The 576716-nt window shown below is 42.2% G+C and overlaps 1 protein-coding gene and 1 pseudogene across 3 annotated transcripts; one reads left to right on the top strand and one right to left on the bottom strand.

Moving 5' to 3' along the window:
* Window positions 1–159391: 159391 nt before the first annotated feature.
* LOC308492523 (glyceraldehyde-3-phosphate dehydrogenase-like) lies at window positions 159392–160384 on the bottom strand (annotated as a pseudogene). Its single transcript has one exon. The product of its transcript is annotated as a glyceraldehyde-3-phosphate dehydrogenase-like (transcript).
* Window positions 160385–198210: 37826 nt separating this feature from the next.
* MED13L (mediator complex subunit 13L) lies at window positions 198211–472903 on the top strand. 2 transcript variants are annotated; one of them, XM_081037745.1, is made up of 31 exons: window positions 198211–198404; window positions 230839–231076; window positions 334202–334286; window positions 346961–347044; window positions 414111–414256; window positions 416704–416895; window positions 417275–417463; window positions 421241–421406; window positions 423538–423642; window positions 427110–427841; window positions 428615–428840; window positions 429832–429937; window positions 430243–430367; window positions 432969–433068; window positions 438248–438465; window positions 438758–438963; window positions 442503–443440; window positions 447077–447256; window positions 447861–448084; window positions 449987–450179; window positions 450865–451291; window positions 451827–452046; window positions 453283–453471; window positions 457432–457655; window positions 457841–457983; window positions 460905–461063; window positions 462395–462571; window positions 463791–463945; window positions 466653–466814; window positions 468878–468990; window positions 470059–472903. In XM_081037745.1, exons 1-31 carry the CDS (start codon window positions 198333–198335, stop codon window positions 470189–470191), a joined length of 6627 nt encoding a protein of 2208 aa, XP_080893871.1. In that variant the 5' UTR covers window positions 198211–198332; the 3' UTR covers window positions 470192–472903. The 2 variants fall into 2 exon arrangements, with proteins under 2 accessions (XP_080893871.1, XP_080893870.1); XM_081037744.1 differs by having other exon boundaries at window positions 438245–438465.
* The last annotated feature ends 103813 nt before the right edge of the window (window positions 472904–576716 follow it).

Raw genomic sequence — 576716 nt, 5'->3', positions numbered from 1 at the left:
AGTAAGAGTAATTATTCTCCTCAGCATCTCTATATATTTTATAGCAGGATGGTTTTCAGGTCACCTCCCCATTGTACAGATGAGGAAACTGAGGCCCAGAGAGGTTAAATACCTCACCCCAGGCCACACAGCTAGTGAGTGGCGTGGCAGAGCCAGTATGCAAACCCAGAGCCTATTGTCTAATGTACCATGCTCAGCTACCTCAGTAAATGGTGGCTGGCTAATGAGGTCACACACCTGGTCTGTGGCAGAGTCTCATCTAGACCCAGCTCCTCGCTAGTCCCTAGAGTCCTCATGGTATCCCCCTCCTGCTTCCTGATAATTAGGAAGCTCAGAGAAAAGGGAACCCCCATGTCCATGTAAGACAACTTACAACCAAGATGCCATGAAAATGTCCAGCCTGGTCAAGGAGACAGAGATGGCTGGGGAGAGAGGCCTGCACATGGAAGCCATGGGTGGGTGGCTCTTTCAGTTTCCTGTGACTGCCATGACAACTCCGTGGTGTTCCTTGGCTTGTAACTGTGTAACTCTAACCTCTGCCTCGGTCATCACCTGGCCTTCCCATCTGTGTGTGTCTGTGTGTTCTTTTCTGTGTGTCTGATCTCGTGCCTCGCTCTTGTAAGGACGCTTGTCATTGGCTTTCGGACCTGCCCAGGTAATACAGGACGATCTCATTTTGAGATCCTTAGATTAAATACAATCGCAAAGACCGTTTTTTCCCAATAAAGTCACTTTTACAGGTTCCAGGGTTTAGGACATGGTCATATCTCTTTTGGGGGTGGGGTTGGGGGCAAAGGGGTTATTATTCAGCCCACTCCAGTGGCAAAACAGCCCTACGTGCTCCATCTCCAAGCCGTGGGCGATGAGGAGCGAGCCATGGGCTTGGATAAGTGAACAAGCTGCAGGGGGTTTTTGACAGTGCCTCTTTGTTTTGTATTTCTCTCTTTTGTTTTGAGGTTTTCTGCCCTCTTTTCTGGAAGGTGCACGATGCTTGGTTCTGTGGTTATTTTCGCCTAACAGCTGTGTTTCCGGTGAGCAGCTGGGGGATACTTCTGACTCAGCAGAACTGCAGCAGTAACCGTCAAGAAGCCGTTCAAGCGAGGCCAGAAATAAAGAAGCAGTTTCTTCCTTGGACCCCTCCTCCTTTCACTTCCCCACCCATGGGTACCTTTTGAAAGTCTCACAAAGCACTTCTAAAAAACCGCTTTCACCAGTATGCTCCAGGCTTGGCCGAAGGTGGCCCTCAGCTAGCCTTTCCGAAAACAGACGGATTCTGGAAAGCACTCGGCCAACCTAGCCTGACTTGGAGGCCCCTCCCGAGATGCCCCCACCCTCCCCCACACACAGTTTCCCACAGGTCTGAGCAGTGAAAGCAGAGGCGGTCGGGACTTCTGTGGTTTTCCAGGGTGTGGCCACAAGTTGCCTTCACCAGGCCGGGGTAGTTATGTTCTGCAGCTTGTCTGTTTTTAAAAGGTGATGATTTCACCCTGGGTCTGGGAGGCAGCTCCAAATTTCTACCCACTGGCACAGGATTCTAGCCCTAAACTACAGAGAAGCACTTGAAGGCCTGCCCGGAGCAAGAAGGGAACAAACCGGAAAGGAATCCACGTCCGGGAGAGCCAACCTGTGTGCATGCTGCTGCCTGCAAAAGGCTCACGGGAGAGTGAGACAGCTGTGTTCCGAGCCTCATTGCTGCTGTTCCGAGAAAGAAAAGGAACAAATAAATTTAGTTCCATCCTACGCATCCTTCACAGCTGCGTATTGACCAAACAGAAAGTGGCCTCTATTTCAACCCTGGCTCTCAGCTTCTTGCCTGATGAGGTCTGCCACCACCCTTTGCGAGGGACTTTTTTAGGAAATAACTGGCCTCAGTCGCCTTTACCTCTCAATCAGACGTTGCACAAGGGGCTCCAGCTCAAGGTGTGTGGTGCTTTTGGCCATCCTGAAGCAAAATGGCGGCCAGTAAACATTTCCACATGGGCCTCGGCTTCTAGAATTTTAATGTCTTTCTTTGGAAGCCAGAACATGGGGAAGACTTGAGAGGTGTGACTGCTCCAAGGCCAATCTGTAGTTCCCAGAGCCTTGAGTTTAATAGCCCCGTTTGTGGAAATAAAGAACTCGCTGACTGGATTTGCAAGTTAAGAGACTAGAACGTAGCACTGCGGAGGATTTCTGCAGCTCACCAGTGTGGACGGGTTCCTGTGGGACAGTGGGGGCCCCTGTGGGCTCCAAGTCACACTGTCCTAGGGTGTGACTAGGGGCCGGGTGCCTCTGGGCGGGGAGAGCTGTTTCTTCACACCTGGGGGGGATATGCTGGCCATGGCGCTGAGCCTCTCTCAGCCTCGGTTCCTTACCAATGAAACAGCAATAATGATAGGAGGGTGTCATGAGGATGAAAAGACAAGATAGACAGAACACAGCTCTGCGAGTTCTTGGTGTGCCACCATGGCATATCGTGACTGTTCCCACCGGCGCAGGCCCGTTCCCTGGCCTGCTGAACACAGCAGCCTCTTTTCTCCTACTCTTCTCTGTAAGATTTGGGGATCACCTTATTCTCTTAACCCTGCAGGTGAGCAGGTAGCCCAGGCCTGTCCGTGGAGAGCCCCACATACCCCTGGCCGTAGCCAACAGTTCCCAGATGTGCATGGAACCCAATATGGGACCATCAGAGCCAACTTCAAGAACATTGATAAAACTATTGAGATGGTGAATTTCTTTATGCTGAGTTTCTACATGGTCAATTTTTACATGTGATTGCTGCTGGTGGCTCTCTTTCTATAAAGGAGAGAGGAATCTGTCTGAGAATGAAGCCAACACAGGAAAACAAACATGGTGTGGCTGTGTCCTGACCATTTGGGTTAAGTTCGTGTGAGTTATGTGTCTGTCTCTTGCAATCAGAAGAGCCCTAAATAACACACAGCTCCATAAATATCTTTTTGAATCTGAATTCACCTGTGGCCTCATCCAGAACCAAGAAGCAGGCAGATGAATGCCCAGTGAGTGCTACCTCCTGTAGGGAGAGTCTGTGAAGAGTCTGGCACGCTGATTTCCTTTAGGCGCGCCGTGCAGATAGGAAAGCAAAATAGTGAGGGGTGGGGAAAAGGAAGCGGTTTTAGAGTAAAACAGATTGGGCTCAGATCTCTTTTTTGTCACTTACTAGTGCTGAGACCTTGGGCAAATAACTTACAACCTGTGATCCTTTGTCTTCTCACCTGTGGAATGGGATAATACCTGTATAGGCATTTTAAAGTGAGCAACTCAGTGGCGTTTAGTACATACACGATCTTGTGCAACTACCTTCTCTATCTAGTTCCAAAACATTCTCATCACCCCACAAGGAAGCCCCCTACTCTTATTCACTCGTCCCCATTCCATTCTCCATCACTTCCCCGGCCTCTGACAACCGCTGATCTGCTTTCTATCACTATGGATTTGCCTACTGTGGACATGCCATATGAATGGAATCCTGCAATATGTGACCTTGTGTGTCTGGCTTTTTTCTCTTAGCATCATGTTTTTGAGGTTCATGCATGCTGTGTGTGTGTCCGAATGTCATTCCTGTTTATGGCTGAAAGATACTCCATTGTGTGCATAGACCACATTTCGTTTATCCATTTAGCTTGGTGTGTTTCCCCCTTTTGGCTCTTTGTGGATAATGCTGTTTTGAACGTGCATGCGGATATTCTTGTTTGAGCACCTGCGCTTACCGAGGAGTGGAGTGGCTGGGTCATGTGGTAATTCTGTGTTAACTTTTCAAGGAACCATCAAACTTTCCCAAAGCCGCTGAGCCATTTTACATTCCCACCAGCCATGTGCCAGGGTTCCAATTTCTCCACTTCCTCCCCGACACTTGTTACTTTCTGTTTTACTTATTTTATCATAGCCGTCCTAGTGGGTGTAAAGCGGTATCTCATTATGGTTCAAACAGGTAAAATGAAAAGATTTCCCATAAAAATTCAGGTTAAGAGCCTTCTGGTGAAAAAGGAAAGGACTGTCAACACTGGGACCGCAGTAGGGAGGAGGCAGGCATTGTCTGAAGCTAAGTGGCAGCTGCCCCCCTTCAGCTGGGCTGCCCTCTCCCTGTCCTCCCCAGGCCCACCCCTCCCTATTGTTTCCCCAGCTCTGAGTCAGCTGCCACTTCTCATCACACTCCAGGGCTCTTTTTCCTAAAGAACAAACCAGTGCCTATGTCTCCATCTAAAGTGAGGAAAAGGGACTTGGGAAGTCCTGTGTTTTAAAAATATAGGAAGAGCCGTAATTCTCTGTGAAAGTTTCACACACGCCTGGGTCATTTACTCGTTTCTGTCACCTGGTCCCTTTGGCGTCTGAGTGAGTTACACACCGATGGCCAACTCTGTCCTCTCTTTTTCCTTTGGGGTGATGGGGAGGGCAGAGAGATGGCCCGAGGACTATGTCCTTCTTCCAGGCTGATACACCTGAGTCGGTCTAGGCTTTCCTCGGGCTCGTATACACGCGGTCCTTCTGCCTGGAACCTTCTGTCCTGCCCTTCCCAGCACAACTCCAGTGCTTCTCCAGGACTTAGCGGAAGCACAGTCTTCCCTGAAGCTCCAGGGCAGGGCAGGTCTCCCTCTGTGCATGCTTGTGGGATGTCACTCCTGAATCCCTTACGTGATTTCTTCCCTCTTTGTCAACTTTGGACCCCGGATGCCAACATTCGTAGAATCACACTTCTCAGTTTCTGCCACACATTCAGCATTTGTCTGTTCAAAGGCCCTCTTGCGCCTTCTCATCTTGTTTTTTGCCTTTATCCACTGTTACCACTTCTCACTGCTTCCCACAGGCAGCAGCTCCAGTGTATTCAAAATCAGTCCTTTCAACCCACTTTCTAAGGCTTAAGAAATGTATATAATGTTGTTCTCGGGGCGTATATTTTAGATTTCTGTCAATGATACTGCGTCCTAAATCTCACTCTAATTCCCACTTTTTTCATTTCACTCTATACTTTTAAGATCGATTCATGATGATATATGCAAATCCAGGGTATTATTTCTGCCTGCTGGCTATTTTTCCATCATCTGCATGTGTCACCTTTAGCTTGTCCATTTCGTCCAGCATGGGCAGCTAGGCCCTCTCTGGCTCCGTGCCGGGACAAACCTGGCCACCATCAGTGTCCTCACACTTATCTCTTGCTCATCCTATACAGGAGTGTTTCTAGGATACACACATGAGAGAGCTGTTGCTGGTTCACGGATTATTGTTTGGGTGGAGTCCAATATGGGTTGAATGGAGTCTCCCCAAGAAATAGGTTGAATTCCTAACCCCCAGGACCTCCGAATGTGACCTTGTTTGGAAACAAGGTTGTCGTAGGTGTACTTAGTTAAGATGAGGTCCTGTTGGAGTCGAGTGGCCCCTCGATCCACTGTGACTGGTGTTCTTGTAAGAAGTGGAAAAACACTGTGACGACAGAGATACATAGGGAGCATGCCGGGTGACGGGGCAGGCGAGGATTGGTGTGACTTGGTGTGATGCCATTGCACGCCAAGGAACACCAAGGCTCGGCAGCCACCATCAGAAGCCAGGAAGAGGCAAAGAACAGTTTTACCCGGAGTCTCAGGGAGAGTCTGGTTCTGCTGACACATACCCTACGTGTATACTCATGAGCTTCTCTGCACATTTGGGACTTAGAGCTTTCTTAGAACTTTCTCTCTATGGTGAATACCGGTAATTTGGATCATTCTCATATATACAGAGGGTGCCCCAAAAATGTATACACAGGTTAAGATAACATCTCTCAAAATGTGTATACATGTTTTTGGCACCCCTGGTGTACGTACTCCATCCATCCTTCCATCCATCCTTCCATTATCTATCCATCCATCCATCTATCTAGCCTTCATCCATCCATCCATCCACTCATTCTTCAGTTTTTTGGGGTGCCTGTTTAGTGCTGGGGTCACAGTAATAAACAAGACAAATGGATCTTTGCCCTCGTGGAACTCAAAATTAGTGGGGAAGACAGATAATCAACTACCAGTATTTAGGTGCAAACATGAAAAGCTCTGTGAAGGAAAAACGCAGTGCCTGTGAGAACATAGAATGGGAGGACTTCATAAAGCCTGGAGGTCATGGAAGACTTCCCTGCAAAGGTGACATTGAAGCTGAGGCCTGAGGGATGAGTAGGGATTGGCCGGAGGAAACGTGCAGGAAGGGCCTCCTACATGGAGAACAGGTGTGCGTAGTTTGAGGTTGGAAAACAGTTGGTGCTTATACAAAAGTAAAAGGCAGCCGGCATAGCTGGAGTGCACGGACGGCGGGAGAACAGCTAGGATGTGGCTTCATAATTGTTTTGGAGCCAGTACCTGAGTGTGCCTGAGGGATCTGTGCACTGGCTGTGAAGCACCACACTGGATGAGGAGTAGGAATTCGTTCCAGCCCATCTGTGTGTCTCGCTTTGGGGCCGGCTTCCCTCAGTTTGCTGAGTAAGAAATGGGCACAATGGTATTCACTCCATAAAAGAGATGAGCCATAGTACAATACCCCTGAGATGCCTTAAAGTCCTAGGGAAGAAAAAGAATTGTATAAATCCATCCATTCTGGCCATTCTTCAAAAGTCCTGCAGGTTAGTAACACATGAAACAAAAAACAAACGAAACGGCTATCCTTTGCATTTACCTGGTTCCAGTCTTGCTGGGGGAGTAAAAGATGTAGAGCCTCGTCTCATTTATCCCAGAGCATGACTAAGAAATGATAAAAGGTGGATCATTACAGATGAGGCAGCCAAGTAGCTGAGAGGTTAAGCCACCTCCCAAGGTCACGCTTCGAGCCGGTGAGAGGCTGGGGCAGAAGACAGTCTTCCTGCCTCTTGGTCCACTGCCAGAAACATTAAAGCCAGACCAGGGAGGAATCGCTCTTCTCCATAATTGGGAATACCACCGAGAGCTAATTTCTCCCCACCAGGTCCACAGAGTGGAGTAGAGCACTTGACCTAGCCTTGTAGGAGGTGTGTGTGTGAGGGGAGGGTTGGTCATGCAGATCGTGAAAACAAGCAGCTAGCCGTCCTGTTTCCATTGCTCCGGGATGCCCCTGTCCACCACCAGACAGAGAAAGAGCTCCAATCAAGGCTGGAAGAACTGGCCTGCAACACATCCACTCAGGGCTGTCAGTAATTGGGTTTTACAGACGCCCAGATTCCGAGGCGATAGCTTAGTGCCTCTCCATCGATTTAACTATCATTTCAGGTTCATAGCTCGCAGCTCGAAACCGGCCTACCTAAAACCCCACATTATGATGCTTCCCTTCTTTAGGACACTGCATTCCATTAGGGAAACCAAAATACTTAGAGCAGGGCTTGATGGATGAGCCTGACATTATTATCTCAGTGAACAGTTACAGGGCCATCCTATTAGAGGGGACACCCCAGTACACGTGTAGGATTTTGTAGACAAGATTTGCGGAATGTGGGGAAGGTCTGGGAAGATAGAGGGTAGGCCAGCAAGCCCAGGCATCCAACCCTTTATGGCGCGTCCACGTTTACCCTCAGAAGCCCTGAGGGAATTGTGCTTCAGAGAGAGACCTTTTTCTGACCTAATTTCAGAGTCCAAAAAATTAAAATGAATTACTGACCAAGAATGTATTAAGTGACTATCTAGATCCTAGATTGGACAATGGAGTGGATACATGATAGATAGATAGATAGATAGATAGATAGATAGATAGATAGATAGATAGATAATCAATAGTCATGGCAGCCTGTGCTCATTTCCAACTAAATGATACCACGAGTAAGTGTGTAGGGCAGATTTGTCAAATTGGTGGCTCTTTCCCTTCCCTCACCCATGAAGAATATCTCCAATTACTCATGGTATCTTTTAGGATACCATACCGAAAAGGTATGCTGAAGTCCTAACCTCTGGTACCTGTGAATGTGCTCTTCACAGATGTAATCAAGTTAAGATGCAGGCATTCGGGTGGGTTCTCATCTGATGACTGGTGTTCTTAGAAAGAGAGGGAGGTTTGGATACAGACACACACAGAGAGGGCAGTGCCATGTGAAAATACAGACACGGGGGGAGACACCCAAGTGAGGACGGAGGCAGAGATTAAGGTAATGCAGCCACGAGCCGAGGGACACTGGGGCCCCCAGAAGTGGAAGAGGCAGGAAGGACCCTTTTCTAGAGGTTTCAGAAGGAGCATGGACCTGTAGTCCTGCCCACACCTTAATTCTGGACTCGTGGCCTCCAGAACTGTGAGAGAATAAATCTCTGCTGTCTCAAGCAACATAGATTGTGGTGCTTTGTTCAGGCTCCCTAGGAAACGAGCACGGCATTGTTCACAGCCCAGGTCAGCTCTCAGCATCGTCCTCGAGGTGGTGCTCCCGGTGAGCCCTGCCGCCTTGATCCACATTGGTGCTGGAGGTGAAATCTATTTCCTATCCCTGGTCCAGGAGTTCACAGGGTGGTCAAACGAGGCACCGTGATAGGGTGGGATGAGCATGGCTTCCAACGATGGGAAAACTAGATGGAGGAGTTGGGGTGTGTGGTAAGGTGGTATTTTGAGACAGCCCGATTTTCATCCACTTCCATCTTCTGTCCATGGACATCTTATTTGATCCTGGACATTGATAAGGTCACCTGAGGGCAGCTTTGTAGACATCTGCTTTGCAGACACCCAGTGGAGCGCGCGTGCACACACACACGCACACACACACACACACACACAGTATATCTATTCTAGGCATGCTCATTAGCAGCTAACTTTAATCATCCTTAACACTTGCATCTCAAATACCAAATACTTTGGTGTGCGCTGTCTATGAACACACACCCAAAATAGTTCTGGGTAGATAAACACAGAGCCAAGAGGCTGGCTGATTGCAATGTGAGTCGAGTGAAGTCACTGCCTCCACAATCCCTTCAGTGTAGCGAGGCAGGAATCGTAACACAGGAGATCAATAAATAACTGCCCTGAACCACCCCGAGCCAGCGGTGCAGGCAGCTGACCACTGTCAGCGGGAAAGCGGACATGCTCCCAGGATGTGTCTGCTGAGGGTCTGAGCTGTGGCTGAAACCCGCTGCTGTTTATACCCCACCCGACCCCCAGGATGCCGTAGCTCTTGCAGTTAGGTATTCTGTGGCTGCAAACTTGCATCATGTAAAGAGTTGATGAACATCAGTGAAAAGGGGACGTTGACAGTGTCTTTCCACCATCTGCCTCTCTTACTCCTGAGTTCCCAAGTATATGATGATGCTGGCTGTTGACTCAATTCATTCATCATGACAAAGATAAAAGAAAACAAAAAAGAATTATAGGAGTGTGCCGCCCTCTCTCCACCCACCACTCACCATAGAAAGGGCCCAGTATCATTTTGTAGTGGGTTGGATGGTGCCCCCCCCACCGCACCCCAAAAAAGGTATGTTCATAATCTGAACCCTGGAGCCTGTGATTGGGACCTCATTTAGAAAAAGGGTCTTTGTAGATGTAATTAAGTTAAATATCTTGAAATGGGACCAGCCTGGATTATGTGGGTGGGTCTTAAATCCAATGACAAAAGTTTTTATGAGACACATGGGAGAGACCATGTGAAGATGGAGGCCAGGGTTGGAGTTGTGCAGCCACAAGCTTAGGAATGCTAACAGCCACCAGGAGTGGAAGAGGCAACGAAAAGGAGCCCCCTGGAGACTCGGGGGGGACCATGGCCCTGCCGACACCTTAATTGTGGACTTCTGGCCTCCAGAACTGAGAGAGTACATTCCTGTTGTTTCAAGCCACCAAATTTGTGGCAATTTGTTTTGGCAGCCCTGGGAAAGTAATATACATTTTTTTATTGCATTAATGGAAAAGTGGGCCATGTAAGAAGAAAAACATTGGAGTCGCCAGTGGATTTACATAACAACAAGTCTCATTTATTGAGCACTTACCATGTGCCAGGTACAGAGTCGAGTTAGAGTGACAGGAGTAAACTTGAACCCACCAGGTATGACCTTGGTTGTGCTGCCCACCAGCTACCCTGTACGTGTAGGAAAGAGTAGAAGCTGTATTTGGAAAGGGATATCGGAGGGGAATGAGAAAAGTTAGATCTGAAGGAGAGTTCGGGGGAGTTTGAGAGATTCGGGGGCTAGCTGTCACGGAGGTGAGATATCCAAGTTCCAAAGATTTGCATTCCATTATAAGTGGGACTTTTTTTCCCTCTTTCTATTCCTTGAGAAATTTGGCAGATTTAAATTGCTCTCCAGTTAAATTTTGTTTTTTTGTTTTTATGACATGACACTGTGCTAACACTTGCACATGTGGTACCTGTGTTTTATCCGGGTTACTTTCCCCCTCAGTTGACAGCCATTCGTTGAGCTCCAGCTTATCTGCGCTCAGTGCCGGGCCCACTTGCAGATGAATGAGAAGCAGGCACTGCCTTGGGAGGGCTCAGCTCCTGAGGTGGGCTGGTCCAGCAGACAGAAGTCCTGGAGTTTGGATGTCATTCTGTGGGCAGTGGGAGTTTTTATGCCGGAGGGTGAAGTTGAGAGAAAGTGAGAATGGGCGCTGTATCCTCCACACTGCCGAACCTCTGAACCTCCCCCCGCTCTGACCTGCAGCGGCCATTAGCTAAAATAAACTGATCCTGACTAAACTTCTGAGAATCAAAGTTACCATTAAGGTAACGCAGTCCAATTTTAAAATGTTTTCTCTAGGCTTTTTTGGGGGGGAGAGAGGGAGGAACAGAGTGGGAAATGGGGTGTGGAGTGATGTTAGCTGGCTTTCTCCAAATCTTATCACCTCGATGGTCTCTGCTGAGTCCGGCTGTCAGGTCAGCCCTGGCTGTCAGGTCAGCCCTGGCTCTCAGAAAACATTTGACAATATGGACAAAACGAGGTCCTATTCCACTTTGACTCAGTGGCATCACGTCTGATGTGGCTTTGCAGCTGTATGGTGAGGATTCCTGAGGAGGACACGGGCCTTGGTCAGGAATCATTAATATCTCTGAAAACCCTTGGGAAGATTACCTAGGAGGCTGTCGTGCTTTCTCCCGGTCAGTTGGGCACAGCCAGGTTTTCTGTAGGGTCGGAGAAGGTTGTCCATTGTCCAGCTGAGCGCCAGATGAAGAAGTGGGCCATCCTGTAGAGGCCATATTATATGAAAACAACAGATATCTAAGCACTGGACTCATGCTTGGGTCTGAGACTGCAGGATGGGCCCAGATTCGTACCGGGAGAACGGCAGATGAAGCCTTGCCAGGCACTTATTCTCTTTTCTATTTATTACTGTTATTATTATTATTATTATTATTATTATTACTTCTACTACTACTACTTCTACTATTACTATTCTGCTGAGTCCCTCTGGTTGAATTTACATGACATAATTGTGTCCATTATTGGACTACACTATAGTGTAAATTTTCCTTGAAAGTGTTCACCTTTCAATATGAGAGTCACAGCCTTCTGGCTGCTGAAACAAGGAAGGCTTAGGGAAATCAGAGCAGTTTTCGTCTCTGATCCTCTCTCAGAATAAAATTTGGCCAGCTTAATGGTCCATGTGGCTCTGCCGAGGGATTGCAATCTCCCAGCCAAGTTGGGTCTTGTCCACAGTGATCTGGAAGCCAATTTTCGGAATAAATCACAAAATTATTCCAGAGTTGGTGTATTTACTCAGAATCTCATCTCCTAGTGAATGCATACACAATAGTCGTGGACATACTTGATATTTTGCAGTATTTCAGATAGTGTGGCATTTCCCAAAGTGTGCTCTGGGGAACACCACGGTGGTGGGGGGTTCTGTGGGAAAATAGTTTCCTGGGCTGAATAAGCCTGGCCCCACCTGCTCTTGGCCGTACCTCCGCACATCAGCGGAGTCTAAAGTAAACGCATCTGGGTAACCGGGTGTCATGCAGCGTTGGCCGGATTTGGTTGCCTGTGCAGTCATCCTATTTGCTGCACTTTGGGGACCAGAAGCAGACAGGAGAAGTGAGACAAGAGGCAGCCAGCCCCACACCAGGTTTCCTGGGGAAGGTGGAAGGGAACAAGGTGGATGTTTTGGTGACCTGACCTGGATGGGACTTGTTACTGTTTCACCTGCACAGCGCACAAAATCCCCCTGCGTCCTGTCAGGTGCAGTAGTAAAAAACCTGGCAGCGGAGGTGGTTGGCCTGGAGTTTGAATCCTGGCTTGGCCACCTACATATTACCCTGTGGATGAAGCTTAAGTGCAGGGAGCCACACACAAAAGGCCACATATTGTATGATTCCATTTATATGAAATATCTAGGCTAGGCCAATCCGTAGAGACAGAAAGCAGATTGGTGGTTGTGAGGGGTGAAGAGGTGGTGGGAAGAGGGGGAGACACTTCTTCATGGATATGGGGTTTTGTATTGGACTGACGGAAACGTTTTGGAACTAGGCAGTGGTGTGATCACACGACACTATAAATGTACTAACTGCCACTGAATTATCCGCTTTACAATGGTTGATTTTATCTTACATGAGTTTCACCTCAAAAATAAAAAATTATCGTACATTGGAAGAAGGAAATGAATGTACTTCAACTACAATTAATTTTTTTTTTAATTAATTTTATTGGGGTGACAATTGTTAGTAAATTTACATAGATTTCAGGTGTACAATTCTGTATTACATCGTCTATAAATCCCATTGCGTGTTCACCACCCAGAGTCAGTTCTCCTTCCATCACCATATATTTGATCCCCTTTACCCTCATCACCCACCCCCCACCCCCTTACCCTCTGGTAACCACTAAATTATTGTCTGTGTCTATGAGTTTTTCAACTACAATTAATTTAAGGACAAATATGCAGTCAGTCCTAGCACAGAAGGAGCACGAACAGGGGGAGCATGGACACGGGAAAGCTGAAGCTTGTACCTAGGAAATGCGGCACTGTGTTATTCTTTAAGAGTCGAGGCATGTCCTTAACGGCCGAGTCCGGCAGAGTCTGCGTCTTGCCCTCCTTTGTTTTTCTCCCCCTGCAGCCAGCTCAGTGCTTAAGAAATACTTGTTGAGTTCAGCTCAGCCCGGCTCAGCCTGGCTCAATTAATTGAGTTAAGGCGAGCTGAGTCGTACTGAATGCTCCAGCTGGCTGGCCTGGAGGAGATCCAACTTGAAGATGTTAAAAATCACACTAATTCAGTAAGCTCCTGCAAGGTAACCTAAGCCATGAGACCGTGTGCCGTTCTTTACCTGACTTACCCGCGTTCCGCTGGCACCTTATGAGCCGTGCCCACTGCGTCATACAATAGTTCTCTCCCTGGAATCCCCTGTGTGTGTGTTTGCTGAAGACACCAGGCAAGAAAGTGTAGGAGAGAAGTAAAAAGGAAAACACAACGATCCCCAGGCTCCCCTGGAAGCCCCTGGGGGTGGAAGGAAGGGCCTGAAGAAAGCAGAGAACTTTCTGGGGGTCTGTGTACAGGTGCTGCGACAACCTACACCTGCTTTGTACAAAGCACGCATCGTGCATCTGGTGTAATGATGGAACTCAGAGCTCATTCTCTAGACGCCTCTAGACGCCGATTGCCTGAGCTTGAAACTGGCTGAGGAACTGGGAGAAATTGGCTCATCTCTCTTGCATCTTCGTTTCCTCACCTGTGAAATGGGGATAATAATAATACCTACTATATGGGGTTATTGGGAGGGTTCAGTGAAACAGGATCTATCAAGCGCTTAGCACGCAGTTCGGGGAACAATGTAAGCATTCAGAAAAGGTTAGCTATGATGATTGGCAGGGACTGGTGCTGCACAAAGGTGTGTATGAAGAGCTGGTAGGGCTGGTGCAGCTTTGCCGATACGGGAGGACAGAGCCGAACAGTTGTTTGTAAACATCCTGAGTGGGGAGCACGTGGCTGAGTCATCGAAGTTCCCCTGGAATGGTGATGTCAGCGCCTAATACGAAGAGGGATTTGCAGGAAGCTGGCTGTTTTTCTCCATTTTGGCAGGATCCTGCCTACTGAGTCCCCAGCAGCTGCCTGCCCGGGTGCAAGGAACCCTAAGAGTTGAAAAAAGCTGCATGAATGTTTCCTCTTTCTGCTCTGGGAAGCTTAAGGTCTGCATGCTTGGCTAATACGTCAGGGATGAAAGGCAGGGTCTGTGCCCGCAGATGTCTAACCTACCTGCAAGGCCGCAGTGGGAAGGGCAGGACACCAGCATCCAGAGGCGTGATTTTCAGACTCGCTGTGCACTGCGTACGTGGCCTTGGTCAAGTTCCTATGTCTTTCTGAGCTATTGTTCCTCATTTGTGAATGGGGTGAGAGGGCAAGGGTTGCAAATTTTTAAGTTTTAAAAATATGAGGAGCTGTTTGTTTTAAATAAAAGTATAAAAGGGAAGTGAATATACAAACAGACACAAGAATTGCTGTATGGTTGAAATGGGGGGGGGGGGTCCTATAGCCACAGCCACTGAGCTTCTGTCACCTGCCCTTCTTGCTTCTCAGCACTGTCTTCCTCCCCCAGCAGCTCCCAAGATGCATGTTTTGAAAACTTCCAACTAGAATAAATTCATGGGGCAAAGATGGGTCTAGAGTCCCAGGATGAGATGGAGCATGAGCGGGTCCCTGAGGTGGTCTCCAGCAGCATGGAGAAGTAGAGGGCAGACCTGAGTGCAGACCTGTCTGCCCCTTACTGGCAGTGTGACATGGGAGTATAGGACATCAGGTCTTTCTGCCCGCCCAGCATCCATTCCTCCTCCTTCTGCAAAGAGCACCCCAATATTATTTGGGGAACTTCTTACTCTCACTCGGTGCATGTGATTTGGGTAGGCTTCGGCAGTGAGCATGTGATTGGGCAATAAGACCATTCCACTCCCCTCACTAGTCATTGGTTTAGCAATGGGCAGCTGAACCTATCAGAGCCCATCACACCTACCCCTGGGATTTTACTGAGGCAACCAGGAGAGATTTGACTCTAGGAAGATGTGGAAACATCTGGAAAACAGGTGGAGAGAGCCCATTTAAAAATGAAACCAGTGCAGAGAAAGCAGAGCCAGAAAGATGGAGAGAGGCAGATTCCTGAAAAGTTAACTGAGGGCCTGGATCCCGCCATGCCTGAAGCGGACAAACCCTTGCTTTTCAGTCAAATACTCCAGTCCATTTTTGGTCTGGCTCCAGTCCACGTAAGTGAGAAGGTTGTCACTTTGCAACTGAAACCTCATGACTAATACACAAGGGCAAGTTATTTAACCCCTTTAAGTTTCGGTTTTCTCATCTGCTAAGTGTCTCAAAAAATCTATAAACCTTACCTTTAAGTGGATCTATAAACACATATATTCTATCACAGCGGCAGCAGCAAGGCATTAGCAAGAGTGGTATTTTGAATATTTATTAGTTCTATGGAAAGCAAAACAAGGGTTGGTTAATACAGTCCACTTTATTCTCCAAATGAGGGTGGGGGGAGCAATAGACAAATACATAAATGTTCATTACAAATGGGAGTGGAGAAAGCAAGAGGCCACAGTGTTAACGGGAAAATGCCATGGGGACTGCAGTGAGATCTTGATTTCGGATTTTTCAATGAAATGGGAGAGAATCTCTGTAGGGGGCTAAGGTCCCTACAATTCTACAGATGATGCTGAGTCCCAGGAAGACCCCTTCAGTCATTTAAGCCCCCAGGCTCTTGAGACCAGGGAAAATCTAGGGGAATAGTTGAGAGGGATTTATCTTACAGCAGAAGATTCGCAGGCCCCAGCTCTACAACTGTAGGTGAGTTCCCGACAAGCCATAGCACTTCCACTTCGTGTGCATGGCCACGTCCTCCCTGGACAGACAGACTGGCCTTTTGTGGCCCCAAGGAAGGGTTCCTGGGGACTGCCATCTTAGAACACTATTGTGGTCTGCTCAGAAATCCTTGAAATTGAAAGCCCCCAGCTCCCTTTGTCACAGCCATCGCACATAAATATCACCAGGGGGGATTTCCCACGGAATTTTTTGCAACCACTCAAATGTTTCATTTCCCATTGTTTGCCAGCCCCTCTCGGAGCCTCAACTGTCAAAGCAGCAGCAAACACAGGCTGCTTTCCCCCCCAGGATCCCACAGCACTCGCTCTCACTTCCCCTCCATGTTGGGAAGCTGGAGTTGGCAGGATATGATCCGCTCGGCCAGGGAATAAGGTCTGTTAGTCAACTAGTGAAGCAAGTCAGCAGAGGGAATACCCACTCCACCCAGCCCACTCTGCTGGGGAGGCACGGCTGCGTGCCATCCCCCTGGTTATTATAATCATAATCATAGCAACTAATAATTATATTTATAGAAAGAAATCCCTTCCACAAATCCAAGGCACTTGACCGAAATATACGACACAGCTGTTAATTTTTTTTGCTTTTTAAAATATGAGCTCGAATCATTTTTTTTTCCTGACCCAGCATGTTTTAGTGGAGTTCTAAGTTGTATCCCATACATATGTGTTTAGAAAAGATCACCTTTATTGATCGATTGAAAACTTCCGTTTTAGGCAAGTACTGCACTGGGCTTTTTGAAGACCCAAATACGAATAAAGTGTAGCTGCTTGTCCACAAGGAACCCGTGGTTTAGGGAGGTGTAGAGCTTTTAAGGTAACATGGGATACAAGAGTAACTGGGAATTTATTTGGGGGAATGTAGGTTTGAGGGGTCAGTAGAAACAGCTAGCAGACACATCTGTGATCTGTTATCAGCTGGCACTGAGTGTGGGTAGTACACATAACCCAGGTACCCACACAAGGCTGGGCCCGTGTGAAACAGCTTGATTCTGTGAAGCTAAGGAAAAGTGAAGATATCCGTAAACATCCTTTCACTAGGGCCTACTGTCTGCATGACAGAGATCGCCCTAGTAATGCCTTCCTTCATATAGCCAATCATTCATTCATCCATTAAAGCCACAAATATTTACTGATTTCGTTAGGATGTGCCAAGTAGAGGCTATAGGCTGAGGATACGGAGATGACCAAAGTCAGTCTGGTACCTTTCCTCCTAGAGTTTCCATCCCAGCGGGGCAGACAACCTTTAAACAAATGCCTACATCAAATAATAAATATGTGAAATGATAAAGAACTATCAAATGTACCTATGAGAATCTGTCTGCCCCTCATTTACTGGCCTCCCACTTTATGCCAAGCGCTGTGAGGCTACAAATTTGGGTCACCGCCTTGTGCAGCAAAACCCTGAGAACCTACCGGAACTCCTGACAGAAAGAGATCGGACAGCGGTGACAACTGTACTTTTGTGGCACTTTTTACACCCATGGGCACTCTGGATCCCGCCAGCAGAGCTGGGGCAGGCAGTTTAGGAGTTATTCTCTTCACTTCTCCTGGGAGGGACCCAAGGCTTGGAGAGGGGAAGGGACTCGGCTGTCTGAGATCACATAGCTAGAAAGGCGAGGATGGCTATGCCGGTTATTACAAGGACAGAAAAGGAAGCAGAGCGACGTAAGCCATTTTATTTTCCCATAGTCACACTATGTGTCTGTATAAAGGGGGAAAAAATGCAAAACTCCACCCAGAAGAGAAACAAGATCTTGAGGCAGACAACTCTCAGTAGAGGTTGGGGAGATTTTACCACGGCATGAATCCCAATTCACATCTTTTCCCACAGAGCCTTTCTTCTCTGCCTCTGAATGAGTGGGTCTTAGTCTGGCCAGAGCGAGATCTGAAGTCACCAGAACTATCATTTGTCAACACTGATAACCCAGACATCACAATATCCCTGTAAGGGGCCTAGTAAAACTCCCATTTTCCAGATGAGGAGGTTGACTCTGGCCACACACAAGTAGAGGGTAGCAGAACTAGAATTCTAACTCCGTCCATCTGATTCCGGGACCTGTGGAGCTTCTGATACTCAGAGCTGCCTCCCGGGGAGGGGTGGGGGTGGTGGCGGCGGTGGCGCTAGGCGTGCAGGCCGCTGGGAGAGGTGACCTGGGGAGACCGCCCAGGGGCTGCGGCTGTCGCGCTGCCCGCGAAGCAGACCCAGCCCGCCCAGTTTTTAATAAGGTGGCATCCCTGACAGACACTCTTGTCCTTTTCCTGTGCTGGCCATCGTAACACAATAAATAAAGTCTTAGAGTAACGTGACCTGAGCCAGGCAGTAAATGATGGCACTGTCAGTTGTACACGACTGTTGAAACAAACACAGACTGTAATCATCGTGCTGTACGGGGAGAAAGACATTTGGCAAATGAGATTCCATTTTCACATTGGTTTGTGCTGAGCATATAAATTTCCTGCGGGCCGGCCAGCGTTGGGGATGTGTAATTGATTGCCTGCATTATAATAAACAAGCCGTGACAGGTGATCATTCATCATATTCCGCTGAACGTTCCAGCACACCAGAAAACGGAGGAAGAGAGGGACCGCGGCCGCGCGGGGCGAGGAGAGGCGTCGCCGGGGGGAGGGGCGGGGTTCGGAGAGCCCGAGTGTTCCCGACGGACCGGAGGCCGGGGAAGGGGCGGGGGGGGGGGGGGGGGGGGGGAGCCGCGGAGCGGGCTCGGGAAAGTGAAAGCAATTACTGTAATTCTTTTGATTATCTAATTTGTTCTCTCTGGTCTCGGTTAGAGGACCCTCCCCCCCACCCCACTCCCACATAGGAGGTCCCCCTCGGGGACTTGGGAAGGCACAGAGAATGCTCCTCCCAAGACCGTGGGGCGGAAGGGGGAAAGGCTGGGTGGGGGAGGGGATGCGTCTCGTTGTAACCCGAGTAGCTCCATTCGGGAAAACCTCGGGAGAAGGGGGTGTGTGTGTGTGTGTGTGTGTGTGTGTGTGTGTGTGTGTAGGACTCAGCTTCTCTTTTGCACTGATACCTCTAATCAGATGCACAGAAACCAGTCCCTTTAAATAAAAAAATATTTAAAGGGCGTTTTAAAAAAAAATCAAGTGAAAAGTTCCTTTTATTGGCGAAAAGGACGGAATCCAAGTTGGCATAGGACCTGGTTCCAGAAGCCTGTCAGACACTGCTCTCATTCCTCCCGCGTGTCCCCGCCCAGCCTCTTTCTGCCCTTGGCCCGGGGCTGGGGGTCGAACGGGAGCTGTTTGGGAAGCACCCTCCTCTCCAGGCGCTTCCACCTAGACTGACACGGGGCGGAAGCACATTGGCATATGAAGGGCAGAAAGACAAATGAAGAGCTCTTCAGCCAGCACGCGCATTAAATAAGTACTTACATTATGCAAAAGTCAAGGCCCTCAACAAGGGGGTGGGTGAAGAGCAGGAACAGGGAGGGATTCGACTCAGACTAGTCTCCCCAGTTTTCACCCTGCCCGTCCCCAGCCCTCCCATCCCCTGCGGGGTACCAAATGCTTGGCGCTAATGGGAGCCTCGGACTCGGGGAGCTGGGCGTTGAGGGCGTGGCCCGCGCTAACATCGGGGGCAGGGCCTGGGTGGGGCTTATCCGGGGGCGGGGCCCGCGCTGAAGGGGGCGGGGCAAGTACCAAAGAAAGACGGTAACGTGAAGGGTGACTTTGCTTCTCATCTCACACGGCTTCCTAGAGTCCTCCGCCTTTTTATCATCGCCTTAACAACTGTAATGTATTACCTTCTAGAGTACGGTAAAGTCACCGCGTTTCGAGACTCTGTTCAAAAGGCCCTTCTAAAATATGTGACCTCGGGCCCAGCGGCATGGGCTGCTTCCTTGGGTGATCTGTGCTGTCTCTGAAAGATTAACAAGTCATCTGAGTCAATCCCAGGAGACAGCTAGGACAGGTGTTGTCCTCATACGCTTATTTCTTCCCATCTCCACACAACAACATATGAAAGTAGGTCTAAGGGTTCCCATTTTACAGGGGGAGAAAGTGAGGCAAAAAAAATGAAGCTACTTGCTCAAGGTCTGGCAGGGAAAAGAATTTAAAAATACTGAACCCAAGACTCTTCTTCCAGTATGCTTTCCAGCATCCTTATGAGGGCACACACTTTCTGCCTCCAAGACCCGTAAATGACAAGTACACAAAGGTAGGACGTGTGATCAAAAAATATGGTGGACGTTTAAATTTAAAAAAAATTATTATAGTGAAAGACACGTTGCCCTTCATCCTCCTCAGAATACTCCGCGTCACATCGTTCTCGCCACTTCCATCGGAAGCAGTTCCGGAAGTCCTCTTTCGTGAGTGTCCTTTACTTCATCCTCCATCATGACAATGCTCCCTGTCACATATCACTTCTGGTATGTGGCAATTTCTGTCAAATAAAAACATTATGATCCTCATCCACCTTGTTCACCGGATCTGGCACCATGTGACCTCTGGCTCTTCCCCAAAGTCAAAAGGACCATGAAAGGAGAACATTTGGAATCTATTCAGGGCATTGAGGCAGCCACGATAGCACAACTAACAACACTCACGAAAGAGGACTTTCAGAACTGCTTCAGAAAGTGGCAAGAACTTTGGGATAAGTGTGTTCCAAGCAAGAGAGATTATTATTATTTTTTTAGATTTTTTTTATTGGGGAAGGGGAACAGGACTTTATTGGGAAACAGTGTGTACTTCCAGGCCTTTTTTCCAAGTCAAGTTGTTGTCCTTTCAGTCTTAGTTGTGGAGGGTGCCGTTCAGCTTCATGTTGTTGTCCTTTCAGTCTTAGTTGTGGAGGGCGCAGCTCAGCTCCAGGTCCAGTTGCTGTTCCAATTTTTCCACATCCATACCAACATTTGTTATTTTCTATTTCTTTATGGCCATCCCAGCGGGTGTGCCTAGCTCCATCTTTTAGTTCTCTCCTCCTCGCTCTTAATCATGTGCCCTTTCACATCCTCAAATATACCACTTTCTCTTAAAAGGGTCCTTTCAAGATAGAGTGACTTCTGCCTTCCGTCATCTCCACACTAGGTCAGGTCCCCCATGTCAACGCAGCTCAGTCCCACAGCCTTCCTTTCATAGCTCCCAACTCAGTTGTAAATTTATATTTCCTTGTGTGATTACTGATTAATGTCCAGCTTCTTGAACAGACAACGACCTCCCCCAGAAAAGGGGCGATTCTGCTTTTGTCGTCGACTGTATCCTGCACACTTAGCACAGTCCCAGATAAAGTCTAGGTGCTCAATGCATATTTGGTGAAGGATGATGACCAGTGAACAAGATCCGAGTTTGGGTCCTACCTCCTTATGAATTTCCCTTTTCCTTTGTCCACTGCTCAACGAAGTTAGGAGGCCTCAGTAAAGTAGGAAATGGAAAACCCGCTCTGTCCGTAAGGAATCTGGAGGCTGACGGCGTTCTGGCTGCAGATTAAGACTCACTAACGTCTCTCTTTGGAGCCATGGTGATTCTGGCACGGGATTCTGAGCCTTGTGTGGGGATTGTCAATTCTGCCCTGCAGTGCTGCTGAAGGTTTAGGGACCTGAAACATGTTGGCTGGGTGTAAGTGTGACCCCAGCATGACAGCGTGATGATCCCTGTGTTTGCTGAGCCATCACGTTTTATGTAATAACAGTGACCACAACAACTGCACTGCTCCCCATTCCGAGTCGTTCTTAAGGTCAGATCTGTGGGATGGTGTGAGACAAAAAGACCTTATAAACTAGAAAGTAGTGGTGTATTCTCTGTGTTTATAGCTCCGCTCCTGCATGCGGGAGCTGAAAATAGAGGATTAAAAATTCATGCAGCTACTTTCCTCCAAGGAACTCCAAATGCTTCCAACAGTCTTTATCCTTGTGAAGTCATTAGCAGTTGGATATCACCATGCCCATCTCGAAGACAGGGAAACAGAGGCCCAGAGACAGGAGGCAGCTTGTCCAGGGCCCCCCACCCCCCAAATGGGGGAGCAGCAGGCTCAGGCAAAGAGCCCCCTCCCACCTATCTGTCTAGCCCATGCCCTCTCCATTAGCTTGATTAGAACAATTGATTTATTCATTCTTAGTGGTTGAGAGGGGGGAAGAAACCAACATGCCATTTGTGTGATATAAATATCTCTGGAAAAAGCTGAAAAACATTGTGTCATACATATTTTCTTAATACCACAGTTAATCACACATGTCCAAGTACACAGTTCCATCAGCCGAGGGTGGGGAGTGGGGGGAAATGGGGCAGAGTCGGGGGAGGGGGACTCAGGAGAGATTTAGTTCCAGAATCCTCAGTCCCAGCGAAAGACACACCAGTGGGTTTTTTTGTTGGTTGGTTGGTTGGTTGGTTGGTTGGTTGGTTGGTTGGTTGGTTGAGCAAATTGCCTTTAGAGAACCCCCTGGAGGCCTCACAGGCTTGGTGTTGGGCTGGAACATCAGTAGGGAGGGAAGCAAAAGTGCCCGGGTGCCTTTTGAACTGGTCGATTCCCAAAGAAAAAGATGGGCATTGTCATTTTTGCACTCAACACGTTCCCTGGATTCACAGAACGATTTGGATCTCAACGTGGTGTCTCCCGCCTTCCGCCCGCCCCCCATCATCAAAAAGCCTCTAATCCCAATGATTCTATGGTTAGGAATTTAGCCCAAGGAAATAATTGAAGATGTGTAAAGAGGTTTAGTGACAGGGTATTCCTCACAACATATAAACTATGGTGAAAAAGGAGAAACAACCATCCAGAGACAATTGATGAGTAAATGATGTAGTTCATCCCCTAAAACCCTGCTCAGATTTTAAAAGAAAAAAGACTGGAAGGATATAAACCCAGACGGTCCCTGAGTTTGTCTTTGGGTGTGGAGATACGGGTAATTTTTTTCTTTCCTGTAGTAAGTTCTTGTTTGGGAGTGATCTTTTTAAAACCAACTTACGTTTGCTGGACTCGAACAGACATGTAGTGAAATCCCTAAGATTTAGAAGTCAGTAATGGAATAGGAAGGTCACGTAGGTCAGGGCCTGGAGGTGAGTCAGGGTCTGGGGGGAAAGCAGCCTGAATGGACTGGGAGGTTCCAGATGCCGAGTGCTGAGAAATGTGGTGGATGTGTGGCTTGTGGACGCACTGTGTATCGTTCGAAAGCCAAGGGGAGGAAAGTAGCTTGGATGTGCCAGGCAATTGGGAGCCACGGGAGATTCTTGAGAAAGAAAAGACACAGGCAGTTTCCAGTCTGACCAAGAAGAGGTAGTCCGAGAAGGGAATGAGCTGGGAGTGAATCTGATGGTGTCATAATACTTCTATGGAAGGATCCCATTTCACTGGCTCTGTGGGCGAAGGATTTTAGAGAATCATAGAACTCTAAAGAAGTCTTGCGATTGCTTTCATTTACTAGATAAGACAACTGCAGCTTAAAGAGCTAAACACATTGTTCCTAGACACACAGCAAGATGGTGGCCAAGTTGGGACTGACAACTAAGGGTCCTTATTCCTAGCTGTAGCCCCAGCCCACCTCTTTGCTGCTTGATCCCAGTTCTGAAATGCTAACCACATGTACAACTTCTGAGAAGAACTGAGACCCTGGTGTACTTCCTGGAGTTCTGCCTCAAACCCCATCTTTCCATCTATCCATCCATCCATCCATCCATCCATCCATCCATCCATCCATCCATCCATCTATCTGACACTTACTAAGCACCTATTAGGAGACAGACATAGTAAGTGTTAGAGTAGGGGTGGAGTGGAGATGACAACGGCACATAGTAGGTGCTCAATAAATATTTGTGGAAGTGAAGGAGGGAGGGAGAGAAGGAGGGAAGAATAACGCTTTCCCTCAAATTGCTCGAGATCTAATTTGGGACAGATACAACCTTATATGGGGGATGAGAGCCATGCTTTTGTAGAGCTGTTAACTCCTGTTCTGCAGGCCCAGGCAAGACGCATAACAGAACCAAACCAAAAAAAGTCGACTTCCAACTTCTTTTCTAAAAAGTACTTAATTCAACTAACATTTAGAGAACCCCTACAGTGGACCAGGTCGGGGGATTAAAATTTCTACAATTTCCCTACGATTCACATATGAAACCCAAAATGGACAGGAGGGGGGAATCTGTGGAAGAAGAAAACACGAGGAGTCATCACGCACCCAGAAAGGACCGATGTTGTTAGTTTCTTTGAGCAACTTTGACTTTTTAGCAAACTACAGCCCCTTCCATTGATTTTCCTTTGGCACACAGGTTGTGGGGTCCATGGCCCTGGCCCCTTGGGTTGGGGCAGGAATTGAGCATAAGCCACAGTCAGCCCCGCCCTCTCCATTTCCCTTTTCCAGTTATTCAGGCTTCTTGGGCCACTTCAACCTCATGTTGCCAAGTGCACATAAAGCCAGAGGCCACAGCTCCGGGCTCTTTGAGAAACACCTAGAGATTTTGCAGAGCCTTACCACGGGGTGCGTGGAGAAGGAAAGGGAAAGAAGCATAAGGAGAAAGTTCCATGTGGTTCCTTTAATCACTGAGTGTAAGGAGAGAGGAGAAAGTTCAAACAGAGCCCCGCCAGCCAGGCCGGAGAAGCCAACTCTGAGCTCCACTGTTTAAGCAACTGCTGTTGGCATCACCAGGGTTTGTCTTGGCCCAAACCTGTCCTGGGAAACAAGAGAAGCTCACGCTCTTGGAATTCGCTCCCTTAACGATTCACTCAGCAACTTGGCTTCAATGGACAATTTGAAAAAAAGAAAGAAGGAAGAAAAGGAAAGAGAAGGCAAAGGGAAAGGAGAGGAGAGGAGGGGAGGAGGGAAGAGGAAAGCCATCTAGCCTTTGGCTAAGAGCACATTCCCCAAACTCATCAGCTTGGGCTGGCCCAGGTGGTAGGGAGGAAGAGCTTTCTGAGACTCCCCTGGGGGAGATGCTCTGTCACAGTCACTTCCTAGAGTGGGATTCTCCATGCGAAGGAGAAGCAGCGATCTGGAAAGTTCTGATTGGAATGCTACGTGCTGTGTCCCGCAGGCTTTGGAGTGAGGCACTAGAGAGCAATTAAAGTGCAAGGTGGCACTCAAACAGTAGTCTTTTACTGAGTGCTTTCCACGCGCTCGTATCGTACCACTGGGTCCTCAGGGATGTGCCAGGGAGGCCTCTTCAGCCTCTCTGTACAGGTGAGAGGGTTAAGTCCTCACCTGTTACTGACCCACCCACAGATACACAGCTAATGAGTGAGGGGCATCTGAATGTGAATCTGATTTCCTGTGACCCCGTCCTCGCCAGGGCCAGGCTGCTGGCCGCCCAACCCTCCTGTTCTTGTTTATTGCCTGATTTCCACGTGTCATGACTGTACCCTCCCTGATACCATTGAAGGACTGAACATTCACTCAGTGACAGAGCAAGAGAGGACAGTGACCTGGGGGGGCGTCCTTCCCACTGGGTTACTGAGGCCGTCAGCAGCCCTGGGTGCTTGTGGACACACCGTGGGAAATGCCCCTTGGTTAATGGGGGTCCTCGGCCTGGCGTCCTCAGACCCCTTGCCGGCGCATAGGTAGAATTCATGGGGTCTGTGAGTTTAGCTGGGGGAACAAAATCTTTGCTTTCACTAACCTCTACTAGAAAGGCAATATTTTCTTCTGTTAAAAGTGCAAGTGACAAACCACTGTAGCGTCAGCAGTTCCTGTGACTTTAGCACTCGCGCAAATCACAGAGACTTTTGTGTCACTCACAGTTGTTGAAGGTACACCAAAATATTATTCGTGCTCCTCAAATCTTGGAAATTACAATAGCAAATAGACCAGTGTCTAGAACTTGTTACTTAAGTCATAATCGAGAAGCTCGTGTGTCACTAGGAGTATTTTGCAAACTTGGTTTTCCATGTTTTGTTATCCGTATTGCAGTACAATCAGTTCCTTTGCAATTCTGTGCACTTTATTTTATGCATTGAAAAGCAGTGCATGGTTCTGAAAAGGAGTCCGGAGGCTTCACCAGACGGCCCGAGGGGTCCCGTCTCCGGAAGCTGAGGTGAGGCCTCTGCTCTTAAAATTTGCAGCCTAATAGGGAATGGGACACACACACTCATGAATATGTAAGGTGCAACCTCAAATGTGAAAGAGTGAGTAAACCTTTGAGGGCAAGGATTGCATTTCATTATTTTCTTCTTATATCCATAGCAGCCCATAGAGTGCCTGATAAGCAATAGTGATAGGTCATCAACAAATAGGGCCAAATGCTTGAGCTCAACCTTCTCAGTTTAAACCTCTAGCCACTTACAAGCTGAGTGATCTTGGGCCGGTGACGATGACCATTCTGTGCCCCGATTTCCTTCCAGAGATGCGCTTCACAAAACATCTTTCTCAATCCTGTCGACACAGTCCAGTGAGATGAAATGTGTGCCTACACCCCTAGGCTAGTTCAGGGCTTATCATAAGGCGTGGCAGAGGTCAGTTCTATCTGACAGCAGCCTCTGTGGCCCCCAAACTTCTCTTCTCTGGGAGATCAACTTTGAGAAACCGGCTCGGCGCGCTCCACCCTGGGGTGGAGGTGAGTCACCTGGGAGGGTCTGAGTGGGAGCTCACAGCCAAGAAATCAGTTAATGTGGGTCTGCCTGCCCTTGGTGTCCCTCTGGTAGCCCCGATGCCCCACACCACCTGCAGGGAGAAAGCGCTGTCTTGTCTCCATTGTCCCTCGGGGAGGCAGAGCCACCGGGCTGGGGAAGGACTGGACACTCGGGCCCCTCGGCCCCCTGCCCACCGCAGCACAGGTCGTGCGGTCCGTGAGTGGAGCGTGCCTGCCTTGTCTTGCCAGGGATTGCTTCACTGTCCCCATCCCGCTCACACATTAGCTTGGAAGATGCCTGTATCTGCGAGGGCTGGTGGGGACCTGGAACAGCCTTTGAAGGTATCCCGCCAACTGAATTTAATTAAACTGCAGTTGCAGAAGCCAGCAGCATTTTCCTAAGAAAGCAATACAACTTCTAAAAGTCCCCTGGCACTCCCGTGCAGTCCGTTTCCTGTGCTTCAGACTGTGTCGTAAAACTGTCCATCGGGTGGTTTCCTTTCATGATGGATCCGGTTGGCAAGACATGTTTTTCTTTAAAGCCAGCATCACTGTCTCATCTTTCTTGGGCCGGCAGCATCGTGACCCCACCCCCTTTACACTGCGTTTGTGTTTGCTTCCCAAAGCTGGACCTGTTCAACCTGGTTTCTTGGATGGCCCCGGAGGCTGCCATCTTGGAGAGTCATGTTCCCAGCAGCTCAGAATTAGGACAGTGTCACACTCTGGAGCCAAGTGTTGATTGTATTACTGCACTAAGTAGGGTAAAGCAGTGGCTGAGGAACGCTCCTGCTTCCAAACATACTTTTCAGCCATTCATTCTTCCACTGTTGAGCCCCTATTATATAGTAGGGGCTCCCGGTGAACAAGGCAGCGCAGCCCCACCTTTGTGGAGCTTTCTATGGTCAAGGGAGAGATAGATAATAAATGCATAAGCAAATAAAGATAAAACAGTTACAGATTGTTGTAAGTGCTAAGAAAAAAGACAGATGGCTGGAGAATTGTGGAGGGATATTCTTAGATAAAGTTGAAGAAAATCTCTCTTGAGAAAGTGACATTCAAGCTGAGACCTACAGGATGAGACTGATCCAGGGCAAGGATATTCCAAGGCAGCGGGAGCATCAAGTGCAAAGGCCCTGGGGTGGGACAAGCTTGGCAAAAGCTAGGAACTGACAGAAGGTGGGGGTTGCTGGAGTGTAGTGAATAAGGAAGAAAGTGGCAAGAGACCAGGAGGGAGAAAGGCAAGGCCCCAGCCCGGCTGAGGCACAGAGACCGTTTTAAAGAGTTTGGATTTTACTCAGTGGGGTGGGGGTAGGGGTTGGGGTCTGAAATGTACATGGGAGGTGTCCCGCATGTGAGTTTGTTGGATGAATGGGTGACTTAGAAATATTCTTCCCTTTGGAAGCTTAGGCATCAGGTCTTTGGCAATTACATCCCTATGTGAATTCCCCCAGGACTCATTAGCTCTATCACTCAGTAGGCCCTTTTGCATAGACGCCTGTAAATGAGTTCTGAAGAAACGGGTATCAGAAGACGCAGGCATGGGTCTGCCAGGGCCTGCACCGCCTAACGCCAAGGGAGTCCCATTGTCGTGTTCTCCGCGAATGGAATTGGATGAGATGGGGAGCCCAGAGTTGTGCAGCAGGGGTCCTGGTCCCAGCCGGGACACTCACCAGCTGCATGACCTGAGACGAGTTGCGTGCTCCCTCTGGGTCTCCGTTGCAGGGTGTGAGGAAGAAGGCGATGCCACACCTTTCTCCCAGGGTTGTTGGACGTGAAAGCACAGTATTTGAACTTGGTAAAGAAGGGCCCCTAACTGGGGTCCTAGGATGGGCTTCAGGGATCAGTGGACCCCCCCCCCCAAAATTGTATGCAGTGTGTGTTGTGTGTGTGCCTGCATACGCCAGTAAGTGATCCAAAAGGCTCTCCTCGGTTTCTCAGAGAGCCGTGATCCACCAAAGGTTAAAAGCTGTCATACGCCTGGAAGTGGGAAGTCCTGTTGGCCCTTGATGTTGCTCTCTTGCTCTGAGATCTAATTCAACACTTGCGTGTTGGTGCCTCGTGTCTTCCTCTGAGTGTGTAAGCCTATTGGTGGCAGGAGGCTGTCTGCATGGACCCTTCCCTCCCGCCTTCCGCTCGTTGAGCCCTGCCTTCCCAGGGACCGGGGCTGCCCAGCAGCCATCCATCAGCTCAGGGCCACGTCCTCCCCACTGTGTGCACAGGAGCCCCCCCAGGTCCTTGCTTGCACCAGTGGCTAAGGGTGGGAGAAATGAGCTAAATCAATGTGTGCTGTTCGTGAGCCAGCAATTGCCTACTCCTCCCAGGTAATAAGATGCCTTAACCCAGATACACAGCTTCTGCAGGCCGCCCCCAAGGAGCGATAGCTAATGGGGGTAGAGGGGGTTTCTGGCACCATGTTAGGCCCATGAGGGAATGTTCTCGTTTGCGGGAAGAGCAGATGCGAGAGCTTTTAACGTCCACCCACCCACAAGAGGTTGGCCCTGCATGGTTTATATATACGTCTGCGTTCCACACACATCCAGCATAGCACCCAGCACATTACAGGCACTTAACAAAAGCAATAAATAAATAATGGTCATTTCCAGCCCATCCACCCACCACGCCCTCCGGGGACCTTAATGCAGTACACTCATTCCTAACTGGTTCCCCCACCTCTTCCTGACAAGTAATAAAGTTAATGATACCTTGTGTTGATGTCGCGTCTTTCTTCTCAAGGGCTCCGAACACTTGGCTGTAATTATCTCTTCATCCTCATTTCTGAGTTAGATTAAAAAGGCGCGGTGGGATGTTCTACACTGCCCCCCTCCCTCCCACCAAATCCATGTTATTTCAAGGAAACTGAGGCCTAGGACAGGTGGGATTGGAACTGGGACTTGCCCTCCAGGCCTCTATTCTTGAATTTGATCTGTCCTAAGACTCTGGAAATCTTTTTTGCCTGGAGGCAAAGCAGATCTTTCAATTCTGTTACTTTATAATATCCCTGATAGCCCCTCAGTTCCCGAGGTTGGAGAAAATCCCCTTGCGTAGGAAGCTACCACAGGGAGGGTCTCCAACAGTGTGCATGTAGCTAGATACTGGGAACATGCTGCCCCCTGGGCCACCACGAATTCAGATGCAGGCCCTCCATCACCATACCTACAAACAGGTGTGCGTCAGGGATTCTGGGTGGACGTGGATCTGCATGCCAGGCTTTGACTGGTCCACCTCTCTTGGCTTTCAGAACAAAGCCCACAGTGGTGAGAAGCTATACAATGGGAAGAAGTGTGGCCCAGGGAAACCAGAGACCTGCCCCTGGCTCTCGTTAGCTGAATAACCCAAGGAGACAGTGAGTTGGGAGTTTTCAGGGGCCCCGGCTGCTTCATCAATTAAATGGTTTTAATGTTAGCCACACTGCATCCCTCATTAGGAGGTCGGCAGCACAAAGCGAAATAACAGATGTGAAAGTGCTTTGAAAAAATTAGAAGCTCAGTTGAGACGCTGCTGCTGCTGCTGTGAAGTTGGCGATTTGGGCTGGATGTGCCTGCTCTCTGCGGATCGCCGGCAGACTTTCAGAGCCGGAGGGGAACTCAGGCTCATCGGCCTGTCATGTTCCAGAAGAGACCAGAGGAAGGGAAGTGAGTGTGGCAGGCTGAAAAATGCCCCCCAAAGACAGCTGCCTCACATCCCCGGAACCTGGAAATGGGATCTCACTTGGGAAAAGGGTCTTGACTGATGTGAAGTTAAGGATCTTGAGATGAGGGGAGCACCCTGAGTAACAACCCAGGGAGGTCCTATATGTGATCTTTGTAAATTAGACACAGACAGCAGACGCACCCAAGAGGAGAAGGCACGTGACCCCAGAGGCAGGGACTGGAGGAATGCAGCCACAAGCCAAGGGACTCCTGGAGCCACCGGAAGCTGAAAGAGGCAGGAAGGATCCTGTCCTAGAGCCTTTGGTGGGAGCATGCCCCTGCAGATGCCTTACCGTTGGATTTCTGGCCTCCCGAACTGAGAGAGAATCAATTTCTGTTGTTTTAAGCCACCCAAGTGTATGGGAACTTGTTACAACATCTCTAGGACACTAATGTATGAGGAGTGCAAACTCCCATCCTGTATGGATGGTGGAGCCGGGACGCCTGGCTCTGCGTGCAGCGTGTGTCATGTCACATCCACCTGGCCTCTGCGAGAGGCGAGGTATCAGAAGCACATGCTACCCAGAGAGCCATCTCCGAAGCTCAGGGACAAGAGAAAACCGCAGCAGCCACCGAAACCAGCTCCTTTTGGTCACAAGGAAGAGGGGTCATTGCACGTGCAGAAAATGCATCTCATGAACCGGCTGAGGCTGGAACTCACCAAATATCCCGCAGACCAAACCGGCCGACTGACTAGCACTGTCCCTGCCCAAAGAGGACTAGATCTTAGCCACAAGCTGGATGCTTGTAGATGCGGCTCTGCTTCCTCCTACCACGAGCTGCTTCCCGCGCTGGCTCGGGTCTCCAGCAGCAGGGAGCTCCACTGCGCAGGCCGCTCCGACACAGTTGTGGAGGGTGGCTCCTTGGAGATGATCTTCGGGTCACAGGGACAGTGGTTTGCATTCAGCTCCTGCCCGCAGCCGGCAAGGAAGACCCTGATTCTCTTCCAAAGGGCCCAGGAGACTAGTCGCCATGTTCCGGGAACTCCGAAGATTGATTTCTGACCCAGAGCAGACTTTCCCCGAGCCATCAGAAACGAGGCCTTCTAACTTCTAGTTCCCCAGTTAGCCAGTCGCCGATGAGGGAAATTCCTGCTGAAGTTCTGGCATCTTCTGGTTCCAGTTCCAGGGTTTCAGTGAGGAGTGGTGTGGGGTGGGGAGTGGGGGACAGCTACGTTGAGACACCGTGGGACCAGGGAGCACAGCAGGCTTTGGGGGCAGTCACTCTCCTTCTAGGAGTCTTCGCGAGTGCTGACACCTCACCTTGTTGGGCCCACCCTAGGGGTTTCCTTCTGCTGACGGAACACCCGTCAGTCCTGGGCTCTGCAAGGTGTGTCCGCTGTGTGCCATCCTGGGTACACACGGAAGCATGAGACATCCGTCTACCCCCTGGGTTCTCAACCTAGGCGCGACTGACCTCTGGGGCCGATAATTCTTTGTTGTGGAGGTCTGTCCTGTGCATTCTAGGGTGTTCAACAGCATCTTTGGCCAATAGCACCCTCCACCCTGTTGTGAAAACCAAAAATGACTCCAGATATTTCCTGCATGTCTCCGGAAAGGCAGAGTCGCCCCCAGTTGGGACCCACGGGTCTACACACACCTGGTTTCCCTTTCGCCAGGTGATAGAAGCTTTCTCTGAGCACAGTCATCCCATGATACCTCAGAGTTCTCTGACCTGTGACGTCATTACTGTTTCCCCTCTCTCGGATGGGAAGTAAAATTCATCGTAATGGCGACAATTTGTTACGTACTTATTTTAAAACAGTCACCTCATTTAAATCCTTGATAGCAACTCTGTACAATTATTCCATTATAATGTGTTATGAGTAATCAGGAGTGGTGTGTTACAAGATGAGGAGGTGGAAGTAGAGAAAGTCAGGTCAAGGTCACAGAGCTTTCAAGGAATGGAGTCACGATTCAAACTCAGGCAGCCTAACGCTTAAGCCCCATTCTACGCTACAACTTCAGTAATATGTAATCTTTGGGATATGCTTTAAAATTTTTTTTAAATTAAAATTTTTATTGACACCACTGATCCTGCGGTGGTAGGTAATATTATATTAATAATATGATATTTTTAATTAAAAAGTTATTTTTTATTTTCCAGTGACAGTTGACATTCAATATTATATTAGTTTCAGGTGTACAGTATAGTGGTTAGACATTTGTATAACTTAATGTGATATTATCATCCCCATTTTGCAGATGAGGAAACTGAGGCTTGCCACACGGCTACATGGCTCCTAAAAGACATTGCTAGAACTTGAATTCTGGCCTCCTGCCATAGAAGTCTAAGTTTTCCTACTATGTTAGGCTGCATCTCAGCCTTGAGAGGGAGGGGCTGAGGATGCCAATGTCCTTTCAGGGATTGTCACTGTCACGGTCAGGCCAGGGAATTTAAAACAAGAGGCTCTGCTTTTTCACAGCAGTCCTCCTGGAGCCAGAAATGAATACCCCGTGTGTGTTGCTGGGTACCTGTGTGCGTTCTGCGTGTTCAGTATGGAGTGCAGTGGATAAACTTGTCTTGTGCCACCCAGACCTGTCTGCTCCTTCCGAGGGCTGCTGGGAGGTGACAGTGGCCATCGCTGGTCAAGTGCAGTAGCTTCCTGGACAGAAAGGGCAGCACTGTTGGTATCAGTCGCTCCCACACGCCACTGCGCACCGTATCTAACACCTCACTGTAGCGGCTGTGGCAGTGCCGTGTCGTTGCACTGGAGTGGCAGGCCTGTGAAACGAGTCATTATCATCACTCATGTGTTGCCCTGAGAAGACGGAGGCTTGGAGAGTGGCAGCGACTCAATCAAGAGCACGTACCCAGGACGCGGTAGGACCGAGGCTAGCTAGCGTGTGGGTCCTGTGGCCCAGCTTTGGCACGCTGCCTCGTCTAGTGCCCAGTCCTTCCGTCTCACTGGGCTCTGAACACAGCGTGCTAGCGTGGAAACGTGGAGTGCCCGGGTCCAGACCTGGATCCTGACGATGACCCGTCTCCTTGCTATGGGAATCTTGTCTAGATTCATCATTCAGTCAGCGCATATTCATTGAGTGCCTGCTATGGGCCTGGCACCGTGCTAGGGTGGGGGGATAGAGGTGAATAAGGAAACGAGGTCCTTGTGCGGTGGGTGGAATGGTGACCCAAACCCCCAGAAGCTGTGTCCACATCCAAATCCCCAGAACCTGTGAGTGTGACCTTTTTAAGAAATAAGGTATTTGAAGATGGAATGAAGGCTCTCGAGATCACCCCATATCCTTAAATCCAATGACACGTGTCCTTGTAAGAGAAAGGCAGAGAGACATTCGAGACCTCCATGTGAGGACGGAGGCAGAGATTGGAGTGGTGCAACCACAAGCCAAGGAACACGTGGCCCTGCCGAAGCCGGAAGAGGCAGGAGGGATTCTCCCTGGGGAGAGCGCAGCCCTGCGACACCTTGATGTCGTTGGACTTCTGTCCTCCAGAACTGTGAGAGAATCCATTTCTGTTGTTTGAAGCCGTCAGGTTTGCAGTGAGTTGTCACAGCAGCCCCAGGAAACTAATACATCCTGTAGATGGGTCATTATGAGAATGGAGAAGTGTTGGTTGCGAGATGACCCAGGCAGCACGTATGAAAATTCATCGGAGCAGACCCTCTCGTGCCCTCTCAGAATGACGCAAGTTCTTCGTGGGAGGTGCTGAAATGAAAGCATCTTCGTGGAAGGTGCTGAAATGCAAACCGTGGAACCCTCCAACCCCAAACTCCCAGCTGTTACAAAAAGGCAGCGGACAAGTCCGCAGGGTAATTAGACAGAGACAGGCAGTCCGGTTGTTCCTGGCACTTTCGCGGGAAGAGTGTCGTCAGCTGCAGGCGGAGTTATTCCCGTACAGGAACTCCTGGATCTTCCCTCCTCCACAGACGTGGACCGCTCACATGCTCCGAGGGAGGCCTTGTGCTGGGCTCCGAAGGGGGCAAGGACAGTCCCCGTAGGGAGCACCAGGTGCTTGGAGGGAGGGCTGACATTCACTGGAGGTAGTGCTACAGGGACACTTCTGTCTGCAGCATTTGGTAACTAGCTGCTGACCTGAGCCCCAGAGTGTCACCAGCCACTTGGCTATGCCAGCCCCTCCCTGGACCCCATGGACCTGTGCTCGCTCTAGTAGCTAAAGGGATAATGGTTCCCTGGTACAGCGGAGGGGGCCTCCCGGATCCTGCTTCTGTGCTACAGCCAGGATCTGGTCCCACCGGCGACACCCCTGCCATCCTGAGTTGTCACAGATTTGGAGTATCACTGCTGATTGGAACTCGGGGCCAAGAGAGAGAGGCTGGCTTTGAACCCAGGCATCTCGCTATTTAATCCAGCTAGTCATCTTGAAGATGACTAAGGGTGGGCTGGTTCTGCCCAGGTCACTCCTCCGTGCCTTGAAAGTAGCCTCAAAGATATCACCAATTCCTGCAGGGGCCTGAGAAGGATCTAGAGAGAGCTCTGGAACCCAAACCAGCAAACAGAATGGTCAGGGCCACCCCTGCAGGTTGCCAATTCCCAGGAAAGCTGAAGCGAAGATGAGACTGTGAGCCCCACTGTATGTGCACCCTGCTGAAAATCAAGGGTCTGGAGATGGCAGGCTAGAAGGCAGGGCCAGACCCAGAAGTCCAGGTAAGGCAGGTTCCAAACGGACCAGAGGTGGCCAGCTCAAATGCCCACAGAAGCTCGGCAGCTAAATCAATTAACGAAACAGCCGCCCCGAGCCTAATACTGGGACAGCCTCAGCACACTTCCCAAAGCCGCTTCTATAATTCTTGCAGCACAAAGCATTTTCCTATGGGAGGTCTTCTGGCCCACGGATATGTCAGGAAACTGGCTGTAGGTACGATAGAAGGAGTAGGTTTCTGTCTTCCTCCTTTCGCTTTCTCTCGAGGCCAAAGGGCCAAACGTGAGAGCTTCTGGAGCCATTCTATGTGTTTTTTGAGAATTGAAGCTGGACAAACACCTTCCAGAGGGGTTAAGCAGGAGGCCACACCTGGTCATCAGCATTGTTGCTATTACATAGGTGAGGACGTTTGAGTCCACGGAAGGACAGTGTTTTTCGGAAACCAAAGATGGAATGGACTGTCCGGCATCACTTAACCATCGATTCATTCATTGAATATTTTTGCAGACCCACTATGGGCAGCCTTTAGGGGCTGTGGTGGAGAACAAATTAGAAGTAGTCTCTGCCCTTCCGGCAGTTTCAGTTCACTGAGCACTATGTGCCAGGCCCCTTCCAAAAATGATGTCAAATAAGAAACCTTGGTTGAGTTTGAGAGGTTTTATATTGTGACTGCTGCTGGGGGCCGGGACGAGTGGCTGCAAAAGTTGCAAAAGGCCCCAAAACTCACTGATCAAGATGAATAGTAGTATTTAATGCAGTATTTTTTTAACTCAAAATTAATACCCCAAAGTCCACAAGGAATGAAACATCAAAATTTGAAAGGCAGGATTCCACCTGGTGGTGCCGAGACCTCCCCCGCTGCACCAGCCTCCCAGACCTTGTTTAAATGTTTCATAGTTTGTTCATCAGTGAATTGTTTTGGCATTACTTTTCAGTTCCTAGAAACATTATAGTAAAATATTATTTATCGTGATTACTGAGATTTGGGGCTTGACCCTCCTACGGTGGCAAGTGCCACACTGGCCTCACCCTCCACGGGGCTCGGCGACTCTTCACAGCTGGCGTTCCCGGAGCGCTCCCTCTGCCAGGCCTCTTCTCCTGCCTTTCCCTTCATGGTCCCAGCAGCCCTGGGAGGCAGGCCGGCCATCAGAGAGGTCAAGGGCTTTGTTTAACATCACACAGCAGAGGGGCAGGGACTGGAACCCAGCTATGCTTCTTCATAGGAGGGAGTGAGCTCCCGGTGCCGGGAACAGCCCGGGCACAGGCGAGGGACTGAGGGTCGCGCGTCTTCCCGGGTGTTCCTGCGTGGCGTGGGCGGCGGGACTTGACCTCCGAGTCCCCGGCTACGCCGGCTTCCAGCTTTCTTTCTGCGGTCCCGTTGTTTCCTAGGACACAGCCCCGGGAGCCGGCGGGGAGGCTGAGCCTGGGCCGGGCCTGGACCTGGGCGGGGGCGGGGCCGCAGGGACAGGCGAGCCGAGGACCGTCCCCGTGGGCCCGGCGCGGGGACCCCGCTCTTGACGGCGCCGGCGCGGCCCCGGGAGGGAGAGGCCTCGTGTGCAGAGAACGCCGGAGCTAATAAGCAGAATTGGGTTTTAATGGGGTTCGCACACGTAGAACAGAAATCACATTAGGGCCTAATCGGCTTGCACGAGGCAGCGAGAGCGGCGCGCCGGGGCCGAAAGCTGCGCCGCGTCGCCGGGATGTCGCCGGGATGTCGCGTCCGGCCTGCGGGCACCCGGCGCGGGGACCCTCCTCGCCCGCGACGCCTCGCCTCCCGCCCTCGCGTCCCGGGCTCCAGCCCCGCCCCGGAGAGCCCAGGCCTGGCCTGGGGCCGCGCATCTCACAGCTCCCCGAGGGGGGGTCGGGGCGGGGGGTGGGGCGGGGGGGGTGGGACGGGGGGGGGGGTCCCGCGCAGGGGAAGCCGCTCGGCACCAGCGGCCGGCGCTGACCCCCCCCCTGAAAATTCTTGAGCAGCGTGAATGGCTCTTTTGTGTTCTGTACTGACAGAAAAGACAAAAGGGGAGGTGACCAGGGTAAAGAGTCAGCAGCAAAAAGAAGCGAGAAGGCAGTGCGTACTAATTCATAGCAGTCACAGTAATCGTAAGATTGAGCCCTGACCCTGAGCCAGGTCTTCTGCCGGCAAGTTGCACAGATTTGCATCACGATGCCTATGAGGCTCGCTGCTCCTCTTTCTCTCCATTTTACACGCGAGGAAACGGAAGCACAGAGAGGTTGAGTTGCTTGCCCAGAGTCGCTCAGCCAGGACACCATGGAGCTGTCACTCAACCCAGGACTGGGTGACTCCTGAGGTTATTATTATGCTTGTATCTGTTTCTGCCACAAACAGGGCAAGTACTTAAAATTTTTTCCTTGTTTATTTTTATAAGCACAAAATTCTCCTCAGAGACTGGTGATATGTTGGTTTTAGTGTAACAATGTGAAGTTATAAGATGATATTTCTTTCCAAAGTTTTCCAATTTGGATTTTCACGATATCCAACAAATCTTGCATCTGCCATGTTTCCCGGTGGTGTCCTTGAAAGTCTTCTCACTCTGCAGGCCACATACATCCTGTGCCAAAGAGCACTCCTAGTTGTTGGCTGGAGAGAAACTGAGAGAAGCAAATAGAGGTCCTGGCAGTTCCACAGATGAGCAGAGCAGTGGTAACTTTGAGGGCATACCAACTCTCCCTTCTCAAGCATCCCCTGGGTAGTATGTCTGCTTCTCACAATTCTTCAAAAGAGACATTCTGAGCCCCATTTGTAAATATGGAAACAGGTTCAGAGAGGCACAGTGACTTACCCAACGCCACACAGCAAGTCCGGGGTAGAACTGGTATTCAAACCCAGGTCTGCCTGATCCCATATTTCACGATCTTTTCATGGAGCTCTGCACACAGTGCTAAATAGTGATCACATCATCTGTTTCAGAAAGCACCAAGAATTAGCCCAGTGTGCCCTCTTAGCAGTTGGGAGGTAGGATGGCTTGCTTCCGTCCATGCTACAAAGCCTTTGCCATCTTTGGAGTATGACCAGATTGCAGGAAACTTGGAGCACCCAGTACTATTTCAAGCTTGGGGTGGTGCCCTAAGCTGCCCCCAAGTGGAATCAGACATTTCTTCGTGGCAGTGGATTGAGAACATTCTCGGGCAGCATTTTCCAAAGTGTATCACATGAAACACAACGAGAATTGTACATGAAATGACAGGCTCCATGATCAAATGATTTGGGGAAATTGGGGGTTGAACAAACCTGCTTCTTCACTGCGGGACTTTTCAGAGCCTTTCATGTGCGGAGATACGTGTGCACCTCCAAGAGGGTCGGTAGTCAGAAGCACTTTCCAAATCACAGGACTCTGTTTTTCACAGAGCATTGTGCAGGAACCCTGCTAGGAAACATGACCTTGTGTGTTCGGAAGCTCACGCCTTTAGAATTCTGGCCTGGCTTGGGGGTAGAGCTTATCCTCTACCTTGCTACCTACTGTCTCCTTTTGTTAGCAGAGACATTTAAAAGTCCCGCTCACATAGAAAAGTATTCACAGTTGAACCTGGGAGCTATTTCCCCAAAGCATTGTCAATCACACTCTTCAATCAAAAATATTTATTGAGCCCTGATGCCTGCCCAGACCGTTAGGGGGGATTTGAAGACTTACTGGTAAATGAAATTAATTAGACGATGTTTGTAGCACAGTTAGCATTCAGCAAACGGTGGAATTAGTGTTGGCATTTCTGGTACCAGCACTATACTTAGACCCAGTCCCTGACCTCTTGGAGCTCACAGTCTGGTTGAAGAAATAAAATACACTCGCCTGCATGATCACTAATAGCTTTGTGCATCTGTGACAAAGGCCAACTGCAAATATTTTGGAAGCGTGGCAATTCTATCCCCTAAGTACATTTTAAAATCTTTATTAGATTTTTAATGATAAAATTAATACAATGCCCATTAGAAAAAAATAAACACTTTAGAAGGTAGAAGATAAAAAGCAAAAAGTTCCTGTTCATACTCTCTACCCCCAGGACCCCCGACTTGCTAGAAATAATCACTGTTAATGCACTATATACACCCTTCCAGCCTTTTCTATGCATAAACAAACATGTAAATATGGAATTTTCTTCTTACAAAAAATTGGGTCACAAGGCACACTGCTTGTAACCTACTTTTATTCACTTCACTATTCACTATAGACCTCTTCTTTCTAATACACAAAGATCAAATTCCCTCCACTCCCAGCTGCCCCCACAGACCCACCCCTCGGGCTCACGTTAACTGTCTCACTTTGTGAACTCCTGAGGAGGGAAAAGCAGTAAGAGCGGGCTCATCGGTTGGACAGCTACAATATCCCAAACACAGGTGTGCTGCAGGATTGGAAAAGATGGAAAAGCACTTAGATGCAGGGAACAGCATCTACAAAGGTGTGCAGGTGAGGAAGTCAGGGGAGCAGTGCCAGGTATGGACACTCCCTTTTCAATGTCCACAGGCCATCCCATTTTACACATGTGCCCAGTCCTGTTGGTTTTGAGAGGCTTTTTGTGTAAGAGACTGACACGTTGCTGGTCTGGTGTGGCCGGACAATGAGCACCTAGAGGGTCGGATCTCTACAGGGTTTTATCCAGCATGCTCTCCCCGTGTACGCCATGACTGTTATTAAATCTATTAACCAATTTCGTGATTGTGTCCAAAGGCATGCTGAATCACCTGGTGTGAAATTCTTTTACTTAGAAGCACACAAATTGTAAACTCGACGACACACACGAGTGACTTCAGCATGTCACCAGCCACTTGTATTCATTCACACACTCAAGGGGTCAGTTGTAGCTGCAGTTAGCTGGTTAACTTGCATTTGTCGTGCTCTCAGGAGTTGCTAAAATATAGCAATGGTAGCAGTCGGAGGGGTTCCAATGGCAAGGGCAAACAGCTGGGGCTGGGGAAGGGGAGGTCCCTGTAAGAGTTTCCCGGGGAGGCAGTGAGGAATCAGAAAGCAATCATAATTAGTCTTCAGCATGAAACGCGAGTGTCAGACGCTTATCCTGTCTCGATGCCACAGACCCCACCAGACAGCTCCTCCTTGCGTTCCTTACTCCGGTCCCTGCAAGGAGGCCCCGAGACTCTATTAAAAAGCCCCAGTAGCTGAGATTCTCCAGGATCAGCAAATCCACACAGAAGACCTTAAATCAGCAGAATCTGCAGGCTTTCGGCTTCAGTGGCTGGTGTGCAGCGCTTTTCAATTGTCTTCATTCAGTTCCTCAAGTGGATCTCAGAGGCTGAATGAGATCTTTATCATTTGTCACAGGGGTGCTGCACGCTGGGCCTGCCACATAAAGACATCAGTCGCTGGACAGGGCCTGGCCCCTGCCCTGTGGCCACAGATGGCACGCCAGACACCCCTGGCCTCACTTACCCACCCCAGAATGGCGCCATCGCTCTTCCCATAGCCCTCCCAGGGCCAAAGTCCAGACCTTAGAGAGGCAATTTGAGTGGCTTGTTAGATGGGGTCATCGTACCCCAGCAGGCACTGAAGATAGGTAGTGGGGAGGCACCCGGACCCGCTGTCCCAGCTGTCCCCTTGGGAGCATCATTAGAACACTCGGAGCCTCTAGTATGAACGGCATGACAAACCCCCCAGCATTTTTGAGACGGTGAAATGACTTACGTAAAGTGGAGACTTTGACTGAACCATGACTGGTTCAGAATAGCATGTCCTGTCTCTTGGAAAATTCACACCATTCAGGCTTCCAACATAATAACAACAGTAGTAATAAAAACACGCATTGACACCATAACGTGACTGTACTTCATTGCACCTACCTGTACACTTATAAGTGGTTAAAAGGATCCGTTTTGTGTTCTGTATATTATGCCACAATTGAAAGCACTTCCTGAGCAACTGCTCTGTGCCGTTTTACCTGCCCTTCATCCACACAACTCCAGCAGGTGTCCCCATTTTAATGATGAGGAAATGGTCCCCGGGCCACCACCCAGCTAGCAAGTAGCGGAGTCCAGATTCAGACTAAGTCCATCTAAGTCCAAAGCCTGTTCTCTTAACTTGGACGTTTTGGTGTCTTGTTTGGCAAAGGGTCGTCCTGTCAGATGCCTATTCAGTATATCACAGTGGATCGCAGCTCCTACATTCAATCCCCGGACTTGGGTGAGTACCCTATGGGTGCCAGGGATCATGTTAAATGCCAGGGAGACAAAGATGAATGAGGCCCGTGGGCACTCCCATTACAGGCCAAGGCAGGAACCAGGCAGGGGAATGAACAAAATAAGGAGCCTTTTAGGAGCGGAGAGAGTTGTAGACATAGGACCACGATGCGGGGGAATCTTCACCAAGGAAGTAACCTCTGAGCTGAATTTTGCAGAGTGTGATGCCTTTTTCCAGAAAGTGGAAGAGGGGATGGTGTTGGCCAAGGCGTTGTGGCTGAAGGTGCATGACTAGTATGTGGAACAGACTGCAGAAGGGCTCAGAGGACAGAGTAAGAACATGCTAGGGGCTGACGATGTACGCAAAGCAGGCGGGGCGGTATCTGTAAGCTTGGGGAGGCCTCCAGGATTTTGGAGCAGGGAAAATGACAAGATCCTGTAGAGCAACAGGGAGAAGGTCCCACTTCACCATTGGGTGAGGGTGGGGTCGTGGTAAAACTATGACGGAAACAACCCAAATGTCTCCCAACGGATGAATAAACAAAATGTGGTCTATCCACATCGGAGACTCCATAATGGAATATTATTCAGCCATAAAAAGGCATGAAGGACTGACACCTGCTACAACGTGCGTGGACAAACCTTGAAAACGATACGCTGAGTGAAAGAAGACAGACACAAAAGACCACATATTATATCATTTCATTGATAAGAAATGCCCAGCGTAGGCAAATCCATAGAGACAGAAAACAGATTAGTGGTCGCCTGGCGCTGGGTAGAGGGAGGAAATGGGACTGACCGCTAATGGATATAGGGTCCCTTTTTGGGATGACAGAAAAGCTCTGGAATTAGATCTATGTCAACTCTGAGAATATACTAAAAGCTACCGCTTTAAAAATGGTGAACTTTATAGTGTAGGAATTGTATCTTAATAAAGTTGTTATTTAAAACCAATGTAACAATGCCACTACATAAAAATTGAAAAAACAGAAATCACCTATAGTTTCACACCCGCAACACATCGCTATTTTTCACTTGTGCATGTCCTTCTTTGTTCCTGCTCTTACATATTTTTTATGTACCACACCAGAGAGTATCATTTTCTGTTCCCTTTTTAACGTAGCATCTCATCACAAACATTTGTCCACATTCCTAGGAAGTCACCCGAATTGTTTTTTCAGATCTGAGTTTTAGGAAGATGAATGAATTCATTCAGCAAATATTTTTTGAACACCTATCATGTGCCAGGAGCCGCTCTAGGCCTAGGATAAGGTCCCTGTTCTCCTGGAGCTTATTTCCTGGTTGGAGAGACAACAAATAAAACAGTAAATGAGCAAGATAGTTTCTGAGAGTGAGGCATTTGTTGTGAGCAGAAATCCAATAATGAAATGAGGCAGACAGTCACTCTAAAGAGATGGGGTGTGGAGCTGGCCTTAGAAAGGTTGGTCAGGGACGAGGTGACCTTTGAGCTGAGTGAGGCCTAAATGAGGGAAGACACCCTCATGTAAATATCTGAAAGGAGGTGTTCTAGGAAGAGGCTATAGCGAGTGCAAAGGCCCTGAGGCAGCAATGTGCGTGGCATGTTTTAGGAACAGTAAGAATTTGGGTGACACAACAAAGGACAGATTTGGGGAAGGAAAGATATGGCAAGGGTGCCAGGTAGGTAGCAATGGAATTTGAATCATGTGAAGCTAACAGGAACAACACATTGGCCAGAATCAGGGAACAACGAGTCCAAGTTCCAGTCCAATCCCAGTGTAGTTGTCAAAGTTACCTTCCGGCCTATGCTTGGGAAGGAGCTCACGGTAGGGCCTGGGCCAGAACCGGAGCCAGCCCCCCTCCTCAGTGCTCTGGCTTCCTGGGGAGCACAGGTACTTTCCAGCACAGCCACGTGAAGCCACACCCAGAGAGCCCTGCAGGCCTCGGGGGCCTGGCTAGTGTTTGGGCAGAACCAGCAAGTGCCAACCTGACAGCTGATGGCAGCCCCGCCCCTCCCTGCCGCCTTACCACCTGCACATCAAAGTGGCAATGCTCCTGGTACATCCGCTTCCTCTGGCCCCAAACCCAGGGAGCTGGCACTGTGCCGCCCGGCACAGAGACTCTCTCCTCCCCCTCCCACTTGCTGCTCCCAGCAGCGGCTCCTTCCCTCTCAAATCACAGGCTTGCTTTGGAGACAGACCCATCTGGGTCAGGTCCCCTGTGAAACTTGCACAGCTCCCTGATTCTTCCTTTGTAATACTCATTATTCTTTGGATTAATTACTTAATATCTTCTTTCCCTTTTGACTATACGCTCCAGGAAGGTAAGAACTATGAATCCATAGTGTGGAGTAAATCATACAGTGCTGTCGATAGAAATATAACGTGAACATGTATGTAATTGAAACTTTCCTAACAGCCACATTCCAAAAGTAAAAAGAAACGGATAAAATGAATTTTAGTAATATATTTTGTTTAACCCAGTGTATCCAAAATATTATCATTCCAACGTGTGATCAATACCAAAAAAATGTTAATAGGCTATTTTACATTCTTTTTTCTCATACTAAGTCTTCAAAATCCAGTCTGCATTTTATATTACAGCTTATCTCAATTAGGATGCTAGATTTTCATCAGAAACACTTGATCTTATTTATATTTCATAAAATTTACAGGGAGAGTAAATTCATTTACCCAAGTTGTTCCAAACATAGTTTTCCAATAGTGGAATGAGTAGTTTTTAACTTTAAATGAAATGAAATGAAAAATACAGTCTTCAGGCACACGAGCCATATTTCAATAGCTTATACGGCTAATGGCTACCATATTGGAAAGCAAAGATGTAAAGGGGCCGTGTTTGCAGAGAATGGATTGACAAATTGCGCTTCCACCATTTACCAATAATATGATGTGCGCCTTGGGTGGTTTTTAAATACCCACAATTTCTTTGATACTCCTCCCTTCAGAAGGTGGAGCCTGACTTTTCTCCCCTTGAGTGTGGATCAGGCTTCATGACTCACTTCTAAGGCATGGAATGTGTCTCAGTGACAGTGTATGACTTGCAAGAGGAGGTCATACCGTGCCTTGTGGGTCTGTCCGCCTCTGCCCAGGTGCCCACCTGTTCTCTGTCTTGACGTGTGCAGTGGAAGGCGTCTCCTTTGGGCAGCCGTCTACACAAGATCGCCTCTGAATCTTGGTCTTTAGGTCAAGCCCATGCCTGGTCTAGTGTGCTGTGGTCAGGGTGGCAAGGTCATGAGGTCACAAGGTCAACTTTCCTTAGAAGACGGTGGAAGCACTGCGGACATAATTGTCTTGTCTCAGTAATGACCCTGGGTGAGTCCTCTAACAAACGTGCGCCTGTTTCCTTGTCTGTCAAATGATAATGTACTTGGACCACCCTTTGACATATCTTCCAGGATCCAACGAAGTGGCTCATAGAAAAGCCCTTTTCCAGCTGAAATGCCTCATTTAAATTTACTGCTACGACAAGGGCAACTTCCTGTCGAAAATGTAGTCATCATACTCTTAATCAGTGCCGTCCTCCTCTAAGAAGTCACAAAGACTTAGGACAGTGGACACATTTTAAACACCAGTGAGATGAAGGAGATGAAGTTGAGTTTAAAAAAAAAATAAAAAGCAGCTGTTTCTTGCCTGTGGCGTTTTTAGCTTGTGCATATCGTCCCTGTAATATTTCTTCTTCCTTTTTTGTTAATGGCTTGGGGGTTTGAGCACTGTTTTGTTCAGCCACACGGGGAAATGTTTAATGAATCCTTGTGAATATTCATTAAATGATGTTAATATTTTCGGGAGGGGAGGCCCCGCTGCCCATCCGGTGGGTCTCGGAACAGTGAGGGGAGGTGGGGGGAAGCAACCCGCTCCTTGATTTGTGCTATTTGTTTTCCATTTCGATTGCCCTATTTTCTGAGACCTTGAGTGGTTTGCAGGGGCCAAGGATGGAGGCAGAGCTGGCTTCCTTGCCTCCTCTCCCCAGACTCACAAAGGCATGTAAGACAGTGGTGATGTTGAAAAGGCGTGTACCCTACACTCTAGCAACCACAGCCCTTGGTATGTACCTCCAAGAAACCCTCACATGTACACAAAGAAATCTGCAAGGAATGCTCATGGCAGCACTGCTTGTAATAGCGATAAAGTGAGGAACCATACCAGTGTCAGTTAGCAAGAGAACAGAGAAATGTAGAATATTTATACGAACCGATTACTATACAGTAGTGAAAATGAATGACTGAGCCAAAGTACTAACATGGGTGAATCTTCTTGTTTATTAAGATAGAATTCACACATCATAAAATTCATTCTTTAAAGTGTACAGTGCAATGGGTTTCAGTATATTCACCACATTGTGCAACCATCACCGATGTCTAATTCCAGAATATTTTCATCACCCCTGAAAAGAAACCCCATACCCATTAGCAGTCACCCCCCATTCCTTCTCAGCTCCAGCCCCTTCTGTCTGTAAGGATTTGCCTCTTCTGGACATTTCCGATAAGTGGGATCATACAGTATGTAGCCTTTTGTGTCTGTCATCTTTCACTTAGCATCATGCTTTCCAGGTTCATCCGCATTGCAGCATGTGTCAGCACTTCATTCCTTTTGGTGGCTGAATAATATTCCATTGGATGGAAAGACCCCATTTTGTTTTTCCCTTCCTTGAGATGGATATTTGGGTGTTTCCATGTTTTGACTATTATGAGTAAAGCTGTTATGAACATTCACGTACAGGTTTCTACGTGAACATATATTTCAATAATCTTGAATATATACCTAGGAATGGAACTACTGGGTCATATGGCAATTCTACGTTTGACTTTTTCAGAAGCTGCCAGACTGTTTTCCAAAGTGGCTGTACCATTTTACATTCCTAGCAATACTTGAAGGTTTCAATTTCTTCACATCCTTACAAGGTTGACTCTTACAGGCATAATGTAGAGAAAAAAAGCAAGTTGCAGAAGAATCTATTCAATATGACCTCATTTCTACCAAATGTAGTAACATGCAAAACAATACCATATATTATGTAGGTCTACACTGTGTGCAGTTCAAGTATAAAGAAAGTGGTGGGAATGAAAAACACTGAAATATGGATATTGGTTCCCACTGGGGCTGGGGGAGAAGGGTGTTCTCAGGGGGATATATGGGGCCTCCATTACACAGGTGTTATTTATTTCTTCAGCCAGGTGGTGGTTCATGGAAGTTGTTGAATTATTCCTTCATTGTATATTTTTAATATTTCCTAGTAAATTATTATATTTAAATTTATTTTTAGATATAAAAGTTTTATTTTGTATCTCTACAGGTATACCTATATATTAGATATATACAGGTATGCCTATCTCTCAGCAGGCCTACTCTGAGAAATCTTACAGAACTGGAGAGTTTCAAAGTTGGAAAGTCTTCCGAGGGTTTGGGGTCAGCTTTCCCTCCCCAGTGCACAATTTCCCCTGCCCAGGCTGGCAGTGTTGTGTGGTGTCAAGAATACCGGCTTTGGGATCTTTAAAGAGGACCCAACTAAAAGTAGCTGAAATGGCTTTAAACCCCCAAATTCTGTGGTATTCCTTCCTTTAAGAGGTGGAGCCTTATTTCTCTCTCCGTGAGTGTGGGCTGGCCTACGTGGCGTGCCGCAAGTGGAGAGAATAAGGGAGAAGAGACAGCGCGTGATTTTAGAGACTAGGTTGTGGAAAGCATTGTAGCTTTTTCCTTTCCCTCGTGGCTCACTCATCCTGGGGAAAGCCAGCCACCCATGTTGTAAGGACACTCAAGCTGTCCTACAGAGAGGCCCACGTGGTAGGGAACTGAGGCCTCCTGCCAACAGCCGTGAGTGAACCATCTTGGGAAAGACTCCTTCGGCCCCAGCCAGACCTTCAGCCGACCACAGCCCTGGTCAGCGTCTTGACTCGAACGCCGTGAAAGACCCTGAACTAGAACCTCCGAACTTCCTCCTAGCTTCCTGACTCTCCAAACGGTGAGATAACACATGTTTGTTGTTTTGAGTTGCTACCTGTTAGGGTAATTAGGTACATAGCAACAGATCACTTAACTGATAAGGGATTTATTATCTCACACAACAAGTTTGAGGGAGACTCTTCCAGGGTCGTTGATTCAGTGACTCATTCATGTCACCCAGGAGCCACGTTCTTCTCATCTCCTTCCTCGGCCTTCTTGAGTGCATTGGCTTTTGTCTTCATGTTTGTCTTTTGGTGATCTCGAGGTGGCTGCCAGCGCTCCAGACGCCACATCCCTAATCAGCTGCACTGAGTGGAAGAGGAACAGACACCTTCCCCGCAAATGCCCCAGTGGACTTGCCCACACGTCTCATTGGTCCAGGCACAACCCATGCTCCTGCCCACTGCCCAGGGGAGTGGAATCACTTTGAGTGGCCTGTGGGGGCTGTGGAGGTGTGCCCGTCAGGTCGCCTTCCAGAGAACTTGCAGCAGTGAGGGTAGTTCTCTGACAGCTTCCCGGTGCTCCCCTTTCACACCCACTGCCATGTTCATGCTGAGATGCCCTGCTTCGCCCGCTGCTCTCAGACATGGTGGGGTCCTAGAGCCGGGCAATTTCTGTCCATTGTGGGATTCTAACTCCACGTCAGCCTGGCTGAGACTCTGTCAGAGCTTCACTGCCATCAGAGGCTCCTCCTACCCAATCCTCCTTCCTTCCCTCTCTCCTTTCCCAGGTGTCAGGCTAGCATTGCCACCTGAAGGCTCTCCTGGTCCCCTCCTGCTCCCCATCTTCTATCCTTCACTGGCGTCTCCCTAATAAACCTCTTACACGTCTAATGTTGTCTTGGCATCTACTTCCCAGATTGCCACATAACCCTGTGGGTCTAGGAATAGGCCCCATTCCCTATGACGGAATGGTGTACACCCAAATAAAATCAGGAGAGGGGGATACGCAGGAACGGCCATTGGGTAGGTAACCTGCAGGCTGTGTGCAGTGTCCTAGGGGCCTGAGTGCCAACCGCAGCTCCACCTGGACTGCTCGTGGGACCTGGACCATTATTAACCTCTCTGGTGTCAGCCTCCTCCATAAAAACATGTTCTAGGGTCACGGACCCCTTGAAATAGGATGTGTAAAGCTCCTAGCCTGTAATAACAATAGCTGCCGTTTGAGTGATTCCTAATTTAAAGGCACTTTACCTTACGTAGCTCTTTTTTTTCTCTTCTGAGACCTCTAATAAAACCATTAAGTAGCTTATTGAATCCTCACAATTACCCTTTCGCGTGGGTGCTATCTGTGACTCTTTTTTTTTAACTGAAACTGAAGATCAGAGAGTTTCCGTAGGAGCAATTTGCAGACCCACATGAGTACGTGGCAGGACAGCTGTGCGGCACTGACAAGCTGATTCTAATGCCTGTGTGTGATCTTAGGGTGGTGTCCGGCTACGCCGTCCATTGTAGGTGCTTGACCAATGACGTTGTCGGTATTGATAGTTCCATTTTAGGGGCAGTGCAGCGTGATGAGCGCGGACACTTATTGAGCGCTAGCTGTGTGCTTTCAATAAACTGTCTCATTGGAACGTCTCCACAGTCTGTTAAGGGAGGGTTTTTGCAGCCCCTTTTACAGCCCAGGGGATAGCTGCACAGTGAGGAAGGGATGAAGCTGGGATTTCAACCAGGCCGTCTGACCTTAGTCGACAAGCAACCACTGCCCGGTGTCCTGTGAAGAGCCAGGTCTTCCAACAATAACAGGGTGGGCTTGCTTGGAATCCCAGCTCTAGCTCTGAGCTCTGTCACACTGGGCAAGTGATTTAGCATCCTGAGCCTCAGTTTCCCCAGCTCTAAAACTGGAGGTAAATCCCACCTGACTCCAGTTGAGTTTGTGTGTGTGAGAGAGATTTAAATAAGAACACATGTTTAAAGGTAGGACAATGCCCATTACACTAGAAGACACTCGGTTAATCATCACAGAATCCCAGGCATTGTTGACATTTATCTCTGATTTTGGTCTTTACAGAAATCATCAATCTGGTTCTGATTATCACCTCACGCACAGATTCTTCCCAGGGAGTCATAATCTTATTCTTTTATCTAGTCTCTAAAATATGATCCAATTTACAAAACTTTGACTTACAACTGCCTTAGAAGCCCAGCTGGGGTGTAAAATGAGGCTTTCTACAGCCCGGGCACCACCAAGCACAGGCCTCCAAGGACCGGCAAGAACGGGATCTTCAGTTCTTTTGTCCAATAAAGGATTCTTTCATAAACGAGTAACACCAGATCCTGTCTCTGTGGGGACAGTCCAGATTTTCCTGTTTAGAGTAGAGCCTCCTGCCTCTAATTCCCACAGGGGAAGCCAGCAGAATCAAAGACCAGGGGCCACACCTCCAGCTATCTTCCAGAAATGCTCAAAGGCACCGGCTCAGTTTCCTCATCTGTAAAATGGGAATGAATATTGCTTTCTGTTGAATCCTGCGTCTTGCAGGGCAAACGGACTCAAGCATGTGAAAGTACTTGCAGTGGTCACAATTTGTAAAATCTGAATTGATTCAATCATTCATATCACTCAGCAAGAGCTCACTGAGCAATTCCGTGCAGACAAAAGAAATCCGAGACGTGATCACTGCCCTCCCAGAGGGTTACTGTCCAGTCAGGAAGATGCTTTATTACATAGAGCAGTATTTCTTCAGGTTTGGTTAAACCCATTCCTTCTCTACATACACTCAACTATTTCACGTTCCAATGTTATTTGAAATTTCAAAATAAATGAAACATGGCTCAAAAACTAAGAGGAAAAAAAAGAAAGCAATTAAAACAGTGAATTCTTCAAGAGAAATAAGTATATATGTCCACGTAAAATTTTTTTATCCAAATGTTCGTAGCTGCATTATTCATCATAGCCAAAAGGTGGAAACAGCCCAAGTGTCCGTCAGTGGACGAACAGATAAACAAAACATGATCGATTCAAACAATGGAATATTATTCGGCCATAAAAACGAATGACGGAATGATTCATGCTACCACACGGATGAACCTCGAAAACATGATACAAAGTGAAATAAGCCAGTCCCCAAAATTCATGGGCCTTGTGATTCCATTCACACAAAACTCGAATAGGCAAATCTACAGAGACAGAAAGTACATTAGTGAGTGCTTAGGGATGGGGGTGGGAGTGAGTTGGAAATTGGAGAATTTAAAAAAATAATTTAGAAAACCATTGACTATGCATTTCCATGACCCTTCATTCATCGACTGAGACACTTGTGCCCAGGGACAAGCAGTGAGTAGAAAGGCATGTCCCCAAAACTTGTACAAGTTGTCATCAGAGTCACGTGGGCTAATAGTACTGAGGACGCCCTAGAGGGGAGGTGAGAACCATAGATAAAGGATATTCACCCGAGAGGGAGAGGGCAGGAGATGGAGCCTGGGGAGGAGTGCAGGAACCTTACCTCAGGAAAGACGGGGGTCGAGAATTAACAGGACAGCTTTGGGGATGAAGAGACTGGTTTGGCTGGAGCAGCGGGTTCATTTTAGGAGGCAACGAACAGATGAGGTCAGAGTGCTGGATGGAGTGGGGTCATGGGCGTCTGCCGGTGCCACACGAAATGGCATCTTGTAGTTCAGGGGACTTGGGGGGACTTTTGAGCAGGGGCTGGCAGATTTCATGATTTAAGATGCAGTGAGGCTGGCCTTATGCCAGGAAGGCTACACACACACACACACACACACACACACACACACACACACACACACACCAGCAGCACAGTCCCTGGGCTCAAATACTCAAGCCTTTTTGAAGGAAGCAACCAGTGGCCTCACCCAGGATGAGTCCTGGGGGATCCATTGCCAGGACCTGCTGTCTTCAGAATTAGCAAAAAGATGACACTGAACCCAGACCACTCCATCTGGACCCCTTGCACAAATACATTCCACCCCCTTCCCCAGACGTTGGCCCCCAAGAGAGCCGGTGGTGCGGAATGGGGAAGTGGACGAAAGGCCCCCCCCAGCCCTCCTCCTTCACCCCTCCTCTCTCACCCCTCCCCCAGCCCACCTCCCTCACCCCCCCACCCCCCACCCCCTCACCCCCTCCACCCCCCCCACCCCCGTGCAGGGGTGCAGGGGTGAGGGACCAGACCGCCAATCCTCATGCAGAGGAGCCCTGAGTCTGCACACTTCCCCCAGCTGGGGCCTCACCCCGCAGGAGCAGATTAGCCAAGTGGGGTAAAAGGAGGATGAGTGACTGGGGCCCGTGGGGGTGAGGGGAGCGCGCGGCACCCACGGCCAGGTGTGAGCGCTGGGCTGAGCGTCCTCCCGTTCTGCGCAGCCCAGGCTGCTTGAATAACCGTGTTAATCTGTGCACATCCCGAGGGGAAGCCCCTAAACTCAATCTCTAATCAGGTCGCTACTCTCATTTAGAGGGTTTAATGTACCATCCTTCAGACTGGGCCGCACGACACCAACCCATCAGCTGCTCAGAGGAGCTGCTTTCCCTCTCTCTTCCTTCTGCCTCTGCCCACAATCTCACCTAGCCCTGAACCTGGCCTCAGCCGTCTCCTCTGAGATGTCCTCCCCCGCGGTGCTGCAGTGATTGTTCCAAGACACAAATCTGCCCCCACTCCAAACCCTGCCTGTCTCCAGAATCCAAGCCAAGGCCCACACTGACCTTGCCCGGCCCGCCCCTGGGGCTCCATCTCCCCGAGTCGTCTTCCCCAGCTGTAGCCTAGGTGCCCAGCACAGAGCAAACAGCCTGCCTGGACTTTCTCAGCACTGGCACTGCTGACACTTGGGTCTGGAGAATGCTTTGTGGTGGGGGCCGTCTGTGCCTTGTGCGGTGTCTGTGAGCACCCCTGGTCTCTATCTACTAGGTGCCAATAGCACCCTTCACCCTTAGCTGTGACAACCAAAGATGTCTCCAGATATGGCCAAATGTCCCCTGGGAGCCAAACCACTCCTCACTGAGAACCCCTGCTCTGTGAGTGTGGACAGAAGGGTCAGGACCACCTGCTCTCAAGCCCGACAGGCATGGCTCCCTTCCTTTGTCCTCCAAGCTGCACAGCACTGGGCACGTCACTTTAAATGAAGATAAAATGGTGCCTGTCTTATAGAATTGGGTGATTGTCAAATGAGGTGATCCATGAAAAACAGCTACATGGCCAGCACATAATAAACGCTGCCTGGTGTTATTATGCCCTCTTTTGTTCCACATTCTTGGCATTACCTTTCTTCCTCTTCTCTTGGCTAGCAAACTTCTGTTTGTTCTTCAAGATTCAGCTGGCACATTGGTTCCTGCAAGAAGCGTCTCTCAGCCTCCCCCAAATCCTGGCCGTTTCTCCTCTGCCACAGAGCTCCCATGTTGTACCGGAGTGGTGTGCTTAAGAGCGTGTCTCTCGTACTTATCTGTGAGCCCTGAGGGGCAGAGGTCTTTAACCTGAGTACCTGAATTCATGCTTAGCTTCTGTTTGGGAAGGAAAAACATGTGCCAGTGTGGACACACTCTGATCTGCTCTGCTCTGCAGAGACTGGAAGCCTGTGTGTCTGGCCCCGGGTTAGGTACAGAGAGCTGTGGTTACCACATAAAGGGCCGGGAGCTCATTATCTTGGAGAACGTCACTCAAATGCAGATAAGGTGACCTGTCCCCAGGCCTCAAATGTGGTATCTGCAGCTGACAGAGTCAGTTGACTGAGAGGCTCAGTTTTCCCATCCGTGTAATGGGGATGATCAGAGCTACCTCCTGGGGTTCCTTTGAGGATGGAGGTGATGCGATGAGAGCAGTTTGTCCATGAGAAACCCATCAGACAGCAGGCATGCAGACCCAGCAGAGGGAAAGGGTGCATGTGGAGAGCCCATTGCTTTGTTAACTGTCGAAGACCAGCCAGTGGTGTCAGTAGTGGATGGTTTGTGTTTTCACATCAGGGAGAGTTTCCTCTCCTTTGTCTGTGGTCTTAATCTAGGAGATGGATGGGATGCGCAGCTTATTTTTCCTGTTCAGATGTACAGAAAGTCTCCGTGTCCATGAAGGATACAAGTAAAAGAAAGCCACTTAAGTCACAGTAGCCGATATCTAGCTTGGAATCCAGGAAGAATTAATTGATAACAAGGGTCATTAATCCCCAGAGCAGGGTGCTACCAGCACAGATAATAGAATTTCAATTACTGGAGGGTTTCTTGTCTATTAAAGCCCTCCTGTTTCTACAAGGCAGTGTTTAACTACCGCAGCCCCCAGGACACCTTCCCACTACCTCACTGCGTACAGTTCTCATCGTCTTTTGACCTCTAGAAACACTTACTGCCTGTGCCCTGTCTTGTCATGGGGGGGGGGAGAGAGAGAGACAGACACAGAGAGAGAGACAGAGACCCAACTAGATCGCAGAATCCTGGAAGTTAGGAAGCTGTGTCCGATACTTTGTTGTAGCTTTCTCTATTAAAATGCCTTTGTAAAGTACTCCATCAATATCATCCCTCTCTGAATAAAAAGTTTGAAATTGCACAGGCAACACATGTTCATTGTAGAAAAATCCTGACAAGCTGCAAGAAACGAAAACAATCACCCATAACCCCTCTCCCCAGAAAGACCCCGTGTTCACATCTGTCCATGCTTCTTCTCTGTTTATTTTTTAAATCCAGCCAAGAATTACACGAATGCACACAAACTATTCAGAAAGAGGTGGAATATAAAAGAGAAAGTGCTCTTTTCCCTTCTCCCCCAACCCCTCTCCACAGAGGTAACTGCTGTCAACTGTTCGACGTGACCCTGTCCAGCACCTGTCCATGCCTTTGTAGACACACATGTATAGAGAGTTACAGATGTCATATTTAAAAAAAAACAACAGAGACAGGATCATGCAATGCATATGTTTCTTTGATTTGCTTTTTTTTCCAACCTAACAATATGTCTTGGAGTGCTTTCTGTCCCAGCCCATTGAGATCTTCCTTATTCTCTGACAACTGGGTAACATTCCATTACCTCAACAAACTGCAATTTATAGGCCCACTCCCCCACTAATGGACATTTAGGTTGTTTCCAATTTATCACTAATGCAGAATGTACATCTCTGTCCACATGTGCAAGGATTTTTGTGGGAACGAGTCATAGAAATGAAATTGTCGAGTCCCATGATTTAAAGCGTGACCGACATTGTCCGATTCCTCTCCCAAAAGGCTGTACTGAATTCTACTTCTCTCTACAGTACATGAGAAAATCTGATCCCCCCTATCCTTGCCCACACTGGAAATGATCAATCTTAAAGATTTGGGGGCGGTCAACTTCATGGGTAAACATGGTATGTTATCTTCATCTGCACTTTCCTGATGATTAAAGCTAGGTATCTTTTTATATGTCTATTGGCCATCAGCCTTCTTTCTGTACATGTGCAGACATACACATTTTAAAATGTATTACACTGCTTTGGAATCTGCCTTTTTTCTCCACAGGACATCGAGAACATCTTTCTATGTCAGCACACACACTTCTGCATTCTTCTAAATGGCTGTATCGTGTGTCAGTACCACCCTTCTCAATCAGTCCCTTATTGTTGGGTTTTCACGTTGGTCCCTATCTTTTGCTGTTTTTGCCGAAACTGTGATGAATATCATTACAGCTAAGTGACACATCGGCTACTTTCTTATTAGATTGGTGCGAAAGTAATTGCGGTTTGAAAGATTAAAAATAATTGGCAAAAACGGCAATTATTTTTGCAACCAACCTAATATCTCCTTGTGATGAATTCCTAGGAGTGGAATGACTGGACCACAGACACTTCTATTTTAAGGCCATTGCTACGTTTGCCAGAGTGCTCTCCAGAACAGCTGGCTGGCAGGTTTACATTCCCGCCCGCTGTTCGTGAGAGTGTAACCAGACATTGCCAAATGTCCCCTGGGAGGACGAAATCACCCCCAATTGAGATGCTCTTCTTTAGAGGCGGAATGGTTTGAATGCCCAGGCAGCTGTAGGTAAACATGCCTTTTATTCCCTCCTATGGTCTGACTCAGTGGTTCTCAAACCTGAGTGGTCCATGCACAATACCATATATACTCTACTTTGTGGGCAGGAATTTTCAAGGGTAGTTTGACTCCGTCCATTTTGGCCTTACATGCTGACATGAGAACTTAACCCCTCTTAAATTTAACTCCACAGGCCTCCTGAAGAGCCCCGCTGTGGTCACAGAGGTCTTTTCAGCACAGAGTCTCTCTCTGCCCCGGACTTCTTCTGTGAGGCCATTGGTGATAGCCACCATTTTTGGATGCTTCCCATGGTGTCGAGCAATCTCACTGCATCCTGAGGTCAACACTGTGAGGTAAGTACTATTACTTCCCAGTTTCACAGAGGAGACAGTGAGGCTCACACACGTTAGATAACTTGCCCCGCATTACACATCTAGTAAATGGCGGGCCCCATTTGATGACAAGTTGTAGTTCTCAATAGAAAGTGTGCACCAGCGGTTCGAGAAAATGTCTGTAATCAGCTCGTGTATTGACTGACATTTCCGCCTTCCTGATTGCAAATCAAGTAGGTGCAAAGGAAAAAGTGCAGCTCCGTGGCTCCTTGCTCAGTGTGTCTGTGAGGGGGCAGAGGTCGGCAGATCATGAGCTGTAGGCAGTGTGAAGCCATCCGTCTTTGCCGGCGTGGAAGCAGCCATGCCTGGAGGCAGGGCACTGAGCTGATGACCTCTTCAAGTGCCATCCAGACCCAAGATTCTGTGTATTATTGGTGTCATTGCCACTGTCGGATTATGTTAACTGTTTATACCAGTAGGGTTGCCAGTTAGTGTCTGGGAATGATGCTCCTGTTGTAACTTGAAAGAAAGAATTGTTTTTTGCTGTTGGGGAGACCACCTCTTGTCCTCTTCCCTCACCTCCAGAAAGACTCTTAACCATAATAAGGGTGAAGCCTTTTGAACTGCTTGCAGGAAGGTGTGCCTACGAAGCCAAGGGTGTCATTAGATTAGCCAGGCCCTTCCTGTTCCAACCAAAGGAACCAATTAGATGATCTAATGAGAACCTTTTTTGTCATCCAGAAATTATATGATGCTGTGAAGCTGCCCATTATTATATCCCTTGATGATAATAATTAATGTCTCCTCCCAAGGTCACGTAACAAAGTATAATAAATTCCCTTGACAGCCTAGGCGTTAATGGCCCTGCACCCATTTTGCTGCTGGGCAGAGTGAGGCAAAGAAAGACCAGGGGCCTGGTTCCTCTTCCCTCAGCAGGGAGGCTTGTCCAATGGGCCCACTGAAAGCAGGAATCTTGTTTCCTGTGCTGTCAATCTGAAATTCCAGCTAGACCAGAATTTCCCCGAAGTGTGTTTTGTGGAACACTAGTCTCACAAGTAACTCTGTGGTAAATTTGGAAAATGCTTCATTTGCAGCTTTCCATTGAATTCTTTTGAAATACATCAGCATATCGAAGGCTCTGAGAAGTCCTGAAGTAAAGGCATCTTTTTAATGGTGATTAATCAGATATTTCCAAAACTTAATTGATCACAGAATCCTGCGTTCATATAATAGCCCTAAACATCCCCTGGAGGCCCTTCTGGAAATTCTATTATTGAGATATTTCACTGACCTCTGCTGTTTCAAAAACTTCACAGAGAGGCCCATTCATCAGGTTTAAGGAAGCAGAGGCCATCACAGAATGGGCTTGGTGATCAGGGTTACAAGACAGCTTCTGGGGACTCTTTTCCCCCTAGAACAAAGGTCCTATGTCTCTGAACCTAAAGATCTCCCAAACCTTCAGGATGCCCTCGCCCACGTCAGTTCAGATACAGTCGCATATGTCATATTTTCAAACCATTTTCCAACGGGGGCAGAATTGTTGCCTGGTACTGAAGATGATGGGCCTGTGGACCTGGGGACAGTGTTGGGTTGAACTGAGGAGGGTCCTAAGGAGGGAAAGAAGAGGAAGCCGGGAAGGCGAGGAGTGATGTTGCCCCCGGGGCCGCAAGTAGAACAGGACTCAGATTGTGAGGAGCTCCTTGAGATCACACCAGACTAGCGTTGCTGGTGTGAAAGGAGCCGAATGTCACCTACTTTGAGACGATGTGGCCGCATGGGTGTCTACGTGTCCGTGTGTCCACATGCCTCCGTCCACAGTCATCTAAGGTGGCTCACTGGGCTCTGAAAAATATAGCCAAGTGGAAGGAAGTGAACGGGCGAAGGTGGGACAAAAAGAGAGAGAGAGACAGAAAATGGAGACCGGGATGAGGCTAGCACAATGAGGGCGACCACAGTGTCCTTGGCATTATTTGCCGACTCGGAGCCAGCTGCCTGTTGGCTACCACACATTAGGTGTTTGCCTGGTAGGCTGTGATTTATTGAGCACCTACTACATGTTGGTTCCTGTGCTAAACACATTTTATAATTTTTCTAACGAGGAGGCTAAGCACATTTTATGTCTTCTCCTATGAGGAAGGCTTTTCATTGCCAGTATAGAGTTGGAGAAACCAAGAGACCCGAAGGCTAAGCAATTGGTCCAAGCAGGTACAGCTCGTGGGGACAGAGCTTGGGTTTGAACTGGGGACTTTGTCATGCCAGCGGCCTGTGCTGTTCTGCCTGAGATATGTGCACAAACGGATGTTTCCTCCCCTCCCTCTGCAGTCTTTTACTGAGAGAGATGACCTAAATATAGAAAAGGGCATGAAACATACATATCAGTATAAAAATAATTATAAATTGAACACTCATGTATCACCTAGACAAAGAAATAGAACATAGCCAGCACTCAGGGGTGTGTCTCTCCCAGAGGGACCCACCATCCTGACTCTTTAGATATTTATTTTTAATTGTTTTGCCACATGTATTTATATCCCTAAACTATTTCATTTAGTTTTGCCTGACTTAGGATTTTGTGTAAATGGACTCGTGCTCATACATTCTTTCCCCCCTTGCTCCTTTGTGCTCAACAAAGTGTTTGGGAGATTCAGACATACTCTTGTCTGTAGCTGTGGTTCCTTTGCTTTCATTGCTGTATTGTATTCCGTTGTATGTACATGCAGCACCCCACGCTTTGTACTGCTGATGGATAGTTGGGTCATTTCCCGACTTTGGCTGTCATGACAGTGATGCATTGATACATGCCTGTGAGTGCACGTGGGTAAGAGTTTCTCTAGGATATAAACTCGGAGTGGAATTGCTGGATCAGAGACTGTGTGTATCTTCAACTTTACTAGATAAGTGGGGGTACCAGAGCTCCTGTTTCTCCACGTCCTCACCAGAATAGTTTGCTATCCCCTATCATTTATTCACCACGATCATCTGCCATTTCCATCCTTCACCAGTCTGTTCATAAGTTTGCAAAGGCAAGTGAAAAACCTCAGCATGTACAGTGGCTGTACATACAGTAGAACCCCAGTTTACTGAATCAGAATCACCAGGGAGCAGACCCAGAATCTGTTTTTCACAACCTCCCCTAGTGGTGCAGATAATCAACCCTATCTGAGGACCACTGATCAAGAGTCTGACACATTTTTTTTAAGTCCTGGGGTCTTTCTTTCAAAATAAATCTTATGCAACAAGCAATATGTAAAACAGATAAAATTGGAGCCACTGTGCTTGGAGCAGGAAGGGGGAATGGAGGGTATCATGAAACAGACTCATTCTTCCTCCTGTAGCAGAGCTAGACTTCATTTCCCAGCCTCCTTTACAAGGAGGTGAGCCATGTGACTGAGCTCTACCCAATGAATATGGGTGGAACTGATGGGGTGCATTTCCAGGCCTGGCCCATAAAACCCTGCCCCATCTGTAGGCTAAATGGACAGGAAGCTGAGGCCGAGAGGTGAACCGAGCCAAAAGCTGGAAGGAACTGGAAAGGCCTTCCAAATGATTGTGTGGAAGGCTGCCTGCCAATGAGCAACACCCATTTGGGATCTCACATAGTGAGAAATAAATGTCTGTTGTGTTAAGTCATAGATATTTGGGGGTCAGTTTGTTACAGCAGCTGGCATTGCCTTAGCCCATCCCTGCTGATTGCCCCCAGGGTGCCTCTGTGGAATCTTGGCCCTCTGGGAAGCCCACGTGGAAGACCACAGGTGCAGATGAAAAGAAACGCCACATGCAGTCACAAGACCTGGGCTTTGAATCTCCATTCCCTCATAAGAGGACGGAGAGAGGACCCTACCTTCCTCAGCTTTTGTGTGGATTTAATGAGATAATATATTTGGAAAGCGCTCCGGGTGCAGTGAAAGGCATTTCAGATGTGAGTTATATTTAGTTATTGATACTGCGTTTCTGCATGTGTTCCTTTCACTACATCTGCAGCCAAGCCTCTCTCCAGTGGCTACTCCACAGAAACTGGAGAAGCATTAATGCAGTAAATCTCAAAACTCAGCCCCACGCTCGCTTCTCCAGGCAAGGCTGGGCGGCCGTCCCCAGAGCAGCTGACCCTGAGCATAATGCAAATACTGTGTTCCAGCAGGCTATTTTAAGACAGGCAAGGGCTAGGACTCCCACTCTCCCCATAAGAAATGTACATCATTCCCTGTTCTTTAATTTCCTTTTGATTAAAAAAAAATCAGCCTATCTGAAAAATACTGGCTATCTCTCCTCTATGCTGAGAGAGATGAGAATTTTAAAAAAAAAAGAAGACAAATATGCTTTCTGGCCCTTCAGAGTCTTAGGGACCATTTAGGACTTTTTGCTGTGAGAGTTGTGTGGATTTTTTTGGTGAGTGATGGGGGGTACGAGAGTCCGATTTTAATAGAGTGGCACTAAGAATTATCTTGGTTCTCCCGGCTGGAGAAAGAGGCAGGTTTAAGTTTTTCTGAAATGTGCTGGAGGTTGTAACCTCCAGTCTCTGTCTGATGGCTGAAGGAGAGAGAAGAGAAGGCAGTCTCTGTTTTTTCCTAACCCCCAAATCTTGACCCAGACCTGTTTACCCTCTCTCACTTCCCTCCTTTCACTCAGTCTATCTCCAAAGTATTCACATGCCCATTCATAGATCAGCACCTAGTAGGGCGGACAGTTCCCATCTTTGCAGGCATACCCAAAGTCCCTACTGTGTGCTGGGCCCTGTCACAGCACTGAGCACACAGCCCTATTTTCAGCTCATAGCTACAGCAGGCTTTCTCGCTGCGATCCTGTTCATGTTCCCTATTTCACTCTCTCAGACCGACACAGACAAAGACTGGGCCCTAGAGTCAGAATCCCAGCTCTGCCACTTCTCTCGTCCAATATCTGTATAACTTTCCTAGGGACAATATAACAAATTTCTACAAATTACGTGGCTTAAAACAACAGAAATGCATTCTCTCATAGTTCTAAAGGCCAACAATCTGAAATGAAGGTATCAGTAGCTGGCTCTGAGGGAGAATCTGTTCCATGCCCCTCTCCTCGCTTCAGGGGGGTTCCCGGCATTGTTTGGCTTATAATCACATCACTTCGATCTCTGCCTGCGTAGTCACGTCTCCTCCCTCTCTTTTTGTCTCTCTGTCTGCTCCTCTTCTCATCAGAACACCAGTCACTGGATGTAGGGTCCATTCAAAACCCAGGATGATTTCATTGTGAGATCCTTAACTAATTGCACCCGCAAAGACCCTATTTCCAAATAAAGTCGTATTCTGAGGTTCCATGTGGTCATGAATTTAGGGGAGATACTATTACACCCACCACAGTCTACTCCATGGCTCCCCATCATTTACCTCCATCCCGCACACAAAATGCATTCATCGTCTCCCAACATCTGGGAATGGAGGGATGGACAGTGGAAAATGGGGGTGATTATAAAACCTCCCACAAAATGTCATTTGGACAATAAAATAAGGCGTCAACAGGCTTAGCACAGTGCCGGGCAGATAAAGAAAGAAATGCACGAACGAAGGGCAGTAGTAGAAGTATTTGTAATTATGATGATGTACAACTGGATGGGTTTTCCCAAGGCATCGCTTATCTTATCACTTTCTTCCTTTAAAAACAACAAGGTTTCCCACTGCCTTCAGGACAAAGCCTGAGCTTCTTCTGTTACTTAGTAAGTCCTTTGCCATCAGTCCTTTGCAATATATTTTTCTTTATTTTTCTTGTCTACTCGCTCCAACCAACATCTTCCTGTGTCTGCCTAGGGGTGGCTCCTGGAAGCCTTCCCCACAGTGAAGCCTGCCTCCAGTGGACTCGCACGGCCCACACGCATGTTCATTTGGAGCCACTGACTCCGACTCGTGCTTCCCATTTCTCGTGTGTTCATTTATCTACTCTACCATAGACCGTAGCTTCTGTGGACTTTATGCCAACAGTGGAAAGTCTGTGGGTTCTGGTCTCACAGACCTGCCCTTTCAGGAAGCACGTAACATCTCTACACCTCAATTTCTGAGTCTATAAAATAAGGGTGACTCTGTCTCCCTATTAGGATTCTTGGGGCTTAAGCAAAGCAGCACAGATAAAGTACCTGGGGCCAGGTAAGCAGGCAGCATGTTTTCTTTCACAGCTGGGTGTTTCCCACTGCATCTGGTCCATAATGGGTGTGGAGGGGCTTTGGTAATGTTTGAGAATGGGGAAGGGACACATTTTGACATAAATTATTAGCCTAAATAATAACAACAATGAGTTACTATGTATCAGGCATGGTGCTAACGCTTTCCATGCATTATTATTTAATCCTCCCGTCTTACCAGGGAACATATGTCACACGCCACACCCCGTGGAGATCCCACCAGTGTCATGGTGGTCTGTTGAGGCAGCCCTGGGAAACATTGTTAGCGGAAAGGGAAGTGCAGGAAGAGCCTCTAGAGCAGGGGTGTCCAAACTGCAGCCCGCGGGCCAACTGCGCCCCGCAATCCATTGTTAATTGGCCCAGCAGCAAATTCCAAAAATATATTTAGTTCACTTAAATAAACCAGGTGAGGCAATACGTACTTCACCTCGAGTGAGTGGCCTGCCTGTTTGTGTACTTTACCACATATGACCCTTGGTGAAAAACGTTGAAAAAAGTTTGGACACCCCTGCTCTAGAGAAATGGACAGGCTCTGTTCTCCCCATGAATGTTTATGAAGCAGACGCTATGTGTAAGAACTTCCCCGTCTAGGGCGGGGGGGAGGGGGGGCAGGGGAGTTGAGACCCGTGATCAGGGAATGCAGCACCAACAGGCATCAATGGAGTTACAATTCCTGCATTCCTCTGGGGCTCTCTCATGGCACAAGTGCTTTCCGCTGGAGGGCAAGGGAACCGCTCTGGCCGAACGTGGAGCTTGCCAGCCTCTGGGTTCTGAATTTGGAAGGTGGGCGGGACTGCTTTTTCCAACAATCCCAGCTGCCCACCAGGTCTCCAGGTCAGTGCCAGCGTCCTTCCTGGGAAACATGCATTTTCACATCACCCTGCAGCAGACAGCCACACGCTGTCTGTGAGCCCATTTGGTCAAATATGGGAAGCTGGGGCCACGGCCAGCCCGCGGGAGGGATGGCTGAGGGGAAGGCCTGCCTTTTTCATCCTTCAGACGCATTGTTGAGATGGCCACCTGTGAGTCAGCCTGAGCCCAGACCTGCCGATAACGGGCCGGCTACGATTCTCAACATTAATATTTACGGCTGGCAGTGTTTGCATACCTTGCACAAAATGCCCCGACAGCGGACCTTTTCCTGTGCATGCAAAGGGAAATTATCACCTTCGATTTGAATAGCTCCCCTTCCTGGGCGGTTCCAAGGATCTGATTTAGTAAATGTTTCAACCCACTGTTTCAAGGACTTAGGAAATGCCCAAGGTTGCTCGCTTATTGCAGAATAATCCAGTTAGTGAGAGGGTTGTGGTGAAGCATTCGGTTACTGGAGAAACATATATCTGAGTTTGAATCGCCTTTCTGCTCCCAGCTGCCGCTAGCCCATACATGTCACTGTGGGAAACGGGGAAAGGCTGCCCATCTTCTGGAAGGATCCCACTGAATTCAGCCCCCGCTTGCCCCCTATTTGACCTTGACCAAGTCATTTATCCTCTCCGAGCCCCAGTCTCTTCATCTGTGAAATGGGGATAATAACAGAATCTACCCTACTGTCTGGCTGTGATAACTAAAATGACCTAATATATGCCAAGCACACAGTGGGCACTTAATAAATGCTGATAACAGTTGTGTTATTATAATCGTATCCTGCCTGCCTGGAGAGAGACCGAGCATCCTAGGTTGCTCAAGACTCGGGAGTTTTCTGGAACTCAGGACGTTCAGTGCTAACACTGGGAAAGACCCAGGCCCATGGGATTGCTGACACTGTGCACGAGGAGAGTCACAGAGGCCAGCCTGGCTCAGGGCACACCCTGAGGTCTTGTGTGCTGGCGTCCAAGGGCTCAGATGTTGGGTGAGGGCCCCACTTCCTGCATTTGATTCTTGGCCCCAGAGGTGGGTGGCTGAGCCAAGCTGCACAGGAGGGGTTTGCTCCTCCTTAGCAACCTGGGGTGGGGGGTGGGGGGCTCCCCAACAGCGGGGACTAGGTCTGTTTTGCTTGGCACATAGTAGGTGCTCCATGAAGAGCTGCTGAACTGAGTTGAAGACTGTAGGTCTTGCAAACACAAGTCTATCCTCACTGTCCCTGAGCTTGTGTGCATTCACTTAACACTCCCTGTGTGACCTTGGGCACACTCCTTAACCTCTCTGAACCCCAGTTTCCTCACTTGTGAAAGATAAGATCTGGCTGGTTGCACGGTTTGAGATTTAACAACTGCCAAGTGCTGCACTAGCTCCTATGGAGCCCCCTAAGTGATAATCCCTGTGTGCTGAATGAGGCCACCTTGCTCCAGGCCGCTGGTCTCTGCTCTCTGAATGCGCTCAGTGCTCACAACAGCCTTGGCCCGGGAGCAGCATTATTCATGGTAGTTCATAGATGGGGAGGGGAGGAGAGGAACTGCTCCATTTGAGAAACTCGTAAGAAATCCAGGGGAAGCATCTCTCTCAATACTGCAGCTCCTCAGACTGGATTTACCCGTATTTCTCTGTGAACATGGTTCCATCAGAGAGAGAGACTGCGACCACACCATCTTTTTTTGAAGTCCGATGATGCAACCAGTGGCCAGGCGTAAACTCTGGCGTAGCCAGTTAGGAGTCACCTTTACTCACTAGGGTCATCAAGTGAATCAAGCAGTTTTTGTATGTGGATATGTTCCAAAGGCACATTCTGTCCCAGAGTTGTCCTGCTGTGGATGGAAAAGGCTCAGCCAGTTCGTGTCCTTAGCTGGGTCCCCACCCCTGGATGCAGCATCACTAGCCTGACCAGACCTCATGCCTTGAGCCTTCACTTGAAATCCTCACTTTAATCCCTACAACAACCCTGTGACTCTGTTACTCTCATCCCCTTTAGACATATGAGGAAACTAAGGCTCAGAGAGGTGAAGTCAGTTGCCCAAGGTCACACAGCAGAGTGGCAGAGCTGGAACTGGAACCTCCAGAGCCCATGATTGTGACTACTGTCCTGCCTTTATCTATGCCACGAAGGCCTTGGACTAGACCGGGGACGGCTTCATTTCTAATGGCCTTCGTGTTTTAGAACAGTTTTAGATTCACAGAAAAACTGTGAAGCTACAGAGAGTTCCCATATGCCCCCCACCCAGTTTCTCCTATAATTAACATCTTACTTTACTCTGGTACATTTGTCACAGTGAGTGACTCAATATTGATACATTGTTATGAACCAAAACCCATACTTTATTATTCAAATTTCCTTCGTTTTTCCCGAGTGTCCTTTTTCTGTCCCAGGATACCACATTGCCTTTAGTCGTCATGTTTCCTTAGCCTGATTTGTGTCAGTTTCTCAGAGTGTCCTTGTGTTTGATGGCTTTGATCGTTTTTGCAAAGTCGTGTTCACCTATTTGGTAGGATGTCCCCCTATTGGAGTTTGTCTGATATCTTTCTTATGATTAGACTGGGGCCATGGGTTTTGGGGAGGAAGACCATAGAGGTAAAGTGCATTCCTACCGCGTCACATCAAGGGTACATACCTTGTTTCCCCGAAAATAAGACCTAGCTGGACAATCAGCTCTAACGCGTCTTTTGGAGCAAAAATTAACATAACACCTGGTCTTATTTTACTGTAAGATCGGGTCTTATATAATATAATCTAAGACCGGATCTTGTATTACTTTTTGCTCCAAAAGACGCATTAGAGCTGATGGTCCGGCGAGGTCTTATTTTTGGGGAAACACGGTATCAACTTGAGTTACACTGTTGATATTGACCTTGATTACCTGCCTGAGGTAGCATTTGTCAGGTTTCTTCACTGTAAAGTTACGTTTTCTTTTTTCCTGAGGGTCATCTTCTTATGTCATTTACGATTGACATTCTTTTTAGTTAGGGAATCTTTCTTTGTCTCCACTCGAGGAGGTCTTACACAAAATCACAGCTGACAAGACCCACAGCCGGGGCTGGCTGCAGGGGCGGGTGACAGGTGCAGTTACACAAGGGCCTGCACTCGGGGATGAATGCTCTGCTGTCACTGTCTTGAAATTCTTCATAATTTCCCTTTTGAATTTGTTTTGTAAGGGAAAGTGGATGGGAAAATGCAACATGCACGGGGGCTAGGAGCCTTGACCGTGGGGTCTTGCTCCTGTGGCCTCCCTATCTCCCCAGGACGGATTCTCTCTGCCTGTTTCTTAGTCCCGCCCAGTGAGCGCTGCCAGCCTCTGTCCCTGGCAGGGGCTTGCAGGAGGTGCAGAGAGTTGGGGTTTGCATGCATGTCCTGCAGCATTTCAGGGCAGGGTGGCGGCCACCCACACCCCAGACTGGCAACGCCATGGTGCATTCAGTGGGCAACTCAGCATGCAAGCCTCGTGCCCACTCCCGATCCAGGTACCAACACAAATGTTGCAATACCCTTGGGAGTCACCTGTTCACCGTGGGGAAGAGTGGCAGGGCGGTGGAAAGGGGAGACGTCTGGCTCCATTTCCTCACCAGAGCACGTCACGTTAGTCTAGTGGCTGGCAGGAGGGGGACCCAGCAGCCAGTGAGCAGCATGTACGTACCAAGTCCTGGGCAGGACTCTGGGAACCTGTGAGGGTCTGCAGTTGCCCCCCAAGTAGTCCCATGCCTGAGAGAACATGACATTAAATAGCAAATAAAAACGCTATGACAGGTTTTGAGAGGGAGAGAGACTACAAAAGAAAGGAAAATGTTTTTTTTGTAATTTAGTACTTTTAACAGCACTCTTCCTCTCTTTCGAACGAGGACCCCACATTTTTATTTTGCTCTGAGCACCACAACTTAGATTGCCAGACCTACCCTCACTGCTCCTAGCATCCACACCCCACACTGCACCTTGAGCCTCTCTGAGGAACCCCACATCTCTGTGGGATGAAGGGTGAAAACCCTGGGTGGGGTGCTGATACAGGTCCAGCTGGCTCTGACCTGAAGCCAGTCACGGACCTGGATGGCGCAGCTCTTCTGGGTCAAGTAGTGGAAACCTGGAGAAACTGAGGCATGGTGAGGAAGAATGACTTAACTCACTCCACACATAGCGTGAAAGCCAGGGTAGGACTATGGGTTTCTCTCGGCTCCACCCAAAGTGAGCTGACAACTATGGAGTGGTCGAGACAACCCTGAGATGGAGGAGAGAATGTTGTGCCAGGAATGTCAGAGAGCTTGGGTCAAGGCTCACCTGGTAGGGGGCCAAACGCATGTCTGTGGAAGGCCCTCTGGACCCTGGGTCGAGTAGACCTCAGCTTAAGAGAACATTGAATGGGAGGGAGGCGGAGTTGTTCCTGCCTCACCTGGAGCAAGCTCCTCAGTTTCAACTCCATAAACTGTGAAGGCGACAAAGCCCTTTCTGTATTTTGTGAGAGATACAGTTTGCAAATGATCTCATTACCCCTGCAGCCATGAGCAGAGTTAGGTCGGGCCTTCCTAACAAGTGGCAGTAAAATATTTTATGGGCCCCTCTGCCCCCCGCCTCCCCCCACTGTGTAATTTGCTCTGTTTGGGGTTGGACTCCGTGTTTCCCTCTTTCCCTTCACTTTCTCCTTGCACTTTCTCTCATGTTAATTATATTAGTTGCCATGGAAACAGTGATGTCATTGGCACGGGAACGCACAGTTTATAGCATGGCTTGAAATGTAGTCCATGGCTTGAAGCCTTGAGGGGGGTTATATGGCGATTATATCGCGGGCACCATCTGGGCATGAGGGTAGGAAGCGGTAGGAAAGCAGCTGAGTTGTGGGGTGCTTCCCCGAACCCCAGGTACTGGGGGCCTGTTCCCTTTGGACACCGTGGCAGACACCTTGGGTACCGAGAGGAACCGTCTCTTGGCTTTTAACCACACTCACCGCCGGACAGTACCGAGTCCCATGTTTGTCCCCAATTTAGGAATCCTGCGTGGAGTGGTGCTTAAGAGTGCTTAACACAAGGAGTGTGTGTGTGTGTGTGTGTGTGTCTGCGCGCGCGTGTGTGCCTCCGCGCCCAAACCATGCGGTTGGTATGAAAATGCGATTCTGCAGCAAACACATCACACTCTTACTTGCCCATCTGGACTTCATTCTAGAAGGTGCAGTTGCGCCCACACTGGTGATTTTCGTGCCATGCCCCTCATTCTCCACACTCACTCTTTCGTTAGTGAGTTGTCTGTGACCGAGCTCCGGGGGCGAGGTGGGGGGCAGGGCTGCAGACAGACAGTGGGGTTGTAGTGGAGTCAGCGCGCCTGTGCACCTCTGCGCCCCGGGGGACGTGCAGGTGTGGGCACCCTGAGCCCAGGCCCCGCACGGGCCTTCCGTTGTTCTGTGGGAGGCCTTACGTGTCGTGATCTGACACAGAGCAGACAGACCCCGAGGTGAGAGCCAGTCAGCAGGCCCCTTTGCCTCCCTGGGGACTTGTGCATGAGTTTTCAGTTCCTTCACTAACTCACCCGAAGTTTGCTGAAGGGGTACAGCAAATAGCATGCAGAATAAGGGGACCCCCCCAGGTGTCCTCATCAATTCTGGAGCTCTTGTGTCTGAGGTCAGAAGGACGAAGCGCTCTCTAGCAGGGCTGACTTGCTAGAGCACAGGAAGCACTGCGGGGGAGAGGGCACTGGTTTAGGAGTTGGGAGGTGGGACGTAACTGGACAGAAAGCTCACTCCTAACAGCTTCAGTGAAATAGGCAAATTTTTGGCCCCAGACGTGGCGAGTTCAAAGGGGAAATTTCTGGCAGTGCCTGCCCTAGGTCCTCAGATGGTGACATCTGTTCTCTAGCTCCATCTCTCTGTCTGTCCTCCACCGTTTCTGATTCCCCTCCTGGTGCCAACAAGGCTGCTAGGAACCTTGGATTTACCTTTAACTTCGCTTTGTTCCAAAGAACGTCATTGGACCAGGCAGAGTCAGGTGCCCACCCATGAGCCAGTTATTATGGTGAGGGGCATGGCTTCCTGTAATTGGCTGGTCCTGGGTCATAGGACCACCCCAAGCCTGTAAGACGGGTGACTGGACCACTGGACCAAGATGGGGTGAGGGGAATTGGAGCTGGGCAGGCAAACCCAGAACTGTCCAGGGCTGGCCCCTCCGCTTCTTTCTGCTCCCATCGTAAGTTTCCCACCAAGGTACTTGCCCTCCTCTCTCTTAACCTTCTGCAGTCACCCAGCCCCAACCGCATCAGTCGCCAGGACACAGAGATGAGTCAGCCACCCGCCCTGAGCAGCCCAGGGGTCACCGCTGAGAACTGCTGACAGAGAGCTAAGAGCCTCCAGTGGAGGAGCCCGAGGGCACGCCAGACCCTGGGAAAAGTCTTCAGAAAAGCGATCAGATCAGAACCAGATCTTGGGAGATGAGGATGAGGGTATCAAGTGGAGAAAGGGGGCAAGGTGGGTGCAACCAGGGGGAAGGGCAGGCACAAAAACACAGAAGCATGAAACAGTAACAACGGACTTAATAGCAATTCGGCTAAGTGGGACGTCAGTTTATCACGATGAACCTCTGACAGCCCTATGAGGCAGGTGCTAAGAAATTAATTAGTCCATACGTATACAAAGCACTTAGCCCAGTCCCTGGCACATAGAAAGTCCCATATAGATGTTTGCTATGATATAAATGTTAATCGTAATAGCCATCATAATAATTGGGAGCCATGGATGATTTTAACGAGGGAGAAAACGAGAGTGAGGAATTTGGGTAGAGGGAAAAGGAGCAGAGATGGTTAGAACGGCGGTTCTCAACCAGAGGTGATGTCCCCCCCTTGCCGGGGGACAGTTGGCCATGTCTGGAGACATTTGGGGGAAGGGGTGCTACTGGCATCTAGTGGGTAGAGGCCTAGGGTGCTGTCCTACATGCACAGGACGGCCCCCACCACAGAGTTCTCCAGCCCAAATGTCCGTAGGTCCAAGATGGAAAACCTGGCTTTAGGTTAGATACTAGCAGGCCTGATGCAGGCAGAATACAATATGGGTTGTCAGAAGGAGGCACTGGGCAGGGCAAGGGCCTCCCACCTCCCTTCCACTCCTGCCAAGTGAGCACCCAACCCCCTCGGATCTGCAGCATGGTAGGGGGCCATGGCACAGAAGGGGCTGGCTGGGACAGATGTATGTCGCTGAGAGGTCTGTGGGTCCTGGCAGATGGTGGGCCGCAGCGACCCTCTCTCCAGCTGTGTGTATAGCTCCCGAATCACAACCCCAACATGTTCCTTGAGTGGGTGCAGATGTCCTACATCAGGGCGCCACTTGGAACCCCCAGCCTGGAAACATGGGCCCCTTGCCACTCAGCTTGTGTCTCACAGAGCCTCTGGCCAGCAGGCTTGCCCTTCAGTTCTCCAAGTCAGAAATGTTGGTTTTGTTCAGTAACATGAGCACAGGGGAAAGAAGAGAAAAAAGGAGAGGAGAGAGAGAGAGAGAGAGAGAGAGAGAGAGAGAGAGAGAGAGACTCAAAAATAGTGAAGCTGACCCAGACAGAGACTGAGAGAAACAGACTCGGCAGGAGAAAGAACCAAGGGGGAAAAAAAAGCGAGACAGATTCAGAAAGAGAGATTGAGGCCGAGATGGAAGGAAACAGATTGAGGGTAGTGAAGACACAGAAAGAGAGACCCAGACTGAGAGCCAGACAGACTGAGATGAATGCAGAGGAAAACAGATCAGGAAAGTGCAGAAAGAAGGATTTGAGGACAAGGGAAGACGGAGAGCACGAGCAAGAGAAATAGTTCCTTGCAAATCCCACAGTCCAGGCCCAGTAACTCTCCAAGGCTTTGCCGTATTTTAGTCACAAAACGGGGGAAACGGGAACATTTTCTCCTTGCGGGTCCGGGACGAGCAAGCATTGTTCCCATTATTGCTGGCATTCCCTGTTAACTGGACATTAGCCAACAGGAAATTCCTGGGACAAATCTTTCCACTCAGAGTCTTTTCAAACTTTTATTTATTTATTTTAATTTTCCTTGTTTTCAGGGATTGGACAGTAAAAGAAGAAAAAAATACAGTGGGAGGGAAAAAGGAAAAAAGAGGGGAAAGATCAAGAAATGAAGCACCAGGTAGGAGACAAACACATGTAGCAACAGCCCCAGCCAGGCCAGGGGAGACTCAGAATCCATCGTGTCCCCATTCTTCCTCTGAAGGATTTATGACCTCACACTCCCATGACATCACAATATGTTGCCATGGCCCCTGCTTTATTATCATAAACAAAGGGCTGCTCCTTGGGACACTGGCTGTCTGAGCAGGAGAGGGGAAAGGGCTCTGTGTCATGTGTTTTCTTGGGAAGGCAGCTTGTTCAGAAGTCTGAAAAGCTGTGCAAATAGTTGTACACACAGTTCCCTCCAAGGAGCCCTGTAGCCCCTGGACAAGGACGGGGACAGATAGAAGAGGGATGAAGTCAGCTCCCTGCAGGAGTGCCCTCTGGCTCAGCGTGTTCTCACTGCCACAGAGCAGCTACCCCAGGCTGCCGTCCCTCAGCCAAACAAGGTTTGCATTCATTCACCAAAAATGCATTGAGCGCTTAGTATGTCCCAGACACTGAAGGAGCCAGGCGACAGATGGATGGGAAACACAGATGCAGGCCTTGCCCCCCTCAGAACCTGCTGTACTCAGCAAGTACTCGCATAAATCCGCAGGAATGTGTAAAATTATAATTTGGGTTAAGTGTGCTCCAGGAAGCAAACAGGAAATGAAGATAAGAATAGGGGGCAGATGAGCAATCTGGGGGGGACTGTCTGAGGAGGTGGCATTGTAGACTAGACCTGAAGGAAGAGAAGGAGTCAGCTGTGAAGATGTGAGCAGGGGGCAGGAACTGATCAGGGAGAGCCGCGCCAGATAGAGTGACCATCAAGACGGAAGTTCCCGTCAGGGCGTCTCTTCCACCATATTTTGCAGTATTCCTGTATAGCTGACTTAAATGAGAGGGCTTGTAAAGAGGAGTGGTTGCCATGAGTCTGAGTTGCGTGAAGCTTCTAGACCCTGCGCAGCAATGCCAGCAAACCCTCCTATGCGACTCCGGGAGCCCAGTAGAAAGCACTGCGGACCTGCACTGCGTGACCACAGGTTAGCCAGGGGCACCAACACCTGGCCACCCTGAGCTCGCTGTCCGTGTGAGTCAGTGGAGCAGGAAGCAAGAGATGCTCTTAAGCCGAAGGAAGGAGGGAGAGGTGGGGGGGGCAGCCTGCGGGACACTTGTGGGTGCTGCCAGCCCGTCCGGAAGCCAGGCAGGGGACAGGTGGATAGTCCATCCCTGCCCCTTCTAGGAGATGACCCCCAAGGGAAGACGGACCCTGGGCGTAGCACAGGACGAGACCTTCCAGATCATCAGCCCCATGATGGGGACACGGAGGCCCAAAGAGGGCAAAGGCCTGGCCTGAGGTGGCACAGGAAGTTGAGTGCAGAGCTCTGTCCGTCATTTGCTGTGTGACTTTGGGGAGTTTATTTCATGTCTCTGAACTCCCATTCCCATTGTAAAAGGGGGAGAATGCACAGCTGCAACACAGAAGGTCGCTCTTTTCTGCTCCGGCTTTTCCAAGAACACATTGATGAAACCCTGCCAAGCACAGTGCTTCAGACTCCTCCTACCTTTAGCTCATTTAATACTCAGGGAAGCCCTAAGAGGCTGTCCCCATGTTGCAGATAAGGAAACGGAGGCCAAGAGAGGTTGAGTAACGTGCCTAGGGTCCTGGGGCCAGACCCTGACCCTGACCCGCCTGACCTCACATGGAGCTCATGTTCTTGACCCCTGAAACTTGGCCAGTTCTGTGGCACGTGGCTGCGTGGTGGGGGACGCAGCAACAGGGACAGGGGAGGGCTGACCCCCTGGCACAGAGCTAGGATGGAGTGAACAAGCAGTGGTGTCCGAGAGACCTGCAGGACAGCAGAGAGGAGAGGGCATGGGAGAGGAGAGGACTCCACTCTTCTTCGTGCTGAGTGATATTTCCAGATGTGCAAACCTAATTTTTATGTACAATGCATGTCTTAGGCTTCTCTGGATCAGGTAACAAAGGTCAGTTTACACACTAGTAACTCAGCTGGGGCAGCTGCCTGATAAAGTATCTGAATGGGAAGTTAGGGAGTGGCTGGGCCATTGGACTAGGCATCAGCCTTCTTAGATGCTAAGGAAGTGTCACATTTAATGCATATCTGCCACTGGGGCTAAGTAAGCACTTTGCTGACCTTGCTCTATTCAATTCTCACATCTTACGATATTGTGTCCCATTTTACAGATGTAGGAACTGAGGTCAGGGAAGATTCCAGTCCCAGCTGAGTGCCCCTAGGTGGAGATATAATGTCTCTGGGCCTTAGTTTCCTCTTATAAGAAATGAGAGTGTTGGTTTTCATCAGGGATTGGAAACTTTTCTGTAAAGTGTGGCAGTAAATATTTTAGGCTTTGCAGGTCATATATCATCTTTGTCGTGACTGCTCAGCTCTTCCATTGTAGCATGAAAACAGCCATAGACAACATGTAAATGACAAGTGAGCATTTCCATAAGTGTTCCAATAAAACTTTATTTACAAAAACAGGTGGTGGCACTTCACATCCACTAGGATAGCTATAACTGAAAAGTCAGATAATAACGAGGATGTGCAGAAATAGGAATCCATTGCACATTGCTAATGCGAACATCAGTGACCTCATGCTTTGGAAAACAGTCCAGTAGTTAGATCCTTACGGGTCGAACATAGAGTTACCACCTGACTCAGCCATTCCACTCCTAGGTATCAAGAGAACTGAATACATACGTCCACAGAAAACGTGTACATGTGTTCATAGCAGCGTTATTCATAACAGGCAAAAGTGGAGGCAACCCAGTGTCCAGCTGACAAAGGGATCCACAAAATGTGGTCTGTCCATACAGTGGAAAATATTGTTTGACTATAAAAAAGAATGACGTACTGAAACACACTGCAATACGGATGAACCTTGAAATAATACTGAGTGAAAGAAGCCGGACACAAAAGATGATATATTGTGCGATTCCCTTCATTTGAAGTGTCCAGAATAGGCAAATCCATAGAGACAGAACATAGACTGGTGGTTCTTTAGGGCTGGGAGGCGGGGAGAATCAAGGGATAGTTGGTGGGGTGATGGCTAAAGGATACTGCGTTTCTTTTTTGATATAAACTATTTTAAATTGACTGGTGATGGTTACACGTATCTGTGACTATACTAAAGAGTATTGAATAGCCCTTTAGGTGAGTGAATGTATTGGTTTGTGAATCATATCTCAATAAACCTGTTATTAACAAGTTACTTACTGATAAAGCAAAAAAAAAGGGGGACATGAGAGAAATTTGGGGGGTGGATAGAAGTGTTCCAAAAACTGATTTTGGTGCTGGTTGCATGACTGTATGTGTTTACAAAAATCTTTCAAGTTATAGCCTTCAGATGAGTGAATTAATGGACGTAAATTATCTCACTAAAGTGCTTTAAGAAGTGGGGGGAAATAGGCAGTGGATTGGATCTGGCCCACAGGCCATGTTTCGCCGACCCCTAGTATATCAGGACTCGTTAGATTCTAAGGAGATAATAACGCAACTCAAGTTGGTTTAGGCAAAATGAGGAGTTTGTGGCCACCTGCAACAGAAAAGTCTAGAGGACAGCTGGGCTTCAGGTACTATGGAGTATAGGGAGGCAGGTATCACCAGAACCCATATTGTTTCCGTTTTCAATCTCCACAAAATGACTTCCAGCAGCTTCTGTCACGTTTTCCCAGGTCCAAGTCCAGCAGAAAAGAGAGCAGCCTTTTCCAAAGGCTGAGGCAAAAACTCATTGGGTCCCTTTGGTTCTGACTGGACTGCGTGCCACGCCGCTGATCCGATCCTCGTGGCCCGGAGAATGCAGTGTTCTGATTGGCCACTCCAGAGTCACATGGCACCTGCAGCTGAAGGGTGCATTCAGTGTTACCTAAAGCTCAAGGACTGTGCGTAGGCATGATAGGGGAGAGGTGGCTCCTTAGGGGAATATTGGGGTGCTAGACCAAGGGGACCCAACAACAGAATTCAGGAAGCATTTCCTATGCCAGTATTTTTGCTTAAGCAGGTCCAAACACCAGAGGAGTTAAATAAACATTGTTAGTCATGTTCTGTCAATGACAAATTGAAGCCCCCAAGAGTGAAGACAGCCTGCATGCAGGTCACTGGCAAAGCAAACCCTATCCCCCCCCAGCCCTGACTGTTTCACCTCTGCTCTCAGCATGAGGTTTAACTACCTGCAAGTCAAGACAGAAGGGGTCATTTATTCAACAGACGGTTATTACAGCCAGCCATGCACACATGTCTGTAAAATTCTCTTAGATCAGGAAATTGAAAGGCCTGGAAATTAAGGGGCAGACATCAAGACTGGAGCAGAGCACAGGCTGGCCCTTGAGCTCTGGGGGCAGTGCCCCACTGCCGAGGTGAGCCAAGCCGTTTGGGGGGCAGCAGCAGAGCCTTGAAAAGTCTCTTGTGACGCCTGCAGAGTGGCTGTCTTCACCTCCCCAGAAGGGGAAGTAGGGTCAGATCAAGAGGAAATCAGAAAGTCGGGGTCCTGGATCCTAACCTCAGCTTTGATGCCAGCGCTCTGTCACCACGGGCAGCTTGCTTCTCTGGGCCTGTGTCAGATGAGAATGGGACCATTTTCACAAACCTTTCACCTCTGCCAGGTTTGCTCCGACACTGGCCCATTTCTCTACCTGCGTCACCTCTCACCTCCCTCAACCTGCCACCCCATCCTACCTGGCTTTTCCGCTCCTTGCTGATAAGCTGCTTGTTCCTCCCTCTGAGTACTTTATATGCGTTCCCTCTGCCTGGAACGCTCCTTGCTCCTCGTCTCCTCACATCTACCCAAGACTAGCACTTCTGGGTCACTGGGGGTCAGCTCAGGGAGGCCTTCCCTGACGACCCATGTCCCCCCCATCCCCCAGGGGAGACCCTCAGGTTTCTCTCCCTCACGATAATCCAGTTTTGCTTTCTCAGCAAAGGGCCCAGCTCCAAGATGCTCAAATAAGTATTTATTCATCAGATGGAAACAAATGTAGGACGAGTAGAGCCAGTGTGCGTCTTTCACCCAAACACCAAGGGAGACTCAGTGCCACCTATAGTATAGTCTCAAAAGCTGGGGTCCGAGCTTAGGATGGTGTCCAGTCTGTCCAGTGACAGCACGGCCTGACTTTTCTTACTCCTCGTTGCTCCCAGCGGTTGGTCCGTCCTAAAGCTGAGCATGTGTCTCCTCCCTCCTTCCAACCTTCTTGCATCACTCTATCCCCGCAGGCCTTTCGTCCTGACCCCTGACCACTAGCCAGGACAGCTGCCCTGCCCCCAGCCGGGGTGGGAACGGAGTCTAAAACCTCCCTTCAGTCAAGACCCCACTATTCCTTTCACAAGTCCCGCCAGCTTCTCCCTCTGTGCCTTTGCAAATCAGACTCCCTCCGTCTCTCCCTCCCTCCCTGCCCTTTTCTTGCCCATCCTCATCTGAGCCATCCCTCTGCCTCAGGCACTGGGCCTGTGCTTCTCCACGCCAAAGCGCCATACCTATTTTTCCTCTGGGCACCTGCCTCCCTCCCTGTGTTCAGGCTGACCCTTTCGTCTTCACACCCTTCCCCGTCTCTGACTGACTCCTGACAGCTCTCCTTTCAGAGTCAGCTCTGCACCATCTCTTTCCAGAAGATTCCCTCCCTCCCACCCCCAGGGCGCATTGGGAGGCTTTTCTCTGTCTCTCCCTGAGGCCTCTCACCTACCAGATGCGGCAGTAACCCTTCCTACATCACGGGAGTTGCCGACCACCCTGCCTCTTCCCCCACGGAGTGGGAGCATCTTGAGGGCAGAAACGATGTCATTTGTTTTTGCACCCACTGTACCTAAGAGTACCTGGCACACAGTAGGTGCTCAATAGATGCTTTCTCGAATGAGTGGTTGAATGCATGTGGATATACAGGGGCAGGGGCTGTGTTCAGTGTCACCAGTGCCCAAAAGAGTCTGGCTTATGGTGAGCTGTCAGTAAATGTTTAGGGGATGGATGGATGGCTACATAAATGCTTCCTCCACATAGGGTGACCAGCTGTCCCAGGCTGCCCAGGACGCGGGACTTCCGTGCTTAACCTGGGCAAGCCCGGGATGTGTTGCTCAGTATAGTCACGATGCCCTGTAAGACCTGATCCTGTCTGTCAGGCCGCACTGCTCCTGGTCACTTGCCATTATCATGTACTTTATGGCTTCCTAATAATCGCACACATTTGTGTCCAGTCTTCTGATGTTACTCAAAGGTAAAGACCGTCTTCCCTTATGGCCGACAGTCAGCATTCAGGGCTGGCTTGGGAAGGTCTTCATCTTCATTGTTTATTGAGGCCTAAGCTTTTTTTATTTTTATTATTAACCTGTGGGGTTTATTCTAAGAATAGCTTCAGTGCTTTGTGAAATGTTGACTGGAGCACCTCATTGTTAATTGGAACTTCTTTGGTTGGAAACTACTGGGTTAAGTTTTATGAAGTTCTCCCTCTCTTTTTTTCCCTTTTAGGCCTTAAAAGTTGACACAAAAGCATTTAATGACTATCTATTTGCTTAATATATATTAACTATAGCAATCAAAGTCCTAGCAGAAAATATTACTCTGATTGATCTGGTAAAGAAATCTTTTTCTTTCTTTTTTTTTCCTTTTTGTGTGTTATCATTTTAATAAAGTATGTGCTCACTGTCAGTAATATATTTTTTAATTTATTGGGGTGACAATTGTTAGTGAAATTACATAGATTTCAGGTGTACAATTCTGTATGACATCATCTATAAAGCCCATTGTGTGTTCACCACCCAGAGTCAGTTCTCCTTCCATCACCAGCTAAGCTCTTCATGTACAGTTTCTTCTTTCCTTCTCCCATGATGGCACAAACTAGGTATTTGCCTTCTCATTTTACAGATGAGGCTGTCAAAGCCCAGAGTTAAAGCTTGCACACCTAGGAAGTTGCAGGATTTGAACCCAGGACTTAAGGGGCACCTAAAGGTAGCCCCTCTCCAGCACCTGGGCTCAGGTCCTATGGGACCTGGCGTTTCCTGATGCCCACACTTTAGCCCCTGAATGCAGGGCTCATTGAAAGTCAGCCTCCATCCTCCAGCTGCTGGTCCCGGCACCTGAGTTCTGGAGAGAAGAGACTAAACATGACTTTCAACTGAGGAGAAAACAAGCCACTCTGCGGCCCTAGAGATTTGACAGAACCAGGCCTGAGGGCCGGGACCCCTCCCTTAGTTCTGACAGTCCTGCCATCATCCCGTCAGACTAAGAGCAGACAACATGGGTCCCCAAGGCCAGGAGGCTGTACTACTGTCCTGGGGCTGCCGTAACGAACTACCACAAACCGGGTGGTTTAAAACAGCTGAAATTATTCTCTCGGCGTCCAGAAGTCCAAATTCAAGGCGTCCACAGGGTTGGATCTGTCTGGAGGCTTCAGGAGAGGGTCCGTTTGATGCCTGTCTCCTGGCTTCCAGTGGCTCCAGGCCGGCCATGGCATTCCTGGCTTGTGGCTGCGTTGCTCCGATCTCTGCCTCAGTAGTTATATGGGCTTCCTCACTTTTCATCTCTGCATCTTCTCTTCTCATAAGACACCAGTCATTGGATTTCGGGTCCACCCTGAATCCAGGATGATCTCATCTCGAGATCCCTAACTAATGACATCTGCAAAGACCCTATTTCCAGATAAGGCCACGCAAGCTCTTAGGTTGCAGATGGGCGTGAATTTGGAAGGACCCTATTCAACCCACTGCAGAGGCTCTTTGCTTCGGGTCTTCCCTGCCTGCTGCAAACCTCCCCTGCTTTCCTGTGCCCTCCGTCCGTCCGCAGGACACTCCTGCAGCAGCTGCTGTCAGGGAGCCAGCCCCGTGGGCCGTCCTGATATGCCCACCTGCCCTCCCCGGCTCCCTAGAAGTCTGATGGCTCCGTGAGAAGTCCGTGTGCTTGTGGGAGACATGTGGGGAAAAGCACGGGTACAGAATCCCAGCATGAGAAGGAGAAGGAAAGTGCTGACTTAGAAACTGAAACCCTGACAGATGTAGCACTTTTCAACTCTGCAATGGGCCTGTTGGCACTTGTCAGATCCCAGCATGTTTGCTAATGTGCGTTTTCATCAAAGGGATGAGCCTGCTTGAGCGTCCATCGCTTGCCTAACCCTTTCGCTTCTGCTTCCTTTGCTTGGTTGGTCCTGCCTGTTCTCTCCCGCAACCTCCATGCCTTTTGGCCCCTCCCTTTTTATATAGTTCAGGCTTCCCTCCCCGTCCCTCCCCTGCCCTTCCCTCTACGTTTTCTCTCTCTCTGTATCTCCTCTCGTCATCCTGGTCTCTCTCCCCCAGTGCCTCCCACCCCTGCCTCTCTTCCTTCTGTCTGCTTTCCTCTCCGACTGTGTCTCCTTCTCTCCTCCTCTTTTAGTTCAGCAAGATAAACGCTTGTGGATAAACTCTGCCCAAGTGGAGCCAATACACTATACAAGGGACTGTGCTAATGACCAGATACGAGGACAAACGACATGGAGTTAGACTCACCCCTTCCTGCCCCACCACTGTGCTCTGTATCTCTTTCATCTTCCTTCCCCTCCTCCCTTCATCTTTCTCCTCCCTCTTGGTATCTTCTCTCTCCCCATTTTTTGGGCCAGTTCACCCAACTCGTCCCAACTTTGCACCAGGCGCTTTATTAGGTGCTGGGACGCAGACAGGACGACCAGCTAGGTCCCTTTGCTGTGTCAGTCTCCTTGGGCTCTCTGTCCCTCTGTTCTTTGCTTCTTCTTCAGTCACCCCCCTTCTCACTCCTCCAAAACCCTCATCACCACTGTCCATTTCCCTCGCCCCTGCCCAGGCTCACGCTTCAGCCTCCTGAACAGGAAGGGTAGGGTGCGAATTGCCCAGCCCCCGCTGGTGTTCTCGGCTGATGGGGCCACACTGGAGCCGGGAACAGCTGATGCATGTGGGCAGCCGCAAGATCCGAAAGGCCCTTTCCCTGCCGCCCCCAGCCCCGAACTGCTGATCAGCCTTTCTGTCTGACCAAACAGGAGCAGTTCCGAGAGGCCTCGGCCCAGCGGGCAGCCGGGAAAGGCTGATTGCGGTGGACACATGAGGAGGAGCAGAAAGAGACGCTCTCTGGCTTGGCTCTGAGCAGGGCTGGCTGATTGGAATGGACGTGCGGGGTCACTGGCGAGCTGGACACCAGGGGTGCTGAGGGCACATCGAAGGCAGGTGGTGCCCAGGTACTGGAAGCCACAGTTAATCAGGAAGCCAGGAGTGGGGGCTAGAGGTTTACAGGACGACCCTCGCCCGAGCTACTTTCCTGACTTTTGGGAGTTCAAGGCGATGGTTCCAACCCAGGCTGTTCATTGTGGTTGACCCTACCCCTCCCATGTCCCCAGTGTCTGTTCTGCCCAAGTGATGACGCCAGGCAGGGGACCCCCATGCCCCTTGCCCGTGAGTGGGTCTCTCGTGGCCCTGTGATCCAGTAACAGCCAAGGAAACTCTTGGGAAAGTCTGCTGGGGCTTCTGGGAAAGCTCCTCCTTGCTCCTACGGAGATGCTGGACGGTCATCGCTCTGTCTCAGTGTGATCCTGGGAATCCTGCAGCCCAAGACAAAGTCAACCCCAAGGGGGTCAGGTCCGCAATGGGAAGCTCTCGTGATGGTGAGGCTCACATGCAGCTCTTCCTCGGATGTCTTCCTGTGTGACATAGTGACTTTTCTTAGTGTTTAAGGCCATTGTAGCCCGTCTAAGTAGTATTGTCCGGAACTTGCAGCCAAAGCATCGTAAATAACAGACGAGCATAGAATTTAACCTCTCTGAGCGTCATTGTTGATCATAAAACCCAAGGCCCAGGAGGCGCATGGGAATTTGTGAAACGATGCGGTTAGCCCACTGCCTGGCACATAGGAAGCACTCGGGAAACCTCACTGCAGTTATTTTTTACACGCCGTGTTTCCCCGAAAATAAGACCTCGCCAGACCATCAGCTCTAATGTGTCTTTGGAGCAAAAATTAATATAAAACTCGGTCTTATATTATGTTAGCTAAGACCCGGTCTTATTTTACTATAATTTTTGTTCCAAAAGATGCATTAGAGCTGATGGTCCGGCGAGGCCTTATTTTTGGGAAAACATCATAGTCGATACACTGTTTACAGTCAGTTATGTGTCGTAGTCATTAGCACTGTTTGCCAAACATTTCTGGTTCTCTCTCCTCCAAGCATAACGCCATTGTACTTCCTGGTCCCTTTGTGGATGGGAGAAGCCATGTGACTCTTCACACAGGTTGCCCTTGCTCCTCCCACCATCACCCAGTACCTGAGTGTGTACACACTCCTTCTGTCAGTGTCGCCCTCTGCCAGCTCGCCCAGGCCATCTGTGCTCTGGCAGAGTAGGTAAAGCACTGCCGCCGTCCGTGACACTCAGGCAGAGGTGTCCATGGCAAAGCTGCCTGGGGTCTCAAGGACCAGGCTCTCTCTCTGTCTCTCACAACTCACACACAGCCATTCACCGCAGGGCACCCCCCCACGTCCACCCCGGGGCAGTTTCCGATGCCAAATTCATCACCAAGCCCTTGAGGACTGGGGCAGCTTGGAGCTGCTCTTTCTGTACGCTTCTTCTGATGTGAGGAACTCCTTCTGGGTGATTCCACATTGCTCCTCCTGCCGTCTGGCTCTTACAGGCCTTCCTGTCAATCTGGAAGACATGGCTCTGTGTTTGAGCCCCAATGGCTGGTTGGGCTTACTTGGTCCCCAGGAAAAATTGATGATTATTAAAAAGAAAGAAATAAAGAAAGGAAAGAAGGAAGGAGGGAGGGAGGAAGGGAGGGAGAGAGGGAAGTAAGAAGGAAGAAAGAAAAGAAGGAAGGAAGGGAGGAAGGAAGGAAGGAAGGAAGGAAGGAAGGAAGGAAGGAAGGAAGGAAAGAGGGAGGGAGGGAGGAAGGGAGAAAGGGAAGGAGGAAGGAAGAAAAGAAGGAAGGGGGGTATGGAGGAATCCAGCCCTTGTGCATTGCTGGTGGGTATGTAAAATGGTACAGCTACTGTAGAAAACAGAAAAAACCCAATGTACAATTGCCATATGAGCCAGCAATGCCACTCCTACGTATATAAGCAAGACAGTTGAAAACACATGTCCACACGAAAGCTTGTACACAAATGTTCATAGCTGCATTATTCGTAAAAGCCAAAAAGTGGACACAATCCAGTGTCTTAATCGATGAAGGAACACAAAAACAAAATAGGGAAAATCCAGACAATGGAATATTATTTGGCGATAAAAAACAATGAGGTATTGATACATGTGACCTTGTGAATGAGCCTCAGAAAACATGATGTTAAGTGAAAGAAGCCGGCTCAAAAGGTCACATATGATGTGATTGCCTGTATAGGAAACGTGCAGAATAGGTAAATTCATAGAGACAGGAAGTAGATGAGTGGGTGCTGGGCCCGGTGGTACATAAGCAGCAGGTACAGGGTGTCCTCTTGGGGTGATAAAAATGTTTTGGAACTTGATATAGGTGATGGTTGCACAAGACTGTGAATATACTAAATGCCACTGAATTGTTCACGTTAACACACCTAGTTTTACGTTATGCGACTTTCACCTCAATTTTTAAAATATCGGTATTTAGAAATGTGTGTGGAAGAGGAGAGGAGGGGAAGGCAGGCAGGCAGGGGAGAGGAATGACATCCAACCCCAGTCCCTGGAAATGCCCACCCCCTGCCTTGCCCCAAACCCCCTTTTTCATCCTATCAATCCAGCACAGACTCTGACACTTAGTAGGTGCTGAACAGATGTTTGTTCCGCCCCTCCCCCACACATTACCGGCTCCCTATATATAAAGGGGGGGAAATTCCTTTGACCATTAGAAGTTCTGCACTTGAACCTTTGGACTGAACCCCGTCTGCCCTTAGGAAGGGCCGTGTTTACCTTTGTGCCCTGACCACAGTCTGCACTTTGGAATCTGCATTACCTCCAGCGTCGCAGGCTAGAGAAAACCCTGCCCAGCTCCAGCTCCAACCAGTGTAATTACATGTTACGCTGCCACTATTTCCAGAGCCAGCCTCCTAATTACCTGTTTATTAGGGTCTTTTCAGGCCTGGCTGGGATCCCCCCGTTGCAGAAGCCGCAGTGTCTCCTGATGACACCTCTCTCCCTGCCATTCTGGAAAGACCTGGTTTTGATGGCCGCTGGCCAGAGTCCCTGCACACTTCAGGAGAGAGTCCTTCTCCACAGTTCCTGAGGCTCCCTGGGCTGGAAGCCATTCTTAGGGTATGAGGAGAAGTGGGGGGAGGGCAGGGCAATAGCTCTGACTCTGGCCACCTCTGTCCCTCCCGGCTAGAGTGTGAACGCCTGTTACCTGCTGGCCATGCACTGGGGTGGATACAGATAAGGTAGCTGTATCCTAGATCCCAGAGAACTCACTGGCTAGGGAGGGAGGAGTAGAAAGTGAAAGAGAAGGAGACGGTCGCTCCCTGTAAGATTCTGAGCAAGACCAGCCGCGTCATTTTCGGGCCCAGTGCAAAATGAACATGTGGGGCTCCTTGTTAAAATTAAGAATTTCAAGACAGGGACATGAGAGCACTGACAAGCATTACCCTTGCAAGCGCCAGGTTTGCAGGACTGCACAGGTCGCACACCCATGAAGCTGGCCCTGGCTGCAAGCATCAGTAACAGCAAACGTGGATGGAGCGCTGTATACTCATGGCACAGAGCAGAGGGGATAGGAGCACTGACTCCTGGGTCAAATTCAAGCTCCACCCCTTACTCGCTCTGTGATCTTATGCAAATTGTGCAGTCTGTGCCTCAGCTTTCTCATCTGTGAAATGGGGGTAATACGAGTAAAGAGTGTTGACCTGTGTCTGGCATGCAGTTACTGCTATGTAAGCACTGACTGTTAGTATTTCATTTGCATGGATGGGTTCAGCTGATCTCCACAGCAGTCCAAGAGGTGGACGCTATCACTGTTCCCATTTCCAGGTGGGGAAACTGAGGCACACATATGTTAGGTAACTTAATCTGTCACTCGGAGGTGGTAAGGCCCATATTTGAACCCAGAAGCTCCAGCAGCTGAGCTTGGGTCATAATGTTGTCACATGAGAAGGAGAAGAACAGAGTAAAGCGACACGAGGTGGGGGGGGGTGGCAGTGGGGGCCAGGGGAGGCAGAGAACACCCTCTAGCGGGCCCTGCTGGGTCTGGCTCCAAGTGAGTGCTCCACAAATGTGAGTGGAACTGAAACACTTTGTGGGCAAACCATCTTTGTGCCGACACTTTCGTGATGCTTCATTCACATGTCTGGTGTGTTTGATCATTTCCGTTGTCAATGGGGCTTTCAGCTCGACTCTAGGAGAAGACTCCGGGCCAGTGTCATCTAGCCAGGAAGGGGCGTGTCAGAGACTGCCCCCCCTGGGTCTCTGGATTCCAAACTCTGGTCTGTTTCCCGCCCATCCCACTCCCCTCCAGAGCTCTGCCCAGAAACATGGAATGGTTGGCATTGCCCAGCCTGGGAGCCTGGGGCGGCCCCATCCCACAAACACCAGCTACCTGCACTGCTGTTCCTTGGGACCACTAGATTTTCTCCTCTCTCATCCCTAGTCCCTGGCCCAGGCACATAAAATTAGCCGACTTCCCCAGGTACGAGCTCTCAGCAAGGCTTTGGAGGTGGGGGTGGGGCCCAACATCCAGATGAGCAAGGAAGATGGAGTTGTAACTGAGGTCTTGGCAAAGTGCTGCAGGGCTCTCCCAGGAAGGACTTTTCCTAACAGTCCCCTCCGGGTCTATGGAGTCTCATGGTGAAAACTCCAGAACCCAGCCTTGCCTTCCCAGAGTGAGCCGAGGTAGAGGGCTTGAGCTTAGCAGTAGCTGTTGATCCTTTCCAGATACCACACTGCCTGCGGAACACGGAGCAGGCCGCCCAGGCAGGCCAGTGGCTCCCTGGCACATGCATGCCACCAGAGGGAGACGAGAAGGAGCCAAAGCTGGCTCCCAGTCAAGGATTTCCAAGGAGAGCCTGGCCAGTTCTGCCCCCAACGTGGATGGTCCTTTCGTCTCTGAAGACAACCATGCATGCATCACCATTTGCTTCTTTCTTTCAAAAAGATCAATTACTTTTATTTTAATATAATTTCAGACTTACAGGAAAGTTGTAAGAACAGTGCAAAGATTTCCCCTATACCCTTCACCCAGATTCCCCAAGTTTTTTTTTTTCTGATGTTTTTCAAATTTTATTTTTCAATTACAGTTGACATACAATATTAAATTAGTTTCAGGTGTACAGCATAGTGATTCGACGTTTATATACCTTACGAAGTGATCGCCGCTGATAAGTCTAGTACCCACCTGGCACCGTACATAGTTATTACAATATTATTGATTACATTTTCTGTGCTGTACTTTACATCCCCGTGGCTATTTTTATAACTGGCAATTTGTACATCTTAACCCCTTTCATCTTTTTCACCCATCCCCCAACCCCCTCCCATCTGGCAACCATCAATTTGTTCTCTGTATCTATGAGTTTGTTTCTGGGTTTTAGATTCCACATATAAGTGAAATCATATGGTATTTGTCTTTCTCTGTCTGACTTACTTCACTTAGCATAATACCCTCTAGGTCAATCCATATTGTCGCAAATGGTAAGATTTTATTCTTTTTTATGGCTGAGTAATATTCCATTGTATACATGGACCTCCTCTTCTTTATCGAAGTATCTTTCACGGGGCTTCCATGTCTTGGCTATTGTAAATACTGCTGCTGTTAACATAGGGTTTGAAAAGTGAAAACTTTTTGAATCAGTGTTTTGGATTTCTTTGGCTAAATGCCCAGAAGTGGTATTGTTGGGACATATGGTAATTCTATTTTTAATTTTTTGAGGAACCACAATAGTATTTTCCATTGTGGCTGCACCAGTTTGCAATCGCTCCAATAGTGCATGAGGGTTCCCTTTTCCCCACGTCCTCGCCAACACTTGTTATTTGTTGATTTATTGATGATGACCATTCTGACAGGAGTGAGGTGATATCGCATTATGTTTTTAATTTGCATTTCCCTGATGATTAGTGACCTTGAGCATTTTTTCATAGCTGTTGGACATCTGCATGTCCTCTTTGGAGAAATGTCTGTTCGGGTCCTCTGACCATTTTTTTAATTGGATTATTTGGTTTTTGGGTGTAAAGTTGTATGAGTTCTTTATGTATTTTGGCTAGTAACCGCTTATCAGATATATCATTGGCTAATATCTTTTCTCATTCAGTAGGTTGCGTTTTTATTTTGTTGATGGTTTCCTTCACTGTGCAAAACCTTTTTTGTTTGATATAGTCAAATTTCCTTATTTTTTCTTTTGTTTCCCTTGCCCGAGGAGATATATCCAAAACAATATTACTAAGTGCAACAAAAAAGAGTTTACTGCCTATGCTTTCTTTTAGGAGTTTTATGGTTTTGTGCCTTACATTTAAGTCTTCCATCCATGTTGAGTCTATTCTTGTATATGGTTTAGGAAGGTGGTCTAATTTCTTTTTTTTTTTTTTTTGCATGTGTCTATCCATTTTTCCCAACATCATTTATTGAAGAGACTGTCTTTGCCTCCATTGTATATTCTTGCCTCCTTTGTCATGCATTAATTGATTATATAAACGTGGGTTTATTTCTGGGCTCTCTATTCTGTTCCCTTGATCTATGTGTCTGTTCTTATGCCAGTGCCATGCCGTTTTGATTACTGTAGCCTTGTAGTATAGTCTGATATCAGGGAGCATGATGCCTCCAACTTTGTTCTTCTTTCTCAAGACTGCTGTGGCTACTTGGGGTGTTATGGTTCCATATAAATTTTAGGATTATTTGTTCTAGTTCTGTGAAAAAAAATGCCATTGGTATTTTGATAGAGATTGCATTGCAGATTCCCTAAATGTTAACACTTTACCACCTTTGCTTTATCCTTTTCTTTTTCTCTCTCTCTCTAGATATAGATACATGGAGTAGAAAGATGTAGATTTTTTTCAGAACCATTTCACAGTAAGTTGCAGACCTAACATCTCTTTACCTGTAAATACTTCAATCTATATTTCCTAAAAACAAATGACATTCTTCTAGGATATATCTTACAACGTAATTATCAAAATTGGGACATTGACACTGATACAGCATTATTATCTAATCAACAAACTTTATGCAGATCTTGCCATTTGTCCCCACAATGTCCTTTATAACAAAAGGAAACTCTGGATTACGTATGGCATTGTCATGTCTCTTTAGCTTCCTTTATTCTAGAAGAGTTCCTCAGCCTTTCTTTCTTTGTCATTAATGACATTGACATTTTTTAAAAGGACAGGTCAGTTATTTTATAGAATGTCTCTCATTCTATAATGAGTTTGGGTTTGTCAGGTGTTTCTTCATGATTACATTTAGGTTATACACTTTGGGCTGGATTATCACAGAAATGAGCTTCATTCTTCTCAATGCGTCTTATCAGATGGCACACACTGTTGATTTGCCCCATTCTGGTGATGCTCATTTGATATTTTAAAGCTAAAAAGCAAGCAAACAAACACATAGAAATAAAAAAGCTTGAATTGTAGTAATACCCTCTCTAACTCCCAGCTCAGAAGCCACAGACACCCCCACCACCAATTTGTTTGCTCATACGGAAAAAAATTAATGGACCAGTAATCCATGGCTGCGTAACAAAGCATCCCAAAACACAGTGGCTTCAAATAACCGTTTTATTGCTCATGCTTCTGTGAGTCAGGAATTCAGCTGGGCAGTTCTTCAGCTTCACATGGTGTCAGCTGGATTCACTTATGTGGCTGCTCTCTGGGACTGGAAAAGCCAAGATGCCCTCACTCATGTGTCTGGTGGTCAGTGCTGGCTGTCAGCTGGGGGCTGCTTGATTTTCCTCTGTGTGGCCTTTCCAGTAGGATGACTTGGGCTTCTTTATGCGGTAGCTGGGCTTTAAGTTCATGAAAATAGAAGCTAGAAGACCCCTTAGGGCTGAAGCATGGAACTTGACCAACCCCTCTTCTGCTGTATTCTGTTGTTCAAGGAAGGCATGAGGCCAGCCCAGGATGGGAGAAGTGACAACGGCCACCGGGAAAGGGCATGTGAGATGGGAGTGATTTTCTCAGCCGTTTTTGGAAATAATCTCCCCCAGTTTCTGGGGATAGAGTCGCCAAGATTACCTGCTTATTCACCCAGAATGTACACGAGAGCTGCAAAGGGGGAACAAGGCAGTCAGCCTTTGACAGGCCTTTCCCAGGCCTTTCCCAGAGGGATATCAGTCCCTGTGCTCAGAATGTTTTGATTTCACTCTTCTTTTCAATTCTGTGCAATTCCAAAAGCCTTTCTTAGGCATCTGTCACGTAACGATATTTCTTAAGCACTTACTATGTACGCAGGGCCCAATACTGAGAATGTTGGTCTTTACCCTCTGAGAGCTCACAGCCTAGAGATAAAACTGACCTGTAAACAAACCATTGAAGATCGTTATCAAGGACTTAGGTATGTAGAAGGTGGAATCCAAAGGAAGGAGCGGCTAGGTCTGCCTGGGGGGTTAGGGAAGGGAAACAGGAGGGTCTATGCAGGAACTGACTCCTGAAGGAGCAAATGGGCAGGGCAGGCAGGTGTACTTGGGGGTCAGGGGTAATCACCCCTTCTGGGCATGGCTAACAACAAGATGGGGGTAGGGGAGAGTTCAAAGGCCTAAGACCAAGGGGTCATCGTGGTCTAGAGCTGAATAATTGAGTGATGCTGGTGTTTCTAACCTTCCCTTTCTGCCCCCCGGAGTCCTTGTCAGCCCAGGTCGAAATCCTTAGCCTGTGGACTCCAGAAAACCCCCTTACAGTACAGACATGGCATGAGACCAGTGAGAAGGGTGGGGAGGACTCTGTAGAGAAACTTCTTTCATCGACACAACAAGGAACTGCGATAAGAGAGGGGAAAGGTAGCCTGAGAGTTTGGAATTTGGAATTGGGAAAGAGAGAGCGGGGAACAGGAAGGCAGGGCTCGCATTCGGGGTTGCTGCAGGCTTTGGATGATTAGTCATGCATTACACAACGATGTCGCCCTCAGTGATAAACCACGTATGACACGGGGGTCCCACACGGTTGTAATGGAGCTGAAAAGTTTTTATCGCCTAGCGACTTCGTGGCCGTCGTAATGTCGCAGAGCAAAGCATGACTCACGCGTCTGTGGTGATGTTGGTGTAAACAGCCAGTTGTGTAAAAACACAGCACGTACGTTTATGTACAGGACATAGGTAATAGTTGATAATAATAATAAACGACTGTGTGGCTGGTACGTGTGTTTGCTGTACTACCCTTTTATCGAAAGAGTGTACTCTTTCTACTTACGGGAAAAAAAGTTTGCTGTGAAACAATACGCCGTGTTGTGTCAGCAATAGCCTCCTCCATCCGTGTTTACTGAGTCTCTTCATTGCATGATTTTGCTCGTGTGCTTGATGTTATCTTGGGTTGTTTTGTCCAGCGACCTGCTGTCCAGGCTTGTAGCCGAGGAGCCATAGGCTAGACTGTGTCGCCTGGGTGTGAAGCAGGCCGTACCGTTTAGGTTTGTGTGAGTGCACTCCATGATGTTCACACAACAGAACCACCGAATGCAGCGTTTCTCAGAACAGAATCCCCGGCGTGACGTGGCCCAGGACTGTACGTAGAGTAAGAACTGAATGACGGTTTGATAGCTAGACTGCACTTCTTTGCATGCAAGCACGTTCACAGAAGGAACCATATGGGGACTCATAATGTATAGGGGTTACATATTTTTATACACATGCACAAGCCGTCACAAGGGAGGTCACAGTTTTCAAAGGAATGTATTCTCGAAGATCTTTACATAATTAAAACCTCACATAATCCAAGCATACCCCGAAAGGGCTGGTGAGCATGTCTCTTTATCCATTAACACGCTGCGGACACATGGCAGTGCTGCACCGCTGGGTAAATTTCACTCGGGCCACTCGCTTTTCTGAAATGATGCAATTATTGACGTCGCCTTTTAAAGCTGGGGGGAGATTTGCGGTTTTCCAAACATGTTGCACCTAAAGGGAGGCTTTATTTCCAACGTATTTTTATATTGCACAATTTCGAATTTGCAGTTCTCTCTTCTTTCATATTATCTCTCTCTCATGTTAGACCCTTACACACATAGGAAGAGGGACATCGCAACAGGATGGGATGTCTTGGGAAGACTCCTATAGTTGAAAGGGGACCTCAGAGGTTTCTGGGGCAGCCTTCTTCAGGAATAAGACTGCAGAGGCTCAGAGGGGCTTGGTTCTGTCCAGGACGCTGCAGGGAAAGGCAGCACAGGGAAGGTGCCCCACACTTGAACTCAGGCATGTGGCCCGACCTTCCAGTCCTGCCCAAATAACGCAGCCGTTGAGAATTTGGGTTTGGGAGTCTGCCACCTGCTAGCTCTCTGACCTCGGGGAAGGTGTTCTAAGCCCCTCTGAGTCTCAGTTGCCTCCTCTGACAGCCACCTCCAGGATAGAGATGACAGGATGGAGATAACTAGCACTGGGCCTGAGTCACAGTGCTGAGAACAGGTAGCCACCACAGTGACCAGCTCACCTTGTCCCTCCCTGCCTTGCTTATCTGTTTATGTTTGGTTTCTCAGTGGGACTGTGAGTCCCCTGAGGACAGATTACAGCCTTGCGCACAGAACAGATGCAGTCACTGCAGAGAAGTCGGCTGGGCCCCATACAACGCCGTGCCCTCGGGGCTCTTTTTTCTCCTCCTCCTGATTCCAATCCCAGGAGCTTTCTCTCTTTTTTGGAATGGGGGGAAAAGGAGACGAGCAAGTGAGCGCCACTCCCCGAGCACAAGATGTGCTACCCCATTTCTCTGTGCCCCACCCTTCCACTCCCTGAGTAGATGGATTATGCTGATAAAAGTCTGGGATGTAAGGGAAAGATTTGCATTTTAAACGACCTCTGAGGAGTAAGGGCAATGCTAAACACAGAGAAAATGCTCACTGATGCTAATGCTAACCTGAAAATGTGGAGACTGGGGCCAGCTCTCTGGAGAGACGTTCAGGAATGAGAATAATCGCCTCAGTACTCAACCTACATAAGGCTGGTGCTGTCAGCACCTTAATTATTGGTTTCTGTACCCTACACAAAAGTTGACAGAGACCAGAACTTGGAGAGGAAAGAAAATGACTTTTACAACATCTTCTATGTCTCTGACTTCACATCTTGCCAAATCCCCCAACCACCAGCATAACCATGACCTCCATTTTGCAGATTAGAAAACTGCTGCTCAGAGAGGTTAAGTGACAGGCTGGAGAACACACAGCCCACAGGCTGCAGAGCTGGGATCCAGACCTCATCTTTGCCACTCCAAGGTCGTTTTTCTTTCTCGAAGCTCTCCCTCAGGCAGAGGCTATGAGGCCAACTCAGAGGAATGGAATGTCTGACATTCTTGGGCCTCTCTGACTCCCCCAGAAGCCCCTGGAGGAATCTTGATTCATGCGTAGGAAATCAGTCCCCTCAGCCTCATTGCCCCCAGCCTGCCAGCCTCCTCCCCAAATCCACCAGATGTCTCAGCCTTCACCAAATTCACCTAGCACTCCTTGGTATTTTGGTTCACATGGTTCCTGAGTCTGGTATTCCCTTTGCCTCGAAAACTCCTGTACCTCCTTCATAATCCAGATCAAATGTCTCCCTAACCCCAAAGTATAACTCGTTTCTGTATTTTTTCCTCCCTTAAAGCAAGGCTGCCACATACCGCTGCACAGGTTGTGCACTGCATAAGCTAGAGGCACATTTGCATAGACCACGGTGGCATGATCTAGTTTTTCCTCTATGAGAATTGTAATAATGTCCGTTTTTGGCTACAAACCTGAGGGTAAGGATGAAGTCATGTTCAGTACCACACCCAGTGCCCAGCACTGGGCCTAATGCTCAGTAAATGTTGAATGAATGAATGCATGTATGAATGAATGAATGAACACTACACCAGACCCTGCAAACAGCCCAGAACTTGCCCTTCCAAACAAGTGTTTTCCCAGCTGTAGTCACTCCTCCAGGGACTTAGTCACTTATTTCAGCAAAGCTCCAGATGCTCAAAGCCCCTTTGGAGCTCCTCTCTGGGGATTTCCTTCAGAGCCATGTTCCAAACCACACCAGTAACCCCTGCTCATTATTTTGCAATAACAGGTCTTTTCTCACCCAAAGCGATCCCAGCCAGCTTCATCTCCTACCTTGTTCATCAGGCCTGGCTCCATTTAACTTTGGGCTCTGTCCAGAAATCAAGCCCACTTTCCAAGGATGAGAAAAGTCAGGAGAAACTGCAGAGACACCCAAGGCAAATCAGCAGCCCACTCCCAAACTGCGCTAAGCCCTGGCAGCCTGGCTGGCCCAGGGTCCGGCCTCCCCAGGGGCCTCCTTTAAAGGACCACACTTATTTTTTTATATATGTTCCGGTGTGTTGCTTTTCAAAAGTTTACTCATAATGCAGACTTGTAAGGAACTGAGAGTTAGTTAGTGAGCATTCAGTAGGCCCTAAGTTTTTGTTATGAAAACTGTTGCATTTAATCCTCGTGACCATGCAGTGGTATGGATCTAACTCTCCCTATTTTACAGAGGAGGAAGTTGAGGGTGGTGCTTTATTGGGTCATTGGGGAGCTGAGACTTGGGCCCAGATCTGTCAGCCTTCAAAGCCAAGGTGTTTTTTACTACAAGCACCAGCATTACCTTTTTGCCCTTCAGATGCGGTTTCCTGTGCTGCTTTACAATCCCGGAAGTAGAAATCTGGATTTTACATGATTTGCCCTGCATGGAGCAGTTGCTATCCCCTCTCATTGCCAGCAGGACATGCTGGGCTTCTGCCCACATTTCTCCTTGGTGGGTTAATTTGTGTAAAGCCCCTACAGTCTTCCCTGGTCCTCCTTGTGACCATGGGTACCTGGGTCTCTGCTGGGTCAGGGGTGCTGTCACTAGGTATGAAATCAGGGGTCAAAATTCAGGCCAACAGGTAAAACTCATCTCACAAACTTGATTTTGTTTTTTCGATTGGCCGTCACAGTTCTTCACCCTTGTATAGTGTATACAAGAGTGTAGGTCATGGAGCATTAGTGATGAGTTTCAACTTTTTATTAATTTCTGCCTTGGCTTCGTCCTCCATGTTCAGTACGTTTCAAAGACACTGAAGATTAAAGACTCACCCAACACATATTGAATGCTTAGCACGTGTTAGGCTCCTTCAGGTTCTGGAACAGGGGTCAGCAATCTGTGGTTCTTGGGCCAAATCTGGACAGACACCTGTTTTTGTAAATAAAGTTTTATTGGAACAAAGCTACCCCCATTCATTTACATAATGTCCATGGCTGCTTCCAGGCCACAACGGCAAAACTGAGTAGTTGTCACTATATGATCCTTAAAGCTGAAAATAATTACCCTCTGACTCTACAGAAAAAAATTTGCAACTCCAGTTCTGGAAGACATTGGATGTTTTTCTGACTGTCCAGCCTCCAAACCATTTCTTATAGTTGAGGAATCTCCCATTTAATGAGGTGGAGCTCACTGCCTATTCTAGCAGCTGAAAACTCAAATACTCACAGCAGTGGGTTGAATGGTGACCCCAAAAAGATATGTCCATGTCCTAAACCCGAGAACCTCTGAATGTGACTTTATTTGGTGAAAGGGACTTTGTAGATGTAATTAAGAATCTCAAGATGAGATCATCCTAGATTATCCAAGTAGGTCTTAAATCCAATGACAAGTGTTCTTGTAAGAGACACACAGAAGAGAGACAGAGAGAGAAGAGGAGAAGGCCATGTAAAGATGGAGGCAGAGAGTGGAATGATGCAGCAACAAGGAATGCTGACATCCACCAGAAGCTAGGAGAGGCAAGGAAGGATTCTTGCCTAGATCCTCCAGAGAAAGCACAGTCCTGCCAACACTTTGATTTTGGACTTCAAGCCTCCAGAACTGTGAGAGAATAAATTTCTGTTGTTTTAAATCACCTGTTGGTGACAATTTGTTACAGCAGCCACAGGAAACTTATATACTCATTTCCGCAGCTTCCCTTGCAGCTAGGGCACAGACATGTGATTCTGCTCAACCAATCATATGCACCTTCCTAGATTAAATGGTGGGAGGAAGCAGGACCCATGCCTCTCGCATGCCTTCTTCATGCTGGTGAGGATGGCAACAGCTCTGGTATTTTCAGAGATGTCAGTGGCGACAGTTTTAGTGGCACTGACCAGTGTCCGGCATTGTTGGTGATGTTGGAGCAGATTACTGTATTTGTGCCAGAGGGGACAACAGCGGCATCTTCAATGTTGTGTGACTTCTGGAGTGATTTGGGGTGTAACTCCTGGCTGCACAAACTCCAGGCCTAATTTGCCAGCTGGAAATTCTGCAAGCTACCCCACATCCTTTGGGTACATTTCTTTCCGGATAAAATTAGCCAGAGTTGGTATCTGTTGTCTTCGCGGCTGTGTTGGTACCAGCTCAGATCAGCTCAGGAGAGCCAGTTGTTCACTCCTCTTCCTAACTCATTCACTGATGTTATGTTGGTAGCTTAAAATGGGCCATGAAAGGAGTATTTACACCACAGAAATTGGCAGGCGCTACAAATCAGAGCTTTTTGTTTTTGAAGAGTTGATTTCTCAGCAATACCACAGGCTGTTTCCAACTAAAACTCTGACTGATAGCCACAGAATACCTCATTTCATCCTTGTATCCAACCGATAAGAAAGGTTTTATATTCATCTTGTTAAAATGAGCAATCTAAACGAGATTAAGGGGTTGTTCAAAGTCATACATCTCTGAGGTGCTAAATCAGGGACCTGAGCTTCTGATTTTACATCTTCCAGATCAAAATAAGGCAAATGACCACTTTTTTTGAAAGTGAAGCTTTAAAGATAGACTGCACCAAAAAAAAAATAAGCCACAAAACCATGTCAACCTGTACAATACCTGAGGGACCCTGTCCATCTGGCCTCAACTTATCCAAATCACCCAGAAGAGGGATCCCCTGGCAGAAAGTGGGCAAGTCAGAGCTGGGTTTCAGAGGCATTCTGGTTGTAGCTGAAGCACAACCTGCTCTGCCGTTCAACTCCCCTTGCTGCTCTCAGTGAAGAAAGAAAGCTTTCCACATTTGGAGGGGAATAGATTGCAGGTGCAATTAACAGGCTTGAGGGAGGCAGACAGTCTCACCTTGATGCACTCTGAGTCCAGGGCTGGCGCTGTGGGCTCTGACAGATTTACCATTAGCAGGACACGTGGCGAGCCAGTGTGCCTCATCTCCAGGAGAGAGATTTATAATGCCTACACAGCTGTTTGAGCGCGGCTCCAGCCAGATACTGTGTTCTGGGAAGCGACGCTTCCTGTCTGAAGACAGTCTCACTCCTGCCTGCTCAGTTGAGGAGCCTGGGCCTTGGGGACAACTGAAGAAGTGACATGGACGTTCCCCGGCTAGGATCGCACCCATCTGTGCCCTTGGCTTTTCCTGGACACATGCCTTCCGCTTCTGGGGAATGCCATTTCCTACCTCTGCCCAGAAGACAGGGAAGCTGATGACGAGGGCAGTAGGAGGCCACGCATGTGTCCATACTTGCGTTCCAGTGCTCCCGGGAAGCACAGGGGGCACTGGCATGTGTTGGGTGGAAATACCTGGAACCAGAGTTTTATACCAGCTGCAGGGGTTGGGCAGATCCAAGACGGATTCCTACAGTAATAAAGATAAAACCTCTTCTGTTTTGTGAGACCTTCCACGTGTTCTGCATACATTAGTTCAAATCCTTACAACAGCCCTGCTGGGCATGCATTATACCCCATTTTTCTAATGAGGAAACAGAAGTCCTAGAGAGGTTAAGAAGCGGACTCAAAGTCCAAAACCCGTAAGTGACAAAGCTAGGATTTGAACCCAGGACTTCAGGCCTCCAATGCTTGGGTACTGAACAGGGCTCCGTGGTGTCCCCTCAGATTCATGTCCATTCTGAACCTGTGAATGTGACCTTATTTGGAAATAGGGTCTTAGCAAGTGTTATTAATTAAGATGAGCTCATACCGGAGTAGGGTGGGTCTTCATCTAATCTGGTGTCCTTATAAGAAGAGGGAGATTTGGACACAGACCAGACACACACAGGGAAAACAGTCATGGGAAGATGGAGGCAGAGGTGGGAGGGGTGTAGCTACAAGCCAAGGAAAGCGGATTGCAGGCCATGGCCAGATGCTGGGAGAGGCGAGAAAGGATCCTCCCCTCAAGACTTTGGAGGGAGTGTGGCCCTGCAACGCCTTGATTTCAGACTTTTCGTTTCCACAACTGAGAGGCTATAAGTTTCTGTTGTTTTTAACCACTCAGTTTGTGGTACTTTGTCCCAACAGCCCTAGGAGATTAATGCAATACAGGCAAGCTGGACTTTTGTGCCAGGGGGTCTGGGGGAGGCAGAGGGGTTGTTTCCACATACCTGTTCTCCATTGTGATAACTTCATCCTGCTCATCTCTTCTCTGCCAGGACCAAACCTAGGAAGCTGTGGGACCAGGCTGCTTCCTGGCCCCTGACCAGAGAGAAACCAAGAGAACTCTCACTAGACTCAGAGACCCACGGCCACGATGACCAGTCCCTTCCCCTGCCCCTTCCTTTTCCTCAGGAATCTGGCCTCAGCCAACCCTGTGTGCGCTGATGCTACAGGTTGGATGAAGGGGCTGCGGGGGGGTGGGGGCACAGGCCCATTTCTGTCAGTCAACAACACTTTGAGGGCTTCTTAGCTGGCAGCTGGTGGCTCAACAGCGCTCTCTCGCATTGGTTTCGTGTGACGCTGGGTGAGTCATCTCACCTTAGAGAAGCCAGGTGCCGCCGTGTGTTCTCTGGGCTCCTGAGGAACTCGGCTGCACTTCAGTATCCCAAAACGCAGCTATATGTGCAGGGACACCTCCCAACTGACAGCTCGGCAACAGTTTTCTTCCTCTATCTTTGTTTGTTTGTTTGTTTGGGATTGGAAAGCCCTCTGCTGTCACCGTGTGTCTCCAGGGACTGCAACAGTAGTTCCCTCAAGATTCTGTGGTTGGGTCCACTCCTGTGTCCCAGGAGAGCTACCTGCCAGGGAAGCACCCAGCAGGAGCTTATCACCCTCTGCTTGAGAGAGTGTCTCAAGGAGAGGTGGGCGATCAGATTATTCCCGTTCTGTGACATTCTTGTCTCCTCATGAGACAGTGGCCCTGTTTCATTTCCTGTTGAGTTCTCAGGATCGGCATATAACAGGTTCTTTGTGAGTGTTGATGAAATGAACAAAATACCCAACTCACCATAGAGAATCATTTTGTTTTTCAAAACCAGTCCATTCATTGATCGAATTGACCCAACCAACAAAGCCACCATTTTGGACCTCCTACTATGTGCCTGCAGTCTGATATTTGTTATCCCAAGAGAGCATATTACTATGGTGTCGTTCGCTCAGGCCCATACAGCTGAGACGAAGTGGAGGTGGGATTTGAACCTAGGACTATAGAACTCTGGGGTCCCCTCCAAACCCTGTCCCTTTCCCGGACACCTACTGCCTCCAAGCCCCTCATCTATCTGGGGGCTATGGACACACAGCCGGGGTCCAGATCTTTCAGAGAGTAAATCGAAAAGCGTTCCGTCCTGAGGTCAAACATTCTTGATACTGGGTTTCTCAGAACCTTTTCAGCTGCCATCGCCGAGGTTCCCCTGGAAGCCAGGGGACAGTGATCTCCTACCGGGAAATCTTGTCATTGCTTTTGCAGAGTTCTCTGAATCCCTCAGCAACACTGACCGGAAGAGCTGGGGAGGGTGGGGTGAGTTTTCTTAGACCCCTCAGATCTTGGAGCTTTGAGAGTCTCCGGGTCCCCATTGCTAGGGAGACAGCTTTTCCATAGGAAGATGATAATGATGATGATATCGTAACTCAAACGATTACCGCTCTGCGGGTCTGTGCCATACACTGTGCTAAACCTTCCCACGTCTCTTTAGACCTCAAATAATGCCCCTGTGCAGGACACTACCCCCAGTTTACACACAAGGAAACTGAGGTCACTCTCACAGGACTCACACCCCGTTTTGACCAATAAGCTGCCTCTTATTCCCTGACACTCTGCTGCCTCCAGACAGAACTGACCACAGAAGGGTCTTCCGGGATATTCTAAAAGTAGCCTGCCTCCTCGGCCTGCAGGGTTTTGCCCTCCAGACATCAATAAGAGGCTCAATTTACTTCTGTCCAGAAACCAGCAGGGCCTCCTTGTGCTGTGGCCCCAGGTAAGTGGGACCCAGCGTGGGGCTGAGGCTTCCGTGACCCCGGGGGTCACGTTGGCAAGGAGGCACCAGTCCGTTTGACCTGTCAGTGGAATTCCTTCAGGTCACCCCAGTTTTCCTGTGTTTAAAAGGAGACTAATCACAGCTAAGCAGTTTGAAGTCCTGGTCTGAAAAGCATTATTACTTGCTCGAGGGTCTGGGCATCTCAGGGCCTCAAGAAGAAGGGGGGGAAAAAAAGAAACCGACATTGGTTTCTAATGCAAATTGGGTTTGAAGAGGATGGCTGGGCTCTCCGGAGTTCCCAGTCACCCACAGAGGAGGGCACACCCCAGGGGGGACTGTTGCCTTGGGCAAAGAATTTCCTCTCATCAAGACAAAACCCAGATACGTCCTTTCCCCCCTTTCAGACCCCACCCGGCTCCCGCCCCTCACATCCAGCTGGAATGTGCAGCCTGGACTCCAGTCAAAGCAGAATTCCCGTATTTGTGAGCACCGGCTGCTTTTCTCTCCCTCCTCCTCGTCCATCTTCTGTCACCTCTACCCACAAACATGCATCCGCACGCACTCACACACACTTCTCACACCCACAATTCTCACACCCACACACATTCACAGGCAGTCACATACCCACACATGGACACGCGTGTAAGCTCAGACCCACGTGCACACAGGATGTTCACACACCCTCCCTGGCCCTTCCCTACCAATACGTGTTTCTCTCCAGCACCATTTTCTTTTGCGTTTTCTTTGTGGTTTTGCCTGCTAATCAGCCGCTCCCGCCAGACCGTGGGGTCCTCCGCCAAGATGTGGAAATACCTGGTGTGCCCTGAATCTCAGGGACATGCAGCACACGCACCTCGCAGTGGCTGGAAATTTGCTTCTCCTAAGTTGGCTATCAAGTTCGTTCTGCCCCCACCCTGCCGAAACACAAAGCAAACAAAGTGGATTCTCTAGGGCTTTCTCCATTCCTGGCACTGGGCAAAGTTTTGTCACCCTGAGACATAAAAATTATTTTCCCCAAGTCTCAGATGATGAAATCAAGGCACAGAGACGCTCGGTGACTCATCTCCGATGAATTAATTATTTCAAAAATGATTTATTGAGTTCCTACTGTGTGCCAGGCCCTGTTCTGGCAGCGAAGGATACAACATTGAATTGGACAAAAAGCCTGGCCCTGCGCTTACATTCACAAGAATAGTAAGTGGGGGAGCCAGGAGTCCCCTCCCCATGGTTTTTCTAAGTCCAGAGTCCTTGAGTTTTCTGTGTCCCTAGCGGGCCGCTTGTGTGCCCTTGTGGGCCACTTCTTCTGTGATTACGGCAGCATTGGTATGAAGACAAACATAACCTAGGCCAAATTGAAAATGAAAATGTTTGCTTCGATCCTAAAAGTCTTTTTTTTCTTTCTGATTTTGAAAGAAATTAGATATTTCTGTGGGCAATACACATGCATTATTCCTGATGTACGCGTGGGTCCCCCGGCCCTGTGTCCCTAAACAGCAGTCACCCAAATGCCAGTTACCTCCCCTTAAAAAGAAAGCCTTGGGACTGTTCCTCATAGCCGAGAAGTGGAAACACCCAAATACCCAGTAAGGGAGGTATCAACAGACTGTGGTCTGTCCAGGCAGTGGAATATTATTAACCCATCAAAAGGAATGGAGTACTGACGTGCTACAGCAGGGATGGCGCTTGAAGGCATGATGCTAGGGAAAAAAAGCCAGTCGGAAAAGACCCCGTATTGTATGATTCCATTTATGTGAAATGTCCACCAGAGGCAAATCCACAGAGACAGATAGTAAACTAGGGGTTGCCAGGGCCTGGGGTGGGGGTGGGGAAATGGGAGTGATTCCAATGGCAGTGAAGAAGACAGAGTTTCCTTCCGCACATGATGAAAATGTTTTGGAACTAGTTTGGGATGGTTGCACAACGTTGCCACTTCTGAATGGTACATTTTAAAATAGTTAACTTTGTGTTATATACATTTCACTTCAATGACAACAAAACAAGCGTAAGCTATGGGGTTTCCCTTTCCAACTCACCCTGGAGACTCTGGATGTGCACCTTTGGCCTTTCTCCCCAGGTTTCCATTCCCATTTCCTCCCTCTGGGGCTTTCTTCTCCCTCCTACCATGTCATGTTTCTTCTCTTGTCCTTTTGCTGGCATGACAGAAAGCACCTTGGCCCAGGAACCCTGGCTGGGTTTCTGATGTGATGTGGGCCCATAGGCCAGAGATTGCATGCGAGTAACTCCAGGGCCAAGTCTGGCCTGCTGACATATTTTCCTTGGCTTATCCTGTGTTTTTAAGATACCAACATTTCAAAACCGAGATTTCACATCACACACACACACATTTCCAGCTTCTCTGGAGAATTTCAGAGGCGCTCACCCGTCTGGGTCCTCATTCCCTCTTGCTATGGGAAACAGGCGGCTGCTGCCCCATTGGAGGGACCCTTTCTCCCCAGGTTGCCACAGTCCCCACCATTCCTTATAGCCTTAGACAGTGTGTTTCTCCTGGCCAGCGCCTGTGGCATTGGAGTGTGTGACCCAGCCTTAGGGAAATGACCGAAGCTCTGCGGGCCTCTTCAGCAAAATCAGGGAGGTGGATCCGGTGATCTGTAAGGGTCTTTCCAGCTGAGAGTCTGTGCTTCTTAGCTGCTAACTTGATGTGTCTTCTTGTAACTTTGCTGGGCCTGGCAGTCTACCGGATGTGAAGGTTTGGGGATGGGGAATGAGAAGTTGTTCAGGATGCTGTTAATGCCTTGCCTAGAACCGGTTTATGGGGTCCGTGGGGCCCCCACTCCCCTCACCCCTCGCTCTGGGAGTGTTGGCTGCTTACAGCTCACAGCTGCTGTCTGCTTGGAGAAATGTCCTCAGCCAAAGGGGCCCCCTCACCTGGTCTGCACCATGCCCAGAGTGGCCCATAGCCAATGATGGACTGCCGATGGTGTAAAAGGCCTGCCCCTCCATTCCTTCAAGGAAGGAATGACTTGGTGCAGCTCACACTCCAGGCTGAGACTCCAGCAGTTGCCATCTTACTTACTTCCTCCTGCAGCCCCATCCTGCCTCCCTCTCTCCCTTCCCATCAGAGCACGTCCCTCAGAAAACCACACCCTCCGATAAAGGACCTCTGCCCAACCCCATATGTAGAGATGTGATTCTTCATCAGTCTGGGGGGCATCTGCTGAGCTGGGCTAGATGCCTGTCACCCCAGGTTCCCGTAATAACCTGAGTCCACCTCTGCCACCACACGTAATGATCCCTTCTGGTTTCCCCCGAAACTGTAAGCTTCTAAAGGACAAGAATTGTGTCTCATTCACTTCTGGAACCCCAGCACCTCACCCAGTGCCTGACCCATCAGAAGTTCAGAGGCATGGCTTGTGTTGCATTGAGCTGAATGGAGATTGGTTGTGTGTGTGTGTGTGTGTGTGTGTGAGAGAGAGAGAGAGAGAGAGAGAGAGAGAGAGAGAGAGAGAGAGAGAACATCTCCCTGTGGGTTTGTATGAATAATTAAGTACTACTGCTAATATCTTTACGCTGAGTATCAAACAATATGCCCAGTCCTGTTTACGCATTATTTCTAACCCTACGACAGCCCTCGCTAGGAGATGACTTACTGTTATCCCAGGAGAGAACACCACGTTTCAGCAAAGGGAAGCTGTGATACAATAAATACAGATTTGGTCTTTGTCCTGCGTCCTATTCCTGGCACAAAGCTCCCAAACCCTTGTCATTGCCTAAGCGGTAAACAATATCTTTAATCGTAGTATTTGGTTTTAGTCCTCAGTTCCTGAAATGGCTCCAGAGTGAGAGAAACATCTTTTGTTCTTCATAACCCGTCCCTTGCAGCCACCCCTGAGTTTATGCTGATGAGGTGACTTAGGGGAGGACCCCGGATAGCCTCAGGATGGGCTGGTCACCCCGAAAGACCAAGTGATGACAGAGTTAGAACTTTCAGTACTATCCCCCAGGAAGAGTGAGGGGGTGGAGATTACAGTTCTAGAAAAACTCTAGAACAAGGAGATGTGAGCAGCTACTAGGACGAGAACTCCTTCCGTGTGCCTGGAGGGTGCACACCCCAGCTTCGCAGGGACAGAAGTGGCTGTGCTTGGGACCCTCGCAAACCTAGCCCTGTGCACCTCTTCACCTGGCCGCGTATCTGTAGCCTTTCTCGTGTCCTTCGTGATAAACTAGTAGACATAAGGTAACATTACCTGGAGTTATACGGACCGTTCTAACAAATGATTAACCCTTGATTAATGACTGGTTGGTCAGAAGCACAGGTGACAACCTGAGCTGGGGTTGGCGTCTGCAATGGGGGCGTCTCGTGGGGCTGAGCTCTTAACCTGTGTGGCCTGTGCTCACTCTAGGTAAAGGGTGTCCGAACTGGATTGAATGATGGCTGGATTGATGGCTGAAGAATCAGGGAATTGGTTGTTAGTGTTGCAAAAACACGTCCAGAGAAGTCGCGTGGCCAGTGAGTGGCCAAGACAGCATGCAAAGCCAGGTCCTTCTGACTCTGAAATGTGGGCCGTGCGGTCACCGAAAGGCCGAGACTGAGGTCACGTGCTGTATTATCACCTCTGTCTGCACGACCCCGTGCTGTTTGGTTTTATGTTATATTATTACCCCCTTATCCCTCACGCCCACTCTCCTCTCCAGCTGCCACCCCCAACCTCAGAACCCATTTATTAATCACGCTCTTCCAATCCATCGGACCCCGTGTCAGAGACCAACACTCTATGTGTTTATTTACCTATAAGTGAAAATCTATACCATTTTGTGTGCATTTAATTTACAAAGACGTTATTGAGCAATAAATCCTGTTCCGTGGCCTTTTTCGCTCAACACCACGCTCTTGAGAATCACCCATCAGGAACCATCACAGTCTCTCCTTCTAGAGTTGCCAGACTTAGCGAAAAACAAAAACAACAGGTGCTCAGTTCCACTGGAATTTCAGAGGAACAATGCCTAATATTTTTTAGTATAAATATAGCCCGTGCGATGGTTAGGACATACTCAGACGAGCAAGGCGTCTTGTGTTTTATCTGGTAGCACTTCCTTTTACAGATGAGGAAAGGGAGGCTGGGAAGGGTGAGTCACTTTCCCCCGTAGATGGCACAGCCAAGACTTGAGGCTGGGTCGGTCTTGAGTCTCGAAGGCTCCTCAACTCCGTGGCTTCCCAGGCTTCTGGGAGAATTGAAGCGGTTGATGCACTGGAAACATTATTTACCAAGCGTGAGCCCTCCCCAGGTGGGAGAGGTGGCTACTTGTTTCTGCACCTCTTGTGTCTTGCTCTCCAGACTTTTCTGTTCCCTTTCTGTGAGCACAGCATCCAACACGGGCGCCCAGCGCACAGCAGGCACGCAGGCAGCATTGTATCCCAGCCGAGCAAATGATCATTCCTGTCTAGTCCTGGCATGTAGCACAGTGCCTGGTACACAGTGGGTGTCCGATAAGTATGTGATGCCTGGGTGATCATTTGTCCAAGGACAAGCAGCACGTGTCAGAGGCCACCGCACCGCAGGCAGCCCGTGGTGGCCACGCGTGGAAACCCGCAAACCACTGCGCACCTTAATATCTGGGCCGCCACCACCATCTGTCTCCCTCACCTGCGAACATTCTCTTAAACTCACTCATAATCATGACTGAAAGCAACATGTTCCCAATTTCCATATTATTAGAAAGAGGTGGAGCTCCCCATAAATGATTCAAGACACGTCAATCAAACCACAATACAAACGAGGCATTTGTTTATTGTCGCCTCTCCTAGCTGGCTTTGCTTTGTTCCCGCTTTCTCCTTCTGGGGGGTTTCTTGTGCCCTCCTTTTCTCTTTGAAGTGCACTGGCTAATATTTTATTCATTACAGAAGTTAACAAAGCGTGCACAGTAAAAGAATCCGGGTTAGTGTCTGTGGAAAAGGGGTTAGCAGAACAGTATAGACACCTTAGGGCTTCCCTTGGTCCCAGAAAATTCTGGTTCTTCTCAATTGTTTCAGTCACTGCAGCAGACAACAGGACGGACTCCACCCCTACCCTCCTGGAGCTGATACTCTAATTCTGACAATTATTGTGTGCCCCGGGCAGGAGGCTTAACCCTCCTGGGCCTCTCCTGAGTGGAGAGGCACCAGTGGCCGGGGTTCCAGTTTCTACTTCAACAGAAGGCCTAGGTAGCCCATTTTAATCAGTTTCCAGACTTGGAAAGGGATGGACAAAGCCATCAAAACATACATGTATATATTTTTTGATGTGATTGTTGCCCTCCCAAGAATTGTTCCTTAAGAAATAATGAAGAGTGTGCACGAAGCTTTCACCACGAGGTTCTTCCTCCTGACCTCTTTCACAGGGGAGAAAAATGGACACCTTCTGTCCATGAAACCACCTTACAACGTGGCTACAATTGTGATTCCCAATTTACTGATGGGGAAATCGTGCCAAAGAGCTTAGGCAACCTGGTGGGCTGGCTTCAGAGTCTGTAGCCTAAACCTCTGCACCACACGTTCTTCTTCTTTTTTTTTTAATTGGGGAATATTGGGGAACAGTGTGTTTCTCCAGGGCCCATCAGCTCCAAGTCATTGTCCTTCCATCTAGTTGTGCACCACACATTCTTGATACGTACCTTCTAGAAAAAGTCTGAAAGGATGGTGGCAACAGCGGTGGTCTCTGATGGTTGGACCATAGGCGGCTTGATTTTTCTTTTTCTTTTGGCCTATGTGTATTCTGAGTTTTCTACTAAGACCATCCCTTCCTTACATACGCTGCCCCAAATAAAAAAGTAAAAAGAAACATCACACATTTCAATCAATCAGTTGGCTGTGCTGTTTCAGTGTGTTTTCTGTTGTGAATGTATCATCCCATGTCACCACCAAAGTCACTTGTCCCCAGACATTGTGGCCAGAGGGGCCGCACCCTGTGATGTCAGCCAGGGCATACATCTCAGTCCAAGTCCTTCTGGTGCCATGTGGGGCTTGTGAAATCTAGGTAGATTGCACAAGAGCGGCTTGCCCTGAAGATGTGGGGCTGTTTGTCACCCCCAAGTTATTTTTATTGGTGTGTAAACTGAGCTGTCCGCTGTGGGCACTTCCTGGGTAGTAGAGAATCCCGCGGCCCCTGCAGAGGGCGGGTACCGTTGGCGAGAGCAGGGCAGAGGCCTGGCCTGGGATTTTTGCAAGGGACGCCCTGTCCTGAGTCAGAAATGGGTATCAAAAGGAGCTTGACGCCTGGCCTGGCCTGGCATCCTGGGTGTTTGCCACAGCTGCCTGGTGAAGGTAATGATGGTGGTGATAAGGGTGGTGACGTTTATGTGGCAGAAAAGGCAGACCATCCTTGCTTTGCAAAAGATTGTGCCGACTATCAGAATGTGCAAGCTGAAATTGTGCAAAAACGATCTTAAAAAATCAATGGGATAAAATAAGATTATTCTGTGACCTTTAATGTGTTTTGTCAAAACATTGAAAACTCTCTTACTGTTGGTTGTAAGTGCCTAAGGAAATGAAAAAGTGGTAAAACTAACATGTATTTTAGTATACTTTAATTTAGAACTTTGGGAACCGCGAGAATTGAAGTGTTATATTTCTTTGTATAAAAATTATCAAGAGTAGTTTGAACAGTGCTTGCCTTTTTCTGGTTGTTTAACTAATAATACAGAGGGAGCATGTTTTCTGTGCCTTGGCAAATTGTCATACTCCTTTCGAAGACTGGATCAGTTGCCAACATTTTATCCTTCGTACTTTCAGTGTCGTAAAATATCTTCGAGAGTCCCTGCTGGCCTCACTTCCTCTGGGACATGTTCATCCTTTTCGTCACAGCCACTTCTCTGATGTGTGTCTGTAAATCTGTCTACCTCTGGCAACAGACCTAGAGCCTCTTGAATGGAGACATTGTCACCATTCCCACAATCGTCAATTTCTTCTAGAAGCCTGTAATTCTCTGATGATACTTTATGTCATCTTGGCTGTGCCATGGCACTCAGATATTTGGTCGAACATTATTTTGGATATTTCTGTAAAGGTATTTTTCAGATGCAATTAACATTTAAATTGGTGGACTTCGAGTAAAGCAGACGACCCTCCCTAATATGGGTGGGCCTCATCCAATCAGTCGAAGACCTCAACAGGAAACGACTGACACCCCTCCACCCACTTCCCCAAGGAAGAGGGAATTCTGCCAACAGACGGCCTTTGAACTCAAGCTACAGCATTACGTGGGTCTCCCACCTCCCAGCCTACCCTGCAGATGTTGGAGACTAACTTATCTGTCTATCTATCTAGAGAGTGTTATACATATCATATCTGTGTCTCATAACTTATGAGCATCATAACTGGCAGATAGGGGGATGGATGGATGGATGGATGGATAGATAGATAGATAGATAGATAGATAGATAGATAGATAGATAATTATATTGATCTCCTATTGGTTCTGTTTCTCTGGAGAAGCCTGACTAATACAAAGCCGTTCAATTCAATTTCATTTCCAGCGTTACTTTTTCATTTCTTTGCTGCACTTTCATCTTTGTTGGCCAGTGCCTTCTTTTTATTACCTATTTGTATAAAATGCCACATGGGCTGTCACTGAGAGATAAGGAAACAACACGGCCGTACATGTAGCTGTCTATGTGTGAACTGAGTAGCAAGTGCTCAGTGACCAATCCACCAGACTTTGAAAGAGGTGACGAGACCAGCCACTGACCACAGCACACATCTATTCTTTAGTTAGTGATTTGTGGAGCGGAGAGATGGCAGCAAAGTTTGTAGTTTGTGTAAGTGCTCACGCTTCATATACTGGAGGTCAGTGAAATTTGAACCATGTTGTTGGGGGCTAGTGTTACTTTGTAAACATGGTAACTGAAATTCACGCCTGTCAGGACCATGCAAAAGCAGGACTGCTGTAATAACAAACAGTAGCTAACACTTACCAGGACTGACTCTGTGCCAGGCATAAACCCAAACCCTAATCCTACACCTAAACCTAAGTGCTTCGTGTCTATTAGCTCATCTAATAAATGGAAAATGCTTAAGGCCGGTCACATGTGACGGCAGAACTTGAGAGTCAGCTGCCGGCTTCATTTCGGTGGCTCTGCTCATGGCATGCATTGCCTGCCAGGGCCCCAGAGTTCGAGGCATTTTGTGTCCTCCGTTCTGACTTCTCCACCATCTTGCGAACCTGCAAAACTTTGCAGTCGGTGCACCATGTGGTGAATTCACATCCATCCTGGATTGGAAGCCAGATTTGCCTCCTGCTGGCCCCTGACTTTGGGCAGAAGATGTGGCCTTTCAGAGCCTCAGCTTCTCCACCTGTAAAAGGAAGGATCAAATGAGATCACATGTGTCAAGTGAGTGCATCATAACTGGCACCCTGCAAGCACTCCATAAATGTTAACTGGCCTCATTGCTACCAAGCAGACGTTCCAGTCCTTACACGGAACTGGAATTGTTTGCACTGCTGCCTCCCCAGTAGAACCATAGCTGCTTAAGGAAAATGAACTTTGCAATCTCTGGCCTCGGCTCCCAGGGCAGTGCCTGGCACAGAGCAGGTGCCCATTAAATGCTTGTTAAACGAATGGATAAAAACCAGGAAGAGCTTTGTTCCCAGCCCGCCCGTGTTGAATGTAGCTGCAGATAATAGCCAATAACATTTATTGAGTACTTGCCCTGTGCCAGGAGCTGATGGTGCCAGGCCCTTTATGTTCATTATCTAGTTCACTGTCCAAGCAGCCCGGAAGGTGGTTGTTATTATCCGTGTATTTAAGTTACGGAGAGAGGTGAGGCTGGCATTTCAGTGCAGTCCGCGGGACCATCCACGTATGGTCTCTGTCCAGCAGGGGCCAGTGGGCCAGCAAGGGGCAGGGGGTGCAGGAGGGGTGAAGGAGTGCTTTTCAGTGGAGGAGTCCTCACCTCCGGGGTGCAGCCTGAAGCGATTGTGGAGGAATTCCTGATCGGTGCTGCTCTCTGTTCAGAGAAGCTTGTTGCCACAATACTGCATCTCGCCAGCCCTCCCCACCTCCCACGAGTCCTGCCCTGTCCAAACTCGCCCAGCCCAGGTTTCGTTGCTCCGGGCTCCTGCTCCCTGCTGCTGAGAATAGGTGGTACCGGGTTAGTCAGCTCAACAGATTTTCTGTCTCTTTTGACCACCCAGGTCACCGCTGAAGCAGTTAATTAGGGAACCAGACGTGGCCATGGGACAGCTCATCTGTTGCTAGATAGAGCCGTTATTTAATTTTTTTATCGTTTTTCAAGTTTTCACAAGTGGGTTGTTTGGGAAGCTCCTCTTACACTCCCTGAACTGGTCCTCCCCCCGGCCCCCACTCCAGGTTTGAAGCACAATAGGTAGTCAGGAAATTCTTTTGTTTTGACTATAGTATTACCCCAACCCCCACCCCTCAGACTGAACACTTTGTATCTCTAGAGATAGAAGAAAAAGAAGATCTGCTTCAAGTGTATGGGGAGCCCAAGACCCGGTGCCGCCTATCCTCTCCATACTCTCCCACCTCCCGGCACCCAGGGAACCCCTAGAGCACCAGGGAACCAAGTTTGCAAAGCCCTGGGCCATTTTCTCCATTGGCTGACTTGAGTTGAGAGCAGCAGGATGGACAAGAACATATCCACAACTTGGAACTGGACCCGGTTTGCTTTCTGAGCCTACCACTTACTGTGCTGCTTGACCTGAAGGGAGCCTCCCTTCACCCTTAACCTGTCTGGGCCTCAGTCTCCCCCTCTGCAAAATGGAGATAATCACAAATCCCAACCTCATAGCGTCGTTGATCATCAGATTAGCTATTAACGTACAAGACAGATGTGTGTGGGTCTTTTTTCCTACAGTGGTATGTACACAGCAGGCACTAAATAGATGTTGGTTGAATGTAAGGAAATGAGCAGATCACTTTTCCGGGGACCTTTAGGAGCAGGTTGAATGATGGAAATGTCGGGCACAGTGATAGGCCTGTGAGTGATCGGGGGGTGGGGTGGGCATTACGCCTGCTGCTCTAATAACCTCAATTGTACAACAATTGCTCTGTTTACATGTCAGACTAATCCTGTCTCCAGAACTCTTTGGGTTTGGACAGTAGTTGTTCCCTAAGAAAGAGAAGAGGAACCAGTGACTTCTTAGCATCACCCCATCTCTCTTCCCAGCCCCCGCCCCCAAGCTTCCTCCTCTTTTTGGCACATGTTGGGTGGAGCCAGCTTCCTGTGGCCCCAGGAGAAGAAAACTGGACTTTAGTCTGCACCATCTTAGCTGCCTGGGGCTGGCAGCTTACACACAGGGGATCTTTTCAGATATGCTCCTCCCGAGAGGCATTAGCTGAGCTCTACTATGTACGAAGAATTTTACATGTGTTCAGTCATCCTCACGACGACCCTGCAAGATAAATACCATTCTTAACCCCATCGTACAGATGAGAAAGGGAGTCAGGAAGAGACAGAGTCAGGCTCTTGGGCTCCAGAGCCCTGGTGCTCACCCCTGCCCTGCGCTGCTTCCCTGGGGACCCTGCACACACCTGTGGTGGCATTGCTATGGTCTGGGTGATGCTCACACTTCCCGTGGGGCTCCCTTGATGGTCTTCCTAAAAAGAGACAAAATGGGCTACTTCAGCCCAGACTCTGCCCTTGTCCCTGAGGAGCTTCAGGCCTGGCTCAGGATGTTTTGCCAGTGGGTTTCCCCTGATCCTCTGAGGGGCCCAGCATCTCAGGGTCACCCTGTGTGTGCTATGCCACACCCTGAGCAAGGCACTGGGAATGTGGCATGGGCCCTGACTGCAAGGCGTGACATAAAGGACATGGTAAACAGATGCTGGTCTTTGGGACCCAGGCCCTCTGCCGTCTCATGGGGTGGAGCCCAGACCCACTCAAGGAGACCCATGGGATCCCACGGAGTTTGGCAGTTTGGCCTTCCCTCCCATATTAATCTGCTGCCGCATAACAGTTTGCCCACAAGCTTAGAGGCTTCAAACAACACATTTATTATCTCACAGTTTCTGTGGTCCCGCGAGGCTTATCTTGGCCCTTTGCTTACGGTCTCTCACAAGGCCTCAATTGACAGGCCAGCTGGGGCTCTGATCCCATCGAAAGCTCAACCAGGAAAGGCTGTGGAAGACGAAGGGCCAGGTGCCCACTGGGGTCTGGCTTCGGAGGGGAGAGCGAAAAGATTTGCTTTTCGCTGAGAATACGCACTCCACTGGCTTTTCTGCTCCTTACCAGGCTGAAAGGTGGCCCTCTCCTTGCTAGCCTTCACTTCACGAAACAGCCTCCTCCAAATGCAAACTAAGAAACAAGGAGATACCATTTCATACTCACGAGATGATCGAAAACGAGCAAATTCTAATGGTCCCACGTGTTGGCAAGAATGTGACGAAATTAGAACTCATATTCATTGCTGGTGGGTTGGCTATTGCTGGTGAATTAGAAATTTGGATGCAAGAGATGTTTGGAAGATTCGGAACCCTTTGGAGTGAAGAAAGCTAGAACTGAAGGTGAAACCACTGTGTGGGCGAGAAGAAGCAGACTTGTTTCCTTCCTTTAACATGCTTTTCTTTTCTTTTTTATTTTTTTTTAAGACTGAAAGCTCCTTTGAGATGAGACCTTCACTTAAAGTGCTCCTGTGCCAGGAGAATTCTAGTGCCATGATGGTGGGGTTTCTCCTGTGTTGCCACTTTGAAGATTGGCCATTTAACAAAAGGGGAGGATATAAAAGGGCGGTGTCGGTGTGTGTATATAACTTTTCTGCACACCCACGTTTACCTGCCATGAATTAGATTTGTCTCGTTTATTGTACCTGTTCGAAGTATAACTATTAAAAAAAAAGAAATATGGAAATATTGAGTGTAACTAAAGATACATTTACCCTAAGCCTTCACAAATATTAATAAACTCTCACGTGTGTACACAGATACATGTACAAAGATGTTTATTATTGATAACAAAAATTAGAAAACAACAGCTGTCTCTTACTAAGACGGTAGATTAACAAACTGGTTTATTTATGAATTAGAATACTATTCAGCAGTTAACATGAATAAACTAGGCCTCAACATATAAAAAGGCAATTATGAAAGAACAAAGCAGATTGTAATATACAGAGGGTGCAAAAAAATGTATACAGATTTTAAGATAACATCTCTTAAAATGTGTATGCATTTGGTACCCCCAGTATATACGGAAGCCCTTCCAGAATGGGAGAGAAAGGACCTCTGAAATGCTGCTCCTCCATAAAAGTGCTATGAAACGTTGTCAAAATCCCCTTTTCTAGGACTCTGAAAATTGACTAAAGGCTTACAACAACTCAAAGATCATTTCTTTTCAAAAAATGGCTGAATCTCAGTATCCTCAATGTCATCGATGGTTCTAGCCAATTTTTGTTCTAGGTACATCTCACTCAGTTCAGCACTCCACAGGCAAAGGGCTTTGTTTGGCTGCGTAACTTTTTAAAATAAAGATTCATGTGGGGACAGAGCCCCGGAGAGCGGTTTCCAGGCTCTCGGCCTCACGTGGAAAGGTGCTGGCTCAGGTAGTGGATGGCCATCAACTGTGACTAGTTGGCCATCAGTTGTTACCAGTTAGCCATTGGCCACTGATATAACTGCCGTGGCTGAGCTAGCAAGCGGGGATTGCCGTTAGCAAGGGGTTGGTTGGCAGAGAAGTGGACGGCAGGCTGCGGATTGTGTGGCTCCTGTGGCTCCGTGGGTGTGCCTTTTGGCTTCACCACGTCCTGTGTTCTTATGTGGGGAGTGGGACTAGAGACCCTGCGTGCCACTCCGCATGACAGTTCCTTTTCATTTTATTCTGAGCCAACGCTCTCTCTCTCCAAGTGGACCCAGTCGCGTATATGAGGGCGTCCTCCATTTGCAGTCTGAAGTCAGGAGGGGGGCTTGCGGCTGTTTGTGTCTTCTGCGCTGGGACCCAAGTGCAAGTTCTTGAAATCTTTTTGATTGTAGGCAACAAGGGGCTCTGCCGAGCAGCACGTCTGTGGCAGTCAATGTGTTTCCTTGAAAAGTTGAAGATCTCCAGGCTTTGAAGGCTCCGTCATAGGGAAAAGGCCTTCTTCTCTGGCATATTTGCTCAGGGTTTAAAAGGCATTTCTGGGCTTTGGCTGAGAGGAAATTTAGCTTTCCAGCAAATCCTTGTGCACTGGTTTTCTGTAAACATCTGAATGTGTGTGTGCAGCGTGGGGCCTGCTCTGCTTGGCTTTTCCTGGATTTGACGGCCGGTTGGGATGGAATGAAGTCAGCTTGATATTTGTATAGCGACATCGGGCTTGACAAGCAGGTTCTAGATGTCACTGCTGGGGTTGGCTCCCCAGCGCCGTACTAGGGACATGCGGGAGGTGGATGAGGGTTAGTGAGTATCAGGAAAGGATGGAAGATTGGGTGGCATGATTGAGATCTTCCCGAATCATCGTCCAGAAAGCTTCCCTATGGGCCAAGGACCTCTGAGATGAGAGGTTCATTTGGTCACTTCTGCAAATATTTACTGAAGTCCTACTGTGTACCAGGCCCTGCACCCCTGCACCTGACACTGGGAACTCTACCTTTTTAACCTTGAGTTCTGATGAAGGGGAGGCCTTTCCCAGGAAAACCCTAGACCAGAATTTCATTATGCTAAAAACCCTTCTGAAAACATCTGTGGGAGTGAGGATAGGCTAACAGTTGTAACACACAGGCCCCTGTCAGTGGGGACCCCAATAAAGGTTGAGGTCCACATCACAGTCCAGTACAGTTCCACTGGGAGGTTGGAAGAGCTTGGCTCCGTGCAGTGACTCAGGGACCGAGGCATCGTCCATTTAGCAGCGCCAGCAGCCCCTAGGGTCTCAGTCTTTCTGGGAGCCTCTGCATGCAGCCAACAGATAGAGGATCTTGGGCTTTTCTCAGGGCCAGGCCTGGAAGCCACTTTCCTCACTCAGTCCCACATTCCACTGGTCAGAATTCAGTCACATGAACCCACCTAACTGCTGACCCGGGCCCATCTGTGTGTCTCAGAGAAGGAGGCGGGCACAACACTGTCTCTGTGAAAGGACCCATGTACCCAGGACCACATGAGGACACCAGATGAGTGTCCATGCTGCTGCTGGTGAGTGTGGCTGACCAGAACGGGGCACGCACATCCTAAGTGCCAGGCTCTCTGCTCTCCATGAAGACAGAGTGCCATACTGGCCCAGACTGCCTGCTCCCCACCCGGCTCTTATGCCATGCCTCCTCTGGCAAGGCACCTCGCTTCTCCAAACTCAGTTTGCTCAGCTGGAACACAGAAGTGCTGATCTCAGTCCCCACGTCACAGGTTTGCGTGAAGAACAAAGCGGAAGGGAGAGAGAGGAGAAGCCAGGTCTAAGTCCAGTGCCTGCCACGTGGTCAGCAGCATAGAAGTGTGGGTCACATTAAGAAAAGCAGGGCTTGACGTCCCCCTGCCACTTAGGAGCTGTGCAATGACCTTGGCCAGGTCACCTTGACCCCTCTGAGTTTCACTCTCTGAATCTCTAAAATGGAGATGGTAATCATTCCTGCCCAGAGAGCAGCGTTAGGATTTAAGGGCAGTATATAAAGCAGGTAAAAAGCTTGCCGTGCTGCCTGATACGCAATCAGTGCTCGATAAGGATTAGCTACTATTATTACTATGATTGCACATAGACATTTTTAGGTATATTACTTTGTGTAATATCCCAGCTCCTCCGTGAGACAGAAAACAGTAGGTCAGGTTGGCCATGTGTGTATGTGAAAGGAACAGCCCCACACTCTGAGAAGGAATGAATGAATGAATGCATGCATGCATGCAGGGAGGAATGAATGAATCATCACGATAACTTGTGTTTTCTACGGCAGTAGGTACACCGTCTCCATTTCTCGGAGCAGTAGTGAAGTCTGCCAAAATAAATTAACTTTCCCACATCAATGACTCATTTGGCAGGAATAACATCCTTGCACACCGAATAGAGAGTGGAGAGGAAGGAGGCCACAGGCGGGGGGAGGGAGGGCAGAGGAGCTTCGTAATGACTCAAGATATGAGAACCAGCCTCTTACTCTCTTTTTCCCTGTTTGCTCTTGCTCTTCCTCTCTCTTTTTAACCAAAAATGGAGACTTGATGTACACATTTAACCTTTTGAAGGGAGGAAGTAGAGGTTCCCAGCTATTAAGTGGCTTTGGACAAAAGGAGCAGCGAAGGGAACTTAGAGACAGCGTGGTCAGCCCTTTGCGGATGGGGTCCAGGTCTCACCATGGTCACCCTGTGTGTGGCAGGGGCAGGCCTGGTCCCCAGGCCACCTCCCCTCCAGCCAGTGCTTCTTCCTTAGCCCACTGGCTCTGGGTCAGTCCTGGGTCCCCTGGGACACCTGCCCTCCTGGCCATTCTCACACACTGCTCACACCTCCTTCAGTGGCTGGGCAAGCTCCAGGGCAGCGAGAGGAAGATCAAAGACGGAGACCACAGGTCCTAGAAAGGAAGGGACTTAATTACCTACTTCTCATCCAGTCCACAGGGGGTTTATGAGGGGGCCTCTGCCAGGGGTTCTGCCTGTCTCCTAGAAACCAGGCCAGAGGCAGTGAGTCCAGGATAAAAGAGATTGACAACAGACACCAAAAGGAACTTTGATCTCTGAAACGCTGATGTTCCACCCGAAACATGGCTAGGTGGGCTCACTCTCCCGCGCAAACTTTCTCTAGCTCCTCACTGTCTGCAGGACACAATCCATTGTAGAGTTGTGGTGAAGAGTGTGGTCTTTGGGGTCAGAGAGGCCTGGGCGGGAATCACTGCTGGGGAAAGTTACTTCATTTTCCCAGCTGTTACTCTGTAAACTGGTGTGTCGCTTTGCTAGGACTGTTGTAGCAAAGTACCACCCACTAGGTGGCTTAAACAACAGAAACTGACGTCTCACAGTTCTGAAGGGAAAGGTCGGAAATTGAAGTGTTGGTACGGTTGCTTCCTTCCGAGGGTTGTGGAGCGAAGCGTTTGTTCTAGGCCTCTCTCGTTAGCTTGTAGATGGCCGTCTCCTCCCCGTGTCTCTTCCAACTGTCTTCCTTCTATGTGTGTCTGTATGTGTGTCCAAATTCCCCGTTTAGAAGGACAACAGTCATGTTGGATTAAGGCCCACCCTGATGACCTCATCTAAGCTAATCGCATCTGCAGTGACCCTACTTCCAAATAAGGTCACATTCTGAGGTCCCAGGGGTTAGCGTTTCAACATATCAATTTGGGGAGGATGTAATTCAACCCATAAAAAAATGGGTGCATAGTAGAACCTATCTCGTAGGGTGGCTGCAAAGATGGAATGAGATGATGCATGAAAAGTACTTAGTCCAGTGCCTGGTGGGTTGTAAGTGTACAAAGAAACGTGACCTAGGATAACCATCATTGTGGTCATGTACCTCTTGGTCACTCACCCAGGGATTTTTTTTTTCTTCTTTCTCGATCAAGTCCCCTAAAGTAGTTCAGGATACCCATCTGTCCAGGCCCAGCAAATGGGTTATGTCTAAATTGAACCACCAACAACAAAAAAAAAGGCAATGATCCAGGTCTTTGGTTAGCCCTGAGTCACACGTCCACCCTATATCAGTTACCTGTTACTAAGTACAAACTCCCCCCAAACGTAGCAGTTTCAAACAACCCATATTTATTATCTCACGGTGTCTGTGGGTCAGAAATCCAGGCATCGCTTAGCTGAGTGCTCTGCTTCACATTCTTTCACAAGGATGCTATTAAGGTGTCAGTCCTTGGTCCACGCTCTCATCTGCAGGCCCGACCGGGGAAGGGGCCCTTGCCAGCTCACTCAGTGATTGTTGGCAGGATTCAGTTCCTCACAGGATGTTGGACTGAGGACCTCAGATGCTCACTGGCTGTTGCGTTGACTGCAGGCCACCCTTAGTTCCTTGCCACATGGGCTCCCCGCCATGGCACCTTACTACATCAAAGTGTGCAACCTAAGAGGGGACTAGAGAGTGTCTGCTACTAGCAGTACAGAAATCACCATCGCTTTTAAACTTAATCACAGAGACGACATCCCATTACTCTTGCTGTACTCTATGGATGAGAAGCCAATCATTCGGTTCTGCCCACACTCAGGAGGAGGGGATTACACAAGGGTGTGAACGCCAAGAGGCAGCCATCTTTGAAGTCTGTCAACCACACACATGTACCAGCCAGAGGTGAAGTCATCTCCCCTGGACTACAAGGATAGAGAGTGGAGGGAACAATATCCCCCCAACCCCCAAGGAGTATTGGGATGCTTTTGTTATTTTTTTTCCAGAAGAAGGGAGAATGGCTCCAAGATGGACGAACGGTAAAGGCCTCTAACAAAGCAACTGAAGGAATTTGTAGCAAACACCATTATCTACTTGCTTGTTTCTAGAAGGATGTGCTATTTCCCCTGAGTGAAAAATGTCTGGCTTACCACATTCTCACCAGCGTTGAGCATTATTGGGATTTCCCCCGCCCCCCGCCTCAACTTTGCTAGCTTGAAAGTTTATAAAAATGATTTCTAAGTGTTGTTTAGCTTGCATCTCTCTAATAATAGTTGTTGAATGGTGCTCCGTATTTGTTTTAGAACTGCATTTCCTCTCTAACTGTTCTTCGGGCATTTAGTATATGCTTGCCTTTGAATCCCCAATAAGATTATAAAATTCTCAAGAGCAAGGATCATGTCCCCCCAGGGCACCCAGGCCAAGTTCCCTGCCCTCCCAAAGACTGAACAAATGATATTTACCAACCCATGGGTTTCGTGCCTTCCTGATATTTGCTGAGCTCATGATTCTTTCACAAGAGGGACTTTGAATCTGCATAAAAATACACGTGTAACTGAAAGAAGCAACAAATTGTACTGGGTCCACAGAGTTCAGAAGAACTGCAGCCCAGGTCTGCAGTTAATGAGGTTAATTTAACTTCGTACCTCATCATTTTGAAAAGAGTGGCTCGATTTGAGGGGGAGGCGGGAATGTCATTTTATTCTTGTGATAAATGAAAGATTAATTTTTAAGTCTTCTTTAAATAACCCTCAGAGAGGCGCTAGAGATGAAATTACTTTTAATTGGCCAACTTAGCACTAGCTTTTGAATACCCAAGTGAGTGGAATGAGACTTCAGTCTGTTCCAAACTTGAACTTGTCTTTTTTTTTTGTCTTGCTCTCCCTCTTTCCCAGGCCAAGAATTTACGACTCTCCTCTCTGAGTCAGAGGCCTTCTGCATGGCTGGAGTCTCTGACCACCGTCTGCTTCTACTCACCAAACACAAGGCAGCAGCTGAAGGTCAAGGTAGGATGGGAAGGACTGAGCTTCTGCACTTTTTTTTTTCCTGTCTTTGGTAGGCCTGAAGGTCTATCAGTGCTGTGGAAATGGCATGAACTGGGAACAAATCCTGGCCCCACCATTTCTTAGCAGTTGACCTTGGGCAAATGCCTGAGCATTCCTGAGCCTCGGTTGCTTCATCTGTTCCAAGGGGGTCATGCTACCCACCATAAAGGCTGCTATGAGTGGTGTGCAGGTAAATGGTTAATAATTGGCTCTCTGGAGGAAAACTGATTGGTAGCATTTGCCAGTTACCGTGGCGTAAATACTGCCGCCGTGGCCAATGTCAAGCTGCCACTGTGAGGTCACTGTACAGAGCTGAGAAGAGATGTGCGGTAACATATACCATTGTCTAGCATTGTCACCATACACACATAACAGACATGAATAATCTCAGGAACACAGATAACAGAAAAACGTAGTAAATTAAGCAAGCAATTTTGAGTACTTATGCCCTTTGTTTTTAATATAATTTATTGTACGTTTATATAATTCTTTTTAAAAATAATAGCTGTACCTCCCTACTCTCTTAAATCCTACCCCTTAGGGAGACATGGGGACCCAAAGTTGAGATGGAGGGGACAAGTCTGCAGGTAACTAAAGTACAGTATAGCTTATCGGGATGTTTAGGGCCCAGAACATGAAGTCGAACAGGGTTTGTGTTCAAACCCTGCTTCCCCAGATGGACTCGCTTGGTCAGGCAGCTCGCCGTCTCTGTAAAATAATCGTGTTGCATAAAATAATTGTTTTATGCTCATCCATAAAAGAATGCTCTTCCCTTCGGGTTATTGCCGGATCTAATGAGATAATGTGGGAAACACTTTTAGCACAGCGCCTGGCACATAGTAACAGCTCAATAAATGGTAGATCTCTCATCATTAATGTGATAATTGCTCTGATGGGGAAGTGAGAACGTCACATCAGGAGTCTGGCAGAGGGACAGATAAGGAGCTGGGCTCAAGCCAGGCTCCAGGAAGCAGGCGGGGGCTGCAGTTTGAGCTGGAAAATTGGAAGGGGAGTGCCTTGAGCCAATGAGCAACCCCACACTTTAAAAAAAAACCCAAATAGGAACTGCCCCTTGCGTTGGATGTAAGTCCCTCTCTCTGGGTTGAGAGCAAGGGTCAGGAAACAAGTCAATGAGCTTAAAAAGTAAAAGCAGTTAAACCGACATGAGGTACTGCATGCCTTCTTCAACCAGTGGGCAGCGGTAGGGGGACCTCAATCTGGAGGACTGTGCTCTCAGGGTGATGGGAGCAGAAGCACCGCCGGGGCAGGGCATCAGACCAGAGCTAAATTTCAGAAGCCATGTGTTGCTTGGAGAAGGAGCAGATTCGATTGCTAACCCAATCTGCTCTTATTGCCGGAGGCCCAACCCAGCATCCTCTCTGGTTCAGATGGAAGTGACAAGACTGCTAGGAGGTGACTCGCTCGTGTCCTTGGAGCTGAGTTTGGGGTGAGCTGGGACTCTGTCTCCAGTGCTCCTCCACCAGGAGACCTTCCGGGCGGTGCCTGGAGGAGCCTAATGGCTGCTGTGCAAACAGGAGGACAGACGGTCACATGTGGCTTCCAGCCAAGGGACGTGAAGATGGTGTGCCCATTGTAGCCACACATCCCTGCCTCGCCTTTCCCATCCGAGCCTCGGGTTTTCTTAAACAAGAAATTACCAGTTATTCTTAACTCTGAAGGTACACCCAACTGGCTCGTCAACGTGGCTGGCCACCTTTGATCTGCAGCCATTACTCATAATGCTACCCCCTAACTTCCTCTTTCTGAGCTGCAATAAAATGGCAACAATAGCTAACAGCACCGAGTGCCAGGCCCTTTATGTGCATACAATCATTTAATTCCCACAGTAACCTGTGGCGTAAGTTTCATCCCATTATCCCCATTTTATAGATGAGAAAACTGAGCTCAAATAAGAGAATAGGCCCGTCCAGGGTGACCCAATCAATAAGTAGCTAAACGCAGGATTTAAACCCAGGTCTGTGTGGCACCACCGCTCACTTGCTACCAGTGGCCCAGAATGCCCTGTATTTCTCTGATAAATTACCCCCGGGCCAGGTCAGGACTAGGGTGAGGCCAGCAGGTGCAAAGTGTAAGCAGGTGGTCACTCTCAGGCTCCACAGTTCCAGGGTGGGCACTTGCATGCCGCTGTGAGTGAACGACTGCCTCCATTTTGCAACCTGGGTGCCTGCCCTATACTTGCCTCTAGGTAAATACTCAGCTAGTAGCTTATTGCCCACCCGAAGGTCAGGGCAGCTCCCAGAAGGAAAGAATGTTCTGGTCAAACCAGATGTGACCAGAGTTCCTTTCTCCCAGTTTCCGCATGGCTCTGCTCAGCCCTGGGGAGTGGGAGACTTGAGAAGCTGACTTAGAGAAGGGCTGAGAGCATCGACAGCTGGTAGTGACCCCCGTGGAATTTTTAGAGGCCCTCCCTGGACTCTTAGCCTGGGAAAGGATACCTGAAACAGCAGGTCCCATCTCCTGGACCCCTAGCCACAGCTTCCCTGATAGCCTATTTGCGGGCAGCCGAAGAAATCAGCACATGTCTGAGCACATCCCGCGCCTGCAGAAATGTCCCTTCTGGATGAACTCAGTGGTACAGGCTTCAGGCACTGGAGCCAGACAGACCTGGTTTTGAATCCTGCCTTCACTTCCAACCACCTGTGTGCTTTCGGACAAAAGGCTTTTTCCTCTCCATGCCTTGGTTTCCCCATCCATAAAATGGGACCAATGAGTCATATTTTAAAGGGTGCATTTCTTTCTTGTGGCTGCTCTAACAAATGACCACAAACTGGGTGGCTGAAAACAGCACAATTTTTTTCTCTTTCAGTTCTGGAAGCCAGAAGTTCAAAATCAAGGTGTTAAGCAGGGCCGTGCTCCCTCTGAAGGCTCTCGGGGAGAATCTTTCCTTGCATCTCTGAGCTTTTTGTGGTCCCAGGGGTTCCTTGGCTTGTGATAGCATCCCTCCAATCTCCGCTTCCCTCCAATCTCCGCTTTCGTTTTCCTGTTTATCTGTGTCCTTTTATGTCTCTGGAAGAACACTCGTTGATATAAGGCCCGCCCTCATCCACTAAGTTCTCATCTTGATTCTGCATTAATTACATCTGCAGAGACCCTCTTTCCAAATAAGGTCACATTCTGAGGTTCCAGGGGGACGTGAATCTGGGGGGGATGCTATTCACTCCACTACCCAGGAATGGGCCTGAACTTCAGGACCCTCGAGCAGCATTCCCGTCTCCTCTCTCCTTTCCCACTGGGAGGCTGTCATGGTTAATTTTATGCGTCGACTTGACAGGGCCACAGGACACCCAGATACTGGGTTAACCATGATTTTTGGGTGTGTGTGAGGGTGTTGAGGGGTAAGATTAGCATTCGGTGGGTAGACTGAGTAAAGCAGATGGCCCTGCCCCATGCGGGTGAGCACAACCCGCTCCCTTGAAGGCAGGAATAGTGGGGCAGAAAGGCGAAGGAAGGGAGAGCCTCTCTCTGCCTGTTTCTGAGCGGTGACCGCAGTGTCCTGCCTTTGGACCAGAATTTACACCACCAGCTCTCTTGGTCTCCATCTCGCAGACGGCAAATCGTGGGACTTCTCAGCCTACTTAATGGCATGAGCCAGTGTCTTGTGAAAAACCGCTCTCCCTCTCCCTCTCAATAGAGAGGTAGTTAGATAGGTATATAGATATAGGTACATGTAATATCTATATTGTATGTAGATGAATCTGTATCATAGTGATGATATCTGCATGCACTGTAGATATCTACATATCTAAATCCTATCTCCAGCATATCTCTATATATCTCTGTAGAGATATGACTCCATGTGTAGAGCTCTCTCTGTAGCTATTGATGGTTCTGTTTCTCTGGAGAGCCCTGACTAATACAGAGGGTTTTTCCCCCAATGGAAAGAGAAAGGTTGCTTCCAGGAGCAGTGTACTTGTGCTTGTAGCCAATTCCCTCTTCCCCCACTGGCTCTTCTCTGGTGTCTAGCATCTGAGTAAGTGTGGGGGAGGATGAACCCAGCCCAAGTTCTCCACTCATCTGAACTGTACTTTGCGTGCAAATAAACTTTCCCAAGAGGGCTCCCTGCTCCCGGCTATCCATCCACAGCCTGAGCCCACAGCCCCGTGGGTCAGAACAGGACAGTCACCGCTCATGGGAGCCGGGCATGTGCCGGCTGGCATCGGATCGCGACAGGCCCATCGAGAGAGTCTGATGAGGGCGGTTTACAGAGGAGAACTGAGGGTCAGAGGAGTACAGTAAGGAGCCCAGGACCACACAGCCTGTGTTTGAAAGTTAAGCTGCTTGCATTGCGCCCCAGCCCTCAGCCAGACCATTCAGGGTAACACGTGCTCTGTGCCAGGCTGGCACAATGCTGTGCATTAGCTCACTTCATCCTTGTGGCCAACTTGCGAGGTTGTTGCCCCCAGTCTGCAGACGGCTCACAGAGGCTCGGAGGGCAGCCCTGACTCCACGATCCCGCAGCCATCAGAGCCTGGGGCAGACCGTAGGCTGCCATCCCCAAGGCCCTCCTTGTCCCTCTTCCCAGAGCCCTTTCCGACCCCACACATCTCTGTCTTCCTGATCCGTCCTGGGAGGTGGGGGCAGGTGTGGGAGGAAGGTTCCCCAGAAGGAGGAGGGTGGGCAGGAGGAAGGTCTTCCTTTTTCAGAGATGAGAAAGAGCCTGGGTGTGTGAGTGTGAATGTGTGTGACTGGGTGTCTGTGTGACTGTGTGTGCATGAGTGTGTATACGAGTGTGTGTGTGTGATTTTACAGGGGGGCAGGGAAGGGATAGGGGTGGAAGCAGACATTCCTTGGAGGTTGGGCCAGGGCTAGGAGAGGCATCTCCCCTCTCCCCTTGCCCCCTCCTCCCTTTCGCTTTCCCTCACCCCGTTCCCAAGGATCCTTTAGGCGGCCGGGGACAAATGAAAGGAGTGAAGCCAGGGCAGCACATCGCAGGGGGTCAGCAGGGGCTAAGCGGGTCAGGGCCGCGGCTCTGCCTCCCCGGGTTCCTGAACGCCGGGGATTACAGCTGGACTTGCGCTGTTTAATCAGCTGGTAGCAATTTAACCATTACACCCCAGTGAGAGAATCCAAGACATTTCCTACAGGGGGGGAAGGAGAAGACTAAGATGGGAGGAATGCAGAAGGGGGGGAGTGGAGACAAAAAACAGCTTTATTAAAAAGAAAAGGGGGGAACATGATCTGTAATTGTACCTCAGTTTGAAACAAAGCCCCCGGGGCTGGGTGGGGAAGCCAAGCCCTGGAGATGCTGGAAAGACGGAAGCTGGGGAGGTTAAAATGGGGAAGGTGGGTGCCCGGTGGGGGCAGGGGACATCAGAGGAGTTTCAGGGTGGGATGTAGGAAGGAGTTTGTCTCCTGCAACGAGGGGCGGTCTTGAGTCTCAGAGATGGTCCTGCCCCTTGCAAACATCAGGGGTATGGGCCCCCCTGAAACCGGACACAGCAGATCAGTTAAGCCAGGATTGGCTAACTCGCTTTGCACCACTGATTTATTTGTAAGTGCTTGGAAAACGGGACTTGTAGTCCAGGTGAGATTCCTTATCAAATGCATTTTCATTCTTTAAAAAAACAAAACCCTTTCCCAGCCCACTTCCTTCTCTGTGCCCCAGTGTACCTTAAGTGCCCATACCTGAGCCCAGGTGGCTGTGCAGCCAGCTGCGGCACCGGGCCCCCAAGCCAGTAGGGAGAGAGGGAGCCTCCTGAGCGGTCTGATGTACAGCATAAGGGAGTGTCCTGGAAGAAAGCAGGGATGGCCTTTGGGGCATAGAAAGAGCACCCACCTTGCATGCTGGGGTATGGGCCCCAGGGCTCTCCTTGACTGGCTGAGTTAGCTGGGGCAAGTTGCTTAGCCCTTCTGAACCTCAGGTCTTCCTCTTGATTTATAGGGGCTGGCACACTTTTCCTGCAAAGTGTTCAATGGGAAATATCTTTGCAGGCCACACTATCTCTGTAGCAACTATTCACCTTTGTTGCTGTAGCCTGAGGGCAGCCATGGTCATACATAAAGGAACAAGCATCGCTGTGTCCAGTACCACTGTATTTACAAAAATAGGCAGCTGGCCCTGGGGCTGTAGTTTGCTTCCCCGTGATCGAGAAAATAGGAATGATGGTGCCTACCTCCTTGGGTTCCATAAGAAATAAACACAGATATGTGTGGCAGCCCATGGCCGTGGTCCAAACACGTTGGCTGATTGTCATCCAGGTTGGGAGAGTGACACAGCAGAGATTTTTCTGACCAACAGACTGTCCACCAACTTTCCATCATTTTGTGTCAGGCACTGGGCAGCTGTGACAATTAAGTTGGCAAATAAGCCCCTCTTAGGAGCCTAAGGGGACAAGGGCCTGGGCACTAAGGAGCTGAGCTTTGAAGGGTGAATAGGAGTTTTCAGAGAGAGGACATGACAGGTAAAGGCGAAGAAATGACGTTCCTATTCAGGGGAACAGCATGTGCATAGACACAGAGGCCAGAGGGTCCAGGGGTGGGTCGTGGGAGAGAAAGGAGAAGGAGAAAGGCAGGTGTCAAAGACCAGGCCTCTCCGCATACCCTACCTTGGGTCAGGAACAGAAAGGATTGTTTCAGGCTGGACGGGGTGTTTGAGGTCCAGCAACCAGAAGCTTCTCAGCTGTGCCCACTGACTCTTTGTTTTCAGTGCCTCAGAGCCCTGAGTAACCTCCACTCCTTCCAGCCAAAGAGGCTGCAGGGTATTATGGTAAAAAATAAGGACGTGGTATCACACAGATGTGGTCTCAAATGCCCCATCGAAGATTTGCTTGCTGTGTGGTCTTCGGTAAATGTCTTCACCTCTCTGAGCCTCTGTTTTCTCATCTGTAAAATGGGGGCTGCATTGTCACCTACCCAGCAGGTGTCCTGCTGGCGGATTAAATGGGATGGCGGAGTACAGTGCTTAAGCAGGGCTTGCCTGGCACACAGCAAGCACTTCCTAAGCAGAAGCTGTTGTAATAATAATTACCAGTGATGATAGTAATAATTGCCATTATTATTATGATGCCCCTCATGCCCCTCAGCTCCCACTGCAAAGGGTCTAAATGGGCAGTGGTGCCCAAGTCTGGGTGGTGGCTCGGCCCTTCACTCTGCCACAGGATATGGACTTCAAAAGCTCCCTCGTTGTTGGGTTGGAGAACAGGGAACCCACATGCCAGGCGCAGAACACCTATCGCTTCCTCTATTCCTTACGGCAGTTCTGCAAGATACGCTTTACCAGCCCCATTTTCCAGATGAGGAAACTCAGAAGTAGTGAGGATTTAAGTGACTTCCTTAGATTCAAATCTATTGAATCTAAGAGACTATTGCTGAGCTGGGGTTTAAAACAAAAAAAAGAGGGCTTTTCAAACTCCAGGCTCTTTCTAGACCACATCAAAACACCCCCACTAGCCTATCCAAGTAACAAACCTGCCATCTTGGTAGGGTGACCAACCATCCTGCTGTATCCAGAACTGAGGGGATTTGGGGGTACCGGACTTTCAGGGATAAAATAGAGTGGAGACCCTACCTCCCCAGCCTGCGTTCAAACGCCATTCGGACCCTCGTTCCTCTGTGCCATGTGCTGTGTGTGGGTAGAGCCTTCAATTGCCATCGCTGTTTATCCCTGTCGACTTTCCAAAGTAAACCTTTATGATATCACCTGAGGGCACAACGTACTAAAATTAAAGTATTAGTTAAAATACGTAAAACATGAAACAGCAAAAGCAATGGAAACAGCTGAAATAGTATAATAAAACATGTCATTACAGCAGATTAGGATGAAAAATAGTTCTTGCATTATGCCCCGAAGGTTGGCAAACTGCGACTTCATAAATATGTCAAGAAATGTACACACAAGCGCGCACACATAGATATTTATACACGAAATCTCAGAAGCGGTGGAAACCGCTGAAATGGTGGAATTATGTGCATTTCGCGTACACAGCATGCGTTATTTAAGCCTGGTTTATATAACTCGCTCGGATCTGTATTGAGGAGGGGGCAGAGCTTCTGGAATCTGCCGTGTCACAAGGCTCCTCCATTCTCCATCAGGAGCTCTCCGGGAACTTAAAAGCAATCTGTGCGGGATCAGCTTTCGGACCCCCGAGCCTTCGCCTATCACAGGTCTCTCTGGACTTTACCTCGGTTTGTGCACAGATCCCACGTGACACCACATTCCTGCCGCTAATGGGTTCACAGTCTGTTTTGCCATATGGGGGGAGCTAGAGTTTCTTAAAGGCAGCCGCAAGCCAACTTTTACTCACAATCACTCCCTCTGGGATTGACCGACCCTCGCACTTTGGGCCCAGGGAGGGGATCAGCCATCCTCGTTGGCCCCGGGCTGCCCAGCTCTAGCGCTGACAATCCTGCATCCCAGGGAACCCCTAGGTCCCAGGCCACCGGGAATGGCTGGTCCCCCTGTAATAATGTCCTGATCCCAGGGCTCTCTCAGCGTTCAGCTTCCTTCTGCCGTTATGTTTTCCAATGAAAGATGGACAAAGCCAGTGAAATCGTCTCAACCCATTCCTGAGTCATTCTTTCCCCACTGATGCAAAAAGGGAGATGTAACAGTGGGTTTTAAGAATTAGCATACAGACAGGAATGAATTGTTTGTGTGTCACCCAGCCCTTGAGCTGGGTTTGTGTGTCCCTACTGTCCACTGCTAATCAGCAAATTAGCCAATTGCTTCTGGGTTGATCTTTCTGGTGGGTCTTAGGGTCTGTTTTATTTAACTGACGGCGTTCTGACTGACAACAGGACTCTGGGAGTGATAAATTGCGTCCATATTTACTCTTCTTCCTAAAGCTAATTGTTGGGGGGTTGTGTTTTAAATACCTTTTTGATGTGCTAAGAGCTCCCCGTGAGGTAAATAAACAGACCTTTAGGTTTAGCCTAGAAGTGTCCACAGAAGTGAAGCCCCTAATTCACAGTAGTTAATGGACATTAACCTCTCAGCTCACACCCTCATCCTATAATCATTGTCATTACTTATAATAACATTTTACACTTGTAGGTCAGCTTTGCTTTCTAAGTGCTCTAGTCTCCCCTAATGAGTAGCTTTTGAATCTAAATAATGAAGTATTTGCCCTTCTCAGGTTTCCACGTCTGGGGCGGATGGAGAATGCTCTTCTCCCGACCTTTGGTTGTGTGTGCTTGCTCACGCACACACACATTCACACTCATGGGCACACACTCACACATGCATACATTTACACACACACACACACACCCTCTGAGTTATCAACAGGAACTAATATCTCTTGTCTTCAAGATGCAAATAATCGGGAACATTTGAGATCTTGCTCCCTGGCATATGCCGTCAGTTTGGCTCAAATAAACTCTTATAAAAATTCCCTTTAAGACAAAGATGCAGATAATCGTGATAGCTACCATTTTTTGAGCTTTTAAAATCAGGTACTGTGCTGCAGGCACTTAGCATGCCTCTCACTTTCACAGCAACTCTCTGGAGTACCTGCTCAACCCATTTTACGGAGAAGGAAACTGAGGGCCCGAGAGGTGCAGTAACTTTCTCAGAGTTGCACAGCTAATAAGTTACAAAGCGCTATTCCCAACCTATGACTGCCACCAGGGCCCACACCCTTAGCCACCACTGACCCAAATAACCTTGGTCAACTCTGGTCCTTTGAATATCTGCCCACTGTCCGTGGGCAAACCTCAGGAACAGAAGAGTGCCCAGGAGCCCCTTCCGATAGGTGGCATTTTGCAGCTACAGAGCACTGGAAACAGGTTGCCCCATTACAGAGCCAGAATTGGCACTGTCCTCTCTGGACCCGGCCTGGTGTTGGAACCGTCTGGACCTGGAACTGCCATCTCCCAGAGGAGGCTGAGGTGTGCCTTGCTGGACCCTTCTTCACCTTACAGGCCCTGGGCCAGTCCACTTCTCTAGTACCCTGTCTTCCTTTCTGGATGGATATGGCATTTCCCCTCTTCCCAGCCAGGAAGGGGGAGAAGGTGACTGCGGCTTGTGTCACAGCTGCCACCTCAAGGCTAGGGCCTCCAAGGGACAAAAGCCCAGGTTCTCTTTCCTTCCGGCCCTAAGGAGACAAGACTGTGGCAAAGAGGGGAAGAGCCGATCCCCTCAGCATCCTTTCTGCTGGCAGCTAGAAGCTATTTGAGGTGTCAAACGTCCCCTGTTTGGTTTCGAGGCAAAGGTCACTTGGCTAGGGAGGAGCCCCATTTTCAGCAAGTGTTCTAGCAGAATGCCAGAGACCAAAATTACATGTCTTACCCTCACGGCTTAGAAAGCAGCCTTCCAGGGGGTTCTGCCCATGTATAATTCAAGAAGTGCCAGAGCTGGAAACTGCAAACGTGGATTTTCCTTCCCCGGGAGGATCTTTGTCTCAAGCCACAATTGTTTAAGATTGCAGTGTCGCGTGCATGGAATGGAATGGCTCTGACCCCTTGTTCAGGTGACACTTATGAGGCCTTCCTCATTGAGGAGCCTGCAAGGAGACACACAGCTAAAAACCTGAGTGGCTTTGGTCTGCGTCCAAAGTTCTTTATCTCTCCTTTTCTTTGTCCTTTTCAAGAACACAGAAGCATGAAACAAATAGCAACCTGCCCAGCATCTCAGAGGCTCCAAGGACACCTTTCTGCTGGAGGTGGCAGCTTAAATGCCCAGAGACTCTCAAGCAACCAGCTTGAGTATTTCACCCGCCCCAACCCAAACTGGCAGGTGACCAGGAGGCCAGGACACTGGGGTCCTCATGCTGCTCACTTGCATCTTATGGGCCTTGCTGGAGCTGGCCCTGAACATAATCGCAGTTTCCATTACCGGGGGACAGAATCACTCACGGCTGGCAGCTCTCCCGACAATCTCACTTCCCGGGGTGTGGCAGGAGCGCAGACTCCAGAAGCCAGGATCTGGGTTCAAATCTCCGCCCTGCTACTCACTGACTGTATGACCTTGAGCAAGTTGCTGAACGTCTTTGGGCCTGCTTTTTGTCACCTATAAAATGGAGCTAATAATGCTTGCCTTGTGGCATTGTGAAGATTAAAGTGCTTGCCTGTAAGGCCCAGGGCCGACCTCTCTGTTGGCACAGTGAGCACAGTGCCTGCCACTGTGATACGTACTTTTAGGAGAAATATTTTTGTCTTGCACTAAGCAGGAGGCATACCTTGACTGCGTTGGTGGAAAAGTGAATATAATTGGGGCTGGATTGTATTCATAGGTGTGCGTATGCAATCATAAAATATAAGATGGAGGTGCCAAAAACATGTACACAAGTGGACACTTGGGTCAACTTTGCTCAAACAGTAGTTCACCGTCATCAGAAGTGTCTGGACGCTGATAGGAACCACTTTAAGCACCTCTTGTCATTGCAGAAGTCAAACGTGACTTGTATTCATCTTTTTTTATCGGTATAGATTGAGTATGTCAATTTGAATACAGTTTTCCTTTCTTAAAATGTGGACACATTGTTTTGGCACCCTCTGTATTTAGCCCACAAAAGTCACGTGTGGACCTGCTGATGCCCGCTCAGCACATTATAACCGTCTTCTATGAACTCCATAGCCCTTTGTGGCAGGTATATGAGCCCCATTTTAGAGGTGGAGAGCTCGGGGCTCAGAGAGGTTCGGTGACTGTCAAGGCTGCACTTCTGGTAAGCCCTGGGGTCTTCTTGTTCGGTCCCTGCTTTAAATCAGAAGTCGCCTTCATCCAGCAAGGAACAAAAAAGAAAGTTACCCTGGCCCTGCCTTTGGTGGGGTCACAGTTAAGGCCTTTGCCTACGTAAACCCCCACCAGGGTCTTGGACGCGTTCGCAAACCTGTGCTACTATTTACTCAATAAATTTCTTTAAATGAACTCAGTTCTTTATTTATTGAAATTAATGTATTTTAAAAGAAACATGTTATATATTCCTCCCACGAATGAAAAGCTGGAATCACTGGCCACAATTAAAATTTTAAAAACCCAGGTATTAAAATTAAAATGTTCACATGTGGGCCACCTGAAATCATCTTGCATCAGGGCTGGGACTACAGTGAGATGAATGAGCATTGAGATCATGAGGGTCAAAGTCAGGTGCGTCATGTGAATGGGGGTCAAGGTCATTGACGTGAGGGTCAGAGTCAGGTGAGCGAGGATAAGATCCCTGTCTTTATTATAAATTTTGATATTTATTTATCATGGCTGTTTTTCATTCATCTTAATTTTGAAAAAGATTGCATTAAAGGTTTTATCTTGATTATTGAGTTTTTTGGTGGCCCCTTAAAATTTGGCCCAGAGGCAAGGGCCTCACTTGCTTGACCTTAGCCCTGGCCCTGGGTTGCATACAGAAGGAATGTGCTCCCCACTTGGGAAAACCCAGTCCTACGTCAGCAGCTGGCGTGGTGGAGTCGATGGGACCAGGTGAATGGCAGCGGACATGCGCAGTGGGATGTGCAGGAGGAGCGTGGAGATCAGAAGCGCCCTGCAAATGGATTTGGAGAACTATTTTCAAGGCCGAATTAACTCCCAGGCCTGGAGGGACCATTAACTTCTGCTCTTAGACGCCCCTTAATGGACTGCTTGCTCACTCCCCACCCGAGGTAAACCGCTTCCCTCGCCCTCCCTGGATGGCCCTAGGCCTGGTGTTTATAAAGGCATTTGCACTCCCAGGAGAAGGGAGGATGTATGGTGATTGTTTCATCATTAAGTTAACTCTGCGACAACTCAGATGCAGCACGGGGGTGTCCCCATTCCTGTCCTCCCGCTGACCCACGAGTGTCCACTGTTTGTAAATACCACCCAACGCAGTGAACAGGTGTAAGATCTGGCTGAGTGAGCCCAGGCTGGGTCTGGAATGCAGAATTGCACCTTGTGTGTAGAGGGTTCTCAGGCCACAGAGTTCCAAACATTTCACAGGCCCTTTCTAGCAAAGCTAATTAACTCCCCACTCCCCCGGGGAACCGGTGCAGAGCAAGGCAGAGCAAGGCATAGGAATTATTGATGTGACCGAGTTTCCTAACAGCTGGTGGGTTGGGGCAGCCTTCTCGCGCTGATCTGAGGGGCACTAGGACCTCCAGGCCTACGCACATGCATCTGAGCGCAGATAAGCCAGGGTCTGAAATCTCACCATTTGATATCAGTAAAGCTTGGGGGAGCTTTCTGAAATGTGCCAGTTCAGATGCAACTCGCCTTGAAAGGGGAACCCTTGAGCCTTTGAGTAGATAACTTCATCTGGTTGGGGTACACTCTCTGAGCTAGGGCTTTGGATGAATGGGACACCAACTAGAAGACAGAATCAATTCATTCATTGATTCAGCCAATATTTACTAAGTACCTACACCAACTAGAAGACAGAAAGACTGGGGAAGAAAGAGGTGCTCAATAAACACATAGAGAATATATCGAGGGTGTAGAAGGTAGTGTGGTAACACATTCATTCATTGATTCAGCCAATATTTACTAAGTACCTACCAGGAGCCAAGGGATACAGAAAAGGCCCCTGCCCTTATGGAACTTACGGTCTAGTTGGGAGACAAACCTTAAGAAATGAATCAACTCCTTATTCAGCCTCTAAGGCCTTTTATGATCTGGCCCCTGGCCTTGCCTTAGCTCCTCTACCACCCTTCCTTGGACAGCCAAGCTCCAGCTACTTGGTTTTCTTTTATCTCTTAAACACACCAAATACATTCCTACCCCAGGACCTTTGCACATGCTGTTTTCTCTGCCTGGTGCACCCTTTCCCAGTTTTTGTAGGACTCTCCCCTTCTCAACTCTCAGAGCTCATCAAAAACATCACCTCCTCAAAAGGCTTTCCCTGACCACCCCACCTAAACTTCCCATCTCTTCTCTGTCACTTTCTAGCCTTTAGCTTTGTTTTAATTTCTTCCCAGCACTAATCACTATCCTGGATAACTATTTGTTTCTGAGTTCGGCGTCTTTCTTCTCCATGTAAATGTGAGCTCCTTAAAAGAAAAGTCCTTGTCTAGATAAAGGAAGCAAGAAGCAAACAAAAAGTTAATAAGTGATTGTGGCTTGTGATGCAGTGAACAGTTGGAAGAGAGTAACACCAACAGGTGTGGCCTGTTTGGGGCGGGGGGGTAGCGGCACAGAAGACCTCCCCAAAGGGCAATGTTTAAACTGAAGGCTGCAGGACATGGAGGGGCAGCCTCGGAAAAAGTTGGGGGCTAGGGAGAAAGTTTCAGACAGAGGAGCAGCCATGCAAGAGAAAAATCCAACATAGGCAAAAGGTTGGTATTTTTCAGGGAACTGAAAAGATACCTCTATGCACAGTGAAACCTGGGTTTGAATTTGGCTCTGCTGCCTTCCAGCTCTGTGACCCTTGGGCAGGTCACCTCCCTCCCTGGGCCTTAACCTCCTCCTCTATAAAATGAGGATTAAAATGCCTTCCATGAACCGTGTTATAAAAACGATGTAAGATAATATATAAGGAGAGTTTGGCACACAGTAGAAGCTTAATAGATGTTCTACCCCCCTTCCCTTCATGAGGTTGCTTAGAGACTCCCCAGGCTGCTAGGACGGCCTCATTTAAGAGAGGACCCTCTCCATCCCATGCCCTATGCCCACTACCTTTGCCCCTCTCCCAGATCTGAATTGCCACCTGCCCAGCTTCTCCCATTTGCACAGCTTACCTGGCCTCCGTGGGTGTTTGCCTACAGTCCCCTCACTGACAGCTGCCCAGAGCTGGCAGTGGTGGCTTGTCCCACGGAGCTGGAACCATACCCCAGAGCATCTAAATACAAGACCAGCGTTCCATCCATTATACCAGACTGAGGTTTAGAGCGCAGAGGTTGTGACCGACCAATATCAAGGGTGCCCCATGCTTCAGTTCAAGACCCAAGAAGTAATAGCACGGACCTGCCTGCCCACTCAAGCTGAGGCATCGCCGGCAGGATAATAGTGCCGGGATACTACCAGTTACCAAGCACTGTCAAGGAGCTAGGTATGCTGCTAAGTTCCTTACGAGCACAATCTGATTGTAACCCCCAGCGTCTTAGATTCCCATTTTATAGATGAACACATTAAATCTCAGAGGTGAAGTGACTCGCCCGAGATCCCATAACTGCAAAGACACAAAGTTTATAACCCAGGTTATTAAAAATCTTTAATAACCGGCACAGCATGGCCACTGGCCAATCAGAATAAACACTAGCTACGAACAGCCAGAGTGGCATACAAATAAATGCCTAATAGTTGAACATCAGCCCCTGAGAGGCTGGCTTCCATCCATCATGCTGTGGGTGCCCCCTGGGGAAGTCACTGTACTGGGGGTAAAAATGAGGGCGCTCCCTGCTGGGTCAGTCAGCTTGGGAACACCCCAGTACCAGGGTGTAGAGAATATGGTATTCTGCCAGGAGGCTGCCTCCGTGAGACCGATTAGCACCTCACTGAGGGGTGGGCAAAGCCCAAAAGTGTGGCCCAGAGTCTGGGAGTGGTCACAGGGACATACATGTTGGTGTGGTGAATCCAAGCAGAGAAGAGCTCAGGTTGGTGTTTAGAGACCCACAGGGACGTGGGGGCACTAAAGCAAGTGAGGGCTGAACATCTCAGCCGAGGTTCCTGTGTCTGAACCCAGGCCCGAGTGACTTCACGTGATTCGGCCCTAATTCCTTTACTTCCATTCAAGACAGCAGTCCACATCTGCTACCTGTTAGCTCTGCAGCCTTGACCAAATCGCTTCATCTTTCTGTTTTCTCATCTACAAAATGAGTACATAAATAAAACTTTTTAAGCCCTCAATATTCAGGAAATAAATCATTTACCCTGGATGGTTATATCAAAGACCAGTCACACCACACTATTCACTTTTCTTCTGACACTTTCACACCTTGTACTGGTTAGGAATTGTGCTTGGCTGCTAGTAACAGGGACCTGAAATAACAGTGGTTTAAGCAAAGTAGGGGTTTATTTTCTTCTCATTAAAAATTAGTCCCGGCCTGGCATGGTGTACGTCCCAAATCATCAATGTCTGATATCTATTTTGCCTTTTTCTGTTATCCTTATTGCACGGTTTCCATTATCAAGGTCACAAAATCAGTGCTACAGCTCCAGCCATCATGTGTTCATTCCAGACATGCAGAAAGAGGAAGAGGGAAAGGCAAACGATTATCTCAGCTGAGTCAACCCCATTTTTAAAAGTGCTTTTCTGGAAGCTGCACCCAACTACTTCCTACATTCTAATGATCAGAAATGGCTTGGCAACATATCCTCAAAGGAAGCTGGGAAATGTAGGGTTTTTTTAGTTGGTTTCCTGCCATTCCTAACAAAAATCAGTTTTGTTGCTAAGAAAAAGGGATATAGGTATGGGGCAGGCAGCCAGCAGAATCTGCTTTTTGTCCATGATGTTTCTGGACTTGACATGTCCCCTCCCTGTTAAAATCATACTGATCCTTTGAGTCTTGGCTCAAATGCCAGCACTTCCCTAAAGTCTTACCTGGAATCCTCTCTTCAGCAGGCATCCCTTCCTGACTGCGTAATAGCCAAATGTGGCCGCTGAGCATGGACATGTGTCTGGTGTGACTAAGTGAACTTTTAATATTATTTCATTTTAGTTAAATTTAAGTTTAAAAAAACCCTAATACTGCCTTCAATTCTTGAAAAACTTGACTGATGTTTGGAACAACTTGAGTATGCCGATCTACTTGTTCAACCGTAAATTATATGAAATCAAAATGCAGATCAAGTATTTTCAGTGAAAATTTAGCATCTGCATTGAGATGTCCTATGTAGTCACACACAGATTTCAAAGATGTAGTCCCCCCCAAAAAAACCCATATATATATAAAATATCTCACTAAGTTTTATTTTTGAGTACGTGTTGAAACAATATTTTGGGTATATTGGGTTAAATAAAACATCTTATTAAAATTAATTTCATCTGTTCCTGTTTACCATTTTGATATGGCTGCTGGGACATTTAAATTACACTGTGGCTCATGGTATGTTTCTATTTCACATCTCTTCTTTCCACCTTGTGTGTTCACGTCAGTTGTTAATGTAGCTGTCTCCCTACTCCACGCACAGTAGGATTTATAGCTACAATTTACTGAGCACTTACTATGTACTAGGCACTGCGCTGTTTGGGGTTTTTTTTATTTAAAATATTTTAAAATATTTAAAATACAAATTCAAAGGAAGTTTCAAAAAACGAAGACAACAACAAAAGGACAAGAGATCCTGTGTACCCTTCAGCCAGCTCCCCCCATGGAAACATCTTGTGTAATTATAGTCCAATATCCAAACCAGGAAATAGCATTGGTACAATTGACCAATTATTCAGGTTTCCCTGCTTTGGGGTGCACGTGGGTAATTCTGTAGATTTGTGTAGTAACCATGACAGTCAGGATACAGAACTGTTCCATCACCTCATGGCTCCCTCGTGTTACCTTTTTAGAGCTACAACTCCCCCTCCCCAAGTCCCTGGCAGCCATTAACCTATTCTCCGCTTTGTTATTGTGAAAGTGTTCTATAAATGAGATCATACAGTATGCAGACTTTTGAAATTGGCTTTTTCTTCCCCACTCGGCACAATGCCTTTGAGATGCATCTATGTTGTTCTACGTATCAATAGTCCATTCCTTTCTGTTGCTGCAGAATATTCCATAGGATGGATGTACCAAGCTTTCTATCCATCCTCCAAGTGAGGGGCACTTTGGTTGTTTCTAGTTTTCAGTAATTGCGCATAAAGCCACCGTAAACATTCGTGTACAGTGTTTTGTATGAACATAGGTGTGTATTTCTCTGGGATCAATGCACTATGTTTTTTAATATTGGACCATTTTACAGTATGATTGCTATTGTGGTAGGCAACTGTTAGAGTCAAGGGAAGAATATGGGCTTTGAAGAAACACACCGGGATTTGGATCTTGACTCTGGCACTTACAGTGGGCACTGCTCTCAGTTCACTCCTCTGTAAAATGGGTGTGTTAACACAGTCTCGGGATTCATGAGGCTGAGAGATATCCATATTCAGGGCCCACACCTGGCATCGTGTGGTGGGTAGTAGGTACTCCACTTGTGCAGATGTCTCTCCTTGTGTCCCGTGGTGCCCGGCACCGAGCCTAGGACATGGAAGGTACTGGATCAAGGAAGGAAGCTGGGGGTGGAGGTGGGAGAGGTAAAGAATGGAGCCCAGCTGGGGTTTCAGAACAGGTGCACAGGCCCACAGACTGGGCCCAAAGCCGGGATCTGGCCTAGGATGGATGTGGGCTGCTCTGGCTGGATTGGAATCCCTTCTTGGAGTGACAGGTGGCAGGTGCATGCTGCTTGCTTGGCAGGTGCTTTTGGCTGGCAGTGTCAACAGAGGCTCAGAGTTGTTGGGTCCAACCTCAGTGAAGGCTTCCAAAGCCTGCCCATCACCATCCCTACATTACTCTGGAGACGGGAGAAGAGAACACAGCTCTTCTGTGGCAAGTTGTCTAATGGCCACTGCTTCTTGAGCATTAACTGTGCACAAGACACTGGATAAAACCTCCACACCACGTCAAGAGGGAGAGACGTTCATTCCCCCATGTCACAAATGAGAGAAGTGAGGCTCAGATAGGTCGTGTTAGTTGTCCAATTCTATCTGGCTCCAGCGCCCTTCATTTGATCCCTGTGCTGTGGTACTCCAGAATAACCAATCTCCCCTATCTATTACCTATATGCCATCACATCAACCCTTTCCCTCCCTGACCAACCAAGCAGAAGGAACCAGTAAGAAACCACGTAGGGAGGGGACTCATGTCACTTTTCACCCATCCTTGAGAGTAATGCCAGCCCTATGGTTGGATGTACAAGTGAGGACTCTTCCTGAGTGAACAGAAACTCAACTAAATCTGACTTACATCAAAATGAAAATGTATTGGCTCCAGTAACTAAAATGTACAGGAGTACAGTTTCAGGAACAGCTGGATCCAGGTGCTCAAACACTGTTGTGAGAAATCTGTCTCTCTTTAAGCTCATCCTTTTCTTTCTTTCTTTCTTTTTTTTGGTACTGACTTCAGTGTTGAATAGCCTCATGCTTTGTAGGGGTGAAAATGATCACCATCAGCTCCGTGGCTGCCTCCCATCAGCTTAACAATAATAGTGAGAAAAGAGAGCACCTATTCTCAAAGAGTCCCTATCAAAGTCCCCCTATTGACCATCACTGGACCACGTGTGTGGCATGCTCAGTCCTGATCCAGTCACTGTGTCGCCAGGAGAATGGAACATGTGGATTGGCCAGGCCTAAGACACATGCCTACCTCTAGATCTGGGGCGGGGGAAGGGGGGTTCCCCTTCCTCCAAACGGAGACTGACAATGAAGGTGGGATGATTTTCCAAAGGAGAAAAAAATGAATGCTATTCTCAGGAGGTAAAATGGTATCTGGGCAAACCAAACAAACAATGTAGAGTGCCCCCCCCAACCCCCATGAAATGTTTCAGCTGTGTTATATCTCCGCCTGTGCCAACTTGGGGAGAAGGGATTCCCTGTGGTGAGAGATGTTGGAAAACTTCCCGGTGGCTTTAGGAGACCAAATAGGCGGTGTCATAGTTGCTGCCAGACATTTCTAGGGCAACTGTTTGGAAAAGACAAGCTTTCAGGGTGTGTGAAGCTTGAAATTATCCATTTTGTTATCTCTACATAAGCTTTCTCTCTCGGTTCTAATAGACTTCAGCTCTTCAGAGGTATTCAAATTGGGAGATTCACATTGAGGGGCAATTGTCAGAAGCTCACAAGTCAGGAAATTTAATTCTGTTTTGTCTTGAACCTGGCAAAAAGAGGCAGGGAAAAGCCTGCATTTCTTTAGGTTTGGGGTCAAGATTAGCAAAGACTTCCACCAACTGATTCACAGAGTTTGAGTCAGCCTGGGGCTTCTTGGAAACCACTAAGCCAAAGAGGTCTGTGAGGTCCCCATAGCTCATTTAAAATTCATAGCTTTCCCCATTTTTGTTCAAAACTCAGGTCAACCCTAGAGAACCACACAAGAGAACAAAATCCTCTTCACCCCCGAGTCCTTCAGCTCTGGCTGTACATGAACACATTTTTCCCCCCTAACACAGGAAATGTAGGAAACCAGCACCAGCTGATTTAAAAAAAAAAAAGTGATTGGAGGCTCACACACACACCAAATAATAAAAGCTTTTCAGCTTGTTCAGAAACTTGCCCACAGAACTTCTGGCCACCTTAGGGCTGAGCCTTTGTGACATCACTCCATCAATGAGCCAATGGAGAGATGACTCCAACGTCCTAATCTGCATATTGCAGTCCATTGGTTCAGTTTCAGGGCCATCTGCATTGTGGTGCTTTCTTTTATAGTCAAGGTTACCCGTGTCAGGCAGAGGACAAAGTCCACGTCTGGCCTTCCTACCCAGCTAAATTTAAGGATTGGAATCGGGACAGTCAGTCCGTTTTGGGAAAGGGGCCTCATGGAAGTTATGAAATCCAGCAGGGCGTAGAAGGAGAAAGTATTGGCAATCCAGAAGGGATGAAGGCAGGAGTTGGCTCTGTGACCCCCATCTCTCCTATTTCCACACCACCTCCCCCCTCCATGCCTGCCCTGCATTTCCCCAGTGATTTAATTATCTATTCTTTATCTCAAACATGGTCAGCCCTGAAGTTTGGGTGAGGAGAAATCAGACACAGTTTACTTGAGTTATGATGGTTGATTTTATTCTGTAGACGGGTAGCTCAGGCATATGAATTGAACATGCAAATGTGAGCACAAAAACCACATGCATAATTTAAGACCCTCAGATTAACAGGAGGGAAGCAATTGGGTAACCTTACTGAAGCACAGTTTTTGGAGAATGCTGTAACTTTTCTTAGCTGTCTGAAAGGATGGCTTAGAAAATAGGAATTTGAAGCAGGAGGGTGTATGTAGCTACTAGTAGCAGGAAAGATGTAGATTGTGATATGAAAATATAGCCTGATTTCACTTATTCGGGTCTCATTTAATTTGGGTTTGGTGTGAATCCCTTCGAAAGAGCTTCCTTTGACCTTGGTGCTGTCGATAAATATAGCATCGATTAGAGCTTTGTTTCCTCAACCCTCAAGGTTTTGATCCAACAAGTCTGGGCAGAAATAAAGAAATTGTAACAGGTGTCCCAAGTGTTTCTGCCCGGATAGTACTACTCTGGAGAAGCTCTACCTTGGTTTTTAAATATTTGCCCCAATGCTCTTCCTAAACCACTGGACTATCTCAGCAAGTGAAATGTTTTAGCAAACTTTATATCTTCCATTGCATCCCACATCCAAAAGCTGTGCGGAAAGCCCTAATCCAAACATACGTGGATTTGAACTTGAAACTGGAGCCACCTTAACACTAAAGAGAAGTGGAGGGACCCTGACAAGGTGCCTGTAGGCCCTCTTACCACAGGGCGGGTAGCTGAGCAAGGGCCTGATATCCCCAGGACTGCTTCTCCCCGCCAATGCCTGAGCACGGCAGGCCCTGCCGAATCTTCTTTAGACTGCACGGTTATCCACGATGCACCCACAAAACCTCCTTCCCCTCTCCTCTTCATCGAGATCTGATGGTCCTCTGAGCCTTGCCTCAGTCCCGCCATACTTCTCCCCACACAGGCCTTTCCCCTAATAAAATCTTCCTACTTTAAGTCCCATTCTTTCCTAGAATCAGGACTAACACAAAAGGTTTAGACGTAGAAATGAATAGCATCACAAGTATTAGGTTGGTGCAAAAGTCATTGTGATTTTTGCAATTATTTTTAACCTTTTAAACCGCAATTATTTTTGCACCCACCTAATATAACAGGCTCACCTTTTTGGACCCTCCTCTATTGAGAAGCCACTTCTCCCCTTGTGCCCGGCCCACCTTAAGTCCTGAGGAGAAGAGAAGAGTAAGAGGACAGCAAGTGATGGAGGGGAAGCCCATCTCGGCAGGAAGAGGAAGGGAAACCACTTTTTTTGAGGACCTCAGGCATCATTTGCATGAAAATAATTATGTTCTGTTAGCAAATCAGCCTTCTGTATTCATTTAAATAGACTTTCCACCACTTCCCCACACTGCTTCTGCTGCTGCTCTACTTTTTCCAGGTAATTCAATAATTTCTGTCCAAATAAATTCTATCATTTGAACCACTTACTCTTTTAGACTTTCTCTGCTCACACAGTTCAAATTAACGAGTTTAAATTTCCAGGTGCCATGCTGTGAGTATTAGCTAAAAATACGCATGTGGGGGAGAGGGAACAAACTTTTCTTTTAATGCGTTTATTTTGCTCTTCTTGACTGTCTTTCCTCTCTTCCCCGTCTTACTCCAGGACTTCTGTACAGTGTGCAGCTCTCTCTTTTTTTTTTTTTTGGTGTGCATCTCTTGGTTTCTTGTTTCATGGAGACAAGAGCCCAGCCTCCTTTTAATATATATATATATATTTTAGAATCAGACAGTTCTTTAAAAGCCTTTGTCCCCATTATCTTGGAGCAGAATTGGCAGTCATTGTGTTTTCAGTAATTCCTCCAACTCTTTCATTCGGGGCAGAAACACCTCAAGAGGAGGTTCAAAAAAGTCTTCCTCTGTGAGGAGAACACCCGGCTGGCCCTCCAGAGCTTGGTTATCTGAGTGACTCATGGCATTCATAGTAGTTGAAGGCAGGGAAGGCCGTCAGAGGAGGAAGTAGGGTAGTTTCCAGGGTAGGGAACTTGGGGTCAGCAATTTCCTGGGGTTTCCATTTGGAGCCCATTTGGTACCAGGCACCACCTTCATCTCCCTCATTTTAGTGCTGACTTTTCCTTGTGGGAGGTGTTGTGATGATTCATGGAGGTCTTGTACGTCTGTTCTGGTTCTGAACGTGCTGTGCTGCATTGCCTGTTCACGTGTCTGTCTTTCCAAGAGGTGTCAGTGTCCTGACTGTGGATGTGTGGGCTGCCATGAAATCCCCAGTGCCTGACACATAGTAGGTATTTGATAAACGTCTGATCGATGAAAGCTGCCAAGAAAGACTAGGGAGGGCTGGTGTTAGTGATCCAAGAATCCATAGCTATAGAGCCAGGAGGCAGACGGCCACAAGATGCTGTGAACCTAGGCTCCTGGATTTGGCTGCCCAGAGTGCGTCCTCAGAGGCACTCGCTTGAACTGTCATTCAGAAGGGAAGGCAGAGTTCAGTGGTACGGTTGTGGGTTAGGAAGTCAAGTGTGACCTGCTGTCCAGGAGGGAACCATGAGATCACAGACAATGGTGTGGAATCTTAACTCAATCTGGGGGTCAGTATAGGAGATGGAGCCACAATACCCAGAGGATGTTAGGAACAAAAGCGAAGCTAGCAAGGTCCAGGCGAATGTTTCAGGACAAAAGCTGTGAATGAGTTGACAGTGTCAGTCGTTCATTTGTACTGAATGCTGGCCCCGTGGCTGGGGTGAGACCTGCCAGCTTAAAGGCACATGACCAAGTCAGGTCCCATCGAATTTCTAAACATTGGAACAAGCCCAGGAACCAGGCATCCCAGGCCCAAGCACATATGTGTAGGACCAGGAGTCTCCTGCCGGGTTGAATGGGTGTTTGGGATCCTTTCCAGGGGAAAGTGGAGCCGATTAAGGTCCAAGTAAACTCCAGCCCCAGCCTAAATAGCAGTCAATCAGTGGCGATGTAGGGGGAAGGGTGGCATAGGAGTCAACACGTAGCCGTTATCGCTGGAGAACTGAGATTTGAGGTCGGGAACCTATTGTACGAAGAGTTCATCTACCCATCCTTTTCCCTTCCTCTTTCCCCGTCCCTCCTCCCTCCTTCCCTTCCTTATTTGCTTTCTTGCTTTCATTCATTCCTTTCTGTATTGGCCAAGCAGAGAGATAAGTAGTATGTCAGTGTCTGGTACACTAACCCGGGAACCTAGTCCTGAAGTCTGAGCAGGGTCAGGTGTAGTGTAATTCATTGCTGGATCTTTGAAGCTATGGGCTACCATGTAACCCTCAAAACAGTGACAAGAAGGTCGGAAAGTCTAGTCTAAGAGTGAGCCGGTAGGTGGGGTTTTAAGTAGACCCAGTTTCCATGGATTGGCTAATGCGGAAGCTGGACCCCAGGCATGCGCGCGCGCGCACACACACACACACACACACACACACACACACACACTTTCCCATGCTTTAAAAATCAGTCCAGTTGACCTTCCTAATATAGACAACTCTTGACTGCCAATAGTGTATGGATTATGTACCTTATGATCCCAACACATAGCAAACGTCCCCTCACCATCACTCAATCTGGACAAAGTAATTTCTGTGTTAGCCAAAGAAGAACATAATTAGGAAGGTAAATTTGCAGAATTCAAATTACATACTGCTTTCCAAAGTCAAATAGAAATTATTATGGATTAGCACAGGTAGAGAAGGGATGGAATCTGCGGGATCTGCTCATTCATGCGTTCAATCACTCAGTCAGCCAATGTTTATCCATGGGGGTTGGGTTGGGATACAGGTGTGGGGCTGAGATAGGGTACAGCCCCTTGGAGTTTTAAGCTGCTGTCCTATCAACTTTCTACCTTATTCTGAGCAGCAAGTGAACAAAGGGAGATTGTGAAGTTAAGACCTCATGAGAGAGAATCAGAGAAACAGGATGCGAGAATCTGTGGAGGAAGCAGGGGGTCGGGGCACATAGTGGAGCGACAGCCCCCAATCTAGACAGGTGTCAGGTGGGTGAGCCCGTTTTTGTCCTTGCGGGAGACCCATTCTTCTGGCCCTGCCGTGCCCCAGCGTGCCAGGTGCGATGGAGGCACTTCCTCCTCTGGCAGCTAATCTGCCGCCATGTTTCGAACTTAGCAAAGGGGGCTCGGGTCTCCTGAACTTCAGGACCTGAGTTCTAAGTGGCTGAGCCTGCCTGGTAACCTGACCTTAGACCCCAGACACCATGACTTGGTGCTTCGGTTTGGCGCTCTGGGCTTGGAATGAAAGCCTGCTCAGCCAGTCAGGACTACCTGCGGCGCTGTCTGTAACCAAAACCATCACAGTGGCTAGCACTTAAGGGTTTATCTTTTCATCAGATAAAAATTGTGGTGTTGGTTAAGTGGCTCAGTCCTGTCATGCCTACTGTCTCTGAAAGTCTTTTGACCACTTGCTTATAATCAGCTATGGTTGCCACAGCTCCGGCCATCATTTTCCCAGTTCAAAGCAGGAAGATGATGACAGAGGCAATGCCAGCTATACCCTCATTTGTCAAGAAAGCAAACGTCTTCTGCTTAGGTTTCATTGGCCAAAACTGGTCACATGGTCAGATGGGCTTAGACCCCTCATGATCCATCCTCCAAGGCTGGCACCTTGCTACCACATACAAAACTGCGTTCAATTAAGTGATGGCCTGAGGTGACAGCTTGAAGTGGAGGAATTTGGGAGCAAGAAAGACTTGGGAAGGAAGGAGGACAAGGTCTTTAACGGTGAGGGTGAATGAAACCTGGAAAGCTAAGATGTGGGGGTTGTTTGTCCCCCACAGGGTGAAACAGGAGTTCAGAGTGTAGAAACTGCAAAATTTCGGGAAAAATGCAGTGAGTACAGAGTTAGAGCGATAAGGAAACAGCAGAGCCCACAGGCTTCATTGAGTCAGGGGCTTTCGGTTACATGTGAGGCATTCGCTGTCCAATATTTGTTTTTATTTCCCTGCATGGTTAATTATTGCAAGCAGTGTCTGATAAGGCAGCGGCCTTCCCCGCCCTGAGAGCCAGGGTTATCTGCAGCTTTACAGCCCTGTCGCAAAGTAATGAGGCAGATAAGCTGCTAGGTGGCGGCTGCTGGGACAGTCATTAAAAACTCTGCTGAGAAATATGAGCGAGAAGTGGGGAGTATGGACAGCAGAAAGCGGCCAACGACTGATGGCCGAACTGATCCAACAGCCTCTGGGCCTCAGAGCAAGCTGCCTGGGGCCTGGAGAACCTAAATATTGACACCCCCAGGGAGGCTTCTGTTCTAGGTGCTTAGCCCGTATTTCCATAACAGCACCCCGAGTGGTAGGCATTGGCCCATTTTCTGTGGGAGGAAGCCGCCTCACAGAGGCCAGTTGACTCCTTTCAAACTTAAAGTCTTGCTTGTCAGGTTCTGTGTGAGCATTTCCCTGGTTTAACTCAGGAGGCAGCAAATGATGGCCTGTGGGCCAAATCGGGACTGCCACCTGTTTTGTATCACCCACATGCTAAGAACGTTTATACACCTATAAATGGTTGGGAGAAAAAAAAAGAAAAGAAGGATATCTTGTGATACATGAAAACAACATAAAATTCAAATTTCGGTAGCCACAAATGAAGTTTTTAAACAGCGTCAGTGAGATATAATTCGATATTATAAAGTGTATCATTCAGTGCTTTTTGGTATATGTAAGGGGGTGCCAGAAACTCAGTATCAAGTATAATAATATTTTAATACACTTTTTAGAAATAAAAATTAATGCCAAAAAACCCATGATGAACAAAAGATCAATATTTTAAATAAAAACAGGATCAGTAACTGCAAAGTCAAGCCACATTAAGGCCAGAGGCAAAAGGAAAAATTGGTCTTGTCTTTATTTAAAATGTTAATATTTTGTTCATCATGGATTTTCCCCATTAATTTTTATTTTTTTTGAAACATGGCATTAAAATATTTATCGTGATTACTGAGGTTTTTGGTGTCACCTTAAATTTTGAACCCAAAGCATGTCCCTCACTCTTTTCAACCTAATCTCAGACTTGTGTCTGAGACCTCCAGGCTAGAGAAAGCAGCATTTAAGGTGGGGACAGTGTGACAAGGCAGACCAGTTGTGTTCAGATTCCTAGGACCTTGACTGCATTGTAAATGGCAAATTTTTCTCGCATAGTGTGAAAACATTTTAACAACATTAAAAAAGTGTTGGTGAAAATACTTTGTTTCTAATTCTGAAAATAATGAATGGCCTTGCAAAAAGAAACCCCACAAACCTTCCAATAGTAAAAAGAAAATAAAATTCACCCCAAATCCCATCACCCAGAGATAACTGCTATAAATATATTTGGTGTCTATCCTTCCAGATTGTTCTCCATGCATATACACAGACATGGATCCATATTCAACTTACGTAAATGAAGTCACACTGTGCAGGCTGTTCTGTTATACGCCTTTTCACTTAACAGTATATCGTGAGCATCTTTCCATCTCAGTAAATACAGACCCACAAGACTTTTTAATGGCTGCATAGTACTCCCTCACAAGAATGCAGCATTTATACAATAAACGCCCTACCCATGAGTATCCAGGTTGGTTTTAAAGGAAGGATTCTGTTTTGTTTTGTTTTGTTTTCCCCTTCTTCCAACGACCCCTTCCCACCTCGCCCCCCCCCCCCCACGACCGGTTCAAGCCGTTGTTTCTCAGTCTAGTTATATAGGACACAGCTCCCTGGCCCATGCTGGTGTTATGAGTCTTGAGCTTCCCCCCCCAACCCCCCACTGAGGCAGTCGGTGGCGGTCGTCAGCCAGCCTCTCACAGCAGCTGCCAGCCACTTGCGGCTCGTGGCAGCTCACACCAACCTCCGGCTGCTCACACCAACCTCCGGCTGCTCACGGCAGCCCAGCTCCAAGGAGAGCTGTTGTTCACAATCTTAGCTGTAGAGGACACAGCTCACTGGCCCATGTGGGAATTGAACTGGCGGCCTCAGAGTTAGGAACATGGTGCTCCAACCACCTGAGCCACCGGGCCGGCCCTCTTTTTTTTTTTTTTTTTTTTTTTTGAGAAAAGTAAATCATTTCAAATTACTCCGGAAGACCAGATTTCGTTTTTGCCTACTCTTCTTGTCTGTGTGCACATGACATATTTTTTTCACATGGTTGATATCATCATGACCATTCCATTTGTATTCTGCAAAGCTTAATGTATTGTAAACATTTCCCCATGTTGTTTTATATCTTCATCCAGTTTTCTCTTACTCCAGGGTCAGCAACCTTCACATATCCTTTGTTTGCTTGTTTGTTTTAACAATCTGTCAAGAATGCTTTAAAAAATCATTCTTAGCTTGTTGGCCATATAAAAACAGGCCTCAGGCTGAAATTGGTCCATGGGTTTGCCAGCCTAGGTCATTTTGCCACCCCTGTCTCTATGCTGCGGGGTAGGTCTCTATGTATACAGCTTTTTCCTTCTTTTGAACCATTTCCTTTGGATAACTTCCCAGGAATGAGATTACTGGATCAATGGAGAACAATGTTTTTAATGGCCCCTGATGTCTATTGCTGTGTTGTAAAATTGTGCCAACCAGCAACTTGTGAACATACTGGCTTCTCACAATCTCACCAGCATTTGGTATTACCAGTTCACATTTTATGCAAATTTAGTAGATATAAAATATCTTGTTTTCTTTTCTATATCCCATTGTTCTCGAAGTAGGGGATTTTTTTTCACGTGTTGGATTGCTCTTTGTTAAGTAGCTTTAGACAACGGGAATGTTAGAATCAGCTGAAAAGGAGCAATCTTGAGCCCCTTTCTTTAGTTCAAAGATGAAATAGATGTTCCTTTGGTTCAAATGCGCGTTTGCATGTAACTTCTCAGTGAGTTCTGTTGCATTAAAATGACAGAGAGAAGCCCAGTGAGGCCTTATCACTCTGTGGCAGCAAAAAGGACTGGAAAGTAGGTCGAGGAATTAATCCTGCTGGTTCCAGTAATTAGAGTAGACAATGGGGTCGAAAGTTCAGGCTGAGCTGGAGAAGGCAGCCGGAGGAGCCTCTCTTACCAGGCCCGAGGCACTGCCTCCCGCCCTCAGCACTGCCCCAGGATCAGCCCTCCCCACCGTGGCAGTCCCAAAGGGCATTTTCTTCCCCCCACCTTCTAGTTTTGGGAGACGTTTTTGGCTCTTCCTCCCATGAGAAGTCAGATGATCCCAGAGGCAGAAATGATCCCACTGAGAACGTTCTTTCCCTCCAAAGGGAATTCCTGAGGTTATTTTCCTCCTTGAGCTTCAGGAACTGGAGATGCTCCTTTTGACTTTCGATGCAGGTTTGCCCAGTATTAGATGCACTAAAATGACGAACAGATGCTAATAAGGCTAATAAAGGTGGGGCTCTGAAAGAAAGATTTCAAATGTGAGGTCAGGGTTGAACTGAATGATAGATCTTTTCGAACGAGGCTTTTTACGTAAAGCACAGATGACAAACACAAGTTGGCTACAGAAGCCAGCTGTGTGTGTGACGAAGTGAAGGAAGTTGTTGCGTGTAGACAATAGGGAGTGGTGAAGACTACGGGGAACAAAAAAGTGTATTCTTGTCCCAAAGCATTTACACTCACATTTTTTAAAATCATGGTTCCAGCCCAGCAAGACATGTTTGTTTGCAAGGCTGAACTTGGCCCCCCAGGAGCCCCAGCTTGTGGATTTCAGAAAAGCCAGCAGCCTCTTCCACCTCTGTCAGCCTCCAACTTCATGTTTCTTTTTCTTGACTTCCCTATCCTTCCTCATCTTCTCTCTGCATATAGGCTGACCTTGACTCCAAACCTCCTCCCAAAGGATCAGCTTAGGCGGGCAGCGCTTCTCCAGATAACCATACTATCGCTATGGTGTCTACTAGATAACACAGCTGTGGGCAAAATTGAGAGCAGGTCTGAACATCTTGAGTTGTAAAGAACAGAGATCCACGCAGGCTCCCCCTGAGCCAGACAGGGTTAGTGTAAAGACACAACTCTCTCAGAAACCCAAACGGGATCAATAACTGAGAAGCCTCCTGAGTACTGGAAAGCCCCTGGGATGCATTCCAGGGCTGTGATGAAGGCAGGTTCTCAGTGAGGGGACCTGTGTGCAAGCAGGTATCTTAAAATCGGTCTGTTTCATAGGACTTAGGAGCAGATATATTATTTAGTTTAACAAGCTTGGGATTTTGACCGTTTTCAACCAAGTATCCAATGAGTGCCCACCAGAAATACAGCTTACCACTGAGATCTACAAAGACACACCCACCCATCTGTTTCCCCAGCCTTCATGTAGAGTTCAACTTTCCACCAAGGCATCAGAAACGAGTTGATAAAGCCTCATTAATTAAGCTTAACAAGCTGTGTGTGACCACGAATTAAGAGATGTGGAGGGATTTCTACTTTCTCAGTGCTGAATTGGAGCCCTACAAGATGAGCCAGGGTAGTGAGAATGGGAGAAAGCCCAACTTGTCTGATGCCTGGCCTTGTGTTTCCAAGGAGTCCAGACTGGGCCCAGGCTGGTATTTGGTTCCTGAGGTCAGAGCTGGAATAGGCAAGTAGATTACTCCAGATAGCTAAGAGTGGAATGAGCCAAGATGATTGCAAGCTGAGTCCTTGGAGAGATGGATGCTCAGGGACAGTGAATCTGAGTTGGATCATCGAGTCCAAGGAGATGACAGTGGCATTAAAAACATGAGTCCAAGCTAAAGGACTGGGAACGGGGGGAATGGGAATAGAGTGAGAACGAGGATGTTCCACTTATGCAATTTCTAAAAAATGCCAAGTGCTTTCCTAGTTCAGCTCTTCCCTGAGCTAGAATACTCTTCACCTGATTCTTTGCATGGCTGATTGTTTTTCAGGATTTATACCTCAGCTTTATTGTCACTTTCTCTGTAAGGCCTTCAAGAGTCAATACTCATTAATTTTGCCTATCTAACATCCATACCATTCTTTTTTCTTTTTTCTTTTTGATAACAGCAACACTTTCAGTGTATTAGTCAGCTTTGCTGCAGTAACAAACAACCCCAAGTTTAGCAGCTTACAACAACAAGCGTTTATTTCATGTTTGTTACATTTCAGCTGCTGCTACCCTGTTCCACGCATCTTTCATTGTGAGACACAGGTTGAAGAAGCAGCCCCTACTTGGGACAAACTGCCCTTATGGCCGATGGCAAACAGCAGGTCACGGAACTGAGTTGCACAATATATCTTAAAATTTTTGGTTCAGACTTAGTATCTGAATGTGAGTCATATCTGCTGACATTCCATTGGCCAAAACAAGTCATATATCCAAATCTGTCAGGGATGGGGAAGGCCATAGCACCTCTGGGAGGCACTGCACTTCACATGGCAATAGACTGGGATGTATAATCCTGTTACAGGGAAGGGAGAAAATAGTTGGGAACAATAATACAATCAACCACAATTACCTAAAAAAAAAATGTTGGCTGCAAGTAATAGGATAATACCTGACAAACAATGGCTTAAAAAAATAGGGGGTTATTTTTCTCACAAAACAAGTTCGCAGGTGAGTGCAGAGTTTGTTCATCAGCACAAACTCTGCTCGAATTAAGAGATGTGGAAGGAACCATATCCAGAAGAGTAGCTCTGTAATTCCCGTGGGCTGTCTCTCATGCTTGTAAGAAGGTGGATGGCTGCCATTCTAGGATTTATACACATGTTCAAAACAGGAAGAATAGAAAGTGGTGGTCCCAGCAACATCTGTCCTTTTTATTCAGAAAAAAAGGTTTTTCTAGAACATCCCTTACCCGCAGCCCCAGTAGTTTGTCTCACTGGCCAGACCTGTGTCACGTGGCCACCTCTTGCTGCAAGGGAGGCTGAGAAGGCAAGGATTTCAGTATGGTTTTTTTGAGCCTTGACAATGGAAGCAGACAGAAAGGAAGGAAGTGGAAATGAATATTGGTTTGGCCAGCCAATGGGATCTGCCGCAGAACTCCTATTCCCCCCCATTCCATGTAATCTTGGAGCAACTGTCAGTCAGACTACCCTCCCCTTCCACTACCTTCTCCAGCAAGAAGGGGGCCCTTGTCCTAAATGAACCAGGGATGTGAGAGGGTTGGCCTTGATACATCCCGTATGTGAGACATTTAAGATACTCCACTCCTTCTTGCTCCCAAGACCCCCAGAATCTCCCTCGTTCCTGTCCTTCCTGTGCCTTTTCCAGTTTTTTCCATAGCTTTTGTGAGCCACCCCACCTCTTTTCAGCCAATTTCCAGTATCGTTTTCTGTTGCTTGCAACCACAGAACCCTGGCTGATACACCCTCCTTAACCACTATGTTTAAATAGGGCCTCCCCTGCTATTCTCCCCACCAATACCTGGTGTAGTTTTTTTAAGCACCGAGAATTGTATGATTGCTTTGTTGTTTACTTATGTCATGTCTTTTTCTGACACCAGACTGTAAGCTCAATGCAGGCAGGGAATGTGACAGACTTCATTACGTATGCCCGGGACTAACACATGCCTGATATATTGGAGTCTTCATGAATATTTATTAAGTGTGTGAAGGAGATCTTCAGCATTTGGAAGTTAGAATTGGAATTTTGATGTTACTAATGGATACTAGTTGTTTAAAGTCTGTTGTGTGGGTAACTCGTTGTGGTTTAAATGTGCTGAGTCAGGATTGATAGGGGGGGGGCTCAAAATGTCAGGGAAGGATGGGGGACTGAAGATCCCAGAGAGGAGATTTCTGAATTTCAAGAGCCTGTTAGAACCGTGGGTCTCACCCAGGCAAGGCCAAAGATCCTGCATCCCATCTATACCACCAGTTGCCACTTCCTGAGTTGTGCCGTGGGAGTTTTACAGTGTTGGCAAGCACGGAGCAGGAGCCAGACTTGCAGGAAGAACACTGCCGCTGAGTTCGTGGTAAACCCTAGTAACGTACTAATTTTAGTTATGACTAGTAAATTGTAGTCACTCACTTAGTAGTTTCCTAGAAAGTGGCACTTAGTCATGCCTAAAGCCGGAAAGCGATGGATGTACGTGGTGTTACTTGTTCTTAAGAATCAGAGAGAGAGAGTGGATCTGACTGCGGGTGTTTAGGAGCCAGCTACGGACCCACTGGTGGGCTGTGGGCCGCAAACTGAGAACTGCTCCATTGTGACCTGGAGACTGCAGAGGTCGGGGGTTGGGCTCTAGAGTCACAGGGAGGCCCTGCGTATCCAAAATGCAGCCAGAATTGTTCGTGGATCCAAAATGCAGCCAGAATTGTTCGTGGATCCAAAATGCAGCCAGAATTATTCGTGGAATGAATAAACATTACCTTCTACGCACAGACAGATGACTAGATTTTCAATGCTAGTGCAATGAAAAAAATATGCAAATTCTTTTCAAGCCCAGAATAATTCATAGTATTTTTTGTTGTTATGCCTTTTCTCAAACAACAGGTTCATGTACAGGTTGGTGAGAATTTTGGAGGTCTTTAAAAGGGCACCCAGGTGCTGAACGTTGGGATGGTTGGGAACCATTGCAAGGGAGACTTGAGGGCTTGGTTTGTGCCTCTCTCTGCCATGGAAGCCGGAAGCCGGGAAGCTGCCAAGGACCCAAATTCACTCCTCACCTTTCCGATGGCAACTCCTACCTGCCCTTTTGCCTCCTGAGGATTCCTCATTATCAAGGTAAGCACATTAGAGCTGAATTAGCTTAAGTTAAACGTGTGGATGGTGCACTTCCATGATTATAAGTTTATAACGTTATAAGATATAACGTTATTTTTTTCCAGTTACATTTAAAGAAAACGGTCCTCAGGAGTCCCTTGCTGTCCACGCCACAGCTCTGCCTTCTTTGGTTGGCTTCCTTTGCAGGCAGGACCTCCCACCGATGGCCCCCAGCAGCTCCCGGCTCACATTCTATCAGCTTAACAATCCTACAGAGAAAAGAAAGCCTCTCTCCCCATGGCTTCAGTCAAAAAAATAGCTGCCATTCATTGAGTGCTTCTTCAGAGGTAAGGCCACCTCCTGAGCACGTTCCAGGATCCTCTCATTTATTCCTCACAATGACTCTCTGATGGCGTTGCTATTAATATCCCACTTTAAAGTGAGGAGACTGAGGTTACATAAACTAGCCCAAGGTCACAGGACCACAAAATGACAGAGCTGGAGCCGATGCTCTTAATTGTTGCACTCTGCTGACCACTGCGACCTCGGACTTTTCTGCAGCTATTTCCCAAATCTCTGGGATTGGGCAGGGCCCATATTGAACAACAGTTAGGATCAGCCCCATTCCAGCTGCATTATGGGTATGATCTCATTTTCATTCCCATTCCCCAGGTCAGGAAACTGAGGCTCAGAGAGGTTAATTAACTTTCCCAAGCTCACACAGAAAGGAAGTAGATTGGAACCCACACTTGCTGGGTTCTAAAGCTCCTCACGGGCTTTTGCACCTGGCAGTTTTTTTGCCTGGAACACACAGGCACCCATGTGACTCGGCCCATTCCTTCCTCCAATCATTCTTCAGTGAGGCCACCCCTGAGTACTCTGTTTACAACCTCAACCACTTCCTTCTAATTCCTCTTACCTGACTCTACTTTTTCTTCTAGAGTGCTTATAACCTTCCAATACACTCGATAATTTGCTTATTTATGATGACTTGTTACTTATGGTTTGTGTCCCCCTGCTAGGCTGTAAGCTTAATGAGGGCAGGGATCTGATATATTATCCCAGTTTTCTAGAAGAGAGCCATGCACAGTAGGTGCTCAGTAAATATTTGGTGAGTAAATAATGCTAACCCGCTGGTCCCGACAGGTGGCACGTCAAGAAATCATCTCAATGTTGCATCTTCTGTTCTGTATCGAGTCCAATCAGAGTGGACAGGAGCCTAGAGAGCAGCTAAGGGCACGTACACTCAGACAGCCATGGCCCCTGGTAGATGGATGAGCCAAGAGGAACCCAAGCCCCGTGGAGGTCAGGTTGCCAAAAAGCAGATAGGGAAAGTGAAGAGGCTACATCTTATTCTGAGATGGCTGTTGATCACTCCACAGGAACTCAGGAAAAGCCACCCGAAGCCCACAAGTGATGCCGGCCCTGAAACATGAGGCAAGCCCCTGCCTCAGTTTCCTCCTCTGTAAATGAACATTGGTTATGAAGACAGAATATGGTTAGGATTCTGTGACAGCAAGGAGCCAAAACAGAGTTACTTGGTCAGAGAAATAATTTATTGGTAAATTGGGGGGTAGTTCTGGAATTACAGAAGAGATGAGCCCCTCCTCCACTTCTCCCCCCACCCCCGCCCCGGGTCTCAGGAAGAGGGTGGACAGGACAGAACTGCAGCTCCTTGGCTGCAGCGATTCATGACAGATGACCACCAGCTGACTCAGCAGGTGCCCCCCTCTGCTCAAGAGGCCACCTCCTGGGCAGAATCTTTCACTGGCCTTGTGGGAAACCTATTCTTGGAGTCCCTGCTGTGCTCTGGGCTCTGTTCTAGGACCCAGGGATGCAGCAGCCTCATGGTGGGGAAGACAGACCGTAATCACATAAACAAATAAGGGGCTCGTAGGTCCTGACCAGTGCTTTGAAGAAAATAAAATAAGGTCGATCAGGAAAAGGGCCCTCGAGGTAGCATTTGTGATGGGCCTTGTAGGATTTCCATGGGAGAGATGGAAGGAGGAATTCACTGGACTTGAGAAATAGTAGAATAAAGGCACGAAGAACAGAAAGTACAGGGCACGTCCTAGGAATGGAGAGAAGTCAAGGAGGAGTAGCATAGAAGCAGGGAGCAAACACTGCGATCACACCGTGGAGTCTCAAGCCCTGAGGAGTTTATATGTCACCTCTCAATTCAGGTGGAGCAAGCGTAGTTTCAGTTACACGAAGTGGACGTCTCTTTCCCATTCCTTCAAGAACCTGCCTTGCCCCTGCTGGCATTACACTTTAGAATTACAGTTTCCATAGGAATTCCCAAAGGAATGAGGGTGCTGCTACCAGAAGAAGGAGAAAGGAGTGCTGAAGAGAGTAGAAAAAGAGAGATCCACTGTAATCAACTCCATGCATTCATTCATCAACAAATAGCGACTGAGCACCTACTATGTGCCAAGCCTGCACTCGACATCGAGCCACAGAATCTTGGGCTATAGAATCTTCCCTCCAGCGCCCCTCTTCCCATTAATGGACTCAGCGACTCTCCACTTGTCTTCAATTGTTTCAGTTCTTCGAGTTCAAATTGCTAACGAAGTGTGATTATCTTGTGTTTTGCATCCAGTTATGTTACAAGCCATGGCCCTGTCCAATCAGGGCCCACCATGAGACACAAAGCAGCTGACAGTGGTTCCCCAAAGCAGGGTGGTTTTCATACCAACAGAAGTTGGGTGGGATGGGCTCCATGTCAACATAACCCCTTAGTCATCAGTGAGGACCATTATGTTAGGTCAGCCTTACACCATCCTCTGCTTAAGCTAATGCATCACTATCAACTTGTACCCATAGTTATCTTCATGGTACTGGCTAGAGTCCTGGGCCAAGGTTGTGGATTCAGTGCCATGGCCAGGGGAAAAGGGATTATGAACCCTCTTGAATCAGATGGCGACAGCGATAGGGATACAAATTATTACTGACAAATTTTTACCGCTGCATTTGCCTTAAACCATTTGAATACTGTTAAATGATGTGTACTTTGAAAAGGTCCCCATTCCCCAGTGCAGGGGATGAGAGGCACAATTAGCTAATGACTAGTAATCTCTGAGAAGGAGGCATAATGGGACAGAGTGGGGAAATAGAAATTCATATGTTGCTGTGGGATTGTACACTGGGCCTGCCTTTCTGAATAACAATTTGGTCATAGGTATTAAACACTAAAAATATACAATCCCTTTGATCCAGCAATTCTAGAAATTTTCCTAAGGATATCATCAGAGATATATGTGAAAATGTTTCCCCAAAGTGGTTCACTGTAGCATTAATATAATACTGAAAAGTCAGAAGCAAACTAAATGTCCAACAATTGGGGATTTGTTGAGTAAATTATAGTATATCCATATGATAAATTCAGTACAGTCCAAAAACTTACATAGAAGTATATTAAACAAATGGGAAAATGTGGTATATGAAAAAAGCAGGCCATAAAGCATTATGAACAATATGCCATTTTTGTAAGATTAATTTTGGAAATTTCTGAGTAGAGTGGAGGAATAATCGAGTGGATAAGGACAGTGGCTTTGAGGGCAGACAGACATGAGTTCAATTCCCAGGTTCACCACTTATCAACTTGAATGCTGTGAGCCTCAGCTTCCTCCTCTGTGAAATGGGGCTAGGGTAGTGCCTGAACAACTCCTAGGGCATGGTACTCATTAAATAGATATTTCTAATTAAAATTGTGGGCCATGGTGTGTGTGTGTGTGTGTGTGTGTGTGTGTGTGTGTGTGTGTGTGTGGTGCTTTCAGGATGCATTCAGTTCTTTCTGAATTGGGCAGGTACTGCTTTTGTAATTAGGAACAGTCATTAACATAAAAAAAGGAGAGGCAGAGAGGAACCCTGAGAATATTACTCAACATAAGAAATGTCATCAAGACAGAAGGAATGTCAACTGTGTGCTAATTTGCCATCTCTGCTGCTCTTCCAGTCATCTGTTTTGAATCATTCTGTGGCATTTCTGTTCCTCTTTTTCCTAAGGATTTGTTCCAAGAATTGGAAAGAAGGAAGGAAGGAGGGAGGGAGGGAGGGAGGGAGGGAGGGAGGGAGGGAGGGAGGGAGGGAGGGAGGGAGGGAGGGAGGGAAGGAAGGAAGGAAGGAAGGAAGGAAGGAAGGAAGGAAGGAAGGAAGGAAGGAAGGAAGGAAGGAAGGAAATCCCCAAAACTTCAAACCATGTGGGTGAGTGCAGTTTGCAGAAAATATTTCCAAAATGTTGTAGCCAATACAGGCCATGTTTTAAACCTCAGATAGCTAAGCAAATATCTAAATTATGCTTGTAAACCACATAAAGTTCCTCTGCTTAGTAACACCTTATCTGTTGGAGATAATTTAGAGAGAAGGTTCCAAGGACATCCATTGGTTTTGACCATTCACGCCTCCATTATCTGGCATCAGACTCTAGATGGTTCTCTGGGAAAATGCTCCTCCCTCTTGATCCTTATAGTTCAAGTAGACCTGCCCATGTCTTGGTTTTAAAGGTAGGCATGACCCAGACCTGACTAATAAGAGTAACACGTTCTGACCACTGGGATTGGCTCAAGGACGGGCATGTGACCCAAACTGGGTCAATCAAAGCCAAAGAATCTCAGCCCTGGGATTTTTGCTGCAACTATTAAGAAATAGGTGCTCTCTTTCCACTGGAGTGCTAAGCTGGTAGAATGTAAGGCTGAAACTGCCAGGAACAGCTTTGATGCCATTTAGGGAAAGCCTGCGTGAGAACAGAGTGAATGCAAAGGAAGACAAGCCAGAAAATGGACAAAGTCAGATTCCTGTTGACATTCTGTAAGCACAGGGACTCAGCCATGCCCAATGGAGCAGCTGTTCCTTTCTGTTTAAGCAAATTTGAGTTGGTTTTCTGTTGCTTGCACCTGAAAAAGACCTGACTACTACAGATCAGTCTGAAGTGGCAGAGACAATCACTTCATAATAGTTCTAAGAGTCTATAGTGTTCATGGTGTTTCAGGTGCTATGACCTTCAGTGGTTTTTAAGTAGCGCTCCTACGACTGGCTGCAGAGAACATCTAAGAGCCTTTTGTCATTAGCTCATTAAAGGAACCCTGGCAAAGTGGTTGTCAACTGGCTTGAAAACAGTTGCCTTGAGTAGGCTAAGCCTTTCCTGCTACCTTGCCTGTACAATTGGGTTTCGCAAAGCATTTTTCAGAGTTAGGACACACATGGGCCCGCATTCAACCCCTGGCCCTATTAATAGAATTCTCACCATAATATTTAACTATTCATTTACAATCCCCTCACACTAACAAACAGTAACACAAACGAAACATTACAAAGAAGCTGTGTTTTCTATAGAGAGTGAAAACACAACTTTCTATGGCCTCTGTTATGCAGTATAACCTACTCTACAGATATGGTGAGGCTATTTATAGGCCATTTTTTTCACCTTGTTTCCAGCCTTTTGGTGTGTTTACCAAGCTATCGATGGCCTTGAAATCTTGAACTCCTGGGTAGTTGTCCCTTTTCCCATGTCAAAAATTTCTAAAGGACTGTCAATAATCTAAGAGGTTGATTCACATCAAAACAAGTCTTTGTTGAATTCCTAGCGTTTACAGGACAGGATCAGGTCTGGGGGAGATGGAAAGATGTGGAACTCTAGTCCAAGTCTCCTGGGGATCACCACTGGTTGGGGAGATAGGAATGTGGTTTAGTGTAGAGGACCCAGTCTACCTGGGTTCAAATCCTGATCCTGCCACTTCCTAGCTATATCCCTGGGCAAGTTATCAAATTGGCATGTTATGATGATTTAATGAGCTAGTACATATGAATTTCTTAGAACCATGTCTAGCACTCAAAAAACAAAAAGAGTCAAAGTTGACTTTCTTATTTTATGTCTTCATGGATCTCTTGCACAAGGTCTCCTTTTGATGTTTTCCCACTAATTCTGAGGTATGTCTTAGGATAAAAAATCAGTATGGTTGGTGATAGTCACATATATCCCTCAAAAATCCCTTAGGAAACAGCCACATTGGCCATCCATAGACATCTCTCAATACAATAAGTTCTGCCCAGCCAGTTTATCCCACATTATTCTTTGGTTGAGAACCAGATGAATCAACTTCCTTGTATTTAGGGGTCATATTGCATGAGAAATGACAGTCCTTAAACACTTTAAAAACATCTATAAACACTGGACTCCCACTCGGGGCAGCCCAGGGCCACACATGAGAAAAGACTGGTGATCGCTGAGCCTAACAAGGAGTCAGCCAAGGCCAGATCCCACCCCAAACTCACCCTGGACACGCACACATCTCATAGCTGGCCACAAGAACTACCTATATATATTACATTGTTCTTCTCCTTCCACAAGCATGCGTGTCTGAATCCATGTATATTAAAGGCTTACAGGATGCAATTTCTCTATATTTCATTTGCTTAATAGTAAGACAGTTCACCAATGTTAGACATCAAGGCCAAATCTGGCACCCGGGGTTCCCAACTCATCTTTACCTTGGAATCCCTTATAGTAAAAAACATGAGCTCTTGGGGTTCAGAGCATGAGACTTGAGTTCAAAGTCTGGGTCCATAGTTTACCAAGGAGTGACCTTGGGCCAATCGCTTTACGTTTCTCAGCTTCAATCTCTTCCTATGAAAAAGAGGATATCAAAAATATAGACCACCCACAGTTACCGAGAGAATGTAAATAAAGCATGCCTGAGTGTTAGGTTAAAAAGTGCATTCCTGTATTAATGACAAGCTCCACAAATGTAGTAGGGTTTAGTGATGATGAGTAAGTGAGTCCCGAACTGCGAGAAGCACCCACCCACATGGGGAAATGTTGTAGCAAATGTAGAATGATGTTATGATGTGTCAAGTGTGATTGCGATTATTTTCTAGTACCTGCCAACACTCCAGTCTTTCTGTAGCTCCAAATGAAATGATCTGTTTTGTTTTGACAGTTAGTTAATGACGTTTGGGTAGCTTCCGTTTTGTGTTTTGGGAGAGAAACACAATTTGGGGTATATATGCACATACGTCCTGAATACCCGTATCCTGGCTAGCCGTGAGGTGGGGAGGATTGGCCAATGCAATCAATCCTTATTTGGGTTCAGGGAAATAATTTTGAGTAACTGCTCATGATCAAATTGGACAGATTTGTTTCCCACTAGTAAACAGTCGCTAATAGTTATGGAAGGTCCCCTGCGCATATTTTCTGTTGAAAAGCCATACAGCTTGGCATCCTGTGGGTTCCACCATTTACTAGCTGTGTGATTTGTGGCGACTTATTTACCCTGTGTGAGCCTCAGTGCCTCAGTGAAACGGGGCAATGCTAGTACCTACCTCACGGTGTCACATTGGGATGCAGTGAGATGTCCCAATGCTGTGGGAAGTGTTCAAAAATGGCGGTTAATACCAATTGGCTTCATGGAAAAAGCCTGGGCATGAGAGAGATTCTGTGCTGAAAAGACCTCTGTGACCACAGCGGGGTTCTTCAGGGGGCCTGTGGAGTTAAATTTAAGAGAGAGGTTAAGTTCTCATGTGAGCATGTAAGGCCAAAATGGACGGAGTCAAACTACCCTTGAAAATTCCTGCCCACAAAGTAGAGTATATATGGGATTGTGCATGGACCACTCAGGTTTGAGAACCACTGAGTTAGACCATAGGAGGGAATAAAAGGAATGTTTACCTACAGCTGCCTGGGCATCCAAACTATTCCGTCTCTAAGGAAGAGAGTCTCAGCTGCGGGCAATTTTGCTCTTCGGGGACATTTGGCAATGTCTAGAGACATTGTTGGTTGTCATAACTAGGGTGGGGTATACTCTTGGCTTAACTAGGGTGGGGTATACTCTTGGCTTTTAGTGGGTAGAAGCCAGGGATGCTGCTAAACATCCTACAATGCACAAGACAGTTCCCAGCAACAAAGAATTATCCAGCCTAAAATGCCAATAGTGCTGAGGTTGAGAAACCCTGCTCCAAGCTAACTATCAAATCCACACTTAGGAGATATGGGTGGAATCCACGAGGATGTTTCTCCTTGTCCTGGGAGTTTAATGAGATAAAATACATGACAGCTCTTAGTGCAGTACCTGGCACATAGTAGGTGCTTAATAATAAATGTTTGCTGCATTTAAAGTTAAAGTTTGCTTGATGGGGCCCACTACGTACACTCTATTTTTGAGATGCAGTGGAGAAGAACTCAGCCACCTGTTTCCTGTCTTTCCAAGCTGGCACTTCCTGTTTTGCCCCACTAATCAGTGATGGGTCTCATGGCAGTATCTTCCATGAGGGGGAGGTTCTGAAACCAGCACAAAATTCAGTTGTGATTCTGCTATATTGCATTACCAAGACTTTCTCATTTGGATTCAAAATGACTGACCTCTGAACTCTACATAGAAAGCCTCCCCTTGCAGCCACATGATTTTTTTAAAAAAAGAGCTTTCAAAAACATAAACTCCATTTTCCCCCTAAACAAGCTGGATCTGAAATAGGAGCCCATGAACCCAAAGCAAAGGAGGAGGAGGATGGTTTTCACTCATAACCTAGGAAACTCTCGAGGACCACAAAGGCAAGAGAATTGCTTTTAAATTAAAGAAATATTTCCATTTCATTTCAAGCCTTAACGTATCACATAACTCTAATATCATTCCTTGTCCATATGAAATATGAGAATCCAAATTCTTAAGTCATTTGGACTCTATTCAAATGTGAATTCATCTCTTTATTCATCCCTCCCCTTGTTTTTGAAATAAAGACTAATGTTGAAAGTTAAGAGTCTATTTGTGGATTTTTTTCACTTAAAGATGCTTTTTTTTTTGGGGGGGGGGGTTACTGTTGCTTTCTTCCCCATCATTACTTATTCATCTGTATCTTAAAGATCCTAAACTTGTCATTTTCTATTTTTTCTCTTCATTTAAATATTGTGGACAGCAAGTAGACTGAAAAATGATGACTATGATTAATATTCAGACTTAATAAGTCTTATGAAAAGACATTTTTATTCCAAGGAAGGAGGGTGTGTTGTTTTGGTAGCATATGGAGTCACTTTGACACAGTCAAATGTCGGGTAACTGAATGGGGGTAAATGGCATGTTCTGGCCATAATGACCATGAATGGGAGTCACACCTATGGTATCCTATTCCACTATGTCCAGAGAAGGAAGGGAAATATCCCACAACAGTGTCATGTCTGCCTTGGGAGATTTCTTGAATTGAAATGCTGACTTGGTATATCTGTGAAATTGAGCGAGATATGCATGATGTTATGTGTAGCACCTTCCATTTGATGTTCTCTTTTTGCCTGGGACACCAATGTTAGAGGACAAAACCATACCAGGATCTAGGAATGGCAAACGCACAGCTAGCTTTTCCACCACTCTCATACCTCTGCCTGTGGCAGACATTACCAATCGATCATAGCACTTTTTTCCAAAAACCATGCATACAGCCACTACCAATCGATTGCAGAGTAGACATGAAAGATACAAAAGATTTCTTGCCTCTACTAGGTAAAGAGGGATACACTTAGGAAAGCATTGGAATGTCACCCCTACTTTATTCTTTTCCAGAAACCTCTTCAGTGCTCCAAATCCCATTTGCCCAAAGATTTGTAAGAGAAGAGGGAGAAAGTTTTGCTTTCTACACAGCAATTTGGTTTGATAACTTGTCTCTGAGTCCCTGAGTGTGCGGAAACAATCAAATTGAATGAATTCACCTTTTTTCTATCCTTTTTAGCCGGGTACAGTTAACTTTATTGATGATGCATGACAAGGCAGGGCTCCCTAAGCCCCTCCCCTGCTTCAGGGGGTCTGGGATGGAAACTGGAGGTCAGGACATTCTCAGTGTGTTGAGGACTCAATCTGGGGCAAGAACTAACCAGTAGCTGAGGACCTTTCTTCCTCTCGCTGGGGCTGGTGATCCAGGTGGATCTTACTCCTTGGAGGCCATGTGAACCATGAGTTCCACCACCCTGTTGCTGGAGCCAAATTCATTGTCATACCAGGAAATGAGATTGACAAAGTGGTCATTGAGGGCAATGCGATCCCCAGCATCGATGGTGGAAGACTTGGCATCACTGTTAAAGTCACAGGAAACAACCTGGTCTTCAGTATAGCCCAGGATGCCCTTGAGGGAACCCTCTGATGCCTGCTTCACCACTTTCTTGATGTCATCACATTTGGCAGCTTTCTCCAGGCATTAGGTCAGCTCCACAACTGACACTTTGGGGATAGGGATGCGGAAGGCCATGCCAGTGAGCTTCCCATTCAGCTCAGGGATGACCTTTTCCACAGCCTTGGCAGTGCCAGTACAAGCAGAGATGATCTTCTGGGAAGCCCCTCAGTCATCACACCACAGCTTCCCAGAGGGGCCATCCACGGTCTTCTGGGTGGCAGTGATAGCATGGACTGGTCATGAGTCCCTCCATAATGCCAAAGTTGTCATGAATGACCTTGGCCAGAGGGTCAAGCAGTTGGTGGTGCAGGAGGCATTGCTGACAATCTTGAGAGACTTGTCTTACGTCCTACGGTTCACACCCATCACAAACATGGGGCATCCGCAGAAGGGGCAGAGATGATGACCCTCTTGACTCCACCTTTCAAGTGGGCCCCTGCCTTCTCCAAGGTAGTGAAGACACCAGTGGGCTCCACACCATACTCAACACCAGCATCACCCCATTTGATGTTGGCAGGATCTCGCTCCTGGAAGATGCTAATGGGCTTTCCATGGATGACAAGCTTCCCATTCTCAGCCTTGACTGTGCCTCTGAACTTGCCATGCGTGGAATCATGCTGAACATGGAGACCATGTATTTGAAGTCAATGAAGGAATCATTGATAGCAACAATATCCATTTTGCCAGAGTTAGTGACCTGGTAACCAAGCGCCCAATACGGCCAAATCCATTTACTCTGACCTTCACCATCATGTCTCAGGGTTGCAGCTGGCGCTGCCCTGGAAGACAAGGCTGTCTGTCAAGTGGGAGGAGCCGGGAGCCACCTTCTTTCTTAACAGAATCCAAGTTCATAGCGTTTAAGCAAGGTACAGATTTATTTTTATTTGCAATTTTCCTCTAAAATTCCCCTCTCCCACAAACCCTACAACTAGAGTTATTCCTCGAATTCCATGTGTTATTATTACTACAGGGTTTTTGGTGTTTTTTTTTAATAAGTCCCTTATGCTACTTTATTCATGAGGCCTCAGTCTGAGGTGGAGTTTTAGAAACAATCTAGAACCAAAATTAATTCTACCATTTTATAATTTGCCCAGTCAGATGCAAAAAAAAAAAAAAAGTATATGATTTTCAAGTACTTTCTACACTTGAGACTAAAAACGGCAGTTTTTTATTTTCTTTAAGCAAATGCAGTGCTCTGGGTACTTACTGTAAGAGGATTTTAGTCATTGGAGACATTTAAAAAAAGATCTCAAGCGAGAATCTTTCTTCACATTTCTTTTTTTCCAAAAGGATATTTGCTTTGGAAAATGCTACATTTAGAAAAATTGTGCCTTGGATGACAACTGGCCCACAAGTTTTACTGTTTTTTGAGGGGGGGGAGTGGGGCCTTGGAGAAGGTTGGAGGCTGTGTGAAGGCCGTTCTATTCACCCACCAGGCCAGCAGGATTTTGGAGTTCATTTTCGTTCATTCATTTTCATTTATTTATTTATTGAAATACATATTGAGTGTCTGCCATATACAGAGCATTGTGTCAGATGGGGGTATACCCAGGAACAAAGCACTTTCTTTGACCTCCTACCCACCTTCACCAGGTATGACAGAGAATGACTCCCTAATGTCCTAACGTGGTAGTTCTCCTTGGGGGGCTGTTGCCTCCCAGGGAATGTTGAGCAAAGTCTGGAGACCTTTGGGGTTGTCACAACTTTGGGGGGGATGGTGCTACTGGCATTTACTTAGTGGAAGCCAGAGATGCTGCCAAATATCCCAAGATGCATAGGACAGCGCCCCCCATAAAGAATTACCTGGCTCCAAATGTCAGCAGTATGGAGGTTGAGAAACCCTGGGCTAAGGCCTCTAAGGTGTGTAATGAATTAACTTCTGGTTAACGGTTCTAGTTACGCTCCATCCCCAGGAGAACTAAGAACATAGTAGCCCGACTCATTTCTCTCAGACTGTCTTCTCTCATGGAACCCTGATGGAGAAAGGTTGGTGCCATTGCCTCAGGGGGTGGCCCATGGCTGAGCGACATCAGCTTCACATGGGAACTTGAGAGAAATGCAGAGTCTCAGGCCCCGCCCCAGACCTGCTGAATGAAAATCTGAGCTTTAACATGACCTCTAGGCGATGCGTGTGCACATTCCAGTTTGAGAAGCAGTGTTCTAATCAAACATGAGACAGAAACTTTAAGTGACAACTTTGATAAGTGCTACTTCTATGGACTGAATTGTGTGGCTCCCTAAAATCCACATATTGAAATTGTAACCCCCGATGTGATGGTATTAGGAGGTGGGGCCTTTGGGAGGCGATTAGGTCATGAGGGTGGAGCCTCATGAATGGGATCAGTGTCCTTATAAAAGGGACCCCAGAGAGCTCCACGTGAGGACACAGAGAGGAAGACAGCCGTCTAAGAACCAGGGTTCCCCCCAGATACCAAATCTGCTAGTGCCTTGACCTTGGACTTCCCAGAGTCCAGAATTAAACACACACACACACACACACACACACACACACACACACACATACATTATGTAAGCCACTCAGTCTATGGCATTTTTGTGATACCAGCCTAAGCAGACAAAGATAGCTTGTGGGGACAGAGCCAGGAGAGCGGTTTCCAGGCTCTCGACCTCACGTGGAAAGGTGCTGGCTCGGATAGTAGGTGGCCATCAGCTGTGACTAGTTGGCCATCAGCTGTGACTAGTTGGCCATCAGCTGTAATCAGTGAGCCATTAGCCACTGATATAACTGCCGTGGCTGAGCTAGCAAGTGTGGATTGCGGCTAGCGAGTGTGGTTGGCAGAGAAGCAGAAGGCAGATTGCAGATCGTGTGGATCCTGCTTCCTGTGTCTCCAACCCAACCATACCCATATAGTGGTCTGACTGCCCTATCTATGGCTCTGTTGTTGTTCCTTTTTGGCCTCACCATATCCTGCGTTCTTGTACGGGGAGCAGGACTAGAGACCCTGCATGATATAGCTACAGAGGGAAAACCTTCCACAAAACATCAGCCTGTAAATTGAGGGCTGGACAAGGAGCAGGAATCAGCCAGGACAAGAGGGTTCCTGGCAGGGGGAACAGCATGAGCAAAGGCTCAGAGGCAGGAGGGAACGGGTCAGTTGGAGGACCTGAAAGAAGATGCTTTGTGTCTCGAGCCCAGGGAGCCCAGAAGGGTAAATGGAGCTGGGATGGGTGAGCTGAGCAGAGCACGTGACACTTTTTTCTAGGAGAAAGTAGGGGTGGCCCATTGGGCTTGATTCCAGGCCCTTGTCTGGTATGACACAGGTAGGGATGTCATTTGTGGCCACGGGACCAGGTAAAGCCGACTTCTCAGCCCTTTAACATAGTGTTCTAAGCAGCTGAGCCAACTGGTCAGACCAGGTTCAGAATCCCATGAACGATAATTGTCCCAGGTGACCCACATCTGCCATGAGACAGAGCAAGAACAATGCTGCTGGGAAAAAAGGCTGCCCCTGACCCCTCTGACTTAAGGCTAGAGAGCCATTATGTTGATATATTTTTGTACAGATTTTGTGGTTTATGACACATTCTGGCAACGTTTAGATGCAATTTCAATGAGCCAGAATGTAGTACTGTAAACCTAAAACTGGATATCCCTTAAAGCCGTTAGACTCTGGCAGGAGACCTGCTCCCAATTACAGGAACAGTTTCCAACTTCACTGTTCTCGTCCTCGAAGCATTGAAAACAAAATCCATTTTTAATGAGGAAGTACTAAACACTTTGCATTCTATTAATGTCCCCCTCCGGGCAGCTAAGCTCCAGGACCCTTTACACACAAGAAATGACCCTAACTGATTGCCAGGGCAAGGGGTATCCCAGGGGTTTTGCTGCCAGTGCAAAGATGGCGACTGAATGAACGGCCATTAAGTCGTTCTGTTTTCCTTCTCGTTGATTCTGATCTGCACGGGGCTAGTCTGTCAGGCTGCGTGGGAAACCAGAATCAAGAGAAGTCATTTTATCGCATAGACAGCATACATTTGGCTGCCTGACTCTTCATCCTTAGCATATTACTAATCTTACAAACCATCCATTATCCACTCGGTAACTTGGCCAACATCAGCGCCGAATGATGAGATCCAAGTCAGAAGAAGTGGGAGAAAGAGAGAAAGTACACAGATGAGCCAGACGGTTTTCCAACCTGTATGAACATGTTGTATTTACCAGGCCGGGTACGAAAGCCAAACTCTGTTCCCATTGTTTGTCTTCTGCTCGGGGCCTGGGTTATGTTTGGTGCAAACAGGTCAGCACTCCCCTCACTTCCATCTGATGATTGGCGTATTGTTTAGAGACGATGAGGGATGAGCTTGTGCTGTGGAGGAAGTTGGCAAGAAAGTTGAATTCTATAAAAAGAACGCGCGGTCAGGATACGGTTTCCTATTCTGAGTCAAGGCAGAGAAGAGAGTCAGAAATTCCACCCCAGAGGGTCAGGACGGGCTCCAGGACCCTCTTGAATCACATCTGAAACATGTTCCCCCTGCTCCCTCCGCCTCCCTGTTCTTACAACTGGCCAACCGGGATTACACAATGCGCACTAACTTTATTCCACATGTGGCTGTTTCTTGTTAGCAGCCCATACCTTATTTTTTCCTGTGCCATGTCATCTCTCCCGATTCAGGTGAGTAATTTCATTTCTTAACAGGGGGATTCTGTCCACACTTTTGGCTGGACTACAAAAAAAAAAAGTGTACTCAAACTTTTTCTGAAGGTCAGAACCTTGATGGGTCTTTTAACCTTGGAATCTTTCTGTTTCTGTCTGGACTCTTGCTTCCCCATTTTGAAGAGCACCGCTCAATAGGAACCGAAGGAAAGTGAACATTTGAGTCAATCAGTGGAATGGTTTCGGTCACCTGACACCCAACAACTGTTTCTAGAGGGTTTTGTTTTCTCTCCCACCGGACTGGTGCGTTTTCATTTTTAAACTGAATTCACCAGATGATCAGGTGCTGCATTAACCCAGCTTTCCTGTCTTCCAGGTGGGTGATACAGGATTCAAATCACAGCACATGGCCGCAGCTTCTCCAACACAGTATTTAATGGTTCTCGAGAACAATGTAAAATTTGAGTTCAGTTTTCTTGAGGCCCCGGGACTATGGATCCAGGTGTTGGCATTTTCTGGTCTTTCAAAACCTTAGACTGTTTCTCGGAAAACCCCCGAGTCATGAGCAGGAATAGATTTCCCCACTGTTACCTTTCTCCATCACTTTTAGTTTTCTGGCCATGTATCAGAAACAGTAAACCTGCACCCCAAAATCCCTGTATAGGGTGAAACATGGGAGTGGCACACATGTGATTCAACCACATCTGGAGAAAAACTGCCGTGCAATTCCCCTTTGGTCTCTGCAACTCCAGGGTCCCCTGAGCCAAAGGGAAATAGGACTCCTTCCCCGGCCTCCAGTCTCCCTCCGCCTCCTGCCCTGTTTTGCTTAGAACAAGCCTGAGCACGCCATGCCACTTCACCAGGCCTTGCCAAAATCCACGAATGGCACAGAGCTCACATTAAACAGATGGAATGCAACATACATGTAAAGAAATAAGAGCTCTGCCAGGAAAGTTGGCAGCAGCCCTGGAATGCTTTAAACAGTGTGTGTGTGGGTAGAAAGAGTGAGCCCAGTCGGCTAGGCTGCCTCATTCTCAAGAGCTGTTTCTTTTACAGCCATGACCTGTTTTGCCAGTCAAAATAAATACGGTGTTAAATGCCCCCTTTTACTGGCTCCTGATACCTTGGCAATGCAGTTTGAAATATGACCTGCTCTCATTGGAAAAATGTCCTTTTAACTGAGTGGAAAGGATGTGCCCCTTCGAGGCAGTAAGTAGGAGGGTCATGGATGGTGGAGCCTCACAGACGCACTCAGGAAGTAGGAGCAGGACCGGCCACGGAATCACGATTGCTTAGTTAGAAGTCACTGCGTTTGGAAGGTTCGTTGCACACACAGAGAGATGCCTTGGGAGCTGGGGGCCGATACTTTCAAGGCTTTCTATCACCTTTGGCATCAGCAAGGAACAATAATGCAGCAGCCCAGAGGGCCTGGCTATTTCACAAGGCACCTCAAGAGAGCCAGGCCTTTCCTTCAGAAGGAAAAAGCAGTGCAACCAGGCACAGCCACCGGTTGAATCCCCTTGGGCTATTTAGCTCTGTGGGTTCCCCACGGCCACAGGCCATTCCACAACCATATCAGCGTCTTGGCACATGTATGAGAAGCTAGATGGATTTGCCCAAAAGAGTCATGGCAGCCATTCTTCAAGCATTTTCTTCATACCTAGCCCATCACACATATCTTCTGAATCATCTTATTGTCTCATGAGGTCGGCATCTTACTACTCCTGTTTTACATATAAAGAAACTGAAGTCCATAAGGGTTGAGTCACTTGTCCACGATTGCACAGCTATTCAAAGGGAAGCTGGAATTGAGCCCAAGTTGGTCTGTTCTTCGTGATCAGGTTGAATGAGCCCCATGCTGGCTTCTACCGAAACGATATACGGCAGAAACCTGCAGAATCATCGTCTTCATCCTCAGAACTGCCCAGAGGAGGCAAGTTGTCACATTCTCCATTGAAGTTGCCATAGTGACGTTCTATGGCTGTAACAAATTGTCACCAACTGGGGTGGGGGGCGCTTAAAGCAGCAGACATTTATTCTCACCCAGTTCTGGATGCCTGAGGTCAGAAATCAAGGGCTGTGTCCCCCTCTGGAGGGTCCTTCCTAGTCTCTCCCGGCTCTTGGTGGTTGCCAGCATCCTCGGCTTGTGGTTTCATCACTCTGGTCTCGGCCTCTGTCTTCACATGGTCTTCCCATGGACAGGTCTTCTCTTCTTTTTCTCCTTCTCCTTCTCTCCTCTCCTCTCCTCTCCTCTCCTCTCCTCTCCTCTCCTCTCCTCTCCTCTCCTAAGGACACTTGTACAAGACTTAGGCCGCTCAAATCCAGGATGATCTCATCCCAAGATCCTTTACTTAAATATACCTACAGAGGTCCTTTTCTCAATAAAGGTCACATCCTACCACCTAGGGAGATGATGAGGCAGTTTCCCCAATAAGGATCTTGTCAATTTTGCAGGCCTGCAGGGTTTATTATAAAATTGAAAAAGTTTTTGCCGTCCCCTATCCTCTTTTTGCAACAATGAGTATAATAAGAACACCAGCATTTAAGGAACTCTCACCAAGTTCTGCCATTTGGTCCTGTCATTTAGTTCTCACAGGTACTCTGCGATACAGACACTGTGTTTTCCTCGGTCGGAAAAGAAAGCATGAGAGGTTAAGAGCCTCATCCAAGATCTCATAGCCAGGAACTGGTAAGGAGATGGGAACTCCCATGTAACTGACTCTGGAGCCCAAGATCTTAGGATGAAAAACTGGCTTTTTCCTGGAAATGTAGGAATTGGTTGGGAGGCCATGGTTTGGAAGGAAGTGGAGGTATGGGGCAATGGGACAATTTGTGCCATGGTTAGCCAAGACTTAGTCTTGGGTGGACCATCCGGAAAGGTTGAAAAACAGGCATTGTGATTGGGAAGGCAATCGACAGTTTGGTTTATCTACGAGATTGAGGACCCCATGCTCTCTCACACCTGGCTGAAATTCCAGCAGAGAAACAGGAAGTTGGAGGCAAATAAAGAAGAATACCCATTTTTATTGTCTTTTGGATTTCAGTTCATTGACATCTGCCAATGGTTATGTCCTTATTGCAAGGAAAAATTTCACTTTTGTTGTGCAGTCATCTGACCCAGGAGACCGGGTAGATGCAAAGTGTAACCATGTCACTTGCCTGATTAAAATCCTCCTGTGGATGGAACAGAGGGAAATTGGAAAATGGAAGGCAAAATCAGAGCTGTGAGGATAGCTGCCAATGGCAAGTGACTTCTTTTCCTGTTGTCTGGTGACCACATCTAGCAATTTGGGCTCCCAGGTGATCAAGATCCAATTTCTTTTTAATCCGAGCTGCTGATGGCTAAGTCTTTTGCAGGTGTTGTCTCATTTGGGCTTCTCAACAAGCCTCTCATTTGGGCTTCTCAAGAAGCCAGACCAATAATGAGCTGGTCTGATGCTCAGGGAGGTTAAGTCACTTGCCCGAATATGCCAACCGGCAAGGGCTAACTAACGTCGCTCCAGGCTGCCTCAGTCCACAGTCTAAGATCTTAGCTGCCGCAATCCTCCCTGTCCAAACCCATGTGCTAAGAGTCCCTACTGTCTCCGTGGAAGGACATATAGACAAGGGAAAGAGGAAATTCACTCGTTCATTTGTTCACACATTCTTTCATCCATCCGCGCATGTGTATCTGTGTCTGTACCGGGTGTCAGGAAAGCCAACAAGAAAATCCCTTCCCTCCTATGTGTGCACCTGGGTCTGTGTGTGCCAGGCACCTTGGAACCGGAAGTCATAGTCTCAGCCTTGAAAAGATGGAGAAGATCGGAAAGTATGGCAACTAATCTAGGGCTGCGTGATAAATTCTATTACAGAGAGATCATGAGAGAAGAGGGAATCAGGGAAGGCTTCCTGGAGGAGAATACCCTTGAGTTGAGATTTGAAGGTGGAGGAGGGAGGTGTCAGCCAGAGAAGGAAGGGCTGGCCTGCATGTTAGGCAGTGGGTTCTGTAGGCATATACTAATATGGCTATGCCAGGTAAATATTTGATTGCCTCCATATTGATTGGTGACTAGCCAGGGCCTGGAACCCACCAAGTGCCGCTCTCCTCACCCTCTCTCACCTGGGATTTCATCTACTTTCCCATAATGCAGGAATTACAGGGTTAACACCTTACCAGCAGGAAACTCCAGGGCTGGGCTCCGTTCCAGCTCTTCAGTCCTTTCCAGTTGGTGCTGATGCCATACTGGTTGTTATGCGTTTGATTTTTTTCACTCCTTGGCCAGGGGGCAGTTGAGGAAGAAGGCATGGAGGTATGGGACATGCTGGCAGCCAGCAGGGCTGGAAAATAGGGAGCCACATAAATGCTGGAGGTGAGACTAGAAAACCGAGAACAGGCCCCTGGGCAAGGACCTTGTGTGACACGTGACAAAGGGTAATGTGGAGCCATTCGGGGGTTTTTAGGCATGCTGTGTTTTATTGACGTGTAATTACACGTCAATAAAATGCATTTTTCTAAAGCCTGCAGTTTGATGAGTTTTGACAAATGTTTAACCCCATGTGACCATTACCCCTACCTCAATATAGAACATTTCTGTTCCTACAGAAATCTCCCTCTGTTCCATCCACAGGAGGCTTTTTAAGCAGGGGAGTTACATGGTTCCACTTGGCCATTTTCAAGCTTCCGTTGGGAAAACGCTTTTGCTTATTTCTTGAGCCCCTCTTGTGTGCTGCGCGCTGTGCTACCTGTAGAGACAAGGGGTGAGATACATTCTGGAGGGAAGATACCATTTGTGGATAACAAAAGCTTCGTGGGCATGCGATCTATAGAAACATTTGAACAAGGGGATCCATGTTTTTATTTTGCCCTGGGACCCACAAAACAATGCAGCTGGGCCTGATGGTATGAAGGTAATTAACAGGGAGTCGAGAGAGAGAAGTCTTACAGGGAAGACCCTCTCAGCAAGAGTGGGGAAAGAAGCTAGACACAGAAAGACTGAATGTCACAAGAAGGATTCGGTCCCCCAAAGTTCCCTTTCTAGGGATAAGCACAGGGTGGTGGAGACATTTCTTCTCTGCCACTCTTCCTATAACTCTACCCACAGCACCAGTAAATGTATATGAGCTCAATTAATTACAATGACTAACACATTTGACAAGCCAAATATTAGCTTGCGAGACCTGAGCACACTTACAAGTATTAAGTACAGATACAAGCAATTAACAATAAGCTCGCTGGCATTATTATCTTCTAATTCACCGTTAAAAGAAAATCACACCTTAATCCAGAGCAAAATGAAAACAAAAGGAAAGCGAGACCTCTGCCAGCTCTAGAAATGCAGGTGATAGAACGAAGAGCGCTATGGTTTTGTGGATTTCAATTTGCACTAATGATGAATTAAATCAGCCTTCCTTTGCTGACGTCAAAGCCAAAAGCATTGCCTGGGTCCCTGTTTCTCCCTGCTGAGGCCAGATGTCCGATGGGAAGCGTTTGGCAGAGGGCTTGTAGAGGAGGGAGACTGACGTTGGCATTCCCCTGGAAAAATCCATCTCTATCAGCCTCAGAAACGACCTTTTGTCTCATCTCTGGAATTTGGAGCAAAGAGAAGGTGAGTTGAAAGGAATCCAATTGTCTCTTGGCGATTGGTTCTTCTTCCTTGAAAGGCATTCTGGAGTTGAGCACTTCAATCGAAAACCCCCAAACAAATACCTGGTCTGCGATGATATCGCCAGTAAATATTTCCAAAGCCAGGGACTGTAGAAACAAACATTTTTCCGTGCTGGTGTTGCTTTTCCTACACTACGAGAAAGAAACTTTTGGAATTAATTACAAAGCGTGGCACTAAAATCTCTATTTTGGTCCACATGATGTGGCCGTGCTGCTTTGGGCTTCCCAGTTCTCTGGAAGGTGCAGAAGCCCCAGTCTCCATCGTGTTAAATCCTCGTGACCTTTGGTTGCCCTGTAACACTGCAAATCACACGGGACCCATGATAGTTTCCCTCTCGCTCACTGTCCTTTTAGGCCCTGATCAGCCCCCGCAGGGGAACACACCAGGTCCACCTTGGTAATGGTCATGCCCACCGTTATTTTGTTCTAACTACATGTGGGCTCTGTGATAAGAGCTTTGCTGAATGATCTTATTTTATCCTCCCAACAGGAAATGGTGTTGGCTCTGCCTTCAGAATGTATTCGGAACCCAGCCATTTCTCACCACCTCCGTGCTACCACTCCGGTCCAAGCCCATGTCTTCTGTCACCTAGATTACTGCGTATGCTCCTAATTGGCCTCCCTGCCGCTGTCCTCATCTGTCTGTGGTCTGTTTTCAACACAGCAGATTGAATGATGCTTTTGAAATACAAGTCAGCTCAGGTCAAAAACCCACGAGGGCTCCTTATCTCTCCAGAGTAAAATCCAAAGTCCTCACCGGGGCCCACAAAATCAGCTTCTGTCGTCCCTCACGGGCACTCTGGTTCAGGCTCACCCATCTCCTGGCCTTTCTGTGAACTTGGTAGAACAAAGCGGCCCCAGGACCTTTGCACTACCTGTCCCTCTTCCTCCCAGATATCTACATCACTTATCCTCTTTCTTCCTTCAAGACTTTGTTCAAATGTCACCTTCTTGGTGGGACTTACACTGATCTCACCATTTAAAATGCAGCCCTTCCTTCGGCCCTTCCGTTCTGTTTTTCTCATAAAACTTATCATGGGCTAACTATTAGGTTGGTGCAAAAGTAATTGCAGTTTAAAAGGTTAAAAATAATTGTGAAAACTGCAATTACTTTTGCACCAACCTAACATAATTACTTAGTATGTCTATTATTTATTGTCTGTCTTTCCCCACAAAGGCAGGGAGTCTAGTGTGTTTTAGCCAGTGTTGGTAAACAGTATGCGTTGCACAGTAGATGTACAATAAATGTTTGTTGAATGAATAAATGATCCATAAAGTATGTCCTATAATCAATCCCATATTACAGAGGAGGAAACTGAGGGAGTCAGAAGGGTTAAGTGGCTTTCCCAAAGTAAGTTAGTTATTTGCAGAGTTGGGACTTGAACCCACATCCTACTGACCTGAAGCAACTTAACTGCGGATTGCAGTTAAGTTTTACGAATGTTTTACGGATTGCAGGTTCTTCCACCTTAAGATAGGCTGATTATTGCAGGCAACCATTCAGCAAAAGCCCACCTGGAAAGATCTGTTCTGGCACCTGGACGATTCAGGGTTAGTGTCATTATGCTTTGGAATAGTCAGAATTTGCATACGTATAGTCAGAATTGTTTAATTTCCACAAGTGTAACAGAAAGTAAAATGTGAGAAATCCCAGATGAATCATTTGATTAATGTATTTTGAATAACAGTTCCCCAATTGCTCATGAAATAGCAATATTTGGAATATTCTTGAAGAAGTGGGATCTTAGCAGATGATTTTTAAAGTCTAGATAAGGTAATTACATAGTAATTATCTTACCTACGTACTTAACTGCTTAGAGTCAGGGGACGTAGTAGAGAAATTTTTCCCACTCATAGCATGTCCTCCATGTATGGAGACTTGCTTCTGGGGTTTTCAAAGCAAATATTGATAAGGTTAAACATAAACTTGCCATATGAACCCACAATTCTACTCCTCTGTGTATATCTAAAAGAATGGAAAACAGGCGTTCAAACAAAAACATGTACAGCAATGTTCATAACTGCATTATTCATATCTGAAAAATATCCAAAATGTCCATCAACTGATGAAAGGATAAACAAATGCGGTATGTCCATACAATGGAATATTACACAGCCATAAAAAGGAATGGAGTACTGATAAGTGCTACAACATGGATGAACCTTGAAAACATTTTATTAGCAAAAGAAGGCAGTCACCTAAGGTCATTTAGGGTATGGTTTCATTTACAGGAAATGTCTAGAATAGGCAAATTCATAGAGACAGAAAGTAGATTAGTGGTTGTCAGGGGCTGGGGAGAAGGAAGAATGGAGAGTGATATTAGTGGGTACGGGGTTTGCTTTTAGAGTGATGAAAACATTCTGGAACCACATAATCCTTTTGGTTGCATAACATAGTGAATGTACCCAATGAACTATGTACTTTAAAATGGTTAAAATGGTACATTTTATGTTACATATATTTTAACACAATTTTTTAAAAAGTAAATCTTTAAATTCTAGCCTTGGCCAAAGGATGTTTTGGTTTGGGTCTGATTTTGGTAGGCAGGTAGCTAAGGATGCAGTGAAGTCCCTTTGTGGCAACATAGACTAGAAAGAGCTATGACCTATCAGATTAGGCTGCGTAACAGTCTTGTACCTGTGACTTGATTGGATCATAAGCATTGTAGGGTTGAGTCCTCAGAAATCGTGGCAAGCCTAGCGAAATGCTATTCACCCATGCCAAAAAGCCAATTCTTTATTTCCTTTTTTATTATCAAAACCATATACCCTTGTAAAACAAAATCTAAATAATATAGAAGGGATCTTTCCCTTCTCACCTGCACCATTGCCACCTCTGGGTTTAGCCACCACTATCTACAGCTTGGTGTGTATCCTTTCAGACCCTTCTCTACTCACGTACAGACATCTACATATAAATAGGCACATCAGTGTTGAAAGTTTTGTTTCTTGTTGTTTTTGTTTCGCAAAAATGAACTCGTACTATGTAGACGAGTATATTGATGTGCAACCTTTTTTCACTCTCAAGACCGTATCACAAAAATCTTTCCATATGCATACACACAGATGTACTTCTTTCTTCTTAATGGCTCCCGATCATGGATGCGTCATCATTTATTTAACCAGATTCCTCTTGTCGGACAATTATCTTGCCGGCAATTTTTCACCATCACAAAGCAGGTCACGAGGAACACCCTGCTTGTACATTCTTGCATACTCGTGGGAGTTTTTCTGTGGGAGAGATTCCTAGAAGTGAAATTGCTGGGTTGGAGTCAAACCTTTTCCTTCTGTGACTTTTTAAGAGCACGTCAGTTTGGGACACAAGTGTATATTGTCTCTGGCCTTAGGACAAAAGAGCTAGAACTTAGAGTTTGCGATTGGGCTATGCTTAGCTCGGCGTTCCACCCTGCATCTTGCAACTGTAGCTATTTTCATTCATTTTATAGGCTCACTGTCTCCAGATTGACTCCAGCAGAGGGAAAAGAAATCAGGTCCTTCTGTGCCATTCTTCAAACATTTAGAGGAAATTGATTTTCCACATGGGCTGTAGCCAAGCGAGGGATATGCCGGCACAGAAGTCCCCACCACGACAGACTATTACTACTAGCACTTGCAACAATTAGACTCAGCCCAACTTGAGATATTTTATTAGCGAGTGTAATTCCTCATCAGGCTAATATTGAGCAGATTGCCAAAAGCAGCCGCAATTCTAAAATAGGATTTCCTTCATAATCCCTTGTAAAGGGAAGAACTTGTGGAGACTTGAAGTGTCTGGAGAAAGAAAGCTTTTATTCTCCTGAGCAAGGACAAAAGGCAGTTGGTTCAAGAAGGTGATAGCTTGCCTTTTCTTTCCGTTCTTAACCTTTCTAAGGTGCTTTCTCATGGCATCAGCTGGGATGCTCTCACCTGCAAAGGCCAGAAATGCAGTCTCAGACTGGCTTCGATAATACGGTCATGTCATATACCTCTGAAATCTGGAAGTCCCAAGGCGAGGCAGGTTTAGGGTTGGTTGACTCAGCGTCTCAACCATGTCGTCGGGAATCCAGGTTCTTTCCCAAAGTGGTTAAGAGCACTGGGTCTGGAGCCAACAAACTGTTTGGTAGTGAATCTCAAGCCCACCCATTAAAAGCTGTGTGATTTTGGACAAATGACTTAATCTCTCTGAGCCTCAGTTTTCTCCTCTGTGAAAAACAAGATAATAATGGTATACCATCTTATGGGGTTGTTGTGAACACTAAAGCTAGGGTGGGCAAACCTGTCTATAAAGAGCAAGATAGTAATATAGTAGGCTTTGCTCTTGGCAAAGCAGTGGGCAGTCTCTGTGCAACTCCTCAACTCTGCCATTGTAGCATGAAAGCAGCCATAGACAATAGGTAAATGAGTGGGCATGGCTGTGTTCTAATTTAATGTTATTTATGAACACTGAAAGTTGAATTTCATATAATTTTCACGTGTCATAAAATATTATTGCTCTTTTTAAAAATTCAACTATTAAAAAAATGTAAAAACCATTTTTAGTTCCCAGCCCATCAAAACAGGTTGGGCCACCCCTTCCCCGCAAGCTAAAGCATATAATATATTTAGAGGAATAACTGGCAACCTGTAAGTACTCCTGTTATTGGTGGTGGTGGTGGTGGTAGTTCTGACATCCACCATCATCTTCTCTCTGCTCTTCCCCACTTCTGTATTGGCTTCATCCCCAAGTCCAGTAGCAAGATGGCTGCTACAGTTCAAAGTGGGGTACCCGTAAGGGAGACAAAAGAATATCTCTATGATAATTTGTTAGGCACAAGGAGATCTTTCCCCATCTGTCTCATATGTCTCCCCTGACCCCGTACTGTGTCTCAGTGGCTAGAATGGGGTCACACATCCTCTGTTGAACCAGTCATTAGCAAGGGGAGGGACTAATTGGGTCCACCTCTAGAGCTGGAGGTAGAGTCAGTTTGCCCTGTATCACATGCTGAATGGAAGACTGGGTGAATGCCAGACCCCAACAGGGCTTCTGTTAGGAACAGGGGAAGTAGAACATGGATTCTGGGTCGGCAACCAGCAAAGCCTACACCGACTCTTTCAAATCCCCATAAATTTATCACAAGCAGAGGATCCACTAATCCAGTTTATGTATATCATCTTATAACAAGGACCAGCGTTTTAAAGATTTGAGCTGGAGAACATTTGGGCTGGAGAACGTTGGCTCTGTTGACCTTTAAGTTCTTTTAAATAGCCACTGGAGTTATAACTCGCTGGATCGTAAGAATTCCAAACAACTTTATGATCCCTCATTTGACCTTCACAGTTCCCTGAGGCAAGGACCATCATACTTATTCTACAGGAAAGAAGAAAAGTGACATGTCCAAGGGCACATAGGTAAGCCATAAAGCTGGACCTTGAACGTGGGTTTCTGACCTTCAGATTCCCCTTTTCTATCCCACGTCCTGGTTGCAGTGACAGCTGCTGCACGGGAAAGGTCTCTGGCCAAGAAGGTATAGGTGACAAGGCAATCAAAGGGATTTTGTTGATTTAAAACCTGTGCTTTGGGTGAAGATGTTTAGTTATAATTCAGGATTTTCTCTCGAATATCCACAACTTTCATATATTATGAAATCTCAGGATATGATAATAGTAACACTTGTTCTGATGGAATACAGACATGCCTTTTTCTGATCTCAAAAGGGAATATGTAATTGTCCACGCATCTCTTTATGTTTAAGTCATACTTGTATGTGTGCCTCCTTCCATGTAAGTCCTAATTTTGGCTTACTGACCTGCAAGATGAGAAAAGGAACCCTCCCACACAAACAAAAGAAATTTGGTTGCATAAACTAGGTGTACCCAAGTGAAGGACTATTATGCCACCATTACCTTACAGAGAAAGAAAAAATAATGCCTTGAGAACATTCTAAAAATACAGCGTTAAGGAATAAAAGTAGGACACAAAATTACATACAGAGATGCTATCAATTCTATATTAAAGATGGTAGAAAAGATTGGCAGTAAAGAAACCAAAGCATTAACCAAGTTGCCTCTGGGTAGTAAGGGCATGAGTGGTTTTTGTCCCCCAGCTTCTATGTATATATATATATATATTTTTTTCCCCTACACTTTCCAGTCTGTCTACAACACTCATTTTTATGATCAAAGAAAAACATAAAGTCCAAGCCAGAGGAAGACTGGGTAGTTTCGCAAGCGAGGGTTTCTTATTATATAGACAGATCCTGGCAATAAAGGATTTCGTGAGGCAAACCAGGGCCATGTGCAGAGTAAAGAGAGAAAAACCACATCTTGAAGGATGCAACTCCTCCCGAGGTAGCTGTGGGTCCTCAGCACAGCTGGCTGACAGGGAGAAGAAGGACAGAATCCTCCAGAAAGGTCATTGGAACTCCACAAGCTGTGTGTCTTTGAGCAAATTCATCACTCTGACCTTCAGTTTCTTCATTTGTTACACGAGGATAATAATGCCTAGTACATAGGGTCAAACATTCTTTCAATCATATAGCAAATTTTTATTGAATGCCTACTGTCCTAGGGGCTGGAGGTGCAACAGTGATCAAAGGTCCCTGTCCTCCAGCACATTCATTCTAGTGGAGGAGTAGGGCCAGGAGTTGAGTTGCTTATCGGGGGAACAGCAAGTGTAAAGGTCCTGGGGCAGGCAAATCTTGGCACTTTATACCAGAGAAGGGTCGTATGGGTCTGCAGCTTAGCAAGTAGGTGGAGAGCGATAGCAGATGCGGAAAGGTAGGCATGGGCCAAGCCTTGCAGGCCAGGGCGAGAAACTTTGATTTTATTCTAAGTGTAATGGGAAGCCACTCAAGGATTTTTCGCCACAGACTCGCATGATCTGATTCAGAGTTTATGTCTTAAAAAGGCCACTTTGCTGCCATGTAGAGAATGGATCGTAGGATTGTGTGAGACAATCAATACACGAAAGCACTTAACATTGGGTCTGGCAATGTAAGTGTCTTAATAAGTGGTAACTGATTTTCATCATTATCATTACCCTTATTATTACCACTGCTCTTTTGTCTGCCTAGAGCAGGCTCACGATTCCTGGACATTTGGTTTCATGTGATAGGAATAAGGCGTTCTGATGAGCCAGTGAATTTTTCAGATTTGTTTTCCAGGTGTTTTCACATTCTCAGAGAGGTGATGGTTAAAAGCCAAGCACAAGCTGATACCTGCCGCGGAAAAAAAAAGGAAAGAAAAACAGCGGACGCATTCCTGAATCCAGTATCCTTTCATCCTCTGTAGGTGAGCTCTGGTTATCTCGTAGCTCAAAGGAGACCCTGGGTCTTGATTACAGGTTTCAGTCTCCACCAAAGTATTGCCTGAGCACAGTGCTGTTGTGAAATCCAGCATATTTGGGTATATTTAAAATGACCTCCCCTCCTGCCAACTCTTCCTTCCCCTAGGCTCTCTGGGAAGCCTTCTGTGACCTCACCCCACACCCAGGCTGTGTTCTCATCTCTGTGCCCTTGGACTTGGGCAGAGCCACAGCGTGACACTTACTGCCTTGACTAAGGTGAATTTCTTCTCCTCGATTCTGAATTCCTAGAGCTGTGCTTGGTAACACAATAGCCACCAGCCACGTGTGGCGTTTAAATCTACGTTGACATTCATGCGAATTAAATAAAACTTAAAATGCACTTCTTCCGTTGCACTAGCCACGTTTCAAGTTCTCAGTAACCACCAGTGGACAGTGCAGATATGGGACATTTCTATCATTGCAGAAAGTTCTAGTGGATGGGACTGCCCAAAGGGTGTGGGCAGGGATCATGAGTTATTACTTTAGAGCTAGCAGAGTGCTTAACTCGTAGACTTGAGAGGCAGGCAGACCCTAGTTCAAGTCCCAGCTCCCAGTCTTACTAGCTCTGTTACCTTAGTCTCAGTGCCTACCCCATGGTGTGGTTGTGAAACTTACACAAGTTAATACACACGAAGGGCTGAAAACAGAGCCCAACACATAGGAAAGCCCCAAGCTAGTGATAGCTACATCGACCATCTCCAGTAAAATAGCCAGCACACAGTAGGCCTAGTTAAATGTTTATTGATTCCCTGAATAAATGAATGAAAGAACGATAGAATGAATGGACTTGATTTGGGACTTTAAGGAAAGCAGAACACCTCTTTTGAAACCAAATATGATTGCTACTAATAATAATAGCTTCTCCTTATTCAGCACTTCCTGGGTACCAGGCGGCTGTGCTACGTGCTTTGTACACATTCCTCTCCACAGCCCTACGAGCCAGGTGCTATTATTAACCACCTCATTTTACAGATGAAGACACTGAGGCTCAGAGGTATGAAGGCAAAGCACGTGAAGATGGGAAGACCGCGAGCTGCCACGCTCTGCCCTGGTGGAGATGTTGCTACTTCTATGTTAGCTGCCATGATTGCTTCTGGAAGTGTTCCGACCTCCCCCGCTCAGGTTCTGCCTGGAGATGAGAAGTGGCGAGGCCAGGGGCAAATGCAGGCAGGGGCTGCGATGCTACTATCCCTCCCGCCCCTTGGGGAGGGCCGTGGCTCCCCATTGTGAGAACACACCTGCAAGGAGGAAGGCAGCCTGCTCAGTTTTCTTTCCTGTTCACAGAAAGACTTTTGACCCTGGTTTCTCAGATTCTTTTCTTTCCCCCTCCATCCCCAGGGCGCCGGCCCTCTGGCGGTGCCCACCCCTCCCCACCGCCCCACGCGCACCACCGAGCAATGGCGAGGCCGCAGACAAGGGCGCCTTTCTTCAAAGTGGTTCGCCTCCATCTCATAAATTCTCAGCCCCCGCCTGATTGGCTGCGAGAAAAGGAGGTAGGCCCCCCCCTCTGTCCCTCAGATACAAAGTGAGTTGTGTGCAGTTTGCCCACGTGAGGCCAATCACAGGGGCTGCAGCGCTCAGAAATCCCAAAGGACAAAATACCAGAGAGCCCCGACTGCCTGCCCGGTCACAGGATCAAAATTATCTGTGGCAGGACAAAGGAAAGCAGATAGCTGGGAAAACCGAGACAATGAAGAGGCAATGTGAACGAGATGAGGTCTCCTGCAGGCATTTCTAACCTGGAGCCTTGAAGGACATTTAACCCTTTCCCCGCCCCGCACCCCCCCCCCTTTTCATTTCCAGCCACAAAGGTTGTGCACAAATCCGGACAGTGCCCAATCCTTGAAGGAATGGCCCCCAATGCAACCAATCCTGAGGGATCCTTTTGCCACTTTCAAGAACTTGCCTTTCCCATGAAGCATGTGTTCAATGTTTCCACTTTTTAGGCACTAAAATTAGCCCAACTGTGCCTTCTAATTCTGTAGACACAACCCAGCTTGTGCAAATGTCCCTCTCTTCCATTTCTGGGTGGATTTTTGCATAGTACAGACTGCCAATTTTGTCGCGTATTCTTGGGGGAAGATGGAAGTTCAAAATCATCTCGCTGCTTCCCATGAAACAAATGCTGTGGAACCCAAAGTTCTGATTTAGAGAAAGTGCTGCACATAGCACGCTCATGAAAAGAAAAACACAGCCAAATGTCCTACACAAATCACTGCCTACCATAGCAGGAAGCATATCAACTGTAATTCATTGAGCACTTACTTAACTATGGCCCTACACGTGCCCCAGACTTTTATTTGACAGAATTTTATCTGTCCTCACAGCGACCTCCCCTCTGAGGTAGATAAAATTGTATCCCCCTTGTGCAGATGAGGAAACTCAAGCCCAGCAAGAGTAAGTGACTTGCCCAAAGATGCAGCTAGAACTTGACTGAGCTAAGATTTGAGCCCAGCTAACTGATGACAAAGGCTGAATTCTTACCCTCGGTGCTTCATAAGCAGCAGTCATTAGTATTAGTGTGATAAAACGCTGTGCATTATCTGCAGGAATGGAAAGATGGTCACAAGATACAAATGAAAATGCAGGCAACAAGATTGCACCCAGTCTGCGATACTATTAAAACAAGATAGATCAGGGATAGGTAGGTAGAAGGAAAAATACTAGAACCAACTTCACCAAAAGCTAGAGTGATGTGCTCTCATGATGTTTTGATTCCCCCGCCCCCTGGGTGCTTTCCTTTGCTTCTCAAGTGTTTTTTGTGAAGCATGTATAACTTTTGCCATTAGGAAAGAAGTGTGTGTGTGTGTGTGTGTGTGTGTGTGTGCATACTTTAAAGCAAGAGGAAATAGAGAAGGTGGAAAACTATGCCAAGGAAGCTGGAATCTCAGTTACTTACATCCGCCCCCAAATTGCACTTTGGGTAGTTCAAAGTTATCCCAGAATGATGAATCAAAAGTCTGAAGCCATTGGCCCCCTAGACCAACGGGAGACACATGCCAATGACTGTGAGAAAGTCCTTTACACCAGGCCCTGGAAGGTATGCTTTGAGGGGGCCAACATAGAATGAGTGAGGGGAACTGAGAGAGCTCACCTAAGCAAAGGTAAAGTCTTTCTTCCTAACGGGCCCTCCTAAGCGTTTGCACTCGATTCTTTGATTCAGTCGGCCCGGATTCATCAAAAAATACCAGAGCAGTCAGGGGAGAGGGAGCAGAAGATCTTTAGCCTGGCCCCCAAGACAAACCCCTATGAGTCTGGCAGGAGAGAGTCTCCCTGATTCCAGGCCTATATTTTTCATTTCTTGTTTTAACAGTCATAAACGCCTTCCAATGCCAAAGCAGAACATGACTTTAATCCAGATAAAATAAAATTCCTAAACCCTGAAAATTATACAGAGATTTACAAGCCAGTTTTAAAAAGCAAGAGCCTCGGTTCCAAGTGGCACATTCCACATGGCCCGTGCTGGGTGCTGCCCCGTGGCCCTGCCTCCTGGGGACGAAGTGCCAGGACACATTGCTCAGCCCCGAATTCCACAGTCCCTTGGCAGAGGGACTGCAAGCACACGCTGCCCTCAATGTGGACTCTTCTCAGATTCCTGGGACCCGGGGTCCCTTGGCTTTCAGAAGCCCTAGTATGTTCCACTCCCCTCTCTTTGCCTCCCTTTCACCCCCAGCTGTTGCAGAAAACCACAGCCAACGTCTTCTTGCTTTCAGCGGCCAAGTTTTCTCTAAGTAAACACGGAATGGAGCAGATCAGCTCAGTTCCATTCCCAGCCCTGTAGGTTGGGTCAAGGCTGGCTTGATACCAACCACGAGAAGCTAGGCTAGGATGGGTTCTGGGGTCATCATGGGCTGCCTGCTGCTTAGCAAAGCCTTCCTCTGTACTCAATGCCTTATGGTCGTGAGCTCAGTTCATCCTATCGATCCTATAAGGTGGGACCCTTATTTGTTGGATTTCATCTCCTTGCCCCTCATCGCTGTCTGTCCTTGTGCTCTGAGCTCAGCAGGCTGAATCCAGGTGGATGGCCTCAGTGGGCTCCCATGCATTCTGGCAGATCAGAGGAAGAAAGACAATGAGTTCGGGCCATGAACCGCCCAGGTTCCTGCTTGCCTTGTTGGTGTGGGCTGGCTGTGCCTCTTCCAAAAGCCACAGCTCTTCTTGGCTGAGTGTCTTCATCCAGCTCCCTTCCACGGTCTAGAACGAACCCTTCTCCGTGCTCCTGCAGGCCCAGTGCAAGAACAACGCCCCCCGTTGCTAGACCCAGATATTGCACTCTAGCCTGTTCTTAAGCCCCGCCCACACCTGTGCAAATAATCTCTTTATTAAACGCTCCTCAAATTACCCAATTTGAATGTGCCCTCTGTTTCCTATCAGGCTCTTAACCGATGCATTTGTTATCATCTCTGGTTTAGAGAGGAGGCAACTGAAGCTCGGAGAAATTAAGTCACTTGCCCAAGGGCAATTATCTGGGATTTTAATTTGGGTCAGCCTGATTCCAGACCCCAAGCTCTTAACCTCTTAACTACTATATAAAAAATAAAATAAAATATGCTTTTATTCAGTGCCTGCTTGTGCCACACAGAGTGTTAAGCACTTTGTGCCTTTATTTTATGAATCCTGACACTATTGTCAATAATACTTCCTACCCCCATTTTACAGATGAGAAAACTGAGGCTTAGAAAGGGGAATTCACCTGCCCACAGCCACGAAGTTAAAGACAGGCAGGGTCGAGGCACAAACCGAGGATTTGTGCTGTTGCAGACTCTTAACCACCTCTGATAACCTGCCTTCTGCAAAAGCTGTGATCACCATCAGAAGCCGGAAGAGAGAATGGATCCACGTTCAAAGAGGAGCTCCCAAGGTAGGGCTGGAGAAGCAGATTTGTTCATTAGGTCCAAGAGACAAACTTGAGTGGAAGATGGAAGGCCAAGCCAGGGACAGGGGGATTGTGGGAATGGAGACAGCCATTGGGCTGGACATGAGAAGATGGTCCAGGCTTTTGCCAGAAAGAGGACTGGGGTGCCTGGGATGCCTGTGTGTTAGTGCTGGCTGGGTGGGGCTTAGGTGGGGTCTGTTTGTGTTGACAAACATTGACTGATTGCCTACTGTGTGCCAGGCACAGGGCTGGGCTCTGGGGCAATCATTGTTGCGGCAAGAACAGACCCCTCTGCAGTTTCTGCAGATGAGAAACTAGTATGGTTCAAGGCACAGGTGTGAGGCCCTTTGCCCTGCCCATCTCCTCAGCCCTAGAACCCCTATTAGCAGGGCTCCTCCACACCGTGGAGTTCAGATCATGCTTGACTCTCTCCTTTTCTCCGCAGTCCCCAGCCCAGTGATGCCTAAAGCAGTGTCTGCTGGATCTCTTTTCTCTTGTTCACCTTCAAATGCCCCCACCCCACTGAATTGTCTATCATCATCTATGTTATAGCTTAATTAAATTATAATTGACATGCAATAATTGGCTTGTATTTAAACTGTACAATTTGATACGTTTTGGCATATGTATATACCCGTGAAACTATCACCACAATCAAGATAATGAATATATTGTCACTCCCCAAATTTTACTCTGCTCCCTTTGTCATCCTTCCTTCCTGCCCTGTATCCTAATACCCAGGCAACTGCTGATCTGCTAAAGATGTTCATTGTGGAATTTATATTTAATAGCAAAAGCACTTAGAACAACCTCCATGTCTGCCTATAAGGAAAGGATTACGTACAGTTTGGTATACCCACACAATGGAACACTACACAGCCATTAAAAAGCATAAGGTAGCTTGACATGGTCTGAAACTACAATGGCCATATTGTGGCAAGTCTCGACACAGTGTCCCATTCCAAAGAGTCACAAGTCTCCAATCCTCAAAGCATTGGGGAATAATTGACATCTTAATCGAAGTTTCTTTGAAAAATCCTTGAGACCATAAGTGTCCCTCATCACAGCAGCTGCTCTTGCAAATGCTTCTCTTCACTTCCTCCCAACCTCAGCCTGTTCTTTTTTTACCCTCAGACATTCCTTCCTTCTTAATTCCTTTGTTCCCATTTTGGTCTACTCTTCTACCCCAGGTAGTTTCTGGTCCTTCCTAATGCAATCAGTGTACTCAGTCTTAGCTTTCTCCAGTCTTGATGAGCCCAACAAGAGTTCTAGGAATTAGGCAAGCAAAGGTGAATTCTCTTTAGAAGAAATATTAAGGGGAAAGAGTGACAAATACTTTTATCCCTGTTATATATACATATTGACATGGGAAGGTGCCCATGTCATGATGCATTGTTGAGTGCAAAAAGCAAGTTACAAAATACTCATCCCATGTGTAAAAACTCATTTAATTGGTTTATTCTAGTAGATTATGAAGTCTCTAATCTCAGAAACTGTAACTATATTTCGTCCCCTGTGTCTCCATTGGCGGATACATGGTAAGTCTTCTCTAAATGTATGGTTTTTATTGCTTAATTAGATATTTACCAACGTGTTAGCAGTGGATATCATAGGTCATTTTCATTTGCTCATTCATATTTTTCTATATGGTTTGATGTTTTTATGAAGAGCTGTATGGGCTTTTTTTTCTCTCTTATTTTATCTTATTTAATTTTGGGGTATTATTTTTATAATCAGATAAAGAAAAAAACTTTAAAACAATTTTTTTAATGTGAATGGAATGGTGGGAATTTGAGGCATTTCCTTCTTGTAAGGAGGGAGAATTTGGTACCCATTAACTGACAACCATGAAATAATACTGTGGTAGGAAAACCAAATTCACGCATCATAGAATCAAACCAGTTCTTCAAGTTAGCAGGACTTCGTACTTGGCACACCCCACTGAGCCTTTCTCCAGCCTCCTGAACAGATTGGGATCTAGGCTGTTTGGTTCCTCCTGTTGGTTCCCAACAGCCTTGGGACCTTGTCAGAGGAGCACCAAATACAGAGTCCTAACCCAGCTTGCTGTGATCTCCAGGAAGGCTGTGTCATTCTTGGTTCATGGCTACCTTTCTAATGTGCCCTGCCACCATTCGTGATTGGATAGAGAGAAAACCCATTCACCTGGCTAGCTTGTCCAAAGTGCCATCTCTCCCTGTTTCTTTGCTTCTTCGCATGCTTCTTTCTATCTATTCAACTATCCACCTACTCACCCACCCACCCACCTAGCCATCCGTCTATCTATATCTATCTATCCATGCGTCTATCAGCTATTATCTATTTCTTTATTTATGTATATTTTCCTTTGATTATCCTTTATCTGTCCATTGAGACCAATGAGACCAACAGATGTTACTGTCCTCCTGTAGCTAGAAGAAGATACAGATTACTTTAACGGTAAATGTGACCATCTATTAAGAACCTATTGGTTGCCAGGCTCAGTATAAAGAAATCAGAAAGTGCATACTTAGCACACGGACTGACACATATATAAGTGTCATGGAAAAACATTATTTTGAGTTCTTTCCTTCGTTAGTGGTTGTAATTACAGATCTCTGCCACTGCTTCAATAACATCTCATTCATTCATGACAATTGGTATGAAAGGCAGGTTAAGAGATCCTTCTGCATTAAAGGGACTATTTAGAATCCTTAAACAAAATGAACCTTTATTTCTTTTGAGTACAGAGGAGAATTTGACAAAGAAAGGGTTCCCAAGTAGTATTACTTCCTGTCTGCTCTAATCAACATTTAAAACTCATCTGGATTTGGCAGGCATTTATTTGGGTAAGAGTGAGGTGCTAAAAGCCTTAAAACAGTTGATTCTTTTAAGGACGTAAAACATTCCTTGCACAATCTTCTTTGCCCTGTGACTCTGGGAAATTTTTCTTCACAGGTAGACCAGAGGTAAACTGCAGCTTAGGCCAGGTTGAATTATAACAAATTCCATTATTAACACAGTTCAAATTAATGAGATTTTCCTTTACTTCAGTTTCAAAAGAGGCTCAAAGCCACTTAGTAACTTGAGACCTCTTGTGAATCTCATTACTAGTATAGTTTTTAAAACACAGTGTGGTCTTTGGTTACCATAGGAAATTGCAAAGGCCCAATGACTGCGGCATTTTGGATCCAAGTTTTATGTTGGGCGATTCATTTAAGCTTTGATGATTTTTTAATTTAAAAAATTCCCCACCAATGCTCAAAAAAATAAAAAATAAAAAAAGTCTATTAGCACACGGTGAACACATGAAAGGGATATTGACCAGTCGGGTTCATTGTCTGAGTTTTATGCCAAAAAAATAAAAGGATAAAAAGTCAACAAGACTTTCAAACTTTATAATATTTATCTTTAAGCTCTTAGTAGCCACAGATGCAAAAGTTTTTCCCTGTGTTTTATGTCTGGCAACCTCTTAAATTAGGTTGGATTTGTCCCAAGGACCAAATAAGAAAATTAATTCATGAACCAGGGCCCTCAGGAATCTTTTTTCCTTTCATTTTGTTTAGTCACTTTTATAGTCCTTTCCTTCTTCGAAGTAATTTGGATTTGATTGCTTCTTCGTGAAATTCTAATGTCAAGACTGTGTCTAATTTCTGTTTTATGAAGAAATCTGGAAACTATACAAAGGAATGAATTGAGATACAGAGTCAAATAAAATCTGTAATGTGATAACTCTATCAACTCTGCCTGGAAAGATACTGTATTTCAATTAGATCTTGAGACATGTTCTTACATAAACTGACAGTGTCAGATTGACAGTGTTCATCTTCCCAGAAAACACAATTTACAAGGACAGAGTGGTTGAATTGGGTTCGATATTCCAAAGGTATGTTGAGTTTCTTGCCTCACTCCAGCCTGAATCGAGGTATGAGTTAGCAGACAGGCTCATTTTCAACATTAGCTAAGAAGTGCCAACATATTAAAAGTTCCCACCAAAAAAAAAAAAAAGAGTATTTAAAATTTAAAGTAATAATAATAATAATACTTAGCATTTAAACAGTACTTTACATCTTCAAAGCACTCCATAAACATTGGTTCCAATTCTCCAGGCGAGCAGTGGTCTTTGATGTGGAGAAGAGCTCCATGCACAGTGGGGAAGAGAGAGCTACATCCAGAAGAACTGGGCCCAATTAGCTAATTGTAACACTTTCATTTCTTCCCCCTGTTTAGTTTCATTTTTTTCCAACTACCTTTTGTTGTTCTCATTTAGAGCCCTCTCAGGGTCACCTACGCAGACCTGCTGGTGGTAACCAGGCTCCCATCCAAACCCATCCACGAGACACTGGCTGCATTCTTTTCCCCAATTCACAGTGAAATAGAAAAACCAAGTCCAAGTGTATTCCAATTAGACTGATTTTATTCTCAGAGTTTGCCTTTCAAATTTTTCAGTGGAGTGAAAATGTCCTTTTATTTATAAAACCATAGGAGGTACTATGTTTTGTAGATAGTAGATTTGTTTCAGTCTCGATTTTTTCTTTTTTTTTTTGGTCCTTGGCGAAACAAGATGTTGGCTGTCCTATGTCAGTCTGCACCATTCTTTCTAGGGATGGTACCCTTGTATAAAATCCAAAAAATCAGGGAAGCATTGGGCTTGCTGACCTTGAGACTTCCAGCAGTGTGGATTTAACATTTCTCCCTGCTGGCATTACTCAGTGCAGGTAAGGTTGCAGTGAAACAGGTAATCTCCTGAAACAGGCTGCCTCCTCCACTCTTGGGAGAAGTATACATTGGCATAACCCTTTGTGAACGTTGTGATATTTCATAGACCCAGCAATTGTACTTCTAGAAGTTTGTTCAAAGGAAAAACTCACACAGGTTTGCAAAGACATATGCAAGCCCATCGACTTAGCCTTGTCTTGAAGTGAAAAACTGGAGCACCCCAAGGACGCATAGTAAGGGACTAGTGGAGGAAAGTGAGGCCCAGCTGGATCGCAGGATACATGACACTGCTGCTTATAGGTTAATAACACGGACCTACATTTCCTTAATGTGAAGGGAGGTCCGTGAGGCTCATTCATCCTACACAGATTTTTTGAGCACCTATTATATACCAGGCCCTGTTCTACGCAGAGGTTGTAGCAGTGAAGAAAGGAGACAGTATCCTTGCCCTCATGGAGCTTACATTCCGATGGAACAGTTTTTCTTAAGCAAATAAATACATATTATTAAATAAGAACATGTTTGTGGGGTTAAAAATAAAAGCAAGATGCATGGGCATGCCCCTTTGGAAAACAGTTCGGCAGTTACTTATCAAGTTAGATATATACTTACCATATGGCCCAGCAATCCCACTTCTGATTATTTATCCAAGGGAAATGAAAACTTATATTCACACCAAAACTTGTATGTGGCTTTATCTGTAATTGCCCCCAAACTGGAAATAGCCCCAATGTCCTTCAGCTGGTGAATGGATGAACACACTGTGGTATGTCCATATAAAGGAATATTATATAGCAATCAAAAGGGTTGCTGATTCACGCTATAACATGGAGAAACTTCCAATGCTTTATGCTGCATGAAAGAAACCAGAAGCAAAGGGCTATGTACCCTATGATTCCATCTATATGACATTCTGGAAAAGACAGAACATAGGGACAGAGAGCAGATTAGTCATTGTCAGGAGCTAGGGGTGAAGAAAGAGGTTGATTACAAAGGGACACAAGGAATTTTGAGAGGGCAGTGGAACGGTACTAAATCTTTATTATGGTGATGTTCGCACAGCTGTAGATGTTTTGTCAGAACTCAGAACTTTACACTAAAACCACTGAATGGCACTATATCTAAATGATACCTCAATAAACCTGATTAAGGGGGAAAAGTAAGGTGCAAAAGCTATGTAGGGTATGACCCCATTTTTGTCAGCAATAATGATAAATGCTAGAATATACTTAGAAAATAAATGCAAGATGAATATCCAGTATGCCAAATTAGCAGTAAATTATCTGGGTTGGGGAAAGGGGTGTATCCTTTTCTAAATTACACATTTCTTTGATGTTTGAATATTTTATAGGGCATGTGTTACTTTCAAAATTAGAGAGAAAATCAAATTATTATTCAAAATTTAATCCTCTGTGCTGGCCAGGCTGCTGTGGAGAGGCCCAAAACTCACTTGAGATGCTCACGCTATGTGATTTGCCCCTAATTCTGGCTCTGGAAGGCAGTTGCCCACTCATGCTATTGAAGATGTACAGTAACTTTGCAGATCCTTCTGGAAGCCTGAGAAACTCCCTCCTGTTAGGTCTGGGACATCCTCCTTCTTCCAGACAAGGGAGTGTCGCTGTCCCCTTTAGGCTGCTATGATGGGGAAGTGTCCCTCCAGGTCCCGGAAGACCGACTTTTCTGGATGGAGTTGGATGGAGGCTCGAAGCTGACATGGCCTCCTCCTCCCGCCAAGGTAGTTTAACACCTCTGATCATAACCGCCAGTGTTAATTGACACTTGCTCTATGCCAGGCATCGGCCAGGGACGCGCTACTTAGTATTAATTTGTAGTTCTCTTATTTAGCACATATTACTTAAACACCAACAGTGTTTAAGGCATAGGGCTACTGTAGTGAACAAACGGGGAAAAAAAACCCAACAACCCTGTCCTCATGGGGATTCAATTATAAGAGTTGGGAGAGGGAGACAGGCAAAAATATATAAAGACAAATACACGTCAGGTGGTTTTAGATGCTAAGAGAAAACTAAACAGAGAGGGGTGCGAAAGGGGGGGACGGAGCGTACTGTTTTAGGTGCGGTGGCCTGAGAGGACCTTTCCAATATGGGAACAACTGATCCGAGGGCAGAGGGGCTCTGCAAGGGCCAGTGACCTGAGCGGGGTATGTGAGCCACAGGAGGTCATGGGCGTGCAGCAAAGTGTGCATGGGGACAGTGGCAAGAGAGCCATGAGGCTGGGTCACGCAGGCACTGCAGGCCGTGGCACAGGGTTTGGCTTTTACTCTGTATGAGATGGGAGCCGTAGAAAACCTTGGAGCAGAGCAGTGACAGGCTCTGATTTAGGTTTGACTAGGATCCTTCTGATGGCTGTGTGGAAAAGAGAACATAGTGGAACTGGGGCAGAAGGAGTGAGAGCCACCAAGAGGACAGTGGCTTAGGCTTGGGTGGTGGTGCATTTTGTTTATTTCCATTTCTTTTTTTACTTTCCCCATCTGCAAAATGGGGTAATACTAGTATCTCCCACGTAGGATTGTTGAGAGGATTTAAAAGGTCATGGTGTGAAGTACTTGCCTCTGTGCCTGGCACATGGGAAGAGCTCAATAATATGCCCATGCTTGTTATCACAGATGGCTCTGTGAGGCCGGTTAATTATACCCACATTATGGATGAGAAGACTGAGGCTCAGAGGGGGTGAGGCCACTTATGCAAGAGTAGACGGCTGGTCATTGGCTCAGTTGTGCTCCTGAGGTCATTGGCTCAATTGCTCCAGGCCCCTGTGGGACATTTGTGGGGAGGCACACTTGGCGGGTGAAGACAGAAAGCTCAGAACAAGGGGCAGAGGGTGTCTGAATCGGGGGGAGCTCTCTAGCCTCATTGTAGTACAGGAGTCAGTAGGGCCGAGGTTCAAATCCTGCCTTGTACTTCCAAGCTGAGCGATCCCAGGCAAGTCACTTCACCTCGCTGAGACTCACTTGTCTCATCTGTAAAACCGCGACTGTGATAAGACCTACCTGGTAAGATAGTTGTGACGATTAGCTGCCTGCTATAAAATAAGCTCAATAAACACATGCAGACAACAGTCCCCGCCCGAAAAGGTGGTTCAGTAAGGAGAGGTGTGATCAGGTATGTGGTTGGGGGCATGTCTTAGCTGGCGGGCTTCCTTCCGGTAGCACCACACAGCTCTGTTAGGAGAGAGCAGAAGAAAGCCTTTCTTCTGTCGGGATTTTGGGAAAATGACTGAGTAGATTACAAGGAAGGAGCGCGTCAGCGTGCACATGCTATGTACACAGTGACCTCTTCATAAAACCACAAGTAAGGAACAATGCAAAGCGCGCCTTGCGTTATTGCATGAATAACATGGAATAAAGTCTGCTGCTGGGAAATCATGTTAAGGGTCTATTATTTTTTTAAAGTGAGGGGAATATTTACCGAGGTATTTTGGTAGACTAGAGAAGGGGCTTCTGTGTTCAGTAACCACTGTGAAATGCTGGCGGCAAATCCCCATAACGCAACTCGCTAACATTTACAGAAGCTGTTGTGATTAAGTGGGAACCAAGCTACTGAAAAATCTACAACAAGAAGTCAGCAAAGTAAGATCAAGAGACTATAAAGTAAACAATATAGAGAGAATGAAATGTAATTTATTTCCTTGGGGAAGCGACTGTACCAATAGCAGCAACAGAGTGGCTGCGCAGACGTACTCCGTTTCCATTCACGGTAGACTCTCGCAGTCAGCACATTTGAAAATTGAGAAATCGTGTGCGCAATTTGAAAAACCGATTGATTAGAACTCACCAGCGGCCTAAGAGGTTGGCAGCCCATTTTAAAAGGAAAAACTGAGACTTACGCAGTCAAGCTGTGTTGCTTGCCTCATCCTTATTGAGAGAACCCGTAACCCAGCTGACGGGAGAAGCCCAGTGAATCTGTCACTGGGGCAAAATGAAGACAAAGGGATGACTCAAGTTTCACATGTGGCGTTTTTTATTGCCTCCAAATTGTTGCCTGAGTAAAGACTGCGCTCTCTCCCAGGGATGCTTTTAAATAAAATGATCTGTTGCAGGAAACAAGGTCTGGCCCCAGCCAGCAGGGAGACAGCACACCTGTTCTTGGGAGCAGGAAGCCCTTCTCAGGCTTCGAACTTAAAGTGCCAGACAGTTTGGAGGGACCGGATATGGTCCCTGGAGGACGGTGGCCTTTGTCTAACATGCTGGGACCTGGATGTCCGTCTTCAAAGAGCAATATCACACAGGTGGATGGTTAGATCAGTTGCCTTCTCACCTATCCAGACCTCGGCTGAAGTCCCTGATTTAGGCCACCGGTGAAAAGATATTTGTCTTCCTTACAAAACCCCTGGACGCTTGGGTCTGGCCCGCAGCAGAGAAAACAGAAAGGGCGAGGTGTGCTGGCAGAATTACCAGAGAAGTTGGCACCTCCTCTCCCAGAGCACAGCCTGGCTCTGGGCCACCTGAGAAGGCTGTTTCTTTCATGAGCATCGAATTCACACTTGCACAGCCCTGGAGAGGAAGAGTTAGAGAATCACCTCATGAACACTGTCTTCTCTTAAAATGATTTTGTTCACCCTAAAACCCAAGTTGGCTGTTGTCTATTGAGGCTGATCAGGCTTCAGGAGTATGTATGTATGTGTGTCCATCCAGAGGGACCCGAATTTAGTTTTATATGATACATTTCACCACCTGCCATGGGCACAGCCTAGAACATGTCAGCTTAGTGGAGGTCAAAAAATGATGGCTATAGTCACCTGTCTTTAGTCAAGCGTCAGTGTAGTCTCAGAAAAATATCAGGGGACATCGTTCACATATTTCTTTATTATTGGCTATTTGAAAGCAAGTCATCGTGGCTGCTAAATTCGTTCTAAAATCAGCATTACCAGAAGCAAAAGAGTCCTTTTTATGTCTGTAAAAGGGTAGGTAAAAATGCCACTGAATACAGTTAACTTTAGCTCATTGTGATTTTTAGCAACTCAAATTATTCCTTAAATGATCTCTTTGGTGGTGCTTTTTTGCAGTTCAATCTCCTATATTTTATTAAAAGGAGCTCTGGGTGTTAACAAGAGCAGCTGGCATTTATTGAACACCTATTATGTGTGGGGTGGAGGGTGCTGAGTGCTTCGTGTGCAGCTGCTTAAGTGCTCACAATAGCTCTAAGAGGTGGATAAGGGTGTCCCTGCTTTAGGGATGGGAAAACTGAGGCATGGAGGCGGGGGCTGGGAGGGGGTGGTTAATCACAACCCAAGAGGTCAGGAGGGTGAGTGGCAGAGTTGGGATTTGAACCGTGTTTTGTCCAACTCTAAAACCCTTGCCCTTACCCAAACCTCAAGCCCTGCTCCGAGCTAGCAACAACTGCTGTTATTTTTACTTCATCCTCTGCACTGTCTTAGGGAAGAGGTTGGAACAATTAGGAAATCCTTGGTGGTTATGAGCAAAGCTGTTATTGCCCAAGGCAGTGCAGCTTGATTGGTATAAGACCATTCTCTCCGAGGGAACTAAAACATCAACTTAAATAATTGAATTATGAAAGCAAAGGAATGAGGAAAGCCCTGCCTCATGGAAGTATCCAGAAAAATCTTTACGGAATTATGGAATGAATTGCCTTGTCCACATCAGGTGAGAGAGTGACCAAAGACCAGTGTTTGTCATCGTGCCAAGCCCCTTATTGGTCTCATTGGAACTGCATTTAATTCTCTTTTCTTCTAACCGACTGACTTGAGCAGTGAATGACTCAGGAGGAAATGCAAATGGTCAAGACATGCAAGAGAAAATCTACCTCACTAGAGTTCGGGGAAAGTAAATTCACACAACTGTGAATTGACTCCATCAAACATTGTTCACCATCAGGTTGGCAAAAATGGAAAAAGATTTGTCAATATCCACATACTGACACTTGGTGTGGAAGTAAACACTCCCCTACTGCTTGAAGAGGTGTGCATTGTTCCAATCTTTGGAGACAGTCTTCTGGCTCTATTTATTAATAAAAATACACATTTATTAACAATAAAAAAGCAATCCTTCGGGGACTTTATTTTACAGAAGTAAAAGTGTCAGTACATAAGGACGTATGGATAAAGATATTTACTGCACCCTTATATAGAGAAGGAAAAACCTGGAAACCCCCCGAATGTTCAGGACTAAGGGAATAATTGGATAAATTATGGCACAGGTGTTCTATGAAACATTATACCACTAATAAAAGAATGAGTTAGATCTAGACATATAGGCCTAGAGGTATGGTTGTGATAAATTGTTAAGTGGAAAAAGCAGATTGCAAAATAATACATGTGACATGATCTCCTTTTCGTAATAAGTAAAAAAAGTTCTCTTAGAAATGTGCATTTGAATTGTATTCTTTGCTCTGAGCGTGGAGGAAGGAGAATAAGGATTCACAACAACTTGTTAACCTTGGTGATCTCAGTACGATAGAGAGTGATAGAGTATGGTAGAGATTTCCTTTTTCTTGGTACACTTCTGTATTGTTTGACTTGCGATCGTGAGCCTCTGGTTACTTTTGTTATTTGCAATCAAAGAAATGCAGTGAGGCTTAGGTTAAAGGGGAAAAAACCTCCAAGTGATGTGACTGGGTGCCACTTTCCGTTGTACGAGGATGAACAAGTGACTGTTTTTAATTTGTCGATCGCAGTTTATGGGGCCAGACATTGTGCTAAGAACTGTCCCTGTGTTATCACTTCGGGAGGACAATGCACAGGAAGAAATGGGGTGGCCGCGGTTAAATGACCTGCTCAAGCCTGCCTGCACAGCTAGAGCACACCAGAGCAGGGATTGGAACCCCAGGTGTGTCTTGCTTGAAGCCACACTCTTAACTCCTACAATACGCCCGTATCCTGCAGCTGTGGCAGCTTCCTGTGGTCTTTCTAATAGGTGGTTCCTCCTCTGGTTATATTTTTGCTTCCATTTTCTCTCTGCCATTACATTTGGTAACCATGAAAGGGAACTAACCTGTCATTCTCAGAGTGAGATCTGAGACTTGTGCAGAGTGGAACGTCGGTTTCCTGCGTGGGCAGCAGGCATTCTGACACAGGGGGAAACCAAGTCATGAGGACGCCTGTGATGAGCCCTCCTCCCCCTCACCGAGGAAACTGGACTCCACATTCCGAGTGCCTGCTGCCTTGTTGCTTCCTAGTAGTCAGTTGATGGTTTTGTTTTGTTCGCCTTTCATCTTATCTCCTGAGGCTTTTCATCAACTCCCTTTGCTTTCTCTGTTGAGTAAGAACTCCTCGGATCTTTATCAGTCATCTCAACTGTTCAGAGAGTCAAAGAGTTTTGTTGCTAGAAATGACTGAAGGATCGCCTGGCTGCCCTTTTCACACGTGAGGAAACTGAGGCCCAGAGAGGTCTAGTGGCATGTCTAAGACAACAGGGCTGCTCAGTGGCGTGTCTGAGGCTAGAACCCCTGCTCCCTGCGTTCTCATTCTGTACTCACCTGGCAAGGGCAATCACATGCTGTGCTCTGGCCTTTTCCACTCAGGAGCCTCGGCTTTGACAGTCAAAGAGATCGCTTCAGAGGAGGGTTTTTGTTTTTGTTTTTTGTTTGTCTTGTTTACTTGCTGATAAATGTACTTTTATGGTGCCATTTGATTATTCAGGTTTCATTTTTATTGATTGATTGATTGGTGTTGTTCATAACTTATTGCATTGAATAGATAATATACACAATTTGGTAAAAAGAAAGGGGAAGGAAGGAAGGAAAGAAGAGGGAAGAACGGATAGAGCAAGGAAGTGGGGGAGAGAGAGACAGAGAGGAGACAGAAAGGAAAAATAGCAAGTGAAAAGAAATTCCTCTCCTCACTCTGACTCCCATCCCTAAAGGCAACTGATGTTACTACAATCTCCCAGGGATATCTCAATTAATAATCTATTTTTGAGATTATCCTATATTAGTACACATAGTGCTAACTCATTTTTAATGGTTACGTGGGATTAAATTATATTGTTAACCACTCCCTAAATGATGAACATGTAGGTTGCTGCCAGTTTTTGCTCTACAAACAGTATTACAGTTCATGTCCTTGCACACAGGTCTTTATATATCTACACAAGTATCTCTGGAGGATAAACTCCTAGAAGTAGAATTGTTGGGTCACAGGATATGTGCTTTATACATTTTGAAATTCTCCAAATTGACACCCAAAGCTGTGGTGCTAATTTATATTTCTACTGGCAGTGCATAAGAGTTCTGCTCCCTCCATATTTGCCTAAGCTTTTAAAATATTGTCAGTACTTATTACGGTTTTAGTTTCTGTTTTTCTTATGATGAGTGTCTTAATGCTCTTGGGCTGCTGTAACAAATTGCCATAGATTGGGTGGCTTAAACAACAGAAATTTATTTCTCACAGTTCTATTCTATAGGTTGGGAAGTCCAAGATCAAGGTGCTGGCCAATTTTATTCCTGGAAAGAGCCCTCTTCTTGGTCATGTCTTCATGGGTAGGGGAAAGCAATCTCTCTCTTGTCTATTCTTATAAGGGCACTAATCTCATCATGAGGGCTCCACCCTCATGACCTGGTTATCTGCCAAAGGACCCATCTCCAAATCCCATCACTCTGGATGTTAGGGTTTCAATATGAATTTTAGGGGGACACAAACATTCAGTCCATAGCACTGAGCGAGGTTGAACATCTTTTAATATGTTTAAAAGACACATGTCTTTCCTATTCTCTAAGTTGTTGATGTCCTTTGCTCATTTTTCTACTAGGTTGCTGTGGGAGACCTTGAAAAGTTGAATCTAAACTTGCTGAACCATGAGAATTTGGTGACCAAGTGTGTAGGACGAAGCCCTTCTGGGATGTAAATACACCCAGATATGATGGACCATCATACCGTCTCCTTGCTCAGGCCTAAGTAACACCGTGCATATTGATAAAGTGCTTTGGCTTTTTTTTCTAAACACTGTCACCAACAATCTCTTAATAGAAATGCACAACATTGACCTGAGGTCAGTGAGTCAGCAATTAGGATCTCTTTTTGACAGGTTAGGAAATGAGGCTTAGAGAATTAAACGAGTCCCCCCTTATCCACGAGGGATACATTCCAGGAACCCCACTGAATGGATGCCTGAAACCTCGGTTAATACCAGACTGTATATATACTCTATTTTTCTTACCTATGATATTTTAATTTATAAATTAGGCATAGTTAGAGATTAACAACACCTAATAATAAAATAGAACAACTATAACAATATACTACAATTAAAATGACTGTGGTCTCTCTCTGATAACCAATCTGACAACCAAGCCGGCAGGTAGCATGTACAACATAGACATGGTGGACAAATAGGTGATTCATATCCCAGGCAGGACGGGGCAGAAAGGTGAGAGATTTCATCACACTACTTGGATCTGCATGCAATTTAACGTAGCAATTATTTATTTCTGGAATTTTCCATTTAATATTTTTGGATCATTGTTGACCGTGGGTAACTAACTGAAACCGCAGATAAGGGGGACTACTCTATGTAGGTTAAGGTAACACAACCAGGGCTGCCCAAGCCAACTACAGGCACCTGCTCACGGAGCCTTCTGGATTCAGGTCTGGGCTCTGGAACTAGATAGACCCAGGTTTGAGCTACTCACTAACTAGAGAGCTTGGAGATGTCACTGCATTTCTGAGACTTATAGGCTAAGGATATATCTTCTTTATGTGGTTGATCTAAGGGTCATGTGAAATGATGTCTGTATATTCATTATAACATAGTGTCAGCCATGATAATAATACATTATAACATGCTGCTCATGCGTTTTCCTTTAGCAGTTATTTGTGGTAGTTCCAAAGGTCAATTCACGTGTGTAAGACTTCTTTTATTACACTCCATGTTCCTACTCTCGTTTAGTCCAGTGCACCTAAAACAGCTGGCTCTTCCATGTTTGGGGGCTTGTTAGTGAAGTTGTTCTCTCCTCCCCACCTTTGCAGTGAGTAAACGGCAGACCCTTCTCATCCCCGCACTCCTCTGGACTCCCAGGCCACACGCTCTCAGGAAATGTTGATTATTGAATGAATGGAGCCAAGAGGGAGGGTCTGCTCCCAATACAGCCCTAGTACAGTGCCTGGAAGTTATATTCTGGAACAGAACAAGAGCTCAGGAAAGATTTATGCAAGGAATGAATGAATGCACACAATGCCTAGGAGTAAGGGCTCAAAGACATTTCCGTATTCCGTGCACATTGCCTCCTACACAGTAAGCGCTCACTAAGAGGTAGCCATGCATATCCCTGGGCGAGGCTCATCACACCTAGTGTAAGAGCTCAGCTTCACTGTGCATGGTACAGGGGTTCGAATTCCGCCTCGTCTTCGCAGCTCTGCGACCTCGGCAAGTGCCTTACTCTCTTTGACTTAATCTCTTTGTGCTTCAGTTTTCTCTTCTGCAAAACGCGGACAACGGAGTGCGACCTCCACGCGACACTCCCCGTAGCGTGTGAACCTCCTGCCTGGCTCACAGCGAGCCCCCGCCACGCCAGCCGGCCTGCGTCGATCGGGGGCACGGGCGAGGGAACTGGAGCCTTCCGTGGCGGCCGCCACCGGCGTTCCCAGCGCTGGCGGTCGCGCCCCGCAAAGATCTGTGCCCCCGCGGGGGCGGGGCGCGGCGCCCACGCGAAGCAGCCCACCGCAGCCTCGGCCCCGCCGGCCGCCGCCCGCCCGCCCGGGAGCCGCGCCACCCGCACTTCTTTCTCTCCTTCTCCGTCTTCCTAGGTCTCCCCGCCGGAGAACCCGGCCACGATTAGCTCAGCAGCGCCGCCCGCGAGCCGCCGGCGTGCCGCCGCCGCTCCGGCCCCTCCCCCGCCAGCCCCCGGCCCCCCCGCGCGGCCGGCGCCCGTCACGTGACTCGGCGCTAGCCAATGGCGGGCCGAGCCGCGGTCGGCGGCCGCCATTGCTGTCAGAGCGAGCGAGCCCGGGGAGGGAGGAGAAGCGAGGCTGACTGGGGAGGAGGGGGGGGTGGGGGAGGAAGAGGAAGGAGGGGACGTCGCTCGGCTGCCGGGGTCGCCCGCTGGCTTCGTCCGCACCCCCCCCTTCGCGAGTTCGCGCTCCGCGGCGGCGGCGGCTCCGAGGCGGCGGCGGCGGCTCCGGGGCTCGCCTCCCCTTACGCGCCGGCGGGGGCCGAGGGGGAGTCGGTGGCTGGAGATAAACAAGGCGGCGGCGGCGGCGGCTGAGGAGCAGGGAAGGCGGAGGCGGCGGCCGGCCCGCAGCGCCAGCCCGGGAGGCAGCCGCGGCCCTGAGAAGCGGGGAGGGCGCCGGGCCGCGCGGACAGCGCCCCCCGTCGCCGCCGGAGCCGCGGGAGCCGCCGCCGCCGCCGCCGCCCGAGCAGGAAGGAGCCGCGCGGCCGCCGCGGACCCCCCCGCCGGCCCGGGCCCGCCGCCCCCGGCGCGGCGTCGCCGCGGCGCCTGCCGCCCGCCCGCCGGCCCTCGCGCCCTCCCCCGGCGGCGGCGGCGGCCCGGCCCGGCCGCGCTCCCCAGCGAGGCGCCGCCGCCCGGCCCGGCCTCGCCTCGGACGCCTCGCTCCGACATGCCCCGCTCTGGCGGCCGGGCTCGCGGAGGATCATGACTGCGGCAGCGAACTGGGTGGCGAACGGGGCGAGCCTGGAGGATTGTCACTCCAACCTCTTCTCGCTGGTGAGTAGCCGGGCTGCGGGGAGGGGGCCGAGTCGGGGGGGGGGCCCGACCCCCGCCGCCGACCAACTTTCTCCTCCCGCCGCCGGGACTGCGCCCCTCCCTCGCTTCTCCCCGCCGCTCGCCTCCGGCCGAGTCTCCCCCTCTTGGAGCGTCTCTCGCTCGCCTTGGACCCCATCCAGTGTTTATTTGGCTCTTTAAAAATCGTTTGTGAGCGCGGCGCGCGGCGTGGAATTTGCATGTGGAAGTCGCAGAGCTGCCGATTCTGGGTCGCGCTCCGCACGCCCGCGCTCGGCCGCGCTCACACCCCCCGTCCCCCCCCCGGGCCCCCCTGGGTCCCCCTAGATGTGCAAGGCTTTGCCTTGGGCTGCCCGCGCCTGCGACAAGCAGCCTTCTCCCCCCCCCCCCCCCGTCGGATCGGCTGCTCGGCCCGCCCGCCTTTTGAATTTTTTAAAAAAAATTCCATAATGACACCTGCAATGTCGCCCGAAAACAGTTGATTGCACGCGATTGTGTCAGTAAAGGACTCTTGCACACGAAGCTCCCGCGGTTGTAAACACCGACAGCCGCCTGCCTCTCGGGGCTCGCCGCGCTGGAGCCCTAAAGCCATTGCGCCGAGCCGACGGAAGGTGGAGAAAGCTTTTTCTTCTTTCTCTCCTCCTGTGTCTTTTAAAAACTGTTTTCTCTATCCTGACAACGAATCCACACACACACACACACAAAAGCAACAAGCTGGGCGGTTTGATAACATCGCTTTTATCTGCCTTCGCCTCTCTCGCGCTCTCTCTCTGATAATTGACAACTTTTCCTTCGGATTTGAATCGCCTGCCGTAATCTCGAAGCAGTTAGGGTGTCAATTGTTCTCCGGGAAGCCTGGCACCCGACGAAGGCGTCTAGATTCATCGAAATTAAAAATGGATAGGGCTCCAGCAACTCTTCCTTGGCGGTGGCAGTGACATTTGGTGGTAAATGCCATCTTTGCTTTTTATTGGGTCGTATTACCTGGCTCTGAAAACATTCACGTTGTTAAACCTGGCGTTTAGGCTAATAATTGCAGTGCGTGGTCTTTAAATATGTGCTTTGTGCATGAGTTACTGTATGTATAGCTATGTGCCCGGGAGACTACGAATTTGTTTAAATATTGAGCAAAGATTTGTAAACAGATGTAAGGCAATTATGTTTCAAGCGTAGAATATAATTGGAAAATTGGCTAAACGTTTTGTTTAATTTAGCCTTAAAAAAAACAACAACTTATTTTAAGTTGTGTACCCTTTTTGGGGGGACTGCCTTTCGGACAGGATGCATTTTTGGAATTGTTTTCTGTAACCTCTGCTTTAGATAGAAACATTATTTTCTCTTAATCCTTGTTTACACTGGATAAATAATTTAGTGTTGAAATTGTAATTAGTTACATTTAATTATGAGTACCATAGATGCTTTTTTCTTTGAGACTAGTGGGTAAATACAAATTCTTGCCAACTTTTCAAATGTAAGTGTTATTTTATTAAATGTGTTTCATTATGCCGATAAAAAAAATCAAAACATGCGATTTTTATCTAAAAGACTGGCATAGTACCCGTGCTTTCACTGTAGTAACATCAGGTCGATTTTTTTTTTCTCCCAGCATCTTTATTCAGATATTTAATCTTAAAATTCATTTATAAGTTGTGATTCTTACTCTCATTGCTGATGATTTTCACTTGATCTTTTGATATATGGGAATAAAACTCATTTTTCCTTTTCTTTTCTCCCTCTCAGTCTATCATTTAGTGTCAGTCAGGTTCAGGAACTTTCATAGATTAGCAAATATATTGATTAAGGGGTATTTAAAATGGTTTTTGTTTGGTGGCTGGTGACCACATTGACACTTTAACAGGTAATTAAAATAACCAAGTAGACCAATGTTAGTGAGAAGGGATCCACCAAATTACCATATATCATGCTGACTGGTAATGTCTTCTGTATATGTGGCTGATTTATATACAGTAGATTTTGTAGACAAATAAAAGTATGTAATGTGTGTAGCCAGTCTGTAGGATATATTTCTTTTATCTTTTTTTTAAGCTTAAGTAAAGATAATAATGTTAAAGAGGTAAGATGCTTGAGGTTCTTTTGGAGAAACAAACAATTTTATATGAGAGGATTCTGTGCTTTATGGCCTAGTAAAGGTTTGTGCTTTGGGTATTTCTGTCCTAAACCTCTTTAAACCAGGAATTGATTTTTGAATATACTTTCTTTTTTCTTTTTTCTTTTTTTTTTAAACAGAATTACTCTTTAGTTTGCAACTTGGAAATTCAGAACTGCAGAAATGCGTAGGTTGAAATTTTTTAAAGGACTGAAATGTCTACATTCACTTGTATGTGGCGGGTGGATAAGTTGCTAATTTTCTTTAAAAATTATGACTCAGTTAAAAAGCTGCTGATTATTGTAAACGTTTTTCATTCCAAATTGAAAATTTTTCTTGAAAATCACACACAGCAACAACCTAGAATATTAAAAATGTTGCCTAAAGTACATTGTGTGGAGTAATTAATTCCAAATGTGATAAAATCATCACCTGTTCAAAATAAAGCATGTATTGTAAGAACTCTATGTACATAATAATAGCATATATTTTTCTTTTTGGTCTGCAGTTTTTTGAGCAGAGAAAAGTATTGTTGATAGAGAATTTATCCAGTTACTCACATTTACGTGGATTGAAATATAAACTGGAGATGAAAGTCTGTACCACAGTAATGACCCACCGACTTTGTATTACCTTGAGGTGTTCATTATGGTTTAGCAAAAGTTGATTGTGCAATCAATCAGGTGCCTTAAGATTTTTGTTAGTCCTTTACATATTTTGCTTTCTGATTGTCTACTGCCATCAGTTTCTTTGGCATCAAATTTCCTAAATTCTCTGTCAACTCCTGCCCCTCTTTCCTAACATGAAAATGCCATTGTGTATACATGATATGGGTCATTGTATGTTTCTTATTCTGACTTTTGTGAGACTTGTAGCTACTGCATTAAATGCATGCCTAGCTGTGTCTTTGTGACTCCACAAACTGTTTTCTCATGCTGTCCATCAAATTTCTGGGAGACTCTTGTTATATATTCACTCAGTTATAATTCATTTAAGTGTGTTAAATCTGCCTTTTTGGAAACTGGAACAGTGCACCCTATGGTATGTCAACTCACCCTTGTGTGAAGACATTATAATTTCCAGATGTAAGTATACCTTTAGTTTTGTTTCCCTACTGAGATGATACGGAGAAAAGCAATTTTGTATCCTTTAACTAGATTTAAGTATATACTCTTTGATAGGAAGCAGTCTAATTCTTAGGTATATATGATCCACATTCTGTTTTATTTGCTTGGAATGTCCCTGACTATGGGGTAATTGGGTGATGATATCAAATTCTTCCTCCCTGAATTGAAACACACACACATTAGTACTTAATTCCTATCAAGGACCATTAATTGTATATTTGAAACTTTTAAGGTAATCTGTTGACTTTTTTGTTCTTAAGAGATTTATTTTTTTGCAGAAAGGGAACATAGTTGTAAATGTAGAAACTTGGAGATCTATTCTTTTCAGCTAGAACCAAATGGGGCGTACTATTAATTGAAAATGAGGAAAAGACTGATTTCTCTAATCTCTAGTACCAAAATATACATACAGGGTATTTTTTTTCCCATCCTAATTTCCAGTTTTAGTATTTACATTTAAAACATCTTTTTTTCATGATGGTTCATTTTCTTTAATGAAACGTTTATACTTTGCTAATGGGTGTTTTTTGTTTAGCCCTTTGTTGTTGGTAGCACATGGTGTTACAGTATTTATATATTTTTAATAGCAATAATTGCCACCCGGTAATAGTTGCCATATTAACCTCCAATTGCTAGTAAATATTTTTAAGTGCATAATAGACAGCAATTTAAGGCATAGTGTAACAGTTTACTGGACCGTTTTAAAGAGCCATTTGTACGTGTGATGAGTTCATAATTTTAAAGAGAGAATAATGTACCCAAGACTTGCATGCTACAAAATATGTTGCTGTGTTACTGCTTGAAGTGCACATTGAGAGGAAGTTAGGTTGGGTCTGTTTCTTCTTTGTGAGAATAGAGACGGGGGTTCCTTTAGGATAGGGAGTGTTTATTGAGCTTATGCCAGGTGCCTATATAGCTTAGCACTGTCTTTGGAATGTTTTGGTCATTTGTTTCATGATTGGATTAGGTATTTATTTGGAAAAAATCTCTTAAGGCATTCCTTTAAGTAACATTAAGTTATAGTAGTGGATTATATTAATTAGGTATGGAAAAATTGATTCATCTTTTTTGTTCACTAATTTAGCCTACCTAGTTAATTGTGAGTTAATTGTATTCATCAAATACTTTCAGAAATCTCTTCTCTTGAGATTAATAAAGAAGATCCTCCGTCACTAGTTTGTACTATATGCCATAAATTATGATAACCATTTGTAAAACATAAGTATATTCTGTAGTTATATTTGTCAAATTATTTAAAATTGACATGAAACTCAGTGTACGTAGTAATAAGATTGCCTATTTCGATTTTGTTTGTGAACAGTTAATTCAACTGTCTCTCAGAGTTTGATTCAAAGATACAATAGACAGTTTTCTCAAATTATTTAACTTATTTTTGATATGGATAAAATAGTACTGTTCTCCTTTAAACTAGTGGTAGAAGGTACTGATTTGTGGTTTTCTGAGAGTGGGTGATACATTTATTTCACAGATGCTAGCCAGCCAGTGAGGGAGGTGAGATAGTTTATGATAATTAGTGATATGGTTGAATGTTAGGTATTATTACTGAACTGGGCATTGCAACCATTTACTAGAAATGGAGAAGAAAATTCTGCAACATTGCTTAGTGTCATTTGTTTAAAATGTATTGTGTGTTAATCTGCTTTCCAGACTGTGTGTTGTGTAGTGTTGGCTACCAGAATTTCTGTTTTGTCATTTTATAAACATTCCTATTCAGAGAAGTTACATTTAATGCATTGCAAAGTGAGGTAATTAGGTAGCCTCAAAATGTGCTGTGGGGTATAGTTTTTAAAAAGCATTCATACACATAATTTGTTTCATAGGACTTGCTTAGAGTTTTGGAATTAATGAATCAGTATTTGTAGTGTATTCTTGGAATTTAGGACTCCCCCCCAACTGAGTCATTTAACTTCTTTTTAATCTGGTTCAGATAATTTCCTTTTATAGTATATGCTTTCATTGTTTATTCGAAAGATTTGAAGGTGTTAGCTTTATTCTGTTGGGGGAATTCACTTCATTACATAGGGGAGATGATTTTCCATTAATCTTGGTAAATATTAACATAAACGGGGAGTTGTAAATTCAGACTTATTTGCATGAATGAAATATGTATGCCTGCCCAATTTTTGTTTAGTATAAAGTCACTTATGTACATCATAGTTTTCTATCTTTGCTTTAGTTGATATGAAAATAGTTTTAAATTTTCTTAAAATGTTGTGACTCGTTTGTTTATTTCAGAGACAGTTCCCCTGCTCTACTACATTGTTTTGTTATTTGATTTTTAAAATCATCTGTTGTATGGAATAGATTCTGTCCTCTTAAATTGGCTGTAGTAGTCTTTCAGGAACTCCCAATTTTACTCGTGTTTACGTTAGCATGTTTTAGTTATGTTTGTTGGAGTAGAGTTGTTTTCCTCCTTTAAGCTAATAAAATATCTTTTTAGAGTACATTTAGATTCCAGTCCGAAAAAAAGAAAAAAGGTGACTTTTTCTTCTTTTTTTCTAGATGAGAATCTGTTGTGTCCAAGGGAAAATATTATGTCATTGGCATCTCCATACTCTGGTTTATTATGTGTTTTATTTTCTCATTCTAGATGAATTGTGGTAGAATCTTATTAAAACCGTATTTCTACTACTGTGAAATAGCACAGAGCCCTGGTTGACAGCTTTCTACATTTTGTACTTTTCCCAGTATGGCGAAATTCCATTACTGTTAAAAGAACCTCCTGAATTGATTATATTAAAATGTCATTTGTGTCTTTATTTTACATAGTTTAAATTTGTAACGTTAACTTAAAAAATGGAAAAGGGAATAAAGGGGAATATCAAGAAAATTAGGTAAAATTGCAGGTAAATATTGGTAAATATTCTTTTCTTAGTCTTTACTAGATCTCTTTACTGTAATAATTGTCTTAGTTTGTATTAAATCATTGCGTTAATTGGATACATTTAAGACATTTAATATTAAAATTCTATTTGAGGAAATTATTTGTTTCAAATAAAATAATTGTGAACAGAAATTTTATAACATTGAGTGGAAATTTCAAAGATTGGTCATCTAAAAGAGTATTAACCTTCATTACTGTAACCCTCCCATTCCCAAAGAACGTTGATAAATTTTTGAGGAAGTATTTTTTGCATAAGACACATGAAGCTTCCTCAGATAGTTCCACATTATTTTATTAAATAAGAAAGGTGATTAAATCCATCTGGTCTTAATTTGAGAGCTAATAAGTAAGGTATTCAAAAGAGTGTAATTGGTGTGAAAAAACATTTTGAGTTGGCAATTCTCATGATTGAATTTTAATGTCCTAAAGAGAAATACGGAAAACATGTATCTAACTCAGGAACCACCTCCTAGGTTTTTTTTTTTGGCATGTGTATATGCCTGGCACAGTCCTACTCATCTTTTAAGTAGGTCAAATGTCACCTCTGTGAAGCTTTCCCTGACTCCCACAGGCGGAACTAGTCACTCTTGCTCCTTGCGTGTACCTCCTTCTATGTGCCTCTGATAAACATATGAGCTTCTGTAGGGCAGTGACCCTGTTTAAGTCATCTTTGCATTCTCTTTATATTTAGGTGCTCATTAACTATTCGTTAAATGAATGAATTACTGGACAGCTATTCTTTTCTCTATCTTACTCCCTAAGGGCGTTCTCATTGCTCATTTAGGTCCCGATAATAATTATGTTATTTTTCTTTGAACTTATTTAGATATTATTTAGCTCTGTGTTCCAAATATATATAATCTAGGCTATGCGAGTATGGACTGTGGTTTGCCAATATCTTAGATGAGTTCTAGAAAATCTTTATTAAGGAGGATTCCAACTGATCAAGAGATGTGTGCTTATCATACCTCAAAGGGATAGGAATTCACTTAGGACTTAGATTTTGTATAGTGTCAGGCAGCCTATAGCTTTTGGAGCTTGTTGGAGATTTTGTTTGGGGCTTGATCCGGGATTCCTTCATTTCCATTGTTTAAGCTGGCTTTTGCTCAACCTCCAGTTTAAGACTGCTTTTCATGAGCCCAGAAAAATGGGCAGTGAACTGATAATAAGGAAAGTTGAGTGGTATTCAAGTTTTTTCTAGTGATTGGTCAGGTCAGGTCAGTTGCATAATGGTTCTGTGCCTCAGTTTCTCCTTCTGTAAACTTGATGCAAGTGTGGAAGGCAGGAAGTGTGCAAAATCATTTTGAGTGCTTTTTAATGAAAGTACTTTGGATGACTAGATAATGTTCTTTAATAGGAAGAGACTTCTAGCAAATTACAACCAACTAAAGCTTTAGAGTAGCCCTTAGGTAGTTAACCAGGAAGTTGAAGTGGCAAAATTGCTTGTTTTAAGTATGGCAGTTAGGTTGTATTTGTTCTTTGTTGGGGGGAGTAGAAGGTTTAATTGTTCTTGTGTCTGTCCTCAAGTAAGCTATGATTGAGAAGAAAAACTTGCAATTCATCTTTAGATGTTACAACTTTTCATTTGTATGTATGATTCATAATTGCATAGTGTCTTTAATATGCTTGGTGATTTTGCTGTACCAACCCTGAGCTATGACTAACTGAGATTGGAAATTGAACTGTGGCTCTTATTTGGTAGTTTAAGCTATTAATTCCTTGGCAGCTCTGGAGTGCTCTTTGAACTTTAAATAGCAGTTCTATTAACATTTTGAGATTTGTCTCAGGGAATGTCAGAAATAGTACTTAATAAATATATTTTTCTTCTTAAAGACCAAATCATGTTTTAGTCTGACATACATGTCACAACCCTTAGTATGTTTGAACGAAGTATGTATCCTCAATTACCAGCTAATTTCTGTTTTCCATTTAGTAGTGTGGCAACATCTAAAAATATAGTTGAGACCTTGCTGAAGCAAGGAAAACTGCCCATTCCACCCCTCAAATTTGTAGTTTTTGTATTAGTCATGTTGAATATGTATAATGTCCCAAGTTTTTATCCAGAGGTGTAGAGTGTTACATGGAGGTGATCTCCAGCATTCTAAAATATTACAGAAAGTTAATTTGTAAGTTTGTGTTCACATAAAGAAAAACACCCTACCTTTCTGTTGCTGCAAACGATGGTTAGCCTATTTACATTGTATTGTATTTAAGTACTTGTGTTAGAGAACTCAAATGCTGCTTATGGCAGAGTTTTTATGGGACTGAACTTGCATTTATTGTTCCTGGTTAGAATGTCAGGAGCACCTTCCCTTTGACTGTGGTGCTGGCGGTCGGCACAGGCGCTGCTGCCTAAAACCCTTCTTGGCTCCACGCAGTGGAAGTGAGGCCGGCCCAGGCTCCAGGCCCTCTCCTAGGCCTTGGCCAGGATTTCCCTCTGAAGGAGAGGCTGGAGGAGAATGTTGAGTGGCTGAGGATGGGCCTGGTGGGAAGCGCAGCAGTTGGGGAGGAAGTATTGAGACAGGTTTCCACTTACTGTCCTGCAGGAATTTACCGCTGCTTCCTCTTTGCTGATAACACTTATTAAAACGTTGAGAGTAGTGGCAGGTCCTGTGATGTCATTAGGAAAAGATTTTGTATTCACACTTTAGCTCTTCCCTTACCTTTTTCCCCCCCTCCTTTACTCACCACCAGAGACAAGCTTTCTAGCTGTTTTGTGTGGTAAATGAGTGCTTCTGAGCCCCAGTGAAATGAAAAAGGAGATGGGTGTGGGGGGAGAGATTAAATTTGGCAGCCAATAAACTAGTTTTTAGAAACATTAGTTTTTTTTGTATGTTATGTTTGAGAAACTTGGACATATAATTCATTTTTGAATAATATGCACACGTTAGAAATGATTAAAACCTGGCTTGGGTTTACAAAAGGGTTAAGGGCCTTAACTGTGAGAAAAAGACGTACATGTACTATTTAACTCATAAGATGCCATATAGCAAGGGTAGAGGGAGAGCGACATGGACAGACAGTATGGTGTCTTGTAGCCAGAAAAACTCAGAAGGGGAGTTTTTAACTGGATCTTGAAGGAATGGATGGATGTGGTTTGCTAGAGAGGAGTGGAAAGGACATTCTTTGGAAGCTCAGTTGACAACTCCCGGGTCTGTCCTTCAGAATATTTACTGAAGTGGTATGTAAGAGAGCACTTCTAATTTATGGTCTCGGTTCTTGGTTTCCTTTTAAAAAACAGTACAAAAGCTTATTGAAATCTAATTTTTGTTAAGTGGAAAATTTGAAGTGGGGGCAGGCCAATTTAGATTAAGAAATGGTAATGTTAAAATCATCAGTTTTCTAAAATAATTCAGTTCTGAACTTTAAAAAAACAGTGCTATGTTACGCAAAATGCTAATGACTAAAGTGACAAATATTTCAGAAACTGGACAGACGTGAATCTTAAATGAGCAGATGGGATATGGAACTAAAAGTGGGAGATAATCCAAGATGATATAGAAACTATTATGAGAAATGAACTGAGGGAAAAGAAGTGTGTTAAATGCTATTACGTTTAATAATGTGTTTAAAAGCCTTTCTAGGATTGCTCTCTTACATAGACAAATTAGAATTGTTGAACTGTGTAACCCATCATTCTTTAAATTTTGTGCATTTAAAACAAATTATATTTTGGTCTGGGATTATTTCTCATGAAACCTAGACATTTAAGTCATGATTGTATATGTTATATGTGCCTTAAGTAGGCAATGCAGTTTGCTTTCTCTGACATAAAAATAAAGAGAATAATCATGATTTTGAAAGGCAGTTTTGGTGGACTTTGCAGGAGAGAGGTAAGGGGTTAAAATGAGGAAGTTTGCTATTTGGACAGTTTGGTACTTAGTTGAAATCATTACATTTGACTGTTGAAGGTAGAATCTAGATTATAGTGGGTTGTGGAATGAATGAATGCTATACTTTTCAGTTGAAGACAGTTTATTGTAAAGCAAGCAGGGACATGGGAGTGGGGAGGGAAAGAGGTTGAAAGGTAGATCGAAAGAAATTTTTTAGCAGGTGGGAGCCTCATTTGTGTTTGTGGACTCATGAGTAACAGTAGTGGAGACACAGAAAGATGGAAGAAATAAAAAAAGTTGATGGTTGGTTAAAGAAGTTTGGCTGGAGATGGTATCAAGAACCCAGGTGATGGGGTTAGCACAGGAAAAGATTAGGCCTCCTTAGAAATAAAAGATGTGAAGATGTAGGAAATGAATAGGTGTGAAGGAAGTGGGGCCAATCTCAGTTGTAGCTTGAGTACTTTTTAAATTCAAAGATTAAAGATATTGAGCTTGAGCCTGAATAAACATTTTTTAAAAATGTTAGCTAAAAATAGTGTGTTTTGCTTGATGTGCTTGTTGCAATCAATTCTCTTTATTTTTGTTTCCCTATAGTGGTCATTTTAAGTAGGTCAAATATCACCTTCTTAAGTTACACAATTTATAGTTATAAAAGTGATTTTGAGGAGTATTTTGAGAAGTATTTTTCAAAGTAAGCCCTCTTGAAATGGGTCAAATACCGATGCCATTCTTCATAGTATTTTTTGGTCCTTTTCCTTTGGAATTGCTTTTAGAGACAGTTTAGTCAACCACCCCAGAAAATCTTATTTTAAAGGATGTTTCTTTGGTCAGTGTCATGTCTTCTCTCTTTGTAATTTATTATCTTAGTTGTGTTTTCTGCTCTAAATTGTTGCCTAAGTCAGCAATTCAGTACCTTCTGATGGGAGTCTTACTGATGATGAGCAAAAATTCTACTTTGGGCTATATTGGCATACGTACATTGTGGTTGCGTGCCAAGAATTCCTGCCTGCTTGTACGGGTGATCCCACTTTTGGAGGCTAGTGCTCAGTGTACTTGGTTTTCGTACAGTGTCCATGAAGGTGGATTCAGTGGTTCATTGATTAGTAAGACTAGATATTCGGACAAATTAAATAGGGGTGGCATTTTTGCTTTCTGAGGATCAAGGCAAATTATCACCAGGGGGAGTAAAATTGTAAATTGTACCCTGTCTAGCAAACATCAGATATTATCCTGAGGTCCATTTTTTGTGAGACTGAAGTAATCTTTAAGAAAAGCTTTGGGATAAATAAATGTATCTTGTTGAGATAATCTCTTAAGATGTTAGCAGAAAGTTTGGTCTGTGAGGCCAGTGCTCTTAACCATTGCCCGTTTAGTGTTGCTTTTTACTCATTTGAGACTGCCTAGTAAGTCATCTGGCATCCCATTCATGTGGTTTCTTTCACAGTGATCAGGACAATGGCACTCATCTATTTAGGGTTTCACTTCATCGTGCTCTGCCTTAATAGTCAGCGTTAGAGGAGGTGTAGAGGCTACTTTACCATAGCAGGCATGCCCCTATCAGTTGTTTAGATTACTAGTTGCAGTGGCAAGTATTCTTTTCTATTTTTGAATTCTGGAATATAATGAGATTTTTCTCAGCTTTGTCTCTGTATTCTTCAGATTACATGGATGATTTTATTTCTTTCTCTTTTTAAAAAGTATTTTTCACATTAAAAAAAAAGGGAGTTGAAATCCTATCAAAAGTGTGGTGATACAATTCTAGACCTGTAGATGTTTTTGGAAAAATTACTTATATGATGATTATCCCAAACAGATAACAACGGGCACGTTTTAATTTTACAGATTTATGTAACACCTGAGCAGTTTAACATTTAGAGTTTATAGGAGAGCATAAATCTACATCTTAGCTACTGATGACCATAAATGTTTTCTGAAATACACGTTCTTAACTGAAGTTTAAATTATTAAAAACATTTTTCAAAATGTATTGGTTTACATACAAAGTGTAATCATCTGCATGGATTGAATCAAGTTTTGTGATTGAATCAAGTTTTGTGATCCCGAATAGACTACATTCATTAGTTGTCTATAAATTACTTGAGAGAGATACCTATGATATTTTGTTGCTGTTTGGTGATATCATAGTGAAACTGAGCTTTGTAACCCAGACAGATGGTGCTATTCTGGAGTCTGTCTGCAAGATCCTATAACATTTAATTAAACAGTGGAACGTTTCTCAGGAGAACTCATACTTTGATATGTGTAAGCTAATAAACTGGCTTCTTTAGTGAATTTTATTTGAAAAAAAAGTATTTGTTCTTAGGAAACTTTTCTAATGAGTCCTTTAAGATGAGTAGTTTGTTTTGGTAGTTTATGATAAACTCAAGGAATATTCTAGATGGAAAATGAATAGGGCTCCCTAAGGTAGACACTTATCTTCTAAAGTAACTTTGATTTTGTTGCCAGGCTTTCTCATATGGTAGGTGTGATACACTCTTAAAAACCCAAAGAGTTGACTTTATTTCCAGAAAACAGAAATTTGTTGATACATGGTAATCCTCATTTTAGAAAATTACTGATCTTAGATTTCTTGTGATCCATCTTACATTTTAATATTGGAACTGCTAATAGATTTTTAAAAAAAAATTTTTGGGGAATGTTGGGTAACTGTGTTTTTCCAGGACCCATCAGCTCCTAGTCAAGTCATTGTTTTTTTTCAGTCTAGTTGTGGAGGGCCCAGCTCACTGGCCCACGTGGGAATCAAACCTGCGACCTTGGTGTTATGAGCTCTGCACTCTAACCAGTGAGCAAACCGGCCGCCCAGAATAGAAATACTTTAAACTGCCCAATTCTGTTTTAATACATTATGTGGATAGAACTTTGTTTAGCTATTTTGTAAAAGTTTGAGTTTGGTGGTAATATTTATGGTTGGGATGAATAAGTTTGTCAGTTATGTAAGTAGTTACATATATAATGCATCAATAAGTCATAAAACAACATTTCTAGACATTCTTGGAAATTACTCCTTTTTAAAAATTTACTTACCTTTTATTTAATTGCCTGGTCTTTAATAGATGGGAGACAAGATCGAAAGGTGATGTTTGATTCCAGATTGGATGACGTGAAGGAACTGAAAGTTTATTCTGTATGCACATGGGAATGCCGAAAGGGTGTTAAGGAGGCTAATGACATGAGCTTTATGATTCAGAGAGAAAACTCATGTGGCCTCGGTGGAGTGTGGATTGTAACAGCAGAGAAACTGAAGGCAGAGAGAAGGCTTTTAGAGTAGTCTGGATGTGAGAAATTATGCAGGGCCAGTAGACATGGAGAGAAAGAAATATGGATTCAGGTAATATTTTGGAGGTAGAATTGACAGGATGTGGTGACCAATTCTCTGTCATAGGAGAGGAATCAAATGATGGTTTTGTGGCATTTGCATTCTTGTGTATGTGTAACAGGGAGGGACAGTTGGCAACATCCATGAGCTGTAGTTAGCGGAAGACTTACACTGATTACAGGTGTGTACGCCTATGTGTATATGAAAGTATTCACTGAGCCCTACAGAACTCAAACCTTTAAAATTAAGTTTCTACAGAAGCTGGGCACAGAAACGCAGGGGACTGTAAAAAGAAAATAAAATCAAACATTAGTGTTTATAACCTGCCAATTTTCAGAAAAGATTTGAGGCAGTGAGAATAAGATTTCTCTTTTAAGTTGAGAGAGGAAACATTTATAAGAGAAAGGAGGTGTGGAGAACAAAAGTGGGGAAGAAAGGAGACGGCAGGACTCGTGGGATGGGTGGTGGGAATCAGAATATTTTGGCAGGAGAGGAGCTCATGAAATTTTGATTATTAGGAATGGGCACGGAGAAACCTTAATAGGAAAAAAGAAAATGGAGGAAGTACCCTAACAGCAATTGGCTCTCTCCTTCAGCCTTTGTTACATAGAGCCTCTGCGTTTAATAGTGATAAGCTCAGAAAGCATATTACAATTTTTTTTTCTTTGCAGATCTGCTTTGGGATGTTTTCATTTAGTTTTTTATTTAAAAGATTTGTTTATATTAATTTCGTATCAGTGATGTTTTTGGTAGGAGGATGAAATAGACTTTTACCTCTGTTTTTCTTCTTGTCTTTGTGGAAATTGCCAATTTTTAGGAACTGGCATAGTGGATAGAATAGAGAGGACATATGTAAAGACAACAAAACTGTGTGTCTTTGCTGCCTGTTCCTCATTCTGATTTTTGGAGTCCTTTAAATTTTCATTCCTGTCATTCTGTTCTTTGTTCCCTCAGCACTTAGCTTTTGGATTGTATAATATTTTTATAGGTATCAAGAGTGTAATTGTTATGCCGTGTCATATTTTTCCTCACATATTAGGAAAAGTTTTCCCTCCTCCCTCTCTCTCTGTCTGTTTCTCCTTATCCCTTTTCTTTTCCAGCACATTCCTGGGCTCCCTGTGAACTGGAGCCTTCCATGCCCCTATGGCACTTTTACTTGGCAGTGCCAGTTCTTAGTTAAGCGCTTCAATGTACATATACACTTAAGGACCTTTCGATGTAATCTCCTTGGTGTGGTGGGGATCCTCTCCAGTTGTTTTGAGTGCTCTTACGGGCACAGCATGCGCTATCTATTGTCAATTGGCTGTAATTCATTCAGCCTTCCCATGTGGGTAGATTTTTCACTTGGCTACCCTGAAGGTAGAGAGTTGGCTTTCTTGCACTTGTCATTTTTCTTTTCATTTCTCTCCAAGTGAGGTTGCACTAATGAAATACAGAATATTTCTATGAAATAAAATTTCCAAGAAATTAAAACTATAAAAAAGTAACCCATAATCCAGCCACTCCATTAAGTCAGATTTACCCCAACTCTTCTGTTCTTGCTAATGTGCTTGGGTTTTGTACATAGGAGTAATCACAGTATAAATATAGTTCTTTATTCAGCTGTATGCATTAACATTTTCCATGTGGTTACAATTTTCAAAATTATAATTTTAAGAGAAAAGTTTAATTTATTTTATAAATTTAACAAAACATTACATAATTATTTTCAAGTTCAAGTAATATTGAAGGATCTAACATAAAACATGAAGGTTCCCTCCCCCATGAGGAGGTAACTACCAGTAGTTTAATTTTTATTGTTCCAGGTTTTTTCTTGCTTTTGTGTATATGTGTGCCTATACACATAAAGCAGTTTCAAAACTGTTTTTCTTAGATATGGAATAGATAAAAATAGCATGTATCATACATAAGGTACAAAGAATCACAATGCAACGAACACCCATGTATCTAATACCCAGAGTAAGAAAAATAATATTTTATTATATACATAGTCCTGTGGTTCCCTTCTCTTCCCATTCTCTTTCTTCTTCTTCCTTCAGAGGTAACTATTATCCAGAATTTTCTGTTTATCATTTCCTATTAAAAATAGTTTTAATCATGAATGTTTAGTGTTTGTGTGTATAAACAGAGGGTGCCAAAAAAATGCATACACATTTTAAGAAGGGAAAAACTATTAAAATTGTAATAATATATCCGGATAGCAAAAGATGAATACAAATCATGTTTGACTTCTGCAATTACAAGAGGTGCTCACAGTGGTTCCCATCAGCGTCCAGATACTTCTGATTACGGCGAACTACTGCTTGAGCAATGTTGACCATCTCTTAAAATGTGTATACATTTTTTTGGCACCCCCGGTATATACATGAGGTGTGGTCAAAAAATACGGTGACTGTTTAAATAAATTTATTACTATAAAAGACACATTGTCATTAATCCCCCTCAAAATACTCCCCCTCGCTTTGAACACACTGTCCCATCGTTCTTTGCCACTTTCAGAAGCAATTCTGGAAGTCCTCTTTTGTGTCATTAGTTGCACTGTCCTGGCTGCCTCGAGGTCCTGAATTGATTCAAAACGTTTAGCTTTCATGGTCGTTTTGACTTTGGGGAAGAGCCAGAAGTCGCCTGGTACCAGATCTAGTGAATAAAGTGGATGAGGACACACCAGTATGTTTTTATTTGACAGAAGTTGCCGTACCAGAAGCGATGTGTGACATGGAGCCTTTCTGTTGTGATCAAAAACTACAGTGAATGCTGCTGCTGAGTGCTATTCAGTGGAAAAGCAGGGACCTTCAATACAGGAAGTGGCACATTGAACTTTAGTAACAGCCGGTGACAAGTTTCAGCTTGTTCAGTGCAGTCAGTCTGGTGTGAGCTACGGTTTAGAGAAGGTGTGTTTTAAAGTGTGCCATAAATCATCCTCCATCATGACAATGCAACGTGTCACACATTGCTTCTGGTATGTGGCAATTTCTGTCAAATAAAAACATTACAGCCTGCCCTCACCCACCGGATCTGGCACCATGCGACTTGTGGCTCTTCCCCAAAGTCAAAATGATTCAGGACATTGAGGCAGCCATGACAGCGCAACTAACGACACTCATGAAAGAGGACGTCCAGAACTGCTTCCGAAAGGGGCAAGAATGATGGGATAAGTGTGTTCAAAGCGAGGGGGAGTATTTTGAGGGGAATTAATGGCAATGTGTCTCTTTAATAAATTTTTTTTATTTACACACTCACCATATTAATGTTCCAACAGTGTGCAGTTGTAATTCAGTCTTATACCACAGTTTATGCATTCTCTTAATGACGAACGTATTTGTTGTTTAAAAAACGGCAAACGGGCTAATTATCCAACTTCTCCTGCAACATGCTTTTCTGTTTAACATTGTTCTAGAATATTTTCAAGTCAGTAAATTTAGATATACCTCATTCTTTATTAGTTTTTTAAAATTGAATCCTGTTTCATAGGATGGGATGTAATTATTTAATTATCAACTATAATAAACATTAAGATTCATTTTTTTCTGTAATAGTGCAGTTATACATTAAATTTTGATAGTTACAAAGCCATAAATTCTTTAAAAAGATATATCAGTTTACATTCATAAGGGCACTATATAAATGCACATTTCTTCTATCCTTAGCCTCAGTAAAACTTATTCATTTTAAGTTTTTCCATTCTGAGCAAAAAAAAAAAAAAAAAAGAACACTCAATTTTTAGTTTATTTCTAATGCGTTTATGACTATCTTTTCATACATATGGGTATATATATTCTGTGAGTTTTCTTATTTTTAAAAGTATTTAATCTCTAAAGTCTTTTGTTTTCTTTTTTCTATTTAAAATTTCTAGCCACTCACTAATGGGAACCTGTATTTCAAGTCAGACCTTTACGTGTTATGCATCGTCTCCTCTCAGAGCTTTTGCTTTTTCTAAGAGTGCTTACTGAATACCTGGAACTGTTTCACTGCTTGTCTGCTATGTACATTTTCTCACCAAGATCCTATGAGGTATATACCACTCTTCCCATTTTCCAGATAAGAAAACTGAAGTATGAAATGTAAGTAGCTTGCCCAAATTCACGGAGCTTTGCAAGTGATGGAGCTGAGTCACTGACTTTAGAGCATGACCACTTTAACCAGTACGTTGTATTGTGCGCTCTTCTTCTTTCTAAATCAGTTTAGGGTTTCTGCGAAGCTCCCCATAGCTGTTCCAAAGATCGGTCTCTTTTCCCCCCACCCCTAGCCTTTTAAAAATTAACAGTGTAGACCATATAATTTAGTGAAAGCATGAAGGTAGAAATCACTGGAGCATATAGATTTGCCTGAGATTAATGGAGTGATAATACAGTTTACATTTTTTAAAGTTTCATCAGAGATTAATGGAGTAATATAGCTTAAAATTCCTTCCCACAGATAGGCAGATAGATTTTTTTTCCCTCTTAGGCTGCTTTATTCCAAATTGAGGAATGGTTTGGAAATAAAAAATTAGGATAGTTTGTTTTTTTTGGTCAATGACTGGGGCAAGGTAAAAACCTAGGTAACCACACAGTTTTTTTTTTTTTTTTTTAGAGATTTTATTGGGGAAGGGGAACAGGACTTTATTGGGGAACAGTGTGTACTTCCAGGACTTTTTCCCAAGTCAAGTTGTTGTCCTTTCAGTCTTAGTTGTGGAGGGCGCAGCTCAGCTCCAGCCAGGTTCAGTTGCTGTTGCTAGTTTCAGGGGTGCAACCCACCATCCCTTGCGGGAGTCGAGGAATCGAACTGACAACCTTGTGGTTGAGAGCCCACTGGCCCTTGTGGTAATCGAACCAGCAGCCTTCAGAGTTAGGATCACGGAGCTCCAGTCGCCTGAGCTACCAGGCCGGCCCCTAAATCATCTTTAGTTTATCACAGGTAGCATATTGTCCAAGATGGCTGTTCAAATTCTAGTCACCTTGGTGGCATTCTAGATAGCTAGGAGGAGGAAATGTGGAAAGGCCACACCCCTCCTTATAAAGGAAACTTTCAGGAAGTTCCTTATGACACATCTGTCCTTGCTTAACCTTACGGAGGCTGGGAAATGTAGTTCTTTAAGTGGGCATGTCATTCCCAGCAATATGGAGTACATGTTACTGTAGAGGAAGGAGCAAATTTCTATTTATAGTCTGCTGTTCCAGTTGGGCAAGACATCATTCTAACATCGCTAACAAACTTCATTAAAGGGTTCAGTTTTCAGAAATTTCACGAGTTCTCTTTATTTAAGGTTAATAAATATGAATCATTAACTAGTGTTCTGATGTAGTTAGGCATGAAAATAATGTTTTGAAAAATATTACATACTTTATACGAGATTCACAGTTACCTTGGAGATAAGCAAGATGGTTCTTGGGCTATATTAAAAGTAAATTTTATTGAGAGTTTTTTTTTTTTTTACATGGATTCTTCCATTAATACAAAAAGTTTTGATTACCTGGCTTTATTGAGGTATAATTTACATGAAATAAATATACTTATTTTAAGCAAGTAAGTACAGTTTCATGAGTTTTGACAAATGTATGCATCTGTGAATCCACCACACTTCCAGGTAACCACTGATCTACTGTTACAGTGGATTCATTTTACCTTTTCTAGAATTTGTTATAAATGGAATCATATATGAGTATAGTTGTATTTGTCGGGCTTCTTATTGTTGCTTAAGTAGGTCGTTGCTTTTTATTGCTAAGTAGTAGTTTCTTATATCGATGTACCACAATGTGCTTATCCATTATTATGAACTTACTGGTTTTCTGTGGGGCATATGTTTTTATTTTTGTAAATAACTAGGAGTGCACTTGCTCAATCATGTGGGAAACAAAGGTTTCACTTTATAAAGTACTGGTAAACTTTTGAAAAATGGTTGTACCATTTTATTTCCACCAATTATATTTGAGTTCTAATTGCTATTCCAAGTTAGCAAAGATTCTCTCTTATGATTTCTTACAGAAGTTTTATTGTCTTTAATTATTAGGTTTCGGTCTGTGATTAACTGGTCCATTTTGAATTAATTTTTGTGTGTGTGTGGTGTGAGGTAAGGGTTGAAGTTCTTTCTGCATGTGGATATCTAGTTGTTCCAGCACCATTTGTTGAAAAGACTGTACTTTACCTGTTGAATTATCTTGATATCATTGTTAAAAATCAGTTGAATGTATTGAATGTATGTGTGTGTGTATGCATGGATTTACTTCTGGATTTATATTCTGTTTGTTTGATCTACATGTGTCTTATGCCAATATCACATTATATTGATTATATAGCGCGTCTTGAAATCAGGGTACATTCTCCAACTTTTGTTTTGGCTCTTCTGGATAGTTTGCATTTCAGTATCAGTTTTAGAATCAACCTGTCAATTTGTTAAAAGAAAAAAATACCTTGGGGAGATTTGATTGTAATTTTGTTGAATCTATAGGTCAAATTGGGGAGGATTGACCTGTTAACAGTGTTAGGTCTTCCAGTCCCTGAACGTGGTCTATTTTCCATTTCTTTAGATCTTCAGTTTCTCTCAACATGGTTTGTAGTTTTGGGTCTACAGATCTGGAACATAATGCTATTAAATTTATCCCTAATTAGTTCATAGTTTTCAATGCTGTTAAAGTGGCATTGTTTTTAAATATTTTCCAGTTATTCACTGCTAGTCTGCAGAAATACAATTAAATTTTGTATATTTATGCTACATATAAAATTAAATTTTATGTATTGCTGCAACTTTCTTAAACTCAATTGTTTTAGTAGCTTTTCTGTAAAATCCTTTAATTTTTGTAAATGTATATGAGATGTTGTCCGGGAATAAAGATGACGTTATAGCTTCTATTCCAGTCGGTATGCCTTTTATTTCTTTTCTGTGCTTTATTGCATTGGTTAGGACCTACAGTACCAAGTTTAATAGAGAAGTGGTAAGAGTGTACAACATTCCTTTGTCCTGATTCTTGGTGGAAAGTCTTCAGCCTTCCATCGTTAATTGTGGTGTTAGCTGTAAGTTTTTGAACATTTCTTAATCCGGTTGAGGAAGTCCCCGTTAATTCCTGGTTTGCTTATTTTTTGCCGTGACGAGGTGTTAAGTTTTGTTAAATGTTTTTCTGCATTTATTGAGATAATCATAGGTTTTGTTTTGTTAATAAGGAGAATTACATTGATGGATTCTTGAACTAATTCAGCTTAGCTTGAATTCCCAAGATAAACTCCATGTGCAGAGTATGTTATCATTTTATGTTTTTTCAGATTTAATTTCCTAATTTGTCACTGATTTTAAAATCTGTGTTCATGAAGAATATTGGCATGTAGATTTCTTGTAATGTCTTTGGTTTTAGTAGTGGTGGCCTCATACAATGATTTGGGAAGTAGTCCCTCCTTTGTTTTCTGTAAACGTTTATGTAGGACTGGTTGGTATTTCTTCTTTAGATGTTCGATAGAATTTTTCAGTGAAGCCATCTTTCCTTAGAGGATTCTTTGTGGGATGGTTTTAAATTATGAATTCCATTTCTTTAATACATATAGAGCTATTCAGATTTTCTATTTTTTTGTCTGTGTTAAGTTTGGTAATTCAGAGAATTGGTCCATTTAATCTAAGTATGTAGTTGTAATTATTGATGTAAAGTTATATCTAATAATTCCTCTAGCTTTTCAGTGTCTTTAGGATGTGAAGTAATTCCTCATCTTTTATTGCTGATATTGGTAATTTGTCTTTTCTTTCTCTCTTGATTTACCCAGTGAGGCGTTTGTCAATTTTATTGATTTTTTTTTTTTAATAACTAGCTTTTTGTTTTACTTATTTTTTCTATTTCATTTGTTTCTTCTGTGCTCGTCATTCTTTCACTGAAGTGTACATTTGGTTTAATTTACACTTTTCCTAGTTTTTGAAGGAAGAAGCTTAGAGCAAGCAATATACCTTTCTTCCTTTCTAATATAAATGTTTAGAGTTACAGATTGATCTTCTTGCTCCATTTTACTTGTGTCCCACACGCTTGGTATATTTTGTTTTCATAATCAGTTTAAAATATTTCTTAAGTTTCTCTTCTGATTTTTTTTTTTTGTCTATGCGTTATTTAGAAACATTATTTAATTTCCAGATTTGGTGTATGTCTGGGGCATTCTCAATATTTTAACTTCAAATTTAATTATATTTAGAAATTTCAATTTTAAAAAGCATATTGATTTTTTTTTTTAATAGCCCAGCATATGGTTTCTCTTGGTGAATGTTCTGTGTGCATTTGAAAAAAATGTGAATTCTGTTGTTGAATGTAATGTTTTATAAATGGCAGTTTGGTTGATAGTGTTGTTCATGTTTTCTATATCCTTATTGATTTTCTGTCACTTGTTCTATCAGTTGCTGAGAGGAGGCCTGTTGAAATCTCCAATTACATTTCGGGGTTTGTCAGTTTCTCCTTTTAGATATATCAGTTTTTGCTTCATATATTTTGAAGCTTTGTTACTAAGTGCATACACATTTGGGATTTATGCCATCTTGAAAAATTGACATTCTTATCATTACAAAACTTTACTCTTTATTCCTAATAATAGTCCTCTCGGAGTCATCTTTGATATTAATCTAGCCACTTCAGCTCTCTTGTAATTTGTGTTACGTGATATCTCTTTTTTTAAGAAATCATTTTGCCTTTAACGTAACTTGTCTTTATATTTAAATTGCATTCCTGTGGGCAATATATAGTTAGGCCTTTTATCCATTCTGAGAATGGGTCTTTTAATTATAGTAGGCAATTTATATTTAATATAATTATATGGATATGATTGGGTTTAAAGTCTGCTATCTTGGCTTTCCACTTTATCTGTGCCATCTATTTTTTATTCCTTTTACGCCCTTTTCCTGCTTGCTTTTGGATTATTGGAGTATTTTTTTTTTATGATTCCATTTTATCATTAACATCAGCTTATTAGATATACCTCTTTGTCTTAACTTTTTAAGTACTGGTGAAGGATTTATAATATGCATCTTTAAGTTATCACAGTTTCCATCCAAATACTACTACATTTCTTCATTTATAATGAACTTTAGGACAGCATACTTCTGTTTTCTCCTGGTTTTTGTGCTATTGTTATATTTTTCTTCTCTATCTAGTATACATGCCACAATACTTTGTTATTTTTGCTGTAATCAGTTAATTAGCTTTTAAAGAAATTTAAAAAATGATTTTCTCATGTTTCATACTGTTTTTATATTAACTTTCTGGTGCTCTTTATTCTTTTGTGTAGATCCAGGTTTCCATCTGATATTTTCCTTGTACTTGAAGAACTTTTTTTAAAGCATTTATTGTAGTTACATTTACTATGGTGCAGTTCCATTGGCTTCTGTTCATCTTTTACAAAAATCTGTATTTTACCGTCATTATGAAGGATATTTGTGTTTGATCTAAAATTTAGATACGGAGTTTTTTTTTTCTTTCAGCATGTTCCATTGTTTTCTGGCTTGCATATTTTCTGATGAGAAGTCTGTGGTGAATATTATCTGTTTCCCCTTATGCATTGTGTCTTTCTTTCCTCTTGACAGCTTTTAAGATTTTTCTTTTTGTCATTAGTTTTCAGAAATTTACTTTGATGTGTTTTCGTATGGGTTGTTGTTATTTATTCTGCTTTGGCTTCACACAACTCCTTGGTTCTGAGATTCATTGTTCTCATGAAATTTGGGCACACTTTTGGCCATTATTACACACACACAGACACACACACACACACACGTATATATATGATTTTTTTATCCCCCTCCCCTTCCCTGCCAACCTTTGCATTCTGGAACTCTAACTACATGTATGTTAGACTGATTATTATTATTCTGACTGCTTTGGCTTTCTTTACTCGTTATTCTTTCAGCTTTTAAAAATTCTCTGTTCTTCATCCTGAGTAATTGTATGTTTTCAAGTACCATGTCTTTTTTGTTTTTTTGGCATTGTCTAATGTTTTAAACCCTTTCAGTGAATTTTTCATTTCATGTTTTGCATATTTTGGTATAGAAATTTTTAGTTATTTAAAAAAAACCTTCCATTTCTGTCCTTAAGTTTGTGTTTTCCTTTAAATCCTTGACCATAAAACAATATCAATAATTTTCTAAAATTGACATTTCTGAAAAGAATTAAATTTGAAATTAACGAGATACTGAGAGAGCGCTGGACAGACACAAAATCTGGAAATTAAATAATACTTCTAAATTAGACATAGGACAAAAAAAGAAATCACCAGGGAAAGTAAGAAATACTTTGAACTGACTGATTATGAACACAAAATATACCAAAATGTGTGGGACATTTGACTGTCTTGTTTTCTTTATTGGATGCTGGATATTGTGAATATGACATTGTTCATGGTCTGAATTTTATTTCTTTCCTTTGAGTAATTGAATTTTGTTTTGGCTAGCAGTTAAGTTACTTGTAGATGGTGATGGTGATGGTCATGACGGTGATGGTCGTGATGGTGGTGGTCGCGATGGTGATGGTGACTATTGAGGCTAGGTTATTTATGGTGGGTTAGAGCACTCTTTGCGCTAGGTCTCGTTTTCTCCTTCTGAGGTGTGATTTCTTCTATGATCTCTATGTAGTGCCCCAGGGGTTTAACAATGTTTTTTCACCCTGTTCAGAACTAGACTTTTCTCCCAGCTTTGCATGAGCTGTTAGAATGATAGCTCTCTAGCCATTCTTTACCTGGCTGCATTGAATTTGATTGTTTGAGTGTGCAGCTTAGTATTTAGGAAGAGTCTCAAAAGAACCCCTATCAGATCTTTGGAGCTCTTTTTCTGCATAACTCTCCTTTCTGGCAATTTGCTCTCACAAACTTCAGCTGCCTCAGGCTCTATAAGACCTACCTCATTTGTTTTCTCAGAGAGGCTAGCTAACTGTGCTACCTGTTGTTTAGTGTCCGAAAACAGTAGTTTTATTTATTTATTTTTGTCTAGTTTTCTAGTTGTTTATGGTGGGAGGACAATTCTGGTGCATTTATTTATATTTTACGTCGTATTTGTCTGTGTGTGTTATCCTAGTCCAGGAGCCAGCAAACGATCCGTGAGCTAGTTGACAGATACCAACGATACTAGTTATGGTTGGAAGAAAGAATCTTTGAGGTTCGTATTTCAGGTTTGAAAGGAACCGTATAAATCATATCGTCCAACCAATCCTTTGATGCTTGAAGCCGCATCTAGTATTGACCAGCTTCTCCTTAACGCCCTCTAGCTGTGATTCTCAGGGATCTCAGTCAAGGATTCTTTCTTGAGGGAGCTCTCACTGTTGTAATGATCAGTGTTTCCATTTGACTCTCTGCTCCCACTTGGGTCAGGGCTGAGCAAATCAATTTCTTCTTCCACATATGAATCTTTTGTATAATTGAAGACTTTTCAGATTACTTCAGAATCTCCTTAACTCTATATTATATTCATCCTACTTAATTCAGTGGTGGCTTTATGCTTTTATTTTATTTTTGCTGCCATGTTTCTTTGCTTGAAAGGATTGAACATGAGGCTCATATGGCTTCTATCCTGTATGTCATGTTCAGGTTTCCTCACTAACCTAGTCCTTCATCTGTTAATGTGTTCCACTTCATTTAGATTCTTCTCTCAAATTACGGAGCTAGGAGCTGAACACTAGTCACATTGACTAGTGATTTGACAAATATGATCTGTTGTGTAGGATCGAGATACTGTACTTTTATCAAGGTAGCTTAAGATGGCAGTAACATTTTTAGTGGTTATCTCGTATTGTTTACATGTGTTAAACTTATTGTCACATAACATCTCTGTGCCCTTTTCATTCCTATTTTTGTTAAACCAGTTCCCTATTTCTTATCTTCATATTATAAAACTAGTATTAGTAAACTGAGGGCTGAAAAGAAAATTACAACTGAAGAAAAAATTACGAATTAGTAAATATCTGTCTGTTAGAAAGTATCTTTGGTAGACAACTTCACATTGCATTTCTTACAACATGAAAATACTGTGTTAGAGGAGAGTCACATGGTAGGCCCAGTGTCCTTTTGCCCTCAGCCAGTCAGCAGAGGGAATCCCTGGGAAAGCCCTTAGCTATGGAAGAGTTTGTGCAGAGCAAGGTAGGAGGGAGCAAGCAGCTAAAGTGTCTCTGCCCACCTGGAGTTTTAATAGTCCAAAAAAGGAGAAAAGAAACAGACAACAACAACACACTATTTTATCACATGGTAAATAACCTTTTGGCTTTTGCAACACAATTTATGGGATACTGCTAAGTTGTTCTTCAATTTGGGAATTTATCTAGAATCAGTGTATAAAATGGTGTGACTTCTCCATATTAGTAAAACCTTTTTGTATGCATTAAATATATTTTGTTACCACGTTTTGATTAGTTTTGTTTTATTTTTAAAATTCGAATTGTACTTTTACATGTTAAAGAATGAAGTAGTTTTATAAGGTGTATAATTAACAGCAGTACCTGTTCCTGGCCTCTGTTTTACCTCCTCCAGACAGAAACACTTTCACCCCCTATTGTTGATTATCTTGATTCTTACTCATTAAGTGTTTATAAATTCTAAGTTTTACAGTTACTTTTAGGTTTTTAAATTCTGGATCTTCCGCTATTGAAGATGAAGATTTAGCTCATTTCTGCCTCCTACAAACCAAACATCCTTTGCTATCCTTCCATTTTACCAAGATGGTTACATAGTGATTTTTCAGTATTCAGTCTTAACATTTATTTTATTATGTTAATGTATGGCTGAGCCATCTGGTAAACTCTGCTTGCTTTTACTTTTCTGTGTAACTTGAAGATGGTAATTATCTTTTTTTTTCCGATTGTTTACTTTTCTATGTATTTTTAAGTAACTCATTCCCAGACTTTTTCTTTTCTGAATCTCCTTTTAAGACCTTCAGATATATCACGTGTTTCATCAGTTTCATCTTCGTGACAGTCTTTCCTGGAGCTATTTGATCTGTCATCATCTGGATTGGTTTCCCTCTACACTGACGCATTGTCATCAGCCTGGAATCGACTAATTATTCCTTGTAATCTTAGGGATACATTTTGCTTCCTCCCATGTTGGATCTATTTCCTAAAAATCATGGCTTCTAGGTTAATTTCTCCTTTTAGCAAGGGCACACACTTCCAGTAGCTTCCTGAGAAAGGGCACTTTTTTTCTTTTAAAGACCTTGCATATTTTAAAATGTATTTATTCTGGGGCCACTTGAAATGTTGCTCCCTGACATGTCGTCAGTTTGGTTCAAATAAACTCATAAAGTATTTAAAAAATGTATTCTACTTCCACACTTGATAGATAGTTTAGCTTGGCATAGATATCTAATTTGGAATAATTTTCCTTTAGAACGTTGGAGTTATTGCACTCTCGCATTCTGGCATGGCCGTTGAGAAGTCAGAAATCATTTTGATTTCTGATTCCTCCTGTGTGATCGATTTTTATCATACGGAAGCTTGGAGGACCTTCTCTTTGCCGTGTGTTGAAAGTTTATAATAATATACCTTCTGAGTCTCTTTTAATTTGTTGCTCTGGAAACCCAGAGTGCCCTTTCAATCTAGGAATTCACATTCTTTTTTTCTGGGAAATTTTCATGAATTATCACATTTCCTTTTTTTTCCATTTTCTGTATTTTCTTTTTCTGAAAGCTGTTGTATTTGGTTTTGAACTTCCTGGGCTGCTCCTCTAATTTGATCGCCCCCCACCCACGTTTTTCATTTTTGTTTATTTGCTTTATTTTCTAGGAGATTTCCTAAAATTTATCTTCCAACCCTTCTATTGATTTTTATCATTTCTAGCATCATTATTTCAAAATTTCCAAGAGCTCTCTTTTAGTTCTCTGTTCTTTTCTGAAATAGTGTCCTGTTCTTTTTTAACGGTTGCACTATTTTATCTCTTTAAGAATATTAATAATAGATTTTGTAAAGTTTTTTTCCCCAACGTAGCCTGTTCCCTCCAAGTTGCTTTTCTATTTGTTTTTGTGTCTGTAATTCCTCTGTGGTTTCCCTTAACTATTTAGAAATTCCTGCTTGTCTGTTCATGTTTAGGAATGGTGGACTAAAAAACTGCTTAGAAGTTCTGAGTATGTGAGTGGCATTTGTTTACTGTTAACTTGACTTATCTGGGTGGGCTCTTTAGTTGGGGAACCTCTGACGTCATTATCTTGAGGTCTTTACTCTTGAGCTGGTAAGATTCCCAGAGAAAACTTTTCCAGACTCCTTTCTGAGGGATGAAAGATTGGCTGCCAGCTTTCTGGGTGCCTACAGGAGATGGTGGGAGAGGGTGGTTTTTGACCTTCATTCTGTATGTACTCACCTAGTGTACTGTTTTCACTCTGGTTCCTTCCTTGTCTTTAGTTGTGCTGTGGCCCCCAGTCCAGACACCCACCCCTCTGTTCTACTGGGCCCAGAGAATAATACCCTTCCAGTTTTTTGCTGGGATAAAGATGCACAATGGAGAGGGTACCTGGGTTCTGAGTGTCTTCTAAGCAGACTTTCAACCACTTTTCCTTACTTTATTTGCTCTCTATCTTTCAACCCTACTTCCTTGCACAAGTTCTTTTATTTGTAATTCCTGAGGTTGAGGGTCACATCTCCACTTTCTCCAAACTAGGATTCAGTTTTCTTAGATATCATACTTGTCTTTAGCTCTTGAGCATCTGCTTCTTAGCTTTCAAAATCTTGATGCTGTCTTCTCCTTTCCTATCTACCATGGCAATTTTGTAATTTAAGGGCAAAAAAAACCCCAACCAAACCAAACTTCTTTACTGATGTTTTAGAGGGATTTAAGAGAGAGCAAAAGCAGATGTTGTATGTTTACTCTGCCATCTTTACCTGGAGCTGGTTAGTTGTGTTTTAACAGAAGTTTTCTATTATCTTGACTTTTTTTTACTTCCTATGACTTGAGTTGAGAGGTGACTTAACATGTTGACTGTATTTTCCCCTGATCTACCAGAGCAGTAATCCTGTCTCAGGAGGAAGTGAGGTGAGGCAGACTTGCAGTTTCCCAGTGCACTCATGTTAGCCCCAAGTGATCATAGCTGCCGTTTCTACACACTATCCTAGAATCCTTCCCAGGATTGATACTAAACTAACTGCTCTGTAGTTTGAAAAATCCTTCAACTTTCTTGAAAATTCAGATGTCTTCTGGCAACTTATTCCTGCTGATTGTTTTAAGGCATCTAATAAGGGTTCAGTCTCATTTACAAGTTGCCTTAGTGAGAGGGATGTAATTAGCCTGGGCCAGGAGACTTGAACTCATTATAGTATCTAGGTCAGCTATATCACTTCACCAGTCGGGAAGCTGAGGTGCCCTGAGATGGAGTAGATTTCCTAATATCTTGTAGGGAAATGGTTGAAAACGCCAGACTTGAATCTACATCTCCTGACCGCCAGCCAGTGTTCTTCCCCTGGTACTACACACCCTGGGTTCATTCTTATCAAGGCCATGTTAGTTTTACTCTGTTCCATGATCTCTGAATAGTTTGATTTTGGGGAGCCACACTGCCAGTGGAGTGAGTGCTATGGTCCTGAGGGATCTGATCTTGGGTCAGTGCAAATAAGTGACCTCCACTGGGAGAATTCATCCGCTCGTTTCCTATATATAGTACCTGAAGAAGAGGACATGAAGAATTAATATAGATTTGTCTTTAAATATATTCATGCTGTTAGAGAGTGCGTTTATCCTGATTCTGTTGTAATCTATTTAATTTGAACCACTTTGAGCTGACGGGGAGTGGGGGGGGTCTTCTGTTTAGGCCAGGGGAGTCTCCACCAATGGAGTTCAGTTTTCTGGGGGCTGCCTATACAACAGATAACAACCATTGCTGAGGAAATTTCCCTCCAGTCTCTCTTGCTATTAGAATAGTTATTTTCTTGGTTTGTTATACATATACTCCAAGAATTAGCTCGTGTAGATAGTCTTCTCGTGGTAACATGTAAAAGAATGCACATAATTATCTGAGTGAAAAAAAGTCTCATCCATTCATGGGATGGTGTGTGGGCACTCTTATACTTGTTTTCTTAATACCTCAGGAAGACTGAAGAAAGATTCATGAACTTTCTTAAATTAGAAAGTATGGCCATGAGCTCTTGTCATTGCTAAATTGAGTTGATGACAGTTTCTTTGTACTATTTTATAATCCTCTAGAGTTAATTTTTACCATTAGCCCTATGAAGCAAAATGGCAGAATATAAAGAATTTATGCTTTAAAATCAGTTATGCTTTAAGTTCAGTTATATTTGGGATCTGCCATTTGCCACCTGTGTGTTATAGGAGAATTATTTAACTTTTCTGAGTCCTAATTTCTTTAGCTGTCTGTCAAGATGAGAAATTATGTAAGGACCCTACTATGATGCCTGGTATTAAGTACATGATGAATAAATGATGATGGTTATGGCTTTTATTATATATATACCAGGGGTGCCAAAAAATGTACACATTTTAAGAGACGTTATCTATGTATTACTTTTCAAAGTTGAATTGGATTACGGTAGCATTGTGTAGTATGACGTTCGCTCCAAAGATGGCGTTAATCAAATGCATACTAGTGTCATTCATTGTATTACGATTTTAATACAGTTTTTTCCTTTCTTAAAATGTGTATACATTTTTTTGGCACCCCTGTATTTATATATAAAATACATATTTATTACATATGTGGTTTTTACAATATATATACTGTTTTATTTCTTGTATATTTTAATTTCATCTTTGATTCTGTATTTTAAAAAACATGTAAATTTAAACTTAAATATAGTTATGGATTGTTCATCTTTGACAATGAGAGATACTGCATTTTGGGGATAATTTGCATCTAGAAATATTTTAAAGAGTTGTTTCATAATTTTGAAGTTATTAAAGAATTTTTAGTCTTAGAGATACACATTTGTCAAAAACTGGGTCAACATAACTTTGTGTTGAATTGATTTTTAAGTATAAACATGATCATTGTATATGAGGACATATTTTAGTCTAATTGAATATACACATCCATGATAGGAATTTTTTTCTTGGACAACTATTTCAGTAACACTAAGTTGTCTTTTCCCTTATCAAACATTAATTCAAAATTTAAAAATAAGAAACATTCATTTGAACAAACAAAATTTGAACATTCATTTTATACTTAGATATACTTAGTTATATTTAGTTACACTTACTTATCTCCATTAGGCTTGAATGGTGGTTCGCTGTTACGTTTTCCAATGAACAATGGTCCAAATGATATTTAATTTGAGCTTTAAGGTAAAGGAACTAAATTGTTTTAAAATAATTGGACATTTTTCGGTTATTTTGGCTGAATTAGTTATAAAGTGGTAAAGTTTGTAGCCTTGCTATATCACGTGTATTTGTGTTTTATCACTTGCTAGAACAACTCTGTAAATAATGTAGAGCAAGTGGCAGTGGCTTTCCTTTACCACTGAGACCATAGAAGCACTGATAGGGAGTTAGTGGAAGGGCTAGGATTAGGAAGCCATGCTCCTGAATCAAAGCCCAGTGGCTCATCTGCTGAACCATGCCAGATGTTCCAGGGGACAGTGTTCTAGTGAGGATGTTGCTGTTCATACATTTTCTTGGGCTCTGACTCACCTGATGTTAAAATCTCTGATATATCTTAATTTTCTAACCTTTTAAATATGGTTAATGTTAAGTATTAGTGCTTTATAATTATTGGTGTCTTTTTATTCTCCCTCTCCCTCCGAAATTCTTAGGCACAGAACACCAGCCTAGGTGATAATAAGAAAAGTTAGTCTTTTACTTAACTTTTCTGATTTTTTTTTTTTTTTGTGTGTGTGTGTGTATATATGTGTGTTGTGGTGTTTTTTTTCCCCTTTCTGCTACTGCCCTCCCTTCGCCCTTCCCCCGTTCAAGCCATTGTTTCTCGGTCTAGTTGTGTAGGACACAGTTCCCTGGCCCAGGCTGGTGTGATGAGCCTTATGATCAGATTTGTATATCTCATAGTGTAAAGGGATAGTTTACTGAATTTCAGATAATTTTAGTTGGATATTATTATTTTTTGGAAACATTGCGTTGAAGTAAAGCTTTCTTTTGGATCAAAAAATTGATATTGTTTTTCTAAAATGTGTTCATTATAGTGACTGTTTAGCACTTTAAATTTGTTTCATTTATGTTAGTAGAAGAAATGGTTGTTTTTCTACCCTGTGGTACTTGTTTTTTTGAAAAACAACTTGTTCACAAAAATTACTGTTGGTGGTGGTGGCTGGTGGGGAGTGGGAAGATGAGTAAGGACATGAGTGAATGAATGTAAAGACGCATGGACTGTTTGGTACAGAATTATATTATGAATCAGTTTTGTTACCAGTTTTGAATACATTGTTGTAATTTATAGCTACTTAAGTAAGAAATTAAACTTTTGTTTGTTTTGAAACATCTTTGAAGTTTAGTTTCTTAAACCTAAGATTTCAGAAATTTTAAAATACAAATCTATGTAACAGAACAAAGATACAGTTTCTGCTGCCAAACTGGTTTGAAGTTCCCATGTTTTAAAATGTTTAAAAAAACAAAAGATAAACTACATTAGGGAATTGTTATAGAAACAAAGTTTTTCTGTGTGCTAGCTGTTAAATAACATGAATAAATTATTGATAACTTGGCATCAGTTTTTTTAGCAGCTTATTTGTTCATAATGAAGCACTGGGGTATTATTGCAAGCTGTTTCCTTGATTCAAAAGGATTTGAACTGTATGGCTTCTGGATGGGAAGAAATTAAGGAAATTCTTAGGAAGAAATTATTTCAATTCTACACTTATTTTTTAATTGTTATCTGATTTCTAAATATAATTGATGAATCAACTAAGGAATAATAATGTAGAAAAGTTTTATATAGAGAAACTTTATAGTAAATGAAGTTCCTATAAAAATATAGGTAAAAATGGTTAAACAGGAAATAATGATCATTTGTTTATTGTATTTTGGTGTTTAATATACAGAGCTATGTAGAAACCTTGATAGGAAGAAATGAATTTTCTCTAAAATCAAGAAGAATTGACACATATTCTTCAGTGGGAGAAATTTTTATGATGTGAAGCATAGTGTAAATATTTAGTAGATTTGCTTATCTGTGTGGAAGCCTGCTTTTAGTGTTCTGTAACTAAAAAGAAAAATCAAAACTCTTGTAATTTTCTTTTCTTTTTCCAGGCTGAACTCACGGGAATCAAATGGCGTAGGTACAATTTTGGAGGGCATGGGGACTGTGGACCCATAATTTCAGCCCCAGCCCAAGATGATCCAATCCTGTTAAGTTTCATCCGCTGTCTGCAAGCCAACTTGCTGTGTGTGTGGCGCCGTGATGTCAAACCAGATTGCAAAGAGTTATGGATATTCTGGTGGGGAGACGAACCCAACCTAGTGGGTGTAATACATCATGAACTGCAGGGTAAGGTTTTGTTTTTTCTTAAAAATTATTTGCATCATGTATTTTTTGAACACTGATAAATTCCAAAGAGGTTAATACTGGGCGTGTCTCTCAAAGGAACATCCTCACTCTCACCCCTCTTTTCACCTCCATGTTTTTCAAATTCTCTTGTTCTTTCCCAGTCATGCTGGAAATCAGAACCATGTGAGCCACTATTATTAAAGGGAAGCATTGTGTCTCCTGAGTGTGTTGGGTTGGAAATGAGGCTAAGACCCCCTGTTTTAAAATGATACTGAATTGTAATTACTAGCAAGTCAGTGAAATGAACAGAATCATTTTTTCTTGGACTGTGGCTGTTGTGGTTCATTGCCAGCAGAACTCTGGTGGAAAATTGTAAAGTGATAAGAGAAACTTAGCTGGCCTTATTGGACAAAATTATGAGATGACATTGGCTAGTGTTTTGAAGAAAGATTAAACATAAAGGATTAGGTCTGATTTTGGTGTAGCAAGTTTTTCTTTGTTTTGTTCATGCTTTTTATGTAAATAGGTGATTCCAGGAAATATTTGTTCCAATGTTGCCTGATTTTTGACTTCGGATTACATCTGATACCTGAAAACTTTGAATTACCATAGGAGTTTCATTATTCTAAACTGTACATTTTGTATCTACCACAGATTTATAACTGGAAGAAATTTTATCAATATCTTTGAATTTCTGATAAAAGTTTTTACCTCTTTACCTAAAAGTTTCCCTCTAGTATGCTGAGGGATTTTTCTAAATCAAGACTAATTCTGATCGTTAGTTAGGGTAGAACATTAACTCTTTTTGATTTAGTCTTCAAGAGCCAACTTTTATTATGTCCAGACTACTCTGTTTTGTTAATTTGTGGTTGAAAAATTTCATATAGTGTTCGGAATGTTTTGTTAGTTGATATGTTTAATATTTTTTTAAAGGAAGAAGTAAAATTAACTTTAATGTATATTTGAGGGTCTGTTCTCAAGCCTAAAGGATTTCCTGCCAACTTCTGCTTGACACCTTCCTTGCTTTTATATGCAGCCACTTTTTATCTGTGATCTCTCCTGCCGCAACAGCCAGAGGGCAGTAAACCACAGCAGACTAATTGAGCTGTTTACCTTATGGTCCATTTGTCTACTCAGCTCAAACCTTTCTCACCATATTTTAAAAAAGTATTTGGTTTATAAATATAAGAACCCATTCTGGGTAAGATTGCTTTACTTAGCTGGTTAATCAGCAAAATCTCAGAACTTACATATTTTCTCAAAGCTTATTTCATGTAGTTAGCAGTGAGCTCAGGTAAAATTACTTTCAAACATCTGGATTCCGTTTATCAGAATTTTAAAAGAAGATACTTCCTAGAAGGTACTTATAACATCTATATTTGTCCGTTTAAGTATAAAAACATACATTTTTATTGTTGTAAACATTTTTACACTTGTAGAGGAAAATAGCATTTTTGTTTGCTTATTTTAGTTTTTCCTTTATTTTAAATGATTGTTTCTGTCTCTTAATTTCCTTCCATTTCTGCTCCACGTTGATCCCTTATGTTTTAACTTTTTCGTCTGGCCTTTATTTGTTAGTGCAAATCATCATTTTTTTAATGATGACGAAGCCAAACCCAACTGTTAATTTGGCTTGTTTAGTTGATGTATAGCGTATTTAACCATATCAACAAAGCACATGATCAGTGTTCTTAGAAATAACTTAATGAATTATTGTGTTATTTCTCATGGACTTTGTTAATGAGTTAACAAAAAGATGTAGGCTATTTAAATTTGTAATAGTTGCCTTAGATTGCATATGAAGATTCATTAATATAGTATTTTTGTGGTAAAGAATTCAGCAAAGATTAACTTCTTTTTAAGTTGTTTTTATAAATTACAGAAATACTACATTTTAATTAGAAAATTAGGAAAACAGAACCGCCAAATGAAGAGAACAAAGAAACAATAATCCGGAAGTCTAAGACAGAGTTTTAATATTTGGTGTTTTTATGTATAAATGAAATTGGTATCATACTGTTAAGTAACTCAGTCCTTTTCCTTAACAATATATTGTGAATGTTTGCTCATGAGAATAACAACCTTTTATATTCCTTCCTGTTAAGTCCAAAAACTATGTAAACTATTTATTCCTTTGTGTGCCCCAGGAAAGTATTACAGTGATGGGACAATCATAACTTCGTTAAGTACATGTGTTGTTTTTAATATATTGAGTTTGTGAAAGTTACTAGACGGGAGCATATGAAGTGTCTATTTTTGTAGATAAAAATGGTTACAGAAGGTAATTTTATACGGTTCAGTGTAATATTAGGAAATATTTGAAACTTTGTTTAAAAAACAAGGCGTATAGACAACTTTGTATCAGGTGAGGGGAGAATATGACAGGTAGAGCAAATCATGAAAAAAATTAAGGCTATGCAGGGGATATTTTAATTGGTAGTCAGACAAATTGAGGATATTTTGGAATCTATTTCCTTCTCTACTAACATGTGTAAGAGTCCTTTCATTTTGGGTAAAATAAATTGTAGCAAACCCTGTTACATTAAGCACGATGGTACCATTATTTGTAACATTTTTGTTATAGGAACATTTTACTTACTGTTTCTTAAAATGCTTTTTAGTTATGTTATTGGGTATTTCACTTTGTCTTTACAGTGTGTACCCAGAATAGCATACTACAAAGAAACCTAATGCTAAAATATAACACCAAAGCAATCATCTTAGATTTAAATGTATAAAGTATCCCTATAGAGAATAATCCCATAGGACACACACACAAGTTGGTTTTATAATCTTAGACTTTTTGTTTAAGTGCTTGAAATGTCTGTAAAGTAGTCTGCGAGAAGACAAAACACATTTATAGCCTGTCCCTGCCACTTGGATAAACACTTTTGGGTTCTTGTTTGGGTAATTGCAGTTTATATTGTATGGCATAGAGGTTCAAAGCATAGCCTTGGGTTTGAATCCCTGCTTGGTCACAAGTTAGCTGTGTATTCTTGGTCAAGTTATTTAACTTAGCGGTGCCTTAGTTTCCTCACTGTAAGTTGGGTTGTAAGGATTAAAAAAAAAGAAGTTAAAGTACTTAGAATAGCACAGAGAAGAATCTATAATTGTAATTATTGCTGCTGTTACTATGATGGCAATAATTAATTCCTATGTCAAAATGAAAACATTGGCATTTTTTAAACAGTTGGTCTGTTCTGGATAGCATTCAGTGCTTGCTAATGTTTGTCAAATATTTTTAAAGTACACTTTTTGGTTGAAGTAATCATATTTTTGAATTTGAGTTTTAAAGTTTGGGTAGAATAACTGGGAATAATAAAATGTTAGAGCATTGAAGATACCCCTGCTCGTATGAAATTCGTCTAAACTTAACACTATAAACAAAGTTTCATAGCAAATCTTAAGTTGTTTATAAAGAGGTGAGGACTTTAAGATTTGACTCTCTTGGATCCTGTAAGTTAGATCTGTAACTTGCTCGCCTTCTCCCCATGGTGTGGAAGCAAGGCGCTGGCTGAACACTAAATATATGTGCACGCCCTTCGTGGTGTCATCATCTCTGAGTAGCCGCATCAGTGGGGCCAATTGCAGGGCTTTGATGTAATCTCTACCCTTGATAAGTTTATAGTCTAAAGAGGATATAAGACAAGCACACAAATTATATAATGCAGAGAACATTGTAAGTATATGAGAAATGCAGTAGATTGACTGCTTTCCAAATGGGAAGACATTCAATTCCAGAACTAAGCATGTGTTCTGTAAACGTGTAACAAGAGCGCCAGGTGAGCCTTAGTGCCAAGGGTTGATAACTTCCTTGGTTTCTGGTTTGTTTGTTCACTCTCTGTTAGGCAAGAGCTGTGATCAGTCCTGAGTATGTGAAATGAGTTCTTTAAGCAGTTCAGTCTTATTGGGGTAGTTAAATGAACCCATAATTATGATACAGTGGAGTATCATAATTAACAGCTGTAAATCATGAAGTTATGGGATCCCGCAGAATTGTCAGATTCCACCTCGGGGAAGAATGGAGAGGAAAATGACTGGGACACCCAGGGTGGGGGAGGTCGGAGGTGGGTCTCAGGGTAGAGTAGGAGTTGTCTAGATTGCGGTGGGACTTGTCCTAGTCCGAGGAAGAACCGGTGGTCAGTGAGTGAAGTGTGGTGAGATCACGTTTGTCTGGAGCTTAGGGTTGATGGAAATAGGGAGACTGAAAGCGTGGGAAGGTTGGGTATAGTGTGGAGTACATTAAGTAAGGGTGAAGACTTTGAACTTAATTTGAAATTTTGAGGAATTGTGCGTTTCTGATCAGGAAACAAAAAATTAGGAAGTTATACACAAGATGAATACGAGCAGAAAGACCTTAACATTGTAATAAATTATTCTAAATTGAGCTATGAATTTAAACATTCTGTTTAGGATACAGATTTATTTACATTTAAAAATACTAATAATTATGTACTGAACTTTAATATTAATAGTCTCTTCTCCAGTTTTATTTCATAATTTTGTTCTTTTTGCTCCTTCCCACATTTTCACTTTGAGTTTTAGAGATTAATACAGTATGCTAAAGTGACTTCTCTTAATCAGCCAAACAGAATCATTGTATAAACACAATCTTACAGCCATTTCATAGTCTGTTAGTCAGTGGTGGGAAAGCCATGCAAGCTTGAAACCCAAAAATGCTACAAAGAGCAAGCACAGACTTGTGATGGCTTCACCCAAGGTATCAAGAGGCCCCCGCAGTCCAGTAGAAATAATGTACAGTGTCTGTCTAGTGTGTACTTAATGTTTGTTGAATGAATGAAGTATCTTATATGGTTCTAATATAGCATAGTACTCTCAGAAAGTTGATTTATAATACATATACTTAAAATTTTAAATGATTTCATGATGTGAGGAGATTGAAACCTAGTTAAAATTGATGTTACTTTTGATTTTATTCCCAAGGAGGTAGAAATATCCATGTTATTTTGTGTATGTTCTGTAAAGAAATTTATGCACTGTCTATAATTTTAAGTTTTAGTATATCTGTGCTATCTCTTTTCATTTTGATTAAGACAAATGTAAATGATAATGGGAATATATCTGTCCACCTCTAAAAAAAATGATTGCCCCAATATCAATATTAGAAGTCTTAGGAATCGGCTTTATTATCAGTGTAGGGGCAGAATGGTGTTGTTATTCTTTGTTATTATACTTAGAGTCATAAGTATTGATTTCCCCCCATTTTCCAGGGCGCTACCACCTATGCCAAGAGGTGTGGACCATTGCAAAGACAGCATCAGACCATAGAGAGCTAAGAAAACTGGGTCAGGTTTTCTGACTGTGACCAGTGTAAGAGAATTTAAGACACTCTAAAACTATTGTTTATACCACAGAACTGATTGCAAGCCTCTGGAAGAAGTGGGCACTCTGTAGGGAGGGAGGAAGGCTAAGAAAAGAGAGTGACTGACCCAGTTCGCTAATATTATAATCTGTAGGAACAGATTGTAATCTGTAATCTCAAATGTTGGGATTGATGTAATTCTTGTTTTAGGTGTCTCCAGGAAATACCTAACTCCCTCCCCTCAACCTTTTATTTTGAAGAATATTGTCATGCACATATATATATATATATATATATATATATATATATATATATATATATATATAAAGCTTTTCTTCTGCCTAAATGATTTGAAGGGAATTTTCAAACTTCAAGAATCTTTACCCCTAACTCCCATGTAATTCCTATCAGAATGTGGGACGTTTTCCTACATAACCATTATCCTATCATCATACTCAAGAAATTTAACATTGATATAATCTAAGATTCAGCCTATATCCAGATTTCCTCAAGTGTTTCAATAATGCCTTTTATAGCTTCCTCCTTCCCAATCTAGGATTCAGTTACGGATAACATGTCGCATTTAAATGTCTTGTCTCTAATTTAGAACATTCCCCAAGTTACCATTTTTTTGTGTGTTCTTCCATGATGTTTGATGTTATTTGAAGGGAACAGTTCAGTTATCCTGTCACTGTTTCCATATTCTGAATTTGTCTAATTGTTTACTCATGATGAGACTCAGGTTAAACATTTTTGGCAAGAATTATGACTAGGTTATGTGTACTTTCTGTGGCGTCACATCAGAAACACATCATGTCAGTTTGTCCCAATATTGATCCTACTGAATTTGATTACTTGGTTAAGGTAGTATCTGCCAGATTTCTCCAACTTAAAGATACCCTTTTACTTTTGTACTTATTAAGTAAATTTGGGGTTAAACTTTGAGACTGTGTAAATATCTTTTTCCCCAATAGCTTTTCACTCTGTCTTGAGGAAAAAGCTAACTTGAGCCTGTTTAAAAACAACAGAAAACTTCTTGAACCATTTGCTTTTGTAAAAGCAGTTAAAAGGTCAAATGAAGACTACATTCTTAAGTCACAGGAAAGTAGTGGGGCAGAGGAGAGAAGACAAGAAAAATATTCAAGATCCAGCAAAGGCAAATTATGATGGTAAAATTAAATTCTGAAAATTAATAACCCTTTATTGTTTAGCATACTAAAAAAAGTTGACATTGAATTTTCTAAAATTATAGGTAGTAAGTATGTAGGAATATATTACTGTGTATCTTATTACAGTCTGAATTTTCAGTTGATTTTGATGATTTCTGATTATCTTTGACTAAATGAAATGAAATAATTTTAATCAGCATTGTAAATGGGTTTATTCTCAATTGAAACGAAAAATTTGCTTTCTGTGCAAGTAACATACAAAATTGGCAGGAATGAAAGTACCTCTATGTAAAATGTTATTCAGTTTGAAAATTTCTCCTTAAGATGAAATCTGATCCCTGACTTTCCACCCTGTTTTTATATCTGTTTTTTCATTATTGGAGGTCAGTTAAACTTAATCTCTGACTAAATTGGAAAATAATTTTTTTTATATTGTTTGAATTTATTCTTTTTTCTATAAAATTCTGGTGATTTTAAAAACAGGTGAATTATATCATTCTCCATTCTAGATTTATAATATTTTATGTATCAACATTTATACGGAGATGTTATTACATTGATATTAATTTGGAGATTAAAATAATGTACCTGAAAAGTAAATTTTACTTTAACTTTCATATTTGTTACTTTGTGGATCATAATTGAAAAATATATTTGTTTTTTGTAAGAAGGACTTTTAGGGGACATACATGCCTAGTAGTAAATGGTAGCTAGATCTAAGTAGTTTCTAAATTATTCAAATCTTCATATAAAATTTCTGATTTTTTAAAGTAACTATGGTATTTCTGTTTTCTGTGTTTAGTTGGAAAGAGTTCGTTTGCTAAAGCTATAAAATAGTAATATAAATATAAAATATAATATAGTTTTCCATTGTTTGGTGATTATCCAAATGATTGTATTGCATACTTAGTGAAATACTAGATTTAATAGAAAATTACAAATTATGTCTTTAAAAGAGAAAACGAAATACTTAAGACTTTGGTAAGCAGTAAATTTATATTGTAAAATTATGGTACGATCCTAATGACTTCAGAACTCTTTCATATGAAGAATAGAAAAAGATCTAATGGATTAGATAGAATTATTAAGCTAAATGTGCTTGAAATTGAGAGAACAAGCTAAAGTCTAACTTTTGAATGTAAATAAAATCGATGTGCTACCTACCACAGGCAACTTACTGAACCATGTAATTAGTTTTTTCTATAAAAAATGAGACATTTATACAGATTGTGGTGAAATAGCATGTAAAGAGCTTATGTTCTAATGAAATGAAAATTAAACAGTTGGTAAAAAATTATAATTTAAAGATTGTTGCTTTAGGGAGGAGTTGAATCTAATCAGTTGATTTTGGCGGGGGAGATTTATGTTTTGGTAAATACAGGTATTATGATCTAATATTTTTGCATTGATATAAAGTTACCTACTTGTTAAAGTAAACATGAGTGAAACCCCCATTAAAGAGGTATTAAAGTCCCCACTGGAGCAAGTAGGGTGGAAAATTAACCTAAAACTAGGTAAACTGTTATTTGGTGTAGTGCAGTTTTTTCCCTCTTAATGTGTAAATACTTTCAGTAATGAATCCATTATGATTGAAATATAAGTATTTAGTCTAGCAATTTTAAGGATAGCCTGTTTGATTCTCGCCTTGTTTGTGTATGTCTTATTTCACAATCTTGCTTTTTAATAGATAATTTTGAGATTTAGAAGAGATTCTTGTACATGAAGGTGATATAAAGATTTCTTTGCCCAGTAAAACAATTTCTTACCTTTATCTTATTTAGGGAGGTTGATGTAAGAATCCTAATGTAGTAAATTGGAGAAAAGGTTAAGGTATTAGTAGAATTTTAGGGCTTAATTACTTCCGGAAAATATTAATGTACTGTATTTTGCCAAGTATAATGTGCTCCCGTGTACAATGCACACCCATGTTTTTGGCCCAGAACATGGGCCCTTCAAATGTTTTTGGCCCTTCATTTTAATTTTTTAATTCAAATTTTTATTTGTTTATATTTAGACACCTGTTTTATGTATTATAAAGGAATTTTAGCATTCATTTTTTTAACATATTATGGTGCAAGAAATTATTAACAAATAATTACAAAACACAAGAAGAGATATAAGGTACAAGTAGTTTTATGCCCTGGTAACAAATTTACAATATTTACACATCATAGAAGGCCAAGAAATCTTCACTGCAGCAAGTTCGTGGTAAGTTCAATAAAACTGATTATCGTATTCCAGGGTATTTTGCATAAGGATATCGTTATTGATTTCTAGAGTAACCTTTAACTCATAAGCATAAATAAAAGAATTAATGTTTATATAGATAAAGAATTAGTACTACCCATCTATAATGTACATTCTTATTTTTCCCTCACAAATTTGGGCAAAAAAGTACACATTATACATGGCAAAATACGGTATTTGAACATGAAAATCAAATGATAGAGATATAAAATTGCAAAATTACAGAGAAAAGCACCTTTTATTACAAATTTACAAGCAGATTAATTGCTGACATATTCAAATGGCATCAGAGCAGTTTTGCTGTTTAGAGTATTTTATATAGAAGGTGAAACAAAAAGTCCCTAAAATAAAACTTGGACTTTTTAAGGAAGGAAGAAGGTTGGAATGCTTTTGGTGGGTTATCACTGAGAGGACTGTCAGTGTCCTCTCCCATTTATGCTCTTGAAATTAGCATACCCAAAGGGGAACTGAACCTTAGAAAAAGTCCATGACTTAATTATGTCTTTAGTCATAGTGGAGCCCAAACCCATATTTTGTATTCTTTTAAAATTGAAACTGTTACTGGCTGCAAAGCTACATATAACATGAAAGTGTGTGGTTGTGCCATTTAAAATGAGTAAATCAACTTGACCAAACCTTTTAAAATAAGATGCACATAACTGTTACAATTCTACTTATATCAAATCACATCTATTTTCAGTACTTAAGAAAGAACACTGGCTTGCGTAATTCTGGATGGAGGACTTTTCTTTTTTGATTTTAAATGTTTTCTATGACACTTGGCAAATGTTACATTTAGTCTAGATCCTCTGAATTGAGCACACGCCAAATTGATAACAGGGAATTAAATGAATAACAATAGTTTTAGAGTAATAAAAACGACATAAATACAACACATTTGAATATCTAGACTTAATATTTAAGGTTACTGTTTGCTTTTCTAAAGTATCTTATTGATGTTTTTGAAATGCTAGAATTACATATGTGTTGTCATTAGTGGTCTTTTTCCCCTCTCTATTCTTTTTATAGATCTATTATTTTAGTTCCAGATGTTGAAAGTTCAGAAATCTATAGTAAAAGAACAGGGTAACTATTGGGTGACGCAGGAGGTGGTTGCTGAGGCTACGATTTAGTTCATTAAGTTGCATAGTTTCTGGACTTATTTAAAGTATAGCAGTCTAAACCAGTTTATAGATATCTGTTTTTAACTTTCATGAATGATTGTTTGAAAAAGTATTTCTACATAGTTTCCGTTTTGTTTTGTTTTTTTGATGCTTGAGCAAATGGTACACAACTTGATATAGACACACTTAGCCACGAGCATCACAAGGAGCTAAGGTTTTTTTGTGGTAGAAACATATAAATATGCTTCTCCTCGCCACCCAAAAGATCCGAACACTTTAGAAATTTGTTTTCAGCACTAGAGAATTACGAGATTGGATTCTGTTGCTTTAAGTATTTCATGATTGAGCTACTGTCCTGATGTTACCTGAAGAGATTCTCACTGAATATCATCATGGCTAGTAAGTGTTCGATAATTTTCTTTAAAGCTCCATCTATGTAAATATTTTTGAACAATTTTCCACAAGTACTGGGCCACATACCTATTTCTTATAAACCCGACATTGATAAAATGCACTCTTTGTATAATTGGGTCTTATTTTGATCCTGGCTCTTTCATATTGTGATTTGGCAGTGAGTTCAACAGAATAAGCATTATCCTCTTGAGGCCCATCTAGGATTGAACTAAAGGGCTTCTACAATATCCACATGATCATACAATTAGTTCTTTTTTTTTTTTTCTCTGATAGTGTAACTGAATAATATGAGCTGGTTGCCAGGGTATTGTGGTAGAATAATACCCTCCAGCTTGTAGTTAATCATGCAGCAGAACTAGATTGATTTCAAATTTTTTTAAAAGAGTAAGATAAAAATTAGATAAAGAAGAAGTGTCTTTGTATTGACAAAGATTGTGTGTATACAGTGATAAAATGAAGGTTAGAGTGTTCACAAGCCTGTTACTAGTAATTTCTTCCTTCTGTTTACTACTATAATGGCATATGTAAAATATCTTCCATTTTACAAATTACTTATGATTTTGCTAGCCTTGGGAGTGGGAAGAGGTAAGACTTTTTGTTAATCTTCTTGAAGCCTTACTTTCTGACACGGGTAGGAAATTTATAGTAAATATTTGTGGAATGACTGCCTGAATAGGGAAATGTGAACCCCATCAAGATGAGGTCTTTTCATTAAGATTATTTTATTTCTTCACAGGTAATCTTGGACTTGTTTGAATGTAAGCAGTTCTGATGTTCGCTATTATTAAAGGACATGTTATTCACATTGAAATAAATTCAGTCTAAAAGAAAAAATTAGATACTCTCAGTTCAGTTTCAGGCAATATATTTAAAATTTATTTTAAAAGTAATCTCGCAGATAATAATGGAAAGAATACCTGCCTTGGCATCCTTGGACAAATTACATACAACTCTGATTATTTAGGAAGGAAATAGCATTTGTTGACAATGACTCTATTATGGGAAAAAAAATTCATCATGCCATTTATTGGTTTCATGAAGAGCGTAACAAAGACCGTGGCTCTTGATCTGAGTAGCAAATATGGCTGGGGCAGTTCTCCCCATTGTTGCAGTAAAGGCATCATTAACCAGGAGCCAGTCAGAGCCCTCAAACAGATTTAAATGTACATCCCGCCCCCCCCCAACCCAGCCTCCTTAAGCACATATCATTACAAAAAATGGTCAAATGACTTAAATATACCATTATTAGTGATTAGTCCAGATATGCACAGATATCAATTTGATTCCTAGTGTGGTTGAGGCAATGAGCTAGATGATTCGAGGGGTGGGGTGGGGCGGGGGCAAAAACATTTTCATGTGACGTCCTGGGGTCAGTGCTGATTCAGCTCAGTTGCCCACGAATTTAATTTATAGTGTGTAACTGATAAAATAATGTGTGAAAGATGTTTAAAAACATTCTTTCATCTTTATAGTGTTATCACTGTTTTATGATCTTTTATATTTGCAGTTAACCTTGTATATTTATTCAACATTGTGTCTGGTGCTGTGTACAATAGAGAAATGAATGAGAAACATATTCTGTTTTTCAGAAGCTGACAGTCGCCTAGCGGAGATAGCATGTGTCCATAGAGCATTATAGCTGTCCTATGAGGGGAACACAATGTGGTTGAAGTTAGATGGAAGGAGGCAGAGCTTTGAGGAAGAGCTGATTGTTGAACTGAGCCTTTAAAGAATGGGTACAATTTGGGTATTTGTACATACAGATATGTCAGGGCAAGGACATTTCACATATATGGAATGTGTAAGGAGACAGAGTACGAAAATTTAGAATACCTCTTGGAGAAGAGTTAAAGATGAAAAGTTGATCGAAAATGTGTATTTGTGCCTGATGGTGATGGAGCTTAAACGCTAGGCAAAGAAGTTTGGACTTAATGTGGTAGCTATTAGGATGGTACAGAAGTAATTGCGGTTTAAAAGCCTAAAAATAATGGCAAAAACCTCAATTACTTTCGCACCAACCTAATAGTTTGGGGTTTTGAGAAATTTTTTAGTAGGACTAGATGGGAAGTTCCCTGTAGGCTGTAAACAGCATGGAGGGGCAGGACCTTCATCTGACTGTTGCCCATCATTGTAATTGCAGGACCAGCATCATTCCTGGCACATGTTTGTTGAATAAATTAATTAGTAAACGAATAAGTGTAATAGAAGTTTGTGTAAAGCTTATCAGTCTAGCACCAAGGCATACTATGAAGTCCTCCCAGCATTCTGGGTCACATAGGAAAACGTACTGTTCTTACAGAAGACTGCTACAAGTGAAGTATATGACCACATATGAAAGATTTTCTTGATGCATTGATTTCTTTTTAACCTCATATTGCAACAAAGTGATAGTTTTCTTCCTTTTTTTGCAGTTGCTTATTTTTTACAGTTTATAGTTTAAAAAGTTTCATTAACATTAATTGAATTATTTTTCATAAATTATTTTTATTAGTGTTGTAGAGAGCAGGTAGATTTGGGCAATTGGCAGAAAGCTGTGTTCTAATTATCTCGTAGAACAGGGGTTATGAAAGAGTACAATTTATTGGGTAAAAGAGCTTAATGATATTTATATGTCAGAAGCCTTGTTAACTTATAAATATATCATGGATTGAATGACCTTGGCTGTCCTACATATGTTATAAATTGCCAGCCCTACTCTAGAGTTGATATTTGGTACGTTGAAATGATTAGCTAAGATGCTTGGCAGAGGCTCTGGGAATTGCATGTTTCACTGTAGAATCGAATGACCAGAAGCTTTCATTAAGCTTCCTCTCTTACCCTGAAATCCTGAATTAATTACTAATTCCTTTAAATGTAATGGCTAAAGATTATATGATAAAACGAGTTAGTACATGATTTAGGCAAACATTTTCAATGAAATCCTTAATAGACATTTTTTAGCATTAGTATGTATGCATCTTTTTTTCTATTGTTATAAATATAGCCTTTTGGTTCCACCTACTTTCTAAATATTTAAGATAGCAAGTTAGTACTTTGCAAGTTCTGTAACTTTAAAATGGCATTTTTCAAACACTGTTAACAAAGTTGATCTGTCCCTCCAAAGATGCCTGCAAGCACTTGCATATACACCCACGGTAGTTGAAATTTCCTGTATTGGTTGAAATTTCTGTTTGTCAACATGTGTAATGCAGCCATATCTCTCAGAGCATGTGTGAAGAGCCATTCCATCATTAGTGAGTCACACCTTCGTGGCCAGGAACCATCTGTCATTCTTTTTTGCATTGGTGACTTTAGCTGAGCTGGCTTTTAGCAGAAATATAGGTCATGGATTGTCGATTACTCCCTCTTATTCACCCTCACGTATGCAAAATGGAACAGAGGCCCGGAAAAATTTTACTGTTCTCTTGTTCTCTTTTATTTACCTTTAGAGAGGTAGACACCATAAGATAAGTATGGTAGGTAAACTGAAAATAAGACTGAGTATTCCCACTATGCCTCTTCTTGTGATATATGTCATCACAGAGAAGTCATTTAGATTTGCTCGTCTTTTATTCTTATCTATAATATGGGAATTACAGCTTTATTTTATGACATAACATGAAGTGAATATGAAAAGCTCATAGATTTAAATGCTGTGTAAACGCATGTCGCAGTCATCCTTTCCCTTTAATGAGCTCCACTGTCACAATATTTAAATCTTCATCAATTTATTTTACAGTTTATAGTTTTGGTCATAATTTCTATCTGTAGATAAAATTTGAATTATTTTACACCTGACGTTGTCAGTATCATCTTAATTATATATAGGCTTTGATTTTCAAAAAAAACCCCAGCCTTTCATAACTGACCATTTTCTGGCTTTGTCTGTGCAATGATGATTGATAATTGATGATTGATGATCGATAATATCTATTATGCCTTTACACCTGCAGGGATTTTAGAGTTAAAAATTAAAATTATGTCCCATATTGTCTTAAGTAAGGATTGTGATCTAGTCCTTCAAAATTACACTAAGTGGATGGTATGTATTAATTATCAGTTGACTAGATGGACTTTTTATTGATTATCACCAAATCCAGAATTAGCAAGGATATTTGATTAATAAGGATTATTATTACAGTTCATGTCACGTGCCATATTATGCCTAATTTTCCTTCGATATTTGATTCTTTTAAGTGCAGGATAGGTTTTCTTTATGCTTATTATACCTAATTTTATAGTAGCAATAAACTAAGAATAAATGATTGTTTGAAATACTTACATGTTGAAACTAGAAACTAGACAATAATCAAATATTTATAGTTCACTTGTTAGGAGCTAGGCATCGTGCTGGGCGCTTGATCAGTTTTGCAGTGGAAAGTAGTTTGGGATTTATTCTTTCAGAATCTTGAATGATTTGAAGAGGACAATTTAAGATTTTGCTGATGCGTTTTTGCACCTTTTTTGTTCATTAAATTCATTTTTATTTAATATGTGGGACAGATTTAGCAGTTATGAGATAAATAAGTAGCAGTCTGTACCACATTGAGATTGTTAATTCAACTAGATGAACACTAGAGGGACTTCACCCTGATCACTGACTTTTTAGTTCAGTAGTATATTCATTGACACCCTTTTTTTATTTAAATAGCAGAACTACACAGCTTTTTCCAGCTTTTTAGTTTTCCCAAGGCTATAAGTCTTGTGCCCAAAAGTTTACCTGGTAAATTATTTGGTTAATTAATTCTCAAGCATGTGCACTATAAATTTTAACCTTGCCAGTTTTGATGTATCAATGCAAAAAACGCCTTGACTAGTTATAGCCTCTTCTTAAAAGAGGATTCTTAAAAATCTAGTCTGTCTATTTAGATAGCTGAAAGAAGTGAGAAATCTGGACATTGTCTATATAAATAATGATTTTATAGTTTTTTTTCTTGGAAAGCTTTGCGTGGAAGAAAATAGAGTTTGGGAAAAGTATATATTCATTGGAACAATAATTCAGATTATTATTTTATAGAGATTTAAAATTATTCCATGATTATTGGATTATATTTTGTGAAAAGATTCGTTTATAACAGCACTGACAGAGCTAAGGTAATCTATATTTTATAATTTTGACCATGTAGATAGCTTTACAGATGTTTTAGTTATTTATATGAAGAGCTTTGTGGCAGCTGAAGGTAATTTGAGAGGAACTTTCTGGAATTCAGTCTTTAGGCACTGAAAGGTTGAATACTTCTTTAAAAAGAACCATTGTTCAGTTTTGGTCTTAACATTTTACTCTCTAAATAAATTTGCCTTGGAAATGGTATAAATCTGAAATCACAAAAATTTAAAGTAAAATGTATACAGTAGATGAATGCTTCTGAAAGTTTGGTTTGATGGTTATCCAGAGATTTTAACTCAGGTCACATTATGAACATAAAAAAATGAATCCATCTTTATATTCATAAATCCATTTGTAAGGAAACCCTAAAGATCACTTAAAGATTCATACAATGAATGAAATCTTTATTTTCTTCTGAAGTAAATTTATTTCTTCATTTTTATATTTGTAATGCTGATCTATCTTACTAAGTTTACCCCATAAATAGTTTGTTGTAATGCTGGAACACTGGTAGAAACAGACATTGACCTTCACCTTTAACAATTTGTTAGACATTTTCTTTAATGTGACAGAAATGTGCACTAACAAATATAATTTAAATTTAAGTTTTCATGTTTATATGTATTTCATGAATATATATTTTAAAATTCAGTACTGTTAAATTGAAAATAAGTCCAGTTATGTATAGGAAAAGAAAAATTTAAATGCCTGTTTTCTTTATTATTGCTACTATTCTGCTTCCAACATATTTTGAACTGACTAAAATGATACACGGAATTGGCTTTTATATTCATTGACCCTTTTCATTCTAACTTGTAAGAGCTATCATATAAATTTTAGGGTATACATTTGTTTAGATCATTTAAAAGTATACACATATAAATCCAGTTTATTTGTGTGCTTTATATAATTGAAAAAGTCTTTAAAGCTATTCTTTGTGGGCTTTTGGATTTCCAAAAATAGTGAGGAAAATATAAATTACCATTGAATTCTAAATGTAGTCATTTCTTTGGAAAAACCAGCACTAGACTATTTTACTGCTAGTCTTAAGTGCTTTACATAATGCTGATAAGTACTCCATTAAATTACACAATTTGTCTTGGGTTATTTGGAGAAGAAATTTGAAATTGGAGAGTATTTTACAACTTCATTATCCTTTTCTCAAAAGTATGGTCTTAATGTCATAAGAAAAAATGTTGGTGTGTTAGTATGAAACTGTTTTCTGAACACTGAGTTTCTGGAAAATGCCAAAAAGTACACGGAGTACTGAACTGCGAATTCCAGAGTTAGGATAAAGGCATGTTGGCTCTAAAAAGCATGTTTTCGGTTGTAAGTGTTGGCTAGTTGACATAATTGTTGGCATTGCAGGAGTCGTCTTTGGGTGCGTGTTGTTTGGAACAGAGTAAAAACTGATCCTGACTTTGTTATATGTCGGGGCCGTGGACTGTAATTGCCCAATGTATTAAATAATAGATTTAAAGAGTTCCCCCCGCCGCCAACAATTACAGAGCTAGGTTAAGATTGAGGAAAATTAGTAAAAATTTAAACCCCATCTTTCATTCTGTTTCTGCTTTAAAAAAATATCATGTGAGGTAAATTTGATCACGGAACGCCTTTGGGTTTAAATACAATTCAGTAGTTCCTAAACTGACCTGGCAAAAGTTTAATTAGAAAAAGTCTAATTAGATAGTTATGTTAGGAAACTCTTATATCTGGAGGTGGAAGGAAGGAATAGACTTCAATTCCACAAGCATTTGTTGCTGCTGCATAGTGTGCTGTGTGCTGCAGACAACATGGTCACTGCTTCAGGGGCTGGGAACGCAGGGTCAGTTGTTCATTTAATTTTAATTAATGACATTTGAAATTAGTGCACCGTAGTTTGGAGCAATTCTCATGATGCTTGTGAGGTTTTAAGCGTATTTTTTGTTTATGCTGTGTTTATGTTGTTTATTCAGTCTTTGGGTATTATTGCACTTGGAACATCGGCCACATAATATGCTAGGTTACTTGGCATTCACTGGTAAACTGGGCAGCTCCTCTCTTGCTCTCTCAGAGTGTACGCTGCCGTGGGCCAGCTAGATAAGAACACAGTACAAGGTGATAAATGCTTGACCAAGTAGGACTTCCAGGCTGAACTTTTTTTTTTTTTTTGGTGGGAGGAGCATGATTGGACTTTACTAATCTTATGTTTGAAACTCAAGGAGGATGTAGTTATAGTTCAAGACAGCTAAATTTGCAGGTCCAGAGTAGAAAGTTTTAAAAAATTTGCTTCGTCATTTATATCCTCCTGCCTCCTCAGATTAAGTTTTTCCATGTTATGACCTTAATACCATAAGACAGTTGCTTATAAAAACTTGACTTCTCTCAATGGGTTTCTGCTTCTTCCCCACATAGGTTGTTATATTCATCATCAAAACTTAAATTTAAATTATATTTGTTAGTAGTGCACATTTGATGATGAATGGATAGGTGCCCAAGCAACCTCTTAGTCACGTTCATGTGTTGTGCTGTCTTTTCTGGGCAGTGATAAAACCTTTAGAGGGGGAGAGTAAACATTTCAACACAATGGAATGAGGGTCTTCAATTAATATTCCATTAGGCTAAAGGGAAGGACTTCCCAAATTGTCAGTTTTGTCAAAAATGTCAAAGTATTAAAGTTCTCTTCTAGGGAAAGACAATGGATTTTGCCCAAGATAATGGATTTTGCCCAAAGCTTTCTGTTCTTATTATCAATTTTGCTGAAATTATGATGTTTGCATATATTATGACTTCTTAAAAACATATTACACACACCAGATCTCCCTTCTAGTTAGACACATCTTTGTTCCAGATTTTCAATACCAACTCAAACACAGGTAATAGCACGTTGCTTTTTGCTACAATTATCATCTCAAACCAAATTTCTCTAGAGCAGCTGTATCCCTTACATTGAACAGGATATTTGTGAGGATGAGCAAGAGGATGGAGTCGGATCTCAGCGTGCTTGCGTGCTCCTCACATTGACCAGTAAAGTGAGCTTTCCTTATTTCCCCCAGTATTGACAGCACCAGTCAGGACACATCTAAACTAAATGTGCTGTTCTTGAGCAGCCTTTAGCATTGTTTCCTCTTTTTCCATTTGCTTTGAGACCTTGACGTAGCTTCCTCCAGAAGCATCTCTGTCCTCTTCTTTCCTGAGACAAACATTGATTCTTGATGTTTTTAGATGTAGTAGAAATGATGACTGTCAATAATACAATGCATTTTATCATGTAGTAGGAACCATTTTGGAGGAACAGAAGAGTTGACCTGTAGTTCCACCCAGATTAAATTTAAAATGATGCTTTAGAGAGTTGAATGGGGACATGTGGGTTTCAGGGGCACGAGGGAGAAAAGAGAGTTTAGTAACAGTGAGTAACACGGGTCAAGGCACTGTAGAGAAGCATTGGTCTTAGCTAGAATCTCAGTGTGGCTGTTGAGAGGCTGTGATCAAGAGAAAAGAAATAAGTTTAGAAAGGTGGTTCAAGCCAGGTCATGGGGGATCCTGACTATTGGGTTAAGACATGCCACCATTCAGTAGACAATTAGTGGGATCTTTTGAGAGTCTTGAGCAGTTAGAAGGATTAATCTGGCCTGCAATCTATTAAATAAGTTGGAATAAGGAAGTTGGTGGGAAGGAGAATATTAGGAGTCTGTTCCATCCTTTTTAGTGAAATACAGTGGGAACCATTAAATAGCTGTTTTGTATATTTTTAATCACATATGGTTTTTTGATACTTAAATATTGACCTTTTTGTGAATTTTAATTTATTAATATTAAAATTAATCAACCTAAAGTGCAGGGAAAGAGGCTAGATTTACATTTTATCCATTAAACACACATTGGACAAGTACTCGTTCTCTCTCTGTCTTTCTGTCTCTTTCATTCTCTCTCTTTCTCTTTCTATTTGTATCTTTTGACAATCCAAGGGAAGAAAGCTGGTTTCTTGGTAAGTACTTCCAGTTTTATTAAATGGCTCTTAGCTCTCAGAACTGAGTTATTGCATAACTAGATGAGTCAGATGGTCCAAAAAACAGTTTAGTCTTTTTTTGTTACTATGACTACAACATATTGGCAGGATAATTTTGTAGTATTTTTTTTAAGATTTTTATTAAAATATAACATACAATATTATATTAGTTTCAGTTTCAGGTATGCTGTAGTTGTTATTTAACTTGACACCTTGATTGAAAAAAAGTTTCAGAACTTTGTATCCATTGGAATTGTTTACGTTACTAAGGAATCCTATACTTTATTGTGTGACTTAATTGTATTTTTAAAGATACCTCAGGATTTTTTTCTTGGGGTGGTGTGTGTGTGTGTGTGTGTGTGTGTGTGTGTGTGTGTGTGGAGGTTATAAAGGGGATCTACAAGATAGATGTAATGTTGTGTTTGGTAGATATGAACTTTAAATTCTGGGCTTATGAGCAAAGACTTCAGAAAGCATTTGTGGCTTTTTTAACTTGTAACTAAATGAGCTCTCCACCAGAAATATGCCCCTTAAAATAAAAGGGTTACTTACTTGGTAACGATTATTTGCAGGTAAATTAGAAGCTTTCAATTTAGGCATTAGAAAGAATTAATTACAAAATGGCGTAGAAAAGTAATTTTTGCCCTCCAGAAGAAACTGGCAAATAATTTTAGTGTTACTATTATTTTTTGAAACTTAAATATTTGTCCCTCCATACTTGCCTCGTCTTTGATTTGGAAGCAGTTCAAGGGTAAAAACTCCTGGTTTGTTTTTAATATAGCTGGGAGGTCTCCCCGCCCTCCTTGTCTTCCTGTTCGCCTTCCCATCCATCGGTCAGCCCCTTAGTTCCCTCCATCTTTGTGAAAGGGAATTGGTGGGAAGGAAGCTGGCTTAGTTTGTTGGGGGAGAGTGAGAACTGAAGCCTGAACTGTAGACGCTCCCCAGGCCGTGCAAAGTACGGGAGCGGTGAGCTTTATACTTCGTTTATGAAATGGCTTTTCTCCCAGCGCTGGTTGGATCTGTGTTTAGATCCTAGTATCGAAGACTGTAATTGGCAGTAGTAGTTGCTTTTTTGTTTTTAGGATAGCCATCTCTGATCGCCATAGCAACATCTCAGATGCATTCGGCTTGACCTGATGGCAGCATGTCAAGGAGTTGCCTTGAGTATAACTCTTGACTTTCTGAGTTTTTACTGGGATTTTTAGTTTCAGAAGGAAGGTGATAATGTATGTTATAATTCTCTCTCTTCTTTCTGCTGTAGTTTTGTGGTCTATTAGGACTGTATATTTTTAGGAATCACCTGAGATTCCTGATATTATTTAAAGCCTGTTGTTTGGTATAATTTGATTATTAGGGTAGAACATAATTGATTTTGTTTTCTTTACATGTATTTTGCTTAGACTGTAGGTTAAAGGTTTTGTTATGTTTTTGGTTATATGAGCAGCAGGAGATTAAATTTGAATACCATATTAGGTTGAAGAAGTAGATTTTATTTAACATGTTCCATATGTACTGTTATGGAATAATTTTAACTATCTGTAATTGGCTTTAAAAAAAAATCTTTCTAATAGAAAGGCCAACTTACAAGAAATACTGTCATAGTATTCTTGGATGAAAAGCCCAAAGAAAATTGTGGGATTGAAATCTGTGATACTTAGAAGTCTGGATTTCACTTTAATCAATTATTCTTGAGTTATAGTTGTTCAAATAGAAAAATACTAATAGTGTCAACTTTAATCATTTACAAAAATTAACTTAATTATCATTATTAAACAATTAGCGACTTAATCTCATGGGTTTCCAAGAGGATGTTATTTGCAAATTTTAAAATTTAATTACAGAGGTATAATATGATTACCTTATAGATATGGCTTCCTCAGAGAAAATGTTATATATACACGAAATTTAATAAACATTTCAAAAACCTGTTTTTCATTATTTGAACTTAATTTCAGTAGCTTTTTATAGAGCTACTTCAGTCCTGTTCTTATGTTGCTTTATAGTCTTCTTAAGAATATGTCACACTACTATTAGAAAATGCTCCTAACACAGCCATGTATAACAGTTTTTAAACTGAGTGTAACGAAGGATTAAAATGCGATATAGGTAATAATTGAGAAGAGAACTTTTTAAACTAGGGATATAGAGAGTGGCAGTTTGGGACTGGTGATGAGTTGTTACTTTTATTTTTTAAAAAGGTTCAACTTAAGCAAAATCTTGAAACTTTCTAGATTTATTTATTTTTCTGTTTTTCCTTTTGTCACTTATCTTTCCTACATATCATAAAAATGATTTCTAACCTCTAAATTCAGCTGTCTTGAATTATAAGTAAAGCAGTTTCAGGGTGTACCTTTCAATATTCAGGATCCTACACGGCAGATATTTATAGATGTACTTCAAGAAAAACTTTTTTTCGGTGAGTTTGTGCCTCTGTGAGGCAATCAGCTGCCCTTCTACCTTAAACGTTATGTTTTGTTAGTAAAACTTCCTTTGACTATAAAATATCAGGCTTACTCAACTTTGACTTGAGTTGCACAGTTTGATATGGTAGCCACTTACCATGTGTGGCTATTTAAATTTAAATTAACTAAAATTAAATGAAATGAAACATTCAGATTCTAAATCACATGACACCTTTTTGCTCAATAGCCACATGTGGCAAGGGGCTACCCTGTTGGACAGTGTAGATACAAAACATTTTTATCACCACAGAAAGTTCTGTTGGACAGTGTTGGTCTAGGGGGCCGACCAGCAATGGTTGGAAATGGCAGAAAGGCCATTTTTTATGCCATCTGAAGAAAGAGGCACTAAAAGGGTTTTAACAGAAAACCATTGAGCCAGGAATGTGGTAAGAAGTCTTCTTCTTCTGGTTGGGGTTTTAATAAGAGTATCATCAAGTTTTCCCCAAGTCCTTCCTTTGCCCCTTCCTTTTTCCTTCCTTCCCTGTTTTCCTCTTCCTGTCTTCCTTTTTGAAGTGGTGGTAAACTTTTTTTAAGGAACTAGTTTTCTTGATAAAAACCATCCTGAGCTTTTCAAGTTAACAGCTTCAGGTGGTAAACCTGAGCGTGCTTTTCAGAGTCCACTTTTCACATGATATATCTTGATGAGCTAAATAAATGAGCTAAAGCTCCTGATGAGCTTTCATTTATAAATGCCACTCCACTTCCATTAGCTTTATTTAGAGGTTTCTTTATTCATGATCTTGCCAGTTTTACACATTTACATTTTCCTAAGCCCAGGCAGGATTTCTGGAGGCTTATTTTGGTACAGTTCTGCTTGTGTGCTAAAATAAATGTGATAGATTAATTGTGCCAGTTTAGGATTTTAGACTCCTCAGTGGCTTTTTGTAGTGTCGTTTGTGTAGTGAATGGTAGGTGCTGTACAGAACACAGGCATTTTCCCCTAAGGGCATGTGGTTGGGTTTTAGGGCCCTGTGATGCCGTTATAGAAACATAGAAGCATGTGTTGGTTACCTTCTGAGATTGATTTGGGGCTGTTTATTTATTTTGGGGAGATGTTAAAAAGAAGTTTTAAGAGATGGGATATGTATTTTATGAAAAAAGGCAGTTCATTTAATAAACATTTATTAAATGCTTTCAGAGGTTTGGGAGAAGTAAGAATATTATTCATACCATTTGCTTAGTGGTTTTTCTGATTTCCTTTAGGAATGTAAATGTGGCAGCATTTCAAAGCAATCTGCTTTTCTTGAATGTAGCTGAAGGCCCAGATGTGCAATCCGACTTATACTCTGTCCTGACATGATTTCACTGAAGGTTCTGATATTTTGAATATAGTCTAGAGAATGTCTGTGTGCTCTTGTGGCGATTGGAAATCATTTTGCGTTGCCTATGCTAGCTAATCATACTTATGAGAATTATTCTTTAGACTAAAGCTGCCCCCTTCACCCCCCGCATATTTCATGTCATGGGTAAGTTGCAGCAGGAAAGAAAGACAGTAGAATTTGTCTTCACTCAAATTGGCTTAGTCTAGTTTGTGGCAAATGACTGTCCATAACATTAGAAAGATTTAGGGAAAAAAGGGTTAACTTTCTTAGAGTTTTTAGAAGCGTATTTCAGGAGGAAGCCTAATTTTGGTTAAGCCATAGTTAAATGTTATTAGCATTAAGAGCCCAGATTATAATAGAACCACTTTGGAAATCTTCTGGGCTTACCACAGTTTGAGGACTCTATCGTTTGAGGACTCTATCGTTTGAGGAAGCATCATTTGGTTTTATTTTGGCCTTGGCCTAGGTGTAAGTAGGTCTGGAACAGACCTTACCGTGGTAGGAGGCTGGTCCTAATAGACGTCTCACACTCCTCAGTAACTGGTAGGAAGCAGTGAGGAGCAGTAAGAAACATACTTAAGGAAAGCATAGTAGAGGATAGCTGGGTTAGAGTGTGTAAACTGGTTGAAAAGCAGTGAGCTTTTTGAGTTAGTATTTCAAAAAAGCATGGGATGATCATGGTTAGCTGGGCCAGAGACTGATAATGTGGCACAGTCGTAGGAGTAATCCTTTTTTTTTTAAAAAAACAAAAAACAAAACCATGAATTTTAAAAGGAATAACCTCTAGCCTAGGTGATTTTTCTGGGGACAATTTAAAAAAACATTTCCTCTGTGTGGCCTTAGGGTTCTCAATTAATCCAAAGTAGAGGTTATTAAAGGATGTTGAACATTGAGGTATATATATCTCTTTGGTTTTTAATTTTCATTCTGGAACCAGAAACTTCAAAGACTACCTTCTCTGTAATATATGGTATTTGCAATATTTAAAGCCCGCTGGTAAAGGGTACCCAAAATGTTTACAATTTCAAAAGCCATTAGGCTCTGAACACTCCCCATAATCACTGATAATTATTATAAAGGTACATTTTACCTTACCAAGACACATATATACAGAAATGGAGATTGGAACGCATGAAATACTTAAGAGACTCTTTTTTGGGAGGAAAGGTTAACATTTCCATTTTTATATCACACTTTTGACCAAGTAACACTATTTCATTTTTTTCTGATACTTTACTCTTCATACAGAATATGTGAATTAGTTTTGCCTCCTTTCCCCTATGATTGGAACATTTGAATCTTACTTGAGTTATTGAAATGGCAGGTGTAATATGACTAGTATTTGAAGAAAACTTTCCAAAGGCATTTTTATATATTAACTTTACTGTGAAGTGATAGTTAACCGTTCCTCCAAAGATGACCTGTGAGTTTTTATTTTTGAATATTATTGTGAATTCATGGTTTAAAACATATTGTTTCAATTGATTGCAGTTGTTACCCTTCTTGATGTTCAAATTGCCCTATCTTTGGCCAGTAGAAGCCTATTCAAGATGTTTTCTGAGTCCTCTTGGCATGACTCTAGTAGTCACTGACACCTTCCTTGCTTTTTACATGACAAGATGTTTCAGACTTATCCTGAACATTTTCTGCTCCAGATCGAGGATCAGCCATTTTGCCAAAGAATTCTAGTTCCTTTCGGTGGAGTATGGTATTCAGAGACCACAGTCTGAGCACTGGGGATTCTCGTTACTACCGTGTTTCCCCGAAAATAGGACCTAGCCGGACCGTCAGCTCTAATGCGTCTTTTGGAGCAAAAATTAATATAAGGCCCGGTCTTAGTGTACTATAATGTAAGACCAGGTCTTAGATAGTATAACATAACATAACATAGCATAGCAATGCAACGCAACGCAACATAACAACAATATAATACAAGACCAGGTATAATGTAATGTAATGTAAGGTAATGTAATGTGATGTAATGTAATATAAGACCGGGTCTTATATTAGTTTTTGCTCCAAAAGATGCATTAGAGCTAGGTCTGATGGTCCGGCGAGGTCTTATTTTCGGGGAGCTACAGTGCTAGCTTAGTTATTGTTTTTAGGCCTTTTCAGTGAACAGACCTAGATACGTGCCTTTTTTTTTTTTTAAATAGTAATTTATACTGATACTCAGCAATTCAGGTTCAGGACTATAGAGTTTTTATTTAATGTCATCAGCCTTAACACCTGTATCTTCTTTCTCAATGCCAAAATTACTTATGCTCCCCAGTTTCTCATTTGCTTTATCGTATACCCTAAACACAACAGTCTTAGAATAAGAGCACTGCTGTCAACAATATTACTACAGAAAACAGTACTTTTTGTTGTTGTTTTATTGATATATGTGTATTTTTACTGATTGTTGTCCTTTGTGTATATGCCAGTAGGAATGTGCTTTAAAGTCACTCAGAATAATTCTTCTCTGTGTGATATTTGTCACCAACTGGTTACACAGTGAGACGTGTTTGTTTCATTTTATTTTTCAGGGATTATTCAGGAATTAACCTTGTTTTATAACTGTGTAAAATGTGATTCCAAAGTCAAATCTGCAAAACAAGGCCTATTCAAAGAAGTCTAGAAAGAATACACATTTTCTTTTTTAGCCTAATAAACAGCGAGTTGTTTGGAGGATGCAGATTTACTTTTTGTTTTATCTTCTTTAGGAATATTTAAACAGGAACAGATAAACAGTTGTGAATCAATGCCTTTGTAATTTCCTTATGCTCTGGTTCCCCAGATAATTAATAATAAAGGGGAGCACAAATTAAAAAAAAAAAAAAGGACAGGCCGTTTGCTATTTTATTCCTGATATCCCTTTGACTTACTCATTTTGCATCTCATTATAATTTTTTTCCTTTCTGTAAGTTATAGTCATTCTTCTTCAGTGACAGATGTTCACTGCTGAGAACGATGAGTCTTGAATATATTGGTATAGTTTATTCTGTCTCCCAGGTGAAGAAGCATCATTTCTTCTCATTAGAAGTAGCACAGTTTGGCTCTGTTAGTTTCAGCTTAAGGTAAGATTTTAGATGTTCCTATGCTTTCAAATGTATAAATTTACAACTTTCGAAATATAATAATACCTAATATTGCTGTATTTGCTTAAAGTAATTCCCTAGAGGTTGGTAGGTTTCTTAATTTTGTCCAACTTATTGCTGTTTTAAGTTTCATACTTTCTTTGTAAAACTAAAACAAAACAACTGAATTTTTAGTTATGCAGTATATTTTAAATTCTTCAAAGAGGAAAACATTTAATTATATTAAATATATTTTTATGGAAGATTTAATATGTGTGCTTAAGATCATCCCAGTGAAGCTTTTCTTTATTCAAATCAGGAATTGTTATTGCTTTCTCAGGCTCCAGGGATGGCAGAAGGTAGATTTGAATGAAAGGACAGGGTAGGAAAATAATCTCAAATGGATTAGATTGGTGGCCATTTATCAAAACATACTTGTTTGTATAATTCTGTCTGTAACCCAATTTCTTGTTAATGGATTGGTAGCCCAGGGTTTCCTCCTCTCTCTGGCCAAAGAAAGTGGGGAGGAGGTGCCTGGAGTGGGAAAGGCTTGGAAAAAGAGTTAGCTCTTCTTTTTAAAAGACCTTTCTTTTTGGGGGGCAGAACAGTCCAAAAGGTGATTTTTGTTGGGGAGTGACCATTTGTGTTTCCTTAATGGGTGGCAAGGAAGGAATCAAGTAATAAATAACTCATGTCTGTGGTCCCAAGTGACTGCTGAGAAGAGTCCTAGTCCTATTTGAGTGTCACTGAGTGAAAAGTTAGGAAAAAAGAGTTAAAAAAATGACTTGGAAACAAATTATTTTACAGTATGTCTTTTTAAAGTGCCATCGCATTTTTCATCCATTATTGGAATACATTTTTAACTGGCATTTTGAAGTGCTTATGAGGCCAGAATTCCAGAACAAATGGATGAAGGTGAACTCTGACTTCTCCCTTTCTTTACTGATACCTTTGTTCTTTGCATCACTGCTTTCTCAGTTCTGGTTACGCTTTGTGCAGCAACATGAAAATCAACATGTGTGCCTCAGAAGGCAAACCACACGTTTAACTGGGCACTAGGAGGCCATGTGCAGTTGGAGGAAAGGGCCTTCTCCTTCCACTCGCTGGTAGTGTCCTAGGTAGCCATGAGAGGGGACGCTAAAGAAATGGTATTTGTGAGTGAGTGTCAGCTGTGATCACCACCAGTGATGCACTGCTACTTTTTCTTGCTAATGATAGCGTTCCTATTTTATCTTAGCCATTTCATGTATCCTTAAAGGGATCATGTCCTATCCTCTACCAATTCATCTTGGACTTGGGCTGGGTTAGCTTATGAAAATTAGGTAGCAGACTGGGGTCCACACACAAGACAAGGAGAGTTTAGGATTAAGAGCAGGAGCCAGGTGTAAGAAGTACAATGGGTCCAAACAAAGCAGGAGTAGCCCAAAGGAAGACACACAGTGGAAAGCACGACAAAGAGTAAACAGGGAGCAATTAGGGGAGCTTATAGTGGGGGATGAGGCAGGATTCTGTATTAAGGGCCTGGGCAGCTAACACCAGGACACACACCGGAGGTGAGGTAGTTGGTTAAAGGTTTGTCATTTAGGAATCAGAACATCCATCTACACTGAAAAAGAGGACTGTCGGGAGAAGTGGTGGGTATTACCGGCAGCATGGCTACTGAGGCAGCAGCCTTTCCTGCCAGGGAAGTTCTTACAGGTTCTTTCTACTCAGTAAGTAGCTGCTCCTCGATGGCAGCAAACACAGGGCAGCAGTTCACTTTACAGCTGGCATCTCACGACGCTGAAGCAGCTGGTCTAAATCACTGGGGTTTTATGGGAAGTTAGGTTCTGTTAAGTTCTCTCTCTTTCAAAGTAGACTGATTTCTAGATCGTGGTGCATAAAATCTTAATCTGTTTGTATGCAGAAACTTTTAGTTAGGTTGACTTTTGGAAGCAGATCACTAGGTTATTGTGACATAGCACACTGTTGACATTTGAAAGAGATGCTTCTTGAAGCCTTCCAAAAAGTCCCATTTTTGCAAATACCATTATAACATACAATTTTCCTCCATAAAATATAATTTTTGCCCTGGCTGGTCCACGCATCAAAAATATTTTTGCAGATGACTTTTTCTTGTTTCTGACTAAGCATATGGCTCATTGGTTCAGTTCATAAGTCTGAGTGATCCCCAGTGACTTTCTTCCCTTGTAATTTTGGCTAACACTAGTCATTCCTTAGGCCTCTTCACTTTTACTGCCAGCTCTAGCAGTTGGCTAGTTTTTTATTTTTATGTCCATTTCTGATTTTACCAAAAACTTAAAACAACAGCTTCAGGAAAGTTACTGTGCTTCTGACAACAAGGAGAGAAACAGAAACAACAAACAACAACAACAAAAAAAATCACAAACAGCCCACATGTGGAGCTCATTACAAGTGAAATGACTGCTTTCTTTCCCCAGCCTCACTGTGCCAGCAGTTCACATTCTAGCCTTTGCAAAATTGCAGGTTACTACATTTCAGTGGCCCTTTCTTTGTGTCTTGAATAGTTGAAACTGAAAACTTTACATCTATCAATGCCAAGAAGCTTCTATATATTTTCCTTTACATATGTGGATTTTCTTTGAAAAGTTTAAAGCAGTTAATTTGTAAATTAATACTAACTTTAGCAGTAATTGGGTTGCAGGGATTTTGTGATTCTATCCATATTAAATAAAGTTCTTGAAGAGGCATAGAGGAATTAAATGGCATATATTTCTGTGTCTGACTTTTGTGTCAATTTTCTGGTATGATTTCCCTTTAGAACTTCATGAAAATAACATTTTAGATGTTAGCTTTGTTCAAGGTGGGCGTTTAGTTCTGGGGATAAACGTAGTGATGTAATTCTCCGACATCCTGCTTATATGGAAACATATGTTTGGTTCCTTTGAGTTACTTATTTTATTTTTCTTATTTGGAAATCTCATCAGTTTATAAATAACTATAGCTGTTGTCATATGTTGGCGTACACTTTTTCTGTTACTCATGTCTTCTACTCCCATTACTCATGTCTTCATACCACCACCATTTTTCATAAACACTATCAATTAGTAACATGAATTTAATTTCCTGCCTGTAGAAGTAAGAAAGTAAGCACAATTTCTGGATCTATAATTAAGAAAAGACTAAATGTTTCTTGGGTTTCCTTACACATCTTTCAAAGTGTAGTGAATCTCTTAACGTTATTTATCACTGGAGAGATCTAAATCAGTTTCAGTACTACATTTGAAAATCATGGTTATATGTATTTAATACTTTGTGTGATTGGAAATTCTTTTTGATGTAAAAGAATTTTGAAATTTACAGTGTTTATTGCATGTTATTTGTTGAATGAATTCAGTCATTTAGAAATTCTTTTGGTGTAATAAACTTAAATTGTGTTTATATAGTAATTAAGTACCAAGATTGTCCCTTTCCCCCTTTTGACTTTTGCTATCAAATACTTTAATATGTCTGTAATTTTCAAGTTACACTTTTTCAAAGTTTGGTTTTAGATGTATTCCATAATGCTAAATGTCTTTGTGCTGTAGTTATTGGGACTTATTATTTAATTATCCACCCATCCATCATCGTGGTTTTTTTGGGGGGGGCATCCCTATGATATAATGTACAGTTTAGTGGGGCCCCTTTGGTTGTAATGACAGGCTTTCAAGTTTCTGGCATTTGTGACTTTTATGTTTCTCAGTTCTGATTGAAAGAATTAATGAACTTCAGTAAGAGTTTTAATGTTTAATAATGAAATGCATCTTCATTTTACCTACTCTTTGAATTGTGTTGAGACTTAACTTTTACAGGTAGCACCACACTATGATAGTACTTGAAAAGGAATGCCGGGTATCCCTTGCAGTATTAAATAGATGTAACCTATCAGTATATCTACTGCAGAGCAAATTTCTGTGAAACAGATGTCATTTTACTGTTAAATTCCATTTTAGAATGATAGTCATAAGCTTACAGAATGTCAGAACTTGGACTATTTTGTGCATCATTTACAAACATTTATAAGCAGAACTTTCTTGTAAAACTGAATTTTCCATGGATCTCTTACATGGTTTTACCTTACTTGTAAAACCGAAACATATGTAAAACAATACAACTGTTACTCTTCCTGCTGGAAGATGTTGTGAAGACATTTGTCCTGAGACCTGTGAGGCTTTTTCACAGAACGTGAGAGTTCAGAGAAATGTGGTTGAAAGGCCATTAATTTTATGTCCAGCCCTCCCATTTGGGTAGGTGAGGAAACTCAGACTAAGGGTCCTACCTAGATTTCTGTGGAAAGCAATCATGAAATAAAATCTGAAGTTTTTAGCAAAGTCCATTCTTCTGGTTTCCAGGTAGTTAGCATTGGTTCCTGACAAGAATAGCAGTGCTTTTGTAAAACTTTATAATTTCTCTTTCTTCATCCTTCTTTTGCAAGATGTTCTTACGTTTTTGAGAATCTTCTATCTTGCATTTACTCCCAAGGCTTCTGTGAGAAGGAACTTTAATTTTCCTAAAGCATTAAAATTGCTTTAGTGAGGACTTGAATGACCCTATGGGCAGATGCCGGCTGTGAAGAACCCAGGAGGCCGTTAGGGTTGGTGGTTATCAGGGGAAATTAGGGGCTCCTTGTGCATCATGGCCATGGGCAATTTAGACATGAGTAAATCAAGGCACAAAGAGGTGAAGTAACTCGCTCAGAGTCATCCAGTTTGTTAATGGCAGAGCCAGAATTGCAACCTGATCTCTAAGAAGGCTGTGCTTTCCCTTTTCCATTGTGCTCTTTGACCTCGTAACTGTTGTCTGGAGAGCTGTAATATTTGAGAAGATACAGTGTTACATTTCTCAGTAGATGACATTTCATCCTTAAATTCAAGACTCAGGTCCTATAAATTGGAGTTTTTCTTTATCTTAAAAAAAAAAATCTTAAGCTGTGTAAACTGATTCTGCTTTGAATGAAAGGTACTGATATCTGCCAAAATCATTATCAGGCTTCTCTCTTCATTTATTTTCTTGAAATTGAAATGAAACTTTCTGAACACAGCCTTACTGAATATGGATTTCAGAGCCATAATAATGCTTCTTGCCTCTGCAGATTTTGAATTGATCTGAGTTTGGCAGTGAATTATGTATGTGTTATTTCAGGAATCTTGCACATGCCCTGCTTTAAACCACTGATTATTTTTGTAAAATGCTGTTGTGTGGATTTGGCTCATTCCACTGACGCTGAACTCATCAGATGGCTATATTGTTTCTAGGAATGTGACTTGAATTGATTAAATGGCACTGGCAACAACATCTGTTTTGTAAAGCTAGTTTAGTTTCCTAAAACTTTAAATTTTCAAATTTACAGCTTACAAATAGAATAAAGTATATTTTTTGCATGCTGTAAAAAGATTTCCACTGAGTTTTGATAATAACTTATTTAACCTTGTTCTTAACCTAATTATCCTCGTAACTTGTTTCCTTACTGTATTGTACAGTTTCCAAGGAAAATTAACGTTAGGAATGTTAGAAACTTAGTCTTAGATGACTGGCTTTTAGCTCTTCTAGGTCATGTATCCATTTGAGATTTGTCCAGTGCTTCAGATGGTCTCTTAGAAAAGGCCCCCATGGGCATATTCCTACAGCTCTCTACAGTCATTTGCAGGGAGATCACGCTCCCTGGGCCCTCGGCAGGTCCTGAAGTCCGTTGCCTCCTGGTTGCTTCTTTGCTTCACATGTGCTTCCAAGTTCATGAATAATGCTGGTGACTACAAACCAAAGTTACCTTCTTCACACACAGATTTCAGACTTACGGAATATTTGAGTTACTGTTTTTAGAGCAAAATATTGTACAGTGTCACTCTACATCTGTACCGTTTTATTGTCTTATTGTCTGTTTTTATCCTTTCTCTTCCTTTACAATTTTTTTCAGTGACAAAAACATCCACCTCAGGGTTTCTTGATTTGTTATCACAGCCCTTATTTGGATACATATGATAACCAAAGTTTATGTCATAGATGATATGATATTAAAGTAAAAATATGCATACCTGATTTCTTGGAGAAGCTCTTTCCTTTATGCTTTCTTTGTATATTTCTAAATGATAGTTTCAATTTGATGTAGAGTACTTAAGAGAAAGTACTCGATTTAGGAAGAGATACTCTCATATGATAATCCATGGGGGCTGCTTTATCAAATTAGTGGACATGTATTATATTTAGTCGATGGAGTAGTCTTTGTATAGTCAGTTTTCTTTTACAGTTTGGAATCTCGCTAGTGGCTTCAAGGCTAGCATATGAATTTACTAATTACTCTTGAGGATGGCTATTCTTCTTTTGTATATAACTGCTCTCTGAATCGGATCTCTGTCTTAAACTCAGAGGATGGGCCCATTTGTGTCCCCCCACCCCCGCCAGTCTTTTTGAGTTATAACAACAATAGCTATCATATCTACTATGTGACAGGCAGGACCTTTTATGATATTCTCTACCTCCAGCCGTTTATTTCAAAAATTTAACTTCCTGACCAGTACTCTCTAGTTACATCACTGATCTTTAATCATTAAAACAATTCAAATTTACTGATAGAAAACTGAGGTTCGGTGAGGTAACTGTCTTTGAAGTGTGCTTCATAGAGCTCAGTTCTGTTATCCTAGGTTTCCTGCCCCGGCACTGTTGCCTTATGGGGCTGCTTTCCCCTCCCTGCTTTCCCCTCCCGGGAGCTGTCAGGCCCCCTGAGGGCGGGGCCCGCACGTACTCTTAGCTCTGTTAACGTGGTGCCTGCTAATTCAGTAGTAGTTGAACAATTGTTCATTGAATGAATTGCCAAGAATTTTACAATTTAGACCTGACTGGAAAGATTATTTTCCTTCACCTGTTTCTCTTCATGTTTTAAATTATCTTGAAATGCAAATGGTGTTTTACTACTAAGTGTGATAATTTATTGTGAATGTAATTGATGTTTTGGTCATCAATTGATGATTTTTACAGTGTGTGATGAGAAAGGTGGATAAAGTATATTAAATTGTTAACATTATAAAAAGTACAAAAGTGCTTTGGCAATGCTGAATGACTGTCATGTGGTAGTTACTGCTTTTTTCCTGGTCTAAGGGAAATGAGACACTTTTAAAAGGCAGAGGATTGGTGTCACTTTGTCAAACAAATCTTACATTAGTAAGTGAATTTAATCACATATGTTTTTTTTTAATAGGCTACTGAGAACATGTTTGTTTTTTCCTTCTTTATTTCCCCCCTAACAAAGTATTTTGGCTCTCTGCTGATGTAAATTATATTACCTAGAAAACAGTCTAGGACAAGAAATCCTCATATAACCTTGAATTTGAAATTGTCTTCCTGAGAAAATAATTTGTCCTTCGAATCAATGCCCTTATTATATAAAAGTATTAGTTTTATTTGATTATCTTCTTAAAGGTTGCAAGTATGATGTTGGGGTAGATACGTTTCTTTATTTGGGGAGGTTTGGGGGGACAATAGAATTTGATACTGGACCAAAATTCTTATTTCCCCTGGCACAGGTTTGAGTTAAAAAAAACAACAACAAAAAAAACTGTTCAGTAAGTATGGAGTCCCAGTCTTAAAATTTGATGACTGTCTAACCAAATGGGAACTATTTTCCTGAAAGTGCTTTAGGGCAATCAGTGCTAATGCTTTTACATACTTACTGAAAGTAGAAATTTAGGCATTTGATGAAAGTCTTTTCTAATAAAGAATGTTTAAAAGTCAGATGATAAATTTCTGTGAGTCTCAAGGGCGGCACGATTTAGTACTCCTAAATAAGGACTTAGTGTGTCCTGCAGATGAGAGTATTGCTGTGGGAAGCCATTTGACATAAAAATAAAGCATGCGTGAAACCTGTATCACTTTTGTGTAAACTCTCTTCTTGATTGTCTTACGCAGAAATGGCTGAGGTTATGTTTACAAAGTGTATTAAAATCAAAGCTTGCTTTACTGCATAAAATAAAACATCTTTCTCTGGCTGACCAGTATTGTACAAAATGGGTCAGCCCTCATGTGAAAGCTGTTACAGGAGAGAAGATGGAAGAGATGAGAGACAGATGGGGCTGGAGAGGGAAGGGCATCACAGACAGTATCAGATGCTATGGCGGAGAGCACGAGCAGCAGACACGAAACCGGTAACTTTTGGTTTGGACTGGATCACGTAGTAACCTATACAGCCCCTGATCAGTGTGCCAAGCTGCAGATAGGTCAATTTTAGTAGTTCGGAGGGGCCGAAAGGTGGGAATTAGGATGTAAAGAGAGAGGTAATAAGAGACATTAACTCTGTGTAGTTGTACTCTTCAAGTCTTATGTTCCTTAGCATCTGTGTCTTTAACCAAAGCTATAGCTGTAATTCATTGTGCTGGTTTTCTTAAAGTGTGTTCATGCATTCAGTTTTTATTATTCATCAGACAGGTTTTGCATGCTTATTGTGTGGAGAGCTATGAGCTGGTAAGTGGTGAGAGCTGTGACTTTAAGAGGCATTTCTTGAGTCCCTACTTCAAAGAGCTCTTATAAGGTCTAGAGGAGGTGTTGGGGGCAGGATGGGAACCACTGAGAAAGAGGTAACAGTAACACTGTAAGTTACGCAACAATAACTGATGTTCAGGATGTTTCCATTGAAACACTCTGCTCCCTCAACCTCATGAGTGAAGTTGTCAGACAAGTCTCACTGTGAAGAGGATGCCTCGACTTCTGTGTGGAGAGAAAGCAATTGGTTTTATTTGGCTGTTGATGAAAAAAGAGTAGGATGTCACTAGGAGGGGAGGAAGGAAATCTACTCAAGGCAGGCAGCTTAAGAAAGGCATGTTTCTCTTTTTTTTCTTGAGTATATGACACACACAGATACATTGAATATTCTTGGGTCACTTGAACATAGAATTTTATGTCAGCATGTCAGCAGGGGAGGAAGCCAGGTTGTGATGTAAGATTGACTGTACAGTTCAGACCTACGGTGGAGAAAATGTGCGGTACTTAAAACTTTTTGTACAATTTAGTTCTTTAGGTACTTTTTAAAATTAAAAAACATTTTTTTACATTCAGTCAAAAAATTATTGGGTTCTTGGTGTGTGGAAGGAAAGTAATTAACAAAGCTCATGTTTTAGTTATCTGCCACATTTAAACAAAAACTATTGATGATATTTCTTACTGTTAATGAGTTTGTCTTTTCATGGGCATTTTCTAAGTAAGTGTCCTCTTATGTAAAAAGTTCTTATCAAAGTGATTACTTTTATGTGAACATGTTAACTTTTTCCCCCTTTGGCTTTCTGGAAAAGAGGATGGGTTGCTGGGTGGTAAATGCCAATTTAAAATGTTATGCTCCTTTGATTAAAAAATCATAAAGTGTTGCTTTCTAATTTTTATGATTTTAGCTAGCAGCTGGTGAGTAACTGCTTTTGAAGCGGTTGGAACTCCCATATTTGTCTCAGAAGAACATCTTACTGATGAAAATAGAGTAGTGGTTGTGCTAAATGACTGAAGAATGGACAAAGAGATAAAGCGGAGAACAGAGATAAGAGTTCCTTATGGCAGCAAGCTGAAGCCTACTGACATTTACAGATAACTGGAAAAGCACGTGGTGTGTTGCTTGTACTGTCACATAGCTGCTGCCTGAACTGTGCTTGTTAGCAAGCCCAGCCCCTCCACTAGGCATGCAGTTCCCTGTTTATGGTTAGGCTGCATATCTGCTGCTGGATTTCCATCCACTGGAACTCAGTGTAATTTTATGGGTCACCTGGGTGGACATTTAGATTAAAGTAGAGTGAATGTACTATTTATCACCAGCAAAGAATGTACTTATTCTTGATGGGGACACTGAACTAATATTCTATCTATAGTTTGTGTTTCAGACTTATATGGTTACTTTTCAAACGACTATGTATCTTTGAAAGATCCCCAATGATATGTAGTCCCATCAAAATAAATGATTAATGTAGATGATCATTTGAAGCCATGTCTGTGTAATACTAAAATTAATGCACTTTTGTTAATCCAGTAGTTCTGCTAAAACACATAAAATTTGAACCAGTTTATGTATCTTTTAACAGACAAAACAATCAGATTCTTCAGCCATATGGACAGCCGAGCCACCAAAAAGAGAGTTAAAACTTTATGGTATAAATGCATCCTCCATTGTTAGCATTATTATGTTTCTACTTATTTTAAATTTAGAGGGAAATGTTAATAGATTTTTTTGATTGAATAACTTATTGTTGATAGCACCAGTTTTATTCTTTGTTTATATATGTGACTTTCGTTAACAAGAAATTTTATTCTTTGCTTGAAATCCTGTTACTTAGTTCCATAATCTACTATTCCATTACTCTTCTCCCCCAGTCACAAGTTTTATTACCACAGTTTTGAAAAGCACTCTCATCTCCTGCCTCATTTCTCTGGGTATAGAAACTGTGAATTTCAAGGACTGTTGAGTAGCAGCTGACAACCGGGCCAGTCACTCTTTCTTTTATTAATTGTACCTTTATTTTTTGGCCCTCCATTTCAGTTTTGCTCTGTGGAAGCACCCAGATCTCTGTGGTGCTCTTGCGTAGCATGTAGGCTATACAAGTTTTCACTCTTTAAGATAAGGCCACCATTAAAAACTTTCAAAATATAATTTAAAAATTAGGTTAGATGAGTTTTTTTTCCTTGCTACTTCAAAGTTAGGTTAGTTTAGAATGTTCCCTTTGTAGGATTTCTTACACTGTTCATCTATCTGGATAATATGTGATCCAATGTAATTTTTCTCTTTCTGATATAAGTTTAATCTCTTGCCATTGCCTCTGCTTGTTCTGAAACTGCTGTGAAACACATCTTGAACCTTGTTATCTTTCATAGTATGTATTTTTAAAAACTCTTTGCCTCTGCTACACCCTGGTTAAATTCTTCATTATTATATTCTAGTTCATTTATTCCTTTTCAACTTTTCCAGTTTAAATTTTATCCCTTCTATTGAGTTTTTATTTTCATTACTTATTTTAAATTTCAAAAATTTATTTTCATGCTTTCTAATATTGTTGCACAATTTTTTTTCCTTTTATAAAAGAAGTTTTATAAATTTTCTTATGTTTATCTTTCAGGAGCTATTAAACATACTATTTTTATGTTTTTTCAGACTTTTCTGATTCTGTTTCATTTGGAAGGATTTCATATTTCAGTTGCTGTATTTGTAGACCGTCTTATTAGTTTTCTTTTGTGTCATGGTACAACTTGGCTTCCAAATTCCCCCACCCCTAACCCCCATGGTTTTGCAGGTGTTCTTAACTGGCTCTCTCTCTGGAGCGCCTCCATCTAAAACCAGGTCTTAGATTGGCAGTGTGGGGCACCTGCCCCCCTTGAAGCTGGATAGATTTTTGTTCCATCAGCCAAGCAACTGGGTGGTGTGGCTCAGGCCATAGTTGTCAAGTTGTATATTCTCACTTTCTTAGGCACTCAAGTTTAGAAGCCACACTTCCATGCACAGCTTACTTACCCCTGGGCAGCTGTTAGCAGCCATTCTTTTTCGACCCAATTTCCCCTCTATTCTCTCGTCTTGGGTGGGCCATTTTTATTCCTGTTCTTTCCAGGATCTGAAATGTAGGCTTCTACTGGTATCCTTCTAAAACCAGAGCCCAGGAAGCTCACAGCTTCAGCCCCTCTCACTGTTGTGTGTTTCTGTTTCATGGAGATGTTTTTCTTTGTTTTATTTTCTTTTTTCTTTTCTAAGTGTAGGCGTGCCTTTTAAATTTCCTTCCATATTTTATCTATCATTGCTGTACATTTGGAGTAGGGTGGGTTTTCAAAGCAATTTATGATATCATTTTGACCGGAAGTCCTAAGGTTTATATCTTTAATTATGAGTAAATTAATTTAAAAAATGCAATGGTTTCTAGCTTGTTATATGCCCAATTATACTTTATGTTTAATATTCCTTTTATTAAAAAATAAATCCTCTGAATCTTTATATTCTGTAAGAGGTGTCAATATTTATTCTTACGCAGTTCTGCCAAAATTTATTTTACTTTGTGGGCTTTATATTTTTGAAGTTTTTTCAATGTTGTGAAAGTGCTCTTGATCAGATGGATTGAGATTTACAGATGAAGTAGTTGTAAATGCTTTTTATTGTTGGTCTAATGATTAGGAATTGCCCTGTACTTAATAAGAAAGAGGGGTGTGGGTGCAGACTAAGTTTTCTTCTCTCCCCTTTTGTATTTTCCTTTGCCCACCCTTCTTTTGTCATTTATGTCTCTCTTTAAACAAGTGGAATCTAGAAAAGATTCTGCTTTAGTATTCTTATTTAGGTTCTGGTTATTTGAAGTTTTAGAAGTTGTTGGAAGGCTAGAAAGTTAATTGGAACTTTTGATAATGAAATTTAACTACAGTCATGTGTATTTGCTAATTGCTAATTACCTTAAATAATCATCTTTAAGCTTTGAATAGCTTCTCATTTGAGTTCACTGTTAACGATGTTTTTCTTCTGGTTTTTGTTTGTTTTTAAATGAGACACTTGTCAAGTAATCAGTTTCCTTGTGAATTGCATTTCTCCTTTGGACTGGAGGCAGTTCCTGATTGTCACTCTCACTATTCTCCTGGTAATTTCTTTCTCCTGAGGTATAGACATGTGGTTTTCATTTCTTTGTGCCTTTTCCTTTGTTTTTGGGGATGCTAATTATGCAGAATTAGGAATTTTTAAGGATATTTTTTAGGGGGCTATTGGCGATTGTGAAGAGCTGCTTTATCCTGAGATGTCTACTTAATACTAAGTGAAATTTTTGTCTTGACTAGATTTGATAATGTATTTAAATATACATCAGAAATATTGAAAAATTGTTAGGTGACTCACATTTCAAATTATTTCTAAAATAAATATGTAGATCTTTCACTTGATTTTAGTGTTTATTTAAGTTTAAAATTTAGGTTATTAGATTCTAAGGCAAAGCACTGACAATGTAATACTTTTATTACTTTGAAAAGTACTCCTGATTATTTTGAAAAGAAATCAGTTTTTAAATTATCTACTTAATTCAGTGTTGAAGTATAGAAATAAGAGTTAGTTTTTCTTATTCCCTTCATTGTTCTTGTCACTGTTCTGGAAATTGAAGAGTCCTGAACTGTCCAACTACCCGAGTAGGTTCACATTAACACTTTGTTGTATTCAGGTTCCCAATATATATATATCTAATGTAACTTAAAGCAGAACAGTCTTGCGTTACTAGAATAAGTCCTATGAAATCATAGACAATAAAACCTTTTTATTAGTGGTGTATTCTGTTAACTAAGATCTTATTTTCTTTTTAAATGTGTTTAAGTGAGATTAACTTCTAACTTTTATTTATTTATCTATTTTTATTTTTTAAAGGAGGGCGCAGCTCATAGTGGCCCATGCTGGGATTGAACCTGGCAATCTTGCTGTTATTAGCCCCATGCTCTAACCAACTGAGCTAACGGGCCACTCCTAACTTCTAATTTTAATTTCTGTTATTCTTGTCAGTTTTTTTTTTTTTTGCTTTTGTATTTCTGTTTTGTATTCTTCCTTTCTTTACTCTCTTTTAGATTAAGCAGGTAGAAATTCTATGTATTTCATTTATTGTTACAGCAAACAGCAAATACAGATATTAAAGAGTTAAATTTTCTCCAACACTGCAAGCAGTTTTCAAATTTTGCTACATTTCACTTAAAAACTATTTTATTAGGCTCAGTGGTTTGGGAGACAAGAGTGCCTGGTTACATAATACAATACATATGAGTAAATAAGGTCAGGAGCAGGACCTCTTCATTGCAAGAACGATGGGGAGGGGGCTGGTCCTATAAAGGCAATAATCACAACTCTTCATAGCCCTCTGGATGCTTAGCATTGCTTTTTGCTTTTTTCTTCATTGTTTTAGTGAGTATGAAACCTTTAAAAAATTACCTTAATCATTTTATCTGCTTTTCCAGCATTTGAATATTAACTATTTTAACATACCTGTTTAAACTACTTTTTCCATTCATTGCCCTTATTAACTAAGAAAATGAATACTATTTTAGGTAGGATCAGAGTGATTAATATTTTGGGTATATTCTCTCCTTTGTCTTCCCTTGGATAGTAGTAATTTGAAGTAATTGTATTTTTTTTAATCTTGATGCTATAGTACATTTAAATCAAACCTAGATTTCTATGTCCTTAAAATTCTCAGTTTTAAATCTGAGAGTTAAAAACAGATGTATGTTTAAATTCAGAATTTGATTAGTGTTTTAGCACTGGATTCTTGAGAGTACTACTACAGCTTTTAAACACTAGATAACTAGTGACTAGAGGACAGAATTTTGTTTGAGGTATTTGATAGAAAATGACTGTTTTTGGACTGAACTAAGCTGTGATTTTTCATGGTAGCAGCAGAAACATCCCAGGATAGGAAGGTCTCTCATTTTCATTGACAAGGTCAAACTATGTTGTTTAAAACAGTACAGTACTATATCATAATTTACTCTCAAATTATAACAGTGAACTTGTAAAATCGTGGAATGCAAAGGAGTACTTACTTTTGATGAATAGATTTAACAAAAATATGAGATTGTTTGACATGTTGCCCAAATGATCTTGTTTTGGATCACTTCCTGAAAAAAATAGGACTTGAAGCTGTTGATATGTCATATGTTGTATAATAGAGAGGAATTCAGAATTTAAATAGTGAGCGATTTTTCTGTACTCACAAGCTTTATATTATACTTAACAAAAACAAAATTGAAAAAAACTATTACAAAGCAAAACGTCATGAATTCTCTTTGCAAATTGTGACAAACTGACATCTAAAAATTAATATCCGTTTATGATAAAAATTCTCAGAAAAATAGTAATGGAGGAATTACCTCAACTTGATAAAAGAACATTACAAAAACCGACAGCTAACATTATACTCAATAGTGGAAGTCTGAATACTTTCCCCCTAAGATCAGGAACAAGGCAATGATGTCTGCTTTCACCATTTTTTTTTTTTGAATTTTATTGGGAAATATTAGGGAACAGTGTGTTTCTCCAGGGCCCATCAGCTCCAAGTCGTTGTCCTTCAGTCTAGTTGTGGAGGGCGCAGCTCAGCTCCAAGGCCAGTCGCCTGCAGGGGGTGCAGCCCACCTTCCCGTGTGGGAATTGAACCAGCAACCTTGTTGTTGAGAGCTGGCGCTCTAACCAGCTGAGCCATCAGGCTGCCCCCAGCTTTCACCATTCTTATTCAATATAATGTTGAAGTTCTAGCCAGTGCATTAGGGTAATGAAAAGAAATAAAAGGCATGAAGATCAGAACGAAAGAAATAAAACTGTTCTTATTTGTAGGTAACATGATTGTTTTTGTAGAAAATTCCAAGGAATCTACAAAAAAAAGCTCTAGAAGTAATAAGTGAGCTCAGCAAGGTCACAAGATACAAGATGAACATATAAAAACCATTTATATTTCTATATATAGTGATGGACATGTGGACAACAAAATTGAAAATATATCATTTATAATTGCTCAGAAAATACCTAGGTGTAAAACAGGTCTCATCTGCTGAAAAATCATGCACCTTTTCAGCCATTGGTAGTGGAGTAATTGAATAGGCCAAAAAAAAAAAAAAAAAAAGTACCCTTGACCCAAATCTCACACTATATACAAAAATTAACTCAAAATGAATCACTGGTTTTGAATGTAAAATTCTAAAACTTTCGCCACCCATTCTGCCCCCCCAGACATCTTCATAATCTAGAACTGGGTTAAGAGTTTTTAGACCTGATACCTAAAGTTCAGTTTGTAAAAGGAAAAACTGATAAATTGATTATCAAAAGTAAAGTCTTGTGCTCTGCTAAAACAGGCTTTGACAGGATGAAAAGAAAAGCTAGAGTAGGAGAAAGTATCTGCAAACCCAATATCTGACAAAGAACCAGTATCTAAAACATGTAAAGAGTTCTCAAAACTCAGTAGTTAAAACCCAAGTAGTCAAATTAGAAAATGACTAAAAGATCTGAAGAGACAAATACAAGAGGCAAATGTACTTATTAAAAGATGTTCAACAGCATTAGCCCTTAGGGAAATGCAAATTAAGACTATAATCAGTTATCACTACATACCTATAAATGGCTGCAATAAAAAATAGTCATAGTACCAAACGCCAGAGAGGAAGTGGAGAAACTGGATTGCTTATGTGTTGATGGTGGGATTATAAAACGGTACCAGCCACTATAGAAAACAGTTTGGCAGTTTCTTAAAAATCTAATAAACATGCAACTTCCATACATTCCACCAATTACACTCCTGAGCATTTATCCCAGATAATTGAAAATGTATGTTCACACAAAAGCCTGTGTACTAATGTTTACAGCAGCTTTATTTGTAAAAGCCCCAAATTGGAAGCAACGCAGATGTCCTTTAACACATGAAAGGTCAAACCAGTATATTTCCGTACACTGGAATAACTACTGGTTAATAGAGAGGGACAAACTATTGAAACATGCGACAACCCATCTAGATGAATGTCCAGAGAATTATGCTGAGTAAAAAAAGCAAATCCCAAAGGTTATATACTGATGATTCCATTTATATAACATTCTTAAAATGACTTAATTATGCATGTAGAGAACATATTAGTAGTTGCCAGATAAGGGTAGGAGGGGTGGAAAGTTTGGCTATAGATTGGGAACACAGGGATCCTCGTGATGGTAGAAATGTTCTTTATCTTGATGTGTCAATGTCAGTATCCTGGTTGTGATACTGTGCTGTAGTTTTGCAAGCGCTTAGCATTGGGGGTTACTGCATAAAAGGTCCATGAGGTCTTGTGGTATTATTTCTTACAACTGTATGTGAATATCTGATGATCTCAAAGTAAAATGCTTAATTAAAAGCTAATATATTTTTCTTTTTACCAGATGAGGACTTATTTTCTATTTTACTTGGCATACGTGTAGTTTGCTGGCTATATAAGTATAGCCAAATCAATATCTATTCAATATCTATTTTCCACGACTGTTCTCATCCTTTGAAATTTGTTTGAAAATTGAAGTTCTTTGAGCAATATATCCTTTGATCTGGGCACAGATTTTTTTTCCCCTTTACTTTTTTTACATGAGCACTTAGCTATCCTCAAACTATTAAAAAAACATGGTGTTAGCAATGCAAAATTGGTTTCATTGGCCAAATATAATTAATTTTTTCGTTCATGTTTAGAATTTCTAATAATAGCAGCTGTGATACGACAGTGATTTTATAATTTGTTAATTATGTTATATAAAATGTAATAATGGTGAGGTGTTAGTAACATTGTACAGATTATTGTAGTCCTGAAAAAAACAGGAATAAATCCAGTGAATGAGAAAAGTGACACTATTGTTGGCACGCTGAAATTCTGCAGGGACTTACATTGTAGCTAAAATCAACCTTATCTTCTTGCTGTGTTCAAGAGGCTTTTCATTGATTTCTGTTGAGAGGAAAAGCCTTTTTTAACTTAAAAAAGAAAAAGAAAAAAGGCAGTACTCTCCAGGCCCTGTGGATTATTAAGATCTTTTAGCAGGCACTTGCCCTTTCTTTGGGAAATTGGCTGTTAAAGTCAGAAGGAACTCTTAATAGTTTGCATGGTGTTTGATTAAATGGAACAGTTGGATCAGTAGAGATTCCAGATTTAATGAAGCACATATTCACCTCTATACATCCCCTATGATTAGTATAGTTGCATTTTTTATAGTATAGAAATAAAAATTGTAGCATATACTGTTTTGCATTATAAAATAAAAGAAATATGTTAGTGAAAACTTGATAAGTTGACCTTTTTGGGAAAGACTCAAAAGCATGTCATTGAAATATGACTTATAAATAAAACAGTATGTGCTCAGCATTGTGGGATAGTTCATAGTTCTACAGAGATAAAACTAACCATGACACTGGAGGAAGTGACAATGATAGCTGCTGGCATTGGAGCATTATCTATGTCAGGCTTTGCTCAAAGCAATTTTTTGTATTAACACATTTTATCATGATGTCATTACTGTGAGGTAGGGACTGTTCTATGAATTACTGTTTATAGATGGGGAAACTGAGGCACAGAGAAGTTAAGTAATACCCCAAAGGGCATATAAGTCGTGAAGAAGGGTATCTGGCTTGAGGGTCTTTAGTTTTAACCACTACCTTATATAGACTTCTGCAGAGAAATAAGAGCACATATAATAAAATACAAAAGGCTGAAATCTGTGGGCTGGAGTCATGAAGCCATTTTGCCTGGAGAAAACAAAAAATTAGGACAGTGTGGGTAGCAGTAAAGTGCTAGTTGTCCGAGAACAAGGCATTGAGTGTTAATAAGCAATGCTGTATGGCATAGTGGTAAACAGCTGTTGGGATTTGAAAGTTTGTTTGGGACGGCAGTAGAAAAGGTGGCTAGATAGTTAGGGTAAGAAATTTGGATGGCAAAATGTGGACCTGGGAACACATTTTCTAGGTTGCTTTTGAGAAGAACAACAAAAATCTATCAGAGATGCGTTAAATGTGGACTCTCAGAACTAGAGAAGACTATAAAGGTTATCACCACGTCTTTGCTCTTTAGTCTGTCTGCTCCTACTCTAAGTTTTATATTCTAGGTTTGCTACTGATTATCCAGAGGCAGGATGGAGTAGCGAAACAAAAGCAATAAACCAGGTATCACAAGGCTTGGATTCTGGTATCAGCTTTTCCTCTTTCTTGCTTGAATGACCTTGTAATGGGTTAGTCATTTGAGATTTAATTTTCTTGGCTGTATAATGGGCTTAGTTTCACATGCCTAACTAAGGATTTCTGTGATAATTAAATGAGATATTCTAAGACTTTTACCTTATTGGAGTCATAAATTATTCCTGAAAAAACAATTTGCTGTGCAATAAATAAAGCCCCTAAGCAGGAATGAAAGTGCAGGTACAGAAGCTGAAGCCCCCTCTTCCTCCATGGGGTGCGTAGGAAGACAGCTTTTTCTACAGTCCTGCTATCTAATCTCTCCTGGCTTTGGGCTTTATGGCTCAGAGTTTTTTGGTTCAGCAGGTGTGACCCAGTCACAGGGTACTCAGGCAAATAGGGGAGAGAAAACATATTAAGATATGTTATATCTTAACTAAGTGTAATGTTATATACAAAATGATGTTTATGGGAAGGTTTTGTGGAGGAGATAATAATTTAAAATGATGTGCTTTGAAAGAAGGGTGTGGATGCTGAAATGAAGAGATTTTATTTATTTCAGGAGAAAGGAATATCATGAATTAGGACGGAGAAAGAAAAATGTGTGACCAGAAAAACTGGTATTTTTGTAATAAGTGGGCAGGGCCAGGAATAATAAGAAATAGGTCAAAAGGTAGAATGGAATTAGATTACCAAGGGCCTTGATTGGTATACTAAGGAATTTTGGACTCTGTGTAGTTAAATGTCACGATCAGCAATCCTGTTGTACCTAAGAGCAATTTTCAGCTTATAGAGATCTTTGAAACACCCTTGTAAAATTGGTGTTAGAAATAACCCTTCAGGAATGAGAAATAACCCCTCAGGAATGAACTCGGTTTACAGTGATCAAGTGAGTCTTACTATTCACATCCAAATTAGTATATACATTTCCTGTATTTTTAATTTTTTGCCTTTACCTGTTCTTTTTGGTTATCCAATAATACTGGTTTTTACTGACTAGTTTAAGGAGAGTAAAAATTTTGTAGTTTTTCATAGTTTATTTAAATTGAAATCCAGCCCTCATCAGTTATGAATTTTTACCAAAGGAGATGTTCCAAGAGTAAAAATGTGTGTTAAAATTTCTTTGTGTATGTTTTTAGTAAAATTTATGTGAATTGCTACGTGCTGATAGTAGAAAATCTTTTGGATGTGCTGGCTTTTCTTAGGTCTTCACTAACACTGGAGACATTTCCTATGATGGTACTCCTAAATACATCCTTTTAAAACAAAAACGGTATTATTGTGAAAAATTCCCCCAGCATGCACAGGACTATTTCTAATAGTCATGGGTCATAACTATTTGCTAGTGGTTGTCAAACAAGCCTCACATCATATTGAAACTTTCATAGGAATGACTTATAGTTCTCTTGTAAAACCAAGAATGCAAATTCACGTGGTAAATAGTTAATGGTTTTTAGATAGGAGATTTAAATCAAAATAATGGCTTTTATTGACTCTGTGTGTGTGTGTGTGTGTGTGTGTGAATATTTGACAGAAAAGTAATTCAAACCTGCAGCCTAGATAGAAGTCTGGTATAATTGACAACTCCGGAAAATTTTCAGATTTCAGATGGGATAAATGATTTATTGTTATTTTACTGAACATTTTGAGTATTTGCCACAGGATTTTTTCTTAAACTGTGTTTCTTTGAAGCCTAAAGTTTTATTATTCTTATTGCTTCCTGGAAAACCTCATTTCAGTGACAGATTTGATTCAAAGTGAGACATTGGCTACATGCCACTTAGCTGAAAACATCCCTCTCTTCTTTGTTATACAAACTCCACATTTCCTGAAAGTGTACAGTTTCCATTTATGTACTTTTAAAAACTGTTTTGAGTGCCATCCATGTTCTGTAACTGCTAATTTACTTCTGTTAGTTTTCAGTATTTAATATTGCAGTGGAGTATCATCCACTACATTTACTGCAGATGGATTCTAATTATCCTAAAAGTTTTAAGGTTTAACTAAAGATTGGAGCAGCCTTACCAGAGGGGGCTTGACTTTCTGAACATTGAATAGCCTTCTTCAGTGTGTTCTCTGTAGCTAATGAAGAGTATGTTCCCTGAAACCCATGTTTGTGTAATCAGTCCTTTGGATTCACCACTGAAGCAGTGACACCGGGAGGTTAGATTGTAGGCGGTAATCCTTCTTAAATGAGGCTTAAGGGGAGTTGGCATGGTGGTTTGTAAACTGTATTTGGAGCTTTGCTGGCTTCTCAGTGTAAGGTTACAAGCCTTGGAGTTTTTTCCTAACCCAGTTAGTTATCTCACAGTTCTCCCATTTATTTGTCAAGGAAGCCTTTTTTGTTGTCGTCGTTGTTCATCTTCTTTACATACACACACACCCTTTTTTCCTACTCAAGGAGAATTTGTAACCCACTTAAGGGAAAGAATCCGGCGTTGATTCCCCCTCTTTTTCTTTACACTAAAAAGTAGTGCTAATTTCATTGAAATCTGTGACTTTTTAAACAGAAATAAAGTACACGTTCATAAATTGTTAACATATTGGAGTATTTGTCTGTAGTTGAAAAGTGACATTTCACCTTAATGGGTGTTTTGCTTGTATTACAAAATTGACTTAAAGGTCTCAGTACCAAAGTACATGTTTGTTTATAAACACTAGGAATGGGTGGTTCAGGGATTTACAAGGTGGTATTCAGAAATTTGAAATTCGGTATTTTAAAATCAAATGTCATTCTTGGTGATACTTGGTCGTTTCATTTATAATACTATTTTATAGATTAACTCAGTTTTATAGATTGAGATTTAAAATTCTGCATTTTAAAATGTAGCCTACGAGTCTTATATTTAAGTATCGCTGTACTGAAGAAGTTGCTCATAGGTGATGTTTCATTTAAAAACTGTATTAAAATAATTTGTTTGCTCACATCATGATTGGTGAAAAATCTCAAAAATTTTAGCACAGTTATAATCTGCAGAGCCACCATAACCACGATGAGTTTATTCCCCAATATTTCCACCCAAGTAAGTACCGTGTTTCCCCCAAAATAAGACCTCGCTGGACAATCAGCTCTAATGCGTCTTTTGGAGCAAAAATTAATATAAGACCCGGTCTTATTTTATTATAATGTAAGACCGGGTCTTATATAGTAGAATATAATATAAGATCAGGTCTTAATATTAATTTTTGTGCCAAAAGACACATTAGAGCTGATTGTCTAGCTAGGTCTGATTTTCAGGGAAACACGATAGCTGTTATAAACTGTTGTCAGTTGTGGATTCCTGTTATTTTCAGATCCTTCTCTTATCCTTTATAAAATGATTGTAAGACATTTAAATCAGCTTTTTTCTCAACAAATTTTTGGTCCTTTTTTCCCCAAATTTGTAAACTACGGGAAATTCATGCAAAAAGTCATTCCTTCCTTCCTTTGATGAACATCTGCTGCCTGCCTGCTATGCACCAGTGGTGTAGTTACTAGAACAGTGTGTAATCTCAAGGAGCTTAAAATCTCAAGATGGAAGGTAAACGTGCATGTCTTTCTGTAGTACTTGAATAGCAGCGTGTTGTTAGCAGGGTGGTCAGAGTGCTCTGAAAGTGCCCAGCGGAAACTTTGGGGTGGGAGGTGTGGGGAGACTTTCTAAAGGGGCTGGTCCTGGAATAATGACCAGGATTTCGAGGTAGGGAGAGTAAACATGAGATGTTTGTTGGAGTCCATTAATTCTCAGTTGTGTTTTGTGGGTCTCTAAGTTTATGAGAAGGTATCTATGATTCTCTGCTTCTCCCTCCTGCTTTTTTTTTTTTTTTTCCAACTTCTTTTACATGTTGGGAACGATATAGTAGAGACTGAGAAAAGTGCCTGAGAGGTTGGCTAGACTTTACTGGACGAGTGTTCTTCAGTAAACTATAAGAAATGGGAAAAAGTGCAGAAGTGACAGGTTGGCTGTAGATAAGAGCAAGGACATATCTGTGCTAGGTAACAAGAGAGAAGGTAGAGTGAAGAGGACAGACGCAGAGAGGTGGTAGGTGTGGAATGTAGAATTTTTCTTTCAGTGGTTTCTGTCATTGAAAAAGGAAGCAAGCCCATCCCATCACTTGAGAGCAAAGATAGAGGAAGAGGTGTCAGAGGTTTGTAGAGAATGCAGAAGCAAAGGGTTCCTCTTCTAGGAGAGTAGTAAAGTGAAGGACCTGGGGAAGCTTGGTTAGGTCTCTGCACAATGGCAAGGGCCCACATAAGTTGTGGTTTTGAGTTCAAAGCAAGACCCGTTTGTGTGGGTGTGTTTCCCAGTTGTGTTGTTTGTAGTCACATTTAACTGCACAGATTCAGGCACTGATTAGGTGGGGAGTTAAATTTAATTAGGGTCTTGCCAGAGTATACAAGGAAATGAGAGAGGACCAAGGGCGATGAAGGCGTCCACACAGGAGTGATTCTAAGGACCTGGGAGAAGGCATGAGAGTGAGGAATAGTGAAGAGTGGGGTCAGAAACTCCACGAGGTTTCTCAGCGCCCCAAAGTTCCTTGTGGTAATAACGATTTTAGGTCTTAGCATTGGTAGTAAGAGTATGTTTAGAAAACCAATCTCCGCCCACTCCCTCAAAAAGTTTGTTTTGAGAATCTTCTAGTGTTCCTATTTAAAAGAAAACAACCACATAATCTGTAGAAATAATAAGCTTTTGTTCCATGCCACAAATATTATTTTAGTTGAAACTTTGATTTACTTTAAAGAAATGACTGTTTTATAATGTAATTTGTGGTGACATAACAGTGTTTTGTATTCCTGTTGTCTAAGTTGTCAGTGCCAGATTCTAATTGGATGATGTGCACGGGAAATTCAGGGTTAGCTGATGGCACGTGTATTCTCAAACAGGAGATGAAATGCTTGAATGAGAATATTTTTTTAAAAGTTGGGTTAGTCACTTTTCTTATTTAAAGAAAGAATGTTCGTAAGTGATGTGTACAGGTAGGATTTCAAGGTGAATGTATCTATTTAAGAAATAACTGGTGGCTCGGGTGGTTGGAGCGCTGTGTTCCTAACGCAGAGGTCACAGGTTCAATTCCCATATGGGCCAGTGAGCTGCGCCCTCTACAGCTAAGACTATGAACAACAGCTCTCCCTGGAGCTGGGCTGCCATGAGCGGCGACCGACTGCCTGGGGCGGGGGGCGGGAGACGGGAGGGAGTGGGGGGGCAAGGCTCAGCACACCAGCATGGGCCAGGGAGCTGTGTCCTACACAACTAGACTGAGAAACAACGGCTTGAACTGGAGTGTGTGTGGGGGAGGCGGAGGATGGGGGGGAAACAAGAAATAACTCGTTTTCAGGTTTTTTAGAAATTTCTTTCACATATAAACAGTGTAATTATATAGACAGGAGGAACTGCTGCAGCTTTGATTATTAGCCCTTTCGAGTTAATGAAATCTTTAGCTATCTTAAAGTATGTATTATTTTAAGTAAAATTTTCCTGGAGCCATTTAATTAAGATCTACCTTTTGCTGTACACAAATTGATGTAATACTGAAAGGTGAGAACTGGACCTGTGTCCTATAGGAGCCGAGAGGCAGTGGGATCTCCGGCCCCTCTGGGGACTTGCTTTAGCTAGGGGCTCCGGTCGTTTGTCTGTGGCAGGGTTTTGCATCTTGACGCTGTTGACACTCTGGGCTGGATTCTTTGTTTGGGGGGCTGTCCTGTGCACTGTAGGGTGTTTAGCAGAATCCCGGGCCTCCATCCGCTACATACTCCCCTCGCCCCTCAGTTTTGACAATCAAAAATATCTTAGAAATTACCAAATGTTCCTTAGAGATCAAAATTGCCCAATTTGGGTACCAATGATTTATGGTGCTACAATAGAGACCCAGGTCCTGGTATTTGGGTAGATGTGGAGTTGGGAGTCAGAGAAAATTATTTTTCAATGACTTTGTTTAGTGAAGTTGTAAGTGAGGTCATGGGAGACAGAGGAAATGAAAGGCAGGTGACTATTTCTTTAGCTTTGCCTTTGTTCTGTGGTAGCTGACACTGAAATACTGGCGTGTTTGAAATTTATGTTTGTTGGTCAGGAGAAGGTGTCTGGCCCAATAGCGCTTAAGCCTGACATGGTCCTCTGTAATCTTCATAGATTTGGTCAACAAATAACATTTTTCTCTTTATATCTAGTGGTCTTATTAAAAAAGATCAAATTCTCATTCCTTTTGACTTGACTTTGAGCACATTTTTCTTTCCAGAAAATTCTTTTGTCCTTGCCTTCTATTAAGCCTCACTTTCTTGACTTTGTATCTTCTCCTCTTTCTTGAGCTCCATTGCACAGATAGCCAGTAGTGGTAATACAGTCTTCTGTTGTAACAGCGCCAGGTTGGGGTTTTATAAACACAGCAGTGAGGCCAAGCCACAAAGATGGCGGTTAACTCCTTTCAGTTGCTCCTGTTAGCTCAGTTACTACAGCAGTTTGGAATGGAAAAAGCCACAAAGAAAGTCACTTGAATTATAAAGATACTCAAATACAGGACATTGATAGTCATGAGATTTGACCATCTTACTGGTGATCAATGGTATGTCATTGAAATCTTTTACCACCCTTTCAGATAATTATGTAACCTTTTAATAGGTATGGCCACAGACTCAGAATATCCCTACTTGTAGCTGGGCAGACAGATCCTAATTCTCTAATGACAGACTGTCCCATGGAGAATGGCCATATGCATCAATGATTGTACTTCAAGACTTTGCCCTGATTTCTTTGGTTTCTCCTCCCTTCTCCCTTTTCTTTCTTCCAGGCTCATCTCCGGTACGTGTTAGAATATCTTTGTCCATGGTCAATCAAGGTGAATTTCTTTGTTCATCTTACGTAAGCAAAAAGAAGCCTTCCATCTTATATTATGTGGTAGCTTTTTCTAATTTGTAAACTTGTAGCAGGTACTTTCTCTGCTTAGTCACTAAGAAACCTTCATGTCTTTGGGTTGTCTTTTCTATTTGTATTGTATAGTATTTCTGTTAATCTTTGCCTGCAAATGTGGAGTGGTTATGTTCCCAAATTTAATACAGATTTTTGTACTGGGTTAACCTGGCTTTGCCATTCTTCCTCTTCCTATAGTGTGAAAATATTTACTCAGTTGGCCCTTTATATGGATAGTTCTTTTTCTGTTTTGATTCCTGTTTAATAATTAAGGCAACTTACATGATATTGAAGTGTTTAGTTTTTATCAATTTGGTGAGATGGAAATTAAAATAGAATTTGTTATATGGATGATATTTCGTTTGGCTGTCATTGGGCTGATATTTAGAATAATTCACCAATTTCACTGCATCTTATGTTGATACCTAGGAAATGCACACTCTGAGGCAATTGAAGAAAGGAAATATAGTATGGTACACACCTCTGAATTGCCTTTCCATGCTTGCAAGGGAAAAAGAAAATAAGCTATGAAACAGGAATATATATTTTTTCATTATGACATAATATCTATTTATATATGATGTTTATTAAAAATACCTATTTTACTACCCTGTATCCTACCATGTGAAGACAGTCCTCTGTTTTTGCCCTTGTCTCTGGAGCATGGTGACATGGTGACAGTTCTTGATTTTGTTGGTCTCTCTCTAGTGGTTTTATTGATCGGAATGGTAATTACATTGAAAGAATGCCTACAGTGTCATACCTGGCCAAGTTGTGTTTAGCCATTGAAGTTTTTATTTTAAGGTCTTAACAGTCTTTTTTAAAAACATGAGATGGGAGGTTTTTATTAAAACAAAAAAATTCAGTCTTTACTCTGTACTTCTCTTTTCCATGGGTGACAGTTTTTCAGGTTGAGGATCACTAGTTTGGCAAACGTTTTTTTTTTTTTTTGGTTTTTTTTTTTTTGAGTGCTTTTAGTTAGCACTTATATCCACAAATGAGTAAGGCATGTCTTCTGATCTCAGTTGTATCACTATCTGTAATATCTTCTATGAAAGCATTAGCTCCTGGACGGGGTGACAGCTTTCGTCTGTCCCGGGAACTCAGAATAACGTTTGTTTTTTGCCTTCAGTGGGTTGGAAGGAAGCGTAATGCTGTGATGTGGGAATGCTTACTCCTTGGAAGACACGGTCAGGAAGGATGGAAACTAACGTATGTTGAGAACTTAACTCTGTGCCACACAGATTACGAGGCATTTTCACGTATGCTGTCTCAATTCTTCTTCTTCACAGTGATGCTACGATGTGTACAACTTCCTGAATCTGCAGAGGTTCCAATCAGTGGACAGACCCAGGGTCACAGATGCAAAGTGAAAGCTCAGGATCACGCAGCTTCCAGGTTGTGAAGCTGCGGCTCTAGGACTTTAGCTTCAAACGTTTTTATTAGGTTGGTGCAAAAGTAATCGTGGTTTAAAAGGTTGAAAATAATTGCAAGACCCGCAAATACTCTTGCACTAACCTAATGATTCGTTGTCTTGGGGTCAGTGCTTAGCATTCTGTGTAAAGTAACTAGTGGAGAGTAGAAAGAGGCCCAAATTCTATAAAGTATACTGTCCTTTTCTGTGACCATTTACAGAAAATGGGTGGTTTCTCATTTTTAGAGAGTGAAAGTTGGTCAGATGCTGTTCTTTCGGGTATATTTAATAGTTTAGGAGGTATGGCTCCAGGGATCTCTTTGGCAGTGACATCACTGCCACCTGGAATCAGGCAGTAGTGTTTTGCCGTGGCCTTTCTCAGTGAGGCCCGGGAGGGTATGGTGAGAATCACACGCTAATGTCCTCTGACTGAACTTCTTACACCTGGAAACATGGGATTCTTTCATTTTAAAAATGAACACATTGGTCCTTTTCAGGAATCATTGACTAGAAGTAAGCAGTTATGTCAAGTTTTAACTAAATGCAATTTAGGGGTGTGTGTTTGGGGAGACTTATAATCAAGTGGGTCTTGATTGAGTTTTTTGTGGCCCTGTAAGAAGGTCCACAGTGAATCTTTTATGTCACTGGGCTCTGCCTGTGGTTTTGTCTTACTCAGCACTTGCTGATTTAGAAATACAACAACAAAACTCTTGGATAATGAGAAAGAAGTAATACTTATAAAATGTGCATAAAGCTGATTAAAAAAATAAAACTGAGAGGGCAGCCAATATCTTTGGTGGAACGAAGTTTCCAAAAGATTACCTTTGGTCTGTATATATGATCAACAGACTAAAATGTGATAGGGATAAATGTCAAGCCCTGAACTGAGGCTTTAAAAAAGCGATTGGCAGGTGTAGATGGAGGAGGCGGAGTTTGACAGTATTGTGAGTGAAAAATAGCTGAGTGTTTTGGTATGTGACTAATAAAGTTAATGTGATAGCTAGGCTGATTTAGTAATAGAAGCATTGTATCCAGATCAGGGTAGTTTAACAGTTTCAGTGCTTCTGACTTCATCACAGATGCCTGGAGTTATTTGCTTATTTTAGAAAGCTTCATTTTGAAAAGGACTTTGAAAACTGGAGCCATGACAAAAGGGTAGCTAGCATGGGCTAAATCTGGAGACCATGTCTTTTTGGAGCATGGTTATAACAATTGGATATATTTAGACTAGAGAGGAAAAAGCATTGGATTTTTGGAGGCTTATGAAATAGTCTCCAGTGTAGGCAGAAAATTACTTTGTATCCATAAGAAGTGGATATAAGTTACAGGATAAGATTTAACTCGGTATAAGAACTATTAGAGGTCGTTATCAATCCTTGCAACCTTCATCTTACAGCTGAAAGACACCTCTGGGAGAGAAGCCATTTGGCTATTTTCATGCAAGGCTTTCCTTGCATGGACAAGGAAATTGTGGACATTGTTTGGATACTTGCTCAACAAACCTTAGGCCATCAGTTTTCAAAGTATGGTCTGCAGCGACAGACGAGAGGGAGTCCTTAAAACTCTTTCAGGGATTGAGAATAATTTTTGTAATATTAAGACATTATTTGCCTTTTTCCACTGTGTTGACATTTGCACTATTGGTGCAAAAGCAATGGTGAGTAAAACTGCTGGGACCTCAGCGTGAATCAAGGAAGAGGCACCAGACTGTACTAGCAGTCATTTTATTTTTCATTGCCACACATCCAGAGGACCAAAACCTTGGATTTCATTTAAGAATGTCCTTGTTCACGAAGAAGTGAAAATTATTAATTTTATCAAATCTGGACCCTTGAGTACATGTCTTTTTAATATTCTTTGAGAGAAAATAGCAAGTATATACATAAAGCCTTTCTGCTGCACATGGTGGTTATCTGAAGGGAAAGCATTTGTACAATTATCTGAGCTTTGTGTTGTACCAGCCACTCTTGGTGGATCACCATTTCTACTTGAAAAAATGACTGACAAATTATGGTTATTCAGACTTAGGTATTTGGCAGATATTTTCTGCAAAGTGAATGAAATTAGCTTGTCAAGGAAAACTGACAGTATTTATTGCTTATGATAAAATTTGTGATTTCATGTGTAAATTATAGTTTTGAAAACTTGTATCAACTACTGTGAGTTGATAGGTTCCCAATGTTTAAAGGTTTTTCTGACGAGCTCATTGGTGGTATCAGTAAATGTGATTTTTTTTAATGTTGTGTGGTAAAATATGTCAACATAGAGAAGATTTACATAACTCAGTGACCCCGTGTACTCCAATTTTAGTATATGTGCTGCCGAAGCGGGCACTGTGTATTCCAGACGATCAATGCATGATATTATGAAATTGTGTGAGGGTGAAAATCCACTTAGAGTGCAAAGTAAACTGTTGAATATTAATGTGACAGAATATGGAAAGTTCACTGATACAGTTTTTAGATGCTGCAATTCAGCTAACATTTTGGAAACTACAACTGACCTAATTTTGGTACAGCATCCACCATTAACCAGAAGGGTTATTAAAATGCTCCCCTCTTCTCCAACTACATATTTGCATACTTTAACCAAGATATTCTATTGCATCGTATTCGGTGTACAAATAAGATATGACAGTCCAGTTGTCTTCTAGTAAGGTAGACATCAAAGTGATTTGCAAAAACGAAAATCAGTACCCCTCTTCTCATTAAATTTATTTTTGTTGGAAAATGTAATTAGTTTTCCTAAAAATATTTATGATGACATGTAATGGGCTTGTTATTGTGTTTAAATGAATTAATGGATATTATTTTATTTCTTAATTTCCAATACAGTAAATATTGATAAATACAACTCACATAAACAAAAACTCTTTGGAGTGCTGTAAAATATTTAATCTGTAAAGGGGTTCTGAAACCAGAAAATCTGAGACCATTGCTTTAGGCTAGCATTTTCAACTTTATAGTTCTATCTATATAGTGCCCAGGTTTAATCTACCTCTGGGGACCTGAGCCACTCAGAAAGAAGTTGATTTATAACCCACCATGCTTGCTTGTTAATTGAAGGTGAAGTGGATATACTTTTTTCAGTGATTAGGAAACCTCATTGCTCTCCAACATCTCTATTTCCTGGTGGTTTAGAAACTAAGCTAGGAGTCAAAATGTTGCTTGGTGAACACAGGATCAGAGGAACTGGATATGTTTCTGGGACATTTTACGCAGATTATATTTGAGAAAGCCTAATGCTGTGTCTCTGCTCTGCAGTAGTCAGCACCTCTCTTTTGGCTGGGGTCTGTTATGTTCACCACTGTTTCTGCTTTGGACAAACGCCTTTTTAATTCCTTCAAAAAATATGTCTTCCAGAGTCCCATGGTCTCATAATTAATTCATTGCTGTGACAGCTGTATATAATATTTATATTTTAGCAATGTTTTTTAAGGTCAAACTCTGATCACTTTGATTGGACTCACCAGACGTCTCAGTTCTGTCACACTTGGAGGACTCTTTTAGGCTTGTTTATACCTTCGTATGGACTTTCATTTCAGAGGGTGGGTTCCTCACCCCAGCCCACCCCAACCTTGTCTGTAACATCTGGTGGGTTTCCATTTTGGATCATGTTCTTTGAACAAGTATTTGAATGACTGTATTATATTCCTGGCACTTGTTTTTTCCTCCCTCATACAACCATTGTTGGGATTGTTTAAACAGAGCACTCACTGTCTTTTCGGGGATGTTGAAGAAAAGAATTCTTGTTTTAGTTTGCATCTCTCCCTGACGCGCCCCTAAGTTCTAGCTAAGATGGTGGGACTTTATAAAACGGGAAGACTTCCAAGAGGTACCTGGCAGGAGTAAATAGTTGTGCATGTAGAATTAGCGGGATTCTGGAGGCTTACGGGTTGCTGGCATTTAAGAGACATTTTCAGTTTTCTCACCTTCCTGCTGATTGGAGGCCAGGGAGTAAGTGGGGAAGTAGCCTAAACTACGATTTGTGCCATTCATGTGGTCATTAGTCAGAAAATGTTTATTAAGCACCCTTTTTACTGTTCTAGGAATTAAATAAAGAGGTATGTTACTTCTATTTAGTACTGTACTTTTATTTGTTCTCATGGCTAATTTAGTTAAATCTTTGTAACATTTAGGGCTTTATATTTAGGAATAAAAATTTCTTCATTTTGAACATTCACAAATGGCTCTTTGTTTTGTGCTTCAAACAGGTAGAAAACACAAGATTAAGTTGGTTTAATAGGCAATGGTGATCGACTTGGTCTATGAAAATTACATGTGAATTATTATAAAGTGTAAAAATGATTCTATGAGTTATGTTTTTTAAAAAGCTAACATTTTATTTTGAATATTTCAAATGTAGTGGAAATGTCTAGAAAATGTCATTTTTTTGAAGAAACATTAAATAAACGTATTTGTCAGTTCATATTGATTTTTATAAAATACAGCCCATCAATTCCAGGCATAAAAAGCAGTATTTTAGCCATTAGCATGATCAATATGTGTCCAAAGTAAATGTTAGCGATGAAGCAACAATGAATAAGAAAGTGGAGAAGATAAAAATCGAGGTGATGAAAGATCACACTTTAATCTACGTTTAGATGGTTGCCATTTGATACTGTAGTTTTGAGTCTCCACAGTAAACCGTGTTCTAATGGAATACCCAGAATATGATGAATTTATCTCTTGACACCTTAAAGTGATCTCTCCATGAAATAAGTACTCACATAGCCCTTACTTACAGAACAAGACTTTCAGAAGTGTAAATATTATGGGGAAAAATTAAACCTCCAAATCTGTAAGTCAGCAGAACTCTAACGAGGACAAAAAAGATAGGCAATGTCTTTTAGGCTGTTGATTGTGAATTTTTATAATGAAGTATTACATCTTTTAATAGGCTGACATCTAATCTGCTGCTTCCCAATTTTTAAAAATCAGTTATTTAATCTGCCTTTATTTGAGGAATCCTTTTCATGTATGAAAAATGTCATATTAATCCTTTCTTACCAAAAATTTCATACTCTAGTATCTTTTTCTAACAGTAAATTAAAATATATTCTTTTCTATAAACGATTTATTCTCTTCAGGGAGTTTCTTTATTGTCTGAGTTTTCTTTTTAATCCATTCTTCTATCCATTTCTTTATCTTTACAAACTCATCTTTAATCTTTTGTCTCTTTAAAGCACAGTCTGGTTTTTAAAGATTTAAGTCTAGAATACCCTATTATTTTTGTGATGTAATCTCATGTGGTCATGTATGAAGACTTTTATCTTCATGCTTGAAGTCAAAACATGAAAAATTTGACCCATAAAGAATACTTTTCACAAGTTTCCAATTAAGAGAAAATAAATTGTTGTGGGATTGAAATTGAAAATGTGGTAATAAATTTTCCTACTGAAAGATGCATATTGATTTTCTTAATCCCCCTCTTCACTCATTTGTTTCAATAGATATTGATTAAGTGTTCAGTTTGTGCCAGTCACTGTGCTGTAAGCACTGGAGGAATACATTGGTGAGGAAAAACCAACCTGGACCTGTAATTTTTTAATTTAGGCTAAAATCACATAAATAAATGAAAAACATGCAACTAAGATAAGTACAGCAATTATGAACTGTTTGGTGATACATAGATAATATAGGACTTAAAAGGAAATCAGAGTTATCTGACGAAGTGATCTGAACTGAGATGTGAAAGTAGAGTAGATGTAGATAAAGAATTGAAGTAAGTGAAGAGAGGAATGACAGTGTTTTATGGCAGAGAAGACAGATTCCTTGGGGGCAGCAGGCTTGGTATATTCCAGGAATGAATAAAGACCAATGAATGCGGCTCTAGTATAGAGAATGCCTGGGAGTGTGGTCATTACGTTAGCAGTGAAAACTTCTGACGTGGACAAATGAGTAAAAGTAAACATAACTTGAAATATTTATTAATACAGAATAGTCTTTGAATTGTGTACTGGCATTTAAAATGAACTCTTTACCTAGGCTTTAAATTCTGCTTCTTGGTGTTTCTTTGTAACTGGCACTGCTCTTAAAAAATGTAAATGATGATGGATAGCAGTTATTTGTCACCAATCTGTGGTCCTGTGTTTAACTGTCAGTGTGTCTATACTGAGACTGTAGCAGAAAACTACTGCCCTCTTCTTTGGCACACGTGACTTGAGAATGGAAGACAATGCCTGAAGCCTTTAGCTGAATAGCCATCAGTTTAAAGCGTCTGTTTTTAAAATGTAGTGATTCCTGTCACATCAGTTAGAAGAGGCTCCTGCAGCTGCAGCAGCCTCTGTTTAGGTTAAATAAATAAACAAAAAGTATTTCTGTTTCATATTTTATAGTTCTATTCCTAAGTCTCCTTTTAGTTGTTGGCTTTTTTCTTTTGTATGAATAAGATTTTGGTTGAGGAAATTGAATTATTTATGTATAGATAGTTGGGGTCAGCTCATCAATAAATGATGTGAGTTGTTAAATACATTTTAATACTAAACTCTGAAGTAATAAAGGTAAAAATCTATGTGGGGGGGAAACTTTTTTTTGTGGGGGAGTAGGGGAACTGGACTTTATTGGGGAACATTGTGTACTTCCAGGACTTTTTTTCCAAGTCAAGTTGTTGTCCTTTCAATCTTAGTTGTGGAGGGTGCAGCTCAGCTCCAGGCCCAGTTGTGGTTGCTACAGGGGGCGCTGCCCACCATCCCTTATGGGACTCGAGGAATTGAACCGGCAACCTTGTGGTTGAGAGCCCGTGCTCCAACCAACTGAGCCATCTGGGAGCTCAGCGGCAGCTCAGCTCAAGGTGCCGTGTTCAATCTTAGTTGCAGGGGGCAGAGCCCACCATCCCTTGTGGGACTCGAGTTGAACTGGCAACCTTGTGGTTGACAGTCCACTGGCCCATGTGGGAATTGAACCGGCAGCCTTTGGAGTTAGGAGCACGGAGCTCCAACAGCCTGAGCCACCGGGCCAGCCCACCTGTTTCTTTTTAAATATGTAAAACTTTGTGATAAATTTATGTAGGTCTGCTCCTGCCATTGCAACTTAAACTGTTTTCCTTTTTTCCCAAGATTTTCAATTTTACTTCATTTGTTATATGATGCCTTCCTTCAGTGAATGGAAAAAAAAAAATCATTGTTTTCTTCTTTTGATATTATAGCACTGAAAAATAGTGCTATTGTGAATTTGATTACTATGGTAAAGAGTTAGCAATTTGAAGATATTTATGGAAGTTCAGTTTATATTGGGGAATGGTCTGTTTCATAAAAATTTTGAAAATTCACCTTTAAGCAAATATTATGTGTGTGTGATATGTGTGTACCTTTTTATTTAGAAGGACTTTACTATCAATTTTTGTGAAAACCCTTCCTGTATAAATTTAATTTTTTTTCATTCTATAAAAAATTATTCAGGAGTTTTTATTATATAAAGAGTACTATGGTTAATGAATGACTTGATATCTTTTTCATTATTAAGAATGATATTGTAGTTAGCTTATTGATTATAAATACCTCCTTTGAGTGTCTTCTATTATACCTAAACCTTTGTGGGTTGTTTTTTTTGCAAGTATATTAAGCAGTTTTGTTTATATTCTGTTACTATTTGAGAATTCTGAAATGTTTTATTTTACATTAAAAAGGTCTTGCTTTAATAAGACTTTAATGGCCAGTTGAGCTTAAATTTTCATCAACTAAACTGTTAAGGTACAGTAAAAGAGAAATACAAATAAAAATCACTTAACCCCAAATTATATAAGGCATTGTATATAAAAATTGATGTTCAAGATAACAATTTGATCAAATTATATTGTTTCCTTAATGAGGTTATTTGGAGATGTATGAGATTTTATTGGTTCTGAAAAAAAATCTCATAGTTGATATATATATATATATATATATATATATATATATATATATGTATGTATAATTCAGCTGAATCTTCTCAAATCATTGATTAAATAATTTCTGACTCAGGTTGAGACATGTAACAACATTGAAAAATTTTAAATATCTTTGGAGCTGAAGGCTTTATTGAGCATAAATAAAGTGGCCCTTTCCCTCAATAAAAAAAAATATTAAAAAAATGCACACGTAGAGTTTCTATAAATAACCATGTAGCTTGATCCATTTATTAACCCTCTTGTATTAACTCACACCCATGTAGAAATTTCCACATAGTACTCACTTTTGGAAGGATATCATTTCTTGTCATAGGGGATACAGTTATTGTTAATTTTACTCAGAACAGTATTAAGGATGAGTAGGTTAGTATGTGTGATGAGTTAGGGGGAGTTGTTAGAAAAGTGAGCATATTCACTCAGGTTAGAACACTGTCATTTAATATTCAAGCCATATATATTTGGTTTGTTAGCTTAGATGTGATTTGTTCTGGGAAACCTTTCCTGACACCTCCAGTTTGAGAAAGCTGCCCCTAGTATGTATCTTAGTACCATGTTTCTCCGAAAATAAGACATAGCTGGACAATCAGCTCTAATGCGTCTTTTGGAGCAAAAATTAATATAAGACCCGGTCTTATTTTACTATAAGACCAGGTTTTATATAATATAATATAATATAATCAATGTAATGTAATATAATTTAATATGGGGTCTTATATTAATTTTTGCTCCAAAAGACGCATTAGAGCTAATTGTCCGGCTAGGTCTTACTTTCGGGGAGACATGGTAGCACCTTCTACTTCCACAATAGCTTTTGCTTGTTTGTATTGTATTGTATGTCTCCCGTATAGCTTGCAGACTCCTCTTAAGGGAAGGGCTATGTCTTATTCACCATTATTCCTCAGGATTTAGCACTTGGTATGTGGTGTGATCCAAAAATATGGTGAATGTTTAAATTTTAAAAAATTTATTACAATAGAAGACACATTGCCATTAATTCTCCTCATAATACTCTCCGTCGCTTTGAACACATTTATCCCATCATTCTTGCCACTTTCTGAAGCAGTTCTGGACGTCCTCTTTCGTGTCTAGTTGCACTGTCATGGCTGCCTCAATGTGCTGAATCATTTTGACTTTGGGAAAGAGCCAGAAGTCGCACGTTGCCAGATCCGGTGAATAAGGTGGATGAGAACACACTGTAATGTTATTATTTGACAGAAATTGCTGTTCCAGAAGCGATGTGTGACAGGGAGCCTTTCCGTTGTGATCACAAAATACAGTGAATGCTGCTGCCAAGTGCCATCCAACAGAAAGGCAGGGACCTTCAATACAGGAAGTGGCACATTGAACCTTAGTGACAGTGTGTGACAAGTTTCAACTTGTTCAGTTCAGCCAGTTGGGTGTGAGCTACGGTTGAGAGAAGGTATGTTTTCAAGTGTGCCGTAATCATCCTCCATCATGACAAAGTTCCATGTCACACATGGCTGCTGGTATGTCAATTTCTATCAAATAGAAACATGACAGTGTGTCCTCATCCACCTTATTCACCAGACCTGGCATCGTGTGACTTCTGGCTCTTCCCCAAAGTCAAAATGACCATGAAAGGTAAACATTTTGAATAGATTCAGGACATCAAGGTAGCTGCGATAGCACAACTAGAGACACTCAAGAAAGAGGCCTTCCAAAACTGCTTCAGAAAGTGGCAAGAACGATGGGATAAGTGTGTTTGAAGCGAGGGGGCGTATTTTGAGGGGGATTAATGGCAACGTGTCTATTGCTGTAATCAATTTTTATTTAAAGTTCACTGTACTGTTTGATCACACCTCATAGATATTCAGTGAGTATTTAATGAATATAATGGCTTTCGTTTGATATTTTTGGGTACGGTAGTATGTGTGCTTGCTTCCATTAATGTAATTACAGCACAAAGAATTGGGGGTTAGTACTGGAAGGTACTCGAGAGGTGATACGTATTTTCAAACTCCCCGAGCTTCAGACTTACACTCTACTGAGGGCCTTGGTGCTGCCCAGTCAGGAGTTGCTACTGGGAGGAGTTCATTGCAGGCCTGCTTTTATCCATTTTATATTGGGGGCTTAACGGTAGCCAGGATACTGCTTTAAAAGTTTGCAAACTAAATATCTAGTTCAGTTTGCTCCTGCAGATGAGAGCCAAGATCGCAAGGGGCAAAACGATTTCTCCAGTTTCGTACAACCAAGCAGTAGTGGGACAGGTACATCTAGGCCCCCATGGCTTTGCTTTGTGCTGTTTCCCGCTATCCCAGGGTGCGCCTGGGATGACTCCTGCCATGCTGGCAGACCCTTTGAAGGATGAGTGTTGGTCACGATTGTGAGGGTTCAGGATTCATACAAGTTGTTTCATGTGGACTAAGCTTCTTGCATTCAGTAGCATTGACATGTATGTTGCAAAAAAGTGTAACGGTTGAAGAACCCTATTGCTTAAAAATCAGTTCTTACTATTTTTTAAACTATAAGTTAATGGATATTAATTTGGGACTTCTGTATTCCTTTGTGAAAAATTTGAACTTTCCGTCAGTTTCATTGTACTGAAGTTTTACCTGATGATATATTGACGATTTGAATTGTAATGGAATTATAGGAAAACTCAGCTGTAAAAATGGTATAAATTATTTCTTTACGTATAAAGAAATAATGGTATAAATTATTTCTTTTCTTTATTTATGTTGTTTTTGTTCCTGTGAAAGCAATGAAGTAATGTTTATGGAGAAGAAATCACAAGAGTTTGAGTAACTGATTCCATACTTATAGTAATCATCGGACCACATTAATGCTTTATTATTTCACACTGCTTTTACCGAAAGAACAGGATGTGGCACATTTATAATTGTTTCTTCTTGAGAATCAGTTAAAGTTCAATTTACTTTAAAAAACGAGACGCTGTGATTAAGGAATTAAATATATAGATGCTACACATATGATTTGTTTTTATATATTATAACTTTATATAGTTGTGTTTACAAACACAGTACAACCTTTCAAATTCTTTCCAGACAGCTAAATATACCTGTGCATGTTCTTTTAATATTACAGCCTTTCCACATGTTACCTTACGAAACAAGATACCAGTATTGGTAGTTTATTGCTTTTTTCTTTAAATCTCCAAAATTCAATTAAAACATGCATTTAAAGTACATAACAATGTGAACTGTAAGTTAAAATGATAAGAAATGAATTATGGGACTTAAAAAAATCACCTGTTCACTTCCCACGTCTAAAAAAAAATCACCTGTTCACTTCCATCGTCTACTTGGGTATAAAAGTAATGTGAAGAAATTGTATTGTTGAGTTACATAGACTTTAGTAGATTTAAAGTGGAGTTCATATCCATCCTACTTTGTTTTCTGTCTACTTGGTTAAAATGTATTCTGGCATTCTCTGGGCAGACAGCCAATACTAAAATAAACGCTTACTATTGAAACAGTTTTTGTAATGTCTACATAAGCTTGGAAATTGGGACCTTCATTTGTTGGACATAATAATCTCAAAGCTTCTGTTTTGACCCTATTGTATTCAGTGACACACAGAAGAGAATTCATTTATTTATTTTATTTTAAGAAGCTCCCAAATAAATATAATAATCTGGATCTTTAACTCTTACATATTGCCTTTCTTTTAAAACTTAGAAAAACTCAATAAAGAAAATCCTTTCCTAGTAAGTAATGGTGGTGGGTTTTTTGTTGTAGTTGAGGGAAGGTGGAAATGAATCGGTTTTTTTGGTTTCCCTAGAGAAATGAAATGTTAAGAATTGTTGGTTGATGATCGACATGAATCATTTCTTCTTAAATTTCTGGGTTTCTTATGAATAGAAAACCATGTGAATCCATATGAACCACTCACTAGCCATGTGATCTTGGAAATGTTACTTTAGCTTTCTGTGCCTTAGTGTCCTCATCTGTAAAATGAGTGTATTAACAGTACTTACCTCATAGGGTTGTAAAAATTACTAAGTTAGATAATGTATTTAAATGACTGACATAGTAAATGTCCAGTATTTGTTAATCATTATCAATATTATCAAAATGCTAGTCACATGACGATTCTTCTTGTCATTACACCATTTTACCTCTAATTTGCCATTTTGTTGATGTTAAATGTTCCTCCATAGTTTCCCAAGGGGAGTACTTCGAAGGTGACTGTAGTGATATTCAGCAGTGAGGTCTGTAGCACTTTTTCTAGGATGAGTTCACAAACTTAATTGTCAGACCGGGTATTATGTGTTGGGTTTTCTATTTTTAATGAAGGGGTTATTTATTTCTTTTTATCTGAATGTTGTCAACTTGGGGAAGGGAAGAACCTGTGAGGCCATTGTGTAAGAAAGCCTTCAGTGTGCTTATGGCAGATGTATTCTAAGCACAAAAGGCAGAATTTAGCTGAACATACTCTTTGCATATTTAAGTTCTTTTTCTGTTTGTTACAAAATTTCCAGCAGTAAGGGAAATGGGTTAAAATAGAAGCAGATGTCTTCTGCTTCTGGTCTGTTTGTTTCAAGAAGAGGGAAATCATTTGCTTCCCATGTGGAGGTGCCATTTAGAATATTGGCGTGTATTTCTTCTGGGAGAGTGAATTTAACTTGCTTTTGTCCTTTAAAGTGTATACAACTCTTACCTTTAATTCTTTATTATATGGGTAACAAGTGATTGTTAATGACATATCAAATTATTTGATTATTTAATGACATATCAAATTATTGCTATTACAGAAATTGCTTCTGTTTCTTTTTTGTCACTTATTTGTGGTGGGGAAGGGGATGGGGAAGTTGGGGGATTTGTGGTAGCTGCGAGTCACAGAGTACGCTCTATGCCTTGCTGATGGCACTTTGGCTTCCTCCTTCCTTTGTTCCATTTGGTGGCTTTTATCTGCCACCGGAGTCGCTTGTAGTAGTCTCTGCAAATACCGGACTGGAGAAAGGTGATTGATATTTCCTTCCAGGTCCTGGGTACAGTGAGAAAGTAAGAGCCTTTGGCCAGGTTATTTCTCCTTCCAGCAGGAATAATAACAACAACCACCCACATGTGTTTTGTAATTGCTGTTTACTGTCACTGTGTTACATACTGATGGGATCTTTGAACAACTTTGTTCTTTGTATTATTGTCACTTTTTAACAAATGAAGAACTAAGGTAGTTTAGTAATTTATCTATGTCCATACAGTATATGACCTCGCTGGGACTGGAATTCAAGTCTGACAGACTCAAAGTTTTTTTTTTTTAATATTTTTTAATCTTTTTTATTTTTTAAATTCTTTTTAACTTCTTTGAAAACTGAAATATCTGAAAAGCTAGATAGAAATTATACTCAAAACCCCATATACATTTCACCTGTATTTAAAAGTTAATGTTTTGCTGTGTTTGCCTCATCAATTATTTTCTTGAAAGTTTTAAAACGAGTCTTAACGAATTATGACATTTCATATTTCAGTTATATAGCTTTAAAAAAGAAGGGTATTTTTTTACATAACCACAATGCAGTGTTCACACATTTCATTTAGTTAATTGCTCTTAAAATTTGGTTTTGAATGTTGAAAGGCCTTTTCCCCACCCCTCCCCCTCCTTTTCCCGGGTCATTGGGATTTTGAAAAGACTGTCCCATGACTCCAAATTCTTACCCAGGATACCCTTCTGCTTTCTGAGGGATCAGTGTGAGGGAAGTGGTGAACAGCGCGCACGAGAGTAGGAAACTCCTGTGGTATCGAATAAAATGTAGCTTGCGCTCTTTGAGTTGTTAGACATGTTAGAAGTTGAAGAAACTTTACCTGCAGCCAAAATATGACACTTTAATCACCTATTTCCAAGCAGAGAAAAAAAAACAAACACCCACTCACAAAAGAGTATCTTTTTATTACCTCTCTCATGTTAGCAGGATGTGAACCATTGTTGTTATTAAACTTTGTTTAGATATGGAAACAGTATAATTATGCTAGAATATAATTATGCTAAAAATAATTTCAGACTTTGCTAAAATTACTTTCTATTTCCCTTTCATTCAGCAGACATTTACTGAGTATTTACTGTTTTCACAACCCTTTTGGGGCTTTATAAGAACATTCTGTCCATAGCAAGTTTGTAATCCAGTAAACAAGAGAGAACCTCAGTGAAACAAAATACATTTCAAGATAAGATGGAGGCTCAAGAACTACAAGTCAGGGTGGGTAAAAATGCTCAGGAGGTTGTGAAGGGAGAGGGACCACTTCTAACTGAGGGCTAGGACCACGGGCCGAGAGCAGTGGTCCAGCGGAAGGGATTTGGCCTTCAGGCATCTCAGGCAAACTGAAGAAGGCAAACAGCAGGACAGAGGTCAGCGAGCAGAAGGAATACAAGCTGAGGGTTAATTTATTCACATGCCCTTAGATTTAGGAAATGTCTTTCTAAAAGACCTGCCTTACCTTTTGCTTCCCTGTCTGTTTTTGTGCTTACTGACTTTCGCCCGTGGGAATGTGAAGAATGGGCATCCAGTGCTTTGCGTGGTTACCATAGCCACCATAGCAGAAGGCACCATTTTACTTTCTGACAAACAGTTTATAAAATGATGACACTGTGTAGAATTAGGGTGAATTCTGATTTTCCAAAACTTGCTGTAGATTTGTTCCTGCAGTTAGGTCTGTTGTAACGTGGCGTTTTTGTTGCTCTGGTTTAGCCATTCAGTAGGGTGCCTCCCTCGCACCCACATTTTCCTAAAGGCCATGTAGTTTCACTCTGTTTCATTCCAAAATTAACGTAACAAAGGAATGCCATTGTATGTGTTTATTGTTAAATCCCTGTCCTAACCCCTTGCTAATGGAGTCTCTTCATGATACCTTTTAAAATAATTTTCTTTCTCATCGAAGAAACAGTTTCAAGATATGATGTGAAGAAACATTGTCACTTAAAACATTTAACAATTTTGACATCCCTATAGTAACTTACGACATCTCTGATCTCTTAAACACTTATATATGAAAGTTGGCTTCTTCATGAAGACCTCTTTATACATATTTCTTTTGAATAACAATATTATAACTGAACAGTTTTTACCCCCAAGTGATTCTAGTTGCGGCAAGCCTGTTTAAGATGCAATTTAAACTACGGGTCTAGTTTATTCTCTATAACTCTAGTTTTCTCTTTTTTTAACAATAAGATGATATGACAGACCTGGGGGTTGGGGGGTATAAAGTGGAATGACAATAATGACTACCATGTGTTGGGTCCCTACTATGGACCTAGGATAGTACCAGATGCTTTACATATACAAGCTCTAGTTGTAAGAATAACTGTTAGTGATACAGATTGCATTTAGAAAAGAAGAATCTTGGATTGAGAGAATTAAACACCTGTCTAAGACTACAACCAGGCAGCAGCAGATCTGGGTTTCAAATCTAGACCTATCTCATTTCAAAGCTTATATTTTCCCATTATTCTTGAGTGCCCATCAATAAAGTATGTTTTCACTATCTTTTTGGCTTTAGAGTCCTGCAAACAGTTACCAGTAAAAGTTAGGAAATGCCAAATGTAAGAGCAGTATGCTTTAGTTCTGTGGGAGGTCAGAGAAGTAGTAGTGATTCCGAGTGTCAGCAAACCTTACATAGGGAGCAGTCAGTGAAATGTAGCTCGAAAGTAGAGGTGTGTTAAAGATGGAGTGGGAAGTGAGACCAGGGTGGGTGCTGGGGCGGGGTGGTGCAAGATTTGGAATGTCAGTCTGGTGCAGTAAGGCATTCCCACCTCAGTCATTATAGAAGTTTAGTTTACTAAATTATGACAACATCTAGATGTTAATAAGACGACTAGAAATGATAGGAGTTTTGCCTTCTTGGATGTCTTTCCAAGACTTTGTTGTAGTAATTTGAGTATGTGGATAAGCTGGCTCTATTCTAAGTGAAGGTAGGATCTGGCCTTAGGCAGACACAAGAGGACTAGACACTTGGTGGCTTGTTGCGTGTGGTGTGAAGTTAATGTCCAGTGACACAGCCTGCATGGTCAGCCAGAAAAAGAGGTTTGGCTTAGGGCCATGCTGGTACAGCAGCTGGCGCAGCGTCGGCTCTGATTCCAATTAGATCTTTGCAAAGGTTTTTGCAGTTAGAGCCATTTTTGTTTGACAACTAAATCTCTCCATGTATTTATTAAATATATATAGTTAGGGTTTCTTTTTTTTTGGGGGGGGTTATATTTTCCAATTCAAGGGAAATGAGTGCATCTATTTATGTCATTGCTGCTGTCAATTTAAAAAATGTAATGATCAGAGGCCAAAATGAAAGAAGTGTTATACCCCTCTCTTCCTGTCCTTCTGCCTTTCTCCTTTGAATGATATTTTATCATTCATTTACAAATATTTTTTAGTTTCAGGCTCTGTGGAGACATATGAAAGGATAGTAACATTTCCCACTCACTCATGTCTTAGCAAAACCATTCTCAGTACCTATTTTCTCCGTGCCTTATTCGTGTTGTTTCCCCTGCCTGAGTCATCTCTCTTCTCCCATCTCTCCTTAATCTCCTACGTCTTTCTCTTTCTTCCTTCCTTTTGTCCTTTCTTTCTTCCTTTCTTCTTTTCTTTTCTTTCTTCCTTTCTTTCTTTCTTCTCCTCTTCCTCCTGTTCCTCCTCCTCCTCCCTCTCCCCCTCCCCCTCCTTTTTTAAATTTTTATTGGGGAATATTGGGGACTAGTGTGTTTTTCCAGGACCCATCAGCTCCATGTCAAGTCATTTTTTAGTCTAGTTGTGGAGGACGCAGCTCACTGGCCTATGTGGGAATCGAACTGGCGACCTTGGTGTGATGAGCACCGTGTTCTAATCACTGAGCCAACCGGCCGCCCACAGTTGGCTCAGCTCCAAGCTCGCCTGTTGTTTCTCACTGGTCTATGTAGGAATCGAACCGGGGACCTTGGTGTTATGAGCACAATCTCCTATTTCTTTACTCCAATTATTACCTGTTTTTTGAGGTCTCATTAAATATTGTTGGAGGATTTGGCAGTTAGAAACTTCTTTCACAAATACCAGATATTGATCTATAAATTGCTGATTTGTTCAGTCAAAAAGTATTTGACTTTTTGGACATAACCTGGACTCTTCTTTATGAAGCCAACTCTCTTTGTCCAATGAGAATCAAAAAGCAGAAACGTGGAAGCATGATTCACAGATAGAATCATGAGTAAAGTGAATCAAACATATTTATTGATTCTCTAAAACATGTGGAATTCATTTTTAGGGTAGTTGGGAGGGTACATTTAACAATAGGACATGATTGCCAAACTCTAGGCAGCTTCTTCTGATATCTATTGGGGTATAAAACTTATTGTATATAGCTAACTGTCGTATATGACATGTGAGAATTTCTGTAATATAAACATAATCAAGAATGCCTTGAGAAGTCAGGAAAGAGAGAAATTAATTCCACTTGTAAGAATATCAGGGAAGTTTTATAGAAAATGTTGCATAGTAGTAATAGGGAAAGACAGGAGCAGGGTGTCCTAGTCCATGTACGTGGTACAGTGTGTGAGCAAAGGTATGAATGAATATACAGGGTATGTTCAAAGTATCTGAAATGATGAGTTATTAGTGGGTCGGGACATATAGAGAAAAAGAAGTATACAGAGAAAACTAATAGGTAGAGCAAGAAAAAGAAGAATTCTAAGACCATTGCACTTAATAGGCACTGAAAATTTGTAAACAAGGGAGTGATATGATCAGAGCTGTGTTATTAATAAGATAACTTGGGAAGTGGTGAGAAGAGTGCATCAAAGGCAGACATAGGGGAACAAATTTAGATGGGAAACTGAAGACCAATGAAAGATTTCAGTGTGATATTGATTAGATCGATGGAAACTATTCAATTCTCCGCTTTCTCCAGAAAGTACGCTGAATTCCAGTACTTCCTCCTTCCTTTTACTCTCCTCTCCCCAAGGTAACAAAACAAAATAAGCTACTTTTATTATTATTTTTAAAATTCAGGGTGGTTTGAGCTAGAAATGCAGAGCAGGTTAGTGATCAGACATAAGCAAACAAGTTTTTGGTATCGATTGTCAACCTGTCACCTCACTTCCTTGCTGAATTTATTTTTAGGTGGTTACGGTAAAGCACGTCTTTGCTCTTGACGTAAGAGTTTTTCAGAGTTTACTCCTTTTTCTCTTTTTGAGCTACCTATAGTAACTCTCCGCATTTTGTAGGAGAGTGTAATCCACATTTATAGTTTCACCAGCAACCGCTTATATACATAATTTCATTGCAGTTCCATAAAAAACGTATTTAGTATTTTTCTTTTTTAAAAACAAAAATATACTTGTAGAGGGGAGAGTTGAGAGTTACTAGCACACTGAAAAATTCAAGAAATACTTGATTTCCTTTAAGAGAAATACTTGAGTTCCTTTTAAACCTTTCTTCTTTCATGTAATTCTTTCATGTAATTAAATAGATGAACATGTGTGCATAGATGTATGCATGTATGTGAACAAATGTAAACAAATGATTTAGCACTAACTCACTCCTAGCAGCTGGAAAAAACCTCATGTTTTAGCAGTATATTTAATAATTTTATGTTATCCAGCACCAATAATATGAATAGGGTAGTTTTTTAGATTAAGGAATCTGTTTGATGTTGCCAGATTTGACAGGTGTAGTGAAGTGAGGTCTGCTGTTAGTATGGGAAATGATAAATGATAATCTGGGCTTCAGAAACATGTCTGTTCTTTACATTTGTAATAGGAAAAACAAAAAAGGTGTTTTCGATAACTTTTTGATCGACTTTGTCTTTATTTTTGTCAAAACCTGACTATAATATAGTGCATTAGCCACTCCTTTTTTCTAAATAAGTACAGAGTTTGCATAGCAAATATTTGTTGAATATTAGTTAAATGGGTCTATGTCTCATCGTCTCAGAGTGCATGGGCCCAGGGGTGTAATTATTTTTCTTTTATTTCTAGCAATACCTTGCACTAGTAGGTACACCACAAATATTTGAGAGAGAGTTGTCTTTGTTGTAATAGACAAATACATGATACTTTGTATCTGTAATACTGTTGCCACTCTTCCTGAGTTGGGGCTATTTAGAGAATTTTATCAAAATTTAAAGTAATTTTCTTACTATCAAATTTTTAAACCTTTCTTCTCACAAATGGGAAAGAATTTTGTCTTATTTGTTGAATTGTTTATTGCAGAGAATCTGTTTTAAAACTTGGTACTACTGTGTTGGGAGTTTTTAAATTTTTCCCTCAATTGGCTTAGACTAATTGATAAAGTACTCTGAGCAGTTACTCAGTAACTACTATATGTTGTTTATGTAGAACACCACATAGCATAAAGAGAGAACAGAATCTCAGGACTGCAAAGGAACTTTAAAGGTGAGCTCGGCCAAGCATCCAGATGCCCTGGGACTCAGCAGCTGCCCTGGGACTCAGCTCCAGAAAATCCACCCTCAGTTGTTTTTTAACCTGTGATAAGGAAATCATAGAGTATGTACACTATGGTGTCCCTTTCTTAAAGGATACCTAGTGATGGGCATAGAGGTTAAGTGTCAGGATTCTTTGTATCATGTATTAATTTGTTCATCTGTAGGACATGATGTTGATAAGCCAGTTGTATTTAAATGGCCATATGAAGATAATGGGATCATCATATGAAGTTAGTGTACTGACAACAGCGTGTGACAGCAGAGATGTACCCTGCAATGCTGTTTTGTTAGACACACAGATACATGTAATTACCTTTGCAAGTGTAATGGGATGAATTAAGTGGAACAACTAGAGGGCAGAAGCACTACAGCGAGGCTGTGAAGTGGAATTTGAAGCAGTGTAGTGTAGATGTTGATTATTAGATAGAAAAGAATTAAATCCTTTAGATACATTAGCCTATAGCAGCCAGACTACGTACGTGCCAAGACTACCATAATCTTTCATGGAACATTTACTCCACTGGAGACACTGTTTTAGGTACCTTCAGATAGTATCTCAGTTAATCGTTAAAAGTCTCTCCATGAAGTATTTGGAGCTTTAGAGACCAGACTTTCATAGTGAAAAGTTCAGTAGGTGAGCTGTTAGTTATATTGGCCAAACTGACTAACTGTTAACATGGAGAATTTAAATTGTGAATGCCTTGAGCAAAAATTCTGTTTTGGAGTACGTTCTCTCATTAAGGGATTTTGTGTGTGTGTTTGAAAATTGATTTGGGATAAAGATCATCAGACCAAACTCAGTGTTGAATCCCCCAGAATTTCGGAAAAGAAATCTAAATTCATTCTTAGTGTTGGACTTTGGGAACTGAGCTCTTTGGGACAATAGAGGGGAGGAGTTGGGGATTTTCAGGAGTACTTCAGTGCCAGCTTTGCTTTCTCTAGCTGAGGATGTGGCCTTGCTGCTGAGTTTGACTTCGGAATCAGGAAAGTTTATTTGTCAAACATCGCTTTAGGTGGAATCATGGTGTGAGTGCTTCCAACAGTGGGTTAAACCTTTGGGACAGTGGAATAGCAAGAATTTCTTGGTTCAGTCAGGACTTTTTCTTGTGTGTGGCATATGGAACCCGAGGGTGAAGGAAAAGCCCAGCAAAGATAAACTGCATATGTGCCTATTCTGTGGCTCTGTGTAGCCACCTGGCTTTTATTAAGTTCTGTAGCATTGGCTAAATAATTGGGAATTTGAAGGAGGTGTGTGTGAGTGTGTGGTCTCTTTTCGTCACTCCATGACCTGTTTTTATAAAGGTACAAATCGCTGTGAGTTTCGTTTTGCTTGGAAATAGGTTTTGTACACTCATCTTACATGGTTCAGTATTTGTAACTTTAATATATCCCATTTATGAACATGAGCAACTAACTCATCAGGATCCAGCCCTTTTCACAGACAAGAAGCACAGAAAGTATTCTTGGTGACTCACCTTGTCCTGCAGTTTGCTTGTTTTCATAGCAGTATATAGCATGGTGGTTACATCGCTTAGACCGTAAAATCAATTAATGTATAATTTGATTGAAACATTTTAGAAGAAGGGAGTCCCAGAGAAGAATAATGGAGGTGAGTCAACTACAAATGGAAGTATAGATTAGGGTAATATTAGCTGTTATGCACAAGCTGAGAACCTAACTGATGTATTTAACGTAAGAGAACAAAGTTTTGAATTCTACCTAAGTAATTTACAAATAAAATTTTAGAACACAACCCGTTTGTAACTGAGAGCTTTCTAAGCCAACTTTTAAGAAGCCAGGGTATGTTGTGTAAATTTCCATGGCTCTGGTGATCATTGTTTCTTTTTAATTTGTGACCAAGATAAATTTTGTGTTGTATTTCACTCATGTGCATTAAATATGGCGTGATAATTTTCTGTGTACATTGATGTGGCAGAGTAGCACATGGCCTCATTTAGTTTGACACCAAGGGAAGAAGAAAAATACTCAGCATTGGTTAAATTCTAAAATTTCTCTTCATGCTCTGCTCCCCCACCCCAAGAACAACAACAAAACAATACAAAGCAAAACAAAAACAAGAACCTTTTCCAAGCAATTTTGTAACTTTTTCTTTGGAACGTGTACAAGTACGCTATGTGACAAAAAAATGCTCTTGCCACATTTTACAATTAAGAAGTGACAGTGATGGCTTTTTCACATATGGGCTTAGTTTAGATGCTTTCTAAGTCACTTTTTTGGAGGTTATTCATAGCACCGATCCTCCTGACAAAGGACATGTGAGAATTTTAGAGGCGTGCTGTATTTTGAAAGTTTCTTGAGGTTCTTCGGTATTTCCATCTCTTGCCCAAATGTTTATTCTGCAGTATGTAAACAGTAAAGAAAACAGACTAAATCTGGGTATTTCATAATCAGTGGTTAGCTACTGATCGAGTTCAGAATTAAGCAATCAACACCGATTATAGAGTCATTTGGCGGAGAGCAAACCTGCAATTCTTTTTCTCTCTGAAGCAGCAGAGCCTGAACCCACAAAGCTTGTTAGTAGATGAGATAAAATAGAGCCAGCAATTTTGAATTCACCTGTTTGATTTGAGCACAAGAAAAATTGACTACTTGCAATCCTAACACATAGAAAGACACTGTAAAAATACTTCTTTTAGAGTATATAAATTCTACCATATTATGATAGCCAGTGTAATACATTTGACTTAAATTCACATTGCTTTAAAATGTATGCATTGTAACAGTGTCACTTTATTTTTATGCCTACACACATATGGATTGTGCATACTTGAACTTAAAATGTAGTAAATAAATCAGTAGTAGTCTTGAACTTTTAATGTAGCCTTTAGTCTTGAGTAAGTAACAGCTATAAAACTATTGCTATATGCATGTTTGAGAATAGGAGTCATTTACTGACAAATATTTGACTGCCACTATCTACCAGGCACTGGGAGCTAAACAGTGAAGAAAACATACTAAAATTTGGGTTGTTGTGGACTTGAAGTTCTAGTAGGGGGAGATGTAAAGAAGTAAACACGTAAAATGAAGTGTGTCAGGTGCTGGTCACTGTCATGGAGAACAATGAAGCAGTGAGGGTGTATGGTGGTTATTTTCAATAGAGTGGTCCTGGAAGAGCCTCACTGATGAAGGTGGCACTTGAGCAGAGACCTGAAGAGGATGTGGTGGGGAGACTGTGTGGATGGATTTCTGTCAGAAGAGTCCATCAGGAGGAGAGAAGAGCAAATGCAAAAGCCTGTGGTGGAGCGTGCTTGTTGACCTGATGACAGACAGACTGATATGTGTGGAGTAGAGGGAGAATGGGGAAGAGTAGTGGAGCCCACGTTGGGGGAGGGTGTGTGGGGGGACAGTTCACAAAGGGTGTTGCAGACAGTAGAACCTGTCTCTGAGTTGGGAAGCCATTGGAGGGTTTTGAGCAAAGGAATGAGGTGACTTGCCTGTTTTCAAGGATCCCTCTCGCTACTGTGTCGGGAGTAGAGTGGATTGGGTGTGGGAAGGCACAGAAACGGAAGCTGTTGTAACCATCCAAGTAAGCCCTGGGGGTGGCTTGGACCTCAGTGGGGGTGTGGAGGATCGTGAGAAGTGGTCATATTGTAGGTAGAATTTTGGAGGTGCTAGGAACTGGCAGTTTGGATGTGGTATGTGAGTGAGCAAGTATAGAGCAAAAATTTGAACACATTTACAGAATTTGCCAATGCTTTTTGATATTGCTCAATTATAGAAATAATTTGAAAAATCTGGGTACAAAGAGATAATGCTATTTTTATGTTTTGTTATATTTTCAGTTCCTTTTGCACATTTTATGTGTGAGGCTTTTTGTATAACCCCATTTATGGATCAGATTTCTATATATGAGTATATAAAAAATCAATTTCAGGATTCTAATGCAGTGTACTGCTGCTGCCACCTAATGTTTATAGCCATTCATTTATATAATTACAATCACTGGTTATGCATAGCTTTAATATTGGTTTGAAACAGAATGTTAACAGATTAATTGAGGTTTATTTAATTGCCTTCATATTAGGTTTCTGGTATGGATATTTAATATGATAATTGAATTGCCTAGAAATTAGGTTGTAGATTGAAGATTAATTTTATTGGCATCTCATGATCTCTGTATTGAATTCAGTTCAACAAATATTTATTGTGCTCATACCTCGCGTCTCTCTGCCCTCGTGATTATTGTGTTTTAATGGGCAGGGGACAGGTTTAAAAAAAAAGGTAAGCAAATAATGGAATAATTAGCAGTTGAAGGAAACAAACAGGACAGCAGATACAGACCTGTCGATAAGGAACTTAAGAGTCGAACAAGGAATATAAACATTTCAAAAGTAATTAGATTAAAATGTGATTACCGTATCATTTTAGCCACTTGATTTATTTTTTTGCTGGTGTAAATAACAGTCGTTAGAAACCTACCTGAAATAAGTTAAGATGCCGCAGAAACAGCGTTAGTTCTGGGAGAGTGTCCGGGCCGGTGTTGAATCAGTTCTTTGCTGCCACAGGAGATTTAACTTTAGCAACGACTACTTGTTATTGAAGATTATGGTTTCAAACCAGCTTTAGTAATTGTTTTCCTGGGTTCTTTTAGTGGTTAGACAAGGATGTGACAGCGTGGCATGCTATGTTCCACATACCCTTCTCCAGGTACCTGCTGTATTACACTGCACCGATTGCAGATTTCATGAGGAATGAAATGCTTTTGTTTACAAGCAAACATATCTGTCAGACTTACTCATTTGTTAATACAAAACTAGAGCCCTAAAGATACTGCTAGAAGAAATAAGAACAGCATTAATGAACCCTGAAGATAGATTTAATGGATACTTAGTGAATGTTTAGTGTGTCCCAGGGAATGTTCTGGGTACTAGGGATATAGCCTTCAGACAGAGCAAGCAGATCTTTGCCTTCATTAAGCTTACAGTCTAGTGGGTGTTGGGGCGAGGAGATAGATAACACACATAAATATATAGTATGTCATGGTGGTACTGCTCTGGGGGAAAATGAAGCAGGAGAAGGAGGACAGAGCATGTTGGAAAAGGGAAGGAGTGTGCCTTTTGCTCACTTCAGGCAGGTTTTCCTTTTCATGATAATTTTGTTCTTAGGTGACTTACAAAAATTGTTTTAAAGGTCCTGTTTGACTTGGAAACTGGAATAGTCCATATCCATCTAATAAATACTTAGCAAGCATAATATCTTGTGCTAGGTACTGTATGAAATAAAAGAGATAAAAAACATGTTCTCTGCCCTTAAGGAGTTTTAAATCAGATAGGGAAGATATTAAACAAAATAACATTTTATGGTAACTGTAGAAGAGTCATTTATCTTTTTTCTTAAAAAGTAAGCATAACAAAACATTTCAGTTTTGACTTGAGACGACAAACTATTTCACTTAGGAACTGGGCCCTCTGGGTGGGATTACAGTACTCCTAAAAAGCAGGGTTTTCTATGGCGATTGTGAAATCCTTCTTTAAAAGAGAATCTGCATTGCGCTGTGTTATTTCCTGCTGAGTGTAATTTGGAAAACCTACCAAGTTTTCATTAATCATCATTGAATCCCTGTGATTTGTCTTTTAGTTTATACAATCATTAAGATATAGGACACTATAGAATGTTCCTTTTCTTCAAACTTTAAAATGTTGGCATAGTTAAAACATAAGAAGCATTCTCTGTGATGTTCTTGGTTCAAAGTGCCTTTGGTAAGAAGGCTTCATATATCATGGCTGTTTGTTTGTTTGTTTTTCAGTTAAAGCCCAGTGTCTCTTCTACAGTCCAGTTTTTTCTTGATCCCTTTGTTACAACTAAGGTGGTAATCATTGTGGGGTCAGAGAATCCAGAAACATTCTTCTACAATATTATGATTTTGTGATGTCCTCCATTAACCAAGTGTGTTAATGGCTCTGAATTTCAGCAGTTACTAGTAAAGTAGGCATTTAAGGGAGGTCTGATTTGAAGACATTGGCTTCTTTCCTTTTTGGCTTATATACCAAACCAAACATGCTAAGGCAGAGATTTCAGTTATCTTAAAACACCTTGAACTGTATAGTGCCTTAGAATCATTGATTAAACAGAAGAACAACAGCAAAAAATGCTGCAGAATAAAGCTCTCACACCTTTCACTGCAGCTAGTAACCTGTGTTCAGGATTTTCTTCTGGTAGGTCACAGTATAGCAGATGTTTTTTGAGGAATTATGACTTGACCAAGGTCAGACACGTGTTAATTGAGCTTCCCCAGATTTATTCTGATGGCCACAGACAAATGTCTGGTATGAGAAGACAGCAGCTTAGCTCACCACCCACTTCACTGAATCATAAAAGTCTAAAGCTAGATGGAACCAGTAAAAAGAAGCTGTAGCTTTGGGAGCATTCCAGCTTGGCCTCTGCTTCTCTTGCAGAATAGAGCATTGAGAGAGAATTCCAGGGACCACCCAAGAGGTCTTTGGTTCTTTCCCTTGCTTTATAGTCTTTCCCTTCCAGCCATCCATGTTATTACCATCCTATTCTCTACTCTGTGCTCCAGACTGTATCCCTAACAGCAGCAGCAAACTGCTATATGTATGTATATATAAATCCTTGAAAACCATGGAAATTATCACTTTTCTAAGTCTAAATCAGATAGGGAAGATATTAAACAAAATAACATTGAGAAGACAATGCTATAAGTACCTATAGAATAGGGACTATGTTTTATAAAATTTATTTTGTGGAGTAATTAAACGGTTTTAGATTTTAACAACCCCAAATTTAAATGGTTTATTTTTATTTGTGTCAGTATAAATTTGTGATAACCAATATAAGCTCTTATTATGTTGCAAGGTATAATACTATATTCTTTAGACAAAGAAAAGCTTTGTCCATGTAAGATTGTAAGATTGTCCATATTCTCAAAAAGTGTAATCTAGATGGGGGCAGAATAGCATTGGATGCAGTAGGTTCCTTAATATTCAGTGTATATAATAAGAATATACTTGAGAAACTTGCTAGTAGATTGTCAAGCCCATGTCCTGGAGATTTTAATGTCATTTGGGATACCTGAGAATTTCTTTTCACACCCCACTGTGATTCTGATAAACCGTTTTCAAAGGCCCATGCTTTGATTAACATTAGGGTTACAAAGAGACCAGGGGTTTTGAATATGTCGCTTATTTGTTAGTTTTGCGGCCTTAAGAAAATAATAATAACCTGTCACCTTAATGGGGAGTGAATTTTGTGCAGGAGATAAATGGTGAGATAAACGGTGGCTGCTGCCATTGTTGTCGTCATTGTCACATCTCACCACCGCCACTGTCGTGTCATCATCAGTCATCTTAGTGACAAGAACGCACAAAATGGCTCCCGGCGTCAGGCAGCCCGCCGAGGAATGGCGTAGAAAATAGCTGGGGGTTCAGAGGTTCTCAAAGGGCTCCATTGGTTTGGGACGTTCCTCCAGGGAGATGGTACTTGAATTAGACTTTGAAGAGTGGACAAGACTCGACTGGGTAAAGACAAAATTGGGAGGAGAAGGCTGTTCCTTACAGTGCAGAAGTGTTTCAGAGTAACTTACTTTTGCTTATTTACCTCAGTTATACTCTGTTTATTCAAATTTTAAATAATTGACATCGGTCAGTTGGGATCTTAAGTTTACTCAGGAAAATGTTGATGAAAATTTGCATGTAATGTGTTATATTGTATGATGTTGTGAAAGTCACCAATTTATATTTACCCTTGTTAGTGAAAGCCTTTTAGTATATAAACATTTTAGAAACTTGGATACTAATTTAGAGTAAGTGCCTTATACTTGTAGCACAAGTAATTATAAAACAAACAATGTTGCAGGTTAACTGTAGCTATCAAAACTGTATAACCAAGACAGATACAGATCACAGCATAGTACTTCATGCTACCTGATACTTGCTTGACTGTAACTTTCTGCTCATAGCAAGAATTTGCCACTGTCTGCTTTGAAACAGATCTGTTTAATTTTGGCTTGTGGATGGTGTGATGACTCAGTTCTTCCATCATTTTCTCCTGTTTGAACGCTGTAAAACTTTCCTTTGCACAGCTTACTGTAGCTTCATTTGGCCCTCGTCTTGTGTGAATTTATAAGGTGTGTACTAAATCTGTATCTTTTCTCATTAGCCCTTTGTACAGGAAACACACGTCAGCGCATGCTCACTTAATTGTGTGGTGACATTCAGTTATGAGGTCGTTCTGATGAACCCAAATAGGCTTTAATTTTAAAAAGATTAGTTAATTTTGTGAAAATACAGGATAAATGAGTTGTGGAGAGCTTAAGGATTTTCTGGAGACTCAGTTTGAAGAACACTGAATCTTTGCATGGTAGATCTAGAGAAGGGGTGTCCAGACTGCGGCCCACGATCCATTGTTTATTGGCCCGCAGCAAATTCCAAAAATAGATTTAGTTTACTTAAATAAACCAGGGGAGGCAATACGTACTTCACCTCGAGTGAGTGGCCCGGCTGTGTGTGTATTTTACCGCATATGGCCCTTGGTGAAAAACGTTGAGAAAAGTTTGGACACCCCTGCTATAGAGGAACCATAGCATTTAGTTCAGTTTCCCCATTTAACATCAAGAATCACACAGCAGCCAAATGGCTCTTTGAAAAACTGTCATACTTAAAGCATTACAGTGGTTTCCTTGTACAGTGAAAATAATTTCCAAGTAACTCATTGAGGCGTCCGAAACTGCATCATCTGGCTTTCCCCCTCGGATTGACTTACCTCACACCTCCAACCAAGTTCCTTCCTGCTTTAAGGACTTGTACTTGCTCTTGTCCCTTTTTGGATAGCTTCTCCCTTCCATCCTCACGAGCCTGGCTGTTTGATAGCATTAGGTCTCAGAACAAATGCTACCTCCTTATGTGGGGGGTCTTTCCGTTACCACTTGCTCCAGGTACCTACTGCTGTGTAACAAAACCCGCCCCAAACTTGGTAGTGAAAATCGACAACCATTTTATTATGCTCACAGCTTCTTTACACCAAGAATTTAGAGAGGGCATAAGTAGACATGGTTTGTCTCTGCATGATGATTTCTGAAACCTGAGAGAACTGGGACAGTTGACCGGCTGAGTGCTAGAATCATCTGGAGGCTTCTTTACTCATCGGACTCCAGGGCTGGGATGGCCTGAGGGCTGGGCTCAGCTGGGATTGCTGAGTGGAGTCCCTGCAAGTACGCTTTCCTTTCTGTCGTTGCTGGGGCTTCCTTTCAGCATAGTGGTTCTTGGGGAGTCAGACTTCCGGTGCCACATCAGGACTTCTAAGCAGATGTTCCGGTGAGCAAGGTGGAACCCGCAGCACGGCCTGAGAGACGTCGTGACGCCACTTTCACCCTACTGGTTGGTTGAATCCTAAAGCTTGGGGAGAACAGATACAGCCTCTACGTCTCAGTGGGAGGAGTGTCAGAAAACTTAGGGTCATGATTTAAATCTGCCATGTCGTGGTATATAAAGTAGCATCAGTTCCGTTGACCTTCGTAGCAGTAGTTCTATTGTCTTCATAGCATTTAACATGGATTGCAATAATTTTATAAAATAAAATTATTGTTTTTTATCTGCCTCAATTAAAAGGAAAGTTTTATGGAAATAAGGACCTGCTTTCTTCCCTGCTCAATTTTTAGCCCTAAGATAGTGCCTCACACATCATTGGCACTCAGTAAATAGTTGCAGGATGACTAAATACATGAATTAAGAGCCACATAGCCGCGTTGTTTTAGTGCTGAGACCATCCTAGTATCCCTTCTATTATATCATAATATTTCTCATGAAAACTTCTTACATTAACTCATTTCACTGCGTCTCTGTCTCTGTTTATTGTACTTAGTAATGAAATCATGTAACTTTAAGATTCAGTCTTTTTACTGTCAATATACCTCTTCTACCTTAATGGTTTGTCACCCAGGGATAAATCCTCCAGATTATGTTATAGCAAAACTAGTGTGACATACTCTAATAGTTTTGTTTTTATGAATGAGGTACTGAATCGGCTGTGTCTGGGACAGTGGGTGCACTGGATGAGTTACTTAGTGGCAAAAAGCCAGCTATTGTATTATGCCCGTGGGCTCTGTGGGCCAGCACTTGAGGCGCAGCAGTGAGGAGGGACTACCAGCTCGTGCTCCAGGGTGGCTGAGGGCTCCTCTGGTGAGACGCCCCAGCTGGGAGTGGCTCTGCGGCGGCGGCCTGCTGTCCTCTGGAGGTGTCTTCACTCACGTTGCTGGTGGTGGATGCTGGCTGTTGGCTGGCTCCTCAGCTGGGACTGTTGGCAAGAAAACCCCACGTGGCGTCTCCATATGGACTGCGTTTCCTCGTGGATTCCAGAAACGAGCCTTCCGGGACACAGGGTGTGGAAACGGTCAGTCTCTGCAGCTTTGAACCTGGAGACTGGCACAGCGTCACTCTGGCCAAGTTTCGTTTTGTGAGACAGCCCCAAAGAGCCACCTCGATTTGGGAGGGGACATAGACCCTACCAGAGTGTCCCAGGACAAAAAGATCATGTAAGAAGGGATGTGTGGGGGCATCCCTCTTTGGGAAATGGACAGTCAGGCTGGGCCTCTGTCTATGCGCAGAGCAGAGGCCTCCGGTTAGTCTCCCGAGCCTGTGAGGGCCAGTGTCTGAGAAGAGCACGCGGGAAGCGTAGTATCGGCGGGATCTACACTCGTGCTGCTTCTCGCTCTTCTCCACACAGGCGGTTCCCACATTGTTAGCAGTTCCTGTTGCCACTTTGACATACATCGAGCCTTTGTGTCTGGCATCGCACAGGCAGGAGGAGACTCTGGTCTAGGCAGTGTTGACTGACAGGGTGAGTGCTGCAGGGGAAAGCGCCGTGTTTCATGGATGTATCTTGGGAATTTGAAAATAAAGGTGGTTCATGTAGTAAAGGAGAGAGAGACGTATAGGAAGAAGAAAAACGGGGGCCTGCCAGAAATCGGTTCTGGGTTTGTTCATTTGTGCTAATGGCCTCCACTAGTTGGGGGAAATTTTGTCCTTTAACTCATGTTCCTTCTATTATATTACCAACGAGTCTTCTCTGCCTGTTTTATCATTAGTAAACCAGATTTATTCATGGTTTTCAAGGATTTCTAGTTTTTCTAAGGAAAGAATTGCTACTGTACAGCAAGTAATGTTGAATTCATTTTCCCCAATTAGTTTATCACCCCCTCTCTTTTCATCCACCTTGTAGCTCAGGATTGGCAGGTAGTGAAACTGGAGAAAGAACAGGCAGAAAGAAATGAGAAAAAGAACTACATTTCCATGTACAAATAGCATACTTAATTTGATTATAAGACATTTTACCAAGTGCTAACATTGTGTAGTATCCTAAAACAATATTTTAAAAGAGATTTTGTGCTTTAGACTTAGAGACTAGCACTACATTAGAGTTGTTGCAAAAATGACAAACTAATCCTCTTCCCAATAACGTGAGTCAATTTGGCAGGTTCCAGAGATGTGCTAGTAAAATAACATGGCTGTAATTAATTTGGTGCTTATATTTCTAACATGTGATTGTATTGGGATTTTGAGTATATACATATGCACACATACTTAATGTATATGCATAAATATGAAGATTTTTTAGAAACCAGAATCTAAAACTTAGTTTCATCTCTAAGCATCTGTTAAAGTTGACAATTCTGTAAATCAGTGCCCAGCATAATGCAGTTTATTTGATGAGGATTTGTGAAGAAAGTATCATCCATATCATTTGTACACACTGTTGTAGCAGAACTATGATTTTTTCCCCCTGTTTTACAGAGGTAATTAAGCACACTTATGTTACTGGAGGTGGCCTTTCTGATTCTGAATCTTTAGATGGCCTTTCCTCTTTTTAGTAGTATAGCTTAGCTGGTCTACACTATATAGATTCTGTTTGATTATTTTGTGCATGATTTCCATAAACAATGTCTCCCTTTTCCTTATACTCTCTCCCTCCCCTCCAAAATAAACGTTAGAATTGGAGGACTACAATTCTAGATGATCTTCTCCAGTGATTATTAACTGGAGGGTGTGGGGAGAGTGGGGGTAAGGGAATTTGTCCCCTTAAGGGACATGTGACAGTGCTTGTATACATGTTTTGATTTTCACCACTGGGGACAGGGTGCTACTGGCATCTAAAGGGCAGACCAGAGATGCTGCCAAACATTCTATAATGCACGAGTCAGTCCCTTACAGCACAGAATTATTTCACCTAAAATGTCAATATTGCCCAAGTTGGGAAACCTGAAAAGCAAGCCTACAGTTGGTACTTTTTCTGTGTACCTGGATATATCTAGTTAATCTGATCATGGAACTCTTATTAGACCTTTGAGCAGTATATATTTTTCATGTGTTTTTAAGTGGAAAAAGCTACTTTAAACAGGATATATTTGTTCTTTCCTGTTTTTCTATTCAGTTCTGAGCTTGCCCAGTTTTTAATTTCTGGTTTTTTTTTTTTTTTTTAAGTGGCATAGATACTTGCAGAGAGCTTACATTGTATAATAATCCACATATATTCAACACCTACAGGCTGTCAAAGGACTGCATGCAGCTCCTTTCTGAATGCCAGGATTGCTTGCATTGTCTGTTGTAGGACTTCTGTAGTCACTAAATTATCAGTCCCCATACAGTACATCCCAGGAAGTTGGCAGATACAATGATCCATCTGTTATCACACCCATCAAGTGCATTGGCTCCCAGGGAAACGGCTGCAGATTGGAGCTCAGTGTGTGAGAGAAGTAGTGAGATTCCAAGATGCTTATCATTCTTCCCAGAAAGTCCTTTCTGGCCTTTTGACGAGATTGACTTGCTCTTTTCTAAAACTGACTTTCAGTTTATGCTATCATTACCTTTTCACTAATATTTTCAGAAAAACTGGACATGTTATTAAAGATACTTATTTTCCTGAGAATGAGGTTTGTGAGTATCATCTCCCCTCCTCCCCAGGGAAATTCTTGGTCAGATTGTCGTAGAAAATGAGCAGTGGAAAATTGAAACTGCACAATCTGGAGAGTTTTATTTTTAAAATAGTTGTTCTTAACCTGAACTATAGTAAAGCAAGTGTAAAACATTTTTATGTTATATCAGTGTGGCCAAGAGTTTTTAGTTTTTTTTTTTTTGTTCCTTTCTTAAACTTGTACAAGTGCTGTCACCTTCAAAGAAGAAGGAGGCTGTGATTTTCATAATTTATAAGAAATGCTTAGGCAGTTGCTTGTGAGTTTAAGAAACCTGTTTGTTCCCTGGAAAGTCATAGATATTTAATGATACCAAGATCACTTATAGCCTCTGAGCTCTTTCAGACAAAAGCATAGATGCTGTGCTCAATGGTGCTTTGAAGTTTTGGCGACTACCCTGGAGGTAAATGGGCATGTGCTGATGCTTCTTCCTATCTTATGAATAGTCTTATTTATACAGAGTTTCTCCCTTGGCAAGGCATCATGTCTGGTTCGCAGAGGCAAAAATCCAGTTCCAAATTACTGTCTGTGTATTATATGTCTTTGACTTAATTTAAGTTCACCTTTAAAAAGGCGAAATGGTTAGAGACAAAAATTAAACAGGACAGCGTCTGACTAATTGAAAGTTAGAGGGGGCTTTGCTCTTTTCAAACTGAAGGATACAACAAGAATACAAATAGTGAACAGTTGTGGAGTCAATTGAAAAAAAACATTGTGTTTCTTTCTCTTCTCTATTTACCTTCATTTTTAGTAATCTAGCTCAGAGTATAATATTTGGGTTATCCTCGAGTAGATAAAAAGACATCTTTTAAATATGATATCTCAAATTGAGAATTTATCATTGATTCTCGTATGTCTAAATTATGCTTGACTAAAAAATAAATTCAGTTTTAAAAATTATTGAGAAAGAATTGCAAAAAGTAGGTGTCCATGATAAGCTGTAGATAGTTGAGAATAATGATACTGAAGCTGATTTTCCAGAAAGAAAATCATACGAAACCTGCTAAACTTTACACAGAAATTATTCTACAATATTTTCCTACAAATTTTTTTTGCACATTTCCCTCCCATACCCCTCACTCCTCAAAGAAAAATAAAAATATCTCATGGGCCTTTGTAGGTCTGGCTCAGATAACTACATAGGAACTTTTGGCTCACTGAATGGAACAAGTAACATATTTATTATATCTTATTTGTTTACAATAGTAACATGTCAATAAAAATATGAATTTAACAATTTAATGTCACTCCATAATTAATGTGATTTTTATATTGTTATTCCAAATTTGAAGAACCTCACTTGATAGTCATTAGAAATTAGAGAACATTGTGAATTTAAAACAGTGAAAAAGCCTGATCAGTAATAACATTAACAGTCTCTAGAGTTGATCACTAGAATCGGTTATGCCTAGGTAGAATGAAGAGTTAATAATTCTGTTTGTAAATGTTGCTTATTGGGATAGAAGTTTTATAATTTAGAATTGTCTGATTTTAACACACAAAACCCATAGGAGGCTCACTTCATGACAGTACCTGCTATAAATTGTAATAGTTTGTCATTATTGTAAGACATTTTAATTTAATATAATTTTCTTGATTTTTTTTCCTCTCAAGAATCCTTCTCATTTGTCATTCTACTCTTGCTAATTATCGTAGGTTCAAATAAGATCTTATTGTTATCACATCTTTCATTTATACTTGTTTCTATAGAAATGTTTTTGTTTTTTAATTATGACTATTTAGTTTCTATGGAAACAATAAAAAAAAATCACAACTCAGAGAATGTGTACAACTTTCCTTAAATCATCCGTAGGAAAACAAGCTAAGTCTTTTATAGAAGTGTCTTGTTTTGCTGTTTTGCATAGTGTCAGAATCCTTAGACTCAGGCCATACTGTGCTGCCATGTCATGTAAAGCTGAGTGACATTCAGCTGTCTTTGGGTGGTAGGTTGCCTTTTGCTCCATTTTGAATGTTCTCTGTGAAAGGTTCTGTGCCGTATAGTAAGCACAAAAGTATTAACATTCCCTGTGTGTATATGGAAGTGGCATTCTTCTGTGTGGGTGAAAAGGCAGGCAATAAATAAATATGCAAATAATTTCATATGGCCATGTGCTACAAGCAATTGATGAGAAAGTGAGTGATGGGGAAGGGCTACTTTAGATTAGAGGGGTTAGCTAGGGAAGGCCTCTGGGAGGAGATGACCTTTTAGTTGAGACCTGAGAATACGCCAGCCAGATCCAGGGAAAAGAGAAAAAGCTCTGAGTTCTCTTTGTTGGAGAAACAGACACAAGGCCAATACTATTGAAACTGGTAAACCAGTGGAAAGTGGATGAGTTCAGGTGGGATCTTGTAGGCCACGGTAAGCAGTTTAAATAGATGTTTCATGCCTGTGAAGCCACTGGAGTAGAGTTTTAAGGAGAAGAATGCTGTGGTGTGATTTCAGTTTTGAAAAGATCGCTTTGGCTCTCTCATGGAGAATGAACTTCAGGAGCCTGGAGTGAAAGCAGTGAGAGCAGTGAAAAGCTTTTGCTTCTTGATGAAGCAGGATTGTAAAAGCAACTTGGCGATATCTTTACTTTACAGAATGTTAGTATATTTTCTGTCCAAACAACATCTGTTTCATGTTTACTGCATTTCTCCTTTTGACTATTTTCCTTACTATCTGATGAGCATTTGAATTGCTAAGTCATCTTTGGGGTAAGATTCCCTTTGAATATATGCATGTTTTAGTTAGGGTATTCATTGTTATTTTAAGGAGTATGTACAGGTACTTGAGTAAAAATCTGTAGATACAACCACTTTGGAAGTTCATAGGATAATTGAGCTTGTTAGAAGAATTAAGCACAAACACACTTGAATTCAGTTTGAATTCAGTTACAAACACACTTAAACTGGGTTTAAAACCTCATAGTCATTTCTCTTAATTACCCTTAATATTTTGACATATAGGTGATACATAAGTTTAAGGAATATTTGTTCTCAGTTTTTCAGATACTGCCATACTGAACCTCAGTCTAAACTGGTGCTGTGGATAGTCTTTCCCTCTCCCCTCCCTTTTTAGTTTAAGAACAGTTTTCCTTTATGGAAAAGCACTTTTCATTTTGAGAATTTCACATTTAAAATAAGCCAAATGCCTCGTGTTCACGTTGTGCTTTTAAAACCCGTAACAGCTGAGTACAACATCCTTCGTCTCCTTTGAAATTCCCTCCCTTTTTCGGTAGAGGATAAATACGGTGACCACAGCTGTGATGTTGGGAAGAGGAGTGGGAATACCCCCAAAATAAGACTGGTGACGAATAAGTCTTGCACCAAGTTCCACGTCAGGCCCAGCCAAACCTATAATATATTACAACCTTGAATGGACTCCTTCAGGATCCACAAAGAAGAGAAAGGCTTGGGTGTCAGGAATTCTTCCATTGGAGGCAGGCAGCAGGAAGAGCGGGAAAGTCAGTGAAGGGGAAAAGAAAGAAAAGCACAATTGGCCTTAAAACAGCACAGATCCTCCCTAAAGCTCTCACAGTAAGAGAAAATGACAGACCGTGGTCAGCAGATTATCTTATCAAATTGATATGAAGAGATTTCTTTAAGCTCCATTTTGCAGAGACCACTAAGAGAATCAAATATTCCTGTTTTGATACTTCTGAATTAAGATAACTATGTTATAGTTTATCTGGTACTTCATTTTTTTTAAACTGAAATTTTTACTTTAAGCTTGAATAAAAATCTTCATTGGCAACTGTGAAAAAAAGAAAATAAGCTTTAAAAATTGAGAGCTGTAGTGGAGAACTGCATACAAAATAATGAATTATTGTTCAGCAACCATCTAGTGTATAGCTCCCCCCAAAAATAAACGAACACCATAGAAGCTTCCTGAGTACCCTTCACTAACAAAACTCTCCTTTTCCCTTAGGTGGCAAATGCTAATCAAAGTAACTTTTAATTGTTATGCTTTATAATAGCTAGTTATTAAACTGAGGAAAGGAGAATCAACATGGGCCAATACCAGTTGACAATGCAAGTCAGTGTTAATACCGTTGTGTTCCAAAAGGCCAATAAGTTAATTATTTGGAAAATAATGTATTTTATTTCTTATGAAAAATCTGTTATATTCCAACTTTGGATAAATTCCAAAGCTAGCCTATTAAAAGCTGATTTAACATTTAATGCTTAACTTTAGTGTTGGTTTGGGTTCCGGTTTTGAGATGAGAATGAGTAGATTGGCTAGGACTTGATTCTGTAAATATTTGAAATGCTCACAATCTACGAGTGTCTTGGAAGGCTTTCCCACATGCTAGTGCACTTCCGTAGAATCATGCAGTTGGAGAGCTGGACAGAATCTCAAAGAAAGTAGAGATAACGACTAAAGTACCAGAGGGGTGGCGGGGTGGCTCAGTGGGTTAGAGCACGAGCTCTGAACAACAGGGTCGCCGGTTCAATTCCCACGTGGGCCAGTGAGCTGCGCCCTCCACAGCTAGATTGAAGACAACGACTTGGAGCTGATGGGCCCTGGAGAAACACAGTCCCTCAATATTCTCCATCCCACTCCTCCCCCCCCCCCCAAAAAAAAAAAGCGCCAGCACCAGGGACGTGTTAGTGTTGCGCAGTTATGCAAACTTTCATGTCTTTGGTCCTGTTTACTGTTTTTCTTTTCTAGTTGTTTGCAAGTTTTATCCTCTTTGCAAACTTTGATTTATTTATGGTTTCAAGTGAGCTCTCTGTAGAACTCCATTATATATAAAATAAAAGTATAACTGGACAAAACTGCAGCAATGCTAGTTGAGGTGTGGAGAGAGACTTGCTGGGACCCTTCCACAGGACGTTTAACTCCCACGACCACAGGGTGAAAGAAAGCCAGTGCCCCGTGTCACTGAGTCTGCTCAGCTCGTCCCCACCCCAGATTGTGCCCTGTCCAGAGTTACTGGTTCACTTCACCCTCCAATCACAATGCCATTCTGGCCAAGTTTAGAAAGAAGATAGACTGAACTCATTCACACCACTGTATAAACAACTGGTCTTCATTTCCCAAAGTACTTGGAGTTGTAGAAATTGTGTTCATGCAGAGGAGTCCTTTGGTGTGAAGACACCTGCAGGAATGAAGTACAAGTGTCGGCAGTATTGGAATATTTAGGTAATTTATAAAAGGTTTGCTTATGAGTTGGAAACTGCTTAGCTTGTTAAAAGTTTTGGATAAAGACAACTTTTTCCTGGATATGCTTCAATTTAAAGTTTTGAGAACGACTTATTGTTTTCCAGTAGGTTGTTTTGAATTAAAATGTGTCGATTAAATTTGAAGACCTAAGGGGAGAATTATACATTCTGGCTTTTAAAAGTGAAGATTAATTTGTGATTCTTCTAAGTACCAGATTAATATAATAGAAATTCATGTGTAAACCAAATAATCATTTTAAAAAGTAAAGTGTTCTGATGACACTAAGAATTCATGTAAACTGAAGTTTTTAAATAAAATTTATTTTGTGACGACATGTTTGATATTGATGATGATTTTGTATTTTCCAAACAGGAGATGGCAAGGAAAGCTTATAGAAATAATTTTTGATTAGTTTTGGGGGAATCATGATTTTACACAATACAAAAGACCAACAAAAGAGAGAGGAGACTTGTGTACTTACGTATAGAGTAGAAATTGTATAGATATTATCCTCTGTAATCAAAGACTTGTTACTTTATTCCTTATGGTGTGTGTGTGTGTGTGTGTGTGTGTGTGTGTGTGTGTGTGTGTGTAGAAAAGCATCCTTTATTTTAGATGCCAGCAGCTAGGGAAGATGGCAGACTCATCTAAAAAAAAACCACCTTCTGATAAAATTTTAAACTTATCTAATTCTAATATAGTGAGGTGCATGTCGAACTTCTCTTCAAAACACACTGTGTTTAATTAAATGCACATTAGAGCTCACTGGTCTACTTATAGACATGTTAAAGATAGGCTGCAGATTTCCTGGATTCTAATCTGGTGTGCTAACACAGGTCAGCAAACTCTAAAATCCAGCAGCTAAAAATTGCTCAAGCATTTTTCTGTTTTACAAAAACGTGTTCATTCTACATTATCATTTTTTTAAAAAAGGTTTTTTTTTTTAGGTCTCAAAGTTTTGTGAACCAGTCTTAACTTTTTCTGTTATTTGCTTTTATTTGGTCCTTTACTGTTTTAACAAAATTTCAGGTGTGTAAATTGTTTTGCTTGTTTTGTAGTACATTCTTAGCATAAAATATAGTAGTGTTGTAGAAAGCTTAAAAAAGAGACTAACCGTTTTTTAAAATGTTTAATTATGCAGTCTGCTAACCTTGAAAAAATACTTTCTGTTATTTTGTTTGGTTTAACTAAAATCTTCCAATTCCTGGCTAATAAATGTTTTTTTCTGTCAACTACCAAACTCCCCATATACAACAACCCAGCAACACATATGCATGAACCCACAAAAGACTGCAGCTGTATGGGTGTGTGAAGTGGTTCACTTTGCAAAATCCCATAAGAAAATTGACTTAACATGTCAATATAATGTGGCTTGTGCTTTTTTTTTTCCAGTTTAAATTAGGGCTTTTATATTTACAATTCAAACCTTTGCCAGATGCAGTGATTGATGGAAGTTGGGTTAAATGATAGACTGTTGCAAAATAATTACTCTACATTCCTGTTTTTAATCAAAATTACCAAAATTACATTCTTCTACTGTTTTACTTAAAATAGAAGCTAGGTTTTCTGTTTTTGCCTAGCCTTTTATGTAAAGAGAAACAAATTATTTTGTAATAAAAGTAGATAATGGAAAAAGTGAAGACAAATTATTTTATAGTAAAAGTAAGATAATGGAGAAAGAGAAGGGGATTAATACTGCTGTTGAATTTTGTAGTCCTATGGTGAAAGAAGAGGAAAGAAGGTAGGTCAATAAAAGTTACTGTTAAAACGACAAAAATTCTGTAATTTTTACCTCCAAAGACTTGGCTATGTAGAATGAGATTGCTACTTTATTTGCCACAGACTGTCTGGCTTCAATACAGGCCGAGGTGCCCATCAGGTCTCCAGGATATGGCACTGAGCCTGGTCTAGAGAAACCTTTGTGTATGAAGACTTCATAGTAGTCTCCTCTCTCTCTCTCTCTCTCTCTCTCTCTCTCTCTCTCTCTCTCTCTCTCTCTCTCTCTCTCACTCACTCACTCACTCACTCACAGATGTTATTTTTGCTACATTTGCTATTTTAACCTGTCAGTTAAAAAATAATTACTATGTCGGTATGGCTGGCGGCTCATATAGGAAAAATATGCTGTCTCTTAATCAAAGGTGATTACAGTTTTTTCCTGTCTATAAATGCGCTTGTTGTGTAACGAGAATGCATTAGTCTCAGACTGATGTACGAAATGAAAGGCAGCAAGAAGCAGCACCATTGTTATCACTCCAGGCGTGTCTAATGAATCGTGTTTCCATGTTCTCTCGGTCACGCCATAGAGTGCCCTCAGCCAGGGCTAAGCCTCCTGTAAAATGCTCTTTAAGATTATTGTAGCAAGAACAGAAATGCTGGATGAATGGGGGTGGGGAGAGAATGCCAACAAGACAGCTGCATTTCAAACAGTTACAGCTGCAAGGATTACTCACTGTAATGGCAGTGACAGACAACTGTTTGAGCTTTAGTGTAAAAGGCAATTTGGGGACTTGCCCTGTCAGAATTTTAGTAGCAATCTGTGTGTGTGTGTGTGCGTTGCGTGCGTCTGCACTCGTGTGTATATTTCAAATCAGGTTGTATCTGAAGAGTGGAAGGAAGTATTTTTAATTTTCACTGCTTAATTGGGCCAGTGTTAACATCAATAGTTGAGTCACCCTTATTGAAGTCATTGTCTTAGAGGAAGTTTATAAAATGTTCATTTTGTAGTATTTATGGATTTAAATATAAATGTTCTAACTGAACCATATATCTAGTTTTCTTTCTGTAAATTTAATTTTATCGTACGGTTCCTGTCCTAGTAATGTTGATCTTTCTTATAATTTCTGAGCATGTGGCATTTTAAAAGCATGTAGCTATTTAATAAATAATAGTATTTTTATTTTAAAAATACTATTTATATAAAAACAGTATTTATTTTAAAAATCTATTTCAAATACGACGTTTATTGAAGAAAATCTGGAAAATACACAGAATAAAGAAGAAAATAATAATTGTTCTAGCAATCTAAGGAAATGTTTATTTTAATGGTTGTCCTAGGATTTTTTAAAAAAAAATGTGTATTATGTAAAAAAATGTAGAGTATATCAATAGCTTTGAAGGATAAAAATGTAAAAATTATTTTAAAATCTTTAAAAGGAATATCAAATGGGGGCAAATTTCATTCTTAGAAGTCAATAGCCATTGTGCAAGATTTCCTTTTCACTCTGTAGCTATTAAAGTAACATTGTAGCCTGAGTGTTTTCTGTAGCAATTGTCTTTTGAAGGTCTTGTTCAGTTTATCTAGAAATTTAGTTTTATGGTCTCCTTCAATTTAAAGTTGAGTGGCTTTACATGGAGTCCTGTGATCCATTGAAATGCTAACTTGGGTCATGTCTCAATTGCTACAATGCTGTGTGGAAACCATCATTAAAATTCTGGTTATCCTGCAACTGGCAGAGAACTCATGCTGTTAGATTCCTTAGTAAGACATTATACTGTTAAGATTTGAATCATGACTCTGCTTCTGTCTGATGAACATTATCAATGTTCATAATCACTTCAAGTTGCAAATAGGTCAAAACAAATGGAGCATTTTGATACACATCTTCTATCCCTAATTCTCATTTGATGAATTGACATTGGGAAAGCTAAAATCCATTTTCAACATAGATTTGTTAAGTGATACCAAATATTCTACACCCGCAAGCAATTCAAGGAAGTCAGAGCTCTAAGTGGGTTGAATTTGATTTAAGTAATAAGTCCATTTAGTTATTAATGACTTCAAATATAGATTTTACAAGGCAATCAATGATGGCATAACTATGATCAGTCAATAGTGTATGTAATTGGATTTTTTATGGGTATAATGTTACATTTCAGAATTAATGTAGCATTATGCTACTTTGTTACCCAATTTCTGTAAGTCAATTTTAAGAAAGCAGATACTTCAAAATCATATATTTATCTTTAAAATATTTCATTTGATGCAACCCATAATATTCAGTTAATGTTTTCTTATTATATTGTCTGTGTAGTACAATTCTTAGATAGTAAATCTAATAATTTAGAACAGAAAAAAACTAGCGTGCTTTATCTATTTCAGTAAAGGTTGAAAACAAAGGCAGTGGAGCAGATTGGTGTGAGAACTGCTCTATCTTTAGCAGCTTGTCACTGAAACGTAACTGGGAAATAATCTTCTTGTTTCATGTGCCTAGTTTTAATCTATTTGTATTTTTGGAGTTTGGAGCAAAATTTGATTTTCAGTAATTTTAATGGCTGAATAAGGTATGCCGTCCCTGAAAGTGCCCCTCCCCCTTTAATATTTGCAATGTTCAATGTGGTTACTGAACTCAATGTTCTGGATAATAGGTTTCATTAGTTTTGATGCCTGAGGTAAAAAAGCAGTAGGTGGGAGTAAGAAGTGTTTTTGATGTCTAGACGTTCATTTCAGCTGTTGCTGCAATATGATACATTAAAAGGAAATATGTATCATAGCTCAGAGGAAATATGTATTCTTTGAAAGTAATTCTACTTTTAAACTGTGTAAGGCAGGGTGACCTGAATTCTAAAAGGATGAGCTTGAATTTCTTCAAGGTTTCACAATCTTTGTGTTCTTCCCTATCCTGTTCCATTCTCCCTCCTCCCGTTTTTCTCCCCCTTCAAGTCAAGTATGTCAGTTTCATTTGTCGAGTTGGAAGCGGTATCTTTCCAAGATCTCTGCTGGGAAACACAAAATTATTGAAGTGTATGCTGCTTTGATATTTTGCCATATTGACTTTTTTCCTGAACCTTTTATATGGGTTTTCTTTCAAAGAAGCTTATTAATTCTGCAAGGAGCCATGTTTTGCAAAGTTGAAAGACGTTTTGTATTACAATTTGTGAGGATTTTAAAAAATAATTTGGGCACTAAATAATTACAGCTATTTAAATTTTCCTTTCTAAAACACTGTCTTCTGCTAAAAAAAATTTATGTAGTACTTTTGCAGTTTAAATATTTGATTATGAGGTTTACTATATTCTAAAAAGTTGAATAACAGCAATTAAAATTTTTCTTATTATAGCTTCTGCAATTTAAGAGATAACTTTAGTGCCAAAATAGGGTGTTTTTTTTTTGTAAATAGGCAGCTGTGGTGGTACTTAGTTTTAGTCTGGCTATAATAGACCACGTAACAGCAGGAGAATGTTTTAATTTAGGAGTTCTTTGTTTTGGTTGATTCTTGCCACTCATTTATTGTATACACATTTTAGGTCTCCTAGTGCTTTCTTTTCTGAGACTTAAAATTTTAGAAAAAGTTCTCCTATTAAACGTAAATCGATTTATATAGTCTATAGAGATAGTCTTCTTGCTACTTTCCTATGTAAAATAAGCATTTAAGTTGAAACTTGAGAGATCAAAAGAATTAGAAAGGCTTTTAAAAAAAAAATTACAGAGCCAGTATACCCTGGGGAGATTGGAGGTTTCCTAAAGACAGGCCTCAGTTTAGCACCTGCGGGCCTTATAAACTTGACAGTTACTTTTCTTCTCAGTCTCTTGGAAGGAAGAGGGGGAATGAAGTAGTAAGTGCATCTCATGTCATTTATAGATGTTTAACCTAGACTAACTACTCTCTGGCCTCCTTCCTACTCCCCTTCTCCCGCCCACCCCCCAAAAAAGAGGATTCTTTCTGAAGAATCTCAGTATCAAGCAAATGAAAGTGTTGGTTTAAATTGGTTGGTTTAAATTTTACCTTGGGAGGAGGGTGTCTCAGATGAATTAGTTTAAAAAGCTGTCATGTGATTTTTGCTGACTTTACCATGGAGCTGTACAGATTGCAGAAGCAATTGCAGTTTTGTTTAACTTTTGAAAAGATTACCTGCGGCTACTTAGAAGACATTCATTTAAAGTGCAAATTGTAGATCCAAAGGGTAATTTAACTTCAGCGTTGAAATTTCTTTCTGGCCAGTACTAAGGGGGGAGGTGGGTTATACTTAACACTAACCCTATGGAGAAGAGTGATTTCATTGAAAGAGCATGGGTGTTAGAACCAGAACACTTGGATTTGAATCTCTTCTTTGCTACTAATCCTCTTAATTAGATATCAGGAGATTTTAAATTGAAGCTAAGTCCAGTGAAATTGGAAAGGTATGTGCACACATGATATCAGGTCAACTCAACACGTTTATCTGAAATGTCTTAGTCACTGCAGCTATGAAAATAAACTCCCTTGAGGAGTTTAATTAATGTAATAATTCGTCTATTTATTATTTATAAAAGTAGATATATTATAAAAATACATTTGATCCTGTGAGCTGCTGAGAATAGATAGCTGTGTTTGACGTGTAGATTATGTGACCTTGGGCAAGTTTAAGATTTTTATGCCTTAGTTTTCTCATTTATAAAATGGAGATTAGAATAAACTGTATTGGTCAGAATTCTTAGTTGCCAACTAAGAAAAGGCGTTGGTTAAAAGGATACTGTGTGTTCACAGAACTATTTGTCACGTCTAGGATCGGTGCTGCACAATTGGTTTGATGAGAAGGGAGTGCTGTCACCACCAAGCAAGAGGTGCTGCAGTGCCTCTCCTGCTGTAGCACCAGAACTGGTTCTTTCTGCCTCTATTTCTAGGGCCAACACAAAGATCTCTCTCCTTCCACTCCCTTTTGTGTCACTAGGTCCAGAGTCAAAGCTGTGGTAGCATCTAGTAGAGTTCACATTGCAGGAGAGGATGGAAAAGAGAGAATCGGTCTTTTCAGCTCCTGTGAGGGCTGACCATCTCTGACCACAACCAGAAGTCACGAAATCGGCAATCCCAGGGATAGGAAGAAGTCCACGTGTGAAGGCCACATGTTCTTTACTCTGTCTCGTGGTGTGGTGGTGAAAAGGGCATTCCTCCCTCCATTTGTGTAGTGCTTGGTTCAAAGCTTGGCACACAGAATAAAACCTCAGAAGATGATATTGTGTTCTGGATAGAAAACCAGTCGTGACTCTTTAAGTTATTTTATTTTATTATCAGTTTGAAGTGAAAGACTTTTTTATGTTCTACAAAGTATTCAAAGTAGTTTTTGCCTCACAGTGGTTTTCATAGTCTTTATTAGCTTTTTGGGAACATTCCTAATTTCTAGCCTGGTGCTTGAGGCATAACGGCCAAGAACTGTTGACCAGTGAGTGTTGGCCAAATATCTATTATTAGATTCCAAAAATGTTATTCTAGATTTAACTTATTTTGGAATTTTAGAGATTCATTGAAACATACATGTGTTTCTGGAAATTCTGTACATGAATTTAACGTATGTTCCTTTCCACAAATATGGACAGTAAATTAAAAGGATCAGCAAGTGAATGTAATATCTTTAAATTCATAGCCTAAATTCGTAGTGTTTATTAGAGTGATTAAATCTTTGATCACATTAAGTAGTTGACTTCTGCTAAATTATTCACTGTTCCTGAATCTTTAATAAAATATGTAAGACTTAGGAGTTTTAAACGTTCAGTGAAATCCAAACACTGTTTACTTATCTCTCCTGACTTATATTTTAAATTTGCCTGGTTAACTTACAGGATAGTACATAATTTTCTATTTTTTTAAAGCTATAGTATACTTTTCTTAAACAAAAGCTTAATGTAGTGTGATTTGTTTTATTTAATGTTATTGTTTGCTTCCCTGTATGCGATTAAATTGGTTTGTATTAATTTATATAATACTATATATTCATATAATATAAAAATACGAGAAAGAAGATACAAGAATTGCCATATAAAAAGTATATTAATAAAGGTACTTTAAAAATAATTTTCAGTATTACTTGTATTTACAGTATTTCATATGAAATACTTAATATAACTAATAGTATATTGTGTTGTTGAGGACTACTTTGGTCTGTTATGTCTTGTTGCTGAAACTGTTTTTTGTTCTTTTTGCTTTTAATTTATGAATGAATAGACACTATATAAACAATCATGTTTAGTGTGCATAAGTTTAGAGTAGCACTCCTTTGGATTCACATCCTGTTCTCATTTTCAACACTAAAAATGTAAAAAAAAAAATCAACGTAAGATATTCATTACGGTTCAGGGCCAGAGCCTTGTCCAATAATAAAATGAGTATGTAAATTAGAGAGCAGTGAAAGATCGTGAGTAAATTTTACTGTTGTTCTTTTTCCGTATATAGTTGTACGAGTGTTGACAAATGTGCACAGGTATGTAACCACCACCATAATGAAGATGCAGAACAGTTCCGTCACCCCCTAAATGTCCATGTCCTCTGTTACCAACTGCCCCCCCCCCCCATACCTGGATATTGTTGAGCAGTTTACATTACCTTAAGTTTGCCCTTGCAAGAATGTTATATGAGTGAATCATGCAACATGTGGCCCTTGTAATATGCCTTTTTTTCCACTTAGCATAGTGACATTCATGTTTCGACTATGTCATTAGTTCCTTTTATTTTTGAATAGCATTCCGTTGTATGGATTTTCTACCGTTTGTCCTTTTTTCGGTTGAGGGACATTTGGATAGTTTCCAGTTTGGGGCAATTATAATAAAAACGATAAACGTTTGATACAGTGTTTCATGTGAACATAAGTTCTTACTCAACTTTACTGTATATCTAAGGGGCATATTGCTGGGCTATATAGCAAGCATATATTTAACTTAAGAAAAAATTGCCCAAGTCAACTTTTCCAAAATGGCTGTACTATTTTTGCATTCCTCAGCAGTATATGACAGTTCCACTTACTCTGTATGCTCACTAGTATTTTCAGTTTTTTAAAGCCATTCTAATGGGTGATCTCTCATTCTGCTTTCAATTTGCATTTCTGTAATGACTAGTGAGGTTTTGAACATCTTTTCATGTTTTTATTTGCCATTCATATATGTTCTTTGGCAAAATGTCTGCTCAAATCTTTTGTCCATTTTCTAAAATTGTTTTTTTCTTAGTGTTGTGTTTTGAGATTTTTTTTCAAGAATAGCATATTGTGAATACAAGTCCTTGTCAGATATGTGATTTGTAACTGCTTATTCCCCATCTGTGGCTGTCTTTTCCATAGCTTAACATAACTTTTTCATGTTTTTTGAAGAGCAGAGTTCTTCATTTTGATGAAGCTCCATTTAACATTTTTTTCTCCCTTATGGATCACATTTTGATGTCATATCTAAGAAGCCTGTTTAAGCTTATAAAAAGTTTCTCCTGTATTTCCAAAGTCTTATAGTTTACGGTCTTGCATTTTGTTCTGTGATCCATTATGAGTTAATTTTTCTGTATGGTGTGAGGTAGGGGTTGAGGCTCAATTTTGTGTAGGGACATTCATTAATTTCAGCACCATTTCTTAAAAAGACTGTTTTTTTCTCTACTGAATTGCCTTTGCCTGCATTGTTGAAAATCAGTTGATCATATAATTGTGGGTGTATTTCTGGACTCTCTGTTTGGTTCTATCAGTCTATATCTGTATATCTATCCTTTCTCTAGTACCACACGGTCTTGTCCATTCTAGCTTTGTAGAAAATCTGGAAACCAGGTGGGGTAAGTCTCTCAACTGCTTTTTTTTGTTGTTTTTTTAACATTATTTTGGCTATTCCGGTTCCTTTGCTTTTTTACATAAGTATATAGATTCAATTTGTCTATTTCTATTTTCAAAAATTCTACAGAGATTTTGATTGGAATTCAGTTGACTCTAGATTGGTTTGGGAGGAATTGACATATTAATGAATTTTCTAGTCTGCAATCAGTATGTACCTCTGCATTTGTTTGTCTTTTTCATTTCTTTCGTTGGTATTGTAGTCTTCAGCATATATATCTTACACATAATTTGTAAGATTTATATCCGGGAATTTCATGGTTTTTTTTGGTGCTGTTGTAAATGTTGCTTAAAATTTTTTCCAATTCTAGTTATTCATTTCAGGATATAGAAATATGATTGTTTTGTGACTATGGACCTCGTATTCTGTGATCTAGCTAAACTCAATTTTAATTCTAGTAGCTTTTTTCTGTTGATTCTTTAAGATTTTCTAATAGTCATTCCTTATGTGAATAGAGACCCTTGTATTTCTTTCATTCTAGTCAGTATGCCGGATATTTTTTTTCTTGCTTTATTGTATTGGCTTAGACTTCCACTGTGCTGTGAAATAGGAGTGGTGAGAACAGATATCCTTGCTTTGTTCTTGATATTAAGGAGAAAATATTCAGGTTTTTTTTTTTTTAACATTAAGTATGATGTTAGTTGTAGGGTTATTTTTGTAATTGCTCTTTTAGGATTTGTTCTTTGAAAAAAAATCAGTTCTAAGACCTATCTTAAAATTGTTGCAATCAGGATAAAATCATAAAATTGTGATGTAGTCGTCATTGACTGTGCGTGCGCCAACTTGTTGAGTATTCCATGTTACATTACCGAACAGCTACACATCTTCAGCATCTCAGTTAGCAGAGTGTTTGAGGACCATCTGAGGAAGAAACAGAGTTCTGGTTGTTGTGTGAGAACTTTTCTTTTACTTCTGTTAAGGTCAAAGTAGCACCAACATTAAAATCTGATAGGAGGAGGCAATTAGACCTGAATGTGAGTATTCTGTAAGACAACTGGCCTGGCTTCTTCAATAACTTAGTGGCATGTTTGAAAAAAAGGAGATGAGCCGTTGTAGATTAAATAGACTGAAGAGATACTCGTATAACTTGAGAGACAATTGAGAGACTTGGTTTAGATTTGATTTGATGTATACCAAAGTATGTAGGAGTGGGATTTGCTTTCAAGTATATCAAGAAAAACAGAAAGTAAAAGGAAAAAGAAAGGATGGTTGAAGGAAATGACACAGTGTTCATAATTTCGCTTAGGAATTTATTGAGGCTTGTAGTTCTATTTTAAAGTATGTTTAAAGATTTTAATTATCAAAGATTTTTTTTTTACATGTGCAGAGTAGGTATTACCAGCTTAGAAGAAAATCTTGGAAAGAAGAGCTGGATGCCCATTTGACAAATGCTGCGTCACAGATACTTTTTATGGCATGAAAGACGATTATGTAGGAAAATAGTGACACAGGTGACTGAGTTGAAAAGTGATTCAGAAGAGTTAGACTTTGAATATTGACGAAGTTTTATTAATTTTTAACTTATTTCTTTGAATATATTATTTGTTTTATGTATGTACAATGATAATTGAAACATATATTTCGTTAAATCTAAAGGAGCTCTTTAATTACAAATTAAAAATTGTAAGTGGTAAGAACTATCTTATAGTTTAATTGGCAGCTTTCTCCCACCCATCTACCCCCAATGATATATAAAATAATAGTGCGTGTTAAAATTGATGGTATCTTAGAGTCAGTGAGACTCATTAGGAAAAGAAAGCTAATTAATATAGGGCGTTTCTTTTATTTAAATGTTAGGACTCTTATCCAGGAAAAGCTCTACCCAAAAGGTAAATGTGTGAGGATAGAGATTCATGACACCTTCAGGGAATTGTAGAAAACTTGGATGGTTTCTCCTGAATAGAGACAATCTGTTGTTAGTTGAATGTTTGCTTATGTGTAGCATTTTATTTCCATTTCTGTAGTTATGAATCAAATATGTCTGCCAGAGATTGCTTTGGGAAAATTTGGTAAATCATGATGAGCTACATAGGCAGGAAATAAGTTATTTGGCATATGAAGACAAAAAAATATCCAGTTTTATCATGGAAAAAAAAGTCCTTTAGATAAACTTTATGAATATAAATACACTCTTCAAATTCTTTCTGATTGGAGACTATGCAGATGCATTTTGAGATGTCTATTAGTGTGATAAAAGCATTAAAAATGCATTATGGGTTTAACATGTGTTTTAATTGTCAGAATTTTCTCTTGTGAATGCTTTTGTCAAGATAACAAGTAAGAGAGAGGAAATTTTCTTCTGCAAATGTTTCCATCCTTCCAATTTTTTGCTATCTTGAATTGAACTAATATAATTTAAAAGAAAATTAGCCAACTTCTCTAGGGTGTTTTACATCTTTTTATATATGAAAAGAATGTTAGGAATGCATGGGATATTGTTAGTCTGTTGGATTCTCTTGGTGTTAGAGTTACTTGTGGCTTAGTGTTATATTTGAAAGGCAAGTGCGATATTTCCCCAAATGTCAAACATTAATGAAATTATGAATTCAGGAAATAAATTAATGTTATATTCAGTTTTAATTTTCTGACATTCTCCCTAAAATCATGTCTTTAAAATTCTGTTCATATATTGCTTTCAACATTTAGAAAATTTTGTGTAACTCTGACATTTTTGGATATATTTTTGTTTAAATTTACCCTCTGAAAATACATATGACAACTTTGGTATTAATTCTTTTAAAATACCTCTAATAGAACTTTAACAAAATTAGCCATTGTGACACTATAAGGTAGGAAAGATTAATTTGAGAATTTCGAATAATTTCAAACTTTAAAAAGCAGGTTGTAAAGATTTTTATGGGTGGGGGGTTGTACCATGACTGCATTTCAAAGACTTTAAAATCTAAACACATACTTCCTTTTGTACAAAAGTATTTTATAACTTTGGTTAAGTATTTAAATTCCTTTCTCTTTTTCAGTGTGAGATGATTTATTTACATTCACTCATTCACTTTGCTTTAGAAAAATGTTTTGGAAATTTATTTTCATTTGATGCCCTGCTTACTGGTTCATTTTGTTTTGTTTTGTTTTGTTTTATTTTTTTCAGTTGTGGAAGAAGGACTCTGGGAAAATGGCCTTTCCTATGAATGTCGGACGCTGCTCTTCAAAGCGATCCACAATCTGTTAGAAAGGTAAGAGAAGGAACACCGTCAAAGTGGCTCTGAGACATCCAAGTGTCATGCTAGATACTCGGAGCATTTCCTGTAGTTCTCAGAACGTTTTCACACAAGGTTTTATAAAAATAAAAGTATGTAAATCGCTTGTTTCTTTTTATATTGATATAATTTCAAAGCTAGAGAATTTTCAGGAGTAACACAATGGACTCCATATATCCTTTGCACATATTCACTAGTAGTTTTTCTTTTGCCCAGTTTGCTTTATAATTAATGTGTGTGTGTGTGTGTGTGTGTGTGTGTGTGTGTATTATTCCCTGAACCACCTAAGAGTCATTCACGCACTTGAGATTGTTTTTTTATTAGGTGTACATTTCCTAAGTGCAAGGATATCCTCTCATATAAGCACACTACAATTATGAAAGTTAGGAAATTTAACATTGATAAATTGCTATTACCTAATCCGTAGTTCAACTCAGGTGTTATCAGTTGTCCCAATTATGTTCTTTATAACTTAACCTCCCTTCCCCCAAGATCCAATCTGTGATCACATGTTATATTTTGTTTACATGTCTCTTTAAATCTAGAAGAGTTCCTTAGCTTTTCTTTTTCATTCTCAACATTGACATTTGGGATGAGTTCAGGCCTTATGTTTTATATAAAGTCCCTCAATTTGAGATAGTTTCCTCTTATTTAGATTCAGGTCATGCTTTTTAGTAGGAATACCATAGAAGTGATGTGGTATCCTTCTCAGTGTTTCATAGCAGGAGGCCGATGACTTCAGGTTCCCATTTTTAATTTTGATCACTTGTTGGAGGTGGTTTCTCCACTGTAAATTAATACATACTTATTAATTATGGTCTTTGTTAGCTCTGCCTTTATAATTAGTAATTCGTGGTCAGGTCCAATGAGATTGTATGATTATCCTGTTTGTTACCAAATGTTGACTCACTTGTTCTAGCCTGTACTGACCGGTGGTCCTTGTCCAAATCAGGTACTAATTGTGGGTGTAATGTTAACTCTCAAATGACACCATTCCCTCTACTTTTATTAGTCGGCACTCTGTTGCAAAGAAGAGCTTTTCCACCCTCATGTATGTATGTATTTTATCTATCTCCCTTAATCTTTATATCTGTATAAATTTGGAAAAATGGATGTCTTTTCCTCAGTGGATTATATGATTTATTACCATTATTTATTTTTATATGCTCTTTCATATTTGGCTGGAGGAACCCCCTTCATGATGGCTGCTATGGTTTTTTTGACTTACTCTCATCATTATTTGAGCACCTCTTTACTTTCTGGCATAACAGTGTGTTCAGGCTCTGGATGGTGTTTTAAGGGGCGGGATGGATGAAAAAGAATGGGTTAGTTCTACGGGAAAAACTTTATTCACTTCCCTTCTTGAGTTTATATATGGTACTTTTAGGTGATCAAAGCTGAAGGACATTGTAGTACTGTGTTTCCCCAAAAATAAGTCCCAGCTGGACCATCAGCTCTAATGCATCTTCTGGAGCAAAAATTAATGTAAGACTGGGTCTTATATTATCTTATATATATTATAATGTATATGGAACAAGTACATATTTTAAAAAATTGTAGTTCACTGTGTTATTTTTTCAATTACAATTTTCAGAAAAATAATTATTAATGAATTTGTGGTTGAATTATTTATTATATATAAGATAATGTAAGAGCCGGTCTTAATATTATAGTAAAATAAGACTGGGTCTTATAATAATTTTGCTCCAAAAGATGCATTAGAACTGATGGTCCACATAGGTTTTATTTTCGGGGAAACACGGTATCATTAAGTTTCTTATTCAAGCTTTTATCAAAGGTAACATCACTATAGTATCACTGCTTAGGATTCTTAAGCTGCAGATGATAAGTTGTCACTCAGAATAAGTTGTCATAAGTCACTCAGAAAGACCTTTCTCCCCCAATTCATCTATTTTTTATTCTGAACTTTAGTTTCTGTCTCTGTGATTTAGAATAGGCCTAGAGGCTATCTGTTTACTAAGGGCAGTATATTTTAGAAGAATTGATTTTAAGAGTTAAGTATTCTTAAATATTCCAAATATTTGGTAATTATTTCTCCCACTGCAAAACAGAACAAAGCACAAGTTCACACAAAGTTCCTTCAGGAAAAAGGGGAAAATTTCACTGTTTCTGTAATCTTATACCAGAATCAAGTCCTATATCTATATGGTAATTAATGTACCTTTTATCACTATCTTTTTTACATAAGTTTTTAATATATATGGAACAAAGTACATATTTTTAAAAATTGTAGTTCACTGTTATTTTTTCGATTACAATTTTCAGAAAAATAATTGTTAATGAATTTATGGTTGCATTATATTCTTTTCAGTCTTTTGTGTTTTAAAAGGTAGCATGTTTCTTTTTTTGTTGTTGGAAGAAAATTAGAAGAGCGGAAAAACAGACAGAGAAGGGAAATGCAGATAATTCATTTATTCTGTGCTCATGAATCAGAATTTGTGATAAAAATTAAAGTCCAAATCAAGATGATCTATTATTTTATCAGAAAGTTCATTGTGATATACGCAATCTGCCATGAACTTTGTGTGAGACCTTCGTTGGATTTCAGGGCCTGTTACCTGGGCAGTTACCCTGACTCGTTAAGCCTTAGTTCACACCCTTGGAATGAAGTCAAGGGTGTTGTGCTGTGCACCTTGAGTGATGTGCCTGATGTGATGTGTGCCGCCTAATACTTGACCTATTGTTAATGTTCAATAATCATTCGTTCATTTCCCCCATACATTTACTATTTTGCATATTTTGATTTGAATCTTCCTATAAGACAGGGCTTCTTTTAGAAAATAATTAATAGTGAAGCTGTTTGGCTTCCTTATTACAATTAGAATGGATGAGTTGAGATTGATTCTTTTGAAAATTTGTAATAATTCTTTTGTCCTTTAAAATAACTTAGGTAACTGTGTTTTATGAATGAAAATGACCCTACTCATGAGGCAGGGAAGCATTGTAAATGGTTGTTTTTAGCTCTGTTTATTCATAGTCAACAGAACTTGGTTGGCTAATACATTACTGTCCTTTGGTTCTTCCCATAGCTTAGACCATTTGTCTATTTGCAACCTAAATTGATTGAAATGCAGATTTCTTTCTTACTCCTAGCAATTTTCTGTTAGGCCTTTCCATTTTTATTCAGATAAGATTGACTTGGTTTCCCAGTGTGAGTGTTTTGAGTTTCTAGTGTGAAACCCTGAGTTGCGGTTATTGAAACAGATCATCAAGTAACCTATCACTTGGAGTGTCTCTGCTTCCACACCATTTTTTTCTTAGTTTGCATATTAAAAAGCTTGTACCTCTGATTGATTATTTATGCTTTTTATTTTTTAGTATGTGGTTTTGTTGAACTAAAAGGGATTTTCATTAACTACCTTGAGAAGCTAAGCAGAAGTTATATAAATCCATGTTCCTTCCGAAACATGGTAGTTGCTAGTGTATACAGAATCACTGCAGTGGTTTATTAAAAACAATTTCACTACAGAAATTAAGGTAACATTGTGAACTTCACACAGAATAAGGTAGTTTCATTTATTATTATTACTGATTGGTGCTGAGGTAATACTATATCAATGCTGTGTAGAATATTTTAAATTCTAAGGTAACGCGACTTTAAATATTTTATCTTTCATTTATTCATTTATCCTGTAATTCTTCAATATTTGCATACTGTATTGTATACATTCAACTAATATCATTTGTCCATTAAAAACAAAACCCTCAGTGCTGCTTACTCAAGAGCATTTTCCGTCAAGGTGTCAGATGGCCGCTAACATATCTGGCTTTGAGTTTACATATCTGTATAAAAAATCGTTACGTATCATAACTTTGTAGAAGTCCATTTTCTCACTCCCTTCAGAGACAGGAGAGATTTTGGGTCTCTGCTCTGCTAATTATATAACTGTATATACAGAACTGACTTGGGAGAGGGACTCAAGTTCACTGAGTTCTTTACCGATGAGACAGTGAAGGGTTGTTTTGTTCAGCATAGTACCTTTCTCACTATAATAAGTGGTCATATATAATAAGCGGTCAATCGCTATTAACTAATAGAAGTACTGCTACTTCTATTTTCAGAGTTGGATACAACATTAAAAGTCAGTCTGTTTACCCAGGTAATTCTGGAATCCCATTCTAAAATATCCTTTTTTATGTGACCATTCATTTTTTCCTTGAATACTTCCGGTTATGTGAGCACAGCCTCCCAAAGGAGTTCTTTTTATCTTTAGAGAGCACTCATTGTTAGAAAGTCTTTCTTATGCTGAGCAGAAATCTGTCCCCTGTAACTTTCGTTTCTGCATCTTAATTCTGTTCTGTGGGACTCACGTGTAATTCATCTAATTCTACTTCCATGTGATGGCCTGTGTAATATCTTGGTCCCCTCAGTTATTTATTTTTTTATTGTTTGTGGTTCTTATATAACATTGAGCCCACCCCCCACCGCCACCCAACCTTTCCTCCAGCCTTCCAGATATTCTTTTAGTCAGTCCCATTCTCTTCATTCTGATTGCCCCCGGCCTACTTTAAGACGTCATGTGTTTCATGAAGTATTATAGTGGCCTCTTTCATTAATCAGGTTAGGCTCAGTTATGCTGCAGTAACAAAAGACTTAAAAGATCTTCCAATCTTACAACAGTTGAGATTTATTTCTCGCTCATGCTGCCTGTCCTCCGTGAGTCATTTACTGCAGCACTGCTCTATGTGCAGTTCCCACCAAGCCAGAATCTTGTTGATGGGGCAGCCCTGTCACAGACTGGGCTCCTGGAAGATGGCAATGGTACAATACGTAATAGCCCATTGAAGCCTCTGTCAGAAGTGGCGTACGGCATTTCTGTTCACATTTCACTGGCCAAGAGATTTACCACCAAGCTAAATTTAAAGTCAAATTGATGAGAAAGGATTATCTATTTGTGTTAGGAGGTACCAAAGTTACCCGGCCCAGCTTGCTATGAGTGGGAGAAGGAGGGACAGCACACATTGGGGAAAGGATACAATCTGCCATCCTCTCATTCGAGGTCTTGTCCCTTATAATAATCTGTCCTCCGAACAGGTGCTGGTTATGTTTCTAAAACACAGTTAGGGATGTATTTATACATGCTTTTAAAAACTTTGAGTGATATTGGCCTCTTTTAGTCTTTTTCTTCCCTTGTGATTTCTTAGCATTTCAATATTTGAATAGTCACACCTTTTATAGTTTTATATCATGTAGTCATGTTTACTCTTCCTCTCTTCTGGGAAAGGAAGTGTCCTTCCTATTTTTTAATGATCTATTGTCCCTTTTTGGCAAAATGCCCAGAATGATAAAATATCATTAATTTGGTTTTTACTTATGTAGAATCTCTGCTAATTTCACTTATATAGAATCTCTGCTAATCTCTTCCTCCTCCCCGTTTCTTGTGCTCAATCTCCCCCACCCCAACCCCAATAATGTACTAGTTCAGATTGTTCTCGTCAGTCTTTGTAGTTTAGTGGAATTTTGTTATGTGTTTATAATGAACTTCTTGAAGGTTACACATAGTATTTTTTTTTTTAATTTATTGGGGTGACAATTGTTAACACATAGTATTTTAAGTCTAGGTTGTCTCATAATCCTCACTAATGGAAAAGTACTTTTGAGTAGATTTTGGAAAACAGAAATCTGTAATCTTTTGTTTAGGTATTTCTTCATTTGGCATTTTTAGTATTGCAGATTTAATGGCCATTACTCTTGTGTCATAATTGATAGTTTTCATAATATGCCATATCCTTCTCACCTAACTTTGTCTAAATGAAGTAAAACTTTGGGTTAAATAGTTTTTGTTTGTGTTTTTTTTTTAAAAAAAAAACAAACTCAGGAAATATGTGTTGTTCACATCACCCAGATTTTTTATTATTTTCTCAATGATTTGCACCACATATGGGACTTATTTGAAAATCTTCCTTGTGGAGCTTTGTAGAAATACTTTAAAAATGTCTGGCATAATGCTGTCATATTGGCATTATGTCTGGTAGTATACTTTAATTTTCTTAAGTTTTTAGAATAAAACATAAGCTGATTTTGATGGAAAAGATTTTTTTCTTTAAAATGCAAATCAGTTTTTTGCACACAATAGAAGATTGCATGGGTCTTTTGAAGCTGTTTTGCTCTCTCCTGCCCCCTCTCTCCTGCTTGCTCTCTCCTGCTGGTGCTTACTTAGGGAGAATTTAATCTGTGGGTATTTGACGTTTGTAAAACATAATGACCCTTCAGAGTAGTAGTCCACTCGCTGTTTTCCTAACAGATTGTCAGCATATTCACCCCTCAGTAGTTTATAACACAGCTATAAAATCGCCTTTGGCCCATTGCCTCTTGGTTTGCCAAGAGTTGGTGTTTAGAGTGAAGATATTCATTTGGAAAAGTACAGTAAAAATAACATGAAAATTGGAATTATAATTATAACAATAACGTTATATTTATAAATTACTGGTTTTTAATGTCATGTGGTGTTGTGATCCAGTAGAGGTGATAATCAGAGGGCAAATGAGCAATGTCCTTAGACTTCAAAATATTAATAAATATCTTCACTAGAGCATGGTGGTTAGGTACAGCCCTAGTTTAAGAAATAGTAATTTAACGTCACAACATTGAGAGTCCTTGGGTATAATGTGATAATAGGAGCAGGACAAGAGTAATCAGTAAAATCCCATTTTATTGAATTGTGACAGTATGCAGTTCTCTAAAGGATAGGAGGGAAATGAGTCTTTAGACCTAAGGGCCTTGTGCTTTACAGGAAAAGACATTAGACATTATGGATACAAGTGAATGAAAACACATAGTAGTATCTAACTGTCGATGAACAGAGAAACATGTTCACTCTAATACTAATCAGTTTATCTATTTACTTAATATTTTTAGGTCAGGGAACAATTATGACTTTGCGTGCGTGTGTGCGTGCGTGTGTGTGTTGGTTAATGGGATTAGACACTGAAAGTTTGAAACTAGAGGAGAGTTTTTTGGAAGTTCATTGGAATGGACGTTTCAGGTGAGGCTAGGCATACATATAAAAGAGCCTAACTTTACAGAGATTTTAGAGAGGATGGGAATAACGGGGTTTGCTTGGTTGGAGGAGGCAGCATCCATAGGGCATAGTAAGGACCCAAAGTAATGGAAGTGGAAGGAACCACTTGAAAATTTCAGCCCCTAAATTATATGGGTTTCTATTATTTGGTTGGGGATTGGGATTATTGCAATTTTTTTGCATATGTATTTGACACAGATTAGAGTGATAAAGTGGAGGTTTGATGCTGGTGAGGTTGTCCTGGTGTGAAGTGACATAAATCTTAGTCTACCTGAGCAGCTCTGTAACTAGACACAACACTAACGTGCATTTTGGTAGAGAGTGTGGCAGAGGAATACTATCGTTGGACTTTATAACCTATGAAAACTCTCATACCACCATAATGTCATAATTTGCAGGGCACAGAAGGAGCCAGAGCCCGTGGTGGCTTCCTTCTCACTGCCCCAGGTGGGAAATGGCTTGCTGAGTTAGGCTGTGACTGCTGCTGTGGCACCTGTGGTCTTACATGAGGTCTGCCCGTGGCTTTGGGGTTAGAGATTGGGACTTAGCAGCCTCGAGTCAAGTTGCTCTTGTAGTTAATTATGTAGAGCCACGTGGCACTGCACAGAAACGTGTGTGTACGTGTGTGCGGACACACTCTCTTAATTCATTTGTTTTCAGCAGCTGCTTTTCTTCTTCATACAGTGATTTGTCGGGGGGACGGTAGTATCTGGGAGTATATCTGGGAATTATTTCTAAAGAGAAATATTTCTAAAGAGAAATTCTTTCCTAGAACTATTGCTTGAAGAACATTTTATAAATTTGGAGTCACGTAGTGATCTTGCAAAATAATATTGTTCTGCTTGACAGAATTATGTCATATTACTAGTAAGGTAGTTTGTTTTTTTTTTTTTTTAAAGATTTTATTAGGGAAGGGGAACTGGACTTTATTGGAGAACAGTGTGTACTTCTAGGACTTTTTTCCAAGTCAAGTTGTTGTCCTTTCAGTCTTAGTTGTGCAGGGCGCGGCTCAGCTCCAGGTCCAGTTGCCATTGCTAGTTGCAGGGGGTGCAGCCCACCACCCCTTGCGGGAGTCGACCGGCAACCTTGTGGTTGAGAGCCCACTGGCCCATGTGGGAATCGAACCAGCAGCCTTCGGAGTTAGGAGCACGGAGCTCTAACCGCCTGAGCCACCGGGCCGGCCCCAATAGTAAGGTAGCTTTGAAAATCTCAATGATACTGCCTGGGATTACGGAGCGAACAGCCAGGGTTAACTGATACATATTCTTAGCACTGTTTATGATGTTGACTTGCAGCAGGTTTCGGCAGATGGAGTATGTCTGCTAGGTTTATTTATTTGTCAAGTTAAATATAATTTTTTCCCCCTCAAAAATAATAAAGGTTGATAAAGTATGGAGAGGGGAAATGATGCTTCTGAGATTTTTCAGTTTTTTTAATCTTAGAATTCTCTCTAAAAGATTTACTTAATTCTCTTCTTCAAGTATAATTAAAGTATATGGGCAGCAACGCTAGTCTTCCACAACATTTGTGAGCAGCTCTGCTATCCTCTTTGTTGAGTACTACTGTGATTTTAATCTGGAGTGAGAATTGATGGCTACAAAGAAGTGAAATAGGTATTTTTTTCCCCTCAAACATTGAGTGTCCTCTTAGTGAGAACACATAAACATGAGAAAATTAAGATACCAGGATGCGGCGTTCGTGATCAGTGGTTACAAACAAGAAGAATAACGATATTGTATTATGAATAGGAAAACAGTCCTTGGAGTATAGCATTCATTTCTGAGATATTTATTGAGCACATACTAGTATAGAGCAGAACATAAAGCATATTACATAATAGGCACTTAAATATTTTTTGAATATTGTCAGCGAATAAGATAGATACTGTCTCTGTCCCCAAATTGCTCATAGTTTCTTGGCAGAAAAGAGCCATAGAAATGAATTATTACAACTCAGTGGTGAGTGTGTTGTTGATTTGTAGGTGTTAGAGTACTGAGCAGACTGATCTGGGACGGGAAAGATGAACAGAATTAAATGATAGGGAGGAGGAAAGGATAGATTGGGAAAAGAGAGGGATTCCAGGCGAAAAGCAGCGCTAGTAGCGATGAATGGAAGTTCTTAATGTAGGATCTGCTTCAGAAAGCTCACCAGCTCTGTCTGAAATGATAGGCAATGTTTTGCTCTTCTGCACACTTTTCAGGGAAAAGAGTCTATAGAGATAGAATAACTTTCCTTAGGTTTTTTTTTAAAACCACAGATTCATGACCCCAAAGTGGCTGAGACCCAGGGGCTCAGTGCCTCAGTGTAGTGTACTGGTGAGCCACCTGGCCCCGGTGTCATCAGGCGCTAGAACTGCCTTCCTTGGAAAGGCACCCCACTTCGCTCCCGTTTCTTCCCATGACTCAAAGTGCAAAACCAGGTAGAAGAAGTACTTTCTGTACTGTCTGCTCTAAGAGGCTCTGTGTGTGTGTGTGTGTGTGTGTGTGTGTGTGTGTGTGTGTGTGTGTGTGTGTGTGAGAGAGAGAGAGAGAGAGAGAGAGAGAGAGAGAGAGAGAGAGAGAGAGAGAGAGAGAGAGAGAGAGAGAGAGATTGAGATTGTTTTCTGGACTGGCCAGAGTTGAGATTTAGGAGACTGAAGAGTGTAGAAATTGATAGTGATAGTTGCTGAGTTCTTTTTACGTGTTTCTCGAGTAAAAGGAGACTTTGCTGACATACTTAACCCATCACTCCATCTAACTGACCAATTAATTCTCTTTTGGGTTGGGGGTCAGGACAGAGAAAGGGAGCATAGTACTCAGCACTTTCACCAATTTGATGCCCACCTTCTCTTAGATACCTGGTAACTTAGCTAAATTTTGGCTATATCACTGCTGACGACTTGGAACTGCTCCCTTATTGCAGAGACGTTAGTTGCAAATCCAGCACTTAGAAAACTGATTAAAAACATTACTTCATCCAATGCAATTCTGTGTTCTCATGTTTTCCTTTCAGTGTGTAGGAAATCACTGATCACATAGAAACCGATTAACATGAAAATCACATACGTAATTTATGCTTGTCATTTGGAACCAGATGGTTTTCTGATTGAAGGATCAGTAGTTTCCATGACTGGTTTGTGTATTAGTCATACTAACTTTTTGTTGACATTGCCTGACAAAAAAGTACCATCTGTAGTGGGAACTCCAGGAGGTACATTAACACAGAGGTAGCCTCTCAGGTATTATTTTCATTAGCTTTTTGCTTTTGCCCTGGAGTGGTCTTGGCTGTGTACTGTGCTGCTCCTACGCCCCTCAACCCCTGGTCTGTTCTGGAAGGAAATCAGCAAATAAAGTTGGTGGCTTTTACTTCATAGAAGGGCAAGGGTTTTAAAACAAACTTTACATGTTGTCTTTAGTCAGAGATATTTCATCTGCTTTTTTTTTACCTGGATTTTTTTTCTATCCATGAACTATAAATTAATGTTGTTTTCTCTGTTGTTGAATAAATGATTCTTTTGCATTGTGACCTTTAAGATGTATATGAGAGAATGAATACTTTATTTAAAATGGTATTTATTAAGTAAGGATGTGTGTCAGTAGAAGACAGTGTTTAGTGTTTGATGTGATTCTGTACCTTAAGAAGTGCCCTATTGCTTTCATTCTAAGCAATACTGATTTTAAAATACATCTTCGATTTACATATAACAGCTTTTGGAGAATAAAGGAACATTAAACCCATCAATTGTAAGATGCATCTGTATGTTAAACATGAAAAATCTGAGAAAATGTGACAACGCGAGAGTAGTTATGGTAATAAAATGGCCTGGTTCTGTGGTCAGGTACACCTGGGCTCAGTCCTGACAGCCCTGCTGTTGACTAGCTGTGTGACCTTGTCTCGGCGACATTCTCACTGTGCCTTAGCTGCTTCAGGTATGAAAACTGACATTGTAACATCTACCCCACATAATTATTCCAGTAATTAAATGGTACGCTGTGCTGGTTAATCAGACACAGTAACGGCAGTAGTGATGGTCGTAGCTGTTATTGGAGGAAGGAACCTGATAGCAGACACAATATGTAGCCTAGCTACAAAATGCAACCCGGTCTCCTTAGCCAGGGAATCAATTGGAGATACTTCCTCGGTTTCATTTCTTGAGTACTTTTCACCTTCCTGGGTATTCCACATTTTCTATACTAACTTAAATGGAGCCACGTAGTCTCTAACTCTAGAAAGAAAGTTAATTTATAATCTTAGGAAAAAAGATTGGGTTGCTTTGAAAATGATTTTTTTCACTGTGAGCAAGGAATATAGTTGTAGAAATTCATTTTCAAAATAAAGTCAGTTGAAGCCAGTGACTTTTTGGATGCCACGGTACTGCACATTGGCTCTGCCCAGGGAGAGTTACACCGTGGCCGGCAGAAGCCATTGCCATTTGCTCACCCATCTAACCTGGAAGGAGTTGGGTGAAGGCTTGAATGGCTTCCATCCTCCTGGATGGCGTGGGAATTACAGAGGCACAGGCCGCGTGCAGAATTGGCTGAATATTGAATGAAGATATTCTGCACAGCTCTTTTACTGGTCGGTAGAACTTTGTATAAAAGAATTACATCAAGCTTTTTGGTGGATTTTCTTACACAGTCTGTCATGTCACTGAATCATGTTAGAGTGTGCTGTATTTCATCAATTTCAAAATGTACGTTTTATGTATATGTGTATATATATGTATATATATTTATATTTTTGAAATCAGAGAGGCTCCTTATAAATGGTGGCCTCTCACGATTGGCCAGTGGTAGTTAGGATCGAGTTGTCATTTGCCTCACATGAGCGAACTCGGTCCCGGCTGTCTGTGTTGTTGTCACTGCCACTGAATTGTGTGCCTTTTTGGTATTACGTGAGTTGAGTTCAAGTGCCACCTAGCATGTCTTCAGAAAGATTACCCCATGATTTGCCATTGAAGCACAATGTACACAAAACGTCCTGAAACAGAAGCAGGGCACTACTTAGATATACGGATGGCAAATACTGGTTATTGAAGAAATGGCTGTAATGCCTCCTTTTCTTGCACAGCCAGAACCAAGTGCTTCCCCATGCCTGCGTAAGGAAAATACTCGAGTAGGACAGCTCGGCTGTGCTTTTGTTTATCTATTTTCCCCGGAGAGCCTTGCGAATGGTTGCCTATCACATGCCAAGCAAGAAGGAACCAGTATTAAAACTTGCAAAATGGGCACCGGTGTCTTGGAAGGATATCCCTGAAGTGCTCTTAAGAAATTCTACCTGCTTTCTCAGCATTCTTGACGACACAAGAATTGAAGTAATACAGAAGTGTGACTGGATTTGAAGTAATTCGGAAGTGTAAGACGATGTTTTGGAATACATTAACCAATTAATTGCACTTAGTTATTTTTACATGGGTAAGAATAACATATAATAAAAATCTATGCCCAAAATCAGAAAGTTCTTTCAGTAAGTATAACGTAAAAGTTTTAAGTGATAAGGAAACATTTTGACAGTTTAATTGGTGGCGTTTTTATTTTCAGTGGTGTATGCCTTCTGTGATTATTGATGCAATGACTTGTTAATTTGTTACTGAAACTATGAAAGTAATTACTAATGTAATTATTGTAGGTGCCTCATGGATAAGAACTTCGTTAGGATTGGGAAATGGTTTGTCCGACCCTATGAAAAGGATGAAAAGCCAGTCAACAAAAGGTGAGTCTTTAGATTTGGTTCCTTGGTTTCTTTTGCTTGACTGCAACTATCTTGGGGGAAAGGGGGGCGGGGGGGACACAGCTTATTTATTTATTTTCTAATAATGTTAGTAGTTTATATGTACGAAAGTAGAGTTCTGGATTGCATTTTGTTAAATACTGTATTACAAAATTTTTGTGGATTATTAAAAATTGGACTAGAAAGATAATTATCAATAATGCATGTGTCTAAGACCCTTATCGCCACACTATTTTTAATTGAAATATTCTTTTTTGTTATTTTATTATCCTTCTTTAGCTTCCTTCCTTAAAGTGTTACATGGCATAACCTTAAAAACAGTCAAGTGAATTCAAATGGTGACACTATTTATAGGATTGATTAATGCCCCTTAAAAGTTAGTCAACACTCCTTGACAGTTGTCAAAACAGAACTGTTAATTACTTCTCTAAACATGCTAAACTTTTAACCATCATTTATTATATACATGGCTTCAAAGGCAGTTCTTTACTGAAAAAGCGTGAAGTTTTAGATAAGTCAAACCAGAATCAACCAAAACCCTCAAAATCAAATATTTGCAAATCTCACTTACCTCTGTACACAGCATAGACTTAATTGAAATCATAAGTTGATGGTGGTTATTTTATTTTCAAAGAGCAGGGTACACAATCTTAATCCTATTTTACTATCCGTGAACTTCTCCTAAGCTAAGGGTCCCAGCTTCTGGCTGCAGAGAAGAGCTCTTGAAGCCTTATATGGTAGCTCTAAGGTTAGATCTTTTGGGTAGTTTGCCAGAATTTCAGCTGTCAACTCTTGCCTCTTTTGGAACCTTTACTTTCTTTTTTTTCTTTCTTTCTTTCTTTCTTTCTTTCTTTCTTTCTTTTTTTTTTTGTGGAAGCTTTACTTTCTTAACTTCTTTGTTCCCACCAGAGATTAATTAGCAACCTTCTCTGCAACCTGTATGTCTTGAAGCTTTGATGAAATTTCGGTTTTGGAATTTGCTCATTAACTAAATTTATGAAAATTTGGATTTCTTTTTTCAAATCAGATAAATTAGGGCCCGGCAACTTTTTCCCTAAATTGCCATGAACTTCCTTGAAGTGTTTCCCCTTCTTTAGTACATTTAAAAACATTAGGATTTGTTAAAAGCTTGTGTTTAAATAAGACATAGGTATCATTTATATCAAACTTTGCCTGAAAAAGGATAAGGATTTAAAGGCGCCAGTGTGTATGGGTTTGTGAGAGAGTGATTCTGTTTACAGATGCTTTGATTAACGGAGAGAACTGTTTTCTTTTATTTGATCTAATGCATGTGTTCCATGGACATAATTAATCTTAATGTTTTCCTTAAATTTCTAGGCGGTTTAGATTTTCTGAATGGGTAAGGTTTTGACTTTGAATGTGGATGAGTCTGAATGGTTAAATATCTAATTGCTGTAGCACAGTGATCTTCTTTATCATTCTCACAACTGGTCACTGATGAATTTACTGAGCCAGTCCTAAATCTTTCGGTCAACAGTTAGAGGTTGTTTATGTGATGGTGATTTGACAGGAATTTGAGGGATAAGAGGAAACGAAATGTGGAAATAAAATAGTGATTGAAGGAGTAGCAATTAATAGTTTAATAGTAAAAATAATGTTTAAAAGTCAAATGTAGTTATCAGTCTATTTTATAATAGAGATTGTATACCTCTGTATTTCATTTAGATCCCAAAGTCTCCCTAACTTTAGCAAACCACATGTAAACAATACATGTAATATATTTGGACATTTGATTTTATATGACTGGGGAGGCTGTTGATGTCTGAGCAGTGCAATTGGATTATCTTGTTGTTAGACTGTATGCTCTTGATTGAATGTGGAACTTCTTTTTTGTAGTGTAGAAATATTAATGATTTTTTTGTTGCGGTAATATTAGTTAATAACACTACATGAATTTCAGAATTTCACTACATGTGCCCTGAAACTTGCTTATCTGTATACTCTATTGCATGCTCAGCACCCAAAAGTCTAGTTTCCATCTGTCATCATGTATTTGACTCCCTTTGCCCATTTTGCCCTCCCCGACTCCCCTAAAAGTTACTGGTTTTGAAAAAAAAATCTTTTAGAAGGCATTGTTAACAATTAGAAAAATTTAAACCAAAGGTTGAATTGAAATAGTTGGCGTTTGCTATAGTAAAGCTTTGTTAAGTGTAATGACTTTGGCACTTTTATTCTCCGAGTGGAAAGTAGAGCTTCTTGGTGGATATTGAAACACGATCTCAGGGGTTGTCCTTTTAGATGGACAGAATGACACTGTGGAGGAAGACATTAGAGTTACAGGATTTGGGGTCCCATCCCGTACTTCCCTTTGCAAGTTATTTGCCTTTGGATAAATTGTTTAGTTTTTCCTGAGCTGAACTTTTCATTTTTGCTGTTCAGTTGATAATAGCAATTACTGACTTAGAGGATTATTGTAAGGATTAATTAAGATAATTTATGTGTCTGGTTTATAATTTAGTTAAGAAGAGGAAAAATAAATTTTCTTTAAGCTTATTTTATTTTATTTTTTTTGGTACATATCAGTTTAGTGACCAATGGAGAGGAAAATTTGCTAAACAAATTCTATGCACAGATTATTATTTTTAGGAATGCTCTTGTTTGATTCCATTAGCTACAAATAAAAGGAACATGTTTTAAAGAATAGTGTTCAGTTTAACACACAGCGTATTTTATGTAGCTGAAATAATTCCAATAGTGGTAACTAATGAATATGTTTTGGATTAATAGCATGATATCTTGAGCTATAATTTCTCTCTGTCTTGATAGCAAAACTAAATCATTAGCTGGACTCTAAAATAGAGTTCTTAATGTTTGATATGAGGTGATGCTCAAGATAATTTTAGAAAAATTATTTTATATGTATATACATACACACACACATATATATGCACACACACAAACACACACACACACACATTGACCAGGCATGCTCAAATAGATAAAATAAATTTATTCATATAATTTTTCTCTATAATGACATATCTTTTGTTATTCATATCCTTGCGAATATAATAAGTAGGAAAGAAAACTTTGGCTTATCAAAGATTCTGGCTTTGTCCTAAAGAGTTATGACAACTGACATAAAACATACAAAATTTGTGGTTTCTAAAGTGTATTGAACTTGAAAAAGCCTTTGCTTCCCTATATGCTTAAAAACTAACCAGTGAAATATATATTTTTAAAATGATTTAGAAATTATTCCAGTCACGGAGGTTCTTTCTTTTGGAGAGGTACTCATTTTCTTACTTAGCCTTAGTCTAGTTTCAGCCCACATTTGATTACTATAGAATTTTAAGTCTATACACTTTAGTCTTTGAATGCCATTTTTAGCAAAATAATTGCTTGCCCCCACGGTTTGCACCTTTGATCTTTTCTGGTGTCAGGTATATAGTAGTTGAATTAACACAAATACTGGTGAGCAAAAATAACCAACTTGCTAGTGCATTTTTTATTTAATTAGCCCTCTCTTCTTCATGGGCAAACTACCCTGCTACTGGATGATACTCCAAATAGCTTCCCATGCTTGCAGAGATTTGAGTTCCTTTGTATATGCTGTGTGCGCACGTGCTCGCTCTCTCGCTCTCTCGCTCGCTCTCTCTCTGTCTTTCTCTCCTCTCCTTCTCTCTCTCTCTCTCTCTCATACACACACACATACACATTGGAAATAACACATTGTGTTATTTTGACTGCTTTTGTATTGTTTCATGTGCATATTTATTCTTAAGCTTGGGGTTATCTCTTTGATTTCTTTTTTATGTTCTTACACAACTTAACGTACATATTCAAGAAACATCCTTGCCTTTTGGTTTTAAGAGCCAAAATAATGGATTTTGTATACAATTATGAAATATTTTGATGTGGGAAAATGGTTTTTTTTACCAGTTTAAAACTTCTCTTGTCTCTTTTTCCTCACCCTCTCTTTCTCTTCAGCTCTCCTTTTCCTTCCCATCCTTTCTCCTGTGCTCTCGTTGTTATAGCCTAGTCATTTGTGTTTCCTTCTAGAGATGCAAACACGACAAGGCAGGCAAAGGGGATCCCTTGTCTAGAGCCGAAGCAGACATGTAACAAATACTTAAGTGTGAATGGTAAAGGGACTCTCTTCCTCGTGTTCAGAAATATATGATCAGTAGTGATCATTTTTTCAGCTATCCTCATGAATTTACTTTGCACATGTGGGGCTTTTTGCCACATATCTGTTATCAAGAGCTATCTGATGAGCAATCCATAAAAGAATAATCATGGGTCAATGTGGACTTATCTAATCATGCACAATTGTTTTACAGCTTCTTTTCCCCATAGATCTATAAAATATGTAGTCACTTTCTTCCAGTTTGTCTGATGGAGGAGAAGATATATCAAAAGTGCTATATATTTTGTCACTTGAATATATTTGAGAATTGTGTGAAAAGTGAAAAGAGGGACGACGTTAGGGCCCTGGGAAGCATCAACATTACAGGATGGGTAGAAACAGAGGAACACATAGAAGAGACTAAGAAAGGTCAATGGAAAATGAGAACCTGGAAGACTGGTGTTACGAAAACCATGGGTTTTTAAAGTTTCAAGGTTAATTCTCTGTGTCTGCTGGAGAGTCCTACAAAACAGATACTAAGAGGTCTAGTAGATGGGGCGGTTATGCAGACTCTGTCTGTAAGATGAGCAGTTTCAGTGGAGTCCTGAATTTTCATGTGGGTAGCTTGAGTTAGCAGTGGGAGTTGAAATGAAGATACTGAATGTAGAGTTCTTGCTATATTTGTTACAAGTAGCTGCAAAGTGAAAACTGTTGCATCTAGGAAGGGAGGAGACAAAGATTTCATAAGAGCCTATGATAAAACTAAGTGATACTGGCTGTGATTCTTAAGTGTGTTTCATGTACTGAGTACTCTGTACTTTCACAAACATGAATAGAAGAGAGAAAGTTTAATTGAAGTATCAGGTCAGCCAGTGGTGATGATAAACAACTGTGTGGTTTCCAGTTAAACTTTTTATTCTTTCTTTCCTTTTTTTCTTAATAACCAAAAAGAGATCATCATTAGTTTTTATTCTTTATTTGGCCTATAGGCAGTCTAAAAAGTGTACAGTAAAAACATATATCTTCAACATTGACAATTGATTTTCATATTTTAAAATAAAATGTTTAAATATTAATATGTACTGTCTACTTTTAACAAGGATTTTAAATACCTGACAGTAAGAGATGTACCTTTTTTTTTTTTAATATACTAGAGTTTGGGTATCATTGTTGTAATTCCTTTTTTTATTCCTGCGAGAGGACTGACACTAGGCTGGAAGCAAAGCTCTTTTTGCTCACCTGACCAACCACCCAGAAATATGGGTGATCTTCTGTTAACTATTTATTATACCTTGTGGGACTTAAATGAATCCCTGTGGACTTTAATTTTCACATTTTTTATTTTAAAAATGTCTTATATTCTTTTTTCCGTGTGTGTGTGTCTGTGTGTGTACACGCGTGCACGCACATCCGCATATGTATGTATGTGCCCGTGCATGTGTCTTGCCTTCTTTGTTTTTCTAGGAGCATATTGTCTTTGGTTTTATTGTAAGCAGAAAGTAACTCCTTTATAAATTACCGCTCCATGGGATTTGATATTACTCTCCCAAAGGGTATGAAAGTTTTCAAGAATGTGTGTGGAGAGAAGGATTGCATTAACTTCAGTGATGGGATTCATAATCAGATTAGGCAGAGGTGAGAGGAAATTTTAGGTACCAAGTAGGAGTTAACTTGAAGTATTCTTTAGTTTCATACTGCACTTGACCGCCTATTTTACCTTTGCTTAAGATGTCTTAGCTAAAGGCCACCCGCCTGGTTGGGAAAAAAGGGTCAGGACATATATGAATGAATGTTCCGATGATTAACCTTTTGGTAACAGGAAGGAAGTACTGTTTGATTTTCTCTTAGCTCCAGTCTCATTTAGGATGTGGTCCATAGTATCCCTCGTTTTATGAACTTTAGGGACTGATTCTAAACATTCATAGAAGTGTATTCAGTATATCCAATAGATAATTATCACAGATTAATGACATTGATTATTGTAGAAAATAGCTGCATTTTAAATTGAATGCTTATATATCTCCTGCTTTGTAAAATAGTTTATTTCAAGGCACTTGTCTGAAGTGTGTGTTGTGGGGACTGTCCTGTGCCTTGTAGGATGCTTAGAGCGTCCCTGGCCTCTTCCTACACAATGCCAGTAGCACATACCTCCTTTTTAAAAATAGAAATTTAGGTATAGTTGGTATGCAGTCTTACCATATTGACTATATGCTTCTTCCCCTTTTTAACCCACCCCCCACCCCTCTCTTCTGGTAACCATCCCTTTGGTCTGTTTCTGTGAGTCTGTTTTTGTTTTGTTTTTAGATTCCGTTTATAAGTGGAACCATATGGTATTTGCCTTTCTCTGCCCGACTTATTTCACTCAGCATAATCCCCTCTAGATCCATCCGTGTTGTGGCAAATGGCAAGATTTCATTCTTTTTTGTTGCTGCATAATATCCCATTATATATATACGTGATACACCTATCTCTCTGTCTGTATATACCTATATATCTCTATGTATCTTTATCCAGTCATTTATTGATGGACACCTAGATCAGTGGAACAGAATGGAGAGCCCAGTGGTAACCCCTCTCTTACATGGTCAACTGACCTATGACAAAGGAGGTGAAACCTGCACTGGAGTAATGACAGTCTCTTCTTCAAGTGGTATTGGGAAAACTGGACCACTCTCTTACCCAAATACAAAAAAAACTCAAAATGGGTTAAAGACCCAAGTAAGGGGTAATGTAAGGCCTGAAACCATAAAACTCCTAGAAGAAAACATAGGAAGTAAACCATTTGACATCAGTATCTATCCCCTCGAGCAAGGCAAAAAAACACATGGGAGTACATCAACTAAAAAGCTGCTACACAGCAAAGGAATCCTTCAACAAAACAAAAAGGCAACCCACTGAATGGGAGACGTTGTTAGCAAATGGGATATCCTAGAAGGGGTGGATATCCAAGATATAGGAAACTCATACAACTCAGTCACAAAACAAACAGTCCAACAGAGGACACGAAAAGACATTTCTCCAAAGAGGACATACAGATGACCAACAGACAGGAAAGGACACTCAACGTCACTCATCATCAGGGAAATGCAAATCAAAACCTCACTGAGATACCACCTCACCCCAGTCAGAATGGCCATCACCAATAAATCAACAAACAGCAAGTGTTGGTGAGGACGTGGAGAAAAGGGAACCCTGGTGCACTGTTGGTGGGATTGCAGACTGGTGCAGCCACAATGGAAAACAGTAGGGAGATTCCTTAACTAAAAATGGATGTACCATACGACCCAGCAATTCTACTTCTTGGTATTTATCCAAAGGAAATGAAAACACAAGTTTGGAAAGACACATGCACCCCTATGTTCATTGCAGTATTATTTACAATAGCCAAGATGTGGAAATATCCTGCTTCAGTTCTGACAACCCAAAATGTCTCCAGATACTGCCAGGTGTCCCTGGGGAGGCCAAATTGCCCCTGGTTGAGAACCACTGTTTTAATCTCAGCTGGGCTAAATTTGACCCCTGCACATAATTCAGGGGTCAACCAGAGACTTGGCAGTTTTATCTCTGACTCTCTTCTTTCCAGGATTTCCTGTCATTTTCTAGCTGCTGTGGTCTCTTTGAATGCACTCCTCTGGTTATTCAAGCCAGTAAGGCCGGAGGTGGGGTTTCTGTTAGTTTTAGCACTGGGTGTGTTTTAATCTGCCCTCATGCGAACAGCTGTTTAGAAAACACACACAAAAAAAGGGACACTCAGTGCCATTCCTCTCTTCCCAGTGTAGACTCTTGCTCTTTATTTCTTCCGAGTGTTCGCTTGTTATTTTTTTGGAGGGAGAGATGGTTTGCTTTGGAAGGAGCTACTTGGTTACTCCCGGAAGTGGTACCTAGTGAGTCTTTTAGGACAGAAAACTTCCCAGTGCTTTGTTACTCTGCCCGTTTGTGCTTCAATTAGATTTACCACATTTGTCTATGAAAATGGGATTCCTTAGCCACTGGGGCTGAATCACCCTGTGGTGGGAGACTTTCACTTTAATATTTTGCTGAAGTGATTAAAGAAAGGACCCCTATTTTCTTAGTAATTCTAATGTTTTAAGTAATATGAATTTTTTTCCAATTCATGGCTTTTATGTTTTATACTGTTTTAAAGATATTAATGTTTATAGACTCATCCCCCAAATTTATAAACATGAAACATTTTTTTTAAATGTAAAGGCATAAAAGGTCTTTATTATTTCTTTTCTGAGTTGACATAGTTGACTTTTATGTAAAGCCGTGTCCTGAGTCACTTTTAAGACTTTATAAAAATGTTCTTAAACAGCCTTTATTAATTGAGGATGAGAAAGGAGACAGAAAAGTAAGAGGAAAGAACATCCAAGAAGTGACCAAACCAAAGCAAGGACCCATTTGGTCCTTTCTTTGAAAGTGTGCCCAGGGCTCCCAATAAAATGTTGTGCCTGTGGCATCTGTGGAGCGTGTTGGCAGCAGGAGGAAGCATTGCGATCAGAGTTGGATTTCAGGACGTTTCTCCTTTCCCAAAAGAATGCTGTTTGAGTGTGGTGTTTTTGGCTGATTTTATGAAATTTCTAAACTTTTTCCCTCATCAGTTTAACGAACATAATTAAAAATGTTAAGAAAAGATTGCATAAATAAATTGCACTCCACTTAAAATCACTGAGCCCACATTTGCCTTTTGTGTGTGTAGAAAAAGATTGTTGTTTTAGATTGTTTCGAATTGAATAATATAAATAAGGTGACTAGCATAGCATCTAATGTGGTTCTTGTTTTAATAGTGGTTGGTTGTCACTAGTGGTGGAAGTGCTGGTAGCAATATTTAGAAAATAATTAAGGATAAGTACAATTTTTAAAATTTTTTATGTTTCTGGTAATTTCTTGTATTAGAAGAAACTTGCTATTAAAATATTTTTAAATCAGTTTTTGTAAACGTGATTGCATTTAAAGAGTTAAGTATTTCTATAAATCTTTCTAAATGATGGCAATCTGCTGTATAAACAATGTCATATTGTATGTTGATTTTACCCCTAAAATAATGACATGAGCTATTTACTATTTTTAAAGAACTTTACTAAATGTTTAAAGAGCTGATTGAAACCACTGTGATTTTGGTATTATTGTGTTTCCCCTAAGATAAGACTGGGTCTCATATTAATTTTTGCTCCAAAAGACCCATTAGGGCTTATGTTTAGGGAATGTCATCCTGAAAAATCATGCTAGGGCTTATTTTCTGTTTAGGTCTTATTTTTGGGGAAACATGATATTTTTGAAATCCGTTCATTAGCATTACAGTTCTATTGCCAACCTTTTATTGAATCAAATGAAAAGTTTTGAGAGTACATAATGTACTTTATGATCATTTGGTTTACCTCTTTGAAGTATTTGGAGTGTTTACAGGATATTATAAAAAGAAAGCTTTTATTAATTGTGGTTCTTACAAAGTATTAAATTTATATTCTGAGAACCTGTCAGTAGAGTGTGGTAATATACTTCATTTAGGGTTTTATTAATAGTTGTGCAGGGCTGAAGTACTGTCACTTAATATTTATGGCTGAAGAATATGGAAAGCAGTGAGTGCTAAGATGAAATAGTCACTTATGTAACTGTGGGGCCGCCGCCTCCTTACGATGTTCGGACCTGAGCTGTCCCTAGTCTTCTGCATGGCGGGGTCCTCCCCTCGGAGCCGCGCGTGCACTTCTGGTAGACTGCTTTGGGGGAGGCTGTCTTTCACATGAGAACCTACTGTGGTGTCAGTCGCGGTTCGGATGCACCGACCTGTGTCTGGTGTTCCTGCTCCGCAGTGGAAGCTTATGTGTCCAGCCACAGGTGCCCTTCACCATTCCTAGCACAGTCTAAATGCCTCTTCTCTTTTGTTTATGTTCTTTTTTCCCTACCTTTTCTGTCCTCCCTGACAACTCAAGTTAACTTTCTCTTCTTTGAGATCCTGCTCAAAGTTGCTGTTCCCCTGAGGCAACTTTTCTGGCTTCCAGCCCGCCCCCTGCAGTTTTACCTCTAAGTTTATCAATAGTATATTTTTAGTACTAGTTTTGTTTTTTAACTTTTTTTCTTTTTTTGACTTTTTACTAAGGAAGATGAGAATTTTGTTTCCTTTTCCCCCTTTCCCAATTTCTACATTATTCGTAAATTGAATTTTTAAACAGAATCATACTTATTTTGGTGTCCAGTGTGCATTATTATTTTTCCTTTTACTCTGCTCAGTATCTATTACAATTTCTAGTACAAAGGATATTAACGTCTTTGGTTGCACTGAACGGAGCATACTTCCCTCCGCTGTAAAACTATTTAGTTTGCCCTAGGATCAAAATGCAAAATATGGTCTCAAAAGTTACCTAACATAAAACAAAATATTGACTTATGTTCTTAAAACAAAACCATTCATTTTGCCATTCTTATCTTAAAAGATGATCATTTAAAATATTATATTTATGGGTTAAAACCTTTATTCTTATAATTATCAGTTTTACCTGAGTTTTTCTTCAGTATTTTTTATTATCAAGTGATTTGTTCAAGTTTCAAGTTTGAGCAGTTGGGCTCTTTATGATGGTTACTTTAGTTCAAATATTTCCTAGTAGAAAGCATACATTACCCTGTTGGACTTTGTATCCCATTGCTGGCCTGTGAATTGCAATTCTTGTTACTAGAAACAACCTCAGTACATTTTGAAATCTTACCATGCCTCATGGAAAGAAGGAGGCCTTTCTAATTGGTTGCACACAGAAGAGTCTAGAGGGAATATTGTTGGGCAACATTTGAAGGATTATCATGTACTACTGAAATCGACCAGTGTCCTTTACAGAGTGTTATCTGGCGCTGAGAATGTTAGAAAACAAAGGAGAGTCTTAGTAGGTGTAATTGAAGACAGTTGACTGAAGTATTTTATGTGAGCTGAGATTTAAAGAAAAAAATGTGTAGAAGGTAAGTTTCACTGAAAGAGAAAATTGGACCACTAGCTGGAGAATTTTGAGTTTTTTGTCAGTGGTCTTAAAAGCATTAAATCAATTTCAGTGTAGCATGCCACCGTGTCCCCTTCTTTGCTTCTTACTTATAATGTCAAAATCTAGAATTTAAGCTTTACATCAAAGCATGGGTCACATCTCTGAAATAAATAACAACTTTCTTCTGCTAATGATTTGTTATGTCCTTGAATAAGTAATATTTTTAGGCCTTAATTTCACTATTAAAAAGAAATACCACATTCAGCTAGAGTTCCAGAGGGAGTTCCTTAAACACCCAGTATGTGAAAAATAGGAAAATTGGGATTATATGTTTTCACTTTTCAACTTGATCTCTGTAGCCTTCCTTCACCCAGTCTCTAAAATCTTGGAGTACTGGCTTGGAACACATGCTGATGATCAAGTATTGAGCTGAGTGTGTACTGTCTGGCATGATGCTTTGATCATTGGAAGCATGTTTCGTGAATTCCAAAAGGCAGGTCACTAATGTACTCTACTGGCAAAGCCTTCCCCGCCCCCACCCCTTAGAGCATCTGGTGTTGAACATACCCAGTGAAAACTGGATAAAATACATAAGTACATTTCAAACTGGAGGATTCTTCAGTTCAAGAATACTACTGGTACATTTGGACATGGCTCAGTGTTTCAAGCATAACACTGTATGTTCTGTAGACGATGTAGAACAAAGAATTCTGTGTTTGTGCTTTCATTTCCTGTAAACTAAGCTGTCCAAGTTTCAGAGCTCTTTCAATTCTTCTGAGTACATCATGGAGAAGCCTTCAGTTGGGACATTGGCACCTTGTATTTCTGGTCTCTTTCAAGGAAGGATGCAGTGCACCCTGTAACTCCTTTGAACAAATCAGGTATTTTCAGAAACAGCTGAAGTTACTGAGGAGCCAGCTGGGCGCCGAGGCTCCGGTGCCACTAGCTAAGATGAGGCGAGTGAGCAGGCCCGTCGTCCTGACCCATGGCATGAGAATGTAGATTGCAAATCCCGTGTTCGGGAATTAGAACTTTTTGTACATGCGACTTCTTGAGGGAAGTAATGCACGTACACATCATTACGAGGATTACTGATGAGCCTAAGTCTACCACCCAATAGACGGCTCCTTTGGAAATAAATGACAGAAGTTTAGGACTTAATTATAACTCCATTCTAATTATGCTCTTAGCATACATAGTGAAACTGCTCTACTCACTATGTCCCGTGTTTCTGTTCCTGTGTTTTCTGAATAGGAATAATAAGGTAATAATAATGATGTCTGCTTTATGTATAAGTTGTTTCGAAGATTAAATGAGATCATTCATGTAAGCGGCTGAAAGAATGACTAGACAAATCATTTAAAGCCCGGTCCATAAATTTCTTCCTAGGTTGTCAGCACACTTTTATATTCTGTTCACTATATTATGAATGAAACTGATCAGCTTTTAAAAATTAAATGATCATAATTAGGATTAGCATCACGTATTCATTACAGTTCTGTTTATATAAACTGCATTAAAGGCACGTGGTAGAACTACCATAAAATTGACCCCATTTACAAGTATTTTTATAGGTTTGATTTTTGATCTCAGATACATATGATGTTATAAAGGGGTCTTTTGACTGTTAAGGTTCACTACTAGTGTGGTAATCTGTTTTCGATACTTCACATATAAAAGATAGTTCTAAGTAGTGTTAGACCAAGTATCCAATAGGAAGGTGAGAAAGCTACTCTGAGTAATAAAAGGAGGCAGCATAGGTGAAAAGCGACCCAGACAGAGATGGATCCAGGAGTCACATTTATCAGATGAGGAGAGAAGGAAACTGGTTATAAACTACCAACACGTCCCGAATTTTTTTCTTACTCGGATAGGCATGTTTCAGCACATCTAGAAGCATACTTATGCACTTGATTTTGCTTTGCTTTTTCCCCTACCATTCCTTAGGAGGGTACCAAAAAAGGGAAGTTTTTCTTTTCCTTTTTCCTTCTTAAACACATTTATCACTTGTGTAGCTTGAAATGAGAAGAATGATCTAGATAAGAATGTTGACATAGAGTGAAAAATAATAGAAAACATCAGTGGGAACTTGAGGGTAAAATAAATTATCTATATTTTATATTTACTGGCATTAAAAGTTGCTAATTGTACAAATATGCCAATTTTCTTTTGTCCTAAGCCCTCTGTTTAATAAAAAATGCTAAAATGTTTCCTTGGAGGGAATTTAATTCCATATTACTCATTCACTTTTTAAAGCTTTCATTAATACTGCTATTTGAAGAATGTTTTCATAAATCATCCCAAACACTAAAAAAAGTATTTTGTATTTTTGAGTACAAAAGGATTGATTGCATTTATTAAAAATCAGAAGATGCGTAAAACCACGTAGAATGATGAGTTTAATCTGTATTGTAACACGTACATATGTCCTGTACTTGAACACAAGAGTGTACATGGCATTTTTTTGATACTTTATGAATTCCTGTATATGCGAATACGTCCCTCCATGGTGCCTGATGATCAGTTAATGAAATCTTTAAAGTTTAGCTTTTTAAAATAGAGTTATTCTGAGATACACTGGAAAAGTACTTCAGTATACTAAAGTATAATTTACAAAAAGGTAAAATTGAGACTCTGAAGCAAATGTAAAATGAATAAATGCCAAACATTGTAATCAATTCTTTAATTAGTGAAGTAACAGGTAAGATGTTAAAACCAAGTCAGAGAGCATTTGGGTAGCTAGGTAGGTTTTTATAGAAAATAAGTGTTTATATACCTACAACATACCGTGTTTCCCCCAAAATAAGACCTAACCGGAAAATAAGCCCTAGCATGATTTTTCAGGATGACATCCCCTGAACATAAGCCCTAATGCATCTTCTGGAGCAAACCTTGTTATAAGACCTGGTCTCATTTTTGGGGAAACATGGTAGTAGCTGTTTGAACAAATAATGCACATAAATCAAAAGAACAAAATTGATTTTCTTCTTAAATAACCACAATTGCTTATTATTAGGGCATGTATGCCTGTTGAGCACTGTACAGCTTGTCAGACCTGGGGATCAGTTTGGACACCTTTGCTGTCATTTCCTGTCAATGTTGATTTGACTTTATATCACAGTCATCACTGAAAACCCAGTTTTACAAAGATTTGACTATTGCAGGGAATGCAATACAGTGTAATGTTGAAATTGTGGGCTATTAGTAGTTTGCAAAGCCTCTGACAGGTGTCCCTTTGTCATCTCCTCCCCTCCCCGCCATTAAAAATATCCCACCACCTGTGCATTGGCTGTGGTGTTCTGGGGTGCTGGGGTGCACAGTTGGGTAACGGAGGCGGTAGGTGATTTTTGAATGGGCATTTCTCCTGTACGACAGTGAAAGGACGAGTTGTCTTCCTTTGGCCTCATTTTAAAGTTTTGAATAGTTTTTTAACAGGTACTCTGGAGCTTCTGATCAGAATTGTCAAATTTCTCTCCTTAAGCTGCTGGATGGTGGGGTGTCATTGAGTGTCCTGGAAGACTCTCCTCTGTGTTTATCCAGACCTGCCAAGTGTATAGTCTGTTCTGGAAGCACAGTTAATCATGCCACTCTGATGCTTTAGAACTGTAGTATAGCGCACTCTCAAACTTATTGGCCTCTAAACACCTATAAGCATTGTTGAGCATGCAAGAGAGCTTTTATTTATGTAGGTTAAACTTGTCAATATTTACTCCGAAGAATTAAAACTGAGAAAAGTTAAAGTATTTATGGCTTTAAAAATAACAATAATAAACCCATTATATGTTAACACACATAGCCCCTTTCCAACTAAAATAACAGTTTTCTAAAAGAAAAAATATTTAGTCAGAAGAGTGGCACGTTTTTTTTCAAATGTCTTTAATGTCTGGCTTAAAGGAAAACAGCTGTATTTCATGTCTGCTTCTGCATGTAGTCTGTTGTGACATCACACACATCATGTAGCCTCTGGAAAACTCCATTGCACACTGGGAGAAAGTCAGATGAAAAAGATAAATAATGTCTTCATGTTATTCTGAAAGTAGTTTTGACCTGCTACCTGCGTGGAGTGGAGGTTATGCTTACAAACATTTCGGTGTCGATGTGGTCTGTCTGCATTCTGCTCTTAGGCAGAGGCAGGTAAACTTTCTCTGCTAAGGGCCAGAGAGCGAATATTTTCAGCTTTACAGGGCATGTGGTCTCTGTCAGAACTCGTCAGATCTGACATTGTGCGGTGAGAGCAGCCATAGACAATATGCAAGCAGATGGGCATAGCTTGTTCCAATAAAACTTTACAAAAAATAGGTGACAGGCTCGGATTGGCCCTGGCCTCTGCCCTGGAGAGGAAGGTTACCGCTCACTTAGGTTAAGTGATCAGCTGCGAGTCACACAGCTGGAAAGTGGAGGATTCAAATCCATGTGGTTCCAGTTTCACAACCACTGTTTTCCTCATTTCTTCATGCTGTCTTCACCAATACGGTTAATGATTACAAATTTAATATAGAAGTGGTTGTTGATTATAGATCAGTTTTTAAGATAAAAATTTATTTAATTACAAAGTTGTATAGGGGCTAGCATTTAAAATCTCCCTAGTTACCCAAGAAATGTTTGAATGAGTGTGAGCCTTTAACACAGTGAAGAATTTGCATAGCAGAGCATTTTAATTCTTGTGTTATTTCACTAAAACACATATATGTCTAAATGTTTTCAACCAGCAGTCTCTTTAAGTAATTATTTCATCTCGTTTAAAGTATTATTTGGAATGGTAAATACATGTAAATAGTATAAAATCGAAATAGCACAAAATAGTATAAGTGAAATAGTAAGTCTCTTCCTTGCTTACTGCCCAGACAGCCAATTAATCTGCTAGTGTTAAATCCTATTGGCAGTATCTTCTTATTTTTCCAGAGATTAGCTTCCATAGGTATATGCAAGTGTATACGTGTATATTTCCCTTTTTTATGCAGGTAGTATATGGAATGGTACACATACTCTCCCCATTATTCCGTTGCTTTATTTTACTTAATACTTATGATGATATGATGAAGATCAATCCAAGTGTATGCATATAGGACTATAAACAGTTTGAAAGCAAAAACATGCTTTATATTCACTCTGAACATTTGTTCTATCAGATTTACTCATTTTAGAATTTGTTTTGTTATCTATATTCCCTGGGAATCTTTTCTAACAGTTTTTTTTTTTTTTTTTTTTAAATCTTGCTTTGGCATTTGGTGGACAGGAGTAAAATAATTTGACAAAGTCCTGCCAAAGAACTCGGTATTATTAGGATGGTAAGATGTAAACACTTAAAGCAATTAGAGATAAGACACTGTGTATCATTAGTGTCTCCATTGATGAAATAGATATTAAGCATTGAAGATGAAAACTGGGAGACGGTGGCGTGGGTTCTGGCGAAGAGGAGAGATTCATGAAGTTAAATCGGTTTGACAGGTTTATGGTGTGGATGGCTTAAGGTAGAATCATGGCAAGGAAAACAGCAAAAACAAAGACACATCATGGTGGCGTCTCAGGGAAAGGCTTGGCCGAGTAGTGAGGGACGTGCTCTCTAAGCAGCAATGGAAGATGTGGAGAGGAGCGCTCCTCACAGGGCACCCCGAGTGACCAGAGTCCTAAAGTTCTTTCTGTGTCTTTTGCTCTCTGCTGTGAGCCCAAGGTGTAGGAAAGGCGATGAATTGCCTTGCAGGATTGGTGTACGCTGAAGTCCTGCGCTTGTCCTAAGGAGCACCTGCGGACTTTGCAGAGGCTCCTCCGTGGTGGGGAGCTGCTGAGAATGAAGTCGCTCACAGGCGCCAGGCTGCTGCCTTATGCCGCGGCCCTACATGACTCAAGTTTTTGTTGAGATATTTTCGTGAATGAACGTGGGCAGAGGACTCCACGTAGCATCAGTATAGCAAGTCGAGAACCATGATAACGTTCTAAAGTCATGCAGCTTAGATTAATTGGGATAGTTCATGAGAATACAGACTAGTCATGACTAACAAATTAGGATAGTTGCTTGGTGGAATTTAAGAATTACCCAATTCTAGGGCCACAGCTGAGTGTTGTCTTCACAGTTAAAGACTTTTTTAAAAAGCTTAAAAAATCCCCACAAAAACCGCAGAAAAACCAAGCCTGCTTTTGAGGGCGCAGTCCAGACTTGCCACTAAGTTACGGCGATTCGTGTACACCTTTTTCCTGTTGCTCGTGACTCCTTGCTTCTGCAGGTTTTATTAACATGGCCTCGGGTCTGTTTTCAGAGAGTGCCTTTTGTTTTGTCTTATTTTGTCTCCTGCCAATAATTTTAGCATTTACGGTAGTATCCTGTCTCTCCTGTTAATTTATTTAAAGCTACAGCACATCTCACGTTACTGCAATTGAGAAGCACCTAAATCCTATTAAAGCATTAACCTGAATTTCTTTATAGTGCTCGCTGGTGCCACCACAGCCTCTCTGTGTGGGTTTAATCAGTTGGCATCTCCTTCAAACTAGTAGGAGTGGCACCAGCGAAAAGGCAGCCAGGTTTCCTCAAGCCCACAGTACAGGTTTGGATGTGTGCTGAAGAGCAAAGGGAAACGGTAGAATGAAAAGCAGCCACGTTAGAGAAACTCAGTAGCTCAACTTCATGGTGGAAGGAAGGGGCTCATATTTGTAAGTTAGGATGAACAGTTGTTGAGATCCTATGCTAACTGCTTTGCATTAATTATTTCCAGTTTTCATTACATACCTGGAGCTTTCCAATGTGCAGTTGAGAAAATGGAGACCTAGAGAATTTCACTTACAGAGTTAGAAAGTGCTAGAGCTAAGAGTGTATTTTCCAGAAGGGCAGGACTTTTATGCATAATACTGCTTGTTGGGTACTTTGTGTCTTGTTATTCCTCACAGCAGCTTGTGAAATTAATGGTAAGAGGCCCGATAGTCCTAATTTTAGTTAAAGGAATTGAGATACTGAGCGATAAGTAACTTGCCCTAGGTCACACTGCTCCTGGGGCAAAGCTAAATCAATCTGCTTCCAAGGCTCTAGTCCTTACTCTTAACAAACAAATAATAAGTACTATCTTCCAGTAAAAAAAGCAAGTTAGAGAAGGGTAAAATGTGGAAACTTAAAGTTAAGTGTGAAATAACAAAGACCAACAAATAAAAAACAGGATGATTCACTGTTTAGCTCCTGGGCTTGAAAGTCTAACTGCAAACAGTGGAAGAGCTAGTATTTGTGGAGACCAGACACAAAGAGAACTCTGCAACGTGGGCAGCGTCCCTGGGTGGCAGGAGATTCCTAATCAAGCTTTTCTTTTAGGACCATGCTTGCACAATAAAGCCCCAACTAGGGCATTTACATGCATATTTAGGAGGAAGAAAGAGGTTTTCATCCTTGCACATTTTCTCAGTTAATAAGCAGTGGGCATGGCACTTGCTTGGCCTAAGGTGGAAGCTGCTCTGTGGAGGGCTGGCTGTGGCAGTCAGTCCCCCTAGAGCTGTCAAACTGGACATGGGTAGTGTAGTCAGGTATCTCAAACCAGTGTGAATCGTTGGGTCAAGAAATAGAGATCAGGGGCACAGAGAGTCTGCCTTTCTGTCTGCCTCTTGGAAGGTTTACCTAAAAAAATCTGTAACTATTTGGTGCTTCACAGTAAATTGAAAGGTACAATTTATTTGTTGCAGTTAGCTAAACTTAGAATTATGGAGGAAAAATGTTATTTTCCTCTCTTTTATTTTTTTTCATTAGATGAAGTGTCAGAAAAAGCATTATTTTAAAGCTCAAAAATTGCGCATGGCTTAAATGCTTAAGAAGACTTTTAATATTTAACAATATATTCAAGAGATTGAAATGGGAGAAAATTACAGTAGTGAGATACATGTTAATAGTAAATTATGACAAAGCTGCTTTGATTGCCATGTGACCCTGTTACTGGTCACTTAAAGCTGGGAAGAAAAATTCAGTAATAAACCTTATTTTTCTCTGGCATAGGATGAATGTTAAGCTACAAAGAATAATTGCATGCATTCAGATCCATCATTAGGGAGATCAATAATTGAGTTAGTATTTAGAGACAGAAAGTATGACCCATAAATCAATTAAGAAACAGAAGACACTATCCTAACCCCAGCATAGTTGTCATTTATGTGATTGAGAATTTTTCTTTTTTATTTAATTACTTTATGGACATATGTTTGGAAAGCATTCTAATAAAACATTCAGGTCAAGGTCTGAATATATATTTACCTATCTCACTAATAGATTTTGAGTTTTCACCAAGTTTATCTTTTATTCCTTCTCTCTTTTTTCAGTAAATAAAACATTTGCAGAACTCTGATAGATTTTTTTTTTTTTGGCTGTTAGTTATTTTCATTATAAGGAAAGTAGTTTGCACTCTTTCTTACTTTTGTTTGGTTCCTGCTGTTCTTTCAGTGTTTGATGGATGCACTGAATGACTAAGTAAGAGAAAAGTAACCTAAGACCAGTTTATATAAAATTGCATGAGCAGTCTCATTCTTGTTTTCATAAGAAAGTTAGAATGTTGTTAACTCATACTTCCCAAGGTCATAGAGCTAGACAGAGCCAGATTAGAAATCTTTTCTATGCTTTTCTAGTTCACTGTACATTATATAGCCTTCCATGATTTAAAATTGGTGTTTTAAAACAATTATAAAAGTAATACATGCCCATGAAAAATTAGGCTGTTTCAAAAGCAACAGAAACCCTCCCACCTCTTTTGCTTCCCCTGGACCCATTCACAAGAGATATTCACTATGAATGGTCTCTTTTGTATTTTTTCAGAAATTTTATTCAAAAGATTCTATTATTGTATCTATGCATTAATAATTTTTCTTTAATCTGCCATAAAATTAAGGAAAAGTAAACACTTTCCATTTTAATTCAGTTTCCTAGTTTGCAAGTGTGGACTTTCAAACTATTCAATGCTAGTTTTTAACAGGGAAGTCTGATTTATTATGTTACTGGAGTGGGAAGGGCCTCTGAGGCAAGACAGTCAGTCCTATGGCTTTTAAAATAAGGCTAAGTGATTTGCGTAGAGCTCCACAGTACTTAGTTCCACTAAGTGGTTCCAAGGTTTAGATTTCTGTTCTTCCCCTAATCCATACTGCCTCTCAGTTCATTTTATTGGCTCAAAAGTGAAATGTGTATCATAAACAAGCATGTTTCATGTGTGTTCAAAAGGAGTCTCTTTACAGAATCTAACCCATGAACTAATACCCAGCACATAGCAGATACTTCAGTTTTTGGATTGCCATAATTTAAAGTAATTTTTCACTACAGTTTGTCAAGAAAATGAGGGGGTTGGACCAGGTCATTTTTAAGGACCTTTCCACAACAAATGTCTATGATTTTCATTTCATTCTGTCTTCAGAGAATCGAGCTGTTTTTCTTTAGACTCAAAAGCAATTGTGTGCAGTGGCTAGTCCTGACTATTTCCCAACAGGCATGAGTCTACTTGTGTCCTGCAGTGTTTGGTGCACGTTAGTTTCTGGTTTCCTATTAATCCTTTCCCTCTAGTTACTGGTTCCATTTAGAGAGAATTTTACAATTGTGGTAAGTAGCAAAATGGAGCCAGGATTGGTTAGGCAACATCCAGTGTGAATAAAAATCTAATTGCACACATTTCCGATGAGATCACAACTTTGTAGTGCCTCTTATACCAGGGGGGTATGGCTGGAAATGGGGTATGAAGTTTAGGCAGAAAGCTGGCTGGAGTTTAAGTGGCAGTGTTGGTGGTGGAGTGTGAGGGGATTAGAACATGGCCTGTGGGAAATCATGTTCACTGGCCAGGACTCGACAGGGATCGATCTAGCTACCCTTTACCTTGGCATGGTACCGTGTAATGTGGTGTGCTAATCAACCATGTGAAGTTGATGGGAACTCTTCAGTTTTATAAAATTCATCGGAAGCATTCTTGCTTTGTTTCATCACTATTCATAAAATATGACGAAGATACTCTTTGTGCTTAAACTCTGCCACTAAATAAAGGGCATAAAGGGTCATTAAGAAGAGTTTCTGCAGAATGATAAGCCTGCTTATTCTTCAGATAGCAAATCAACAACTTGCTTAGAAACCTATTTGAACATATAATGAAAAAGCAATGCTAGCTTGATTAACATGAAATCAGATAAGGTGCAGGAGCTGCAAACTTTTGCAAGTTAAATTTCCTGAGGTGTAGGGAGTCACTTCCCAAAACCCATGCAAATACTGACTTGCCACAGCTTTGGAGTGCTTTTACTAAGCTGACTCAGATGAGCTCACTGATTTGATTAACAGGCAAAAATGACAAAAAGGATATTTAAAAGGATCGTTTTAAACATTAAATGTTAATTGTTACTAGTTTAGAAAGTTGAAAGTTACATAGTCTTTATTTGCCCTGCAAATTAGAGTAAAATAAAATCATATTAGATAAGCCTTTAGGTTTTATGGTAGAAAACTCAGAAAGATTCCGTATGGCAGGGGAGAAGGGCAATTCCACTACTTTTTGTCACTCTTTTCCTTGCCATTTATTGGCTGATACAGGGGCTTGGACATTGCGTTGGGTTATAGGGGCGATTGATGTTAACATACTGAAAGTGTAAATGCCTTTCAAATACGTATTCATCTAAACAGTACAGGGTTTGCCTGGAAGTTTGTTTTCATAGGACACTGTATTTAGAAGAACAAAAGTTAACTTTTCTGTTCCATTTTGTAGGCATATCTGGAACCAAACTAAAATGCGTTATGCTTGAGTGATATCAATTGAGTCATTTGGCCTTGTCTGTACTGTGGAAGAGAATGAGTTTTAATTCCATTTGTCATTAATTAGTAATCAGTTTCTAAACATATGACTCATTTTATTAACATGTTTTTAAATTGTGGTTTTTTAAAAAAACAACATTTCGGCTGAATTGAGCCAGTCATGTCTGTTGACTGAACTTAGTTTACATTAAGTGGAAAAAGTGGAGAAAGCATTATTTAAAAACGATTATAAATAGAGCTAATTTCTCACCTATTTGAAGAACATGTCTTTCTTGAAGCACCTTGACAATAATTACTTTGGTTCGTGAAATTTCATCTGTTTTCAGAACTTAAAGAAAAAAAACTGTCATCATCTGAAAATTAAATGTCTCAAGCTACATTGAAAAGTAAAGATGATATTGAATTACTGTGATTCTTATTTTCTTCTCTATACCCCTGTATTTCTCAGTTTTCTACAATGAACATGTATTATTATCAGTCAAAAAGAATACCGATTTTTTTTTAAAAGTAAGCAAAATAATATTTAATTTTCTTCCGAACCTTTACACTAAAGTATACTTGAGTACTTTCTTCTAAAAATTAGCCTGTCCCTGGATTTTGCTGAGGAGCTGAGGTCCTTGGAACTGTGTCCCAGCCCAGCCTTTAGGGAGAGGGTGGAGAGGTGGCCATGGTAGTCGTGGGCAGGCCCTTGGTAGACACCGTGGGCCCTCAGGAGGTGACACTGTGCAGCCAGGGTGTAGTGGCCTGGGCCCCGTGCCCTCCGAGATAGTCGGGTACCTCCCCCCACTTGGGGATGGGGGCCCAGCCAGCTCCAAAACCACCCTTGCCCTGAGTCTTTGAACCTGGGTGTTAACATTTTAAAGAAACCCCTTACGAGTTCTGGCCCCTGACTGTCCCCCTCCCCAAGTGGGATCTCTTGGCAACACTGTAACCAGTGATGTTTGTACAACCAAGGGCTGTATTTTGTGGTTTTTAAAGAGAGCAAAATTGACTACATTAAAAATAAATTAGCACCTCTAGTTTATAATGGAAATCAAGCACTAAATGTTGATAGGACCGAAATAATAACTGCTAATAATTTTCAAGATTTTTATTTAACAATACTAAGAGAAAATCTGGGCTCTCAGTGCCAGGATATTGATGTAAAGTAATTAATAATTTACTTTTTAAAAAATTCTTAAAGTGGTAGTATTAATTTGTATCTTTAGAGATCTCTATGCTATGTAAATTTAATCTAGAAGAATTTGTGTTTTATATGTCATCTTAACCCCCCCAGCCATCTTTGGGCCTCTAGGGTACGGCACGCTCCTATGCTAGGTTGGGTACTGTGTGGTTTATCACCATCCCATCATTATGCTGAGTACCAGGCAAGTGCTTTAGGTATTTTGAGAAGCACTTTAGTGTAATGCTTAGAAGCATGGACTTTGAGGTCAGACTACCTGGATTCAAATCCTGGCTTTGGAACTTACCAGGTGGTGATCTTGGGCAAGTAAAAGCTATTTAACTTCCTTGTTCAGTTTAGCTGTACATGAGGGGTAATCATTGTCCCTACTTCGTAGTATTATTATGGGAATTAAATGAGTTAGTACTTACAAAATGCTTAGAAGAGTGCCTGACATAGTTTGTTTATTAGTCAAATAAACATATCATTTAATGCTCATAATAACCTTTAGAAAGATAATAGCACTCACAGTTTACAGATGTTAAGAGTAAAGCTCAGAGAGATTATGTAATTCACTTAAAGTCACACAGCTAGTAATGTGGATCTGGGATTTAAATTCTGGGCTATGAGATGTATGTTGGGGTTATAAGTACCTGTTTCACCATAGCTCTTGCACTTGGACATGTCCCCTGGCTGTTCTTCCATCTGTTTTAGACCTTAATGCATCATATCAAGGGTGAGTGATAGTTATACTTTATAAAACTTGACATAATTATAGTCAAGTATGTGTGGAAAAATAATCAGACATTATTCTAATGGGTGAAAGGACACATGGGGGCCCCCACCCCAAAGTTTATCTGTTTCTCAGATATTAAGAAGTGAAAGTTGTCTAAAATTTAAATTTATCCCATCCCCCTCCCCCAAAAAAAACAGTTCAATAAAATACAAAGTTTAGAATAGAGTTAACTGTATGAGTGTAACAAATGACATCATTGGGAAAGGAAATATTGTAATAATAATTCTGGGAAAACTTTATGTTAATGTGCAAAAAATCTGAAACTGATAATTCACAATATATGCACTCAAGTCAACTATGGAATGAAACATCCTCATTAAAAACGCACCAGAAGAATTTATTTATTGTGGCTGTGCTTTAAAAGTTAAAAGAAAAACAAAACAACTCATCGAAACAATAATAATTTATATGTATTTTGGTGGTTTCATTAAAATTTTTCAAAATATACTTGAAAACAAGCAATATGGAGAAAAGTAACAGACTGATCGTGATAAATATATCAGGTATACTATTCAGAAAATAGTAAAATTGAATACATTGGTTAGATCTTGTCTCCTCTCTGTGACTGGTTGATCCTTAAAAACAGCCAATATTTACAGAGACTCAGTTTCAGTCTTTAGAAGAAAAGGATTTTGTTCACCCATCCTATTACTTAAAAAACACGCGGTGGAAAACAAAAGGGAACTACAAACCCACATCTATTAAGGAAGCAAAACATAAAATGACAAAACCAAGGGTTGGAGATGCCTTAGGGTAACCCACACACTTACCCACCGTGTAGATGAATGTCAGTAAGTCCAGTCTTTCTGGACAGCGATGTGGCACCACAACATGAGAACTGTCAAAGTCATGATAATCTTTCACCTAATATTAGGTTGGTACAAAAGTAATTGCTGTTTAAAAGGTTAAAAATTGTAAAAATCACAATTACTTTTGCACTGACCTAATAAAATCATTTTCAACAAATGGTATTTTGAGAAAAAATCTTTTTCTTCAAAGATGTTTCTAGATGTATAATTTATAATTAGCCAGTAACTGGGAACTCCCCCCTAATTTTTAATAGCTAAGCCAAAACATTTGTTCAAATATAGATTTACATTTTCACTATCCAGATTTCTTACATAATATCTAAAATATGCTTGTAAGTGATCAGGAATGCCACATGTACACGGTGCTTACATTATATAAAATCGGTATCTTAACAGTGATACAAGTTCTGCACAGATCTTCTTTCTGGATGCCAGTTTCTTTATCTGTAAAATGAAGGCGTTGGGCCAAATGATGCCTGACACATTCTCTGACATCTGTGAACTGAGAATCGCAAGAGGTGATAGATTTCTTGTAATTATTTTTGGTGACTGTGAAGCTCCGCCTTCTCCCCTGGCCTCCGTGCCCAGTTCTCCAGATGCGTGACCGAGAACTAACGTGCTGAGCTCAGTGTCCAGTGCTCTGTGTAGGATCCAGGAAGTCGTAGAGGACAGGCAGGCTTATGAATCAATGCCTGGTCCTGTGATCATCTTTCTTTATTTCTTTAAATTATTTCCCAGTTTAATTGAGATATAACTGACATGTAACTAATTTTTATTTCTTTTGTAAAACTGATAGTAAGGAATAAATGACATTCTTGCAGTATTTCTTTTCCAGGAAGCCTCTTGTTTTTATAAAACTATATAAATGAAATGACATTATTTATTGAGCACTTACTGTATACTACTTTTCTAAGCATTTTTCGTGGATTGTTTAATCCTGATAACAGTGCTAGTACTTAATAATTGTCCCCATTTTATGGATGTGTAAAACCTAAGGTGCAGAGAGGTTAAGTAACTTACCTAAAGATAGCCAGCCAGCAAATTACAGGGGCTGGGTTTTGAGCCTGGCAGTGTGGCTGCAGGGCCTGTCCTTGTCCCTAACACTCTGCCAAGCCTCTCAGACCTCAGTGCCCTGGACTTGGGTGGATCTCACACACCGGGTGGCCGGGGCAAGAATGGGGGTCAGGCAGGGCTTTGCCGCTAGACCGAGCAGTTTACATGCTGGGTGAAGATGGGGAACCCAAGCCAATTAAAAACCGTGTCAAGACTTGAGGAGTGAAGGAAGCTAGGCTAGGCAGCATCTTTTAGGGGAAAAGACAAAAGGTAGAATTGTTCTAAACGGGGGATGGATTTAGCCAGTAGGTCATCGTCCCCAGTATCACCTTTCATAGGCTGTTCAGTACGCGTTTGGCAATATTTTCCATTTCCACCACTAAGTTTCTGGCTTACAAGCATCTAGCTTGTGGGCTGGTGCAAGGAGAGGATGTCTGAGTCAAATGGGATAGACCCTCTGTGTTCCCTGGGCCTTGAGCTTTTCTCAGTCCCTCTCGGGGAGGTAGCACCTTTCTCATTCTGTGCATTGGTTGTGGCATGGGTGCTGCATTTTCTTGAGTTCCTTGGCTCCTGTGTCCAGGGCATTCGCCAGGTGACATCCAGAGCTCTGAGGTTGTAGACCTCAAATTAGGACCCTACCTTTTCTCCCACCATTAGATTTTTGTATCTTGGAAACATGCTCTTTTCATGCGGGCCATTGTGAGTGTATTAGGGTGCTGCCGGTGGTAGGATATGGTTGTGTACAACAATAATAGATACATTATCTCGGGTTAGAGTCTTGACTGTTCCAGGGGGAGCACAGACTGAGAGGACTGAAAATGTAAGTTAAGAGTTCAAATCCCAAACACTGATGTTCTGAAGAGGCGGGTGTAGAAAGTCAAGTCAAGGTAGAAGACAGAATTCAGATTTCTTATGCTGAGAATAGCTAGTGCCCATCCTAAGGCAGTAAACGGAGGCAGGAAGAGGTCAGCAACAAATTTATAGGCTATTGATTCTACTGTCCTGTTTACCACAGACATTGTCAATATTTTGCCATCCACATTTGGGTTTATGCCAAGCGGAATGCTCTAGCTGGTCATTTTGGAAACCCTAACCACTGTATCAGGAGTATTTGATAAATGTTAGTGAACAATGTTCGTGTTTGAAAAGTGGTAATCAGAAAATAGTCTTACAGAATAGATTATCAATAAAATCTTACTTAAACTGGTATGTTTTAAAAGCACTTGTTAGGAAAACTGTGTCCTGCTAAAAGGAGCTTTGCTGTTTTGGACATTTTTCTGGCTTTTTGTTGTTGACAGTGTGCTTTGTGTCCCATTAGTACTGTCAACTGTCAGATGCAGCTGAGGCCCAGAGAACTCCCTGGCTGTAGGTTAACAAAGCACCCACCACCTGAACCTGATGTCAAATAAAGAGGGCAGCATGTCATTTTTGGAATTCCCTCATTTGATCTTCACTCATATTTATAGGCAAAAATGGATTTTGATCTGAGGGTTCATCCCTTAAGTATTTTGTGTGTCACATTTAGTGATTGTGAACAAGACTGGTTTTAAATCAAATACTTTCAAATATCATCTTTCCATCTAACACCTAAGATAATCCAAAGTAATTTAATAGATGAAATAAATTCCCGTGAATGATCCCTTTGTTGCCATTTATTGAATCTTGCTGTGTTCTGAGCCTTTTCTAAAAGCTTTATGTGCATTTACTCACCTTAATCCCCATTTTAATCCTGTGAGGTAAGAACTGTTGTCTTCATTTTATAGATGAGAACACTGAAATGTCCATGGTGTTTCTCATAGTGAGTGGCGTAGGTGGTCATGCTACAGATCCAGAGTTGGTCTGCTCTAAATCTGTGCCCTTTTACCTCTACAGTTACACTAGTCTGATGAAGAACTTTTGGGGGGAAGGGTACTTTATGAGAAATATTTATTGTGTGTTTTTTCCCCCTTGTTGAGTTTGTCACAGGTCATGTTTATGTGGTATGTAATAAATGTAAGAGAGGAGATAAAGCATCTGTGTATCCATTCAGCAAGCATTTATTGAGATCTAACACCATCTTCTACCAGTGCCTCCTTTCATCCTGTCTTCTGATAGAGGGTCTCCAAGCCAGTATGCAAAACACAGTTTCTTGAAGTGCCAGGACAAAATAGTAGTGTTTTATTCTCTTCCTATTAAAAAATTCCAATTTTGAAACTCTGTTGAGGTCTTGCTTCAAGGTGTATCCTCTGTTTGGCTGAAATAAACTTTTATATAAAAAAGTTCCAACTTTGTGTATGTTTTAGAACATACAGAATACATTAGTGTTATTCAAGTGCTATACTTTTTATTGGCTCTAAGATGTATTTTTTCTCCCATATTTTAATATCTCAAATTGTGGTGTTTCTTACATAAGGATTATAATTAGTATTTTTTTTTCTTCCCTAGTGGTTAATAGAATGACAGTGCGTCTACAGTGATTTCATCTAGATTCCATGAAATATAGAGGTACATGCAGAAAATTAGAAAATATATAGGTGCATATTGGGGATGTGTGCTTATTTATTTATTTATTTTTTACCCGACAGGAGTATGTAATAAAAATATTTTTTTTCTAATTTTATTTCTCAACTTAGAATTCTTTGATCTCCCATCATCTGTGTTCCCAGGTGTGGTCCTGCCAATATAAGTGCTATCCAATGCCTTTTCCCAAAGGCATACTACTGTGGACCATATTAGAATTGTTGAGGCAGGTAAGCTCCCATCTGATGATCAGTAAAGGTGTCAGAGAGAGGGAGTGTGAGCGAGCGAGCAAGAGAGAGCTGTGTTGCCTTAGCATTCATTCCGTTGTTGTGCAGTTTTCATTTGGCCTTGAACCTGTTCATTGAACCCTTACTCTGCAACCTGGTTATCTTCTAAACTCTCCTGAATGAAGGTTATTAGGCCAGTAAGCATTCAAGCACAGATCGATGTTGGTCATCACACTGTCGTGTCTTCCCATCTTATAACTTCCGCATTTCTGGTTGATCGTTTTCAGTATTACAGGGTCCACTTTGTCCTCCACAGTGACTTCCACTGACATTCATTATTTTCTCCTCACTTTTAGTTGTTAATATGATGTCTGATTTTATTTCTCTTGATTATACATTTCTTGTTTGTACTGCTTTTGTGTTTGTTAAACATGATAGGGTCAGTCATCTTATTAAAACTCTATAAAACTAATCACGGACCCAGCCGACTGGAGAGGCTGAAATAGCAGGTATTGGAGCGGCTGCGTGTGACCACTGACGCCATCTGTTGGAAGCTGGTAGAGTTGATTGTTGATTCTTTTACTCGAGGTTTTTCTTGATGCTGAAAATTTGAAAATTCAGAAGTAGGGGCATTTTGTTACAGATAAAACTCTTATATGATTTTGTAATGAGATTTTTGTATGTAATTAAAAATAAAGCTCTTCTGTTGTTTATAACCATAATGTTAAACGATTCTCATACTTTAAAAATTTAACAGTATAGTAGCATATGAAATAAAATTCTCACATAGTCCTTTAAAATAGAACAATAAAGAGGTTAGAATAAAGCAGTTGCTCTTTAAAAGAAAATAGGACATTTTACAACATCCTTAAAGCAAAGTTAAAGATGTGAGTCCAGTTTTGTTCTCTGAATCCCACTTACTCTCGCTGTTTACCTGTACAAGATGTGGTGCTAGTTTTCTTTGCTTAGAAAGTAAGTTGTTTTCTTAGATCATAGACCTTGTTGAAGAAATGTCCTTCTTTATTTTTGTCTTAGCATTTTCATGGAAAAGCATTAATGTTCCCCTCCAAAAAGTATTTGCATTTTTTACTTATGTGTTTCCAAGAGACATGGACTTTTCTCTGTAGCTGCCCATAAGTCTTACTTACTTAGAAGAGAGTGGAAATGTATGCGTGTGACTGAACCTGACTTGCGGTAGATTTTACAAAATGTGTTTGCACTCTTCTCTCACCTTTCCCCTACTTGGGCATTGACACCCAGATTCTGCAAAAATTACGTACTTGTGTAGCTCCTTTTCACACATGGCCGAGTGTTCTACTTGAGCAGAAAAACTACAGCCGATGCACTGTTTTCTTTGCTGCAGTTGTCCAGTGCTGCAGTCGAGCAGCTGTCATTGTTTTGCACAGTTCTGTTTTTCCTCCAAAACTGCCTGTGGCAATTTGTACTCATTCTTTATTACCCAAGGGTTTTGCAAGTAATAAAATAATGTATCTGACTACTTAATGGCCTAATGTGATTCCCTTTTCAGAGAAGCAACAAAGTAGAAGACTCCTTTCACTTTTCCTCTTCGCTGACCATGCAATATTAGGCCTGTTGGGACAGGTTTTTGATGTGCTGCCAGCATGCAGGAGGAGATTCTACTGTATTGCAATTGTATTTTCTTCAGATTCTTATAGACTGTTTATAAGTAAAGCTCAGATCTGGTGAGAAATAATATTAAATGTTCTACATGTAATCATGCCTTGTAGGCAAATTTATTAATGTGATATATTCAACATAATTTTAAAACTGTGTATCTTTAGGTCATGTAAAAAATCGATATGACATTGTGATGGTGAGTGAAAATGCTTTTTATTCGTGCCATCAGTTCATTATTCTCAGTGCGCATGTGCGTACACACACACACACACACACACACACACACACACACTTTTTTCTTTCTTTTTTTTTTAAGAGCCTATGATATGCCATCCGTTTTCCTAGATTCAAGGGATACAGCAGTGGACACACTTGATGTGGCCCCTGTCCTCATGCTGTTTATATATAGTTCAGTCCTTTCCAGAGTGGAGACTGACCAAGTGGTGTGGCGTGTCCTAGTGCTGTATGGGTATCAGATGGAAGAGCTGGGAACAGGGGAATCTGCTGGTTAGGCAGCTTAGTGCTGTAGCAGACTCAGCTGCTTCATTGTGTCTTTGGGCAGTCCTTGTCTGCTTTCACTAAAGCAGCCCGCTGTTAGACATTCTGAGAATTAAAGAGGCTCTGGGCACTCCCTTCGCAGTCTAAGATGTAACTGAGCTGTTGTCGAAACCTCTGCGTTCCCATTACGCTTTCTTCCCCAGGCAGTCGTACTCCAGGCATCTGGGGGACCAGATTCCACAGTTTTTAAGAGCAGAGAAGTTTAATCAAATTAACTTCTCTTCATAAGAAATAAATGCTAATACTGTTTATATTTTTGTGTTAGTAATATTATTACAGTATCACATATATAATAGTGCTAAATATATATGTGTGTGCGCATATATATGACAAATATATATATATGTGTGTGTCTACATATATAGCAATTTTAAAGCTGTATATGTCAATTAAATTTTTTTTCCTGGTAGTGGTTAAAAAAGTCTTTTGCCTGCTCAGTCTTAGGCCCACTGATGTAATTCACCGAAGTCAATGAGAGCCTGTTTTGTAGGTATAGGAAACTAGATAATTTATCCTGTTTGAAGGAAACAGTAGTGTAGATAATCCAAAACAGTGCTTAATTAAAATGACTCCTTTTTTTTTTCCTCCTTCGAATCCTACTTAATACCTACTACCAATACAAAAAAAAGTCCGCTGGGTTCTCTTCAGGCTGCCCAGAGGCCAAAACATACCTCTGTCATGGGTGAGACTAGGAGTGGACAGAAAACAGAAATGTCCTGAGTTGAATAATATCAAATCAGATGCCACCGTAGGGTCCAGATGAGTGACACAGAAAGAGTGCTCCGAGTTCAAAGAAGAGTACTGGGCTGTGTGCTCTGGAGCTACAGGAACAGTCTTGAACTTAGGTTGAGGAATAAAGTAGACAAAAAGGAGGAAAAGCCAGTATGTTGGAAGAAGGCAGGAAGGCACAGGCTATCCACTTTCTGTATGGGACATCATGCAGACAGATTGGACTGGCACATGGAAAGCGTCCCTTAGGCAGGGTCTGAAGAGCTCTGGGACTCAGTACAGGGTGCAGGACTGGGGGGCCATCTGAGTGAAAAGAGCCTTCACTGCAGCCTGGGCCCCTGTGGGTTTAAAGTATGTATGTATGTATGTATGAATATGCACTGTGTAAAATTTCATATGAAAACAAGGCAGTATTCCTTAAAAGAGTTGAAAACCAATGGAGCAGAACTGGTTCAAGGTGTTAATGTTTGGATGTGGGTTTGTGATGCTTTGTTATTTGGATTTTGGAATGGATTTCCCTTTCTAGTATGTTTTCTTATATGTTTATTTGAATTGTAAGATTTAAGTTACATCCCCAAACTCACATTAGGTAATTTGGGACGTTTGCTGATGAGTAGATAATTTCACTCTGATTTGTGGCGGGTACTTTAATTTTAGTAACTATTATGTCTAGAGCATGATCACATCTTACCTTGTTTAATGTTTATAGCTCTGTAAGTTAGGTATTATTATGTCTATTTTATAGCATTGAAAACTGAAATACAGAGAGGTTAATTAACTTGAGGCAGCTAATAATGGATCACATTTGAACTCAGGTCTGCCTAATTGCAAGGCCCTCTGACATTGCCTTTCTTGGGGGTGAGCAATTGAGAATTGATTGTATAAACCTTACATTAAAATAGGCACATTATTTGTAACTACAGTTTATTTTTAAATAGCAAAAATGCTTATGTGGACAACTTTAGAAGATAGAATTTAAAAATCAGAACAAACAGTGAAAGTTTCATTGTGGAAATAATTGAGTCTTGTAACCTGGGGCAGAGAGGACCTTTCCCCCCAAATTGCTTTAAAATTACTAACTTTGAATTTTCTAAATTAAAGGTGAAAACAGTAATCTGTATTTTTATCAAGTTAGTTTTCTAAGACCTTTTAAAGAAACCTTGGGGTTACTATTTAGTGTGCTTTTAAATGTGAGCTGGAGCTTAACGCTGGAAGGGGAAGGAAAGGCCAGACGGAGAATAACAGAAGACACAAATGCTCAGACGCCACCGCCCTGATCTTCCTCTTCCGCTTTGTAAAGACACCACGGTTTCATGTCTTTAACTTTCTTCCCATCTCCATGCTTTCACTTCCGTTTATCTTCAATAATTCTACGAAAGTTTAGAGCTCCATAAAACAAATGTTACTTGTGTGTCTGGGTATATACTAAGGATATGTTTGAGTCTAGAATCCACTCCCCCCCTCCTCCCATGCAGTCTAACATTTTAAATCTATGGTTAAACCATCAAATTATTGGTGTCCATTGTGTTGCTCTTAGTATCTCAGGCCTTAAAATAACTCTCCAATTTTTAATACTAAGTGTATTTAACACAGAGTAGCACCTCTCCTGGCCACGTAACTCTGATCTGCAAAAAAATCTACCTGACCGTTTTTTTTCTACCTGTCTTTTTGAATTTTTCAAAATCAAACTAATTTTAAAAAATTTGAGGCTTATTAGAAATTTGCCCCGTTGGATTAAAGTTGTCACCATTTCAGATACTTTTAGTGCTACCCAGAGAAGTGCTCCAAGTTCAGAGAAGGTCAGATTATCCTGGACTGTCTCCTATGGAACCTACAGGAACAATCTTGAATTTATTTTGCTTTCCTCTCACAATGTATGAATTTCATTCGTGGAATTGTGTAACTTCAGCATGTGAAGGGATTTTTGCCCTGCATTTGAGAAAAGACAAAGACTTTCTCCAAGTATTTTTTTAAGGTGATAATCTTTGGTTTTATGACATTGATTTATATTTGTTTCTTCTATATCTTAATTTTTATTATGTTAAAAGTAATAACACATAAATCAGGTCTAAAATATAATTTCAAGCTTTTTTCTTGGTGACTCATTTATTTTTATTTTGCTCCTGAATCTCTTTCTTTCTATTCCATTATTTGAATATTTACCCTCAGTGTTAATCAATTACATTTAATGTAGTTTATTCTATACAAACACTTTTATAGTATAAAAATCATTCTGCAGAGTGTGATTGGGTGGGGAAGGGGCACATTGCCGGTGAAATCAAGCTTGCTTATACAGACTTGACAGACAGATTGTAAACTTTTATTCTGTTGCTTCTATAGGTGTTCCTCAATTGGGTTATGTCCCAATAAACCCATTATAAGTTGAAAATATCGTAAATCGAAAATGCATTTAATACACCTAACCTACCAAATATAACTTAGCCTAGCCTACCTTGCATATGCTCAGAACACACATTGGGCATTTATCTTGAGTTTCTCATCTCAAGAGTCATTGCCTTCCTCTTCTCACCAGATGTAGGAGACACAGATGGGCATTTTGTAAACCTGGTGGGATACAAAACCACAAAACACAGTATCCAAAAAATGCTGGCCACACATTGCTCTGTAAAGTGTGGGTTGTTTACACTGCTGATGGCGCGGCTGATAGAGCTGCGGCTCGCTGGGCTGTCCAGCATCACGAGCGAGTGTGGTCCCGCACATCGCTGGCCCGGGCAAGATCAAAGTTCACAATTCAAAGTGCGGTTTCTACTGAATGTGTACTGCTTTTGCACATCGTAAAGTTGAAAAAACTTAAGTCAAACCATCATAAGTCAGAGATTATCTTTTGTATTTAATATATACCTGTAAATGGAAATGGTTATTTCATGTTGCTTTTATAAGCATGACACCTTATTAGTAACATCTGTATATTATGATCTGTAACGTATTTTACATTTGTGGTCATGAGTCAATCTACTAAAAGGCATGAAAAACTACTTATATTTTAGAATGTTACTGAGGGGAATGGAGAAATATGATAATATTTAAGCATCCATAAATGCTAAATATGGAAGTCCGTAAACCACTCTGTACTCTATTATGCTGTCATTGTTTTGCAGTTGGCTAGTTTGTTTTCAATTCATCTTTCCATGTTGGATGGTATTCTCTTTCCAGCAACATTGATTAAGAACAGTTATTAGCAACTTAGCTCTGAAAGAAAGTTTTTCCATTTCATCTACTTATAATGATCTTCAAAAAAATATCTTGGGAGTTAAAAATAGCTATATAAATGGTTAACAAGATAATAGATTAACCCATAATCTGTTTCTTTTCCATTATGGATAAAGATTACAAAGTGAAAGGTCTTATTGCCTGTTATGCTGTAGTATAAACTTATTTTTACATTTAGTAATTTCTACATTTGTTTTAATTTTACTATGTATACAGACTTATGAGTTCAATAATTGCACAGACTTATTTCCAGAATATATATGAGGGAAATACTGTTTTTGAATTGTAGATGTTTAACATAAACAAGTGAAGGTATATTTTCTTTGTGTCCTTGTTCACTTCTTAAAATGAGAAATCAGATCAGCTGAGAAGGAAGGAGATGTTTCTCAAATGGAATGCAAATCTTAACTTTCTGATTTTCAGTCTGATGCGTTTCATTTAGAACTTATTAAATAGGAAATAATCGCCACTTTTCAATTTAAGTGTGCTAGCCATTTCCTTTTCTTAGTTAGGAAGAAAATACATTTCACATCTTTTGATTGGTTATAGTTGAATCCTTTTGATAATTTCTATTATATAAATCTTACCAGAAATAAGTAATAAAAATAAATGAATTTTTGGTTGAGTCCTTGACTAAATGATAAAGCTATCTCAGAGTACATAAGACATTGGATCCCAAAACATGAAATAATTCATTTTAATGAACTAAATCCTATTTATAAATGAACTAGATATAGATAGGTCAGTGATTTAAAATGTAGTTTTTCCTTTGTAACCATCAGAGCTTTTTTTTAAAAATCTCTTTTCTAAATTTAGATATTTTGAATACCAAATTTTCAAATCAAGGCATATTTTTGACCTCTGAATGTCATCTTTAATAGTTGAAGGAAATTATCATATTTTGCCTGATGGACGTAAAGGTATTGAAATTGACTATTGGACAGTTGATCTCCATGTGTGACCTGTTTCAGAGACCATAATAAAGACCATTAGTCTGAGTACAGGATAGACTAGGCTTATCCAGCAGGAGAAGAGTAGTCACCAGTATCTCATAAAGAAAATACTACATCTTCATTTATTAGATCATTGCCTAGAAAGCTCTCTCTGGAATTTAAGTGCTGATGACAGAGCATTCTGGCATCAGTTAGATGGTATGCAACTCTGGATGTCATGTGGATACTGAGCTACTTGTAATGCAGCTAATTAGCTCTACCCCTGAACAAAATAAGTGATATATTAGAGCTTTGGAGTTTGAATGCTGGAGATTTGGCATCTCTTCTGAAGTTTACTGCTACTGTCTGTGTCATCCTTTAAGAGTTATATTGTACCTTTCATGTGGAATGTGCTTCTGCCATTTCAGGAGGATTATTAAATGTAATCTCTTTGGGACTGTTGTCTGCCTCATAGGGCTTTATTTTATAGGCTGGTGTTGGAGCAACTTGGAATAAGCTACTCCGATTATTCCTTCAGGTGTTAGCTGGCTTCATTTTTCTGTTAAATGATTCCCTTAATTTTCTCCAGGGATTCAGCTGTTGGTCACTTTTGTTTCTGGGTTATCTTTGTTGAACACAGTTATATATTTTTATTCCTTTACCATAACTATCTATGTCAGTTATGCAGGAAATTCATATAAATAACTGCAATATATTCCAGATTTTAATAAATCTGTCAAGTTACAAAGACAAATTAAAGAGGTGTGTTAAGCTTTAAGGGACGAAATAAAGATCAGAAACCAAAGCAGAATTTATCTTTTATCTATAGTAATTCAATTCTTTAGGGTCATTAACTACAATTTGAATTAGTACCCACGATATTAATTTTATCCTATAATTACACAATCATTAAGATTAGATAAAAAGTAATTTCTTAAAGAATCTTATCTGATCATGATTCTCATATTCCTCTCATTGCTACTTGGAGAATTCAAAGAAAACAAATGTAGTTAGATTGTGCGTTTATCATCACCAGCAGGGTTGGAACTGATTCTCATAGTTAATAGTGTCTTAACCAGGTCCTGTAATCTAGATAGGCATTACAGATAAAGAAATCTGATTGATAAGTCAGTTAGGAAGCGCATGCACTTACACGTAAAACAGTGATTTAGTCACTGTGGTGTAACAAAGCCAGATTGCAGTTCTGTCTTTATGAGTCCTCAGAGCTGTTCCAGCCACACGTACCTGTTTTCGTGCCCTCTCTGACCCTAGAATGCCACTTCAGAAACTCAGTACATCCCCCACATGTCCCCAGATCCACTTCTTTTGGATGTGGTCTTCTATTAAGAACGGTACCACCCCACACATTGTCATCATTGTCATTGTCGTCGTCACCATCATAACCACTGTGTGCTCTGCAAAAGCACTTGTGTGTATTACCGCCTTTGAACCTAACTGCGACCCTGGGTTATAATCTCTGCATAGTGTGTAGGTCTCATTGTACTAATTGTACAGGTCAGGGTAAAAATAAAGTAGCTTACGCAAGGTCACACATGTAGTTGGTGATAGAGCCAGACCTGAAATTTGGGTCTGATTCTAACATACTTGCTTGGAATTGCTCTACTTATGGCTGTCCCGTCTTCCTCAGTGGCCTGGTGTTGTGCTCGGGGTCCTGTCCCAACACACTTGTTTTAGGGCTGCCAGCAGCTCATTGAACTGCCCATCAAGTCTTTTTTTATTTTATTTTATTGGGGAATATTGGGGGACAGTGTGTTTCTCCAGGGCCCATCAGCTCCGTCATTGTCCTTCAATCTAGTTGTGGAGGGCGCAGCTCAGCTCCAAGTCCAGTCGCTGTTTTCAATCTTAGTTGCAGGGGGCGCAGCCCACCATCCCATGTGGGAATTGAACCGGCAACCTTGTTGTTGAGAGCTGGCGCTCTAACCAACTGAGCCTTCCGGCCGCCTAGCCCTTCAAATCTTGGTTTCGATCCTTTGCTATAGTTATCTGCCCGTGGAGCTCAGAATTATCATCCCAAGTACGTATTGAAGCTTACTACAGTGGGGAAGTTAGCTCTTTTAGGGGGTGGCCGTGGCATTTTCAGACTAAAAACTTCTCAGCACTAAAAACCATTAATTCAATGACTCTTCATTGGAAGGCCAACTAGAAACATTATTAAAATATTGATTGGTCTTTGCAGGAAGGAGTGTTTTCTTAGAGAAGTAACTTCGTGTGAGTATGATTTGATTCATGTGTAGGGATCATCAGTGCACATGTTAATGTATTCTTTTCAGTGGCACATATTTTAATTTTCCTATTTACAATGGGCCTTCTAGAAACAGTCATGTTCCTACTGGAATTTTTAAAGTTCTTTTTTTTTAAATATACATATATGTTTGCATATCATAACTGCTTAGCCCCTTCCACTTTTATAAAGTGAACATACCCTTATGTCTGGTCTTCACGGCAGGAAATGGAACGTTTCCAATATCCCAGAAGCCCCCTTTGTGCCACCTCTTGGTCACTACCTCCCCTCAAAGGCCCCGCTATCCCAGTAACACTATAGATTCGTTTTACAAGTTTTTGAACTTGATTTAGGTGAGATCATAACAGCTTGTACTGTTTTGTGCCTGGCTTCTGTCTCCTAGCATTTTTGAGCTTCATCTGCATTGTGTGCAGTTGCAGTTCATTCTACTGCTTATAATTTATAGTCTGAATATGCCATAACTTATATTCTATTGATCGACAATTGTTTGTTGACAGTTTGGGGCTGTTCTGAATAATCTTGCTAAGAGCTTCCTCATGCTTATGCTCTGTGGGTATAGACACCTGGGAGTAGATTTCTGAGTCATAGAGCAGGAGCACACGTTCCGCTGTAACAGACACTGGCCAGCAGTTTTCCAAGTGTAGGTGCCAGTTACAGACTGCCAGCAGCAGCGATGCAAGGTCCTGCGGCAGCCTGGTCAGCACTTACAATGGTCAGTTTTAATTGTGTGAACCATCTTGGTGTCCATGAACTTTGCACTAATGATTGAGTTATTTTAAGAGTTTCTACTTGACAGTTAAATCATTATGGATTTAAGTGTCTAGTTATTCATATTTATATGAAAGCTGTTCTTTTCTAATTATTCTTGAAGGCTAGTCTGTTGTAAAGCTGAGTGCAAATGAAAAGTACTCCACATGCCTGGAAGCAGCACAGTCTTGGAGTTCTAAGTAGCATGTCCTCCAAGAGGGCATGCAGGGGGAGTGGGATTGGATACCGGGGAGCTCTCGCTGTTATTTGATTGCCCTTTTAGATTAAATTTTTATTACGAATATGGGTTGTTTTTATTGAGGTGCTGCGTACATTAACCAAGGGAAAGACTAGTCAAGTGAAGAATGGGATGGGATCTTTTCTGGAGTAGATTTTGAATACTGGAGTCTAGAGCACCAAAATATGTAGCAGGAACTAGACATACATACATAAAATATGTACGGTAACTAGACTTCTAGATTCTAGACATTTGTGGCGTGTGTGTGTGTGTGTGTGTGTGTGTGTGTGTGTGTGAGAGAGAGAGAGAGAGAGAGAGAGAGAGAGAGAGAGAGAGAGAGAGAGAAAGATGGGGAGAGTGAGGGAGAGAAGGTTGTTAAATTTCTTTTAGTGGTAGAACTGTTTTTCAGATGAAATCTGTGGCTGATTCCCATTTGCTTGGAAGTGGGCTCAAGGGGGGGGGCTTCCTGTGGCACCCTGCGGCTTCGTTGGAAATCCCTGGGTTTCATGGAGCACAACTGGTAAACATCCACTCTAATGAGAAAGAAGAGGCCGCTGGGAAGATGCACTGGCTTGTAGGCCAGAGATGAGGAATGAGTCTCCGCTCTACCTTCGCCTTTGGGAACCTCCTGGAGTGTGTCTCCCTCTGAAACGGGGTACTGACATACCTCGGATGGGTGGTGTAAAGGGAGAAGAGCTTATACCAACTGATGTGTGGTGAGAGCCTTTTGCCAACTGTTACTGAATGCAAGTCGCTTTTTCATTCCAGTCCAGTTAAAGCTGTACAATTCAGTGCTTTGAAACGATAGGACCTTCTGTCAGTCTGATCTGAATTTGAAACATGGCTCTACCCCTGACAACTCTGTGACCAGGGGCAACTTACTTCAACTCTCTGTATCTCTGTTTTCTTGTCACTTCAAAATAGGGATGATAACATAATGTCTTCCTCACCTCAGAGTTATGGGGAGAATTGAAGGAGGTAGCATATATAAAGCACTTAGAATAATGCGTGGCAAAGTAAGCACACAATAAATGGTAGTGACCCTTAGGATGTCCTTTCCTGCAGTGTCTTCCTCCTGTGCTTGCGTCTTACATCATGAGAATCCTAAAAATCCTGCAGGGCTCAGCTTTCTAGGGCCCTAACTCCTCCACGAAGCCTCTCGATTCTCACAGTTAGAATAATCCCTTCTGCAGTTTTACAGGAACCTGCACGTTTCCTCTGCTGTTTATCTCTACCCTCTGGTATATGTATGGCCGTATTTTATATTTTCTCCTAGAGTGTAAGTTCCTTGAGGATAGATTTTATGTTTTATTCATGTTTTTAACTCCCTAATTATGTGACATCTTTCCAAGAATTTAGAAATCACCCAATAAAAAAGAAATTTTACGCTTTAATAAGAAACTCTAAAATTAGTGCTGTAGTTTTCTTGATTTCTTACATAGTGCATGACGTGGAGAAAATGTTTTGCGTAAATCTTTCAGAAAGATAGATTTTTTTATATAATGAATGGGATAATGGATTATATATTTTATTTCCTAGAAAATGTCTTAGGCTTTTTCCGTGCTTTTACAAGATATTAACGATGAAGCTTACCTTATATTACACTGCCTCTTATTTTATTGAAATGTATTTGACTTCCTCATTTAATCAAAATACATTAAACTCTCAATTATTCATCTATGGGTTATACTTGTCATTTCTTTCTTATTAACTTTTCATACCTGCCTAGTCTGTCCTATGCACCTAACACCTTGTCCCACCACTTCCTCTTTCCAGCCTCTGAGTATGTAAGCAGGTTGTAACCTAAGCTAAACAAGATTGGGGTGGTTCCTTTTTCTAAACCGTGTAATGCAAACCAGAGTCCAACACATGACTATGATTTTTGTTCTTAACTGGCTGACACTTAAGAGTGAATGATGCTTCCCAGGTTTTCCCCCTCACAAAGATCACAATTGATTTAACACCCTTTTAGAATGATACCAAGACTTTTGTGTCGATGATGAAGCATTCATTTCTATAGTATAGCGCAGTAAAATCTTGGAGCTGTTTTCCCTTTAGTTAGTTTCTATCTCCTGCAGAACCAAACATGCCTTTAAGCAGCCAAAATTGAGTCTGGGGCCCAGTAAGACTCACTGCCCGCAATATTGGAACCTAACAGCACTCCCTTTCAACCTTTGGGTTTCCTAATGACTTGCCTCATCCTTGGGGTCTGACCTTTTGGTTTCTCTGTCCTGTGTATCAGATCATCCTTTGAGCTAACAAAAAGACGAGTCACTCATGACTTTGAATTCTAATCCTTGCCCCCTAATGTCTCGGTTGCATTCTGCAGGATAATATTTACCCCCAAGAAACGGGCTTTCTGCTTTTCAGCCATATGAAATGTTCTTTGGAAAGTTAGTCAACTTTAGACTTCAGAAACAGAAAATTGGTTGCACTGCTGCTGTTAAACTGAGGGGCAGCTCCAATTTGATTGTGGCTTTTGGCATGTGACTTGTAATGTACCCATCTCCTTAAATGCTGGCAGTGTGGCTGTGGGTCACCTTATTCCTTCATATCGGGTCGTGGGGCTCCTCTGGCTATCGCTTTTGATATAATTGTTGCCATTTGTCACTACTCTTTGTATATGAGCCTATAATCAACTTTTACTGCTCAATGACTGTGTTAATACGTTTGATGCATACAGTTTTATATTGTATATTTTAAAGTATATTGTTAAATACTTGAAAAATGAGCATTTTTGTTAAGTTCGAAGAATACATTTTTTGAACTATAAACCTAAACAAATGAATTTGGATATCTATAAATGGAGCTTTCATAACTATTTAATTAAAAAAAGAATTCCCATCTTCTCCTAAGTAGGATGTGCTTTTAATTCAGAGAGAGAAGTCTTTAGTTAATTTTACTGCTTTTGTATTAGCCAGGCTTGGCTTCCTGCCACTGGTTATTAGAACGTCTCAGTGGCGTTCGTTCTTAATTTCCCATTCAGTAGATACATTTAGTTTATAGAGAATTTTCGTGTTGATGGTGCTTGTTTCACGTGTACACAGAGAAATTTTATAGCATGCAGAATTGTATAATAAAGTTTAGTGAAAATATCATTTCAATTTTCAGATTTTGTGCATCTTCCCAATTATTTTCTAATGTGTGGCCTCGCCTGGCCAACAGAGTCCCAGTATTAGGAAAGGTGTGCTGTATCCTGGGTCATGAAGGACTTAAAACCTCGAAGAATCTAGTTGTGAATTATGTTTTGGGGCTTTAACAGGACATTTTAAAATGTCAACATAATGAAAAATCTTTATGTTATTGGTATATTCAATTGAGGTTCACCACAATATTTACTATTTCAAAGAACTTTCAAATTTTTCTTGACTGCATTCAAAGAAAAGAATCTTACATTTCAGCCCATATATATGTGTTTGTGTGTGTTTCTCTCGCTTTCTTAAGTCTGAAATTGTATTTTATTCCATTCTATTTAATTAAAGAACACTGGTTGACACCTATTAATTGATTTCATGACCCCTATTATTTGAATAACCCTGTGCTAGAATTTTATTTTCCAGGTATTTTCTTAACTAATGTTTATTTTAGTTATTTCAAGTATAGTGGTAAATGAAGCTAAGTTTTCAGTTAGCTAGCCTACCTTTATCACTTGAATATTTTGGGCAAAATAAAATGTCCATGCATGTTTCATTTTTAGACCCAATATTGGTTTTGTTAAAGCTGCCTATTTTGTAAATATACTTGTAAATCTTTTACAAAAGCATTTATTTAGAAGTGTAGTTTAGAAGTTTCGACAGTGATTATGAAAAAGAACTCTCCATTATTTCATTTACTTTTTCCTAATTCTGCAAATGATTCGTGTATCACTGTTTCTTTTGCTATGCTAAAATTTTGAGTGCTTTCTCTAGAAAAAGGGCTGGCTATAAAAGGTAGGACATTTATATTAATAGTGAATGTTATAGAAATTATATAATATGTTCAAGAACATTTATGCTTATTTGTTGTGGGTTGTGGTTTCTTTTTGCTAATATAAAATGAATACTTTTTTAAGTTTAAATCATTTTAATTTCAAGCCTTTTGGTCATGGGAAATACGTTCATCCCTGATGGTTTATGAGCAATTATCTCCATTTATACTTTAATAGAATGACTTCAAAGCTAAGCCTCTTCCAAAAGAGGCAGTCACTAGTGCCTAAAAATAAAGGTGGTTTCAGTTGTCTTTGTTTTAACCCAGAATAGAATGCCACTGAAAATAGTAACATTCTGCTCCTGAGAACATGTTAAGTAAGGTAACCTATTCTTGTCAGCATATGTCTGGTAGGAAGTGCTGGTCTCTATGTGAAAATCAGAGACTTTTGTTTGATGTCAAGGCGAAATAAGAAGCCAGTCATTTTTGTTCTGCTGAAGTGCAAATGTCTCATGGTAGCATACTTCCTTTGTAGTCAGTAATTATGCGGGGTCTGATATTGAGTAGTTAGCTGTTACCTTGGGAACAAGGTTTAAGTAGAGACAATTCAAGAATACTAGAATATCATTGTCTCTCCTCAGTTAAAAAACAAACCAAAAACTGCTGTATTAAGAAAACTCCGTGATTTTAAAAATGGAAGGCCACACTAGTGATGGCTGTTAGGATGTACTGCCCCACCTCCTAGTTAGAAGGCATAAGACTGCAAGTTAAGATGTGCTAACTTTGGCACGTTTTTCTGTTCTTATCCGGGAAAGTCGTTTTTCTGGATATTTACAAAGTCTATGTCTTAAACGTTACCAGTTGAAGAACATACCCCTTTGGTATCACAAGGTATACTTCTTGGTTTGTCTCCCTGTAAAACATATTTTCTTTCCATTTTCACTGTCGTGTTCGTAGTTTTCGTCACTTCACTCTGAGGTATTGCACTAGCCTTTTATTATTTGACCGTTTGGTCCTTTCCCTGTCACCCCATCACTACCAGTCCCGATTTCCCCATTATCTTAATCTATTTTCCTTAGTTTTGAAATTTTAATCACTAACATTATTTTCCTTTAAATTATATTGCCTATCAAGAACGTGTCACTTGTACCATATAGCTAATCTATCGAAATTTGTTGGATAAAGAAAACCCACTTATCGAATAAAATGAAAGCAATAGTATTTCCCCCCTATCAACAACATTCTTCTATAAATCTGTAAAACAGCTAGCTTGATAGTTTTGTCTTTCGTTTTTTTAATGTCCTTCTGAGATGGTTAACTTGGTGAGTGTCTTATTTTGGCTGTTAAGTAAAGAAAGGCATTTTCTTTTTCTTTTTTAAAAAGTATTTAAGTGTACATAGGTGAAAATGAAAAAAATACTATTCTGATTTCCCTTGCTATTAAAAATTTCCTTATGAATTGAAAGATATGTTTAATATATTTTCATGTTTTACTACATGTATATTAATTGTTAAAATGTCCTATATATATTAAGTACCATTGGAGTTGTGTTTGAATGTTGAATTGGTTCCATTTAACAAAGAAGATAACAGTATAAAATAAAGGCATTAAATAGCCAAAATTTCTTTTAAAAGGCCATTCTAGCTATTATTTTGGGGTTGAATTATTTACATCTATTTGGCTTTGGATTTTGCAGCACAGTATTAACTATTTCTTTTGTGGATTTATTTATTTATTTTTTAACTCACGGGTCACTGGAGGGGCACTGCAGTGCTTTTCATGTTGATACTTAGCATATTTGTATTTTGTGTACAATGACTAATATTAACTGATTCAACTTTTGAAAATAACAGAATAATTAAGAATTCTTTGTCTTGTATGTGTGACTATGAACTACCTTACCATATTTTAATTTAGATACGGTATGTTAAAGAATATAGAGAGAGTAATAAGACGAGCATTTAATATTGGCTTTACAAACAGGATGCTTTGTAAACCTGTTTTTCCTTTTTTAAGCATTAGTCTTTTTCCTAGGTAGGGTTTATATATTGTCTTAGATATGTTACCATTCATTCACCTAATTTGTATTGATTACCTACTCTGTATTTAAAATATGTCTTGTTCTTGGTGATTTTGAAAGGCTGGTTAAACTTTTGTACGTTAATAATTTTTTTGCGTTAATATTCTTTTCCCCTTTAATTTGTAAGTTGTCAAAAGATGGCTGCTGATGTAGCAGTAACTCTAAGTTGGATCCTCTTAGTGATTCTAATGCTTACAGGGTTATTTATTTGAAAATCTGGTGTCTTGTTGATTAAATTGTGTTAAATGTGAGATTTATGGAAGAGCATTTCCCTTTTATGTAATCCTTTACAAATATGCTGTGACTCATGTGTTATGTCACATTATAGTTTTCCATACTGTTTATAGATTCAAAAACAGTTAGTCACAAGTGCATATGTAAAGGAAGAGCGAACCTGCCAAGTCAGAGGCTCAAAGAAGCACCTGAGAGCCCCATCTAGAAGCCAGGACAGCCGCTGCTGCGGGGTGATGGGCGGGAGTTGTCCAGAGCTGAGCCTAAGAGAGGAGCACGATGGAGCTGTGGTGAAGCTTTCGTTTGTTGTCTCAGCCAGGGGGAATCAGTGCTGTCTGGGCCCAGAATTGGGACAGCTAGATTAAAAACAGAGAAGAGAAAAAAGGAAAAATACACACCAGTGCTTGCAAGGACTGTTTCCAGCATTTTAGGATCTTGTTTTGATCATTATCCTAAACTGAATCCAGAAAGAGCATATAGCATTTTTCCTCTGGGAATTCACCATCTTAGAGGTTCAGTCACTGAAATAGAAGAGTGTGCTTTACTCAAATACATGCAGACTGTTGCCCCCGTTGCCTTTAGTTACTGGGATTTATTTGTGTGTTTCCTAGTGATCTGTAGGGGCTCTTACCATCTTTGTGTCTGTGTGTGGCACTTCAAATTTGCACTTGGCAAATGAAAACTAGGTGGGAGTGTCAGAGAATCCACACAAACTTACCAGGGAATAGACACAAGACAGACACATCCTTCTTGGCTGCTGTGACGTCATATTCTAGGGACAAGATGATGATTTTTGATAATCAGTTTTGGTTCACTTGGTTAATCTTGATTAGTAGTGTGCTGTTCTATTCTGAGATTAAAAAAAAAACAACATACAAAAGACTTAGGTTCTTTCCAAATGTCTCTTTAATGTGACTGTCTGGGGTTAGAGAGGAATGACACTCAGTATTTTCCACCTGATGATTATTTGCAGGTCATAGCTGTCAACCAAATTCTCAAAGGTTGTCACAGTTCACGTGCCCAGACAAACCTCCCTTCGGAGTGTCAGTTCATGGCGGCAGGCTTTTGAATTGTCTGGCTTTAGATGCTGCGTGTACCTAATCAGTTTGCATCGCTGCCCGTAGCATGGCCTCTTTTTTAAATTTTATTTTTACTATATTTTTACCCTTCTCCCCAGAAGTATCACAGAGCTGATCTTAAACCTTTACCATCCGATTTCTCTGTGCTGGTGTGAAGCGAACACAGAGCTGACATTTCCCTGTGTGCTCTCCTCCCTTGGGAGCTGTTTGACCTGGCTGAGCTCTGGAGTCCGCAGTGCGTTGGGTTAGGCCAAGATCCACACTCCACTTTTCTCAGTACCGCACCTGCATCCAAAGTTAATCGGTTAGCATTGTTTGAAAACTCTTGCTTATGGGCCATTTGAAAAGTGCTGATGTTTGCTTTGAAATTTCTGAAGCTAAATCGTCCATTTGTCATCCATGCTGTGGCCACTAGAATATAAAACTGACGTATTCTTGTGGTGAGTAAGACTCGGGAACGAAAAGGAGGACCCGTTTCTCTTGCTTGCTATTAGTCAAAGTAAGAAGTAGCACTTGGTACAACCGTGACACTCTTGACACATTTGTTGAAAGAAAATATTCTTAAAACATGGCCACCTGCTTTACATGCAGTGGTAAAAGTCTTTAGACGACGCATGATTATTACATTGAATTAACCCTATTAATTGGGCTTCAGAGTTATTCAAGGAAAAGGACACGGCTTTGTGGCAAGGTGCCAAACACATGCCAGTTTGAGTAAACTACGTACGCGCTTCTCTGTTACTTCTCCCCTTTCCCACTGTTTGAGCATCGAGTCGTTCTGCTCTCGGTTGAGATGGGAAAGAGGAATCGGACAATAGTGGGAAGAGGGGTTGTGTAGAGTCGTGTTCTTCCTGAGTCTGTATTTTGTACACAATCAAATAAACATACACATGCATGCACACATACTACGAAAATCCAGATGAAGGGTACACTCTTGGCTCCAGGTCTAACGCTCCTGTTGTAATTACAAAAATGATGACATGCGCTGATTACGCTGCCGGGCTTTAGAGCGTGCCCTGCTCTCCATGTGGGATTTCTCTGGTAACGCATTTTCTATTACCAAACATGATTAACGTGCCATACAGGGTTAACTGCACTCTTTCCCCAGAGACATCAAATGGGAGGCCGCATGTAGAAGCTAAATTATTCGGAGAGGAGTCGGTGATTGATTTAAATATAAAAGGATTAATTGGTCCCTGAACCAGACTATTAAACTGTACTGTGATCTTGACTGAAAGTGGAAGAATTACAAGTGCATTGCGTAGAATAAATTAATACATTTTCATGGCTTTAATCCTTCTATATTGCTTATTGTGGTTTTATGTACTGCACTCTATTGTATGCTTAATTGATGCAGAGGGGATTCGATTCTGTGTATAATGGTTAAATGGGGGAGAGGGCTAGAACCATCCATTGAGTTTGGATGGTAGTTCTTCCAGCGTAGCTGAAAATATCTCCAGAGAAGGAATATTTCTAGGAACTCTTGCCAGCGGTGACCCCGGCCCAGAAGTTAAGTGTTACTGAGTAAGAAACTGTAAAAGTTTACATTCTGTGGGTGCGACGTTCAAGTTGAGCATCGGCGAATGGTGGGTAAATAGAGCCCTTTATCCTCAGAAGAATTTAATTGAGACTTCAGCTCTTGAGGGTAAATAGTGTGATGGCACCGTACCGAGGGAGATCTTTCTTTTATAACTATTTCTATTCAAACAATTTAGATTTTCTTCAGTCCAACTCACAGACTAATCACTTCAGTCTGACAGGGTGCTGCTCTTGAAGGCTATCAGCCTCCTGTCTCCTTTCCAGAGAGGATACATTTATGCTTATTCACCTCAGTTATATTGCTGCTTTTATAAATAGGTATTCATGTAAGTTCTGTTTTCAGACAGTAATCCTGGTAATAAAGGGAGAGCAGGAAAGTTTGGCTCAGTGGATTGATTGAAGACATCACGTATCTGTGGCTTTTCTAGCAATATACATGGCAAGTTTCGGAATGGTGTCTTCAAGATGCCTCTCTGTACCGTCTCAGTGTGTCTTCTTCCCCTTATAATTGGATGTGCTTTGCCATTCAGTATTCTGTCTGCTTCTGAGTAACCAGTCTGTTTGGGATATTTTTAAACAGGCACAGTCTATCTGCGAGCTGCGACAATAGAACCATTAGAATCTCAGAATTGAAGGCACCATTAGAGGTCATCCTGTCCTTCACCCCTTTCACGATGCGTGTGTTTTCTCCACCACACCTTTAGGGACAGCAAATAAGTGATCTTTCTTGTGCTCCCATGTTTTCTTTAAGCAACCCGGTTAGAAAGTCTTTCTATTGAATCCGAATCTGTTTTTCTGTGCTGTGTGTCAGTGGCGCCTGAGCTGTGTGCCTGCATTCTGTGCCCCTGCTGTGCGTGGCTCTGCGGTCCTGGGAAGTGTTCACCAGTGTGTTGCTGCATTTTGACCAGTGTGTGTGTACGACTGACATTTGTCACAATTGAGGATGGCATCTATTATAACAATGATTGTAAAATCCCGAGCAAAACAGGTTTCATGGAATGTTGTACCTGAGTGAAACTGGTGCGTGAAGGATGGTTTATGTCTCTTCCCTAAGTTGTCTCATCTCTTGGTTAAATATCTACACTTCCTTCAGTTGTCACATTGAGTGGTTTTAAGTTCTTTTGCTATTCTCTTTTGCAAGGGTTCCAGTTTGCTTAATATCTTTTTCATTGTGGCTCTAGACTTAACCTGAACACGCCAAGCATGCTCTGACTAGCACAGAGCTGGAGCAGAGGAGGTAGGTAGCTCCCTTGTTCTTAACTGGTGATTTTTAACAGTTTCTGCCCCAGCCTATCTGATGTACAGGGCAAATGTTCGTCAGTAACGGTGGCTCCTCACTAGGCCTGTAGATTTTGGGAGAGGTGGGCTTGTCCGATTTGAAAAGCAGCCTCCCAGGGTTTCTAATTGCCATCCACTTCCCAACACTGATGTTGTACATATTCTATATCTAGTTCTCTCGTTGGCATTTCATGATTGCCTTGGCTGCTTTTGCCAATTACATTTAAATCCCCCCTATTAAATCCCTCTCCAGTTCTTCTTTGGAAAGTCCTAAACGTACACAAACTATGGTTGAATTTTAGGCTAACTCCATCTGCATTTACCTCTGTTGATGAATTTTTGAAAATTTTTCACCAGCTAGATATTGTTTCATGTAAGCAGTTGATTGAAATTTAACAATAATAAAAAGTCACATGATATAGTCTTTGTCTCCCTCTTGATACTTTCTTGTGGGTGTAGTCCAAATCTAGCTGTTTAAAGTAATAGTATTCAGCTGTCTTTAGAAGAAAGATAGTGGGGCTACCTTGAAGTAACAGTTCTCATTAACAAATATATGTAGTTCATCTACTGCCAGCTTCCGTAGGAATTGGATTTTACAAATTCTAATTTGCAGATTCTTTGCAGAATTCATTTGACTCTTCCTTGACCTTGGAATGGCCTGATTTTCATCAGGTCAAATTATAAGTTAGAAGTCAAATGGCTGTTTGCTTATGTTCCTGAATTGGTTTTTTCCTCATTGTTTTAAAATATTAAGTATTTCATTTGAATATTATTGAATTAGGACAGAATAATCTCTTTCTCCCCTTTTAAAAAGCTCACTCAATATTTTGTTCAACAAATTCAGGAGGTAAAGGATAACGTGAAAATTCATTTGACTTTTTTTTTCAGGGAAATTGAGAGAATGATTTTATTAAAACATTCCATGCAGTGCATGAATTTGAGAACTTAACTCAAGTGTCTGTAGATGAAAATGGAAAATAATTATAGAATAAATGGACATAAGATAATGGATGCTTTCATTATCGCAGGACTTAACTCAAAACATGTAGGGGAAATTGTACCTTACATCAACACTTATGAACAGGCTACTTTTGGTGTTTTAACATTTTTTTTTATTATGTGTTTTCTTTAAAGTATATTCATTGCGTAAAATATGTGTTTTCATGTAAATTATGTAATATTCCAAAAATAAAGGCAAGAGGATAATGTATTAGTTTCCTGTTGCTACTATAAGAAATCACCACAAAGTTGGTGGTGATTTATTATCTTACAAGTTCATTACCTTTCAATTCTGGAAATCAGACTTCTGAAATGGGCGTCACCAGGCTAAAAATCAAGATGTTGGCAGGGTTGCATTCTTTTCTGGAGAAACTCTAGGAGACAATTGTTTCTTGGCCCTTTCCAGCTTCTAGAGGCTGCTCACATTCCTTGGCTTGTGGCCCCTGTTTTTTTTTCAAAGCCAGCAATGGCTAGTTGAGTCTTTCTCACACTGTATTGCTCTGACACTGGCTCTTCTGCCTCTCTGTTCCACTTTTAAAGACTTCTAATTACATTGGGAGCACTAGATAATCCAACATAAAAACACTCCCTATTTTAAGGTCAGTTGATTAGCAACCAGAAGCCATCTGCAACCTTAATTCCCCCGTAACTATGTTGAATAACATATTCACAGGTTATGGGGATTAAGACATGGGCATCTTTGGGAAACCATTATTCTGTTTATCACAAATGTAAGATGAATACTCATGCTTTTACATCTCAGATTTAAGCTAAAAATTTTGTAATCCAAAAATGTTAACATTTTGCTATATTCTTTTCAGTTTGCATGTGTGTGTAACTTTTTAATTGACGTATACATATATATATCATATATCATACATATATCATAAGTATATGTAGCTCAATGAGTTTTCCCAAATTGTACACACTTAATAACCTGCTCTCATGTCAATAAATAGGTTTTACCAGCACCTCCAAAACCTCCCTCATTCTCCTTTTGAGTCACGTTCCTCTCTTCCCAAGTATATGCACTATTCTGTGTTCTAAGTTTAATTTGTTTTTGTATTTTATATAAATGTAAACATGCAGTACATATTGTTTTGTTTCTGTCTTTTTTCCTTCTTAAAAGCTTTATTGTGATATCATTTACATTTTTTTATTAGTTTCAGGTGTACAAAACAATGTAATAGTTAGACATTTACACCCCTCACAAAGTGATAACCCCTCCCCCAATCTACTACCCCTCTGACAGTGTGTGTAGCTGTTAGAGTTCCACTGACTCTATTTCTTATGCTGTACTCCACATCCTGTGACTATGTTTCTATCTGTCGATCTATCTATATAAAATTATAGGTGTGTTTCTGTCTTGTTCAGCATTGTTTATGGTGGTCATTCAGGTTGTTGCATGTGGTTGTAGATCATTTATTTTGATTGCTGTGTAGTATTCTGTTGTGTGACTATACTTCATTTTATTTATCCATCCTACTACTGGTAGGAGTTTGGGTAGTTTCCAGTCCAGACAAATGTTTAAAATTAGTAAATAAGACTTTGTCAGAGTCATTCAGTGAGAAAAGGGTAGATCTGATGGAGTCACTTGTTCTTGAGTAAATGACCCAGCCTGATCCAGAGATAATCAATGACTGACACATTTCTCCCCCATCTTGGAAGCATTGTGAAAGAGGAAATTGTTTTAAGTTGAAATCTCTGAACTTAATGTAAAATAGATGTGTGATTGCTTCATTTGTTACTTCAGATTATGATACTAATCAGTCATAGGTATGATTACTAATGAGAAAAACTGGTATTTATTCAGATGATAATTTGATTCAAATAGTATTTTATAATTTCGTCATTTGTTTTCAGTGAATTTTGTTACTAAGTGAATCCTACTTTGTGAAAGTAGGATTCAGTTTGATTCAGTTAAATTCATTAAACTCCAAATGGAAGAGAGAAGAGGGGAGAGCGGTGGGGGGAGAGAGAAAAGAGAATGAGAGACAGAGGCTTCTGTCACAACAAACAAAAATTAAGACCCCCACCCCCCCACACACACACCTTTCTTTTTTCTCTTTATCTGTTGTTAAGAGAAACACTCTTAAAAGATATGCTTCACATACTGGCTCACTAAAAACAAAGTACCATTCCCCCGCTTTCGCCCCTTAAAAGAACCTGAAAATGTCACAGCAGAGATTGAGTTGTATCACTTTCTCTGTATCTAGAATCTCAGACTCACTCATCCCTTGGCTTTAAGTGCCATCTCTAAGCAGACATCTCCCAAATGTGGTATCTCGCCCATATCTCTTTCCTTACTGACGTGTCCCACTTCTTTCATGGTGCCTGCACTTGCATGTTTCATCAGCTCTGTTTCTAAAATACACCTTGAATCCATGCCCCTTTGTCTTACTGCTATCAACCCACCTAAGCCCTGCTTTTCTCTCACTTTGGCTGTCAGAATACCCTTCTCGCGGTCCTCCCTGCTTAGCTGTTCTCCCTGCTTACCTCCCTGCCTAACCCCCCTTTTTAGGTCTCAGTAGGAAGGAGGGGCGGACTTCTCCTTTTCTCTTCCTCCCCCCCACCATCGTCCCCCCATGTGTCATCTTTTCTCCCCTGCCTACCTTCACTGCCACTCTCAAAACACAATTTTGTTTTCTTCATAGCGTTTTCCCCCTGAAATTATCTTTTAGGAAACTTTTAAACTGTCTGATTGCCCCAGCAGAATGTAAGCTCTGTGAGAATGAGGACTCAGGGGTCTTCTTCACTGTGGCCCGCCTGCCATTTGGGCAGTGCTTGTATGTTTGGGGAATGAACAAATGGACTGAAAGTTGCGTAAGCTGCTGATTTCTGGTAATGAAAGGAGATTTAATATCAGAATCTTTTAATCTCCAAACCTTTTGTGAGTTGGCACCCTCAGAAAAAAATTGAACATCCATAATTTTAAGCATTTATATTTTTTGGTAGTGATCAGATGCTGATTGTATGTGATTGGCATTTAATAAATGTCTACATAACTCCTGTACACATTAGAATAGTTTGAAGAGTGGGCATTTATGGGGTAATAACTTTTTCCACGCTACATCACCTGAAGGGTCTCGTGTTTTCTGTTTGTCCCTTTCATGCAATGCTAATGCCATCTTTACATTGTATAAATATTATCCTTCAGATTTACAGTACCTAACGATTCTGTTATTTCCAATATCTCCTTTTTCTTTTCTGTCCCCTCATTTGAATTTTACTTCATTAGGAGAAATTGTTTTTAACTGTTAAGAATCAAAATTAATTCTGTTCAGAAGGTGTACAACATATTGTAAAACATATAGCTGTTCTCACGTTCATAATTATAAGTAGGAGTATGGAAGTACATAATTAAAAGTACAGAAGCATCTTATGTTTATGTTTCTATTGGTTTTAGCCTCAGATTTATTTTCTTATGTCAGGGATAAGAGAGTCAGGATCACAAGAAATGCTGATGATGAAAGGCTGTCCTGTGTTGTGTTTAAAGAAAAAGAAAACCTAGCTCCTGGTGTCGGCCTGGGGCATGGGAAGAGTGTGGAAGATAAATACTTGCTGATAACAGCATTCTACCAAATAAGTGTCAGCTCCAATTTTATTTTCCTTTTGCTGGGAAAACTGTGACCTCTTTTGAGTACTGGTGAGTGAGACATTTTGCAGCAGTGCTGAATATAAAAGCCCCTGCTCTCTGGTAGGCTAATGCCAAATGGTGGAAAGCCTTTGCAGAACCTGCCAAGCCCCACTGAGTGTCAGCTGCTCCATCTGAAACAGAGCTATATGAAGTGGTACATTTTCTTCCTGCCTGTTTATTGTCGGCAGTGTCTTTAAAAAACATAACCAGAACCATTGCTGTGAATAGGGACATAAAACAATTGTATGCTGTACTGTTTATTTTATATATCAGCTCCCATTAAATACATATTGTAACATGGCTCTGTAACCCTCTCCGTTCCTCAAATAGAACTGGGGTGTGAGAAAGAAAGAAAAATCTCAGGATGGATCCTCCTCTTTTTCCTGCCTCATCTCATTCTAGAAGTATTTACAGTAGTTTACATATAATAAATGTAATGAGACAGGAGAAAATAATAAGGATTTGATGGGTACTCATTTGTGATGGGAAGTGCACTAGTGGAGTGTGCAGAAGTACCACTCTGAAAGCAAATGTTGCGTCCCTAGCCACCAGTATTTAACAGATTTCCTTTTTGCCCTTGTTTGTTTAACTCTCTAGGTAAAGTCCTACTTGCTGTTATTCACCTGATAAATGGCAGCATACTGGAATTCCCATCTGCCTTACGCTGCTTTGGGAGCTCATTTCTCCCGCTGTGAGCTGGGTGTGGGACTCTTGGCAGGTGTCAGAGGTCTGTCCCTCTGTTTCTTTAAAACTGGCAAGATCTCCACCATGCCTGCCACTCAGGGTCCTCCCCCAGAATTTGTCACCGTGGTCGGCTGTGTAAAATATAAATAAATAGTCACAATTTTAAGATGTATGATCCAAATATATCTTGTAATTGGGGAAGATACAACATTTCAGTTTAGCAGTGAGAAGCAATGGAGAAAGGCTAGTTTATGCTCTCAGGCAGAGAGGCAAAAGAGACATAGAAAGTCTTAGGTATTTTAGCATCAGTTGATCCTTTGTTCTTAGCAATATATAATGCCTTCTAGAATTTAATGAGAAAAGGGGCAGAAAATGTTATGTGGTTCTCCAGTACCCCTCCCCCCATTACTCTACCCTCTTCTCACTTTGTCACAGTGTTTTAAAGTAATCAAAAGGACGAAAGGTTTTGTTTTATACTTAAAAAAAAAAAAAAGAATCCAAGCATGTCTTAAGGTGAGCAATAAAAGTACATTGGTGGTTATGACTTACCTAATATAAATGTCACTTTAATCTGGATTCTCTGCCAGGCACACTCCCATTGCACTTCCAAAGGGCTGTCCAGAGACTGTGACTAAATCATCGGGCCTAGGTTAGTAAACTCGAGAGAGGTTTTAATAAGATGACTTTCATAAGCCGCCTCAGACGTTGTGTACTTTGGCTTCTGACTTTCAAGCACCCATCACTGACTAAAGCAGTTCTTATGTCTATTTTGGCATCTTTAAAATTATCTTATATAGTTTGTACCATCAGGGTGGGAACCCTCGAACGCTTCCAGCCTTTGGATGGAGGAAATACTGAGTCAGAGCCTCCACACTGTAAGGGAGGTACTCAGGGAGAACCATGAAGTGCTTTGGGCCACTGGGGCGCTGTTTTTGCATTAATGCAAGAAGTGCTGCTGTTCTGTTACCTCCACGTGGCTCCAGGAATGGTACCCTGTGGTGGGGAGGAGTTAATGCACTGCCCCAGGGCCGAATTGACTGCTAGGGAACAACAGAGCTCTGAGGATGGAAGGGTAGAAAGGAGCAGTCAGAGAGCTTGCTACTTTAATTTCTCTCATTTACATGTGTATGTGTGCATAACACGTATATATTTATATGTGAAGGAAAATCGATCACTGAGGCAATTTTGTATTGTAACAATGTAATTGGTAACTTTTTTTTCTTAGAAGGGTGACTGATTATTCATAGAATTGTGATGGTAATTTAACAGTTATAAGTACGGTCTTTCATTTAAAAAAAAATATGTCCCGTTAACTTTCCTGGACATTTTTATTGCCCCTGTAATCAGACTTAACTTATAACTTAAAGGGAAGATATATGAAATAGTGAAAGCACCTCAGAGCTTTATAAGATAATTTAATCATCATGTTATTTGAATATTATAATGCTGTTCTCTTTTAAAAAGGAGACGAAAGTTAAGGCCTGTCCAATAAGAGAAAGGTCTTTATGCTAGTGAGCAAAGGATCTCAACATAGTCTGTGAAGGCTGCCAAAGTAAACGGTGTATTTTTAAGGAAAGGAAATGATAAAGTAACATTAGCCAAATATTCCCAAATGAGGATCTATAGAATGAGGCAAATTACTTCTGGCAAGAGATATGTTTCATGACAACTTGGAAATTTTTAAGATAATAAGTTCATAACACAGAAAGCATTTAGATAAAATTATCTAAATGCGTTCTGCATTGTGAATCTGTTATCAAAACAGTCTTACACCATAAAAAGACAGGAGTTTATTAATATTCATAATGCATTTTGAGAGCACATTGCATTCTGAAAACTCAATGTAAGAAGTAAAAATGTCTTTTTTTCAGGATTCCGAACATTATAAGACTACAGCTATCTGGAATACTAGCCATTCCTGGCTGCGTTTAGGCAGGTCCTTCCCAAGCCGTGCACTGCAGCCTGCACCTCTCCCGTGTGTTTCTTAAGGAAACAGTTTTCAAAGTTTCCCTTTTTTTTAATCACTGGAAATTTCATACCACCTCCTTCCATTAAAAATTAAACTTCTTCCCGCTTTAAAAATATTCACTGTACACATCAACTGTTCCTATTCTCCTCGTGATGGAACTTTCTGAAGTAGAGTAATTTAGTCTTTGGTTATGACTAAAACTGCACCCATTCACTCAGTGACTGTTAAGTGGTGTGTGTCGTGAGCTGTGCTAGGTATTGGGGGGTAGGGCAGTGGGACAGGCATGCCTCTTCCTCTTGGGGACTTAACATTATGGTGGAGGGCCACAGAAATAAAGAATTGCAAATTAGGACAAACCTTAGGAATTGGGTGATGGAAGCATTGGACATATGAATTAATGTAGTGAGACATGACGTTGGAAGGATAGAATGAAACCTCGTTTGGTTCTTTCCTTATTGGAATATAGTTTTAGTTTTACTTATTGGACCTCTGAGAAGATAGAATTTTAGCCAATTATGACAGTAAAATAGAATATGTGATATTCTATAAATAAAGGGAAAACTTTTTTTGTTGGACCCCCCCATTCCCATGAGTTCATGTCGTTTGTTAAATAAACTGATAATTCTTTAAGATTGAATAGGGTATAAACCAATATAAAATAGTTATATGATGTTTTTTAAAAGATTTAATATTAAAGTACAAAAATTTTGACTGAGGCATCCTACCAGAATTTCTCCATCTTCCTATTTCTGTCCCTTTTAAATTCCTAGGTATCTTGCTAGCATTCTGGTGAGTATAGTTCCAAGTTAGTGTTTTTGTTCCTTTTAAAGGTTTTGGGTGTTTTGCTTGGGAAACTAGAAAATAGTCAAGGGCTGATTCTGATCTTGGTTTATTTCCGATTCCCTAAATCTAGCAGAGTGTCTGGCACAAGATAGATAGACGTGCTTAGTAAATGTTTGTTGATTAAATGAGTTCTTCTGATAGTATGGGTGCCAAACACGAAGTAAGTACTCTTGACAGCCGAGAAGAAATAAGTCTCTTTGGAAAGAGCTACAATGAAAAAGCTTGATGGAGAAAGTAGAGTGATGTTGGGCTCACGGAGAATGAAGGAGTGGGAAATTGTGTGGAGTGACAGAATATAGGTGGGATATGCACGGACTGGCAACCGTTCAGACGGGCTGTCGTTGAGCGTTTGCATAGGGAGGTAGAAGCGGGTTGCACCAGAGGCGAGGGGCCTGGCTGATGTGCAGAGAGGTCTGGATTCTCCCCCTGGGCTGAGGCGCCGTGACGCGGCATTGACGGCGTAGGTCTTGGTCACCAGTGTGTTTCCGGAGGAGCCATTCGGCCCCAGTGCTTTGGGTGAAGAACAGGATACAGGAGCAGAATTCCTCAATGGCATTTACTGAAGAGAATGTTCTGCTGATCTGTATGTGTCGTCCTTATTTATTCTGTGCTAGTCTCCTTCCTGGTTCAGAAAATCTGAACTACCTTCGGTCCAAAGAGAGTCATACTATATTATACCCCACAGCTGTAAGTGATGCACTCCAAGCAGGCTCCCTCCAGAAATACAGTTAGCGAGAAATCAGAAATGCTCAAGACCGGGGTAGGTGTCCCCTTATGTACTCCTGGCTGCAATATCACAACTTGCCACTGGTGTGCTCCCCTGTCTCCTGACTCAACGAGCGCGGGCTGATTTCCGGTCTCCTAGTAAAATGCCAGAAAGTTTTAGAGGCAAGATACAAAGTACACAAACTCATTAAGTATTAATGCAGCATCTCCCCAAGCCGGGCACCGCGCTAAGTACTAGCATCCAAAATGATAGATAAAACATGATTTCTGTCCTCACAAAATTAGTCAGACGGGCCAGACATAAAACGTAGGAACACTGAAGTGCTTTGACCGAGACACACACGCGGAAGTATGGGGGCGCTTCGCCTGTCCTAGGACTTAGAAGATGATCGCTGGAAAAGACGGGAAGGAGTTAGATGAAGGTTAGGGCCAGAGTGTGCTGGACGGAAGGGCAGCGGGAACGCAGGCAGACTCAGGGGGCAGCAGGGCTCACGGAGCCTGTGTTCAGTCTCGGAGCAGCTCACGTGTGGTTGTGCACCGGTGCTGACCCTGAACATGTCCTTGTCGGCAGTCGTCTGGCACCAGGTGCCAGGACGGAGAGAGTTATGGCAAGTTTACCTATTCAGCACTTACACAGTAGAAGAGCTTTCTCTATCGCAGCTTATACACGTATCACGATTCCTAGTTTAGAGCAATGTGTTGCCTAAAGCCCTGCTGTCTAGGAGAGCTCCAAGGTGAGGGAGGAGTCAGTTGCTCTGCTCACAAACTGACATTGCCATCTTGACCCAGGGGTTACTTTGAAACAAAATATTTTGATGGTTTTTTAGTTCAGTTCTGAAAGAAATAGGTCTTTGAAGCTTAGAAAAAGAGTTAGAAACATCTGGTGAAGTATTTTGAGATGTACTTGTGAAATACAATAAAAGCGCCTAGGGGCTACAGGAAGTAGGGAGAGAGGAGTAGAGGAGAGAGGGGAGAGAGGGGAGAGAGGGTTGAGAGAGAGAGAGAATATATATAAAAAAGGGATGGGGGAGGAAGAAAGACTGGAAAGAAGAGGGAGAAGAAGGTGAAAGGGGAAGAGAAAGCTTAAGAGGATTTTAAACTTGAATAAGCTTCCTTAAGTCATGTTATATACTTGAAGTAAGAATTAATTTCATGTTTTGAAAATAGTTGAATAAATTGCTCTAGTGATTCCTTATCTGATCAATAGTGTTTGTACTGGGCACTTAAATGACATTCTTGTGAATAACTTCTAGACGTTGATCGCCCAGTTGTTTATTAGTCATAAAATAATTATGCTGGCATTTATTTTACTTTTATTCTTCATAATGTTCATGTTGATTTTTTAAATAAAACAAGTGGCAAATGCTAAAGCTATGTTACAAACGCCTGTAAAGTCCTTAATATGAAGGTTTTCCAATACTCTATATTCTTGAATGTGGTTATTGAAAAGAAAACTCAGTCGAATCTCGAAGTTACATAACAAACACACACACTGTCACATACAGACTCCAAAAACTTCTCCTACCCCATCATCTTCTCCCCCTCTTCTTCCTGTCTCCTTTCTTGCCCCTTCTCCTTTTTCTCCCTCTTCTTTTCTCTCTTCTCTCTTCCTCCCTCCCCATTTCTCTTCTTTCATTTTCCCCCTTTTCTCTCCCTCTCACCCCCTCTATCTCACTTCTTTCCAAATATCTATAGGAAGAACGTAATATAGAGAGCACACCACAGTTTACACACCGTTTTTAGACCCACCGTGCCCCTGAGCGTGGTGGTTGGTATGTCAGAGGTGACAATAGTGATGAGTGCTATTGTGGGGGAGGAGAGAGAGTTATGGGGGCTGTAAGTTATGTGATGAGGATAAGCCTTGCTGAGGAGGTGGCATTTAAGCAAACTTGCAGCACGTGAGGAGAGAGCCCTCTTGGTACTTGGGAGGAAGAGAGTTCTAGGCATCAGGAATGGTAAGCTCCATGACCCAAGGGAGGAATTGTCATTGGCTTGTTTGAAGAATAGCAAGAAGGCTTCTCGGGCTGGAATGGAGAAAGGGAAGGGGAGAGACCAACAGGCACTTTGGTCAGAAAGGTTACTGGGGCTGGGTGTTGGGATTTACTGCATTTAGTACTTTATACTTTGTGAGATGGGAAACCGTTGGAGGGTTGGTTGCTGAGTTCCATGTTCCGGTTCATTTGCCTTTGGCCTTGCTTGCTTCCTTACCACCCTGCTGTAGTTACTGTGGTCTAGTAGTCTTGATACTGGTGGGTTAAGTCTCTTGCTTTGGTTTTCCTCAAAATTGCTTTGGCTATTCTTGACACTTTGTTCTTCTGTTCTTCTATATAAATTTTAGCATCAGCTTGTCAGAATACTTACTGGAATATTGGTTGGAATTGAATTTAAGGATCAGTTTGGGGAGAATTGTAATCTTTGTGATATTGACCTCATATCCAGGAATATGATACCTCTTTTAGAAGAGTTTATGTCCTCTTTTATATTCTTCAAACTGAATGTTCTGTACATTTTTCCATAGAAGCCTCACATGTCTTTTATTGGTTTATTTTCTAGGTACCTTTTAGTTTTCATTGCTGTCACTAATGGTGTATTTATTTCCACCATATTTTCTAAATGATGTGTAGGATCACAGCTGTTGTTGATCTTGCATTTACCACCCTTACTACCTCTCTTGTTCTCTCCTGTTAACTTCCATTAGTCTACTGTAGTCTACTACGATAGTCTAATAGTCTATTAGTCTATTAGACTCTCAATTAGTCTACCTAATTGTCCATATAGAAAATCTAAGAAAGTTAACATCATCTGCAAATAAAGAGTGTTACCTCTCCCTTTCCAATTTTACACTTTCCCCCCCTTTTCTTGTCTCACTGCACTGACTTGGACATATCGGAGGACAGTGTTGTATATAAGAGCAGGTCTCCTTGTCTTGCTCCCTTTTAAAAAGGAATTCTTCCAAAGTTTTAACATTAAGCAAGATCATTGCTTTATCTGGTTAAGTTAGTTTCTTTCAACTCCCAGTTTGCTAAGAGTTCATTTTAAAAATAATTGTGGGATTTTTTGGATTTTAATATAAGCGTTTTCTCTTCACATTGAGATGGATTCTTTGGTTTTTCTCCACCTCTTACTGTACTGCATTACATTAATAGATTTGCTGGTGTTAATCCATTCTTGTATTCCAACATGAAAACCACTTGGTTGTATTGTAGGTCTCTGATTTTAATGTACTATTATTTAATATAGTATTTTGGCATCTGTGTTCATGAGTGAAATTGTTAGGTGATGGCTTTCTGTTTTTTTTTTTTTTTTAATTAATTTTATTGGGGTGACAATTGTTAGTAAATTTACATAGATTTCAGGTGTACAATTCTGTATTACATCGTCTATAAATCCCATTGTGTGTTCACCACCCAGAGTCAGTTCTCCTTCCATCACCATATATTTGATCGGCTTTCTGTTTTTGTAACTAACCACATCCGGTTTTTCTGTCAAAGTTGTACAAGCATAATGGAAAGAGTTGGGAGACTTTCTGTTGTTTACTGTTTGTTGAAACAATTTGAATAGAGAGACTGATTGTTCCTTGAAAGTTTTGTGCCTTTTAAGCTGGCATTGAAGTAGGTGGGTAGATTTCTTAGTTATTTCAAAATGTTTTCTAAATCTTCTATTTTTATAAAGAATATTATTCATTTCATGTGTGTCAGACTTATAACATTTTTATCATGAAAACATGCCTACTTTGTCTGTGGTTACTTCCTCTTTTTGGTTCTGAGATTGTTTGTGACCCCTCCCTCCTTGCACAGACATCTTCTGCCATCCCCTCCTCTAATCAGTCAACTTAATGGTTTGTCCTTTAGTCTTCTCCAAGAACAAGTATTGATTTTGTTAATCCTTTCTATCGCTTCCCCCCCATTTTATTAATATGTGTGTTGTGTCATTATTATTTTCATCTTTCTGTTTTCAGAAACTTCTTGATTTGAATACTTATTTAAGGTTTTCTTTTAGGCATGTAAAGATATTAATTAATCTCTAAGTACTGTTTTTCTCAGATTGTGACATGTATTACTTTTGTTGTCATTCAATTTTGAATATTTTGTGATTTTCATTGTGATTTCTTCTGTAACCCATGATTTATTTAGAGAGTGCATTTTTAAATTTCCAAACAAAGGGATTTTATTTTAACCTTAAAACAAACAAACAAACCCAAAAAAACTGATTTTTAACTCAGGTGCACCGTGATTAGAGAATGCATGGTCTGTGTGATATCAGTTCTTTGATAAAGAGGACTCGTGTCCTTGTACCCATCCATTTTTGCATTTCTTCCATGTGTTCTTGGAAAGAGAATAGATTGTTTATTTCTGGAAAGCCAACAGACATACTCAAGTTTATATGTTTTTGTCATTCCACGTGGTTTTTTTTAATTCTTAATAATTTGCTTATTCTTTTACTGAAAAAAGCATGGTAAAAGCTTTATTAATTGCAGATTTGTCAGTTTCTCCCTGTAATTCTACCAAATTTAAAAATATATTTCTAGGTTATATTGCATACCATATGGCTGTGTACATATTTGTTCAAGATTGTTTAAATTTCTTGTTGAATTCCTCTGTCTATTATAATGTAATGATGAACCTAAGTTTTAAAAATATTTTGTTGTTTTATTTTTTGTTATTTTTATACCATCTTTGTTTTCATTGAGATTTGCCTGGCGTACCATTTTCTACCTTCTATTTTCATTCTTTTGGTGTAACTTTATTTTGTGTGTTGTTTTGTAAGTATATAGATGAATTTACTTTATTTTTGTAGCCACTCTGCTGATCTTTGCTTTTTGATAGGCAGCGAATGAATGAATTATACTTTTCAAATTCATCTTCTTTTTCACAGTGATAGAGCTACATTCCTCTTTTTAAAAATTTCCTTTAAAATGGCAAACTCTCTCTAACTCAATAGGTTTGCACATACAGTTTCTTCTTGGAATGGTCTTTACCACTTTCCTCTTAAAATTCAAATGCCTCAGTTTACATGCTTCCCCCCTTTATTTTTTTCAGAGAAGCCTTTCTCTGACCCATCTCTTTCTAAAATAGCACCCCCCCATTATTTTCTATTTTAGTACCTCATTTATTTATTTTATAATGCAGAAGTTATTTATAGATAGATAATTTAGTGATATTCGTATTAATACTATATTATACTAACCATTTCACTTGCATGTTGACTATTTGATATTCGTCAGTACAGGGAGAAAGGTGTGATAATAGCCCTAAAGGGCTAACATGGTCAAAAGTAGGTATTTCAGGGTTGGGGAACCTGGAGCAAATAAAGAGGTAGAAATAAAGGCTCTTCATGAGTGGGAGAGAGTGAGTATGGGAGCGCCTTTACACAGAGAAAAGGAAATATATAGTCCTGGAGGACTCGGGGGCGGGGGAGATAAGGGTAACTGCAGACATCCTTAGGGAAATAGAGGTTATGGAAAGAATTACCTGAATTAGACCTAATTTATTGAGTAAAGAGTGGAGAATACATGGAATTGAGAAGGCTTGGAATACTTGTCAATAGAGTGCCCTAAGTGAGGCCCCCATTTTAGTTTGAGCGGAGTTACATTGTTTTTGGTTCTGTGTATTCATCTGATAGGACCTCCTGGTCTACTGCAGTCGGGGTTCGTAGAAATGATGCAGGGACTGGTGTGAGTTACATAGTATGTGAAGGGAGCATTGATCTAAGGTAGAACGTTATGACTGTACTATGAACACTGTGTTCCGAAGGGAGACCTGAATTCTTATTCCAACTATGTTCTAAACTACTCGTGTAAATTTGGGCACCTGCCTTCCCCCGAATTAGAAAGGGGTTGAGCTTCCTCATCTCTAAAGCCCTTTTCAATTTTCAAATGCTGAGAATGTATGCAATAGATGGAGTGATTAAAGGTTCAGGTAAAAGTGGGTGATGGGTGAGAAGAAGCAAGAACAGGTATGGTCCTCCTAATAACTTTTACCTCCTAACTTTATAGCAACACTGTCTAACAATGTGCCTGTAATTGGATTTGTAGTGTCCCTTGTTTTCAATGTTCTTCACAAATGTGATTTCATTTTACTTATATAAAAATATAAGCTGATAGGGATAATAATGAATATACCCATTTATAGCGAGTGAGCTAGAGGAAAGGACATTTAAATTTAGGTGTAATTCCAGTTGTGCATTTAAGAATGGCATTGGCAAGCCAGACTTTTTAGTCCTATTTTCTCATCTGTAAAATGAGGGTGGTTGGCTTTTGTATCAGTCTACCCGAATTTTCCTTTTGGTTAGGCAGATTTGTAGATCAGAGAAATACCTTTCTCCACTGTTCTTCATGCTGTTTCATTCCCCAAAGGCAACCAAAATTATTAGGTTTTTTAAAGTGTATCTTCCAGAGAAATTCTGTGCCAGTGTAAGCAAATTGTGTGTGCATGTATTTCCACCCTGTACCATTTCTTTCTTTCTTTTCTCTTTGCTTTTCTCTTTTCTCTTTTCTTTTCTTTCTTTTTTCTTCTTTTTTTTCTTTTTTTTAACGAAGAGGAGTATATTATTCACGTTTTTTTTACCGTGTTTTTTCTCCTCACATTTTGGAGTTTATGTTGGGAGTTTTCCCCATATCAATATGGTTATTTTCTTCTTAAGTGGTTGCACAGTGTTACTTTGTAGGAATACATCATAGTTTAGTTAACCAGTCTTTACTGATGGACATTTTGGCTCGTTTCAGCCTTTAACTATTACAAGCAGTGCAACTATTACAAACTATTACAAGCAGTCAGTAGCAGTCGTTTTCTTCTGTGGAATGAAGTTTTAGAAGTAGTAGTATTACTAGGTCCAAGGGGAGTTCTGCTTTCTCGTGTCAGTATTGTCATCCTTGCCTTCTTTTTTCATGTAATCTCAGGGAAAAAAATGGAATTTTATAGCTGGGAAGGGGTTTAGGTCCCATCAAAGTGTGGTCCTTCCTTGGGCAGCATCATGTGGCAACTTGATACAAATGCAAATTTGTGGGACCCACCCCAGACCTCCTGAATCAGAACTTCTGGGGGCACCCCAGTAATTTGTGTCAATGGCTGATTTTACATATGAGGAAAGTATGATCAAAAGTGTAAAGTAACTTACCAAGAATTGTACAGTTGTTGGGGCCTCTGTTATATTGCCACTGTAACTTGCTATTTTTCTTACATTTTAACTTAAAAAGACATTTTGTTTTTAAAGTTATCAATATGAAAAATAGGTCATTGATTCAATTCCTGCCTTTTTCATTTGTGCTGCTTCTTTGTGTCTTTTGGGGCATAGGAAGTTCAAATGAATATTATTTTGAAGTTTTCATCATGATTCTTTAGATTCAGCTGACTTTAAAAAACCAAACCTTAAATTGGCTCCCTGTACTTTTTCACATACAAGTCTGTGTTGTCTCAAGGGGTGACCTCCGACTCTTTTTCAGACTCCTTTCTCATCATGTCATGCCATTCCTCCCTTTAGAATTTCCAAACTATAGCCTGCTCTTAACTACATCTACTGCTTGCCTCATGCTGTCTCTTACCTTTTCTCTGTACTACTGAAACCCTGTTTTCATCTGTTCTTGTGTTCTTGAAGTATTTGGATTTTCCAAATTGAACAAATCCATCCACCTTAACCTTCCTATAGCATTTTGTTTTTATTTCTTTTCTGTATTTGTACCTGGCATTATTTTACTGATGAGCGTTTATATCACTCTTTTGTTCACTTACACGCTCCTTGAGGTTAAGGACCATGTTTTTATTCAGTGTCACTTCAGGCTCCTGTCACCCCTTCTGTACACTTACTAGTTGATAGATAAAAACTGGTTGCATTAATCTCATGCACGGTTGGGAATCAGTGGAAAAGAAAACGTATTTTATGCTACTTTCAATATCTGTAACTCTGTCTAACCAGATATTTTATAAATACGCTATTAAACACATGGGATACTAGGCATGAATAGGGTAACTCAGCTCAAACCCCTTCACTGAGATTTACAGATAGAAAATTAACCAATGCAAAATTAGTAAACCTGTATTTTGGTCCTATCATGTGCCAGGTATGATGTTGTTAATGTCCTTTGTTGAAGATGATGTTTCTAGTGTCATTTTCATAAAGGACAATGTAGTTTTACTGTTGATACTGTTTTATACTTCTATGCGTATCTCTGTGTGAACTTGAAACTTCAAAAGTATGGTATCAAGAGGATTTTTTATTATTATTATTATTAGTTTCAGATAAGAGGATGGTTTAACTTTTAAAAATTCTTACAAAATTTTAGTTACTATATTAAGTTTACTGTGTTTGTGCTAAATACCCCAAATCTAAGACGGGGTGTTTCCTATTGATGAAACTTCACATTCTAGTAATACAGAAAATTTTCTAAGGCTATGTCAATACACTTGTCAAGGAAGAATATATATCCTTCATTGTGTGACTAGTAGAATTTTATCACTTTTATTTCAATTTCCCCTTAAAGTCTTATAATGTTATATTTAAACAAAATTTAATTTTTTGAGTAGACTTAAAATACTCTTTAATATTGTGAAGAATTTGAAAAGAAGCACATCTTGGAGATAATTTTTTTAGATGGTGGTTGCCTGATTTTGGTTCATCAGGCACATATTCTTATGAACTGTCTTGAGAAATAGAGATGTTATGACAGGCTTAGCGCCAAAGTTAACACCTTTGAAAGAATGTGCCAGCTGGAGTAATTTTGAAATTATTTTTCTCCAAGACACTTAATTTTTGTCAATTTTTAGCTAATTGTGTGGAAAATGGAGATGTGTGGAATGCTTTAATAAAATTTTATGATCAGAAGTAAATTGCAAAAATAAATATAATAGATTACCAGCTCATTTAGACACTTGTGTTACCTTAGCAGTTGTATATCGGAAATTTACATACAGCAGTATCTTTAATTACTGTTTTAAAAATCAACAGTTTTATCCTTATTGTAATGTTGTAAGGTTGTAAATTTGATGTTATTGTTATATCTTACCAAACATAAGCATAACTGTGTTGTCAATGTCCCTAGAATTAGTTAAAAGTCAGTTCAGATACTAGTACATGAGAAGGTAGAGAAATGGTATTTTTCTGTCGGTCGGCATTTATAGTCAGCGTAGGAGACTTGACACAAATGAAACAGGAAGCATTCTACACAGTAGCTTTCAAAATTTCACAATGCACCATAACTAATTTTTCAGATGTATCTGGCAACTTTAGTTTGCCAACAAGTTGTTGTTATATTACTTGTCCACAATCAATTAGAAGTTTATGCTGTATTATCAGAGGCAAGCTTTGCAGGATGACTGATGAAGTAAAGTTCTGTCCTGTCTGTACTTCCTGGGACTAACATCTATTTGTTTTTACCAAAATGTGGAGTTGAGTTTCTCATTGTTTCTTTTTTAGTGAGCATTTGTCCTGTGCTTTTACATTCTTTCTTCATGGGGAAAGTAATGTATGCACAAGTGTGGAGATTGCCCAACACCAGCCAATTTATTTGATCAATGAGGAGCATATACACATGGCTCAGTCTTCACCGGCACCATTTCAAGGTAAGTAGTGGTGATGCCCCTGATCTCCACCGCCCGCATTAACCCCGTAAGGTTTTGCAGAATGAAATATTATCTTAAATGGACATTTTAATGGTAATCATAAGGGCCAGTTTCTGAAGAAGAAAGGAAAGACCACTTTGTTACACATTAATAATAATAGCTTGCTAGTTTCTTGCTGAAAGCTTATTACATACACACTGTGGTCATATGTGAAGTTGTATTGAGGGAAAACGTGGAGGATTTCCTTCAGAACAAAAGGAGATCGATGAATATTTGAAAATTATAATACAATGAGTAATCGACAAATCTTATAAATGAAAGCTTTTCGTTTTGTTTGTTCCATAGCTTCAGAAATGTAGTAACTTACAGATAATTACTATTGACTTAGTATTTGAAATCTCAACCAAAATCAAATTTCTAGAGTTGTGTAGTGTATAGTTTCTCCAGTAATGTTAATATTTTTAGTATTTTCTTTTAATTATAGACTACATTGGTTCGTATTTTTATTCTCAGCTTATCACCTGAATCTCACCAAGATAACTCCATGTCCCTTTCCTCTAACTGTGCATTCCATGTCTTTGGTTTTGTCTTTGGAATTCAGAATTTTCTATGAATAACTTTTAAAATGTTGTAATATTAGATTGAGCCATATGGAAAAATCTGTCTTGGTTCAATCTGATTGATGATTACTAGAGATGTCTGATTGAGATAGGTGTAGTATGGCACACAATGTAATTTAAAAAAACACTAATATTTTAACAGACTTGACTAAAGTATTTTTATTCATATAACAGCTTGTCAGGAGTGTTTAGCCTCCATATTATTTATGATTGCTTTTTGGTTTTCAAATTAAATCCGTTGACTCCGATTTAATTTGATGAAAGCATCTGTTTCTTGCCCTTAAGATAATTAAATTTTTTTCTTTAAGGTAAAAAAGAACATTGAATCCTCATTTAACTGTGTCCTAATTATTACCTACTTTTGCCCCCACCCCTCATTTGTAATACATTTTAAGTAATGTATTTTATTCTGTAATTTTGGGTGTTTTATATATGGACAGCTATGAAAAACAACCCAATTCTCAAACAGTACACTTGAGCGCTGTACAGTACGTGCATATTATGGATTGTCAGAATTATTTAAGTATTATGTTTCCTTGACTGTGAAAGGTGTTGAGGACCATCTCACTTCCTATCACACAAAATAACAGCATTTATTTATTATACTAGAAGGAATTACTAGTCATGAGGGAAGGTAACTAACCTAAGTTGGTAAAGATAATATTAAGCATACCAGGTCTCTATAGACCACTTATTTTAAATTTTGCCAGTTTCTCAAATCCTAGCAGAATTTTTGGGCATTATCCTGCTTATTTCCCATGACTGGTGTGGAGGAGGTACATTCTTAGGGCAGGTGCTGGTCTATAGATAGTAACCATATTGATGTGGGAATTTCCTAGAAGTGTTACCACAGGAAACTTGTCCTTGGTCAGCCGTGTTGGGTAGAGTCAGTAATGTTATCCCTTTTGAATCAGTGAGGAGCAGCAGAAAGGCACCAAGAAATACGTGATGTCCACAGCTGTCTCTGTCTTGATTGACATGATATATCATCCAGATGTTAAAGAACGAAGACATCAGAAAGAGGATGTCCCGTTTCATAACTATGCTGAGATTTTTTTTTAAATTAGGATTAAGAAAAAATGACCTTTATCCTCAGCAAAATGTTATTCGGGAGGTTGAAATACTCCCCCAGAGGCTAAGAACTGGCTGGATTACACACAGTATTATGTTAACTACATTTTTTGTGTCTAGCTAAGGGAAAATGACACTAAGGTTAAATACTGAAAGACAAAGAAAGATTTTGAGTCCTTTAGTAAAATAAATTTTACTTAGAGTTGTTTCATCAACAGACTCTAAAACAGTCATAACTGAAATTATAACTAAGCCTATGTTTCAGACTTGGTAAATTAAGACTTTTCTGCGATTAGAAGTTTTATTTATAGATTAATTTTTAATTACCACAGATTTTAGGAAGTCTTGGAAATCATAGAAAGAGTGTTCAAGTTCTAGGCAGGTTTTGGGGTTCTATATATTAAATATTTTTCTTTTGTTATAGAAGAGTCAGTGTTTATTTACATTGTATAAGCTATTACCAAACAGATGGGTGTATGTTTTAATATACAGATTATATTTTGTGTTGATATAGCTATCTGGTAGTATTCTATCTCACCCTTTTGATTTCATTCAAAACTTGATGTGAATTGAGAGGCATATAAATAAGAAGTACTAAAATGAGAAAAATCACAACTTAAAAGGAGTTAGGAAATAAAGAGCAACATACATTTAGTGACGTTATGCTTTAACCTTAACTTACCACATACGTAGCATTAGACTTAGGTAGGCATTATTACTGTGATCTGTGACATACGTTTCTCCTCCCTGCCTCAGTACTGGTGAGCCCTTATGGATTAAATGGCACACTAACAGGCCAAGCATATAAGATGTCAGACCCAGCCACCCGTAAGTTGATTGAGGAATGGCAGTATTTCTACCCAATGGTGCTGAAAAAGAAAGAAGAATTGAAAGAAGAGGAGTTGGGATATGACGATGACTTCCCTGTGGCAGTAGAAGTAATTGTTGGTAAGACAAAGTATTTTGCCTGAAGAACCTTATTCGCTCTTCTTCATCTTCCTTAATTTAAAAAGATAATCACTCAGATTCATCAAAAATAATCTCCATAATTTTCCCATCTTTTCTTCTTGAATTCTCTTGACACGGGTATACGCTGAGTAGTTATCTTGCCTGAAGCACCAACTGGTCCCTGTATTCCAAATGCTGTTATCATAATGTTGGAGCACATGTTAAAACAGCTATTAACTGCTGAAAGAATGGGACATGCCACTTTCTGCAGTGCCGTTTTCACCAGTGAGCTTCGAGTCTGACCACTGGAACGATACAGTTGGCAGTCTGCTGTGAACTTTTTCTCAGGCCTGCTTTTCTCCTTGCTCTTTCCCTGCAGGTGGTGTCCGCATGGTCTATCCTTCAGCATTTGTTTTGATCTCTCAGAACGACATCCCAGTTCCTCAGAGCGTTGCCAGTGCTGGAGGCCATATTACAGTCGGGCCGCAGGCACTGGGCAGTGTGAAGGACCCGAGTAACTGTGGGATGCCTCTCACTCCTCCCACCTCTCCAGAGCAGGCTGTCGTAGGTGAGTACAATCCAGGAATGTCCTGGGTGGAAGAGATCCCAGCAAATCGTGGCGTTCCCTTGCCATGGAGCAGGGGAGGAAATTCACAATGACAAGTTCCAGGTGGAAGAGATGGAGGTAGAGTAACACAGGAATTTTACAAAATGCAGAAGGAAAACTGTAAACAATTTAGGTGTTTCTCGTAAGTTCTACACAGATCCCCGCCCCTTTGTACTCATGTGCGCCTGTGTTGCATACATGCGGTCAGGAGACAAGAGGTAGGCTGCTTTTTTATTTTACACAAATGGAAAACACTATATCAGACAATGGCAGAAGCCTTCACTCAGGTTGTCACACAGGGACAAGTCTTGGGTAGTTCTTTCCCTGTTAGATTATAAAGTTAGCCTAACGTGCCAGGAGCTCTGAATAAATGCTTTAGCCCAGCAGTAACCTCTCTGCATTAATGATCATTACTATTACATGTGAAAAATGGACATTTTCCATCATGGAAAAATTCAGAAATTATTTAAATTGGGAGGATTTTGCCGTCTTTGTTGAATAGTATATTTCCCATATTAAATTTTGTGGTAGTTGACATTAATTGGAAATCTAGTCACTAAGGAAAGGCTATTCATCATACTTGAGCTGAAATGGGATTATTTATAGACATTTAATGTGGGCCACATTGGCAGGAACATCAGAGGAAATAAAGTCGTGGTTGCTAAACTTTGGAAACAGACTCTCAAGCATGATATACATTTAAAGGTAATTTCCATGAGGATTAGATAAGACATTATTTCAAAGTTTCCAGCGTAGTGCTTGGCACATAGTGGACATTCAATAAATGGTCACGGTTAAACAATATGTTGGGAAAGTATAGACTTTGTGATTGAATGTACCTAATTTTAAAACCTGTCTATAGCTTTTCTAGTTAAGTGACCTTATTTAATTCTCATCCTTGTTCTGAACCTCAGTTTCCTTCTCTGTTAAATACTGTACATACTTTGCAGGAGTCTCATACACATTAGGTAATGTTCTTGACAGTGTTGTGTAAACAGCAAAGCATATATATAATATATGTGCTTTACATATATATGCATATATGACATATATGCAGATGTATAATAACATATGCTTCTAATATATAATATATATATAAAAATATATAAATGGTAGTGTGAAACATTGGAAGCAGTGCCCAACCCTCCAGTTTCAGCACACATTGTCGTGTTATCTGGCAGGAATTCCTCAGACGTTATGGGAGACATAAACGTGGGCAACGTGTAGCCTGTTTTTAAGAGCCATGTAGCTGCTAAGATGGTGAAAAATGTACCTCCAGCTCTAATAATGGTAGAATAGAGAATTTGGAAGATCCCTTGAGAAAGGATTTGCTCGAGCAATTTTTATTGAAACTACTTTAAACTGACAAAGAAAAACTACTTTTACACTTTTTTATAGTCATCATCACAGACAAGATATATTGATACAAAGATTAGAGTTAGGTATTTTGAAAAGTTTTAATCACATTTCTTCTAATGGTGTGGATTTTTAACAATTGTACTACGTAAGTTGTCATTGGTTTTTGTTGTTGCCTGGTACAAATGAGTGAAGTTTGTATTCAACTGAAAATTGAAGGCCTGCTGTGTGCATGCTGCCTTACCTTTTGATGGGTCTGTTCAGAACTCTAAATCCCATAACTCAACACCAAGAGGTTTTGTTTATGGTGGTTTCAGTGTGGACTTCCTAACGATAGATTTTCCAACTCCTTCCCTCTAACTCTGCATGTCACTGCGCTAGGCCCTGGGTGAATAAATCCCCTGATGCTTCCTCACTCCCTAAAACAAAAAAACAAACAAAACTCTGAATAAAAGTTAATGGAATCTTTGTTGTAAAATGAATTTGTCCAAATGTTCACATCATGACATGTTAAATTATAGCTTAGGACTCTTGATGCTCCATCAGGAAGAATCCTCTCAGCCTTGTCATTCTGCAGTTGACTAACATTGAGCATTGCCGTGTTTTTCTAGGTATGGGACAAAGTGAGTTACTTTGCCTCCTAACATGGCCACAGGTCTCCTAGAGTAGCAGGAGACCTAGGAGGGCCACTAGTTCTGGTGACGCACTCATGCCTCACGTGGACAGGCATATCAGCTTGCCTCTTCTGTTTATAGACACAGTTGTAAGAAACAGCCGTTCAGCATGCATTTAACGGCATGGAGTGCAAGTCTTGGTTAATTCCATGTAATATATCACCCACAGTTTCGTTAAATCCTTTATTAAAAACTGCCGAAAAGCATTAACCCAACTTTAATCACAAACGACTCTGTGCCTTGTTTTCCTTACACCTCTTCTTTTTGGTCATGAATTATTTTCCCTTTAATATCATGGCCATATGATCTCTTTAGCAACAGTGTAGGCTGTTTGGGGGAGAAAGGCTGTCCTATCTTCTTCTGCTGTTTCTTTCTTCACTTTGCCCAGTTTTAGAATAGGCATTTGAAAATCCAATGTAAAATTGAAATTAATTATTTTGCACCATAAACCAGGTCAGGGAACATTTAAAATAAAAGGTAGCAGTGAAAGGCCAAATTTCTTGTCTCTTTAATTTCTCTTATTTGTAATATAACAGTGCCTTTCTGGCAAACAAGAAAGCTTCAGTTCCTTAAAATGTAAGCACCTGGGGTTGGTGTTTATTTTTTCCTTTTTTTTTTTTTTTTTAAATAGAGCTGAGCCTAACCATTCAACTCCTAATGGTTGTATTGCGTTGATACCAGGAATATTAGTTTGTATCCTAAGGTTGCTTGTTTCTTTTTCATATGCGAATGGAGGTTTCTGGAGTGCTTAAAACTATTGTGGTCTAGATATTTTGCACCATAGTTCTATTCAAAATAAAATCTACAATATATTTATGAAATCAAATAGATGAAAATAATTGAAACTTAGTACTGGAAATTTGAGCATTTGTTTTATATGAGATAGAAGTAGTAAAATACTCATAACCACTAACCACTATTATCAGCAATCATAGTGGATTACATACCAACATACATAGCAATACATACATACATACATACATACATACATACATAGCAATGGATTTCATACCAATTCTAGTTAGAAAACCAATATGGAGTTAGTAGAGAGAAGCTGGTGAATTTTCAATCCTCTGACATAAAATGTTGAGACAGCCTGTTTCAGTGTTTTAGTACTAAGCGTTCATAAATGGTGTCAGGCAGAAGGACAAACTGTTCCACACAAATTTGAAATTTGACCTTGTTGAAAGCTTTGTGCCATTAAGTTTTTTCTCCTACCCAGGGCACTGTGTGCAGTTGTTACACAACCATTTAGCTAAACAAGCATGAAGCTCCCTCTACTGTTTTGTTTTGCCTTGATTAAACTTATTTATTGCATTGGGATTTAAAAATTCAAAACAATCCATGCGTGTTTATATCTTTGATGTTCTGATATATGAACCCTTCCGTATAAGTTCTCTCCAATACCCATGGCGTAGGAGTGCCTCTGTGTGGGGATGCCCTTGGAGAGTGCGAGCCTGGCAGTATTGATGTGATGAACTATTTTAGGGAGAACACAAAGAATCATACAAAGTACCAGGGAAAAAAGGCTGTACTGGCACAAATTATACTCATAGTTACGGGCAGTGTTATTGCCAGGGCTTAGGGGCAAAGCTGCATGAATATGAGTTTGAACAATTATGGTATATTTATGTTACATCAGCCAGCAGTCTACGCACTAGAAGACCTTTTCAGAAGAATGACATTCCAAATTGGCTTTGTCTTCCAGGTGAGAGTGGAGGTACGCAGAGCGCTGTCAGTCACTTAGGTTCCCAAGACGGGGGTATGATAACTATGCACAGTCCAAAGAGATCGGGGAAGATTCCTCCAAAACTCCACAATCATATGGTCCATCGAGTCTGGAAGGAATGCATCCTCAACAGAACCCAGTCCAAGTATGTTGATTGCGTTACATCTGCGTCGTGGTTTAGTAACCATTTCTTTGGCTTCTACGTGAAGAGGGTCAGTTGCATTGCACCTGAGGGTCCTGTGTTAATCTTCCTGAACATAATACTATAAAATTCAAAGCAACGATGTTACAATAAGGATGTTTACTTTACTTGATTTGATTATCCAGGAAAATTTTGAAGTTTCTGATCATCTCAGTATTGGCCTGCTGCTCATCTGACATTAATCAGTGGGTTTGGTTTTCCTTTGTACACCAATTTATGAATGTTTCCTATTTACTAAGGGAAATGACCTTCTTTGACATGTTTTCTATTATTTATTGGCCGTATGTTTTAACTGACAGTACATTTCTGGACTGAATTGATGGCAATTAGAGGGGTGTTTACCAGCTGTTGTGCTTCTGTTTTGTTGATTTGGGGAAACTATATTCTTTCTTTCCTCCACTTACCTTCCTTTCTCCCTACCTCTCTTCTTCCCTCTTTCACTACCCCCTTCCTCCCTGCCTTCCTTTCCTTCCCTTTCTCCTTTTCTGCCCTCCCTTTCTCCCTTCCTTAACATGTTTTTGAAAAAGAGGAAGAATTAATTATAAGAAGAGACTACTGGTGATTATTTTAATTGTATGAATGATAATGACAAACAGTAGTCAACAATCAAGATTTATGTAAACATTCACTTACCAAGTTTTACATAAACATACTCAGCATATTTTCATATCTGTTGTGATATGATTGAGATGTCCACTTTCTTGACCAATGTAAGTAAACATGAGTCTTGATTTTCTGGAACAGAGTAAATACGGACATTCTTGCCAATAACTGCTAAAAACTCCACTCATTCAGAAGTCAGTTAAATGTTTCTTAATGACTACTATTCAAAGTTTTACAGTTGTAGGTACAGATTTAAAAACCTGTCCTTTGGACCTAGCTTTTAGCAAATCCATACTGTATATTTATTTCTCAATGAATTGGTTCTAGAATAGGCTGCTGAGGAAGATATAGTAGGTAAAATCTAAAGTAATTGCAATGAAAAATCATATGTCACATTTTAGAATTAAAAAGGTATCTCTAATTACTTAAAAATGATCCTTTCCTTTAGGATAATTGGTACACATATTTTCCCTTTTCTCTGCAATGCCTGGACAATTTCCAAGTTAACATTTCCTTTTTGACCATGTTTTATCACCACTAACCTTTTATCTCCACCCAGTCTTCATAGACCATAGCCTCTCTGAGCTAAGTGAGCAGCACAGAATGGAGAAGTGAGACACCTAGAATGGCGGGAGGGTTGGAGGGCAAGAGAATTCCTTCCACAGCCATCATTGATATACTTTGCAGTTTCCGCTGTAGCCAAATCAGCAATACCAAACCTACTGCCCAGTGTTCTTATATTCACTATGTAATAATAAACATCTTTTTGCTACCAATTATCAGTGACGGGTAGGAGATAATTGTTGTTTCTTGTCTTTCAGTTTACAAGTGTCGGCTACTGCCTTTAAATATAGATAGGAGTTTCAGGAGTGATTTAAACAGTCTCTTTGGTGGCATATAATTCACAGGTGCTATGAAAAGATAATTTTTAAAAATTTAGGTTATTTCTACAAAATTTAGCTGACTTTTTTAAAGCAACCATTAATAGTTCCAGATAGTGTTTTCATTGCTGTGTGCACCATCACTATTAAAATGGGCGTTAAACTTAAATAGAAATATTTTGAATCCTGCTTCTTCTAATGCAGGGGTGTCCAATTTTTTTTCAACGTTTTTCACCAAGGGCCATATGCTGTAAAATACACAAACAGCCGGGCCACTCCCTCGAGGTGAAGTACATATTGCCTCACCTGGTTTATTTAAGTAAACTAAGTATATTTTTGGAATTTGCTGCGGTCCAATTAAAAATGGATTGCGGGCTGCAGTTGGCCCGTGGGCCACAGTTTGGACACCCCTGATCTAATGCATCACAACAAGTAGTAGTCCCCCCCCCACCCCACTTTGTTCTGAACTATCTACCTATCAGCGGGATACTGTTACTGTGTAAAATATATTCAAATCTTTTTGACATTTCCCCCCTGAAGTATGAGTATTATCTCATGTTTACTCAAGTCACATTTTTAACCCTTTATAGGAGGAGCCAAATGTCAACTCCAACTCTTGAAGAAGAACCTGCTAACAATCCTGCTACTTGGGATTTTGTGGATCCAACCCAAAGAGTCAACTGTTCCTGCTCTCGGTAGGTAGTGACAAAGGCAGAACAGTCCTCAGATCGCAGGTGCCGCATTTTGTTGCCTGTCTCCTGGCCTCTCAGACCCCTTCTTCCCCATCGTTTTGCTTTGTTTTAAATTATCTTCCTCCTCCAATAGAGCAGAAAAAGATCAATCTTTAAGTATATGCCAGTGATTGCTAGGACTCAAAAAAGAGCCTTTTTACACAACTGGTTCTGTTATCAATTTGCGCCCACAAATTCCTTCAGGGTAGCTATGGCAAAACTGAAGGCATCAGTGTGACAAGACAATCTCTTGTCCTTTAACTGAGTTTATTTAATGATTCTTCATTTTAACGTAGAGATAAATATTAAACAAGTTGGCTTCAGTTAATAGAATGTGGAATAAATAGACCTTCCATAGATAATTTGTTTTGTTGGTGGTGCTGGTGTTTTTTGATGACTGAGGTAGGTATTTATAACAACACCTGCCAAAAGCTAAGATTCTTGCTTGTTCATTTAGATATTTGAATAGGACCCAAATACTCTGTAGAAAATTTTTGCACTCCTCATGGATATTTCCTTGACTCCTTGTTGTGGTAAAGAATCTTCTTGTCATGGGTTTTCATTAGGGTTCTTAAATATCTTAAGTGTGTATCAGCTCTAACCCCCCAGCTCAGTGACTATTAGGACCTGTGTTGATAATTATTCACTTAATAAGCAACTTAGAGTAGCTTTGCTGCCAAGTATATGTTTTCACATTTGATACCGCTTAATACTTAGAAAAAGTTCAGTTGAGATAAGCATCTTTAGAAGATGGCCATTCATTTCTCTAGTTTAGATCGGGGTTCTTAATGTGGCATAAAAGAATTGGCTTTGGGGAAGGGGTGGTCAGCATGTCCGGGGGTGGTGGGTGGTGTGTGTGTGTGTGTGTGTGTGTGTACTTCTGCAACCATTTTGACACCTTCCTGTCTTTCCTGGCTCCTTAAGGTGACCCTCTTTTATCAGGCTCTGCCTTCACAGTCAGCCTTTTGTTGAGAGGTGCTATAAACATCAGCCTAATGAAACTCATGATTGATTTTCCTAGGAGGATGTTTTTGAAGGAGCTATTTGCTCATTAGGCTACCTCTCTCTGAACATGTGAGAATCTCTCTCTAGTCTCAGGATAAGTGTGCTATCCAGTTGAATACCTGTTTTACTTTTGTCGCAGGCCATTATAAATTATGTGACAAAAAATTATTTTCCTGTTAACATTGGTTTTTAAACCGCTCATATCCAAGATATAGTCCACCTTTAGACAGTATGTAGGATATAAATTTTAGTGTATTTAACTTCACTTGTTCCTACATCTTATTTTTTCTTTCCCTTAATCTAGATTTTTTTCACTTTTTACAAATAACCCTTTTAGTGATTTATGTCACATTTTTATTTGCTACCTTGAATTATTTTTATCTGAAAAGTAAATAAACAAATGAAACTTTTTTTTTTTTTTTGCCCTCTGGAGTTACTCTCTATTTCCTTCCCAAATTTGAATACCCTCTGGTCTTTCTTGTAGTTATACATTCCATTCCATTCCATTGACTTCCAAATATTTATCTATAGACCTGACTTCTCACATGTACTCTAGTCTTGTATTTTTTGGAGTGCCTTTAAGAAATATCCTTAATATCGACATGTCTGTTTTCTCCCAAATCAGGTACCCATGCCTGTTTTCTCTCAAATCAGGTCATTTTTTTAAATCACAGTTTCCCCTTCTCAGCCTGGAAGCTTTAGAATTTATTTTTCTTCATTTTCTATATCAGTTTTATCATTGCATTTTTATAATGACTTCCTCTGAAATGTCCATTTTCATCAGTCTACTGTCCTCATTCCTTTAGTCACTACTTGGTCCTGCCCGGTTCCTTGTCCTTACCAGCCCCTGCATCTCGTTGGCCTCTGAGCCTGCCCTGCCCACTGCCTGCTCCTGTGAGGTCCCTTTCCTATTCAGAAGTTTGCAGTGCTCATCTGTTACTGGTGTATCCCTAACTCGGACCATTTCATAATGTAACTGAGTGATTAAATACAATTGAAAAAAATGACTTTATAAGATGATCACTTTGCCAAAAGCCCTTGCTTTGAAGAGGCTACCATAAGATATCTATCAAAGGACTGGTGTGGTTAAATGCTCTTTGAGAAAATCCAAATCAAAAAGTTTTATGTAAAAGACTTTTAGAACTTAGGTTCTAAGATAAGCATGCTTAGTAGAGATAACTGAGATATTTTCAGATGAGACATTCATCTCTTACTGTGGTACTGTGCCCGGGAGATTTAAAGCATAACTTTTGCCTTACGGACAATAGTTTTATGCTTAGACAGCCTTCTTCAAAGCCGGGATTTTTTTTTTACCCCCATAGTAGCGAAGACTCTGGCAAGAGTATTTGCAGATTATCTACTGCAGGATTACCAAACACACGTGGAGTGGTCCAGTCCACTCCTCACACTGCTGAATGGCCTTATGGGGCAGAGTGGCCATCGTGCTCTGCTGTTCCACTAAACCATCCCATTCGGCCACACAAATCCATTTGACTGCCCACCGGGGCATCATTTAGTGCAATGCAGCAGTAGAGTGATGTCGCCCGAGCGGCCTCAGTTACTGGAGAGCTTACGTTTTTCCTGGGAGTGATTTATATAGTGGGAGACAACTGGCCGACCTGCTGTATAACTTGGTTGCACAGAGTAAACCTTGGCATCATCCAGGGCTCTTACTGAGCAGTTTCTCACACCCATCCTTGCCAAGCAGTGTGTGAGGATGTGAGCAGACCTGCTGTTCCTGGCTAGACAGTTCCGATAGATGTATCCACTCCCAGCTCTTTCACTGCTGTCTCATTTTAATGTGTCTCTAAGATCCAAAGTTGTCTTTTCTCCCTTCTTTCTCAGATAATAGTGGCATATGAGATTTCTAGTATATTTATGCTATTAAATGTTCTTAGGATTCACCCTCATTATCTTAGTCTCACTCTTTGGGGGAGAGTTACAGTTATTTTATTCCCGATTTACAACATTACAAACCATTATAAACTGTTCTATATTGTAGTTAGTAAAGTGTTATGAAATAGAAATTGGAAGCTTTTTTTTGCTTTTTTCTTGGCAGACAATCTGATAACTCTTCGTTTTAAGATGCAGTATGAATAGATTATCTGAGGCCTTCACCAAATTTGAAAGATTTAGGGATTTTTTCAAATCAGTAATTTTGTAGGAGTTAGCATTTTATGAGTTTGTTTCTTAAGTCTGTTTCTTACCTTCTTGTATGTGATAGATTCATCACTTTCCATCAGGATTTTGCAGTTTTTAGTCGTTAAAAATATAATTAATGCCGAGAGTCCTTTTTGGTGTGTTCGTGCATCTAATGCGTACTTAAAAGGACATAACCTTGGACAGGCATCTATTTTGTATTGTGAATCGTGATGCAGTTATTTTCATCTGGATGTTTGTTGACTTCATTTTAATTCTCATTTCAGGCATAAACTTCTAAAACGTTGTGCTGTAGGACCCAATCGACCTCCCACAATATCTCAACCAGGGTTCAGTGCAGGACCATCATCATCTTCATCTTTACCACCTCCTGCTTCTTCTAAGCACAAAACAACAGAAAGACAGGAAAAGGGAGACAAGTTGCAAAAGAGACCCTTGATACCATTTCACCATAGGCCCTCTGTGGCCGAAGAGTTATGCATGGAACAAGATACACCAGGACAGAAGCTAGGGTTGGCAGGGATAGACTCCTCCTTAGAGGTGTCTAGCAATAGGAAGTATGATAAGCAAATGGCCGTGCCTTCCAGAAATACAAGCAAGCAAATGAATCTGAATCCTATGGATTCCCCTCATTCCCCTATTTCCCCTCTGCCACCAACACTCAGCCCTCAGCCACGAGGTCAGGAAACGGAGAGTTTGGACCCACCATCTGTCCCTGTGAATCCAGCACTCTATGGAAATGGGCTCGAGCTCCAGCAGTTGTCCGCTCTGGATGACAGAACTGTCCTCGTCGGCCAAAGACTGCCCCTGATGGCGGAGGTCAGCGAGACAGCCTTATACTGTGGGATTAGGCCCTCGAACGTGGAGTCATCTGATAAGTGGTGGCATAGCTTTTGCCTCCCGCCCATTGATGATGCTGAGTTCCGGCCCCCAGAGCTCCAGGCTGAGAGATGTGATGACAAAACGGAGGTAAACTCAGAGAGCACTGCATTGCAAAGGTAAGGCGGCTGTCTGCACCGTCCCCCGATCACCCACTAAAGGCCAAGACCCCCAAGAACCAGGGCTTTATCAGATCTAAGGGACGGAGGCTTCCCTTCACATCCTCGACTGTGCATTTGGAAAGTGTTTAAAAGTTAAATGCTTTGTCGTTAGTGAGCTTTACCACACGTCTCATGATTTCAGCATGCCAGCATATGAAGGTCTCATTGTGGCACTTACTGTACTAGCATTACTTTATTTTTGGCCTGCTGCTTGTTAATCAAAGCTTTACCAGACTTTCCGTGGTGCGGCCAGTACCTTCTTTGTTTCTTGACACTTTTAAGGAAGGCTTTGTGTGCGTTCAGGTATGTAACGTGTCTGAGAATAGTATTTATAGCGCTTTCGAGCTACCCATTATTCTGAACAGTTGACACAGATTATCTCACTTCATCTTCACCACAGTCGTGTTATTTACTACCGTAATTCCATAGCTAAGAAAGAAGTTAGGGTCATGCGGTTAGTAAATGACACAGGTGGAATTCGAACCTAGGCAGTCTGCTCTTAAGTAGAATCCATGGAACCAGAGACAAAAGCTTATATCCCTCACAATGGCCACTGAGTTTTATTTAATTGTGAGCAGAAATCTCTAAAAGAAATTCACTGTGTACATGAATTAATTTTAAGTGTAGTGTAACCTTTACAAATGCTCTAAATCGTTGTGCTATTCTTTTTTTTTTAAACATCCATCTTTGTACTTGATCTTGCCTAAATTGCCCTTTGTTTTCCCTTTTAGACTCTTAGCACAACCTAATAAACGGTTTAAAATCTGGCATGACAAGCAGCCCCAGATGCAGCCACTCCACTTCCTTGACCCGTTGCCTCTGTCACAACAACCTGGAGACAGTTTGGGAGAAGTCAACGACCCATATACCTTCGAGGATGGTGACATAAAATACATCTTTACAGCAAACAAGAAATGCAAACAAGGGACAGAAAAAGATTCCCTGAAAAAGAATAAGGTACCATTTAACAGAGAGCGAGTCCAGCATGGTGTGGGTTTTGATCTGTGTCAGTACAACGTGTGTGGGAAAACTTTGGAGGCAGAATGTTTGAGATAGTCTTGCCTGATTGCTCCGTCCCCATATTCATGCTCTTGGTACGATCGTATTGAACAGCGTATTGTTCCTTTTTATGTCATGGCTCACCTTTGTTTAAAAGTCAGCCGAACATAAATGAAGCCTCATATTTTCCAGGCTCTAGCTTGTACAGTGCATGTTTCCTCTCATATGCTAATTCTTGTTGGCCTATGCTCCCTGCTTATTTCTTTTTAATTATGATTCCCAAATACCCACAATGTAAAGAAAAAAAATGTTGGTAACAGTATCTACTGTTTATTGAGCGCTTACTATGTTTATTGTTCCAAGCGCTTGACCTATCTTATCAACACCACTCTTAGACTGTGTCAGTATTAATTTTACTGGTTCCATTGTCACAAAAATGAGTACTGGGGGTGTCTGCTGTCTTTATCCGTACATTTTCAAACATCCTAAAATACTGGGCCATTTAAAGAGGTATTCTTGAGCATGGCGGAAATAAGACAATTAAAAGAGGCCAGTATAGTTCAGGAGAATGCTTCTTCAGTGCCCTTACAGAGATCTGTCTAGACCCAGAAAGCTTGAACCATAATTCAGCATCTAAAATGTTATTAAAGGCAGCTTTTAACACCATGGCAGGTCTGTAATCAAATGCCACCAGTACCATTTAGGCCTAAAACCCTGATTGACTCAGAATACTTCATAGGATTGAGGGGAAAGAGTGGGAGTTTTTAGTTCTGTTTAAATTCAGGGAAAAGGACCTATCTTTTATTTCCTTTGGTTGCATAGACCATGGTTTATCATACTTGTGCTCATAACAAGTTCCATTCTACCCTCTAATTCTTTGTGTTCTCCCTCATATTCCACACTTTGGGTTGGTGTTCATGTGTTTTGTTTGGCTGAATTTATTACACAGTCAGAGGATGGATTTGGTACCAAGGATGTCACTACACCAGGTCATTCCACGCCGGTGCCTGATGGGAAAAATGCCATGTCTATTTTCAGTTCTGCTACTAAAACAGGTGTGTACAATGATTATTTGCCTCACTTGGATTGTTGCTAAAATAAAATGCGAGGGAGATGCTTCTCAATCTAAAGCTATAGTCTTTTGTAATAGCAATAATTTGATCTCATCTTTAATACATTTTTCAGCGTTTGTTTTTCAGTTCCTTTCAAAACTGATAAACATATTTGGAAATAACTGTCTCTAAATTTAACTGAAAATGGGGAAAATTCACAGGCAGGTGTTGCTCATTGAGATCCGTGCCCTCTCCTCAGTCCTCTCCCTTAACGAAGGTGCTCATTCTGTCCCGTCTTCTTCCCGCAGACGTCCGGCAGGATAATGCTGCTGGCAGAGCTGGCTCCAGTAGCCTTACGCAGGTGACAGACTTGGCGCCTTCTCTGCATGACTTAGACAACATCTTTGATAATTCCGATGACGACGAACTTGGGGTGAGTCTGCCAGAGCCACACAAACAGAGATGTCCCTACATGGGAGCGCTGTTGTCGGTGCCTCAGTAGTTCTTCCTCGTCTGGGCTGCTGACCTTGGGGCTGTTATTTCAGGTTCTGGTTGCTTTTCAGAAACTTGGAAAGGATTCTGAAATTTGTTAGTGTAGTTTCTAACATTCCTTGGGTTTTGCCGATGGTTTTTTTTTTCATTAGTGTTATTCCTAGTGTCATAAATACTAATGGCTTTCACGTTTATTAAAAAAAAAATCCTTCTAAATATCATGAGACTAATAGAAATATATTATGCAACGCTGTTAGCTCAGATTTTAAAACATAATGCCCACCTAACTTTTTAAGAGTCTCATGCTCTCCCACCTAACTTTTTAGTTTAACAAGTCAGACGTTAGTCTACATTTTGAGAAATATGCAAGTATGACCTTTACTTTTTAGGATTATGGCATCATAGTTGGGAAGTAGAATTTGTGCACAAAGAAGTTAAATAATACACGCCATCATATGATTAAAGTGACAGATAGCAGTTATAATTCTTTGCAGAACAGCTGAGCTGGATCACAAAATTCGTGTCCTTGGCCTCCTACCAATTCTGTACCTTAGGGCAAGTAGAAGTGTCTGTTATTTCTGGGGGAGTGAGAGATGTGTAAGATCGACCCTCTCTTCAAGAAAATCAATGTATTAGCTTATTTTTCTTAAATTTATGTATTTATCTTCCTTCCATTTTACATATATTTGTTAATCATTTGATGATCAGTTTGTACTAGAGGTTACAAATATTATTACGTGACCACTCTTATACTTGAACCGCTCACAGACTTCAGAAGAAACAGCATATAAATACAGTTAGAAATAGACTTCTTGCTGTGAGAGGAGTTATTAACCTGTATCGAAAGATGCTGGACGTTCAAGTATAATACAAAGTGACAAGTGAGTGGTGTTTAAGTTAAGCTTGAAGGTTAAGTAGGAATCAGATTTCTAAAGCCCTTTCTCACTTTGAAATAGAATGTATCTGATGAACAGATATCATACCCCATTAGTATTATAAATACTTAGACGATGATGAGATCACAATGTCCTTAAGGAATGGCTAGGACTTGAAATGTGGAAAGACTGGGTGAGTGACAGGCAAGGGAGGGACCTTAGTTTGAGCCTGGAATGAGCCTGGTAAAGCAACAAGAGTGAACTCGCTGGGCTTTGGGGGATAATGAGTAGACCGTTCCATTGGTCTGTTTTCTGAATGGTGGTTAAAGATTGATAGAGCTGGGGAAGTGTTCCATGCTTAGTGCCGTGGACTTGAAACTCTGCCAGTTCCTCTGAAGGCTGCTGAGTGTGGACCTGACCGGGGAGCAGTGAGTGCTGGTTTTCATCAGCCTGACACAGAAAGCAGGAGGACTATTTGATAACTTTCGTTGGATTGAAACACGAGAATCTGAATTCAGGCAGTGGCTGCACGAAGGCAAAGGACTATGTGGCAAACTTTGGTGGAAGAAATAACACCTTTCCTTATTGTTGATCCAGGCGTGGGAAATCCTTTCTAAGCTCGACGATCTCCCTAAAGCCAAACATGACCTCGGATTGGTTTTCATGATCCTGAGGGTTAGGTTAGATGTTTTGGTGGTGATGGTAGGAACAAGTTGTGAAAAGAAAAGGAATCAAAAAGAAGTAGAAAGAGAGAAGAAGTAAGAAAAGAAAAAAACCAAGCGTTATGGAGTAGCCTGGTACTGTCAACAGCCCCCACCCCTAGTGATCTGTCTGTCTCTGCTCTGAGCCATTGTCCGTGTTCTCTGTATAAATTATGAATTACTCTCGGACTAAATGAAGAAGTGCTTGCTTTGTTTCTTGAATATAGTCTTAGTATTGTTAATATACAGAGGAGAGTGGGACATTTTTAATCTAATTTTTATTTCTCTGAAATGACTGTTTCTACTTTACTCTGATTTCTACCCTGGCGTTTAATCAAGGGAACAGTTTACCTTAGAATCGTTTTGCTAATTCATCTTCCAACTAACTGCAGTTGGGAGGCTGTTGTCCAAGTTTTCATCTCAAATGTCTCTGAATTTAATTTTACACTTAAACTCTATGATTAAGCAGATTAAGAGATTTAATCTGCTTTGAATAACAAATGAAAGAAAAACCTCTGTGTATTTCAATGATTTTATGAGACACGGTTATTTTTTTGTGGAGATGAACAGTGACTATAGACATAGGAGCAGAAGATACATGTTTTGTTTTTTGTGGTGAAAATGAAAAATAGTTCCGGAGGACTCGACGAGGTCATCTTTAGCTGCCTTCTTCCAAACAAAAGGAAAACCAGACTGATAGCCAGTGATTACTTGAAGGCACCACCCTAATGGAATTATCTTGTCCCTGAAACGACTTGGTAATGACCTGGAGAGAAGATTTGCTTAAGGTCTGCAGGCTCTGCTTTATGCCACAATCTGCCCTCACCAGCTCCCTGAAAATTCAGAAGACTCAGTCACTCAGTTTCTTGCACTTGACAAGCATGTAACCATCTCCTTTGTTTCACTGCTGGTATTTCTAGACGTTCACCTGGTGAACACTATATAAGGATGTATCTTTTCTCTTAGGCTGTGTCACCTGCACTGCGTTCATCAAAAATGCCTACGGTTGGGACTGAAGACCGACCTCTTGGGAAGGATGGGAGAGCTGCTGTTCCTTACCCACCAAGTAAGAAAAGGAAATGGAGCTCTGTGTGACTTACATACATTGTTCTTATCCTCACCTAAGACTCACCTACTTTCTAATTTCCTTTTAACAGAATACTACTTACTGCTGAATTCAACTTGTATAAATTGGTATTCCTAAGATGGCAGGCAGCTAAGAGGCCATCTTAATTTGAATTCTTTCCCCCTTTGTTTTCAAATTAATTAACTTTTATGGTTTAAAATGTGGAAAGAGATGTTTTAGGTTTGTTTTTGTAATAGCCCTTTCCTACTAGGATAAATGCTGCCCAGATTTTTTGAAGTGATATTCCACTTTAAGAGCTTCTGTAAAATGTTTCAATTTTCATAAATTTAATTCACAGGAGGATAATGAGTACTGTTTGTTTTCTGTGGCCCTTTTTTCTGATTCATACTGAAGTTTTTGTGTTTCCTTTTGAGATACACTAGCTTTATTATGTATGCTGACAAGAAGAGAAACTTCCTTTTTTTAGTTATTCTTTGCCCTAAGAAACCACATTATTCCACAAGAGAAAAGAAAGTCAGGGTAGCTTGTGTGGATACTCTGAAGCAGAAACATAATTCCATTGCAAATCATTCTTTAATACCTTCTCATTAACTTCAGCTGGTAATGAGAACAAATTGAGGGGAAAAACCACCATGTCACAGGGATGAGTCCAAAAGTTTTATGAACCTATAAATGTAGAGCTGATTTACTCAAATGTAGAAGTGTGAAGTATACAGAGATTGAATTTTGACAGGTTTAGTGGATCCATAGCTTTTTAAAATATGCAAAGCTTTCTCAAGCATGACATGTATGAAAATGAATAATGATAGCCAGCCAGTTGCTGTAGTTTTTTTAATTAAACATTTTTCTTTTTTTATTACTCTGCACTGCAGAATTTTACAAATACAGAACTCACAGATTAAAAGAAGCAATATTAAAGTAGATACATATGGAATAGGTCAGATGAGTGATTTTTTTTCCCCTTGTGTTGAACCAGTTAATCCGCTGCCCTTTTTGACATTCAGTGGTACGTAGTGATGTTAAATGTTAACATGTCTGATAACTCGTCCAAGATTGTTCACTCACAAACCCTTCTGCTAGTTAGTGTCATTGCCCAGTCAAGTATATGGTGTCCTCTCTTCTTTCTCTCATTTTTATTCAAAATGGAATTGTTTAAAAAGGAGCTACTCAAAATTTTATGATAAAGTACAGGGTATAAAAATGAATTTGGAATATAGCAAAAATATTAGCATTGGGAAAATACAGCTAATGAGTCAAGAGGGTTGTTTTAATGTGTACAAAGTATGTGTATGTAAATGTGTATGTATGGACATACACACGGTATTTCCTCCCAAGACATGACAATGAAAATAGCATGGCAAGAGGTTCTCATCTCTGCAATAGCTTTATTGTGCATTCAGGTGGAAAGACAGACATTATAAAATTTAATGTCTAGAACACCACCATCCAATAGAAATACTGGGTGAGCCACAAATGACAACCACTTAAGTAATTTAAATTTTTCTAGTAGTTACATTCAAAAAACATGAAATTAATCATAATAGTGTGTTTTATTTAACTCGTATCCAAAATATTGTCATTTTTGCAATGTAATCGGTATAAAAGATATTGAGGTATTTGTACTAACTCTTTGGAATCTGGTGTGTATTTGAAACACGCAAGACCTCAGTTTGGACAGCCCCATTTTGAGTGCTCCGTAGCCACATGTGGTTTAGTGGGTACTGTGTTGGGCAGCATAGGTCCATAATTATTTATTTGTTGTAATAATGAAGAAAGCAACACACAGCAACAAGTGGGGATCATTTAACATCAAGAATGTGTTAAGGTAGTAGTATTGTGTTATAATAAAAACAGAAGTGTTTTTCTTAGGTCTTACTGTTCACCAATTGCTTATGAATTTTCATTTTAGAAAGCATGTCAATTTGACGTGTGAGTCTACGAGGAGGCAAAAGTGAAAGAGTTGTATGTCGAGTGTCTTTATTTATTCATTCTACAAGAGCACTTACTGTTTCCAAGGGACTCTGCCAGGTGCTCTGGTGCAGGGATAACACTGAGAAATGAGTGGTGATGCTTCGGCTGGCAGGCTTCAGTCTTGTACATGTGCTTGATGTACAGGGTAGGAGATGCCTGGCGTCCTTAGGGAGGTCCAAGTGAAGTACAAGGGACCCCGACTGGTGGGCAGGACGTGAGTAAGCGGCAGCATCTCAACTCTAGTCCGTTCTGGTAGTTGTTCCCACTCTCACATTAGCCATTTTTAGGAAGAAGATTGAACAGGCAAACCACGCTTTTCTAGTTTAGAGGACCAGGATGTTTCTCTGGGTTTCCTTCCTGCCTTGCCCCCTTTGAGTCTAGTTCTCCTTTTTTCATCTCAAAACTTCTTTAGAGTCATCTTTTTTCTTCAGAAATTCCCTGTAACTTAACAGCAGTTCCATCTTTTTTCCAATGAAACCAAAATTGAGAGGGAAAATTGATGATTGCTGAGTTCATCACTTACTGCGGCAAAGTATTCCTTTCTGTGTAGACATTATCTTATTCAATGTGCACAAGAGTATGGTGGAGATATTATTCCCGTTTTTCAGCTTAGGAAATTAAACTTAGGTGAAAAGACTTCCTTAAGAATATCTGATAATAAGAATGTTGAAGACCACTTTCTAAAGTGAATCTCTGGCTGGTGGAATCTCATTTTATCCATACTTTTTTTTTTTGTCATCATTTACCTTTGATAAACTTTGATGAACTGAGATATGTAACTGTGTTAGGTAGCGTCAAAGAAGTTGAGTAGCCCTAAGTGGAAAATGCCTTTATTATATTTCTTAGATAATTTTAAAATGAACTTAATAAAGTATTTTTTTGGTAAAATGTTGTATCATAGCCAGAATACTTAGAAGTGAAAGAAAGGCTCTGTTTTAAGTTCATTGTCATTTTAACTCAAAGAGAATATATGCAGTTTCTTTCTTTTCCAGATACCTACTTGGTGATCAGTAACTATAATGTGAGTTTGAAGATTGTTATGAGGTGGACTCCTAGTTTTAAAAATTATACTTACAAGTTAATTGTATATTAAAATTGACTAGTAGCTGCTTTTAGGCTTGGAAAAAGGAATAGGAACTTAAGGATAACGGCAATGGATGCATTTCAAGTGTCACCTAACTATATCACAGGCTTCAGCTTTGTTTTAAAGAAAACGTAATTGGTCTGGTTACTGCTACATTTAAAGACTTATTTTCCCACCTCAGAATTGTCAGTTGCATAGTATCTCCAATGGTTCTCTGATAGTTTCTGGCTCGGCTTGGATGGCATCCCTAGTTCTATGGATTATTACAGTCCTTAGAGTAAAGTACTTTTCATAGCAAGAAGGTGCCTTGAAGATCAACTTGGGGGTTTTAGCTTTATTCTTTTTTTTTCTCCTTAGCAGCGGGTACCATTTTGTCTAATGAAATCTCATACAGAATTCTATTATAGAAAATAAATGGAAATGGAGCTTCTCTAATGGAAGTGCAAGTTGGGATCTGAAACCCTGTTTATTGGTGCCTGCCTTCCGATGTTTTATAGATAAGCAACTGAGGCCAAGAGAGGGTAAATTATTCAGAATTATGTAATTGTCTAACTAGGAAACATGGTAAAGATCATCTAATCCAGAGGTTCTCACCTTTTTTCTGCCTCCATATGGTGGAGGCTTTCCCCTCCCCGGTAAACAAAGGAAAGAAAAAACCTGATGAGAATCACATATCTACCTCGTCAAGCCTTCCTCTTCAGATGAAGGAACCGAGGACGCAAGAGAGGCAGTGACGTGACCCTACGAGTGCTGTGCTGGGAGCAGCTGGGCCCAGGGCACAGATGCAGTTATTCTTTATCGATTTCTGATTCTGAGCTAAAGTCATATGTCAGTCTATTCAGTGGTTACTGTTTGCCTGTTTAAATGGTGAAGTTGCCAGAAAGAGCGATATGATTAGAAATTGGAATATCAGGTACCATTCCAAATCACTGGTTCCAACTTGTGGCTCCTAATTTGTGGACGAGTTTGCTACAGGACACCCTCTAGTGGCCTAATTTCACAACTGCAACTTGCCTTTCAATTCCATACACTTCCACTTGAAGAATCAGTGCTTTAATGATAATGTTTAACCTCAGGTATATAAAAATGGTGTTTTTGAAAAAGGGTTGAGCATCACCGTTCTAAGTATTTCTTAAAAGATCCTTTTCCCCTTCCAGTTGATTCTCAGTAAATTGTCTTTTGGTTCTAGGTAGGTTTGTTAATCCTAACTATGAAGTTTCATTTTAATGTCAATTTGGAAAGGGAATAGTGTGGAACCATTTCCCCAAAGAGCAGTGACTGCTGTGGATTTGTCAAACTAGCGAGTAACCCTAATAACATAAACCACCATTATAGTTCAAAGCAGTTTTTATTTTCTGTAATATAATGGCCGATGGATTTCCCATGTAAAATTTGCTACAGAACAATTATTATATAATTCTGAAATATTTCATACATTCTTGTAAACTTGTAAACTGGGATAGAACTTTTTTTTTCTTTTTAAATTTCCCATCTTAACCATTATTTATTTATTTATTGGGGAGTATTGGGAAACAGTGTGTTTCTCCAGGGCCCATCAGCTCCAAGTCATTGTCCTTCAGTCTGGTTGGGGAGGGCACAGCTCAGCTCCAAGTCCAGTCTCCATTTTCAATCTTTAGTTGCAGGGGGCTCAGCCCACCATCCCATGCGGGAATTGAACCGGCAACCTTGTTGTTGAAAGCTCGTGCTCTAACCAACTGAGCCATCTGGCCGCCCCAGCAGGGATAGAACTTTTAATAGTGGTTACTTCATCTAATTTCTCCAGCTTCTATTGAGTTCATCTCCTTAGACTTTTCAAGAAATCAATTGTTGGAAGGAATAAAGTATGTTATATAGGCTTTGTTCACTTAATTAATGTGAGGCCAAATCATAAAGCATCCAGAGGATAGAGATAAAGTTCCAGGAAAGGATCATTTTCTGCTGGTAGCCTTCTCCATTATTAATATTTTATTGTGTAATTGATATCACCATTTAATTAACGTTATTTCTGATACCAAATAACGTTCCTGGCTATGAAAAGGGATTTTTCAGAAGTTCTGCCTGTTAAAATAAATGGCTTAGTCTTTTTTTCCCCTTGTTTAGCAGTTGCAGACCTGCAGAGGATGTTCCCCACCCCTCCATCTTTGGAGCAGCACCCTGCGTTTTCTCCCGTGATGAATTATAAAGACGGAATCAGTTCAGAGACAGCGACAGCGTTAGGCATGATGGAGAGCCCGATGGTCAGTATGGTTTCAACACAGCTCACTGAGTTCAAAATGGAAGTGGAAGATGGATTAGGAAGTCCCAAGCCTGAGGAAATAAAGGTAATTGCCAACATACTAACTTGACCAGGGCAGCGTGGTTTTCAAGTAGATTTGCTACGTCTTCTCTAAAATGGTATCTAGACGCCATGTGTACATGAGTTTCTAAGGATTCTCTGAGTACATTGCTTGGTGTATTAATTACAGTGTCTCTTGATTAGTTTAAAGTTGGGGCATTAGCATTTTCTACTGAGCGGAGAAGAGAAACAACTGAGTTATGGTCATTTTTGTCACTACTATGATACGTCCTCAGGCACTTACCAGCATTATCATTAACCTCTCTTTGCTCTCGCAGGACTTCTCATTTGTGCACAAAGTTCCAACGTTTCAGCCTTTTGTGGGATCCTCCATGTTTGCTCCGCTGAAGATGTTGCCGAGCCAATGCCTGCTACCTCTGAAGATACCCGATGCCTGTTTGTTTCGGCCTTCGTGGGCAATCCCTCCTAAAATCGAACAACTGCCCATGCCCCCTGCAGCCACTTTCATTAGAGATGGTTACAAGTATGTACAGGGACTGTGTCTGTTACTTAACCACATTTAACCCGATTTTTATCTCACTAAATGTTCAGTAACAATGGTGACAGTAGCATATTATTTGCAGCTTTTACTGGCCACTCATGTTTTTGGCACATTATTTTGTGTTGAAAATCTGCATTATTTTCTTATCTAAATTTCACGTACATGGAAAAATTAAGGTTATTTGTGTAGAAAATCATGGTGTTCTTGCTTATTCAATGTCAAATCAGTGTCTACCACAGAATCGAGCACTAGATTGGAGTTGGTAGTGTTTTTGGGGTGAGTGGTGGTGGTGAGTGCTTTGCTTTATAGAAATGGATGGTTTTAAATGTGTTGACTTAAAGCCCTTGGAAGTGAAGTGTTAACATAGATGGTGTCGCCGTTACCTACCCCACATGTAAGAAAGCGGCAACAGAATGGTGGTGTGGCGTGGGGGAAAGAAAAGCAGGAGTTGATTATAGCTTGGACATATTTCATGCTGTCTAGAAAATAACACTTAGGTCCACAATGCAGAGTAAGTTTGCTGTGTGATTCATAATTTCTTAAGAAGATAATTTAAGTGCTATGGAATAAAAAGCCACGAACTCACATTTCTGTGGGGACCAGGTGAGCAGTGTGGGGATGACATGGACCGAGTAAAACGACACTCGGCTCTGCGCTACGCCGTCATTGTGAGGAGCGAGGGCCAGTGGGCAGCAGGGTCTCTGTGAACTGCTGAGAGACCCAGCGTCCCACTGAAAGGGGCACTTGCTTCAATTGCAGCGAGTTGTTTAGGCAGAATGTGGGAGACTAGAGATCGGATTTTTATGTAAATTTCCTTTTTAAAAATGTTGACAGGTTGACAGATAATTCACAGTTGCGTTTTAGGAGCCAGTAAGACAAATTTGTGGTCCGTTCAATCGGTGGGGTCCTTAGCCATGACTTCACATATAACCATCTTAATGAAATCAACTTGAATGTCATAAACCGGCTTTATGCTTGTTTACGTAAAGTCAATATTGAAATGAAAAACTGACAGAGAGGTAGTGTGAAAGAACCCTAGAGCTGGGAAAGTATAACTATAGTGTCATAGGACTCAGAATTCCTGCCTTTTCTGTTTATTCTATGTGTGACCTTAAGTGACCGTTTTACCTGAGCCTTCCCTTCTTTAAAATGGGATAAGGCTTCCCTACTTCTCACACAAGGGTTTTGAAAGACCCCCACAGCTAATGGCTGTGGAAGTACAGTGGAAATCCCAACTCACAGCGATATGAATAGTGGACTCTGAAGCACTGAGGATAGGAGCACCTGGCTTGCTCTCTGCTGCTGTGCTGCAGCCCCACGCAAGCTTATTGAGTAGAGTAGATACCGTACAACTGGTGGGGTTGGCACACCATTGGCAGTCAACACAGCAGGCTCGGAAACCCATTCGACAGTTTCAGCTCTTACACACATGGGCTCCTCAGAAGTGACATGCAACCCTTTGCTGTATAATACTTTAAGTATTAAATAAGTCAGATCATTATTTAGATCTATTAAATCTATCATTTGCCGTCCAGAGATTCTCAGTATTCTAAACTGGCACTGTTAATAGAACTTTCCGTGATGAAGGAAGTGTTTTGTGTCTATCTGCACATTCCCATATAGCACCTGCCACTCTCCTGTGGTAGATGTATACCATTGGGGTTGTGGCTAGTTCAGATCAAGACTGAATTTTTTGTTTCTTTTAAGTTAATTTAAATTTAGCACATGGCGCTAGTGGCTGCCATATTGGACAGCACAGCTCTCCACTATGTGAAACCCCCTGCTATGGTCACCAGTATGCTGCATACACCCCTTTGTCCCACTCAGCCCCCCAGGACTCGCTGACATGATGCCCATCATACACTGTGAGCTAACTTTCCTCCCTCTTTTTCACTATTGAATATCCAGCATCTCTCATAGGGTTGGTACTTGGTTCATTTTTATTGAATGGGAAAAATCAGGTCACTATACATAATAAACCATTCTTACTACCTGGAGAGCAATTTAATTATTTAGGTTTTCCATTAATAGTCATAGTTCCTTTTCTGATCTGAACTGCATTATTAATTTTAGGGTTTTGTTGAACAGGAAAATTTGAAAGAAGTGGAATTAAAGATCATTATTACACACATTATTTTGGCCTCTGATACAGCAGTGATTGCTAATCAAGGTTGCTGGGTCTTTCTTTTTTTTTTTTTTTAAATCCGTGCTCAGAGATACCACTGTGCCTCTGATTTAAAATTTCTTTACAGTGCCCAATTTGGATTTCCAGGCTGGTGGTTTAGGCATAGCTAATTTAAAAATCACGAGAAAATATACTTGAAGAGCCATTACTTTATGACATTTCTTTTTTCAAACTATAAGTGAATGAATATGTAGCTTATTGGATGAACATTAGTTTAAGCACATTAATAGATTTCAAAAGAATATTAAGCATTAAAAATGTGTTCTTTTGATACTTTTTAATTGGAAAGAATGGTCTCATATGCTGTTTTACATGTATCTCTAAGAATGTACATCCAGAAAATTTTCAGCAATGATAAAACAGCAGAACATTGCAGATACTGTTTTCTTTTCTATATGGCTATTCCAAAAAGAAGTCACTGGTTATGGGAGAATAGATAACACAGTGTGATCAGTCTCTGGGAACTAAAAATAATTGTGCTATAAGTAATGCATAGTGTACTGAGAATTAGTAAGTGAACTAGAATTACCTACACCCCACAGAAATCTGTTACAAGTTTGGAAATTATAATACAGTGTGTATACTCTGTTCAAGCATCTAATTAATACTAAGGCCTCTTAGCAGCTTATATAGTATTTGTATTAATTATAGTGCAGTACTGGCCAGTGGATTTCCTAAAACAGAAATCCCTCGTGGTCACACATTACTATTAAAATGCAAGCCTAGATAGCACTGCGTTTTGAAAGTTAGAAAAATGTTAAATTTTCATGTGCATTTGATTATAACTACTTTAGAATTATATATATATATATATATATATATGTATATATATATATATATATATATATACATATATATATGAATGCCTCAGAGAATAAATATGCCTGCAGACTTTCAATTTCAAAAAATAACAAAAATGTAATTGCAAATTAGATGGAAATTTCATCCTATGGTCTTCTAGCTAATTTAGCATCTGAACTCATGTGTTCAAGTTCCATTTAGTATAGTTTTTCAAAATTATATTAACCAAACCCAGCATCATGTTGTCTTGTAAAAATAGTGCAAGTCCCCTCAAAGGATTAAGATGAGGACTGCTTAAACGTGGAATAAGAAGAGGAAAAACGCTGTGTTGATTTATTCTTCATACCTTGCTTCTTGCTTTTCCACATACTACACTGACTGCTTTGAATCCTTTTTTTAAGAGAAAATTGAGCATCCTAAGTGGTAGCACCCATAAATGATAGGAAGTGCGCAGGCCAGGTGGGGTGATTATTGTGTGTCCCAGCATCGGGACGTGCCTCTGTCTCACTTGGTGCTGTCTGTCTGTCTGTTGCAGTAACGTGCCTAGCGTCGGGAGCCTAGCAGATGCAGACTATCTGAACACCCCACAGATGAGCACACCGGTGACGCTGAACAGCGCTGCCCCGGCCAGCAACAGTGGGGCAGGGGTTCTGCCGTCTCCAGCAACCCCTCGCTTCTCTGTCCCCACACCACGGACCCCCAGGACCCCAAGAACTCCCAGAGGAGGGGGCACTGCCAGTGGTCAGGGGTCTGTCAAGTATGACAGCACCGATCAGGGGTCACCAGCCTCTACGCCCTCGACCACGCGGCCCCTTAACTCTGTGGAGCCCGCCACCATGCAGCCGATTCCCGAAGCCCATAGTCTCTATGTCACCCTGATTCTCTCCGATTCGGTGATGAACATCTTTAAAGACAGAAACTTTGACAGCTGTTGCATCTGTGCTTGCAACATGAACATCAAAGGGGCAGACGTCGGGCTCTACATCCCCGATTCTTCCAATGAGGACCAGTACCGCTGTACCTGTGGGTTTAGTGCGATTATGAATCGCAAACTTGGCTACAATTCGGGACTCTTCCTGGAAGATGAGTTGGATATTTTTGGGAAGAATTCTGATATTGGTCAGGCCGCGGAGAGGCGCTTGATGATGTGTCAGACCACCTTCCTTCCTCAGGTGGAGGGCGCCAGAAAACCCCAGGAGCCACCTATCAGCCTTCTCCTCCTCCTCCAGAATCAACACACACAACCTTTTGCTTCACTGAGTTTCCTGGACTACATTTCCTCTAACAATCGCCAAACTCTTCCCTGTGTGAGCTGGAGTTATGACCGGGTGCAAGCAGATAATAACGATTACTGGACGGAATGCTTTAATGCCTTGGAGCAGGGCCGGCAGTATGTGGATAATCCCACGGGTGGAAAAGTGGACGAAGCACTGGTGAGAAGTGCCACCGTGCACTCTTGGCCTCATAGCAATGGTAGGTTTCCCAGAATACACATTCACCTTGAAATCATGATCTTCGTGTGATGAGAACTTACAGACTTTCTTTACTTTGGTAGAGGGCAAAATTTTAAATCTCATTTCTAAACAAAAAGTGACTCAAGTGAAAGCTATGGTGATGTCATCCCAAATGTAAGGACTAGGGAAATGTTTTACCTTGAAACCCCTTTGGACAGTAGTAATTATTTTGTGACAATGTCCTCCTGTAGTAATTCATACAGTCATTCATGTTGGAAACCTGTGATTGCTGAGTATCCAAGTCACCGAAAGTATACAGACTGGTGACGTGCACAGCCTTTCAGGTTGAAATGCACTCATTCTTGTCTAGGTCAAGTTGCCTTGATGCTTCTTCCATGAAGCCTTCTCCCAATTCTAGAGTATTTTCTCCCTCCGGTTTCCCAGCACTTTTACCACTTGTAACAGTGATCACATTTTACAACATGTTGTGGTTTCTGGCCACGTCACTGGCTCTTCTGTTATGCAAGGCTCCAGTTGAGAAACGTTTTCGGAGTTGAGCTGTAAGAGTGTGGAGCAACGTACTGTTGGCTTCCCTTACTCATTCACTGTCAGTACCGTGGTGCTTCCTGGGGGACAAAATGGTGACGGAAAGAGGAGGGCTTTCTAATCTGTTCTGGAAAATGGGCATTAATCAAAGAATTACACAAATTAGCATGTTACTACAAACCCTTATCAGTGGTGAAAACATGGGGTAGGAGGCCACCCTAGCCTGGAGGTCAGGGAAGACTTCCTTGAAGAAGTAGTAATATTTGAGATCTCAATGATGAGTACGGATTAACTGGGTAAAGAGGCTGGGAAGCAAGGAGTTGTGTCCCAGGCACAGGGAGTGGCAAGTGTGAAGGCTCAGAGTTTTATAGAGCTTGGGGCCTTCAAAAAACTGAAAGAAGCTCAGAGGCCAGAAGGGGCTAAATTACCAAAGAGCCTTTGAGACATGCTGGGGCTTGGGTCTTCATCCAAAGAGCCCTAACAAGTCATTGATGGGTTTTATGAAGAGGCATTGACATCAAATTGGTGTAGTTCAAAAAGAGAAGCGTTACTCTATAATGTGGGCTGTGCATTAGGAAATGGCAGCACTGGATGTGGGAGACTAGGAGGGTCTTGTAGTGGAGCATGTAAGGAGCAACAGCTCGGCTTCATGTCCTGCATGGCAGAGCAAATGGAAAAGAAGTGGCAACCTCATTCCGGAGATGTTTAGGTAGTAGTACTGCAGGACTTGGTGGTCATGGGTTCACGTTGCGGGGGTCGGGGAGAACGAGACGGTTAGGAACACACCCAGGCTGTGACTTGTGTACCTGGATGGACAGTGGTGTCGGTCAAAGAGAGGTGTACTGGACGAGGACCAGGTCTGAGAGGAAAGGTCATAAATTGGAGTTTTGGAGGTTTTAGAGATCCCTTTGTAAAGTAAAGATGTCAAGTGAAACACTTGGGACTTCGTGGGCCTGGAGCGCAGGGCAAGGGATGGTTGGCATATAGATGATAGCTCAAGTCGGGCACAGAGGAGGAAAGTATAGAACGAGGAGAGGGCCTGGGCAGCTTTGCAGCATCTGCCTTGTGACCAGGTTTCAAGCAAGAGAGTGGTCAGCAAGCAGGAAAATGCAGCTGAGTTTAAAGGTAAGGATTCAACATGGCTTTGGACCATATGAGAGCTGTTTCTGTAGGATCCTGGGAACAGGGGCCAGGCTGGCAGGGTTACATGAATGGGACATGGACCTGCTTCTGAATGACTCTGTCTTATAGGGGAGAAGGTTATATAAGCATCTTGAATATAGTTGAAAGTCTAGAATAATAAAGGCCCAAAGGACAAAGATTGGTGGAGTAGGGGATGACAGGTGTTTTCTGAGTAGGCCAAGCTGGGAGTCTTCTTGGAGGTGGAGATGCCTAAGGAAGTAGTCAAGGGTTACACTCATTTTTATAACTGCTTAGATCCTTATCAGGCCTTTAATTAAGGTCTGCTGGATGGATTTATGAATTAAAGAGAGTGCAGTCTTCCCCTAAAGAAATGTGGATGGTTATCTTGTGTGGTTCCTTTTACTAGACAGTGGCCTTCAGACAGAAAAGCAGTCTGTGTGGGAGGATCAGTGGTGTCATTTCTGGATATGAAGAAAAGCACAGTTTATTGCAGGGGAAGTGTGGGTTACAAATTCAGAGGCTTAAAAGTAGCAGGCAGATCATGTAATGAGTGGTGTGGGGAGCCAGACTTGCCGAGAGTGGGGCCCAAAACTGTGCCCTTTCGCAGCACACTTTCTGTTTCGTATGCACAGGAATAGAGTTCACAAAGAATTAGGTCTGGTTTTCATCTGGTTCTCTTGGTCTGTCATTTTCCTACTTTTGAGAGAGCCATGGATGTGAGCAGTACTTTACTGTTTTCTTTACTATAAGTAAAAAAGAAGCACAGGCTTGAAGATCAAGGCCACGAACACTGCTTCAGTTCCAGACAGGCAGCGAGAGCGGGTGGCCTTGGAGAACTGTCGGAAGGGGACAGCTGCTCCTCAGCCTCAGCAAGTGCTCGTGTAGGAATATGAGGCTCAGCCCGAGGGTTGTCAGGTCTCCCTGGTTTTGAAGAGAAGCTAGAAATCCAGATTCATATATGAAATTTCCTGAAGAGATTTGTTCCAAAATTTAAAAAAACAAACAAACTATATGGGCCTCCAGTTTGCATTTAAGTACATGTCTAAAAATGTCTTAAGAACCCTAAGCACCCTGTGTTTCAGATTTCATTGGTATATACGTCTTAGACTTCCACCTCTATTCTCATTAGCTAGGAAAGTACGGGTAAGGGACCATTTTCAGGAACCCAGCTGTGCAGATCAATAGCTCATCACCTGGAACTTAATTAGCTCGTCACATCTTTCTGAGAATTTGATAAGCATTATGGATCTTCTCCCCTGGGGGAAAATACACATATGTTCGTGCATGCACAGTTTTGCATGGAGTTTCAGAGGGTTTTCAGGTACTAGGTTAAGAACCCTCTTGTTAATGGGAAGAATGTTTGTTCTGAAACAATGGCTCCCCACCTCCCTCTGTATCCAGATGACTTTCAGTCCTGTCATTGCTTCTGAATATTTTCATGTGCCTCTACCCACATGGAAGGTATTTCTTCTTTATGCATTTTGTATTTTGTGGAAATATTTTACATTAGGATTTTTAAACATTTTCAAAAGCTTCTATTTAAGTTCCTTTCCCCCACTCATATAATTAGACCATTGCTATTTGTAAACTAAAGTAATACAATAATCAGGAAACTTTTGTAGTTCTTTTCTTATGAGCAACCTTGAAAACAGGTTTGTATGACTTTTAAAAATCCATCTTGCCACTTTTAGGCAGTTCAGCAGTTAACCTGTTTATGCATCTAGAGTAACCTATTTTCCCCTTTACTATTTCCAATAATAAATAAGCAATTTTTTTCACTTCAGAAGAAAAATGTCTTTCTTCTTGCTCCTAAGTCAAGTATTTTAGAATCCACTAAAATTAGACTCAGCCTCCAGTAATGTCATTGTTGTGGGCTGTAACTGAGGCCCACAATGATGGCAAGAACGGGGAGCAAGCCACTGCACTTTTATGATGTCTGTTCCTTGTCATTTAATTTCTTTTCCAGTGCTAGACATCAGCATGCTCTCCTCCCAGGACGTGGTCCGTATGCTGTTGTCCCTGCAGCCCTTTCTCCAAGACGCCATCCAAAAGAAGCGCACGGGCCGGACCTGGGAGAACATCCAGCACGTGCAGGGACCGCTCACCTGGCAGCAGTTCCACAAGATGGCGGGGCGGGGAACCTATGGTACACTCTCCCTGTTCAAACTCCTCCTGAATTTTCTGTTCCCTGAAAAACGGTTTTAGTTACTGTCACGTCCTGGCTTCACTGACAAAATAGGGTCTTTTTCTTCAGGACTATTAAGTTACATAATGTCTTTGTGTTCCGCAAGTCAGTATTAGTGTTAAGTTTTCTGAGCATTCTTGGCATGATCAAGGTCCAAGTGGAAAAGAGTCCCTAAGTGGAGGAGTTACTAGATTCTCGTCCTCCTGGGCCTCCTTGCACTTCATTTGGATGAACTTCTGAACTCGTTGGCTTCTCCGTAGTTGGGATTAAAGTACGTGTCTTAAAGGAAGTGATGGAGTGCTGCTTGGAAAGCTAACTTGAGCTTGCTCTAGTCTGCCCTCTGACTTTATCGGACCTTTATAACCATGGTCTGACTCATTTCATTAAGTTCTTCCTCAGGGGACATTTAATTAGAGGATTCAAAGAACACTTTCAGAGTATCATGTCAACCTACAATGAAATTTCTGATGCCAGAAGTCAGACTGGTGCCCCAGGAGCTTCTAAATTTGGGGGGTTGTGGGAAAGAGACTCTCAAGCATCTTCCTAACCTGCAGTATTGTCTTAGGTTCAGAAGAGTCTCCGGAGCCGCTGCCCATCCCCACTCTGCTGGTCGGCTATGACAAGGACTTCCTCACCATCTCCCCGTTCTCCTTGCCATTCTGGGAGAGGCTCTTGTTGGACCCGTACGGGGGCCACCGGGATGTCGCCTATATTGTGGTGTGTCCAGAAAATGAGGCCTTGCTCGAAGGAGCCAGAACTTTCTTCAGGGACTTGAGTGCTGTATATGAGGTGAGAAAGACCCCAAGTCCTCAGGTTATTTTTAGGACACGAGTCCTCAGATTGTTTTTAGTTAAAGGACCAAATTTTAAAGAATAAATATCTTCAAAGTAGATTGCAAAGAAAATGCAAATAGTTGGAGGATGAAGAAAAGAATTAACTTGGCAGGTATTTCTGGAAGTAAATTGCTTTCCCATCTTGGCTTTACATTTTATTGGATTCAGAAGACTTTTCTCTACCAGCCTTACCACACTTCTTAAAATCCTGTCAGCTGTTTTTTCCCCATTTTATGTGCTCGGGTTTTGCAAAGTATTGTTCACGAGGGGAAAGTGGCTATTTAGAAGATGAGCTTTGCAAAAAGAAAGCACATTTATGTTTTGGGGAGCAAGGTGGGGGGTGGTGAAGGGGAAAGTTCCTGAAAACAGTATAAAAACATTTAGCCTGAAAATTACTGAATCAAAAGATAAGTTTAATGAATCATGTCCCTGTTATTTTTATTTAACATTACATTCATCTTAATACTAAAATTTTGACACAAATTAATAATGTAATAGCCAGGTAGGTAATTGTATATATTTAGTATATAAATTCCTGTTACTTTTGAAAAATTAGAATCGTGTCTGTCTTTGAAGAAGTGCCACATTTCTTCTGCCAAAGTACATATATACTAAGTTCTTTGTACTTTTTACTTCTAATAGCTTTATATTTGGCAAGATTAAATGAAATTAGTATTTGTAAAGTGTTTAGAACTGTGACAGGCATATTATAAGCATCACAAATGTGGTTGTTAAACGCCAAGTTGAATTTTAGAAACATTTCATAGCAGAACATTCACTATCTGTAAATGTATGAGGACACGTGAAGCAGTAAACCTCACGTGTCGCTACAAAGTGAGGAGATGCTAACGTGTGAGGTGATGGCGTCAACGAGGCCACTGACGGAAACCCTTGGATACAGTAACTTCTAAACCTGCCGGGTCCTTGGATGTGTAATCATACGAAATCATGCTGACCCTAACACAACAAACTTGTCTAAGCAGTTTTAAAGCCGAGCATTCTCTTGCATGAAGCCTTCAGCATAAGTTACAAAACATAAAAGGCCTGTGGATCTCTTTAGATCTTAATGACTTCACTAGGATTGCTCGTTTGGCAGTAATGCCTACCTGCTTAAGAAGAGTGTGCGCTGGAGAATTGCATGGGGCTTGGTAAGCCTTCATTTCATCAACTCTAGGAAGGGATAATAATACGGCTCTCCTGCTGGTGAACAGGTAGTTAAGTAGCTTACTTTGCTTTACTTTATATTACATTAATTCTCTGCCATAAGCACCCACTTAGTGTCCTGGAGATTAATCACAGAATCTCATTGTGCTGAAACAACTGTTTACTTTAAAAAAGTCATCGGCATAGCCAGCCCTTCAGTGGCCTCTGCTGTTGCTGATCTCCAAATGTCTGTAACAATCTAACAGATGGCCCATAAAATTTTAACGTTATCTTATGGGAAAACATTATGAGTAGGGATTACTTGAGAGGTTTTAGTGGACACGTGTCTCAGTCAGCCTTCGTAAGCAGGAATCTGGTTAGTTCTTTATTTGACCGTTAGCCATCCGGTGGTGCTCAGCAATCCCTCGTGCAGGAGAAATGGGCTCCATGCAGAAACATTTCTTTTTCTTCAGAAGAAACATTTCTTTTTCTCTAGAGGCGCTAGTCCATGTTTTGGAGAGCCAGATAGTGGTTTCAGGGTACTCAATAATTAGTTACCAGGAAGGACCAGCTTCTCATGTTGACTTGGTTGCATGTGGTAACGGTAAAAGGAAAATGCTTCCACGTGGATGCTGACAAAGCTCCCTTGCTAAGGAAGTGTGCTGCATGGAGCCGTGGTTCCTGTCGCAAATAACCCCCTTGTTTGTGGCATCAGATGTGTAGGCTTGGGCAGCACAAGCCCATCTGCAAAGTGCTCCGTGATGGGATCATGCGCGTGGGGAAGACCGTGGCACAGAAGCTGACCGATGAGCTCGTGAGCGAGTGGTTTAACCAGCCATGGAGCAGTGAGGAGAATGACAATCATTCCAGACTCAAACTTTATGCGCAAGTTTGCCGCCATCACCTAGGTAAGTGGGAATTCGTCTGGCAAATATAATTAGAGAGGCAAACTAGCAGATTGCTCTTCCCCTCTGTCCTGTTAAGGTACAAACAGCATTAGGCCTCTTTTGTCTCAGGTAATGTTGGCGTCCCATTACTATATTTAGAGTTAATTTTTGCATTCTAGGTAAATGCTACTTTTCATGTGCACGTATGTTTCTTAAAAGCTATTTAAAGTTGCCTAAAGAAGTCGTGTCTAATTCATTCCACATTTTGAAACCTTAGTAGCATGGCTTGGTATTAACGGCATAATTTTAACCCAGATTCCCAAGAGAATCTAAGAAGTTTGTGCAGCTATATAGTCATAGGAGCATAGTATTCCCTGATGGCTGGAGACTAACTTATGTGGCCTCCCATTTGTCAGTGAGGGCATATTGAATCAGTCTGAAAGGAAAATATTGCAAAGGATTAATTTTCTTTCTTTTCAAATTCAGTTTTTCTCCAGAATTTATAATAAATCGTTAGTTCCATGTTCATTTCTGTGTTTACAGGATAGATAAGCATATGTTCAAGTGTGGAGATAGCATTTGGGGTGTCACACCAGAGTATTGCAGCCCGAAAGCAAAATTTTAAAAAAAGTGACCCCTCTTAATTTCTGGTTGTCTGACACTGCAGAATGTCACTAGCGTCACCTGTCTGCATGTCTTCTTTCAGCACCTTACCTAGCCACTCTGCAGCTCGACAGCGGCCTGCTGATACCACCTAAGTACCAGACCCCACCAGCAGCAGCACAGGGACAAGCTCCTCCTGGGAATGCCGGGCCGTTAGCTTCAAATTCAGGATCAGCAGCGCCCTCTGCTGGCGGTGCATTTAATCCCACCTCCAATGGGAGTTCTGCGAACCCTGCAGCCAGCAGTTCCTCTTCTGGTTCCTCGGTGCCACCCGTGTCATCATCTGCCTCTGCTCCCGTCGTCAACCAGATGAGCACTACCTCTTCGTCAGGATTCACTGGTAGTGTCGGAGGGCAGAACCCCAGCGCGGGGGCCAGTTCTGCTGACAGGATGCAAGCGAGCACCGGCTGCGGTGGAGACCCGGAGCCCGGGCAGAGCAACCCTCAGCCCCCGCAGGACGGACAAGAAAGGTACGTGCCTCACCTGCTTGGCCCCCTCATCTACTCTTCTTCTGCACACCTGTCCCCCCGAGCCTCACGAGGCCCTACATCCAGGGAAGTAACAGCTGTCAGTCAGTAGCTTCCGTGTGAAGAAATCTGAGACTTCTTAAAACCTCTTATAAGCTTAACTTACTCTTAAACGTATTAGTGTAATAGTAAGCTACTACTAATAATACTAATGCTACTGTTATTATTACATGAATATACTATGTGGATATTAGTTAGCTACTACTGTTAACATAATAATATGGTAAAACGTCTTTGTAGACTATAGCCCTAGGGACAAAGGGGATTTGGAAAAGAGAGTCCCGTTTTAGAGGAGCACACTCTCATTTTACATCTGTCTTGGTGCTAGCTGGCTTGGTTTGCCTTCCTTCTGATAATATGATACATGGCAATGTTACATTGTGACCTTTGTCCAGGGAGTCACTGTGGTTAGAATTGATTTTCGTTTACACAGTTTATGTTTATTTTGTGCATCTCATATAAGTGACTCTCTCTGCAGTGTTACGGAAAGGGAGAGAATAGGAATTCCCACGGAGCCCGACTCCGCAGACAGCCAGGCCTACCCTCCAGCGGTTGTCATTTACATGGTGGACCCCTTCACCTACACTGCAGAGGAAGACTCCACTTCCGGAAACTTTTGGCTGTTGAGTTTGATGCGCTGCTACACAGAGATGCTGGATAACTTACCTGAGCATATGAGAAATTCTTTCATTCTCCAGGTAACTATTTGCAAGTTTAGTTTTTACTCTTGTCGCTGTTGTTTTTATGAAAGTAAATGATTTTACTTTACAAGTTCATGATTTTTAAATATTGGAAGTACATGAAAATACAAAAGAAAAAATATTCATATTTTTTTTGATTCAGCCATCATTACCATTGTGATATATTTCTAACCTTTTTTCTGTATGTTTACACAGTTTTAATATAACTATAGTCTTTTTGTACTTAATATTACTCATAAATACTTTTCCATGTTTTTTGAAATGTCACAAGCAATGTTGTTAATGACTACATATCTTCTACATTTAACCATGCCTATACACAGTTAGACATTTAATTTGCTTCCACTTTTTCACTGTTACAAATAACGCCATAACAAACAGCTTTATGTATAATCTCTTTTTGTCACATTTCAGGTCAATTCTTAAAGTGGATTCTTAGATATAGATACTGATAAATATTGGCAAATTCCTTTCCAAAAAAGTTATGCTTATTTACAGTTCTTTCAGCAGTGAATGAGAACACCCATTTTCACTGCACCCTTGCCAGCTTTACAGTGTAATAATTTTTAAAAATGTTTGTAATTTAATAGGTGAAAAACAATGCCTCGGTTGTTTGGGTTTTGTTTTATTTTAAAGTAAAAGTGAAATTTTCTGTTACTTTAACTAAAGCTATTTTATAGAATTAAAAGATTGAAATTAAAGTTATCAGAATACGTTGTTGATAGTTTTTCATTGTTTTGAAATTTGTCTCAAATGATTAGACAATAATTCCAAAGATGCCGTGCATGTATGTATATATACCAAAAGAATGCATACACATGACTTGTATTCATCTTTTGTTATCAGTATATATTGAGTATTACAGTTTTAATACAGTTTTTTCCTTAAAGTGTGTGTGCATTTTTTGGCACCCTCTGTATATAGTAAAAATGAGACACATGTTAAGAAGAAAGTTTGTAAATTCGGGGGCATCACAACCTTAAATTAAATTGAAAATTTACCCCCACCTTGACCAACAAAACACATCTTTTTAAATTGCTGGTGTACATTCGGAATGTAGGATTTTATGTCACTGGAAGGAATTAAGATTGAATTATATTTATGTTTCTTTAATTTAAAAGCTAAAGTTCCCTGTCCCCCATTCAAGTTAGAATTCATGCCGTTCCATTTTCAAACTTTCTTGTCAGCATAGTAGACCTCAGTGTCTAGTTGTGTTTGTATTTGTGTCTGTAGATTGTGCCTTGCCAGTACATGCTGCAGACAATGAAGGATGAACAAGTTTTCTACATTCAATACTTGAAGTCCATGGCATTTTCAGTGTACTGCCAGTGCAGGCGACCTCTGCCTACACAGACCCACATTAAATCCCTCACAGGATTTGGGCCTGCCGCCAGCATTGAGATGACCCTCAAGAACCCAGAGGTACGTAGTAGCAGGACAGAAATTTGCAAAAAGAGGACTTTTATACTGAAGATGCAAGACAGGGGAGTTGGTTACTTGGTTGCTCTTGTACCTTTCTCTAAGAGTGGCAGGTTTCTTTAATCCTTAAGTTAAAATAGAGGAAATACTTCTCTGAACTTGTAAAACTTTTTGAGAAAAGAGGCAAGCAAACTCTTGCTATTTTTTGATGTAGGACCCTAAGGCAACAATATACTTAACCACTTTTACTTATCAGTGTTCGACTTTCTGACATTTATTTTGTTCTTTGTTTTTTGGAGCTGATCTGTGTCTTAAATCACCAACTCCCTACTCTCCCCAGTTCTTTTCTCTCGGTGCAGCAGTTGTGTGTTCATTCTGCAAGGGCCCCTCATTTTCTGATGCATGTTCTTACAAGAGTTGCTTTCTCCTCCTCTTGTCTCAGGGCTTGTGTATGTAAGTGAATGCGTTTTCTCTCCATCTTCTTAAACCTGTTTCCCACAGTTATGCATCTCAAGGGAAAGTTTAAAATGCCAGAGCCAAATGCATTTTAAACAAAAGTTGTACACTTCTTTTGTTTTACTAATCACCTTATCCTGAAAACAGACATACAGGACAATGTTAGAAGGTTCAAAGCCTTTCTTTAAAAATCAGTTCCCACAACTTTCTTGAATGGAAGATTACCCATTAATAAAAGCCAGGAAATAATACTTCATAAGAGAACTTAAAAGCACCAAAAACTGCTGAGTTTAGTGGGTTATGTAAGTTTTTCTGGAAAACTCTATAAAAATGTAAAATGCTTACCTCTCCTGTAAGTAAAAGCCTAGAAGTGAAAAAATGACGCAACTATGGATATTACTGCATTTGTTGTAACTTGGTTCAGGTCAGCCTGGTCCCCGGAGGGGAAGCCACGTAACTGACAACCTACCTTCATTTGGGCTTATTATAAAATTTCTGTCTTTGGCAGTTTTAGGTTAATTTATTTTTTTGGGTTTGTATTTTTCACTTTTGTGAGCAGTTTATTTATTAGCTTTTTCTAGAATTAAAATAAATTTGTTTCTACTTGTTTGTTTTATCTCCAGAAATTATGAGTTATTGCCTATAAACTTGGAATGTTTTAGTTTTTTACTTCTTGTGGTTATTCTGCAGTTCAGATCCAGTCATTTCTTATGCTTTGGTAAGAAGTTATCACAATTTCAAATGGTAACTGATAATCTTCTGCATTTTCATAGAGGACAGTAAGGCTGACTACTTACTATTAAGATACACCAAGGCATTATGTAACCTTTTAAAAGATTATAACACTGGCAGAACACCATCGGGAGATCAGGAGATAAAGTGAGGCTTAGATTAAATATAAATGGCAAAAATATGCTTCTTGTCCCTTTTGCTTTGGAACAGGAAGAGGGGAAATCCTTTGACTTTATTGAAAACAAAATAATCAAATGTTACAAATATTTCCTGAGGTTTATAAATTGTTACTTGCATGAATGTAATGCATGGCTGCTAAATGCTGCCTCTTCCTCCATCTGCAGCTAGAATATCACACTGCGATTCAGTCTATGTAGCTGAGCATTGTCATGCGCCAGGTACCGTATTAGGTGATGGGGACGCAGTGTGAACCCCACTGCTCAGCCCTTGCTTCTAGGAATTCTAATTCTCTACAGTGGTACATTTCCCCTGTAAGAATTTACAGTATCATGGAAAATTTAGAAGAAATCCTATTACTAGTATCACTTTTTATTTTTCATAGAATATCTAGCATCTCAAAAATAGGGTTTGGGAATAATGTTTTAACCTAGTGTTTTATCACAGGCTATCTATTGCATCTAAAATATTTGACATTTAACCTTTTGTTTCACACAAAACTTTTTAGGCAACCTCAACTGGATTCTTTTAAAAAAAAAAAGATTTATTGAGACATAATTCACATATCATAAAATTTATTCTTTTAAAAAATTGTATGGTTCGATGGTTTTTAGTTTATTCACAGAGTTGTACAGCTATCACTGCTATCTAACTTCAGAACATTTAATCAATCCAGAAAGAAACTTTATACCTGTTAGCAATCACTCATTTTCCCCTTCTCGCAGCTCCTGGCAACCACTAATCTACTTCCTGCCTCTCTGGGGTTGCCTGCTCTGGAGCGTTTATATAATCATACAATGTGTGATCTTTCGTATCTGGCTTTTTTCATTTAGCATAATATGTTTGGGGTTCATCAGCATCATAGCAGGTGTCAGGACTTCATTTCTCTTTTATGGCTAAATAATGTTCCATTATTATGGTATATGAATGTACCACATTTTTGTTCATTTATTAGTGGGTGGACATTTGGATTTTTCCATGTTTTGGCTGTTGTGAATAATACTGCTATGAACATTTGTGTCCATGGTTTTGTATGGACTTGTGTTTTCAGATCTCTTGGTGAATACCTACGAGTAGAATTTCTGGGCTGTGCAGAATGAATGGATCGTTGATACTGTTAGCTCTGAATCTTGGGGCAAGTGGTTGAATATCTCTAGGATCCCTTGTATTTTGGATCCCCAAAATGAAGGAATTGGATTAAATTATTTCCAAGGTTTCTTTTAGCTCTAAAATATTCTGATTCCATAATTATTATTTCTTTTGCTACATATTATTCTTTTGCTACATATTATTTCTTTTGCTACAGTGCAGGGGTCAGCATCGGTGACGTGGGGCGGCACCCGGCCTGTAGCCTGTAGTTGTCGGACCAACTAGAGAAGAATGATGATTACATTTTTAAAAAGAGAAGATTATGTGACAGAGACTCATAAAGCCTAAAATATTTATTATCTGGTCTTTTATAGATGTTTGCTGAGCCCTGCTGTAGTTTATTAAATATTAAAATATGTATAATAGCTGTAAGCAAAGGCGACAATTAAATTTTGTCACAGTTTATTTAAAACACTTGTCTTCGGTAACAGTTAATGTTTTGATTTCTTATGTGACACACACTAAAGTATAATATACAAACTGAAAAGTCCTCTATCATAAATCTACTGCTTGATGAATTTTCACTAAGTAAAAATATTATGTAACAAGCACAAGAAACAACACATAACAAGCATCCAGAAACCTCTCCCTCCCAGTCCCTTCTGGTTGCTCCAGGGGAATCGCTATTCTGACTTATAACAACATAGTTTTGCCTGTTTTTTTACTTTTATATACATTGAATCATATAATTTGTAATCTTTTGAGTCTGGCTTCTTTTACCCATTGTAGAGATTCATCCATTTTGTTGCTTGTAGTGGTAGTTTTTTCATTCTCTTTGCTGTTTAATATTCTGGTTGTGCAACTATATCACAGTGTGTCATCCATCTTTCTTGGTGGGTTTTCAGATTCCTTCTGTGTAGAGCTAATATGATGAATGCCACTGTATACATTATTCTCCTTGTCCTTTGGTAAACATATACTATATGTGTTTCATTGGGTCATAGGGTTTGTGTTTGTTCAGCGATAGCAGATGTCATCAAATACTTTTCCAAAGGGAGTGTATCACCAGCATTGTACGAAAGTTCTGGTTGCTCCACATTCTCATCAGTACTGGTGTTTTCTGTCTATTTTAGACATTCTGGTGGGTGTGTAGTGGTTTCTCATAGTGGTTTTAATTTCCACTTTTCTAATGACTAATGAAGTTGGGCCAATTTACTTTCTAAAACAGTAATTTCTGTTAATAAGGAAATACTGGGTTGATTTAGCTTATATCATTTAAATAATATTTTTGTTATTTGTGTTATCATTGCTGTATGTAGATATAGCTATAGATGGATGTGTGTATAGATACAGATACAAATGTAGATATAGATAAATACAGATATAGTGTGCTGGCCGGGGGCAATCTATTGTCATTATTCCGTGTTGGGTTCACTCAGTGCTGTTCTGGGCTTTGTTGCAAGCATTAATACTGATTTGTGTTGATACTGATTTTGATTTTGATTTCAGCGGCCCAGCCCAATCCAGCTTTACTCCCCTCCTTTTATATTGGCCCCAATCAAAGACAAGCAGACAGAGCTGGGCGAGACGTTTGGCGAGGCGAGCCAGAAGTACAATGTGCTCTTCGTGGGCTACTGTCTGTCTCATGACCAGCGCTGGCTTTTGGCGTCCTGCACGGATCTCCACGGGGAGTTGCTGGAAACCTGTATTGTAAATATTGCTCTACCAAACAGGTGAGGAGCCCCAGCGTTACGGTGGAACTATGTCAATACTGTGCCTTTCCTTAGATAGGAGTCTTTCTAAGTTCCCTGCCTAAATACAGTGGGTACTGTGTGGGTGGTGTCTGGGGTTTCTCGGTTTGTCTAAGCCATACCTTGGATTCATTCGGGGACCTCTTCCCCATTCCTTTCCTTTTCAGATCACGGAGGAGTAAAGTATCTGCACGTAAAATTGGACTGCAGAAGCTGTGGGAATGGTGCATAGGTATTGTCCAAATGACATCTCTGCCCTGGAGAGTCGTAATCGGGCGACTTGGGCGTCTTGGCCACGGGGAGCTTAAAGGTGAGAATTCCTGGAGCAAATAGCCAGAAACACAGGACAGGGACTGAGCTAATGTCATTCACTGAACTGAGGGAGAAAATTGTACAGTTGACAGTATGAATAAAGAAGATAATATTTTCTCATTCTTTTAAATATACAGGAAACCAGTGGTTTTTAAACTTTTTGTTAGCAGCAAAAGCATTTATTTACCCAATGAAAATTTTCAATAGTGAACCCCAGTGTGTAGAATAAAGAATATTCTGTTAATATAAAAGTGATACTCAGTGAATTAGATTTTTCTAAGGTTTATTTATATATTGGGTCAGAGAGAAGAAGAAATCAGTTTTACCATGAAAATTTTATGTCAGAGATTATCAATGATAGTAGAAGCCATAAGAACAGCCTTCAGTGTCTTTCATGCTTTTGTTTATTTTTTGGTGGTGATGGTGGTGAGTTTTGTATTTCTTGATTATGCTTTGATGGCACAATAGCAAGGGATCCTGATTTACAAGAACAGGTAGTTGCAAATTGGAATAGTCTTTATTCACATTGCCACTGGGATATTCTTCAGTCTGGAAGCTTAAGGGAGCAAACTGTTTTAAGTTGCCTCCCCAGATATATCTATTTACCAACTGCTTATATTCCTTTTCATAAATACAGCAGTCACAAAGCACCAAAGGAAACCAACATAACACAGCTGACCACCAGCTGCTGCCCCGCCTACCATTCAGCCCAGCTCATTTACTGTCCCAGTGTAGCTAGTTTTACATGAGCAATAGATTATTTTTTAATAGCCTAGATTATTTTTAAAGCCTTATTAATCAAACATTTATAAAAAGTTCAATATATGCATATAGATGGGAGAAATTGTTTTCTCAGGTCTGCACAACAGCAAAATATATGTCACAAATGAGCTTGGTGATTTTGTGCATACAAGTATATTAGAGCAGAGTCAGCAAACTTCCTTTGTAAAGGGCCAGATAGTAAATATTTTCAACTTTGCAAGCTAGCTAGTCACTATTAGAACTACTCAGTTCTGCCCTTATAACTTCAAAGCAGCCATGGACAATACCTCAGTGAATGGGTGTGACTGTGTTCTAATAAAACTTTATTTACAAACACAGGTGACAGGCAGCAATTGGCCTGCAGACCATAGTTTGCTGACCCTTGCATTTAGCGTGCACATATTATTTCTTTACATGAAATTTATATCAGGTATATGTAGAACCCCTGAAATAAAATCTTTGGTACAGATATAACTTGCATTGTAGCAAGTGCCTGAATGAGTTAATTATTAGAGTTTAACAGCAGTTTATACAAGTATTACATAATATGTGTTAAACAAGTTCTCTTAGGAATCTATTGTACACAAACTTTTTCTAGTAATAAATTATATTGTAGACCAATAGAAAATATTACCCTTTTCATTTTTTAAAAGTATATCACACTTATAATGAATCTTACATCAGTAGCCTGGAGGTCTAATACATTGGGGGATTCATCATTTCATTTCTTTCCAAATTCATATCTTCTCTCTTAGTATGCCTTTTCATCAATCTTATTTCTTAAAGGTTTTGAGCTATTCTTAACCCTGGGGAAAAGTTAGAATATAATAGAGAAAGAGACGAGGGGATAAAACCATAGTTTAGTAGTCTAGTCACTTGGTGTTTTGGAAAATTATTAAGACCATCACCTTTCCTTATTTTTTAGAAGGAGCACACTTCTTATCTCTTAGAGGAAAAGAGTTGTGTGACTGAGGACTCTGTCAAAAGATTGGGAGAAAATGTACTTTCAAGGATTGAAAATGTAAAGAGCCTAGTGTACAGGGAATCAGTTTACCAATGTCCTGTTCTTTCCTTTGGGGAGCTGAGGTCTGCACACCCTGCGTTTCTGTGGGACAGTACCAGATAGGAGCCCAGAGGTTTCAGAGTCAGCTTTGTGAATTTCTGCTCTTCATCACCAGAGTGTCTGTGATAAAAATACTCAGATCTCCTTTTCCTTCTTATTTAGTTTTAAATTCAGAACTCACATCTGTTTGATTTTTCTGTTTTTTTTTAATATATTCTTCGTGTTTCTGCCCACTTTTATTTCAGCCACTTCAATTCGAAGTTCATTAGGAATATGAAATATGAAAAAACTTTTCCTTTCACCTGCTCTTTAAGGGCTGAGAACATGTGTGAAAAACCTACATAGAGGTAGAGAAGGAAGCCTCCAGTGCAGGGGCATCTCATTAGTGTAGTGGGATGTGGCAGAACAGCAGCTGCTCCGGCCACAAAGTGACACGCCTCCTATGTGTCGGGGAGGTGACGAGAGGACCGAGTACTTTCCGCTTCCCAGAGTACATACCCCTCAGCAGCATCCTGAGCGTATACGGGGCCTTTGTTTAGAGGCAAGAAACAGGTATTAGAAAGATAATTTGTGCCGACTTTTTAATCTGCCTGATTAATGTGGCGTCATTGGAAGCACTTTACTGTCACCCATTGTTATAAGCATCTTAGAGTGTTCTGAGAATGATGCCCCTTTGTTTCTGCTACTGCTTCCCTTCCTGGAAACAGCCAACCTACAACAGTAAACAACACTCAGGTTTACTCCGAACTGTGCTTTCTTCTAAAGAAAAGTGCCCATAGGGGCTGTGAAAGAACCAGACCCAGAGGAGGAGGAGAAAGGGTGAAACAGACTGTGGCGGCATCATCAAAAATCATCTCAAGTGCCTAAACCTGCCTGGGTCTGTGTGGACTCTCCCAGGTCATTTCAGACGTGCCTTTAGTCTACACATAGTAGGCCTTTGTTTCTTTGAAGTGTAATAGAGGTCAGGTAGCAACGAGGGTACCTGTGTCAAGCCACATTCCCTTTAGGGTCCAATCCTGGAAATTCACTTACTAGGCCAAATGCTCAAATGGGAATTTCTAAAGACTGTGTATGACTGTGATATTTGATTTCAGATTGGAGTATCCTCCTTGGAGAATGTTCACTCCAGACAATCAGCAAACGGCTCAAGGACGTGTGCCGAATGTGTGGGATCTCTGCCGCAGACTCTCCTTCTATCCTTAGTGCCTGCCTGGTTGCCATGGAGCCCCAGGGGTCCTTCGTAGTGATGCCAGGTAAATCTCTTCTGGCCAGTTCCCTTTACCCCAGTGCAGCCCATTCAGACAAGTCCACAGACAAGTGTAGGATATATCATGATTTTATTATCGTAAGAGAAGATTGTACTTAGGGCTCAAAAATGGAAGAGGCCATTTGTTCTCTTCCAAGGGGAGTGGTTTGAGATTTTTTTTATCTTTGTTGACCATAGCTTGGGAGAGAGCCTACATCCTGGATATGGCTGAGAGCTCTTAGAGTCATGGCTAATTACTGTTGCCTGACCTCAACTTCTAAGTGTATGAAGATCACCTCCAAAAATGACCAGAGAGGACACTAGCATGATACATATTTGAGGAGCCTTTTGAAGACAGGTATTTGACAGAATCTCCTAGCAGCCTCGCAAGAGGACATTTGGAGGCTCTCTTCTGGTTGAGGAGGAACGGCGAGGCCAGTAGGGCTGAAGCATTTGCACAGTGCCTGGCCACGGTAAATTCTTAGTCATGCCAGGATGTACACAGCCAGAACTATGTGGCCACTGATTTTTTAAAACTCAGCAAATGAGCTATTTTATAACTTCATAACTAAGCAGTTGTATACTTTTTAAACCTGTTTTTACCACCCAGATATTTCTTTGACCAAATGGGAGACCCTGTCCACCCGCTCCCGGTAAAAAGTAAATAGTGTTGTAAAAAGTAAATAGTGTTGTGATGTGAGGATGGGGTTGCTTGTCATCAGTCCAGTGACAGACAGATATCCTGGATTGACCCGCTCTCTAGACCTGAGGAGAATTGTCGCCTGCACCACTCGGGCAAATTCCACAGCTTTGTGCTTGTCCTCATCATGAAACGGGGATCATTGTCCCTGGCCCGAGGTGGCTGCGACGCTGAATGAGGTGACGTGGCTAAACGAGGTAGCACAGGATCCGGGGTGTCGTAAGCAGTCGGTAAAGGGCAGTTCTAACAGCTCTTCATTGAAGGCCCCATTTCTATAGAATTGTATCACTTAGGAGAATGGTACTTTTATATTGTGACCAACCACAGTAGGAAGGGAAGTGTGAGATTTAGTTTTAGAAACATTTCTTGTATAAGTAATTAAAACATATTTGGTAGCCTCAATCCAATTTTATCTTAACCTTTCCAGTGTGAAATGAGGCTTGGGTTATCATAGCTATATGCTCTGAGTCAGTTTCTTGAAGATATTTAAATAGTCGGGCTCAGCTGTAAATGTATAGTCATCATGGCAGTTGTGTCAGACTCATATCACTGCAGCTCAGGTCCTCTGAAAAATTTTATTTCTGGAGTCGTTCACTGCTGCGCAAAAGGAATTGATTGATACAATTATTTTTTTAAAGATGCTGTCACAATGGGCTCTGTTTTTGGCCGAAGTACTGCGTTAAACATGCAGTCGTCTCAGCTCAACACCCCGCAAGATGCTTCCTGTACACACATCCTGGTGTTCCCAACGTCGTCAACCATCCAGGTGGCCCCAGCCAACTACCCCAATGAAGATGGGTTTAGCCCCAACAATGGTGAGTGGCTGACCACACATGCATAGAGCTCGGCATCTTCAGGGAGATACAGAGCTTGCACATGGGGTCACTGGGCTGTAATAAACTGCACATGAAATATGAAGATGGGCTTGAAGGTTGAGAATCTTGTCAGTGTTGAAGATTTAATTTGTCTGCACTGTTACCAAGAACAAATAAATATTTTCCTCTCTTGGGTAATTAACCTTCTCCTGTTTTTCATTAAAGGCAAAAAAGTAGTATCTGCTTGGTAGTGTCTTGTACATCGGTGTCAGTCTTTTAATAAGTATTTCTTGATCTGATTTGTAATGTGTGAGGACTGCTTGCAGTGCAAAGATGGCACCTTCCTTCAGCTAATCATTGGGAATGCAATTTGTTCTATAACAACTTTTTATTTGGTTATTCTTAATAGATTTTTTCCCCTTAGCATTTGCTAAGAAATGGTTCTTTATAAAATGTGAACACTCGTGTTATGCAGTGATTTGCATTGCTTTTTAAAGAATTTTCAACAGCTACCAGCATTTACTCCTGTCACGTGGGGGGGCTAAAAATATACCATACTGTATGTACAGATATATGCCACATATAATATGATCACAGTGCAATAACAAACCAGAGAAAAAGAATCCCAGCACAAATGTTCATGGTGATTGGGTTACGGGTGATGGTTTTCCCCTTCTGTACTTTTCTTTCCAAATTTTCTGCTGTGCATATACCTTACTTTTATAATCTGAAAGAGGATTTCTTAATGAAAACATGGTGCTTTGATCTGCTTGTGGAACAGGCTTCCAGTTTCAGGGCGAGTTCACACCTATTAACATGCATTAATTCAGCCTCCAGTATTTTAGATGCTAATTGGCTGCATAGATGGAGTCTGCTGTTTTCTTGGATGGTATCAATTTTAACTTTGTTTAATAATTAAGTTGCTTCTTTAACTGTTTTGCCATCTTTTTATGTGCCTTTGGAGGCTACACAGAATGTGGAGTTTCATTTTATGTTCTTTATTTCTCCATTCTGTGAATACTTCACATTAGGAGATTAGAGTGCAAAAGGAAAGAATAATTTGCAGCACCTTGCATTCAGTATGGATGCATTAGATCATACTAACGTATTAACAGTACCTGCTCATAGCACTCATAGGCCAACAGAACGGTGGATTGGTTAAGCTGGGGATGTGGATTATTTTTTTTTTAATTTTTGTGTTTTTTCCCCTCTCCTCTAGATGACATGTTTGTTGACCTTCCATTCCCAGATGATATGGACAATGATATTGGCATATTAATAACTGGGAACCTCCATTCCTCTCCCAACTCCTCCCCAGTTCCCTCCCCAGGCTCTCCTGGAATCGGCGTGGGCTCTCACTTCCAGCATAGTCGGGTAAGATGGTTTGAAGTAGGTTGTTTAAAACAGTCTCAGCCGTCAGGAAAATAGTCCTCTAGAAATATGATCATCTTTTTGCTACATGCACCTTCCTTCTCCATGGTCTTGTTCCCTGGTACAAGAGAAAGAAGTATGGGAAAGTGACTCTAGTTGTTCTGGTTTGAATAAAAGGCAGGAATTTGAAAGAAATGTATTATTATTCCTGATGAACATGTTTTATCGGAGGAATAGTCCTATTATATTATAGTTGCAAGGGTTTTGTGCAGTTACTGTTTTCTTAGCAATAATTCATTGTGGTTGTGCAATGCTGCTTCCCAGAGATTTTTTTAATTTTTGCCAAAACAGTGGTTTTACAGAGGCTAGTTCAACAACCCTGCTTATTTAACAAGCAAAGTACTTGTGTTAATTGAAGACCACAGTGTTTCAGGTTAATTATTCTGAAAGGAGCCCGCCTGTCCCGTTTCATGTTCATGTCACCGTGCCTTTATTTATGCAGCCCCATCTTCTCTGTACTCAGCCTACAGGAATGGCAGGAACCCACAGGAGGCTGACTTTGGAGAAAGGTTCAGGTTGATGCCAGAGGATTAAGGAAAAAGCCAGAGCTTACAACTAGTTTCATCTTTAAATATCCTAGGGATATTGGAGGTGGATCAACAGAAGATTGGAGAGTTAAAGGGTCTGGCATAACTCGCGTTAACTTTGTTTAAAAGCTAGATGATTCATGCCTTATCACTATATTGTACTTTTTATTTAACATGTTAAGAGACAGGGGTTATGACACAGTAAAATCGCTAATGTCTAATGTATTGAACTGGACAAGTCCAAGCAGCCCTGCTCATCCTCAGTCAAGCACCACAATGCCCTTTGAGGACTTAGGTTTCTGGCAGGTGGAACTTTTCTTGCCAACCCTGAGTTCATTGAAGGACAATCAAGAGAAAGAAGCTTTAAAATTGTAGTCACTGAGCAGATGAAACCAGGGAAGCGCAGCTCCGTGGACGGCCTTCACCTTCTCGGAGGAGGAGATTTTAAATGTCTTTATTTCCTCCACAATTATTTGTCAGTTAATGACAATTTATTCGTTAATTGGAGATTGTTGTGATAGGAACCAGCAACACAAATTTTACATTGAGTAGTTTTAATTTTGTATTAATGTGAATTCTAGAGGCAAATAGCGTAGCAGCTAAGAATGCATGACAGGGAGTTTGATAAATATAGCTCTGAATTGCAGCGCACGGCTTACCAGCTTTGTGACCTTGGGCAAGCTTCCATCGCCTCTCTTAGCCTCAGTTACCTTATCTGTGAAATGGAAATAATAGCAACTCCCCTCCCAGTACTGTTGTAATTTAGTTTATCCATTAACAAAGACTTGGTCATTTACATGTAATGTTTTATAAGAAACAGAGATGCCACATTTTCTCCCTTTGTTGGAGCCTCAAGCCCTAAAGGCTTTAATTGAATGTCACAGTTTAAACAGCACTGTTTTGAAGCTCATCAGGTGGCCTTTTTCAATCCTGAGCACCTGTAGCCAACCAGGTGACCCCCGAGAGGTTTATAGCATTTCTTCTTTCTGAACCATTAAACTCTCTTTGATATCCATTTAAGGCATTACAACAGGGGAAAGAATTTTTGAAGGTTGCAGTAAGTTTTTATTTTTCAACCAACTCAGAACTAATACAACTTGGTATAGTAGTTGAGGATTATTTTTTCCTTGAAACAGAATACTTTTGAAAATAAATGGTTTACTTATTATTACTTGCACGAAAGCTGTCTTTTCAACTCTGAAAGCGAGCTAAAAGAACCAAAGATGAGGCAAATGTCAGTTTCAGAAACACAAGTAGGCCTCTTATTTAGGGGGTTGCTGTAAATGGAAACAAGGCTTCCTGAGGAGCAGGCCTCCCACTGCAGGTCGGTCAGTGGTACCGTTGCCCTACCAGTACTGGTGAGGGGCTGCGTTTCCTGATCCGTGTCGTTGACAGCAGACTGTCAGCTGCGCTTGTATAGTTTTGGTTGGTTGCTGGATGGAAAGAGCAAACAACTGTCGTGGTACCTTCAGCTGTCCGAGATTCCACTCTTTTCATTTTTAGTTTGATCCCTAATAATGCCACGGAACAGAGTTTACATTCTGCAGAAAAGGAACAAAAAAGAAAATAAACGTGTATGTGTATTGAATTGACTAATGTCGTTAGGTTGGCTGTTTACCGTCTGCCCGAGCCCTAGTTTTCGTCAGCTCTCTGCGCAGCAGAGGCAGTGCCGCCCTTGTTGACCTTTCTTGGTTACCTGGCATTTTTCTGTGAGATGCTGCCAGAAAGGGGATTCTTCACTACAGTGTGTAGGGTGAATTGATAAAAAGTTGGTGAAGGGGGCCAAAAACGACAAACTTCCAGTTACGAAATAAATAAGTCATAGGATGTAATGTACACCATGGTGATTATAGTTAATAAAACTGTATTATATATTTGAAAGTTACTGAGTGAGTGGATCTTAAAAGTTCTCATTACAAGAAAAATAAATGGTAACTATTTGTGGTGATGGACGTTAACTAGACTTACTGTGGTGATCACTTTGCAGCGTATGCAAATATTGAATCATTATGTTGTACACCTGAAACTGCTGTGATGTTACATGTCAGTGATAACTCAGCTGTTTTCTTAAAAGGTTTTATTTAGTGGTAAATGTTGATCATGCTTTTGGGACTGTTTTTTAGAGCCAGGGCGAGCGTCTTCTTTCTAGAGAAGCACCTGAGGAGCTGAAACAACAGCCTCTGGCCCTGGGGTATTTTGTATCGACCGCCAAAGCTGAGAATCTCCCGCAGTGGTTTTGGTCATCGTGTCCCCAGGCTCAGAACCAGTGCCCCCTCTTCCTAAAGGTTGGTTTGGTATCACATTTGAAATTTCGGGGGATGAATTGACTTATGCTTAAATTCAATTTTGGTTAGAAGTTTGTCTTAGTCACCACAGTCTGTTTCCTGTTTCTCTCACATCTACTTATACTCTGAGGATATTTTCATTAGTTATAGGTGGAGAGTAGAATGTAGGAGAGGAACCCAAAACCATGTTGAAAAGAAATGAATGATATTAACCCAAGGAGACTTTGTGGGGCGTGAAGGGTGCGTCTAATCTGTGGTGGACACGTGGTTCTATACGGTGGTCTGCCTCCCAATCCGTCATTGCGTTGCTGTTGGTGCAGTTGAGTGGAGACAGTAGCTTCCTCCCCTGCCACAGGCCATCAGCATTCTTCACTGGAGTAGGGCAGCAGTCCGCTAAAAAATTCCTCATTTATACTTGTTCCTTCTGTATATTTCTTGGAAACTTTTAATCCAGATTAAGAGTTAAATTCAAAAGATCTCCACTTCCAGCTTGGCTAAAAGACACTAGAAAGAAATCCATTTCTCACCCATAGATTGGCAAAAAGCCAAAGGTTTGACAGCATAAGTCTGTGGGGAGAAGCCAGATAGTGCAGCCCGGCACATTTCCCTTGTGACACAGCAATCCCACATCTAGAAATCTATGCAAAAGAAATGGCAAAAACAAAAACTGGCATATGTAAAAGATGAGAAACACCTGAAATGTCCACCAGTAGGGGACTGATTGAAGAAGCTTAGTGTATCCTTTCAGTGGAGTATTAGTCATCCGTAACAAAAGGAGGAATGTTTTTATATAATCATCTGTGGAGTATAGACCATTCGGTAATCTGTAAGGCACAGGAGCACACACCCCTCCCCCCCCTTCACATACACCTGGAAAGTTAAGGCGCACACACACACCTGCACATGCACACAGAAAGTTCCTAATGACTTTAACATATTATTGTGAAATCAAAGACTTTATTTATGGAATCTTTATTTTGAATCAGCATTATCAGTATGAACCTAGATTTATTTATTTTTTTTCTCTCTGAAAATGTATATACTTTTTTTAGTTCTGTCTACTGAAAAGGCTTAGGAGCAGTGACAGCTTAGCAGCAGTAACACTTCTGTTGCCACGATTATGATCAATACCATTGATCATTCCAGAATTCTATGAAGAAGCGACTGATTCCAGGTCTGAAGTAAGAATTAGTCACGCTGAACCTGGGACATCTTGTCAAGCTTAAAAGCAGGGAAATTGCCTAATATTATTAAGAGTCCTATCAAAGGACCCAGTAGCCAACTTGGAGGGGTTTCCATTGCCCAGGGGTGGTACCATTTGGTCAGCAAAATGAACGATAGTAGCAGTAGATCACAATAAATCCTTGGGTTCGTAATTGTGCTGAAAAACAACACATCAGTCAGCTTTGGAAGCTGCTAGAATAGCAAAAACCTAAACACTGGGAAATAAAGGAAGAATCGAGCATTTATATTGCCTCTCCTTTACATACTCTATTTCTTAGTTATTTAATAAATGAAACTGTGCTAAAGCCATTAGGTTAAAAACTGATGGGAAACTTTATGGTGGATGGAGCGTGCTAGTACCTGCTGAACCCAGTGATCAGTTAGATTACTTCAGGAGGGACAGCAGGCTAAGTGTGGTCTGATGCGATGGGATGGGAAGGGAAGGGCGCAGCGCCGCTTATAGAGTATTCCTGCCCCCTGTCCCACCCCCAATAGTCTGAATCTAATTGAATCTCTAGAACTACCAATCACTTTTATGGGAAATCAGGATAGAAGAACACCAGTACACGGACAGTCAGCCCTGTCCAGATGGTGGGGCCTTCTACAGCTTAAGACCTGAAGAGGCGCATTATTTAATCACTTACAGTGCTAGGTTTTTCTTTCAGCTCTAGGCCAGGGACTTACGTGGGATCACATGGGGCTTCCTGAGCAGCTTAAAACGCACAGAATCCTAGAAGCCCTGATTTCTAAGAGCCTCTGCTGCTGGCAGACACGGGCCTGCCTCTCCTCCACCCTGTGGTTCCCTAGACCAGGAAGGTAACTGTCTGTTCTCTCCCCAGGCTTCGCTGCATCACCACATCTCTGTAGCACAGACCGACGAACTTCTCCCTGCCAGGAATTCTCAGCGGGTTCCACATCCACTTGACTCCAAAACCACATCTGATGTTTTAAGGTAGATTCAGACCAAGACAACATAGCAGTACAGCGTGCAATTGCTCTTGTTTCTCCAAAGTGTTTTAATTCAAGTGTGGTATTCGTGGAAGAGATGCTGTCTTGTGGCAGCAGAGCCCTGTCTGCTAAGCCAATGAGAGCCAAGTCCCCCCATACATACGAGGGACAGACATTGTAGCAGACTCGGTTAAATTACACGCGTGTGCTTACAAATGCCCTTGCTTCCTGTTCACAGGTGGCGTCGCATGGTAATGAAAATGGATCACAGTGAGGACTGGGTAGTAGGAAGACAGGGTCTGGAACTTACAGCACTTGGCTTTGGAAACTTTTTTTTAACCTTCTCTGATACAGATTTTATGAATAAAATTAACTAGAACATAATTTCCATAGTTAGAAAATACCTCCCCAAAGTGTATACTAGTTCTGTTGTATTGGAGCAGGCCATAAACACTCTTCTTGTTCCTTGAGAAAATATACAAGCTTTTCCTAATGTTTTCTGACTTAAATGGTTTGGGAATTAGAGCTAAGCAGAAATCTGATCATGATTTTGGCTTCTAGGGCCCTTAAGCAACACTGTTCAATAGAAATATATGAGCCACATTAATTATTATATGAAATATAATAATATGAAATATATGAGCCACATATCTAATTAAAAATTTTCTAGTAGCCACATTAATAATAAAAAGAAGTCAGTGAAGTTAATTTTAGTAGTTAATTGTAATATATCAAAAATAGAATAACATCAAACATTAATAAAAAATTATATGTCAACAGTAATCAATGTGAAAATAGTCATGAGCTCTTTCACATACTTTTTAAATACTAAGTCTTTGAAATCGAGGGCCTGTTTCATGTCTGAATTCACACATGGCCGTGGCTGCCATATTGGACAGTTCGGGTCTAAGGAAGGGGGAATGTGAGCAAAAGAAGGACGGGACAGCACCTGGGGCAAGTTAAGGATTGGCGTGAGGCCTTCCTCGTGCTGGCATCTGGCCTGTGAGAGAGAATGTGCGGCTCACCTCCCCGGGTGGAGCGCATGCGCTGACTGGTGTCTTCTCTCCGGCAGGTTTGTTTTGGAGCAGTACAACGCGCTCTCCTGGCTCACGTGCAATCCGGCCACCCAGGACCGCACCTCCTGCCTTCCTGTCCACTTTGTGGTGCTCACTCAGCTGTACAATGCCATCATGAATATACTTTAATTGGAAAAGCACTTGTTCTCTCTGGCTCAGTTCCTCTCCCTGCAACCTCAGTCCGAGGAGCCCGCTCCAGTCTGCAGACAGCCCACATCCTCTTCTCGAGACCACTCCCCACAGCCCTGCACTGTGGTTCCTTGGCAGCAGGCACATGTCATTTCTGCAGTGTTCATTACCCAAGTGACGCACTGACTCTGCTCCTGGACCTGGAAACTGCCGTAAGCAGGGACTAGCAGCCAGTGTTACGGCGTGGCCCCAAACCACTGGTTCACAGGAAGCTTTTGGTGGTGGTGGCTTTTAAGAGGGCAACAGAAGAGACAGTATCCTTTTGCACAAGAGTCTGTGTTTTCAGTCTCTGTTTAAAAATAAGGGTAGTTTGGCCCTTTGGATGAAATCCTCTAGTTATTGGTATATGGCCTGTGGGTTACCTGAACTCCATCATCTGGGACTTTTTACAAATCAGAACCAGCTCCAGTACATGATTTCTCGGTGGGGTTTTTCTCTCCCTAGTGCTCCCCTCTTGGTTGGTGTGAGTGCTTTGGCTAACTTCATACCTGTGTGTACATACAAAAGGTCTGGAGACATCTTCATTTGTTTATTTATTTTAAGTTGTTTTGTCATACAGTTTTTGTGACTTTATTTTAATTTTTTTTAATTCGTGAGGACCAGGTACAGTAGCTGAAACCGAACTCAGACCCACCATAGGATTCTTTGACTCCATACCTCTGTCCTAGAAACCGGAAAAGAAATGAAACCAAATTGGGGCGATCATGCCGACAAAGTCATATATTCAGAAACCACCCAGCAGTAGGTCTTGCTAAGAACAAACTGGGTAAACATTCTGCCATGTTCCTCATTAACAGTGGCCAGCGTTTCATGAAGGATAACATTTTTATACAGAAGGTAGTCAGTCAAGCTCAACCCAGAGCAATGGAGGCAAGTACCTTCATTAGTTTTATATAGTCACAGTGGAAATATATTTTCTAGTGAATTCTTATTGGAAGCCAGGCCTCTCCTCTCATTAGCTCAAAAGGGACTCATGTACATATTACAATCGAACGTGTTTGCTCATAAAATCAGTTATAAATATGGTGAATTTTTTCTGGACCATAGGAACATTATTTCAAAGAAATATTACAACTTAACCATTAAATTAGTACTTGAAGTTGAGCCTTCTTGGTGGGACGTTTTTTAAAAAAAAAAAAAAAAAAGCCTTTTTAAAGCATTAATGGCTAATTGAAGTATTTTATGACTCCTCATTCCAGGCCCAAGAGGGTTGTCTTTAAGACTCCGTTTCTAACCCTTACGTCGCTGTGCGTTTCTGTCTGAGGGCAGTGGGCATGGGCTGGCCTCCTGTGAGCCGCTCTGATCAGGCTGTTGAGCTCTAGTCATCTGTGGAGAGAATCATGCAAATTGTAAAAGTTCTTCCAAGAGACTACCATATCCTGGTTATTAACAAAAAAAGGAAAAATGTAATAACTGATATGATTTTGTAAAAGTATTTTTCTTGAAATAATCTAACGTTTAAAACATTATATTAAAAAAAGTGGTGTGGTGGGAATGTGAAAGCAGAGAAATAACTTGTAAATGGATAATTTTGTTCTCTGCACCACCAGTTGAAGGGGGGTTGACTTTCGCAATGTATAGGTTAAAAAAATCTGATATATCAAAACCATTTGTATCTAATGTGTACAGTGTAAAATTGACTTTAAAAATATTGCAGTGCTATTTTTTCTTAATCAGAAAGGAAAAATTCTCAAGGCCTTTTGAAGAGCATAAGATGATGAAGATTGTAAACTTGTATAAAATTATCTTGGTGAGAAGACAAATTGTAAAGTAGATATTTGTAATCTTTTACCACTTTGGGGTTGCTTTTTTTCCCAGAATTCATCAGAACTTTGAATTTTTTTTTAAAATGGGCTGTTTTTAATGCAGGGGCTTTTCTTCCCTAGAAACCTAATTCTAAGCAAAAAAAGAAAAAAACACAAAAAACAAAAAACCCCTACAAAAAAATTTTAAAAAAAGGCAGCAAAGGGTAGTTTTCATCTGGTGTCTTTTATTTAAGTTTTTTAAGTTAAGAAAAGCTGGTGACATATTTATACGTTTTTGTGCAAAAATAAATGAATGGCAATAGATTTTAAAAAATCTTATTATGTACTTCTGTGTGAAAAGTCTGTATAATATTTCCCTTAAATATGCATTATTTTACTTGTGAGTTTTTTACTGAATTAATCTGAAATGTACAAGCCCTGGATTTGCTACAGAGTGAGAAGTTATTTTATTTTTTTTTTTATTTTTAATTTTGGAAATTCTGCAGAAATCAGAACTCTTACCATGGTTTGAACTCAAAAGGGGAAATGGGAAGGGGAGAATGGGTGGGATTGTCCAGCATGCTTGTATGTATATTTCAGAACCTTTTTTAAATGTAAAAGCTGTACATTTCTGGGAAGTTCTGAATTTCTTTTGTTTCCTTTTTTCCTTCAAGCATTTTGCAGTGAGCTTCTTTTATATATAGCAAACAATTTGAAAGAATACAAAAATATGTGAAGTTCATTTAAAAAAACTACAGTATAGCGCTGGTACAGTACACTAAAAGACTTTGATAAAAAGAAACAATACTAAAAGGCCTCCATTTTAAATGTCATTCATATATACCTTGTGAATGAGAGCTATATACTTTTACACACTTTTTTAGAGGAATAAATTATTGAATTACTGAAACTTTGAGTGGCTTTTTTCCCCTCCTCTCCTGACTTTGTAATAAAAACGATCTACACCTATGCATTACGGATTGAACAGTCCTTAGCTGTGAGCCAGGCTCTACCTGCCAGAGTAAAATAGACATAGAATTTCCCTCCCCTAATTATCCCAGCCAACAGCGGTTCTAGAAATAGTATTGTCATACTCCAAGGTACAAGAGCATGCCTGGATTAGTTTTAGACACACACACCATTGAATTAGAAGCCCTGGTGTTGAGTTCTTTAACTGTTTTGAGTGGTTCCCATTTAACGGTGTCTCCCAGCTCCAAGACTGTGGTCAGTCCTAGAACAAATTACAAGTCTATAATTCTTCCCTTCTCTTCATAGTCCTGGCAAGTTTCTTTGTGATGTTCCTTAGAAATAAGACATACAGCTCCCTTTGCTGTTTCCCCGATTTTCAGGCTGGCAACAGTTGTCTGCCATCTAAACCACCACCTAATTCTGTACATAAGCACAACGTTCGTGGACTGCTAGCACCCACTGTGTTCTCTTCTCCATGAGTCCATCCAGTAGGAAAAAACCACAAGTTCTCAGGGCAGAATCTCTCATGGAAACCGTAAACCCCGGGACTTGGCAGAGCTTACAGTCATCGTTGGAATAAATCAAAAGACCTTCCTTTTAATCTTCCTCCATCTATTTAGAAATCTATATTGTTCTGAATCTAAGATGGTCTGACTAGAGAGAAGACTGTAGTTGCTACTCAGCCTCAGTCATTTCATCTGCAAACCTGGGACGAGGGCGTTTCCCTGAGAAACGCTTTGCAAACTAAAAAGCTATGTCCGTGTTCTTATAGTTGTCCTGTTGGAGGAAACTGAGAAAAGTGAGGCCACCTTTTCAGTTCCAAGATAATGTGGTCTCTGGCTCATGAAGGCATCGCTGCCTTGTATATAAGGCAGCCACCGCTGCCAAAAGCATTATAGAGTAACTGCATGTTTCCTCCGTTCTGTGTAACCCGGTCCGTCTGGTGACTGCTGTGTCCCCTTAAAAATCAGCATTAGGTTTTTGCAAGCATTCATTAGCTTAGATACTTGGCACATACATTGGGTGGTACTTTACCCAACAATTCGTGAATGTTGGTTTCATTGATACTAGGACCTTTTTTTTCATGACCACTACTAGCTGTAGCAATTGGGCAACAGTAGCTAAATCTCTGAGGTAGGAAAATTTGTCGAACGCATTTCAACATTTTGCAAATTAGATGTAGATAAATCTGACTGGGCGCTGGGGAGCCATCAGCCTCTAGCTGTTCGAATTGCTCAGATTCACCCCCTCCAACAATGCCATAGCATGCTTTATGTTCCTGCTATTCAGGAAGTTGTGGGGCCGGGGATTTGTTCCCCACTGGTATCAAAGAGCCAATAAACATCTTTATAGGAAGTGTAGTTTGTCAATAGAAGTTTTTCAGGGCAGGCTTCTTGTAAGACTTATGCCCAAGCATGACCCACACACTGAAGACCGTCTTTGGAGCTTGCCATGTACGCAGCACAAGCCATTATATAAAGATGTTCACTTTTGAATTCATCACATGCTCAAATCCCATCAAGATGCAATTTGAGTGTATTACCGTGGTGCTAAACGGTTCGCTTGTTTATATCCCCTTGACAAAAAGGTCACTTTAACAGTAATTATTTCATGTCATTAATACCTAATGAGACACCGTTAGAAATTTCTGTTGTACCAGGTAATTATATGGCGGTAACGATCGCCCTGGGCGTCTTACTCTGCTTGGAACCAGATTTACCAGTCTTTTCGCTGCTTCACTTGAAATTCGCAGGTCAAGTTGAAAAAAGGTTTTTTTGACACTTACTGCTTCTGGCTAGAACTCCAAAGTAATGAAGCAGGGAAGAAACAGAAGTTGATGAGGAAAGTCTAATCCCCAGGAAAAAGCTTGGGTAAGACTAAACGGATTGATTTTTCTCTGTGAAGGTTATTTCCTCACCGAGCATGCGTTACCTACCAGGTGATGGGATGACAGACAGCGGTGTCGGTCTCACTTTTTTATTTTGTCTTTTTTAAAAAAAAAAAAACAAGCAGGGAAGTGAGAAAAGCACGTTTTGTTTCAATAATCTAAAACCAGCTTTTGGGCTGTTACTACTACTCTTTATTTATAGGGGTCAAAGCAAGTCTGTCACAGTGCTGAAAATGACCCAGTCCTCATGTGACATGAGAGTACCCATCTGCGTTTCCTTGGTGTCTGCTGCTTTATTTCTGCCTAAGTTGTCTTGCTAGCATATAAGTCCTGTTTCAATCTACCTGATAAATAAAATCCAACGATATTCGGGGAAATTGACCCCAGAAGAACCAAGATTGGGGGGGGGGGGTGCTAACACAAGGAAATGTTTGCTGGGGGCGGGAAGTCAATTTAAATCATTTAACATGTAGGGTAGTAATTGTCTTATTTAATTTGAGCTTGACCGTTTCCAGCAAGCGTTTATAAGTTAGCTCCTCTTATTTAAATCTTACTTTGTTCACTTAGAGGTCTTGATGTTGTGCTTACTAATTTATGTACATTATTTCCATAAATAATTTCCTGTCCGCTTCCTTGTAGGTATGTAATTTTCAATTGTAGAGGAGATAATGTTTACCTAGTTACATATACATACACACATATATATGTGTGTATATATATATAATTTTTTTTTCCTGTTACGTCTTATATTACTGCAAAGCTTAGGAAGTTCTCTCCCTTATCAGACCTAGAGATCAAAGTCTTGTTGGCTTCACATGACACACTGATAACCTTCCAGTGGTCATTTTCTGTGACACAGGAGTGTTTATCTTACATGACAACGACTTTATATTGGGCCGATCCTATATTGTTCAGAGAGTAGGCACCCAGGAAATGTTGAACACAGACTTTTTGAAAGCGTGGAATGCACCTCAAATATCTGAAATACTTTACCAGCAAATTCATCACCTCCTAATGCCCTTTGGGGGAGCAGAAAGTATATATTTTTTATTGATTAGAAAATATAGGAATTTTTTTGTTGTTGATTGAGGTTTTCTATTCTGTCAATTTGGGGAATTTAGATTTTTACAGGAAAAAAAAATTGAGTTTTTCCAGCGTGTTGTTTTTGGTAATGTACATTCCTTCTCATTTCTAACAACATTGATGCGCGTTTTTTTTTTCCTTTCTTAATTGATTTTTCTAGCACTTTGCTGTTTTTCAGTTTTGTTTGATTTTTCTTTTCCTTTCTTTCAAAGAAACAGTTCATGGATTGAACAATTCTGCTGTTTTTATCCTGGCTTTTATCTTGCTGTTCCTTTTCCTGGTTTCCTTGAGGGTTTTGTTTCATTTTCCTTGAATCTTAATTGCCTACTTAGTTAATTGATTTTCACTTTTGATGATAGAGGCATGTGTAGCCTGGAGGCTTTGGATGTGTGTGGCCCTCTTCAGATTAAACGCAAAATTCTGGCTGTGCATTTTTCTAGGGAGAAGGGCCTAGTGTATCAGATTCTCAGAGGTGGCTGACCCTACAACGGATAAAAATTACTGATCTGGGACAATGTTAAAGTTGATTGCATCCTTCAAGTTTTGATGTTTAATGTTTTCATTATTATTTTTAGACTCTTAGTTTTGTTGTTGTTGTTGTGTTGTTTTTTTGTTTTTGATAAAGGAAAATTCTCTCTGGATTTAAAGACTCTCCCACTATAATTTTCTCTTACTACAACCTAATCTAGTAATGGTTGGTTTTTGCAAACAGTTCTCTGAACCCTTCAAGACAAGGTACATCCTATTTCTTCAGCATTGCTCTCCAGTAGAAATAATGGGGACCATAAATGTGATTTTATATTTTTTAGTAGCCTCATTTAAAAAGTAAAAAGAAACAGGTGAAATAAATTCTAATAACATATTTTACTGAACCCAATATATCCAAATTATTATTATATTTTAACATGCAACAACATAAGAATTATTGATGAGATGGTTATATTCTTTTGCAATAAGACTAAAATCCAGTGCTTATTTTATGTTTACAGCACATCTAAATTTGGATGCTAAATTTATTCAGTGGTTAACGCAAAGTGTAGTTCCACCAAAGCAATAAAGTTGCATTTGCCAGAAAAATGCAAGTTTTTAAATTTAAATTTTAATTAAAATTAAACAATTTAAAGATTAGTACCTCAGCCCACACTCAGCACATACCAAAGTGCTCGGCAACCATACAACTATCCAGTTGGCTCTATCTTGAATGTAATTTCCATATTTTCTATGCCCCAGACTAGACGTCAAGCTCTGTCCCAGGCAGAGAGTAGGAGTTAAAATTTCCCTTCTGCAATTTTAGGCTGTCCTTTTTTCTTTTGTGCTACATTATTATTGATGCATAAAGTTTTCTGATGTATCTCTGTCATATAATTTATCTCTGTATAATGACCCTTTATCCTGCATAATACTTTTTGCTATAAATTATCCTTCCATATTAATATTACCACCCAGTTCCTTTAATTAGAATTCCAGTGTTACATCTGTGACCAACCATTGATTTTCATCCTTTGTCGTTTTATGTTAGCTGTTCTTTATACAAGTTGTCACATTGTATTTCTTTATAGAATAACAATTTCATTTCAATAGGGCCATCTTTACCATTTGCATTTCCTGTTCTGTGTTACACTTTAACTTGGCCAATTTGCTTCCTCTTGTCACTTTTGCTTTTTTGTGTCTGGACTCTGCTATTTGCTTTTATCTTTTAAAGCATTTTGGAAAGAAGCGTCCGTTTTTTAATTCCACTGGTGATTACTTTAAAACAGTCCACAAACATTCACAATGCCCCTGTCTATGTACCTATTCTAATAAAAATAATCCTCTTACATCTACCAGTCCCAATACCATTCTCTCATGACTTCACGGATGTGTACTCACTCGGCTTGTTCTTTTTAATCTATGAATGTCCTGCAGACACAGCAGAAGTTTTTTCACCTATTACCTTCCTTTTCCTTGCAAACCCTGGGTTCTTGCTCTCCTTGTCTATACTTCATAGACCCAGACTCCCCTTTGCACTGTGGCACACATCTAGAAAGAACGCTGCATGAGGGACTTCTCAGCCCAGTCTTGGTGCAAACAAAGCCTTAGCTTTCATGTCTCTCCGCCTCTGGGGAACCTTCCCTCACTTGGGCTGGCTCCCCATCCCACCTGGGACTCCGCACTGGCTGGTGTTTGTCCCGTGGACCCTGCCTGTCTGGCACACAGGAGACAGTCCATGAGCGAGCTGAGTCGTGAGCCATGTTGCAAGGAGTCCCTTTCTCTTGTCTTACCTGGCTATTTTTCTAGAACCTTCTAAACTTGAAAGAGTAGGTCTGTTTGTTGCAAGGAGTCCCTTTCTCTTGTCTTACCTGGCTATTTTTCTAGAACCTTCTAAACCTGAAAGAGTAGGTCTGTTTGATCTTAGTGCCCTCCCTTACATTTCAAGAACATGTAGTTTTGAGTCCAGACCTGCCATCAACGTCCTGAATTCAAATCCAGAGTCCGCCATTGCTCATTCTGCCTGTTTCCTGGTCTGTAAAATGGGGATGCAATGACATGTCCCATCACCCGGTGTGAGGATGAAATGAGATGACACATGCGTGGTAGCCACAGTGCATGGCATGTGGTGGGCACTCAGTAAACATTCTTTTTTTTCCCCAGAAGAGTCAGGAAAGGGCTTACTTCACCCCTCCAACCAGTTTGGCAAACAGGCATCTCAAACATGGCTGAAATAGAATTCTTGATTTTTCTCCAAAACTTGTGACCCCCCTCCACAAACCTCTCTTCTTCTAAATGTCCAGTTCCAGCCAAAAACCTTGGGGTTGCTCTAGACTGATCTCTTTTTCGCACCCTCCACATCTGATCCATTTTTTCTTTCAATCTTGTGAGCCAACCTTCAAAATGAACTCAGAGTCTGAGTTTCCACCTCCCCCCCCCCACAGCTCCCCCTGTCAGAAAAGCCCAGTACTCTCTCACCTGGACCCACTGGAGCTGCCTTCTTGTCACTCAGACCTCTGTGCAGTTCCTTCTCCATCCAGCATCCACAGTCGTCTCCCAGAAAGCGAACCACACTCTGCCCCCCACCCCAGGCTCAGAACCCTCCTCGGCTTCCTACCATTGTGGGGAGGAAGTCCAAACTGCAACCCAGAAAACATGGCTCGCTCTGGGCCCTGAGCTCCTCTCCCTGCCATGGTCCAGCTGCACTGGCCTTCCTGCCAGCCCTGGGCTTTGCAGACACACTCCCACCTCCGGATCTTTGCACATCCCGTTCCTTCCACCAGAAATCCAACCGCCTCCTCCAGGCCTCTGCTTCACTTGCCCAGGAAAGCCTGTGTTGGAAAAGTACACACGCCCCCTTTCCATGCTGCCAGCCCCCTCCCCTGCGTCTTGTTCACAACACTTAGCACGAGTGAACACACGGTGTTACTTACTGACTGTTTCTTCCTCTTCCCTCCTTGAAGGAAAGCATGGCAAGGGGTGCAGGAATGGGCTCCCTGCTGTATCCCCAAGCCCCCGGCACGTAGCAGGCTTTGGAACAATATCTGTTGAATTAATGAATGAGTTTGTGAGGCTTATCCTCATTCATTGTTACCTCCTACAGTCACCTCCATAGAAAGCTTGCTTCTGACCCACCAGCCACCAAAATCTGTCCCCTTTGTCCTAATTTCGCTTTGCAGCCCTTCTTACTACTCATGACAGATGTGGCTTTTCGGTTTATTTGTATGTCATCTCCCCTACTAGGACATAAGTCCCATGAAATCAGGGACTGTAACCCCTATTTATCGTGCCTTCCACATGTGGAGGAAGGTCCGCAAGTATTTTCCTAACTTTTTACTTTGGAATAATTGTAGACTGACAGAAAAGTTGTAAGTGCAGTCTGGAGAGTCCCACGTGCCCTTTCCCCAGCCATCCCTAAGGTCAAGGCCTGGCATAATCACAGCATGGGCATCGGAACTGAGAAAACTAACACTGGGGCTTCACTGCTCACGAAACCCCAGACTTTATTGGGACTGCACATGTTTTCCCACTCACGTCCTCCTCCCGGTCCAGGGTCCCAGCCACCGTCGGATCGGATTGTCTCTCAGTCTTTCCTTGTTTCATGACCTTGACACTTTTGAAGTGTACCAGTTCGTTATGTTGTAGACTGTCCTTCCATCTGGGTCAGTCTGAGGTTTTCTCATGGTTAAGTTGAGGTTGACGCATTTGGGGGCAGGATGACTGCGGCAGTGAAGTGCCCTTCTGGGAGCATCACATGCTGCGGTGCACGATGGCTCTCTGTCCCGTAACCTCGGTCACTCGGGTAAGGTGGTGTCTTCAGGACTTCTCCACTGTCAAGGTATTGTTTCCCAACTGAATAAATTCTACCCAGTACCACAAGCACAGCCATATTTTTGTTGTGTGCCAATTTGTCCACCAGGGGGCGACCTTCACTGACGAATCTCTATGGGCCAAAGTCAGGGGTTTGAAAGCAAGAGGTCCAGGCTGTGGGGGAGGTGAGGTGGGCTGTTCTGAGTCCACTCACCCAGGGGAGCCCTCACTTGGGTGAACAGCTCCAGGGGACAGACTCCAAGCTGGGCGTCGAGGCCAGGTGTGGGGGTGGTTTCGTACTTGAAAATTTGTAGTGTGACCAAAGTGAGCAAAGAAGGCCACTGTCAGGGGAGTGTGTGTGCGTGTGTGTGTGTGCGCGCGCAGCGGGTTAGGAATTAAGCCCAAACCACGTCCTTCCTTGGGTCCCACCCCCTCCCACAGACCAAAGGCCCACAGGCCCAGGTAGGAAGGGACCCCCAGGGTCAAGTGGCTGCTTGCAGCCAAGGAGATTTAGGCTGGGCCGAGACCCTAGGGCAATACTCCTATTGAATTAAACTTTAATGCTGCGGAATGTTTAAAACCGCAGTATAGACTGCAGTGGGGTACAAGAGAAATTTCTGGGGCGAAGCAAGTGTTGCTATTTTGATTAGGGTGATATATTTAGCAATGTCCGGGGAGCTTTACGGGTAACATGGGCCCATTCTTTTAAAATTTTAATTTTTAATTATGGTTAAAAAAAGGTACAACGCAGACTTGACCATCTTAACCATTTTGAAGTGTGCAGTTCAATCGTGTTAAGTGTATGCACGTTGTTGTCCGACAGGTCTGCAGGCCATTTTCATCTTGCCAGATAGGAACTCCTTACCCGTTAAACAACAACTCCCGTTCTCTCTCCAGCCTCGCCACTCTAGTAGCAACCACCATTCTGCTTTCTGTCTCCGTAACCTTGACTACTCCAGGTACTTCGTATAAGTGGAATCGTACAGTGTTTGTCCTTTTGTGACCGGCTTCTTTCACTGAGCGTCGTGTCTTGTTGGATCCGTCCATGTGGTAGCAGGTGCCAGCATTTCCTTCCTTTTCATGGCTGAGTAATAGTCCACTGCATGGGTGGACCACATTTTGCTTACCCATTCGTGGACACTTGTGTTGCTTCCACCTTTTAGCTATTGTGAGTGACACTGCTGTGAAGGGGGACATGTAAGGAATCTCTTCAAGACCCTGCTTTCAATTCTTTAGCGTAAATACCCGGAGGTGGCATTGCTGGGTCATATGGTAGTTCTAGTTTTAATTTTTTTGAGGCTTTGCCATGCTATTTTCCATAGTGGCTGCCCCAAGATGGGTGCAATTTGTGGAAAATAAGTTGTACCCCGGTCAAGCTGATTTTCAAATGAAGATTAACAAACAGGACACGTTTGGTAACTTGTGTGGGGCCATGATGGACAGCGTTTTTTTCTTTCTCACCAGTTCACATGGGCAGAATTTTAAAATACCCTTCCCTTGTCCTCAAAGCTCCAGACTCATTTTTTGGCTCTAATTTAGCCCCCCCTGAGATCAACAGGAAGATTAATAGGCATTTTTTAATGGCTCCCAGGCCTACCAGCCCCCCAAATAAAAATAAACATCCCCCTCGTGGGCTAGCCCCACACATCTGCCCACTCTGCCTCTTGCCTGTCGCAGCCATTTCCGGAATCGCACATCTTGCTTGGATGTTGCCTTAGAGACAGTTGGCAACGAAACCCTAACAGGCTGGCGACCCTGGCCCTTTCCATCCCAGCCAGGAAGACGGTGATTTATAAAAAGCAGCTTGGGCCTTCGGCTCCGAGAGACCAGCCTCCAGGGGCCTGGGCCTGTGGGCCACCTGGGGACATCATGTCAGGTGCCTGGAGGAACGTTCTTGCTTTCTTCTCTCCCAAGGAGAGAAGCCTGTGTGTCCCTCCAAAGAAGCCTGACAGGTCACCTCTTCTCGGCTGGATTCTCCCTTGTCAGCATCCCTGACCTTCCAACCAACCTGTGGACTTCAAGCATGGAAGAAAAACAATTCGACACTGAGGGTGAGTTTCAAAATAATCTCTGTGCTTCTGCGAATCACTAACACGGTTTCTGCCATGGGGGAGTGGAAGGGGACTCTGAATGTAGGGTAGAGTTTGCAAATGGGTGGCCCTTGGGCCGTGTCTGCGGCCATGTGTGTTGGCATGTGGGCCAGGCCACTTTTTTTTAGAAGTTGGAGTTAGTAGCTAACATTTCAAAACTAGCTAATTCCCTAAAAAAAAAAAAAAAAAAAAAAAAAAAAAAAAAAAAAAAAAGCAGATGCTCTTGACCAGTCATTTCTATCTGGGAGCCAGATGGTCTGCGTTTCCATCTGGCAGCAACTGGCTGGAGCCGAGTAGAGACCACCCATCCCACCCTCTTTTAATGAAGGCATAGGTTCTCCCGTTTGCTTCAGTCCTTACCACTCTCTAATGCCTTACGCTGGCTTTTGCTTTGTTCATTTGTGTTATCTGCCTGGCCCCCATAGGTGTACGGGTTTGTGAACCCTAATCTCTGACTCATACATTTTTCAGAGTTCAAAGAGCCTTTTGTGACTGTCTGGTCCAGGAGTCAGCAACTACAATGGGAGGGTCGAATCCGGCCCACCACCTGTTTTTGTAAATAAAGTTTTATTGCAACACAGCCATGCCCATCTGGTCAGATCTTTATGGCGGCTTTCACCCCACAATGGCAGTTTGGTAGTTGGAATAGAGACCACGTGGTTTGCAAAGCCTGAAGTATTGGCTATCTGGCCCTTTACAGAAAAACTTCACTGACCACTGACCTAATCCCACCTCCTTTTGTTACTGATGAGCAAGCACACTGAAGCCGAGAGAGGGAAAGGTGGAGCGAGGTCATTTCAGTGGCGGACCTTGGGCTCTGAGTCTGGAGCCCTTCCCCCTATGTGGAGAGGTTTAGGACACCCCTGACACTTGGAGGGCCACCCGGAGGTCCTCAGGGAACCTACACCATCTGCTCTCACCTGACCGCTATTTCTGACTGTGGGAAGCCCCAGGCCGTCTCCTCCCTCTGGGCCTTCTCCTTGTGAGCCAGTCCGGCCAAGGTGTCTGGTTCCCATCACGGCTGACAATCAACCCTCAGCCTGGCCCTTACACAGGCCCAGGCCCAGGCCCAGGGTTTGTCTGTAAACCCTGACAGCATTAACACCCCATCAATCGTGTGGCCCAAGGGGGCTGCTGGGGTCTCCATCTGGAATTCGGCCCTGGCAGAGATCAAAGTCTGACCGTCTGGAGTCCTGCCTGGGGCAGAGGAGGAGGAGGGCTGGGGGTGGGGCGCTCAGCTCTGTGCCCCCATGGGCTTGGCCTGGGGCCTCCTGGAGGGAGGGATGCCTTAGAGCCTGGGGTTCCTGACAGCTTGGTGCCAGTCCCATGGCATACCTCTGTCACTTTGGAAGAGAACTTCATCTCTCTGAGCCTCAGTTTCCACATGTGTAAAATGGGATTACAATACCCACCGCTCAGAGAGCGCCCAGTGGGGGTACAAACCCCTTAAAACTTGTAAAGTTGGATAAAATGATGTGGTGACCGAGATTTGCTTTAAAAATACTTATGGGGAAATAAGTGTGTCTTTGGGGGAAGTGAGGCCTAGATGCAAAAACAAGTATGTGTGGGGAGCGGATTGAGGCCAAGAGGCCACAAGGTTGGCAAAACACGAAATTGCTAAATCCAGGTGACGGATACGTGGGACTTCATTGTACTCCTCTCTCTAGTTTTGTGGATGTTTGAAGTTTTCCATAATAAAGACTTAAATTTCAAAATCTGTAAAATTCTGTAAAACCGTGTGGGACAGTTTGTTGTTCGTTTGTTTCTTTTTCCTTGCTTGTTTCTTGTTTTTTAATTTTAGAAGATAGCAGTGTTTCCTGATTATAAACAAAATGTCTTACGCCCCTGCTGATCTCCGAAGCTAGTATATAGTTTGGAGAAGACAGATTGGAAGGGGCCTCAAGGGGTGTGTGTGTGTGTGTGTGTGTGTGTGTTCAGCTGTTCACACTTTTCTTAAGGATTCTGGTAGATGCAAGACCCTGAGAATGCCAGGCTATGAAATGAGAATGTTCCCCTTCTCCAAAGTGATTTTCCCAACACTTCCCCTTCCCTCTGGCAGCCATCCTCCCTCAGGGTCCCCTGACTGTCCCTTTGCAAGATTAGAGGCAGAAGAGTTGGCCTAGGCCCTTGGCCACCATCCTTAGGTCGGACACTTTGAGGACAGCCCTTAGAATCCACCGTTCTTACTGCCTCCCCAGCAAGCCCAGGCCCACATTTAAGTTTCACCTCTGTCACTTCTTCCTGTCCCTTACTACAAGGGCCTTTGCTATAAGGTTGCCAGATTTAGCAAATAAAAACACAGGATGTTCAGTTAAATTTGAATTTCAGATAACCAACAAATGATTTTCAGTATAAGTATATCCCATGCCATAGTTAGGACATACTTATACTAAAAAAGTAGTATTTATCTGAAATTCCAATTTAACTAGGTGTCTTATATCTGGGAACCCTGTCCTGGTGTCATCATTCATCCATCCATTCATTCATGTGAACACCTTCCAGACACCTGGTACTTGCTGGAGATTCAGAGAAGACTAGTTTAGTTCCTGCCTATGAAAACCTTGTGGACTGTCCAAGAAATGAACAGTTGCCAGTGAGTGTTGTAAATAGAAATCCCAGCAGAATGTATGTGTAACACAAACTAAACGTGGCCCAGCCATGATGTCGCCATTGGGGAACATGGGACTGGACGTGGTGTCGTGACTAATCGTGGCCGTGGCTGACCAGGTATGTGCATTTCAGAGGCTGTGTGCTGTGCTTCACAGTGAGCGGCTGGCCCGGGGCTCAGAGTTCCTGGCGGATTCCCTGAAATCAAGCCTCCATCACTTTCTTAGTCACTCACAGACTTGAGAAATATCTTTCAAGTGTCCCGGGTTCTCGGGGGATACAACAGACGAGGTCCCTGCCCTCGTGGCACGCACGATCTATGGGGAAACAGTGAGTAGATGTGTAAGTAAGTGAATGTATAATGTCCGACAGGGTGAATGCCATGGAGAAAATGAAACAAAGCACTGCAGTAAGTGGGACTAGGGGCAGTGGGGAGGGTTGGATTCTGGGGTGATGTGTGAATAATAATCACCAATACTGTGTCAGACCTACTATTACTACTATCTTCTCCCCTATTATCAATTCTTTGTCCACATCAACTCATTTCATTCTCACATCAGCCTGAAGAGGTCAGTACCCTTATTATCCCCATTTGACAGATGAAGAAACTGAGGCACAGAGAAGTTACGCTATTTGCCCTCTGATCCTCAGTTTATCCATCTTCAAAAGGGAGACTCGGGAGACTGCTGTGAGGATGAAAGCAATATGTACACTAGAAAGAGTTTTGTGTATGTGTATTGTAGCTTCCAGGAAGGAGTCTCTGCCCCAGGCACCTACCATGTGGGTGCACGTTACTTTTGGTAACAGTTGGGAGAGCATGTGGGAGCCTCAGTTTCCCCATGAAATTAACGTGGCCCTGCTCCTGGCTGGGCTGTGAACTCTATAAAGGGGGATCGGATACCTCGTACATTACTGTTCTCTCAGCCGTTCATCCCTGTTCCTTCTTCTCTGAGCTTCCAGGCATGGAGAATTCCCTTCAAAGGAAATAGCTTTGACTATCTATCAAGTTAGCTTTGACTATCTATCAAATTATTACCCCATTATCTGCACCCCAATGTCTTTTTCTCACTAGAGGGAGAACTGAAGTCCAGGCTCGACTGATACCTACGGTCCAGGATTTTCCTGATGCCGTTCCCCATCCGTGAGCTCCAGGCCACACAGTGCTGGGGACACATGTGGGCATCTCCAAGAGTAACTTTGGTTTTGTATTTTTCCTGGCAATATTGTGAACTACCACACCAAAAATCCTCTGCTTAACAAAATAACTGAAATTTTTGAATTATATATTTTAAAAAGTCCTTTTAGATGAGGGTTTCAACTTTCTTTATGCCATGACCTTTTTGGCAGTGTACAGAACGGTCCCTTCTCTGAGTAATGTCCTGAAATGCTTTAAATAAAATACAAAAGAAAACAAGTAACTGTATTTCAACAAAATGGAAATATTTAAAACAAAGTTCTGCTTTAGTAATATATGAGCTTTTAAAAATTAAGTCATACAACACAATTTTGCAGCAGACTTAATAATGACTGTCACCTTGGAGTAAACAGGACACATTTGTGAACTAAAAGACAAATCTGAGGAAATACCCAGAATGTCACCCCAACTGACCAAGAGACAGAAGATATAAAAACAAGGTTCAGAGGACTTGACATTAAAATGAGAAGGTCTGACAGATACATAATAGGAATTTTAGCAGGAGGGACCAGCGAATATTGGACTGAGGCATTATTCAAACAGTGGCTTTTATAATTGACACAAGACATGCATCCTCAGATTAAAAATGGACAACTATCCCCGAGCAGGGTAAGTAAAAAGAAATGCATGTCATACTATATACATGCAGAACACAGAGGCAAAGAAGATATTGTATTCAATTGAAAAGATCTTAATCAATTGAAAGGAAAGATTGCCAACAAAGGCCTGACATCACACTTTCAACGCAACAACAACAGAAGATCAAAGTCACTGTCTTCAACGTCCTGAGACCACAGTGACTGACAACCCAGAATTCTATACCCAGTGAAACTATCACTCAAGAAGGAGGGTGGAAATAGACATTTCCAAATAAATGAAAGAAAAGATTTTATCATCAACAAACATGATGAGGCAGCTAGGTACTAATGTATATACTTTAGGGAGAAGGAAACCAAGTTCAAGAAGAAGCATGAACTATGGTAAGAAGTGGAGAAAAGAAACTGGTAAATATATGTGGGTAAACCAAAATACACTCACTGTATAAAAAACAACAATGAGTGTTTTCTGAGGCTATAAAACCATGTGGAAATAAATACTGTCACAGGATAATCTGAATAAAAGTGTTCCAAGTTTTTGTATTGCTTGAGAGGAAGGTATCAATATTGACAAACTCAATTATCCACAATTAGCTTGAAATCAAGGGGACAAATTAAAAATGTAAGTATAGACACTAAAATAATTGGACCAGGGGCCGGCCGGGTGGCTCAGGCGGTTAGAGCTCCATGCTCCTGACTCCTAAGGCTGCTGGTTCGATTCCCACATATGGGCCAGTGGGTTCTCAACCACAAGGTTGCCAGTTCGATTCCTTGAGTCCTGCAAGGGATGGTGGGCAGCGCCCCCTGCAACTAAGATTGAACACGGCACCTTGAGCTGAGTTGCTGCTGAGCTCCCGGATGGCTCAGTTGGTTGAAGCGCGTCCTCTCAACCACAAGGTTGCCAGTTCAACTCCCGCAAGGGATAGTGGGCTGCGCCCCTTGCAACTAACAACGGCAACTGGACCTGGAGCTGAGCTGTACCCTCCACAACTAAGACTAAAAGGACAACAACTTGACTTGGAAAAAAGTCCTGGAAGTACACACTGTTCCCCAATAAAGTTCTGTTCCCCTTCCCCAATAAAATCTTTTAAAAAAATAAAATAATAAAATAAAATAATCGGACCAGAATGTATAGCTTCCTTCCAACCCCTGAAAAGTTAAAGGGGAAATAAAGAAAACTCGGTCATTCCAGTCAAAGGCAGAAGAGCGAATTAAATTGCTTCATAGGAAAAGTATGGCAAGCACTGCAAAATAAGATGATACATATAGATCCAAATATATTAGCAATCACAAGAAATCAAAATCTATCAGTAATATCAATAAGAAGCATTGTCTTATAGGATTAAGAACAAAAATAAAAATAATACCCAGGTATACAGTGTTTATAAAAGACACAGCTGAAACTGCAAGGGCACAGGAAGATTAGAAGTACGACGGTACAAAAATATAAGTCAGGCAAACACTGAGAACAAGCTTGCGTGGCTATATTAATATCTGCCCCAAAAGACTTTATGGCAAAAAGCACTGTCAGAAATAAAGAGGCTTATAATATAATGTTAAAAGACTTAATTCGCAGGAAGCTCTAATAATTTTAAACTTGTATGCACTTAACATGCCCCAAATCCACAACTACAGTGGAAGATGTTAACATGCCTCTCTCAGTCATTGAGAGCTGGATAAAAAGTAAGTAAGAACATAGAAGATTGGAACGGCACAATTAACACCCCAGATCTAATGGACAGGCATGGAACCCCACAATTAGAGACCACATATTCTTTTTCAAGTAGATGGACATTTACAAAAATGAATAACGAACATCTCCTCTCCAGGAGGGGAGGGAGGGGGTAAAAGGAGACGAAAATAAACCAAGTTTCAGGAAGGGAAGGTGGGAGCTGGGCAAGCAGGGAGAAGGAAGGCTGGATTTTTAATACTGCTTCTGGGTTGTAATCACTTATAGGGTGGACATTGGAGCTTTTTTTTTGGGGGGGGGTGGCTCTTTGGGGACAGACTGCACGTATTTTTCTTTCTGAGCCTTGTTCTTAGGGTCAGGATGCTTTTCCCTGGAGGGAACAGGGAAAAGCTCCCCCAAAAAACGTGGTGGAGAGGGGGGTCTCCTTAGTCACAGACTCGCAGTTGACAGCCCACAGGCTTCTTACCCAGCCCTACCTGGCCACCTCCCTCATGCACTTTCCTCTCCACTTCCCTCCCCTCACAGAGGCCGGCTCTGCTGCTTCTCACCGAGGGCACTGCCAGGTGTCGTCTCTAGCTGCCCATAGAGGTGCCCAAGGGTGCTGGCCCTTTGGGTTCTTCCTGCCTGAGCTCCCAGGACGTGCCCAGCCCAGGCTGCTTTGTTCCTTCAGGCTCCACTCTGCTCAGCCATGTGTTCTTCAGCCTTTACTGTGTACCTACTACGTGCCCGGCCCTTGGCAGGGTGCTGGGGTCCCTGTCCCCTTGGAGTTCCCAGTCTAGAAGGAGAGCCAGGATGGGCCTATAGGAAACAGAAAAAAAATCATCGTGCTATGATTGATTAGTCATTTTCAGGGCCTACTGGGTGCCAAATGCTATCCATCTGTCTCTCCCTCTTGTCATCCCTCCATCCCTTAGCTGTACTCCTTGCTAACTCTGTTGCGGACCATGCAAACATACTAAGAAACATAAGGCTGTCATCCAAATGTCTGTGGATTCATTCATTCATAAATGCATTGTTTCAGCAATCAGGTCCTGGGTGCTTTCATGGACCAGGGGTCACCCTAGGGGTTTGTGGGAGCACATACTTTCAGGTAGAGACCGGGAAGATTCTCACCTTCCACCAAATATTACTGACACAATATTATATGGGAACCACTTTCCATACACTCTCATAGATTCTTTCCAACATTGTATAGCAGCCAAGAAGCCGGACTCTGGAGAATGACTGCTTGAGTTCAAATCCTGACTCTACCACTTACTAGCTGGGTGACACTGGGCAAATAACTCAGCCTCTCTGTGCCTCAGTTCGCTGACCTACAAAATGGGGATACTACTTGTCCCTCTCTCGTAGGCTTGTTACAAGGATTGACTGAGTTAAAATTTATGACGTGCTCAGAATGGTACCTGGCACAGAGAAAGTGTTTATATAAATCTTCGTTAACTAGATGAAAAAGCACAAGAAAGAGAAGGTTGTCTCCATTACTGACACTTGTAGTTTTGGTTCATTTCATTTTCAGTGCCATGTTTGAAAACATCGCGATGTAGTTAACTGCTTTCCTGTTGATCAGTTTTTAGGGTGGTGCAAAAGTGATCGCAGTTTAAGAGGTTAAAAATAATTGCAAAAACCGCCATCACTTTTGCACCAACCTAATATGTTGTTTCTATATTTCAAGGCTATTACAACCAATGTAGCCATGAACTTTCTTCTAACTTCTCTAGAAGTTTCTCCTAAGGGCACAGTTGCTGAAAGTTCATTTTCAACTTTATGCAGTCAAGTTTTAATGATATTCGTAAGTCCAATGGCTATAAAAATGAAATGTGTACCATTTTGCCTGTGAGCTTTGGTAATTAAAGTGGATCAGAAACACTAAATCATAAAGATGACGATGATAAAATTTGGGTTGGAATTAGGACTGGCATAAAAAGGTTGAAGAACCGATAATTCGAAACTCGCATCATTTCATGTTGCTTGTTTTTTGGGTCACAGGAAAGCACATGTATAAATGCCCACCTAGGGCAGCCGATTGTCCTGGTTTTCAGAAGACTGAAAGGTTTTCTGAGACGTGGACTTTCAGTGTGAACACCAGAAGTGTCTCCAGAGAACGAACGATTGGTTGGTCGGTACATCCTTAATTGACCTCATTTGTTCTTTGTGACTTTTTGTGTGGTCCTGAGAGTCTATGAACACAAACGCACTCACAGAATTCAGATGAGACAATAATTCTGAGACAAAGGAATAGAAAGGGAATAAAAAGTTGGTGTAAAGAAAAATCAGCGATTTCCACTAACGTAGGGTTCCCAGACACTCAGATCATGACAATCACTTGGGTGCTTGTTAAAACCACAGATTTACAGGCTTCTCTGGGCTTTCCCTCTTCAGCCTGAGGTTCTCAATCTTCAGCAAGCATCAGCTTCACCTGGCGGGTGGGGTGGGGTGGGGCTCAGCACACAGATTGCTAGGCCCCAACCCAGGGTTTCTGATTCAGAATCCGCACTTCCAGCAAGTCTCCAGGTGATGAAAATCCTGCTGCTTCAGGCCCACACTTTGAGAACCCCTGGACCAGCGATTCATCTCGTGGTTCCCATATCACTTCTCTCCCAAGTGCTCTCCTCTTTCTCACGTGGACATGACCTCAGCAATTGGTCACACCAGGTTGAAATTATTTGTTGAAACATCAACCTGCCCCTTCTGCGAGCTGTCCAAGGGCGGCCTTTTCCTTTGTGAGTCCCAGGCCCAGTGCTGTAATGGAGGCGGGGAGGGGGTGGTTCATGAAACTGCTTTGGTTTTGATAAATCAAGGACTTAGGAGCTGGTTCAGAGTAAGTACTGAATGATGCCGCGGATGGCAAATCCCACATGATGATAATGAGGAAGGGGAGGAGGGTGGTGGTGGGTGATACTTGGCCCAATCAGCCTGACCTGGGCAGTGCGGATTGAAGACTCTCTTGCACACAGTAGAGAACAAATTCTCCTGTCTGAGAACTGGGCAAACTCTTTTACTAAGACGTCCTCTCAGTTCAATCTGCCACCAGGGTTCTGACATCTCAGTAGAGGTCCAGCTCTACCCCAGCTCGATCCCTTTGTGACTTAATCATTCACGCCTACAAAAAAACTGGGGACAGAGGTAAATTTAAGTAACGGATTCCTTTGGTGTGCTTTGCCGAGTGCTGAACTACCTCCTCTACTGGCCTCTACTTGTCCCAGATTTCCACCACTAGAATCATTCCTTTGGATTGGTCTCTTGTGGGGAAGGGGTGACTTTCTCCAATCTTCCTAGTCCGGTGAGAGCCCTCACTAGATGCCTTCAAGGGCGTCTGAAGGAATGTGTCTCATTTTCCATTATGTCCTTAATGTTTACCACAGTCCTTGGCACATAGGTGCTCAAGAAATGTTTGTAGACAGAATGAATGGATTCTTGGTCACCAATCGCAGTGGAGGTGGGCATGGAGTGCTGGAGAGAGCCCTGGCCTCGGAGTCCACTCTACTTGGCTGCCCCTGCCTCACTCTCTAACTTAGGGCAAGGCCTTTCTCCTCCAGGTCTCAGTGCTCCCATGGGAACAGTGAGTATAGACGGAGGGTCTCATGCAGTCTCTGCCCACTTCGTACCACAGGCACTAGTTCTTGGCCTTTCTCACATCCTTTAAACAGCCAGGTACCTTCCTATCTCAGGGCCTTTGCATGTGCTGTTTCCGCTGCTTGGATTACCTCACCCTCTTCCCATGGAGAGTTTTGTTTATTTGTTTGCTTTTTAAGCATCTATTACGTCTGTCCCCTTTTAACCCCTCAGCGAGGATCGGTTGGGATGTCTCCAAGTAGTTTCTCCACATCTGAGCCAGGAATGATACAGCTTGCACCCTTCTCTTTGTCCACGTCTGAGTTTTCTGGTACTCTGCAAATTCCAGGAGAGCGTGGAAGGCGCGCATCCCAACACCTACTGCCCCTTCGTAGGTGCTTAGGAATTCATTTGCTGAATTGAAGCCGGCCCTCCGAGCAGGGGCTGTGTCCCTCCGTGGACAGCCAGCAGGTGTCGCCACAGACCGGAAGGAGGCCAAGCGGCGCGGCGGGCCGGGCTGGGGTAGACAGGCCTCACCTGGCGGCGGCCCCACCTGGCGGCGGCCGCCCCCGCCCGCCCCGCCCCCTGCGGAGCCAGGAGCTCAGCGCGGGCGTCCCCTGGGCCAGTGGGAAAGCGGCGCCGGGAGCCACGGGGAGGGGCCAGGAAAGGCGGTGGCGGGTGTGGGCCGCTCGCCGCGCCAGGTGAGAGCGGAGCCCCGCCCCGCGCCGGGGACCAGGTGAGTCAGGGCCCCGGCCTCGCGGGAGGAGGGAGGGGGCCCGGCCGAAGCCGGAGGCTCGCGCTGCCCTTGGCCTCTGACCTGCTGGGTGACTGTGGGCAAGTCCCTGTGCTCTCTGGGCCCCCGCGTTCTTGGTCTCATAACATCCCCGAGATACGTTTCTGTGGCTGCAGGTAATAACGACGGTCACTCATCAACAGTGTATTGCGTTTTCTATTCGGGTCTCAGGGTAACTCGCTGAGTTCCCCGTTTTCTTACCTCCGTTTTGGGACGCACCAGAGAGGAACAGAGAGGTGAGGTCACTGGCTCGGGGTCACACACATCACTCGTGAGCAAGTTGCAGGTGGGGATTTCAACCCAGGTCTGCCTCCAGAGGTCAAGCTCTGACCGGTGGTGTCCCCTTGTTTCCGACCAAGAGACACACCTTATTTTGAATTGAATCACTTAATTTCTATTTAGTTATTTTCATCCTCTTTCTTTATTGCGGTAAAATATACATAACATAAAACGAATCATTTTAACCATTTTAAAGTGTACAATTCAGTGGCATTTAGTACATTCATAATGTTGTGCCCCTACTACCACTATTTAGTTCTGGAACATTTTCACATCCCCCCCCCCCCAAAAAAAAAAAAACCCCAAACAATTCAGACCCACGAAACAGTCACTCCCAATTCTCCCTTCCCCCAGCTCCTGGCAACCGCTAATCTGCTTTCTGGATTTGCCTATTCTGGATATTTAATTTTATTTTTGGCTTCATTCTATACAGGCCATCCTCCCTGTTTCACAGGAGGCCAAGAAAGTAAAATCCTTAAATCAGCGGTTCCCCATCTTTGCTATATGTTGGAATCACCTGGAAACTTCAAAAAACAAAACAAAATGAAGAACCAAACCACCAATGCCTGGCTCCCACCCCCAGACGTTTGGATGTAATTGACCTGTGATCTGACCAGGGTATCAATTGTAGAAGGTCCCCAGGCATTTCTAATGCACAGCTATGGTTGAGAACCACCGCCTTAGAACCTCAGACCTCACAGAGCCCTGTGTATCCCTTTTACAGACGGGAATGTTGAGGCCCAGGGAGAGGGGTACTTGCTTAGGGTCACACAGAAAGTTTGTGGCGGTGACATACCCCAGTGACATACCCCTCCCATCCTGCCGCTTTTCTCGGTATTTAACTTCTCTGTGCCTCAGTTTCCTCATCTGAAAAGTGTGGGCTTTCATGTACCTGCCGTAGGGGTGTTCTGCCGATCGAATGTGATTATTATGCCTGTGAAGTGTTTTGCGCAGTGCTAGACTTACAGCAAAGGGCATCCATTTACGGTTGCTGTTGTCATGTACTGGGGCAGAGAAATGGATGGGGTAATCGAAGGACCCGGAGCTCATTGAGCAGAGGGACTGGGAGTCTTCGCTGGGTCCTCGCATTCCGTGCGGACCTTGACATTTGATGCCAATGTATTCAATGTGGCACAGAGCTCTTGGCTAGAATCACTATGTCCTCTGGGCCGCTGCTCACGCTGAGCTCCTTGCCTGGAATGCCTTCACCTTTTCCACTTCTCCAGGCCCTGTGCATTCTTCAGGCCAAGGGCAGTGAGACGCATTGATTCTGGCCAGCTGGGAACAGTCAGCTCCTTTAGAAAGCTGTGTGTATGTGTATGTGTCTTGTATTTATGACTCGATTACATTGCCCTTTTAGGGGCCGGCTCCACGTCTCCTGTACCTCGCCTGACGTGGGGCAGATCACACATAGTGAGGCCTTGATTGACCTTCAGCTCCTGGGGGTGGGGAGCGTTGGGGACAGGGTCCTCTGCCCCTGATGGTGGTTGTCTGTCCCCACATGTGCATGCCAGGGAAGAAGATCATTCGGGGCACCTCAACCTCCCCGCCCCTGCCCTGTGTTCTTATTAAAGCCTCATTGTTTAAGGGCATCGAGGTGGCAGTGTCCAGGGTCAGGAAAGGTGGGTCCAGGCTCAGGGCATGAATTAGGCTGCGTCTTTAAGTAGTCGTGCTAAACCCGGTTCCTTTGCCTGGCTTCCTTGGCTTGGGGGAAGCCATGTGACCCAGCTCTGGCCAATGGGGCCCAATGGCTGCTCTGTGGCGAAATCTAAAGAATGTCCCACCTCTCTTCTCCCCACTGCTTTTGGAGGCTGGCAAGTGAGGGTCAGGGCAGAGTGGAGTCCACGAATTGAGGTCAAGAGATGACATCAGCCCAGAACCGTGGCCTCCCTGAGCTGCCAATTAGCCCTGGGCAGCCTGCGCTGGGCTTGTTGGTGAGAAAACCGAACCCGCTCCTTACAAAGGTGAGATATTCTGTTACTTGCAGCTGAGCACATTCCTAACTACTCCAACTCCTCCCAGCGTGGGTCCTTCCCCTCTTTAAAGACAGAAGAAAGGCCAGGGGCCCAGGGTTGAGTTCATCACTTCTCCAAGGTACCTAATGCTAATAGCCGTTGGGGTTTAGTTTCACTTGCAAAAATTGTGTTGATAAAGGCTGTTTTGTAACACTTCCTCTGTGCTGGTACTTTATTTGAACTGTTTTATGTGACCTGCATACAACCCCATGACATGTTTGCAGATGAGGAATCTGGGACTGGGGGGAGATCCAGAGCTTGATAATTGAGAGCTCGGTTCTGTTTCCCAAAGCAGACAAATCCTTATCCCCCTTGCAACCTGGCCTCCCTCACTTCCAGAGCACTCGGCTCATCCCCTTATTCTCATTTCCCCCGCCAATGTGCAATTCTTGCACACAGTAGGTACTTAGTAAAGACAAGGTACACTATCCAGCCTCTGCTGTCTGGCATCACCAGCCATTCACCAATAAATATATGCTAAACATCCCCCGTGTTAAAAGGTGTGTGTGTGTGTGTGTGTGTGTGTGTGTGTGTGTGTGTGTGTTGCGGGGGCGTAGAGGTGGAGAAAATGGGACTTGTCCTCAGTAAAAATAACAGCTCCCATTTATCAAAGTCTTGCTACGTGCCAGGTACTGTGCTTTACATACTTTTTCTGTTTAATGCCGGCAATAGCTCTCGGGAGTTTTTCAAGAAATCAAGCCTCTGTGAGGTCAAGTGATTTGCCTAAAGTCACCCAGAGTGGGTTTGGACCCAGGTATGTCTGGCTGGAGCTGGTGTCTTAGCCTTGAGCAGAATGCAGACATGTCCACAGTCGACTGTCACTCACCAGAGGGGAGGGTCCTTCCTCTTTAAAGGGCGTTTCCCTGGGCAGGAGGCACCTGAGCTGAGCCTTGGACACACAGGACATCCAGAGCAGGGAAGGGGTGGCATTCCTCGTGGAAGCTAGGGCTTGGGCAACCATGTGGAGATGGGACAGTGTGCGTTTCTTTGCGGAGTGGGGATTATAATGAGAAAACCAGACCAGGTGGTCCCTGTGTACCTCTTAGTTATAAGAGGTGTTGGTTAGAACGGTGGCTTAGGTCCTAGGATGCCATTGGCTTCTGAGGGGCGCTGCCCAGACGAGTGCCAATTCTAAAGGCCCCTGTCAAGGACTCATCTGTCCTGATGCTGGCACCACAGCTGCTTCAAAGGAGCTGATGGTCTGCTGGGACGGTGGAGGTGGGGACAGCAGCTGTGAACCCCCTGGTGAGCGATTTCCTTCCGTAGGAATTCACTGAGCACCTACTATGTGCCGGGTACAGACCTTGCCTTTGCAGGTGCGGTGAAGCTGAGCCCTGAGGGTTCCAGCAGGAAGATGGATTCTCTCCTCTGGGTCACTGTGTGGATTTAAGCTGGGCTGATGGGAAACGGCTCTCTGCTCCTTCTCCCTCCCCCCTCTAAAGCTTTCACTCTGATTAGTTCCCCTCAGGAGGGATCCTGTTACCGAAGCACCAGGAGGACCTCTAAATCTCCCACCTGAGATAAGAAAGCGGCCTCTCATTTAATCTCCCAGCTGAGAGGCCATGTTTTCATATTTAAGAAATGGTTTCCAGGCTCAGGGTGGGGTACGGGAGTGGTAGACAGGCCTGGCCTAGTTGTTGGGTTTTGAACGCACACATGTGTCATTCAAAGGCCCTTTCTGCTCACCCAGCCTGTGGGGCCTAGCATCCCTGAGTCATTTCTTTAGGCTGGGTTTCACCTGGACGTGGCCCGGGGGTGCCTGATGGGGGTCTGTGTTTATGGGGAAACCCAGCCAGATGTGGGCTGTCAGCTAGAAGCAGCACCAGGTCCAAAGATGGGCCAGTGCCCATCCCAACTCCCAACCTCAAAGGCGAGAACAATTTAAAGCCTGTGACTCTTGGCTATCTCCTTTTCCCTCAGCTGGCATACTCCCGGCAGAACCCATTGGGAATAAAAATATGCGACTGGAGCCCACACTGAGGGGGCACCTACCGTGTTCGTGCATTCTGAGTGAGTAAAGCTGGCCATCTGGTGCCGCTGGGGTTGAATTTTGTCTTTACTTCTTACATGCTGTGTGTTCTTGGGCAAGTCGCTTACCTACTCTGAGCTTCCATTTTCTCCTTTGGGAAGTGGGTGTTGTGGTTTCTACTTCATATGGCTGTTTTGAGACCTAATAGGCCCTTAAAGTGCCTGGTAATAGGTTATTTTTGTTTGAAGAAATTAGTTCAAGAAATATGTTTTAATCAAAACAATTGCTGGATGGAACTCAGACCTGTAGGGAGAAGATAGAAGTAGCTGGAGACTTACAGCATTGGTTCCTGAATTCTAGTTTTCCCCATAACAATCAGACTGTGAACAATTAATGAGGGTGTTGATCCTAGTGTTTCCCATATTCATAGAAAAAGAGGGTATTTGGACAGTGATATGATGACAATAATTGGCCAGCATAAATTGGATGAGTTTTTACTTCAAGCTACAACACCTACAAGTTCCCAACATAACAGCCTTCTGTTAAGATAACAATGGCATGCAGCACAATATTGCACAATAAAAGTTTCTTGTTTTGCATTTAAAAATGCATACAGAAATAGGGCTGTGTGTTTTGTTTCTTATCGGTGGAAAGTTGCCACCTCTTCTCTATGGGGCAAGATGGTCTTTTATTCTATGATGGTGTCTTTTTAATTTTTCCTTTGGTAATTAGCAGATTCCCTTTCTTGAAGTGATTGTGATGATGGTTTTAAGTTTTTGAAATTTATTTTTGGATAGGCATTACATGTCCATAGTTCAAAGACTCAAAACGTAAATAGTTAAAATAAAACTATCTTCCCTCCCTGCCTTTTTGTCATCAGTACCGCTCCCTGAAGGAGATGGCTTCCTGCAAACCATCTTATAGTCTAGCCCATGCATTGTCATGGAAAGAGGGCATTGTCATCCCCAGAGTGGCATCCCCAGAGTGTTTTGGAGGGGGACGGTAAATTTTACATTGGTATGCACAGTGTCACTATATGTTATATTTTGGTTTGCTTGGGGCCCAGTCATTGGCCAGGTACAACAGTTGTAACATGTCTATGGGGAAGTGGGATCTACTTTATGATAACATGATTGCTTCTGTCTGATGCCGTCTCTGAGGTCCTTACAATGAGCTATTTTCTGCAGGGGGTGTTCGTACCAGCCTCTGATGTCCCTCTCCTGTAGCCTTAGGGCATGTTTATGAGTGGGCTGGTCACTGTTTGCAGTGTTCTCTGTGGCCTTGGAACTGCCTCGCTCTAAATATCAGACCCCTAAATGTGTATTTGCTGATGATAATGCTTATTAAATATGGCAGATGCGTGGCAGCGGCGGCTCAGCTCTGAGTTTCTGCACCCATGCAGACATCACTAATCGATCATTGCACGCTTTCCTGTGAGATCAGAGAGGGTTGTGCTACAGGGTGTGGGCGAGAGAGGTGAAACATAGTGACAGGACTACTATCATACCTTAGTATAATACATTGGTTTCCAGACTTCAGTATTTTATAGATGAGTGTAATTTTTGAAGAGTTGGAGTGACTAACATAAAGTGGTCAAATTTTTGTTGGGCAGAGACCAAGAAAATAATAAATCCCTGCCATTTATAAATCGCCATTTGTTCATTATTTTTAGAAAGCACAGTTTTAACACCAGAAAAAAAGTTGGAAAGACAGTTTCAAAATAAAGGGCAGTGAGCATGTTTAGCTTTATTTAAAAACAAAAGTTTTTTTGTTCTTTTCCTTACTGTTCTCTTTTTGGTCCAGATACATCAATCTTCATTATGAGTTGACACCAATTGGTGGCCCAAAGTGGGCAAAGGAGGAAGCCTACCTTGGTGATACCGACTGTGTTCAAGTTCCTCTCTGTAGAAATTACATTTCATCTCAGAGTTTGGTAGAGTCATTTCTGAGGACCCATAGATATTTCTCTTACAAATTACAAGTTACATCTTTATCTTGGTAGATTGGAAACATATATATCTCAGTTCCTACTGGAAGTTCACTAAAAAAGAAAGTAAAATAATCTTTAAGAACATAAACCTACAAGTTTATGGGAGAGAAGACATTAGGTTATACGAGAGTGTGACTACTGTTTTGGACATTTCCTTGCTTACTTCCTACCTCTAGGCATATCATTGAAATATTTCAGAAGTCTAGTGATAAAGTAGAATGGGGGTCAGCAAACTTTTTATATAAAGGGACAGACAGTAAATATTTTAGGCTTTGCAGGCCCTATGGTTTCTGTTGCAACTACTCACCTCTGCCTTGTATCAGGAAAGCAGCCATAGACAATATATAAACCGATTGGCATGGCTGTGTGCAAATAAAACTTTATTAACAAGGACCATTTGTGGCCTTGCCAGAATTGAACCATTGAACCAATCATGACACTGACTCTCTCCTGACTTGTTATTGTTTACGTCAGAGGTCCTTAAAGTGAGCTCCCTGAACCCCCAGCACCACCTGGGAACTTAATAGAAATGCAAAATCTTGGGTCCCACCCCAGACCTGCTGAATCTGAAACCCTGGGGCAGGGCCAGCAGTCTGTGTTTTAACAGACCTCCCACTCAGGGTTTGAGAACCACAGATCAAATTCTTGCTGCAGATGAAACCTGGATGCTCCCTGAGGGTCCCTTCCCCCTACAGGCCAATTCAGTGAGGTTGGAGTTCCCTCCCAGCTCACTAGAGGTCAGCACTGGGAGATGCGGTGGGTGCCTCTTTGCTCCCCATGGACACCTTGAAATGATCTGTACTCCTTCATCCTTCAAAACCTCAGCTTATTTGAAGGGCTTTGCAATGCGCTCCTGCTTGGCTAGCAGCTGGATCTCTGGCCCCCCTTCCATCGTTTCCCTTAACCGTTATAGCTCATGGCTTCAACCATGACACTGAAGGTCGAATACGCAGCACTCTTCTCTCTCAGTTCTTAGGCCTTCTTGGCTCCGGTAAGCTTTTTCCTCGCCCCACCTCAACCACAAATTTATATTGTCCTTACTCAGGACTTGAAATAAATGTCGTCTCCTCAGAGAGGCCTTTTCTGAACTTCCTAGCTACGTCTGCCATCCAGGCCCTTTTTGCAGTATTGCCATATTTTATCTTATTCCTAACGTTAATTAGCGCATGAGAGTATCTCATTTAACCATGAACTCGCATGTGTGTAGTCTGTTATCGTAGGTCCAGTTCCCTGAAAACAGTGATGAGAATGTTATTCAAGTGATTTAAGAGAATTCTTTTGAGAGAAGAGGGGTGAGGGGAACATGGCAAGATGGGGGAAAATGTTAAGCAAGAATACGACCTCAAGGACAGGCAAATAGATCAATGGAACAAAGTCTAGAATCCAGAAATAGATTCAGACACACATAATTTTAATGAACTCCCCCAATTCTATTAAGAAAGTTTTTTTCAACCAAAAACATTGGAACGACTGGATAAATGTTTGAAAAAATTAACCTCAATCCCTAGATTGCATTGCATACAATTTGAGAAGGATCACAGACCTAAGTGTGAAAACCAAACTATAAAACTTCTAGAAGAAAACATTGGAGACTATTTCAGCGATCTTAGGGGTAGTCAAAAGATTTATTAGAGAAGGCACAAAATGCACTAACCATAAAAGAAAACAAAATAGGACAAATTGCACTTCATCAAAATTAAAACTCCTGTTTACCAAAAGACCTCATTAAAAACACACAAGCCACAGATGAGGAAAAAGTAGTCGTAACGTGTATTTGTCATGGGCTTGTCTCCAGTATATATTTAAAAACCCATCAATTAATAATAAATAGACAAACAGTTCAATAAAAGGGGCAAAAGACTTGAATAGACATTTTAGAGGAAAAGAGACATAAATGACTTACAAGCACATGGAGAGATGGTCACCATCAGTAGCCATCAGAGAAATGCAAATTGAAAGCACAGTAAGATATCATTTTACACCCACTAGAATGGTTAACATTCAAAATCTGACAACACTAAATGTTGGCAAGGTTGTGGAGCAACTAGAACTCTCATACCATTGTTGGCCTAAAATGATACGGCCACTTTGGAAAACTAGATGTTTCTTACAACGTTAAGTGTACAACCACTGGATGACCCAGTCATTTCTCTCCTAGGTATTTACTGAAGGGAAATAAAAACACAGGTTTACCAAAAAATCTTGTGCAAGCAATTTTCTAGCAGCTTTATCCAGAGTCACTAAAAGTTGGAAACAACCCAGATTTACATCTACAGAGAAATGGATACATTGTTGCCAGCATAGCAACTGCTTTGCCTTCCGCCAGCTGGCACGAGTGGCCCAAAGTGACCAGGGGTAGCCATGGATTTGAATTTATTGGGATTATTACTGAGTAGCCCAGAGGAAGCATCGTTTTTTCTGGGTCCTGTGCTCTCTACACCCACAGAGCTCCAAGCTGCGGGGATGGAAAGTACTGATTCCTCAGACAAGTTGCTGGAGGGTGCTGAGGAGCAGAGCCATTCCTACTCCTGTCTTCCTGCCGTTAACGTGTCAGATCTTTGAGGTCAGCTGCTCTCCATCTTGTTCCCCACTGTATCTTCAATGCCACAAACGATGCCTGGCACTTGGTTAATATGTATGGCCTGACTGCCAAAACTGGCTTGATGCTTTCTGAGGTATGCTTCAGGAACATCAAACAATGCTAGTTTTCTTTAGGACATTCAATTTATTTTATGATTACAGAGTTAGAAGTGTTCATCACAGAGAATTTAAAATACGGAAAAAGGCAGAAGAAAAATCAAAATCACCTGGAAATAACCTGTGTGAGCCAGAGCTATACCGTGGTCTACACTCATGGCTTTCAAGATGCTTTCTGGAGCCCTGGCATGTCAGAGAAGGTGCCCCGGGCATTCTCTTGCGAGTACAGAGGATGGTGTGTCTCCCCTAGAGCAGGAATCCTTTTCAAAGTTGTATTTAAATTTTGTTTGGAAAAAAAAATAGGGGGGTGGGGTTTGCAACAAAAGACCAGAAAAAAGGTTGAGACCGACCGGTCTACACCGTGGAGCTGGCAGCTTTCATTCAGCTGACATGCAGTTTCATTTCACCATCAATAAATAGGGCAGATGGTTTGGACTCTTCTATCGTGCATGGCAGTTCCTGGCGTTTGACCAGCCCTTAGTGTAGACTCCCCTTCTCCTAAGAACACCGCAGAGTTATGTGATAGACAAAGGGAACCTTTAACTGCAAAAAACCAGATGTTGCCGACGGGAAGAGACCAGTGGTGGTTGAAAACAGAACCATGAAGGAGTCATGTTCAATCATCTCAGACAAGCATAAAAGTATATAAAAGATTAGTGCAGAAGACAATTTATACCAGGCTGTGTGCTGTCTGGGAACATGATTTAGATTAAAAGGGGGGGGAGGGGAGGAAAGAAAAAACATATCCTTAAGCCTCCTGCATCACCGTAGTCAGAGGGCTTTTAGGATTTGGATTTCAATACCCATCACGGTAACCTCTGAGACGATTCTGATTTTTTGAACGCCATTTGGATGCGTATGAAAACAACCATACCTGAACAAGAGTTTACCTGGTTCTGATTCAGGCAATACGTCAAAGAGATGTGACCATCCAGGGACCCACCAGCTCTCCAGACTCAGGAGTGAAACCTGCAGCTGCCTCTGACATCCGTTCTCTGACCCTTTGGTTTGGTGCTGAGGGCAAAATACATGCCCCCTATTCACCTGTGCGTGTGTTTATTGCCTTCACGGGGGAAACCAAGCTGGACTGGGGGTGAGGGCGTGGGGCTCAGGAGGAAGAATGGAGGACCTGTGGAGTTGCCTCGTGTCCGTGTTTGTCTTGAAAAGCTACCTTGTGAATCTGAAGTCTGATCAGTCGCGGTGGTTCTTGGCTTCCTTGGGTTTTGGTGAACCCAGTTGCTTTCACGTCTAGGAACCTGGTATCCACACAGCCAGGCTGGTGAGAGAGGCACGCGCTGTGCCATCTTGCTTGCACCCACCCTTGGCGTTTTCCTACTTTTTACTGTTAACCGTGCTGGTGGGTGGGCAGCAGGATCTGCGTTTGGTTTTAATGGGCATTTCCTGGGTAACTCATGGTGTTGAGCCGCTTTTCTGGTGTTGATTGGCCATTTGCAGACATTTCTTTTGCGACCTGTCTGTTGACCCAAATGTCCATTAAAGTAGAAGGGAAACCCGGGAATATTTGTACCGTGGGTATGATAAGGCAATGAAAACGGGAGGCCCAGGCTTTTATGCCCCTGCAGTGATCAGTCACTGGACGTGGGCCCCCCGGTATTAAACATGTCTTTTTATGATGATGTTTGGACATCTGGAGCCTTGCTGACCCTGCAGGAACTGTGCCCCCCAACCCCCCCAGGAGCTGGGCGATTCCTAGACATAGAAAATGACTCGCCTGGGAGCTCGCCGTTCAGCCAGCCCGGAACCCCTACCCCCAACCACCTCCTTTATCCGCCTCACACACACTGGGCTGTTATCCACCTGCCCTAATCTCCCCAGAGCCAGGTACCAGCCAACTCGGGACACCCTAGAGCCTACCCAACTTATTCACACTAGCCAATCCTAAAGCTGCTTATGCTGCCTCACCAATTCCTGCCGGCAGAAACCACCTTAAGGGCTCTTGTCCACATTCCCACCCCCCATTCCCTCTGCCTCCTGGCTGGCCCTGGCGCTTCCCCGGGACATCCGGAGGCCACCTGCCAACAGCACTCCCACTGGCTGGGGCACAAGGGCCTTCCTCGGGTGGCCCTTGTGAGGCACCGAACACCCAGAGAATGAGCGTCTTGCTTACATTTTGCCCCCGAGTTGCCTCACTTGCCTCACCTAGTCCCTGTCCTGCTTCTCTGTCCTCTCTGCACAGAAGCCAGAGGGATCTTGTGTCCGAAATGCTCTCAGGGCCCCCTTCACACTCAGGGGGAAAGCGCACGGCCTACCTGTGCTCTACCAGGCCCTATGGGCTCTGCTGTCCAGCACCTGCCTGCCCTCATCTCCCACTGGCCTCCCCGGGCCTCCCCTGCTCTGCTCAAGCCACACTGGCCTTCTCACTATTCCTCCGCAGGCATGTCCCACCCCAGGACATTTGCACATCCTTTGCTCTCTGCCTGGAATGCACTTGACCCGGCCTTGGCTCACTCCTTCCCTTCCTTTAGGTCTCTGCTTGTCTATCATCCCCTCCTCGGCTACCTGGTGTAAAATTCCAACACTTCCTATCCCCTTTCCGTGCTTTCTGTTCCTCTGGGTAACGTGTCACGCACTTTATTTATTTCAGGGAATGTCTGTTTCCCCCACTTAAATCTAAGCTCCAGGGGGCCGGGGAGTGATCTTGTCTTTTTCGTTCATTGCTGGATCCCCACTGCCTAAGCCAGAGCCAGCACGTGGGATCCGAAAACGATCGGCTGAACGAATGCAGAAGCACACGCCTTGTGCCTGCTGCCCCCCTGAATAAGCGCTCGTCCAACACCCGGAAAGTCCGGTGTAATTACATATACATCCTAGGTTCACCCTCTCTGCTCTCCCTTCTCTCTCTTTCATGTCACTCCCCCCGCCCTCTCCTCTTTCATATCCATTTTCTTGCTTTCTTCCACTCCTTCCCACTTTTTGGTACTTGATGGAATCACATTAAACTAATAAAGCTTTCATTACTTGATTGTACCCGTAATTACACACACTGAGAGCCGGGTTTGTTTTGATTTTCTGTGGACTTTTTGGTCGCTGATGCTTTTGAACACTCGCTTTTATTCCTCAGTTGCCACTTGACACCCCCCAACCCCCCACCGCCGTTTTTATAAAGGATGAAAAGCTTAGAAAAACATCAGAAATATCCTTTTATTTTTCCCGCAAATTGATGTGGAGGGTTTTGTTTTGATTTCCCTCTTGGAAATGGTGGGTGTTAAAAAAGAATCACAGGTTTCTAAACTGGCCACCAGGCCGTGATTTCTGAGATGGGAAGGAGGTAAAGTTGCCATTCTTGGTGGGGAAGGGGGGGCTGTGAAAGAATCCACACAGAAGGGGAAGTTTGGTGTAATGTCTACACCCCTGGGGGAGGTGGGACCAAAGCAGGAACCCTCGGCTTCAGCACTAGTGACATTTGGGGCCAGATACTTCTTGTGGTGTGGAGGGGTGCCCTGTTCCCTAGATACTAATTGCCCCTCCCCTGATTTATAGCAAAATCAAACACGTCTCCAGACGTTGCTAAATGTCCTCAGGGAAGAACAAGCATCTCCAGTTGAGAACCACTGGGTTAGATGGAAACTTGTGTGATGAATGTTCACGGCAGCTAAACTGATTCACGACAGTTGAAAGGTGGGACCAATGCAAATGTCCATCACCAGATGGATGGATAAACAGAAGATGGTGTATCCACATATTAGAATGTTATTCAGCCATAGGAAGGAGTAGTGACACGTGCTGTGAGATGGATAATGCTAAGTGAAAGTAGCCAGACATGAAAGATCACATAGCGTATGATTCCATGTGTATAAAAATGTCCCAAATAGGGAAATGCATGGAGACAGAAAGTGGATTAGTGGCTCCCTGGGGCTGGGAAGAGTGGGGAACGAGTGACTGCTTCTTGGGTACACGGTTTCTATGTGGGGTGATGAAATGTTCTGGAACGAGGTAGTGGTGATGGTCATACAACATTGTGAGTGCACCTAATGTCACTGAAATGTCCATTTAAAAATGGTTAACGTGGTACATTTTATGTTAACCTACATTTTACCACAATACAACAACTCATGTGAGCTGCTTTTATGGGCATGTAGACAGCTATTAACACTCATCAGGACCTGAAAGATAGATATAAGGGTTGTTCCTTCTCATCCCCTTTTAGAAGAAGGCTCTGCCCATTTCCCTGTCCCTTTACTCCATCCGAGGGGTAGGAGTCACCCATTTGTGTAATTTGGATTCTAATACACTGATTGGGGAGTTCTTTCTTGGGGTGGATATTTAAAGGGCATTATTTCAGTCATCTCTTGCTGTAAACAGGGCCTAGTGGCTTAAATAACAACCGTTTATTGGCTCGTGATTTTCTGATTTGTGCAGGGCTTGGCTGGGACCCCTCGGTGGGGGGAGGGGTGTTGGTTGGGGCCACTCACGTGGCTGTACTCAGCTGGGAGCTTGGCCAGCTGGAATGTCCCAGGCGGCTTCATTCACACAACTGGCAGTTGGTTATGGCTCTTGGCTGGGGGCCTCAGTTCTCCATATGCTCTCTCTTTTTCCGGGGTGCCACAACGGCTTCTTTACAGCATGGTGCTGGGGTCCAAGGGGATGAAAGCGGCAGCTGAAAGAGCCTTCAGGACTAGATTCTGGAACACCCACATGTCCCTCCTAACGTTTTCTATTAGTGCCAGCAAGTCGCTTGGCAAGCCCAGATTCAAGTGGCAGGTTAGAGACTTGATAGGAAAAGCTACAGAATATTGCTGCCATGGTTTCCAGTCCTCTGCAGGGATTGGAACATGAGCGGGTGTGTTGCTTTTAGAAGAACCCAGAACCTGTGGCTAGGTGTGATGTCTTGCAGGGAGCTCTTATGATAAAATCCTCTTTTTCTTCTTCCCCTGTCACATGTCCCTGCGCTCCCTACCTTTGAAGAAAATGAGTTCTCTATATTCTGCTTTTCATCTTTCACTCAACAGATATTTATAGACAGTCAACCTGTGTCAGGCACTCATCTAAGACTCATGGGGTGCAACAGTGAATGATCCAGAAAAATTCTCTGGACTCAGAGCTGCTGTTTTAGTGGGAGAGCCAGGCCATAAACAAGTAAACCCAAAAGTCTGCAAGATAATTCGAGAAGGTGGTAAAGGCTCTACTTAGAGGGAGAGTTGGAGGAAAAATATGAGAGTCGGGTGCAAAGGACCCAGATGTGAGAAAAAGCCTGGAATGTTTCAAAAACAGCAAGAAGGTGGTCAAAAGGTACAAACTTCCAGTTTTAAAATAATTAAGTCCTGGGGATGTGATGAGCAGCATGGTGTCTTGTGTATTTGAATCTTTCTAACAGGGTGGAGCTTAAAAGTTCTCACATAAGGAAGAAAATCGGTAACTGTGTGGCATAAAGCAGACTTACTGTGGTGATTATTTTGTAATATATACATACATCAAATCATTGTGTTGTATTCCTGAAAGTAATACAATGTTTTGTATCAAATGCATCTCAATAAAAATTAAAAAAAAAAAAAACTAGCAAGGAGGCCAGTGGGCCTGGACAGAAGAAAGTAAGGGGGAAGTGGAGATGAGCCTGGACCTATGGGTGGGAGTCCCAGGATTTGCTTAAAATGCAGGTTCTGACTCAGTAGGTCTGGCGTGACATCTGCATTGCCAGCAAGTCCCAGATGACATTGATGCTGCTGCTCCTTGGACCTCCCTTTGAGTCGCAAGAGTCTAGGTCAGGGGCCAGCTGACCACCTATGTCTGTAAATAAAATGTTCTCGGAACCATGCTATGCCCAGTCGTTTATACACCGTCTGTGACTGCTTTTGTCATACAGCAGAGGTGACAGACGCTGCATGGCTTGCCAGTCTGAAAATACTTTGTACGTGGCCCTGTATAGAAATTTGCCCACCCCTGGTCTAGACCATGGAGGGTCTTGAAGGAGTTTGAATTTTGTTCTCCATGTGATGGTAAATCACTGGGGAGGGGTGATGTGACCTAACTCGTGTGTTGAGCAGATCACGCTGCCTGCTTCTGTTGGATGGATGCAGGGGATGAGAAGGAAGGACAGAGGCCGTCACAAGCGGAGATTGTCCAGGGAACAGCGTAGCCCCAGGATCTTCTCGTTTCTAGTGGATTCTGCCCAAACCCCATCTGGTTTCATGTTTACTTCCCTTCTTCTCTAGGTGGTTCTACTTCTTAGTGATGGAAACAAATATTTAGGTCATCCTTGGTATGTGACACTTTGTTACAATTTATGTGCCTCTTATGCAGATTCATCTATTTTTGTTTTCGGGATGACACACTTTTTAAATGTAATGGCACTTATCAAAAAGACAACAGATAACAAGTGCTGGCCAGGATGAGGAGACAAAGGAACCCTCATTCGATGTTGGTGGGGCTACAAATTGGTGCAGCTACTGTGGAAAGCAGTGTGGCAGGGGTTCCTCCATAAATTAAAAACAGAACTACCATGTGATCCAGGAATCCCACTTTTGGGGTATACATATACATACATACAGGGTTTCCTGAAAGAGATATCTGCACCCCCATGTTCATTGCAGTATTGCCATGAAATGGAAGCAACCTAAATATTTATCAGTGGATGAATGGATTAAAAAAATGTGGTATGGATACACAATGAACTATTATTCTGCCTTAAGAAGGAAGGAAATCCTGCAGTATTTGACAGCATGGGTAAATCTGGAGGACATGATGCTAAGTGAAATAAGCCAGACACAGAAAGACAAATACTGCATGGTCTCACTTACACGTGGAACCTAAAAGAGCTGAACTTGTAGAAGCAGAGAGGAGAATGGTGGTTGCCCGGGGCAGGGTGGGGGGGGACTGTCGGGGAGGGGGAACTGGGCAGATGTTGGTCCGGGGTACAAAGCTTCAGTTACGCAAAACGAGTGAGTTCTGGGAATCGAGTGTACAGCATGGTGAGTATAGCGAATGGGCACTGGAAAGTACACGAGGCATTAGCTCCAGAGGCAGGACACTTGCCCCAGGGCTTGCCCATCCTGGACGACTTTACTTCCCTGGGGATGGCAAACTGGTGGCCCTCAGGTATGTTTTCTGGCCCCCATGGTGGGGGTTTTGTTTCGCTGTATTTTGGTGGTATTCACTGGGCTAGTTGCTTTCATGTAAAAATGGGAAGATTCTACATCAGAATCGGGGTTTCTGGGTTCTCTTAAAAGAGTTGGAGGAAAAAACTAGGTTCTCAACTCTGCCTGGCTACCCTTGGGAGGAGCTGAGAAGGGGCCGTGCTGTTATTTTTATTCCAGTTATCTCAATGTAACTAGAAACATAGACGTTGCGACCTGGAAACAACTGTGGGAATGATATTTTTCCTGCCCAGATGCTAGAAGAACAGCTCCTGGCCTGTATTTGTTGAATCAATACGTGAAGCTCTTCAATTAGGGACATCTCTCCTTTTCATACCTCCTGTCACAGGGAGCTCATGAACAGGAAAGGTGGCTTCTTATTTCACTAGATGGCTGTGTTAATTCTACCAGGAAGATGAACAAACACGGGGCACATAATTGAGTATTTTGCTGCCCACCGCTGGGTATGTTTATGGGGGGGCAGGCAAGGCAGGCGTCACGGAGACTGTGCACCCCAGACAAATGCTCATCAACCCTCCTGGCAGCCTCGCACGGCCCAGGCCGAAGAAGTCAGCCCCCAGTTCAGTCTCAGCCAGAATCTCCTGAGTCCCCAGGGTGGAAAAAGCATCTGGAATTTGGTGTCCTCCCAACACCCAACAGTGTCTTGATTTCCAGCCTACATTCACAGGGGACACTCTGATGACAACAAAAAACACTTCCATCACTGAATGACATGCCCTCAGCAGCACCTGAGGTGGTGAAGGCTGGCTAAAGAAGGATGTGTTATTTATTAGACTCTCACGGGGCTAGAAGATACTGGAAGAGACTCTGAACTGTCCTCAAAGGTGCTTCCTGATACCTTTGCTGCACCTGTCGTGCAATGGACGCTGCAGGTGCCGGGCCCAGAGGGGAAAATAAACAAACACATACATAAAATCAGACAACATCGCCGGCCCGGCTGCCAGCTCCTGTGGCCCCAGGTGCAAGGGTACACGGCGTCATCTAGCCTTTCCATCCCCATCAATGGAGCAGGCAGGAAATGAGAGGAAATTAATTTTTCCCTCCCTCTCCTCTTCCCCTCCGCTGCCGTCCCTCCTGTTTTTACACAAGGGCCTTTTAAAATGTTGGTTACTCTCTGATTACAGCGCAATAGAGGTTTGCAGCAGCTTCTCCTTGACGAAACTCGCCCTGCCCTTAACCAGAACGATTGGCCGGTTGCCTTGGTAATTGTCCTCATTTGCTGTGTAGAAGCTACAATTAGGAAGCTTTTTCTGGGTACTGATCCTCTTTAGTGCCTTTTTCTTAGAAGTTCACGACAAGATGGGACAAAGGAGTCCTAATAGATTTTATTGCTCCGGCTCCTTGGAGCGCTCGGAGCCCAGGACATGCAGGCATGAGCTGTGAGTGCCATTTAAATTGGTTGGCTGTGCCCAAAGAGAAAGCTTTATGCTCAAGAGAGTGGCTGGGGTTCTATTAGCAAGAGGGCCAGGGACTGAACTCAGAGCCCCAGGTCCTCTAGTTCGGCTCATAATGGAAACCCTAGATGGGTATCTGGGGCTCAGGGCCGGGGCACTTACCCTTTCACTGATAATCGAAGAAAATGGACATGTAACTGCTCTCTCGAAACTCTAGCGTGATTCAGGTTCAAGGCAGGAGAGCTCTGTGGGTTGTTGAAAAACCCAAGCTGGAAATGTTTTGGGCAGAGGCAGCTTTCCACCCTCTAAAGCGAACCAGGACTCCATTAGCTGGAGTAATTGGCGAGAAGACAAAGGGGAAAGATGATGATTATGATGACGATGATAATCATGATCACCGTAATCATATAATTTAGCTGGAAAGGGTACAGGACGAGCCCATGCATTACCTGAGCTGGTCCTCAACAATCGCCCGGGGCTGGTGCGTTCCTTTTTGTCCATGGGGAAACTGAGGCATAGGAAGGTTAAAGCAACTTGTCCAGATTGGACGGTGACAGGTGGTATTCAAACAAAGATACCTGACTACTGTTAATAGAATCTTTCTACCACATAGAACCTCCTTTCACTAAAATAAAATCAGTTCTAAGTGTTGGTAGAAATAAAATCTCAGGGCCTTTGAGTTGCAGTTTGCAGACTATCCACCTGGGTGTGCCAGGGGCTGAAAACATGGCTTTGTTGGAAAGGCTTTGACTTTTGATGAGTCTCCAGCTGGAAGAGAAAATGTCTCCAAGCGGTCAAGTGCATGGGCTCTTTCATCCAGAGAGCCAACTCTGTTTGATTGGCTGTAGCTGTGTTGAGAAGGATTCTGAGGCTGTGTCTGCATTTCCTGAGGAAGGGTGCTCTCTGGATTAGTAACAGTTGCCATGAAGGAAGGATGGGAATCACGCGTTTGCCTCCTCTGCAGGGCTGTCTGCTGATTCCCTGCTGGAGAGTAGTTTACCAGGTGGCTTTGCAGATGTAACTGTTGTTTGAAAACCCAGAACTGTAGAACAAGGTGGCTCCAGATTCAAGCCCACAATTCGCAGAAATCTTTTAATTGGGAAGTAATTTAATTCACGGGAAAGTTTAAAAAATAATAGCAGCCAAAAGAATATCCTTATGTTGTTTATCCAGGGTTACCTATTATGAACCTTTTTGCTTTTCTCGTACACCGGCGGTGGCAAAAAAATGTATACACACGACTTGTATTCATCTTTTGTTATCGATATACTCGTTTATTGAGTATTACAATTTTAATACAGTTTTTTTCCTTTCTTAAAAATGTGTATACATTTTTTTTTAAAGATTTTATTGGGGCAGGGGAACAGGACTTTATTGGGGGAACAGTGTGAACTTCCAGGACTTTTTTCCAAGTCAAGTTGTTGTCCCCTCAATCCTAGTTGTGGAGGGCGCCGTTCAACCTCAAGTTGCCGTCCTTCAGTCTTAGTTGTGGAGGGCACAGCCCAGCTCCAGGTCCAGTTGCCGCCGCCAGCTACGGGGGGCACAGCCCACCATCCCTTGCGGGACTCGAGTTGAACTGGCAGCCTTGTGGTTGAGAGCCCACTGGCCCATGTGGGAATCCAACTGGCAGCCTTCGGAGTTAGGAGCACGGAGCTCCAACCACCTGAGCCACCGGGCCAGCCCCCATATATACATTTTTTTTGGCACTGTATATGTATAATGTCTTTCTTAGCATTCTTCCAGGATCCAGTCCAATATCAGGCACAGCAGGTCCTCGAATAAAATAGCTTTGTTTCGTTATAATGTTGCTCAGAGGCCGTAAAACTTTACTCTTGTTTATATGAATTCGCCTATGGTAAAATGGGTTTCATTATATGTTGTTCTGCCAAAAGTCTCAGAACGTATCTACGATGTTAAGTGTGGACTTACTGTACTTCATTTAACTCTCATGTCTCTTTAGCCTCCATTCTGACACTGAAATATCTGACATTCCCATAATTTTGAAGAGTCCAGGCAGAGAGATTCAAAACATCCATTTGTGTATTCGCTATTTTTGAGAAAGAAATACGTGCCCTATACTAGGTGCTGGGCCTTATGAGATAAATTCCACAATTCTCGCCCTAAGGAAGATGACGTCAGAACAAGAGAAGCTAACATGTATTGAGTTCTTGCGATGGGCCAAGTACTTTACATGCATTATCTCATCCAAACCTACAACCGCCCTATGAGGTGCCAGCACTGTAATTGTTCTCAGTTATAAATGGGGAAACCGAGGTTCAGCAATGCGAAGGAGCTCGCCTGACATCACACAGGTGATAACTAGAGTAAGATTTGGTCTTACGCAGCACGCTAGAAACCACCATTTCAACGACTGCATTATTCTGTCTCTAAGGAATAAGTTCAATAGCATGGTAGAGATTGGATAAATACCATACGAGTATAAATGATTGATTCATTGATTTGTTTCTTAATTCTTTTATGTATTCATTCATTGTTCCATTCACTGGTTAATTCATTAATGTATTTAGCCATTCGTTGATTAATTCATCTGTTTCCATTCAGCCATCCATCCATCTGTCCAAATATCCATCCATCTATCCATCCATCCATCCTTCCTTCCTTCCTTCCTTCCTTCCTTCCTTCCTTCCTTCCTTCCTTCCTTCCTTCCTTCCTTCCTTCCTTCCTTCTTTCTGTCTATCCATCCGTCTGTCCGTCCATCCATCTGTCCATCGTTTCATTTATTCCTGCCCCCTGTGGTCAAGACACTGCTCAGTTCTGGAGACACAACAGTTGAACAAGACAGATACATAAGTCTCTGTCCTCGTGCAGCTTACTCTCTAAAGAGGGAAGACAGATAATAAAGAAAGTAGAATCAGTGCCATGAGAGTAAAAGTACAAGGAGGAGGAAAATCTAACCTCCAGAGGGTCAGGGAAGGCTCCCCTGACGTAGTGGCATTTCCATAAAGTCCCAAAGGCTGTGTATGAGTCAGCTGAAAAGAAGGAGCGATTGCTTCTGTGGAGGGAAAAACAGAGCTTCCTGGAGGAGACTGCAAGTGAAGGGTTTCCAGCATGGGTGGGAACTGAAGACTCAGAGTTTGGGGAGGCGTTTCCCAGGAGGAAGTAACCATGTAAGTGAAGGGGGGCACTGTGGGCGCGCATGCAGGGATATCCCAACCAGTTAGTCCATTTCCCTAGCTCCCCACGTCATCAGTGGTCATCTACCTCTCTGGGACTGTTGGTTGAGAGGCTGTGAAATAATGTGTAGTGCAAATGAAATACATCGAGCATCTAGATCTTTCGTTTCCTTGACCCGGTCCCCCAAATGGGCACCATTTTGGCTACAGAGCCTACCCAGCCCTGCCATGCACCTCCTGAGTTGAGAGACCATTGCTCACCAAAGCTCATTTCACAGAAATGCATTGTCTCCTGCAAGCCTGCTGCTGTTCCAGGGGCTGGGGATACAGTAGTGAACAAAACAAAGTAAGCCATGGCTTCATGGAGCTTGTATTCTACACATTTAATTTGTAATTTTAATGGCGAACTTATTTACGCTTTACAGATATAGGGCACTTTGGGGTTTGAAGATCCCTTTCTTTGAGGAAAGTGGTCCAGCTAAAGTGGTAAGATTTTCACATCCAGTGTTTGGTGACCTATAATCGGATCTGGAGCAAGTAAGCCTCTCCCCGGAGCCTCAGTTTCCCTATTTGTTAAACGAATGGGCTCGCTTAGACCCTTAAGATTTCCCCAGCCCTGAAATTCGTGGATTCTACAAACCCAAGGAGTAGACGCAGCCTGGGAACTGTAGGCGTCTGTGTCTGGGCGAACCTGGGCACTTACTGCTTTTGTTGCCTGTTTTCACAAGGGGCTCCCAGGGTCCTTCCTGACAGTTCACCCCTCTAAAGCTAATCATAATTCCCTTTCTGTCTGCCTTGGTTTTCTGCACTTTGACTCGCATCATAAATTATTCTTTCTCTAAATGGCAGGCGTAGGTAAGTTACCAAAAGGTCACTCAGGATCCCAATCAATCCCAGCTGCTTTAATTACTTTAGTGCTATTTGGACGTGTGTGTGTGTCTGTGTGTGTGTGTGTGTGTGTGTGTGTGTACACGTGTGTGTGTTGTAGCAACCCAGAGGAGAGACTCCAGAACTATTTTCTGCCAAGGTGATGGAATTCCCTTTAACACAATTTAATCGTGTTGGCTTCTGTGGGTGTTAGGAGAACCTCCACCCGAATAGACCTTACTAGAGACATAAATAAGAAAAGAGAACATGTTTGCTGGGGCATCCCTGCTCTTTGAAAGGCTGATGGCAAATTTTGGGGACTAAATAAAAGATGAAACCCGTGCGAAATTCAGATGAAAACCAAGTGAAAATGATCTATTTATTCAAATAGGCCCCACATTCCTTTCCTATCCCAGAGTTTTGTCTCAAAGCCCCCACGGAAGTTCTACGTGTTGTATTTCATCTTCAGAAATAATTTAGAAGTGAAGCTAAGTGTGTTGAATACAATAAGGCTTTGCCCCCCCACCCCCACCCCGGGACCTCAGGGTGGCTGTCTCCAAGCTGACCTATGGGTGCAATGAAAGATGTTTTTACAGTCAGGGTCTTCGGTGGGAGGCTCAAGTCTTAAGAGTTTTTAGAAAGTCAAGGTTTTTGGTGCCGTTATCTTTGCTTGGGAAGAAAATCTCTCCTTGACTCTGTGGACTCAGTCTCTGCCCTGCGAGACACTAGGTGAGATACTAATAACAACAACAAAATAATTTATAATCTATTGTAACAACAATGATAGCTGTTGAATGCTTTTGCATGCGTTATTCTAAGCATTTTGCATTTATTCTCTCATTTAATTCTCACAACTGTGATTATCCCTACGTTACATATGGGAAACTGAGGCAGCGAGAGGTTACCTCACAAGACCAAGGTCACCCACCTGGGAAGGGGGTGGGCTATAATCAGAACCTTGGCAGTCCAGGCCACACAGTAGTAATACCTGACTCTCATCATGGCATACGGAGTTCCAAGAATGATGCAAAATATTTGGCATTTAAAATGGGAGGATTCTCACGGTTCTACCAGGAAGCCGGTACTATTACTTTTCTGAATTTGTACACGAGGAGACTGAGGCTCAGAGAAGTTAGGTGACTCATGCAAGGACACACAGCACAGCGGAGCTGGGATTCCACAGCCGTTCCACTGGATCTCGGTCTGGGGTTGGGAAACATACAGCCCAGGGGCCAAATCCGGCCCACTCCCTGTTTTTGTAAATAAAGTTTTATAGACACCCAGCCACGCCCATTTGTTTGTGTATTGTCTATGGCTGCTTTTGTGTATAGTCAACGGAATCGAACAGTTGTCACAGAGACTCTCTGTGAAAATATTTACCATTTGGTCTTTTACAGAAGGAGCGTGCCACCCCTGCTCCTCGTCCAGTGTTCTCAACTACTTCTGTCTCCTGCTGCTCCATGTCATTATAATTATAAGCATATGCTTATGAGAATCGCACACGGAGTCATTTTCCTCACAACAATGGCGGAGCTAAGGCCCAGTTGGCTCATAACCCATTCTCCCCTGGTTCTCTCTGCTGATTCTTCCTACCTCTCTCTTGAATTCTAATTTGACCTAACATTCTATAATCTTTCCCAGTTCTCTAAACTCTTTGCCTCCCAGACTCGTCCTATCCCAAACACCCGAAAGGAATGTTTTTTCAAAGAAAGGCTGTGGGCTTTCTTGTCTCCACCAAAACATTAGTGGCTGCTAATTTATTTTATTTATTTTATTTTCCCTGACAGGAGGTTTCTTGCCTGTCAGGACCAGTGCTCACTGGTGTACAGACCCTTATCTCATTTACTTCTGCCAACATCTCTACGAAGTAGGTTCTGTCATCAGCTTCATTTTACAGATGAGGAAACTGAGGTTCTGAGAGGGGAGTGCCTTGCCCAGGTCACACAGCTGTGCAGGGGCAGAGCTGGGTTGAACTCAGTGACTCTCGTGGCTTTGTGTTCAATCGCTCTTCTGTGTTATCTTCAGACATGGAAGCACAGCTGCTTGGGGGACCTGCCCTGGACATTTGTGAGACCCGGGGCAAGAGGACACAGGAAGACCCGCACATTCAACATCTAAAGCTTAAATGTTACAATGCAAACTAACACACTGTTAAATAAAACACATCTTGGGCTTCAATCTTGACAGATGCAACCCTTAACAGGAAAATAATTTTTGTTGTGTGTGATAATACGATTTTTAATAACTGAAAGTCAGCAAGATGACCCAATTTAATTATAATCATGCAAGACTTGGTCTCCTCTTAATGGGTTGATGGTGTTTGCATGAGCAATAAAATAAAAGCATATTAATTTGCAAATTGCTGTATATTCATAATGTAAAAATGTATTTTCATTTCAGCAAAATGGCTAATTATGTGGTTCTTGTCGTCAATATTTTCAGACGATTTGCGATCCATTGATGACAAATTATTGCCATCCATGACAAATTATTACATCCATTATTGCCAAATTAGGAAAATCTTTCTTTAGGCACGGTGCTTCTTAGGTGTTTGTTTTTCAAAGTCAATTTTTATTTATGTACTTTTTTCATTGGGGTATAATTTACATACAATAAAACACACATTCTAAACATCACATTTCAGTGAGTTGTGACAAATATAAATGCTCATGTAATTACCACCTCCATTAAGATTCTCATAGTTACTTAAAAATTAATTTCATTTTGGAGAAACTTGGTTCTGCTGAGGCAATAGTTACTGGAATTGTCAATAAACATTTTAAAGCAATTCTACTATTTGGAAATAAACCATGAATTTTAAATTTTATGTTTACATTTCATAATGGAGTCACATTTGATAAATTATTGATATTTACTCTCTGTTTCTCCCCAACCCCTCCTTTTGGTCCTGTCAATAGATTGTGAGTTTTGTGAGGCTTTCTTTCTTTCTTTCTTTCTTTCTTTCTTTCTTTCTTTCTTTCTTTCTTTCTTTCTTTCTTTCTTTCTTTCTTTCTTTCTTTCTTTCTCTCTCTCTCTCTCTCTCTCTCTCTCTCTCTCTCTCTCTCTCTCTCTTTCTTTCTTTCTCTCTTTCTCTCTCTCTCTCTTTCTTTCTCTCTCTCTCTTTCTTTCTCTCTCTCTCTCTCTCTCTTTCTTTCTTTCTCTCTTTCTCTCTCTCTCTCTTTCTTTCTCTCTCTCTCTTTCTTTCTCTCTCTCTCTCTCTCTCTCTTTCTTTCTTTCTTTCTCTCTTTCTCTCTCTCTCTCTTTCTTTCTCTCTTTCTCTCTCTCTCTCTCTCTCTCTTTCTCTCTCTCTCTCTCTCTCTCTCTCTCTCTCTCTCTCTCTCTCTCTCTCTCTCCCCCTTTCTCCCTTCCCTTCCTCCCTCCCTCCCTCCCTCCCTCTTTTCTTCCTTCCCTCTCTTTCTTTCTTTTAAACTGGAGCTACTGTCCAGTTCCTAGGACAGTGCTGTCACTAAGTAGATGTTCAATAAATATTTTCTAGATGAAAAATGGAACTTGGGCAATGAGGTGTTCTGAGTTCTGTGATTCTGCCTAATTGCAAATAGGACACCTTCATTTCCGAAAAGTATTTGTAGTTCAAGTTCAGTCTGCCTTCAGGAGCGACAACACGTCCAATGAGCTCCTGAGGCACAGGCTTATTCGTGTTCTAGAACTCAGATCCATGCCTTTGTGCAGTGCTGTTCAAAGATAGGACTCTGGATGTGCGGACGCTTTTCCGTGGGTGGCCAGCCTGGCCTGCCCTGTCGCAGGGGCTCTCATACATCCCCTTTGATGTGCCAATAAGAGAAGCCTCTGCTGGCGGTGACAGAAATGTCAACCGTGAGGCAGACAGTCTCTAAAACGGCCCCCAAGGACCCTCACCTCCCGGTGTTCACACCCTGGGTGATCCCCTCCCTTACCGACAACTTGCTTCTACGTAACCAGTGGAATATGGAAAAGGTGATGGGATATTACTTTCATGATTACATCATGTGAGATTGTAACCTCGCTCTTGCTAGTGGACTCTCCCTTTCTCGCTCCGATTAAGCAAGTTGCCATGTGGGGGAGGCCCATGTGACAAGGAACGGAGGGTGGCTTCTGGCTAATGCGCTGCTGGGGACTGAGGCTCACGGCTTCTAGTCCTTCAGATTAAGGTCTCTTGCTCCCTCTTTCTTTCTGTCTCCTCTTTTATCTCTCGTCTCTCTTTTCAAATTGTGGTATAAGTTACACGTAACAAAATGCAAAAATCTTACAAGCTTTCCTTGCTGAGTTTTGGCAGATGTACATATTCATGTTAACAACCACTACAATCAAGAGAGGGACCAGTTTCCATCACCCTGAAAGTTCCTTGCTTTTCCAGTGACCCCTCCCCCACAGAGGCAAACACTTTTTTAAAATTTTTATCAGTGTCACTTATTTTGTTCTAGAATTCACTTAAATGGAATTATATAGTGTGTGATTATATATTTGTATTTGTATTTATATTTCTATATTGCTATACCGGGGGTGCCGAAAAATCTATACACATGACTCGTATTTACCTTTTGTTGTATCCATCGGTATATACTGAGTATTCCAATTTTCATACAGTTTTTTCCTTTCTTCAAATGTGTATACTGTTTTTGGCACCCTCTGTATATAAATTTCTTTGTGTCTGGTTCTGGTTTCTTTCACTTAATATAATGGCTCTGAGATTCATCCATATTATTGCTTATATTAGTTCTTTTTTTTAATTGCAGAGTAATACTCCAGTGTATAGTGAGTGACACCACAATTTTTTTTTTAATTAATTTTATTGGGGTGACAATTGTTAGTAAATGTACATAGATTTCAGGTGTACAATTCTGTATTACATCGTCTATAAATCCCATTGGGTGTTCACCACCCAGAGTCAGTTCTCCTTCCATCACCATATATTTGATCCCCTTTACCCTCACCCCCCACCCCCCACCCCCTTACCCTCTGGTAACCACTAAATTATTGTCTGACACCACAATTTTTAAAGATGGATTTACCTGCACTTAGACTTTTTCCTTGGTCTCATCACTTTCCATTCCCCATTTCCAATACTGGCCAACTGGAATTTCTAGAGATGCAGCATGCTTCATAGCTCTTCCCTCATGCTTTGCTATTCCCCCTGGTGGAATGTCTATCCTTAGCTTCATTTGGCAAACTCCTACTTACCCCTCAAAACTCAGTTCTTATAATATCTCTTGATAATCTTTGTCTAACTCAGGCTGTTGTTTGTTTCTCTCCTACTAAAGCACTTTCACACTGTATGAAATTATGTGTCTGTTTCTTTGACGAACGAGTGATTTCATGGAGGGGAGGCAGGCTCCATTCATCTGGAACCCTGTTTGTGTGTGCTTAACCAGTGTTTGTCGAATAAATGCTAATCTGTACAGGAAGCATAGCCTAGGAATTACAAGTTCAGATTTTGGAGTCAGGCCGTATAAGTTTAAAAATCTTATTTCTGTCATTTGCTAGTTATGTGATTTAGGCAGTTGACCCAACCTCTCTGAGCCTCTGGAACTTATCCATGAGGCTCTTGTGAAGATTGAACAATATGATGTATAGAATGCTTAGCACAGAGCTTGACACATACTAAGCCTCAGCAAAATGTTGGCTGCTATTATTATTGCTATTATTATTATTATTATTATTATTATTATTATTTGAAAAAGAAGCATTCTAGGAACCAGGAAATTAGTCAATAATTCCAGTTCATATTTCGGCAGAACACTTTCCATCTGTGTTTCAGTTTCCACATCTATAAAATGAGGAGAGTTGCTTCTTCTAAGATACTAGCCAACAAGTTTCTCTCCCTATGTTTTCTACCAGCTATAAAACATTCAAATAGTGAATCATCATCTATCTTCTAGGTTGTCACAATATTATCCCCAGTTTGACCAGTTCAGCCTGTCTGGCACCTTCTCCCTTGAACTGTGGTGGGAAAAACAAACAACGAACAAAAATACCCTTTCCCTCTACTCTGGCCTTCAGGAAAGTCTCGGCCCCAAGATCTTCATATTCCCCAGCGGCTGGACTTGCAGCCATTGCCTCCCCGCAGAGTTAATGAGGCCAGCCTAGATTTAGAGACCTGGGTTTGAGTCCCAGCTCCCCCTGCTTAAGTAGCTGGGTAACTTTGGTCAAGTGAGCCCCGCCTGTCACATGTGGACAAAAATGTAAATACCTCACAGGATTGTTGTATTAAATGAGATAACACGCAGGTAGAGTGTTCAGCAAGAATGTCTGGGACTTGAAAGTGATTTTAAAAGGCTGTGCTTGTTAAGTTTACATACTTTCTGTTTATTCCACTGGGTTGGAATTAGAGATTATTTTGGAGGACCCTGTGGGTTCCAGTACTATGGCAGAATTCCATTTTGTTTTACTGCCTCGGTTTTTCCAAGGCAGTTTTCCCAGGAAAGTGTCCCAAAGGCAGCCTCAGTTTCCCCAAGGTCAAAGTGATTCAGGCGGCACTTCTGACTGAGGGCAGACGCCCAAGTGTTATTGGCTCTTTGGCTATAGACCAAGAGCATGTCCTAGAGAAGCTCACCTCTGACTCAGGGGTCCTTTTCTTCCAGGACAAAGCACACTTGTCAGCGCGTTTAGAAAGCCATGCCCATCTGGAAAGCTCTGTTGATCAGAAGCCCAGCAGCTTGCCTTCCTGGGTTCTGGACTGGGGACCTTTTAAATGCCCTGGAGCCAGCCTGCCTGTTGTGAGGTTCCAAAGCTCCACTGGGTAAACAAAGCACTCTGATATAAGAGGGTTTGGGCCAGGTCCCATCAGAAAAGACGATCGGTCTCCGTGCATACCACTGCCCCAAATGGCGCTGCTGTTTCTGAAGTTAGAAGGGGGCAATTCGTTCTCACCCCGAGGATATGTTGATGGAAGGAAATGTAGAGAATGCTTGTTGTGTGAAGGTATGGGGACATTGTGGATGCTGAAGGCTGGGAGATGAGAATACCTGCTTACTTCAACTCACCTGCCCACTCAAGGAGCTACAGAACAGCGGTATGTAGTGGTCGGACATGAGGCACTGACCAGCATCTCGGCATCACTACCGTGTTTTCCTGAAAATAAGACCTAGCCGGACCACCAGCTCTAATGCGTCTTTTGGAGCAAAAATGAATATAAGACCCAGCCTTATTTTACTGCAATATGAGACCAGGTCTAATATAATATAACATTGGGTCTTATATTCATTTTTGCTCCAAAAGATGCATTAGAGCTGATGGTTTGACTAGGTCTTATTTTCGGGGAAACATGGTAGGGGAAACTGTTTACAACCAATGATTAGAACCTTCTAAGGAGTCACCACTGGGACCCTTCCTGCATTTTGCCGAGTGCCAGTAGCAGAGTGCCCTGTCCAGCAAGGGCTCAATAAATGCCTTGTGGGCTGGGGTACCTACGTGTGGGACCTGTTACAAAGGTTGGACTTGGAGAAGGGTATTGAGTACACACATCGAAACAGAGGCCGGCTCAGTTTATTTCACTGTCTTCATCAAACGCCTTTCGTGCCTTCCAACATTGGGGGCCAAGTTGCCTTTTCCTCCTTTCTCTTAACGGCTTACCACCAGGCATGCAAAGCTGCCTTCAAACAAGAGGTTAAAGGGCTGCTCATTTGGGGTTCATACCCAGCGAATCCGGTTTTCAGAATCCAAGGTGAGTCTGGAACTCACTCATGAGCTGGAGCAACGGCAGCACATTTCAGAAGCCACCCTCAGTCCGTGGGACCAATCACTAGGAGATGGCAGTTAACGACCTGTGCTCGGACCTGAGTTCAGTTTCTGCTTTTCTCACTTAAAGGGCTCTGTGCCTCACTCATTCTCATCATCTGCAAACCAAGGAGGAGGTTACCTTCCCCCAGAGGGTTGTTGGGTGGGTTAAAGGAGGTCATGTACATTCAGGACCTTGACAAGTACCGTTACTCCAAAAGTATTTATGATTGTTCATTATTTCTAGTGTTGTCGTCAGGTATGATTGTGTACTATTTATTATTATGAATTTTCCTGGGGCAGTGAGTGTGGCCATACCCATCTGAGGGCAAAACACAGGCCCCTTCTCTGCGGGGAGGCTCCCCCGGGTCCGGGGTTAGACAAAGCAATGGTGCTGGGGCATCAGAAACAGATGCCAGGAAAAGGATGGATGGGGAACCGAGCTCGCTGCTGAGACTCAGTCTAATTATACCTGACAGCTCGTTGCCCGGTTAGGGGCGCCTGTCCGCAGGAGGACACATCACTTTTCTGTCTTCTGAGTGTGTTGTCACCTTCAGAGTCCTGACGTGTGCTCACCCCCACCCCCATCTGCTGCGTTTTGGCAGCTGGGTGAACTCAGTTGAGCAAGGAGAGGTGGGGGGAGGGGCACGGTGTATGGGAACTGATGGTTGTGGGTGGACTTTGTAGCCAGGGAGAAGTTGCTGAGCTCCTGGAAACAACCCCTGGAGTGGAAATAGAATGATCAGGAATGTTCAGCTGTCTGTGGGTCACTTTGACCTCGTCCCAGGTCAGGTCACACATGTGCTTCTCCTGGCCGCACACGCCAGCAGAAATTAGATACCAGACACACTCCCACTCTTATATCTGGTTCTAGGCAAAGCTCCATCCTACTCACTTGATCTCTCTCCACACATGTGCTCAATCTCTCACTATCTTCTCCCGCAACCCCCCTCCCTCCATCCCTCCCTCCCTGCCTGCCTCCCTCGCTCTCTGCTAGGTGTGGAATACAGTGTCACTCACCTGATTAAATTTCTTCCAGATTTTCCTATCGCCCCCAATCTCTTGTTCAAATTAATTTCCAGAGTCTGCAAGTTTCTGTGTGACCTGGCCCCAGCCTACCTTTCCAGCCGTACCTCTCACCACTTCTGCCTCAAATACCACACTCCAGACAGATGAATTCTTTAAAGTCAATTTCGTGCCCACTCTATCTTGCCGCCAGGACATGGGCCCTGCTCTTCGGCCACCTTCATGCAACTCACTCCTCTTCCTTCCCACCCCAGGGGCGTTTCTCTTTCCCTGGAAGCGTTCCTGGGTGCCCCAACGCTGGGAGGTTTGTCATGCTGTGAGGTCCCACAGCACCCAGGGCTTTCTGTGTCATTGTGACTTTGCCACTGTCTGTCATCTGTGTCTTCCACTCAGAGCTCTGGGGGGACAGGGACCTTGTGTGGCAGAAGATCTTGCTTGTAGGTTCTTGTGCAAACCCTTTCACTTTTACACGCCTGGCATTTGCCCTTGTCAGATCTATCACTGTTAGTCACAAACCTGAGAACAAGTGGGCACATGGCACTCTCAGGTTCTGGGGTCCCCTAGCAGCTGGGGATCTTCCGTTTGCCCCTCTAGGTCCATTGTCCATGCTTCTCCATTCTGCACTGGCCTGAACTCCGTCACTACAGGGACCAGCTCCCGTGCCCTCTGGCTTCTTCATGAGCTCAGCCAACGGGAATATCTGCAGGGGCTCAGAGAGAGAGAGAGAGGGGAGCATTTATTCCCCACTCTCTTGGTGTAGGGGTTGCTGTGTCCCTTAAGGTCACAGCTTCTGACACGCAGCCCCTCTCCAGACCACCTTCTCTGGAGGTTCCAGGAACCACTCCCTCCCCCGGCCCTGCAGGCCTTAGGGCTAGGGACAGTTCTTACTGGCGCTAGCTCTGTGGTACTCCGCTATCCTTGTGTTTGCCCCACACTCTGCCCACAGCTTTGTAAATCGTGCCTTCGTGAAATCGTCCAGTTTGATGTGTTATCTCTTTGCGGCTGGGACGCTGACAGTTGCTCCTTTGAGGAATGCCAAGCAAGGTACATATCATCTCCGTGCCTCAGCTTATTCATCTGTAAAATGGGGCTCATCATAGAATCTACCCCATAAAGTTGTGGGAGGATCTAAGAGGCAGTGAACACAAAGGATGTAGCCGGTGCCTGGGACAGAGGTAGGGCTCAGTAAGGACCAGTAGCATCTCTAATCCTTATGATTACTGTCACTGCTGTAAAGAACCCTCTGAGCTTCACGCAGCTTTGATCCCTGGACAGGACACCTGAGCCTATGGACTTTGAGGGTAGAATTTGTGGGTGGCCATTTTGGCTGATCTGGGGTAAGTTTACCCACATTTGGGTCAATCTCCCAACATTCTCAGCCCTCATCTCCTTAACTGACAAACAGGGCAAAGCATGCCTTACTTTAGCCTTCTCATTTGAGGGGGTTTCTCCTTGCCTCACCCTCTTTATCTGTAAAATGGAACACCGAGCACTCAAGAATGCCTGTCCATCAGTGAGAGGCTCTGAAAAAATTCATCAGCAACGTGGGATCAGGAACAGTTAGGGTTAGGGATCAGCCCTTCGCAAACATAAAATGCTAAATAATATGATAAATAACTTTTATCCATTTCCTCTTATTGAGATGGCTTAATGTGGCCACAGAGCCCCAAATAAATCAAGACACGTATTCCCAATTCCATCACTTGAGAAGTTTCTTCATGGTTCAAAACAGAAACGTCTTTGAGTCTAATTCTGAGACCTCCCGTGACCACTGTTGGTTTTAAGACATCTGGGAGTTGGCTTTGTCTTTCTTTATTTTGAATTCAACTTCTCATCACCCTTTGATTTATGTCTTCTTGTGTAGGTGGTTAGACATTAGTCTAGGTACTTCCTGATTTGTGTAGAACGGAAAAAGAAGAAAGAAGGAACGCTCTGCTGTACTTTGATCTCGGACATCTCAAAGCACCTGTAGGGATTGATTGGTTGGCATGGAGGGTTCAAAGACCTCCCAGGCCAAGATGACTCGAAGAAGAGACTAAATGAACCTCAGCAACTCAGAATTTGTGTACCAGTTATCAGTTATGGGATACTTGCTGTGCGCCAGGAATAGCGCCCACAGTTCCCCATGGATCGTTTCATTTAATTCTCTCTGCCAGCCTGTGAAGTGGGTGCGACCACTCCAGTGAGCCCAGACCCAGGCTATGGATCATAACTGGTCTCAGTTCTGTTCCCTAATTGCCCAGCTTTCTTTGAAGCGGGGAGGGTATGTGACTCCAGTTCTGTCCAAAAGGTCTGTTGCAAGAGATTCGAGGGCAAAAAATTATTCTCTTGGAAACAGGGGAGAGATGCAGCACTTTCCTCTGACACCTTGTTTTCCCCTCCTGTCCTGAATTTGGATGATGGCTGGAGCTGCAGCAGCTGTTTTGCCAAAACTTTGGTCAAGACATAGTTGAGCTGCTGCACCAGAACATGGAGCTGGCCACCTGCAGGCGTCCTTGTTATGTAACAAAAATGAATCCCTAGTAATTTAAGGCACTGTACTGAGATATTCCATTACTGGCAGCTGAATGTATTACTAATAGATACAAGGATGTTTCCAAACCTTTGCTTCAAATGCATAATAAAGTCCCAAATATATATAGGCTTAAACTGACCCAGTTCCTCCTCTCTCATGGACTTCAGACCTTTTATTGTGTGCCAGAGGAAAACATTGCTGTACCCATTTACAAGATGATAATGCAGAGGGAAAAGGAGCCCAGATTTGCCATTTACAATTTCAAAGCAGATGCAAGAGCCTTGAAGCATACCCTGTGGCTTCCATTCAAAGACCGCCTGCTGTCTCTCATTGGCTTAACACACCATCCATATCCCTTGGAAGGATGAAAGAGCCATATCGACGCTGCCAGAACCCCAGACAGTGGTTCCAGGGAGTCTAGAGAGTTGAAACCCAGCACTTAAGGCTTCCATGCTGTTCTTCTGGCTTGGAAATTTATGCCACAGCTTTGAAATCCTGGAATTTATTGAACGGTGATTTGTGACTGTATGGGGTGCTTATGCAGTAGGATTGCTCGTGTCTTCGTGAAGATGACAGATCTTACTGTGAGCCTCCAAACTGCTAATATTCCAAATATCGTCTGTGTACACCCGTCAATGCTCAAGCAAGGACATTACAGTGATATAACATGTCGTTGAGAGTGAGGGGGTAGGAAGGAAGACTTACCAGGAAATATCAATATATTTTCTTCCCCAAAGGAAACCACCAAGTTGTCAATTCCAAATGTTGAACACAGGGGAGTTTTCTCCAACAAAGAGGCTGACTTATGTTCAGCCTCTCAAGCCTGACTCCTTTATGCATTTTCAGCATCTTTTTGCTTAGTCCAAACCCGTTTTAAGTCAACTTTGTTAGCTACAAATATCTTGGTCCAAAACATAATCCCAGCATCATACGACATTTTATTTTCAGATTTGTGTTTTCTCTTTGTTGTTTTTTTCTTTCCCCCCGAGGCTTTACTTGCTTTTTATTTTAGTGAAGATGATTCTTGCATTGCTTTTCCCCCCAGGCTCCTTTAGCCATTCCATTTCTCTTTTGTACTATTTCCAGAAGTTTCCTGTTGTTTATAGTCATTTAAAAAACTAACTCTTATGTAGTCTTTACCATATGCTAGACACTGTTGTAATTGCTTTATGTCTATTAACTCACTTAATCCTCAGAACATCCTATGGGGTAAGTACACTTATTTGTCCTTATTTTACAGAACCAAAGCACAGAGAGGTTAACTCACTCACCCAAGGACACACAGCAAGTATCTAACCAGGCCAAGAATCAAACTGGGCAGTTTTGTACTTTCAATGCCAATTCTCACCTGGAATGCCCTCTCCCCTTCACCCTCACCTCTTTGCCTGGCTCATTCTTGTTCATCGCCCTCTCTCTGGGGACCCTTTCATGGCTCCCCACAGACTGATTTATAGGTCTCCAGCTCTGTGTGTAGTACCATATACTGTAATAGCTGATTTCCTTATCTATCTCCTCACCAGACTGTGAGCTCTTTGTACGATATTTATTCACAGTAAAACAGCTATTAGAAACACCAAAAAGTGTAAAGAAGAAAACAAAAAACACCCCAAGTTCCCAGTAACATCTAGGCATTGCTCCTGTTTTTAAATTTACATACACATAATAGAATATAACATTTACCTTTTTTATTGTTATTATTAGTTTCAGGTGTACAAAATAATGTAATAGTTAGACGTTTACACCCCTCACAAAGTGATAAACCCCTCCCCCATCCACTACCCCTCTGACATCACACACAGCCATTACATTTCTACTGTCTCTATTCCTTATGCTGTACTCCACTTTTTGTGATCTATATATATATATACATATATATGTATATATATATATATGCGTGTGTATGTATATATAGTTGACATTCATTATTATTCAGCTTCAGGTGTACAGCGCAGTGATCAGGCATCTACATGGCCCCAGACGTTTTTAAGTATACAATTCAGTGACATGAAGTACATTGACAATATTGTACAACCATCACCACTATCCGTTTCCAGAACTTTTTCATCATCCCAAACAGAAACTCTGTACCCGTGAAATACTCTCCCTCCCTCTGGTAACCTCTGTTTTACTTTCTGTCTTCGTGACCTTAGCTGTTCAAGGCCCTGCATATAAATGGGATCATACAACATTTATTTTGTGTGTCTGGCTTCTTTCCCTTAACATCATGTCTTCAAGGCTCATCGATGTTGTAGCATGTGTTGTGTCAGAATTTCATTGCTTTCTAAGGCTGGATACTGTTCCATTGTCTGTATACCATATTTTGTTTATTCATTCATCTGTCGGTAGATACTTTCCACCTTTTGGCGGTTGTGAATAAGGCTGCTAAGAACCTTGGTGTACAAATATCTGTTTGGGTCCCTGCTTTCCGTCTTATGGAGTGTATACCTAGGAGTGGATGTGTTGGAGCGCACGGCAAGTCTAGGTTTCACTTTTTGAGGAACTGCCCAGCTTTTCCCCACAGCGGCTGCACCCTGCTATATTCCCACTAGCAATGCAGGAGGGTTCCGATTTCTCTACGTCTTCACCACCGCTTATTATTTTGTTTTGTTTTGTTTTTGATGATAGCCATCCCTGTGGGTGGGAGGTGTCATCTCATCGTGGTTTTGATTTGCATTTCTCTGATGATTAGTGATGCGGAGCGTCTTTGCATGTGCTTTTTGGCCATTTGTATGCCTTCACTGGAGAAACGTCTATTCAGTCTTTACTCTCCCTGTTTTTAAAAATACCTTTAAAAGTATAACCTAAATAGTGTAGAATTTACCCATTTTTGTGATCAGTTCTGTGACAAAGCCATCTTGTCTGGTAGTTGCCCTGTATGAGTTTCCTGGGACTGCTGGAACAATTTACCCCAGATTTAGAGGCTTAAACAACAGAAATGGAGGCCAGAAGTCTGGAACCAAAGTGTCAGCAGGGCCACACTTGCTCTGAAAGTTCGAAGGGAGGACCTTCCTGCCTCTTCCAGCTTCAGGCATTCCTCAGCTTGTGGCGGCATCACTCCAGCCTCTGCCTCTGCGGTCACGTGGCCTCTTCCCTGTCTGTGTCACTCCTCCCTTGTCTTTCCCTTATGAGGACTGCTCATTGGATTTAGGACCCATCCTAATCCTGGAGGACCTCATTTTGATCCTTGCCTTAATTACGTCTGCAAAGACCCTATTTCCAAATAAGGTCACAGTCCCAGATACCATGAGTTGGGATTTTTTTGGGGGTGGGGTCGGGGGGTACACAATTCGACCCGCTACATATCTCCATGATCAAGATATAGAACAAGTCTGTCTCCGCTCTCTCAAATCCCATTCTTTGTTCCTTTCAATTAAAAAAAAAAATCAAAATGGAGCCATAGTATCCTGTTTGGTAACCTGCCTCGTCCGTGTAATGATGGATTATACACACCTTTTGTGACATGTGTCACATGTCAATAAAATTATGGTGCTTCACCATTGTTTAAAATAAATGCGTATTATAGATACGAGTTTCTTGAAAGACTAGCACATGTTAAGCTGGACTTGAACTCTAGCCAAATGCCTAGTAGGTGCCTGATTCATGTTTGTCGAGTGACTAAATGAAGGAATGACCTTCGTAGGAGCGGAGAGGATGCTGTCTGTGGCTGTGGCAGGGCTGGGCTCCTTGTGTTTCTGTGGACCGTGGTCTGCCGGGCCGCCGTGTGCACACCCTGCCTTCTTTCGCTGTGACTTGCATTGTCCAGCCCCACGTCGGACCCCGATGACTTACTCCCCTTACCTTGGGGAGAGCAGAGGTGTGTTTCTCCCCACTTCGGCCTCTCCCTGCCTTCAGGGTTTTCATTCCACAGAGGGCTAAGTCAACTCTCTCCAGGTTTTATAAGCTGATAGAACAGGGCTGTCAAATGCTTTTTATGGGAGAAGAAACAGGAAGATGGTTTGTTTTGCAGACAGCGGGTTATTGGGTAATTACATTTTTATAGAGCTGTTGTGGGACAAATCACGGCCCTGCTGTCTCCTTTGATGCTAAAAGGCAGATGGCCCCATAAAGATCAGAACAAGGGAAGGTGAAAGGGGTCAGGGACAGAGCTGCCCCTTGGGGGTCAGCTTCTGCCTGGAAGCTCCCCACCCCCGTGTGCCCCTTCGGGAAATGCCCTCCTCTTGCCATGTGTTGGTTAGAGTCACGTTCATGCCATCCTCTCCACCTCTTTCTCTGACTGCATAGACAGAAAAGGAGAGACAGAAAACGGGTATTAACTCATAGGGCCGGCCCGAGGGAATTGTCCGGCATTAGTCATTCTCAGTCTTTCACGTACTTGGTCACTCATTCAATCACCCATTTATTAATTCACTTACTCATTTATTCACTCATTCATTATTCCACTCATGCATTCACTTATTCACTCATTCATTTGTTCACGTATGCATTCATCGCTCACTCATTCATTCACTCACACACTCGTTCATTCATTCACTCATTCATACATACGTTCAAGTGTTCGGACACTTGCCTAGGAGCCTGAGGTATACTCCCATATTTTTTTCTGAGGGTTCGTTTATTCATTCCTCGAGCACATATGAATCGAGGGCCTGCTCAGTGTCATGAGTTATGGCTGTCATGGGGAGCCTGACAGAACAATGGAGAAGAATGACAATAGATAGCCTCACCTGTATAAAATGGGAGCTGCCGGCTATGATGAGCACTGGCCATTGCAATTTGGGGGGGAGGAGGCACAGCAGCACCCATAACAAGGCCCCTGAGCTCGTCTGAGGGATGAGAGAGGCCGTCCCTGCTGGACTGACATCTAAGATGAAAAGGAATGGCCCCGGCTCGCTGTGGTGATGGTACTGACGGTGGCAGTGGTGGGGTGTGGTGGGAGAAAACCTTGCACAGTCTCCATCAAAGGAGAGAGCGTGCCGCTGTCAGGAAAGGGGAGCAGGGATGGCCAAGCCAGCCTGGCTCTGGGACAGCCTGGTCCTGATGTGCTGCCCAGAGCTGTGGCCAGGAAATCCCTGCTCAGACCATGTCCTGGCTCCATTCAAAGACAACCTCCCTTTGCAGAAACAAAACGTGCAGCTGGGCTGTCATCTTAGCCCCAGCCATTAATTCAGAGGAAGCTGTGCGGGCACAATTCCGGGGGGAAGCGAGATGGTGGCTGGAGAGGGCCTTTCTTTCGGCCCTGGCAGGAAGGTTTGAGAAAGCTGTTCATTGCTATTCCTTTTCTCGAGAGGTTTGGAATCAGGCTGAGGGCCTGGGTTTTTACTGGTCCCATCTGGAGACAAGTGTTTCAAATCAACTTTTTTACCTTGTCTCTTAAAGATGGCTGCCCTCTTAGGGAGACTGGCCCCCGCTCCCTCACCCCCCCCCCATGCTGGTTTCCTGCTGAGAGCGAATTACCTTAATAAATGACTATTTATTTGGCTGGGCAGCCCTTCTGTGTGTGTTTGGTTTCCTGCTGCGACCTCCAGCCAGAGTCCCGAGGTGTCTTTCTTAAAGGGATGGAGGAGATGCAGGCCCTTTCCAGTCTTCCTTGTTTATTGGCTGTGAGCTGTCAATGCTCCACAAGGCAGCCTTCCTCTGGGGAGGCCCCCTTTCCCCCCCAGCTCTTGCCCTCATTCTGTTAGATACAGCTTCTCCCAAAACCCCCAAAGCTTCTGGCGGGGACTGACAGGGAGCCTCTCACCCTGGCTCTCTGTACCCTTAGCCTTGGGGGCTGGAGACAAAGGCAGCAGTGTCCCAGGAAAGGCCTTGGGGGAGGAGGAAGGCTTCAGATGATGCATCAGCTCAAAGCACTTTAGCCGGGTGGGTCCAAGAGATCAGCGCAGGGAGTTTCGTGGTGGTAGCAGAGGCCATTTCCGGTCACTGAGGTGGAGCCCTGGGTAGAGGAAACATGTAGGGCTCTCTGCTGGGCCCATGTTCTGCTCCCCCCCTCCATGCCTTTACTGCCGTTGTGCCCTTTGCCTGGACCTCCCTTCCCTCTTGCCTCTCGGGAGAGCTGTCATTGATGGGGGAGGGGCAAGGGTTGCAGGCACTGTGCTAAGATTGGGGATACAACCAGGAGCAACACAGAGCACGAACCTGCCCCCAACCGCGTATGTTTAGGGACGAGAGAGAAATACACAGATAGATATGTCGTGGTGACAAGTGCTAGTGAGAAATAACTGTGCAGGATAAGGAGGTAGGTGGGTGGGGAAGGCTGGTTTGCTAAGTGTCCTCTGTGCGAGGCCTGAGGAGGCCGGGAAAGCCAGAAGGATCTCTGGGCAAAGCGTTCCTGGCAGAGGGTACAAAACATCCAAAGGCCAGGACGCAGGGCTGAGCTAGGTGTGTGTTGTGGAGATGCCGCCAGGAAGCGGGTTGCTGGACGGGGACTGAGCCAGAGGACGAAAGAGAGAGGGAGATAGCTGGACAGCCCGGCGATGGGGACCTCATGGGCTCCTCCCAGGAAGGATTTTGGCTTTTATTCCAAGTGAGATAAGAGCCCATGGGAGGAGGGTTTGAACGGAAGAGTGACATGACCTGATTTGTGTTTTTAAAAGGATCACTGGCCGCAGCAATTCACATGTATTAACTCATGTTTCCGAGTCTAGGAAGCAGTACTCTTATTGTCCCATGTTATAGAGGCAAACACTGAGGCACAGAGAGCCTAAGGAACTTGTTCAGTGACCCACAGCGAGGGAAGGGCAGAGCCAGGATTCGCTCCCATGCGTCTGGTGGCAGAGCCTGTCGTCAGGCACCATCGCTTCCTCTGTGCTCTCCGAAGCTGGGCGAGGAGCCCCTATAGACTTAAATTTTCTGAGCCTCCGTTTTACCAACAATGGGTATGACAGAAACCATCCTTGCCCTGTGTAACGCACAGAGCTGTTAGCAAAACCAACTGAGGTAAGCTGCAAAATAAATCGTCCGGCTAATGAATACTGTTATAAAAACTAGCTCCTCTTTTTCGAGCACCGGTGGGGAGCAGATACTGGTTGGTGGGTCTCAGTCAGTCACCAGACAACCCCATGGCTGGAGCAGAGCAAATGGTAGAGAAACTTGGAATGAATGGAGATGATTTCATTTGGTGTTTTTCTTTTTGCCCCACTGAGTCTTTAGAAATGTTCCATTCTCCGTTTCCTCATTGCCTATGGCTATAATAATATCTTCTACCGAATCTTCTCCCTTAAGAGATTGTGAGGCTGCCCTGAAGCCACCCAGGTCCCCTCCTGGGATGCAATCGGTCACCTGCTTCTTTTGCTTCCTTCTAGAGATATTCTAGGCAAATAATTCATGGAAACAATTTACATAGCTCTAAATATGTGTAAGGCAAATGATAATCATACAGTTACCTCTTATTCATTTCCCAATATGCCTTGGAGAGGATTTCATTATAACACATATAGACTACTTTGTTCTTTTTGACGGTTACCTAGTATTCTCTCCTATGGCTGTCTCGTCTCCATATGGATTGAATATGTTTAGTCAGTAAACCAGTAACGATGTTCTAGAAAAATGACATCGGTGGCATTCAAGTTAAGAGAGGACCGTGTTTACGTTTTCCGAGTTCCCTGTGGCAGGCTGAAGAAAGACGGGTTTTAGAAAGTGTATTTTAGGTTGCGTTTATTTCAGAAGAGATTAAAGAACTCTTTTCTCTGCCCGAGAAGGTCATTAAAAAGATCATAACTCAAGTGCTGATTCATAGGAAATAAGTTATATGGATGAATATTGCTTTCATGGAATATGGATACAGCCATTCAAAAGATCAACTTTGATCGACGTATCGATATGCAGAAATATCCAGGATTCCTTGATAATTCAAAGCAAATTGAAAGATAATATTTTTACATGATTCTGTCTTTAAAAAATGTGTTGTCATATAAAATGTGATGCATAATTTATTGCGTATGTTATATATAATTATATGTGTAGGTAACCATGTGTTTTTACATATACAAGAACATATAGGATTATATATTTCTCTTCATAGAAAAGAATTTGAGAAGGAACGTATCCAATATTATTAAAGGTGTTTTCTCTACGTGGTAGGGTAATGAACAGTTCCCATTTTCTGATTTATGTATCTGTATATGGATTGAATATTTTGCATCAGAACACCAATAAAAATGAAGAACCAAAAAATGATACACTACTTACATATATGTAATGGTAGTAGAATAAGTTATTTTACTTGTGTAACTGTGCTCGATTCTATAAAAGCACGTCCTCCACCATTCCCACCTCAGTCGATGAGAGTGGGTAAACCCACAGTGTCTTTTAAATTATGGTACTTTCCTTCCACAGCACCCACATTGTATCACCAATGACTCTTCCTCCTGGTCTTAAAAGCGCTTTGAAAAGCATTTTTCCCTTTCTGATCGCTTTTTCCCCCCACTGTTTTTTTGGCCAGGTCTTACATCCTCTGGTCTAAAGTTGCTGTTGTTGTTGTTTTTTTTAAAGACCAGTTGCTGTGAAATATGATGTTCATTTGTGACATAGATGAATGCTTATGGCATTGTTGACCAGTGTGTAATTTGATGACAGGATTCTGGGGGATTCTGTGTGGTGAGAAACCTTCTGCCTCTGACATTTGAAAAAACTCGGAGATGTAGCAATTGTGGAAAATTGAAAACATGAGCGGCAACAACGGCAGAAACGAAAATAACTCCCCGTCTTGGGCTGCAAGCGGTTTGTCCTTCCTCAGCTCCTCCTGCCTGGAACAATTTCTTCTTTACATGTCTCTTGGCAAATTGTTATTCTTCTGACTTGATTTGGAGAGTAGGGGTTTTCCCAGTGGCTGAAATGGTAAGGAAATAAGATACAATTGTATTTTTTTTGTTTCTTTCTTTTATATTCTGGCAAAATGCACAGAACATAAAATGTAACATTTTAACGATTTTAAGTATTCAGCTCAGCTGCATCCAGATGGTTCACGATGGAAGGTCCATCATCTCCATCCATCTTCAGAACTTCTTCCTTCATCTCAGAGTGAAACTCCATACTCCTTAAACCCTAACTCCCCATTCTGCCCTCCCCCAGCTTTTGGCTACCACTACTTTCTGTCTCTACGACTTTGACTGTTCTGGGTCACATAAGTAGAATTATGCAATATTTGCCCTCCAGTGACTGTCTTATTTCACTTAGCATCATGTCTTCAAGGTCCATCTATGTGATAGCAGGAGTCTGATTCCATATTGTTTATCTAGTCATCATTTGTTGAACATTTGTGTTGTTTTCACCTTGTGGCTATGAGGAATAATGCTGCTAGGAATGCGGCTGTACAAATATCTGTTCAAGTCTTTGCTTTAAGTTCTTTTGGGTGTGTATCTATCTAGAAGTGGGATTGCTGGATCATCCTGTAATTCTACGCTTCATTTCTTGAGGAACCAACATATTTTCCACAGTGGCTGCACCCTTTTACATTCTCACCAGCAGTAATACATGAGGGTTCCAATTTCTCTACATCCCTGCCAGCACTTGTTACTTTCTGTTAGATTTTTATGTTGGTTTGTTTTTAATAGTAGCCATTTTAATGGGTGTGAAGTGATATCTCATTGTGGTTTTGGTTTGTATTATTTTTGTTTTGAATACAGTCTGGATGGTTCTTCCTGTGGGTGTGGTTTTAGGCATCTTGTGGACTACTTGGAAGGCATGGGTGCTTAGAAAATTGAGTTCAGATAAAATGTGCTTTTAGAACCCCTGATCAAAGCATGCTGAGTATACAAATTTCATTGCCTTGTTTAGGAAATTCTTTTTTTCTCTACTCTAAACCGTACAAAAACATTTTTGAAAATCTCTTTCTTGATGACGATGATGATGATGATGATGATGATTTTGCCTAAACATTGGAACAGAAAGGACTTTTTTGAGTGAACAAAGAATAAAAGCAATGTATATTTCTGATTCTTGATGTTGTCTTTCTTTGCAAATTTCTCCCCGTCCAGTTTTGACACCCTGTGAGTTGTGCAGGGAAGGCTGGTTAACAGCAACGGTAAATTTTCCATCCATTTAGTTTGCATAAGTGTGCCTCATCCTGTGAAATAAACTGATGCTTTAAAACATGCACATTTATGGCACCACCTGTGAGATAGTCTTGCCCAGACCAACTCAACCCTGAATCAGTTAAGTCTCTAAATTCAACTGAATTTGCAGAAAATACAGGAGACAGAGGAACATGCTAAAATGGCACCATGGAAATGCACGAGCGAATCCCATATGCTCCAGAACAAAGGACCTGTGGCAGGCAGAACAGTGGTCCCCCCAAACACAACCACATCTTATCCCCTGGAACTGTGAATACATTAAGTAACGTGGAGAATAGGGAGCAGATGGAATTGACTTTCCTAATCAGCTGACCTTGAGATGGGGAGATTCTAGTGGATTATCAGAGTGGGTCCAGTGTAAACAGAAGGCTCATTATAAATGAAAGAGGGAGGTCGGAGCGTCAGTATCAGAATGATGTATCACAAACAAGATAAAAAGAAGACCCGATAACTTCAACACAGAAAACGCATGTTACAAAGGGAGATTGTAGTTGGCACTGTCATAAGTCCCCATGTGGTCTGCCCTGAATATCCACTGCAGGCAGCTTACATATCAGTGGCTTCTAGTGTTGTGTCTGTGCCTGAGGGTGCCCTCTGGCTGTTGGAATGTGCTGGCTCTGCCTGTGGGACAATGTCTCAGCGGCAACCTTGGACCAAAACGGATGGGGTTGCTGAACAGAAGCTCTGAAGGGTACACAGTACAGTGACACTGAGACCCACGTGCCCCAAATGGTTGCTGTTTATTAACGTGCACTTTATCAGCTCTTGTTCCTTTTCTGGGTCACTTCAGCCCTTCCTTACCATGCTTCGTGAGATCATCTCCAAAATCAACTGTTTGCACCCACATTCTTGTCTCTGGGTCTGCTTTTAGGAGAACTCAAGCGAAGACATAGGGAAACCGATACATTAAAAGAAACTTAGGAGACATGTCAGCCTGTCACAATCTGCCTGGAATTACTAGACTTTATTTGGATCCTGATTCAAATACATTTTTTAAAACTAAATTTTACTGGGGAAAATTGGGGATCAGTGTGTTTCTCCAGATCCCATCAGCTCCACGTCGTTGTCCTTCAATCTAATTGTGGGGGGCGCAGCTCAGCTCCAGGTCCAGTTGCCACTTTCAATCTTCAGTTACAGGGGGTGCAGCCCACCATCCCATGTGGGAATCGAACCAGCAACCTTGTTGTTGAGAGCTGGCGCTCTAACCAACTGAGCCATCTGGCTGCCCCTCAAATCAATTTTTAAAAAATGGAAAAAATCATTAGTGACGTACATGAGATAACTAAGAATCTGAACACTGGACTGGACATTTGATAGTAATGAGAAATTATTATTAAATTGTTCAGTTTGGGGGTGTGATAGTAGTATTATGGTTCTGTGAGGCGTGTTCTTACCTTTTAGCTATACCTTCTGAAATATTTATGAATGAATTGAGAATGAATGTATTGTTGGGGATTTGCTTCAAAACAGTGCAAGCGTTGAGGGAGGGGAAGGCAGGTATTGATAAGACAAGAATAATTGTTGAACCCAGGAGATGGGTAAAGCAGTTCATTATACTGTGTTTCCTACTTTTATATACCTTGGAAATTTCCAGAATTAAAACACCCCCATTGAATTGGGTTACGAGGTGGACCTTTGTGCAACTGTAGTTCAAAGCAGGGACTTTGGAATCAGGTCACCCTGGACTCAAGTGTGACCCTGACTGATCTCAGATGGTCACTTCCGTTGGGGCTGGGACAAGCTGGGGGACAGGGGTGGGAGAGAGGAATTGGGAGGGAGGTAATTCTAGGGACAGAAAGTTTCATGAGTAAAGAAACAGAAGTGATAAGGGACGAGAAGGACAAGATTTGAGGCAGGGGGTCTGGTTTGGAAGCTGTGTCAGGGTCCTCCAGAGAAACGGAACAGCTGGTAGCTTTATATAGATACAAAAATGTATGATTTACATATAACTTGTATATAAAGATCTAATTATAAATTGTAATTATATGTAAATTGTATATACAATACATATAATTTACATGTATATATATGCGTTATATATAACTTACATTTATATATATATAAATGTAAGTTATAATTATCATATGTAAGTTATATATCAATTATAACTTATAAATAATAAAGTCACTAAGTCTGTGGTCATTTTTACAGCAGAAATAGGAAACAAAAAATGATCTGTTTCCGTCAACAAAGAAAATGCACATTAAAAATGGAGATTGCATAAATTATAAATTATGAACATGTGTATAATTTCTATATATATTTTATTATTATATACATGTATGCATATATATATAATTTATAATTATATACGTGTATATATGTATATGTGTATATATATATATGTATATATATATATATATATATATATATATATATATATAGAGAGAGAGAGAGAGAGAGAGAGAGAGAGAGATTTTGAGGAATAGGCTCATTTGATTGTAGTGCTGGTAAATTTAAAATCTTCAGGGCAGGCCGGCAGGCTGGCTGAGACCCAGGGAAGAGCTGCTGTTGCAGCCTGAGTCTGAAGGCAGTCTGGAGCATTTCCTCTTCCTGGAGGGACCTCAGTCTAGTCTTTCTTTCTAAGGCCTTCGACTGATTGAGTGAGGCCCACCCTGTTGTGGAGAGTAATCTCCTTTACTCAGAGTATACTGATTGAGCTATTAATCTCATCTAAAACAACACCTTCACAGTGACATCTGGACTGATGTTTGGCCAAATATCTGGGTACCATGGCCTAGCCAAGTTGATACATAAAATTAACCTTCGCAGAGGTCATTGCAGTACTCCAGACAGGATGTGGGTCCACTCTAATCCAGTACGACTTCATCTTCCCTTGATTACCTCTGCAAGGACCCTATTCCCAAACACGGTCTCATTCACAAGTACCAGGGGTTAGGATTTGCACATCTCTTTTGTGGGGATAAAATTCAACCCGCAACAGCTATTCGTCATAAATATTTAATGAATGAATGACTGCGTGGAGAAATAAGTGAATAAATGGATTGTCTGGGAGTCCCTGTTTCTCTAGGAAATGTCAAATCTATGTTCGTATCTGAAAGGTTCCATGGAAAGTGGAGAAAAAGAAAAAGAAATGTATGGGGGAGTTGAGATGAAACACACACACACACACACTCAAGCTCCCTGCACAGTGTGGCTCTGGGAGGAGTGGTGGCCCTGTGTGGGACCCTGGCAGCTCCTGCGCCCCCACCTGTCCCCCAGGGCCACGCTGCGGTGGGGCCCAGGCACCGTTTTATTAGTTGTGACCTACTGTGGTTAATTCCCTTAATCTAGACTTGCTTGCTCATAAAGCCCAGACCTCAGGTATTGGATTTCCCTGATCAAAGGGCAGTGTGTGGGGGGCACTGCCCAGGAGGCCGTGGCAGGGCTCGTAAACACGGCTGGCCCAGGACGCAGCACGCACCCTCCCCAGGATGGGCCGATCAATGGCTGGGCAATCCCGTGTGAAATATTACTGCTGCTTAAACGCTGCTTCTGGGATTTACGGCTGGGTATTAATCTCCCCTGCTTAATGCACTGACCTTTGCCCTCCAGCAATTCAGGGAATGGCGCTGGTGGGGCCAGAAGCTAATTCCTTGGATTAAAGTAGAAGGAGCCCCCAGCATTTAGAAGTGTCAGGGACGGTTTAAGTACCAGCAAAATGTTTCTGGCTCTCCCGATCGCAGTGGCAGGGAGTGCTTGGGGCTTTCTAGCAGGCTACACACGAAGTGAGAGGGAAGTACCTTTTGCTAAATGCAATCAGTGTCTCTGTCTAGTTCAGGCCAAATTTACTCACGCAGCCTCTCTTCCTAGCTGCCAGGACTTGGCTCATCTGTTTCTTCCCCCTGAATGCTTTTCCTTCCACGCATCCTCGGGTCTTGCCTTGAACGTCACCTTCTCCAGGCCGCCTTTCCAATCTTCGAGTCTCATTAGTGTGCCTTATTGTGACCCTGAGGTGGTCTTGCAGTTGTCATTGTGATTTTTCAAGCCTTGTTTGTCTGCCGAACTGTAAGTTGCTTGAGGGCAGGACCCAAATTGTTGCCCAAATCTACTATGTACGGAGCCAAGCTAGTAGTAGGTGCTCGATAAATATTTGTTACCTGAATGAATCGAAAGAGAGCCAAGAGCAGTTAGGAGTGCCGTTGATAGTTTATAGTGATGATGTAATTGCATTTGGCATGTTAAGTCTGTTGACCATGCACTTTCTCTCTCTGTGTGCCTCAGTTTCCTCTTCAGTAAGGTGGGAATAAGGGGAGTACTAATAACAGCACGATTGTTTGTTCATTCAACAAGTGTTTATTGAGCACTTATAATACGTGGGAGCTGATCTAGGCACTGGGGACATAGCAATGAACAAAACAGACATTCTGGTGGTGGGAGACAGGTCACAAAGGAGCTGGTGTTAAGTGCTAAGGAATGAAAAATAACACAAGAGGAGAATGAAGTGTTAAGATTAAGAGTGGGTTGGAATTTCAGATAAGGTGGCCAGGGCAGGCCTCACTGACGAGGTGGCTCTTGAGTAGAGACTAGGATGTGAGGGAGAGAGACAGGTGGCTATCTGAGGGAGAGAGCACTCCTGGCAGAGGGAACAGCCAGTGCAAAGGCCCTGAGGCCAGAATCTGCCTGGTGTGTTTGAGGAATAATGAGGCAGTGGGTGGGATGGAAGGAAGTGAATAAGGGGGGATGAAGACAGAGAGATAAGTGAGGCTAAAATGAGTTAATACATATGAATTCTTGGCACCATAATGAATTACACCATGGTCCATTTATACCAGGAAGTTCTATGCTTCTGTTACGAGCAATGAGGTCGATTTGGACGGACTGATAGAAATAGGTCTGCAATGGGTAGATCACCAAGGGATGTTTTTCAATGGAAAAACACATTTTAGAAATACGCGTGTGTGTGTATTAAAAATACCATATTGTATGGTATTTGAAAAATTCACTGAAATTGGCGTGTGTGTCTACACATGCTATATACACGCACAGAGATGGTCTGGAAGAATACGTACTAAAATCCTAACGGTGTCCACATCTGGAGAGAAGGTGGGCTTGGGGGAGGTGAACGGGAGCCCGAACAAATTCACTCCTCATGCATCTAGGTATTGCTCCAGGTTCTTACAACAACCACGTACTTGGGTGATGCTTGAGTGATACATTTATTTTTTAAAGTTTCAGTCATCCTTTATGGGAGTGACAAGGCAGGAGAGCATTAGAGCCCTACACTTTCTTTTTAACCTCACCTTCTCAGGAGGGTACAAAAGCCCAGTGAGCCACCTGCCCATCCTGGCATTTTATCAGAGTGTGTGTTCCATGGGGAGCTTGGCATGGAGTGACAAACCAGGGCCCTTGGAGCTCTTCAGAACTGCTGATGTGCTTGGCAAGCTCTGGTGTCCTGCTATTCCGGCTTATGAATCCTAAGGAGTCGTGTGGCAGGTCATGGAAACAGTCCTTGGTTGTAGGTACACACAAAAGTCTATGATATTTTGTATCTTTTGCCCAGAAGAAGCAAATGAGGGACTAGAATTTTGTGATTGATTCAAGGTCCATCAGAAACCTGGGGAGACTGGTTCTCCAAAGCGCCAGCAGTATTTATTTCTATGGAATGGTATGCCTAGAAATTTAGGCAAACTCATCCTGGGGAGTCAGGCACAAAACAGAAAAAAGAGCATGCCAACATTTCATTATGATTCAGGGAGCTCCGTGCCTTGTGGACCTTCAGGCTGATGTTTAATCCTTGGGAGAGCCGCGGGGTGGTCTCTTTGGTGGCCTCTGAGTTGACTCCGTCTTTCCCTTGCTGTGTAGCCACCTCCAGAGTGGAAGGACAGAGCCCACCCTCAGCTCCAGGGATGGACCCGGACTGGCCCAAGTCACATTCCTCTCTCCAGTAACTGGATTGGGTTGAGTGCTTGAGTGTGTAACCCAAAGGGCCGAATCTGAGTTAGGCCTTTTCTTGAGGCTTCAGGAGTATCCAGCCTTAGGATGAAGGTGACACTGAGTAAGACAGAGTCAGAGAGGAAAGAGACTGGATGCTGCTGACGGCGTTCGGCGGCTAGATCGAGCTTCACCTGAATCCTTCCCTTTTGCTGTGTGTGTTTGTCATGGAGGCCATTACATTTTCTTTAATGTTTAATTTTCCTCATTATTTTAAGCCCAAAGAGTCCCCAATTACAAAGCTGGGCCATGAAGGTTCACAGTGTGGGGAGACAGCAGTGTCTTTCTGTTTCTTAATTGCCAAGGAGTTCAAGGGAAACCATTCTCGCCTGAAAACTGGGGCCTTCGATTCTTGTCCCACCTGCGCCGTTAACTCACCGCATGACCACATGTCATTTCAGGTCACTGTATAAACAACTAAAACTGTTTTTGCACTTGCACTGTCAATGCAGGCGTATTTATGTTTAACTCATAATGTTATTCATTTGTCATGTGCCGTCTTCTCGCTCCTCGAATAGCAGAACCTGTGAGGACGTGGGTACAGGAAGCTGACTTAGAAGGAATCCCAGGTGGCAGGAGTGAAGGGGTCGGGGAGAGGGAGCCGGGAGAGAGGTGCCATCAATCAAATGATGTGCTGTGAGGGGATTGTCGCTGTGGACACCTGGGCTTGATTTTGGCTTCTGGAATCGTCCGTCCAGAGGCTGGGATGTTTATCCACTGTGTCTGTCACCCGTCACTGGACTGTTGCCTCCCGGGCCATCGTTGCTCCTACACTTCTGGGCTACGCTGCATGGGTGAGGCAAGGTCTCCTGAAGGTGGTCAAGGCCCTGGGGCATGTGGAGAAAGCTGCAGGGAATGAGTGAGATGGGGTGCTGTCCACAGAGCCTCAGCTCACGCACCACCATGTATCATGGTGGCAGCTGAAATCGGGGCAAGCCAGAGGCGTGTAACCGAGGGCACCACAATATCTGCCCCATTGCAAACACAGTGGTACCTTGGTTCTCGAACGTCTCCGTGGACAAACATTTCGGTTTACGAACACCATACATTTTATGGATCTCTGGTATCATTAGATAGTAAAATTCATGCTAAATTTGCAGTTTTAGGGGTTAATTTTAAAGGTCTGGAACGGATTAATCCATTTTGCATTACTTTCATTGGGGAAACTGCACCTCAGTTTTCGAACGTTTCAGAACTCGAACGGTCTTCCGGAACAGATTATGTTTGAAAACCGAGGTACCACTGCACACGGCGGGAACACCTGACACATGCCCAAAACCGAAACCTGAGGAAGCACGACATGAAAAAGACAAGTATACATCCAACTGCTGCTACATGTTCCCAGCTCCCCACTGGCTCGGCTCCGACCCCCTCCAAGCTTGTGCACCCCATTTTGAAGATCTGCTCTGTAGAGCACTGTTCACTTTTGCTGTTGTAGAACAGACGTGCTGGTGGAGCAGAACTCTTTTTTTGTTTGTGTGTTTGTTTTTCTTTTTGGGAAGGCTCATACGGTGTTTGAAAAAGTCAATGGAAAACCAGCAAGGAGATATCACTACTCACCTATTAGAAAGGCCCAAATCCAGAGCACAGACAACGCCAAATGCTGGCAAGGATGTGGAGCAACAGGAATTCTCATTCAGTGCTGGTGGGAACGCACTGGTGCGGCTGCTTTAAAAGACAGTCTCACAACTAAGCACACCTTGCGAGCCACTGTGGTGCTCCTTGGTATTTACCCAGATGAGCTGAAAACTTAGGTCCACACCAAATCCTGCATACAGATATTTATAGCTGCTTTATTCATAATTGCTAAAACTTGGAAGTGACTAAGATGGCTTTCAGCAGGGGAATGGGTAAATACACTGTGGCACATTCCAGACATCTGAATATTCGCCACGCTAAAAAGAAATGTGCTGTCAAGCCATGCGAAGAGATGGAAGGGCCTTAGCTGTACATTACTAAGTGAAAGAAGCCAATTGGGAAAGGCTCCTTACAGTAGGATTCCAATTATATGTGACATGGTGGAAAAGGCAAAACTAAGGAGACAGTGAAAACATCAGAGGTTGCCAGGAATTAGAGAGGTGAGAGGGATGAATAGACAAGAGCACAGAGAATCTTTTAGGGCAGTGAAACTCCTTTACGACACTGTAATGGTGGGTACATGTCATTATACATTTGTTTAAACCCATAGAAGGGATACCACCAAGAGTGAACACGAATGGAGACTCCGGGTGACAGCAATGGATGAGTGTAGGTTCATTGATTGTCACAAATGTCCCGCTCTGCTGAGATGGTTGATAGTGGGAGAGGCTGTGCAAGTGTGGGAGCAGGGGGTACCTTCTGTTCAATTGTACTGTGACTTAAAATTGCTCTGAAAATAAAGTCTGTCAAAAAAAAAATCTATCGAGCCAACACTAAGTATCAGGCGATTTCATGTAACAATCGCAATTGCTCGGTTAGCTTATAAAAGTGGGAGGTGTAGCCCCCCTGGGCTCACGTCCTGATTGGCAGCAGTTGGTGGAGGGTGAGTCGAGGTGGCCCTTTCAGATGGGGCAGGTGGCTCCAAGTTTGCTGCCATCCCCACTGCTCCGCTGTGGGGTGCTTACGTGTTTACGCTCAGATGTCTGCTCCCCTGGTTTGTGTTCCCCACTCGGGGTGGAGTCAGCGCGACAGGACAGACACAAGACAGAACATGGTGCAGGGGCCAGGCAGGCAGAGTGGGCAGAACCGCCTGGCGTCTGTGGTCCCATCGCCTGGTGGAGAGGCATGCGCTCCAGGAGAGGGGCTCTGCCCCCTGTGGTTCTGTGAAGTTATAGGGAGCAGCCTGCTGCTGATGAACACAGGGGAGTTTTCCAAGGGGAGGGAAGGACCCGCTGGAGAGAAAAGCATGTTGGTCTCAGATGACAGTGACTCGGGAACCTGCATCCAGGATACGCTGTGCTGTCCAGTGCAGCAGCCGCCAGACACGTGTGGCTGCCGAGCACTTGAAGTAGGGCTGGTCCAAACTGAGATGTTCTGGGAGCCTAACCCACCCACTGGGTTTCAAACACTTACCGATGACAACATATAAACTAGCTCCCATGATTCAGGTTGACAGCATGTTGAAAGGATACCATTCCAACCTCTACGGAGAAGTTGCTTTGGGACAGAAAGCTCTGTGTGGAGCCAGGCTTTGTGAGGATGGACTATCGAGAGAGACCTGCATATTGTCGGTGCCCCAAAACTGGTTGTTCACTCAAAATAAAGGACAACCCACCCCATGGATTTAAAAACATTAAACCTTAATATTTATGGAGGACTTCATATATGCCAAGCACTTTACAGAACATCTCATTTAATTCTCTCCAAATTCCTAGGAGACTAGCACTATCTTCATGTATGTATCAGGCACAGAGAAGTTAAGTAAGTTGCCTAAGACCACACAGCTGGTAAGTGGCAGAGGTCGGATTTGAACCCAGGTCTGTACAGCTTCCTTATAAATCCTTACTGATGCTGATATGTGTCCTGGGAGAAAGTGAGTCAAGAGGTATTGGAAGTCAACATGTAGTTTTCTCATTTCAATCTTGATATGGTTTGCAAGTGGCAGGCAAGTAGTATAATCCAGATAGTTTAGATAAACCTTTATAAAAAGAATTTAGGGACTATTTTTCCCCCGTCTGGGTCTGTGATGGTGGTAGGTGACATGCCCTGGGTTATAAAAGCTGGACGAGCATCTTCCTTTCTTCCTTCTGTGGCCTGTGGCCCCGAAGATTTTGTGTGGTGACAGTGCTGGTCTCCACCTACTCAGCTAGTTTGGGTATTTGATATCCTTCTTCCAGGGTCAGCTGTGGTCAAGGCTCCTGTAGACACAGCTCAGACCCCACGGCTCCAAACCCTCTGGGTTCCCTGGGGACTGCTCTGACGACTAGCTCCCACTCAGCTGTCCCTTCTGACCTCACATGGGGCCCTGGGGAGTGATGGGAAGGGCTCGAGCTCTCAAGCTGCAAGAACTGGGCTGAAATACCAGCTCTGCCACTTCCCAGGTTGGTGCCCAGAGATTTAGCGGATCCCTCTGACCCTCAGATCTCTCATCTGTAAATTGGATTAATACCGTGTTTCCCCAAAAATAAGACCTACCCCGAAAATAAGCCCCAGTGAAGACCGTCAGCCAGACGGATGCATTCAGTACGTGATGATGATGTTCCAGAAGAAGATGACATGACGGTATTTGAATACATGTAGATTGTTGTACATGAAAAAATAAGACATCCCCTGAAAATACGCCCTAATGCCTCTTTTGGAGCAAAAATTAATATAAGATCCGGTCTTATTTTCTGGGAAACACGGTAGTAATGTTTACCTAACTATGTTATGGAGAGGATTTTTAGAAAGGTCATATTTATCATACTTTCTAATTCTAAGACTCCCTCAATGTTATTCCTTCAAAACATATTTGAGTGCCAACTATGGCTCAGGCAGCATTTAGGGGGTGTATCTTTTGTTTTGAGGAGTCAGACAAGGACCAAATAATCCATACTATAATATCAATTAGAGTAGAATAAAGGACTTTTAAAAACAGAGTAGTCATGGAAGACATCACTGAGAAGGTGGCATTTGAATGGAGACCTGCAGGAAGGGTGAAGGAGAGGGACTCACGAGTGCAAAGGCCCTGGGGCCGGCTGTGCTGGGCACGGTCAGAGAACAGCCAGGAGACCCACATGGCTGGAGCAGAGTGAGAGACTGGAGGGGCTCGAGAAGAGGAAGTCAGAGAGGTTGAGGGGGCGTGGTATCATTATACCCCGTGGTGAGGATTTTAGCGTCTACTCTGAGTGGGACGGGAGCTAGCGGAGGAGTTTGCATCGAGGAGGGATCTGATCTGACTTACATGAGGCCAACTCTGGTGGCTGTGCTGAGTAGGACTCCATGGGGACAGGGAGATGGAAGAGGTTATTGCAATAATAACATGCATCCATTTAGGAGATGTGTTTTAGGGGGAAAAAAAAGCCCACTATAGCAACTGCATGCATCAGGTATGATACATGGATTTCAGAAGTTGTTTTTTCAGAATCAAGGAAATATGGCACTTAAAGTTTTTCGCTGTAAGGACCTGTACTGGGAACTCTGTTTGCTCCCTGTATTTCCAAGTTTGGCCTCCTTCGGAGCCTACAGTACATAGGTCGTTAGAGAACATGATTCTGTAGCATCATTGGAGCTTCATTTTGTAACACATGTACTTACATACATATATATATATATATATCCGTATTTACACATACGAGGCCTGACAATTAAGTTCACGAACTCGTTGCAACAGTGTTGCTAACCTTTTTTTTTGATATCAAAGGGATTATTCATTATGAATTTGTACCAACTGGACACACAGTCACCAAGTTTACTATCTGGAAGTGCTGAAAAGGCTGCATGAAAAAGTGAGACGACCTGAACTTTTCACCCACAATTCATGGCTCTTGCATCACGACAATGCACCAGCTCACAGGGCACTGTCTGTGAGGGAGTTTTTAGCCAGTAAACAAATAACTGTGTTGGAACATTCTGTCTCCTCACCTGATCTGGCCCCCAGTGACTTCTTTCTTTACCTGAACATAAAGAAAATATTGAAAGGAAGACATTTTGATGACATTCAGGGCATCAAGGGTAATACGATGACAACTCTGATGGCCATTCCAGAAAGAGTTCCAAAATTGCTTTGAAGGGTGGACTAGGTGCTGGCGTCGGTGCATAGCTTCCCAAGGGGAGTCCTTGGAAGGTGACTGTAGTGATATTCAGCCATGAGGTGTGTAGCACTTTTTCTAGGATGAGTTCGTGAACTTTATTGTCTTTACCTCATATTAACTCATTTGATTTGCACGTATTATGTCATCTGATGTATTAACTTACAAGTATTAAGTCATTGCTGGCACGCTATGCACCGGGTGCCACACCGCGGACTTCACTCGTGTTTTTCATGTAATTCTCACAACAGTTTTAACAGTCTTTTTACAACACGAGGAGCTGAGGCTCGGAGACATAAAGGTAAACTTGGCTAAGCTTCCAGGTGTGACGAGTATAAGACTGAGAAGGCAAAAGTGGGTCCTGATCTAGAAAAAGTTACTTAAAAAAATGCAATTTCTGACAACCGTTTTTTATTTTTTTTACGCTTTGTCACTTGGAAGGAGAGTGCAGAAACCAGATTAGCGTTAATTAAAACTCCTACCGATAGTGGCCCCTTCCAACGAGGCCTCGTGAGTCTGTCTATGTATACATGTATAAAGAGAAATGCCAAAAACTAAAAGCTTGCCTCGCTCTGGGGGAGGAGGCTTCTGGTGCCCTTCCTGTCAGGAAGACAAAGGCCTTTGGGAAGATGGTGCCACTGCAGTGATGTGTGATGGCGCCAACCATCCATCCATGGGAAAGACCTTAATGCAGAGCCAGGCCCAAGGGGGCCGGAGCCTCCACGCACAGGGGCTTTGAAATCCGAGCTTTCATATCATATTCACACATCTGAAACAAATCAGAGGGTGAAGGACAGCCATGGGGTAATGGCTCAGAGGGGATCTGGCAAGAATGGATGTCTTGGGGACAGATGAGAAAAGACCTATGGTGACTTTCTTGTGGCATCTCAATGGGTCAGGCCATTTTGCAGGGGGAGGGACGAGCAGGTTAGGTTTCTGCCGTCGACCAGTTGGAATGTCAAGAACATAAGCCAGACACCCCATGTCCTCTGGCCGGCTGCTTTATGGCTTGGCCTGCCATCCCCTGCCTTATCCCGGGTCATGTTTTCCAGAGATAAGCAGTTAAGGGGTGTGTTGGAGACAGGCGATTTATAGCTGAGAAACTCAACTTCCCTGGCCTGGCTGCCCCTGACCCTGCCTGGGGCTGCCAAGACTGACCGGGGAAAGAATACTGTTTATGATTTTCAGGGCCAAGGGGAGGTCTACACCTGAGGACTGTGCAGTCTTTTGAGCTGGCGAGGGCTTGGACGTGAACCCTTGGGGCTATTGAGCAAAATGTCCTAAGAGTGTAGGAACGAACGGCCCAGTGTTCAGAACTTGGATCTGTCACTGGGACAAGAGGCTTAAGGTCTGTCTTCGTGTCTGTACAATGGGGGTGATAAGAATATACAAGGTCGGACAATTAAGTTCGTAAACTTGTTGAGTGATGTTGCTAACCCTTTTTTGATATCAGAGGGATTATTCATCGTGAATTTGTACCAACTGGACAAACAGTCACCAAGTTTCCTATTTGGAAGTGCTGAAAAGGCTGCATGAAAAAGTTAGATGACCTGAACTTTTCGCCAACAATTCATGGCTCTTGCATCACGACAATGCACCAGCTCACACGGCACTGTCTGTGAGGGAGTTTTTAGCCAGTAAACAAGTAACTGTATTGGAACACCCTCCCTACTCACTTGATCTGGCACCCAATGATTTCTTTCTTTACCTGAAGAGAAAGGAAATACTGAAAGGAAGACATTTGGATGACATTCAGGACATCAAGGGTAATACGATGACAGCTCTGATGGCCATTCCAGAAAAAGAGTTCCAAAATTGCTTTGAAGGGTGGACTAGGCGCTGGCGTGGGTGCATAGCTTCCCAAGGGGAGGACTTCGAAGGTGACCATAGTGATATTCAGCAGTACGGTATGGAGCACTTTTTCTAGGATGCGTTTGCGAACTTAATTGTCTGACCTCGTATGCTACAGAGGGTTGATATGAAATGTAAGGTACGTTAGTGTATGTGAACACTGCTCGGTATCTGGAAAGAATAAGTGCCCAATAAAGGGCAGATGTTAACCCCACTTTTCTTGTCACAGCTGGGGGGGCGGGGCTGAGCTGTCCAACAGCGACATCACCAAATAAGACCAGGTCTTATGTTAATTTTTGCTCCAAAGGACGTATTAGAGCTGATTGTCTGGCTAGGTCTTATTTTCGGGGAAACACAGTGAGTAGATATTGTTGTCCCCATTTTAAAGGTGGGAAAACAGAGGCTTAGAGAAGAGAAATGAAATGGCTTGCCTGGCATCACATCTGTTATTAGTTTCTCAGACTGAAAACCTTGATGGCTTGCAACAACAGAGATTTATTCTCTTAGTTCTGGAGGAAAAGAGTCCAAAATCAAGGCCATGTTCTCTCCAGCGGCTCTAGGGGAAGATCTTTCCTTGCTTCTTCAGCTTCTGCTGGCTTCTGGCATTCCTTGAATTATAAACTCCTCACTGTCTTACATGGCCTTCTTCTCTGTGTCTCTCTGCATGTCTTTTCTGTCTCTTTTAGGGACACCCATCATTGGAGATAGGGCCCACCCGAATCCAGGATGGTCTCATCTTGAGATCCTTACCTTGATTACCTCTACAAAGACACTTATTCCAAACAAGTTCATGTTCTGAAGTTCCAAGGGGACATATATTTTCTTTTCTTTAGTTTTTTTTATTAGTTTCAGACCTCTGCAAAGACCCTTATTCCAAACAAGTTCACATTCTGAGGTTCCAAGGGGACATATATTTTCTTTCTTTTTTTATTAGTTTCAGGTGCACAAAACAATGTAATAGTTAGACATTTACACCTCTCACGAAGTGATAACCCGTCTCCCCCATCTACTACCCATCTGACATTGTATATGGCTGTTACAATTCCTCTGACTCTATTCCCTGTGCTGTACTCCACATCCCGTGACCATCTATATATATATAATATATATATATGTATATATATATTATATATATATATATAATTATAGTTGACATTCAATATTATACTATTATTCAGCTTCAGCTTCAGGTGTACAGCATAGTGGTCAGACATCTACCCATCCATGAAGTGGTCTCCCTAATAAGACAAGTGCCCGCCCATGTGACACCCTACAAAATCCTTACAGCATTATTGATTATATTCCCCAAACTGTCTTTCATATCCCTGTGGCAATATTGTGGCTACTAATTTGTACTTTCTAATCCCTTCACCTTCTCCCCCACCCTCACTCCCCTCCCATCTAGCAACCATCAGTTTTTTTCTCTATATCTCTAAGACTATTTCTGTTTAGTTTGCTCATTTTGGGGACATATATTTTGACTATTCAATCCACTATGACATGTATAAGTGCCAGAGCAGAGAATTAACGCCAAGAGGAACCGACTCCCAAATCCATGCATTGAACTGACACACGCACGACACTAGGATTGTTTCTTAGAAGATTTACAATGGTAGTGAGCGTTCTTTAAATTATTAGGGACCTGGGACCTGGGGCTCTTGACTCTGGCTTCTCTTTTTCCATGAAGTTGAGTCTGCATCAGACACACATTTGTCATTTTCAAACAACAGAGAAGAAACTTGTCTCAGCGTTTAGACTCACTCTTTCCCCCATCGCCGTCATCTGCCCGTGGTCCAGCCACTGAGATGTGAGTCAGCTATCTCTGTCTTCACACCCTGACTTCCCTCACACCCCCAGCTCATTTCCTACCTCCTGTCTTAGATGGAAATCATTATGATGGCAGTTTAGGCTAAGGCAGAGGGAAGGGGAAGGGAAATACTGAGATTACCTCTAGAGAGAATGTTCAATGTACAAGCCATTCACGTGTAGGACGCCCAAAAGGGAATGAGAGGAGCCCCCATACTGTTTTCCATGATGGCTGCATCAATTTACATTCCCACCAAATGTACACATGTGTTCCCTTTTCACCACCTCAACACCAACACTTGTTAATGCTTGTCTTTTTGATAATAGCCGTCCTAACAGGTGTGAGGTGATAACTCACTATGGCTTTGATTTGCATTTCCCTGACGATTAGTGATGTTGAGCACCTTTTCTTGGACCTGTTGGCCATCTGTATGTTTCTTTTGGAGAAAGGTCTATCCAGGTCCTTCAGCTATTTTTTTAATCAGGTTATTTTTTTGCGTGTGGTTATTAAGTTGTATAAATTCCTTACATTTGTTTTGGATACTAACCCCTTATGAGATATGTGGTGCGTAAATACTTTTTCCCATTCCAAATTTTCAGTTATGGAAGATGAATAAATTCTGGTTCATGAGTGAGCTCATGTACAGCATGGTGACTCTAGGTAGCAATACTGCTAAGGATCTGCTAAGAGAGTAATTCCTAGGTTTTCTCACCGCCATCCTCCCCCCGCCCCGCTGCCCCCCCCACATGAAAACGGTAACTACGTGAGGTAATGAGTATGTTGATTAGCTCTATCGTGCTGATTGCTTTAGAATGTATATGTTTATCAAAACCTCAAGTTGTACACAAATATATACAATTTCCATTTGTCAATTATACCTATAGCTGGGGGGGGGGGGTAGAAAGAAAGGAGAGAGTCAAAGAATTAAAGGGGATTTGTGCCCGCCCTGGCTGGGTTAGCTATAAAAATTTTCACTGAGGCGTTGTTGGGGTAGGGGGGAAGCATTGGAGGTGGGGCAGGAAAAATTGAAGAGCAGCTGCATTCTGTCGTGCTCCACACACTTGAACCTGGTCCCAGGAGGAGAAGGGGACTGTCATGCGGGGGACCCTGCTCGCTGCGCCATGTGTCGTGCAGGACGGCCTGCGGGGTCTCTGTTCCCGCTCCCCACATAAGAACGCAGGATATGGCTAGGCCGTAAAGGCACACCCACGGAGCCATAGGTAGGGGAGTCATACTACTATATTTTCACTGGCGACTGAGCCAGAGACACAGGAAACAGGAGCCACACAGATCCGCAACCCTCACTCCACTGCTTGCTGGCTCAGCCACCATCTTCTTGCTAGCCCCCCCCATTTTTTTTCTGCTAGCGTAGCCACACCAATTATATTAGTGGCCAATGGCTCACTGGTTACAGCTGACGGCCAACTAGCCACAGCCGATGGCCATCCAATCACAGTTGATGGCCATTTACTACCTGGGCCAGCACCTTTCTATGTGAGGCCGAGAGCCTGGAAACTGCATTCCTGGCTCTGTCCCCACAGGGGCAAAGGTCATGGCTGAAAGAAAGGGAATGTCTTTGGGAAACATTGAGTTTTGACTCATCATAGAGATTTCCACGTAGTTCATTCACTCATCCACCCAATCTACAAGCATTTATTGACCATCTACTGTATGTCAAGCAGGGTTCTTAGTGCTGGGATTCCGCTAAACCAAATATCTGCATTTTCACTGAGCCAAAAATTTTGAGTGCCTGCCCTGGTCCTCACACTTTCCTGAGTATCTGTTGTCGATTGAATGACGGCTGTCCCCTCTCAAAAAAGGTATAGTAGGCTTCTCTTATCTGTGGTTTCAGTCACCTGCCGTCAACCATGGTCTGAAAATATTAAATGGAAAATTCCAGAAATAAACAACTTGTATGTTTTTTTTAATTTTTAAAAATTTATTTTTCAATTACTGTGACACATAATATTGTATTAGTTTCAGATGTACAAAAGCTACATAAGTGTAATTTAGACATTTATACGCCTCATAAAGTGATAATCCCATTAACTCTATTACCCATCTGACACAGTACATAGTTATTACAATATTATTGACTATATTCCCTATGCTGTACTTTACATCCCTGTGGCTACTTTTTTTTTCAATTATGTTTTAAATTGGGCGCTGTGAGTAATGTGATGAAATCTCGCGTTGTTTTGCTTCGTCCTGCCCAGTATGTGATTCCTCCTTTTTCCCCGGTGTCTCTACTTAGTGGCCATTGGGCTTGGTTATCAGACCAGCTACCACGGTATCGCAGTGCTTGTGGTCAGGTAACCCTTATCTGACTTAATTATGACCCCAAAGTGCAAGAGTAGTGATGCTGGCAATTCAGATATGCCACAGAGAAGTTGTAAAGTGCCTCTTTTATGTGAAAAGGTGAACGTGCTCCACGTAATAAGAAAACAACAATCGTGGGCTGAGATTACTAAGATCTACGGTAAGAACGAACCTTCTATCCACGAAAATTGTGAAGAAAGAAAAATTCATGCTAGTTTTGCAGTCGCACTTCAAACTGCAGAAGTTACGGCCACAGTGCGTGATAAATGCTCGGTTAAGGTGGAAAAGGCGTTAAATTTGTGGATGGAAGAACTGACATTGTCACGGACTCAATGACCCCCTCGACGCATCATCAGAAGGTCAGCAGTAGCCTAATCCCGCGTCTCAATGCTTTTGTCAATTCACCTCGCTTCTTCTCATCATGCAGACATTGTATCGTCTCACATGGTCGCAAGAAGGGTGAGTACAGTACAATAAGATATTCTGAGAGAGCCTCATTCACGTGCCTTTTACAGTATATTGTTATAATTGTTCTATTTTATTATTAGTTGTTGTTGGTCTCTTACTACGCCTAATTGATAAATTGTACCTTATCATAGGAAGAAAACGTAGTATATATAGAGTTCGGACTATCTGCGGTTTCAGGCATCCACTGGGGGTCTTGGAACGTATCTCCCCTGTGGATAAGGGGGGGACTATTGTATGCTTAACTCCTAATGCCCGGTACCTGTGGATGTGAACTTCTTTGGAAATAGAGTCTTTGCAGACGTAATTATGTTGAGGCTCTTGAGATGAGACCATCCTGGCTTTTCGGGTGGACCCTAACTCCAATGAGTGGTGTCCTTATAAGAGAAAAGAGAGGGATGAGAAAGAGGCACAGGGAAAATGCCATGTGGAGATGGAGGCAGAGGCGGGAGTGGTACCTCTATAATCCAAGGGATACCAATAATTGCCAGCCAACACCAGAAGCTAGGAGAAGCACGGCACGGATTCTCTCTTAGAGCCTCCAGAAGGAACCAGCCCTGCGGCATCCTGATTTCTGACTCTTGGCCTCCAGCACTGTGAGAGAATATGTTTTGTTGTTTTAAGCCACCCAGTGTGTGGTAATTTGTTATGGCGGCTCTAGGAAACGAATACAGAGTCTAAGACACAGACCCCGCACTCCTTTGGGGCTTGGGGGAGGGGAAAGATTGACACATAAGCACATGCAATAAGAGTCTTAATAGATAACTCAGCCTAGCATTAAGGAAGCACAGAAAAAAGATTGCAAAACCTTCCTAGAGGCAAGACAGGAAGACTTCATGGAGGAGGTGAACTGCTTCTGAAAGGCTGAATTTTTCAGATAAAGAAGAGGAAAAATGGTGAGATAGGCAGGCAGAGAACAACCCTGTATAAAGGCATGGAAGTGATAAAGAGCATGGTGACTTTGGCTAGAAGCAAGGTGCTTGGGGGAAACGTGGCATTGAGGAGAGGATTTCATTCAGGCTTGGAATGTGAGGTGGATTTGATCCAGGTCCTGGAATCTTGTGAAGGAATTTAGTGCTCAAGGGTAACAGGGAGCTCTAGAAGGTTCTTAAGTAGAGGAGTGCATCAGTCAGAGTTCGTATTTGCCAGTAATATCATCCATGTTAGCTAGTATAGGCAGAAAAGAATTATTTTGAGGATACCAGAAAGCTCACAGAATTTCCAGGACTGAAAATCAGGTTTAAAATCTGCAGTTTGAGTTATACCCCTGGGTTGTGCTACTAGGCCGAGGCACTGCAGCTTGACCCACCAATACTACCCCAAAAACACCACCACTAAGACCCCTGTCACTCTTTCCTCTGCAAACTGGAGGTCTGCCCGCCACCCTGTCAGAGTGCATTCTGGGCCATCCGCTTTCAGCCCACTGGAAGTCACACACGAGCACCCCTGAGTGGCTGAGCCTAGGTCCCGTGCTCGTGTTCTAGGTGCAAGGGAAGCTGGGCTAGTGAGTTTCAAGGTCTACCACTAGGAGGCTGAATTCATAACAGTGTATGTGCCATGTTTTCCCCCCATTCGTCCCTCCAGATCCACTTTCTCACCCTGGGAAGTTGTTCCAACAGCACTGTATCCATGGAGCTGGCTTTTGGTTGACTTCAGCTCTTGGGAGGCACCAGAAGGAGCTGCGGGCTTGAGCGTGATTCTCATCTAGGCTCCTCTTGCCTGGTTACTTCAGATTGATCATGGCCCTCCACCAAATCTCAGTGGTCTCCTCAAAGTCTCCTCATCTGCTTGACTTTCTCCTCTCGGGTTCTAGTAACTACTTTCTCCCTTGCCTCTTGAGAACCAGAGTAGGAACGGCTCCCAGCGGTTGCCAGCCCCTGGGTACTGCACTCTCCCCTGTGGATTCTCTTTGACCCTCCTAAACCTTCGTCAGTACTCCCCCTGTTACACTCTGCTCAGTAACCCAGATGGACTGCATGATCTCTTTTCTTCCATGACCGTAACTGATATAATCAGAAATTCAACAAACATAGGATAGGTGCTCAAACGGTGGTGGATGACCAAAAAGCACGTCAAAAGTCCCCTACAAAAAAATAAACAATGTTAGAACTATTATATCAATTTCAAAATATTCTGCAGGGCCCTTTCCCAAAGGGTCCGTGACAAAGAGGCAGATGAGATATTCCATCCTGGCATTCTGTTTAGGTAATCGATTTATAGTGTAGATTTTTTTTTTTCCCTCTTTAGGATCTTAGACCTTTTCTTGTATCCACCCTTTAACAGACATTAAAGGATACAGAAAAAAAAAAAAAACGATTAGTGAGGAAAAAGAGCATCTGAGGGGTCAGTCAGGGTCATCATAGTCAAGACTAAATTAAAAGTTGGCTGATTCTCAAACTCTTAGGCACACTTAATCCAAACTTGTTTCCTCTTGGAAAAAGAGGGTCAGAACTTGTTTTGTAGTCTCTTCTAACTTCTCCAAGGAAGTGGGGCGCCCTGGTGAAAAATCGTGCTCTGAAGTGAGAGCTGAGTTGGAAACCCTAGCCTTCTATCGTACTGGCTGTGCAATCTTAGGCAAGTGACTCAACACTTCTGAGCCTCAGTATTTTTTAAATCTGTATAAAGCGAATATTAACGTTAGGCTTATTGCAAGGTATTCAATGACCTGGTCGGGACAGAGTGCTCAGCACGATGCCTGATGCACAGACAGCACTTGAAAAATATTGACTGAATTTTTATTATCTCTCTGCCTTACACATGTCTTCTCTGAGTCATCGTCATTTCACTTCTCCTTCGAGTGGGAGCGAGGGGGTGATTCATTCTCATGCTCCCACTCAAATAGGGCAGCTGGCCTGAGTTCCTGGTACTCTCTGTCCCTGTGCTCTGATCCCGTCATGCCACTGGCCACCCGTCCCCATCTCACGGGGTAGCACGCAGTCCTTTCTCTGCTTGTTTGTTCTTTTCCTGTTTGCTGAGGGTTGATGTCATTAGTTTAATGCAGGCTCCCAGACATCAGGATCTGTGTCTCTGTAACTTGCGTTGTATTTATACTACAAGGATGCTTAATAGTGTTTGGTGACAATGGCATATTACAAATGACAGCTGAGTCAAGAATGCTCTCCTGCTCGCCCGGTTCCGCCAAGGGAAGTTGAGACCGTCCTTCTTACCACAAACAGATGTTTAGCGCAGAATGGAGCTAGGTAGGAGGGATGTAGAGACGGCTGGGAGAGGTCTCTATGTTGTTTGTTTATCTGCATATCTGAAGCTTTTTGAGGTCAGGGACCATGTTTGAGCTGTGTCACAAAATCCAATGCTTAGCCCAGTGTCTGGCATGTCATGGGTGGTAAATACATATTTGTTTTAGTCTTTGTCCATTTGGGAATTATTTTTGAACTATGCTGGGCTCTGGGCTAGGCTTTGAGACTATAACAGTAAACAAAACAAGCAGTCTTTTGGTGTACATAAGTAAACTTACAATGGCGGTGGGTCCTGGAATAGAGGTGTTTTGGGACTTCAGCGGCTAATGGGTCAGCTCTACCTGGAAGAGTTGTAGAATACAAGTAGTTGAGTTGGGTGTTGAGCGAGGGATGGGCATCCATCAGCTGGAGGATGGTGAGAGGGTGTTCCAAGCACAGGGAACGGCATGTGCAACGTCATAGAGGTGAGAAAACACCCGGTTTTAGGGACTAGCAAATGGCTTGTTGTGGCCAGAGCACAAAGGGCGAGTGAGGGAATGACTCTGGAAAGACCATTTGAAGGCATTGGGTAGCTATGGAAGGATTTCCATGGAATGTCTTCATCAGATTTGTGTTTTCGAAAATCTACGGTGGAGGTAGAATAGAGGATGGTAAACAGATCCTCCTCTGATCTTGGTGGCCATGGTGGAAAATCTCAGGGCCAGGAGAACTTTAGTATATCCACTGGTGTGCTGGTAAACTGGCTCTCTGGGGGAGAAAACAGGCTGTGATTTGTAGCTTTTGTCAATTTCCAAGGTAGAATTGCTCCAAGGTCCAACTGATGCAAGCAGTTAGCAAATCCCCTATCCAGACTGCAGCCATTGGCTCCGAGAAGCATAATCGGTCAGAGCCTATGGAATGCAGGAAGACCCTTGTGGGAGTTTCTGACAAACACAGGCTCCCTTTCCCTTCTGAGGGGGCTAACAGAAAGAGACCCCCTGTCTTTTCCGCACTGGGGAGGAGCCACGTGGCAACCACGCTGCTAACAGAAAGGAAGCTGTTGGAGCATCATAGGGGCTTGTTGGAAGTCCAAAGGCGAACTAACATCCAAAGATAACATTTTCCAAGACAGAATGGAGCGATGGAGAGGAGCTGGGCACTTGCTTTCACTGCTGGGTCCTTGTTTTAGCTTGCCTGAGTGGCCATGGAATTTTTGGTCATGTGGACCAGTAAATCCCCCGCTGTTGGTTAAGCCAAGTTGAGTTGGGTTTCTATTTTTTCTAGCTCATGGTAGGATTCTCTCTATTCCGGGCACTCACTGTCACCCTCACGACTCACTTACTTTAGGAAATGACCAACTCTGAATGCACAGCCTCCTTACAAGGCAGAACAAATGACTGCAACCTCCAGGTCTCAGCCTGTACACTCCACCCCTCTGTCAGGCAGACAGGGCTGTGAATCCACTTCAGTGGGATTCTAGGGGGCATTGATTCGGTTTCAGTTGCATTCTTACTTCTGCAAATATGTATTAGCGTCTACTATGTGTTAGACTCTGTTCTAGGGGTTGGAGATACAGCTGAGAACAAAAACCTGCCTTCATGAAGTGTACATGCTTTCCCACCTGTTTGCTCATTTGGACGTCAGGTGACCAACCGCGGTGAGCAGGAGAAATCAGATTACCTTCTTTTGCAGAAGGGGAACATAAGACTTAGAGAAGTAAAGTGACTTATTTGAGGTCTCCACCTCGTATGGGGCATGACAGGATTGAGAAAAGTCTTTTGACTTTTGTGGTGTCCATTCTATTATGGCTGGTATCTGCTCTCTTATACCTCCAAACACACCCAGAATCCTCATGTTCTTTCTTTTCTGAGCACATCATTTGTGCTGTGTCTTTTCTGCTTGCCCCTCAGGCTGTACTCTCCATCTTCCTCTGTCCTTTGCCCAGGTAGCTAGACCTACATGAATGGCATCAGTGGGTTCCCTTGCCCTGTGCCTTCTGGTTGGGTTTGACCAATGGCATCCCCAGAAAGAGAAGAGAGGGAGAAGGAGATTGCTGTACTTACTCCGTTGCCTCCCTCCCTTCGGGGTTGCTTTGGTCTGGCTGTGTCTTTGGACCCAAGGCCACTACTTCTATCTAGGAAGGCCTTGCTACACTCTGGGCTTGCTACTGTGTCTCCTCCTCAGACCCAGGAATATAAGTAACAACTAGGCATTTCAGTACTTAAATCATGAATTGTAGCACATGAGAACCGGGGCATTAGAGTAGCAGTGTTTGTATCTGAGAAAGCATTGCAGACTTGGGCTCCAGAAGGTCACATGTGGAACAGGCCACATGGTACAAGACGAATCTGGAGCCTGACGCATGTCCTAGCCCAGCCCGGCATCGTCACTTCACAGATCTGTGAACATCAGAACACCTGACTGTCCTTATTCATTGAATTGTGGGATAGTTTGTTATGCAGCATTGTTGCGGCACAGCTGACAAATACTGGGTCACTGGGAGAAGCACTCATACGTGACATTGTTGGTTCACCACTCCTTACGTGTTTGCTAAAACAACACACTGTCCTATTCTAATTCTGCAGTCATGCTCCTTCTTCTCCCGAACCTCATGCAGACTTAACTCTGTTATTTCTTTTCTTGATAACCTTGTCCTCGATGGTGGATAGGGACATGAGCCCTATGGGATAATGAATTAAAAAAGCGGGAAGACCTCCCCACCATCTTTCATCCTACTTTTCTTCTGCCCATTAAGCCATGTAATTTAGCATACTTCAGAGCTTTGAGTGACTCAAAATGTATTGGGAGGAAGGACACACAGATGCTGACATGTGGAAGGAGTTACTTATCCAACACTGATGACATCATTGGCATGGAGGAAGACAGAAGCCAATCCGTATGGGATATTTCCTCTAGGAAACAGCATGGCCTGATGTATTGAGTGTTGGACGGTGTTCGGCACGAACACAACTTAGCTTTTCTTTTTATGAAAGCAATAAGCATTTATAAAATCCCACCCCTTCCACCCTTCGCCTAACTTATGAGCCCTTTAACTATAACCTTCTTATGACCCGCGGCTTATATAGACCCAAGTCATTTAAAACTCAATCCAAAGTGAAACATGTTTCAGCCATGGTAAAATTAATTCTTTCACTCTTCATTGCTCTGAGACCTCATGAGGGAATCTGTGGCATGAGGGGAGCGGGGGGCGGGGGTGCAGCCGGGAAAGGCACAGAAAGAGAGTGTTGTGAATAGAAAGAGGCTTCTAACAGGAAAGAGTTTTATAAAGCTGCATTTGGGTACCATTCAGTTTGGAAGGAATTTGTTATAATGGCAATATATAAATCTTTGAATGGTCTCATAAATCAGAGCTTCATGCCCAGCCAATCAGAAGCCACGGAAACCTGGCACTTTGGAGCACTCAATCGTTACTAGAAAGATCCTGTGTGGCTCCTTGGAAGTGGAATCGGAAAATCTGGCTACATTTGGGGGTGTGTGGAATGTCTTGAATTACTTCTCAAACATTTTAGATTTGATAAAACCCAAGACACGGCTTTTCCAGCCCCATTTCCCTTCTTCCCCACCTCCCATAATTATTAAACCCATGTGTACATCAAGAGAAGCTTAATCCATGTGTTTCTGATTCATTTACACTTAACTCATCAAAATATTGTTTTTAAAGGGCTGTTTGTTGTCCAAAAAGCCTTTCCCCCGAAGCTTGAAAGCTTGACTTCGCAAGCAGGAAGCTACGTTTTGCCAAGAGTAAATGGGTGAGAACTCCAAAGGGTTCGGGTTTGGGGAAGTATGTGCAACGAATGTTCAAACAGGTTCCACCCAGAGCCAGATCTACTTTTCTGTATCTGAGAAATCTTGAGAGAGCCGGTGGGGTGTAAGTTTCAAGGAACATCATCTCTTCCCAGACCCTGTGAAATTGCACTCCAACGAGAAGCGCGGCCAAACCAACCAGAAATACAAAATGCAGGGACGGCAGGGGGCTGAGCCTGTGACATGAGAAAGAATTGTCTCGAAAATTAGTAAAAGCCACATGTTTCATGTCAGGGCAAAGCCACCAGTGGTGCTGATTTTGGTGTTGCCGGCCTGAGGAGCTGATGATGTCAGTGTGTCCTTGCCCCCCCCACCAGTGTCCCTACTTTCTGTGTGTCCCAACTCACCCACTTGACACCCTGATGAAGGGGGTATGGTTTATTATCCCTGTTTTACAGAGGGGGGAAAGCTGAGTCATGGAGAAGCTGAGGAACTGGACCAAGCTCATTGAAAAGAGTGGGGATGGGATTCGAACCCAGTTCTTCTGCTTCCAACGCCTGGGCCTGGAAACCTCACACTGCGCTGTTTGTGGCTGGTTTGTGACTGGTTCATTAACTGAGCAAATATGAATGGAGATCTTACAGTGTACTGGTCACTGGAGATCCTGTATAAAGAAGACAGAACAGCCCCTGTCCCCATGGGACTTAATCTGATGGTGGAAGATAAACATAGGACAGATTATTGATTTGCGCACTGAGAAACGCAATAAAGGAAAAGCACAGGTGTAATGAGTACAGGGGAAGGGGGACGGGGGGACTTCTTGGTCTGCGGAGTCAGGGAGGATCATCTTGTGTACGTGACATTTTTATTTCAGACTTGAAGGATGGTGTTATGGGTTGAATTGTGTACCCCTCCCCACACCCCTAATTTCCATGCTGGAACCCTAACCCTCAGGACCTCCAAATGTGACCTTATTTGGAAATAGGGTTGTTGTCGCTATAATTGGTTAAGATGAGGTCATACTGCGGTAGGGTGGGCCCCTGATCCAATATGATTGGTGTCCTGTGGGAAGGGGAAGTTTGGAGACGAACATGCACGTAGGGAGCATGCCTTGTGAACATGAAGGCAGAAATCAGGGCAATGCGTCCATAAGCCAAGCAACCCCGGAGGTTGGCAGCAAACCATCTGATGCTGGAAGAGAGGCACGGAACAATCCTTCCCGGGGAATCTTCAGAAGGAGCGTTGCCCTGGCTGCACCTTAACCTTGTACAGCTAGCATCTCGAATGGTGAGACAACTCCAGGACTGTGTATTCGCCAGTTTGTGGTGCTTTGTCTTGGCAGCCCTGGTGAACTCCTACAGGCGGGAATGTGTTAGCCTGGAGAAGAGGCAGTGGGAAACAGGAAGGAGTGTGGAAGAAAAAGGGACGTGTGCCAATTCCCCGAGGGAGGAAGGAGCTTAATGCTTTTGGGGATGTGGAACTGGGGAAGGGAGAAGAGTTAGGTTGAAACCAGACGTCGGCTTCTCTGATACATAACGTGGCATTTATAGAAGGACCAGTGTGAGACTAGTGAAGGGCTTTAAGCTAGGAGACAGACATGATTAGAATTTTTAGAAACAGTGTCCTGTCTGTTGTGTGTGGAGACTGAACTTGGGTGAACATTGAAGCCTTGAGTGGAATGATAAAAGGACTGAAATTGGCTGGAGTTGATTCATGCGGACCATAATTTCTTGAAGAATACCCCCGAGAGTGCCTGCTCCCAGACAGGGGGCCCTGCTTCCTGTCTTTGCTGAGTCCATTCTTTGGGGTTTCTGAGCTACCCAGTAATCTTCCAAGAACGTCCCGCTTTGCTTACGTACTCGAGGGTTGGCATGTGTTGCTTACAACTGAGAAAATGCTACATGAGCACTGCCGTACAGTCAGGGCTCAGAAATGGATGTATGGAATTAATCATTATGAATCATAAAGACCTCCCCGTGCCAGCTTCAGAAAACGGTCGTGTTTGAGTTGGAACAGGACATGGATCATTTACGTGACATGAGGCACCATTCAAAGAGGAGAGAACCGCTGAGCTCATGGGTTTAGATGTCACAACCCTGAGTCACCCCAGCCTAAGGGGAGGGTCTCATGTTTTCCTTGTTTGTCAGATGCATAAATCTGAGATGGAAAAGGCTAAAACACACACACACACACACACACACACACACACACACTCTTCGTATATGTCCATGTCTATGTAAAGATATAAAGAATGTAGAAGAGTATAAACCAAATTGCTAATATAGATATTTGAATAATTGGATAATGGGAAATTTCTCTTTCCACCTGTTATTTACATTAATACTTTTTTTGCCTTTAATGAGCATGATGAGTTGTATAATCAACAAATAACTACATACCTATAAAAAGAGAAAATACATTTTCAAAGGTATGGTATGTCCCGCGTCAGTACTGTTCTAATAATTTATTTGCAGTGGTTTTAGTATTCATATTTACAAACCAATGCAAACTTAATGCTGATTCTTTAAGTAAGCTCTTTAAAGAATGGTTCCTGAATATGGCACTATGCTGGAGCTTTGTGAATGCAGGGACTGTGGTGGTTTGTGTAGGTATCCCCAGCAGATTGCACATAATAAAAGAAGGCAGGCAGGAAGGGAGGGAGGAAGGGGCCACGTTTAGTGGATAGGGCTTTAGAAAATGGAGTCAGCATTTTAGATTTTCAATCCAAGCTCTATCTTGACCAAGATGTGTGGCCTTGGGCAAGTCACTTCCCTCTTGAGCCTTGCTTTTCCCATCTGTAAAATGAGAAGACAGGACTACATCATTCTAGATCAGGGGTTGGCAAACTCTTGCCCACAGGCCAAATTTGGCCCGCTCCTTGTTTTTGTCGATAAAGTTTTATTGGAGCAATCCATGCTTGTTTCCTTACATACTATCGATGGCTACTTTCATGCGACACTGGCAGCGTTGAGTAGTTACTACAGAGACATTATGATTTGCAAAGTCTAAAATATTTACTATCTGACCCTTGACAGAAAAAGTTTGCAGACCCCTGGTCTAGAGGACTCTCGGTTAAATCCATTTGGGGATCTGTATTGTCTCGGGTTTGTTTTCTACTCCTGTGATCTTGGGAGTAGGGTTTGTATTTTCCTCCTTGATTGAAGTCCATGTTAGCCCAGTGCTGCGGAGGGAGGGTGGTCATGGGTGGCCTTTGGACTTCTGTGAGCCACCCTTGTGCATTGTTTATCTCCTTATTTTCCCGACCTGCTGCTGGAGCGTGGGCAGGGTCAGACGATCTAGGAGGAGGAATTTGAGGGGTGGGTCTGGATAAATCCACCATTTGGATGACGCTCTTAAACTAGAGCACTGCCTGAGTGATCAATTGTGCCATCAGCACTTGTAAACGATCTGTAAAGTACATACTCAGGCCCTTCCTGTCCTGGCTCTTACGCCAACTTATGGACGTCTCCGAACAGTGTCCTTCATAGATTCTGGAAAACAGTTTTCCTTCCTGTGCAAAATAATCATAATCACTTTTCTGAAGACATTCAGGTGACTGAGCCCATCCTGCGTGTGTGTGTGTACTTTTCTCTCTCATGTAGTTATCCTGCTCTGGTTGGGCTCCTGAATTATAGATGATATTATTCTCTTTGCCTTGTAATTTGACCCATGGATGCCGAAACTATTTCACTGACCCTACGCTTTCCCCACTTGGAGCTTTGTAGACAAAACAGCCCCAATTTTCCGGGCACATGACCCCTTGCGGCACCATCTGTATCTAATCAAACACCAGGGCCTCCTTCCCACCAAAGATAACAGTGATTCAGAAGTATCCACAATCCAATTCCTTCGGGAAGCTAGACCTCTGGTCCTGAAGACCTGGAGACCCTGAAGTAGCGTGTAACCACTGCTGTAATTTCCTCCCGTCCTGGGACATTACAAGAGCTCATTACAAAGGACTGTCCCACACCCCATTGAAACAGACTAGTCATGACTCAGTGCCACTGGTAGGTCTTGGTTTTCCTCAGGGGAATCTGTCCTCATTTGACTCTGATTTCCAGGATGAGCTGAACAGAAACTGAAGACCAAACATTTCTGAGTTCCTTCCCCGCTGAGCCCATCTGACTGATGAGCCCTTTCCAGATCCAGGTCTTTCTCCCAAATTGTGTTTCTGCAGCCCACATGGGCATCACATTTCTCTGGAGCTATTAAAATAAGGTGGTTTGAGTCAAAGTCAAGGGACAGGATGATAGAGTCATGTTTTGCATATGGGTTCACTTCTTTTAATGTCTTTCTCCCAAGGATGAAATAAAATAGTACAAAGTGTTTTGTAGAGCAATGAATCTCAACCTAGCGTGTTCGCATAAAATCTGTTAAAATGCAGGTTCTAATTCTGTAGGTCTGGGTGGGGCCAGAGGTTGTTCTGCATGTCTAATAAGCTCCCAGGGGCTGCTAGTGCTGCTGGTTTGAGGACCACACTTTGAATCATGAAGTTGGGTAGCATAACACGGTTTGAATAAATGGCATCCAACTGGATAAATGTTGTGCATTTATAAGTACAGTAGACAAGAAGTGGGGCAGAGACTCAAACCCACATCTGCTCTAGGGACTTCTGGTATACCTCCATTGGCTTGAGACGGAAAGATAAGGATAACATATGACTAAATAGGTGAGTGGTTCTGTTTAAGCAGCAAATAGTTACTGAGCACCTCCTCTTCCCTTTAAACCCAGTGATCATTCTAAGTTTGGGCCGAAGGGGCATCTCCCTGTCTTCATTTGTATCTCAGGGTGTCTGCATTGGTACCCCCGGCCTGAAATGTTCTTTCTCCAGGTCTTCCTGTTGGCTGTGCCCTGCTAGCCTTTTAGATCTCAGCTCATATGTCAACTTCTCTCAGAAACTTTCCTTGGCCGTTCAGTTAAAAGTATCCCCATCACTGCTTTCTACTGTGTCACCATATTTTGTTTACTTCAGAGCCCTTATTACTCTTTGAAATTGTCTTGTTCAGTCGTTGATTTTCTGTCTCTCCACACTAAAATATTGGCCACACAAGAGCAGGACTTGCCATGTCTTGTTTACTGTCAGTTTCCCTGGGCCTGGCACCGACCAGGTACACAGTTGATGCTCAATGTTTGGTGGCTGAGTGAATGACCCAGAGGAAAGTTAACAGGGACAATATTTTAACTACTTCCAATAATTCCTTCTGATCACCCTTAGCAGGATTTATGAGGATGTCGACTAATATACTGATGGGGAATTACTCTGATGGGGCTGATAAGAGCTGCTCCGAGTAAGACCTTTGTGGTGCCTAAGTATTAGCAGAGTCCCAGCTAATATGTGTAACTGAAAGCCACAAACCCAGATATTCTTGGTGTATTAGTCCTCTCAGACTGCCATAACAAAATACCAAAGACTGGGGATCTTAAACAATGGAAATTAATTTTCTCCCCGTTATGGAGGCTAGCCGTCCGAGATTAAAGTATGAGCAGGATTGGTTTTCAGGGAGGCCTCTCTCCTTGGTTTGCAGATGGTACTTTCTCGCTGTGCCCTCACATTGCCTTTTCTCTGTGTGTATGCGTGGAGAGAACGAACTCTGGACTCTCGTCCTTATAAGGACACCAGCCCTGTCAGGTTAGGGCCCCACACTCATGACTTCATTTAACCTTAATTACTTTCTTAAAGGCCTCATCTCCAAATACAGTCTTATTGGGGGTTAGGGCTTCAACATGGGGATTTAGAGGAGTGGGAGGGGGCACAATTGAGTCCATAACACTAGGTTTTAAGAGATTCTGACTTACTCAGGCTAAGTGAAGGTGATGGGTTTATGATGAGAATATAAGAAATTCAGGAGAGCTTCTTGGTGGAAGGGGCCTTTGGGTCGTCAGAAGCTCGTCTGTGATTTATGTGCTAGCTTCCACCATCAAGGCAAGCATCTGCGGTGAGCATTCAGTTCTTTCGGTCTCGCTACCATTTTAAAGCCACTTATTGAGGTATGACTGACATACACAAAGCCGTACATATTTATTGTACAACTTAATAAGTTTGGAGATAAGTATGTCCCCATTAAACCATCACTACAATCAATGCCGTAAACGTACCCATCACCTCCCAAAGTTTCCTCCAACCCTATTTATTTTTATTTGATTTAATTAATCTATTTTCTGTGATAAGAATACTTCACATAAGATCTGCCGTTGAGCACCATTTTAAGTATACAATATAGTGTTGTTAACCATCATCGTTATGCTATACAGCAGGTCTCTAGGACTTAAGCATCTTGTATAACTGAAACTTTGTGCCCTTTGACCATCAATTTCCTGTTTCTCATCTCTCTAGGCCCTGGGACCCACCATTCTACTCTCGGCTTCTATGCGTTTGACTCTGTTAGATTCCTGTTGTAAGTGAGATCATACAGTATTTGTTCTCCTGTGTGTGGCTTATGTCACTTAGCATCACGTCCTCTAGGTTCATCCATGTTGTCACAAATGGAAGGATTTCCTTCTTTTTTAAGACTGACTATTCCATGATATGTATAACATTTTCTTTGTCCATTCACCTGTCAATGGATATTTAGATTCTTCCATGTCTTGGCTATTGTGAGTAGAGCTGCAAAGGACACGGGAGTGCAGGTATCTCTTTAAGACCCTGATTGCAATTGCTTTGATACACGCGTATATCCACAAGTGGGATTGCTGGATTATGCTTTTAATTGTTCACGGAAACTCCATACTGTTTTGCTTAGTGGCTGCATCAATATATGTTTCCAAGAGTGTACAAGGGTTCCCTCTTCTCCACCTCCTTGCCAACACTTGCTGTCTCTTGTCTTTTCGGTAATAGCCATCCTGACAGACATGAGGTGGAATCTCACTACTCCACGTTTGGATTTGTGTTTCCCTGGTGATTAGTGATGTCGAGCACCATTTCATATACCTTTTGGCCGTTTGTGTGTGTCTCTTTTGGAGAACTGTGTATCCAGCTCCTTTCCCTATTTTCTAATTGGGTTATTTAGTTTTTGCTATTGGGTTGCAGGAGTTCCTTATATATTTTGGATATTAACCCTTTATCAGATATATGGTTTGCAAACCTTTTCTCCCATTCCGTAGGTTGCCTTTTCACTTTGTTGATTATTTCCTTTGCTGTGCAGAAGGTTTTTAGTTTTCTCATTTGTCTCATTTGTTTGTTTTTGTTGCCTATGCTTTGTCTCACTTCTAATTGCATTTTTCCTGATCTCCAGCTACACTGTATTTCCCATCTTTCACAAGTCTTGTCACTTGTTACCTTAATTGCTTCTGTTAAAACTCTAGACTCTAAACAGGGGCAGGAAGTTTGCACAGGACTGTTTCAGTTTTTGCTCATTGCTGCAATTCCAAAACCTCAAGCTGCTCAGTAATTTTTTTACTGGCTTAAAATGACTATGTGATTAGGTGCTACAATACAGGTGTGCATTTGAGCTGAAGGCACGACCAATGATTTCTTTCATTTGGGAAACCAACAAGTATTCATTGAGTGTTTACTACGTGCCAGTGACAAGACAAGGTCCCTGCCCTTATGAGGTTGTATTCTACCGGGGGAAGACAGGTGAGACATCAGTTAAAAAAAACACACAAATAAACTTCCAGATAATTTTAGATAATGACAAGTTCCTTGAAGAAGGTAAAACAGAATCGTGTAGAATCAACAGAGTAGGTCTCCAGGGTTTACTGAATGAATGAATGAATGAATGAGTGAGTGGGTGAATGAATGGATGAATGAATGAATACAAACTATACACAACTCTTTCTAGGTGGTGTTTTCACTTAAACAGTCTGTCAGGGCATTGCAGGATACTTAGACTTACTCATCAGGCTCCAACCACCTTGTGCTGCTTTGTAAGGATTCAGCTTTTTGTTGAAGTACAAGCATCAGAAAAGTGAATCTCCTCAGTGTACAGCTCGATAGCATTTCACAAACTGCACACATCCAGATTAAGAAACAGAACATTTCAGCACTTCAGAAACCTCCTTTATGCTCCCTTCTTGTCATTATTATTATTTTTTTATTAAAAAATTATTTTAAAATTACAGTTGATATGCAATATTATATTAGTTTCAGGTGTACAGCACAGTGGTTAGACTTTTATATAACTTATGAAGTGATCCCCCTGATAAGTCTAGTACCTACCTGACACCATCCAGTTACTGTGTTTCCCCGAAAATGAGACCTAGCCGGACGGACCATCAGCTCTAATGCATCTTTTGGAGCAAAAATTAATATAAGCCCGGTCTTATATTATATTGTAGTATATAAGACTGGGTCTTACATTATATTAAAATAAGACGGGTCTTATATTAATTTTTGTTCCAAAAGACTCATTAGAGCTGCTGGTCCGGCTAGGTCTTATTTTCAGGGAAACACAGTATTACAATATTAGTGACTACTCATATATTCCCTATGCTGTACTTTTTATGCCATGGCTGTTTTTATAACTGGCAGTTTATACTTCTTAATCTCTTTCACCTTTTTCCCCCGGCTCCCCAGCGCCCTTCCCATCTGGCAACCATCAATTTGTTCTCTGTACCTATGAGTTTGTTTCTGTTTTGTTCATTTATTTTGTTTTTCAGATTCCACATATAAGTGAGATCACACAGCACTTGTCTTTCTCTGTCTTATTTCACTTAGCATAACACTGTCTAGGTCCATCTATCTATGTTGTCGCAAATGGCAAGATTTCCTTCTTTTTTATGGCTGAGTAATATTCCATTGTATATGTGTACCTCCTCTTCCTTATCCATTTATCTGTCAGTGGGCACTTAGGTTGCTTCCATATGTTGGCTATTGTAATATTAATTTCATATCCTTCTGGACATGAGTAACACCATCCTGACTTCTAGCTTTTGCTGGATTTTAAAACTTCACGGTCAAAAATATTATAGAGTAGAATGCTAAAATAAAGTTACACCCTCTTTGCAGAGCACACTTTTGGATCCCAAACTGGGACATTTCACTAATGACAGGAGTTGGTTCTGTCCCAGTAGAACCACGGAATTAGTGCTCGTCCCCGTGCTGCTCTCCTCTCTCCTAACACCAGCTTCCCAAGTTCTGCTTTCTTTCTGTCTTGAGCAGGCAGCCTTTGACAGACAGGGAATTCCAAAGATCCTCTGGAGCGCCACCTGCCTCAGCACGCAATGTAACGCTTTCCACACGTATGGATGGTGTGCAAGCCTCCAATCTGATAAGGATACTTTGCACTTGGTTAGTTCATGAAACACCTTTTCTCCCCCTGTTGCTTTTATTTTGTTTTCAGTTTAAAACCTTGACTCAACCCCACTGTGTCAAGTTTTAGTGGAGACGCAGAAGGATTTTCAAATCAGATTCCCCACCTGTCCAGACTCCAGGTCCAACTCCACAGAATGTTATGCCAACGGCCACAAGACTAGTTTGTTTCTGGGGAGGATCGAAAATGCATGGAGGAGCGTGTTTCTCCGAATCTACCTTACTTCCTTAGCAGGGCCCAGGCCCTGCCCTCAAATCTTTGCCAGAAGCCCCAGGGTTAATCTTCCTAAATGACAATTAACAGGTGGTATGTCTTGAAATCCCTGCAGCAAGACCTCTGGGTCTATAAATCTGCAGTGGGGACCAGCGCTCTGAATTTTTAATCAAGCCTGTTTCCTTTATCAATCTCCAAGAGTGGGAGTGATTTATAAGATGGGCTTCCATTTGGTCCTGAAAATGAAATTCATTTCACAAACCCATAAGTGTGGTCCAAATCAATTGGCCACGATACTTTCCTATTTTCATGCTCTGTATCACACTCATCTCTTAACGTGATTGTTCTGTTACCAAGTATTCACTTAAAAGCCTCGGCCGGGTCTCTGTGCCTCGCAAAAATAATTTTAGCCCCAGGGCAATAATCATTACTGATACTAAGACTGAGCTTTCGGTAAACTGCGATTGGAAAGGGTCAGGGGATGAGCTGAGAAAAGAGGGGGTGGGGAGGAGACGGAGACTCAAATCATCCAGTGCTGAGGTTCCTAAACTGATGGAGAATCAATGTCGTGATCACAGGTCTGGGCCCCTCCCACGCCCTCCCAAACCAGTACCTCTGGGAAAGGGAAATGATATGTTAGGAATCATCCACGTGACGCCAAAGAGTCTAGGGACACAACTTCTTTCTCAGACTACCAAGACCAGCTTGTTCACGCCACCAATGTGTGTGGCCAGCCACTGTCATCATCAGTGAACACATAGACCAGAATCCCCAGCTTTGTGGATGTGGCGGCCACTTAGTTGATTGCGGAGAATATAATAAGGGTGATTATTAGCACCCATGGAATATGCACTAGAAGAGAGCATATTCACTAGAGCTGTAAGAAGTGGCGAGTGCTACGTCCCTTGTAGAGGTGGGAACGCTGGGACTAGGAAGGTCGTCGGGTGACCTAAGGTCACTGCCGATGAGAGGTCGAGCAGAAATCTAAACCCAGGTGTGCCAAACCAGCCTTGTACAGCGCGCTACGGACTGTATGTCTGTAGCCGCTTCAGGGCGCAACGTGAGCATGGTACAGGACTAAACATGAGACTGGCTCTTCTGCCCAAGCAGCTGGTAGTTATTGGGCATCTGCCCTGCATAGACTCCTTCCTCAGAGGTGGAGACCCCAGGGTGAATGATAGAGCACGTCATGCTCTATCATGAGAGGCCCGTGAAGGCACAAAAAGCATCGGCAGTAAGGGCTGCAATGGAGTTACAGGCCAGCTGCCCAGGGCGCACGTGGTAGGCGCTCCTGGCCGGGATTGGGGTATCTGCAAAGAATGAGGCGGAGAAGGCCAAGTTCGTTGAAGGACACCTGGCCCAGGCTGAGATAACAGCATGAGCAGTGGGGAACCAGGTGTACAGTAGCTCTTAAGTTCACCGCCCGGCTGGTGCGGCTGGTGGGACATAAAGCTGGAGAGGAAGGCAGAGGCCCAGGCATGGAGAGCTTCGTCCGTGTTCTAAGGAGGTGGGACCTTCCTGTGGACTTTCAGAAGACATTGACTCGTTTGATAGTTTCAGACTTAAATTTCAGAAAGAACCTTCCCGCCATAAGGGATTTGGAAAACGAATTTAGGTCACGCGAGGGGCCCGTGTAGCCAGGTCAGAGGTCAGGGGAGGGGACATTTTCAAAGGCTATCTCCACAGCCTCACACATATGTGTGTCCATGCACTGGAGGTGTTCGGGAAGCTCCGCTTCGGATAAGTGGTGCTATGGAACCACTCTGCTGGGGCGGTAGCCATCTGAGAAGAATTAGTTACACTTTGGAATAGCTTCCAGGAGTCAAGAGCCAGAATGAGGTAAGCGCTGGTTTGATGATGTCGATACTCATAGCCTGGAGCCTTGTCAGTTGGTGTTAATAATATCCAGATAATTTGGACCCATAGCCCACATATTACCCAGGCAACGGCCCACTTGGTTTGGGCAAAAGGCCACGAGCAAGGGACACGCAATATTCCTGGGGCAGTTTGTTAGATTCAGGGTATTTCGGCTGATACCAGGAGGATGTGAAGAAGAGGGAGGTGTCAGCAGAACAAGTGTTAGCCCTGCTAATGGGTGCCACCTGGTGACCTTTCGGTGATAATGGTGTCAGGCACATGATAAAGACTCCTGATGGCAGGAAACAGCCTATGTTTACAGAGAGATTTTCTCAGCATGGGTTCAAAGTGCAAATTGCTTGTGTTAATTTGGAAATCTGCAGAATGGCTCAGAAAGGTGAGAGAGTGTCTGTGGTGGCCTAGATGCTATCGCTGGAGGGCGGGGTACCCCATTCCACCACAGTGTCCTCGTCCGTCCTCGGAAGCCAGAAGCATCCCCATTACCACCTTCACCATCATCTTCATTGCCACCCTTCCACTCCTTAGTGTCTTCTAGGGCCCAAGCTGTGCCCCTCACTTCATATGCTCATGTCCTTATGGGGCCACGAGGCCCTACAGGATCTGACCCGGTGTTTCTTCTCTGCCCATGTTATTTACTCTTCTCTAGCCACAAAGGCTTCCTTGCACTGTTTGTACCAGACCCCCACCACAGGACCTTGGCACTGGCTGTTCTTTCTGACTTGAACCCTCTCTCCCCACCCACCTTCTTCAAGTCTGGGCTCAAATATCGCCTTCTCAGTGAGACTCACCCTGACCATCCTGTTTAATACAAAAACTTTTCTCTCCTCCATACTCACTCCTAATTTCTACTACTTTGCTGTGCTTCCCCTGCACCCCTAGAACTTACCTTTTACACTCAAAATAACTTACTTCTGTCTTAATGTCTATTGTCTGTTCCCCCTGCTATAATATAAGCTCCACTGTGACAGAAAAGTGTGTTGATTTTGTTTCTTTTATATTCTCTTGTGCCTAGCACTGTGCCTGGCAAGCTTAGGTGCTCAGTTAATGTTGAAAATGTGACTGATCTCTCCCTCACAACACTTCTAGTGTCGAGGTTTTTTTAACCTCTTTTTATGGTTGAGGGAACGGAAGTTCAGAGAGGTTAGTTCACTAGCCCCAGGGAACACAAGATAGCCGCTGATTTGAACAGAGCTCTGATTCTACAGAAACCGTCCCCTACCACTCTTTGATGGATTGAATTGAGTGAGCCGCGTAGAGAGGTCATTTGGCTGGCTTAAAGTTACTCCTTGAGGTGAAGAAAGAAATCCATCTTTCTAGAACTTCACTCCACATGGTGCCTATGGGATCAAGCCTCTTCTCATTCGCAGTTGGTCTTTGATGTGCCTTTTAAGTCACGGTCAAGCCAACTGAGTTGGAAATCCAAAGGGATCAGCCGATTTCAGAGTATCGGGAAACGAGGTACACTGCCGGCGGTGAACCTGTCTGGAAGAGGTCTGATGGGGATCATCGAAATTAGGCTTGCCTCTATGCGCCACCACTGGGATCTAGAATTTTCCATGCGGGAACCCCAAACACGTTGTTGCACTAATCTATTTATGAGCCTTCTAGGGAGCCAGTTTCTTCCTCCTGAATCCCTCCCTTCATCAAATGAGGAGGGAGCAGCCTCCTCATTTCTCTTTGGAGGACCACTCCTCTCCACTCACAGGCATGTGGCTTGAGTGGGGCTCACCCCCATCAGATCGAGAGCTGGGCATGAGACTTAGTCTAGCCAATTGGGCAGTCCATCCTGGGCCCCAGAGATTGGTTGAGGGATGGGTGCGAGTCACAAATGGGTCCCATGAGAATCAGTTCTGCGACTTTCGCTGGAGCTCCTAGGAAAGAGTCATTGTCTTTCCAGCAGTTTCTAAGCTGGCAGAACATGAGTCTGGAGCTCCTGGTGGCCTTTTTTGAAACTACATGTGGACAGCCCTTATAGAAATAAAGGCAACAAATGGGGAGGAGAGCTGAGAGCTGGAAAGGGATTGCTGACATCATTTGAGCCCCTGGGTCCAGCTTTGCCTGAAACCCATCCTCTAAATTTTAAAGCCATATGAGCCAATAAAGTCACTCTTTTGCTCAGCCTGGTTTCAATTTGGTTTTTGTCACTTGTAATCAAGAGTTCTGCTTAATACAAGTGGGCTTGGGTTTTAAGTTGGAGAAATAAACAAGTGGGATTATTTATGTACCAACACAGTCTTAACAGAAAAGTCCCCTAAAGGGAGGGGGGGCAATGGTTTCAGACCCTTCTTAATAGAAATGACTGATACACAAGTCACTTTCTAGCCACCTATATAACCTGTGGCCTTATTCCCTTAGATAGGGGTCTGAGCTAGAAGGTGCACGTGTTTCTGCATTTGGGATCCCTCTCAGTCAAACTGAGAATGCAAGTTTGTTACCTGGGCCCTCTTTCCTCCTCTTTTAGCACCTTCCTTTTCCCTCCATTGCAACTTGCTGTGCCCCAACTGTGCAGACAATTGAATGTTTTTGTGGTCTTCAGTGTAGGATCCCTCAGCCCTTCTTTCCTCTAGACACAGTTCTGTCTTCTGAACTTATCCTTGTATGTCCTGTTCCCAGAACCTCAGAGTAGACAGACTAATTCAGGCTAAAGTGTAAATGGCTAACACCTCAGTGTTTTAAGTGGGGTAACTAGATAGGGCAGTACTTTAATCCAAAAGATGGGAATTGTAGGGACTGTTAGAGGCTCTTGGGGGAGATTTTGAAGGCAGTGTCTTTTGGAAGGAGTGGGGAGATCTCCAGCATTGTCATTCATCTATTCCACCTCCATGTGAGTTTAGCCCTTTTGTGTCGGAGGAGGGGGGGGACATTTCCCAAGGCTTATGTACTGTAAAAAGTCAGAAGGCTGAAGGAGCAATGGCAGTCTAGTGTGGGCCTCTACACTTCTTTCTGTGCTCCCATCCTACGGGACTGGGCGTTGACATGCTGCCGACCAGCAGCCGAGAATAGCCTGGCACTGGTCCCAGAGGCCGTCCTCCCTCATCAAGGCCTTGGAGGACAGGACAATCCATACCCTGTAGCAGTGGATTTTCCACCTAGCACCTGATAAGCCGGAGCTGAGTTTAACGAAAGCCCATCAGATGGAGCATGTTTTCAGGAATAAGATGGCCCTATCGGTCCCAAGTGGGGGGTGATGGAGACACTGGTGAACTTAATGCATTGCTGGCTGAGACCCAGGCTCTAGCGGCCCATTCCTCTCAAATTCCTCTGTAATCAGCTAAATTAGCCCATTGATAGAACAGCTCATCAAGGGGCAGCTCAGAGGAGGAATTGATGGACGGTCACCTTTTCACGGAGCTCCGGACTAGGGGATAAATGGCCCATTTACTCATGAGGTTGCAATTGAGTGCTCTCTCTAGGTCAATAATTTCTCCTTGCTTGCCCTCATTCTTCCTGGTCCCGGGCAGAGAGAGGCTCATGCCACATTGGGTCTGACTCCTTCCGGAGCCGGAGTGCAAAGCATGTGCTACACTCACTCATTGCTGACTGAGCACAGACAGCCTCTCGGAAGGGAGGTCTTTCCTTTATAAATATTGCACCAGCCCAACCATAACACGAGAGGACCCTCTCCATGATTTCCCTGCAGGAGAGAAGGAGTTGGGGAATCTTAGGTCCCTACAATGTCCCTCATGGTACGGGGTACTCCTGCAATTATTTAGACCAGGAACGTCCTGTCTGGGAATAGCTTGAACATCAAAGCGAGTTCTCTGGAAGATTCCAGGCTTCACCTGTCAGACCCAAAGAGAGCTCATGGTAATGCCAGGGGTTATGACTCAGAACTGCCAGGGTTTGACGTCATGTAAACAAGCTCACTTTACAGACGTCTCTGTAGTAGCGACGTCATGGAGATCACAAATAGACACCTACCGTGGGAATGAGGGGAAAACACAACTGTTCCAACTGTCATCATGTTATGAATATCAGTCCTTGTCGTCTGGGATACCATTTCCAGTGATGGCACGGCGCATGGGTGAAAAATGGCTGCGTTTCTAAACAACTTAGGCCGACGTGAACGGGGCATGAGCTGGGGGATGCCATGTGGGATGGGACCCAAAGTGGCTTTTTTAAGACACAGATGCCGTCAAAGGAGTCTGAATTCCATTGTTTCATGATATACCTGAGTAGCTGGAAGTAGATTTTCTATGTCAATATTATTTTACGTTACATGTAATTTAAAAATATAGGTCAAACTCAGTTAATACACTACATATAGTAAGTAAACTTTGAATCCTGGTGTCACCATTGGCAAAAGCATGGGCTCACCTTAGACGTGCGGTCATCTCATTTGGACCTGTATTATAGTCAGGTATGTACCTAAGGATCTCAGGTATTTTGGAAAGCACGAGGATGATTTCAGGAGAGACCTGGGTAGATTTTTCTTGTGGTCTTAGATTTAAACGTGTTTTTAAACTTTGCTACTGTTTTTTAACATGCTTAGAAAAGCAAGCAAGAAAAAAGAAGGCGTGTTCGTTTTGGGATAGCATTTCCCAAAGTCGCTTTCTTAATTCTGTTTGGGGATATGCTTTATAAGACAAGGATCAAATAACTTTGGGCAATGTTGCACTCAGTAGACCCTCCTGAGGAGTCAAACGCAAAGGCTCTGACAAGTCCTGCAATGGGGGGGGAACGTACTAAACAAAACTAATTTAACATAGTACTCCCTAAAATTACTATATTTGAAAGCTCACGCAAGGCACTTATTACTATCACATAAAACAAAACAGAATGGTATCCCTAAAGCAATTTGGAAAACACTGAACTTGGGCTATCCCCAAAATTTCAAGGGAGGTCACACATATGAACTAATTTGCTC

Source organism: Rhinolophus hipposideros (genome assembly GCF_964194185.1).
Source record: "Rhinolophus hipposideros genome assembly, chromosome: 24".
NCBI lineage: Eukaryota > Metazoa > Chordata > Mammalia > Chiroptera > Rhinolophidae > Rhinolophus > Rhinolophus hipposideros.
This window is presented reverse-complemented; position numbering and strand designations above follow the sequence as displayed.

What these genes read in the sequence shown, in the direction of transcription:
- MED13L (XM_081037744.1), top strand. Translation starts at nt 198,333, where the DNA reads ATGACTGCGGCAGCGAACTGGGTGGCGAACGGGGCGAGCCTGGAGGAT. An exon ending in TCCAGAGCAGGCTGTCGTAG is followed by an intron (nt 417,464 to 421,240) that starts GTGAGTACAATC and finishes TTTGTCTTCCAG; the next exon opens with GTGAGAGTGGAGGTACGCAG. An exon ending in GGCGGGGCGGGGAACCTATG is followed by an intron (nt 447,257 to 447,860) that starts GTACACTCTCCC and finishes GTATTGTCTTAG; the next exon opens with GTTCAGAAGAGTCTCCGGAG.